General features: G+C 40.4%; 1 protein-coding gene across 1 annotated transcript; it reads right to left on the reverse strand.

Moving 5' to 3' along the window:
* Nucleotides 1-152,067: 152,067 nt before the first annotated feature.
* csmd2 (CUB and Sushi multiple domains 2) lies at nt 152,068-402,749 on the reverse strand. The gene is made up of 71 exons (XM_078267604.1): nt 402,575-402,749; nt 384,996-385,212; nt 364,888-365,000; nt 329,419-329,613; nt 325,338-325,545; nt 281,661-281,773; nt 279,872-279,949; nt 276,875-276,962; nt 275,493-275,617; nt 271,592-271,713; nt 269,192-269,295; nt 266,389-266,501; nt 260,992-261,174; nt 256,115-256,305; nt 255,720-255,855; nt 251,332-251,526; nt 249,416-249,554; nt 247,524-247,711; nt 246,586-246,774; nt 245,873-245,989; nt 244,561-244,776; nt 243,679-243,867; nt 242,165-242,334; nt 241,882-242,038; nt 241,469-241,660; nt 237,516-237,642; nt 225,184-225,386; nt 224,778-224,969; nt 223,481-223,619; nt 222,788-222,975; nt 219,190-219,384; nt 218,321-218,437; nt 216,397-216,510; nt 210,771-210,866; nt 209,952-210,155; nt 208,904-209,028; nt 206,006-206,102; nt 204,934-205,038; nt 204,536-204,654; nt 201,457-201,526; nt 199,307-199,423; nt 198,872-199,081; nt 197,754-197,942; nt 195,873-196,050; nt 192,777-192,922; nt 192,598-192,678; nt 191,325-191,438; nt 183,029-183,217; nt 181,990-182,136; nt 179,679-179,867; nt 178,074-178,259; nt 177,678-177,872; nt 177,189-177,362; nt 176,897-177,070; nt 175,547-175,720; nt 172,321-172,509; nt 171,546-171,719; nt 170,138-170,320; nt 167,047-167,223; nt 165,495-165,674; nt 165,116-165,289; nt 164,745-164,918; nt 162,530-162,603; nt 161,854-161,965; nt 161,403-161,582; nt 159,809-159,874; nt 159,303-159,464; nt 157,456-157,568; nt 156,719-156,806; nt 152,731-152,863; nt 152,068-152,227 (listed from the first exon to the last, which is right to left on the reverse strand). The coding sequence occupies exons 1-71, from the start codon at nt 402,747-402,749 to the stop codon at nt 152,068-152,070; spliced, it is 10,806 nt and encodes a 3,601-aa protein (XP_078123730.1).
* Nucleotides 402,750-572,500: the final 169,751 nt, after the last annotated feature.

Raw genomic sequence — 572,500 nt, forward strand, 5'->3', positions numbered from 1 at the left:
CACATGTACACAAACGCTCAAGCCATTTACCAACCTGACACAAACGTTAAAGTGATGAGAACAGGCCCAGATGTCAAGGAAAATCACATATAAGCAGTGGTACTGCGCGGGTACGTGTGTGTGTGTGTGTGTGTGTGTGTGTGTGTGTGTGTGTGTGTGTGTGTGTGTGTGTGCTCTTCCCCTGCATCAACATCTCTCTCTGTGACATGATGAGCATGTGACGGGAGCAGAGGTGCACTAACTGAGTCATAGTCTCCTGGGGGCAAGTGTGATGATCAAGAGGACCTTTGGGAGAACAACTGAAGCTTTACTTAAACAGCCCTCCACTTATTCCCAGAGTCATCTCCTTTACCACTCACTAACCTGGCCCTATCACTTCACTGGCCCGGTCCCCATGGACCCATACTGCTGACAGTCCTCAAAGAGTAAAAGTTATCATAGACTATTAGTATGGTGGGACTGTGTTTTCGGAATGTGAGACAAAGCCTGTGAAGGAAAATAAATTCTGTTTTGTCGAGTACATGATATACGTTTGTGTCACAATGTTCTGTCTTGTTCTTTCTTATTCTCTTCTTTTTTTTTTTCCATCACCCTGCAGCCTTGTTCTGCACTTTATGGTCTCACTCTTTTCTATACCACCACCCCCACAGAATCTTTGCCTACCCCCCTCCGGACTGCGGTGTCCATAGTTGAGGCCTAAAGCCTGAAGCATCGCCGGCAGGCACCACGACAGCAGCTGTGCATGACACATGTTCACTAAAAACTCCTGTCTCTGCTTCATTTCACTCCACCTCCTCCAATCCAACCTTTCCTTTCTCCTTTGGCCCCCACCACTCCAAACGGAACAGGTGATCCCCCAGAGGGCCAGTTTTAAACCCTTCACTTCCTCGCCATGCTGCTTCCTCCTCCAGCTCTCTCAACCCCCACTGAAACCCCGCTGTGAGTGACAACCAGAGACATCTGTCCCAAGAGCCAGCAACACAAACTGAAGAGGACGCCTCACAGAAAGGTCCAAACTCAGTGAAAGACAGTGAAAAGAAGCCACGGGGCAGCTGCTGAGAAAAGACTTTTCAAATCTTATTCATCAAACAAGTTTGACAGCATTGTACACCCATTGTAGACCCATACTCAATGCAACAGCAAATGGTAAATACCGTAATTCTTCCAATAGAAACCGGTAGTCAATTAAACACCGGGCCTCTGAGAGTGGCCGGGGGCGTTGTCAACATGGACGAATAAAGGCAAAAGGGGAAGGGAAAAATCACAACAGCGGTGATCCCGGTAGGCTGCACTAAATATATCCAAGCCCCCGATGTGATGTGGAACCAGCTCTTCAAGGCGAGCCTGCATGATGCCTACGATCAGTGGATGGCAGATAAGGAGTAGGCTACACAAACAGCGGTAACTTAAAAGACCCCGCCCGACGCCTGCTTGTGGACTGGGTGGTTGCCGCCTGGGACAAACTGGACGTGGATATCGTCAAAAAGTCTTTAAAGTTTGACTGTCTCTCTGCGAAGACGATCTCATCTTCTGCTTCAGGGAGAGACAGCCTTGCGTCGCTGGATGGGAGGCGCTCACTCAGGTAGTTTTTATGTTGTGACACTGGATGACATAGGCCTACTGCACACACATGTATATGAGCATATGTTTAGCTGTATGGAAAACATTGTTTTTTTCATGTTCATGCTGGTTACAGCTACTGTCTGTAACATTAATCAGAAACTGGTGTTCTGCATCCCAGTAATGTGATTTTCAAAACTACCATATGCTTTTATTGTAATGTACCAGCAATACCGTAATACCTGTAATTGAAATAAATAGTGGTGTTTGATTCATTGCTTTGTCGTCCTCTAATCCTGTCTAGTTGTTTTTGTATATGGTGCTATTTTGCAAATGTTTGTTAAAAAAATTAATCGTCTTTGTCCACTGGAACACTATGGCTTTTAATTTACAACTGTTTATTTAAAACAATTATACTTATCAAACAGATGGAATTAGAAATAAAGGCCTGCCTCTAACAAAAGCCTGCTTCAAATAAAAGCCTGTTACCTTCTGCAGTTAAGGTAAATAAAGGCCCCGGTTTTTATTGGAGGAATTACGGTAATAACCCACATGCTTATTGTCCGTGCACAATCTAACTCATTTTTCAAACAGTATCGACCCTGTACAAAATATATCTGTGACATTGTTATGCTGCACAGAATTGATAGAGAAGAGGTCGGGAAAGCACAGGACTTTTGCATACCAAATGTAGGTTCAAGTTTGATTTATACTGTAGTTGTGCACTACAGCGTTACAGCCTGGCTATGGACGTAGAAGCTGATGGGTGAAATCCAACGCTGAGCTATAAATCAACGCTTATGCTGTGGGTATCTACAGTGGGACTCCCGTTAACCCCTTGCATTGACAATAAATCTAGCTTTAGGCTACTAATACCTTTAGTTAAAGTAGAGAAAGTCATTGCTGTGGTAATGATCTCAATGCGTCACATCTGGTCAAGTCAGCATTGATTTAAGTTTTTGATAAAACCATGAAAACATTAATAATGTTCAGTTGGTTATGATATTAAATGAAGATACATCCATCAAGGACACTTTGCAAAGAAAGTTTGCTGTCAGATGTCGGGAACACAGTAACAGACTTTGACATCGGAGACTGAGGTTTGTTTCTTGCTTATCAAATGGCTTTTCAGTTTGATTTATGGATGTGCGTTAAATTTAAGGTAAACATTCCATTATTATGTTGATCTAAAAATATGTATCTAGGGTGGCATTACATTTCCTACAAAATATATTTCCAAATGCAAACTAATTGTACTTTTTACGATTGTCATTGAAAAAGAAGACAGAAAAGTAGGAATGATAGTTTTAGTGGGTCAGAAAAAGATATACAATTCCTTCCAGCTAATCAATAATGGAAAACAAAACATCCATTATGACTACAGATACAAATGTGGACAGCTTGGTAAGGTACAAAATTCCATTAGTAGTAATATTTTTGGATTGAATAACATAACACTTGAGCTGCACAAAACGTATAAGGAAAGTTAGCTGTGATGCAGTATCAGAGAGCTTCATCACCCTAAGGTGTGCAGAAATGAAATCCATCAAGTCTAAATCTAGCATCGATATCTCTCAACACTGGGCCCTGACTCCAGCAGTTTGTTCCATTACTATCCCAGCGGGTTTATCTAGAATATGCCTTTTCCAGCTCATTATGCCCACTTTAGGCTCCCATAAGGTCATTAATCCCAATCACTGTGTTCATTTTCACACATGCCAAACCAGTATTCCACACTTGGCATATCTTTTTACCCTTCTGTAATGCTCTCTTGCACGTACGTGTGCACACAGACGCACACACACGCACACACGCACACACACACACTTTGCCACAGTATCCATCTACTTAGTCATTCTGTTTGAGTCACTCTGTCTGTGATTGCATAATAACAAAATACTGTGAGGGGGATCATAAGACGATAATGATCAGAGAAAATCTTGCCAAATACAGGCTTACGGACTTGAAATTTATCTGTGATGACACATTTCAGCACTCTTCAATACCATGAGTTAGATTTGTGAAGCAGCTTGCTCGTGTATAAATGATTTGCCCTTATCCAGAATATTTGTCATGGAGAGCTTTCTGGCATCAGCGCTCGATGCCTTATAGAGATTACGGCTGTTTTGAGAAGTTTAAATTTTTTTTTATTTTTGTTTTTTTAACTGCTAAGGTGCCTCTTGGCACCAATAGCTCATAGAGGAAGGAAAGAGAAAGTGATACAAATATAGATTTGTGTTTCTCTATTATTTGTTATTCATTCAATTGTCTAGTTATCGATCCTAAAACAATGGGATTTTCTGCTACTAGAGGAAGAAAGAACTAGGTTTAGTAGCATTGCTCAACATCAGCAGAGAACATATTCTGGGTAACATAGTATGTATTAAGGCATGTATGTACATTCTTGTGAGCCTTAGATATGAGTCCATATGTGCATATAACAGTGCCTTTGATCTAGACCTATGATCAATGCCCAGGTGCTGAGCAGCTATGGGGAATCAGCTGCCGGGTTGCAGAGATGCTAATGAGCAGAGCAACAGGACAGGGATCAGAACACACAATCAGAGGAAGAAGATAAAGAAGGAAGATGATCAATAAGCGAGATGTAACTTGGAACTCTATTAGATGTGCCAAAGTTCTGTGCAATGGGATTCATCTTGTCTTCTTCGGGGGGGGGGGGCGTTTAAGACCTTATGCTTGGTTGTTAGATAGAATAAGTTGCACCAAGCACGGGAACAGATTTATAGTCCCGGAGAACAAAAGAACCTATGAAATAATTTGTTTTACAGTAGCATGCCAGCCTGTAGCATACCCAATTCTCGTTCTCGCTCTCTCTCTCTCTCTCTCTCTCTCTCTCTCTCTCTCTCACACACACACACACACACACACACACACACACACACACACAGAGATGCCGATACTGACTCTTGGCAGCTTAGTATTCACACAGGACCAAATGGCTGTGAGGGAAAAGCCCTGCAGTGGAGAGGAGACGCATAATAGAAAAACTCATTTGAAGGGAATTCAGGAGCCCAGGACCACATTAAGCCCCGCCGCTGGCCTGAATGAAAGATCATGTCGAACTTGTCACACGGTAAGTGTGTGTGTGTGTGTGTGTGTGTGTGTGCAAGAGAGAGACAGGATAAAAACAGTAGAAATATATGAAAAGATGAAAAAGATGTGAAAATCAAATAAAGAAGGCTGAGTGTGCAAAAAGAGTATCGTATTCAACACATTCCCCTGATTCTGCAGGCTATAAAATTTTCCAGGTCTGTCTCCATCCTTCATTCAATGGATTTCACAGTCTGCAACTTCAACAGACCAACTGTTTTCCTCCATTTTACTCCACGGTTTTTACAGTTATTGATTCTTCTGGACAAATAGCATTGTGTATTTAGTCCTGAATATAAAATAGACCTTGCGACTGCTATAATAGCTTAATTAACTTCTACTTGGCCAACAACACAATTTCTGTAACTGAGACAACTGGTGAATTGAAATGATACCATGCAGCAGCAGATGAAATATTTTATGCATCACAGTTTCTCAGATCAAGATGCCGTTTGTTGCCAGACAATCTCCTGTGTGATTGTCTTCCAAAGCCCTCATTCAGGGGAACACTGGCTCTAATTCCACAGAGGGCGCTAACCTCCTTTTCCCTTTCTGCTCTCCGTCTCAGACTTGAATTTCCTACAGGCACCGAGATGAGTTTAGCCCATTTTCCCTCATTTATGTCGAGGTCAGACAGGAGAAACACCTGTGGGATTCACCCTTTGAAAAAAAAGACACCTTTTTACTTTCTTATTCTTCGCTTCCTTTGTCCCTCCTTTTCACCCCTATTTAGCCAAGGTTAAGGTTTTTTTTAACAGCACTCCCCTTTCCCTGTTCCTGCTGTGGTCTTGTGACCCAAGCAGAATTGTCATGCAGAAATTGATTGTATAGACATCCTGGGAAGGCCCATTGCTGCACTTATGCTGCTTTATACATCCACAAGTCCTACTGTTTCTAAAATGTCAGAGCATGGGGTCTCTGAATAAAACATCACCTGCCTCTCACTCTGGAAGGATTTACCTTGGATTGAACTCTATAAAGTAAAATTCTCATGACACATCAGCTTGAAGAGTGACTGACCCTTCCAGTGACTTTTGAAATATATTCAATCACAGGGATGCCCTCGGTGGAGTGCAATGATGTAGCTAAGAGATGGATTTTAGAGATCACAAACCAACTGCTTTTGGTCTTCTCTGCTGTTTGGTAAAGCATATTTTTTGAGTTTATTTTTGTTGAGTAATTAGTTGTACCTCAAACTGACTTGAGCCATCTCTTGTATTGTCAAAACTTCATTCTGATTGCTAGGTGCAGGGCAACTCCTGCCAAAAGGTAGCCTGGGAAAACCCTGATGAACTTCCGGCAAATTCTGAGATTTGCTTCCTCCAAATCGAGGCACCAATCACAACCGTTGAGGCGGGCTTTACACGATGACGATAGCACAGCGACGGCGAGTAGCTTTTTGTTTACATTCAACATGACGGCCACCCAAGCGCAGCAATCCGTTGATGCCGCTGTCGCTGCTACGTCACCCGGATCGTTGGCCTGATTGGTTGAAGGACTATCCAATTGCGCCCAGAGGCATTTGAGCAGCGTCCATTGGTGACGCCCCTTTGGAAATGGGCTGTGAATGAACTTTCCCCAGACCCACTCTTAGTTACAACTGAGAAGGGTTTGGTTTCAACCAGGCTAGCCAAAAGGTTGTGTTTAGATTGAAATGTAAAGGAAATACTTATAACAAGTTTGTAGAAAACCACAAAAAGAGGATCCTTTACCAACTGTTGTTGGTAACACCACACAGCAAGTCTGATCTGTTTCTAGAAAGACTGAACTGCAGATGATATTTTCTTGATGTTATATGACTAGTGTGGGGCCAGCATTAAAAAAAAAAGTAAAATACAATGCAGACTGTTGAAAGTGTACTTTTACTGCATATGGACATTTCTACCATGTGGTAGAGGCTCATAATAAAAATCTACAAAAAGATTTTTGCTGTAAGTGAACAAAGGAACTACGAAATACAAAAATAATAATAATTTTTAAAATTTGTTTTCATTGTGGGACCATTAAAAGGGTTAAATCTGCAGAGATTTAAATCAAACAGCAATGATCGCCATGCTAGCAGCCTGTGATTATGCTCCTCTCCGGTACCTTAATTTACAATAATCGATTAGGCAGAGCCCACAGATGTAACAAGTGTTTTTCGTCCGTGCCTCTCTCAATAGCTGTTGCTCAAACTACAATTAGGTCTTGCATTGTCTAACCCGCATGACTTGCAATGAGCTTAAACAATCAATTCCAGTAGTGAGTTTCTATTGAGTTTTAATCAAGATTTCTACTTTGTTCTGTCTTCTCTCACGGTTACCCGGCCTGCAGATTTCACAGGTCAAGGAACCATTCAGAAAGCTTTAATTAGCTTTCTCAAGCTAATGAGTTCCCAGGCATCATACAAATTGCTCTGTCAAACCCTGACTTTGAGCCAGCTTGGACTGTTTGGGTGTGAGCTCAACAGAGTGAGGGACTTTTAATCATGTTCAAATTCATTACCCCCCAAATGACTAATGTTTCATTCTTCTCAGTCATTTTGCCCCTTATTCGTAGTTAAAGCTGCCCCATGGCCGTGACAGACACCGGCAACCTGTTTAGTGTGACTTTCATCATCATTACACTGGATAGATCCGTCCCTGGCACATTTCGAGGGGACATTGTAATAACAAGTCGAGGCTGATGGACTGAGAGCAGAAAAAGGAGGCGACACAGAAGAAAGGTAATTTAGGACTTGGGAGTAAATTCAAGCATCCAATGCCTTCATGGAGACAGCAGGGCAGGGAGGAAGCTTAGAAAAAAAAAATATGAGGATGGTTTAAAGATGAGATATGGCGGTCTGACCCCATTCCCTTTTCCCCAGATCCAATTCAGCTCAGCCTAAATGAGGATGGGTATTGCCTAAACCGATAACTTTCCGGACATAAAGTGTCTTTTTAGAACCAGTTTCCGGGGAATTGAATTTCAATCGTGTAAGCAGTAAATGAGGAAGAGATTTATGTGACTGTGCGTGGGAAAAGGGTATAACAAGGCAGCAGCAGCAGTTGCTTTACACTTTGTCACATTCACAAAGAAGGCATTAGGGCTTTCACCCACTTCAAGCAGGGCCTGAAACAATGCTGCTGGTCTCTAATGCCGCCATAATGGTCGCTGTCATCATCCTTGTCAACTTTATTCTCACTGTCATCGTCATCATATTCATGAGTGAAAATCCGCCCCAGGATTATTAGGCTACTCTTAATCTTTTGAGTGTTTGTGCATGTTTCTGACTCCCGTGTCATGCCGCATCATGCTGTTTGATATGGTCAAAGGAGGATTCATACAGTAAAAGGACCAGCCGTTATTTACCTCACTCCGTCTCTTTCTCCCTATTTCTCCATCTCTCTTTCTTTCACTAGCTTCTGATGTTAGACTGATATAGCTTGGAGCACAGCCACTTGCTGTCAGGTCCCAGCAAATGGAATCGACATGGTTGACGGATAAACCCACCGAAAATAAGTTGTCAGCGAGCTGCTGGCCCTTCATCAACCTCCCTGCCATGTGTGGCACTGCCTTGACCCCTCCCAATGCCATATCAGGAGGGTGTTTTATCTTCAGCGTGCTGAAATTAGGTTTCAAGTTTTTATTTATTAATGTATACTTTTTGTTCTCGCTGACATGAAGAATTGGGTTACAGTTGTTCTCGAGGTTCAGAAAGATGCTCAAAGGGATGCGTTTACCCTATTGAATCTTGACTTTTGAGAGGGGGAGGGTAATCGTAGTTGGGCACGATACAAATCAATCATACCTAATGTGACAACACCCTTATTGCGGCCTTATCACAAAATAGTCTGCTTTTATGCTTTGGTTGCATTATGAATAAATTAAACGAGATAGCGTGTTAATTTATTACATTTGGAGGTCCTGGTTGTTGAACTACCTATGGACAGAGCCAGGCAAGCAGTTTCCAGTCTTTATGTTAAGCTAAGCTAACCAGCTGCAGACAGTAGCTTCAAATCTCATCATCATCTAACTCTCAGCACAAAAGCAAAGAAGCTTACTACCCAAAATGTCTAACTATTCCTTTGACATATGCAGCTGGATGCACATTGAACCGGAAAGTTTCTAAATCGTCACTGTAAATACACAGTCTGACTCCAGAGAAAGAGCTATGCATTTAAAGATAGGACGTAAAGAAGCTAACATTAAAGATTTAAGGTAATTCACACAAGGACAAATGTATATGAAAAGCAAGCAGAAAAACAGAGGTACGATAGGACAAGTAAGGCAGAGGCTTACCCAAGTACAAACAAATCCAGAGAGCCTAAACAAAGACCTTGTGTTTGTCCAGTTAAAACATTCTCAAAATGTGTGATGTGTACCTTCCACCAGGTAGTGAAATATTCCCCAGACCATATCCTGCTAGCAGAGAGATAGCAGGGAGAATGAAAAGGAGAAAATGAAGAGTGAACTGATTCTGAGCTTGACAAACCTGACTACTTGCTTTGCCCTCTCTCCCTAGAATGTACCAAAAGCTTTACTTACTTTATACCCTAAAGGATCTCGTGTCCTGTGCAGGAATTTTACCCGCATACTGACTTAATCAATACTGTATGTGAGGAAAATAAATCTCTCACCAGGACTGCATTCACCATGGACTTAATATACGTCGTCCCCAAGAGACGGAATTGAACACAGGAAAAACCTGGTGTCTATCGTATTTGTTTCGTGTAGGCCTGCTACGGTGGCCGACAGGGGCAAACGCCCTGCAACTTAAGAAAACACACACAAATAGACAACACACAAGCAAATTAAGAAAACAACTTCATTAATTTGACAACACACGCGCAGCATTCAGCAAACAAATACAAATAACACAACACAACCAAATACATAAACGCACTGCAAATACACACAACACAACCAAATACATAAACGCACTGCAAATACACACAACACAACCAAATAGATAAACGCGCTGCAAATATTAAACGATGCAAAAAGAAAAGCACACAAACCCAGATAACAAATGCAACAAAAAAAACGCAGCATCCAGATTACACAACGGAAGTTCTCCAGACCTCTAGAGGGAGCAGCTAGTGGAACAGCTGGATTTTCGACCCCACGGGGAGAGAGCGCTCTGCCTTTTTATTAGAGTCGGGTATGGCTGCAGCCTGGAGAACTCCATAGACTGTATATTAAATTCATATTATTATTATTATTATTATTATTATTATTATTAATAATTTTTTTTAGTAATATACACTCTATGCTCCCGTCTCATGCCCTCCCGGCTGGTGCCGTCCCCGAGCTTCGGCTTTTCAAAATAAAAGCTTGCGTCTGGTCCGCTATGTGTTTGTACTTTGGTGTTTTGGATGTTTGTGAACTAAGCAGTACGGCAATCATGCTCATGAATACAATGACTTTTTCAGCAGATGTCTTACTTACAACACGTTTTGTGTTTATATGTGCGAGTGGGATTTATTAATTAATTTTAATTAATTGATAAATCCCACGGTAAATTGGCTGGTTTACTAAACAGGGAGGCACTATAAATCCTGTCTGTTTTTTGTATTTCAAGAGCGAATTGCTCCACAATATGAATACAGATTGATCACTTATTTTGTTGATAACCGTTGTTGTATAATCACAATATTAGACTTGAGGAGGCCTATACTTCAGTAATGCGCCTTTCGGACCTTGAAATTAAACCCTCTCATGTAATATGGCTTAAACAAATGTCAACGTTAAACGCTGATGCAGTTTTAAATGTTTTATTTACAGACGTCTCTGCTGATTGAGTATCACCTGTGACCTGAGCCGAGACACCCACCAAACGAGAGAAAACATATCTCAAACATAGACTTAATATTTCGCTGTCGCTGTGGACCCACTACACCCTGCTATGCTCTGCGATTCCCTGCAGTGTCCGGCTGCGTCCTTGCGTCCTACCGCGTCCACCCATGCTGTGCTGTCCCACATTACACCCCGTAACGCCCTGCTGTGCCTTACTATGACATGAACTACTACGACTATCATTGTAGTCACTGTTCCATTATCTTTGTGACTATTTCTGCCACTGTTCATCACACCCCCAACCGGCATCGTCAGACACCGCCTACCAAGAGTCTGGGTCTGTCCGAGGTTTCTTCCTGAAAGGGAGTTTTTCCTCGCCACTGTCGCAATAGCTACCACTAATGCTTGCTCTTGAGGGAATTATTGTAATTGTTGGGGCTTTGTCTTACTCTGTCTGTAAAGTGTCTCGAGATAACTCTTGTTATGATTTGATACTATAAATAAAACTGAATTGAATATTTACAGTCTATGCAGTCTCTCTCTCTCTCTCTCTCTCTCTCTCTGGGTCGAAAATCCAGCTGTTCCACTAGCTGCTCCCTCTAGAGGTCTGGAGAACTTCCGTTGTGTAATCTGGATGCTGCATTTTTTTGTTGCATTTGTTATCTGGGTTTGTGGTATCGTTTCATATTTGCAGTGTGTTTATGTATTTGGTTGTGTTGTGTGCATTTGCAGCGCGTTTGCTGAATGCAAACGCGCGCAAACGCGCTGTTGTCAAATTAATGAAGTTGTTTTTTTCATTTGCTTGTGTTTTGTCTATTTGCGTGTGTTTTCTTAAGTTGCAGGGCGTTTGCCCCTGTCGGCCACCGTAGCCTGCCTACCAGAAAAAATCCTTCTGGATAAATCTTTTAAAACTCTTTCAACATCTTAAGTACAGTATGTTAGACTTTTTCTCATATGATGTAACCCTCACCCAGTTGCCAGAATCTACGAAAGCAGTTGTGTCAGCCTGCTGCTGTATTCTCTTACTCAGAAACAATGGATCTGGGCTAATCCAGTCCCTTCAAAAAAATTATGTATATATTATGCGATCGCATAATCAGCCAAAGTCCGCATATTTATGCGGGGGCCGCATTTTTTCAAATACGCCGCACTTTAGCCGCATAAACTGCCAATTTCTGCACAAAATATGCGGGGCTTGCATGATTTCATAATCCCTGCATTTTCGTTGCAAAAAAGTCACATATATCTTAGCAGAAAGTTGAAAAATGTTGCGTTTACTTCACACAAGAGCAGCCATTTTCCCCTGTTGCCATGGGAACGTTATGAAGTGACGTAATTACGCGACGTGAACATCATCGAAAAGCAGCAAACCCCGCGATGAAGCCATGATGAAACATCAGGTTTTGCAAGTTCCCGTAATTTCATCGCATAAAATTGCATAAATATCCCGCATATTCCATCGCATTTTTTAAGAAAACATGCCGCATAATCAAGGATTTTTTGCCCGCAACAATCACAAAAAAACTCTAACCAAAAGGACTGCTAATCAGTCAAACTGAGGAGGCTGTTCTAGTCTCCTTCTTTCACTGTTCATCTTCAGAGAGGTCTACCAGTTTTTCAAACATTGATTTGATTAACAAGCGACACGTAATGTAAACAAGAAGTAGAACTAGGTCAAGGATTTCACACAGTGACTGCATCCCTGATCCTTCTGCCCAGTACCTCAGAGCTCCACCAGGAGCCACTGTAGATCCATCTGTGCCATAAGAAAGAGGCAGACAGAGGGAAAAAGGGGGGGCATGCAGGGAGGTAAAAAGAGCTCAATGTATTAGATCAGCCACCCCACTGGTTTTGTATACCGACAGCTGTGCTCTATAACCCACTTGACAAGATTAAAAGTCCAAACATATAAACAAATAGACAATCTGCATCTTGGCTTGCAGAGGCTCAGTCATCGAGCTCAGTTCCCTTTCTCCCGTTTTCTTCTGCACCTTGTGAACTGCACATGAGACGCGGGAAGAATGCTGGAGCATAATTTAGGGCTGCTCATAAGATCACAAAATGTGACCCACTTCAATGTTGCACTGACTATGAGACGCAGGATTCTAATAATATTTCAGGAGACACTTCTTCATAAATCTTGAATAGTATTCCATGCACGGGATAGATGCAATCCCTAACCTCTCTGTGCTTCGTTTGTGGGTGCTGGTGCATGCCTGTGCAATTGTTTGCAGAGAGAAAGAGAAAAAGAAAGCCAGACAGAGAAAACATGACGGATGACAGATCCACAATGCTCAGCAGTACATCTCTCACTACACAGCCACACAGCCAATCTTCCTCCAAGCTAAGGCATTCATCCATCCGTCCTTTTGCTCGCTGGCGCTTTGTGTTTTTTTGTTTAGTTTGTTTGTTCTGACATGTTAATGGGACAGCTGATGGACTGGCAGTCTGATCCAGCTAGAGGGGCAGGGGCTGCTGGGTTTATTTTATTCTGACAGCCAGGGGGAAGGTCAGCACGCTCATAGCTCACCTGCCTTCTCCTCTCTTCCTCTCTGTCTCACTTTCTGCAATCTCTCATCCTTCCTACCCAATTTCTGCCTTTGTCTCGTTTGCTTCCATCTCCCCATGGTGTGTTTTTGGGCACATCCGTCTCGGCTCATTTCCTCTCTCACGTTCAGAGCTCTTCTGAAAGATTTCCCCTATGATCGACCGAGGGCTGCAAGGGAAATTGGGACAACAAATTAGACGGACTTTGATGCAATACCAAAAGTAATACCCCTGCAACAAAAGTAAGAAAAGCTCAAATAACACCTTCTGCAAAGGAAAAAAAGGCTAAAGGCAACAAAAGCATTATGAAACTTGCAGGACTAATCTCTAGAAGAGTTTCTAGTGCTTACAGAATGCAAGGAGGAAAATTTTTTTTGAAATGCTGTACACTGAAAGAAAACACAAACTACACAGAGGCAGACACACTCATGCATTTGCATGTGCGTACACCTCAGCTGTTGACTTTAAAGCAGAAATCATTCTCCTACCATTCTCCTACACAAAATGCGCAGATGTCAATTTTATCTCTGTAAAACTCTGAATATGTTGATGCTTCAAAACAAAATTATGTTGAGAAAAAGTCTCATGCTTTTCCATCTCTTAATTTCAGAGAGCTGTCTGGAAATGGTTAAGTATTAATGGCTGACCAGGCAGGCCGGTGTGCTGCATGCCACAAGCCGAGACCACATTAGGCTGCTGGGGATGGGGGTGATGGAGGAGGTGGATAACACCACTAATGGTGCCGAGGAGTGCTGCAACACTCCACAAGTCCCCGCGTTCAACGCTTTCATCTGCTTCAGGCCCGAGAACAAGTGGCAACAGGAAAGGTTGACCCGTAACGCCGACAGGTCAGATGTGTGTACGCTTGTTGTACTGGAAACAAATCTGACTGTAGATCACCTCTGCCCTCACCTATGCACGTAACAGTTAAGGGGTACTACATAAGAATCAGAGACTTAGTTTTTTAGCTTAGATAAATATATTTCTTAAGATTATTTTCTTTCTATCATAAGGTAATAAGAAATCCATAATGTTCTCCGTATAGGAAAGACTTCTGTTTGGCTCGTTAACATTCTTTTTATTTTTTGAGTCATCAAAGAGTTCCTCTGGTGAAATAACAAAGATTAAAAAGATGCATTTTAAAAGGTCATGTGTTGGGCTGCTGACATACACACCGTACAACCATCAGACCAGGTTTACATCAGTCATTTTCACGTGAAAAGTACCTGGCAAATTGACTACATTGGGTCTAAGGGTACTATCAATCCGACTCTGGACTGAACGCCCACACTTAGACATCTTAGGGCAATTTCAAACCTACAGCTTGTTTGCTCTGGACCAAATCAGTGGAAGTTGGTGAACTTGCAGCATTTTGAAGCCACATGAAAACATTCACCCCACTTACTGCTTAGATGTGTCTAGGGCAGAAGGCAACATGTAAAATCATTGGTAACCACAGTAAAGGCTCATTTATGCTCAACCTTGGATACATATATGGATATGGACGGAGCCTTCTGTCCGTACTCTCTGTGCATTTTGCCGTATTTGCGCACATTTTCTGAAAGCTTACGGATATTGAGGAAACGGAGCAGTACTACCGGAAATCGTGGGTGCACTGTAAACAATAGTTCAAGCGAGTCATGACCATAGGACACGAGGAACATTTTTAAAATGGCAGAACTTTTTGAGTTGGTCAGAAATTTTTAATATTTATATGATGTTACTTTGAGTGAGACGGTAATGAAGGAGAAGTGGATGTCAGTACAAGACCGATTTTTTTTTGAGCCACCTGTAGTGGATGTATTGATTAACATCCATGCCAACGTAAAAGATGCATGGAAGTACGTGGGCAGTGACGGTTACATTGTTTGAAATTGACGAGTCTATTTCCGTAGGTAAAGGGAGCATACATGAGGCGCAACACATAAGCCTAGTTATCAGTGATCAATCATCGCATGAGCGATAGTCACATTGCAGGACGTTGCGATATTGACGCTACAACTTCTTTGCTGCTTGAAAAAAAAGTAAACTTTCACCGTTCTCCTTTTCCATGATTGCTACCAGCCAGCCCTTCCCCTATAAGACAGGTGGTCATGTGACGTAACGTCAGTCCGACGGGGGGGGGGGGAGTGTGACATGCAGGCTCTGCATGCACAGCAAACCAATCATGATCAATTTTAATCAATTTATCAAACAACCAAAGCAGGCCCCGCTAGTCGACCACAACCTGAAATTTAGAGGAAGCAACATGCATGCATTATTAATATCATTCACTTTAGCCTGGATTGATATTATATGAATATGATGGTGTCATGTCAGTCAACCAGGTTATTTCTTCCTAATTTCCCTCTCCAAAATCACTTACACAAAGAGTAATCACAGTGCTTACTTTGCAGTGCTAACATTTTTGTTTTCTTTGTAGATGCACTCCTACAAAATCACCCCAGTAGATGAGAATGATTTAGTATTTCTAAATAGGGCTATTTATGTCCTCTTCTAAAAATGAGTCTTTTTTTTTCACATCGCAATATATATCGCAGGGGAAAAAAAAGTTTCTAACGTGTGCTTTTGTGTGTGTGCTGAATAAGTGCAGACTATTTTGGATAGCCAGTGATAAATGACAGAAGTTTCCCTCCATGGAATGCAACTCCGGGAATCACGAGGTATAGTGTTTCTGAAATTGTGTAACAAGTCCATAAAAATGCATAGGAAGATAAATGGTGCTCTAATGAAGCCATCAACCAGACCATTAGCAATAGCCAGTAAACCCCAAACAGATGAAGATTTTCAGCTCTCAATCATTGAGAAGAAACAAAAAATAGTACAATCAGGAGAATTGGCATAGACTTTCTTTCCAGAAAATGCAAGATAACCAACCATTAGAGAGAGAGAGAGAAAGAGGGAAGTCAAGAGAAAAAGAGAGATGGAAAGAGAGAGAGAAAAAGCTTGTTGTTTCCTGCCAATCCTTAATTATCTCTCTGTTTATTTACTCTCCATCCATCCCTTTAAAGCTGCAGGGCCTTTAACACCCTTAATCAACCCCTCTCCCCAGCAGGGCCTGTAGCAGGCATCTTCACTCGCCTACGTAATTGACTCTTCGCGTTTGAGAGGCTATAAAAGTTTATGACTATTAAACATAACATCAAGCGGGCTGTCTTTTTACCAAACTATTAGCGGGGGGAAGGCGCGTTGTGAACCGATAATTAATTGCTTACTCCGGGGATGCCTAATTACCAATTGTTGCTGTTATTAGCTGATTAGCGGGTGGATTTGACAGCTATGAAAGGCTGTCAGTTGACAAGAAGAGAGGTTGGGGCATACATTGGTGCTTGGAGGTGCTGACATAATTGGTCTTTATTTATTTTTTTAAGTACGCAGCTTGCACAGTCTGATGGCGAGCAGGAAGTGACTGAACTCTGGTGTGAATCCCAAGGCTCCTAGTTGATTTAATAGTGGTGGACTGGGAAAAGAAAAGGTTGAAGGATAATTGACTGATTGTTTAAGCTCTGACGGCATGACTCACGTGTTGGATTCTAATTATGCAGTTTGTTGGACGTAAGTAGTGCGAGTTACATTTATTCAAGTGTTTCCCCATGTGCTCCAGCCCCCCAGGACATTCTATATTCGACATCTCATCCATGTGATACCTTTGGGTCAGAGCATATAGAAACTGACAATAGCCACTTTCTTCTCCTCTGTTTAATTGGGTGTATTTTTAGGGTATGGTTTAAAATTGATATGAGAGACAGGGGCGCTGCTCAGTGATCCATCCTTTGGTGCCATCCTTGGTGGCCGCAGTGACAAATTTAAACAGAGTGTTCTCTTCCACTGAATTAGATCAGGCCAATGGGCCATGACAAACTTGTCTCAGTGTCCCTGGAAACAAGTAAAGGCAAAACTGCTCAAGAAATTAACTTCCAAAGTCAGAAATACTATCAAGACTTCTACACTCAACGACAGTTTTCCAAACTCTATTAAGTTGCAATAGCATGGTTGTCGAGCTACCCAAACACGTACAGTATAAATGATAGTACAGAAATTAATTATGGTATATAACTGTATGTTTGTATTCTTTAAGTTTTGTTTTGTTTTCATTACATAAAACCTAAAGAAGAAAAGGTTATTACCCAAGTTTAGTTAAAGGTAGGGCTATAATGATAACCACATCACCGTAATACCAGCGGTGACGTGCCACTACCGCATTTTTAAGTATTTATTTTTTTTACTTTTTACCAGGAAAGTTACAGGAGAACAGATGTCGTGTGATATGAAAGCAATAATCATTGTTTAGTTATCCTCATTGACTGTCTTCCATCCTATATATAAGAGATTATGGAGAGAAAAAAACTTGAATTGTTCGTTACGTCAGCTTTGCAAGAGGACAGTCCATTAAATAGGCTATATGGGGGGGGGGGTTCTTTTGTGTGTCAGATTATTATTAATTATTTCTACAGGTAACGTTTAATATAATACACGGTAGGGAAGGCAAAGACATTTCTCCGTTCTCAGCTGAGGTGGACACATTGTTACCTCTGCAGTGTTTTACCATTGCACATTAGCCTAGCAGCTAGCGGAGTTTCCTTCTGTTTATAGCTAAATCCTGACAAAACCGCATGGTTAAATTTTAGCCTACATGCACATTTCGTAGCCTAAAACAGAGCAGCTTATATTGGTAGAGAGAGCAACAAGTTAGCGGACTGCCGAGTTGCCCTCTCTGCTCTCTGTCTGCTCAGCTCAGCTGCTATTGTCGTGTGTTTTTATTTTTTTTACTCTATTGACAATAGAGCTTTCTGAACTGTCTGTGGAATGCATCAACGGAGAGAAGAGAAAGCAGCGTGGCCCTATATGACAGCAAAACTCAGTAAAGACTCACACTGAGCTGAAATGGAAACCCTGTGCTGCAATCTTTTTTATACAATCTATGGCTGCAACATATGTTGTAAGATTTAAGCCAATGTTTTTTTCGGGGGTAATGCCATTCACTTTACCGGCAGTATTGACAACAGATAAAGCCACCGTGTCTTGAGATGCTCAAGCTTGTTGTTTTATTGTTCACTTTTAACTCACTTTACATCAACTTTGCTAGCTCTTTTTCCTCTCGCTTTTCCTCACAGCGGCACTCATACGCTACTCTCCGTTACCGCTCCCTCTCCTTGCACGACCACACGGGCACTGACGTCACTCACTTAAGGCACCCTGCCATTCTCGCTCTAACTTACGCTACTCTCGTAAGGGGGTTGCGGTAAACTGCCATACTGCGGTGATACGCTGCTTCTTCACAGCGGTAAGAAAAAAAACTACACCGTTACAGCCCGAGTTAAAAGTTTCAATCACTTTAAAATGATGTTATAGAATCTATTTTATGTCCAGGTTTTTAAAATGTCTACTCCATTTATTCTAACCTGAACATTTACACAAATAAAGAAGGCTTAACTAATACTAGCACGAGTAATTTATATACACACACACACACACACACACACACATATATATACACATATTAGGGCTGTCAGCATTAACGCCTTAATCGCGATGCGATTAGGGCTGCAACAACGAATCGATCTGCGGAATCTGCGGAGGCAGAGAAATCAGTTCGACCTAAGTCATCCAAGGTGTGGGAGCATTTCACACTACATAAATCAAAAACGTGTTAATTGCAAGATAAGCAAAAGCGACATGGCATGGCACAGGCGCACCACGGTGATGATTCAGCACCTCCTAAAACGTAAACATGTTGGAGTCCCTGATGAGGATGAAGGGAGTTCAACAGCAGGGTAAAGTCACTACAGAATCCTGCTTTTGTTCCATTTTGAAGTGAGGAATGTAACGTCCCTCTTCTGGTGCTGGTGTGGTATTTACTCGTTATCCAGCTTGACAAGCATGACAAGCTAGCGTTAGCTCGTTAATAACAGTAGTAAAGCAGGGGTGGTATAATTTGCAAGACTAAAGACACGTTTTTATTCACTCGCCTTTTTTGGCCCATTCATTTTTCAATCTGTTGTCATGTATATATTCTGTGCTTTTTCCCATATCAGTTATTGTTGACAAATATATGTGTGTGTGTTGTACTTTTTAATTTCATTTTAAAGTTCTTTTATAGCACTTGGTCATCTTAAGCTGTGTTTAAATGTGGTGTACAAATGAACTTAACTTGCACTTACTACAATGATGGTAATAATTTAATGAATAAGCTTCAAGTGAACGTGTGTGTGTGTGTGTGTGTGTGTGTGTGTGTGTGTGTGTGTGTGTGTGCGCGTGTTGTATGTATCTGCTCTTTGGGTTACTTACCTTTACACATATAATTATATTATATTATATATTTAACTATTAACTAAAACAACAAGTATGTATGTAAGTATGTATTGAGTTGATGTAAATGAATGCTTTTTTGTTTTTTTATCCGATTGATCGATAATAGAAAAAATAATCGACAGATTAATCAATTATTAAAATAATCGTTAGTTGCAGCCCTAGATGCGATTTTTTTTTTAAAATCGTATTAATCGCATGCCGCCATTTATTAATTTATTTTCATTTCACTCGGCTTTGCGTCGTGCCTAACAGGCTGCTATTTTGCCGTATTTCCTCGTAACACATCCTGCTACTGCAGGAATAGCAACACAGATTTTGGTGCCTCATTCTGATGCCACGGATATGTCTGCACTTCTCTCTGATGCTCTGAAACAGACATAACAGGCAACAGAAACATTGCTGCATGTGACGCTAGTTAACACAATACTCAACAGCAGCTAACGTTAGCCTACCGCTAGCTAGTAGCTGGATTAAACACGGTTACAATGTGTGACTGTATTTCACTGTAGAGGATTCAACACCGGGATGCAGCTGCCGTTGTCGGAAAAACACAGACAGTGCGTTCAATGAAACTGGTAATTTACAGCCTCGTGGTGCATTCAAAGTTGTTGTTAAATGCCCTTTTCCCATCTGGTGGTTGTTTTTGTCATTCAACAGCTATTTACTAGTGAAATAAGTTATTGTTATAGTGATTACATTATTATTAAACATTTAATTTTGACGATATGGCCTTAGCAATAAACAAGCCGTTCTTTAATGTCGCCAACTGTTTAGTACCCTTCTTTTTTTTTTTACTTTCTTAAAAGTATCGGTTCAGGCACCGTTAAGGCACCGGTACCGTTTTAAAAGTACCGCTTTAGCACCGGTATCCAAACCAAACAATACCCAACCCTAATATTGACTCTAGATTCAAATGTGTGACTAGATTAAATATATAATAAACAAATACAAATCTTAAAATCAAGTTCATAAAGTCATTTTCTTTGCATTCATTTGATTCCCAATCAAGATACACTGGTAAGAATTTCCATTGTTAATATGTACTTAAAAACGGTTCTGAAATGCAAAATAATAGAATTTTAATCACGTGATAAAACATGCGATTAATCAACACGAATGGAATCTTATTATGTGTCATGGAACATTGCGCTCCGCAACTTGGGAAAAGTCGGATTTGCTCCATCTTTTGATGATAAGTTTTCTTTAGAAAACCTTGAATTCATGTAAGACACAATGTCATCAGACACAATCCATGTCATTAGAATCAATGAATCCGTGTCATTAGACACAACGTGCACACATGTGCAGGCCAATGTTTTTTTGCTGTGATGATGGTGACGAGCTCTGGCAGAGACCTGGCAACAAAGCAATAACAGAGAAAAAGAATATAGACAGAAAATAATAAGGGCAAGAGCCATTATTTTTCCGTTTTCTCCGCACAGGCAGCAATTCCAGAGCAGATTATTTCTCTAAGTGCTCCATAAATGTAGTGGCGAGGCTTAAGAGAACTTGTTGCATTATTGAAAGGGAGAATGGAAAGTCCAGTCTGTGCTACTCTGATCAGAATGCATAGAGGGACACAGTGAACGGGTAGAATTCGTCCTTGTATGTGTGTGCGTGTGTGTGTGTGTGTGTGTGTGTGTGTGTGTGTGTGTGTGTGTGTGTGTGTGTGTGTGTGTATACAGACGTGAACAGATTTTAGTTGACTGAAAGAAGGTGGTGAGAATCTAAATTCCACTGAACATTGAACTTCTAAATTCAGGGATGGAGTGAGAGCAGGAATTACTTTTGACAGAGGGATTGAGACCCAATGAAGCTGCCTTTTTATTAATTAGTTAAACAAGGCAATCACAAAATCATATTATATTTTGTAATTTGGCACGGTGGCAGATGTGTTTGATCAAAGTGTGGCACAATTCAGAGCACATTTGGATCAAGACCAGAGCTAGCTGAAGGAAAGGTTTAGACCAGAGACATTCAACAGGGGGTCCTCAGTTTGTGCAGCAGGGGGGCCGCCAAATTCTGTTAAAAAATATTCTTTTGAAAGTTTATTTTTGTTCAAAACTTAAAATGTCTGAATATACAATAATATGAATCCAGCATATTATAGCAAAAATAAAATGGCCTATTTGTAAAAACAAATTGAAGATAGGCTTACTATAGGTAAAGTAGCAACTATGGTAGCCCTACAGTTACAATTAAGGATTCACTGTGCCTTCCACATGTACATTATGTTTAACATTAAAACATGATGTATAACTAATATATTAATATCCATTCATTTTTATCCATCCGGCCCAGTTATCTTTGGAGTGAGTGCCGAATCGGTGGAGCGGAAGCTTCACTGCTTCATGTACATCGTGATTTATTTGCCAAGTCATATACCATACACCAGATTTTCCATCTTAGCCATACATAAAACATTTATGAGTATTTCACTTTTGTTTGTTTTTTTCATCTTTTTCAATGTTTCCACTCAGGTTTTTTAATGCGCAAATTGGAAGTTTGCATAAAAACAGTTGGATTGACACTCACTAGATGACTTTGATTCTAACTGTGAAAATGTAAGAATCATAAGTTCTAATTGCCTAAGTTAACAGTGGAGACTGTAGAGGAAAGAAGAAAAAGATCAAGCTAAACAGGAAATGAGCGCTGTCTGCCACACTTGTTTTGTTTTATGTTAATAAGTAAGAAGATTGCGGATTTTTGTTTTGCATTTGCTCAGTATCTTTTGAAGGTAATGGTATCTTACAGATGCAAAAGTATGCAAATGATCTGAGATAAAATATTTCTAGTGGAAATTTCAGAGGCTGCCTGAATCTGATTTTCTTCCTTTTTACAACAGGTGGTCACATAATTAGTGGAGGTGAAGCATTGCAGGTTGAAAGTGTACTTAAGGATCAAGGCTTATCTGACTAGAAGATTTGTTTTTATGAAGGTAACACAGCTTGCCCTCAGGCAGGGTTAAAGACTTCAAATAGGGCTTTACTGGTGATCAGTTTGCTAAATAGTGCCTGCTTCTTGAAAAAGAAATGAGTACACAAGGTTAGAGAAATAAGCTGAGAACAGAGAGAGAAAGTTGATTATAGCCGAAATTGGATAGAAACAAGTTCTGATTTCCGTAGCCCTGATGGCTATAAACCAGCAGAGCAGGACTACCTGCGGGACAAGCGAGCCAAAGACCTAGGGGCCATGTCTCTTCTTAACAACAGAGTGCAGTCTCGTTCAATTACCGTTAACTTACAATCAATAAGATGACTTACAACGCATGAGTGGAACTTGGCTCACATCACTGATGCCTCCATTTTGGAGAAAAATAAAATCTTCTTCCACTATAGATTTTCCCCTTGTCCTTAGGCTGGTCAATTACATCAATAACTCCAAACAACAACACCAAAAGAGGAAAATAAGGTGAAGTAGCTCTTCTGTGAGAACAGTCCCCTTTCTTTCTTGACGTTCTGCCAGGCAGGTTGTAATTTTTTTCCTTTTTCCCTTTCACAGTCTTCCTGCAATTTTGTAGCTGGCAGAGCCTGGCAGCATGGCAGTTTTACTGCACTCCCTCACTGCGTATCACGACAGGATGGAATCACTGCCTAAAGGTTGGCAGTCAGTGAGACATGGCCTGTATGCTAATGACAGCACAGGGGGGCAACTATACCCAAGCAGAGCTGGTGCCAAGCCTTCATGCCAGTGTGAGTTACAGAAACAGCAGTTTGCTGAGAGCAGTGGGAGGTCTCCATGTAATCACTTCACTTTGTGCTCAGGAGACAGAATAACTTTTTTTGGAGTTGAGAGTTGATCATTCTGAAGGGAATGGGAAGTGGACAGAGTAGTGTTGGAGGTTAGAGATGGTGTATGTCTCAGCATAGGCCTACACATTTATGAGTGTACAGATGTACAGCACCAATCAATCACAGCAAGCAGTAATGCTGCAAAGCTGACATTCTATTTTGTTCTATTTAAAATGCTTGCTGTGCAATACCTGGAAGTTATGCTAAAGAGCAGGATTAATACAATCTCACCCATATCAAATAGTGTAGATGTCACATATCACAATGGACAGGCTTCCCTGGTGTGCATCATTAGCATCCCTTGTTACTAATCCCTCTATCCCTCCAGTAGTGAAGTTTAAAGGAAACTCCTAAAGCAGCCCGTTTTCATTCATCTTCAATAACATCCCCTTTGTAGCACTTTTAGGATGATTTGTAATTGTTAAGCTTCTAAAGTCACAGGATGAGGTGTGGACAAAAGGTTTGTTGGAGCAGTTCAGGCAGACAAAAGACTAAAGACATGAACGGGATGAACAGGGAAGATGAGGTGTGATACAAATGATTGGAATAGAACAAATGCAAAATGGAGGGTCTGTTCTGTCAGTTCATGAGTTGGAACTGGGGCTGGTTCCCCCAATCAGGAATATCAGAGGAACAGGGAACTTTATTCTTTTAGGGATATTTGATGATGCAAGTCATGTTGAGAGACACTGGCAGGCCTTTGTGCTCACTCAAAACAATGAAACTTGTTATTCCACCCACCTTCGTTTCTGCCTGTCAAGCAATGAAATGGCAGATAGATATTGATCAGGCTGTGTCTGTCTGTCTGTATCTTAGCTGATAGCTCAAATAGCCCTGGTCTGGGCCCAGCATAATAAAGCAAATTCAGAAGAGTCAGAGAATACCTGTGATTGGTGGCGTAGCGTTACAAAGACTTAGGTGGTAATCAATGTGCTCTGTCGACACAGGACCTTTCCATCTAATGCAAGTGTTTTATTCAGTATGAAAAGAGCGGGGTTTGTGTTGGACTGCTATGATGAAGGAGGTGAGCATGCAAACGAAGCTCTTAGCCTAAATGTAGCAAATCAATTCCAGTCTTTACCAATGACCATGGGCTTTGGGTGGTATCCAAATGAATGAGATTGTGCATACAAGTAGTGGTAAGTCAAAATCACTGTGAGAGAAGCTATTTTTGGGAAATTAGGGGCCTAAGTAGGGATGTAACGGTATGAAAATGTAACCTCACGGTTATAGTGACCAAAATTATCACGGTTTTCGGTATTATCGCGGCATTTTTAAAAGTGTGTTCAATATGTTCAGAAAGAACTGATAGGCCTACACAAGTTGAAATAGTTTCAAAAAGTGTAGCAGTGTTTATCATATTACAAAAATATAGGCAATAGGCTTGTAAAAACTATTGAAAACTGGCTACTGAAACACTGGCCCGCTGTAGGGGGTCCGGTAAGATCTTGAACCAGAGATGTCTGACTTTGAGATCCAGGAAGATTTATTTACAACTCCAACATGAAATTAACTATGAAGTTGTATTCAACGTTACATGTGAAGTTGGATGTGGTTCTGAAATATAAACAAATAATAATGCACATTAATAAGCATCTGACTTACTATGAACATTATTTACCCAAAACTAAATAGTATAGCCACCAGCATATAACAAGAAACAATACTAAGAATCACACATTTCTCTGTAATAATTAACATAAATGTAACATATTTCTCAGTAACACAAACTGAGAATAAGCCACATCTATTACACCACACATATCCATAACGGAGCAAACAGTGTAATACACCTTAAATAGCTAAGCACGTGGCTCCACAGCACTAGTCTGTTTACTGGCGATTGGACCTTGCTAGCACATTACCCTAACACAACCTGAATATCAACACGTGGCTGCACAAGTAATATTAAACAATCTGCACATCTTTCAGCTATGCAATAAGAAACACAACAACAGCAATATTATCAAGGTGATAATATATCTTTCTCTCCAAATAAATGTCATGTCGTAACACGGGCTAAACTTAATCTACATCGTGGCAGAACACTTATTGAAATATGAAAGTAGCTTTAACGTTACATCCCTAAGCCTAAGTAAAAAAATGTATGCTTTTTTGGAATTTGATTCACACATATTGTTATTATTGATCTATCATCTTTCTCGAACTGACTTTAAAATTAGTTTTTAGAACACGTTTATTATTAAATATATTTTTACTCTTTTCGACCACAGCCTTTTGTTAATTGATAGCACATCATGCTGCTAACGGTGTTGGTGTTCTATCTCTCTATATTAGGGTCTGTGCGGGGCGACAACATTTTGGATCAGGTCTTCACCCTCGGGTCTATTAGAATTAGGTTTGACTAAGTTATCCTTCTGACTGGGTCTCTCTTTTTTTTTTAAACTAAATTTACACACGTCCGATTCAGATCTTCCATACAAATCTAGTTTTCTTTTGAAGGGATAGGGTCAGCAGCTTGGGTATCTGGAAGGAGGTGGTAAAGTGGTCCGAGCATGCCTATATCAGCCCCTTTTCTGTAAACATATTCCAAGCACGTCACACCAGACCCTGTGGTAGACCTAGGAGCACTAGAGGAAATAAATACCCTAGCTAGCCTGAAAATGCCCTGGGATTTCATAGGAAGCAGTGGAGGATGTGGCTAGGGGGAAGGACATGTGGGGTACTTTGCTCAGCCTGCTTCCTGTGCAACCCAGACCCAGATAAATAGGGGGAAATAGACTGATGATTAGGATGTTCACAGCCATCATGGTTGCAGATGTGTTTGTACTATATATTTCACCAATGAGATCCATCATCACCCAAACAGGTCACATTTGTTGAGCATAGAGCTCCTGGCATTCGGCATGATGGTGCTTTAATAAAGGCCCCCCATGTACAAGAAATAGTTTTGACACTGACACTGTTGCCAATGTGCTTGGTCCCAGAGATGGGAAGTAACGAAGTACAAATACTTTGTTACTGTACTTAAGTAGATTTTTCAGGTATTTTTACTTTACTATTTATTTTTGTGCCAACTTTTTACTTTTACTCCTTACATTTTTAACACAAATATCGGTACTTTCTACTCCTTACATTTTACAAAAGTGGCTCGTTACTTTAGTTTCAAATAATATAATAGAGTTACCGTTATTTTTCGCGTCATCAATACCAAATTCAATCTAATTGGATGGGAATATACGTTGCATTTGACGCACCACTACAAGACGACTCGACAGATTCGGCGGTATTCATTCGCGGCAAATCATTGCGGCCTGATGGCGGTAACGTTAGCATAGTATTATGGACGGCGACATAGTAGGCATGAAAAATTACTCCTGGCGAATGTGCTGCAAATTGTGCCAACCGAAACACCATGAACTGCTGGCTTTCAAGAATTCACCATCGAATTTGAAAAAGCAAATAGAGGTAAATGCATCTTTTTGTTGTTATCAAGAGCTATTTGGTGTTTGTTTCAGTAACTGTATTAAGTTTACGTTAATGGTCAGTTACATTTGTTCTCCTGCTAGCAATGACAATGCCTTGGTTGGCTAGCATTTAGTTAAGTAACCCAAGTAACGTTAAGGTTAGCGAGCGTTCAGTTTATTTAAAAATAAAATCTAATACTAGCTAGCTGATACAATATCTGCATGTATAGCTTTATATTAAAAATGAATTCAGTAACTTGACTTAGTGTAACAGTGCTGTAGTAACGTTTTAACCGTGTAATAGACGTTAAAAAAGCAACTCCACAATGATATTAATTGTTGGTTCAACCGACAAAACTTCAACTATAATGTTTCCACACAAAAGTCCGAGCCGGATAGTTAAGCTAGCTGCTTCTTTACGAACCTCTTTTTACTCTCCAGAAACATGTTGACCTGCTCAAAATGAACTCTAACATGTTTACACAACTTTGAATGCCGAGATAAGAACGTTGAGGGATGAAGAAGAAGCCCCGCTTAAACACAATAAAAACAAGCCTCATCACTTCTACAATCCACCATGTTTGTGGCTAAGTTGTACACAGGGAAAAGAAAGAAAGGAAGCTTACTTGTTTTTCGCTTAGGGCTGTTATTCTCCTGTCATGTAGCGGTCTCTGTTTTCGAGACCACTTGAGTTAACGTTACTCGTTCTGGTCTCAAATCAACTTTATTTTGGGTTAATGTTAACGTTAATGTCTCAAACCTCTCAGACGTAAGTTAGAGGACTTGTTTTTTTATTATTATCACCAAGACCACTTTACGTGTTTTCTTTCCAACTGTGTGAGCTGGTTAAGGGATGTGGGGAGCACAAGTTAAGACAGTTGAAGAGAAAGAAATGTTACATTTGTATCTTTTCTTAACGGCCCTTGCTTGCACTCCCCAAATCAGTCAATCAGTCCCTAGAATTAAGGATGACAGCAATCCAAAGTTCGACTTTACTAGCCATAAAGAATTTGGAAGTTCACACAAAAGAAAAAAGCAGTAATAGCTGTCATAAAGTTGCTATACCAGTGCTTTACCCATTCAAAGGTAGAGGCTGCATTTACAGTGTATTGAAATGTTAAGAAATAATTATTAATATATTATGTATGCTGTGTATGTTGCTAGTTAAAATATACCAAGATATAGGTTTTAGGCCATGGTGCCTAATGTTTCACATTTCATAGTAAGTTATGTCAGAGGGTCTTGGCTACATCACTGAACAATTTTTTGTGTGTTTGTCTGTATTTTCACTCACAGAGAAAGCATGTCAATCATATGGAGAGATACAGAAATCTCTATTCAGTTGTTCAGAAAAGAAAGTCAACCCCGAATGCAGACCCATCACCCAAACAACCAAAGTTATGGGAAGCCAAGAGAGTGTCACAGGTCAATGTGGATAAAGGAATCATTGACTTCGTCATTCAAGGTCTACACCCACTCAGTGTAGTTGAGCAGCAGGGATTTAGAGACCTTCTGCTTCTCCTCCAGCCCAATCTAGCAGTGATGTCTCGTGGCACACTTAAAAACAAAGTGGAGAAAGCAACACAAGAAATGAAAAATAATCTGAAATTGGCCTTGAAGAAAGTTGAGGTTATTGCAACCACCACAGATTGCTGGACCGCACACAGACGGGGGTTTATAGGTGTCACTGCGCATTGGATAGATAGTGCAACTCTGCAGAGGTGCTGTGCTGCCCTAGCGTGCAAACAGCTAAAAGGGTCACATACCTTCTCTGCCCTCACTAGTGCTCTCAACGATATACACGTGGAGTACAACATCCGCGAAAAACAACAACTGACAATGGTTAAAATTGTATAAAGGCCTTTAGAGTCTATAGTGAGCTGGATAAAAATAGCAATCCAGATACTGCACTTCAGGGTGCGAGGGCAAGTACGGGAGAAGGAGAGAGTGATGAAGAAGAAGAGGGGGGAGATATCACAGGTGTTGAGTTTGTTGAAGCCGGGACAATATTGGATGAAGATAATGGCTTGGAATACCAGCTGCCAAAGCACCAACGTTGTGCATGCCACCTTCTCAACCTGATCTCCACCGCTGATGCCTTGAAAGCAAATGGAAATCCAGTGTACAAGCGGCTGTCTCGTTCAGCATTCTCCAAGTGTTCAAGTCTGTGGAGCAAAAGCTCAAGATCTACCACAGCTGCTGAAATCATAGAGGATAACTGCAAACTTCAGCTCCTGAGGCCCAATGAGACACGGTGGAACTCCCTCTTCTTTGCCGTGGAGAGGATTGTGAGAATCCTAAAGGAACAAGGAGAAGGAGCAATTACAGCTGTCTGCAGAGCGCTAAAGATACCTATGTATGTACTTGCCTTTTTATTTTGTAGATTTATTGACTGCAATATGAGGTAGCTTCATATAATTTAGTTAATGTCTTGCAGTTAAGGATGGGTTTAAATTGGCTTAATGAATACTTTCATTCCCACTATGAATGAAATGCTATATTCATTAATCACTTTTTGTGTTTTTTTGTTGTCAGGTTCACTCCTGTTGAGCTTGCTTTTCTGGCAGAGTATACCAAGACCATGAGCCCATTTGCAAAAGCGCTTGATGTTCTCCAGGGAGAGGCCAATGTGCAGATGGGATGGTTGGTACCTACAATAACACTACTCCAGGCGAAGTGCCAGCACCTCTGCATTTCCTCCAAGTCCTGTAAGCCTTTGATTGAAGCACTTCTAGCAGGCCTTGAAAAACGTTTTGGACAGATGCTCACAGATCCAGAGCTGCCATTCTCGTCCCCAAATTCAAGACCTGCTGGACAAGTGATGAATGTGTCCTAAAACTGGGTAAGTCTTGCACTGTTTGCTTTACGCTTATAATAGTCAAAAGTCAAGCATTTGAAGTATCCCTAACCTAGTGCAAACAAAATGACAATATGTATGTAATCCTTATATATATATATATTTTTTTTTTTTAAATTATGTTATAAACCATCTTAGAGATTATTTGGTTTTGTGTTCCATAGGCCTTGACTACATCAAAAGTCACCTGAAGGAACAAGTTGTGGTGAATGAAGGTGATACCTCCCATTCTTCGGAGGAGGAGGACTTTTTTTTCAGCAATCAAGCAGACTAGTTCCCAAGAAAATACCAAAAAGCTGGAGAACTACCTGGGGTGCCCAGGTGATACAACGGATGTACTGAAGTCTTTCCCGGCAGTATGCCACCTGTCATTGAGGCTTAACACGGCACTACCTGCCTCCGCTGCCTACGAGAGACTGTTCAGCACTGCAGGGCTGATTTTTACACCAAAAAGGGCACGTGTTGATTCCAAGAACTTTGAAAATCAGCTTCTTTTGAAGCTAAACAAAGGTTTCTGGTAGTATTGGATTCTCTCTCTGTATCATGCAAACACACATTCACACTGATTCTCATGTGTACACACACACACACACACACACACACACACACACACACACACACCATTGATGCTAAAAAAAAAAGGTTCTGGTTGTTATGTTAATTATGCCTTGGAAGTTATTCCACAGGTTTTGAAGGGTCTTAGGGTTTCACCCAGCATCAAGCCCACACAGACTTTGGGGTATACATGTGATCACTTGCGGTCTCTCTCTCCCTATGCCTGAGATTTGCCTTAATCGCTGAGCTCCTGCTCTCCATGGGAAAGCCTTTTTGCTCAAGACCTTTCACCAGTGTGACAGCTTTTTTATAAAGAAAAGTGTATGATATTTGTGTGTAAATATACTGTATCTAAAAACACAAGTTTTTTCACTCACTCACTGTCCTACACACAATGATGTTATGACACGTTAAGCATTACAGATGGTGTGTATACCCTAGTTGCTCCCAAGTTCTTTAAGGGATTCAGGACAAATCTATGCACATCTACAGATTTGAGGGCATACATCACTTGCCATTTTTCTTTTGCTGGATGTCTATTTGCATATGAATAAAAAAATGTAATAGAATGCACATTGAATTTGTAATTTCTCCAACTTGTATGGCACTTCAATTGTAAAAATTGTGAGCCTGACATATTACATTTATTATTATTAGCACTCCATGTTCAAAGATTTACTAGTTGTCAGTTTATTTCTAACACTGCTGCCATCCATTAGTTGTACTCTAAAAGTATGCGGAACTTACATGTAGATTCCTTTAAATGTTAAGGGGAAGATTAAAAAAGGAACTGGATCTGTGAATTATCACAGAATCACAACTGAATTCATATCTTGCTACTCAGTCAGAATCTTATTAACCTGGAGTCCCAGTCTCTGTCACAATAATCATATATGTGATGTTTTAGGCCTATTGGCAGACATCCATTTAAAATGTAGACAATGGCATATATATAAAGAGCCTTTTCTCCATGTCTATTGAAGTTTCTCAGCTTGCACTCTAGTAACATTTGTGGTCCAGGTAGCTTTGCATAAAAAATGGTTGTCATTCGCAAGGCTACTTTTACTTTTATACTTTAAGTACATTTCCAAGCCTGTACTTTGTTACTTTTACTTGAGTAAATAAGTTAAATCAGTACTTCTACTTTTACCAGAGTATTTTTTAACACAAGTATCTGTACTTCTACTTAAGTACGAGAAGTGAGTACTTTTTCCACCTCTGCTTGGTCCCCACCCACCATCAGCTATGAAATGAGACTGGCATTTGTGTGTCTCTAATGCAAACACTGCCTGTACTGGCTCCTAAATAGTAAAATATCTAAATGAAATGAAAGTGTGTTTTCAAGAGCGGGCGTTGTTGCAAGGAAAATACCTCCAAGGTGACAGAGGTGATTAAATGAATCAAGGGACATTAGCTGAGCAAAAAGATGCGGGCAGACTTGCTTGTGACACACAGTGAAATTATGTGGATGGCTGGCATTGGCGAGGAAATGGAGACAGATCTGCATGCCAAACGATTGATTGTTATCCTCTGGCTCAGTTGAATACGACCCTTCATTTATATGATAAACAGCTGAATTCTAATCCAAGCACTTGTCTTTCGCTCGCCTTCCATCCACTCTCATTTAGCGATGGGGTTGCATTATCTGTCATTTCTATATCCTTGTCTTTATGCCTCTTTCCCCACTCTCTCTCTTAGCTCACGTGTCAATACACCATCACTGTCAGTTTCAAAAGGGGGGAGACCATATGCAAAACTTGCCATCTAATTGGCTTCATGTAGCGTTACCAGACACCTCAGCTGTGTGTTTCTTGGTGTTTTACTCATGATAACATTTGGCATAGCCTGTAGGAATGATAAAAAGCTTGTCATATTGTTTCTTCATGTCGCAGCATGACTTTGTGAGTGGGGCAGTAATTTAATGTGGCTGCCCCATGCTAGTTACCCCACACACACAAACCCATACACAACCTCAGGCTATGTCCCATTGTGTGTAATGTGACCAATGCCTATATATAATATAATAATAGCCTCTTTCACAGAAAAGAATTACAATAACTAGCATAGGGTCGATTAGACATAATGACTAAAGTAGACTTATGTGAAGGTGAAAATACGGATACCATGCCACGTGTAATTACCCTGCCAAAAGATTGTTGAAGAATGCATCCACCCATGTCTGTGTGCATCTGTGAGTGTGCTGTGCATGCGCACATGAGTGTGTATGTGGGGTGTTATTATTGTAATCATAAATAAAATATTCTATTTTCTGCCCAAAGTAGGCACAATTTTCTTTTTGTTTATTTATGTAGCCTTTAATAGACAGATACTTTTCCACGGCTTTCAAAAGCACAGAAAAAAAATGGGTCCCAAATTCTCACCAAGCACAGCTAATGAAACACACACACACACACACACACACACACACGAGGTAGGGAAACTACAGGGGAGTGCGACATGAGTTACATACTCATTCAGACCCACTCACGGATGATTGACGTGCCACTGGCATATCCATGGAAATAGATGTTTGAGGCTACAAAACCCCTATGGGCAGCAAGGCGTAGGTACTCCCGCTGGGTGAGTGATTGCAGAGATTAAGTTGAGTTCAGGCTCACTGCCACACCCAGTTAAATATTACTTGTGTTCCAATCATACAAGTGGACTTCTTTGCTCCTGTGAAATGGAGAAAAACCTTGCCCCCTGCCTGAGGACTTCCATATTTAACTCTCATTCTATGCAAGACAAAAGCAGACTCAATTTACATTAATTCAAATAATGTCTAATCTTGCATAGCCATATATGCTTGGTATATCGGGAAAGAAATTGAAGCCAGAGGTGCTGCTGCCAGGGGTAGAATTCCATCTCAAACGTGGAGCCAGTCAATATTTTACCTGATTAGAATTAACATCACTTAACCCTTGTACTGTCCTTCATGTCATGGGGACTTGGTTAGTTTATTTACATTTTGTATTAGCCTGCCATGGACAAAATACACACACCCAGGGTCTGTTGCACAAAAGTAGAATGAAGAAGTCCAGGATAACTGAAAAAGTGCAGCTTGACTTAGTGTGGTCCGCTCATACAGAAATGGAGAAGACGCGTGCGGCATATGTTTAACCCGCTGAGCAGCAGCTTTTAATGGAAAATTACGAGGAGGTGAAACATTTAATATGCAAAAAGGGAAATACGGGTCTTGTTATCAGACAGAGAGAAAAAGCCCAACAGACAATAGGGGACCGACTGAATGCGTAAGGATTTAAAAAGATCTATTTACTAGTCACTCCACATTTTTACAAAGTTGTACACTCTGTTTTAATTGCTTTTAATATGCTTGTTTTATGTGTTGGTTGTATTGCTGTATCTGTTTTTATGTGCTAAATGTGCTGGTTTTACTGTAAAGTGTCTTTGAGTAGCCTGTAAAGCACTATATAAATAAAATTTGTATTATTTTGCCTACTTTGCCTTAAAAGTGAGCAGAGGGAATTAATGTTCCTCTGGAAATTTACCCTAAGGACTAGGCTTAACTTCAAACCCATATTCACAATGCGAGAATATGTTTTACAACCATATGCACCAATCTCTATAAGCTATGTCTAATTCTAAATATCTTTCTACAATAAATGTTCATACAGAACAAACATGACTGGACAAAAACTAGAAAAAGAAGTAAGTGACTTCAAAAACACACTGTAAGCATATCTGTAAAACAATATAGCCTATTATTCAGGTTTTTTTTCTCACTCCCAGATGCGTGACAGCACCAAAATAAAAAGATTAAGAAACTTTGTGGCATTCCAACACATTCCCACTCCCATCTCGTAAAATACAGATGTCTGGTCAGGTGCCATTGTCATCATTATTGACGCTAAAAGTCTCCTTTAGAGTCCGCTGCACGGTGTGGGAGGATCCCCCTGCCTCCCTCCACCTCTTCATGTTGAACAGGGCAAATTTCACGGGGAGAGCAGCGGCTTGTCCCACTTTATCTCCGGTGCCAGTGCAACCATTTCTTACCATGTAAAGAACTGCAATAGTAGGATTTACATCAAACTTGTGACCGCAATAGTGACAAGTAATGCATGTTAATAAAAATAAAGCAGAACACATTCAGAAGACAACGGAATAACTGTTAAACACGTTTATTTCGGATCAGAGCAGCAGCTGATTTAACACATAGACTCCAGGATTAATCTTAGCCTGGCTGTTAGCCTGGCTGTTAGCCTGCTCTGGAGCAGGCTAGCTGCAAAGAATACATCTCCATGGTTACTTGGCTGGGTTTAATTCAACCTGCTTTTGTGCAACCAAGTCAAAGCTAAATTCATCCAGGATAACTTGAATATCCCGGCTTAATCCCTTACCCTGGTTTTGTGCAACAGGCCCCAGGACTGATAAAACATAAGACATACAATAAAACACGTGACTTTGCAGTTACTGTAAATACATTTTACTTTTACTTTTTACTATTTACTGTGCAATTACTGTAAATACATTTTACTATTTTAATATTTACTCTATTTAATATTTATTATTGTTGTGTGTTAACGTGTGTCCTCTACTTTCCTCTTATCCCTTGCTGCTGCAACAGTGTGAATTTCCCCATTGTGGGATTAATAAAGGATTTTGAATCTTGAATCTTGAAAATGACTCCAAACGCGTTCGATCGCAGCACGGGTCTCTGGGACCCCCCGTGCCAGTTCACGTGAAATTACGTCACATAGTACACAGGCCAATGCAAAAACGTTAAATAAACTGAACGGGTCCCGGGGACCCGATGGACAACACAAGTGTTAAACAGGCCTGACTAAGTGTGGGTACATGATGTCGGACTCTCGTCCTGCTAATTGTTAGTGCTGCAAAGTCTTTGTTTCTAAAAATACTACCTTTTGAAAATTGGAGAAAAACCCTGCATGATTTCACTGTAGGCACATGTCCATTATGGACATTGCTCAACATCATGCTGAGGAATATGTCATCTTTTATAGAACATTTTAACAGCAGCACACCAAAGTCACAAAAGGCCACAAAATATTGCCATGCAACTAGAAAAGAGTTGAGAAAAATGTTATGAAAACAAATCACTTTACAAATATATAAATATACAAAGATACACTAAAAAAGATAGTAAAATGTGACTGTATTGAGCTATACCAACAAATACATTAGGTAAACATCTAAATAATGTATGCATTCATCAACATACATTTTAGGAAATCTAAAGATGATGCCTTATTAGTGCCAGTGGTGGAAGAAGTATTCAGATCAGTTACTTAAGTTAAAGTACTAATACCATACTACAAGTAAATGACCTGCATTCAAAACCTTACTTAAGCACACTTCCTGGGGGCATGAGTACTACTCAGTCTGTGAAGATACAAGTCAGAATAATATCTTGTGGTTCAGATGTGAAATTTATCTTGGCTTGCAGACAAGCCATAGCAAGCCTGAGTTACAAAATGGGGCATGGTTTATGAAAGATATGGGCATTTACCAGGCAGGGGAGGATGAACAAAAGATGTTGATTTGCATAATGGGAAATGTAGGATCCAGCACTTTTTGAGCTTGACCGTATTGGGGAATAAGAATCAGGATAATTCGCTATGCTGCATCGATTTTGAACATTTCAACGAATCACCCACAAAACCCCAAACTTTGTGGCGGTTCTATACTAAAATCCCACAATATGGGGAATGTGGTAATGTTGGAGAGGAAATAAATAAGACCCAGTGATGATTGCCGAGCTGTTCGAGAGTTGGCTGTGGCTGAAACTATCCTTGAGCTTGATGCCTACCTTCATATCTTTATACTCAGCCAATGTTATTGCAAAGGGCTGAACATACTGCAGCTAGGGTATCTGGGATGTTTGAAGATGTACCATGATTTCCTGAGGGATGGCTAGTGGTTGACATCATGGATTGGTGAAAGTATAAAAACCATTGATGTACCGGATAGACTTTACCCTCCTCAAGAGAGACCTGCTCTACACAGCGAAGCGATTTTCCACACTGGGCAGTGTTGGATCATTCTAAAATGTTTCCAGATTTATAGCTTAGTGAATTCCCTCTTAACTTGTATTGCAAGTTTGAGCTGTCCTTGTAAAGCTGTCATTTTCTCTTTATACTCACCATGAATATCTTTTGAGCATCAATAAAAAAAAAAAAAAAAAAGAAAAAAAAAGCCATAGCTCTGCTGAAATAATTCTCGGTAAAATAGTCAAAGGGAAAGCTGTGCAATTACACATACTGTGTAGTGAATCATTCAATTCTCCCATCACAAATACCAATGTGCATACTAAGGATGTTAATAATAAACCATTTAACCATTCACTGAACATAAGAATTTCGACTAATTGGTACTATCAGTTAAACCTAATAAAATTTGTTGTTTTGTTGTTTGTTGCATGGTAAAAGAAAACTAGACTATACAATATATCTTTTAACTGCTAACACAAGTTGCGTTTTATTTTTTCTGTTAAGTTTGTGGTTCTGCTGGATGGCGCTCACAACAGAGAGCTACGTGACACATTCCACTACATCGAGAAGGACTAGCAAAATAAATCAGCTGTCCTACACACAGAGTATGCCAGGCAGACACACAGCTGACAACCTTACAGGTGGATGCTGTGTAGACAGGCTCGGACATAAGTTCCGTGACCGTGGACAGCCGTGGACTTGTTCGCGCAACAGGTTCCATTTACTGGGAAAGTGGCTGCATGTGTCCACGACAATCCATAAACGCAATATAATGGATGCATGAACGGTACAAGTTCCCAGTGGTCCGCTGAGGTGGAACACTGAAACACAGAGCCTCCCGGACGGTAGAACTGGGACTCAGTTGCCTGCTTGTCATTTAACGGTTAATGATCTGTTAATGAGGGTCGGCTATTGGTCAGAAACAGAAAATCTAAATTCGCATCGCTAGTGCATACAGTTTGATTCAAAAATATAAAGTACAACTTTTCATTTCTATTTGAGCCTTTGAAGAAGTAGTCTTGGAGAACTAGTGGAGTACTCATCCACTCTCTCCCTCCTTTAATTTCTCTCCTCTGTCATCCTGTCTGTGTGTCTCCGTCTCCCTCTTTCTCCTTTGTTTTCTAATACTTTGGCTGGGGAAATGATGAGGAGAGGCAACAAATGATAGGGGGGACAGTCACCCATCTGTTGGCTGATGCATTATTGATCCCTGGCTCCCATCAGGGTGAAAAGTGAAGGTTTCTGTGGGTGGAGTCACACAGACCATACACATTGATACAAAAACACACACATACACGTCCTCATAAGTCTGCTCTTGCACAAAAACAAGTTCACAAGGTTTGTCTGCCGCCAGTTCAATTATTTCTGTATACGGTTCCTCTACATAATTCTGGTTAATAATGCTCAATTTCAGTCAATTTTGAACCAAACAACATTGGACACCTCAGTGTCTAGGTGCTCTGAAAAACCTCACAACTAAAAACCTCCTGAGAACTTCAAAGGTTACAAATGAAGCCGATGATGGCTGTGAACGGTGGACAGTTTTATGATATGCTATGTGATGGCTGTACAAGATGCGTTGGGAGCGCTAAGGGAAAATTAGACAGTAGATTAATTATGTTGAATACATGGCCATACCGCAACACACAATAAATGTCCTCATCTCCAGCCTGTCTGCAGCGAACGGATGAGTTCATAAACAGACAGTGGAGGACGGTCTGTTTCCTGAGGCAAACCAGTGTATGTGTGAGAATGTGATGAGATGAGTCTGAATGTATCCCTGTGATGAAATAGATGAGGAGTGATAAGTCATTTCCACCTCATACATTTGGTGTGTATATCTGTCTGTGTGTGTCTGCATGCATGTGTGTGAATCCATATACACAATGCTCTCTTGCCTTCCTTCTCACGTGGTATAGTGGTTTTGTCAGCATACTGTTGTGAAACCAGCCTGTTGTGACACTTTAATTATGTCTACTTGTCCTCTTATGCTGTGGGTCAATGCAATGACAGCATCGTTCTTAAATAACATTGTTTTTAAACCATGCGATTCCCAGAGTTTAAAACTTAATGGAAGAAGTTTCAACTACATTTGTCTACAGCCAGATTCGGCCTGGCTTTTTATTGCCTGCGATATTTAGCATTTTTATTATTATCGGGTTGTTTTTTTGAAATCTGCAAATATAAAAAAATATTATGTATTTATAAAATAAATAAATAAAAGAATGTGCTACTTTGGATCTGATGCATCCCAAATGGAAATTTGTGCAAGCTTCTCCTTTTCTTTTCATTTTGTTTATTTTGTAATGGTAGCTGGGCCTGTATGAGACACTCTTTGTTGAGGAGAGAGAAGCAGAGCCGAATGATTAACACAGCTACCACAGCGCCATAAGAGGGTCTGAGCTGTGCTCCAGCCCTGGTTTTCGTCCTCTTCCCTTTGCTCTAGCTCGGGAGAGGAAATGATGTGAGACTTATGTTTGATAATTGTTCGGATTGTACATACTTGCTATACACACCTCACTGAGATCCGACCTCAATGCGAGGGCACCTTGGCGTGTGGTCTGGCTAATCGGATCCCAATGTGAGCAAGATCTGGGGTCTCATTTATAAACGTGGCGTACGCACAAAACGGGGCTGAAAATGTGCGTACGCCACTTCCCACGCAAAGGTTTTGATTTATGAAAAACAAACTTGACGGGAGAATGTGCGGTCCTCCACGCAAACTCTGACCCATGCGTATGCACATTTTGGAAACAATGGGAATTGGCGACGCAGATGGTGAGGTGGTGAACTGAAGTCAGACTGCAGAAAGTAAATGTGGGAATAACGTAAAGTATTGATGCCTCACGCAAATTTTTTCACTCCATATCATCTACGTTACCATGAAGATTAAATCCTGCAGTGTTATTTGCGCTTGTACTGAGTGATAATTGTTCCATAAACACCTCCAACTCAAATCTTAAATAAAAATTCGTTATTAATGTTTAATCGGCGCTGTCTCGCCGTCACATTGTCCGCTACAGAGCGCAGGAGGAGGGGATGGCCCGACTCCATGGAATACAGGATAGCATCAAATACCCTACCATTAGATAACGGCAGAACACAGTGTAAATAACTAAATATCTGTCTTTAATACTATGCATATATCATCTAATGTCAGTCTGGAAATACAGCCGTTAAGCTGTTGCGCAATCGTTACCCTTAATGTCCTTGTTATCAGTCCAACTTTAATACTGTTCGTGACAAAACCTGTATGAAGAAAAGCGTGTTTGCCTATTACACTTTCTTTCGTCTTCAAATTGTATCTCGGGGTGGGGGATACCACTAGTTGATGCTTTGTTGGCAAGGTGTTAACAATCACAAATTGTTGTAAACATATACTGTGGTGACCCCGTGCGTAATGCTGCATGGCACTGCTGGCCCTGCAGGAGGACAACGCTAATGGAAGAATCAGGAGAAAAAGAGGCGTCAGGGACCATGACGATGACTGGCTAATATGCCGATTTAAATTCCCTAAAGCTGTGATCTATGTACTGAATTGGGTCCAGTAGAGAGCATTCATGAGGTGCTTTACATTGACTATTTATGGTTAAAAATGGGCGGGATAAGAGGCTGATTCACGTACACACTCCTTTGGGTAATCTGTGATTTATAGGGAACATTGCTTACCGTTTTATAAATCTGAATTTTTTTTTGGCGTAAGCCATTTCTGGTTTTTGGGCGTATGTACACTTTTAGTAAGGATCCTACACACAGTTTTATAAATAAGACCCCTGATCTTGGAGCATACAGACTTGAAAGTCCCTCACTCTCTATCCCTCGGAATGCAACCGAATGTGTGTGTGAATAGGGTGAATGGTGCCCGTTGGGCACTTTGAGTAGGCCTAGTCTAGAAAAGTGCTAGATAAATACAGTCCATTTGCAGTCCATTTACTCAGACTTTTAGTTTCGTAATTATTTAACTTGGAACTTGGATCACAGCGTTGTTTTTTGTTTTATTGCTGTTTAAATGTAGGCTAATAAATGGCTATTTAAAACTTATGTCCGGTAGTTGTTCTATATGGCCGGAATTCTGGAAGATTAAGAGCCATATTGCCTGTCAAAAAAAAAAATCTACCAGTAGCTGACTAAAAGTCGCTCAAAAATATATCAACCAGATGTAAGTCTACTGGGACTGGACAATGTAAGATAGATGTGACCCACAAGGTAAATGTTGATGAGGAGAATCATATAAGAGAGACTTCATGCAGGATAGTAAGACTGTAGCATACCTGTACCATCCCATAACTACTGGAACATTTGGAATCAATAGCAAACTACCTATTTTTATAGTAGGGGCAATTGTGTTTGTGTGTGACTTGCAGCTACAAAAGCATGCATGTCTGCATATGAAGCTGGTTTGGGATACTGATCTGCAAACAGATTGAAAACATGTCATTATTTTGCATCCATCCATCCATTAGCCTCCAGCTCCCATGTAAGATTATTCCTCCGTCACCTCCTCTCTGCCCTAGGTTCAGGTGGAATAATGGAGGATGGAGGAGTACACCATTCCAGTCATTCAATTACACACCCTGGACATGATGCCCCACGAATCGCAAACACACACACACACACACACACACACACACACACAGTCCCTCTCTCTCAATCCCCCACTCTCTCGCTCTCTTTTTCCTCTTATTGTTGTAATGGAACTCTGTAAATAGGGCCATTTCGAGTTGAACAAGCTTCAGGATGAATTACACTATATAAGCTCCATGAGTCAAGGCAGCAGTGTAATGGATTTTTCCTCTTTCCATTTTTTCCCCCTGCCTCAATACAACATTATGTATTCTGCCAACCAATGCATGTAGTATATGAAGTGGCTAGTTAAGGTGCAGGAACGAAGGATTAGATAAAAGAAAAAAGAGGTCCATTGCTTTGAAGGCTAATAAACTCAGTGTTTCTGTTGGGCAGAGGAGAGATAACTTTGTCCTTGGCTCGCTCATAACCTCATCAGAATCGCTCAATGAATCACAGAGCACCATAACTCATGGCGGGGGCAGCTGTGATACAGTTAAGAAATACCCTTGGTGGAGAGCGGGTAGCTGCATCTTGGGTGGAACTGAGTAAAGAAAACATGTTGGAAAGCACATATGAAACTCAAGCACGCACCTGCATTTGTTTCTTTTATAAATTGGTTGTTCCAAATCTATCTGTGATACGGAAATACACAGACACACACAGTCATGGGGTACATGAATTGCTTCAATTTAACAACAATGGGTGGTTAACAGATAAAAAGTTGATTCTCCTTCTATATTTGCTCCAACCTTGATGGTATATTGTAGAGAGAAGAAGGTGTGATTCAAGCTTAGAACAAGATACAACGTATTTTATAATTTATTCCGCCCTAAAGACTGACAGTGTTTTTTTCTTTTGGTCATTTTTCTAACTTAATCGTGTGTATAAATGTGACGCTACAAAAATAGAAACTATGAATAGCTATCGTTTTTAATTATTCTTCAAACATACATGGCTTAAAAGACTCATAACAGAGCTGACAGTTCACACTTTAACCTCTGTCACTGTATCATTCTGCAGCCTAATTAAAAAAGCCCACAAAGACACATCCACAAACGCGCCAGTCTGAAAATTATCTTTGAGGTCCCTGTGTTTTTGTACACACACTCATGCAGAACTCAGTAGGGTCTGGGCTGTGAGTTGTGGATGTGAACTGTGCAACAAACAGACTTACATTGTGAATTATCAGGATTAAGTGTTTTAAGAGGCTTGTCAGGTAAACCTGAACCTGCCTGCCTAAAGACTGAGACTGACTCTGAGGCACTTTGAAGTCTCTAACTATCTCATCCATGACTGGCATATCAGAGAGCCTGTACAGCACAGCTACACTGGTTCAACACTGTGATTTGGCATGCACCAATATTCAGCACATGCAACTGTGCACGAGTGAAGGCACACACAAACACGCACGCACGCACGCACAGGGGTGTTTAACACATTCGCAGCTTTCAGTTTTGCAAAGCCTTGCCCAAAAACATATTCTGTGTTTTAGTTACTAACTTTCTTCTTGTTTGCAGCTATGAGACTACAGTAGAAGAATAAATGCAAAACACATTTAAAAGTGAAGGGAAAAAGCTCATTCTCACGTAGGAAGGATACACTTTAACACACAATACAAAAAGGAGAAAGATAGTTGTAATAACCTCATACTATAAAAAGGCATAAAAATGAAATAAAACTTCCAAGAAAAAAAATAAAACAATAACAGTCCATCAAAGCAAAATAACTTTTTTCTACTCCCTTGGCTCAGTAATACCTCTACAAATACAGCTCCTTCTCCCTGAGATAATATAAAAATGCTTTGGAAGTCCATGTTTTCATTTCTCTGTAGCGGGAAAAGTCTACCTTCATATTGTAACTAATAAGACATTAGAAACTTCAGTCCGATCACTGTCAAACTTTAAATCGGACTCTAAGTCCAAATCAAACACAACACATCTTCCATTTGTTGATTTAAATCAGGTTAGCTGATGGAATGATGTAACCTAGAAAACTCTCGTGTCTGCCATTAATCTCCGAAGCATGAACACTGGGTTGTAGCAGGCTGGTAGTTGTGGTTCTAGAGGCAAAGGGAACCACATGCTGCTAAATGAAAACTAAACTTTAGGGGGCCTGTGTCAAATTTTTAAGAAGAACTCGCCCATTTTCCTCAATTTTACTGAAAGTAGTGTGTATAAACTGTTGTCTAACAGCCCATCAGCCTAATTGAAATTACTTTTCCCTCATGCACTACTATAAACACAGTTTAAGACAAGCAAATAACTGCTAGACCAACTGGCTTTGATGTGAAAACATCATAATTGAGTCAATGTCAATGTGTAATTTGCAAACAATTATGATGTAATCTTTCAAATTCCCATGTATGACCCTGTTTACCTATTCAATTCACTGCTAAAGTAAATATTGCATTTTTAGAATTACACTGAATGATTGGTGCTTCAGGACAAACAACAGTATTTGGAATACTTTTTAGTCTCAGATACATTCTGTGATAGGAGGAACCCCCAGAGGTTGTTCTTCTTCTAAAAGGGGCAAAGCCAGATGTCCAGCTTGTCAGATACGTATATCCTGGCAATGTACTTCCATTGATCCAGACTGCTTTTTACCTAATGCTGGTTTGAGTTGCAGACTCAGTCTGGTTTTCAAATATTCTTTCTCTTGGACACTGGGTAGCTCACCTGTTAGAGCATGCGCCTGTGTACAGAGGCTCAGTCCTCGACCCAGTGGCCACGGGTTCAATTCTGACCTGGGGCCCTTTGCTGCATGTCATTCCCTCTCTCTCCCGTTTCATGTCTAAAGCTTTCCTGTCTAAATAAAAAGGCCTAAACATGCCTCAAGAAAATCTTTAAAAAGTTGTCTCTTGAGAAAGGGTACAAACAACAAAGTTTCTCTTCCACCCTACAACTATTTAATGGGGAACTGGGACAAGAGAGATAAAGTGCATTGCTTTCCAAAAAGAAAAATTAGCATTTTCCAACTGTCTAAAAAGACTACATCGTTTATAATGTCCAACTGTTGTGAGAACAGTAGGAGCTAGAGGGCTAGACTGGGGCTGTTTGGTGACAGGGGTACAGTAAGTAAGGTTGCCTTGCAGTGGGCGGTACACTATCATCACAAATCTCCTCAAAGCTTAAAGAGTGACAAATTTGCTTCCTCTTCACTTGGATCTTCTTCTATATTATGAATACCTCACCCAGGAGAGGGAGTTGCCTTCAGCGAGACCTGTGCACACACAGCACTTCCTCCTTTATTAACAAATTGACTCTCAGATCGAAACTGCACATCATGTACAGAGTGCCAAGAACATAGCCTGCATCAAACAATTTGATAAGGAGGTAAAGTTTCCATGTCTCGACTAAATATGTATGGGTCACATCTTTTTTCTTTTTATTACAATATCCTCCCTTTAAAGTTATATTTGTATGATGTCCCCTTTTTTCACTTGTGCGATGCATTAGGTCAAATTATTTTCACCCTACCTTTGAGTACCAGTTGTGCTGACACATGCTTTTATGAGTAGAAAAACGCAACCTGTATCTGACATTTACATAGAATAGGTGCATATTTGCAATGAAATGGTAACATGTGGGGACATCTAATTTAATGGATTAACGGGGGTCTGGTTTGTATAATCAAATGTACTTAAGAACACCATGGTTTGTGTGGAAATATAACTTCTAACCCTTCCTGAAATAACCACAGTCAGAGCAGGGCAGTTGGCAGGTCGCTGCATTAACACCCTGTTTTGCCATAATCTTGGGTAATTCACACAGGGAAAAAATTGTCACTAAATTACAACTAGCCCTCATTACAAAAACCCTGTTTTGCCTTCTCTTGGGTAATTCACAGAGAGCAAAAGTGTTCACTAAATTACAACTACCCCCCATTTTGAGGGATTTCAAGTCTGAATATTGAAGCTAAAAATATCTCAAATGCTACCATTGGCCATAACCATTGAAACCAGCAGTAGTATTCTGCAGCAGACTGCAGTAGTTGCTATGGAAGCATTATATGCATGTCTGCAGTGAGAATAAAACTAAACTCATCTGATTTTCTTAACCCGTCAAATGAGTGCCTTTTGCTGAATTTACATCACGTACCTCACCACTTCACTTGTGACTGAACCTTATCATGGTTTATTCCTCCCTTGCATAGTTAAAACTGATCTGCCAACAAAAAATGTGGTTAAAAAAACCTGTTTAAACCTGGATGTAGACAGGTTATTTCTAACAAAGAGTCACTTACCGTGGTGACAAAGTCAACACTTTAGAGGTATGGAATTTTTTTCCAAATTCTGTATTTTCTTTTCTGAATTCTGTGTTTAGTCTGTGCTTAAATTTTGTCAATATCAATGAATGTAATGCAGGAAAGAAGAAGTAACAAATATTTTGTGGTGATTAAAACAAAATAAAAACTATAACTAAGCTTTTCTGAAAAAAACTAAACTACTAAACTAAAACTAGCAAACACTCGAAACTAATTAAAACTAAAATAAAATGAAAAAAAAAAATCTAATTTGAAATTAAAAACTTGTATAACCTTGGTTTGATCTAACACAAAATTGCCCTATTTAGTTATATAACAAATAATTCCATCCTTTGGTAAACTAAAGGTGGAAGTCCCAAGGTGGCGTAGGTGATAAGTTGGCTCGGTCACATCTGTTTACCTTATGGTCACACCACTGTAAATGCTGTCCCGTCAGGTGTCAGCAGTCAACACTATAATGCCTCCTTTGATAGCATCCAACATGAGATATCTAACACAGAAATTGGTGCAGCAGCATTTTCTGACTACTGTGACTCAGGGCTGATTTACCTTTTAAGGACATTAAGGAATTAAAATATGAATAAGAAAGCAACATGAACAGTTTGAAGTGGGAGATAAACCTTGGCCCATGCTCGCATGACAGCTGAGATGCCAGCAGAGCCATTAACAACATTTAAGCTCATTAAGGCCCTATAGTTACCCAATTAAAATGAATGATTGCTTGAGAAAATACTGTGAAGAACTATGTACACCACTCAGAGCTCAGTAAATGCAGGTTACATTCTCAGTTTCCTGCACTCCCTTACAATTCCCAAATTTAATTTAGATAAAATAAAAATAAATTTAGATAAATGCAAGAATATCATTACCAGAGGTTCTCGCAGAACAAGGAGTTCCCAGGTGGTGCTGCAGTTGATTAACAGGGCATAAAGTTTAACAACCCAAGGGAAATAATGTGGCATCTCTGCTACTGAGAATGTTAAAAGAATAAATAAAAAAAGACCAATAAGGCCTATATACTACATATAATCTTGTGATTCTTCTTTAAAAAGCCCAAAACTGCTCTGCTTCAAGCACATGAAGCTGTTGTTGAACAGTGAATTTAAGTCCATGTTGTAATTATGTTTCAATCAGTTTGATTTTGTTGTTTGATCAACAATGTCAGCTACTAGTTAGAGATGCTATCCTGTCCAAATCCCAGTGTTTCCCATACATTGATTTTTTTTGTGGTGGGCCGCCAATTTCAACATTGACCACCACATATTGAGATATATATATATATATATATGTATATAGTATATATATATATATATATATATATATATATATATATATATGTATATATATATATATAGTATCAAATCATAACAAGAGTTATCTCAAGACACTTTACAGATAGAGTAGGTCTAGACCACACACTATAACATAGCAGGTAGCAGGACGTAGAAGGACGTAGCAGGACGTAGCAGGGCACTGCAGGGCACCGCAGGCCACTGCAGAGCGCGGCAGGGAGTAATAGGGCATAGCAGGGCGTGCATCAGTACCACGGCTACAGCTGCAACCATGATTTTGGTGCCACCCTAATCCAAGGAAACATGCTGGGCGAAAAAAAACATAAGGACTCCGGGGAATAAGCTCCCCAGGATGGATGCACACAAATGGAAACAGAGAGGAGAGAGAAGCTCAGTGTGTCAAAGGAAGTCCCCCGGCAGTCTAAAACTATAACAGCATAATTAAGAGAGACAGGTTAAGGAGAGGAGCCTGGTCGGGCGAGAACTCTCCCCAACCGGATCGGGCTATACTGGCCTGCTTCCCTCTACTTTGATTATATGGTAGATGAATGTGACGACTATTACGAGAAGCAGGTGGGCCAGACTAGGCGGACGCTGCAACTCCTCACTCCCTAACTATATGCTTTATTGAAGAGGAGTTTTAAGTTTACTCTTAAATGTGGTGACGGTGTCTGCCTCCCGAACCCAGACTGGGTTATATTATATATAATTATATATTATTGTAGAGCTACTTGCAGACCATTGAGTCGCTCAGTCCCTCCTTGCCCCGCTCTCTGTCTGAGAGTTGGTTTCTCTCTGCCGTTGTCTTTCCCATAGAACCTAATGTTAGCTAGGATAGCTGACATTAGCAAACAATAGCGCTTGTTCCAGCAGACCTCTGCCGGACCAGCATAACGTCAGTTAAGTTTTTAACCAGACCGGTTTCAATGTAAGAGAGAAACAGACTTAACTTGCTATTGGGGAGTTCCAGGTGATGCCAGGCTTCAAAGTGGGCTGTGGGTCCAGAGGACTGACATTCCAGATTAGATGTAATGTCCCCTCCACACCAACACAGTGACAGAAAGTTGAAACAAAAAAGAGATTGAAAAAGAAAACTGACACTGAATAAGGAGTGACACAAAGAAATCAAAGATTGTCATTGGAAAAACGCATCAGAATGCAAAACATATAGAAATAAATTATAAAAATAAAAATATTTAAATCATGTTTTTCATTTTTCAGTGCCAATGTTTACTTTTTTTAATGCCAACATACATACATGACAACCTCTGCACAAATTTGTCAGTTAACTATGTCTATGTTCTTAAGACACCGCTGTCAATCTTGGATTCCGTGGGAAACACTAATTCCCATCAGTTTAACTAAATCTGAGAGCTCTTCGAAATTTGGTGTGGTCATGCTGATGGCATGAGAAGTCTCTCTGAGGTCTATTAGAAGTTAAAAGTCGGAACCACTATGAGGAACACTATAAATTGGCAGGTGGATGGATTCATGCCTCTAGGCATCTGTGATGTCAATGGTAGGCTGTATTAATGCAATAAAAATGGTCACCTTGCCTATTTTTTCAGACACTTTTTCTTCTAGTGCTACCATCTGGCTGATCAATGTAATTTTTATTACCTGAGGAGTGGGGGAGATTTAAAACTAATCCACAGAATGTGATTTCCCTTGGACCTGCTGTCTTAGGAGGTGCAGATAATTTTACAACAGAATAAAGAAAACAAAGCGTTTCTGTATCTTGAGGGATACCGTCATTTAACAGGCTGTAGGGGGAGGAGCTATGGGGGGAGGGGCATTATGTGGTTGCAGTTGATGTGACTTTATGCCAACATTCCAAACATTTGTATCAAAATCCAAAATGGTAGCATATGTGGACAAAGACACTGGTCATGAGGTAAGTGTTGTTATATTTTTCACGATTATGATTAGGGCTGTCAAAATAACGCGTTAATTTCGATTAATTAATCTGAGAAAAAAATAACAAAAAATAACGCAGATTAATCTATTCCATATTGACGTTTGACCCGGAGCCGTTCTAGCCACCACTGGACTGTAAAATGAAGGAGGCAGACGAGAATGTTCTGCCTGGATTATTAATTGGAACATTTACGTGTAAAAATCTTCTTCCTCCCAACCCTGGCTACCGAAATCTGGTGCCACTGATATGTCTGCGCTTCTCTCTGACGCTCTGAAACACAAACACCGCTGCACATGACGCTAGTTAACACTATACTCGACAGCAGCTAACGTTAGCCTACCGCTAGCTAGTAGCTGGATTAAACACGGTTAAAATGCTGACAGCTAACGCTAAACGGTGTAAAGTGTGACTGTGTTTTACTGTAGAGGATTCAACACCAGTATGTAACAATCTGCAGCTGCCGTCGGAGAAACAGCACAGCCGGTGCGTTCAATGAAACTACAGCCTCGTGGTGCATTTGAAGTTATTGTAAATGTCCTTTTCCCATCTGATGGTTCAACAGCAATTTAATAGTGAAATTAGTTATTGTTATACATTATTATTGAATCATTTCATTTTGACCATATGGCCTTAGCAATAAACAAGCCGTTCTTTAATGTCACCAACTGTTGTTTAGTTGTTTTTTTTTTTTTTTACTTTCTTAAAAAGTATCGGTTCAGGCACCGTTAATTATGTATGCAATTAATTTTGATTAATTAATCACAGAGTATGTAATTAATTAGATTAAATGTTTTAATCGATTGACAGCCCTAATTATGATATTTTAGAGTGATTTTGTTTTAGAAAATAGTTTTTTAAGGATAGTTGTACATGTTGTTGTTTAAAATTATCTTCCCACAACTGTGATAATCAGGCATTGAATGCCTGTATCCTGGGGGATACATTTCCCATATAAGGGTATTTAACAGGGCTGATCACTCACAGATATACTTATGTTTTGAGGCCTGTTCTCTACAGATATTGAATAGGATAAAGGTGTGCAACGACGATCATGTACACATGTTTTCAGGGAATTTCTGTCAGCCGTTTCTACAGTACAAGAAACAGCTTCCATTGCCCATAGAATATATATGGTGTGGGGTACCACAGGGAAGGTGGTAGAATTAAAAAAAACAGGAAAAAGGTGTAAAAAATCAGCAGAGGAACTGTTTAAAAAGTTATGAAATGTTAAATGTATATCCTACATGGGCAATGCATCGTGGGAGATAAAGTTCTGTTTTTTCCAATTTTTTCTAATGTTGTATGGATAACATTAAAATGAATTACTTGTTTATGAAATGTTTTAAAAGTTGGCATATGAACTATAATAAAATGAATACAATGCAAAATGTTGCATGCTAAATGGGCAATGTATCTCGGGAGATACAGAGTGTAACTTAGAAAATAAAGATCATATTTAAAAAAAAAAAAAAACATTAACTTATGTCATTTTAGTCTAGATACATTAAAAAATAATAACAATTATTCCATCAAGTATATTTTTTAAGGGTTAAAGGTCCCATGGCATGAAAAATTCACTTTATGAGGTTTTTCAACATTAATATGAGTTCCCCCAGCCTGCCTATGGTCCCCCAGTGGCTAGAAATGGTGATAGATGTAAACTAAGCCCTGGGTATCCTGCTCTGCCTTTGAGAAAATTAAAGCTCAGATGGGCCGATCTGGAATCTCCTCCTTATGACGTCATAAGGAGGAGGTTACCTCCCCTTTCTCTGCTTTGCCCGCCCAGAGAATTTGGCCAGCCCATGAGAAGGAGAGAGACATCATGGTTTGAAAACAAGCGAAGCATGGCAGTTGGTCAAGGCCACACCCCCATCCTCCACCTTGCCCCCGCTCTCTCCTCCTCAATAGCTACAGACACAAAAATGGCACATCCTAAGGAAAGCTCATTGTGGGACTGGCTCTAGTGGCTGTAATTCTGCACAAAGGCTGAATTTCGGGAAAGAGACTTCAGATACAGTATTAGGGGACCACTATGGTCTATATAAAAGCATCCAAAAAGCAGCAGGTCATGGGACCTTTAAAGACAAACAAGTCTGTATTCTGAGCCAAAGAAGAACAACTCTGTTTGACTGAGACCCTAACACTGGCGGTGGGAAGTATATATAACATCTAACTAAAGGATAAGGGTAAGAGAAGAAGATTAATATTGGTGCAATATTGATTTACAACTAAGTTTATTTGACCCCAAGGACCAATTATAGACATACCCATTGTGCGTAGGACGTAGTGACCTTAAATATAGCTCATATCAAGGTTTTACTTAGCCAGGTTTCTTTTTTATCAATTCAAAAGTTACAACTTATTTGATCATCTGGCTGCGGTTCAATGTAGTGCTGAAGCACAGCGTGAGCCTTTAGAACTTTAAACACCTAAAAGCTGTGAATTCCCACATCCGTTCTTAAGTGTGCGCCCTCGCAGCAGGCTGGATATTTTCTAATTCTGTTCAACTGTATCATACAGCCTCAAACTGCTTGTCCCAGTCATACATTACAATTTAAAGTAAGAGAATATATCGGAAACATACTGTCTCAGCTGTGAGAGGAAATTACAATTTCACTCCTTTTTCTGTTCCAGCCTCATTTGTTAGCAGAGCTCTCATACTGCAGCTGTCAGAAGATCAGGTGTCGACTAAGGTTCCTCTTAAAAGAAGGGATGATATACCCATTATTATGATGGGCCATGCAAGCAAGCCATAATTCATTCTGAGCCTCCAATGTATTTTCACTTCTACTTTTCAATAGTGTGTCCAATACTTGATCCTATACAAACTCAAGTAGGTAGAATACAGTCTGTTATGTGTGATAAGTGATTACCTACATCCAGAGTGCTGTTGTGTCCTGGAATAGTTTTTTTCAGTCGCAGTAGCCCAACATGAAAATATGGAGTTGACAAGGTAAATATTTTTTATCCTGCCAACTATTTTCTTCATAAGTATTACCTACTTATTAGTGACTCATTTTGTCATTGTATTTTTATGGAAATAAATTACAAGCCTCATAACTGACAACAGCACATCAGAATGTGATGCTAATAATAATAACTTTATAATGGGTTTATTTTGTATAGCCCCTTTTACAGAACACAAAGTGCTTCATAAGAGTTAAATATTTCAAAATACCCCAAAACTGTAAAAACAAGCAATAAAAAAGAAAAGAAGTAAAAACATTAAAATAAAACTTAAAAACTAAATAAAAAAAATTAGACAAAGGCCAGACCTGCTTTTTAACTGTAAAACACTGAATATCGTTGAATTTGCCAAAATGTGGATGCAATTTATATCTAGAAGGGCACTCAGAGAATGCAGACCTCCACCAAGACATGCCCTATTTCCCAATGTTAATGCAGTGTGAATTTGCCCAGTCGAGAATCCCCCCCCCCCGATTATTCCGACACTACAAGAATGCAGCCCAAGCGGCCTATCTCGCAATGTTAACAATAGGGATATCCAATACCAGACATTTAGTAGTCGATACCACGATACTCGAGACCACGGTAAAGAACAAAAACAAAACATGAAATCCCATGTTCTACTTTATAACGCATACCTGCAAACTCAGAAGGGCTGAAAAAGGTGACACATTTTATTTATCTTTTACACCGTTTAGCTGTCAGCATTTTAACCGTGTTTACTCCAGCTGCTAGCTAACGTTACCTGCTGCCAAGTGTAGTGTTAACTAGCGTGACATGCGCCGATTCACATGGATGACATTTTCCCATTGAAAACGGCGATTTTCGCCGAAAAGCGACTAGTTTGCAGGTATGATAACGTGCATTTCAGGATTAGGATATTGGGGGGGTTCATAGTTCATAATAATCATAGTTCAATTAGTTCATTCCTAATTTATGTCCATATGATAAACAAATGATGCAGTGTTCTCTGTATCACCGTAGCAAGACTAGTTTACTTCTTCCTTACTTGAATTCTGATGTCAGAATAACTTACACTTTGAGAGATAAGTTTTATATTCGTCTCTGTGCCTCCAGGGAACCTCAATCAGGAGAATCACTGCAGCTCAGCCAGCTATCAGAGATGAGGATGACACTTCAGACACCCAAACTGATTTTGCAGTATATACACGGAGATAACATTATTGATTTCTTCAGATTTTATAACACATTATCAGAGTTGAAGCGTACTTTTTATGAGCCGAGTTCACTGCTGAGGAAATACAACATAGTGGAGCAGAGGTTCATTGCTACAGTATATATGGCTGGCAATGTAATATATCTGTTATGATTGATAAATGTTGCTGGCATGCTTGCTAAAAAGAGTATTTTTTTGTTTTCTTATATTGTAACTTATGGATGATTCTTTTTAAATATTTCTCAACAAATATTCATTCACAGGACTGGTCTATTCCATGTCTCGCGAATCAAATGTCTAGTAAACAGTAGAGTTTCACCAAGCACAAAGCCAATTCACATAAACTCAGATGATAGTCCATATTTTTATGCTTCAGGGAGCGAACTTTAACAAATTTGATGATGATGCTACCTGACAACAACTCGCCAAAGAGAAGCCAGGAGACACCCAAGCCATTTTTTTTGCAATTAAGTGGTTAGTTGGTCTACAGCGTTCATCCACTGTGTCCAGGCAGGACTTGGTCATTTTCTGCCAACACACAAACTAATTTATGTGCAGGAAATCACACAGGCAGAAGATTAGCTGAAATAGGTTTATGTTAACGGAAAAATGTCTACTTTTTCATAAAAAAAAAAAAGGTTATCTGTTTTGGGGGGCTCAGGCTGCTACTAATAGTTTTCAGTATTGATTATTTTCTAGATTATTATTTGTTGGTCTTGATAGTTTCAGAACATTGTGAAAAATACCCTACATTTCCCAGAGCCCAAGCTGTCGTAATCAGACTGCTTGTTTTGTCCAACCTGTGTTTCAAAACTCACAGTTATAAAAGTTACAAAAAAAATTAAATCAGATTGAATGATTAATCCATTGCCAAAATTGCTGCCAAATCATTTTTCTTTTAATCAACTACTTGATTAATGGTTTTAGCTCTAAATTGTAGGTGTATTATCTGGAGAGAAAAGGGATCACAGACAGTAATGAATGCAAAAAATGTAAGAACGTAATGCATGATGTACACTTGGCTACTTCATTTGATAAAATTAAACAATCTAATGCCCTGATGGTAACAATTTCCACCACACACACACACACACACGTGCAGGCACACTACTGAGCACTAGGCAGCTGGGTGTATCCTTGGGTTAAGTGGTAGAAAGGGAGGAAGACAAACTAAAGGAAGAATACCCCTTGCCACCTTAAGGACAACATTATTAGTCACAGGAAGACTGGGGGAGTCATGCACTGCTGAGTGTTATTTCTCTTCCCCCCTATCAGTGGCCTCATCTCTCTGTATCTCACTTCTACCCTGTCGTGCTCACTTTTCCAGGGGAACTCGTTATCTCCGAGCAGAGAGGTCTTTGGTCTCGCAGAGGCCAAGGAAAGGATCATTGGTTCTAGTTGTGAATGTGTGTGTCTGTGTGTCATATAAGCACTTGAAAGAGAAGGGTGTGATGCTATAATAAAAGCATTAGTGGAGAGGAACGGGTGGAAGGCTAGAATAGGATTAAATACAATGTCAAGAGAGCCAGAGATGGACTGGAGATATTTATGTGTGGGAACTTTTTTTTTTTGTTCCAGCGTCTTCCTTACCTCTTCTATATCCTTGCATGCACTCTTCTTTCCTTTCTTTCATCTTATCCTTCTTTCCTTTCTTTAATGCATTCGATTTCTTCCACTTACAAGCTGTCCGTCAATTGACCAAATTCAACTTCTTTTTTCATCCCTTTGCTTCTATTAGTTCTGAATCACAGTAGGCAAGCTAAATACAATAAGTGCCAAAGAAAGAACAAATTGGCAGAAGATTATAGACAAAATTATATACAAAATCTTGGCTGCTTTCATTATTATTGACATGGCAGAGATCCTTGCTGCTATGAGTCTAACAGTAGAGCTTGTGCATGAATATGCACACACACACAAACGCACACAGTTCTAAGGATGGTGTTGGTTTCAGCAGTGTCCGTCTCCTTGATTCAAACACCACATCCACCTACCAAAAAGGTCTGGTGGTGGCTTCGTTGGGGTCTCTCGACAGCCCCACTATCCCCTTGTGTTGCTATGAAAGTATATCAAAGCTCTAAAGCTCCCTTTGGATCACAGAGAGCCAAGCTGTGTTACAGAGGCAGCTGCGTGTACATATGCATACTGAGACAGTGTGATATAAGTAAATAAACCCAGCAGGCGCACAGACAAAATACAAAATTGCACATGAAGTACTTACAAGCACGAATACACGCTGCCATCACAGCCAGACAAAATCATCATGAAATGGAATGGATGGGCTGTTGTTCCACTCATTGGTCTCACAGGGTGTGCATGTAGCTTGTGTGTGTGAATTAATGCGGAGAGTACGTGTGCATTTGCATTGGGGGGGGCAAAGAGGCTGTTGTCATTTGGTGGGGATGATACTGTGAATAGGATGTTAGTCACTACTGATAGGTAAGATGGTCAAAACAATACGGGTGTTGAAATGAATCATTGTATCGCGATGCAGACTGTTACCGGCAATTTCCACTGGAGGAACGGCTGCGTATCCGCTCCAGAACGTCGGCGGAGTCAATAGGTTTCCATTAAAGTCAATGTGTGTATTTCCACTGACTGCGGAACGGCTGCTTTCCGACTGCGTCCCAGCTCCGGCGGTCCGCAGCCCTCCGGAGCAGATATGCAGAGCTTCTATTTTTGCCGGACGTCGGAGAGCTCCGCAGCAATTCAGCACACGGCAGATAGTGCGGGACAGGAAGTCGAGCACAGAAACAAAATAAAAAAAATCGGGTTAATTTTCAAAATAAAACACACCGTGCTCACGGCGGATCATATTTCCCTGCACTACATCTTGAAAACACAGCACAGAGTTGTTTCCCCTCTACTCGTCTGGATGGAAACAAACTGTTGTTGGTTTTGTGGTTCTATACTATGTGAATTCGCGAGATATTGTGGGTCCTCGTGACTACACCTGTCAGTCATGGCCGCAGCCGTGCCGCAACAAATCCGGACCTGGTGGGTATTGACGGACGGCGGAGCACACAGCCGTTCCGCAGCAGAGCCGGTCCGCATTCGGTGGAAATCCGGAGTTAGAATGGCCGCATAGCGGCTGGATAATTACAGCAAGAGACTTGAGGCAGATGTATGGTGCAGATCAACAGGTGTTTATTTCCCCAACAATTAACACAAACATGGAAGCCATGATCACAACCAACCAACTGAGCACCACAGGCAGTATGTGGTCCACACAGCAACAGCGCTAGATGGAAACTGGCAGCCTTTTATAGCCTGCCACTGACCTTATCTCGACCCTACGATAGTACAAGATAAATCTGAAAGTACAGTCAATTAAAGTACTCAAACACCCCTTCGCTACATGAAACATGGTATCTCCCGGAATCTTTAAAATGGGGCTCGATACGCTAGGGACTCTTTCAGCCTGAACACTCTGGAGAGGAGACACAACAGAGGTGAGTTACTTGAACACAAACTTTACTATTGTACAAACCGCAACTGTTGACCTGCATTCAATTAATCAGGCAAAGACTATACCATACTGCACATGTTTAGGTAACCAAACTAGCAAACTGAGTACATGTGTTTCTCTTGACAGGGCTGGCCTCCAATCAACACCAGCTGCAACCTTCCCAAAACAGTTTGTTAATATTTTCCAATAAACCTTCAAAACGTTTGTGACAGACCATAATCGAATATTGTGTACTGATGTTAATTGTTGATTTTATGCCTTTTGTCTGCTGTGTTCAGACTCCGCTACATTCAGGAAGTGTCTTTTTTAAGAGCAAATACAATAAAAAGGAGTATATATACACACACACACACATTCTTTAATGTCGCCAACTGTTTCCTACCCTTCCTTTTTACTTTCTCAAAGGCACCGGTACCGTTTTAAAAGTACCGCTTTAGCACCGGTATCCAAACCAAACAATACCCAACCCTAATATTGACTCTAGATTGAAATGTGTGACTAGATTAAATATATAATAAACAAATGCAAATCTTAAAATCAAGTTCCTAAAGTCATTTTCTTTGCATTCATTTGATTCCCAAACAAGATACACTGGTAAGAATTGCTTTCCATTGTTAATATGTACTTAAAAGACTAAGCGATTAAGAAAATGTAATCGTTTGACAGCCCTAATACATATATCTGACTGCTCAAATTTGTTGATGAAAACCATGTGTAGCAATATATAATAATATTGAGGAGGTGACGCATCGTGATACTGAATCGAATCTTCGGCAGGATAACTGTAATCCAATCACACCCCTACCGAACCATAAAACAAGTATTTTGAAACTGCTCTGTGACCAGCTGTGTCACTGCCAAAACAACCAAAAATATGAAAGTTCAGTATCCAGTCATGTCAAATAATTTCACTTTGGATTTGGAAAATATGTCTCTGTGAAACCTTTGACAGCAAATATGACAGTACAAAGGACGTTGACCTCCTGTACCCGTGTTACCAGCTGGGCCTTTAAAAGAAATTAAATCTGTTCAAAAATTCTGCTAAAGTTAACAGTACATATCAACAACCCAACCACATGATGCTGAATTTATCCCTTTTTTTTATTGTTAGCAAAATAAAAAGGGTCATCTGCTGTCGCTGTCACATTGTAACTTTTATATTCACAATTAACATGGAACCAACATCTGTTGGTCATTATGGATGTCTCAGCATTCTCAGAAAGCAGTGGCATTGGGAGGTTTATCATGCTGATGTTTTTAAGAGTCTGAGAAACAGCAATGTGCAACTTAAAAAAATGAATGTACATTTTTATTCATAACTTTGTTCATATTGAAATAACTGACGGTTTATCCACTAAATATGCCGACTTAATTTTACATTTAATTACAAAGTGCAATAAATTGTTATACCTCAAATCATTAGTTCTGTAACGTTGACCAGAATGCAAATTAAGTACAAAAGAAACTAATTACATCATTGTATTCAATGTGTAGTCATCATTTTAGTTCGTTGGAATTTAAAAAGGCCGAAAACAATGGCATACAAAGTTCATGATTAGATCCTACATTGTATCTGAATGAACACATTGCAAAAGACAGCCTGAAACCCATTAAATAAGGAAAATCATTTTATTAAGGGTTGTGTACTGACAGCCGGCATTAAACGGGCCTCGATGAAATATCAAAACCTGCTAATCCACTATTTATTTACTACATTAAGCGATTAGATCCTACCTTGTATCTGATGTTTAATTTAACTAGGAGTTAATTCCTGACTGACTCGACCAACAATACAACTCCTGAACTTGAATGGATGCTAGCTGTGAGTTTGATAGTTAACAAGACTAGGTCAAAACCTAGTATATGGCTGGATCGGTATGGTCAATATATGCCTAATTGTGGCGATATTTTACAGGGGTAGTTAGTGGTGGTTTCTATAATGTGAATATGAATATTACACGTTCATCTGTAGTAGTGCTGAATGATAAATTGTATTGTCATTGTCATCACGATATGAACATGCACAATGAACACATTGCAAAAGACAGCCTGAAACCCAATAAATAAGGAAAATCATTTTATTAAGGGTTGTGTACTGACAGCCGGCATTAAACGGGCCTCGGTGAAATATCAAAACCTGCCAAGCCACTATATTTACTATATTAAGATGTTTTTCTAAATGGCTTAGGCCTACTTGTTTCACACATTCATTTGTGTCTGAAGAGAGACTGACCGAGAGGAGTAGGCAGCGCGCGCAAGCCCATGCATTAAAACGGTTAAAATGGGTGGCAGTAACAACAACATCCACCGTGTATTAAGGAAGTTAATTAGCTGATTGGCAATGGCAGAGGTAAAAGCCTGTGTCGTGCCAATACAGTTTGAAAGGGCAATGGCCAATGAGAAAACACCAACACTTGCATCATCACACTGACTCATTCCGACCAATGGTGAAACTTCATCACTCAGTGACAGAGGGACAGGGTTTTGAGGTTGTAGGGCTGGTCCTATGGTCCAGCCAAAAAAAAAAAGACAGTTGACTTTACTATAAAGGGCGCTCATCGTTCTGTTTGCCTTTCTCTTTGATGCAGAAGCATTTGTGGATGTGGTCGTGACTGGCTGTATGGTGTGTACGAGTGTGTCTGCTGATAGCATGAAATATTGATCGGAAAAGTCCCACACCATGGCATCAGGGGAGTGTCCAGCCATGCAGCCCAGACCGGCAGACGGGCTTTCAGAGTGAAAAACAATGTGCATATCACACTCGCATCCCCCGTCTCATTTAGATGGTCCTCAAGGCCCCATCAGCACTGCTTTTATCTCTCTCTTATCACACCAGACTGGCCTCAGACTCATTTGTGATAGGGACACCACACACACTTATTCGCTTACTCTACTCTTTTGTCTACGCAGTCTTTGTCTGCTGGGAAAAGCTGCACATCTGCAGCTGTTTTATACTTCAAAACTGCAGATGGGCATTGGGTGATAGAAGTATGCCTATTCTCCTACATACAGGATGAAGCTTAAACATTTTGAAGTCCAAATTATTAAAAATATGTCCCTGCTGTTAGTCCATTAACCTGAATTCCGTTGATCATTCCTTTTTTGTTGTCGGAAAGTACTTGGACTCATTAACAAGGCTGTTTCCTGCAGACAAGCCTCAAAGTCAAACCTGCTCGTGAGAGCTTGCTCTTATGACTTTTTATTTTAAACCCTGAATTACTCATTTGAATAACTCTCTCTCGTATATTTTTACTTATTATTCTTAGTGTTGTGTGAACTTCTATTGAAGCACCTGACTGTTCTGTGGTAGTAAAACAAAAAGTAGCACTGGAATGTATAATGCTGTCAGAAGCAATGGCGAAGAGACTTATGTTTGATTAAATGTGACACTGCAGACTGTGTCTCTCAATTTGTAAAGCTTCAGCCTCTCTCTCCACTATGCTGTATCTTTTCCCCACTACTCCAAACTCTAACTTTTGACTAGATTGTCTTGACTGTCTAATAGAGCAGCAATCAGTCTGCAGAGAATCTGGGACACTGAAACATGAATATAAAAAAGGGATAATCCACCACCACTCATTTTCCTCTCTAAAATGTTTTAGATAAAATAGGCAATACGTGTCATTCATATGGCTACAGCTCCATAGCTCAATGACTCGTTATCCTCTCTCTCTTAAGAAAGGCTTTTTAAAACATATCATCTGAAATACACAAATTATTTGAGCATAAAAGTGGGGACAAGAGAGCACACAGAGCCTGTAAAAGCCTTGCAACCATACACTCGCTCTATTCGCCTCCTATACTTTGAAGGGCTGGCCAACGAATAGTATATATTTGAATATATATTTGAAATTTGAATTTGAATTTGGAAATTCATATTTGATTGTGAAAAATAAAAGCAGCAGCACGACTGCGGCTGTCTACCTCACACATTCTCGCCTGGACCGCGGCTCCCTAAACATTCAGCTAGTACAAAGTCTGTAATGTCCTATTAAGCCCAGCGTATTGATGAAGTTTCTATCATACGGCTGGCACAATACCTGAAAAAATAAAACACACAAAAAAACATCCAAGGGTGAAAAAGAAGGGTGTTTGACGTCAACAAAAATGTCTAACTGGAGAGACGACGAGATTCAGGAACTTGTCGATAAGGGCCAATGTCGAAATCGTCAGTCAAATTCAAGGAATGGCAAAAGACTCGTCTTCGTTACACGGTGTAATCCGCATCATGTCCTGCCTGTTGTCGCTCTCTCTCTCTCTCAGACAGAGAGGTCTACGGTTTTTAAATGAAGTAGAGATGCACTGATGAAAACTTTCTAGGCCGATTCCGATTTTCCGTTGAGTTTGACCAGCCGATTCCGATTTCATATTTTCTAACCTCTTTACAGCACACAGAAATATTTATTTTCTATCTTTTTTTTAATAGAAAATTTTACATTTTGCATAGAACATTTTTTGAATAGATAATCGATCGCTACAAAATAGAACTATATAAAATACTCCTGGTGTGGGAAATGAACACGCATCTAAAGTGCAATGTTATGGAAGAACCATTTCCTTCTTTTCACATCCAATATCCAACATTTTTTTTATACATTTAGCAAACTAAACTTTTGTATGTATGAAAACAGGTAATGGCAATAAAATAATATATAAATAACTAAAAATAAAATAAATAAAGCCTATGCCTAATGCAGTATAAAGATATTTCTCAAAACACACACACACAGGCCTGTGTTAACGTCAACAGTAACGTTACCTGAAAACAGCGTGTAGTTCCTTTTTTAGCAAGTTTGCTTTATGTGTCATTGTGCATAAATATGAACACTACCGTTGCTGTCAACAGGCTTATCTGCTAATGTTAATCGCCTGAGATCAGTAGAGCAGACGGCTCTGCAGAGCCGTGTATAATTACGACTTTATGACATTTCATAAACAGCTGATTGAGCGGCAGTGCGCCGCCGTTACATGCCCTGCGTGTGCACGTGTGGTGCTGATGTTGCGCGATGTAAATCATGCGGCGCCCGAGTGAATTTGACCGGCATAAAATTGGTATATGTCAGACTGACGGGCAGGTCGCCGGTCATGGCCGATGACGTGAAAATCGGACAATTCTGGTCACCGGCCGGTCAAATGGTGCATCTCTAAAATGAAGTTTCATGGTTTATTGTATTAGTTTATTTTGTAATGTGTAGGTATGTAGAGCTTTTAAAATACATGCTTAATTAAATATACCTATACAAGAAGTTATGTCGCCCATCGTATTGGTTTGCCCTATTGTGGACATAATGGGCAAATATAGATATTTAAATATATTCAAACCTGTGTTATTTAAAAGGAATTTTCGAATGTCATTTTTGGTCAATTTTGACAGCCCTAGTATTCTGACAGACTTCAAAAGCAGAGAAAGTGCCCATCTACCTGGGTGTAACACTGGCTTCTAGCCTTGTGGTCCCCGCAGAGAGATAACCAGGCGTAGCTCTAAACACCCCCAGGCAGACCCTTATCCCTCTGGCTTAATGTCCTTGCGGCTGAGGGTAATGCAGAGAGATGGATGGCCCCGACCTATCCCTCCATGCCGGGGTCCCTGGCTGTGAGATTGCATACCTGATACTATCCTCCATCTCTCCGTCTGTGACAACCAAACTCCAACTCCCCCCCCTCCCACCAAACCTCCCAGATCGATGCGGCTCACTGATGTGCCGTCCGTCAAATCCATGGGCTAAGCAATACCCCACCTACCCATAAGAAGTGATGGGTGCGAGACAGTGCATGAAATGGAGGTAACACACACACACACACACTCTATATATATGTGCTCACCAGCTCCTGAAACGGCTCACTCAATCTGGTGCCAAACGATGAGCATTTTTTCTGGCTGTTGTGCCATCTTTCTCCCCAGCTCTCCTTCCCTCACTCTTGCTCTACTCACATCCTTGACATGTCATGATCAAATGGGTGCTTTTAGAGTTCAGCAGTTGACCTGGACTCCAGGAGGCCGCCATTCCATCACATCCCCCTTCTTCCAACTTGCATTCCTTTATCACTTCATCCATCCTATCACCCCTCCATCACCTTACATCCTTTTCTCCATCAACAAATCCTACCATTCATCTTCCACTCGGGACAGATAGTTTCCGTATCATTCACCCTTATGTGAACAACCCCTCCTCCCCAACTAATCCCCCACTGTGCTCGGCAAGGTATGATAACTGACTGGCTGAGATGGTAACGGTGAAGTGGAAGTGTGGCCACAAGCATGAAATGAAAACATGGGCGATCCACAAAAAATAAATCTATCTTGAACAGATGTCAAGAGGAAGATGAGCACCTCGATTTCACCACATAATCCTCAATTGTTCCACTTCCCCAGATAGCATTATAAGATACTGTATTTCAATAGCTGGCAGACAAATGTGCATTAACATTCCAGAGACAAAGAGCAATGAGACACAAAACATGGGCATTATTCATTCTCTTACATTCTCAAGGTGCACTGTGCAGTGGTTGACCTATATGATCAAAACGTATTCTTTACATACTCTGTGTGACTTCCAAATATAGACATAAGATTGATAACTTCATACACACCCACGTTCTAATACAGTATTTAAAAAAAGAATACACGCAGTATTCCAAATAAGATCATATGCTAATAGCCTACACACATACATACATACAACCAAGCCGTAATAACTTTTTCATCTGCTTGCTTATGTTCCTCAGACCTCGGTGTCACTTTACAAAAGCCACGACTGAAAGCTAATTGTGGTTAAAGTTCACTCCTCCCCTGAATACAAATGCATGCCAATATTGATGGAAGTGTATGAATGCAAGAACCGCAAAGGCTCCCTTTTGTTCTTCACGTCATCCTTAACAGTCACAATGAAGCATAACAACAATATGATAATTTAACACATTAACCCTGACTTTTACCTCTAAGTGTGTTTGCAGGGAACAAAAACTAATAAATGGCATCTGTATTTACTGCTGGGTACATTTATAATGAACAGAATTTTACGAGCCATTGTGAGATCCTGCAATGAACGATATGATACACATGCAGGAGGCCTCGTTTAAAGCCAGCTCTGCATATGGCAGAGGAAACAAGCTGTGAATACGGGCTTCGAGTCGACTGTGGGTGGCCAAAGGTATATAGTAAGGGAACTTGTGCAGCGGCGTAAATGCAGGGTCCTGCGTGAGCAATAAAAGAGATATTTACAGTAAATCTTGCAGCTAGGGGAGCTATAAACATCACAAACACAATCAGCTGCTGCTTTAGTGCTGCCTACGCATCTGTTCTCCTGGGGAGAAAGAGAGAGTGAAGAAAGAGAGAAGGGAGAGGGAGGAAGGGCAATCTATGGTTTTGGCTGCATTGTAGACAGACTGTAGAATGTCAACAGTGAACGGTAGGATTGATTGATTGATTGATTGATTGCTTGCTTTTATTTTGAACATGTAAATAAAACATCAGAAAAAAATAGTAATAAAAAAACAGTTAAAAAATAAAACTCCATAATTTCCAGTACTTAAAGACCTCTATTTACACATGCAAAAAGGATTAGGAAGAAGTAAAACTTATGTACTCCTACCCCTTTATACCCTTTCTATCCTATTAAATGATATATATATATTCTATAAGTTCTATTCACATTCATATATTTACCCATACACAACAATAATTATACACAAACCACAAATTGTTCAATATAAGCCCAGATTATTAATTGCACTGTTTCTCTGTACCTCTGGAATATAATTTCTTTGAACATCTTTTTGAATTGGAATATGTTTTAGACATTGCTTTAATTCATTCAGTTTAATATATATATTATATATATTTAGGATGCTGAATATTGACGTTAAGGTTCAGTTGAATTGAAGGTAAACCCTAACAAATAACCTTATAATGTAATCCATTAGAATCACATTTTCTTCAGTTTTTCTATATCGCTCTTCTCAAATAGTGTTGCCTGTACTGTGATTAGGGCTAATGATGGACTGGGACATAAAAGCACAAGTTTGACCCAGAGTAGCCCAATACACACAAGGTTGTCATAAGGAAAAATATGCGTTTAAATGTAAGCTCAACACAGGTAGTTGTACAAAAATATGTTATACGTAACAATAGAGGCCGCGACCCGGCCCTGGATAAGTGGATACAAATGGAATATAGGAAGAACAATAATGAGTGTATGGCTATATTTACAAATTAAATCTAATGAAGGGCTAAAGGAAATGTCAGTAGAATTACAAGTTGTATTTTTCAAAGCACAGAGAAGTAGTGGCATGGCATGAAAGAAATTTGAGTTAGCCATGTTAAACAAGCCCTCTAAAAAGGCGCATGTTCCACTGCTGGTATTGCTCCTCAAGCAAAGTTAACTTTAGATATTATATTTATGTTCAGACATTAATTATATGTATGTTCAGATCAGGGTTGCAAATTAGCACCAGCCAAATGCTGGTAAAATATGCAAATGGATACTAGATTTGCTTCACTCACCAGCCAGTGGAAAAACTATGGTAATCTATTGAGTGGCTGGGGGATTTGGAATGTGAACAAAAAAGGTCATTTTTAACCCTGGTTCAGATTACAATTAAACGGATACATGACTTACACAGGTCTCTTATGCATCTTCCTAACACAAGTTTATGTATTAAGCTAATATCAAGTAAGTATAACACTTGCTACATTCACATCAAAGCATTTCAATGCATGTATCAAATTCTGCAGCCTACATGACTGACTGAAAAATCCCTCTTAATAATGGGATACTGGAATAGCACATACAGTATTTCTCATCAAGTTACTTATCAAAGCTCATTATGTATTAAGTGCAAATGAACCCCCCCCCCCCCAAAAAAAATAAAACTAAAATAAAAGCATGAATTCACTTCAGCAAAAACACTCCAAACTCCAACAAGCAACTTTCAGACCTCTGCACACTCCCAGGCTACAACAATCACAAGGCACACAAGGTTGCTCAAAAAACTAATGTAACATTCAAAATGAGTTTGCAGCTCTCCAGGCCCTGAGTGCATCTTTACAGCACGCAAAAACAAATTTGAGAAGCCTTAACACAAACAGCAATATGTTCACACAACGTACAGTACTCAAACAATATAACTACTTTAACAACAGCACAGTCTGTCTGTCTGTATGCACAGCCACGGCGGGCCGTTTTGACAGGAGAAAAGTCACAGAGCAAGCACGAAAGAGAGCCGAGGTGTTTGCCTTACTTACTAGTATTTGAAGACCGTCGTCCTTCATGGTGGCAAAATGTTCAATAACAGTCATATCATTTTCTTCTGAAATTGAGGTCTTCCACCACACCAGAACTGCATATTTTGGATAGGTGTCCAATTCTTTTCTCCACACGTTGTTATCCTCTTCATCCTCTTTTCTTACCCAGGCAAAGGTCCATTTCCGGTGTAACGTTATCTAGGCTTTCTAACCGATTCCACGATTAAGCATGGCAGCTAATGTTAGCAATAATACAACTAGCTAACTCTCCCGAATGTTTCATTTGAGTGACTTTGTTAGTGTATTCCTATAGGCTACAGTTGTACTGGTCTACGGTGTGCGAGTGGGGTGACTTTCATTTACATATGACAAGTCTATTTTTAGTCTCAGATGCCTGAAATGACGATAATTGAGGAATGGCAACCTCACCTGGCTTAAAAAAAAATCACCCCTTTTACTTGCCAACACCACAAGTAAAAGGGGTTTAGTCTATTTATGTTAATGACAATTGCTTGCAAAATTGGGGGAGTTTGTTTTGATTATTATAAAAAAAAACTGTGAAAATCAGATGTATATGTTATAATATATATAAACGCAAAAATGTTAATTCAAATTTTTTGTTTAACTTACCTGGAAGGATTGTTGGACATGACCAGCAGATTATATGTATTTTCTCTATATTTTGAGCGTATTAAATGCAACAGATCCCCCCTATGCTGTAAATGTGATGTTTTGTTCTAAGATGTTCTGTTGACCTTTCACTTTCTGCAGTTTTTGTTGCATATCGAACCTACCTGTTACACGAACCCACCAATACGAAAACCTATTTCAACAAATCACTTGCTGTAAGGACTTTACCATGGAGAGACCCAGTCCATTCAGATGTTTAGCACAGAAAATGTTATTAACAACTATAGATTTGCATATGAAGAACGCATTCAGTAGGTCATGTCATGTGGCCCTGGTGGCCAGGGCAAAGAAGACTGATGGAGGGAGTGCTTGATGAAGGTGAGAGCATGCCATCTGTGTAGCCCCTGCAATTTCTCACCTCACTGATGCACGACACATTTACACAACTCCTTCTCTCTTCTGCTTCCCACTAGTCATCTCTCAAGCTGGCCACCATTCGTCTGTAACGGCATCAGTCTGCTTCACACTCTCTTTTGCTGTTCTGCAAATCAGACTCTGTGTAATTTCCCTACCTACTTACATACGTTCCCACTCGCTCAATGCTGAGCAAAACACCTGGAAGAACAACAGTAATTGTAAGGTTTTCAAATTGATTGGAGGGTCACTGACATCCAACGGCAGTTCACTACATTGACCGGGCTGCGGAAATCTCTTTTCAATTTACAGTGGATGGAGCGAAAATGGACAAGAGGCAGAGCTGGGAAGATAGTGACCTCGGCGCAGAATCAGTTACCCACAATCTCTGATAAACATCCCTTATGGCAAAGAAGAGGTCAGCATCCAGGGACGGGCAGCAAGATTTTATCTGGAGAGAGAGTCTGTCTTGGAAAGAGCTGAGAATTTCCTGTGCACAGGTCCATTTACCAGAAGCAGTGGAACAAGGAGAGAAATTCGGGAAAATGGGCTCAGAGAGACAGAGTGAGAGTATGAGAGAGAAAAGGAAGGAATAAAAGTAAAATCTAATGCAGGACACAGAGATTTCACACCCTATAAGGAAGAAAACATTGGGTCTCAGAGAGAAGAATAAAAGCATTTTGAGGTACTTTAAGATCTTTTACTGACCTACAGTACACATTATTGCTATTTTTTTTAAAGATTATTTTTTTGGGCATTTTCGGCCTTCATTTTTGACAGGGCAGATGAAGACTTGAAAGGGGGAGAGAGGGGGAATGACATGCAGCAAAGGGCCAATCTAGCGACATTTTTAGTTGTCTTTATAGCCTTTTGAGCGACTAGCAGCCTCTCTCTTTACCTGTGTTTAAATGTGAATTACTATGAGAACAAAGTTGTTGGCTGATCTCCAAAATGCTCTCTTGGATTTAAAGTTTTGATAGTTTGCTGTTCTGCTTTTATTCTGCAATTATTAAAGATACCCTACAAAGCAAATACTTTAATTTAAACATGTATTTATGTAATTATCATATTATATAATATACAATAAACTAGCAGGAATAGACAGAGATCGGAAAGCAATTCTTTCACTGAACACTCTCCAAACAACTAAATATTTACGGCAGGAGTACAGTAATTGGGTGGGGGCAACCCCTGCTACTTATTTTTTTTTTAAAGATTATTTTTTGGGGGTGTTTCCCTTTAATATACAGTGGATAGACTGGAAAGGGGGAGAGAGATGGGGGATGACATGCAGCAAAGGGCAGTAGGTTGGATTTGAACCTGCACTGCTGCAGGACTTGGCTGACATGGGGCAAACGCTCTTACTGGGTGAGCTAGAGGCCCCAACCACTGCTACTTTATCTCTGTTGACTTAATGTTTTTTGCATCAGAGCTTATTACGTTGGGTCTCTGCATGTGTGAAGTTCCTTAGCCTAAAGCTCCCAATTATTGCCAGGGACTGTCAGTGGACATATAGTACATATGCTGAAGTTCAAATGAAACAAATGTGGTGTAACAGAACAAAGGCAATCTCTTTTCTTGTGACTCCTTTCATATGTTTGCAATTATAGGAATCACCAAGACATAGAAATAGAATACATACAGTGATATGTCTTGGTTCTTTTTCGGCCCTGCTCTAACAAGCGATAAGGCAGATTTATAACAGAAAATGTTTGTCTTTGAAGTACAGATCAGAAGTACAATGTCCAAGGGTGGTTTCTGATTACTGAATGCCTTCATGTTATCATGTTGTTCCTTTACTAAGTCCCAACTGACAAAATAAAAAAGCGTGCCATCAATACAAGAGCTTTGGGATGAAATAGCATCCATTTATTCATCAAAACTGGCATAAATGTCTCAGCCAGGCAAACGTGCAGTCAGTAAATCATCTGACTCTGAATGGTCATACCAAATGAAAGTCCAAAATGTTTTCAAATCTACATAAATCCATTCTCTAAAAGCTTTTAGATAATGCATGTTGTGGCCAGTGGTTACAAAACAGACAAGATTCAACAACCTGCAAGCTGGCCTCCCTCCATGTATCCCCTATCTTCAAGGTTATTGCAGGGCCATTTGTTGCACGTTAGATAATTGACTCTTAGATGAGGGATAACCATGATTTATGGAGAAAGAGAATACATATTCCTTCATATCTCAGTGGTGATTTATGGCGTGATAGAGCCCAAGTGATGGCCATTTTATCTGATTGTACGTCATGCAAAGTAGTCGATCAAGTCTGTGCAATCAGTCACACCTCGTCCCGGCTGAGATGACAAGGATGAGAGACAGGGGCTTCTCTCTCTGGATTTCTTTGGTCTACTTAAAACTCCTTAAGTCAAGTTATTATATGCAGAGCTAGGTAAACCATGGCCAACTAAATCACACCCACTCCACACACGCTGGATTTATGATGTGTATGGCGGATAAACCCAAGGCCGTGGAGTGGCATTCGTCATAGGCAGGAATGGTCTGCGGCGAGGCTCCACATTCTAAACATTTGCTTATTTTATTTTCTGCTCTCTAATGTAGCTTATTTGCAATTTTAAATGCTCAAATTGATTTTATATGTGGGTCTCTTTATCATTAGTCATTATGAAGGAGTATTAACCAGCGGTTACGTCATTTCTTTTAGAGTGGCCAGGGGATGTGACCAATAGATTTGTTTGGGGATATAGTGTGAAAAAAATGGAAATGGAGACAGTGTGTTATTGTATTACTGCATTTGGATATTAAGTTGACCACTCCGTTTAATGAAATATATATATAAAAAAAAAAAATGTATATATAGTGGCCAATTCAGTCCCCACTGCAGAAAACCGAATATCGAGTCTTTTCTTGCTAAGAATTTACTTAATTAATTTGACCTTAAGTAACTGACATGGAGAAAACCTTGACTCCCTCTTCACCTTTAGTATGCAGATCCTTAATACCTCAGATACTGTATTGTATGCGAGAGTGTTTGCGCGTGTGTTGGGCATGTGTGTCTGTGTGCTACTGTGGCGCCATCAATTATTAATTCTCCATATCTAATTCAGGATCCTGTCCTCTCATATTCTTGGGAGTGCTCTCCTCCTGTCGGGAAATAAATGGAACTCTAGGTAGAATAAATGTCAGGGTCCTATAATTTGGTTCAGATACCTATTGTCCGCTCAGATTTAGCACTGGATATTTGGAAAACACTTAAAAACACCTAGCTTTAATCTAACCAACAGTTTTCACGTCAACCACTGATTCAATTTCATAGCACTGTCTGGCCATGCCCTTATCACATTCTTTTCTACTTCTTTTCTTCACTACCAGTTGTGTGGTTTACATGTGTACTTCCCACACAGAGACCTCTACAATTCAATTTCTAGAAAATCAGATGTATCCACAATGCATATTCCTTCTCAAAACCATATTCTCACTCCGAACTCACAGCTCATTTTCATGCCAAACCTCTACCCTCTTCACTGATGAAAATCATTAGAATAAATATTTTAGGTTAATTTTAAAAAGCAGATGCTTCCGCTCTACCTAGGGGTGACTACAGTATGTGGTGAGTGATTAGAGGAGTCACAGTGGGGGAGCTCAAAGTGCTTAGCAAGCATTCCCTTTACCATTGGTGGATGTATAAAAGAAGAGCAATGTGATAAAAGTGGACCAAGTGTATTAATTGGATGTGTTCAAATGGTGGGACATAGATTCCTGTTACCCAACATCTCCAGTGTGTCAGGTTTCATGTTGGGTTCGGACCAATTTGTTGCCACAGGCTCTTGCCAGGCCTGCAATGAGCAGCAGGAAAAGAGAAAGAGAATAAAAGAGATGTGTTGCAATAGTCGTGCAAGCTAATAATGGTAATGGCAACTTACTGGAGTCTCTATTGATTTCCTGGCAACTGTAAAGAAATAGTCCAGCACACAGCACTCCATAAAATGGCGGCAAAATTACCTTTTTAAACTTTGTAAAGATTAAATGAATGAGATATGCGTGTTAATTGGTACGCTTTAGAGGTGCAGGTAGTTGGATTTTTAATACCGTCTAGTTGTTTTACCTTGTTTCCAGTCTTTCTGTTAGCTAGGATAACCAGCTGCTGGCTGTAGCCTTATGTTCAACAGACAGATATGAGAGTGGTATTCATCTTCTCATCTAACGCTCTTCCAGAAAGTGTATAAGCATATTTCACAAAATATCAAACTGGTCCTTTAAAGAAACAGGTACAGGACGGATTCAGGTCTCACTATACAAACCTGTTAAATCTACAAACATGATGGCTAAGTGTGGGATATAGAAACATTATTCATTGTACTTCAAAGATCATGTTTCTGAACCATTGAAAGCACTGACAAAATTGAGTTAACATTATTTTTTTACTTCATCTGTGTGTACTTGCTTACTGTATTTCCTGCATTTTCCTCTCTACCATTGCAAATAATATATATATATATATATATATATATATATATATATATATATATATATATATATATATATATATATATAAAACTCACATACGTTAAGCAAGATTGAAGATTGCTGATGTTTGCAAATCATTGAGGATGCCAGATGTACAAAGGGAGGGCATATTGATAATGGTATTGCATACTGGCAAAAGTAATTTATGGTATTTTATTAAATACAAAGCTTACTTTGGAGAAGATCAGCCATTTTTTTTGTATCATGTAGTGAGTGTACTAAACCTAGCCTCTACACAAGAATGTCTTTGTTTGCTTTGTCGCTTAGAGAACCCAGAATCTTTGTTTAGGGACTAATGGAAGCTCAAGTCAGAGACACTCAAGCCACCACCATGTAAGACCAGCCATTAACTCCACATTTAACCATGAAATGAAAGCTCAACAGGAGGCAACAGTTCACTGCAGGTTAGAGTGCCCATTGTCTGCCTCTTCCCTCTCCTTCTCTCTGGCTACTCATTGAGAGGCTCCATATAAAAGTTTTACTCAGCTAAGTAAATCCTGCAGCAAGGAATCTCAAAACTAGACAGTATCCACGTTTATTTATTTTTTAAACCTGACGTATAAACCCTATGTATATTGTATATATCCTACAGAAGCATGGATATAAAGTACAGTATACATCCTATGCATCTGTATATCAAGACAAACAAGCACAGGCATGAAGATGTGTACTGTGCAAACACACACAACATCCCATACCCTCCTTCTCACTCACTCTGATTGACAATATTCCAGTTCAAACCCCTGTAGATATCATTTGCAGGTTGGTGCGCCCACACTGTCAAGTTCCAATGTTTGCCTGAAACAAGAAATGAGATTGGAGTCAACAGGAAAAAACAACTCTGTATACCCAGGGCAGTACTCTGTCTGCCAAACCAGGCCTTGGAAACACACATCTGCTCTAAGATGGCAGCAGATTCAACCTTGGTGTGGCAGCAGAGTTCCCTGTGTGAAGGCTGATCAGACCCTCTCTCCATGTTGTGTTGTGTTGCGTGACAGGACACTCACTACTTTGATGTTTGGCCAGTTTTTCAAACTGAGCCTGGGAAAGAGATAGCGAGAGGGGGGAATAAAGTATCTCCTGTTTGACTAACACAGTAATAACAAGTCAAAATGTCATTGTGAAGTACTTAAAAAGATAACCTAGAAATCTGACTGGCCCAGACTCTGAAGACATTTTACACTCAATTGGCAAATAAAGCGAAAGTTGCACAGTCAGTGTTAAACAGTGTGTCTACAGCCATGCAAGCAGCTCTGTGAACCTGTTTTTAGGAACAGTGCTGCTTTAAGCTAAATGTTAACATCACAATGTTAGTACTCACCATGTTTACCATCTTAGGCCTTTTGTCATTTGTACAAATTTGATCCCTGGACTGCACGAAACAGCCAACGTACCAACTGTATGTTAGCTGTATGCTAGCTAGCAACGAACACACTGACTCCAAGTATGATTTTTTTTGTTCAAGTTGAAACATTTTCGTTTTGCATAGATGCATCTTCGCATCAGTTTGCATGATGTGCAGTTGTGTTTTTGCATACAATTGTAAAACTTGCTTCACATTCTGTCTAAACACATTGCGTCTCTAGTGGAGAGTGTCAGGGGATCACCAAAGTCATTAGGATGCATCATGTGTACAAACCTTTGTAACAATTAAGGTGAAGTGAGAATATTTCACTGGATAAGTGAAAATGTTGACCTACTGGTGGCGTCAGGTTAACATTTAGGGGCTTGCAAAAGTCACTAGGATTTATCCTCTGGGCACCATGAGTGTCTGTACAAATTGTAATCCATCCAATAGTATTTGAGATACGGCAGTCTGGACCAAAGTGGTTGACTGACTGTCAGACTGACATTGCCATCCCAAGTAAAAACACTAAATAACGGAGCTGTCGGAATACTATTATGGATCATTATGATGCTTTTAATTTTGGATTTTACTGCACCTCACACACACACACACACACACACACACACACACACACACACACACACACACACACACACACACACACACAGCCTGTGTTATTTTTTTAACACACACACACACACACACACACACACACACACACACACACACACACACACACGTCAGTTTTAGTAGAATCCGAGTTTGACACGGTCGATTTAGGCCTAGCAGCCATGCCTGAGGGCTCCCAAACAACAGCAATCCGTTATCCTGTTGACTGCACTACCACTATACTGCTTGGTCACCTCTTTCACTTGGCCCTCCATGAGAGTTATGAGGGGAGACTTGACATCATCCACCTTGTCAATCACTAGTGGAGCTAATGCTACTTGGCACGACACTTGGCTTCCCCTGTAAAAGAAAAAAAAGGCTTTACAGTACAACTTGTGTATTCAGCTGTATTTGATTCTATTATGAGCATGTCTAGCATTTCTTCCATTTAATCACTAAATCACCAAGGTCCTGCCCAAAAAGCTGGCTGGACAATGTGGTCTGTGTGAGCCTAGTCTATATCCTTGACGTTCCACTTCCGGGATTGCTCCGGTGCTGCAGGAAATACCGCCAGATACATGTATGTCCATTTCCTTCTGCTTTCTTTGTGTTGGAATTTTAAACTCCAGTGGATTTATGAGGACTATGGTTAACTGCTCCTCAGATCTCTGCATGGTAAATTGAGACAGCTAGCTAGACTGTCCAATCTGAGATTTCTCTCACATGACTATTTTACAGCGGCTCCTTGCGGACCTTAGCACCGCCCATGACAATTGTGATTGGTTTAACGAAATGCCAATAAACCAGAGCATGTTTTTCTCCCATCCCAGAATGCTATGTGGAATAGCCAGACCCTCCTCTGCACTACAGCGTGTGGATGGTCTGGAAAAGTGAGACTAGTGTGAGCCAGACTACTTATTAGTGATGTTCAGCTTAATGGCTTGCTGTGAAAGTCCTCGCTTGGCTCAGCTTGCTTAAGTGCTTGTGTTTAATTAATTATGCTGCCCACACTTGTTTGGGATGTACAGAGGGGTCCATCACTATAACATTTGTTTCCTTCACTGCTCCAAAACTTGTTTTCGTAAATATTATTCTACAGTTTTACAGTTTAAATAAGTGATGTGTGGCCATGATATATTCATGCATAGGAACAAAACTGTGGTCATGACTTAGTAATGTGTGTGACATCAATGACATAGCCTTACTTTACCGAGTGCACAGCAGGATGTGAAATGTAGCTAATGTTAGCGAGCTATTATAGGTGCATTTTTTGTTTGTATTTGTGTTATATTGCAGTACCATACATGCTTTTGCCTGCAGCAGCTGTGGTAACATTGTTCATTTACTGAGTCAGTCGGCTACCTGTGACTTTTTCCTTCACGGTGGTACTTGAAAAAATAAATATATATATATATATATATATATATATACATTTTGATTTCTATAAGTGTGTGCATGCACACAACATTGTTTAATCACAACATTATTTAATTATAGCATGTTGAACTTTTCCAAGTTCTGATCTAGCGAAACTAGTCTGATTAAGTGTAGTTAACTGAGGAAGAAGAAAATAATGTAGGTCACAGTGGTAACAGAGGTGCTCTGTAAAGAGATGAGACAAATGGACATGGGAATGCAGACACTGACAATGAGAGAGAGCTTCTGCCGAGGCACAGTCTGGGTTTACGGTCAGTGGCAAGAAATGGTGATCATTAAACATCTTTTGTTTAGAGCACAAACACACACAGCCACCTAAACCCCATCAGAGCAGATGATTGTACCAATCAAACAGACACTATACTGACTATTTTTCTTTGTTGTTTTGTTTTAACTGGGGTTCAACAAATGAAAACTCATAATCTTCTGTCTTGGTCCAATAAAGCTCCTTTTTTTTATTTTATTTTGGTGGTCAACGTGCAACGGGCTGTTAATGTGAAAAATAGAAGACAGCTAAAATTTCATTTCTGTGATTTCAGGATTCCTATTTTCATTTTTCAACTGATCTGACTCAGCTTCAGAAAAGAGAGTCAGTAAATCACATGAGAGACCTCAGTTTGAATGAATGCTACACAAATGAGTTTTCTGATTGCAAAATGTCTTTGTGATCATCACATAATCCAACAGGTTTTATTAACAAGCTTTCAAATAAACACTACAATCTAATCATAACATGATACACAGTGTAGCAATCATACTAGCTGTTGTAATGACAAGTAAAATAATTCAAAGCATTTTATTCTGTTGCTGTAACAAATAAACTTTTCTTTTATTTAGTGCAAGGGAATTATACGAGGTCATAAGATTAGACTTATTAATGATTAATCATGTCATACTTATTGTACCAACTAGCCTTCATATTTATAATGTGAAGATGTCTATGTAAATCTTTGTTGTTCAGTTTCAATTGTGTGTGCATTTGACCTTTCTTACTCATGTTATTTATTGATTTATTTGCATTTTTGTTCCAGTTTGTTGACCTGCATCACCCTGCCAGAAGCATCGTGCTGGGGGACTGAACCACTTGGTCTCGGCAGTGGTTGGCAATTGCTTTTTACAGTTTTGTGTATTTTTGTTGGAAAATCACAGAAAAGGTTGTACTTTATTGAACTCTATACTCCCAGCGCCAAGCTGCCAGACAGTTGGGTGTAAGTAATTTCAGACAAAAAGTTAAAGCACATTGTGTGGTTGAGTGGCATGGATGATGTAAGAAAGTCAAATGAAAAGAGAGAAAACAGGGTGACTCTTTCTTCAGGTTGGATCAACTACAAAATGAACGACCCTCTCTTCCAACCATGGTGAAATATTAAATCTCTGATGTATAATTACTCCATCTCTCTGTTTTATATATTATATATTTTTGCCTTGCAAAATCCCATAACTGCACTGTACTTCATGAGTTTTGTAAAGCCAGTAAATGCCCTAGTTTGAGTCTTCTCTGGTTTGAATATTTGATGTACTTTGGAACCAATGCAAAGTTGCCCAGAATTGCAAAAATCCCCATGTGTTGATTGGACTTACTTGGAGGAGAAAACAAAGTGTAATAAAAATAAAGAAAGAAATAGACTATAATACCTAACACCAGACTACTAGGTATTCTTTTAGGGAATAAAACCAAACCTTCACAGATTCACAAATTGGTTCCATGAATGTAATTACTTTACTTCCAGACTCATATTGTCGTCAACGCTTTTAGAAAAAGCATGTTCCTTAAGCAAAACTTCTTTCCCATCATTCTTCATAGTGTTTCCTTCTGCTTCTTATTCTTCTTGTCAACAGTGTGCTACTGGAAGCCTATCCCAAGGCTCTCAGCACAGGCCAGGCTAACACAGTATTTAATGAGACTTGCTTGTATTACTGTGTTGCCCAGTAAACAAAATCAAACATTTATGAGAGTTTTATGCAAGGCATCACAAATACTTCTGTCTGTTGCTGGATTGAGTATATAATTTGCCTTTCCTTAGCTGATCCGACCCCCTCCTGCTCTGGGCACTGGGCTACAAGCGATGCTGTCTTGTTAGCTCGCTGCGAGAGGAGTCAGCAGGTCACCGTTGCTGACAACATACCTTTGAACTTGTACACCTTCCCCCTCTCTCTATTTTTATTTCCTATCCCTGCCTCTATGACCACATCGATCTTCATTTTTCATCATCTCGTTTCTCCTTTTATCTTTCCTTCGTGGCCACTATGGCTGTTAATCTAAAGGTAGATACATTTATAAACATACTGTTAAAGTCTGACTTCCAACAGCTAACATGTTAGAAACACAACAGTAATTTTCCAGTGAAATTATCTGCCCAACAGTCATACCAGCCACATTATTTAGCTACTTAACTCCAAAAGTGATATCAGCCACCTTAGTGGCTAGGTGGAGGAGACTTTCTGTCTTTTTTTTTGGCACAGTTACTTTAAGTCCAACCAACTCCAATCCATCCACCTCTGTTGGGCCAAAGTTGATACAGAGCCATCAATTCCATTAAGTACTGGCCTGATACACGAAACCAAAGCTCCCCTTTAGAACAGGTCTCTGAACCCGATAAGAGTTGGCAAGGAAATAGAGTTGAGTTGTAATTCATGATATGTCACCGTCTCAAAGTTTCCCTGCCTACCTTCTCCCCATAGATAACTCCAGACAGTTCTCCTTTGTGACTTAATTACAGACTGTGGTAAGTCTGAGATAAAGTCATTTTTTACAGGGGGATTTAGTTTGTTCTAGACTTAAAGCACAGAAATAGGAGGTCTGAGCAAATATTGAATGTACCTATCGATTTCTGCAAATGTTGTAATAAAAAATACACAAGCACCTGATCTGTTATTTCCTTAATGCTTTTCTTGGTTTATCCACTATGCTAATAAAGAATGTGGCTTATTTTCTCAAAATGCCACACCAAACCAAGTCTGTGTCTTAATTAGTGTCTGTTTTTGTGAAGAGGAGCAAATCCAGTGCATGCAAACATTCCAAAGAACCTCTTTGCCAATGTGCAGATACTGTACCCTCCTGCCAGTAAACTGGCGTCTAATCATGCATGACCTTGTTTTGTATGAGTTCAAAAGATCTTTTACATCGCAGCAGATGTGGAACACCTTTTGATACTGGCAGTCAAACACTCGCAGCAGGTTGGTTTGCTACATTTTTTTATGTTACACTTCTGATTGGAAAATAGAAAATTTGAAAATAGATTCAGAAAATACTCCTGACACCTTTAAAAGGCCTATAATAATGAAAACAATAATAATAGTGCCTCATACAATACATGTATTAAATGAAGTACACACAATACAGTAACATGAACTGTATAATTTGCTGGATACAAGGTTAAACGTAATTTGCTCTTGCCAGTGTATCGCCGTGTATTTTGTCCACAGCAAATCCCCACCAATGGGTCCCAAAACGTCCCAGTTAGATAGTAAATGCCTTAAACATATTCTTTGTAAATCTTTAAAATTATTCACCGAAAGAACCAAGCAGGCCTGCCTTGTTGCATAATCCAAATGTTGCCAAACTTGCCATTTTCAGCGTGTAGCTTGCTAGCTAGGAGGTTTGTTGTTGTTTACCAAAGTGACCGGAGTTTAGAAGGGCAACACAAAGAAAGCAGAAGGTGAGGGACATTCAGTGGAACTTCCGGTGGTGCTGGTGTTGCACCGAAATCTGTGACCCGTCGTGATCTGTGTCCCTCCTGTTAAAAGCGTAGCGCTCCCCTCCGTGGTTAAGGTTGGGGACAAGGGTTTGGTTCAGGTTGAGGTAGGGGGACACCGAACTGTAACACCGGAACTATCTGGTAAATGCCCCTTCGTCGATCCAGACTAGTGCAATGTCAGTAGGATTTATCCTCTGGGGACTGTGAATGTCTGTACAACATTTCATGACAATCCATGCAAAGTGTTGGACCATAGGCCACAACCAACCGACCAACCCACCAACCGACCGACCGACCGACCCACGACCCACCTGCCACCGACCGACTGACCAACCAACCGACCGACTGAGCCACACCACTATGGTAGCGAAAAATCAGTCCACTGCTGAAACACCAAAACATAAAAGTGACAAAAAACAGAGAAAACATGGCTATAAACAAGGTTTAAAGTACTAAAACCTAGATCAACAGCAAATCCAAAGACTGTCTTTGGAAATAAAACCTGTTTCTTAACTAATCCTCGTTTTCTAAAGGTGGATAAAGGAATCAATTTAATCAGGGTAGACTTTAGACTGGATTTCTTCTGCTAAAACAAGAAAGTTCTCCTAGTAGAGCCCTGCAGAACAAAAATATAAGTCCCAAATTCCCTAAATTGTTCTTACTAAATCACACTGCTACCTATTTTGTCTGTAAATATTTTCACTTTGCAATACCTTACAGTAGATTTCCATTTTAAGGGTTCCTAAGCAGTCACACAACAGAAATAAATGCCAAGAGATCATTATGAATAACATTAGTTTTTAAGTATATATACCAACTAAAAGTATTTCCTCTGTGTTCTTCTTGAGCGTGTCATCCAAAAAATGTATTTCCCCTTTACAGTCATTGGTGAAAAATATCAGAAATAAAGACTCAATAACACTAAGAAATAAACACTCAAGGAGGTTGATCATATTGAAAACAAGTACATGAGATTGTAAGAGTCTGACTAACAGAACTGCCTTTTTCTCCCCAGTCCACAAACAAAAAGATCTCTCTTTTTAATTCTTAAGGTAAGGAAACGAAAAGATAATTGTCAGCATGAATACACAGGGAGTTGAAAAATGTAGAGTGGAAAACTCTGTGTTTGTGTGATATTATGTTTCAAGGTTTGCTGTCAGTCTCTAGCTGCACTCAGAAAGAAGAAAAATAAAAACTTGGAGCTAGATGTGGAACACAGTGTTCCCAGAGCACACTACAGAAGCAGATTTGATATTCTATGGTACTTGTTTGAGCTTGTGTACAGATTGGTCTGTTGGACAGACACAATGTGCTACTGCAGAATTTAAATTTAGAATGATGATAACTTCACTCACAATCGAGAGCCAACCCTTTCATTTTTTTACTGCATATGTTAATGTTGCCAGGTTGAGGTCTTATTTTCAAATTTCCTATTTTCTAGGAAAGTTTACTAAAAGCTCAGATCTGGTACTTATGTATGTTCTAGCAAGTAAATACAAAAAAGCAAATACTGTCACAAGTGTGTACTTTCAGTGTCTCATTATATGAATAATTATGTCAGTAAACAAATTCAATGTTGGATAAGAATGGACAGCAAATAAACAGTGTCCAAGTTCTCAGAATGTTGTCCCTCAACAGCATCATCTTTCATTTTGAGTTTTGGGTCAGGCATACTTTCCCAGCCCCATTTTGCAGATGGTGATTAAATCTTTAATTGTCAAGGGGAGGCGGGACTGCGGAGCAGGGAGAGGAAAAACTGGCAAACAGATTTTTAATTATGGCCCACTAAATTAAGATACCCAGATTCGGTCTTGTATCTCCCACTGATCTATTCCTCTCTCTCTCTCTCTCTCTCTCTCTCTCTCTCTCTCTCTCCCCCCACTTCAATGCCCCATGGCTCTGATTGTATAACTCATTCAGAGAGATCATCCATCATTTCCAGTCACTGTACAACATGTCCACATATCATAACAGCCCAGGAATGAGAGAGGGAGGGACAGAGATGGAGTGTGAGGAAAATTGGAAACGGCCAAGAAAGAGCAAAAATCAAATCCATATCTGAGGATTCCTCTACTTTTGCATGCTCCAAAACATTCTCAGTTAGATGAGGAGAGTCTTTCAAGACCAGCAAAATAATTAACGCTGCTTCTTTAGAAAGATGATTAAAAGCTAGAGTTCACATACTACTACAAACAAGAATGTACACATACGATGTTTGTTAAGATCATTCTAATTAAGAAAATCAATTATTGTAGCAAAAAATCAGTCATTCTAATACTCTGGAGACCATGCCTCACTTGTTTAATAACCCGTGACCACAAATTAAGACTTTTCAGTTTGAAATGTGACACAAGGCAGAATTCCATAGGGGATATGTGTGTGAAGAAACATGTGAACATCCTTTGTGCCTCACTCAGCCCCAAAGGCTGGATGTAATTACTGGATATCATACCGTCCATGACATAAAATGCAATTGCCTCCAGAGACATGAGGATTGTGCTCAGAGAATATTGTTCTCCATGTCCATCTGTCTCTGTGAGTTTGTATGCTAAGTCTAGAAAAACACATACAGTAATAACATGCGATGGAAGCATCCATCAGGCATACATGCATTTGTGCGTATTTATTTTCAGCCTTGGATTGAGGAGACTGCCATCCCAAAAGAAACATCAGCAGCAGTCCAGATGCAAGTGCCTTTAAATGGCATATGTTAACGTTCAGGTGACAAAGCCCTGAGTGGCCGTAGGAATTATGACGGGAGCAAGGTGACTTAGAATTATAGAGCAACAAAGTCTGTGAAGGTGGGAGGTCTGTGTGGATGCATGGATCAACAACAAATCAGACTTTAACATGCAGAACACTAATTACTATGGCCTAACAAAAAACGTAAATATGGGTCGTAATGGCTACTTGTACAAACGACCTATGGGGTTGTTTTCGGGGGAAGAGAGTCTTACAAAAACACTAACGAGGGAGGGTTAATTAGGGTTTCATCAAGTCAATGCTCTCTCATTTTACATGAAACTTTCCCCAAATGTAGCTCATGTTTGGTTCATTACTCTAAATAATGTCTTCATTTCTGTAGGGATATGTTTATTTTTTAGAACAGTGATATTTATTTCATATATGGCAGTAACACAAAAACCACACAAATATATCCAAATAAAATATTTAGTTTAGTTTTGCCCACTTCACTGACACTATTAACTCCTGCAACTCCAAACACACATAAGCATTTCCTAGAAAAAAATATTATTCCAGATTTATTTTAATCAACGCAGTTTAATCTATTTTTATTTAAGTTTTGATTAACTTTTTAATATGGATTGTGCTTTATTTTTTCCCATTACGTGAATGAAGGTTTCCTGTCAGTAGGACTGTATTTGTGAAGCTGTTTTGAGATGGCAGTAAGCTGGATGGCATCATACTGCATATTCTATCATAGTATGCTTATTCTATTAAATATAATTACGCTTTATTTTACTAATTTAACATAAACAGGGATGATACCAAGTACAATGTATCCATTTAGGGGCTTTTATGCACCAGAATCAACACTTTATCAATGTTTAGCCAATACTCAAAGTCCTGTACTCTTTACTTAAGAAGTGACAATAAGTAAGTAATTCTTAAAAAAACTAAAATGTATCATATATACTGTATTTACAATATATATTTATTTTAGTGTTTTCATAAGGACAGTGTAACAATAAAGGGAGTATTTGCTGCAATGGTTTAATCTTCTGATTGGACATTAAAAAGTTGGGCCAACATCACAAAGACAGCAAAAAACAATTCCACCATTTTGTAGTGAACCTTGGCGAGGGGAGTGAAATGTTTTTTTTAACAGGCAGAGTGAGGACAGGCTGCCACAGAGTTTGGGTCATCAGTGTGGTCATTAAGGAGACTGTAATGGGCCATGAGAGAGGCTGTTCTGCTCTGGCGCCGGGCCGGCCGACCTGTGGATCACACCAACATTGTCCGCTGACGGATCGCACCATTATGCCCTTGATGGAAGGGAACTCTGGATGTGTCTGGAGGAGACAGAAAATGGTTGCAGTATGCTGCAAATTTACAGACACACCACAAGCAATTGTGGGAGTGGGCACACTCGTGTACATATGCAGAAACCAACCTGTTCTCACTCCCAACTCGAAAAATACTGACGCTTGGTTAGTGGCTCTCAGCATTCCATACAGATGCAAAACTCACCCTTTAGCGTCTATATAGAACGCAACGGGCATAGTAGCCGCTTGACCGAGGGGCTGTTAGATGACGTAGTATTAAGAGCGACAACGGTAGCAAATAGTATGAAAGATGAAAATGTGACACAAGGGCTACACGCTAAAGGAGACTTTTTGTGTCAATAACAAACGCAACAGACACCTGACCAAGTCTTTTTTTGACACCATGGGAGTGAGAATGTGTTTGCAGAAACACACATGAATTATGTAGATCCTTTACATTTTGTAACTTATTAGGATCACACAGCTGAGCTCACAGCCACAGAAATGTTGAAATGTTTTTTTTTTATTAGAAATGGTGGCATCTGGCATCTCCAGTTATGATATTTTGTACTGCGCCTGTCACATCTCCTTTTTTTTCTATTATTATATTTCATACAGGAAAGCTAAAGGTCACAGACATCTGCATGCAGAAGGGAAAGTTGAATGTGAGGGATCACGGAGGAGGACGGAAAAAATATGGTGAGTGAGAGAATGACAGAAATGCATTCACCACTACAAACGCTAATCACAGTAAATGTCAACCCAGCCACTCACTCCTGCCACTCCTTCCTTATTTATTTCATTTCCTGCCACAGACTTGTCTTTGTTGGTAACTTCTTGACAAAATGAAATGTGTTTCTTTTGTCTAGATGCCTAATGAGTCCGTTTTCATAAGAAGCCTGGGAATTGAAAACAAAAGAAATAAGAGATGGCTAGCTACAAGATTGTGTTGGGAAAATAAATCAGCAACCCTGACCTGTGGCAGTATTGTATTCCAGCATTCTACATCTGCTCATTATTTCTTTAACGTATCTACTCTGTCTTAGGTTTCTGCTGAAGTATTGTGTCGTAGGACAGTGCATACATATGTTCTCATGATTTATATAAATCAAATTAATACAGAGCCCTTTCTTCAATGATATTCAAAGGAATGTTTTTTTTTTGGACGCAGGTTGTAAAAACTCCATCCAAAAACTTCAACAAAACCCCCTGCAGCCCTTGAAGCTATCTCACGTCCATTGATTCAAGTTGTTGCATGTAGCCAGCAGATATCTCAACACTCATTAATCTTAGAGTGACTTTCCTGGTGGGAGTTGGGGAATTGCAGCCTGTTGTGTCTTCCTCCACATCTACTGAGTCCTTAGTCCCCGCTGCCAGCAGTGCTCGTATGAAGAAAAGAGGAGGCCGGTCTCAATGGAGAGGGATGTGGGCAGCATAAGCCCACAGCAGCTCTAGGACAACACTCAAACACCACGGCAGTTGGCCAGACAAACTGTGCTGAGAGTCAAACTCACTCAGCTCGCTGGTGAAGTTCACTGATTTGCGAAGCTAGTGTGACAGACTGCACATTTGGTGGGGAGATGGTGTCTGCAGATGGGGCATCTCTTTCCAAAATTCCGGGTATTAAAAGATGGTTGATTTCACAGTTAGGGGTTATTTCTTCTCATTTCAACCCTGTAGCATACAATCTGCTTCATTTGTTGTCCTCTTTGTCTCTCATTAGGCTTTCATAGAGCACATGGAAAATGTTTTATCTGCCAGCCAACCAATCAGAGCAGGAAGTTCTGGACATGCCACTAATTGTGGTCAGTTGGCCAACTCTTCAGCTGGTTGCCAACACAAATTGAGTTAGAATGGTCAAATTCTCAACTCCACAAGAAACACCTCCAACTAGGACCTCCAAACACAAGACAAGCATGAAAATCACATAAATATGCAGGGTCCACAATACCACAAAATAGACAGAAAAATATTGCTGTTCTACTTGTACATAGAAAAATATTCCCGACAACCTATTTCAAGGTAGAGCCAATATTAGGCTACATTCTTACATACACTGATCATAGTGGACACCATTTTTATTTATTTTTACAAGCCTGCAATCTGCTTCTTAAAATTAAATAAGCTTAGAACAAAATATAATAAACTGTCAACATTCATTTTATATGGGAGATCAAAATTCATCATGCATGCTTTTTTATTATTCAGTCAAAGTGATTGATTAGTATGTCAGCAGCAGAGACAGTCAGAGGTGAAACGGCCTTCCACTGCAGTCCCACCATGCCCTTGTATTCTGACCTTTTGTCCAATCCATCAATTACCTCCCTGTTTTTAACCTCATTTATACTGATTGTAGAAAAAAACTATAAAGGACATTCTGCAGCTTAGTGCATGCACATACAAACACACACTGTTGCATTCAGGTACTAATGCACGCACCTATACACATTCTTACACACGTGATTAATGATCAGTCTTGAGGGGGTTCACTCTTCCATAGGCTCGCTGCCAAGCCAGGACTGATTTATTCCGCGTGACTATAACTTGTATGCACGAGTGCAAACCCTCTCCCACATTCACAAGGATACTTTTTTTTTTAAACCCGGCTGTGTTGCACTTAAAATGTTACTCTAGCGTTAAACACGGTAGAATAACTTGAACTCTGATTTTAACATTATTTGACATCAGTAAAATTTAAAACGATTATCTACATAATCATGTTATATTGTTAAAATGTACTAAAATCATGCATCATTACGCAGAAAACTGATTTGTCTTATGAATGGGTTAGCAAACATTCGACATGCATGTAAATATTTTACCCTGCTAAAGTAAATTCCTTAATAATGAGACCAAAACAGTAAGAAGAAGAATGTCTTGAGCTGAAGTAAATTTATATCTACTTAATATGCTAACTATAAACTACAGCCAGCCCATTAGCTTTGCTAAAGTACGAAGCTGTCCACAGTGACCTTCCAGAGTAAACATGTAGTATATATAAACATGTGAAACGTATAGTTAACAAGCTTAAGAGGTGCTCATACGCATATATATTTTTACAGTTTTAATAGAGCTAGGCTAGCTGTTTCTCCCATAGACTGTTAATATTAATGGACAATGCATCCGGTTCGGCGAAGTCCTGCAAATGCGGAAGTGCCTTAAACCTGCATTCTATCTGAATTCCAGCAGGGGGAGACACGTGCGGTTGCAAAAGGAGTTCGGTTTCTGTAGAAGTCTATGAGAAAGTGACCCACTTCTCACTTGATTTATTACCTCAGTAAACATTTTCATAATGAGTTTATGGTCTCAATCTCTAGTTTTAAGTCTTCTGCAACACAGGATGATGTTCATTTTTTTAATTATGGTCTCGTTGATTTTAAAATCGGCAATAAAGCAGGGGGTGTTTTAGGGCGTGGCTATGATGTGATTGCCAGTGAAAGTGTGTAATGTAACATAGAGTGTAAGCAGCTTCTCCCTCACTCCTGCCTCTCGTCTGAAATTGTCACATCCGCAACCAGGATGGCTGCGCCCGTAACGGCAAACTCGACGACTCATAGCAGATCTCCACAAACCAATGGGTGACGTCATACATGCTATGTCCACTAATTTACAGTCTATGGTTTCTCCCTGCTTCCAGTATTTATGCTTAAGCTAACATGCTGCTGCTGGCTGTAGCCTCAAATTTAGGGTACTGAATTAGGAGAGGTGTTAATCTTCTCATCTAACTCTTGGCAAGATTTTTTTTGTTTTGTTTCCACGACCGCTATTTGAGTTCTTTTTAAGTGAATTTCAGTTGACAGATACCTATAAAAAAAAACAATTAAAGGAACACTTGATATGTATTGGCTTACAAATTAGCCTCTTTTTTCCTCATGTTTACTTCTTTGTTTTAATTCTGACAGTATCTCTACCTGCCAATAGTTACTAATGCCTCTTGTACAGCAACCACACAAAGAACCCTCTTAGACAAGGGATGTCTGGCATAATATCATTTGTCCAGATGTCCTGTGTGATAATACGGCAGCATCTTAGGCCCTCACTCTCCAATATTGCATTGCATCCACGTAAAATGCCTGAAAACTGTGTAGAATGTGAAAAAAAGACAAAGGCAAATGCCAGTTCTATATGAAGGACCATCAAAGTACAGCAAGCCAAGGTCAGTTACGTAAAATGTATTTCACACCGCCCTTAATAGAGGAGCGTCTCTTTTGAATAATCACAACATTAAGCATCATTTAAACTTCTATTATTGAGTAAACTGTTTTCCCAGAAAGGACATTAGCTATGGGATTAACGTTCCTGTTGATGCATCGCTTTGACCCTTGGCGTGAGGGTGAGCGTGATATGTGTACAACGTGTTGGGCCATTGCTCATGTACTGTAATACAAACACGACAATGAATAGCTTAATGAAGACCACTTATTGTACATGTAAATGCAGATATAGAAAAATCTCTGGCAGCTCGCCATGACATACCCACAGTCTATAAGCGAAACGTTTTGGAAAGTCTCGTTGAAAAAGCCATTAACTGAGCTATGATGCTTGTCACCCTGCATTTGATCTTGTCACCCTGCATTTGATCAATGCTCGGATTTAAAAGCCTCTTTTAAATGTCACATGTACTTAATATCACATTATTCACCAGATGAAGTCCAGGGTTTTCATGCCTTCTAAAGCCAAGGAAATTCTCTCTCTCATGAAAATATACAAGCAAATGTCACCTGAATGGTAATTTGTATATTGAACATTAAAGACCTTATGCCATTTTAAACGTCTTTTTCAAATGCTATATGGTGGAAGGAAATATGTGCTTTTGTCATGAGGTTTCAGGAAAATTTGTCATAAAAATTCAGGAAAATTACTTTTAAGCCTAGATATTGAAAAATGAATTTGTGTGTGTAACATTGTAGAAAAATAAAGATCTTCAGTCATTCAGCTAAAAATGTATGACTGAAGATCATTGCTACACAACATACAAACAAACATTGTACAGTATTACGAGGGGGAAATTGCCCACAAACATGGCATTGAGTCCTCATTTGCTGCTGTTATTTTATCCTCCTCCAAGTACATGAAACTAGACAGACTCACACTAGGGGGCTCACATGCATTGCCATACAGCAGAGCTCCTCTTTGTTTAAGCATGGGGGGGGGATTGTTAGAAATATCCTGCTATCACACAGAAGACTGTCCAATGTATTATTGATCATGCTTTATTGTGACGAAACATCCCTTTTATAACCGTGGACAAAAATCTACTGAGTAGATGGAATTTAACATCTGAATACATAAGCAGCGCTGCATCATATCTCCTGATACCAGAGTGCAAATTGAGGACAGCACGAACTCAGACGGAGGATGTTTCAGAAATTTAGATGAATTTAGATAGAAGGATGAAGACTGAGGATTTTCAGAGAGGCATTTTCTTGTGTGTGTGTGTGTGCATGAGAGAAAGAGAAAAACACTAAGATGTGACTGTCTGTGTGAATGTCTGCGTGTGTGCACTCTTGTGTTTACTGACGTCCAAGTCTCGTAAAGTTTGTGTTTTCATGCGCACGCTCTATCACACCGTCGAGTCAGTCCTACACGGTAGCAGTGCATGTGTAAGCCTTTGCAAACTGAGCAGCTGGTCTCCCCTGTGGGAGTCATTAGCAGTGAAGCTCATCCTTTTGTCACACACTACAGTGTCTGTCCCTCACCTCTCAGCCCAACCTTGGGGCCCATCATGTTCCCGCTGCACACCTGGCTTTACTTCCTCCTTCTCTCCGACTTCAGAGTCCTCTGGCTGGATGCTGGCTGGATGCTCCCATAGAAACTGAGCTAGATACAGTAAATAAAAAGAAGGGGAGAGAGGGTGAATGAGCAAGAAAGATACAGAGTGGAAGGAAAGGAATACAAATAGGGAAGGGGCAGAGGAGGAGAGAATGAGGTCTGTCAGCTCCCCAAAACCTATTATCAGAGTCCTGGAGGATGCACCCACCTGTCCTTGTACAGTTAGAGAAAAAAAAAGAAGAACAAAGAGAGCTTATTCTCACTTTCTTCCTCTGCACCGGTTCCCATGTTATTTCTTTAAATCCCTTGCCTCCCTCATGCATCCAGCCGGCTAGCCAGACTGCTTGCCTGCCTTCGCTCGCTGTCTCTCTGCAGTCATGCCACAGGGAGAGTCGGTTATGTGAAAGCCTCCTCTTCTCCCCTAATCTCAGTGTGGCAGAGAGGCTGGAGCTGGCTTTGCTTCAGATACACAGACCCTCACTCTCTTGCCTCTGCCCAGAAAAACCTCTACTCATAGTTACCACTGACAGTAGGCTATGCCAACACACGCTCCACACCAGCCCAACAAGCCCCAATGCTTGTCCCCTTTATGGCTCAGCTCTGACCCTACTCAACCTTGCATGTACTTATTAAGATTTAATTCAAATTATTTGTCTGGCCTCCCTTCGACATTCATGGAATAGATATTTGAAAATGCATATGGGGTGCTTAGAGAGGGATTGAAGAGAAGATAGGGAGTAAGCAGGTGGCTGGATTTACTGCTGTTACAGGAATTCAACAGTTCTTCATGGAGATGTCCCCTGCCTCATTTATATCAGACAGAAATTAAGTGCAATTTTTCCCTGGGGTAGGTAGTTTGAGAGAAAAAAAAGCAGCTTTCCAGTCAGTCAGCTGACTTGGGAATGCTGTTGTCGCAGCCCTGAATTGAAGGTGAATTAACTTGATGTTTAGGCCTGTCATATACTGTACCTACTGTTCACTTGGGATGGTTGAGGATTCTTCCCATGAGGACCAAGGCCATCCCTCACCAGATCCGAATGGTGACAGCGCAGATTGGGAATGAACTCTCTTTATGGATTTTTGCTCCAAATAAAGTGGCTCATTCTACCTGAATGGCCATGACCCCAACACAATTAACCCGGCAATTTGTCACTTTCAAAGGCATCCACTGGGAGTTTGGCGAAATTGGCCAACTCGTCATCATCCTTCACTCCCTGATCGGTAATGGAAGAGAGAAGATATGATAGACATGATTTACCATAACCTATGAATTTCCCCCCCTCGCTTTCTCTCTATCTCTTCCTCCCTTCTTCTTTTTCCTTCCAACAATTCTTCATCTTTATACTTAAAAGTATTTCTTCATTTTGCTTCTCTAGCATAACTACTTGGATATTTGAGGAGTGTTAAAGGGTAATTTCAGTATTTTTCAACATGCACCCTATTTTAAAATAATTATAGACCAGAATTAGCCCTAAAATCGCCATCGCCAAGCCAAACTCACCAGACTCCATTTAAATAAGAAACACTTTTAGCGTGTATAGAGCCAGCATATTTTCACATGTAAATGGATGAATTAAGGATTTATTTCAACCAAGCCAGAGTGGTGATTGTTGGAACAGTGGAACGACGAACCAAGAAAGCTTTTGATGTTTCATTTGGTTTCTGTCAACTTTGAATGAAGTGTGTTTTACCATGATATAATTACTGATATAAGCAGTCTGGTGTGTTTGGCGATAGCGATTTCGGGGCTGTTTCATGTTAAACAAAAAGGATCTTACTCTTTAACAAAAGGTTGGATCTTTGTAGGGATCCTTTCCATAATGTTGTCAGACACTTAGAATAATAATCTGAGCATGTCAGTGGCACTTTACGGGACCTAAATTGAAGGTGCGCAATTGCCCATTAACGTTACCTTGCAGCTTGTTTCGCCACTGCTGATCTTGCCAAATACTGGACCAATTTCTAAAAGTGTGTTGTTCCTATCAGTCACTTCAGTCACAAAAACATGGGAAAATAGGAGTTACCCTTTAAAACCCACCGTCACAGCTTTTACTTAAGAATCACTGTATACCCTCCTTTACTAGCCTGTTAATCACTACTGCATGTGGAAGCAAAGTGAAATGGGCCCTCCCAACTGGATGAATTAAAATACCACTGATTTCCTATGAAGGAACATCAGGTGTTAATGAATATCAATGCTAATCTAATGAAGGGGCAGAACAAATAGGGAAGAAAGTCAAGTTAGAGATGTAGAGAAAGATGATCTTTAAAAAGTTACTTAAGGGGGTTTAAATAAATCTTTAAGAAGATATCATAAAAACACATACAAATGAAATGATTGGCAAGAGTGTGTTTGAGTCACCTGTGTTTTCATGCACATGCAAACAAAATGGGGTCCATTAGTAAAATATTGCTCCTTTTAGTAATAAAAGTAAGTACCTTTCATTCTTTCATTTTGTCCCAGTTTTTGTGTGACTTCAAAAATATGACTGTGACTTTTTTTTCCAGTCACGAAATGTGCTTGAAAGCTTTGTAACAAGCTATTCTACCTTGTGATGAGAATATTTGTTTTTGTGAAGCTGCTGTTTTCAAGATCAAACATTAATCTTCAAGCCGAGTTTAAAAACAATTAATCTTTTTTATCCATTTTAGCCAAATAACTACAAAATTCACATCACGTAGACCATTGACACATACTCATGAATGAATAACTGAACAAACAAGCACTACTAATGAAAAAGCTCCTCTTTAACAGATAATAAAGGAGATAAGTGGGTTTTTGTGGGAGTCCCCACCCATCCCCTTTCTACCTGCTTATTTAGCACAGAGCTGCAGTGGCAACAGGGTGAGCACAGCAGCCCAGACATCCGTCTGCACAGAGGCGTCCTCCAGCTCCTCCTAGGGGACAGCCAAGCACTTTCAGGTCAGGTGCAAGATGTCGTCTCTACAGTGTGTCCTAGTCTGCCCTGGGGTTCCCTCCTACTTAGTTTCAGCCACCGCACCACCAAAGGGAAACGAAGAGCCATACTTGCTACCTCATTTGGCTTCTCTCAGTGTAGAGGTACAGGGGCTTAATGCCGATCAGGGGTGGGCTGATCGCATCACAACCTGAGCTGAGACTGTAAAATAAGCCCCATTACTAGTGGAAAATTTGAAAAGTGTGTTCTTTTTTTCTAGGTAGCTGAAAAAAGGCATAGGCTACTGCTGCTGATGGAAGGAAGTGGAACATATTTTGCTACATGTAAAAGTTGATAAAGCATTATGGATTGTTTCACTTTATATTTACTGTAAATTCATTTAGGATACATGCTTGATCTGAACCTATCATGCATTGCTGGAAGATAAAACACCCTGGTGCTAAAATACATCAAAAGAAAACAGTATGTTGAGCTGTTTGAAGAAGTTTCTTAAAGGCACAATTCCTAATGCATACTAGTCTCGCTTTGTTAGACTTTCCTCCATAGCGCTGCGGAGGAGGGTCTGGCTAGTCCACACAGCATTCCGGGATGGTAGATAAACGTGCTCTGGTTTATTGGCATTTCTTTAAACAAATCACAGTCGTCATGGGCGGCACTAAGCACCGGGCAGAGCCACAGTGCTGCTGCAAAATAACCTCGGGAAGGAACTTGTTTTGGTGGAACGTGTACGTTCAAAAGTTGTTTTAGTCGTGCATCAGAAAACTCAGATTGGACAGATAGTCTAGCTAGCTGTCTGGATTTACCCTGCAGAGATCTGAGGAGCTGTTAACCATAGTCCTCAGAAATCCACTGGAGTTTAAAATTCCAACACAAAGAAAGCAGAAGGTAACAGAAATCCGGGCGAAAAAAAGCGTGATCCGGCGGAATTTACGGCAGCACCGGAGCAATCCCGGAAGTGGAACGTCGTGGATATAGACTAAATGCATACTAACACAACAGCATCCCTACTAACTAAACTAAAACAAGTTTAATGCTGTGTCTCAATTCACAAACTTCTGTACTTCTGTACTGCTATGTTGAGTGCATAGTGCATTCACACTTTCGAAATATAGCAAAATGCAGTGTGATACTGGTACCCGGATGGTGCACTCATAACAGTCAAAACATTGAGTGGGGAACGCTGGACTAACTCTCAACGGTAACCATCGTTGCTACATAACGGAAGCTACGGGACCACCAACATATTTTCAAATTTGTGAAAATGGCGGACGAGAAAGCTGCAACGGTTGCAATTGAAACAGCAAACACCAAACTATACAAATGTAGTTATAGCCTACATGTGTTTGTTTTTTGGCTAAGTATCACCATACTGTAGTTTGATAGTAAAAAACCAAGTGGGTATATATTTTGGCTGGCAACAATAGGTAGCAGTAATGCTCCACTGTGCGTGATTTGAGACAACACTACCCTATTCAAATTCATGCACTACGCAAGTAAGTATATCAGGTATACAGCGTACTTCATAAGTGTACTGTTGTGCTAGGAGCTCTGTGAGGCTGTACTTAGGCACAATGTTGCTTTGAGTTAAATGCTAATGACAGCATGCTAACTTACATCTATGCTAACATGCTGATGTTTAGCAGGTAAAATGTTTACAATGTTCACAATCTTATATTTGCTAATTTCAACATATTGATGGTGCTGGAGGAAAAGTCAGGAAATTACCAAAGTCCTTTGGGAACTATGAATGTCTGTACAACATTTCACAGCAATCCATCAAATTTCGGTCTGGACCAAAATGGCGGACTGACTGACCAACCGACCGATTGACATTGCCTTAGCTACTGGAAGTGGCTGTCACTGTCAGATTATGTAAATGACCAAACCCCACACACATTTAAGATTACAGTAAATTGCCTATCATGATGGGAAATGCTCAGTCAGGAACCACTGCAGTTTATCCATGAGACCAATCTTACAACATGGTATCAGTTCTAAAAGCTGCACTGACATCTAATATAATCAAAATGCAGCACACACATCTGCTGCTAAAAGAAGGTTGTTGGTCACTCTGTGGAGGGCAGATTCTGTGCTATCAAGTGCTCTAAAACCAGATTAGAATTCCTCAAAGATATTACTTTGACTCATAACAGAATGTAATTAGGTTGATACAGTTTCTTATATAATCTTGGGTAAAAAAACGTCAGTTTGGAGATCAGACCAGACTGTGCAAGAGACAAGAGGTCGGGCTGATTAAGGGATGGGGTTACCAAGTGAAATTGTTATTCTGAAAGGCTCCACAGGATTGTGTGATCACGGAGATGAGAGTTGAGAAAAATAAGCTGCCCTTGCATGCTTACATGCTGCTTTCTAATATATCAGCCTAAAATCCTTCATAGTACTGTGAGACATTTACCAGCATCTCATTTATGGAGAGATTTTCTGCACTTTATCTTCATAGCCTGAGAGTTATCGTTAAGCCACGGCAGAGACATTTCTTGTTTACTGTGTTATGAAAGGGCAGTAAGAATAGAGGAACACACATCATGTGTACATATATATATATATATATATATATATATATATATATATATATATATATTGTTACTGTACAAATTTTTGCTTCAAGTAATTTTGCTATGAAGCCTCAGTTCTCATTAAAGCTTAAAAACTTTGGCTTGAAGAACTTTACCTGTGAGCTCCAGCTTGGCAGACTACAGGTGACAGTTGAATCCCGCCCTCAGAGCTTTCTTTTGCTTGCAAAGATTCAAACCATCCATTCATATGTCTGTTTTTCCCTCCTTCTCAACTACTCTCCACCCTTCACCCATCTTTCAAAGCATGTGGAAACAGTTTGTGGGGGAGAAACGCTGGATTTGACTCAGCCAAAAGCGCCGCGGCTGAGGGAGTCAATCATTTTATTTCTCTACTCGTCAGGCGCCTATACACCCCTCCTCCACCTCCCATCCACATGCCTGCATTATCCTAAGCCAAAGCATCCAAAGTGTGTAATGTAAGCCTCTGCAGTGCGCCTCATGTTTCATAAAGAGATAAGGGCAACTAAAAATACCCATGGTGTGTGGAGCGATAGCCAAGCATTAGAAGAGGTATCTACAGGGAGCAGCCAGCATAGCACAGTCTCCTTTAATTCTAACCACAGACATCCAAAAACAAGCAAGCAGGGATCCCATAGACCTCGCCATAGATTGAAAATATTCATAGTTAAAACGGCTCTGAATGGATGTATTAGAAATATTAGAAAAGCAGGAATAGAAAAGAAAATTATGTTCCCATAGAATGATGCGCTTACAACGTAAATCACAGTGACAAGCACGCAGAAAATGTGTGTAAAATATCCCAAGTGCACAATGAAGAAGAAAGTGGATACATGAGTGCATGTTTCTAAAGAAATTCAGGGAGATTGGTTTTAAGAGCAGGTCCATTTAGATCACTTAGACTTGATAACGAAGGTTTCCTGCTGTAATCTGAAAATGGAAATTGAGTTTGAGTTCTGCATATATATTTTTTTTATCCACAGAGCTGTAGACGTTATCTTTACTAAAGATTGATCCTTGACTACTTTGTGCAAGTCTATCCAGGTAGGGTTATATCATAGCTAATGTAGCTTTTACATCTTGCATAGCTCTGTGAAGGATCGTATCTTAAAGCTATAGGAGAATTGTCAACATGTTTCCTTCTGCGTCACAGCATGAGATCCTGTTTCTCAACAGAAGTTGATCCTCTGAGGGAGGTCTGCCCCCTCACTGTACACATAAGACTGTGAGTTTGCACTGCTGTTCTTATCTATGCATACATACTACCAGGAATACAGCTGAACACACACACACACACACACACACACACACACACACACACACACACACACACACACACACACACACACACACACACACACACACACACACACACACACACACACACACACACACACACACATGCACACACACATTTCCAAACTAATTGGGGTTCCATGCTTACTTTCGGGGCAGCGGCTATTGTACGCACATAACCTTAAGTTACATGTAGCTTGTTAGAGAGTGAAAGGGAGGCAGATCATGAATGTTTTGGCTTTGAGCGAGTGTTTTGTCTCCCTACCCAGCTGTTTCCCCTCACACTATCCACTGCTTATTCTGTTCTCCACAGGGATTATATATTTATTTTACATGCTCTGACAGACAGATGGAATAAGACAAAAGAATGAGAAATGCAGCTAAAAAAAGGAAACAACCTGGCGGAGTATTCTGGAGAGCTTAGAATTACAAGAAACATTTATTTGTACCAGGTAAATCAAGATTCTTGCCAGCAAGTTTCCTACAACACATTGTAGCCTTGTTAGCCCTTATGTGGGCAAAGTCAGCCCTACATTAAAAACTTATCAGAGTTCTTAAACGTGGCTTGACCCTCAGAATTATCAGCAGCAATCAATTATTCAGTGTCAAACATTATGCCAAAGAACTTTAACTTAGTAAAAAGTTTCATACTCTCAGAAAAAAGCCTGTCTAATTTCTAGGTTGCATGATGTCAAACACTGGTGAGGCAATATTAATACCGTCTGACAAAGTGTGAAATATTTAACATGAATTATTTTTTCTCATTCCTGTTCTATGACCTGTTCCACTTTATATTCATCTTTCACTTCCACCTAATTTTATTCTTCCTCCACTTCAACTTTTTTCTTGTTCCATTTTCCACTCTTCTTCTTTGTCATCCACTTTTACTCCCACTTCTTCTTCCAGTTTCTACGACTTCCACCAATTGTTTTTCTTTATATTCTTCCTGAATTTGCTCTTCCTTCTCTTTTACTCTTCTACCATGTTCTTTTCCAATACCTTTTTCCACTTAAACGTATTGTTCACCTTCCACTTACATCTATTTTTCTTCTCCTTCTTCCTACATATCCTTTTCCTCTATTTACATTTCCACTTCTTCTTTCTCATCCTCTTTTCCTTTATTTCCCCCTTCTTGTACTTCCACCAATTAGGTTTCGTTTTCTCATCTTCCACTTACTCTATATTTTCACTTGCACTCATATTCCACTTCTACTCCCACTTCTTCATCTTCCACTTCAGATTCTTCTTTTTCATTTTACACTTCCACACATTTTTTATTCCTCCTCCACTCTTACTTTAACATTATCTTTGCCCATTTCCTTCTGCACTTCATCCGCTTGTTCTTATTACTACAATATTGAATACATTTGTGTCATACATTGTGGTCATATGCACCTACATATACCTACAGTATTTCACCTCCAAAAAATAACAGGCGTTATAATTGAAATTCATTCCATCTCTCCAAATCACATTCTCTGAACTACTGTATTCTTGTGATAAGATACATTTTCCATTAATACATTTTTTTTCTGCTTTTCCCATTCTGCTTGTAAAGCAGAAGACTGATTACAAATTTTACACTTCCTGTTGGCACAAACGAGGCACGGACTTCAGCTGACAGGAAACAGATTACAACTGTTCAAGCAAATGTTTGAACCACTTCCAGTTCCTTCAGACCTTCTCTTTCACCATTTGGATTTCCATCAAGCCAAAGTGGGTGTTGAGTCATCGCTTGCTCCTCTTCTCAGCTGGGATTTGGATAGAAACAGATTACTGTGGATGCACTCAGCCAGCCTGCCCCACCAGTCCAGTATTTCATCTCTCAGTGATTAAATGGGAGACATTCACACCCGATTTGTTAATTCATCAAAATGGTACCTTGTGGGATACAGAGGTTGTATTAATCACAGTTTGGAAAAATTCGTGTTGGCTTGCATGAAGCTCAAACAGGCATGCATTACAGATTAGTCTATTGGAGAAGGTGCCTCACCAGAGACGTATTGCAATAACATATTGCCCCAGTCATAAGGTCTGAAGTGATACAGTGAAGACAGATGATGAACTTCAAATATCAACCTATGAATGCCTTTTTGAGAAGCAAAACCAATTTGAGATACAATAAATGGTGTCAGAGATATAAAACCTGCTGATTTGTGAACTTTTCTCACAGCCCTGTCCTCTTTGAAGAGAGAGCTGCTAGGAGTGAATTGTAATCAACTGCAGAAAAGCTGCACCTTGCTTGTTAGAAATACTGCTTAAGTTGTATTAAATCCCCAAAGGGCAAGTGGTGGGGGGTTGTTGGTCATCTTGTTTCCCTCTTTGTCGTGTAATTTGTCTCATAACTTCAAGGTCATTAGAAGGTAAATCCCCTTCGCTCAACTTGCCACATAAAGCACTGGCATTCAGGGCTTGATAAATGGACACTCAACACAGGTTATTATGATGAATGGGAATTTCACCCAAGTAACAGTGCCAGGTATGGGAGAAAAAAAAACCCCGAAAGAAATTCCTTCCAAAAGTGCTGCCAATGGCAAATTGGAAACGGATGCCTATAGGATCAGTTGACATTCACACTATTGGCTTTTATTGGATTGTTGGACTTGCTTGAAGTTAGGCCAGTGTGTAAGGAGGTGCTTTGACAAAACATAATCCATTTCCACAAAAAAAAGTTAGAAAAAGGAGTCCAATAACTCTAAGGCCTGTTGGGAAAAGAGAGTCAATAAACAGATCAGCCGTTACCATGGTGAGCGCAGATTATTTAGGGTCCGTGGCTGTTTCATCAGTACAGGTTGCTAGGCCTTGTGCTGCAGACATGGATGCAGCCAGCCAATACATTACAACAACTGTATTATCATTAGAGAAGTACATAAGAGAGAGAGAGAGAGAGAGAGAGAGAGAGAGAGAGAGAGAGAGAGAGAGAGAGAGGGGTGACGTTGCAAACTACATTGGGTGTCTGATCAATGGGGGGTATCAAGCAGCGGAGAGAAAGCGAGCAAGGGGATGATCTAAATGGAGAGGAGCGATGCAAAGGCGAAGGAGGTACAGTATAGGGCAATTTAATCACAACCATCTCAGCTGGATAATAAGAGAGGAGCGAGAGAATATAAATAGTGAGCGAGAGACTAATGGAACTCATTTTAGGAGAGTATTTAACCTATTTCAGAGAGAATCCAGGGTAATCAATTAAACTTGCTTTTAGCCCAGGCCTCAGCTTTAATTACTCTTCAAATGGGATTATTCTCTGACATGCTACCTTAGCCCTAGTCATAGATATAATATTAGCTACATTAAAATGGTGGCTCTTGTAGGTCGCAACCAGAGAAAAAGACACAGAAAAATGCCAAAAGGTGATGGTGGCAACTCTTCATCAACTTTGCATGTTTTCTATTGGGTTTGTTATTTAAAGTAAATGAAGTCTGAGTCTGAGTTAGTTGATTGGTCGGTAGGCTGTTTACATGTTTTGATCCCCTAAATGGGCAGCTTTGTTGCACCAGAAACATTAACTCTAAAGATAGTTAGCTAGCCTGCTAATCTTGCTTTGTGATATAAGCTCCAGGGGACTTCTTTTTGTGTTTACTGGAGTCAAACACAATGTTTCAGATAATGGTTTTTAGCCATGTTAGCGGCATAACTCAAGAGACGGCAATGTTGGTCGGTTGGTCTACCACTTTGACCCAGACTGAAATATTCAAAAAGCTCTATGATGGGTTACCATGACATGTAAAGAGGCTCACAGCTCCCAGAAGATACAGCTTGCTGACTTTGGTGATCCTCCGACTTTTCCTCTAGCGCCACCAACAGATTGACGTACTGGATGGATTACCATGAAATGTGGACACATTATTGTCCCCCTGAAGATGATTTCTTTCTTTATTTATTTTTTATAAATCTGTTTATTGATGGAAATTGCACAGGAAATACATAGAATAAAATGTATATCAGTAGAAAAATAATAATTTTCATTTTCCCTTTTTCTTTAAACATCCATCATAAACATCATTCATCAAAATGCCTTGAACTAGAATGTAAAACTAAAAACACAACAACAACAACAAAAATTAAATCTGCAAGCAGAGTTGGATGGGCCCTCGCGCCTCTGCGTCTGGGTTACTGGCGGACGACGCTCCTTGCGACTGTGCATTTGCGCGGCACTCAGACACTGCAAATCGTCACCAATGAAAAGAAACTCTCTGCTGAGTTCAATGATACCTCACGCAAGACTCTACCTTAAATGGGTCACCAGTTATGAAAGAAATTATATACAGTCTATAGTTCAGACTCCAGTTCTTTTAAGGTAGATTGACATCTCAAGTAAAAGTTTTTCATTGACCCTCTCAACATAAATTTAATTTTTTCTAACTTAAGAACAGTGTTGGGAAGGATACTTTCAAAACGTATTCCGTTACAGAATACAGAATACATGGCCACAAATGTAATTTGTAACGTATTCCGTTACGTTACTCAATCTGAGTAACGTATTCTGAATACTTGGATTACTTCCACATTGAATTGCATTTTATAAGTGTAGGAATGCGGCCATCACATACAGTTTACTAAACAGGCCTATTCTGGTGTGTTCTTCTATTCCAACTGGCTGAATATGTACCTGAACAAGCAAATAGATTGTTGTATTTGTAGTCCCGAACTGCATACTACAAAAATCTAACCGCAGCCTAAGCTACGACGAGCTAATTTTAGCTAACGTTAGCTAGCATGTCAAATGGGGCTAGCCAGTCTTTCAACGGCTCTGGAGCTAGTAAATCAGCACATAGGAGAATGTAAAGTCGCACGTCAACTATAAAATAGCAAGGTGACCAGTGAAACTACAGCAGACCACTACCCTTGGCTAATAAAAAAAAAAAAACTTACTTTAAGATGCTTCTTCAGGTTGGAGGTGGAGTAATTTGGACGCTGAAAGGAGGTTGGTTGCTGGGAAACAGAGGTTGCACTGCACAGTTATATTTCGTTCTCCCTTCTCTTTCTTTAATGTGAAATGCTGTTTGAAAACGCATTCCTGTCCTGGCTCTGTTGTGCCAGTTCCGACTCCATTGTGACTGATCACGCAAATAGCTAATTTTTTCGTTTTCATATTGGGGCTTCTGGGAAATGCATGGAGTTGCCTTAATTTATTCAGAGAGTGAATAAACTCATGAAACAGAGAAGTATCGTCATGTAATCCATTGATTTCAACGATGTAACTGTATTCTAAATACCAACTATTTAAATTGTAACTGTAACGGAATACAGTTACTCATAATTTGTATTCTGAATACGTAACGCCGGTACATTGAATTCCATTACTCCCCAACACTGCTTAAGAAAGAGCACAACATCCTCCAGCCAACGGGCTAGCGATGGAGGTGTGGTGGATTTCCACCCTAGAAGGATTCTACGGCGGGCAAGCAGAGAGGTAAATGCAATAACGTCGGACTGGGCTCTAGTAACTGTTTATGAGGGAATACCGAATATCGCAATCAAGGGGTTTGGTTTGATGGTTATATTGAGAGCCTCAGATAAAATTTTGAACACTCCCGACCAATATGTTTCAAGGGAAGGACAGGACCAAAAAGTGTGAGTAAGATTAGCAGGGGAAAATGGACACCTGCTGTCATGTTCAGCTCCGCTCCGCTCCATTTGTTTTCTGGACTTCCTGTTTTATTTTGAAATCCACTGTTTATATACATTCCTGATCACTTGTCCTCTTGTCTTTGTCTACTTTCCCGCCTCTGTGATTACCCTCCCGTCCCTTATGTGTCTCACCTGTGTGTAATCATCATCCTGTTGCTTGTTTCCTCATTTACTGTGTATTTAGTCTCTGTGTTTTCCTTTGCTTCTTGTGGGAGCATTACTTCTGTTCGACGTCCTGTGTGCAGCATGTGTTGCTGTTTCTGGTTTGCAAGCTTCTTCTCTACATCGTGACAGAATGCTCGCACCGCATATGGACCCAGCAGCTATGGAGTTTGAACCATTTTTTCACCCGTTGGACTCCGGAAGTACATTTTTGATTACATTTTTTCGTGAGATTCATGAGGAGGATCCCGCGCACGGGCCACGGTGGAGCGCTTTGTCTCTTCAAATAACATGAAGAGACAGTGCAGCATATGACAGTAGCAACAGCTTAAAAGATTTGGGTCTGTGGTAACCAGGTCCACCTCACACAAACTTCCTTCACCCATTCTCTCTCTTTACTACACCACACACACACACACACACACACACAATTTGTCTTTGCGGAAACACACAAAGCAGGGGGAGGAGGGGATCTGGGGGTCCTCCCCCAGGAAATTTTGAGGGTAAAAGACTTCAATTCCTGCATTCTGAAACATTTTTAGGCACCAATTTATGGTAAAAATTTCAGTATTTATTGCAAGGAAATCAGAAAATTCTGGTGGCAGGTAACAATTCAAAATACAAAATATAATGGAATATTATTATATTCAGTCCAGTAAGGGGGCTTTCACATCCGGGACATGCCGGATACGACAACACTTGACCCTAAAGTCCAGTTGTTTAATTAGCATGAACAGGGCTTCATGGTCACTTTTTCCCCCCAAGGAGCACGTTTTGCTCCCAAATTCATACATACATGTGAACCGCGGATTAATTGTAGAGTTTAATCTACATAGTGTAAAACTACTACGTGAATGGGGCACAGCAGAAAGATGGAGCAGAGCGACGCTGCTTGTTCAGGATTTTCATGTGTACTCCTATAGGCCTACACTTCGCATCAGGCGTTAAAACCAACTGTACCAAATTAGACTACTACTTAACGCGATAACGAGACGTTTTTAACTGGTAATGAAACTGTCTTAATTTAATACTGATGCCGTCAGACAGCCGCACGGACAGACAGCAGTCGGAGTTCTGGCAGAGCTCTGCGGCTTCTCACTGCGCAGTCGGTCCCCCAGAGCAGCATGATCACCGGGAGGGAAACAGAGATCCCGTTTGAAGTTGACGTGCCTGATTTGACCCCCCCCACACTTATCAACTCTGGACTCTGTGCTGCTGCCAGCCTGTGTAACGACTGTTAGCTTCAGCTGGCTAACGTTAGCTGTCAACCTCCCGACTAACGGTTACCGCTAGCTAGTATTCTAGCGAGGATTAGCCCTTCAGACCACAGTGGACTTCAGTGGACTCTCCATCCAAACTCCCGACTGGACCTTCGTCTGCCACAACTGCCGGACTCTTTCAAATACATGTACTCCCCGTCTCTGCGGATCACTTGGTAGCGTTGGTCAGCTGTCAGCTTACGCCCAGCACATCTGTTCGCTGTAGAGCTCTTTTAGCCATGTTTCCCAGCTCAACACTAAGTTAGTGTGGGCCACTACCTCTCTGCACTGCCGAAAATGGTGCTTCCAAAATATTCCTCACTGCAACTTCTCAACGTCATCTGCTACATCGCTTCAGCTTGCATTGCGAACATAAAATAAAAATATTGTCCCGTTGTCGGCTTCAGCTAAGAAGATAGTTCACCCCCACACGTCCAAAATTCAAATAACCTTCCGCAACGATTGCAGGCTCTTTGGTGGAGCTCTGCTTTGAGTGAAGTTACATCATGACAAATTAATGGACCACTTGCAGAGTGGTTAAAGGCTAAAATAAAATAATTTCTTATTATATATAGATTTTAATTTAAGTATTTCCATTTAAGCTTTTACATTTCACATTTAATAATGGCATGATTTTTCCTAGTAGTGTAGTAAAATAATACTATTTTTAATTAAAATACTATTTTTAATTTGATCTTGCTTCGTTTTCTCTTTGGACTTTCAATTTGAATTATGAATAAATATTCCCTCCATATCGAAGCCCCAATGCTCACGATAGAAGTCTATCGCCTTCCTGGGTGTGTCAAAAAGCAGCTCCGCGTTCTCAAATGACACTCGGAGACGAGCAGGATATACCATCCTGAACTTGATCTTCTTTGTGTAAAGCAATGCCTTGACCTCCATGAATGCTTGCTTGTGTCCCAGTTCTGCACTGACATCTTTGTGAAAAAACACCCTGTGGCCCCGAATGGTCATCTCCCGTTGATGTCTGTATGTGATGATGATCTGCTGCTTGTCTTGGTAGTTGTGGAATGCAACTATGAAAACTCTAGGGCGTTGATTACTGCTCGCTTCTGATTTGGCTAGTGGTCCAAGTCAGTGGGCTCGGGCGAGAACGAGGGGGGTTGGAAAGAAATCTTTCCCAAAAACCTCTTTGAAAAAGTCGGTCATAAAATCCACTGGGTTAGATCCCTCCACCCTCTCAGGAATCCCCACGATTCTTAAATTAAGCCTGTGAGAATGATTTTCTAGATCATCAACTTTCTCTTTCAACCAGGCATTTTCAGCCTGTATGATAGCTAGCTTAGCTTCAACCAGGGCAAGTCTCGGTTCGCTTTGGTCAAGAGTAGCTTTGATTCCACAGATCCGTACCTCATGTGTCTCGTATAAAGATTTCACTTGATTTAGCGTCAAGTTGAGAGACGATAAAGCAGTCTCAAGTTCCGTCTTCATAACCGTGTGGATAGACTGAGTAAGCTCTGAAAGAAGCATTGACCGGAGTTTCTCAAGCTGCTCGGTTAGCTCCATGCTTGGCGCTCGGTTAGCTTTGCTAGTCGCCGAGGTAGCAGATTCTTTATCACTGTTTTCTGTCACGGAACTGCTTGTTTGACATATTGAGATCGACCAGTTTAACAAAAATGACTACAACTCACTGTGGTAATCAACCTTACCAAAATGGATGGGGTAAATACTTAAAAAAAGAAGATTAGACTTGGGAGCTGCCTCACCATCTGCCTACGCATGCCATTTTCCAACCCGAAAGTCCTGAAGATGATTTCTAATAACTTTGGTACACCCTTCACTTTGCATCAAGCATCTCATCAGGTCAAACCTTTCATTTGTCCAGTACTTTGGTTTATGACCAAATATCTGCAAAACAAATGACATTCCCTTCAGCCTCAGCTGTACTTTGAGTTTAGTGATAAATAGCAAATGTTAACATGCTTACTAATATGGTAAACATTAAACCTGCTTAATATCAGCATGTAAGCATTGTCATTGCGAGCATGTTAGCATGCTGATGGTAGCATTTAGAACTTGTAGGAGGCTTGTGCTTCTTGCCGGGATCAACACTGTTCTTGCTGGAGTAAACATTTCCCAAATCTGAGTCAAATCTGAGTAAAGTAACGGATTGAGTTCAGTTGCCTTTGGATTACTGCTAGATATTCCATAACCTGAATGACTGAGAACCTTCATTATTATGTCTAAATATCTCTACAACAACATTTCAGTGTTGTACATGCACATTATTGTGCTGAGTGACAGGCCTGACATGACAGCTGACCTCTGGGTGCTGTGACAGCCTAAAACCCTCTCCCCTCAGACACCGTGTCAGCAGCCAGTTAAAACATTAGGGTTAGGGGGTTAGTCAATATGTGCTCACAGTCCCCAGGACACTGAGGAGGTCTGTAACAGCTACAGCGCCAGTCGGCTTGTCATTTGACAGTCAACACTAATCCTCAGCTCTGAGAGTTATTCACTCTCAGAAGGAGAAAGGGATAGAAATGGCTGGAGGGCGCATTCCTGAAAATATGTAACTCTACATAGTCCCAACGAGACTGTGTGTAATGTTACTGTTCACAGAAACATTTGTACCAACATAGAAATGTGCTCAGTGAAGCACACAAATCACAAATCCACAAACGCAAACATGACAACAACACGTAATGTGTAGATATTACAAAAAAACATCATGTCCTGATGTCTAATTGGATGGATGAAAAAAGAAAACAGAACAGGAACTTTGATGTTTGTGCTGTTAGCTTTGTAAAGCTCCCTGTCATCTGTCACATCTTATAAATGCAAGCACAGAAATTATGTTACAGGCCAGATTTTCCTGCATTTTCACATCTTTCATGCATACCCAGCAGGGAGAATTTACCATTCTGTCACAGAGGACATGAATGCACAACGTGAGTGTCCACCAAAACATGAGCAATGTCACTGCCATTCAGTGAGAGAAGTGAAGCTCCATGGCACACAAGCATCTTCTTGAGTGCCAATTAGGAAGCTGAAAAGTGGGAAAAACAGATGCAAGTGAATAGAATGTGAATCTATGTTGACATTCACATGCTAATTCAAGAGTTTTTTTGTCAAACAGCTTTACAAGCATGTATTAATACATTTAGCATAAACACTTTGCATCCTTGCAATTTTCCTTTCTGCAGCTACCGTACATGCCGTTACTCTGTACTTTTTATGTTTACTATTGCTTCTTCAAATGCACTACACTATTTATCCCATGGTAAGATTCATTAACAGTTAACAACAAAGCTAAAACAACAAAGCCGCTTAGACAATAGGCTTTTTCCATCAAATGTTAATAATATTATCAACAAAGGCTCTGTTCTATTCAAGTGTCCCTGTAAGCCATGACAGTGTAACAGCCAGAAAACACAATACTGGGAGTCTGGAATTAAAGCAGCTAAATGAAATCCATTCATTCGTTCTTTTATTTATACTGGTTATCCTTTTCCTTCAGTGAAATATCAAAAAGACTTCCATTAAAAAGGCCCATCTGGCAAAGGAAAATTTGAAAGTTGACGTCAAAATGTGACACATCGATAATCAGTGCAGACAGGTGAATGCATCAGGTGATTCTTAGGGGCAGGAAAATTCAATGAGGGGGGAAAAAAGCAATGAAATACGAAACGGAGAAGGGAAAAATCAATGCCGGTTGCATTGCCATGACAATGTGCACCAATAGTGTCTATTGAACACTAGCTAGCTAGCATTAGCCAAGTAACTAGCTAAAACCAATTACATACTTTTCGCTATTTTGCACATCCAGTTGCTCAAGAATGTCAAATTACAAAGGCTGAGCAGTGAAGGTCTTCAAAGGGGGTTTATTACTGAGACTACCACAGCAGGCAGTTGTTGTTTTCACAGAAAAAATATATTTATTTAATATTTTTAGCAGCTAAAGAGACATTTCCCTCAGGAGTAGGTAGAGAGTATAACAAAGCAAAAGGAGAGTGAATCGACTCACATTCATCACATGGACACAAATAAATGGTAAAATTGCTATATTATATGGTGTTTGGTGTTTTAAGCCCCCAACGTTGCCTTCCAGGCGGCGCTGCCTTTGCATTGAAGTCGAAGTTGTGGGCTTAAAACACCATCGAGCATAATATATCTGCCAGATGGGTGAATAGGAAAATAGGAAAGTGAATAGGTTTGCTACCAAGTTTATAAAATCAACTTAACATAATACTTTACATTAATGTTTTGTTAATGTATAGCTTGTTTCTGCTGGACTCAAGTGGTCAAACGTATAGTCATTGCTGGGTTTAAGCAAATGTGACAGGATTGTTACATATTTACCATTTAGCAAAAGTTCTACAGTAGATGAATCTCTCAGGATTATAGAGATTAAACATAATTCCATCTATGAGTATGAGTTAAAGCACCCTATATGGTTCTGTAGAGCCCTTCTACTTTTATGAGTGTTGTATGTCCCTTTTTTAACCCTCTTTTTTTCAACTTTCAATCCCTCCAGCTTTGGGTCGACTAACTTCTCACCAACACTCCCCCTAAAACTGATTCGAGAGAACAACCATAGCAGCAGACTCAGAGCTCTCCACACCCATCCCACTGGATGAGCCCTCTGTGACTCAGAGATGGCTCGAAAGATGGATTATATGCCTGTATATCGGTGCCTCGCTGCCGGCCATGGGGCAGACATGTTTGATAAAGGCATGTCAAAACAGTTGTAGAGTTCTTGGACTAAGGAGTCCACACTAGGGAAGATCCTGTCAGCCTCTGCGCTGTCTCATGCATGGTAAAGGATTGTGCGTTAAGGTGTTGAGAGAAATAGGGAGAAGAACCACATTTTTGCATGCAATGGATGTTTTGACAATTGGAAAGCACAATAATGTAGCTCTTGGAAAAACATGCTTTTTCTCTGGCAACCTTGCATCCAGTTTGAATGTGTTTGTGTGTGTGTGTGTGTGTGTGTGTGTGTGCGGGGGGGTGGTAATAAAGAAAGGGGGGGCTTCTATAGACGCTGAGCAGCTTAAGTTTAATTGCTTGTGGTGGCAGTCAAAGTCAATATGCTGGTCAATGGCTTGTGCATCCCGCAGGTTCATTTCCCCATAAGTACTCTACATGCGCCTGGCCAATGCATATGCGTCTGTCATCATTAAAATAATAAGAATGGGTTGGGCAAGGAGGAGGGCAGGAAGAATGGAGGAACAAATGCAAAAGAAATGAATGAATCAATACTGCAGACAAGAGGAAAAGATGGCCTGGCACAGCAGAGGCAAAGAATTAAGTGTTGGGCAGGTCTGCGGTTTCTCCAATACACACATAATCACAAGCAAACAATCGATTCCATACACACACACACACACACACACACACACACACACACACACACAATTGCACATACAGGACCTAATGTAGCCATTGCAACATTTTGAGCAAACATTTTAAGTGAGCTTTTGAAATGTAAAATAAATAAATGTTAAGTAGAGGCTGACTTTTTTTCCAGTATTGTCTGAATTTATATATATAAATTATATATATATCAGTATTCAGTAACTGATGGCTAATTTTACAGCTCTTCAGTGTCAGCTGTTAGTGGCTGTATTTCATTTTTTTTAAATGCACATCGCAAAATGTAATTGCACAACAACCAACACAAGAAGGATGACTGGAACTTTCTGATAGCAAATACTGAATGACAAGGCATGATGAACATTGTCATATCAATTCACCAAATGTATTTTAATGCAACTACAAACTAAAAAGGTTTTCTTTGGATAGAAAAAAAAAACTTGGATAGAAAGCCAGTTATTGACAGAAATGTAATAAGCATTCCCAAAGCAGCAGCTCAGCTCATCACAGTTACCTTAAACCTGCTGGATTGCAGCGTAATGCGGAACAAATATAAGGTGTGTGTGTGTGTGTGTGTCTGTACTTGTGCACATCTGTGAACACAAGTGTAGCCATGTGTTCTACAGTTACTGGGTGTAATCCTCGGCCTTTACCAGATGCCCGCAGGACTTTCAGAAACGTCTCACTCAAATTAAAAACAGGTGGACACAGTTTGATTAGCTTGTTAAAACACACCTGCTACTGAAGGGTGAGGCGTTACACACACACACACACACACACACACACACACACACACACACACACACACACACACACACACACACACACACAGGCACAAAAAAACATATTGGGGCCTGTGGAGCAAAGATAATTATTATAGGAGGAAATATTAGCTGCATTAAAGGGTTTTTACAGTAAATTGCCATTCTAAGCTCCTATGGGTGAGAATTACACAAAGAAATGTACCATACACAGTGCTCATGTCTTCTGTACTGTATAGTAAAATAGTTGGTGCTCATTTTATCCAAGTTAGCTCTTGTTTTTAAATATGCTGGTCATATGCTCTTTTGAGGTCAGTTAAATTTCTTTTATTTCCAATAATAAGAGGAATTTACTCCCTAAATATGAGCTGTCATATTGCTAGTATAACTTCAGTAAGAATTAAAGAGAAGAGATAAAGCAAGCTACACTGACAATAACCAGGCACTAAGGCACATTTTCTGTTTAGCAATATAATAAATCTGAACGTTAATGTGAAAACTGCATTGCTGTTCTGAGCAAAGCGACAGTATTACCAATTCAGCATTTCAAGCTTATATTTTTAGGATACATTTAACATTGTTGTTGTCGTCAGGTGTTGTGTCTTTATTAGACATACTGTATGTAATGGAGATCAGCCCTTAGGTTTTATTATTTGTTATACTGCAATATACATTTTACAGCTTGAGACAGTTTTTTATGTACATTTAATGGTTTGTAAACTTGAACTCACTTATTCACTCCATTGTATTTCATAGGTTCCTCACAATGGCCCTCATTTATCAATCTAATGTAGAAATCAGCGCAGATATGAGCGCAGAAATCATCTTACGACAGGCTTCACTTGTGATCAGTGGCGGAGTGGCAATCGGAAGAGTCTGGACTTTTCCCGGTGGGCCGGTATTGTTTCGAGGCTACAAGGGCCAGTCTGATAATAGTTATACATTGCAAATTCTTAGCAACACCATCCGGCTGGTCAAACTGTGCAGCCTCTGCTCAACCTGTACGGCGGGCCGCAGCAGCCTCTTGTTTCAATACAAACACAGGCTAATCAGAAAGCACTAATGGTCACAACCTGTCTAGGATTTCAGAAATATAGGAGGATCAGTGAGCGGCCCCTCCCCAAATGGCATAGCCCTGATCGGCCTATGACGTAAAGCCGTCGAACACCTATTTTTTTCTTCGTCACGTTTGGAAGTCTATCGGTAACGTCTGTTAACAAGTGAGTCTAATGTGTGAGTCTAATGATGAAAAGCCAAAAATGAAAAGGGAAAGGTGGCGCTGAGATGGTCAGACTCAAAAGGAAAAAAAGGGATCGTGTTGCTCTGCTGTGTGTTGTTCATTCATTCACCATCCGAACATTAATTTCATTCATTGAGCCATCGTTAAGGTTATCAATTTCAGCTGTGCTTTTCCTACTATGACAAGTCAAAATGATGATAATCCTGTTTTACGAGGATTTACGACACTGCATGATCTGTTCCACTCTTACGTTCGTAGTTGTAGCGGTCTGCCGTCTGCCGGAAGCTAACGTTAGTTTAGCTAACAGCTAATTCGGCTAACCGCTAGCTGAGACAGCATGTAATAACTTTAAAAGACCCTCAAAATAAAACCTGAAAATAACCGTTAAAATATATAACAGCTGTTACGTCAGTTCTACTTGTGCTCATTTAAAATACAATCAATCAATACATGACTTTATTGTTATTCCCAGTGTTTAGTTTGAGTTAACGTTATTTTAGACTGAATCAAGCTGTCAGCTAGTGGTTAGCCAAATTAGCTGTTAGCTAAACTAACAAGCAAGTCCACACTGACTCGAAAACTTGCGTACAAGAGTTTAAACTTGACGTGAGATTTGATCGTAGCCTCCGCTCACGTCCATATTGATAAATGCCGAGATGACCGTACGCTGGTTTTGCGCTTTTCTGTCGTACATTCGTTTCGTAAATGAGGGCCATAGTCTATATTGGGGATGGTGTCCTTAACTGTAAGTTATGAGATGTAAATTTAGAAATTGTGCAGAATTTTGTTATCTCATGGATTGTAATCTAAACTGCAGACACCAATCCTTACAATCATGATATTACAATACATTAATTAAACTAATAGATGGTCTAATGATTCAGCAAGAATCATGAAAAAGAATGGTTTAATGGTGTGCTGTGATTTTCCCACTGGCTGCATTTAAAAGACACCAGAGACATTCTCAGCAAAAGCATTTTATGGTATGCCAGGAGGTTAACAGCTTAGAAATTTGAAAAGCCCATTGAGTCATTGTTACATTTAAACGTTCTCAAACATGAAGCAGGTTTTATTCCTGTGTCGGCCTTTACTTCAGTGACCAGCATGTAAATGTCTGTAAGTGTATTTGTGTGTGTATGTGTGTGTGTGTGTGTGTGTGTGTGTGTGTGTGTAAATGGGAGCAGCTGAGCTTATACAGTATTACACCGTAATTCCCTACCATTACCAATGGGACAAGGGCAATTGGACCCTGGCACTTCATGTTTTAAATGCTCATTTATGCATCAAATGTACCTTTGGAAGATAATAAGACACCATAATAGATTTTTATGAAAATGCATTACATGGGAGGGAAGCTAGTGCATGTGAACCATCTTCCCTTCCCCTCGTCTCAACAAATTTCCCTTTCCAAAAGCTATGCTCTGGGTCCATAAAACTTGTCCATATGAATATTTTATGTACAACTCATGTAATGCAAATTCTACTTTGTTTTATTTTCCCTCTGCCTAGTCTATTATTTTGCCAAGTGCTGCGACAGATCTCGGTGAGAGCTCAGAAATATACAAGGGAACAGATATAGATTTAATGCATGGTTTAGCATTGTTTAAATTGGTTGGATGTTAATGCAGACCACATGTATTAATTATCAAGTAAATGCTTTTTTTGAGTTGTGGGAAATGAGATATAGACTTTTCATATCGGTATGAAGATATTCAGTCATCCAGGTCAGAGGAGAAGTCAAAAAGCACATTGACTTTTTTACTTTTATTCTTGATGAGGTATTACCGATTTCACCCCCAGAGAATTCATCAGTTTTCATTCACACCTTGATGTCGAAGAAAAAATCACTAAGGTTGTGTCGGCCAGTGTTAGGTTACATGGTCATTATGTGAGAGTAATGAGGGTCACATTAATTAAAGAGGTAGTTCAACATCATATATTTTATGATCTACTTTCTTGCAGACAGTTAAATGAAAAGATCATTACCACTCTCATGTCTGTCTTTTGATGAGCCAGGAGGCGATTAGCTTAGCTTAGCATAAATACAGCTAGCCTCTGGCTCTGTCCAAAGTTGAAAAAACTACTCACCAGTACCACTGAAGCTCACTTATCAACACATACTGCATGCCACCTAAACACATGCCCCCTAAAAATGACCCAATAGGTTGTTTGCATAAGCAGTGTTTTATCATTAGGTGGCTCCTCTAGTTGCCGTAGTAATTATGACGGGAGCAAAGTAGGAAGTCGTGTAACATGGTATTTAGACTGAGAAAGTCCATTAAGGGTGCGAGAGGGGAGTGGTGGATTGGTCAAACAAACACAGGACTTTCCCCAAGGAGATGTTGTTCCTGTCCCGTTTGAAAATAAATCTACACAGAATTTTACAGAGCAAACAGAACTACATCATGTTCTTTATCACGTGCCTATTTACGTCATGTACTTATGCACCGAAGTGAAGTAATATAAAAAATCTAGTGATTTTATCCCAAACCATGCTCTTTACCAAACTTAACTAAGTTACTTAACCTAACCAAGTACTTTTTGTCTCTAAACCTAACCAAACTGTGACCGTTTCCCAATGCTAGCGACGTGTTTAAAACGTAACGTTTAGGAATGAGGACGGAAAACACTCCTGTGGGTCATATTTCCTGCCACCGCTAGGGGCAAACTTTTATAAAACTCTCCTATTAGTTGTATAAGCGGGAAGGAACAAATTACCTACAGTATGTAGTTGTATGGTTTGGAGGACTTGTTAAAATAGACAAAACACTAGAGAAAACATTTTCACTAATTTGAAAACCAGCCAGCAGACAGAAAAGGAAAAAACTCTGCAAAGTGACAAAGAAAAAACAACCAAAAACAGAACTGTGCAGGAAAAACTGAAGACAACCATTCTATATTTGGTTGAGTTTGTTTGTTTATTCTGTACACAAAAAGATATGTAAAATATGTTGAGTCTTCCCTGGTCACCTGGCAACCTCATGATGACGAAAAAGAAATCAGTCTGGCCAAGAAATAGCTACATCACATACAGTTACTCCCTGTAAAACCACATCTGCCTCCATTTTCCCAAGGTCAATAATATAGTTAGCAGTAACTAAGACTAAATTACGGACAATAATTAAAAAACTAGATAAACAATGAAGACAGCACCACCAATATTCGGCTATTCTTGGTGATGATGTGATATTTATAGTGTGAATGACTGAGAGTGAAGATTTCTTTTACGTTTTACAAATTTAATATTTACAATATAAAAAAGTAATTTATTATGTATCAATAATATATTACATTGTGTAAAGCCGAATTAAAATATCACAAAGCACGTCAAGCTTGAGCTACCACCTACGAGCTAAGCATAGTAGTACAGTTAACGTGATGCTACCCGCTAGCGGGCTAAACGGGTGGTAACTAACTGCAGACCTGTCAGCATCGTAGAGGACTTGGGTCTTAAAGACGTACTACGGTTGACCTGTCTCGTTGTTGTCGAGGGAGACAGTAGTTTCACCATACACATACCACACGGAGAAAGCAGCCACACTGGAACAGCTGCAAGGTGCTGCAAACGCTGTCTCATTAACCGGTGATCACTGGACGTCAGTGAGTAATGAACATTATTTAGGAGTTACTAAACACTATATTGACTCTGGTAAGGATAGAGAATTTTAGTTTTTTAGTTAGGTACTTGGAGGAATTGTGCAATAATTGCAGATTCACATACTTTTATTTTGTTTACAGTAAATAAATAATTACAAATCTTAAAATCAAGTTCATAAAGTAACTTTCTTTGCATTCATTTGGTTCCCAATCAAGATACACTGGTAACAAGTGCTTTCAATTGTTAATATGTACTTAAAAACTGTTGAAAAATGCCAAATAATAGAATTTTAATCGTGATAAAATATGTGATTAATCGCGATTAACTATAGACATTCAGCGATTAAAAAAATCGTTTGACAGCCCTAATATATATATGTATATATATATATATATATATATATATATATATATATATATATATATTTTTATTAACTGCATCATGAGGGTACTGTCACTGCCTAATCAATGACCCTGACCAATCAATATCTACTGTTTAATTAAGGGCCACTGTTATTCTCATATTGACAAAACTGCCATTGGTTTCTGTTTTTTCTCTCCTTCTACAGTCTAGTTCCCCATTTCATTATCTGCAGCTCAGAATTTGTAAACTGCGAGCAGGTGACTGCACACCACAGAGGACACACATTTATAGTCTGCCATGATGAGCTTTGAAACAGCAGATGGGCAAAATGGTGGATCCAGGTCTGTCCAGGCCTCCAACCCTCCCTTTTCTCTCTGTGCCAACGTTGGCTTGCCAGACTAAGAGTGCCAGAGAGTTAGCCCCTCTTTCCCCCGTGAAGGGTGTTTATGTGTGGGGTGGCAGGGGCTTGGCAAAGCAATCAGTGGAGCATTGGTAGCAGAGGTCAGCGTGTGCGGTTAGTGCCCTGCGGCAAGTCAGTGCTATATCCAAACCTCTGCCTGCTTTGGCAGAAGAAAGAGGAACGTTAAAAGAGGAGGGGGGGATTTGACAGGGATGGCTAGAGACTGCATTAGAAAAAAACCCTGAATTTCCCATCACTAAAGAAAAGGACATAACAAAGGTAAACATTTCAGATGGTTAAACAAGACTTAGCATCTATAGCCATGCTAGCAGCTCCGTCAGGCTGTACTTTGGCACAGCAGTGCTTTAAGACAGCTAAATGCTTACGCTAGCATGCCAACATGCTCACAATGGCAGTGCTAACATGCTGATGTTCAATAGGTCTCCTGTTTATTATGTTCCCCAGTAGTTTAGCGTTTTAGCAAGCTAACATTTGCTGTTTAGCAGTAAACACAAACTATGGATAAGGCTAATAGGTTATGTTTTTGCAGGTATTTGCCATTACCCAAATCATTTTCTCAATTCACAATTGTATTACAATCCATCCAATGTATTTGTCACATTAAAAACCAAACATGTCAACATGTTAGTAGCACTGAAGGTGAATTCAGGGGATCATCAGTCAGTAGGTTTATCCTCTGGGCACCGTGAATGTTGTGGTTGTGGATATTTCTGTTGGGGTTGTTTATATTTCTGTTGCCTGTTTGTATGTTTCTGTTTCCTGTATTTTCCATTGATTGTTTATGCTTAGGTTTCTGTGAGGATTGTAGGTTTCTGTCTTCCTGTTTTGATTGTGTATTCTGTGGATTGTGTATATTTCTGTTTCCTGTTTTATTTTGATAGTCTTTTTTCTGTCTTGTCTTGTCTAGTTTTGCTTCCTGTGTTTTCCCGCCTTTTCTGATTGTCCTGCTCCACCCAAAGGTTGTGATTTATAAAAAACAAACTTGACGGGAGAATGTGCGGTCCTCCACGCAAACTCTGACCCATGCGTACGCACATTTTGGAGACAAAATAGGAGTTGGCGATGCAGATGGTGAGGTAGTGAACTGAAGTCAGACTGCAGAAAGTAAATGGGAATAACGATTACTCGTAATATTGTCAAGTATTGATGCCTCGCGCACATTTTTTTCACTCCATGTCATCCACATTACCATGAAGATTAAATCCAGCAGTGTTACTTGCGCTTGTACTGAGTGATAATTGTTCCATAAACACCTCCAACTCAAATCTTAAATAAAAATTCTATTATCTAGCTATTAATGTTTAATCGGCGCTGTCTCGCCGTCACATTGTCCGCTACAGAGCGCAGGAGGAGGGGATGGCCCGACTCCATGGAATACAGGATAGCATCAAATACCCTACCATTAGATAACGGCAGAACACAGTGTAAATAACTAAATATCTGTCTTTAAATACTATGCATATATCATCTAATGTCAGTCTGGAAATACAGCCGTTAAACTGTTGCGCATTCGTTACCCTTAATGTCCTTGTTATCAGTCCAACTTTAATACTGTTCGTGACAAAACCTGTATGAAGAAAAGCGTGTTTGCCTATTACACTTTCTTTCGTCTTCAAATTGTATCTCGGGGTGGGGGATACCACTAGTTGATGCTTTGTTGGCAAGGTGTTAACAATCACAAATTGTTGTAAGCATATAAATATTGTGGTGACCCCGTGCGTAATGTTGCATGATGGCACTGCTGGCCCTGCAGGAGGACAACGCTAATGGAAGAATCAGGAGAAAAAGAGGCGTCAGGGACCATGACGATGACTGGCTAATATGCCGATTTAGATTCCTTAAAGCTGAGCTCTTAGATCTAGGTACTGAATTGGGTCCAGTAGAGAGCGCAACGCGCCGGAACCATGCCATCCCAGTCCATCCCGGTCCAAATACAGGTCATCGCCACTCTGGGGGCAACCGGCTGTTTCCAGAGGGAAATGTCAGACAGCTAAGTATTTATTTTTTAATAAATATTATATATAATCTCCAACGTTATCACTAACGCTTGTTTGGATATAATATATAGTTCTGTTAAATCTTATTTTATACGTATATCGAAGCTGTCCCCGAGTGCCTGTAATGCCTACCGTTTTGGACGTATTATTAATACATGTAGTTATAGATCAGGTTACCCTACACTGGCCAAGAACAGGCCGAAATTATAATTCAATTTGCAGCAATTCCTGAACCTTTTTTGCTTTTTCTCCGCCAGTTGGTGTAACAACTGCCAGTGTCATTCATATACTGATCAGTATTCACGAGGTGCTTTTCATTGACTATTTATGGGTAAAAATGGGCGTGTACAGGGCGGGATAAGAGGCAGATTCACATAGGCACACTTGTAGGTAATCTCTGATTTATAAAGGGAACATTGCTTACAGGTGTGCGTACACACGGTTTTATAAATCTGACTTTTTTTTGGCGTACGCCATTTTGGGCTTTTGGGCGTATGTACACTTATAGTAAGGATCCTACGCACAGTCTTATAAATGAGACCCCAGGACTTTAGTTTTTGCCTGCTTCCTTTGGACACCTTGTGTTTGCCTACTGCTTTTTGGATCCCTTTGTTGGTTGGGACTCTGCCTTTTTTGTTAATAAATCCTCGAGCTCAAACTTCTCCTGCCTGATCTCTGCTTTTGGGTCCTCAAATTCCCCGGCTCATGACAGTGAATGTCTGTACAAAATTTAATTCCATCCAATACAGAAACAACAATAATAGAAATGGCAAAAGTGGGCAGATGTGGTGACATTTCTGTGATTACGTTTTAACCGATCAATATTTTTCACAACTACATCAGTACATTTGCTGGAGAAAGCCATCTAGTATCTCTCTCCCTCTCGGTTTCTTTATTTCCCATGATCACTTACTGTGGTCAAAGGGCTCGCCATCGCTTTATAGAAACATTTACCTGAATATTAGTAGGCATATTTCTGAACCCCCCATTTCCTGATCTCTGCTAGCACTGGGGAGCAACAGGTCACCTAGTCTGCTGCTGCTAGTGTCTGCAAGAGGGTGTGTGTGTGTGTGTGTGTGTGTGTGTGTGGGTGTGAGTGTGTTTGTTTGACAAGGTTGAGGGAGGGTTGAAGGAGCAGAATGTCTGAAATTGGATCTATGCTAGTTAACTATTCCCATCACAGCACTTTGCAGACCTGGAATAAATTACATTTCAAAAGCATGTTGCAAAGTCATATTGTTTTTTGGCTTGCTTTCTGCTTATAATAATGAGCATCTTCTGTAGTTTTAACAGGTCTGTTTTCATGTTGGTGGAGATTTAGAACACTCTTCTTGAAGTTCCCTTCAGCTGCCCAGAATGCTGACTTTAATGAAAAAAGATCTTTAACATTTGTGCTACGTTCCAATTATTCGTAAAGCGAGTACAAAAAAAAGATGAATGCTATTTGAGGTATTTGAAGTCATTAGTGTAATGCTTTAATTATTTATGAGTGCCTGGGCATAACTCAGTATGTGGAAAGATTTCAAGATATTATTGAAATAAAATGCAAATGGTTTCCCCTCTCTGTGCATGGAAAAAAGACTTCAGTCAGCTGTTTTTCTCTTTATGATGGGAAGAGAATCTAAGCTTTGTGTACATCTTCCGCTGTCCTATTTTTGTCTCTTCAATTTTGAGTTCTCCTCCCCCTTCTCTCCCTATCATACTCAAACCTGTCAGCTCTTTTTCCTGCCACTTTACTCCCCCCACCACTGTGCGTATGTGTCTGCACATGCTGTGTCTATATACTCAAGATCAAACAAATACAATAAACAGAACAGGTCGGACAGACATGAACCGCAGCAGGGTGTCAGTGTCTGATGATGATTACATGCATTTAAATGCAAGGAGAAGGAGCGACTCTATTATGTCCTTTTGATTTTAACTGTCTCCAGCAGAGCCGTATCACATGGACAGACACGCTGTTCTTTGATATCATTAATTTTTGTGCTGTTGCCAGGTACTTTATTCCCGGGATGATGGTGAACTTGCCAGTCAGCCTGTACACATGCTGATTTCTTGGTATGCCTGCTCACGATAGAACACAGTGCATAATCCTGTGTTTTTGGTCTCGGCTCACTAATCTGGAATGACAGAATTAGTGAGGAACATGGTATAGCACGGTGCCTGCAGGGCAGAACAGCAGCCTTGTAACTTTGTATAGTACCTGCGTATGTCAGCCTTAACACGGGTGTGTGCTTTTCTACATGCTACTTCTGCATGACAACTCTCTTCCACCCCTGTAATGACAGCATAATTTACTCCATAATGTGCATTGATTGTCATCCACTGTCATCCATGGCTGCCAAATTCACACATGACATGGGTCGGTGATGAAGTGATGGGGAGGTGACGCATGATTTGTGTGTAGGTCGCAGCACGCACAGTGGATATGACAAACAGCTTCATTTTAACATTTCCTCTTCTGTGCTGTTGACTCCTGATGTGAAAATCAGATCTCTTGAATACTTTCAGATTTAAGCTAAAAGACAAAAACTAACTTAAACACAGTTGTCTTTCTGAAGCGTACAGACACATCATGATGGCATTTTGCAAATGTATTTTTTAACAGTTTGTCCAAAAGTAAAAATAAATACTGTGAAAACATAAATTGTGAAGAGCTTTCTGTACATCATTATAAAACAGCTTTTATAGTCAGTGGTGGAAGAAGTATTCAGAACCTTATAAGGTATGCTTTGTTTGTTTTTTCAAACAGTACGGCTCAAACGTATTGCTATCTCACCTAACAATCGTGTTCTTGTGGGATTTTTTTTTCAGAAAGTAAATTAAAAAAATACACTCCTAAAAATTTTGAAAAAAACTTTGACTCTTCCTAAAGCCCCATGCACATCATGGCATACAGCATACAGAGAATTCCAAAGCACGGGAGACCTGCCGTGCCTTGTTACGGGTTGCTAAGTGCCAACTCATAAAAAAGCTGCATGACATCACAACAATACTCCACAGAGACATCAGATATTTCAATTAACAATGCATCAATGTTATATTGAATGTTATATTAAAGAAGGATCTTCACATCCGTATCTGCTTCCCAACGCTCAGTACTGCATACCGGATTGTGTCCGGGTCCAAAACACCCACAAATTATGGGGATCTACCAGGAACACTTAATTATAAGAGGGCGGAAAAGGTCAGGCCATTCATCACCCACCTTACCTGGTCATTACAGCAACACCAATGGAAACTGTGACAAATGAACCCTTCCCACTTTAATGGACTTGGCATTCTGGTATTCCGAACGCACACTCCAGCTCGACTTGGAGTCAACAAGCCACATTCACTCAATGTAGAGAGCTGGAACGCTCGTAACCTCTTTAGCCAAGACCAATTGCAATTAACAAGCACCTATTTAGAATAAGGGATATGAAATGGATGAGGATGTGGGAGGTAATGGATGAATGAAAAAACAAGCATTGTGTCATTACGCAACCTTATAAAAGAGCCTTTGTGGAAGGAGAGCATGGGAAGCATTCATACTCATGCTTTAATCCACTGTCTGAAGTGTTTCCGCTTTGTCTTGTTTGACTCCCATCTCTGTGATATTACATGCATGTTACTGTGTGTACAGTGTCAATATATAAATTTGCTTGGGAATCCGAGAATAAGCATGTCTAATGCTTTTCAAATTGCAGAACCACAGATCCTATTTCACCAAAATATATTCTAAAAAAATGACTGCAATTTTGACAACATCTCAAGCTGTTCGCACAGGGGGGGGGGAGTGTTACTAATAAGGGGATAGAGCAAAGTGATCCCTCCAGGGACCTTGCATTGTCTCGAACTCTCTCACTGTGTTTTCCCGTTGACAGCGCTCTTTGCTCTCCGGCCGAGCCCCAAACACAAAAGCGAGCCCCCAGTGGCAGTAATTACTGCACCACTCAACCGAAATGACAAATGAACAAATGTCACAATGCCACGGTTTGCTCGCTCCCTCTTTGCTTCAACACACACACACACACACACATACACACACACACACACACAAACACACACAAACACACACAAACACACACACACACACACACACACACACACACACACACACCCATTAGGGCCCTGAAATCTTTTCTCTCTCTTATCCACACACACAAATAATGAAAGTTTTACTGCAGGAAGGCAATCGAACAGAGCAGGTGATGGCTGTGACAGGTATCCAAACCCCTTCTGTGGGACAGAGAGAAAGAAAGGGAGAGGGAAAGGATGAGAGACTGTTGGATAGCCTGTCAGGAAGCAAGCAGCCATGTCCGTAGCAGCAGGGTCGTATGCCGAACGCTAATTACATTGATAAATGACGTTGGCTGCATGTCCCGCTACCAGCAATTTAAGGCCTCTGTGACCCTAACTATCACCATACGTGAAGGACAAAGCATTCAGAGTGCAGAGAAAAAGAGAGAGGGGGGAGAAAGAAGCTTGCTTGCTCTCTTTCTCTCTCTCTCTCTCTCTCAGATGCTTTTTTGATGCTTGTTGACATTACCCGCCTGTATTATCACCATTTCATGGCGCTAGCAAAGCTAATTGAATCTGCACCTCCACTCTGCACTGAATCTTCTTTACTGCTGGCAGGGCCACCTTCATTACATTTTTTCTTTGTAAGAAAACACATCACATTCGACACAACTCAATCAAACACACACACACACACACACACACACACACACACACACACACACACACACACACACTCCCACAGAAGATGGAACACGTTTACACTGAAATAATTTCACGTTTCTCCATGTGTGTGCTTGCCTTTTTGTATGGGAGAGTGAGAGCAGGGTGCCCTGTGATTGATTCTCTCTCTGTTTCCCATCGTACGCATCATCAAAGGGAGACATGGTGATCTTGAATACAATTAAGAAGGCTCAGCCTAGAGACTACTGTAATCAAACAGACCGGGGGAGAAGAAATGAGGATGTCAACTCAGGCTGCTGCATCTGCACTTTCATCTATTGCCCTTTTCCCATCCTGTCCGTTTTCTGTCGATGTGAGGGATGTGTGTACAAAACGGGGTCCATGACAGGTCTAACTTATCAGGCCTGAGTTATCTAGAATCGCTTCTGTGCAATACTTTTAGAAAATGCCAGGTTCAAAGTCAAATATTCCATATTATTTGCTTGTTCCTAAGGTGTGCATATAGTATAAGGCAGTGGTTCCAAAGTGTGTGACTTGAGGAGCAGCCAGTGATGCAGCAAGATTTATTTCCTTTAGTTTAATAGCATTACTAACACTATACATTACTGTAATAAAAACCATGTTAAACATGTAGTTATGCCGGAGCTAACACAGGTGACAACAGCTCACATTTGCCGGTCGTCATAGTAATGACGTGCTTTCTGGCACAGTTTTCCAGATGTATAGCAGTCAGAGAAAGTGATGGAAAAGTGAAGCTCAAAGAAATGCTGATCCATCTCAACCCTAAACACAGCCTAAGATGACCGAAATAAATACAATTGGATTTTACAGTGTAAACTACTCGGCTCACAACTTTTATGGAGAGGTGAAGCTAGCTGTTTCACCCCTGAATGTCTTGTCTGCAGGAAAAACCTTTAAATGCAAAATGGTGCCAATACGTTCAAGATATGTCAATACACCTTCTTTAGTGAGCAAAAATATTAAAGGGGTTGTAGAGGACTGCAAAGAGTGCAGTTTGTTTTCTTGGATGGTTGGTGATTGACGGGGTTAGAGTTGAATTTGGTTTGTATTAAACGGGAACAGATGAAGATGAGAGAGCATGAGAAAGCAGGGAGAAGATGTGTTTCAAGTTTAGCTTTTGTGCTTTTAGTGTAGAAAGATGAAAGACTTTTGAAAGAAATCACTTCATATGAACTCTTGACTATAATTTTGGGAGCATTTAGAATGCAACAGAGATGCTGTGATCCACTGTTAGCCAAAACTGCTCAAGTCTTCACTGCAGGGGTCAACGCTACATCTGGGCCATTCTGACATCCATCTGTTCCCATACAAACCCATTTACAAAGCACATTACAGGCTTAAACAATGAGCTGTTCAGCCTTCAACCCATCTCAAATCGCAGCATGCTTTTTTTCAATTGAAGAGTAAAATATTACAGAAAGGAAATTGAGCTATATTAACTGCTATATATCAGGAGAGGATTTAATGTTCATCCTCTTGGCTGCACATGACTAACATTTATATAAGAAAATGATGGTACTCTAAATGAAGTGTAGGCTAAGAAATCATTTTATAAATGGATATGGAACCCTTTGCCATGATTAAAAAATGTATTTGTTAGGAAAACCTGTCAAACAAGGAGGGTTAAGGTGTAGTGTGGGTGGAATGTTCAAATAAAGCCATTTTTATCCTTATACTTTTGAGGCTCAGAGTAAAGAAAGTACAATTATGTTCTCACCAAACCAAGGCGAACAACCTTATTCATAAGTCAGATACCCAGACAAAGACAAATAGTTATTCAAAACCCAATTCCTGCAAGTAGTCTGTCTTTAAATGTAAGGTCACTTAAATGTTTTCAAAATTATTTTAAACTTTTCTTTGGGTCTACATCAAGGATTGGATTCTATGTAAGGTAAGTCATTATTTAGCTAATCAGAAATATCTCACATGGACATGTTCCACTTGTAGAAATTAGGAGTGAAAAAACTAGGGTGCCAAATCCCATGTTGCTTTATACAATATTAGATATCATGGTCCATGGTGCATTGGTTAAGGTTCAACCCAGTGTCATAGGAACAGTCAAGTTGGATCATTCTGGATTAGATGATTGACAATCAGTAACAAGTGTCTATCCAGATAGTGAGTGTATCTTATTATACTGTAGGAAAAAGTAATATTGAACCATGCAGCAATCCTTTCTTAAACTTAACCACACAATTAAATTGGATAATGTAGCCATACCTTATGGAATCTAACATACAAATAAACATAATTCAGGGTTTTCAGAATTGTTAATATATATGTTGTGCTTGGTAAGTGAGTTGTTATTGCTCATAATATTACAGATTCTAAATCCCGAACGATGTCTTTTCCATCGCAAACACCCACGAAGAACACCCAAGATAACTTCCATACACATAGGTTTCACAAAAATGAAAAACAGTTTATAGGCAACCTCCTGTTAAAAAGTATGTATGTAGATAATAACAAAAGAATAACGTAATAATAACAAATAGATATAAATGCACTATACTAACTCTCATGTCTCTAAACTGACGACCAATAAGTCAAATTATTTATGTCAAAGTACTGTTATTAATCTACAGATCAATTCATTGGTAAGCAACAACGTTGGACAAGTTACTTGAAAACTGTAAACAATTACTTATTATTACCCATTTCAAAAATCTCATGACTTTACTAATTACTCAGCAGCAAAATGTGTTACATTAATCATTACTTTGATAACCCAGCTGTCAGCTCTGTCTGAGGTGCCTTCAAACAACTCCAAATCCTCCAATCACATTACTGTAAAGTGTTAAGTAATGTGATACTGAAAAACGGTATGAACCATCTAGATCATCTGTTGTGGTACAGTAATAGGTCTGCTGATCAGTCCAAGGGCTCGTTCAAAACATGAGTAGGCTGCTTTTTGTTACTATGCTACACACTACACTACAAACTAGAGATAAAATCCCACAGGATTTTATTCATTTTGCATGTCTTTTATGCAACTAGCAAATCACCTTACATTTCCATTGTACCATAAATAAAATGACCTTGCCTAAAGAAGTAGGGGCTGCAATGATTAATTCACCACACAGTTACATGAAAGAGCTGAATGGAAGAAGAAGAAACAGACAGCACCACACCACACAACCCAACATAGTTAGAGGCTTAAGAGGAGTGAGGTTAAACATGTAATGTTTGTTCTGAGGATGCTATGAGATCAAGAAAATGCTCATTATATTTCTTTGGCATTCTTTGGCCTGACTAAAATCCTCCACAATACAAGGGAGGACTGCTGCAGTCAAATACAAAAGAACTGATTCACACGCTGTCTCCTCTCATTGCAGAAGAAGAGTCTGCAGCAGGAAATAGAAACTGTGTCTTCATTCACCGACCAAGCAAGAAATGAAGTTAACGCTTCAAAATCATCCCCAAGATTATGTCTTTTTCCTAACCGCTCTTCCAGTCATTAGAGCTAGAGTGATGAGGATTTATGATCATTAGACAGCTGTGCCACTTTGGCAAAGGGTAGGACACTTAAAAGAACAACAATTAATGCATTGAATTAATATAACAACAAAATCATGTACAATCAATCTCAAATCATTTATGGTTTGGGAGAACTCTTATCTTGATTATTGGTGGTTTCAAAGGTTAACAGATGTTTTTGGCCTATTTCTCTATACTTTTGCTTTGCATGGATGGACTGTGTGAGTGAGTGCAGACTGTGCTGAGCTTGCACATTTAGCTACTCACATTATTAGTTAAATAGACATGGAATTATACACAGAAATATGTTGGCAGCGTTATGCATATTAATGTGGGACTCTGCTTGTGACTTGTGATGCTTCTATGCAATTTCTAAGCCGCTGTTTAAAGCATTGGGCTCTATTGTTAACAGATGAAATACATTTGAGCTGTTCTGCTCTAAAAGGTAAAATGAGGTCTATAAATGTATCCTTTCCTTTGTAACTAATAAGAAAAATTAAGGCAGCGCTGTGGAGAGTTTGCTGGAGGTTACAGAGATGACCTGTTCTGAAACAGCATACAAAAACAAGATGATCAGCATATATTTTAATTGTAGTTTACTGCTTTTGTCACTAATTGATTGCAGTACATCACTGATCAACTGTCTCTGCCCTTTGATATTTCATTGCAACCCATTCAGTTCGACATGTCATACGGTTCAGCTCAGCCTCCCCATGCTCTCTGTTTGGTTCGTCATCTTCTTCGGATCGTCATCTTCATCTTTTCTTCTCCTCAGCCAACAAGACAAGTTCAGCAAGGGGAAGCCTGTTGCCAGGCAACAGCGTAGAGTGTATGATTAAAACTTTGATTTCCAATCTATCACCTGAGAGACTGATGTGGCTTCTTTCCTCTGATGCTCTGCAGAGCATCTGGGATGGACTCATGCACATCAGCTCCACACTTGCTAAATGAATATTTACTGTGAAATGAAACATTTGGTTCACATGGATTCGGGCTTCCTCATCTTTCTCAACCAACTTGACATCGAGCTACACTTCTAGAATGTCATTTTGTGCCGTGGTTTAAACTTGTGCTCACCTAACTGGGTTGATTTGAGGATTTTTTGAGGAATTTGTTTCCTCCTCCTGCCTCCTGATTCTGACACTTTGGTCTTTTGTCCATTGTGCCCTTAGACAAATGGGCCAACAGATAAAAAATAGTGGACGTAGCATCAGTGGCGTCACCCATTGGTTTGTGGACTGCCGTTTTAAAGCCTCGAGTTTGGCAATATGGCCGTCGCCATCTTGGTTTTTTAAACCAAGATGGCGTTTTTTGATGAGAGGGTGGAGCTGAGGACGATGATGTGGCTAAGCCAGTGTTGTTTTTGGTTGCAATGGCGCTGCAGTAAGCTAAACTTTAAAAAGGGGAATGTTGCCGAACTTCAACCCTTCTGAAGCGAGTCATCCAGCGGAAATTTACTGGCAGTTAAACGCAGACCTTCAGGTACTGGCGCCATTCATCTGCATGTATGGCAGTACAGAAAAACAGACTTCTTTTTGGAACCAGTGGTGTCGCCCCCTGCTGGAAATTAGACAGAATGCAGGCACTTCTGCACTGGCTTCACTTTTAAGACCTGGAAGCTTCGGGTAGGGTTTAGGGTATAAGACAGATAAAATGATGAACAAAAACCTCATTCATGTCTGTTTTGTTAAATGACAAAGGCCACACTGATAGAGGTGTTACAACCAGGTTTCATCATTATGATTGATTCTAATCTGTCAGAGATGCTCTCATGTTCTTCGTGACTATTTGAAAGAGAAACGGAGGAGGAAGAAATAGAGCATACTTTGTGTGTGTGTGTGTGTGTGTGTGTGTGTGTTTGTGATGATGATGAGCAGTGTCATGGCACCTTAACAGTTTGGCCCTAGGCAATATTGTGATACATGAATGACATATTTATCCCTAGCAAAGGAATGTCTGAATAAAATAAATGACAGATGTGTGTGTGTGTGTGTGTGTGTGTGTGTGTGTGTGTGTGTGTGTGTGTGTGTGTGTGTGTGTGTGTGTGTGTGAGAGGGTGTGTGTGTGTGTGTGTGTGTGTGTGTGTGTGTGTGTGTGCCAGCAATCCGGGATTCATCTAAATGCTCCCCTCTGGCATCCATGGCATTCCAATAGCTAGAAAATCAAATCTAGAGGCCAAAGATGATAAGATGGTTGCACACAGAGGCAGGGATGAGACGAAAGTGAGATGAGCTGTTGAGCTAAGAGGAGGAAAAAAAAGTGGCGAAGTGGAATGGAAGGGTGAAATGTGGCAGACATTTTGTGGCTTCGGGAGACAGGATGAAAAAATATGGAGGCCTGAGATTGGAGTGGGGAAGGAGATACAAGGGGCTTGACAGTGACCACCACATTAAAAGGTAGGATGGGAAAAGGGAAGTGGAGGTTAAGAGATGTGCAGAGTTTTGACCAGGGGCGTAGCCATGGGCGTAAATCTGATCTAACAATAAACATAAAATTTCGGAAGAGCAATTTTTGAAGGGGACACAAATAATACAGCCAATTATACTCATAGAGGACATGTGTACACAGAGGAAAGTAATACTATCATTAGTGTAGCATGGAGACTGTACCATTATCCTTCTTTTCAGTGTTTCTCTCGATTCAATAAAAAAGCTGACTAAATTGACCAAAATATTCTTCTTTAAAATCATATATTTATTTTTAAGTTGTTTACAATCAAGCCACAAAAATACCTTAAAACATAATGACTTATTTTGAAAAAGTGTCCCCATATAAAAGAAATACAATGCTTTTGTACAATTGTTAAATTAGCTGATCATAATGTAAATTAGTGAGCCACTGGTAAAGCTCATCTGCTAACCCTGATGGCCACACACCTCCAAAAATATGAACTAAGCTCAAAACAAGCATCTGTCAGTATGACGGCTGAACCACAGTGGACAGAGGCATTTCATGGAACACACTCAGGTTGAATATATTGCTATGTTATGTTTCTTTCTTGACCAATGGGTGGCAGCTCAAATGCCAATGAAACAACCAAGGGAACAGCTATTGTCAGTTTTTCAACAAGTTGACATTTAGCAAGGTAATTTATGCATAAAATAAATATTGAATCAAAAGAAATCAATATTAAAAAAAAGATGAAACAAGCACTTTACCCATTGTAGCTTACCGGTAAATGGAACAGTTTGAGCTTTCACCAAATGCTTCATCTGACAGAATATGTTCTCATGAACCATTCGTACATACAGCTACAAAAAGTAATGCACTGTAATTTGTATATATTCCACGTATTTACACCACATTGACTGCTGCTGTATGAGAACGATCTGATGCGCCTATAGGGGAGGTTGGGGTGGATGGCTGGTTCATAAAAAGCACAGGGCTTTGAAGCGTGGAAGCGGAGTTTTTCTCCTGGGGACACACAAGACTTTCACCCAGTTTGTGTCACAGAAGTACTACTTAAGGTGTTCATAGTTTTAATCCAAACCACAATCTTTTTTTCTAATCTTAACTAGTCGTTTTGGTGCCTAAACTTAACTGTCGTCGCTGCGTAACGGTCACCTTTTGTCGCCTAAACTCAACAGAAACAGCCTCTGAAACGGCTGGCACCTCACCGGTACCAGCTCAGAGTAACCTTTTCTCGGCTAAATTTAACAGTAAAGGCTGCTAAACTTAACTGTCGTGTGACCGGTTGTCAAGTGAGTGTAGTTTCTGGTTTTATGGGGGAACTGTACTGATGTCCGGTTGAATGATCCAGTGTACATTTTCACACGCCAGATCCTGGTACTCACTTAGTACCTCTCAGTTGGTTGCATCTGTCATCTGTGGAGGAAGAGATACACAAGCAGTTGGAAACAGGAGATGAGACAGGCCTTGGGCATGTCTGTGGCTTCCACTCAGTGAGTAGAGAGCAGGACAGGGAAACCCTCTGCACTACGGGAAGCCAGCAGGCGTGAGGAGAGGAGTGAAGAGAGGCAGAGAAATGGCTGCAATCATTTCTTTTTTTTTTATTACGTGTTTTGACTGCAGGCATCTATCTCGGCTCCGTCTCTACACTCACAAATAGCCTAGAGACAAAGAGGAAAGAAAAACAAATATAGATATATATATATATATATATATATATATATATATATATATATATATATATATATATATATATATATATATATATATATATATACAGTGGCATGTTGTTAATGTTAGAACAGTCTGCCATTTTATTACTCTTACTCAATAAATTGTTTGTTGATTGAAAAGTTTCTTGGGTTGGTATTAGATAGGTATAAATGAACCAACTTCACCTTAAGGCTAAAACCGACAAACCTGTGTCACGTAGCACTTTGTGTTCATAGTTCATAGAGACCGTGTGTGTTGTTACTATAGAAACCAAGCACTTTTGTTATCTGCATAACTTTGCTGAATACAACCCAGAACCTTTTCAAATCTGAAACATAGACTGGAGTAAAACCAACAAGCAGACAAGCCTCAGAAACCAGGCCAGAGTTTTATTTACAGTCTGTATAGGAAAAGATGGAAACTGATTAAATGGATGAAAAGGATTTGGATGACTATTTGACCTTTATTTGCAATCAATTTACATGTTCTCGCCAAGGTTTCTGAGTAAGTAATCTTACATCCAGCTGTGCAACACAACTATGACCTTATTTTGAGTGCCAGATCACAAAATGTGTTCATGTCAAATTTGCATCACTTATATCGTGACAGGATAGGTGACTTTCTTTCTGCTGGATTGTATATTAGCCTTCAACCATTAGATGATTTTTTAGTGTGAAGGTTAAGTTTGATCTAAAAGCATGCAACTGATTGTGGTTATTGTAGGGGTAATTATTTATGTGGTACCATCTTTTGAAAAAAATATTCCTCAGTGCAGTGTAAAGACCCCATAGTGCTCACTGTACATCCAACTGCAAAATATTCCTCATTTTATTTTTTTTAGGCTCCCCCTGACGCTCTGTAACAAGGTTGTAGGAGTCAAAGGTCGAGTGTGTGGGAGGTCAGAACTATATGTATTGATCATGTTATAGAATGCTTTGCTATCTCTGTATCTGTAATCTTGGTAAAATATGCAACCCCACATGTTCATCTTTACTTTTTAATCTTCTCTTTTGATGGATCATATAAACTCTTTTTGTGGATGGTTGTAAAGTTAGCAACCACGTTATCACCCTTGAGGTAATGCCTTTCGATCAGGTAGCTGATTGCAAAAGTGCTTTAAGTTTTTATAGAGCTGCTGGTGCATCTGGAAACTTCCTTCCTCAAGCCTGTGTGTCATTTTAAGCATACTGGGCTGCAGTCATTGGCCACTAGCTTTAATTACAATATCACAGAAGAAGGGTGTCTTGTTGCCTGACTACTATACAGTACAATAAAAGCCTTGGAAAGCAAAGCTGTTGGCTCATCAGGTTTAAGTGTTTCTTTAGGTGCTGTGAAGTATATAGACTGAAAGACTGATGGTTTGCAATAATTTCACAAGGAGTATGAAATGCTGTATGGATTAATTTTATGCCACTACAATTAAACTGTGGCGTTTACAAGTGTCGTTAAGATTATTTCTTTACTTTGTACATAATGGAGAGATATGGCATTATTGTTGCGCTTGCGGTTTTCTTTTTTGAGGTTTAATACAAAAAAAACAACTAATAAGCAAATAATAATAATTAGGCAAGTAACAACATACAAAGAACAGTAATCACACTGGCCACAAGAGCCACATCTGTGTAAGCCTGATACAGAGAGAAAGTACAGTATAATATAGGGTCTACCAACCTCTCTTCTAGGATCTCAGAGGGTTGGCTTTCACTTTTGGACAATCCCTGCTTGTGAAGGAAATCCACACATCTTGAGGCCTTTGCTCAGCACTAATGCAACCACAGTGATGCTGGTGAAGGAGATTCAGAAGTAAGTCAGTAAGTAGTGAGCCATGCGTATAAAGACAAAAAACTGTGGGAAAATTTCTGTCAGCCTTTGTACCTACCCTTTCTGCACACCTACAATACCATTTAGAAAGAATAATGATGAAATGTGGCTTTACTTTAAGCATCAATGGAGTGGAGTGATGGGGTATTCGCTCACAGTTGTGCGGAAGTTGAGGGGGTGTGCTGTTGTTGCTGCTGCTGCTTTATCCACTTTGGGGCTGGCTGGTGGCAGCGGTGTGATTGAAGTGGAATGACTGATAGTTTGATTTCACAAATATCTGAGGAGCTGAACAACGTATCCAGTGGGCGTCACACACACTGGGATTGGTGTTGTGTGTTCATTTGACAAGACCCCCATGAAAGCATCTGGCTGGGAGCTTTTTCATTACACTGAATATACTTGATTGCACTTTCTCCAGCACTCTCTGAAGTGTCTAAATGGAGCCTCACAGCCATCACTAGGCGCTGCTACAAGTCTCTGTGAAGCCTGTCAATTAGGGCTGGAAAGCCAAGAAAATAACACGTTTCAAAATTTGGAATATGGCTAACAACTCCTTGAGAGAATTGATTACTAAAAATCACCCTTTGTTTAATCCGTAGAACCACAGCACACTGTTTCACATAGATCATTAGGCTATTACTGTCGCACATTGCACTTATCACAGGCAATATTTTTTCTATATATATTTTCAATATTTCTCCTAGGATAGCAAAGGCAAGGCTTACTCGCCTCTGATTGGCTTACCCTAATATTTTTAACCTAACCAATCTCACTCCTCATGCCTAAAACCTAACCAACCCAACCAACGAAGGTAAGTAAGTACTAGCCAATCAAAGACAGAGTAGGGCCAGTCGTAACTACGCCATCCTAGGAAAAGAAATTTGGCTTATGCCACGAATCCCCGGCGAATCACCAGCCCGCTGTAACCCCCTGCGTTGGGTCTTGCACTGGTTGAATTTGAGTTGTTACAGCCGCTAACTAAAAGTCTGTTTCCGTAAAATGTGACAGCTACAGTTGCTTGGAAAATAGTGATATGGGGCACTGAATTAATTAATTGTTCATCAGACCAAAAATGAGACAATAATTAGTGCACACCGCAGTCACGCTGCCTCACTCCCCGCCGCCAGAAGACGACTACTACTACGCAGACAGACCTTCAGTTAGAAAAGTTGTTTTTTTTGTGTGTGGCATTTTAGGCCTTTATTCCATAGGACAGCAGAGAGGGGGAATAACATGCAGCAAAGAACCAACCCGCGGCCGCTGCGGTGAGGACTGAGCCTCTGTACATGGGCGTATGCGCCACCAGGTGAGCTATCCAGGCACCCAGAAAAAGTTTTCTTTAATACCCAGAATGTATATAATAGTAGAATAAAAATGTTGTTAGTCATTTAGAAAGTTGTTCATTTTGTTGTTCAGTCGTCTTATTTTCTCTTTCTATTGCTCTTTAATAAAGCTTGTCGAATAACTTGATTAAATGATGGAATAATCAGTAGAAGAGTTGATTTCTAAAATGAACAATACGTGCAGCCCTAATTTGGAACAAACCCTCATCGGAGCTACTTGTAGTCTTCTACAAATGTTTTAAAGGGATACTTCACCAATTTAGCATTAAGCTTTGTATCAGTAGAAACACGGTAGTATTTTTGAATGACCGTGCTTCCCTCCCTCATGTCCCCCTGTGAGGGGAGATCTCTGAATTGTGGGTCTGGAAAAAATCTTCCGATGATGTAAAACGACGATTTTTGCGTCATCGGAAGATTTTTTGCCCAGAGGCAATGGACTACAGCCAGTACTAGGAGCTACTTCCGCACGTTTTCAACCTGCCCATAGGGTGTTGGACTGTCGTCTTTACACGAAGATTCCCGAACCAAAACGAGCGTCAGCCATCTTGAATCCTCGCTATTGGCTTCTCAGCGAAAACTTTAGATAGATAGATAGATTTATTCATCCCGAAGAACATTTTAGAACAACAATTATGTGCATTCAAACTACCGCACACGTGTACCACCGGGATACATTGGTACAGATCGGAGAATATGCAGGACACTTTATTACTCGACACAGCTTCGCCCGCCTGCTATGGAGACCAGCGGTGTTGCTCGATGCCTCTGGCCGGTGAAGGGACATCTTCAGCGGGGAACGTTGAACGAGTTTGCCAATGGAAAGCTAACGCTAGCCGGCCACCTAATCCATCAATCCTCCTTGCAAGTGTCCGCTCATTAGACAACAAACTGGACTACATCCAACTTCAACGAAACTCCCAACGCGAGTTCAGAGACTGCTGTGTTTTTGTTGTTGTGGAAACACTGCTGTATCGGACTATCCAGCTACCAGGCCGGCTGCTCTGTCGCCGGGTAAGACTAGTCGAAGTGTGCTGTGTTAACACAGACTGCCTGTTCCAGAAATGGGGGTGCTTGTATCCAACTAACTGCTAACTGCTGGTGAAGTTTGTGACCATTCTACATTCCACGCAAATTTACGGCTGTGTTTATACTCGGTATTTACAGCCCACCAAGCGCTAATGCTAGTAGCTATGTGTTAGCTGAACTTTACGGAGCCTATAATGTGTGTGCACTAAATGTAGCCTCTTTCGTATGTCATTTTTATATAATGTCGTTTTTATATATTTTAAATGTGTAACACCACTTGAGCCACGGTGAAACATTGTTTCATGTATATGGTTGAAATGACAATAAAACACACTAAAGTTGACCATCTCACTGTCTGTCTGTCTGTAAACGGTAGGCGTGGCTTGGGAGTAGACACTAAAGCAGCGAAGCAAGTGCATTCTGGGATTTGGTGTCTTTCATCCACATGAGCCAAAACACATTTTCTGGCTTTTCTCGGCCTAGAAGCCACCAATTTCCAAAAAACAAATTCACATTTCACAAATAGCATAAGTTACATAAGTGACCCAATTTAAAGATATATTCATCTTTCCAACGGTGAAATATCCCTTTAAACTTTAAAGTGCTCATATTATGCTTTTTGGCTTTTTCCCTTTCCTTTATTGTGTTACATATTTTTTTGTGCATGTAATAGGTTTACAAAGTGAAAAAGCCCAAAGTCCACTGCAAAGGCACTTTCCATCTCAAACAGAAAACACTGTTCACAAACTGCTCCAAACAGCTCTATTGTAGTCCAGCCTTTATTTCCGTGACAAACGCTCGTCACTTTGTAACACACGTTATAATGCTCGCCTAGCTGCTAGCGTGGTACGCCCTCATAATCTGCTTCTGACTGGGTAGTAGTCCTTACCTAGCGACTGTGCATGTGCAACTCCCAATAGAGATGGAACAGAAGTGAGATGCCTCACTCTGTAGCTAAAACAGAGAGCTCAACACAGGGTGAAAAGAGGAGCTGCAGCAATGTGCAGTACAACAAAAATGGTGTTTGTTGTAAATTAAACCATGTAAACCTATTCTGACATAACCTCTAAATACAATTATGAACCTGAAAATGAGCATAATATGAGCACTTTAAATATCTCTTTGCCCAAATGTCACGTAATCACAAAAGAAACCAGCATCCCTCAGTAGTCTCTGGACTGGACTCAGTCTGTCATCAACATTTAGTGCCAGAACAGCAAAGAGAGAGAGACACATAATCACAGTTTAAAGGCAGTGGAGAAATGAAACGTCTAGCTCTATTGATGTGGGTTTGGCGATGTGAGAGGAGTGTAAACACATTAAACTGTCACTCTCTAAGTTACTATACTTAATGGGAAATCAGCTAATCAGATGTAATATGCATCAGAGTGCAAACAGAAAAAAAGAAATTGGAGAAGCCAGTTTTACTGCACAGTTTGGTTCCCTTAGTTGAAAATAAAGCTGAATGTTGAATTTGAAAGTTATCTAAAATTGACCAAGTTATTTTTCAATTAACTTCCACATGGCTGCACATGTATAAAGCCCGAAGACGAGCCAACACAGTGAATCTACTTACCCAGACAACGTCTGATCTCTCTCTGTACCACTTCACCACCAAGAGGAAGCCCAGCAGTGTGTGTTCCCTTTGCTTAAGAGATTTATGTATGAGCACACAGTGTACACTACTGAATAAAAAATGTTGCGCCATAAAAAATGTATGGACAAACATGGAGAATACAAGAGCAATTCCACATTATCATATGGTCTTTGGGATAATGTAAAATATATTTTGTATATCTGCAAAAATATGCAGGAAACTATAAGTTAGGTATTATTGTAGTTGCTTTGCATCTCTCTCTCTCTCTCTCTCTCTCTCTCTCTCTCTCTGTCTCTCTCTCCCCCCAACCGGATGAGGCAGATGACCGCCCACCTAGAGCCAGGTTCTGTTTGAGGGTTCTGCCTGTTAAAAGGAAGTTTTTCCTCGCCACTGTCGCACCAAATGCTTGCTCTTGGGGGAACTGTTGGGTCTCTGTTAATGATAGAGTGTGGTCTAGACCTACTCTTAAATCTGTTTTGATTTTACCCTATAAATACAATTTTGTTAAATTGAAACCATTTTTCAATATGTGGAAAGCATGTGAAACTATTTCATTCATTGATTATTTTAACGGATTGCGGAGATTTATTTACTTTACAGAGCAGCTGGATTCTCGCAATATAACTATAATTTTTTGTGATACTGCCATTCTCGCATATTACATGAAAATTGATCTTATCAGGCTCCTAGTAATGTGCTTGTGTCTGAACTACCAGTTTACCGAACCAACCAGCATCCGGTGAGGAGCTACTGTCTGATGGCTTGGTTTAGGTGTGTGTGACGGCATCGACTGTTCGTTCAAAACACCAATGATGTTTGTGATAGACAGATGGTTCATCCAATCAGCTGCCAGGTATTTTGACAATGACGGCTTCTCAGATGGTGCTGTGTAACAAACCATCTGGCGCGTCAGGTTAGACTATCATAGTGATGGAAAGTAACCTGGGAAAAAAAAATCCATGATTTGTTGAAGATGGAATAACTAAGCCAATGAGATGCTGCACAGGGTCATGAGAGGGCTTTTGTAATACCAGAGGCAAACATGTTTTTGTACATGCAAACTGATTTCTTTTGTTACCTTTTATCCGCTCCCTCCTGCTCACTTTCATTACACTAACTAAAATAAGCCTTAGCTACAGGGATTTCTGGCAAAAATACCTTGGATCAGCTGAATTTAATTAGTGATGTCTTAAATATCCTCTAATCTCCATAAATAAGCACATGCTTTATGGATGCCTTATTCATAATTTATCTTCCCTCCAACTCCAAGGAGGGGAGGGAATACAAGTGCTAAGCAATCCTCATCAAGAACTAACAATGGGCTCATCTGATCATGTTATTGACCCTACACAAAGCTGATTACTTCCCGCGGTCCACTAAGTCGTGTATTGTGTGAAAAACATGAAAACTGAAATGGAGCAGACATGATAGGGTCACAGGATGAAGATGAGACGGGAACAAAAGCAGGTGCTATTAAATTGTCAGCTGTTTTCAGGTACTGTACATTAAATCCATTTCAACGTGGTGCTTTGCCTTTTGAATTGTGGGAACAAAATACAGCACAATTATCAATTTTCACTGTTAACACCAAAACTGCCATTAAGATCAGCCACTTGGGATCGGCGCCATTAAAATGAGAGGGCAGAGTGGTTCTGTCGCTACGGCAACATGGCTTTTGTAACTGTCTTGTTTGTGGAGCTATTTTTCAATCCGGCAGTGAAGTGGGGCGTAGCGGTTTGTTTGGTGCCTCCCTGTCGAGAGCTTATTACCTGACTGAATGAACAGGCCTTCGCCATGTCAGATATGTCACAGAGAGCAAGGCCTGCTGGGTCGGGGCATTGTGTCACAGCAATGAACCCATTCAAAAGTTTACTGTGATGGTGGATGAATCCCTACTGTATCAGCAAGCCTCTTAGTTCTGCAACTCCTGATGGGTTGTGATGCTGTTAACAATTTCAAGTGTGAGTAAAAACATCACACAATTTAAATCACATAGTATAAATAACTGTGTGGTGACCTGTTGCCTTCAGGCGTGTGTTGGAATGTGAATGCTATGGTGTAGATGTTGAGGAGGGGCTACCATAATTGCATGATTGCATGCATGTACGAAGAGATTCAAGAGTCATCACTAAGCTGGTTTTTGAGTTGTTATTATATTATGATTATTAGCATGAGGGTAATATTTTCCATTAAGCAGGCAACTCTGTTTTGATTGATGAACTGTTGACTTTGCATTTTTGTTTTCCTTTCTTTGAGAACAATATCATGTCTTTGCAAGCAAAGCATTATGTCTGGCTGTCAGACATTCTGTCTGTCTGAACAATGTAGAAGTTATTTGCTGTACTTTACATACCTTTAATACTTAAACAGACAACAATCTGTCTCTATTTACAGCATATCAACCATGTCTAATCATGCCATTTACGTGTGTGCGTATGATAATGTGTGTATATATTCACCTGAAACCCAAATATATTGGTAAAACTCTCACACTGTTTATTTTATACTATACCTGCACTGCCTACTATGTTAATACTGTTCATATTGTGAATATCTAGTGTATTCATAGCCCTTACTGTTTATTCCACATTCTACTTATTCTACATTTGATTCTGTATATTACTATGCACTTCTGGTTGGATGCATTTTGTTGTCTCATACCTGTAGTCTCTGCAATGACAATTAGGTTGAATTATTTTAAATGATGAATCAATAAAGCAAATTAATACTAAATATCTTGAACAACTATTTTGAGATAATTATGCAAATTAGGATAAAAAAAGGTTCAGTTAACAAAGCCAGTAAAAACTGGCTCAATGGTAAGAAGCAGTAAAAAGCCTGCAAGCTTGACCGGGCTGCAGTCCAACTAGAATGAAGGTTACAGTTCCCGGGTATTGGCAGTGCTTGCTTGTCCTCCTCTCACTGATGTAAGGTTCTGGAAGTCAACAGTCAGATGTTAGATACACTCATGTCTTGGGAGGGCTACAGAGAAATATTATATATATATATATATATATATATGTTCATTTCAAGACTTGTTACAGTATGTATTTACTCACCTCTCCTCCTCCTGTCCTCTGAACACCCCGCAGACCTCTTTCTCTCTTTATCTGACATGAGATCAGAGGCTCTTTGTCTATGCAGCACATCTTTATCATCAGCTACTTTTCTTTTTAGTCCTGTTCCGAGCCCGGCTCTCGGTCTGAGTGCAGCTTGAAGCATGTGCGCTGTGGCGCGAGGGACGCTCTTTCAATCAGGTCGAATGTGGAAAGTGTGGGAAGGCTCATTGCTGCTGCTGCTGCTGGTAGAGGGACCTGCATGGCTACAGAGAAATAACTGTAATAAATGTATTTTTTAAATATAACTACAGCACACATTATAGGTTAAAGGTAAAAGGTATCTACTCACCTCTCCTCGTCCTTCATCTCGTTCTCCTGTCTTCCTTTTACCACACCATATACCTTTTTCTCTTTTTATCTGATATATGATCATAGGTTATTTTTCTATGCCGCACATATTCTTCATCATCCCCTGCCTTTCTTTTCAGTCCTGACCGAGTCTGTTTCTCGGCCTGAGTGCTGCTGGCTATCCTGTATGCAATTGCTGGTGCTGAAATTGGATGGACCTGCACAGCTTCCTTTGTAATTTGATAAATAGGAGGTTAACTGGTTGAATAATATGTGACACAAACAGACATCAAACTGACCCAACCCCATGCCTTCAAATCTCCTTGTTAAACTATCAGTGACTGAGGTCACACATGTAGGTGACATCCAGACTTGACCCTTTTGGACAGATTAGAGGTTTCACTCATAGTCCCATCACCATCATCATCACGCTTTATTTTCATCCCTGACTTGACTGCCGCGGTCTGGGTACTAGTGCAGGGATGAGGCTTGATGCAGTCGGGCTGGCTCAGGCCTCTCCTCTCAGCAGAAGGAGAAGGAAGGTTCTGCTGGACAGGGTTACTGATCTCGGAGGAGGGCTGCTGCAGAGACCCACTCACAGCTTTCCCACTGTCAGAAGTTGGGGTCTTGTTCTGACAGACGCCCATTATCTCAAAACAGGACTGAACACTGCAAGGCAATACATCCTTACATCAGCAAACTTCAAGTGTATACAATTTCAACACATTCAGATAAAGTAAGATAGATAAGATAAATCCTCATCTCTAAAAGTGCAAGTGGGACATTAATAGAGAGCAATAATTCGTAATATGTTAAAACGAATGAAATCACATCATTGACTGTGGTGCATGCTGGTAAACTGATGCTCCAGCACCTGACTGGGTGTAATCCATCGAGGTCAAGCATTCGAAATAGCCGATTTTATTCATTTTAATGTCCAAAAACATCAGCAGGTCATTGAATTCTGCGACTTTATCTGCAGGTTTCTGCAATCACCTCCATTAGTGGATAAGTGGATGATATGAGTGTATTCTGTGTATGCTTCAGAAATATGTTCAAGTTCATCTTTTTTTTTTTTTTTTGATCAAAAGGAACACCTACATTCAGGAGGTCATACAGAGAGCTAAACCTGATCCTCCTGGTCTCCTTCAGCTTAATTCCTGTCTCTATGTAGTACTCTTCTGGTGTCTGAAAATATGTTGTTGTTAGCAATGACATTCTGAGTACAGTACACTTGGACACATTCTACATCGTACAGTAGGTCAACCAGATCCGAGCAGTGGTGAAGTGGCAGGTACCTTGAGTGTGTAGAGACTGGTGGTGAATTTGTAGAGTCTCTGGAAAAAAACAGTCTTGTATCCCTTGGTGAGCAGGTTGTCTGGTGGCTCACCCTGAGTCTCCACTACGTACCTAATCTGAAGAGACAACACAACGTCAAGTCAAGCAGGCTCATGCAGGTCGAGCACTTTTAGTAAATTTGAATGGATTCACTTCCTTATTCATTTCCATAAATGACTGAGCAATAGTTCCCATGAAAACAAAACAACTTCTTATCCTAACTTCTACCAACAAGAACAGGGGGCTGGGGGAGGGAAAAGAATAACTGTGATAAAAAGAAAATGTGTAAAACAAGTAGGCCTATAGTGCACAATGTCCAGAGGATGAATAGTAAAGACTAGATCACATATAAATAGAACATATTCATCATATTCAAGTAAGAAACACAGAGTAAACTTCAAGTAGTCCTTACCATATAATATTCACTACTGCTGGGGTAGAGTAGAGTGCCGAGGTACAGCGTAGCGGCCATGCAGCCCAAAGACCACAGCCTCTGTGAGAGGAAGCCCCAAAATAATCTCTGGAGACCTGAGAGAAGACAAACAACCATGATTACACTAGCCATAAAGTACAATTTCCACTATATCGACAGTAAAATAACTTCTACTATACCCTCCTTTACAGCCACCGATACACCACTAACAGATCAACCATGGTTCCAGTCACTCACCTGAAGGGACAGGTCTGAATGTACAAGCCCCGCATGGCAGCTGACACGTCACCGGCCAGTGTTTTTAAAGCAGAAAGAAATGCATCAGAACATACCTGCTGGACAATAGGTCTGATCTCCTTCAGAAGGTGAGGTCGGAAATATCTTTCCTTCATGAAGTCAAAAAGACTATTGTCCAAGTGCTCAAACCACCAAACTAAGTTGCATTTGTCCGAGTCCAGCGATCTCAGTTTTAACAGGGCGACCACCTGGGAATACATAGAAAATACACATTTTACATAAGCTTGACCCACAGAAACAAGCCATTACATAATTGTAGGTATTTCTTAAATACAGTTGAGGGAACAGCTGTGCAAAACATAGTACAAATCAGAATTTGATGAGCATGCCTTCATTCATTTCCTACCTCTTGTTTTGCCTGTGTGACAAAAGAGCCCTGATTCTTCATCATTTTGATGGCTACTGTCTTCTTGTCGGCTATCCTCGTGCACTTTGCAACTGTGCCGAAGGTGCCCAGGCCCAGGAAAGACTTCACTTGTTAGTTTGAGCTACCTGGTCATCCTGGGCAGATTTAGTGGAGAACATATTTGAAGCCATCACAAGATGAGTGTGGCAGCTGAAGTATCTTCTCAAAATGTTAAAAAAAATAAATGTACTAGAAACAAGTTCGGACAGATATAAGTCTGTCAAAATGCAAAGTTCAAAGGTTAAATGTTGAGAAAAGTGGTGTCTCTATGTGTCTTTACTCTCAGAAGATATCAAACACACTGGTCATCCCAGTCTAGTGCAGTCTCACTAAATTCTACATTCTGTTCTATGACAGAATTCTGTTCTACATCATCACATTCTCAACTTTGAAAATAATTAAGGATTCTGAATAAATCTTAACTAATTGGTATACACACACACACACACACACACACACACACACACACACACACACACACACACACACACAGTACCAGTCAAAAGCTATCCCATTCAAGTAAAATAAGACTAATAAGACTAATAAGTATTCAGTAAAGGGTGGTTGTTGTGGCAACTCACACATATTTTGACGTGCATATGTAATTTAATATTTGGCTGAAAACAATATTATTATTTGTATTGTCAACTCATTTTTAACAGCTGATTTATATATACACATACAGCAAATATCTTTAATGTATTTGAAGGCTTCCAATTTTCCACAATTACCAAGTAAAGGGCCTCCTCCATTTCAACATAGTCACAGCTCATTAACCTGAGATGTACTCTCAACTGCACTGAGAGCAGCAGGAATGTCAATTGAAGTGTAAGAGCTTAAATAGTTGGACTGTGGATGACATGTATTCAGAATTCAGAATTTGGCAGTAGCAACTTGACACAAATAAACATCAAAAAGCATCAGATCATGAATGTAATATCAACATCAACATGACTTGTATAGGATAATAACATTTGGTGAAGATTGCTGAGCAGGTAGTGCACATTGGGCTTTAAGAGCTTTTTTTATTGGCAGCTGGCTGCTGCAGCCGAGAACGAGGCTACTGGAGGCGTGAAGGTGAACCAAAACTGTAAAGTTGAACACCTAAAATGAGCTGAAACTGAGTGGAGGGCAGCTGCGGATTTAGGTGATTATTCTCTCACTATGAGCAACCATTTTCACACAAAAAAAACCAAAAAACGATTTTAGCTGCTTTATAGACCTTTTTCACGGCAGACATGTTGACACGTCATAGTAGGAAAAGCACAGGTGTATTCAAAACCATTAATGATGGCTACATTCCACTTAGGAGAGGCCCTGGTGTTGTGCATGCTGACTCACTGAAATAACTTACTGGGACACTTGATGGAACCGAACCATCGTTAAGGTTATCAATTTCAGCTGTGCTTTTCCTACTATGCCAAGTCAAAATGTCTGCTGTGAAAAAGGTCCATAGCCTGTGACATTTCCAGGCTAACTGATGCCACTAGCATTCAACTAGCATACTAGTGTGCATCAGCTCAGGGGAGTCGGACTGGGGGTAAAATGGGGACTGAGTACCCAGGGCCCTCATGTGAGGAGGGCCCAAAAAGATGCTAGAATGAATAGCTGTGGATGCGGGGCCCAGAATTTTGTCCTACGCCGCTGCATCAGCTGAAGTACACCACCATCTCTCCTTCCTCCTGTTTTCAAGTAAACTTGAATATCGGGCTTTGTAAACTTCAGAAGAACAGAATAAGCTATGTATTTGTGTGACTGCTTTCTATTTTAATGCATAGAAAATGACAACATGACAAAGTAAATATAAGATAATCATAACCCGTTCAGGGTGAAATAATCAAAATAAAAACATCTCACTCAGCCGCCTCATCAAAAGCTTCCTTACCCACTGATTCAACATTAATTACCCTGATAATTACACAAATGTGCTAATTTGACAGTCACACATGGGAAGCCTGCTTGTTTCAAGTTGACTAAAAAGGAAGCGAGAAAGCGAGAATAAAAAAAGATAGAGAAAGAGTTGATTCTTAGTCTTCTTCCTCGTTTGAGCATCTGATGAGCCTTGGTTGTTATTATCCCATCATGCCACAGAGCCCTGACAGTTTGTATTAGTTATTGTCCTATTGTTATGAGCCAAGGATGGTAGTAATTGGAGATTCACTGTTGATCTGTTATCACAGTGCTCGGATTTTCTTTTCACTCATTCATTATTCAAGATAATGAGAAGTTTTCTCTCATTCTAAGACTCACAAGCACATTATCAGTCTGTTTTTGCCTCCGCTTTCTTTCTTTGTTAAACCACTGCATTATTGGGAACAAAGAAGGGCTGAGGAGATTATTGTTATTGTCATTTTTACTTTTTAAGCAGCACACGTTTGCAACTTCAGCTGGGTGATGATTGAAAACTGACATTTGTTGAATATAGATCAGTTGACTAAACTAATTGAATTTTAAGAAAGGCTTTTCTCAAATGTAAGTTGATTATAGTGTACCTTCATATTCTTATAGGGTCATGATAACTATCCCAGCTTAGAAGAACCGCCAGTGAGGACAGAGCTCTCTGATATTTACTTATACACTGAGTTAGCCTTCCCATGGTGCGCTGACTGCAGTAAGTAAGCCAGCCCCATGCTGACAAATTCAACTGACAGGGCAAATATATACTCCCTCTCATCAGTCAACCCCTTCATCCTTGGGCCAATGTCTTCTGGGACGGCAGAGGGTGGATTTTGCCTGATATTAGCCAAGGCACTGGCCAGCTGGAGGGATATGCGAGGGTAAACCTCTCGCTTTGATGTCTCCTCAAATATCCTGGCTTGACACAGTAAAACAAGGGATAGCAGGAAATTGAGTGGACTGATCCAAAAGAGATGCCCCTTCTGATCTCCCTATCAACAAACACAGGGAAAGTAATTAAACAAGGATAAAAATAGGAAAACACATTGTAGTGACGTCCTATTATTTTCCCAATTCAGTGTTGTTCTGCTTATTACAAGAAGGGGAATGTGTTTAGTGCAGGGAATTATCCATATCCACAACACATGTGCAGAGATTATCAGTGCAAAAGCAGTAGTAACAAGAACCAAGACATTTCTATTTTTCTGTTTAAACACTGCATAAGCCTGCTAAAGATGTACTGTAATGACTCAATCTCACACAGCCTCTCTGAGAGGAATTCAAGTATTCATACATGTATACTCAATTGAGATAGCGACTTGCTTTGTCCCAAATTATCTTTGCAATGAATTGTACAGTCTTGTTTTTCAGCTTGGCGTAATAAGCTCCTCTTATTAAAAAAGCAACAAAGGGAACATGGCTGCCGGACACCTGGGTAATTGGAGGAAGCTGTCATCTCAGACAAGACGGCGGAGTGTATGGCTGCCAGTGTGATGTGTCAGACTCTGCGCAGTGATAAAAGTGACAAAGCTAATTGTCGCCTCACATCTCCATGCTCAAAGAAACGCTCAAGACCTCTGAAAAGCTTTTCTCTCCCATTCCTTGTTCCTCAGAACTCATTGATATTAAAAGGCCTGAGGGAGACATTTGGGTGGCACAGTAAGAGAAAAGCAGTAAAAACGATGTTGACGTCATACTGGCTTCTGAATACGGGCAGGTATAACGTGTGTGACTCATGGGAGCAATGATACAGCAACTGCAAACTGATCAAAGAACTTACCGAAATTCTCAGCCAAAGCAACAGCAACTCATAAGGCACTTCAATTCAGAAACCCAAGAGTGGATCCTTATCACAGCACTCCGTGTGATCCTACAAATGCAACCCAGTCTCACGGCAGTTCGTGAAATGTTCACGTAATTTAATCTATTGATTCGTGTACACGGACACGTTTATCTCGTTTTTTTTCGTGCTGGTCAGCACGTTTTTTAAACTAATGTATTTCAATGGGAAGAATCTTTCGTGATCACAGCATGAGTCTTTCTGCCAATCGGGCTGCAGAAGAGAAGCTGTATACAGCTTTGCCATTATTGGTATTTTTAGCCCAATAACTGCTGTTTTAATCAACATTTCTTCACAAGATCTTATCATTGTTTATATCTATTTCTTTTAATGTTATTATTTCGGTCTTATTACCAGGGAAGCTGGATTGCTTTGTTGTTTATTGATATTTAAAAAAAAAACTATTACGCTACATCTATCAATTCATATCAGAGAATCAGACAGCGATTTAACTTTAACGACAGTCTCGCTTCAATGTACATATTTAATCGGTGGTTTTGTCACCAGAAACAACACGTTACTCAGTTTTGTTCCAGTAAGTTATGCACCGTAATAGAGCCGAAGTCCCGCCCTTTCCGTTTGCACCCCCAAAAAAAATTAATGGTGGTCAATGGTGAAAGACAAACTATTGCTACAATTGTAGATATTGTTGAGATAAACATGTCAGTGTGCATGGATCGATGGATTAGATTATCTGAACATTTCACGAACTGCTGTGAGACTGGGTTGACAAATGACCTCAGATGAGGATAAACCATTATACAGTGCATTTGAGCGAAATCAGATTTTAATCTGATGAAGAGGCAATCACAGAGAGCACTTTGAGTTCATAAGATGGCAGCATGTATGATTTATTTGCATGGAAGTGAAATCAATAGCTTCTTTTTGATCTGCATGGTCAGTCGTTGATAAAGTAGAGCAAACGTTAAGTAAGTAGCCCAGCTATGACTTGGGACAAAAACCATGGCCATGGACATTTTTTAAAGTCCAGTCTTGAGGATGAAGGGCTAACTGGCTGCTGTGAGGAAACACTCTTACAGGTCAGGGAAACTTGACAAGGTTTGATTAATCGCCGTGGGAAACCTCGTCGAGAACAGGAGTGACTAATGACCCGTGTATGGCTGTTGATTTAATCAATCAAGAAAAGGCTCTAACCTTGGCAATACTTGTGGTGAAACACAGCCACACACTCCAACACACAACTCACTTATTCGAACCAGCAAGAGTAGCCATTAAATATTTTGTGTGATATGTGGAACCACCACAGGTTGTTTGGGCTACACAGAAAGGACGCTGCCTGCCCTGTCCTCAACTCCATAAAAGTGATCAAATGTAACGTACATGCAAATTAGCCTTACGAAGGTAGAAGAAAAAAGCTCATGTTTTATGAGACAATATCAACCTTTGTATAAAATATAAGATAAGGACATTTTCTCCGCAGTATATTAGTACTTCTACTTCAAAAAGCTGCAAGGCATTTTCCACTGCCATTACCAACTTTGCTGCAGTGACAATTAGATCTAAGTGCAGTTCTGGAGGCGTGCTTTTATGTCCATACTGGAACTGTCACAATATCCAATACATTAAATGATGAAATGCAGAGAAGCCTAAACTGTTTTATGACTACATATTGAGATCAACAATCCATTATTTAGTAAGTTAACGGCTGGGGCTTTGGGGCTTTTAAAACCTCATTTTCTGTCCTCTGCTGTGTTCAGAAGCTCAAACATTGACAACAACAACACTGCCAATTAAGAGTTTGGCCTCCTTACATATTGTCAAGCTACAAGCAAAAATGAAACTACAATCATGTAGTTTGCTTATAAATGACCTTTTTACTAATGTTTTCGTTTAATTTTTTCTAGGAGCATAAGCTTGCACCTTGGTCTCGTTACAGTCACTGTGTGAAAATGCACAGTAATAATTTAACTATACCAAGATGAAGGCAATATCAGATTACTGCACCTGCTGTGTAAACACCATAAACAGGTTAGGTCATTAAAATGAAGGCTGACATTGGAGTAATATAACCCAGTCAAGACTTCCATTACTTATCAATATTTCAAATGAATGTGGCAAGTACTGTATCTGATTTGTTTTCCTCTTAGTTGTGTGTATTCACCACATAACTGGTCAGGTCACAACAGCAGTGTTTCTATACATGAGCTGCAGCATTGCTAGCAGAGGCAGAGATGTATTCTATTTCATGAACTCTGAAAACTAAGACCAACAAAGTTGCACCTTTTTCCATCACTCAGTTAGTGGTGCCAATATGATGTTTCCTGTAGGGTATCTCAAATTCTCTCAGACATTATAAGTTATTGAACAAATAATTATGTTATGGGGTAACTGACAAAACTAATACAAGCGTGCTAACATAAGACCCATTTAGAGTTTAGAGTAAAACAGGTACAGTAATAGCCCTATTTTACAGCGGACATTTTGACTTGTCATAGTACAGCACAGTAACATGGTTAATGCTATGAGCTATAAGCATGATGGCTCTGTTCTATTCAAGTGTCCCAGCATGCCACGTCAGTGCGATAGTGATTCAGTAAGCACAATACAAGGACCCTGAAACTTAAGCAGCTAAATTCAGCCATCATCAAATCTCTCATTAACACTGTGACATGTCAAATGGCTTCAGTGATAAAGGCCAATGTGATAGTCAAAACATCTGACCTGACACTTGGCAATCGTTGACTGGGAAGTTTTTTAATTAAATTTGACAAAAAGAAGTATACTGTACCATAAATGTAGTTAAATATATAACTAGGCTGCATGAAAAAGTAATTTCTGGAAGTTATAATGCAGCTTGTGATGCTACAGTGACTTCCTGTTCAGTGCATTTATTTTTTCTAAATTTAGTTTTAATGGTGCAACCCAATGGTGGTGAAATTGTGTCACTGTAAATCATTTCAACATACTGAATGTGACATTCGTCTCTCTGTCTTATTGGGGCCAGAGAACTGTCAACGGGGCAAATCTCAAATCCAAGAGCGGGGGTGGGACCGTCACTATAAGTCTGCAAGTAAACAGTCAATATGCAGAGAGGACATCTGATGTGGTCCTCAAACACTTACAAACATATACTCACACAGAGGACACAATGCTTGTATACCCTATGGAGAAATCTTAAACTCTGACATAACAAGTAGAAGCAGATATCTTGGCCTAGATATGAGGAGCTGCACCAAGAACACTGGTTATACACAATGCCATTGCTTATTACCCCCAGAGGCTAATTGAGCATGATTAGCTAATGGATTCTGGGCTTGAGGTAATAAAAGTGTGCATTCAATAAACACTCTGCTGGAAAGTAGGTTTTATGTTTTATTCCAAAACCTTCAAAATAAGTTTCAAGTTCAAGAAAGTAGAATAAGCTTAGACATAATGCAAAGCATCATATACAGACGGATAAAATACATTTTATATATTGCAGACAAGCCATGGTGGGTCTTACATATGTACAGTATGTATGTAAACTTTTATGTACAATCTTTTTTACATATACAAAACGCCTTGTTTCTATTTTTCTTTGTATATATTTATATATATATATATATATTTATATATAGAGATTTTTCGTATACTCCCCACTAGCATTTGTACTACAATAATGAAAAAGAAAAACATTTACATATATGTCAATCCATTTTTTCTTTTTTATATTACAAATGTATTTCCATAAAAATATATCTCTGTACAAAAAAAGGTTTTTTATTCGTTAACATATTGTCTTTTCTCAGAGACACTTTCCCTCTGTAGTTACACACAGTCTGCTCAAGTCCATTCCTTTACAGGTAACCCTTTTGGTGTACAGCAAGACACTGATGCTGAATCTTTGCCTTTTACTGTTTTGTTGTTTTGTTGAGGCGTTCAAGGGCCGTGCTGATCTTGCTTAGGCGCTATGGGCTGTCATGAGTTGTAGTCTCATTTAGAGGCTAGTTGAGAGATCTACTGGGCTGCCATGAAATAATGTTAGTGAAAACTAAAACTAAAACATAGGACCATGTAATAACTTTGTTGCCATGACAAAAATGCAGGAATGTCAAGTCTCTTGTAATACAAAGCTCTCCGTAAATATTTTTGCTATATTATACTCTGGATAAATTGGACATTCTGTTTTTATCCCAAGGGCGACACATCGTAGCAACACAGATTTTCTTTCCATTACTGCACACAAACAGAGGAGCAGCTGTGCGATTACAGATATTAAACAGTATTGATAGATAAAGTCTGTGAAATGAAATACATTCAATAGTTTTTCAGTAATAACTCCAGTGATCTGATCCCAAATCATGGTCCACTCTTATCTCCATTTATAGAAACTTTTCTAAATGCATCTTGTTACCCTCTTCTCCATGCTCGTGTCCACTAGGCGCACTAGGCGAAATGGGCTGACTAGTGAAGGCAAATTGCGTCGAATGGGCCTGAAAAACACAGCAGGAATTGTGGCTTTGTCATAGCTGTCAATACGCGGTGACAATGGAAGATGGGAGATTACAGATGATGGTGATGCGGTGATGCAGTATATGTCACACAGCATGACAGATGGATTGCTTGTTTTTTTCAACTCGTACAAGGTGGCCTGCGCTACAAAAGTGAGAGCACTAGCTGCAGAAAAGAAGTGGGAAGCTTTCGTCTATTCCCTGACTGTGAGAATATCCAGGGAACTCATAAGACCATAGCTGCAGTGTGTTTTATTATAGACGAGATGGTGAGCAGGAGAGAACTCAGAGCTGTGTCTGGCTGATAACAAAAATGAACCTTGGATGATTAGAGTTTATGTCTTAAAATATGCAAAGAGAACCAGGAAGTGGCCGGCCGCTATCAATAAAGAAGTCTCTTCAAACTCTTACAGCACGGCTCTATCCAGAACTCACAGATCTTCATTTTTATATAACTGCACTGCACTTTCTTTGAGAACTTTCTTGACTAACCCAGATGGGTTAAAAAGAAAGCATTTCTATAAATGTAGCGCCCATTACGTGAAAACTCCCAATTCTGCAAAACTACCAGCATGGATTTTTGAAAATGCTATGTTCCCCGTTTAAAACCTTCCTAACTAGCGGAACTAAATGAAGCAACATCGAGAACTGATTGAAACAATTTATCTTAATTATGCCTAAATCTTATTTGTTTGATTACTTTGATTAATTACTTTCTTTGGTTGAAAAGGTGAACTGTCAAAAACACACACAACCCAAACACTAACATCTAAGACGTTAATCCTTGCACACCAAAATATAGTACTAATGAGGTCATTGCTCTTTTAGGAAAAGCAAAAAGTAGGCAAAAATCGATGGTTTATCTGGCATGATCCTAACAATCTCAGTTTTTCGCTGTAAGATTGGTAGTACAATGCTCCCAGTTTCTTCAGTAGGTGTGTGTGTGTGTGTGTGTGTGTGTGTGTGTGTGTGTGTGTGGGGGGGGGGGTTATGCAGGCAGAGATGATAACAAGGACTTGACCAAAGAACAGAAAAAAGAGGTCTAATTTCAAACATCTGACATAATCCCCTCCAATCTTAGTAAAGAAATTATGTTTGGAACTCCTGAACACAAATATAGAGCCACACAAGATGGTTCATAACATCATGGGGTTGTACCAAGGCACTATAATGAACGTAAAGTGCTTATTGGAGACTGGAGGAGGTAAAAAACACCAAAAAACAAACGGTATGAGCCTGGCCCCTTTAAACCGTTTCTGAACTGAGCTGACTGACTGAGCCCTTGTAGGTAAAACAATCATAGTTGTGTGAGCTTATGCTTCTGTACTGTTTGTCCAAATCTACAGTCTAAATCTAGTTTAATAGAATCAGTTCTATCAGAGGAGTGGGGGTATCATGTCCTATTGCACCAGCTAATCACATTTGTTTGTTTAATACTCAACGCAGCTTAATACAGTGTTGGGTAAAGTGTGCTAGACATTGCCATGGGAGGAATTAATGGAAAGACCACTTGAAAGGGGCCTGAACAGAAAATAACTGGAATGTAATGAAGCTGTCGACTCTGCTGAAATATTTGAAGCAATTTCAGAATAAAAGCTAATGAAATGCGCAATGCAACAGCCACAAAAAAACTATGAGAACTGAGTAACAATGCCTTTGAGATAATGCGAGTGCAAGTGCTCCTTTCCCCTTGAAATCTCCACGGAAATTGAAATTGTTTCCTTTTCCATCAATTCACGACCAGAGCAGGCAAGGGGCAATATTCTATCTGTACTGTTGAGATAAGCGAGAGCTTTAAAAGTAATAAAATTGTAAAAGCAATTACCAACCCACAGCGAAACTAATTGAAGGAACAATACAGTGATTGGTTTCAAAGGCCTGCACTTCTGAGGGAAATTATGTACTGTAGGTGACTTTAATGAGTTCATTAAAAAACCTGTTGGTGTGGAGGTTGATTTTGACTGTGAAAGCCACTTTGTTGCATTTATATATAATGTATACGCTAATGAAACCAAAAAAATGTTCACTAAACGACAGAGTACATGTTAAATCAAAGAACTATAGATGTTTTAGATTACTTTTTTTGAGTCAAACTATTGTAAACTACTATAAAATATATTTGAAGGTCCGTCCTGTCAGCGATAATGGTAAGGTGAATTCAGGATTCGATATGGGTTCGACAATGAAGCAGGGCTAAATTAAAGCAAATTGCATGTAATGGCTCAATTTGCTGCAGTGAAATTGGAGCATTATTCACCCTACTCAGCATCCACAGGACACACAGGTACAGGGATAGTAAGTGGTCAATAGCTGGTGGCAGTGTGTTTGAAATCCAGTAGGTTTTCTTCCTTCGACTCCACCGGTCATAAACATTTTACACACACACACACACACACACACACACACAAACACGCACACATGCACATTATAAGGGTCACACAAACATTAATGTTGTAAATGTTTCTCACCAGGCATGTCATTCACCAGCCAAGGCAAAGCCCTGCTGTTACAGCTAATGACAGGTCCTTCCTGTGTACTTTCTAAACAATATTGTCTGGATATCACTCCCCAGTTGCCACAGATTTGAGGTGTTAGCATTAGAGGCATAAACACTTGTTTTCCTTATCGTATTTATCATTTCCAAGTTAATGCATAGGATTAATCAGTATGCCAGCAACTCCCCCGCTGTCACAACTCTGAGGAGGCCTTCTGCAACATTTCCATGACGAGCGAAGACAAAACAGAGAGACTCTCCTGTTTTTCAAAAAGGATAGCGCTGTCAGAAGTTAACTTGGAGGAAAAGACCTGAATGTAATCCAGGGGGAACGCATCACTGACTCATCCACTCTTCAGACTCGAGCACCTTCAGTTGTACATTTGAGGGAGTTCAAACATGACCACACTTTGAACTTTGTTTTCCAAAGGGCAAGTTTAGGGAGCTCGTACTGCAATTTGATCTCAGAGAAAATACAGGACGTGCCACCTACAAGCTGTAGAAACGTGATCCGGGATTACAAAGAAAGAAGTTTACATCAGACTTGTGAGTCTTCGCAAAGAAAATGTGCTGCGTGTTGTTCTGTAACATGCTTGGTGCTACAGTACAGCTTTGTTCAGATTTGTCAGAAGACATAGTCCCAAGGCATTTATATATCCATGGAAACAAACTGTATCGCAGAAAACATCCCTACTTTGACCCAGCCAACGTCTTTATCTCCTCAAGTGCCTCAGAGCAACAGAGGCAGGAAAATTGTAACCGATGCTTATGTGAAGCACATTTGAGATGATTGCCTCTTAACGTTTTGATTTAGGTGCATCACCTAGAAAGGTGGATTTGTCTCTCCACACCTTCTTTTCAGTCTCTCCCAGACACAAACGTGTACACATGTAAAGTGATTGCGAATGGATCACTACAAACAAAGAGAAAGCAGGTGAAAGATGAAACTAAAGACTGACACTGCCTTTAGTTTTATTTTTTTCAGTGGATCTATACAGTTTGTATTTGTTCTGGGTTGCAGTTTGTTTTATTGGTGACCAGAGCACCCAGGTATAGTGATAATCCTTAAACCAATCCTCAGAAATGACTTACTATAAAATAAAATAAATGTGGAGACATTTTACCATGTGTTTGGTAGATTATTTGGGGCCAAAACAGACAAGAGATATTTTGGGTAGATTGCAGATGCCACCAAAAATGTGTGCAGAAACATACACACATGCACACACTCTCTCTCTCACTCACATATACACATAAATTCTCTCTACACCCTCACTAAGTGCTTTTTTTCAGCAGCCCTAGCTACCTTTTAACGCCTGCTCTGGACACAGCTGCCTCAGCAAGAAGAATTTTATCCCTGCTTCAAAAAAGAAGAGGACTGAGTTAAGCTCAAAAAGTAGTGATGGAATATGTCTCCAACATGGCCCTCAAAACTTACTGAATTTTTTATTCATCTTCAGCCAGAGACGTGGGGCCTTTCAACAGCCTCAGGAGCAGACAGTTGGGGGAAAAACAGGTTTCCCAATTACTCATCACAGAAAGCGAGCAGCGTATAAAAAGAGAACCAAAAAAAAAAAGCAAATGAAAACAGAGAGAAGAGGGAATCGAAACTGTCCAGACTGTCTCTCTTTGACTTACACAGGCCAACACTGTCCGCCATACAGTTAACTTGCACAGAGATCTCTGTTAGCTACAGGTCAATTTCTAGACCTAAAGTTGACCATGAAATTCCCTTTGGGTTTAGGCGGAGGGTGGTGAGGAAAGTCATCACAGCTTAGCTTCCAGCATTACTGCCGGCTGCAGTTTCAGGAGGAAGCTTTTCCTCAAAATATGGAAAATGATCAAGAAACCATGAAAAGTTACAAAAAGCATTTTGTTGTGGGCATTTGTTACAGTCGTTGTCTTCACATGGTTTCTTTTTTTTTTCTCGTCTCCTGCGGGTAAGAGCCTTTGCCCCTGGAGATGTTTCTTGAATGTATTTCAGCAGATAAAATAATCTTTGTCTTGCCCTTTGCTACAGGAACTATGGATGTCCTCTGTTGGCAGGCGGGCGAAGATGTGGTGCACTTCTTCTCCCCTAACTGACTCCAGGATGGATGAATGAATGGATGTAATAGGTGAAGGGTGTGTGGGAAAAGGACAAGACAAAAGATGGTAGGAGAAGAAAATATAGACAGAAAAGCAAGATGGTTAACGGGAAACAGACAGAAAAAGGTGATAAATAACCGAAAGAATGGAGTTAGGGAAATCACAGAGAAGAGAGAAGATACAAGCATTAATGCAATACTCTTATCAGTGTGAAAATAAACAAATATATATTCTATCTCTTTCAATAAAGCATTACATAAACCAAACAAAATTAATTAATATGAGAGATCCAGATCAGAGGAAATGAGGCAGAAAAAAAAAGAAATATACAATTTTCTATTATCAGAAAATTCGAGCGGGACAGTGCAAAAGGTTTGGTTTACAACTGGATTCTGATAATCTATGTCTTGTTGCTTCAGCAGTTTTGATGCCTTGGATGTGTGATTAGCTAAAGTTCGCCACAAGGTGATAACTTCATATACTTTCACAGAAATCTGGATCCAAGGATGCCTGAAGCTCTAAGTCCTTACTTTTTCATAAAGCCACGTGACCTGGTGGTGCCATGATTCTTACCTCTGGAGGAAGCAGTTGCTATACAGCTGTGCACACTGTGCTGACTGTGAACTCTGTCTCATTGGCCATGATGTCAGTGGGCTGGATGTTGCGGTCATACATAGGGTTCTCGAACGTAGCTCGTCCGTTAGTGTTCTCATGGCCCACGTAACCATTGAAGGGGACTTTGGGTCTTCTTCTGAAATTAAACGAATCAATATAATAAACAATGAGATCAGTTCATATTAGGGGTGGACACAGTATATCAAGTATACAGCAAAGAGATGCATCATAATATGGATTAGGGCTGCAACTAACAATTATTTTCATTATTGATTAATCTATTGATTCTTTTTTTTGATTAATGAGTGAATTGTTAAGTCTATAAAATATCTGCAAATAGTGAAAAACAACTCAAGGTAACACTTTTGAATATCTATTTTTGTCTGACCAACAGTAGAAAACTCTAACAATTTTAAATTTGAAACGATATGAAACAGCAAAAAGATCAGCATATAATCACACCTGAATGGGTATTTCATTATCCATATTCTGCTAATCATTTTTTGACAACAGCTAACTTTGCAGAGGCAAATTAAACCTTGACTTAAGATGCTTCCCTGTAAATATCAGGACCAAAGTAGTGGTATAATATAATGTTGCTTGCAGATGATGGGTATTGTAAAATAGTGTTAACCTTACCTGTGTTTGTAGAGGTACAGAGCAAAGCCTGCAATGATCATGGCTATAAAAGGCACTAGGATGGCTGCCGCCACTGAACTGCTGTTGGACGCAAAGTTGTAGCCTGTGTTTTCTCTGCCGGGATCTAAACTCTCTGGAGGAGAAAAAAAGATAGGATGATGAGCCCTTGCTTAAGCATTACTTCAGTACAATACCACTTTAGCAGTAGACATTATAGTTATATCCCACACATAACACAATTAAAAGAAACCAAAGGGAAATGATCCTCCTCATCTTCTGCCAAGAACTTGTGATAAACGTTTAAGGAAAATAAATAGAAACAGTGAAATAAAAGGAACTGTTGTGGCTGAGGAGGGCTGCCAGGAAGGCTCCACTTTACAATAATAGACTGAGCAGACAAGTGACTTTTAAAAATAAAAAGTTTATTACTATGCTTTATTTTAATTTTTCCCCCCTGGGAACATCAAATTACATTATCCTAACAATGACTCTTAATTACTGACATCAAAGGCTGATAGCTATTAAGTCACTTCAGATTCATTCTCTAATTTATGGAGGTGTGTGTGTGTGTGTGTGTGTGTGTGTGTCTGCAACAGCGGAGTAGTGACAGCACACCTGTTTGCCACAGAATGCCAAAAAAGCTCCAATAAAGGACGAGTGACAAACAAGAAGGAATTCAATTAGTGGGTTCTGTGGTGTTTGCCAATCAACCCCCTGCTGCATGAGCACACACAAACAGATGCACAAACACACCCACGCAAGCAAACTACACTACCACTGAGTTAAAACAAAACAGGAAAACCTTGACAAATTGAGTAGGATTATTTCCAAGACGTCCAACCCACCCCCCCCATCTGCTTTTTTCATACACACTTAAACACACATACACATGAATACCCTGGCACCAGCCCCAGACCTCTGTATTAATAAAGAGATGTTTGCTCTATCAGTGTGCTGTGGCGGTGGGGGGAGCTCTGCACCTGCTGTTCAGACACGTCTCTCATTACAGCAGATTTTCACATCCACTTTCACTATGTTCACATAACTTTCACTATGCATACACACACTTAATCTGTGTTAACACTAAGGCTCTAACAGTACGTGTATGCGCCCGAACTGTCACTTTCTAGGTCCAATAAGCCCTATGACCCAAACAATTACTGTAAAAATAGTCTATTTATGCCTACTACTCACACGCATGGAAAAGAAACTCTGCAGCGCGAGTTCTAACTGGAAAGTTTTCACAATGCACCAGTTTTCAGAGAACAGATCAGAGCCTTATGATGGAGCAATTACACTTACATAGACATTTGGGATGTTCCTTTTTTTCTTGTTGACAATATGCCAGTATTTGAGTGCCTTAACCCCCTGGAATCTGCTTTTCCCCACCAGTTTCATCTTAAACACATTAATTGCCTCATGAATTGCCTAATGAAAAAACTAATTATTGTTAAAAAATGTCTGAAATAAATGAAATACACATGTATACACATTCCACAGGAACAACACAAACCCAACCCCCATATTTGCATCTATTCACATGCCCATTATTTTCAGTAATGCAGGAAGACCTAAGTCTTACAGGACAATGCTATGAAATACTAAATACTGTGCAGGTTTAGGCATAATGTATTTGAAGACAAGCTTTGCATTTTGGAAGATGGCTAGGAAGACAGAAAGACGTCATGGAACAACACTGAAATCACGAGACCTCATCTTGGACGACATTGAACGGTGATGTCTGCACTCCACACACCCATACACACACAGACCATAGTAACTAACATTAGCTTGATACTGCCAGTGCAATAAAACCTTTGCGGATAAAAAGCCTGTTCAACAGGCTTAAACATGTAGAAGAGCTTAAAAAAAAATCTTCTCCCTCTGCAGTGAGCTCTGAGCTATGAATCATTTGGCTATATAAGAGAGACAGTAACAGGGGAGACCAGGGCTTGGTTGGCACACTTTTCACTCTGCCGTATTTCTCTGGAATCATTTATTTTAGAATATTTTAACCAGCTGCAAGTGAAAGGTTTGCTATAGGTTCAAATTATATTTTTCTAAAGAAGAATCATAAAATACATTATTAAGATATTAGTGCTGAATACAAAAAAGGTCATGTGACTTTGAAATTACTGCTTACATTTGTTAAAATTGACAACAATTGACATCAGAGCATGCCAAAATCATCACAGTGTCTTAAATTAACCTCAGACTCCAGGGGTTAACTATTACAGTAAGACGTATGGCCATGAGCAACTGTTAAGTGTTGACATTTTTCAAAAAGGGTTAAAAGAACGTACTAAACTGTGATCCTAAAACCGAGGTACATACCAAACTCATAGTTACACCCCTAGTTAACACCAATTCAATATCTGATCTATTTTTGCACCACGTACACTTCTGCTCTTCAGTCTATCTTGCAGCCAATATGGAAGCTGCACCAATCTGGGCTTTGCTTTTCAAAAGCTGCTGTATTCCTGTAAAATCTGTCCCCCTCACCAGCATTTGCAAAAAGAAAACAGCAAAAGCACAAGCATTATCTGCTTAGCCGTTTGAATGAATTACATAAGATCTATGTCACCTACGAAATGTTGGATAAGAAATGGGAATGTAGAGGATTTTAGCTTAATCTTAAAAGTAACTATGTATTCTCACAGAAACATAACCATTTTTCTTCATGTATAGCATCCCAACCTGAACAAAGTGTGCTACAGAGACTGAGAGGCTATCAAGGCTATGTGAAGTTTTTAATTAACCACCACTGATGGCTGATGAAGGGTTTCATACTGGGAGAACACATGAGTACATATTTAATCTAATGCATATCAGATTACTCTGCAATCTTGTGTGTCCACTCAGAAGTGAGATCAAGTCCAACTTGTGTGGATTCGTAGAACAACTTGAAAATTTATGAAGAAGAAAACCTTTCTCTATCTCTCATGGCATTTTTAGCTGATTTGCAGCTAATGTTTTACATAGATCAATTAATTTTCAAACATACCATGGACATTTTAACTGTATTTTAACAGTGGGTGGCAGCAGTAAACCAATGTTGTGAACTGGCAAAAATCTAAAAAGCCAATTCTCCATTCTTTTTATTTTGTAGATGTTATATTACATATGTTTCTCTTCAATGTGTGCTTTATTTAGTTCAGACAGAGGAGTGGGGTGTGTTTGCGGGTACAGGTGCATCAAACCATCAAGATGAAAAAAATCCACACACACACACACGTACGCACACACACACACGCACGCACGCACGCACACACACACACACACACACACACACACACACACACACACACGCACACACGCACACACGCACACACCCGCACACACCCGCACACACCCGCACAGCTTGACTGCAGCACCTATTCTGATCCATGGAGTCAGGGTGTAAAGATTTGGTGTATACAAATTGTAGCGGGGAGGATCATATGGTTAGGCTTTCTAGGTCACAATCAGGAAGCAGAATATTTGGACAGCTGCAGCCTTTAGAAAAAATTTTCTATATCTATGACGGCATAGTTGAATTCATTAAAGAAACTAAAAGAATGACAAACAGGCAGGAATGGATATTTAATGTATCAAAACTGCAATATGTGGGGTTACTTGATATGACAAAGACTCAACAGGCATCAACACCCAACCCACAAACTCCAGAAGGAAAGATTTTCCATAGCTGTGTTGTGTGTGTGGGTGAATGCCATTTTCTGAATATTAACCATGTTTTTGAACTGTGTTGGATTCATAGCCACATTCTCCAAAAGTGTTTTCATATTGGTAGAAGTAAATAAATGATAAATCCAACACAGCTCCTGTGAAAGCACTTGCAGCTAACCTGATGGATGCTACACATATTTTAAGTGAAAGATTTCTGTGATAGAAATCCAGACAGGAAAAAAAAAAAAAAACATTGACAGTCTTCCCCCAGGAGACCGCTTGGTCACAGAGGTTTCTTTAACCTAGTGGACAGCTCACTCACCCAGTCTCTGGAGACCAAATTGGCCAAAGCCTTTCCCTCTGACAAATCCCTGGTACACAAAGGAGTTGGATGAAGAGATGTAGGAAACCTAGGAAGAGAGAGGAATGTAAGACAGACACTTTATGTGTCACATCCAGGCTTAACAAAAAACAGCATCATCAAAGTGTCAGCAGCTGGTGGACGCAGAAAATGAAATATCATGTCAAAGGAGCTGAGAGGCGCTCTTATAGCTGACATTTAATATGACGTTTTCTTTTTGCACAAACATAAACACACTCAGCCTAGCTGCTCACACACAACCGTGTTACACACGAGGAATACTACACCTTGCACAACATGCTTGTACGTAAACACTCAAGTGCTGTGAGGCTTGTGAAACATGCACATAAAACCCAAACAGTGGCGCACACACATGCACACATATACTGTGACCTGCTTTTTTAATTATATCTGAAGTGGGTGTGCATTAGAGGTGCCTGTGGTTGGGGGATAATATGGGAGAGAGGAGTGGAGGGGGTCTGTCGAGTCCTGATTACCAGGCAATGATTTAACTGACATTTTAATTAAAGAGAAAACTCTTGGTGGGCCCTCCATCTCCCCAGAGTGACAAGGTTAGTGTGCATGTCTGCTCGTGCATATTTCACAATAAAGGTGTTTGGGTGTGTGAGTGTGATGTAACACCTTTGCCATTACAAAGAGAGGTGCTGTATTGAACCTGACCCTGGACTTGCACTTACATGTCCGTCTAGGGCCCAGTTGTCGATTTTGAACTTGTTTACAAAGATCTCCACAGGGCCTTTGATCTGGTGGACCTGTAGCAGCAGCTGAGCCTCCTCCTTCTTATATGTACCTACAAAAAGCATAAATTGTTAACAGTTATTTAGAGCAACCGCCACACTTAGACTAACTGAATAGGATTATGTGATATATGTTACACTAGCAGCCCTTATTTGTTAACAGAAAGTCTTACTGCAGTCTTGACTGAAGCTCAAACACAAATATAACTTTAGTAGCAATATAAGGATAGAAATTCCATCTAGATTGTGTTCATTTTTTAGTTTAGTCGTACATAAATACAAATCTGTGAGCAAACATTCCTTGTTGGTTTTGGTCTTTTCATTCACATTTAGACAACTATAGAGAACCACAAGATGAATCCTTTAAGTAAATGATTTATTCAATACCAGGTTATGAAAGGCTAGCAAAAAAAGGAAGTATTTAAGTAGTTTATTTGAGACCATAGTTGTATTTGATGTGAAGATTCATACTAAATGACCTATAACAATAATAAAATGTAATTTGTATATTGTGTGATCACAACAATAATCTATACGTCTGAATCAGCAACATTACTTTCACTGGGGAGTGTGGCAATCTGTAGAAAATATTTTTTACTACACTGAGATGAAGATTGATAGCACCCAGGTACAGAAAAGTGAAGTGTCCAAGCCGTTACGTATGCAAATTTGTGTCTTAATGATCACAGCTGCATGGTGATTATGCCACAGGGGAAAAAAAATAAAATGTCTGCTGTTCAGTAACAGCAGCAATGATCTACTCTGTGGAGGAACCACAATGTTTTCTTGCTCCTTGTCCTCACTGGAATTTATCTGACATTGTCTGTTTGGATAAAACCCAACACAGTGGGTCTCTGATATGAGAATGAACACTCACCTAAAGGATTATTAGGAACACCATACTAATATCGTGTTTGACCCCCTTTCGCCTTCAGAACTGCCTTAATTCTTTGTGGCATTGATTCAACAAGGTGCTGGAAGCATTCTATAGAAATGTTGGCCCATATTGATAGGATAGCATCCCCCACACCATTACACTACCACCACCACCAGCCTGCCCAGTGGTAACAAGGCATGACGGATCCATGTTCTCATTCTGTTTACGCCAAATTCTGACTCTACCATCTGAATGTCTCAACAGAAATCGAGACTCATCAGACCAGGCAACAATTTTCCAGTCTTCAACTGTCCTATTTTTAGTGGAGATGAGCGGTTCCCGGTGGGGTCTTCTGCTGGTGTAGCCCATCCATTTAAAGGTTGTGCGTGTTGTGGCTTCACAAATGCTTTGCTGCATACCTCGGTTGTAACGAGTGGTTATCTGAGTCAAAGTTGATCTTCTATCAGCTTGAATCACTCGGCCCATTCTCCTCTGACCTCTAGCATCAACAAGGCATTTTCGCCCACAAGACTGCCGCATACTGGATGTTTTTCCTTTTTCAGACCATTCTTTATAAACCCTAGAAATGGTTGTGCGTGAAAATCCCAGTAACTGAGCAGATTGTGAAATACTCAGACCAGCCTGTCTGGCACCAACAACCATGCCACGCTCAAAGTTGCTTAGCTCACCTTTCTTTCCCATTCTGACATTCAGTTTGGAGTTCAGGAGATTGTCTTGACCAGGACCACACCCCTAAATGCATTGAAGCAGCTGCCATGTGATTGGTTGATCAGATAATTGCATTAACGAGAAATTTAACAGGTGTTCCTAATCATTCTTTAGGTGAGTGTATGTATGTGTGAACGTTTTTGAAGGTCTTGATAGTGACTTCTGCTTTTTGTGTACAAACCGGCCAGTTTGAGTTCCACTCCGCTGTGGTCGATGAGTGTCCCGTTAACTCGGTTGCTAAAAGATTCAAAGGCAGTGATGCTGAGCATGGCCGGCTGCTTCTTCCCCAGGTACTCATATGATCCCCTCCAGAGAGAGTTTTTAGCAAATACGCCACCAGGGACTGAAATAGGCAAAGGCGGGAGAGTGAGGAGGCAAAGATACTATGTTTTTGTCAACAACAAAGTGCCAGGTGTCTTTACTGGTTAGTATACCTTCAAGCTTATGTCAGGTGATAATCAGTGAAATCAGTTAACAGGGTGTGAGTTAGCAGCAGTGAGAATGACACCTTATACATATTGTAATTTAGATAAAAGTGAATCAAAGTAAAGCAAAATTAAACTTTAATTGATGAGAGTCCCCATCCACTATTCAGAAGAAATATTCCCACTAAGAACCACATACAAACCACATATTTCAACAAATATCAGTTAAAGCATTTGAAAATATAAGAAAGACCTGTCCTACCTGGTAATTTGGAGGGTGGCTCCTGCACTGTCCCCACTGGGCTCTCACCACTTGGGCGATTATCAGCTAAAAAGCATAACAAAACATAATTAACTGAAATAATAATGTACACGTTTATCCTGTAAAAAGACACAGGGCATGCTCCAGGCAGTGAAAATAGAAGATACAATTTTCTCTTTAAACAGCCCTAAGGTAATTGCAGTAGGAGGATGTCACTATCAGCATTTCATGTCTACGTCCATGACCAATAACCACTGTGGTGGACAGAGTGAGGGCTGCCTGCGACAGGACTCGACCCGTGTGTCAAAGAGCAGCCCGGTTGTACCTGTGGGGCTATGCCTAAGTTAGATACACATTTTTACAGCTTCAAGAGAAGCACTTTAATAATGCCTTACTGCTCACACAGGACCGCAGGGCTACACCACAGTAGTAAACATACACCCACACAGGCAAACAGAGCGAAGATGGCTTTACATGCCACTACAAACAAAGACAGGTATACTGATGGTAGTTTATGAGCACAAACATCACCTTGGATAAATGTATACAGACACAAACACACATGCACACACACACTTCCACAGGCTTGTACTTTATTAGCTGCCAGTCTTTTGAGCTTCCCTTCCATCACTGCGCCTACAGGTGCTGTTAATATCCTGTATGTGCTAAGGCCAGTTCTCTTTCTTTCCTTCACTTATAATGGCATGGCCTTAAAAAAAACACCCCCTTCTATATTTCAGCAATGGCTTGGCATGGAATCCATCACACTGATATCCCCCTCTGGTACGTCTTTCTCTTTAAGCTATTAGCATTTGTCTACCCTAGATAATTGTGTGTGTCGATTACTATTTTTTTCCTATATGTATTTAGGACAATGCTTGGGGGTGTCTTAATGGCAGTCTATTTGTCTGCTGGACCTTGTTAACACTGCCTCACCATTTATAAGAGGTACTTCTGCTAACCTAATCAATGGGATGCATTGGCCTAATCAGGTGTTTGCACCCTTGTTAATGGTTAAAAGCTTCTGTGTGTGCTGTGTGTGTTAATGATTCTCTTTGTGAGTGTCTGTGTGTGTGTGTGTGTGTGTGTGTGTGTGTGTGTGTGTGTGTGTGTGTTATTCCATGAAATGCAATTGTGTGATGGATGGGCCATCCTACTCCAGCATGTGTCTGAGAATAAGCAAGTGTTAACGCTGCTATTCATCAACATTAGCTAAATCCCCAATTTCCCAACCTGAGTCACCACTGAATCCCGCGTTAGTACAGACCCAAGTGGTTTCAATAGAGACTGCTAATGGAAACAGCACATTATGAATATGAGGTGAAGTGTTTTAAGTGTTAATACATCTCTGTGGGAAAGTGGGTCGCCATGTGCACATGTGTAGTGTTATGAGGTTTGGTGAATGTATCTATGAGCGTGTTTGTGCTTGTGTGTGTTGGCATTCACTCTAGTCTTGTAAGAATTGTATCTTGTATTGTAGAAATTTAGCAGCTGCAAATGCAAAAATAATGCATGTGTGTGCATGTATTTGCATATGTTATACCAGGTATTTCTCTTATGTTCTCTTATGGATGTACTGTAACCATGTTTATACCTGCACAGAGAGGGGGTTTCCCTGTCCAGCTCCCATCGGATCTGCAGGTCCTATGCTCTGATCCTCCAGCCAAGTAGAAGCCAGGCTGACATGTATAGATCAGTGTGTAGCCAAGGGATGGCAGTTCAATGGCTCTCACATCAGACTGGGGTGACAGCTCTGGCTGGCTACAGTGGTGGGCTGGAGAAAGAGAGGGAGAGAAGGATTAAAGAGACCAAAGAAGAAGAGACTGAGAAACAGATGAAAGTTGGGATGAGGAGGTGAAAAGGGAGAGGGATCAGAGGAACGACAGATAAGAAATAAAAAATGGTAGAAGAGAAAAAGTGAAAAAGAGAGCCAAGGTGGAGGTTTGGAATCAAGGGAGAATATATGGGATATGTAGGCATCATATTTTGAGTAATGCAAACTAAACGATACACATTTTTACTATAGGAGTAGACTGTGTACTTACCAATGCATTCAGGTTGAAAACCACTCCAAGTGAGGTTGGGCAGACAAGTGCGAGAAATTGAGCCCTGAAGTAAGTAGCCCTTTCTACAGTTGAAGAACACAGTGCTGCTGATCTGTAAGAGGACACCCATGAGCATGTGAGAATGTGGACTGCACAGTGAGCAGACATAAAAGCAAGCAGGTTTTGCAAAATGAAGTGGCAGTTTAATAATATTAAATTGTTAAAATCAACTGTTTTTTGGGATTGTTAGTCCAAAAAGGTGATCAGTATTACGTTTTTACTGTCTTTAAACTTGTCAACTTTGCGGACATTACGTTGACACTACTGTGGGCTCTGAGAAGCTCTGATGGGCATTTTTTCATTATTCTTTTTGATGTTTCATACAGTAAAAATCATCAGCAGATTAAATGATAATGAAAATAGTTGCTGCCCTACTTACTCATACTATTATGAGAGAAACTAAATAATGCTGATGGCTACTGACTGCATCGCATTTTTACTATGTAGAGACTTATGTTACTTTCTCATAACATCAATATTGAGGCCATCATTGATTCAACTTTGCAGTCCACGCTGTGGCTAAATGTAAACAACCTTTTAGGCTTTAATGAAAATTTACAGATGATTCTTTATTCAATACATGAAATACATTTCATGTGTGACCACATATTCACACCTGGTAGCCTTGACTGTTGTTCTGATTTCCAAAGAGAGGAGTGCCAGGGTCTCCACACGTAGTGTGAGTGGGATCTGAAACACAAACAAACACACACACACACACACACACACACACACACACACACACACACACACACACACACACACACACACACACACACAGCAATTCTGTGATGACTACTCTCATGTTCAAGCCTCTCCCATCTAATATATGTCACTAATGACAAATAGATATATCAACGTAGAGACATTGTATAAGAAATAACATAATTCAGAGATCTGGTGTGAAATACTGACCGTAGGAGTTAAGGCCTTCGTTATATTCTAGTTCATAAGGCTATAGGCCAGGAAGAAAAGTAACATTTCTTATTAGAGTTTAGTGCAAAAAAAGTTAAAGAAGGAATAGAACTTTAGAAGAGGTTTCAATCAGTCTCAGGGCATTCACTGTCAAATCTAGAAGTTGAACACAAGGCCACAAGAGGCCAGTCTTTCCAGTGAATCTATAGCTAACTAAAAGGTGTTGCAGAATATGATGTAAAGCAATGTCAGCATTAGCTACATACTGAAAATGTAAATCACAGGTTCTATTTTTAATTGATTACATCTCAATAAATCTTAATTTAACCTTTCCCACATGCCAGGCACTATGGCTTTTTAACAGTGGCTGATAAATGATGCATAGGTAGTGGAGTTAATGGAGACTTTTGGCTATAATGAATTAATGTTAAAACTAACGTTATTAGGTCAAAGGGCTGGCATGTGTGGATATTTTACAGCACTTCAAATTAGAGCTGTAATTGGGCCTTAAAAGTTCGGCCCGACAAGGCCCGAGCCTGACAGAATTCGGCCCGAGTCCGACAAGTACATTTTGATTGACAGCTTTTTAAAAGCCCGAACCCGGAGAATAGCGCGGACACGCGCTTCACATCACGAGCGGGCACACGCACCACTTGGCGGAAAAGGGAGAGAAAGAAAAAAGAGACTGCGCTGTCCGGAGGACTAACACCGACAGTATTCAAATGTGCGCACGCACACAGCACTTTTGCCTTTTGTGAGTCATTTATACATATTTTAACATAATTTATTCATGACTAACGTAGGCTATAGGCCACTTGGAAGTTGGAACAAAGAAATAAAATAAGTCCTCCAGAGGCCAGCCTCCGTTTCACCTCCTCAGCATCCATTTTCACGCTAATCGAAACGCATCACCTGACCGCTCATTTACCACGCAACCCGGAGCACAAGCCCGAGCCCGAGCCCGGCCCGAGCCCTTGTAAAATGATAGACATTAAAACCAAACCCGACCGAACCCGTCGGAGGCAAAGATTTTCAGCTCTACTTCAAATACCACAATGCATCTAAGGGCTGGGACAATATATTTTACTTTATTCACAATTTGTTTTTGACCACAGCTTGTGATTTCTTTAAGTGCTTCTAACTGCAGCATCCAAGTCAAATGGAATTACTCTTCCTTGTTTAAGGAAGTTTATTGCCTAAGGGATGTTTATTGCAGCAGCAAATATTTATGTATTTCTGATGACACAGGCGCAAATCAAAAGTATGAAGTTTGATAAAAATGTTTTGCAAGCACTACATACATGCAGGTCACAAATGGGGGCAGTGTAAGGTTTCATAAATGTTTGTCACTTGCAAACTGCAGATTAATTTGTCCTCATGTATGCAGCATGGTTGCTTTGATAAGCCAAATTTGGAAAAATTGACAGAAGAGGAATTGATTTCATGTTGCAAATCGCAGCTTGCATGTTGCAAATTTGGTGAAAGGGGTCCCTGGTGCAGTCTTGCATTGCCAGACCTACAGTTCTCCACATAAGCTTATTCTGAAACAGGTGAAATACATGTTCTGGGTTGGTTTATTTAATTACACCAATCAGAAGTGAAAAACAGAATGAATATAGCTTGTTAGCTGGGTCAAATGGTTTTTGCATGCATTACTTCTTGATTACAAAGGCAATCTGGACTAAAACGGAGAACATAAGGGAGCCGGCCAATGGGAGGCTTCTCTCACATTGATATTAGTGTTACAGCGTTATATGAAAGTAAATACATATAGTAATTGCCATGCACACTGGTTCCAAAAACAACCACCAAACGCCTGCCTGTATGACACTTATTATATCAATAACTGTATTTTAACATACTGTATCCAATATGTTAGACTATACTGTAAATGGATTAACAAACAAGTAGCTTACCTATGCAAGAGGGTTGTGTGCCACTCCAGGTGCCATCATATTGACAATATCTTCTAGTAGAGCCCACCACGACAAGGGGAGGGTAGCAGGAGAAGGAGACAGAGGAGAGATAGGTGAATCCTCGGTCCTCCCGCCTCCCCTGGGCTGGCATCCCTGGGTCTCCACAGAACACAGCTGCCAAGATGAAGAAGGAGGGAGGACAGAGAGAAGAAATGTGAATGTGAGGTGACCCACTAACCATGTTTGGTTTTAATTCAGTATCATCCAAGGGGGGTGAAATGTCACACAAGGGACATATATATAGTGTACATACTTGGGTGAAAGAAATTGACATGTAGCGTAATTGGGCATTCCAACTTGGTGCCACTTACGGAAGCACTGGGGTTTCTCTCCACTCCAGTTGCCTTTGCCCTGGCATGTTAACAGAGTGGGCAGGGACAGCTGGTAACCTTGGTTGCAGGAGTAGCTGATGCTAGAGCCCCAGATGAAGTCTGTACCGACAACCTGTCCATTAGGGATGATAGGTGGTGGACCACATATGATCGCTACAAGGAGACAAAGAGGCATTTCAGGACTTCATGGATTCGGCATAATGATGTCCAAGTAAGTATTAGTGTAATAAGTAGGATATCTGTAACATTCATTCGCTCTAGCGTCCCATAATCCCACCTTCCTTTTATGTAGCTAATGTCATTATCTAGATTTATCTCATCACTGTATTGTCATTCATATCATCCTACACAACTTTACCTTTACAGAGAGGTTTGGTGCCATTCCAGGTGCGGTCCTTGGTGCAGATAAGAGTTGAGGCTCGGTCAGCATCCATGTTGAAACCAGGAGAACACTGGAAACTGACTGTGTGGTTGTAGGTGAAATCATTGCCCAACCTCACTCCATTGGCTGGCACTCCAGGGTCACCACAGTGGATTACTGCAGCAGCAAAACGGGATAAGGAAGCAAGAGTTAATGAAAATGGGTAAAACAACTCAACAATAAAGACAGACATAGTGGATTGGTTTTACACTTTCCTCAAAGAAACTTTACATAGGATACAAATCAATCCCCACCACTGACAGTGTGATGTGTTTTATCTCAAACAACTCTCATTGTACTTTGATTATCTCCAGTTTAGAGCTTTTAGGGTGCAGAGAGACTACATCTTGTAATGGGTATCCCTCTACACTAGCTCCCTAAAGCTCCAAAACGAACCACATTACTCACTCATCATACTTTTACATCTTGCGGGGAAAACAGTGTGATTGAGTAACAATAGTGACTCAGCAGCAGCATAGATCAGGTCTGCTGTAAATGTCTAAGATAGAAAATCCAGGGCACATAAGGACAAGTTGACAAAGTATTAAATGCATATTCCATATTCCAGCAAATTTCCCAGTATGGTGATAGAACTTGTAGTCTTTTGGAGGTGTAGTGTCTCCCCTTGACTGAGCAAGCACTTACATTTCCCCCTGGACTGGTAAGAGTATGTCGCCTGGAGCCACAATGTCTATCTAGGACCGTGTACCCTGTAACAACACCTACAATGCTGAGATACAGTGAGATAAGTTCTCCTCTTGCATAGCAATATTCTTAAATTATTGTTTTAAAATGTATTTATTTTGGTTATAGGTAGTACGTTACAGCTAAAACGGAGAGAGAAGACTGCCAAAACGTCTATTTCTAGTAGCCACCTCTGTCAGGTAAATCCCTTTTTATCTTACAGTTTACATGACGAAATCATTCAACCAAAAGTGGTCCTATTCACTAAAGTGTTCCACTGAAGTGCTTCAACATGTACCCTTTCACTCCTATGGATTACTGAGTTCTGAATTCCATAATGGTGCTGCTTCGGGTTTATCCTCTCCATTCAGAAGAAACTGGTTCTCTTAGTGACCTCTATTTGCCAGTGTCTCTAGGCTCTGTACAGCAGCTGTATGTCTTTTGTGAGACATGTTGATAAAAGGGCTGTCAGTCAGGCCTGTGCAATTTGAGTAGACCATGCCTCAAACAAAATGTTCTCATATTGAGCCAGGGATACACATGAGTTATTCGTTACAAAACATAAACATTAAATATCTTGCATTATTTTAGCTATTTAACCTGTATTCCCCTCCTCTACATGGTCTGGATATGTATTCTGCTAAGTCTAAAGTACTGTTCAAGCACAAATAAACATGAGAGGACACAAGGTAGACAACCAAGAAATGTGTACAACCCAAGGAAACAGAAAAGCATCCAATTTCTAGCTAACTAAGATAAGCACTAGATACACTTAGGCTCTTTTTCTGTGAGAGCTGTTAATTACCAGAGCACTCGGGCATGTTGCCGGTCCAGGTCCCGTTAACAGTGCAGTGTCGAGTAAGCATGCCGGTAGAGTAGTAGCCCTCCCTGCAAGCGTAAGTAATGGATTTGGAAAACGTCAGGCCATCATGGATCAGGATCTGGGCATTACGTGGAGTTCCTGGATTTCCACAGGAGATCACTGAAAACAAGAGAGAAAAAGACAGGGAAGCAGAGAATGATTAGGTAACATTCATTTACAGACTTAATCCTAAATGACCAGAGGTGAAAGTGGAAGTTATGTGTGTGGTGGGGGTTGAAAGGAGTGTTGGCACAGTACCATTTCAGACTTTGCTTCATGTAAGAATTTTTGTAAATTTTTGTAAATTAAAGACCTACAGTACCACCTACCAACCTAAATGACTAAATGTGGCCTAAATCTTCTAATTATTGTTTGTACCTAGCAATGTAGTAGTAAATAAAGTTGTTCAAACTCATAGTCAGTGATCACCGAAAGGCAATCAGCTACCAACACAAATATGCATTTTAATTTAACAAAATGTAGTTTTTTTTTAACACATTCCTTTCATGCTCCTTCATGTGTATAATTTGGGTTCCTTACGCTGTTTATTTTCCCATTCCCTCTGTTCTTCATATGCCTACCCTACCACCATCCTACTTCATAAATATCTCTGCTTTGATGGACACATCCTTTGCTCACAAAGTCCCTTGGTGTCTGTCGGGCTGCCAGCGATGGTTCTGTTCATTACAGTCTCCAGCTTGCCCTGGGCCCTCAGAGCCCCGTGAGCTTGCCCTCCCGTAATGACCAGATGTGGCCTGGCTCTTGAAGTCTGTGCCAACCGAAAACAGGTGGGCAACCTTCGCTAGTGGGCATACCACACACCAGAGAGGGAAAGAGACAGAGTGAGGTGAGGGAAAGAAGTGGTGGTGGCGTGTGTAGAGAGGGTTGTGTGTGTGTGTGTGTGTGTGTGTGTGTGTGTGTGTGTGTGTGTGTGTGTGTGTGTGTGTGTGTGTGTGTGTGTCTGTCTATGGGATGTTAAGAGCACAAGTGAAAACAGCCTGGCATACAGGATGAAGCCTCTGGAAATAACACACTGTACTGTATACAAGGATGAGGGAAGAAAAGAGGCTGTGTGTTCATGGTAAAAGTAAAGGCAAAAATAAGAAAAGGGCAGTTTATGCAGTATCAAAAATGTAGGTCAGAACACAAACACCAAAAAACACATTATTAATACTTATAAAGTTGATATAATGAAACACAATATGAAAGTAAAATGGATAGGAAACATGACAGGCAACTAATAGGATGTTACATCAACAACAGCTGCAACAATATTGTTTAGCACATTTAAACCATACATATTATTGATAGTAATTGAATTGATAATATTTTAAGTCAAGTTAAATTCAAAGACTTTAAAATTAAAGTGTTTGCACAAGTTAACCCCTTGAAAACAGCCTCTTTCTATTATACTCTTGCTGCTGCGTGCAAGATGTTTGACAGTAGAAAAAGAAGTGCACTCTATAGTTTTTTCACTGTGTGTAATGTCTTTGTCCTGTCTCAGCAACAATAATGAATAGTGTAGGGCCTAAAAACCCAGATCGATTGGATGCACACTCACGACATTCAGAGAATCTGCTTTTTCAGGTGTCAGCAGCAGACTGGATGCAATGTTGCACAAGGGCAAATTAAAAGCCTTATGTTTAATCAATAGAGAAAACATCCTCCGTTATGTCGCCTATTCTCTCTTGCCCAATTGCTGTTTTACATTTTTGCAAACACACACAAAACAAATGCAAATTTGCGATGTGCCTTTCATTCAATTTGCAGCAAAGGCAGCAGCTAATTACACAATCAGTGATTACAGTATAAACTACAATCCTTATCTTAAAATGTACAATTCAGTGTTGAGATCAGCTAGCTCTGAAAAGACATCAAAATCTAGAGATGATATAAAATAAATACTTATCAGCAAAGTAACCAGATTCTAAAACATTCACTATGATCACAATGAACTCCAATTGAGGACAATTATGTGGGAGTTACCCCTGAAATAATAATGAAAAGCTTTTGCATACAAAGGTTTGTAAAACAAATGCAGTGGGAGTAATTAATCAAACTTCTGAGGAAAAGAAGAAGAAAGGGAATAAAAAAAGGATACACAAAAGAAAAGACAGATATAAAGAAGTTACTGAAATGAAATGTATATGTTATTCATGTCCATTGTACATTAGTTGTTCAGTGAACATCGACTTCAGTTACTGCACAATCATAACTCAACAGCTGGACTGTTACATGTGTTACTAGATGGTCAGATATGGTGTTCATTCATTACTGCTCCTAAGAAGTCTGTCAAACCATCCATCCATTCATTTATTTTCCATCAGTTACTCAGGTTTAGGTTGCAGTGGTAGCAATTAAATCAGTAGCCCACACATGACTTTCCCCAGTGATGTCCTCCAGCTCCTCATAAGGCATCCCAAGGGGTTCTCAGGCCAGATGGGATATGCTATTCCTCCATTGCCTTCTGTGCCTGTTCTGTACTCTCCAGTTGGACGTGTCCAGAATATTTAATCCACAGTATATCAGATTCCTGAAGAACCTCAACTGGTTGCAAGCTGCTCACCCTGTCCCTAAAGGGTTGTACTCTTTTGGTCACTACCCAAAGTAGTACTTGAGATCTGGTCTTAAAAACCTGTAAACACAACTGATGATAACATACATGCTTTGTGGAGTACAACACCCACTGTGAATGTACTTGACTTACCACCAAGTACGCATACACGGCTCCCGCTTAGGTTAAGGACAGGATAGCCAGGAGCAGTGATCTCATTACCTGATATTCCCACATCTACAGCCACAGAACATGTTGGTTTTGTCCAAGTATACAAAACAAATGCAGATTAGAGGCAGCACTCTAATTAACCCTCCAGTATCAGTGTGAGGGTGAAGGAATGAGAAGACAAGTTCAAATCCATATTCATCCACTTTCTCAGCACTGTGATCCTGATTCGGATCTCCATGAAAATCCATGTTTGCCAGAGAAGAAAGAAAAAAAACACACACTGTAAATAAACATGTATGTATTTCTTACCATGACACTCAGGTTGTGTGCCGAGCCAGGTCCCATTGGTCAGGCAAGTTCTCTCTGGTGAACCCTTCAGCATATAGCCGGGCTCGCAGCTAAAGCGGACAACACTGGCCACTGTAAACTCTTCTCCTAGACGGATACCATGCACAGGAATGCCAGGATCTCCACACAACCCGGCAGACTCGCCTGGAAAGATAAATACAACAATAACTACATTTCTGTGACAAACGTAGCAAAAGAAACTGCTCTTTTTCTTAACAATATGAGATGATTACTCATGGGGAGACACACATTAGAAATGTACTGTATGTGTTTCATATTAAAACATATTATTAATAATAATAATAATAGGATTAGAATGGGTACAAAGACCCCCCACCCCCACCCCCCCACCAGACTGCCATCCAACAGGAAAATCAACATTCCCATAGCTCCCTAAGGAGTGACTAGTCTCCCAAATACATTAAGTCTCATTATATCTATTTGCTCACCATGCAGAAAATATGAATAACTGTGATTTTTTCATTCCATTCAAGCTTTATAATTCAGTGTCCTCCATTTAAAACGAACACAAACAGTTTAGTACAGCTGTGTGCTGCTGTTTCTCCTCATTTCACAAGGCACTGGTCAACATCACTTCAATAGTGCATAGCTAAGAAAGTCGGGCAAATCTTTATAAAAAAGGGTGTCTTTATTGCCTGTGGAGAGAACACTAGGAATTCCCGGAATATATAGGAATGTCATGAATTGTGACATTAAACTGACAGCATGTTATTTTATTGTCGGTTTTGTGTTCACTAGTTTGTGCGTTTCTGTCACTGCCTAAGTTTGTGCATGTGTAAGTCACATATTTGTGAATGTGCTTGTATTGGTGCTTATGACCATTTGCATGTGTGGACACGCCCATGGCTTTTCTCATGCGTATTATGTATACTAAGAGCTCTGAAGCGAATCGCTGTACAGTATGGGGAGAGACAGTATGGGGGCTGATGTCTTTATAGTGCTCCATAACCCAGCTGAGGAGTGGGCGTCCCTGTTCCTCAGTCTAATATGAGCAGATTAAAGTAGTTTTATAGAGGACTCTCTCTTTGCCCTTGAGGCCCTATGGAACAGACAGGCAGCTCCATCTTTGGTCCACCTACTTTGCTTATAACCTGCTAACAGCTGCCAACCAAACATTTTTACGAGGGCATCGGTGTGACTGGGTGGTGATATTACATCTGAATTAATCAAGTATTAGAAGCAGGGTGCTGGGAAGAGAATGAGAAAAGGGACTACACCAGCACATAGTTTCAAATATCAAAGATCCAATGTGCTGGTTCAAATCTTTTAGTTTAGGTTGATCTTGAACATCAGGTTTGAAAGCTTTCACAAAACCATCAGACAGCTATCTGGGTGTAGTTTTCCATACCAGAGCAGTGTGGCGGCGAACCGCTCCACTGGCCGTCCAGCTGGCACATTCGCGTTGTGTTTCCGATGATGGTACGCTGGCCGATGCAGCTGTAGCGGATGACTGAGCCTACTGTCCGACGCTCGCCTGAGATCTGGGCGTAGGGAGGCATGCTGGGGCGGTCACACAGAACCACTGTCCAATCAGAGCAGAGAGATGAGAGAATGAGACCAATGAACAAGTGGAACAGGCCAATGGTGAAGAAGTGATAAATACACCATATATTAAATAGATTGCCTTGTTTTAGCAAAACCATACAGTGTAATAATGTTGGGTGACAGTGTATTTGTGTTTGTTAACAGATCTCACAGTACCAGACCACATTTTATCAAATAAACTTTCCAACCATTTAAGATACTTAGTTCTGTCAGAATGCATCATTACTTTATCACACTGAACCTGTTTAGATTACAAATGCTATAAAGGCTCAGAGAAATTGTGATGGGCATTACCACTATTTTATAGACTAAACAACTGATTGATTAATAGTAAAAATAAGTCACTAATCACTAATGTTATTTGGTTGTGATGATTTGGCACAAAAATAATGTTTAAGATAAAGGCTAAAACAGGAGGACAACAGATTTCTAAGTAAATCAGTTTTAATAATGATTTCTTTTTCAGGCTGAGTGGTGGGTGTTGTCTGGGGAGTTTACACAGTTTTACTTTCCTCTTCTTCAGTATATACAAACAATTGGAAATCATGCAGCTTACAACCAACCCCTGAGGTACTCACACAGGCACTTGGGCAGGGAGCGGTCCCAGGTACCGTCCCCCTGACAGGAGATGGAGCTGGTACCCAGCATGTAGTAGCCCAAGTTACAGCGGTACGACACAGTGGTCTGGAAGCTGTAGCGATGTGGCCCGCTGGGCAGGACCTGCTTAATGCTGTTCTCTACATGGCCCGGCTCTGTGCAGTTCACAACTGGAGAAAGGGATGCAGATGGGGAAAGAGAGTAAAGGAGCCAGAGAGAAAAAGACATCCCGTGTAAGCGTTTGTGTGGGAGGTTTTAGTGATAATATACCATACATTTTAATATGACACTCTCTTACACACAGGGAACATGCCCATTTTACAAGCAGAGTTTTTTTCTTTTTCTGTCCATTCCTTTCCTCATCTACTACTTCCACCCATCCTGCACCCATCCATCCACCCCAATCCAAATGAAGTAGGAGGCAGATTCCGGAAATAAACATTTGCTTCATTAGAGCCAGTCTCCTGCTGGCCGCCGTAGTGCAGAGATGGTGATGGATGGGGAGCTCACAGGAGAAGAGGCACCATGTCAGTTTAGCACCAGATGGAGAGAGTTAAGGAAGGGGAGAATGAGGGATGAGTGAGGAGCGAGGGACAGCGAGGGGGGTGCTGTACAGAGTTAGAGAGGAATATGCCCTGATGGTGCAGAATGTATTAAAATTCATGACAGAATGTCAGGCTATAACTGCTACCAGCACCAATCCATCTTGAGTCTCAGATACAAGACAAAAAACAAAACCTTACAATGCCTCAACAAAGTCTGAGCACAGTGAGTAACAGTTGCTGCTGACAGTTGTAGTCTTAACTGTGAACCACAACAAAGTGTGTACTATGATATACACCCCCCCCCAATACCTATTATAATGTATTCCTTCCAGTAGAATGCTGACCCATGGTGCCTTCACTTACAACTTACCGTATAATAACACTACAAAGTGTATTTAAAGCAGTGGAGATGCTTCAGCACGAGACTTCCCAAGCTTGGAATTCCGCTTTCAATAAGTAATAAGTGTACTCAGACAACATAGGCTCAAAAGTGATCCAGCAGTCATCTAAAACGACTGACCTCCTAGTACATTTCTGTGTGTGGCCCAGTGGGCAGGGAGAGAGGAAGTGAAAGGATGAAAGGAAAAGAAGAATAAAAGTGAGAAGGGAAGATGGGCCAAAGTAATTCATCTCTGTTCCACTCAGAAGTTGAGACACCAGTCACCCTATCCTCCTCTTGGCCTCTTGCCAAGTAACGGCCGTGTAAGTGGTGTGTCAGAGTGGGTCTTTTTCTGTCCTGTGTCTCTTGCCTTTTATCGCTAAAAGACAAATATACACAAATGAGTCATCCAAAAAAAAGGTGGTATTGTGGCTTTGTTGCTCTGACTCAAACTGGTGGTGATTAGTAAGGGATAGGGGACTGGCTGGGCCGGCGGTGCTCTCTTGTTTTCTGCGTTATTGATGGAGCCTACAGACCCCTGTAGTTAAAATCTGGACTATGGAAATCATTACCTTTGTCTGACTGACTCCTATCCCACCCTTACCTTTTTTTCCTGCCTTCTGTATCTATCAACTACTATCCTATCAACAGAAAAGCCGATGGTTAGGCTTAGCTAAGGTAAGATGGATGAGGCGGACGTCATCCCAGCACTTATAGTTTTCCACTCGGAGGAGGAAGTACATGGCAGACAGGAGAGCACGTCTCAACAAATATGTCTAGAATGCAGTAATTAAGGTGATAAATCTGATTGACAAAAAGATCCCTAAGCTACTTATGTCTCCATATCAACAGTGAGGATAATGTACCCCCCCACACACACACACACACACACACACACGCACAAACACAAAATCCAACTGAGAGTCAGCATCTGCATGGAAACAAGGCCAATGCTAATATGATGTCACTACTAGAGCCCAGAGATTTAAGGCGTATGTCTGGTGGAAAATCTCGCCTGCTTATGCATGCAGCAGCCAAATGTACTTCTCTCTTTCTTTAACAACTGAAGAATGATTCCTGTGAGACTTGCAACCTCCTCATCCTCATCATAAATGTCCAAAAACAAAAGGCAACTCCTTTCTCTCCTTATTCAAAACAAACATTCAGGGCCCGACCTTGCGAGCGGCCCTCTTTCTGTGCCTGTCACAAAGCCTTCAGTTAGTGAGGACTTAGAGACAGACGTGGATGCCGAGATACATGCCAAATTAAAAGTCCTCGCCTGGCTTCACAGCAGAGCAGTGGTACTTCTTATTCTAAGCAAAAGCCAGGATGCGGGTCTCCAAAGGCTGCTGTCTATCACACAAGCTCAAGGATCCTGTGATTGTTTTTAGCTGTCCCTGCACAGTTAGATTTTCAAAGTTTGATTCTCTGATACATTCTCTGGTACAGGTGAGCTTTAGGGTGTAACAGAGGTAGCTAGGGTAAGAGGAAATAACATCAAATGTAAATATTATCCTTAAACCTCCACAGACCAAGTGGTTAAGACCGTGGTAATTAAATAATCCAGGCTTCTTTTCGGTTCTTCATTTCAATTTCCCCTAATATGCCTCGTTTAAACTCTTTCTCCCTCCGGGTGTCTCTGCGCTTCAGCTCCGCTCTCTCTGTGATTGGGGTCATCTATGGTCACAGAAGATATGACCTTGCACAATACAATAGGTAATTTAATAGCTATCTAGACAAATGGATGAGAACACAGAACCATACCCCTACAGGCAAGTACGTGGAAACAAGCACACTTTGTCCTTACTAGGTATGCACAAAGCTGATGACAGTGGCTTATTGGGCTCTCAAGATAATCACAAGGCGTGATACATACAAATATATACCAACATGGAGTTGCTATGCTACACGTCGCATATACATTTCTTATGTAGCTCTGCTGTGATCATACATGCATTTGAACATTTTGCTCATACTTTTAAAAAGATGTATGCAGATACAGATTTTAGAAATATAGAGGTGTCGGGAGAAAATTATTTGATAAATTGCTCTCTCATATGACAAATTGCACAACTTTGTTTCCTGAAATTGCTTTTTAAAGATAATTTACATCTAACTGCCTACTGTATGTATCCAATGGTAGACTGGATTAGACACATATCTTCCATCTGTGCTGGTTCTTTGTATTCATCCTTCCATTCATTCGTAAGCATGAGGTTCTCCAAAAACCATACATACATAGACTAATAATACTGTATGATTGGGCATTTACTTGACACTTACTTTTACACCTGGGGAGGGCTTGGCTCCACTGCCCATTGACCTGGCAGGAAGATTTAACGGCCCCCTGAAGAACATATCCAGTATTGCAGGCAAAGCGCACAGCGTCATTCAAGTTGAACTGGGTTCCTTGGGTCATACCAAAGGTAGGGTTGCCAGGATGACCGCATGTGATGGCTGCGAAAGTCAAAGGGCACAGAAAATCATGGTAACACATTTGCAGAGCAAATCTAAAGGTTTAATATCAAACACCTGAAAAAGGTAATGTCACAACAAAGCTGTGCACTGAATGTAGATGAGCCCCACTGCAGCTGTGTCTCTATTTTTGCCACGGGCCTCTACTAAAACAATTAAATTGAGTTGTAATTTAGAGAAATACAGTGTATTATTTGGTAATAATGATCCCATCTTTGAAAATAAGACATGAGAAAATGTAGACATGTGGCACAGGTGGCTTTTAGAGTGTATTTTAATGCAGGAGATTTCTGTAAAATGTTAAAGTGCTCATATTGTGCTTCTTGGCTTTTCCCCTTTCCTTTATTGTGTTATATATCTTTTTGTGCACATTATAGGTTTACAAAGTGAAAAAGCCCAAAGTCCACCCCAAAGGGACTTACCATCTCAAACAGAAAACACTGTTCACAAACTGCTCCAAACAGCTCTGTTGTAGTCCAGCCTTTACTTCCGTGACGAACGTGCATCACTTTGTAACACACGTTATAATGCTCGCCTAGCTGCTAGCATGGCACTCCCTCATGCTCTGCTTCTGACTAGCTAGCAGTATTTACTGCGCATGTGCGACTCCCAACAAAGATGGAACAGAAGTGAGATGCCTCACTCTGTAGCTAAAACAGAGAGCTCAACACACAGGGTGAAAAGAGGAGCTGCAGCAATGTGCAGTACAACAAATACATGGTGTTTTCTGAAAATTAAACCACATATACCTACAACCTCTAAATACAATTAGGAAACTGAAAATGAGCATAATATGAGCACTTTAAATAATTAAATTAATTAATTAATTAAAGAATTTATTGGTGCTCAGTACCAGATGACTCATGTCTAATCACACTAAATACACGGTCGGTATCTGCCTGATAAGAGCAACCCTAGGTAATATATGTCTGCAGTCATTTCGAATCATTAATCAGCAACACTATTAAGCCGGAAAAAATTGTCAACTTTGTTGTTCTTAAGTTTGTTTTTCTTAGCTAGCTGGCTTACCAATGTGCCTAGTATAAAATGTTAGTCTAAAGCCCTACTCTGTTCATCTGAGCAGTTTAGAAGTCTTTACCTATGAACTATAGAGCCCATAGCTTCACTGATAACTAATTATTCTCTGTTGGCACTTACGGACACAGACAGGAGTGCGTCCTGACCAGCGGTGATCCTGTTCACAAATTCGCACCGACACCCCAATGAGACGAAATCCTTGGTTACACTGGTACACAACGCTGCCTCGATAGTTATAATTCTCCCCAATGATCTGTCCATTCACAATGGGCTCCGGGGTGCCACAATGGCCAGCTATAGATGAATGAGGAGGAAAAGAGTCAGGTGAGACATAGGTGTTTTCAAATAACCTTTGAAGCAAATTGCAAGACTTTATGAAGTAACAATCATTTTTGGGTGCTGAAGATCTCACCTAGACACTGGACCTGCGTTCCACTCCAAAGCCCATTGGACATACACTCTCGTACCCGAGAGCCAACCAAGGTATATCCTGTGTTGCAGGAGAAAATGGCAGTGGCTCCATACACAGTCAGTGTTCCAATCTTGTTGCCATTTGGTGGAGTCCCAAGGTCCCCGCAGGAGATGACTGAAATAAAATAAAAACAATATCATGTGTAACAATCCAATATAGTCAAAATATAAGAAACAATAATACTAATTTGTTTTGTTTGGAAAATGGTTTTCTTTGGCTTTCATTCATTTTGTTTTGGTAAGAAGATCTGCGGCTGTTTAGTCACGTTCTTAATATCACAGTGGAATACCACACATTTGGATGCTATTATTTTTCATGCTTAACAAATTACTTCTTTCTGGAAGAGTTTCTGTTTCTCAGTGCAAATTAGGAAGTTAACTCAAGAAACTTTGGGAAAATTACACCGTGGGATGTGCAGTTTACACTTACTGTCGCAGACTGGCCGTGGATCTGGGTAGTTCCAGGTGCTGTTGGCCTGGCAGCGAATGACCCTTTGACCCCTGTAGTAATATCCCGGGTCACATATGAGCATCATTATGGCATCATATTGGTTTTGAGTACCATAGATCAGCCTCCATCTCCCATGTTCCACAGCAGAGTGGCCGATGTCAGGGCAGGTCACCGCTGGAAGGTCAGAGGATAAACAAACATTGAAATACCTATTTCTGTCTATCACTATCATGACAAAGTAGTTTTAATATCAAACCTGCTGATGATATTTGGAACTCATTGTAGGTAACACAGTTTTTAAAACTTTAAATATGCCCAAGTTAAAGAGTGTGTTCTGTTAATAATACTGCAACTAAATAAATTGAAAATACTCACGAACACATCTGGGCGGGGCCTCAATGGGGCTCCATCTCCCAGATTCCTGACACGTCACTGAGGTGGTGACAGGCCCGGAAAGCCGGAATCCGGGATTACACTGGTATGTGGCCCTGGCTCCTAGAGAGAAGTCCTGGCCCACAATACTGCCATTGACCGGAGGCACTGGCATTCCACAGGACATGACTAAAAGGGAACAATGGATGCGGCGGGAAGATAAGACAAAAGAAATACGGTTGGTAAAATAAAAGCACTGGTAGCAAAGTATATTTTAGTAACCATGGCTTCCAGTACAAACACTCCTAGAGCCAACAGCAATGTGCTGTAAACATTAGCTCGAGCTGCCATCTGCACTACAGTAAACTACATCTTTGTAGAATTTTTTTTTTTGTACTTGTAAGACATGCTGTATTTCTTTCTGAAGCATGATCTATTAGAAATATTGTATATTGTGTGTTTGTTTGATAGGTACATTTTTTATTTGCAAACCACACAGTTAGTGAATCGTGGGGCATATGAAAAACAGGCTTTGCTCGTCAGTTAAGTTTTGGCAGCAAATAATAATAATTAATAATAAAAAAAAAGTAATAGCTCCATAATAGTTGCCTTGCTGCTCTCGGTTTCTGTTTCAGGCTATACTATCAATGACTCTGATTGACTAACCTCTGGAAGTAGAGCTTTTAGATGTTATGCTTTTGTAATGGAATATAAAAGTAAAATCTCAACACCAAAAAATGGAGAATTCACTAAATTTGGAAATCAATAAAGACGGTGCAACAGCATCACGGCCTTGTAAAATAGAAAATAACACTCATATTATTTGAATAAAAAATACTTTTAAATTAAATTAGATACATCTTGCCTAATAGCTGTGACTATAATTATGCATTTCACTTTGTTAATTTATGCATCAGTCTCAGTTGAAAGTAGGTAATTGCTATTGTTCAATCAATCACTGACAAAATGAGTATAGTGACAAGCATATAACTCTGACTATAACCTATAAGAATGACATCAAACAATCCAGCTCAGGTAAACCAAATATCATTAATCTGATGCACTGTTATCTTCAAAGGGATTCTGAGGAATGGAGAAGTGAGCTTCCTGGAAGCACGCCTAAGGCTGAGGGGCTGTTGGTTATGGCACACTGTCAGCTGCAATCGCACTTTGATCCAAAGCAAATGGATTCAGTGATAGTTTTTTCAATCAACCTAAATCAGAACGACTAAACTTAAAAAATACATTTGCTACAAAAAGCTCTTCTTTAACTCAAGTTAGGCTACGAATGTTAAAATCTTGCTTTCTCTGCACAGTTTTAAGCTTCATTTAATCACTTTGGAGAAGTGGGACTAAATGCTGAATGAGCTCAGTCACAATGATAATATTGATGAAACATAACTTCACTCAAGAAAATCTGTGTACACATTGATTTGCATTAGCAATGTGAAATGATCCTGCTCAGCTAATTTTACCATGGAGATTTGTCTCCCTTACATTTAAAAAAATAAGACAATCTAGACAATCTATTTCTGTGTTTATGTTTTCTTATAAACTGCCAGCCTTCTCTTCCTTTCTCATGACCTGCAGCAATGATTGGGCCCTCACCTTGGCAAAGTGGCACTGGTGCATTCCACTGGTAGATCCCCTGTGCAGTCCGGGTACATGTGGCACTGCTCTGGCCAATAAGCCGGAAGCCCTGGTCACAGCTGAAACGCAGAGTGCTGCCCAGCTTAGTGCCTGTCAGACTGTGCACTGTGCCATTTACAGGGTTGTTTGGAGGGCTGCAGTAGGCCGCTATGAAAATATTCACAAAATAGGTAAAGATATAAATATGCATATCGATACAATTGAGTGCAACAAGCAAAACAACCCAATACTTATGTAATATGATGCACGTTTGTGTGGAGGAGGTGAAGGATTAATGCGCATCCAATAGCACAGAGCCCCAGATCTCTTTTGCATCTGTCTTCTATGCCTGGCGTAGTAAAGGAGGATATGTATTAATAAAAGCGCTACAATGCAATCTCTTTGAGGGAAAAACTGGAAAATTGATTAAAGTGAAACTGATGTTCTGCAAAGCGAAACAGGAGTGTCAAAGGCAGCAGAGGAGGATCATAAAATTGATGGATACATAATAACAGGAACAAAGTATCTGTTTTTGTTTGTTGGCTAAATTGGTGGCTGCAATAATCGTTTATCATCCCAAATGGTGTCATCAACAGGTCCATGGTTCCCAAAGAATGGGGGACTCTGAGGCATGAATTGCATTATGCAGATCGCACAATAATATGACATTCACTACACACCTACTGGAGAATAAATAAAAACACACATTGTGAAAACATTTAAGAAAATATTGTGACACAACAGTATATGGCTATGTGACACAGAAAATGGTGCTCAAAGTGGATCATGAACCAAAAAAAAAAAGTGTATTATACTTAATCACTGTGAACAAATTACAGTTCTATAAAAATGTAAATTCCGACTCAAACCACTCACAAGTGGCAATGAAAATGGCCTCTCTTTCAAGTCAGTGGGGGTTTTTAGCACCAGGCAATCAGATTGGACTCCCTTACAGTATAAATACGTAAAGACATGTCAGTGGTGTAATGTGTATTTAGCATTTATGAGATGTTAGATTTCATAATAGATGATACACAGGAGGTGTACTTCAGGCTTTGGACATTTTGTGAAGTATAGCATTCATGTTTGTAACACCTCTCATTATGATGGCTAAATGTGGTAGGAAAAGCACACCCAATGTTTAAATCCAATGATATTTAATAACTCATTTGCCACTCTTTCAGTTTTCCTCCCTCCTTCCCTCTCTCTGCCTGTTATAGTACTGTATACAGCTTGTTTCACTGCAATCAGCCCTGCAGCTCAAAGGAATAAGATCTACATTGGAAGGTGACTGGACTGGGATAATAGAGAGGAGGAGAAAGAGAGAGGGATGGGGGTGGTGATACAGACAAAGGGAGGGACATATGAGCATAAGGAGATAGTAAGGAAGATAGAAATTAACTTGATTGAATCGATGGGAAAAAAAATGAGGTGATAGAGAAACAGTGAGAGAGGCTGTGGATGGAGAGAAATAATAGAAAACTGATATGGCCAGTTGCTAGAGGAGATGTCTGCAAGTTTGTGATGGAAGATCGGCCCATGGAGAAAAAAGATGGATTGATGAAGAATAGAGCCGAATACATGAATCTGCCTGTGCCATCTGTTTCTTCCTCCCCACCAAGGTACTACAGAAGGCAGCTCCATATTGACCATGGCAACTTGTGAGTTCTCAGCCATCACTTAGTTTGTCTGTCACTTAGCCTGCTATGGCAAAATCCATCATGGCTAAGAATAAAAAAGTAAAAGAGGCACGAGAAGAAAAAGGGCAGAGAAACGACAGAACATCCGGTTGGGGAGACGGAGAGCTCCACTGAGAGGAGCAGAGAGACGATTAGTCAATCTGGCTGAGTGGTGTTGATCCAGAATGGAGGGAGCCTTTTAAATATTTACAGAGTCATAATTCAAAGCGAGTTATGCAGGTGTCGTATACTAACAGATCTTTCTTGGGAGCAGGACACAACAGAAGAATAATAAGCAATACAAGAAACAGCGTTTACTAATTCCCAGGCCTGTGGTGCACAGCAAGGAGTGCTGCAGATGCCTGCCGCCCCCGGTAGGTTGTCATGGAGATGGGTCATATTTTGAGCTATTTCAGCTGCAGTTGGCAGCCCAAATGTTGGTCTTGTTGGCACAGTAAACCAAAGGAATCTCTAATGAGATCGAATACACAACAATGTCTAGACGTAACACAGTTCTTCTAGTAATTAATTATAAATCGACTGCTGAAATAAAAAAAAATAAAAAAATAAAAATGTAACTTTAGACTAGTGTATGTCTGATATTGACTTACCTGAGTAGCGTATGCGAAAACCTTTGTGGCTGGTAGCGTGATCGAAGGACCAGTGTAGGTAGACTTTGTTACTGGAGCTGGTGATGCTCAGTGGGTTGGAGTAGTTACCACTGAGAGTAATCAGGAGAGGGCTCTGTCTAGATGGGCCTGGGTTGTGAGAGAGAGAGAGAGAGAGAGAGAGAGAGAGAGAGAGAGAGAGAGGGAGAGAGAGAGAGAGAGAGAGAGAGAGAGAAGACAACTGTTAAGAAGAATCCATCTTTGAAAGTCTCATAACTTTGTAAAAAAGAGTGCCAGCACTTTAATATAAACCACCACTAGCACTGGGTCTTCAAAATAATGCCCTGCGTTCCATTATCTGCACACTTGAATCTGAACAGTAATTTGAATAGCATTTTCCCTGTAAATGTAAATTGATAGAACAGAGAATATAATTTATAAAAAAAATCTCATTTTGCACAAATTAATTTTTTTAAGTCTGAATTTTGAAATTAATATAATTTGTACATTTTGTCACACTTGCAGTAAAATCAAAGGTTGCTAAGCGTAATTATGGAAACAAGCTTTCTTTCCATAATTGGCTTGGCAGCCCCAAGGTTAGCAAATGTCTGTTTCCTTACAGTCAGCACAAGATAAAAAAAATCACTAATCAGGAACACTAGTGTGTACAACCGCCATTTTCTTAGAGAGGCCTGGCAGAGTTGCTGACTGTGCCTCTAATCACATGCAAATGTACAAAGCAGATGTAGATGTTCTGTCACCAGGAAAGGGAGCCTGTGTACCTTTTTTTGTTAGTAGATGCAGTGAGCTTTGTTAGGGACAGTAAATCCAGCAGTCGGGCTCATTTTAGGCTTTAATTGTGGATATTAGTGAAAATAGGTCCTTGGCCAAGGAAGTGTGAGGGGAGCTGTCACTAGACTACAGGCACATTGAGTCACTTGGTAGAAAGAAGGTCAAAATAATCATAATGCTGCTCAACTAAATTACATTATAGTGGATGTTGGTATACACGTTCACTTTCATAACAGCTGCAGTTGCTCACCATCAAAGATCTCAAGCTCGTCAAACTGACGGCTGGTCTGGAAGTGTTCTATAGTGAAGGTGATGTTGTAGCCAGGCTCTACTCTGACCACCCAGGAGCAGGACTCAAAATGGGGGAAACCGCTGCCTGGTGATTGGCTCATGATGACACCTGTGGAAGCTGTCAGTACCTCATTCATGGGACAAGACACTGTTGAGAGACATAAAAAAGGCAGAGACAAAAAAAATCAATTAATTTATCAGAATGTTTTGCTTATCTTTGTCTATTATTTGTGGTTTCATTATCTCACATAACTTTTTATGGTTGTTTATTCTTTTAAGTGAATTTAATTTACCGTGACGCACAAATTGGATTGGTCTGACCCATGTTGTTGTTGGAGGGCAACTCAACGTGACTAAAAGCATAGCTAAGCTAATTGTCATCCTGGTCCTGATGCTGTCGCAGGAAACAAAGCTGTCACTGCTAAGTCAGTCATGAGCATTTTCCCTCCTCCTTGCCCACTGTCAGTATGTGATGCTAATTTGCCGACTAACGCTCACATCTGCCTGGAAGCCCTATTGCTGTGGCATGTCTGGGCGGACCACATCCATCCGCTCATCTCATTCCGCCGTGCCATTGGTATTGTTGTGGGACATCTCCATGACATCCTTTGACATTTCCTCGTGGTTTCAGTCTGTTTTATCAGACGTTACACAGCACTCCTGTCTGTTGCGTTTTTAGCTGGGATGCTGTGAAGCCAACCTCTTAATCTGCCAGAGCTGTCTGCATACAGAGTGGGACTTCAAAAAACAACCTGAAAGAAACCCAATGCTGCAACGACAACACAAAGCAACTGCTGCATTGTTTTTTTTCCTTCCCATTGTTTTTTGTGGCTCGCCTAATGGGGCTGAGTGCTGAAGAGGTAGACTATGAAATAACTCCACAGCAGAGAAAGATAAACATTAGTTTTTATAGTTTGCTTGTGATTCCTTTTTGTAGCTAAATACGATACCATAAACCTACATAAAGTAAATATTGTCTCTTATGAAATGAACCGTTATATTACGGTTTATATATCACAAAGACTCCTAGGGGCTTACTTTGGCATACATAATAGTATGAACTGTTTTAACACTGAGGCCGTGCTGGAACTAAACTCGGCAGCTTGTTAAGAGCTCTACAATTAACAAAAGACCTTTTGAGAAAAAAACCATACATTTACCTTTTAAACACCAGTCAGAGGCTTTACTTGTAATCATAGCAGAAATAACAAAACACACCATAAGATGCTGAAAATGTGATTATAAACCACTTCAAAGTGCATGTGACCAGGTGTTTTTTTTGCATTCACATACATTTTGTGTGTGTGTATGTGTGTGTGTGTGTGTGTGTATGTGTGTGTTTGTCAACTAAGGGGCCATCCACACGGAGACCCTTTTTGGTGGTGCTTTTTTTGCATCGTTTTGGCCGATCGTCCAAACGAATCCTGTAAACGCACTGCCTGAAGACACACTTTTTTGAAACCTGGTCCCAGGGTGATAAAATTCCAAAACGGCGCCCTTGTGTCTCCGTTTGGACGCCGATGGATGGAAAAAATGCGATGGAATATGCGGGATATTTATGCAATTTTATGCGATGAAATTGGGGGAACTTGCAAAACCTGATGTTTCATCATGGCTTCATCGCGGGGTTTGCAGCTTTTCGATGATGTTCACGTTGCGTAATTACGTCACTTCATAATGTTTCCATGGCAACAGGGAAAAATGGCTGCTCTTGTGTGAAGTAACATTTTTCAACTTTCTTCTAAGATATATGTGACTTTTTTGCAAGAAAATGCGGGGATTATGAAATCATGCAAGCCCCGCATATTTTGCGCGGAAATCTGCAATTTATGCGGCGAAAGTGCGGCGTATTTGAAAAAATGCGGCCCCCGCATAAATATGCAGACTTTGGCTGATTATGCACTGAATTATGCGATCGCATATTCACGTTTTTGTATACAAAATATGTTTGTATACAGCGCGCAAGCTTTATGCGCATGCTCCGCCTCTTCTTCTCCGTTTTTTGGTGAATTTCTGTAGCAGAAACAGCGCCACCTATAGGCCTGGAATATGAAGTAGCGTGTTGAGTCATTTACAAATGGATCCGTTTGGACGCAAACATTCTGGAAACAATGCCAGGGAAGACGGAGAACAAAAAGATCGCTTTGGTACGTGTGGACGTGGCCTAAAGACCCTACGCCGTAGCCTGACGTGCACCTCTCGAAAAATGTAACTGCACGTCGCTCGGCCGTGGCTTGGTAGCATTGCATTTCCCCTGACTCATTTCCTGGTTCTCCTTCTCCATAAACAACATGAAATCAAGGAGAGGGTTAACTTTTCCTGCTAAAGATTCCCCACCTTGGTCAGAAAGCACACGTTGTTTCTCTCACTATGACTCTAGAGTCGGTACTCGCTCCAAAGCTAATCACCGTCACTCTCTCACTTCTTCCTCGCTCACTCCCCACACACACACATGCCGGCTCGACGCACACACCAGTGCACAAGTATAAACATCTGGCCACTTACGTAGGCTATGGTGAAAGCTCTGCTTGAAGCCTGCGCAGAACCATAAAAAGGCCTTAAGTGTGGCAGAAAATCTAGCTGGGGGTGTAAATGCCCCTGTTGTGTGCCACAATTTGAATACTCAAGCCTGTTCTGCCTCAAGGTAGCACTGAGGCAGCACTTGGCACTTGCAAGTCCTCCATTACATTGGTGAAATACTGAAAGCTCTGAATCACATTCTAGCAGCATCTCCTTTGTGGGACAAGTTGGTTTTGTGTATGTGGATGGGCTGTGTGTTTCTCTCAATGCACTGTTGTGTGTGTGTGTGTGTGTGTGTGTGTGTGTGTGTGTGTGTGTGTGTGTGTGTGTGTGTTTTTTGGCTTCCTCAACCTCCTCACTGTGTGTTCATAGGGGAAGAGATTATTAAATCTGCAGGAAAAACATTATGGCAGACAGCCTGGGTTAAGTAGCATTTGCAAATAATTCTTAGCATTTTTTTTTACCTTGCTTGGTGTGTCAACTAGGTGGGATTTATTGCCTCAGGAAATCTCAGATGTCAGGTAAGCTGTCACTCGTAGTCAAGGCATGTTAAAATGATGTTCCTGTCAAATACTTTTGCCACAATGTTTTGCCAAATTTTGCCACCATTAGGACAAACCAAATGCTAAATGCTAAATATCTGCAAATGTTTACCATAAGTCATGAAAGAGTACTTTGGGGAGCTTTTTATGGCTTGTTTTACATTGTACTTGCACATTGCACTGTTTGTGTGGTTTTGTGTATTTAATTGTTGCAATTGTCTCTTTTAACTGTCTAATGTGTGTATGCCTCAGGGAACTGCTAAGTCTGTGAAATGATTTACAACCTCAAGCACCTCAGTGGATGTGAGTCAAAAGGCTTAAATCCATCACTGATAGTGAAACTGATTGCACCGAGAAGTAGCACATCAAATCTAAGAGTGAAGTTCATTAAACAATCAAATCTCTGAGGATGAGATGTGTGTTGTCAGTGACCTTTCAAAAAGCTCCAACGTGTCTTCAAAACCGCCTTCAGCTTGTCTTGGAGCTGACTGAGGGGGACAAGCATGGGCTCTTATCTATGGGCTGCTACTTATTAAACCAATCCACTTTGAAATGAAGCACACTGTGAGGCTGTAAACAAAAGGGCATTAGGGGACAAATCTGACAGCTGGAAAAAGGCAGCTTCAACACACAAGGTGAGACCAACATAGATAGAGCTCAAAATGAAATTTCACTTCAGTGAGACAAGGAATGGAATAAGCTGGTAGCAGGAACAGCAATCTGTGAGACATCCCTTCCGTTTGTGTATAAAATGTTCATGGTATGCAACAGCCTCCCAATGAAAAATGTGATGGAAGGCTTCCGGGCACACACACCTGCATTTATACATGCACATTTTGTGCACTCCAGTATGCAAGTATGGACACACCGTGCATTGATCCACAAAACATCAAGTTGTAGTGCTGTTGAGATGCCTTTACTCATGTGGGTATTTAATTAGCATAAGCTGTGGAGCGATAACGAGCTGATTGAAGGGGATGGGCCACAACATAAGCATTAGCGTGGATCAGGACCTTACAACTCAGGGGAAGTCATGGATGACAATCAACATGTGAAAAAAGGGGCAGCAGTAATCCATTCTGCACAACTACAAGAAGGGGGCTAGGGCAAAAAAAATAGTCGGGGGAACAAAAAGGAGATAGACAGAGAGGCGGGGGAGGCGAAGAAACCGAGTGGGATGAAGAAAGCGAGCTAGCTGGGAAACTAATTTGATGGGTGATTATGTAGGTTTTAAGCAGAAATCTGTCCGGGGGATAAACACAGGGATTTTGGATCATCAGAGCTCATTGTGTTTCATTAATGAATTCAACCAACACTTTGTACGGATGCTGTTGCTTTGCTGTGTGTGTGTGTGTGTGTGTGTGTGTGTGTGTGTGTGTGTGTGTGTGTGATGCTAGTACTCCCCGTGGTCTCAAGGAGACAACAAATTAAGGTTATTGGGTCCAATATAACCCGGCCTCATCAAATAGCAGGCAAATCAAATATTATGCAAACCAACTGGTTGTTCCAATGGCATGGAATACGAGAGGACAATGCAACAATTCTCTGGATTAAATAAAGAAATGTTTATGTATGTATGGTGGCGGCTTTTAGCTTATGACTTTTAGTCATTGTTGGGAGAAAGGGAAAGACAGAAAAACAAAGGGTATTCAATCTGGGTATTGATGGACACCTGTGGTTAAAAGTGTGACAATGTGTTGCACTGTGTTGTTGTGTTTTGAACCAGCCTCAGAAAAAGACAAAGAAAGAGAATGGGGAATAAAGGGTATATGTGTTACGTAAGAACAGAAGTCTGACGCTAAAGAGTCAGGGGAGGAAAGTGGCGAGTGAGGGAGGGGGGAGTGCAGACGGAGGGAATGCAGAGGATGAGCGAGGATACTGGTGCTGAGAGGCAAGCAACACTGCAGAACTGCCTGTAGGCTCCAGTGCTTCTCTCTGGTAGACTATCAAAGTGACAACATCTACTGCTGCGTAACCCAGACACATGCTAGACCAGTATGTATGTTTATACAGTATATGTGTGAGTGTGTGATGTGTGCAATTGAATGTGTATGTGTGTGGGGTGGGGCAGCTCGACGCGCAGGGAGGGCAGTGCTTGTCAGAGCTAGAAGTGGTGATTTGATAGGTGCAGCTGCAGCCGGCATGTCCCCTGCATTTCAATGAGCTGCGAACTTCTGTCTCTTCACTGCCCTCCAACTAAGTCTCTCCCTGTCTCTCTTTCTCGCCTCGCTTTTTAACTCCTGTCCTACTCTCACTTACTTGCCATCCTTCTGCTCTTTTAGCAGTCTCTCCTCTACTTTTCCAGACAGATGTTGTCTTTTTCCGCAATAATCCTGCTTATTCAGAGTAATCCTAAACTGTTCTCTTCCTATCCTGGGCTCTTCTCTCCACATCCAATCTTCTCCTCTTTCTTCACACGAGCATCAGTCTGTTGTTTTACTTTCCTCTCTACTCTCAACTTCCATTCACTCAACTTCTGACTCCTTCATCATTTGTTATCTGTGGCTCTCCTCTCCATCACCGCAGTCTATCTATACGGCAAAAGGACAGCTTGCAGGAGTATGGTGGAACTGTTTGTCCCCAGTATAATGGTCTTGCAGAATAAGGGGGACCAATTAGCGGGGCACACAAGCCATGAAAATAAGCGCAGAGTCACAGCTAAAATGATGTTGTTTTCATTTGCATGTCTTAGCTGCAGATGCCTGCAAGTAGAGTGAATGGTTAGCAGGCAAAAGGCAGGACTTTATAGAGGGAGAAATAAACACACACACAAAGAATTGTCCGTATTCCTTTTTTTCCTCACTTGAATTATGATATTTTCAGTCTCCTCTGGGTCCTGGGTAGGTACTTTATTCCATGTCTTTATTATTAGCTTACTCAAAACTCCTTACACATACACTACCGGTCAAAAGTTTGGGGTCACTTCGAAATTTCAATTCCAGACAGAATACCAGCTGAGATCAGTTGCATTGTTTTTTTTTAATCAGGGCAGCAGTTTTCATATTACATTAGGTGCTTACATAATTACAAAAGGGTTCTTGACTGTTGTAGAAAGTAAAAGAAATATCTACATTGCCCATTATCAGCAACCATTCATCCAATGTTCCAAAGGCACATTCTGTTTACTAATCTGATATCATTTTAAAAGGCTAACTGGGAAAACATTGGAGAACCCTTTTGCAATAATGTAAGCACATAATGTAATCTGAAAACTGCTGCCCTGGTTAAAAAAAACAATGCAACTGATCTCAGCTGGTATTCTGTCTATAATGGAGTGGAATGGAAATTTCTGAGTGATCCCAAACTTTTGACCAGTAGTGTATCTCTTCTTCCCCTTTCATTGCCCTCTTTCTTTTACCAACGCTTCTTCTTTTTATCTCATGCTGAGAGCATTTGTATATTTTTCCTCTATAGCACTCAGAATTAGTTGCATTTATCAAATTTTGCCTACGCTCCCTCGTTCCACTAGCCTGGTCCTACCAGACTCTCGTACATTTCATTTGTACAGAGAGTCTGGCCTCTCTCCATTGACAAGTGTTAACTTCCTTGAAGGTGGGTACTCTGTTGAAGTTTAAACTATTGGATCTGCCCAGAGCCACTCTGGATCTGCCATAACCAATTGTTAACGTTTGGTCGTGACGTATGTCATGCGCATGTGCAACAAGAGGGGAGATCAACCACAACTATCGGCCTATATTTAGCATTAGCATCGCTAGCGTTAGCCTTAGCCAACTCCTTCACCAGTAACGGAGCGAGCTGGAAAATCAAACTGTTCCCGAACCCCGTGGGGAGGAGGGCCACAACATCATGGCCGTAGGAGGGCGGAGCCAGGCTATCGTTCCACCACATAACCCACAAACAGAGTGAGACACAAAATGACGACAAAGAAAGACAGGGCAAAAAAGATGTCTCATGATGTTTTAAAAAAGGAAGCAAGACAATGAAAGATATATGCATTTATGATATTTTGAAGCAGAGAAAGAACTAAGGGACCCCTCTACGCACTCAGTCTCTTGCCCAGAGGAAAAGTATTGCATTCAACATCCAGTATTATGATGATGCGGTTTACCGGGAACACTGCACTCATTGATTCCTCTGAGAGGATGATATCTCAGCATGTAGAGAGTGCCACAGCAACTCCCCTTTAGCCTCATGGGAGCCAAATATCATCCACAGAGATGGAAAGTGCTACCAAGCTGATATAGCAGCGGCTCCATGACCACAGGCAGACAAAAGTACCCATGGGAGCCAGAAATAAGGCAAAACTCAAACTAGTGCATGAGTCTGTGATTAGAGGGAAATGATACGGGCTACCTATAACCCTGCTGAAAATAAACTTACAGAGGATCCCTTTGGGGGGTTTCACGTGTGTCACAATACATTTGTGAGACATAATGAATTGTCAGGACTCTCTTGAAAATTAGATGATGCATCTCAAGAGGCTTCTTCTGTCAACAATAAAAAACACTCAATATGAAGTGTCTTAATACATACTACAGAGAAAAAATAGCTGCTCTTTACACAAAGAGTGCATGTACAGCACTTTAACAGTTGCACCTATTGTTAATACCCTAGTGCACTGTACTGCCGGTGTGTTGACTTGTATGACAGTGTCATCTGCGTTTGCTGCTATTTGATAAGCTGAAATGTATGTTTAGGAAATCACACATAAATACATTCTTGCTCAGAATCCTAAAGACATGTTGCACCAGCACATGGACAATCTTATGAGACTTTTAAGCTAAATCACCAGTATTCATTTAGCATTCAACCACTTATCACAGAGGAATTTATCTCAACACATTTCAGAACCCTTTTATTTTACTTTTACCCTTTTGTATTTGTATATTCCATAGATTTTTAGGGAGATAAGAAAAGCTAAAGCAGCGGGAGAAAAACATACTAAATGTAGCTAGAACAGAAAGCGGTATCGAAATGTGAAAAGGGAGAGCTCCTGATACCTGGACCGGCAGGATAAATATGGGCGGGAAAAGTAAAGGAACAGTGCTTGCCTCTCCCTTCATACCACCACTGAGGTGCCCTTGAGCAAGGCCCTTAACCCCCACTCTTTCAAATGGAGCTACTCCAAGGCCAGCTTTGTGAGTCTAAATAGTAAATAGGGCCTTCATGAAAAAGAGAGCATGCCTTTCCCTGGATAACTTTTCAAGTTTCAATTCTCAGGCATTTACTTACCATCACATGAGGGCGGAGGCCCTTCAAACTCCAAATGTGTCCCCAGCCGGCAGGTCTGGATGCTGTTTCCACTTAAATGGTAGCCTGGAAGACATCGGTAGCGCACTATATCACCTGAACAGAGAGAGATGGAGGAGGGAGAGGTATTGTTAATGACCGATCAGAGATCCATATGATTAGGGTTGGGTACTGAAACCCAGTAACGACCGGTATCTACCGGACCGAATGACAACGTCGATTTTGGTGCCTCATTTCGGTGCCAAATGCCTGCGCTGCTCTCTGGTGCTCCGAAACAAACGTTACAGACAACAGAACATAAGTAAAGATAAATAGTCTAGCGCATGGCTGTATTTCACATGAAAAGATTCCAACACCGGGACGTACAACAGTCTGTAGCTAAAGACACAGTGTAGACTTGCTGCAATTTGCCAGACACCATGGCCACTACTGAAGTCAGAGTTGTAGGAGAAACAACAACAATGAGACTTAATGGTGTGTTCAATTGCACCTAATAAGCTCATAGCGCATACAATATTGTTGTAAAGTACCCTTGTGCCATCTAGCGACTGTCGTTTTGTGCGCTCTTTTTTTTTTTTTTACAGTTCGGTTGAGGCACCGTTTTAAAAGTATAGTTTTAGCACCTGTATTGAAAAAAATTCAAATGATACCCAACCCTACATATGATTGATATAATCCAAAATGTCATCATACATAAATCAGTGCTCCTTAGCCAGGATACTGAAATGACGCGGAAGTAAAAGTGATCCATTGTGTATCTCAGTGAAAGAAAAAGTTAACAGTGGAAAAAAGTCCCATTATAAATCCACACTGGGGATCCTATAGATGAAACATTATGTTGGTGTTGTTGCCTTTGTGTCTCTGAATAATAATGCGGCAAGAAGGTATGCAAATAAACAGATAAGGGGAATTAATCTCTATTGTCTTCTACAGGGGAGAATGAGTGCACCTGCCTCAAATCCCTTTGGCTTTCTGATTATTTTGTCATAATCATTCATTTATACTGCTGCTTCAAAATCTCCTGGGTTATGTTGTTTGGGGTGAGTCTGCATTCAATACATTTGCCTTATGGGATGTGTAGTCAGTATCAGAGTCAGTGAACATGGGGCAATGTAAACTGCCAAAGCCAGAATGTGAACTCACAGTGGGATAAACTATTTAAAATGCTACAATTCCACAAATCAGGATGGGACCGACATCTAATACAAAAAAGTCAGAAGTGCCTAGATAGCAGTGATTGTGAGTTTCCACCTACCAATTTTAAACTCTTTGCTTGCCATCAGGATCTCTGCATTAGGAATGATGGGGGGAGGCAGGCAGAACTGCAGTCTGTAAGCTTTATTGAGAGCATCAAAGACATGAAAGGGGTCACACACAGAATGTGCCAAATATCTGGTAGAGATAACGATCAAGTAAGAAGAGTCATTTACATACCTTGATAGCTGATACGGAATAGTCCACCATTCTCTGTATTACTACGGAAACGAATCAGCACCTGATTGGATGTGCTACTGGGCGGGTCGTTGGGCTCACCATCAGTGAACACTCCCAGTTTCCTGGCTGTCTCCTGTGGACCATCCCTAAAAGGAGACAAGGTTACAGGTCAACTTTAACTTCAAATAGTGATGACAATTAACCATGGAGATGTTCTGTCAGCAGCATCTGCTCAAATGCTCGCTCAGTCTCTAAACATAAAGTACCTCGAGGCTCTGTGACGCATATCTGTGAGAAAACCAGACAATGCCACATGCCAGATTATCGTCAAGCAGCTTCCAGCAGCAGAGTATAACCAAGCTGCTCTCACTTTATCATACCCAAAGCAATTATTCTGGGCTGCTCTGGGTGATAATGTTGAAATAAGGTAAAAAATTACAGATAAGCATGGAATGACAGGTCTGGATTGCGCTGTTTCTGCTAACTGCCATCCAATGGGAGTGTCCCTGGAAGCTGTGGCCCAGCCTTGGCAGTCCCCTGGCGTGGGCATGCCCGATTAAGCCAGCTCCCAGATTCCTGCCACAACCATTCAGCTTAAAAACCATCTGTCTTTGGCTGTCAGACTGGGCATGGGAGATTACAAGCAGCTCTGGAAACGGCTGGCTAGGGACTGCTGCCTGACAGCACTCTGGCCAAGCTGCCATTACGGGGCCCATTTCCTTGGCTCAGTAGTTCAGTGGATAGATACACAGCGGTGGTAACTGGAAACTGGGGAACATGATAGTCCCCATCTTGGCTCTGCATGAGCTTGTAGGGAAAGATCAGCACAGTGGGGGCAGTTTACAGAAGAGCAAAAATACGCTAACTAGAATTACCACCATGCGGTCAGATGCCTCTGCTGACCAGTCAAGTTGCAGTTTACATCCATGTCTGTCCAGACTTAGAAAATATGTAGTTAAAACTTTAGAAGAATGAATTTAATAAAAGGTATTAAACGTTTTTTTTTTTTTTTAAATATGTGGATGCTTCACACACATATTCAACCTGGCAGCACAGAAGATGTATACAGTCACCACAGTTTTAAGGTGGGCACCCAAGATTAGTGTCACCAATTCAGTATCCAACCAAATGTGAAATATGGCATTGAATAATGGCCAAAAAAGTGTTTTTGCGGAACATTATGATGTGGCAGTCTTTTTGACCTTTGACCCTTTGGATAAAAAATGTCATCACCTCATCATTTTATCCTATTAGACATTTGTGTGAAATGTTTTCATAATAAGCACAGGAATTCTTGAGTTGACAGTGACCCTGATCTTTGACCACCAACTACTAATCAGTTCATCCGTTAGTACAAGTGGACATTTGTGCCAAATTTGAAGACATTCCTTCCAGGTGTTCCTAAGATATCGTTCACGAGAATGGGACAGACGTAAGCTCACATTGACCATGATCTTTCACCTCCAAAATCTAATCAGTTTATTCCTAAACCCAAGTGGAAGTATTTGCCAGATTTGAAGAAATTCCTTCAAGGCGTTCCTGAGATATCATGTACAGCAGAACGGGATGGATGGATGTAGAACCTGAAAACATAATCTCACTCTCAAGACATTTTGCTCACTTTTCCATGTCGATTTAGTGACGTAAAAAAATCTTCACACCAATTTCTGTAAACAGCCAAATCCGTAAAACAACGATGTCACCCCACGCCATGTGGACTTTTCATGTGTTCGTAGAGTTGCCAGGTTGGCTGGCAGTCAGATCTCCGGTCTCACTGAGATCTGGGACCTTTGGAGCTCATCTCGGGAAGAGGGGATCAACTGGGACTGGCAACCATCATGCATGCAAAATCCTGTCTTTGGTCAAACATATGGCAGGCCCAGGAGTGCATTAGGGAGGTGATGAAATGAAGCTTTACCCCTCAATACTCAGTCAGGCAAACACCTACCACATAAACGTCCTGACACAAACATTTGCACAGAAAAAAGGAGGACCTACGCCTTTTCCACCAGCCAAAACCTACTCCCTCTTTCTCCCTCTCTCTTCTCTCAAACACATACTGTATTTACAGAGGTGGGAACTACATTCCACCTGCTGCTCTGATGATGTTTAATGGCTGATTGGATTCATTACATGTCAGCGATTGGTATTTAGAAAATATGATGTTAAAAAGCCAAAATAATTTATACTTCTTTTTCTGCTATTAAGATTGTCAAGATCAGAGGTTTCTGGTGTTGCCACTCAGGTTCCCTACACGTTACAGTTCCTACTGTTATATCCTATCCTACTGTATAATTCCTACCAAAATAAATCACAATATTATTATCCTTTACATTTGTATAGATATCAATGTGGTTAAACGTACACATTCACACACATTACCAAACAAAGAAAAAGGGTGAAGGGACTTGATGATTTTAAAAAGAATGCATTGAAAAGAACTCCCTAAAACACAAAGAGTTATTAATCAAGGAGGGAATTGTAGGCATGACAATAGCAACAAGGACACAATAAAAGAAAGAGATAAAGCCAAAGACAAGGCAGAGGTGAGCTTTTAATCTACAGCTATTTTTGGCACTGTAATGGATGATAAAGATGAAGAACATGTGATGAGAGGCCATACTGTACTTATTAGTTAGAAAACAAGCTGCAGTCACATCAAAGGGACAGTAAATGAAAAGAGACGTGTGGGCAGGGGCATTAGAGATTACTGGACCTTAATTCAGTTTTTTTTTTTTTTTTCACAACAGAGGCGGGAAAAAAAAGAAAAATGTAGCTGTAACAGGCTGAAAAGTAGCAATGGGTGACAAGGATTTCAAGGATTGGATTGAAAGAAAAGGCACTATGTAGGTGACGCTAACCAAAGAAATTAACTGCAAATGAATGCAATACATTTCAATGACACTCACATGTACAGAGTTCCACATTTGGTTAAGTTGGCCTTGAGAATTTGGTTTGGTTATCACTAGAAAACTGGTTAAAATATAATTTCAGTTTTTTTCTGACATTTTTCTGACAAACAAAAAAAATACGGTATACCTATAAAAAAAGGTATTTACACATTATCTGCAGTACCTGGCAACAGTAATTTCTTACCAGACAGTGATGAAGTCGTGCGGCCCATGAACCTGAAGCAGGGTGAAGTTGATTTTGATGCCTAAACCAGGAGCCACGGTGATCAGCCAGGAGCAGTCAGCTGAGCTAGGGTACTCCTCTGGGTAACCCGGGGAGAAGATGGTCCCATTGTCTGATGTGATGTTCCCACCGCAAGGCACTGAGGGAGGGAAGGGTAAGGTAGAAAGGTAGTCAAAGTATACACATACATATATATATATATATATATATATATATTCACCGCCCTCTTCTTCTGCCTCCCTTCTCAGTGTCTCTCTCCCCCTTTCCTTCACTCTTTGTCTAGTGCCCGGGCGCTTGTCTGAGCTAAAGATTAGCCAGTAAAGCCTGTTAGCAAGTGGGGACTTGGGTGGAGTGTTTTGCTAAGATAAGGCCTCAACCCTTTCCCACTGGGGGACTGGGCTTTGGAGGCGTGTATACAGTACGAGGAGTGGATATGCATGTTTCGGTAAACTTGTATGCATTTGAGTGACAGGAAAGGTTAACACAGAATGTCTATGTCAGAACTGACAACACTAGAAGTCCACACATGCTTGATTTCCTGAGGTTAAAAATATGCTGCACAGCCTGAAAAATACAGTAACACTCACTCACATACACATACATACATACAAACTACCCCACACCCAGCACCAAATCTGCTTGCATAGACATTGTAACTATATTTCCAATGTTCCTCAGGAACTCAGGAGGTTCTAACCAACTTAACGATTACGAAGCGTTGCATTCCCGCTGGTGCCCTTAGAGAAAGCCCATATTCACTGTGGTGGAGCAGGGAGAAACTGTAAGGAGAGGTAATCTCAGTGGTGCAGGCATCTCAAGCAACCCAGACAGGGCATTTAGCTTAACGGCACACCCTTGGATGTCTACGGGTATATGATCATTCCCAAAGCAGAGATTGCATGTTTCATCCCTCTGTTTCTCTCTCAGGTTATGTGTATGCTCATGTTATAAAGCTGCCTGCTTTAGCCCTGTGGTTGATAGGCCCCTCTGCTGCAGGCTCACCTGTTAAATGAGCTATCGATTAGAAAGATTGATTAAACCCTTGACACGCTATGGAGTTGCACATCTGGCTGACGCCATCAACTGGCAAGCAGTTTAATCTTATGTGTAAAAGAGTGCATGTTTGCTTAAAGGGTTAGATGGAAACAGAAAACTTGTAACAGGGCTGCAGGGCTGTTTTTTTTATATACAAAAAAGAAAACCGTAAAGCACAATATGTTTGGGTAATAGGCGCTTGTGAAAAAATTACGAGGAGCCTTAAACGTGAATATTGAAAATGACTATCCAAAAGAAAATTGCTATTGAGAATGAAGGCTGTCTCCTGTTCCCTCTTCACTCTGTTGCTCCTTCTCTCACTCGCATTCATCTCCCTGCTCGCCCATTCAAAGTTCCAGTGTCATGGCCATCACCTCCCTCCGTAGTTTTGCCTGCCTTATTGAATAATCGACAGCTAGAGCGTGAGAATGTGGGTCAAGGACGAGGCAAAAGAAAGAGCACCCATTACTTTTCTTTTCAGTTAAGCCCCTCTTTTATTTGCCTCCATTTGTCTTTAGAAGAGTATTGATTTTCATTGAAGAGTACTTTGCTTCATTAATGGGGGATGATAATTCAGTTTAATTGCATTATTCATAATAGATAATCACTATCTCCATAGCCGCACTTCACACTAATGATGCTCAATACATTCTAAACAGGAAGTTATCATTTTATTACTTTGGTTCTGCCTTCATGAGGCAGTGTAGTCGGCCACTTGTTTGGAGGACTATTTAGTGGTCAGATTAATACAAGTGTTAAATGTGCATATTGTTTGTGTATTGATACAACAAATCTCACATCCCTTACCTTCGCAGCGAGGGAAAGGGTGATCCCAATTGCGGGTGGTGCCATGCTTACAGGTGAGGATGGAATGTCCCATTAGTTGATACCCGGGCAGACACTCAAAGGAAATGGACTGGCCCACATTGAAGCCAGCACCCACCACCACTCCGTAGCGGAAAGGCTCTGGATCGGGGCACTCCTGTAGCTCATAAGCTGAGGGAGAGAACAGCGTGTACATCACTCCATTCAAATCAGTATTTATTTTTCCAATATAGCTAAATACTTTAATTCAGCCACTTTTTAAACAGGTATATAGTAATGACAACATAAACATATTGTTAATATAAAACACAAGTTACATACATAGCATGTTTAAACATGTCCCTGTATCCACATTCCTTGTTACAGCCAAAAGCTAGCAATCAATTCACACAACCTTTACAGAGGGAAAGAAAAAGCCAGGGGCGGGTTTGACTTGTGCTGAAGGAGTATGATGCAGTCATCAGAAGTAGTGTGGGTAAATAATTCTTCCTTTTTTCCCCCCTCTTGGATACAAAAGCAAAGCAGGCAGTGAGCCTTGAAGAGCCAGGATATAAATATGACTAAAGAAATTGATTTCTATGGATCACAGCTTCCCTTTGTAGGATATAACTCATGCAAATACTGCAAAAGGGGGGTATTTGCAAATATAATGCTTGATTGATATGCTAATGCACACATAATTATGTAAATGCACAATGCTACCTTTCGATTTGCTGGCTCGTTTGTTGAATCATAAAATGCAAACTTAGTGTGCCTGTTGCATTTGCAGACAAGGGCAGTTTACTCCTGCAGCAATGCCTTTTATTGGCACCTGATAAGAAAATCTTATAAGTGATCAACAGTTTTATATACAGAGTTTTACAAATTGACTGTCTCTGTGGGCTGATTAGTCTGACACAGTAATTACTAGTTTGATTACAACTTACAGAATAAAGTCATAATACTGATACTGGCTCAGCTCTGCAAGCCTTGGCGATTATGACCATTATTATAAACATATATTAAACCATAAGTCTATTTTTATCTGATCATACTTTTCTGTTTCAATCTTGGGCGTCTTTTGCTAGTAGTACACTTAAACATTATTCATGGTCTCTTACCCTGGTACTCAAATCGGAACCCCGGTTTGTTCTGTGAATGGTCACTATGGAAATATACTGTGGTCTCATGGGAGGTGGTGAGAAGGGAGGAAGAAATATCCTGGCCACTGAATCGGCCAATCACTGCGCTTGTATCGAGAGGACCATTGCGTATCTCAAGGAAATCATGGTTGGCCTCAGTGGAGAAGTTGAGGAACTGAAGGTGGGCTCCTGGGAAAATAAGAAATGTTGAGAAAGAGGTGGTAGGAAATTAAAAAAAGGAATGCCATCCTCTTTCCGAAATACTGATAAGGTACCTCTGAACAGGCTCTCACATCTAAATGAGTTTAACCAGACACCAGTTAGTTGTAACTACAAATCATTCCACAATCCAGCCCTACACGTTATTAAATTAAAGGTTCTTGAGTGTGGAAACTATTTAAGAGGGATGCTCACCATAACCAACTGGTAGGTAGATTCTCCAGGTACAGTCACTGTTGCTAGGGTAGTTGCCAGGGAAACCAGGGCTGAGAATCATGCCCTCCATCTCCTCCCGGATTCCACCACATTGAGCTGACAGAAGGCAGGCAAAGCATTGCATTAACATCTGCAAACAGTGATTCTCCCAGAATAAAATACAACTACAAAGATGGCTGAATACAGAGTAAAAGGATCGCCGGTGCAACACAGATGTCTTCCTAATATATAGTTTTATTTTATAAGGTGCATAACAGTGACTAACGTTTCGATGTAAGGTTACATCTTCATCAGAATACAGGTTTTTGTTTGTGATAGTGGGAGTCTTTAACAACTTTAGTACTAATAGAAAATACTTTATGACAACAAAATAGTATGGTATAAGTTGAGTTAGTCCATTTTGTTTTAGTTAAACCATAGCAGGGGTGAAATATTTAAACCTAAATTCCAAAGCCTGTAAAACTGAAGTTATAACTAAAGACTGGGAGAAGAACATCTTGAACCAAAAACCAATAATTACTATATTTCAGGTGGGTTTGTATTGCTTGAAGGCAAGGTGAGAATGTTTTTAATGCAGGTCAATTTGCTCCAATCCATTCTTGGAAAAATGATCTGAAGCTCTTATAAAGACATTCGTCTACACCCTAACTCTTACATCACACTAAATGTCTTCTTTTTCAATAAAATCAATGTAGTTTAGCAATGATAAAATAGCTATTAAAGAGTGAAGTCAATGTAAACATTATTAAGTAGCTCCAATTGACATACAAAGAGACAGCATTGGGAAAAGGAAAATGTATCTCACTATTACGGAACAGTGGAGCTCTTTTCATTCTACTTGAGATATTGGGAGCCATTTACTGGGTCTTTAGCTGCTCTACATCCTTCTCCTTTCATCTTAAAACCATGGATACATGTTTTCTTGACTGAAAGTGAAGTGAGAATTTTTTTTTTAATGGAAAATACTGAGTAAAAGCAATGATTGGATCAAGACAGATGAAATGAGTGAGATATCCTGACACCAAAATTAAGAGATGAAAGGACGCTGAAAATTAATGGTAAAAGAATTAGCAGTTACACTTTACCTGAAGGTATCTACATAAGAGTGACATGACACTGTCATGAACGTGTCATAAACATTACAAGCGAGTCATAAACGTTTATGACATAACGCTGTCTGTCATTAAGTGTCATTCGGTTTTTGTCATGACAAGTTAGGGTTAGGGTTAGAGTTCATGTGTCATGACAGTGTCATGTCACTCTTATGTAGATACCTTCAAGTAAAGTGTTACCGAATTAGCTGACCAAAGGAGAAGAAGAAAACAGAAGTACTGCAATGACAAAAAAGCAAACAGTGAAGTAGATTTAAAACTAAATGGGACAAACAGCCAACATAAGTCAAAGTAGGGAGAACCACACAGAGAAAATCAGGGTGCTGTACCATTGTGTCTCTGTAAGGAATAAGTGAGGGGTTAAATGCTATCCTGTAGCAGCAAAACCAAAACCCTAAGGTAATCAGGAAACTGCTGATGCCTGTGAACAAGATGAAGCTTTCCTCAACTTCAACCAATCACAGTCTGAGATGGAACTAATTAGGCAACAGTAGATTGTTCCAATAAGTGGAACCTGTTTGTCAGGGCACTCTCACAGGGAGGAAGACTTGAGATGCAATATAGAAAGGAACCTAATGCAGTTTCATTCAGTCAGTGCGCTTAGCTTTCAAGGTAGAAATATGAAACTCATTTTAAAAGTGCAAACACTCTCATAAACTCAAACAAAAACACAAACTACTGAAATATAACCCTTGCTTTTGTTGTTTATATCTTCTATTTTCTTTATTTTCTGATGGATTCAAGAGCTACTTTATACCGGTTATATAAAGTGTTTCTGTGTATGAGCAGCGGAACAGTATTGGACAGGTAAAACGTATCTTTGGGAGCTATAGTATGTAGTGATATGTCTTTACACACGTCAACTCTTTACATTAGAGATACTCTGTATATTGTTTGAAATAGTTAGCTGGTGTGCTGCTTGGCACGGTGAGGATCTCCGATGAAAAAAATGTTGAAAGACGTAGAAACAAAACAGGAGGAGGGGCAGGACATGGAAGCGAATGAAGATATTTTTACCTATACAGAGAGGAGGTGGGTAGTTCCATCGTCTGACAGTTCCAGGCATACAGGTGATATGTGAGTTCCCCTGCAAGGAGCACCGATATGTGCACACACACAAAGAGAAAAGTGCAACAAAGAACAGGCGATGAATTAATTTGTTCACCCCATCTGTCACTCATCTGTTGCTCCAATTATTTGCCTGTCTCCACAAGACTTCATGTGGCGACTAAATGACTAAATCCATCTCAAGTGACAGAGAACAATAGAGAGGGAGCATCACATGCATATTAAGATGATCACATTTATAGTTACACTGTCGAAATATTTTTTTTCTGGAAGCTCTGCAGTTGAGTTTCAAAGCTAACTTGTCATACATTTGATTATAACAAAATATTCTGATGTTAGGACATAATGTGCTTACTCAGCTGACCTTTTCTAAAAATGTGTCTAAAGCCTGGCACCCACTGTAATGATGAGCCATACGAGTGAGGGAGTTTAAAGTGGTCACCAAGAAAACATGCTGGTGAAGTCTTTCAGTTATAATGCACTCTTTCACACGTCTCCAGGGCTTAAAGTGAAAAAAAATCCTGATCCTGAAACTGGAAGAATTTTTACTTCTTCCAACCATATGTTAAATTAAGAGTCAATGTAGATTTACATATTGCAATAATATCATAATCCTACAAAGAATCATTGTGAAAACAAAACGTTCTAGATGTTGTGTTGTTACTTTGGCCAGGTCATCATCAAAACTGCGAATTAGTACATTCATGACTTTGTCCATGTTGATATTAGCTGCTTTATTTACATTTATTAAAAACGTCGCATTGTTTAGCTTTTCATATAGCTAGACGTCTAAACTCTGGGACAAGGCCGTTATGTTTAAATAACTGCCATGCTGATTCCAAACAGACAGCTTTGTCAAGGGAGTTTGGGCTTCAGGTAGCTTTTACACAGTGGCCATCGTTAATGACAAATCATGTTCCGCTATGAACGTGCACACCCATTGTTGGTATTGTATCGTATGACAAAGTGCGCGGACCAAAGCTTTGTGACTAGCAAGCACTGTCTTACCGCTGCTGCCGTACAGTGTCTTCCTTGAACATACGCTGTAGAAGCAAGTACCCGGCTCCCTCAATTTGAGGCACCAAGTGCTAAACAGCTTCCCGTCTCCACCCTTTTCCTCTTGTCCTCTATTCATGCCCAGCGCCATTTGTTTTTAATTAATTTCTCAACTAAAGCTGTATCTACATGCTCCAAGTTTGATCAACTTTGCCTCCATTTTCTTTAGCCGCGTTACCACGGAGACCACACCAGCACCGCACTCTCACGTTTCGGCAAAGACCCGCCCTACTTTGCATCTGATTGGCTAGAACTCGTTTCACTGGAAGGTGGAAGATCGATGATTGGTTAAATCCAGCGCATCAAAACAAATCCCATGTGGACTTTTTAATGTATTTATTTTTCTAAAATAGTCATATGCCAGAAATTGGGCACCAGGCCCGAGTACAGCCCTGCGTTAATTAGAGCTGCGTTCCTCTCATATGATTGGTAGGTGAAATCAATTGACTCGAAAATAATGAACCGCATGCAAGTTCCCAATGTTTTTTTCCTCACCGCCGCACGCCGGAGATCCGCCACGGTGACGGAATACTTTAAGCCCCGTGTCTCGCTGATTAAGGACTGATAATACAATGGTTGCCAATGACTGTAGATATTTTCGAGCTTGAGGGGTGACATTTTAATTTCCTCTTTAACCTGTCCACCTATACCTGTGGGCTGAATTTAGGTCGAATGTACCTATTTATATCATAGCATTTCTAGTAGATAAGCGTAAGTAACAACAAGGCAATTCTGCATACGAAGATATGTAGGCTATCTGTGTTTTAACAGTATGACTGATGTATGTATGACTAGTACAATATCATGTGATTTTATAATCGATGTTGGCTATAATGTTGGTGACTTCATTTATATATGGGCACATTAACATAATTCTCCTCGATAATTCTGGAAGCAAAGCAATATTCTGGCCATTTACATGATTGCAGGTTAGTAGCATAAGTTAATAACTCCCTGTAATAATTGACAATATTATTTGATTATCCAGAGGAATTAAAATGATTTTCAATGGAACTCAAGTTGACTTAAATGCCTTCTCAGAATAACTCAGGTTACATGTTATGTAATTATTTTGATTATCCAGAAATAAACATAATTGGAATAATTCACCCAAACCTTTTTTTGCATAAAAAAAAAATGGTTATTGTCCTGCTGCTATAAACTTTACTGAATTGTTTTGTCACAGCAATTGGACATGTCCTTATGGACTTGTGTAGTGTAGAGTGGAGAGGGAACTTTCAAATAGAATTTGTGTCAACTACTGCATCCATTGTGTTACACAGATGTCACCATCTTTCTCTTGAAGCCCAGATGATACAGTGGAAGCCCTGGAGGATGTGCAGAACACAGTCAACTCGGAGGCTGTGCAGAATTCTGAGTGTATAGCAGTGTTCCTGAGACCTATCCTGCCTTTGGCTATACGTATTTGAGCAACTTGAGGGCAAAACTGTCATGCATCATAACATCCAGGGTGGATGAGAGAGATACATCAAAACAATTATCCCTTAATCTATAAAACCAATGAAACCACTGTATGTTTAACATGAAAACATGATTTATAAAATCATGCCAACAATTGTGATGTTAATAGCTTAGTATGCTATGTAAAAAAGGGGTATACATGTATAAAGGCTTTAGGCCTCCCTACACGTTATTGTAGGCTCAGTTTAATACGCAACTTAATTTTATACAATATACAGTATGTAGTAGGGGGTCCCTGCTCTTTCAGTTAAGGGGACACCTGTTCTAAAGTGTCTAGTGACATGATCCAGTCCATCCAGTCTATCCCAGTTTATATTATCTGACATTTGGCTTTATCCACTTCTGTAAAATGTGATCACTGCTTGGGGAGATAACTGAAGAGAAGGAAAACTGACAGCAGTGACACTGACAAAAGCCAGAAAAGGATAAGCATTAATGTGGTATTATGGTCACTTATGACTGAACCATATCTGAAGCTAGGAGATGTTACCTGTAAAGTATATCCAGGTTCACACTGGAAAGACACCACATTATTCATCTGAAGACGCTCCCCAACCTTGATGCCATTCATTGGAACCAGAGGCTCTGGGCAGTTGGTCAGAGACACCGCTAAGAAAGAGATGAAAAAGACGAAAGGGACAGAGAAAAGGGAAAGGCAATTTAATAATTATATAGAAACATAAAAGGGAATAAAGTGTACAGAAATAGAACAGAAAATAAAATGTTTACATTTTAATGCAAACTGTGACTAAAACACTACAGGAGAGACATCGGCTCCTGATGAGAAAAACAAGCAAGTCCTTATAAGAAATGTACCGTACTCCTATTGATTAAATACTTCTCCTCTTCCACAGGATGTTGGTACTTTACATCAAGTGGTATACTTACTTTTATATTCTAGCCTGAATCCAGCTGCAGACACACTAATATCAGAGAAAAAATGTAGGTAGAGCTGGTTGGAGGTGCTGTTGAGGAGAGCTGGGACTGTGGTGCCTGGGGAAAAGATTAATAGTGGAGTTTAGCAATGCTATCTCCTGTATAGGCCGACCATAACTAAATGTATAAGATACTGGCAAATAACTGAAAAGCTTGTTCATTTTACTGTTGTAGACTCTTTGTGTGTGTATGCAGCAAAAATGTATGCAAAAATGATTGTGTGTAGGTGTATTAGGATATTTGGGAAAGCAGATGCATAATAGTGTGATACTCGCTGTAATGAGAGGAAGAATAGAGCCATTTGTTTCTTCCAATGTGTGGGTATGTATTCAGCTGATAATAAAAGAAAACAAAAACCTGTGCCCTCCCCCCCCAAAAAAAAATTACTCAATAAAATCATATGTTCTACAGATACTGTATGACCTAAAATTAGTTCTTTAATAACTCAAATTTGTGAGCCTGGCATTTCTCTTTCATCTCTTTACCTTAGGGTACATCTAACATTTACTTTTGGTCAGGTTCCAAGCACAAACAAAAGGAGAATTCCCTGTTGCTGTATCCTCACCATGAGGGGAGTAACACAGATACTGTAAACAAACGTTTACTTTAACTCCACACAGAAAAGGCTAACCTTTGTAGAATTGTACCAAGATGTTCAGGGGGGAACTCAACCAATTTAGAATCTTGAAACTATCCCATGACTACAGCAGCTGTCTTTATCCACTCGGAATTTAATTTAGCAATGTTACAATGCCAACTGTGCTAAATGAGGCCCCCATTTTTTAGTACTGTACGTGCTAATTTGGTTAACAAACAGAGTATGTAGGTGTTCCAGGAATTCTTTTTGCTCTGTGAAAACGGATTATTATGTTGCTTCGACAATGCTTTTGGCAGGTGTACTGTAGATGAGTGGTTTTAAAAATGTGTTTTGTGTTTAAGGTTGAGGTGGGAATAAATGCTGAAAACATGATTAAACACATGCAAAAAAATAAATGCACACATACGAACACATAAACAGCAATACCTGAGAAGCTGCCAAGCATGGTGTCAGTGTTGTCTCCTCCGTCAAACACCTCCAGTGAGTCCCAGTTCTGCTCTGTGACAAAGCTGATTACTTGGATCTGGACAGGGAAGAGATAGACAAAAAAAGTATGGTATTTAGGGAGCAAAGCAGGAACAGTAGGGTCAAGGGTGTTTGTCAGCAGAAATGAGGCTGAAAGGTTGAAGATGAATGAGTGGGAGAACACAACATAAAAAGGTGTTTTTCTTAAAAAAAAAAAAAAAAGGGACTCTACTAAAAAAAGCATGGCCATTTGGCTCGTAACTACTTTTAATTCAAGAGTAACAGTTGTCAAAATGTCACATACAGGCTATCCCCAGCATGAAAAAGCAATTTCTATGTACAAAACAACAAGTTGCCAATCTTCTCTTTTGTACTCATTCAATGTTTCACAGGAACACTGATAGTTAAGAGTCAGAGTGCTTTTAAAGGCGCAAATAACTATATAAACTTTTTTTTGTTTTATACTGTTTAATACATACATAAAGGGTAAAAAAATAAAACATGAAATTATCATAGCTATGAGGACTTCACGAAAAGCACATGTTCGGAATTCTGGATAGAACAGAACATTAGTCATTGTGCAATATAGCATGTCTTTGCTTTCTTTTCTTTATTTCAAACACACTTGGAAGGCTGTGTTCAAGTGTTGGGCATTCGATTTTAAATTAGGCAAACTGACAGCTGTAGAGAACAGTGGATATTATTCAAAGAAAGGCAGACTGAGACTTCTAAATAAGAGTGTCTGTGCCGTCTAACAACACTTACCACTGTTGAGGAAAAAAAAAAGATACACAAACTGTAGGAATAGCGCTCTGAAATCTCCTAAATTATGGATTTTAAAACTTATTTTGCTTTTGAATGCTAGCCAAAGAAAGTAGTAGGCTTTCCCCAAATATGTAAAATTAAAGTGAATGTGTGAAAGGGGCTACAATGTGCCATCTACTACATCCTTGTTCTCTGTCAACAATGTATGTGTTCTTCATTCCTTTACTCTCTCCAAGCCTCCCTTTCTCTTCCCTCTCACGTCTATTCCTTAGCCCTCTCCTCTGATGGCTATAGATTGGATACGGGCCAATTAAAGGGGTGAGAGGAGCTCTGGCACATCCCAGGGAGACGACGCAGATCACAGATCTTTCATTAGGGGGCCACGGCAAATGTGCCGGCAAGGCACCTCGCCCCTTTAAGTTCTCTTCTGAATCGTGACACTCCAATTTAATGTCTCTCTGCTAGCTGGTAGAAGGGGAGCAACAGATACAAAGACAATGTGAAAGAGATAAGGTGGACTTGGACTAGTAGGGATGAGGAGGATTAAGCTGCAGAGTATAGACGCTCGATGGTGTTTTAAGCCCCCAACGTCTCCTTCCAGGCAGCGCTGCAACCGTTGACTTCAAGGCACCTAACCCTAACATTAACCATAACCATTGCCTAATCCTAGTGCCTTCCAGGTAGCGCTGCCTGGACGGAGACGTTGGGGGCTTAAAACAGCGATAAACAGTATAGACACAGCAGCAAACCCTCTACAGTTAGCACGTCACATTCTGGTAGCACAGGCATTGACCCTTTGCAATGAGGACGTGTGTGTGTCTGGTTGAGCAGTGGTGGCCAAAAGAACACAAACTCTAATACATCATCACCTAACTCTACCACTGTCAGGTTATGTATACGTTCCAGTGTCATGCTACTTGCCATTTAGAGTGTGTGCGTACAGTTAACTCTCCGTTCTTATTCTTGGTCTATTCCACCTCCGAACTATTGCCATGTTAGTGTGTAGTGCTGTGCAGCATGCTAAGTGCGCCTGTGGGCCATCTTGTGTATTTGACCTGCAAGGACAGTCAGCTGAGGTGAAGGAGCTAATAGCCGAGGGAAGGCACTGAGGTCATTAGCCACAGAGGCTGAAGCATAAGCCTAAAAACTTTCCGTCAGGCAGATCCACAGGGACCTCGCACAGGTTCCTGGTGGAGTTCCTTCACACACGCATCAAAGAATAAGACTATGCAAACTGAATTAACTCCCAAGAAAGAAAAGTAAAGTAATTCAAGAGGCAATTATATACAAATTCATTTCAAGCTCTGCAATCTTAAGTTTCTGGTATAGTGATCTGCCAAATTAAATTCTGAGCCTCTGAAAAGTCTATAGACTTTATAATTTAGCAGCTCTCCTGTATCCTGAGAACTGTAAATGCTATAACGTAGTATACTGTGGGTACACCTGTTGATTAGCCCTTGGTAAGATGAAAACATATCAGCACACAGGAGCTTGTTGTCAAGACTATGCAGAGCTGTAAATGCTACATGCTAACTGTAAATACAATCTGGTAATCCTTAAACAGTCTGACCAGATACTGTTACAGTACTGATACAGTTCAGCCTCTCAATAATCATTAACTGATACAATTGGATAAACTAACATGCTGACACTAAGCAAGTTAAAAAAACTAAAACAGCACTTTGAATCATAAATCTAAATCTCTCTTATTGTATGCCTTTAGGTCAATTATTTTATTTTATGCATTACTATTATAACACTGTTCATATCTGGACGGTGTGTAGATAGGTTACATTTTTATATGTCTGTAATATACATGCCAAAACTGGATTTCTCTTTCTCTTCCAAAAAAAAGTATTCAGACTTTCCATATTTGTGGACTAACTACTTACTTCCTTGGGTTCCATTTGGTTTGGAAATATGGGATTGGATTTGGGATGAGTCAGGGGATTTAACGTATTTGCACTCTGTTGTTAACATAGCGGAATCGGTCTTTGATTTACTGGATGTAACAAATTTTTGTGGGATCTGATTACTACAATTCTGTCACCCAGGAGGTATGTTGATGCCACAGAGAAACTCTGTTATACAAACCTGGATTCCTGTTCCTTCAGGAACAGTGATCTTCCAGACACAGTTGAGGCTGTTGAGGTAAGGCTCAGGAAAGCCAGGAGATAAGATGGTGCCAGTTCGGTGGGTCAGATTTCCTCCACATGGAACTGCAGAATAAAAGTGATGAGCGGGATGAAAAGACATTAAGTCATATCGCAGCGTACCAATTGTATCATGGATGTAAAAAGATGAAGGGAGAGTAAGATTAGGTATATGCATAAAAGATGCATACATTGCACACTGAAATAATATATAAAAATAATTAATATTTCTTAATTTTCTTTCTTAACCTTTTTCCTCTACATAGATGTGATTCTCCTAGTGGGATTATGGAATTTTCTCCAAACAAGTGTCAACATTGCAAACAGGATGAAGATCACACAACAAGCAAAAGATAAGAAAACAAAACAGTTTTGTCCTTTTAAGTTCTTCACTCATTTTCAACTTGTTTGAAGACAAATCTGATTTTAGGACTCACTAAACCACAACTAGAATGGAGTCTTATACACACACGCACGCACGCGCACACACACACACACACACACACACACACACACACACACACACACACACACAATACTAGACACACTGTTTACAGTCTTGAAACACTCTCTTCCCAGCTTGTTGTGCACATTTACACATCTGGTGACAACATAGGAGCATCTGTGTGAGTGTGCCTTTGTATATACATGCGACTATCTCCATATGAGTGCTTGAGTATGTCTGTGTGTATTTGTGACCCTCAGTGGTGCCTGCCACCTGTGTGTTACATGGCTGCATTGCTACAGGCAATGGCTGGCAGAGCACATCTGTGTCGTAGTAACAAGAGTTTGACACTCAAGGCATCAATCAGGTGGGAGAGACACAGAGACAGAATGAGAGATGGAAAGAAAGAGAGTGAAGAAGTGAAGTAAATACAAATGAAGAAAAAAGCCAAGAAGAAAAGCAAGACAAACTAACAAAAAAACACATCCAGGCTGACTGGCAAGTGTTTGTGTCTGTTTATTGCATTTGAGTATTCATGCCCTACCTATACAGCTTGGTATGGAGCTGTTCCATTGTGCCAGGGCATTGGGAACTGTCAAACATTCAATGGCACTCGGTCCCTCCAGCATATAACCTGGACTGCACTCAAAGCGGATCACAGCGCCAACAGAAAAGTTGTTACCCATACGGCGGCCATTCCGGGGCTCAGGGACCGAGCTGCACTGGGTGGCACTGGTCCGTGGCACAGCTTTGGAGAAACAGAGTGAAAAACAGGGTGATTAGAGGTGTTGATATCTGTGTGACATTTTCAAGAAAATACAAGGCTGTTTCACTTTGTTAGAAAAGTTACTATGGGTGTCATATCAGAATGATCACGCTGTGTCCCAAATAGATCATACAAAAAATAACATCCAGCTTCTCTTTGCCTTGTGGCTCCAGCTTACTTAGAATAAAATACAAAAACCAAATTATTAATTTATTAAACTTTCCCCAGAGCTGCCATTGCCTTTGGGTTTATGCAGCATATGTCATTTCTGGTACAGTGTATTGTTAAAGGAAAATAACAATTCAAGAGAAAAGTCCCTCTTAGGGGAATAGAAGAACAGGGGAGTTTAAGCACAACCTCTTCAACAGACTGCTATACTTCTATAGTGTTAATGCTCCAGAGCACACACTTCCGCTGACACACACAAGCACATCACAGCTGAAATAGTGGCTGAAGGTGAATCCTTTCAAAATCACTCAACAGATCGTCTATTATGGAGGGAAATTGGGCTGCTAGAACATAGGGGATCCAAAAGAAACAAGACGCTAGGATTTGTTTGTGTGCATTTGTGCGTGTGACTGTGTGTTTCACACTCACCCTGGTAGACCATGTGGAATCCTTTCAAGCTGGATTGGCCTTTGGAGGTGAAGCGGATCAGGATTTGGTTAGAGGTTGCTAATGGCAACGACTCGCCTGTGATGGGGAAAAGTGAAAGACACAGTTTGTAATGTTTTTAGCAGAGTGCTGCTTTCAGTTTCTATTTGTGTGGGTACAAACCACTGTTTCTAGCTCCCTAATTGCCATCTTAATACCTACACAGCTAAATAATTAATCTTTCCCACATCCATCTGGTAAAATACAATTTAGGTGTGAATGTTATTACATGTCATTTAGCTGATGCTTTTATCCAAAGCGACTTCCAATTAAGTGCTTTCAACCCTGAAGGTGCAAACTCCAGACAACAAGTAGTAGTATAAGCAAAACTACAAAGAGCCATATGAAAGTGCAGCTTCAAGAAATAAATACACATATATATATATATATATATATATATATATATATATATATATATATATATATATATATATATATATATATTATGTTTATCCGAGGTGCAGTCGGAAGAGATGTGATTTTAGCCTTCGGCGGAAGATGTGTAGGCTTTCGACCATCCTGATGTCAGTAGAGTGCTCATTCCACCATTTAGGAGCCAGGACAGCGAACAGTCGGGATTTCGTTGAGTGATTAGTTGTCCCTCATTGTGAGGGGGCAGCAAGCGGGTTGGCTGATGCAGAGCTGAGTGGGCGTGTTGGGGTATAGGGTTTGACCATGTACTGGATGTATGCTGGGGCTGATCCGTTCGTGGCCCTGTATGCAAGTACTAGTGTCTTACTAGTGTTAGTGACTATTTTAGGGACGCAATCTGTGTGTCCAGCATGAAACTTCAAAAATGTGGTAGGAAATCTGCTTATGATTGTGTCAAAGAGCTCATACTGCAGGTTTCTGAATATGAATATATTTAGAAGCTATTTTCATGTACGTGTATTTTCGTGTAAAATTACAGGAACGTGCAAAGAAACAGTAGTCTAGACTAGAGCAGTGCTACATAGGTGATGTTAGGCTTTCACAACAGGGTCTACTGTGATGAATAAATAACATGCTTAGAAGGCTTTATAAGGCATCCTGAGTGTATCACAATATGCAAATGCATGGTGATTATTAAGATTTTTCTCATATTTTACTGTCATACAGGATTAGCTTATCTGCTATGCTTATTGGATAGAAAACAATTTCCTTCAGCCTCTTGTGACTAAATGGGAGTCCTGATTATTGGCACTGATAGCATTGTGTCACACGACAGCTGAGCCTCTGACCGCAGTCTGCCTATGTCAAGTCATGTTCTGGGAGCTTAGAAGCTACTTTTGATTAGCATGTGAGCCTTGAACAACTTGTTAGCTCACTGTCATGTTCTTGTTTTACTATTGTGACTCTCTGTTCACATCTCCAATTAACAAATCATTAATATATATATATATATATATATATATAGCTGGTTGAAATGGTGCAGCAAGACTCCTAAGTGCTGTAAAGACCCCACCTCCCCTGACTTTACTTTAATGGCTACGTGTGAAATACAGGAATCAAGACCAAGGATGATCAAGCTTTTTATCGTCGTATAACAGCAAATTTGGGCCAGCTGGGTTTTGTTTTAAACCTATTTGTGCAGATGGGCCTTTCATTTGTGTTTTGTGTGATCTTTGTGTATTTTTTTTAACTGAAATGTTATTTGTTTGTGAGGTTTGTTCTACAAGATGCTTATCCGTAAACTAAACATTGCATTATGAACAATTTACTGAGAAACCTAGGCGTGCAATACTGCATGGGGCAGCTATATGTTTACTATGAAATTATTTGAAACTATGCCAGATTTATCTGTGCCTTAATTTCAAACCTCAGTCCATAAATCAAATCATAATATTTATTACTGACATTACTGATATGATCACCTGCTGTCCTCATCAGCTCAAAGAGTAATTAAACTCAAGGAAAACCCCCATGATGTATCTTCCATGGAGGAAAACTGTTGACTGATGCAGAACATGATACATAGTGTGAGCATCTCCGTCTCTGCCCCTGTCTTTCTCTGTGTGTTGCTGACTCGCTCTCTGCAGTGGATCTCATTACTCTGTGTCTGCTTGCTGTCACACTGTAGTGGGAGGCAGATGTGCTTAACCCCATAGGCAACATCTGTGTGTCTGTGTCTGTGTGTCAGCGAGTCTATCCTGCGCTGTGCGTTTAGCTCACGTTTTAATGTGTGTGAATATTGTTGCGCCTCTATGTGCAATGTCCAGAGATAGCTCAAATGGCAACAGTTTCTTACTGCTTCATCATCATGCTTGTCTAAGTTCCAATGTGGGATCCCCAAGGCATGCTGGGTAGTTTATTACAAGTCGCCCTTGCTGCGTGCTGTCATGGTGACGGTGTTTCATAATTTACTGTGCGGGGCAGGTATTCACCCAGATAGATCAAACATATGTCAGCATGTAACATATTAACTCTCTGGCCACTTTCCAGTTCCAAACCACTTTGCCCTTAAATGATCCTCTACACTGACATATTAAAGACTGACAAGGACAGACATGACTTTGGCTGGAAATCAATAGTCAAAATTCAGTGGCAGTTATTGGTGTGCACTGGTTTGGATACAGCAGTCATGGGGAGATTAACAATCCAGCCGTTAAACCACAACTCAAACAGGTTTAAAGTTAGAAACAGCCCTGAAGGGGATTACATGAAATTAATTTTACATTTTAAGAATACATGTTTTACCTCATCCATCACTAAAGTAAAGGCTGCCTGGGAGGGTGAACTTGGGTTGGAGCTGCATGAAACTTGGTGGAACGTTGCCCTCAACAAAATCCACTCTAGCTCAACCTGTGCCCGTCTGACTTTGATACAATTCAAAGTATTGTACAGGATCCATTTTTCCAAGGCATGCCTGTCACAAACTTTTCCCACTGTCACTAACAGCTGTGACAAATGCCATACCTCTCCCTGCAATCTAACCCATATGTTTTATTCTTGCCCGTTAGTTTTTTCCTTCTGGCAGAGGTACTTTGATATTATCTCTGAAATACTTGTGATGACTGTAACAGGCTCTCCCCATATTGCCATATTCGGATGCCCAGAGGATTACAATAGATTTACATTGAAACAATAAGACATCTTTGCTTTCACATCTTTACTGGCGAGACAACATCTCCTTCTCCACTGGAAATCTACAAAAGCCCCTTCCAGCGCTCAACGGCTAAGGGATGTTATGTTTTTTCTGAAATTAGAAAAGATTAAATATTCTATGAGAAGTGATTCCAACAAGTTTTACAGTAAGTGGCAGCCCTTTTCAGCTTTCTTTAAATCTCTTCCTTCTTTACCCCAATTGATGGAACCCCCCCCCTATTGTTAAAACAGCTAAGTATGGCTCTTTTTCTTTTTTTACCTCTGAAGATACACAATCGATACTTCACAATTACTTTTTTTGTTTGCTCCTTCGCTTTAATTGTGTTATCTCTACCTCACTGTTATGTATTTTTCAGTGTGCCATATTTTTCAATAAAAATATCTAACAAAAAAAAAATGTTTTGCATTCATACAACATGCTTGCAGTGTAACAAAAGTAGCTAAAGTGGTCAAAGTTAAATGTAGTTTAACTGACTCATTAGTCACACTTCAAATGATGGCCAAGAAGGCGACAATTGGCTCGTTTTTTCAATTAAAACATTTGCATTTAGATAAATCTCATTGATTACTTGAATCGCTCCTTTTGTCCTTTCTGCCTATATGCTGTCTCCTTTTCTTTTCTAATTCCCACCTTTTATTATTCTCTTGTTCAACTCTCCCTTTCCTCATTTTATTCTGTCTGTCACCACTGTCTCCGAAAAATTCACAATCATTCCCTTTTATTTTCAAAACCATTGATTTGCCTCACCAGACATGACAGCAATGAAAACGTGTATATATATATATATATATATATATATATGTAATGTAAATGCTTTTCAAAATCACAGCAAACTGCCTTATGTGATATGTTACCATGCTTCACCTGCTAAAATACTCATTACCTGGCTATATATTTACTGCACATAATGACAGCTTGTATATTTAGACTGTATGGGGGAATTTCTTGCTTTATACATTTGCAGATGTGCATGCTGGTCGATTTTGTGAGCTTCAGTGTATCTGTATGGTGGACGCTGGGACACACTTCTAGATTATGCCTAATTCATGCAAGTTATGCCCACATGCACTACTTCTTCAGCGGCACTGTCTGTGTGGGCTAAAAGTTTCTCTTCCCTTGCCAAAGTGTGTCAGCTTTGCTCTGCCATGCTAGGTTAGAGAGCTCTGTGAACATGTCGCCAGAAGTCCTCAGTTAATATAGCGGTCTGTTTATTGAGCTGCAAACTGGATTTTCTGAGACTGCCCTGGACACAAACCAAAGTAATCATTTTGCTTTTGTCTAGTAACAGGGCTAGGGCAGGTTAAGATGGAGAGCTGCCCTAAACTCGCACACCTTTCTACTCTGCCCCTCTTGAAAGATTGAACCTCCCCTATTCAAGCTATTTCTATGGTAGCCCAGTGATACAGTGTAGCATTAATCACACACAGCCGCAATGTTACAACACTGTTGCAACAGAAATTGTTCGTTCTCCTTTACCGTCTTACTTTTAACCTTACAGTTATCCTTTCTGCTTTTCTCCATTCTCTTACATAACTGCTTTATTCAATTATCCCATATTTGAGCATGTGTGCTGTACTTCTGTTGGACATCTATTTAAAAATGATTAAAAAAGAGATGTTTGGGCAGCGCTCACTTCATTTAGGGACAAGTTTAGATTTATAAGGTCTTCAGATGTCAAGTCTTGATGCTATAAATGCAGTTGTTTTTCTTGATAAAAGGACTGAGATACCCTTATCTTTAACCTGGCACACAAGCTAGATTGAACTAAATTGATTTAGGCATTTTTCCTATGTTTATTTTAGCTGCAAGGGTGTGAAGTGTGCCAAATTGACAGGCCTCCTCTCACATGCACATTTCCCCGCCTAAGAACAATGGGATGTTAGATTGAGTGAGACATCTTTCTTAAGACCTCAGGAGTGGTGATTGATATGTGGTCATATACAGTGTGTGTGTGTGTGTGCGTGCGTGTGCATACTTGCAAGCATGTGTGTGTGTGAGAGCAAGCGCACTTATTTGCCTACATAACTGCATTCGCATATATCCTGAGAGTTGACGTGTGTTTGTGTAATACCAATTCAGGTGTATGTGCATGCAAGTCTTCTTGAGCCTGCTGATATGTTATCCCTGTGACTCTTTAAGTTGTTGTTGTTGTATTGTTTTACAGCTCACTGGAGCCCACCTGAAGCCACAGCAGCTCTGCCTGTGTCAGCCATTTGTCTCGGTTTAACTGGATCCTTATGAACGGGATGAGGCTAAGACAACATTTTATTTAGTCCACTGTCATGTCAAAAATAATGGCCAGGAGATCAAATAGTCAAATCACATTTGCAGATTTGTTACATGCTGGTGAAGAATATGAAAAAAAAAGCAGTACAAGCTTCTGCGAGTCTTGCCAAGCTGCAGTTCAATGTAAATAGCTTCTATTTTTTCCCAAAAATGTGAATGCATGCAGGTATCTGAATGTGTGTGTGTTTGTTTAAGTACCTGTGTGTGCTCCAGAAAGGGAGCTGAGAACACGGGAGTGCTGTGTCGGCCCATCATTAACCTCCACAATGTCATTCAGAGCTGTCTGGAAGAAGGCGAATTGACTGAAGACCACTAGAAAATGAATATCAGAGAAAACTGATATTAGTTCAAATGAGTGACTACATCACAGTTGCACTGACAACTCTAAAATCCATTTGAAATAACACAGATAATAGGATCCTCATTCAAATTAAAGTAATTTCAATCCAAATGTCTTCTCTAAAGCTAGTTGGATAATACTGTCAGTTATGACAACACACCCAAAAAATGATATTACACAAGTAGATCAGCAATCCTGTCTGGGCTTGATGGCTTGTCAGTAGATGAAAGGCTTTGGCAATGACAGCCAATCTGTTGTACAATGTGCAGCTAAAGCTTTACGATGGTGCTTTCATCCTTTTAACCCACCCTTTCTACCGCTATTGCCTGAACATGTTCAGCCCTTTCACATCTAATCTATGTCTAGTTTGCTTGTATATTGTAGGTTAAAGAGAAGGATGAAGAGGATGATGGAGAGAGGGCAGAGGGGACAGAGGACTAGTGCTCTCCATTAGGGGTGATGGCAGGACCTTATCTTCCGAGTTACTCGTCAACATGACTCAGCATCTGTTTTCTCCAACTCGGCTTCAGTGGTTTCTTTCATTCGTACGTCCTCTTTTATCTCTATCTATGATAAGAGAAGCCAGTGGTTTAAGTGACACCCATCCAGCCCTCTGCATTGAGGAAAATAGTCTATCATTAGGGCTGGTGCATCTGCCTAATGAGAAGCAGCAAGAATGGAGGTAGGAGCAACTGTGGCTCTGCACGACAAAGTGGGTTGCCTTGGGCCTGGCTGTCATTTTCCAAGAAAATGCAAATGTGGACTTTAATTATTTCGATTTCCTCCCTCGCTTTCACTCCATTGAGTGAAATATGTTGCTGACAGGGTCCAAGAAGAATGGGTGCCCAGTCATTTTGGAGCAGAGCCATACCTCTGAATGGGCGTCATAACCTCGACATTCAAAAGACCGGGGTGAAGTGCCCGAAACACATGCCGGCCGCTGCTGTTTGGTGTAATTTAACAATGATTGGACTTGAGCTTCCCCTAAGAGAGGCACGATGCTGATAACTCATTAGAGATCCAGAGGGAAGAGAAAATGAAGCAGGAGATAATAAGAGAGAAAGTCAAGCAGGGAGAGCTCGTGGGCAAGTAAATAAAACATGTTTGCTTCTGTATTTGCATGTTTGAGCTGTGTCTCTTACTGCATTGTTTTGCTTTCTGAATAATTTGCTGCTCCTACAGTATCAGATTCCATATTGAAAGCAAGCTGTGACCTTTACGATGGAAATGCCAAAAAGTAGTGAAACTGCAGGAACTCTGGATCTTCCAGACACCAATTATTTTTTGGTGTGTGTATCTCAGACAGACATATTGTACGCCTGGTGTGTAGATAGTGATTCAATTGAAAATATGCGTATGGAAATGAGACACGATTTATATGGAAACGATCAATTATTGTGTGATTATACTGTGTGAGGAAAATATGGAAAAACAACATTCAGTAAACCTCTGACTAAAGCATTTTAATTTCAAGTTATAAAGACAATGTGTGTGGGAGCTTTTACAAGTTTTCCACACACTTGTCGTCTCCTACACATCTGTCACTAAGAATATTCAGGTGTGGGAAAATAAAACTTACTTTAGTTTCCACAGTGAAAGAATACAGTATGTGCAATTTAGTGAGGCACTTAAGCATAGTTTGATCCTGATACGGCTTTTTATGCATTACAGAATAATTGCATCTTAATTAAACACACATAAGACACACGCAAAAATGCACAACTAGAAATCTGCTAGGAAAAATGAACAAATACAGTAATACAGTGCTTTTCCTTGGCTTACCGTAATCCTTTGGCACCACCACAGAGTACAGACAGGTTTGCGCACTGCTGTAGTTGCCAGGGTAACCAGGAGACAAGACCACTCCCTCCAAACCTGAGTACTGTCCACCACATGGAGCTGGAGAGAGACAGAGATGAGACATGAGGAGACAGGGCAGACAGAGAAGGAAGGTCTAAAGCCAATAGTGAAAGATTTCATTTCTGCCTACCTCCTGCTTTCCCATCCCCTCTGTTCCATTACTCCTAAATTACTTTTCTTGTCTGATTGGGTTTTGGGTGGAATATGTCCCTGGTGTTTGCCAGAGTGAAATTGCAATGTTTTCCAAGTGTCCCTCTGGGTTAGCCTGGGTAAGATGAGGCCAGAATCTTCTCTCCTGCTTGAAAGCCCCTAGAAATACTCTGTTTGTGCAAGTGCTGATCCCATGTATGTGAATGTGTTTTCTTTGTGTGAAAATGTGCGTGGTGTGTGCACGTATTCCACCTGACATGTCACTGAGGCTTCATACTGCGAGAGCCAGATTTGGTGGTGTCAGGGATCTTTTACCAGCTTCTCAGGGAAACATGCGCAGTGTGTGTCAGTCGTGTCGTGGGAATGTCAGAGAACAGCCAGGATGATGCAGGTTTTGTTGTATGTTTGAAAATATATGCAAAATAAGAAGCCCTCTTCAAACTGCAAATTAAATTAAAGCTACACCCTCACATATATTTACATTAGCAAAAACCCACACAGCTATACTCATATACCTGTAGGACATAGCTTGGTGCAAAAAAAAAAACACATAATGATATATGCATGTTTACATGTGATAAATCTATAAGCGCCGATGTGGTTTGTGTTCCTAACAACCGTCTCCAGATGTCAGTGTTTACCTATGCAGATGGGTTTGGGTTTGTTCCAGCTCGGCTTGCCGTCTCCCCCCATGATGCAAGTGAGGGTTGCGTCTCCCTCTAGTGTGTAGCCACTGTCACAGTGGTAGGTGACAGTGTAACCCAGCTTGAGGTCGGCGCCCACCCGAGTCCCATTGCGCACCACGCCCGGCTCGAAGCAAGACTCCCTGGGGTTCTCTGTGGAGAGAGGTAACACGGTGGAAAATCAGCGACAGAAGGGAATGTGTGTTGGTATTCAATAAAAGGATTTTTGCATCAAGCTGCAGCGGTGATACCGGAATAGACATTGTTTTCTGCCTAAGGTTCCTGACATTCTCAGATTTCTTACTTCCTTCCTTTGTCGCTTACTTCCACCCTGTGCTTCCCTCTTTCAGTAAATATATCTCAATGACTGCCACTTTTCTCTCTAGCCCTTGACGATGCCCTTTCATCTGCGGCTGCTGGAGGTATGTACTGTATTGTATGGCTGGGGAGACGGACAGGCAGCTGATTGAGAGTGGCATTGCTCTGGCCCAAGGTCTGCTGACTGCACACAACCGCCTATCACACAACGCTTCACTGTGCAGTCAACTAGAGAAGACAATGCACATACATAAGCTTTCTTTTGTGAACACACACAGACACACACACACACACACACACACACACACACACACACACACACACACACACACACAGTATCTAACCACATATCAATCACCACTCCTGAGGTCTTAAGAAAGATGTCTACCTCAATCTAACATCCCATTGTTCTTAGGTGGGAAAATGTGCATGTGAGAGGAGGCCTGTCAATTTGGCACACTTCACACCCTTGCAGCTAAAATAAACATAGGAAAAATGCCCAAAGCAATTTAGTTCAATCTTAAACACAGTTCACTCTAGTCTCACAGCAGACTTCAATATTTGATGACTCAACATGCACATACAAAAGGGAAAGTGAGTCAAACGTTTTCTTTTATCAGGAAAACTTCAACTTACAATTCAGTGCATCAAAAAAAATATGCAAAATCCTCAGTTATCTCAATATCAATCAGCTGAAAGCAAACTTTAAATGGGAAACACTTTAACAATGTTCATATTTGTAAAGGTCTATTTGCATGCCAACAAAGAAGGGTAGTTTTTACTTCTTTTTCATGCCACTGGTATTTGCAAAAGCTATTTCATTACCTGTATCAGAATTGATGATGCTAACTTCCCTGGAACTGCTTATCTGTGTTTATTTTCTGTCTACCTTTACTGAGGAGGACCAACATGTTGGAGATGATTTTTAAATTAGGTTTGTTTTTGTGTTGCACCATCTGCCATTTAGACAGGGGTTTAATTTGCACTATGAACAACAACCTCCTCCTGTTGTGGACCATCAAGCAAATTCCCTTTGTGCTACAAAACAAGCACATGTAATGCAAAAACAATCATCTGTGTATAGTTATTATAACAAGGTATATGCCTAACTAAAGTTCTAATGATTTATTGATGATAAAAATGCACATGTAACACCCTGGATAAATGCCTAGTTTCTGAGCTGAAAGTTGGAGACCTGCTGACCAGACAGGAGGCTGCCCTTCATGGCTGAACAGAGTGCTGGTGCCAGTCATGTGGTCTGTTGGTCTGTCTCCTAGGGCACCTGTTCTAGACAGGTTGAGCCCTTTCGTGGGCTGATGTAGACCTGAACCCTCCCTCGCCACCTCCTCCATTAAATCAGCACACCTGGCAAGAGACAGCGGAGGCGTGATGGATGTAGCAGGCATTAGGTGTGGACTGGCCCTGGACAGAAGCTAGCGGTTGGTCACCGCAATGAAGATGGCCGATTTAACAAGCCTCTGCCATTTGTGTGAGAGAAAATGGGCGATTGGCATCATCTGTTTTAGAAAATACTCAAAGGAGTTTACTGTAAGTGATGTTACGTGAAGTGAAAATGAGCCTAGGAGTTAGTGAAGGTATTGGATCAGACAGATGCGAGTATGAGATTGCTTGTATGTGTGTATTTGTCCATGTCTGTGTCTATGTGTTTTATTCAAATGTGGCTCAGGCATGGCAAGTTTTTGCCCACATATTTCCCTGGTGACCCTAATCAGACATGGCCAGAGGCACGGAAACAGAGAGACATAACGACTGCTTGGTAAAGAAGCTGACAGCACCTCAGGCAGATTTTGTAATACAATTTTCAGTGGCGGGGCTGACCAAATACTAGCTGGGCCAACTCGTCAACTTGCTGCTTTCTCACCAACCAGATCCAAACGCGCAGCCAAACATGCTTTTGTGCCATGTTGTTTGTCTAAAACGGAGGAGGTAATTTATGTATTATTTGGTTATGGTTCATTAGTGTGGAGAATTGGAAGTGGGGAGAGGGAGTTTTTCTGAGCCACACACTGGGTCCATCTGCTCTACCAGATTGGCCATACAATATTGCACACTCCATCACACACTGCAGAAAATATTGCTAGGAGTGAGTTAAGGGGTAGGCTCTGTAACACTGTCCTAACAAAATACTGGGTGTCACTCCAGTTATGTACAGTTTGCAGATGAATCACAGAGCTGCATCGCATAAACAGGAAGCGTTCTGAAATCAGTTGAAATGCTTGTATAGCTCAAATCCCACCTCAACAACAGCCAAGAAACAGAGAGCTCAGGGTCGATCTGGAATTGGTTGAACGTCTGATACCTTAAACAGCTGTAATTGAGGCTGGGAGATTTAAGAAGATTTAACACTGTTCTCTCAAGCAAAACCCTTAACGAAGATGCCCAGTCTAATTTAGAGCTTGTTCAGCATCTGTATATTTGTTAGGTAAAGGCTATAAAAGTCAGGCGCTGAGGCATTACCCTGTGAGGCTGAAACACAAATGCAGAACACACAGATGTGTTGTATTATCCTTAAACCAACTGGCTGTATGTCAAGGATGTCTCTGATCATTCTGCACCATGTGTGCAGTACAGAGTATCTTGTGTGGGAAAATAAATCTGGGTCTCCCAAAAAACATGCTGTGGTCAGCTAAGCATAGACATGAGACAACAAAGCGCTGTTGGCTCTAATTTATGAGGAGGCTTTTGTGCAGCTGCAAAGCACTGATCAAATAGAGCTTAAGCACACATGCTGTCGGCTTTTCATTTTCATAATTCTTTGTGTTACGTGGCTACTAGAGGAGGTACAGATCAATAATGATGCCCAAGCAGACTATAGCTCAAATGGGAAGGTGGTGATCAGGACACTGCAGAACACCCCATTCTTTCTCTGAAGCAATTTTCATACCACTAATCTCGCTTTGGACTAGACACAAGGGAACGTTAAAAAGAAACAATCTGCAAGGTCGATAAACAGCAGAGGGTAAATCCATTCTCACTCTGCCAGAGGAAGAATTTTAAAACATGAATTGTTTAGGGGGATACTGCATCACATACTATTTAAAATTCAGTGTTTTGTTCAGAATTTTAAGATGCTGGAGATGAAAAACTGATGATGAAAAAGTCTTGCACATGCAGACACAGGCACATAAAATCTAAGTTTCCACTAGCTAGATAGTTTTTTCCAAATAGCCAAATACTGCAGTTTTCAAGTCATTCCTCTGACCAAAAAGGTACCCACCTGTGTACTGCAGCACAAATCCATTGCTGCTGAGGGAAGCATCACTGCGGAAAGCCAAGAAAAGTGTGTTGGAGCTGCTCTCAATGCGATCTGGAACATCGGTGCCATAAAAACTACCCAGCAAGGGGCTGAGGGAGTCCGGCCCATCGTAGATATGTAAGAAGTCATAACTGGGCTCCAAGCTGAACCTGGTTACAGAAGTGTAAATAAAACTTACATAAACATTTGCAGCGTACATGAGATATAAGGTAACACACTTCACTGGCATCATTTTAAAATGTCATAGAAATGTATAATTTTATTATAGGGATTTACAGAATAAAATATTTATAAACATAGAGACAGAGCGCATTTTTGTCTTCATAAAGTCTCCGTTTTTCGGGTCGGCAAAATATCAGGGTTATTTACCCTGTTGGTAGTGAATATCACCACACGGCAGCCTTTAGGCATTTTTCAGTTGTTTGCTAGCAGACAAAATTGACAAGGAGGCACCTTCACGCTATACAAGTGAACGGAGAGCGGAGAGTTGTTTTCCCCTCCAGTAGCTTTCAGAGTATGACGCGTACGCTCTGTCTCTATAAATGGACACACATAGTGTTGTATTTTGTATCGTTGTATAAAATAGGTTAGAAATGGATAGAAATATTCAATTTCAAACACACATGTTGCAATTAATGTGCTACTGAAGCTTACTGGTTGAATCTAAGAGCGATGACATAGTCTGGTGTGACAGAAACTGTCCAGTCACACTCCCTTCCATGGGGGTAAGGTTCAGGATAGTCTGGAGACAGAATCAGCCCACTAGGACCTGTCAGGTTGCCGCCACATGGAGCTATGAAAAGGAAGAAGTTCATTAGTAAAGTAAAGTAAAGCAGTAAACACATTTTTCCCAATTGTATATTCATCCTAAAACCTATTGTCAAACAAATATCTTAAGATGATATATCATCTAATTCTCAATTTAGGTTTTTATTAAAAGATTGCCTTATTGCATTATTCTGCGCATTGCTATTGCTGTTATTTTGTTTTTATATTATTACTATTATTACTATTATGCAGCAAACTCTTGAAATGAGCTGACTGCCAATCAACTGATAGAACTGCTAATATAAAAAAACACATTACACAAAACAAATAGGCTGCATAGCTACATAAAATTTCCAGTTTCAGGAAAAACATACTTTTAAAGTGGTGGATATTCATGGTCTCTTCAAAAGAAGTCATATTGACAGATGCTTCATTGAGACGTAGCTAATGCCCATTGACACCGTTTACCATAATTGAACCTGTAACTGTCAGAGAACTGTTCTGCCCAACCCCTCACCCAAACAATTATCAAACTAATTAAGCTAAGCACTAATTAAACAAGGCAGCTAATTGCAAGGTCTTAATTACCATTGCTTATTCTCATTGTTTTGGAGAGAACCTAGTGTGATCATATATTTAAAAAAAGATTGTAAAAGAGTAGAGGTCTGACTGAGAGGTCTACGTTGCTATTGAGAGACAGGATAATCAGATCTCTCTGTCTGCTGCAGTCACTTCGGGGAATCTAGGGAACACGGCAATCGGGTTTGCCACTTAAGATTCACTTAAGGAGTCTGTTAAGTAATCATGTTAGGAATCTGTATTGTCTACCTGGTTCAGACCAGCAAGAGAGGTGATACAGTATAGTGCATTATGCAGGTTGTAGGGTGTGGTATACTTTATATACTTTCATTTTAATACTGTTCTCTTATGTCTTTACTAGTTATATAATTTAAAATCTCAAATCCGCATAAAGTTTACACACAGAATTTTTAGGAACATAGTGCATTTCCTTAAACAATGGGTGTACACATGTACTGTACCGGTATATACAAAAAACTGCATGTACTACATGTTCTTTTTACCCAGCAGTAGCAATAGATATGTGACAACATTCAGGCTAGTTCTGATCATTATTCATGTAGCATCATTAGCCATAATTGATGACTGCATGGTGTGGTAATACCTGTGCATGTAGGAGGGTCTGGCTGCCAGAAGAAGCGACCATTGATCTCCGTGCAGGTGATCCTGTTGGCCCCCTGCAGGATGTAGCCAGGATCACACTGGAACACCACATGGTCCCCAGGCTCCCTGCTGTCGCCACCGCGGGTCCCATTAGTAGGCATGCCCGGGTCGTTGCAGGAGGTAGCAGTGGAGACTGAAGGAGCAAGAGGAGTCTCAATCAGACGTTAAAATGATCCTTAGTTACAAGATGAAAAGGGAGTATTATTGTCATAGTTCAGAGTTAAATTTGTAAGTTGGGATTTTCTTCTCTCTCTACACCCAGTTACAACCTAGCCATTTAACCCAGGTCCATGTAACATTTCATTCACCTCCCTCCTTCCCTCCCTATCGTCATCCTTCCTTCTCACCAGAGAACTGCAGAGCGAAGCCCTGCTTGCTAGTGAAGAAGTCTGTGGTGAACTGCAGGCTGACAGTGTTGAAGGTGCTGTGTGCGTCCTGGGGCAGCACTGAGCCACTCAGCTCCCTCAGCAGGACCCCTCCATCCTGGGGCCCATCCCAGATCCGAAGCACGTCGTGGACCTCCTCCGTATGGTAAACCAGGAAATGTAGACTGTTAAAGACAAAGACAAGATACTTTAGAGGCCATTACAGTTCTACAGAAGACATTCCCCCTGATACATTATATTTAGGCTTTAACACCCACCCATCCCCCTTACAATTTAGCTAAAGAAAAAGCTCTTTATTTTCTTTTTTTTACAGAAAAATGTAATAAAATGTTACTAGGATCTGACTATTGCCACCTCCTATTTGCATTTAATTTTGTTCAAACACACCTTAGATCCTATTAATGGAAGATATTGCAGCAGAAGTCCATATCTAGCAACTTTTCCATTAACAGCTTTAGAAAAATCTAGGCTCCAATTGTTCTGTCATTTGTAAAACTCTTTCCAAAATATTACTATCCAGGGTCAGTTTTTTTGTTTTTATTATATGGAGACTAAAATTAAATATGATAAAAAAAATCAGAAAGGCAAATATATATATATATATATATATATATATATATATATATATATATATATATATACTTTTAGCAATATATCTCCCTATTTCTAAAATATTAAAAAGGATGAGACAGAAAACTGAGGAGGAGGAAACAAATAGAATTAAACTACTACTTATAAGAATCAATGCACACAAGGTATTAATGTGATTAAAGGAGACAATAAGAATAGAGGAAAGATAAAAACATGGTTAAGGGCAAGTATAAAGTAGGAAAACAAATAACATTTTAAAGTGAATCACAGTCGCCAGATCCAGAGAATTCAATGGATGTTCCACAATGTCAGTCAAGCCGATACGTCTGCCACGGCATTTAATAGTTTCAGTCTAGACATCAGAAAGATGATGCTGTCAAAATATCTACCCCTCACTTTGGGGCAGACAGCTGTCAGACAGCTGGTGGTCCACTGGATGTGAAATGCACCGTGATTGTGTACGTGTGTGTTTGTGCGTGTAAGTGTGCCACCCTCGATGCAGTGGATTTATAATGATATATTGCTTGTCTTGAGTGTAAGCATGTTTAAGTATGTGTGTTGGACAAGCTCAGCAGGACTAAAAGCTTAGAACATGGTATGTCAGAACAAATGAGAGACTGGTGGTAATGTTGACATGGGCCACTCAATATAAAGGGCTTATTTAGAGACATCCAGTATTCTCAGCAGCTTTATCCTGCGGCAAAGTCTCAACTACTTACAAGAAATGATAAAAATGTTTGTCGTAATTAATTAATTTGTGCCTTGGATTTAGTTATTCTCTGAAACACATTTCTGTCTTGAATGCCTTCAAAATAAGAGAATATAGTGGAATGTACTCAAAGGCAAACAATGGTACTGAACTGAACTCGACTCACCTGATTCGCACACAGAGCTTTTATCAAAACACCGTTTTTTGTTTTTGTTTTCCAAATTTATGACAGCAAAAGAAAACGTTGTCTCTTATGTTGCTTTGAATGCTTTACTTGGATGATGTGTAACATCTTGCACGCATGTCACAGCGATATTGAGATACTTCAATGCATTGGGTCAATATCAGCTCAGTGGGGAACACCACTCACATGCTAAAACGTTAAAACGGTGACAGATTATAACACAAAATGATACAACAAAGGCATCACAACCTTATGGAAATGTATGATATGTTTGTTCTGTGACTTCAAAATTCATTTAAATGATTCAAAGAGTTCATAAAAAAACTACTATAAAAAGGATTTAATTATGAAAATCCAATCTAAACCATTTTGCCCCAAAGCAAATAGCTGACTCTCCCTTATGTTTCAATAATGTCAGTTTTAATATAAAGCAAACAACAGTTATTGTAATATAATGCTCATGCAGCACTTGAGTTTTTTTAAGAGTCTGTAGAGCTCTGTTTATTTTACTTTGCCCATAAGCTTAAGCTGAGCTTATTATAAATCTGTCCAGTAATCATTTTCTCAAAATATCTTTTTTTGTGTTCAATGTTAATCTCTGTCCCAGCCATGCAGAGGAAATCATGGTACTTTTGTGCTTTTAGTATCCTCATCCCTTTACACACATACACTCACACACAAAGACCCTTGAGCTTCAGGTGATGCAGAGGAGAAACAGCAACCTACTGATATGTCGGGTTTAGCAACAAGTTCCCACCGTTTCTGCATAATTGATGTCAGACTCTGATTCCCATACTGTCTGATGTGTGAGCAGCAGCCAGAGGCTACTCAACAATGTGCCGTGTGTGTGGATACTGTACATAACCTACTTGACAAGTCCTGTTGCAATGCCTGTGAAGTAAGTGCACATAAAACAAACAGATGCAGACAGGCGCACAAGTACATATTCACGTAAATGTACAGTGAGGGGTATGCTGCATTACACGCCCGTGCATAGGCAGCCACGCCTGGTAAACAGATGCATTGAGAGAGACAGGCATACATACAGTACACACATTAACTTTCTTATGTCTGTAAAGCAGCGCACAACATGTTTCCAACTGTCATCATCAAAGAACTAGCATAAATACTAATGCTCTCTTTGCACCCATTCCTCTGCTTACAGTTCTCTTGTGAATATTCACTGAAACATACTCATTCAAAGCTTAATGCAAATAATAACATTGCTAATTAACAAACTGCAACACATTACTAATACATATGTATATGAGCTGATAAAGGAGATAGAAGAGAGAGCAAGCTAAACCGGTTTACCTCATGGACATCCAATTGTGATTTGCTACCAAACTTTAATTACAACACTGTGTTTTCTCTGGTGGCACAGAGACTCTAACCCCAAAGTTTGTCTATTAAGAGTTAGAGAATACACACATTTCTTCTGTTTATGGTGGTAGCAGTTTAAAGATGGGAGAGATGGGTGTCAACAACTTAGTGGTTTGAATCTAAAAATGTGGGTGTGAAAGTGATCCTTCTTTAGCAACTGTTGCTGAGGAGGAACCTGAAAAGATGGTGTTAACGAGTAACATGAGCAAATCAACCAAAACATGGAATATATCTATAGTTAGCCAGACCCCCAGTATGTATTTGTGTGTAAATGTGATGGTGGATATTGCTAGAAAGAAACAATGATTTTGAGCAATCTCAGTTCACTAGATAAAATAGACAAATAAAGTAATAAAATATTAAATATTGCAATAATAAAGTTAAGCTTGGGTAAAAGAAATGGTAAAAAAGATGTTTGATATTTCTGCAGTGCTAATTCTCCAAATGTGTGCGCAATCTCTCAAATAACTCTAATACCAGTCCAGATGTACTATTATTATAATATAGCATTATATTATAAACATAATTCAATTCTGGTGGCAGTCCCCCACTACCATCCAGGCTAGCCCCGCCACTTCCCGCAACCAAAGGCCTCCATCACTGTCATATAATCACCACAGGCAGTCAGATGCTTGTTACGCAAAGGCTGTTATGAAAACCTTAGGTACTAAGATCCTTTAAGCTATGCTCCAGCTCCCCATACCCTAGACAGGAGGTGCTGAGGTGTTTCACAGGATTGTCAGCATAAGTAAAAAAAAAAAAAAAAAAAATTGTTTTGCTTATATATGTACAGGGGTGTACCCAATTATTAATATGCATACGTACAATGTGTGTATGTGTGCACATGTATGTGTTACGAGACAGCATTGAGGATGTGAGAGAGATGTTTCTGGGGATTTGCATGAGCAATGTCGGAATCAAGCACTGGTCACGTGTTGAATCAATGCTCATGTGCTGACGGGTCTCTTGTTCTAATGCAACCTTCAGGACTGTCAGACACCGAATGGCATCATGTTCTACTTCCAGATTTATGTGTTAAAAGGAAGATGGAAAGGTGGGGGGAAAGGAAGACGTATGTTGAGAGAAAGCAGAAGGTGAGCGAGGGAACAAAAACAAGACCAACGTTAATCAATGCTGGGTTGCTGGAAGAAGAGGATGACGGCAGGAGGATAAGAGGTTGATGGAGAGCAGAGGAAGCTCTGACGGATGGAGGGATTTCTGCTGAGCAGTCAGATGGATAAGATGGACGTGGGCTGCATGTTAGGATAATTTGTTCCATTTATACAAGATCTAAATAGCCTATCTCTCCTTGTCACTCTCTGAAAGTGAAGGCTGGGGGGGAGGGATAAGGAGATAGTGAAAAAGAGAAGATGGTGAGAAGATAAGAGGGATGCAGGAAGGTAGCAAGAAAAGATGTCGAGACTGGCGTGTAAAAATCACTCTGTCTATTTCTTAGTTGAACATGTGTAAGGCATGCAGACTAAACTTTTCTTTTATGAACCAATCCTCTTGAAGGTCTTTATTTAGTGCCTAGTAAGTGCACTCTGTGATGCAAACCCTGCCACCACAGCTACCTCTGAAACTTGTGTGTGAAAGAGAGCGCAGTCTGTGTACAGGTTCACATTTTGTAAATACGAACAATATGCTTTACAGCTACTCATCTGAAGTTGTTCATTGCAGAGGAACTAAGAAGAAAAGTGTCTGCTTCCAGTGGGAAAAGTCCATTTAAAGACAACTTCTCCACTTAACGCAAATGCTTGGGGGATGAGATGGAGTGGAGTGGGTAGGGTTCATAAGGAATAATTAAAACTACAGGTTGAGAGAAGTGGAATTACTGTATGTCCCACCAAGGAATAGGACATTTGTGTAGAGTTAACGTTTTGTGGAATCATAGAAAGCCATGTTTTGAAGTTGAACAGCTAAGGGCTCTCCTTTACACTTGTCCCTTTTCTTCACAAGAAAAAAATTGCTCGATCAAGTGTCAGAGGAATCGCTGCAAGGAGATGAGGAAGAGAGGGATGGAAAAGATTTCTCAGGTCTCTTTTGATTCTGCCTAAAATATTTTGTATTCATATGAGAGGAACAGAGAGAGAAATAGAGAGTGTCGAGACTCTCTCATATGAATACAAAATAGTCTAGCTGCAATTACGAGTCCTGCGGGGAGTCCTCAGAGTACGTGTATGTGTGCATGAAGATGATAAATAAGTATGTGGGGTGTGTGTGTGTGTGTGTGTAGTATGAGGAAGAAGAGAGAAGAAGAGCAAACATGCGCTTGCAACTGTCTGCTTTCTCACAACTAATAGCGATTGTGTTTATAAAGGCAATGTCACACTGAAAGCTAACCTCATCAGTATGTGTGAATTTGGCCTCTGTGGGACTGTCCCGGGGGATCATCCATCAAGGAGACACATCCATACCATGGGCTTTAAAAGACACCAAGCACACCAGACCGTACAACCAACACGTGGGGATGTTGTTTTGACACCTGAACTAAGCTTGTTTGCTTCATGTACTGCAAGACATGAAAAGGTGTGAAATTAGGACATGGAGAGTACAAGCACACTTGTTGTACTTGAACCATCCATTTTCCATATTCATTCCTTATCACTCAACCCTATTCTTCACTATCACCAATCTCAAATCTTTCTCTAACCTGAACTTAATTTAAAATGACAAAAACCCAACTTCATATTCTTAACATACCCCTTTAAAAAGTACAGAGAAGCCAGTATAACTTTGCTGTGTATAATCCCTATTTTGAATGGTCCAAAACTCAAATTGGCTATCAGGAAGATACAGAAGTAAACACACACACACACACACACACACACACACACACACACACACACACACACACACACACACACACACACACACACACACACACACACACACACAGGAAATACATTATATATGAAACTTTGTTTTGGGCTGTGCAAACCCAGTGAAATATATGTGCATTTTCATTTGAGACTGAGGGCACTATTTCTGTGATAGAGCATGACAAATTGGGGATGCACTGCTTTGGAAAAGTGGTATATGTGGCTCCTTAAAGGGAAAACCCACCTTTAAAAATAATTTGAATACAGTATGTTATTTTTAAGAATAATTTTATGGCTCAGATTTCATCATATTTGAACAGGTCTCTCCAAACAGTACTGGTGATCTTATCTAGAGACAAATCCCTGGAGATGCTCCATAGACAGTCAACAATGGAACAACTACTAACTACACTACACTGCGTCAGCACCATTTGTGACATATTTGGGATTTGAAGACATTTTGTAATTCAGCTCTCGAGAAACTGTTGTCAATGATCGTAGAGATCAATGTTATTGTCCAAAATATCATCATATAGTGCAGAGAATTTGGTTTTACTGTAGACTTGCACCCTATAGGTGTAAAAAAACTACTCTATTCTAACCTCTATGAGTGTCTTTTATCAATAGGAATCACTGTGGGAATAAGTAATCTTTAGGGGAGGGCCACTAAAATCTCAAATTATCATTAGATAATATTATTGATATATGTACTGATTGAACTGTACAATTGAAGTGTGAAAGCGAACGACATGCTTAAACCAATAGATGAGGGATTAAGAAGCCAATTCTCCATACTCCCAAAGCCATACTGTACTATGGACAGAGTTCAACTATGGGTCTAACTAAAATCTCTGCTGTTCACATGCTGTGTTACACCTATTGATACCTTGTGAACAACAGTCACAAAAGCATTATACAGTTTCATAACCCACACAGTACAGCATGTTTTACAGCAATGGAGCTCTCAAATTGGAGTGCATGCTCATTACTAAATGCTAAATACAAATTCCAAGACAAATTCTTATGGCCTCATTGTTCAGTGTACTATGTGGACTAAGGTAGATCCCTCCATTGATCTCTGTAGCCCTAACCACTGAATGTTCCATCAGTAAAATGGCTCATTGACTCCCTTATCATCTCTATTACTTTTATATTGTTATTATCTCTTTATGTATGTATTGCAGTATCTGCCTCCCACCTATATTCTCTTTCTATCAATAATTCTCAGCAAATCAGTCCGTAGGCTTTTTAGATGTCTGCTGCAGTCACTGAGCACAACTCTTGGTCTCTCATGAATTCAGTGTGGTTTGATTAGTGTGCTACCTTCAGTTACACTATTTGATATACAAGGAATCCCCGGGCTAATGCATTGCAAATTCTTCTCAATAATGAATTGCGTGGGTAGGATCAAAGCCATGGATATGGAGCATACCTTGCAGAGGAATGCCAGGGACCCAGAGGTAGTGAAGGCACTAATGAACCTAAACTAACAATCATGAGGGACCTAGGAATGTGTGTGCGCAGCTTGCACACACAAATAAATCCATGCAGACAACCACACAGAACTGTACAATATTATGAAAATGGCATGCCACAGTATGCAGTACAGTCTGAAAGTATAAGGACATGTTTTTTATTGTTTTGCATTTACTCCAGCACACTGGATTTGAAATGAAACTGAGGCTAAAAGTGTCATTCCCAGGGCAGATACCAAAGCTCTGCTGATGTCTGTAGACGTAAACAAACATTAAACATGATCACTATCATTTAAATTTATATTGTGAATTACTTCCTGTCCCCTAAAATTGGTGAACTTTGTTTATAGAATGTACATAAAAAACCCTGCTAGGATTCATATACGCCATAAATGCTCCAATATGATCAGCGTGTTATCTTTCAGGAAAAGTTAATCCAATTTATGAGAAGAGAGAGATTATAGCCCTCCTACTTAAACCATCTATTGTGTTCTCTTCCTCTTCCACATGCCCCTTCATATACACATGTACTTATGGGTTTACAGTATTCTTGAACAGCACTGTTCCTTCAAGTACCTAGGCTTACAAGCTTATTCCATTAGTTTACATTGCTGCTTCATGACAGTGCATAAACGCAATTAATATTCCAAATACATCCATTACACTTTGCTGGCTCCATGTTTGTGGCTTAATGTCCATCCATTTCAATTTTCAAAACATGGAAGATATCATAAGCATGTTAATAAATATCTGACTCATGTCTGCATTCCTAAGTGGCTTAATGGACAGAGAATAACACCACCAGGATTAAGGCTTCAACATTCAAGGACACCACCTTGTTAAAAATGTGTCCTGTGCACGTGTGATAATACAAACTTGTTGCTAGAACAAAACGCTGTACAATGGTTCAACCAGACTACCAGAAAGAGATAGATACCTCTGAGCAACAGTTCAATAAGAATAGAAGAAATTCCCAGTCATTGGTAAGATAAATTAAAAGCTTAGCATCTAAATATGTTCAGATTTTAATAATAACAGGTTCCTGTTTTAGTGCACAATAAAGCCATTAACAAGCTGGAATTAACAGGCGTGTTACTTTAGCCAAGCTAGTCTTAAAACTTCAAAATAGAAGGATAGTCTAGGGTTAGCGCTATCGGGAGTAGGATCATGGAATATCAGCTGAACATAGCATAGACTCTAATCTAACCACCGCAGAGGGCTTAAAGACAAACGCAGGGCTCCAGACTAACTTTTTTCACTAGGAGCACAGTGGCCCCCAACTGAAAATTTTAGGGGCGCAACCAGAAAATTCAGGGGCACACACCGTAAATCAACATGCTAACCAAATATTTACATTTCTACTAATTTCCACTGTATTACTAATAAATACTTTGATAATAGATGCAGAAATTACAATGTGCTGTTTCAAATTCAGTGTCACTTTTGAAGATGCAACATAGAAGGTTAACCGACAGCACCATCGTTGTCATGAAAAACAAAAAATATATATATAGCAGCTCTAGTCTACAATTACAATGAATTCAACTTAAAATTAAACATGCATTGTTTCGGCTACTACTGACCCAATATTGGTACCGATACCTGAAATCCGGTTCCGTTACCCAACGGTACCTCTTGTTTGGTACTTTCCCTCTAAAATTACAAAACAATTATTTCAGTTGTAAAAATTATTGTCAAACCGATTTATCCTATGTATTTAGAACATTATGTTATTTTATTAATTAAACAAAATCCTCTTCCCAAACCCATCCCTACAACCTATTAAATTGAAAAATTATTAATTTCTTACTCACTGTAACTTTTATTCTTGTATTTGTATATTTTTTTTTAGCTTGTTTTATTTTCATGACCGTATTTAATTGCTCCTTAATGTTTCATGTAAAGCACTTTGAATGGCCTTGTTGCTGAAAGGTGCTGTAGAAATAAAGTTGCCTTGCCTTACAACCTCAGCCTGTCAGTCAGTCACCAGGGCACAGAAACCACTGTTGTGCCTGCTTAGGAAGTGTAACGTCAACAGCACCGCGACCGCTTTCGGCTCTCTCCATTAATATCATATCGCAGCAAACCATTTGGTCGCAGTCTGAAGCCCTGAAACGGCTACTCAAAATAATTAGAGCCTAATTCCATTGTTGTAGTTCATTTATGATCAAGGGTCACTTATGCTTTTCTGGACTGGAAAACTATTTCATTGAATGGTATTTTGGGAGAAGATGTATTCTCATAACAGTATTCTCCTCTGTCATGCAACATGGTGAGGACATTGACTAAAGTTTTAATCATTTAATTCTTCTTCTGGGACCAAAATTATTTCAAACATTAATAATACATTTAGTGTCTGAATTATACTGTTTTTTATGTATGTAAAAATAGCCATTATTGAAAGAAAGAAGAAAAACATCTATATACGTAACAGGTGATTCCAAACTTTGGAACAACCAAATTGGATAATGACACACGGGAGAGAGAAGGTGTATTTTTTTGAAGGGTAATGGCTACAGTATGGATTGTTGGGGTGGATCTGGGTGAGGAGAGGTGAGGTAAAGAAAAGCAAGTTGTTTAATTAGGCACAATTATAACATATAATTAGGGCTGGGCGATAAAATGATCTCGATATGGGATCGCAATAAAATTCAGGGAGATAACGATGATTAACTTGGACATGTTTTACTCGATATGATAGATCTAACAGCCTATCACACAGCAGAAATAAACTCCATTCCATTTCAGAAGGTGGTGGTATTGTGCACCAAAAGTTGTTTGCCAACTGCCAAAAAACGTCAATAGAAGAAGAAGTTTTTGGCTTGCCCGTCAAAGTACACGCCCATTTCCTACGCAGAGCATTGTTTGAGCTACCGGCGGTGAAGAAAATGAGTGGAACCGAGGGGCATGGGCACGAAAGCGACGGTGAAAGTGAACTTGCATCATCATCCAAAGCTGAGGAAATTGTTGACAAAAAAAGGTAACAGTCAATATAAACGTCAATTATATGGAAGTGGTTTGGATATCTCAAAAGCGAAGAAGCACAGATTAACACTGTCTGCAAAATATGTCGTCGGTCGATGTCGACCAAGACGGGAAACATAACCAATCTTTTCTGTCAGTTGAAAAGGTACCATCCCAGCGAACACAGCGAGAGTTTGAAAATGCGGGCCCATGTTAACGTTAGTCTGCTCACATGTTTTGTCCAACGTCCTAGTGGTTCTTCTGCTGTTAACAGGGTTATCAGGGCTGAAAAACAACAATCAATCGTGTCGTCTTTTGCGACCATTGCCCCACATGAAAAGTGAATGTGATAGTAGTCACAGCTTTTAGTTTTATTTACATTATTTGCATTTACATTACTAACTTGTACTGTTTTGTTAAGGCAGATAAAGCATGTTTGTAAAATTTTTACATTTAGATGTTATTCAATATATTCTTTTATCACACAATATATTCTAAACCAAGCCATGTTTGCACAGTTCAATGTTACATTATGTTATTCTATTTTTTATGTTAATAAACTATATTCTAAAGTTTAACTAATACTACCCTCTGGTTTCTTCAGGCTTCAGTTATTATCAGGATACTCTTCAACCTGGCAGCATTATCAAATTATATATTGTGATAAATATCGATATTGATCAATATGGAAAAAATTATGGTGATCATATTTTTTGCCATATCGCCCAGCCCTACATATAATAATTAAATAATTGGCAGCTTGCATCAGTAACACTGGCAAAATGAGGGTGCTGTAATGTCTCTATTGTCTCCTGAAAGCCAAAGCAATGAGCACATACACAAACATGTGCATATATAAATGAATACGCTATTATAATGCATTTAACGTTAATAGGCACGCATGAGTGCATGCAGAGTCAGTAGAGAAAAGCAAATAGAGCCGTAGGTGATGGAAGCTAAAGCATGTAGCTAATTATTCCCAATGTTCTATTACTTGAGTCAAAAATGTAACTGACACAGTGAAGAAAATGTCATAATTTTCTAGCTGGTCTAAAAAAAATCACAGTATGGGTGATAAGCTGACTGTGTCATCCAGTAATGATTCCAGGTGCCTGTCTTCGGGATGTACCATTCACCACACAACCCCATCAAAATACTCTGGGGCAGCCCAAGATCACATTCGACAAACATCTGGGGATCCCAAAGGATGAGCTGCAGGACCATAGAAATAAAATGGATAGAAAGGCCATTGGACTGTTTACCGTGGTCATTTGATTGATACACAACAAAATGGCGATTGTTGTTAGTTGTCACAGTGACAATACGTGTCAGTGGGGCCGTAAACTGTGTCGTAGCTCGCTGGGAGGAGAACCGCCCGACGCAGTTCGGGAGATGTTCTTGGGAGTGAGGAGGAACAGTTAGACCCATCGACAGTGGGTCAGCGGACCGCTAACGTTAGACGCAGCCTGCTGTTCAGCTCATTCTCTGTAACTGATGCAGCACAACAGCATGGCGGAACCAGCCAGCTGGTGAACAACTTGTTAGTTGGCTAACGTTAGCTCGCTAACTCCACGTTAGCCCTTGCCATATTGTTTACAGAAAACAAGCCGATGTGCAGGACATGAGGTGGAAAAAGGGCATCTGGTTTGCTTGGCCCTGCTGCCACTACAACCCTGACCTTGATGAGCTGCTTGACAATGGCAGGAAATTAGGATTGGTGGACAAATTATGGAGAAAATATCTTTGTTCAATAAAATATACATAACAGGAAATAAATATGGTGCTAGAGAATAACCTCAAGTTTAAATAGTCTAGAAAGGTATCAACGAATACCTTTAGCCAAAACCATTCACCTTTGTAGGCTTTCACATTTAATCAAATTCAGAATATATAACACGCATACATTTTAAAGCCAAACACTTGACTTTCTTGAGGCTCTGAGGTGCTATATCCCCTCACCCAGTAGTAACTCAACTATTGGCCAATAGCAGCTCACTGAAGATTGATTACACAGCAGCCTGTGAAAGTGATGAATACCACTGCAAAACGGGGGGCTAAATTGGAAGTATATTGAAAGGTTGTAGATTGAAAGAAAGTCTGGAAAAGAACAATGTAATCAGAGAACTAGAAAGCACGAACAAGGAAACAAAGAGTGTTGTTCAGACCTAATAGTGCTTCCAGGGGCGGCCTCAATGGTCCACAAGCAGTGCAGGTTGTGCTCATATGGGGCTGGGTAGCCCGGAGACAGGATACGACCGGAAAGCTCACCCTTGATGGTGCCCCCACACTCAGCTAGAAAGAGGGAAAACAGAAAGACAGAGGGATTAAGGAAACGAGCGATGCTCCTTATTAGGAGTAAAAGAAAACAAAGTGCAAAATAAATACAAGCTCATCAATGTTCGGAAAGTCAAATTAATAAAAGGATACAGCAAGGTTAACATACTTAACATGCCAGAAACCGCATCATCTCACTTCCAGTAAAGTGCATCACATCAGTTTCCTCTCATCATTATTAATTATTGACATAGCAGTCATATGCTTAAATGTGATGTGCTTCATCATCTTGTTAGCAATTTGAATGATAGGAGGGAGAGCAGCCAACTTAATATACTCTATGTGTATCTCCTTGGCTCAGTGAAGGCAATCCACCATCTTAACCAATGACCTCATCCTGTTGCCTTTGAAAGTTGATGGACATGTTGACTGAACAATACAACGTTTAATATATTACACTCAAGTTCAGTGTAACTTTTAAAGAAAATTTAGTTAAATGTAGTTAAATATTTTGCCATATCAGTCACTGATATAATATAGTTAACTATATTTTTAGGGATCAATCAGAAAAGATATATCCTGTAATGGTCCAGAACAGATACACAGTTACCATAATAAAACTGTCGCTGATATTAGAATCTACTTGGGCAACATAGTAGGCAATAGATACCGAGAGAGTGGAAGACTTGTCACAAGTCACTTGTCCATCAGAGAAATGTCATTTATGATGCTTACAGGTGTGTTTGTAGTAGTGGTAGAAGACAATATGATGGTTCTAGTATTATATCATGGTTTAATAAGCCCCCCTGAGGTACACAGTCCACAGCAAACATAAGCTCAGTCTTTAAAAAAAAATTGACAACACAAACTATGAAACTACAAAGCAGCACCAGAGGCCAAAACATTTTGTCGGAAGAATGGAGGATTTTTTTCAGCCTCAAGTAAGGAATTGCCATCAGAAATGCTCTGTGACTGAAAAGCAATTTTCAACCCCCCACCTCCTACTTTTATCCAAAAAGTGAATGGAAAAAAAGGAAATGGTCTCCAACAACAGAGTGGAAGTGTTTTTGTTAACATTTTTGAAGGCATCTCATCTGACAAGAAGAGGTTGAAAGTGTTCTTGTTTCTTTTCCTTCCACTGAGAGGAACGTAGCTCCTTCAAACGAGGAAAATGGAGGTCGGCGAATCATACCGATGATGATGGTGATGATGACGGTTGTAAAATCAATCTGTTACAAATAGACCCTGTGATGAAAAACAGCAACGACTGCAGACGCACACAAACAGGGGCAGACTGGTAAAAAGGAATAAACTAAATTAACACAACACAGTACACACATAGAGAGCAACACACCATCAGAGGGATGAGCTGTGGTTTCTTCATACACATCAGGCACATTTTGTCACCTTCCTTATGCCTTTCCTCATGTTTGCAAATAAATCCTTCCTTTGTTTCCTTCATGCATTGCACATTTAAACAGCAATAATCACCAGAGCTGGCCTCTGATCATTTTTCATCTTTAAACAATTGGTGAGGTTTTAGACTCTCTTCAAGCTTTGACCCTCAGTTATGCTTCTACTGTATGTTGAAGGAAACCTGCTGTTTCATGAAGTGAAAAACGGAAGAGGGTGATCTATCACAGTAAGACAAAGGCATATCTTTCTTCTAGCCTTATGACCCAAGAAACTACTGCTCAGTGCTGCCATGGCAGTGTAACTCCCCCAGCTACTGTACCCCTTCAATCTATGTCTTCACATACACCTTTCTAGAATCAACTCAGGTTCTTCCTCTCCTTTTGTCTCACCCTCTTCTCTTTAACTGTCCCTCTCTACAAAATATATTGTATCAATGTAAGCTATGTTGTTGGATACATGGATGTACAATATCTAGAAGACACGCTACAAATCAAACAGACACATACACAAACATTTTAATTAAGCAACACAAAGTGTATTAAAAGACATTAATATGTAGAAATGTGGTTTTGCTATAAAGGTGCTGAATGTAATTTGATTGGGCATGCACTGTTATATTTTACTATCAATAAAATACAACCCTGTTAACAGCTTAGTGTCAACCTAAAGCTGCTCAGGGATTCAACCTTGCAACTTTCCTTTTCTGTGACTTTAAAGATATAAACTCTCTCTATTGTTTTCGACTCAATTTCATTCTCCTTCCTCCCCTGCTCGCTATACCCTTCTCATCTGTGTTCAGTGTGTCCCCGCTGCTAGAAAATAATCCCATCATTACAAACAGAAGCTGTCCCTCATCTGCTCCCAAATTCACTCTAGCTGTTAGGCTATCGTCTGCCGTGAAAGGGGCATTGGGAGGACAAACCTGTTCAGAGATATACAGTATGCTGAATGTTGTTTATACCCATGGAATTACCTGTCAGTTTGGGTTGAAATGGAAGCCAAGCAATATTATTCTAATCACATTGGCTGATGTCAAAGAACCCCACTCTGCCTCTTTTCCTTACTGAGCTTCTGGCTGGTTTCTGAGAGACTGTGTCAAAATGTAACCCAGGAGAAAAAAATGCTTTGGTTTTGTTACCATGCCAACATATAGGCATGTATATGTATGTCAGTTTAATAGTTTTGAAAAGTAATAACACATACCATGTTTGTGTCAGAAGGCAAAAATTGACAGGTGAACTTTGCAAAACGACTGGATGCATATACTCTGCATAAAATGTATTTTGAAAGTCTTTTTCGGGCTCAGACAGCAAGGGTTAAAAACCTGCCTGTGTGCTTGGTGTGCTGTCTTATTTTAGCAAAAAATATATAATGTGAAAAGGGGGGAATGCAATTTGCAATCATGATGCAATGTGATGAATATATGGAGCTGAATAGAGCAGAGTCATTTTAGATGAGCTAATGCACTGAATAAGGAGCTGGGAAAGCAACCAAATGGATGACCCAAAAAAGCAGAGCTAAAACAAACCACAGAGCTTTCCTAAACCTGCACTGGCATATTCACATTGTTATGAGGATGAGGAACTAGGTCAGACATTTTAGTTCAGCTAAAAAATGTGGTTAGAATTAGCAATATGCCAAACAATAAAGCAGCCACTGATAAATACTGTAATAAAATGCAATACAACACGATGCTGTTTTATGCAAAATAAAGTTTGAGCTGAACTTAACATGTCATGTAACAGATAGTGATGTAAGGAAAGGTAATAACACACTGGGATGTTAGGCAGGATAGCACAGAATAGCATAACATTACATAATAGTAGGTACCATCCCATAGGGTAGCTGACATAACCAGTGGTGGCACATTTACTCATGTACTGCAATTGAATACATTTTTGAAGCACTTGTTATTTACTTGAGTATTTCTATTGTATGGCTCTTTATACTTCTACTTCACTACCTTTCTATGACTGCCTTAGCTACTAGTTAGATTGCGCATTAAGATTGTTCATACATTTTATAAAATCCGACAAGTTTTCATTTAAACAACTAATTTTTAGCTACAACTTGGTCACATCAAACAGCTGCATTATAAAAATCCAATAATATTATATAATATAAATATAAAAATACAACACTCATCATGGTCATTCTGCATAATGGCTTATTTTATTTATCCTGTACCAGGATATGTTTACGTGGTGGTATAAATACTTTTACTTAAATAAAGAATCTGAGTACTTCCTGCATCTCACACAGCATGGTGTAACACAGTTAGGTGAAAAGCTGAACTTAATATAATGCAATGTAATGCAAGAACACATCAGCAGAACCCAAACGTATAATGGCAAATAAACTAATACTTTTGCCAACAGCAATAAACACACTTGATCTCTAACCCCTTCACGGAGCATCTGACACTCACCAACACAGAGAGGGAGGGGGCTGTCCCATGCCCTTCTTTCCCCCCGCAGGCAGGTAAGTACCTCAGGACCTTTCAGGGTGTAGCCTGGATCACAGCTATAAGACACAGTGCTGCCTGCAAAATGACCCTTGTCCTCCTGTTTGTAGCCAAACTGGGGTAGACCTGGATCCTCACATTTCACCAGCTCAAAACCTTAGAGAGAGAGAGAGAGAGAGAGAGAGAGAGAGAGAGGGGGAAAGACGAGGAAGGACAGAACAAGGAGTAGGAGGGTATTGAAGAAGAAAGTATAAATGTGATTTTATGTGGCAGAAAACAGCAGGCAACAACAAGGGTTGGAAAATTAAATTTAGCAAACAAACTATACTAAAATGTAAATATTAAATGTAAAGAAAGGTTGTTTGTGTGTTACTCACTAATGAAGTGCAGCTCAAAGCCTTTACTGGTGTTATCCGCATTGCTGATGAACTCCAGCCACATGGAGCTGGAGGTGGAGTTCAGGGTTGTTTCTAGCAGCTCGCTGCCTGTAAACACCCCCAGCAGACGAGCCTTATTACTGCTGCCATCAAAGACCTGGAAGGGAGAGCGGGAGAGTGGGAGGACACATCTGAATTAAGGTGATCAGGTCTGCACACACATATATGCTAATAAGGCTGTGTACACACGTGGGGAGGGTACAATTCCCCCCCACCCCCTCACTTTGAGTATGTCGCCCTCCTCCAGTCTGAAGTCTCGTGCTCGTAGCTGGATGCCTTTGCCAGGCTGCGTCTGGATGGAGTAGATGCATTCGTGTTTGTTGCCGTAGTAACCGGGGTAGTTGGGTGAGAGCAGCACCCCTTGCATGCCAGTCACGGATGAGCCGCATTCAGCTAGAGAAAACGAGAGGGAGCAGAGAGATGGACAGAGAGACAGAAGGAGAGAGGAGGGGAGAAGGTGGTGGTGTTGGAGAGGGCAGAGGACATGTCAATCGCTATATGCTTGAAACTCACAGTGAATTTATTCATGCTGTCATGCAGAGAGAGAGGTGATGGGGAGAGGGATATGGTCAGTGACTAAACCTGAATGTTGAGTGGCACATCATCATAATCACAATGCAATCTGAATATGATTAACAGTAATTTCAGCTCTATGTGAAAATTGCTTTTTCCGATTCACATCAGGAAAAGCGTGGAGAAAAAGAGCGGGGAAAAGTTTTCTATAGAAAAATAGCTGCCAGAATTGAAATGACCACAAACGTATCCAGCATTTGATCTTGTGAAGTGAGGGAAGATGAGCTGACAGGACTGTCAGCGAGGTTTATGGAGATGCATCAAGTTTCTACTTTTCATACTTCTGAATATGAAGTATGAAAAATAACAAAATGTCTTATCAGTGTCAACCTACACATATTCGGATTCGTCTAGAGGCAAAAAAGAGCACTAAACTACAAACTAGCATTTTTATTCCAAAAAATAAACACCAAATGAGAACCAGAGCAAAAGAGGCAGTCAAGTGAAAATGTATAAATTAATATAGCTTGACCTAGTTAATAAATGCCTACATATTTAGAAACAAATCAGATATTATTGGTGTGGGTAAAGAAAATAAATGTGATGTACTTACTAAACTGTAATTACTTGTTTCCAATAGAGTGTCAAAATATTAATGCTTACAAATTACTTCCTAAGTTTAGAAACTGAAGAAAGAAAATCTGCAAGGGGTAAAACTACTCCCGTAAAATAATTAAAGCAGTTCACTGTTGTTTCTTATATGCAGTCATTGTTTAACAGTGCTTTGGATATATAGTAGACCCATGGTCATGGTCGGTGCTTTACCCATCATAAAGACTGTTAGGATATCGGCATAGAATCAACATACTGACCTAAATCTTTGCAGTTTGACTCATCATGCTTCCCAGGCGTTAGCAATGAGCAACATCAATGATTAACATATTTGTGCTCTTTAATGTCATCCTCATTAGAGCTGCTGCTTTATATAATTTGGACAAAGTCAAAAAGGCTGTTTCTGGGAAACTATCCAATGAAGAGACAAAATGTGGGTTGATGGAGAGATGATAATGAAGAGAAAAAGGGAAACGCCTGTCTTCCAATGTGACTGAGAGTTTTGTACATTTCTTAATGGGTATATTGAAAAGGGAAGGTGTGGCAACATGTCATTGTGAGGGGGGTAGAGGGGAAGAGACAAAAGCCAAAATAAAGCATGTGACCACCTACCAACACACCTTGGCAGAGGGGAGCTCCACACCCGCCTCCTGCCTCCTAAGCATGTCACCCTCTCCGGACCCTCCAGTCGATAACCCGGGAAACAGGAGAAGATGAGGGCGTCTCCCACTCCGTACTGCAGGCCCTTTCTGGTACTGTAGGGTGGGATTCCAGGATCCTCACATGGCTCCAAATCATACTCTGGAAAAACCGAGAAAGAATAAAAAGTAAAGGTGTAAATGTCCTGTGTCCAGAGATGCATTAGTACATAGAAATACCAGGTTAACTGTGATTTGAGAGGTTTATTTCCATAGAATATAATAGCATAGTTACTACCATGTCCTGTGGCCTGAGGCCTCCGCCCATTTTTAAAATAGGTGGTGTTTGGTATTTCAAACTGTCAGTCTATTAGATTTTGTGCAATTCTTTATACTGTGTCTTGGTGTTCAAATCAAGGCATGCTGTGAGAGTGAAATGATGCTCTCAGTGGGTAAATGGCCATCAGTGCTCTATCAAATAATCAATTCTCTTGATGTTAACCTATTCATTATTCACTCTTGAGTGGCTGTAATTACATATTTCTAGGACACATACTTAGATAATTATTTACTCCTTGTTTATGGTGGCCTCCACCCAACTAAGCACTCCTGTTTGGGTCAATAATTCGAAAAAAGACCCTTGTAATTAAAAGGTCATGGCAACACTTAGATCCATACTCAGGGCCTTGAGATGTCCACTCTCAATATGATCCTTAAGTGCTTTTAATGTATGTAATGTTGTAACCTTTCTAATCCTCTCTCTCTTCGAAATTATTTGCATAGCTCAGTACTGTGATCAGCACCAGCTAGCCCTTTTTTGTCTTTCAGTATGTTGATTAACTAAATCCATTCTTACCAGAGAAAGTGATGTTAAATCCCTCGTAGGAAACGGAGAAGTCAGAGAGAAAGCGGATCTGAGCCGTGTAGTTTCCAAACAGTCCTGCACTGAGAGGTGGAGGCAGTGTGGAGCCCGTCAGTCTCCACAGAGGCTGAGAGAAGCTGCCGTTCTCTGTCACCAACAAGAAGTCGTGAGGGCTCTCAAGGTGGAAGGTGTGGAAGATGAACTGGACACCTGAATAAGAGAGGAAAAAAGATCTATTGATAAAAATGTATTGTTTATATTATATTTTTATTTTTGACCTTTGCAGTAAAGTAAATTGGATTTGGAGTCTTGGTTTTCTCATTATATATATATATATATATATATATATTCAAAAAATAAAGTAAGGCAAAATAATTACATGACTAAATCTTGAGCCTCTTTCACACATGCACTGCAACCCTGAACTTATCTAGACATTACCCGGAGGAGCTGTATGTGAGAAGACAAACGTCCAAATTAGTTGGACTGGACATTAAACGGACATTACTCTGCCAGTTCCCTAATACAATGTCTGTGAAATATCCAATTGAGCCCATGTGTGAATAGAGCAGGTTATTGTCTGGAGAATTCACCCCGAGCGAGTGGGCGGGTTGTTGACGAATCTATCATGCTGCTGGCGCAAAACTGGAAGAACAGAAACATACGACGGTGAAGAAGAAGAAGGGTGATTTACAAAAAGATGCCAACAAAGTTGTCTAATTGGACAGACGACCAAATTCGGGAACTTCTGTCAGTAAGGGTAGACGCACGTTCTACCCAGGCGCCACGCCAACCCTCGCCAAAACTAAACAGAGTATTTCCAGTAAGTGAGAACGCATCTGACACGGACAATCTCCTGTTGTGTGCTACACGTAAGACAAAGAAACTGTCCTGACCAGATTCTCCGGACATCGTCTTGGGTTCATATGAGAAAATGGCTTTATATTCACTGGAAACAGGCTCAAATATTTGGATTTTTATGAAACACAATATTCTCAGTTTCATAATACATACAGCATCAATTCCCTGTCTTCCTTCCCTACTACTTATCAAACACATTACACCCACGCAGAGAGGGCATCTGCAAATAAGGCTGTGTCAATTTGATATGAGTGCACTATCAAAGGTGACGTGACTGGAGAATCGTCTCATGGCACTGTAGCCCTAGGCCAGCCTCTCAGCACTTCAGGTGTACAGAGACAGCTTGTTCGGCAAAATATAAAGGCCACTCAGTATGGGGAAATAAAATTGTAAGGGAAATTGAATTTGACTGCTGCATGTGTTGACATGGAATTTCTCTGCTAACCTTTGCCATGGGAGGTCTCGATTATCCATGTGCAGTTCAGGTTGTGTGGGTAGAAGTCTGGGAAGCCAGGTGACAGGATGGTGCCAAAGTTGCCCTGTATATAACCTCCACATAATGCTGACGACACAGGGCGAATAGAAACAGCAGGAGATGGATGAGGGAGAGAAATGAGAGGAGAGGTCAAATCAGAGAGGGCAAAACAAAGTGGATGAAGACAGAAATAAAACTTCCCCCAAAAATGGCAAAACTTGTCTGTGCATTTACAATGCGGTAAAGTACATTTTACAAGAAGTGCCCTTCAAGACATCATAACAAGGAGAGACTGGTATCATCAATATCATTGCAGAGTGGGCAGAAATCAATACTGTCCTTTAATATAAAAGCCTTTACAGATGAGGAAAAAGGGAAACATCAAAGGGCAAGCTCATGGCCGTAAAACATAAAAATCATGTATGATGAAACGAGGCAGAAACTTATAAAGTCTAAAACAAGAGTTGTTGAAAGAAATGTTATCATCGTATATGGATTTTATAATAACTCAGAAATATATAGCAATTTAGACGTGATGCAATATGAAGCAAAGTGCTCAAAATCATTGCTCATGTTTCATCTGGAATAACATACAACAATGAATTTAGCTTTAATCCCATTTATGAATAGGATGAAATCTGGCAGGAGACTATTCATTTCTAGGTCAATATTATGGAACGTACCATCACAGCTAGGCAGGGGGCGGCTCCACTGAAAATTGGGTTCACATTCTAAAGGCTCAGTGTCACTAAGTGTGTACCCCGCATCACAGCTAAATGTCACCAAAGCGCCCACGTAGAAGTCATTGCCGTGCCGCTGTCCGTTGACAGGTATGCCAGGGTCCACGCAGTGGTCTGACTGTAACTGCAGGGCTAGAGAGGAAGATAAAAAAGACAAAAAGATAAGCGAGAAAGAGACACATATACTAAAAAGTCACCTGCTACCGGTGTAAATATACTTATATCCTGTTTTTAACAGGTCAAGAAATGTTAAAAGGTAGTGTGCTTTCTCAAAGCAATCCTGCTAAATAATTTACTTGAGCATACTTTTTCCACAGGAATAAACCAATGAGAGGTTTCAGCACTCTTTCCCACTCCACCTTTCATAGTTTCTCCCTAAGTAACACTCATTGTGAATTATTAAAGCATTGGAGATATTCATAACAGAGCAAGTGCAAAAGGTTACCAGAGTGAGCTACACATATGACAAAACAATCACACCCCATTTACTTTCTAATTAGATATGTTGTAATAACAATGGCTTCGTGGTGAAATTGAGAGCCTGCAGAGATTGTATTTGCAAGCAAGAGTCAATCAATTATTACTAGTACAGTAAAGAAAGCTTATGGCTCACTGATTTGGTCTGTCTGTATTATAATAAATTAATTTCTATTAGGGTCTGTGAAGCATGGGTAAATGAGCCCTTCCTTTAGAAGAACCGTTATTCTTATTTGTCACTAACAATTGACAGTACAATGTAGTGAACCGCCAATCTTCTGGTTGAGGGGCGACCGCTCTACCTCCGAGACGAAGCCACCCTTAACAGTACTGTATATCTATCCTGTATCTTTGGGTGTAGGTTTAATTCTGTGTAATCAAGTTCACAAATTCTAGGCCCTTACTTTCGTAACGTATGCGGAAGCCGATGTCCGAGTGGCTCTTGTCAGTTGAGAAGAGGAGATACAGGAAGCTGGAGGTGCTGATGAGGAACTGGGGAACCTGGGTACCCTGGTAACTACCTATTAGAGGTGAAGAGGGAAAACGTCCATCGCGCACCTCAAGGACGTCATAGTTGACCTCTGTGCGGAACCTGAGGACAGAGAAGTAAATTGAATAAAGGATGTTATGCTGCTCATAAAAAGAAAAAAACACAGCATTTGTATTGTGGTGTAAATACAAATGATTACAGTAAGTCCCCATATAAGAGTTTCATTGGTAATTGTCATCATGTCGTCAGTCAGTCAGGCTTACAGTGTGGTGAATGCACGGATGGACTACCAACCAGACAGTGAGCAACTGCCCTGGGGCCACAGACCATATGGGTCCCTGATGGTCAAATTTCCTTGTATGTAATTTTTTTTTTTTTGCAAATTAGTTTGATAATATGCACCACTTAATCTGAATATCAACTGAAAAGATAAGGGGCTTAAGGTTTACAGCGGGCTACTATGTCAAAATGTACATGGGCCATGCTAAATAAATTAGCATTTTACCACAAAAAGGGCCCCCAAGCAGTTAAATCTGCTTTTGGGTAAATGAGCAATACTAAGTGAAATTCAGAATGTAATAAGGAAATCTACTTAACCAGTGTGGAGATTCCAAAAAAAATGGATTAATACATTTTAGATGTTTGGCCTAAAAATAAAAAACCACATTCCATGCAAACCAAAGAAAAGAGATTGAGGCTTCAATGAAGCTTATTGAGATGAATAGACAATAATTTAAACAATATTTTGACAATAGAATTTCTTCAAATCAATTCAGAATATTTTGCTTTTAACCAACATTAAACTAACGAAAACCAGGAGGGTAAATTAAATAATTTGTAATTTGCAAATTTTTTAGAAAATCCTCAGACATTTGGCATGCTTTGGTGATTTCATCTGTGTAGTGTGTGTGTGTGTGTGTGTGTGTGTGTGTGTGCGTGTGTGTGTTCTGTGTGTGTGTGTCTGTGTGTGTGTGTCTGTGTGTGTGTCTGTGTGTGTGTGTGTGTGTGTGTGTACTTGTGTGTGTACGCATGCTCGATGTGTGTTTCTTTCTTTGTTGCCACAGCCATTTCATCTTCAAAGCCATGAATAAACTGTTTAGTTTCAGAACCATGTAATCTAAATGAAGCGGTTTGTGATATTTTATTGAAGTTACATAAAAATTAAAGAGCAACAAACATTTATGTTGTATTCATTTTGCATGGCGTGCTATCATGGCAGTGACGAGGATGCGATGGACTCGCAAGGATGAGCCTTCATGAATCGCTAATGTAGCGTTTGATCCTGCGACTGTAATGTGTGTGTGTGTGTGTGTCTCTCTCTCTCTCTCTCTCTCTCTCTCTCTCTCTCACATCAGGACACATTCTCTCCTTTCCCATCATTCCGGTTCCCCTTGACAATCCATCTCCACTTCATTATACTTCATTTACAAACTCGCAGGTCTAGTGCAGTTCATTGTGTGTATGTTTATTTGTGTGTGTATATAAACTGTAAATATATCTGTGGATCTTCATGGAGGGGGGTATCAAATGAAAAAAATGAAATACTTATGAGCGTGAAAAACTTATACTTATTACTAAATAAAACATAATGTTATCCTAGTTGGGGGTGTATGTTAATGTGCATTAGATCTACTGCATTACTGTCAGAAAGGAAGATAAAAAGAATAAAGAAAGCAGTGAAATGAATGTAAGCACATGTTGAAATTGTGAGAAGGTAAAATCAAGAAAAATCCTTCTCTGAAATAAACAAAACACAAAAAAACAGTGAAGCAGCAGCAGCAGCAGTTGCTATCTCACTCGACTCACTTGTCGAAAATGATCTTGATGGGGTAGCCTGGAGGAGCCTCAATGATCCATTCACAGTTAAGGGCCTCCTTATAGAGTTCTGGCCAGCCAGGGGAGAGGATGATCCCACTGGGAGCCTTCAGATCCCCTCCACATGGGGCTACCAGAGAGAGAGAGAGAGAGAGAGAGTGAAGAAATGGAGAAAGAGAAAGAACAGATAGAGATTAAATTATGCATGTCTTTCCCAGCTGATGTATGACAATGTCCATAGATGATCCCATGCATCAGCCGGGGCTCATCCCATTTCTTTGAGTGCCAGGGTCTATCTAATGTAAACTGGTGACAGCTAAATTCAAGGTTAACCATTTCTCCTAGGAACATACAGTACCTCTTCATTGTACGTGCGTCTGTGTGCACAAGGGCATGCATTAAATATCCATGTGTATGCATATGTTTCCACCCCATATGCTGTTGTCTTTAAATCGGTCATCAAACCCCTCCTACAAAAGTGCTGCTGTCATCCCCATCAAACAGAGAAAACGGAACATCTTTGATCGCTAGCACAAAAGACACTAGAGCACATCGACCCCTCTCCAATAGAGGGTTACAGATGCTGTACATCTCTGTAACTGCCTATCCTTAACCAGAACACACAGGCACAGTGGAGGGCTCAGTTACAGTGCCAGCTCCTCGCTACCTTTGAAGTGGAATGATTTAATCAGCCAACTCAGCATACTGAAGGACATCTATAAAATGCATTACGGCTCAGACGCAGGGGTATGATAGATGGTCTCAGAGGAATAAAAAGCTGCTTTGGCACACAGGGGGAAGTGACATGTTTTCATAATGGTTTCTCCTTTGCATATCACAAATAGTGAGCCTGATTAGGCACCTTAGAGCACTATCCATGTCTGTGTTTAATGTGCTACACTGCTGGTTAACACCTAGCTTCATCTTGGCTTTGCCAGCTCTATTGGCCTTTTCTGATTTGCTGTAAATAGTTTATTGATATTGAGTCAGGGAGGGGTGAATGGATGGTTCAGCAATCTGCATGTAAGCACAGCATGTCTGCAGCTACAGATACTTAAATGAACAAAGCTTCTGTATCATCACCAGCAATCACCACCACGTAGTCGGATCTTAATGATCCCTGCCATAAGAATGTATGGCATTATTCATATTAATCAATTATATCTGCAACAATTGTAAAATACATTGAGTTAATGCATCCCAGAGGAAGCAGAAAATCAATTTTTTCGATTGATTTCTGGTCCTCCCCTTATCAACACCAATCCATTCACTATTCGGGTGTGCAGAAAAATTCATATTTTTACAATCCTGAAATGTACAGTAGTGATGATACATTACTAGCTAGAGCGAACATTAAAACAAACATACTTTCATTTTATCGTTGTAAGCTATAACACAGTGGGCATCTAGCCAATGAGATGCTTGACTATGGAATAAATGCTTTCGGATTTTCCTCTTAATGACTTAAATCCTCTGCATATTTACCCTGGTGATATCTGGATTTTTCTGAGTCATACAGCTAACTATGCCAACATAACTGTGCAGGGTGTGATATTGGATATAAATGTGGAATAATCCCACTCATCTTGCTAATATTTACAACTAATATTAAAAACAAGGTCAGTAAATATAAGGATGTTATTTTTTATACACCCATATGTGTCCCCAGCAATTAGCTTCATCTCATGTCACCTAATGAAAAAAACATGTGTTGGTGATAACAAAGGCAAAAAACCTGTTATAAGAGGACTGTCACAAAGGGTAAGATAAGATAAGATAGACTTTATTGTCATCCATTTAAATACAGTGCGGCACAGTACAGTACACAGAGGAACAAAAATGTGTTTCCCTGATCCCAGTGCAATACAAAAGACCTACCACTCACTTACTACCACTCCTTTACTCACCTTCACAGCGGGGAACTGCATTATCCCACACCACGTTGCCATCCTTGAGAATGCAAGAGACGGTTTGTGAGCCGTGGGTCTTAACGAAACCCTCCTCGCACAGGAAGGAGATGGAACTGCCCAGCTGAAGGCTTTCACCAAAACGCTTCCCATTAACTGGCACACCTGGGTCTGGGCACTCGTTGTGGCGAAATGCTATTGAAAATGCAAAGAGGAGATAGGGTTAGTGTGAAGGACAAGACATAGGTGTGAAATGATAATGTTAAATGTTTTTAAAGGGAAGAAAAATGACAAAAAGAAGTTACTGATTACTCCCCTCAGTCACTAACATTACTGTCACAAAGTCACAAAGTGAAAGGAAAAATGTCCTAATTCCTACTAGAGGATGGATACCCGACCCGAGCCCGACGGGACCCGGCGGGCCGGGCCGGGTTCAGACAGATATTTAGAAATGATGTTCGGGTTCGGATCGGGCTCGGTCACATCAGTGCGATAAGGCATTTGTTGTAAAATGGTGCTGCGGCTCCTTTAAGAGAGCTCAGTACGTTAAAGTTTTATACACAGTGTGTGTGGTAGAGCTGAAGATCTTTGGTCGGGCTTGCATTCCGGGTTGCGTGGTAAATGAGCGGTCAGGTGATGCGTTTCGATTAGCGCGAAAATGGATGCTGAGGAGGTGAAACGGAGGCTGGCCTCTGGAGGACTTATTTTATTTCTTTGATCCAACTTCCAAGTGGCCTAAAGCCTACGTTAGTCATGAATTAATGATGTTAAAAAAGGTATAAATGACTCATTCTTGACGAAAGACAAAAGAGCTGTGTGCATGCGGCGCAGTCTCTTTTTTTCTTTCTCTCCCTTTTCCACCGAGTGGTGCGTGTGCCCTCGCTATTCTCCGACATGCACTCTAATCACTGCTGATAGACGGCCTTTTGTACAGTCGGGCTGTAAACGGGTTCGGGCTTTTAAAAAGCTGTCAATCAAAATGTACTTGTCAGGCTCAGGCCGAATTCTGTTGGGCGCGGTCCTTTTCGGGCCTAACTTTTAAGGCCCGATTACAGCTCTAGTGTGCGGTGTCCGAAATAAACCCCAGACTGAAAGCCAAGTTCATTAATTTGCTCACCAGAAACGGGATTTTAACCCCAACATTATTCATTTTATAACATCGGCCCTGGAGGTAACGAGTCTCCCCTGGTTTTCTGACCACGGTCGGAAACAAAGCAATCAGGAAAGGTTAACACATTGAACATTTTAAATTTAAAACAGCTTATAACGTGAGCTTGTTGCCCCGTGTGCGCTGATCCGCTCATCTGTTGACATTTCCAATTGCCTTCCTACAGTTGCTTAATAAAAGCGGGCTTTGCACACAAACAAACGTACATGTGTCATTAGTATGACAAATACAATGTTTAACTGTGTCGGGCTCGGACATAAATATCTTAATGCCTGTCGGGCTCGGGTCGGGTTCGGTTACTGCTCTGTCGGACGCGGGCCGGGCTCGGACAGAAAAATGTGGCCCGATCCTCACTGTAATTCCTACAAAAAGAAATGAAGAAACAAAGTGTCATCTTGTTTGTGTCATCAAAAAAAAGAACACTTCATGTTCATGTAATTCTGCAGGTATTAATCCTTGTCACACATTACATTTTCTGTGCAAAGATGCTCATAGAGATCCCAAAATAATTACCCAAGTTTCTGGACAAAACTTTTTTTTTTCTTCTACTGTCAGCATTTAGCAATTCCAGCATTTAACGAGAAGAAATGTGTGTTCACTTAGTGAGTCACATTGATTCACCCTGGTGTAGTGATTACAGAGGGTGGGAAACCACACCGTATGTAGATCATCAGCGCTAGATGACACTGTTGAATGATACGTGGCGTAAACAAACAGACAAAATATCAAGCCTCTCAATGAAACTTTTACCAGGAGCCAGTTAGAAAGGCCACAAAGTGACACAAGAGGCATAACCCTGGAACAAGGCATGTAAACAAATACATCACCTGCGCCACTATCGCTCTCACTTAACTCTCTCGCTCTCACTCTTGTAAGCACACGCAGGTAGGTGACACATGTAGGTGTTGATGAATGCCTCTTCTGTATCCACTGGACCCTACAGAGTGCTAGCCACACCTCATCCATCACGATCATCTTATTTATTAACGTGCCAAAATCTCCTCAATACAGTTTGGCATGTCCTTAATTAACATGAATGATGGAAGTTGTCCGCTCAGCCCCACCGCCCCCTAAAACCGGTCCTGCAGTGAGATGACACCGTTCTCAGGAACTAACCGTCATCTTCAATTAACTGCTCTCGACATTTGTTCACCAAGCTGCATTGGTAATTTATTTATTCATCTAAATTGCTAATTAATGCATTAGTCACCATGTGTTGTCCACATTGTGGCTTTACAGAGGCACCTGGGTTGGGTTGATGGCATGTCTGCAAATGAGCTAGAGCCAGGCCCCAAAAGCATTCTGGGTAGGCTGACATATGTTGTTTGTTTTTTTTGCTAGAGCAGAAATAGTTTAAAGAACTAGCAACAGAATACTGGATCAGTCGTCTGAGTATATTGTAATTTTACATACCAGCCACCACAGTGTACAAGATCAATCACACAAATAAAACATCCAGTTAGTAAATTACTAATACTGTGTTAAAGAGTTTGTCTAAATATTCTAGTGTGAAACAACATGATCAGCCACATTGCAGGTAAAGCCCTGCAAATATTTTGCATTATATCTCATTTATTATCAGGCCTGATTCCTACAATTACAATAATTATAATTATTACTTTGGGATAGGAACCTCCAAAAGTCAGACATAAATGTGAGATGATTGGGCTTTTAAACAGCCTGAACAGTTGTTCACTAGAGAAATCTTTAACTGAGACATTTTGCAAGGACATCCCTGGATTAGTGAGGTAAAATATATTTGTTATATGATTAAAGCTATAGTGCGTAGCTTCTGTCGCCCCCATGAGGAATTCTAAGTAATGAAAACAACACTGTCGGTGCATCCACATGACACAAGCCTTCCATAATTGTGCCCCCCATTTCAGTAATAGGAAAGTTGGCTGTTGATGATTGGTAAAAACTTACAACTTACAAACATACAGTGAAAAAAGATTAGAGTAGACGATATGTGAAGCAGAAGTTAACCAAAAGGATATAGGATATATCTGTGTGCACAGGTACGTTCAGGTACATTACCATTAGTAATGAAGGTTAAGACGAGACTGAAGATGAAGTCCATTTCATGTTCTACTGCTTATTATATGATAATTTAAGGGGTACATGTTTTCGTAAAATATCCTTCATTTCAGATGAGTTCTTTTGGTTGGATGATTATTTAAAAAATGTGAGCTGCATTTTAGGGAGGGTACCTTTTTTGTGGCGGATTTTATTTGTCAAGCTTTGGATGGAGTATTTTTTCCCAATGTATGTAAGCAGTTAAGTTCTTGTCTTACATATGTCTCACAACTGTAATGGTATTTTTAGTGCATTATAAGTCCATGTGGGCTGGACACTTGCACCCACGCATGAAAATAACACAAATAACTACCTCACAAACCAATGCTCCCAAGTAGATGAGTAACTATATAATGCTGTGGTAAACTCAAGTACAAACAAGACCATGCAAAAGCAACAAACTGTAAAAGTTAAAAAAAAAAAAAAAAAAAAAAAACATACATGCTTGCAGTATGAGTCACAGCAACTCATTTTAGTGCCAAATCTTGTTGAGACAAACCTCCCAACGGCACCATAACTATCTATGAAATAGCTTTGTGGCTTTATAGGGCCTGGGTTAGACACTCTGTAAGGAGATATTTATTTTGCGATGTGGAAGAATGCAAAGATCAGGCTCATTAAACAATAACGCATATGCAATCAATGCAATAATCCTGCTGCCAAACCCTCATGGTACAGTATGTCCATGAAATGGGTTTACCAGCATGCAGCCAATGTGTACTGCGTCAGAGCACAGAACCCATCTGGAATTTCCTCAGAAGTCAGCAGCTACTCAGAACAGAATATAATGAGCACTGCCGCAATGTATCTGTCAGGTAAGGATGCTGCATCTTTGCTTGGGCTTTATTTAGATGTCAAGTCTCCATTTAGACAATAAAGACAGGGTTTTTGTCATTTTTCTATTTGACTGTGTGTGCAAGGAATGTGTTGCTGATAGGTGGATGAGTTTAAATGTAGTCTGTGGGAGACATAGATATGGCAGATAATTAATGCATGCACACACACATACACACACAGACACAAATACACACACACTGTACACATGGCACAAACGATCCAGAATACAAAACATCCAGTCAGTGCTTTTGTGATAAGCTTTAAAGACTTGCCTTTATCTACTTTGGAAGTAACATCCAAAACTTACTTGTAAAGGTGATGTTAAAGCCTCTGTCTGTGTAGGTGTGGTCAGTCAGGAACTCCAGTCGGGCCACATGGGCACTAGTTGTTATAGGAGGAGGTAGGGCATCACCGGAAAAGGTACCCAGGATAGGAGACTCAGCCTGACAAAAAAAGATAAAGAGTTTCTGATGAGACAAAAGGTATTATAAGCTACAAAGGGAAAGAAGTCAGAGAGTATACAGCTCCAACAGGGAGGTAGACAGATAAAATAACAAGCAAGTCCAATGACACTGGCAGTTGTGGTTGTTTGGCTCGTACTTAAAATTATACAGGCGGCTTCTCCTACGACAGGTCAATAGTTGAAGTTGCAACAAAACTATTCCAAGTAACTGATGACAACAGCATATAATTCTGCACTACCTTTCCCCCATCCTTAATCGAGAGGAAGTCAAACTGTTTCTCCATGCTGAGGTCGTTGAAGGCCAGATTGATGCGGCTCTCAGGATTGGTGATGATCAGCCACACACAGTGCATATTGTTGCCATACTCCTGAGGGTAGTTGGGAGACAGCAGCACCCCGGATGGAGTGGTAAAGTTGAAGAAACAGGAAACTATAGAAATGATGAAGATATATAGACAGAGAGAGAGAGGGAAAGGATAAAACAAAGCAACATGAACTGAGTATTGTTTAGGAGGCTGAGAAATAGAGGAAATTCAATTTACTTTTGCTGACTACAAGACAATATGCTACACACAAACACACACACACACACACATATATATATGGGTGTCGTTTTTCACCAAAAACACCCCCCTTTATTTGCCAGGAGCAGCAGCGATTAACATTGGTACTCTCCTCCGCAGCATAATGTGGTAGATTATTTGCGCAAAGAAGGTTCAGTTCATCATGAGAGTCTGAGAGAATCAACAAAGAGTCTTGGAGAATCACTTGCTTATTAACCCTTTACAAGCTGACAGCAGTGGGGAGGGGGTAAAATTAACAGCCCTTCTGACTATCAGTCCATCTGACCTCTGACCTCCAAATCTGGGACTGAAATGGGAGGTAGAGAAAAGCCAGTCTCTGTACTTTAGATAAACAGAAGAAGATAAAGTTAGGCCATCAGGGTCCATACATCAAAACAGATGTAAAGAGTTCACACAGCTAAAAACTAAAACTAAAAACAAGTCAATAGTAAGATATGTTAATAAACAAATATGTGATTTTCCATTACAGTAAGTGATGCATTTGCATAATGGCCGCACAGCATATCGAGACAATGAATGGAGCACAGAAACTCTTTTTCACGCCAATATTCACTCACATGCAATTATAATCACTAGGGCTGTCAGCATTAACGCGTTGCGATTAAGGTGCCGAGTATAACGCGTGCATTTTTTTTAATCGCATGCCGGCATTTATTAATTTATTTTACACTTTCCTTGGCTTCGCGTCGTGCCTAACAGGCTACTATTTTGACCCTTTGCCGCACCGTTACTTATCATCAAGCTGCGATACTTCCTGCTGCAGCAGGCTGCAAGCATGATGGAGAAAGACAGCAGCAACACAGTTCTGAATGGCGCTTTTTATTTTCCAAAACTCCCGGACGGCTCAGTAGACAAGTCGAAAGCCATATGCACATTGTGTAAAGCCAAATTAAAATATCACCGAAGCACGTCAAGCTTGAGCTACCACCTACGAGCTAATTAACGTGACTCAGGTTGATGCTACCCACTAGGATGCTAACCACCCAGGGAAAGCAGTATTTTGGAGAGTGCTACTTGCTGACCTGTGGGTGAAACCAAATCCCAAAAAATTACTACAGCTCTTGTGAAATGGGTGGCAACTAACTGCAGACCTGTCAGCATCGTAGAAGACTCGGGTCTTAAAGACGTACTACGGTTGGCATGTTCTGACCTGTCTCATTGCCGGCGAGGGGGACAGTAGTTTTCACGCGTACACAGCCTGTACGACACGGAGAAAGCAGCCACACTGGAACTGCTGCGAGGTGCTGCAAACACTGTCTCATTAACCGGTGATCACTGGACGTCAGTGAGTAATCAACGTTATTTAGGAGTTACTAAACACTATATTGACTCTGGTAAGGATAGGGATTTTTAGTTTTTTAGTTAGGTACTTGATTTGTACTTTGGTACTGGAATTGTGCAATAATGACAGATTCACACATCTTTCTTTTGTTTACAGTAAATAAATAATAACAAATACAAATCATTCATAAAGTAACTTTCCTTGCATTAATTTGATTCCCAATCAAGAGCAAGAATTGCTTTCCATTGTTAATATGTACTTAAAGACAGTTCTGAAATGCAAAATAATAGAATTTTAATCATGTGATAAAATATGCGATTAATCGTGATTAACTATAGAAATACAGCAATTAATCACGATTAAAAAAAAAAAATTCGTTTGACAGCCCTAATAATCACCTATAATCATCGCACTAAGGTGTGTAGGCGCACAGTATCCATTGTGTCATATGTGTGTAATATCAGAAATGAAAGTGAAACTAATCACACTATGTCTGACTATAAAAGTTGTGTCCCAATACGGTAGTCCTTTATGTGCATTATACGCTATAAGAAGATCAGGAATGGTATTTATGTGACACATTTGAACAAAACAGTAACGTTTCCAAATTGTATTACTTCCATAGGTTGGTGTGGATGTGCGCGATCAGATGGCAGGTTGTGTGTTGCCCTTTTTGTCGTTCTTTTGTTTGACAAATTGTGATAATGTAAGCATTTGCACCATTATATTATTATATTATCATTCAGTTTACTTGCCAAAAATAAAAATGCTGAAATTGATTACCATGTTTCAGCATTTGTTTCATGCCTTTTAAGTTTTAAGCTTCAGGTTATATATTGCTTACAACTCAAAACAGCATCAGATAGAACTAAACAGAAGTGACACTAGGCTATTTCTAAATAAATATAGTGGATGGGCTGGTTTTGATATTATATCATGTAAACATCAGGGGAATGGAACCTCCAGTAGAACAGCAGGGAGAGTGGCAGGAAAATTTAAAAGGGTTGGCAAGCAGGGGATGCATATTTGATCATTTATAAGAATCAGACAATTTATATAACACATAATATGTCTTCTATATTGTTTATAATATATTATCAGTGTGTATCTCGCAAGATTTGTTCATGCCTCGCGGAACAATCTGCACACTTGCTCAACGTAGGTGCGAGGAAGAAGGCACGATTCAGCGGCCTGTTGAAAGAAGAACTACTCAAATAACAAAAAGGAGTAGGCCTACACATTATGAAGAAAGGAGAAATCATCATTAAAATAGAACCATCTGTAAGTAGCACAAGGAATCAATGCCAGTGGGACTTATGTTTCACTTTCAATGTCCAGCGGCAACTAAATATTGTTTGTAGAGTATCAACAGTAATGTTTACAAAAGCTAAGTCACTATATAAACTCATATTGAGCGAAGTTTAGAAATAATGAAGATTCAAGAGAGTTATTTGTCACAGACATCATTCAGTATCAGCCAGTCATCTTGTCCTCTGTCCTCCTCCCTCTTCTGAGCTCCAGTGACGTCATTGACATGCACAATAATTATCCAATAGTGTGGGGGCTGAATATTTTCTTGCTGCAACAGAAATTAACACAGCACTATAGAGATGGAGAAGGTTGATGTGTTAATGGCCAATCAGCGGTGCTAGTGTTAGGTAAGGCTCGTGGAATGAAATGGGGATAGAGGAAGCCTAAACTGAAACATAAGATGAAAAAAGAAAAAAAGAATTTTGTTTTTTTCAAGCAATGCCTAGCTTTAAGGAATGTGTTGGCAATGTAAATGAGAAATGGTCTCATCTCTCTCCCTGACTACTGTCAAGGCTGTCACTTGATCCCGATTACTCCAATGGCTATGCCGAGAGGGCAACAGCACAATACCTTGATGTTAGACTGAGATATCTATATCTGATGGGACAAACAGACCACTCCTGGGTGTCATGGGCACTTGCTCCAATTTCTGAAAACAATGCAACGGTTCTGGAGATGTCGTACACTTTCTCAACTAGTCATCGGTTTCTAAATAAACAAAGGAATAATTTGAGGTGAGAAACTGGCCATGAAAAGGCAGACTGGTCTAGTCTATCTATCAATTATAATTAATCTATCGATTGTCTGGGGATGTTTTACTAAACACTGAGTTTACAAAATGTACATAGGCTGGCATTTTAAGGATGCCCCGGATTGTCTGGAAGACCAAACAATTCCATTTCAGCAACCTTAAATTTAACTGCAAGGTCAACATCAACACAAACAAAGGATAATTCAGTTCAAAGTTATTAAAGAAACATGGAGAGGTTGTAGGGGGATCTGTAAGAACTTGAGTCTTAGTCAGTAAACAAAACACTACTTTGTTTCCCAAATGCACATTAGATATTTACATTTATATGCACAGTAGCAGTACTTTTAATAGCCTAGTTACGGGAATATAACTATCAGGATTTGCAGCCAAGGTTGCCTTTTTTATTATTAATTATAGTCAAATGCTTACCCAACAGTGCAGGAGCCTCATCATCCTCATAAATGAGATGACTTCTCCCTTCTTGCAGTGAAAAGGTAATTCATTTATCTAAACTTTTCTCAACTTCTGCATCCATGTGCATCCAACTGCATTTCTTTAGAAACTATTAGCTATAGGATGTGCTCCAACCGTTTAGGATCAGAACACTGTGTTCACACTACTAAATAAATAGAAATAAATATCCCTAATATCTGATGCACATGCAAACAAAAAAGTAGGCAATAAACAACTATACAACATTGTCAACATCAGTGACAAAGTTTTTTTTTTTTTTTAAGTTTTTTAAATGTTAACTAAATAAACAATGTTCACCAGTGTTATGTGGCCAAACTGACTCTTGTGCCAGCAGCTTCTGTGTCATTCAGCTCAGTGAGGTTTATCTAGATACTGCAGCTTTTTGTTCACTCTATTATCTCATAAATAATACAACAGTGGGCATTATCTGCATGGTCAGCTCTCTTTTCCTTTTGACCTCATCCTCTAACTCTTTCACTCTCTGTTTGTCTTTCATGGTGTTAATTAGCTAATAAGCACTCCTATTGTTTCAAAATCCACAGCCTCGGCTGGACAAACGGTAGGGATAATCTGATCATTTATTATGCAGCCGACCATGCACTCATCTGCACAAACATAAATATTTATGCCCCCCTTGAGTAGCGTTGTACTCATGCACATGTCTGCACATGGTGTTTGTAGAATCTGAATAACATAAGGCATCCAAGAACTTACAAACGCAGCTAGGTTTCTTAGCAGACCACTGGTTGTTCTTCTGACAGGTGATGTTCTTCTTCCCCATCAGCTCAAAGGCAGGTAGACACTCAAAGTAGAGTCTGTCCCCATGACGAAAACCTGCCCCCTCCCGTTTGCCATAAGCTGGGATTCCAGGATCTCCACAACTGCCTTGGTCAATTTCTGTGTAGGTAAAAAAAGAAAACATAGACAACAATATTAGTTATGCAAAATTTACATTGATAATAAATATTATTTTAGTCGGAGAAACATGAATGAGGATTATACAAATAAAGACCTGCTTCTGTTACTTATAATAATAGTAGAAATACATTTAAAGGTTACAATTGAATCAACACAAGCCACCTCCCTGACTGTCTTCTCCTTAACCTTCATATTATCTTTAAATAGAAGAAATACTATTGTTTAGCATCATGGACAAGCATGGTGGCATGGTGGTAGCACATTAGAAGAGTATTTCCTTCAGTTTTCCTTAAAGAAATGCTAGACGGATGAGCGAGAACGAGGGGGTGGGGCACAGAGAAAGACATATCAACTCAAGGTTATTGCTGACTGTAGCCTCCAGCCGAAACTGACAAGATAGAAGTGAAATGAAGATACAGGACCTCACACTCAATTAAAACAGATTTTCGTTTTTCGTTAATTCCAGTTTCAGGAAAATGTGGGTTCAGCTTATTAACAAAGAGTTACTGAATACTACTAATTTATGTCTGACCCTATATTGTGACTTCCTAGGACGGCCAATAGTGATACATTTCCCCAAACCTAATTTATTCATTTACTTTTCTATTTACTTTTTTTTTGGTAACTTGGAAGCCTGCACAAATAGTGCATTAATGTGCAGTTATGGAGTCTGCAGTCTGGAAAAAATGACTTCCCTTATCATTCTTCCCACAGGGTCCACTTGGAGAATAAATTCTCATTACAGGAATATTATGCACATTTTCTTTCTTACTCTTAAAGCTACCTTATGTATATGTGTTGTTACTGACACAATCTGTAGCCAGTTCTACTGATTAATTAGTGTTGGCTCAGCTGATGTATGCCAAGGTGGTGGTGTCTCAGTGAATTCTGATTTACAGTTACAGTTTAGATTTTAGTCAGACACACTTGAAGCAAGATGATGAAGAAATACTTGAACAATACGAGCGAAGACAAGTTAAAGGTCTTCCGCTTGTTTTGAGTCAGTGCAGCACTAGAGCTTGTGTTTCAACCAGATGTGTGGGTTGCACGGTGTGAGAAACCAGGTACCTTCTGCAATTTCCCAGATCTGTGACACCTCTAAAATAAAAACAATCTGACAGTACTAGCTGTTAAGGGTACATGTCCTCAACAGTAACCTCTGTTGGGTAATGCATCCCCAGCTGTAGAGCTCCTGGGTCTGGTCATTACTTTAATTGTTCCTGGTTTTGTTGAAACTTTGCATCACAGCCATTCCTGTCTGGCGCCTTAGCTAAGCATGAATGGATATAACTGAAAGAATATTAGCAGTGACTGACAAGGCAGACTAGCTTTTACACTTAATGACGTCAAAATCACCTGTGATTTTCCTATTGTCTTGTCAATTCAATTTGCCGCTATGTAGTCTTTACTGTCTCTTTATCCTCGCATAATGTTACCCACTAATGTTGCAAACCCCACTCACATCAGTCTCTCGCTGCCCCTGCTAACGTATCTCTTCCCTTACAGTGTGACAAGCGTTCTCACTTGCGCTGGAAGCTGACGTGAGCACTTTCAGGTACATGCACACACACACACCTCAATGAACACGCTTTTTCCTTTAAACCACACACCAATTTCATTATCACAAGATTTATGCATCCCTCTTTCACTCACTCACTCACTCACTCACTCACTCCCTCCCTCTTCCTTCTATTTTTCTGAGGTTGCAGATTGCATATGGGAATGCTGAGGCATCCTATCGAGGCATCCGGATGGGGGAACACAGAGTGTGAAGAAGCTCATCCATTCAGGAAATGATGGCGGACCTAATACAATTTTAAATCGCACCATGGGCGCTGCTGGGTATAAATCCATACTCAGGCGTAATGATGATCATCATTTAGAACACATATTTAGAGCTCACTGCTGTTTGGATGTATGGCTGTCCTAAGGCAGCCTCATTCACAAGACAACTCATTGATCTTACGTGGAAGTCACCTTTAAAAGGGGGAATGATGAAAGCGGGATTTGAGGTGGGCCTGATAGAAAATTTAAGGGAAAATATACAAAGGGAATGTATAAGATTCAACAGAAACTACGTCTGCAAGATCATGACAGCTGTAAGACGGACACAACAATACATACATACATACATGTACAAATGCATACAAGAATACAGTACACCATTATACAATCACTTGTTTGTCACTGTAACAGACTCACTGAAGAACTCAAACGCCCTGCGGTGCTTTTCTCAAGTAAGGTCTCTCTGCCTCATGGGTCTCTACAATTAGGACTTCAGGGAAAATGGAGGAAATAAATATGAGCCCTTTGAAGTGTGTCTGACTGTACATTGGTGTGTACATGTGTTTCATGGACTGTCTGTTGTTTTCCATGTGTTTGTATCTCTGTGTATGTTGTGTATAGGAGATCAGGCAGGAGTGAATGAAACAGCATTTCAGTCTCATGAATAAGGGACGAGATGTAATGGCCTATTTGTCGTTCCTGTCTGGAGTAATCCAAGCATTGTAATGGGACTCAGACTCACATTACTGTCAACAACTACACTGCAATCTCCTAAGGTCTAAAACAACAAAAGCGCTTTAACAGTCAAGTTTACCGGTATGATCCAATATCACATACAACAACGCACTAAATGCTTGCTCTTGGGGGAATTATTGGAATTGTTGGGTCTTTGTAAATTATAGAGTGTGGTCTAGACCTACTCTATCTGTAAAGTGTCTTGAGATAACTCTTGTTATGATTTGATACTATAAATAAAATTGAATTGAATTGAATGTCTCAATGGGATTTTCAGGCATACATTTCCACCACCAAATCAAAGCCTTATATGTGAAGTTACATTACATTACATTTGCAGTCGGAAGATATGTGTTTTTAGCTTTCGGCAGAAGCGTAGGCTTTCGGCCATCCTGATGTCAATAGGGAGCTCATTCCACCATTTAGGAGCCAGGACAGCAAACAATTGGGATTTCGAGTGATTAGTTGTCCCTCGCTGTGAGGGGGCAGCAAGCAGGTTGGCTGATGCAGAGCGGAGCGGGCGGGTTGGGGTATAGGGTTTGACCATGTCCTGGATGGTGGGGCTGATCCGTTCGTGGCCCTGTATGTAAGTGCTAGTGTCTTGAAGCGGATGCGGGCAGCAATTGGTAACCAGTGAAGAGAGCGGAGGAGCGATGTAGTATGAGAGAACTTGGGGAGGTTGAAGACGAGTCAAGTTGCTGCGTTCTGAATAAGCTGCAGGGGCCGGATGGCACATGCAGGCAGGCCAATCAGGAGGGAGTTGCAGTAGTCTAGACGTGAGATGACTAGAGCCTGAACCAGAACCTGAGCCGCCTTCCGCGTTAGAAGCGGACGTATCCTTCTGATGTTATGCAGCATGTATCTACACGATCGGGTAGTTGCAGCAATGTTGGCAGTGAAGGAGAGTTGGTCGTCAAGTGTCACTCCCAGGTTTCTAGCAGTCTGGGTGGGGACTATCACAGAGTTGTCAATTGTTATAGTCAGGTCTTTGGTAGGAGAGCCCTTCCCTGGAATGAAAAAGAGCTCAGTCTTGTCAAGGTTGAGTTTCAGATGGTGTGTGGACGTCCGAGAAGAAATGTCAGTCAGACAGACTGAGATACGTGCTGCTACTTGCATTTCAGACTCCGGAAAGGAGGGAATTAATTGGGTGTCATCTGCGTAGCCGTGCGAGTGAATGACAGACCCTAGAGAGTTGGTGTACAGAGAAAAGAGGAGGGGACCCAGGACTGATCCCTGAGGAACCCCCGTTTTGTGTGGGCAAGGTTCTGGACTTAATTTTATGAGACTATAGTTACTGTGTAGTTAAGCCTGCAAAATTACCTGCATATATTATCAGCGGGTGCCAGCCCTATTCAAGCACTGACAATAATATTTTGTCAACACTCATACTTTTAAACTTATTTTTATAACAATGTCAGTTGAAAGATTGAGGCCATTGCAGAGTGTGTGCAACCCACACTCAAATGCATGAGTAAGGTGGGAGTGTGTGTACTGGTATGACTGTGTTTGCAATTACACTTGATGATCAGGCTTAAAATACAAGTAATTGAGAATGCAAATTAGATTTTGGGTGCTTCAATCTGAGAGGTGAAGTGGTTCAAAGTGTTTCTTCCCCTTCATTAAGTAGAACTCATTGTTTTAATTACACTTTGGTTCAGCATGCTGCTCCACTTTCTCTGTTATTTTTACTGATGAAAAATAAGCATCTGTGTGCAAGGGAGAAGACTCGCTGTGCTTCTGATAGGCAAACATCAGACTTATCTGGAAGAAGAACCCCCCACACATGCACACAGACAGATGAAACACACATACAGATTCACAAACTCACACTGTCACTCCTTTTTGTCTCTCTTGTTTTCACACATGCATGCAAGCACATACACATATTAAATCCCATTATTAATGCTCACAAATGTGCACCCACACACACATACACATACAGTATAAGTACACACACACACACACACACACACACACACACACACACACACACACACACACACACACACACACAGATACACACTAGGTTTAGGCAAATGCATCAGCTATCTGCGGTGGGCTGCATCGATGGCCCATTGCCTGTTTGATAAAAATAAGTGTTTTTATTGTAATGCCTCATTAGCGTTCAAAGGATCAAACATGACACAAATAATTAATCTAAAAGCACAATGTATGCATGGTTGCATAGGAACCATCACTTTGGGGTTTTATTCACTGATAGTCCTTGACTAGACGGAGTCTTTTGTACAGTATACCTTTCATTTAAGGGCTTTGTAGTCTAGCTTTAATTTGCAGGTGCAGCAGCATACCATGCGGCAGAAGGAGCTCACATGTCAGTAAGTGCCATGCCTGTTTCCTTATGACACTCTTAAGCTTCATTGCAAAAGTCTTAGATGAGACAGATGGAGCATCTCTGACCCTTATGTTCTTGAAACTAAACTCATGATGATGAATACAGGCAAGGACAATAATGTTTCAGTTGACTGAAGCAAAATGTGTTCTGTCAGTGCCCATGTTGTCAGCTTTGAGCAATGACTCACAATACACAATTGTAAATGACCAAAAAAAATACTTCTATTTGAGATTGTCATGGAAAAAGTTACTTTTTTTAAATGCAGCCAGCAAGCCGGCGCATCCCAATGACTGGCAACCAGTATGTTTGACCACCCTTACCTTCATAGGACACCTTGAATCCCAGCGAGCCACTGGTGTCATCTGTTTTGAAGTTGAGCCACATCTGGTGACTGGTGCTAACCACAAGGTCTGGAGTGGTGGTACCAGACAGGCTACATAAAGAGACAAGAAGACAAAAAGATTCATGTGAATATACTGTGTGTTTGTGCTTTGCATAGTGTGACTGCAAGGTGTGTCAACTGTGTAACCTGGATCATTTTTTCCCCAACTATTATAAGCAGTGTTTGCACTTACTGCAGATAATTTAGTTTTACCTTAATAGCCAAAGGCCCTGTTTCTACTGCATTATTAAAAAACTTTAATGCAGGCAGAAAAAAACACCTGAAGTTATATATTAAACTATCTGACTTTTCTCATCAAAGATAAGTGCTCTAAAACTGTTGCAGGCAATTCCAGACTAACAATGCTTTTTTTGTATTTACCTAACCCCTTAATTCAAAACAGTTGGGGACAAGAAAGTGGAAAATGAAGGCAAGATCAGTCAATGCCACAGAAGTAATTTAATTCTATTTGAAGAGTAATTCCCCCAACTCTAATTAGGAAGTGTATAGCTGTGGAGTAAGTGATTAAGGGCTCTAATTTTAGTGACGGCACACAGAGGATGGTGGGAGTAGTAAAGAAGTAGTGTCTGGATAGGTTGGGTCCGTGTTTTTTTTTTCCTTTCCTGCGGCCTTTTAGTAATTTGTGGTGGGTTTCTGTGTACTTGTCTACATACAGTCATGAAAAAAATTAGGACACCCGTGCTTAAGTTGACTAAAAAGAGGAATAAAAAAATTAAGTGATCTTAATGCCTTAATTAAAAAAATGAGGAAAAATCCAATCTTTAAGGACACCAATTTTCTTTGTGAATGAATAATGTAGCATAAATAAATAAATGTTCTTCCTTAAAATACAGGGAGCATAAGTGAGTACACCCCTATGTTAAATTCCCATAGAGGCAGGCAGATTTTTATTTTTAAAGGCCAGTTATTTCATGGATCCAGGATACTATGATCCTGATAAAGTTCCCTTGGCCTTTGGAATTAAAATAGCCCCACATCATCACATACCCTTCACCATACCTAGAGATTGGCATGGGGTACTTTCCATAAAATCATCTCTCAATGCAAATCAAACCAGCTATTAGGCTAACTGAAATAAAACCACTTATGCTCCCTGTATTTTAAGGAAGACCATTTATTTATTTACGATACATTATTCATTCACAAAGAAAATTGGTGTCCTTAAACATTTTCCTCATTTCTTTAATTAAGGCATTAAGATCAATTTCCTAAAGATGATTTTTTTTATTCCTGTTTTTAGTCAACTTTAGCATGGGTGTCCTAATTTGTTCACATGACTGTATATGTATGTATATGTAGGAGGAAAGATGCAGTATGTAGTGTGTCCAAAGAAGCACCACAGTGCACCAGATTATGGGGATTTACCCTTCTCTTGTACTGTTTGCATTACTAAAACTAAAAGCTTAGCAACACCTTTTGATATGTTGCCTGAATAACCAATAGATATGTATTAATTCTACTTCCCATAGACAAAGGTTTGCAGGTATGGACAATTGTACTGTAATTGAACATCCAACCTAACAAATGCGGTGAGTGTGTTATAATTTACCTGCAAGCTGATCACTGTCTAAAACACTATCCTTGCTGGTGGCATGATTAAGGTAGTCTATCTACTCATGACAATTATATTCTTCCTACACCAGGACATCATTTGCCCCATGGGAAAAACGTTTGCGGCAGACTCGCACCAAATTGTTCTCTTCCATTATCAAACTGTCAAGTGAAAAGAAGGGCTTTGATTGGCTGTGACTCACTACCTCTTAACCACCACATTTATGACATGTCGCTGACCTTAAAGTTAAACAAAAAATAATTCCCTAGATGCTGCACACGCTTCCCTGCACCGCTGATTCACATAAAATATAGACCTAAATTAGACTGTGCTGATAGCTGCAGTATATTCTCTAGTCCTAAATTGTTCTAGTTTGTTTGTGTGCAAGAGCGCATCTGATCTCAAAGACAGCATTGCTCAGTCTAGTTTCATATCATAAAAAAAGTCCATAAGGGCAGAGGGAGTCCTTAATTGAATATATTAGGTCACTTTCAGTGTTTGTGTGCTGTGCAAATTATGTGCACAAAAATATTAAAGTGAGATAGATCTTACCTTATCAACAAACCCTTCCTCCACAAATCTCTCCCTCATTTATCTCCCACTTCCTCCCAGTTCCCACCCGGGCGAGGCAGTCTCGCGTAAAAATCTGATCTATAAAAACTTTATTAAGGTGGTAAATTTCAGCAGAATTAATAACAACATCCTGTGAATTGTTATGGAGCATCTGCTAGCACAAACTCCATTAGGGGGCATCAATATGCAGTTCGCAAGGCTGCACCACACGGCTATGATCTTGTTTTTAACATTGAAAAGAGGTGATGATTGACAATGTGCTGCAGCATCTATTTTTCATGCACTACTGCATCAAGTGGTGATGAAATGAAAGAGAAACAGTACAACAGAGAGAAAAGGGCTGGAGGGTAAAGGGAAAAGAGAGGGGTGCAGCCCGCTGCAGGGAAGTGGAGGAGGAGAAAAGGCAAGAGTGCCAAAAAGAAGAAAGGCGAAGAGGAAAGAGAAAGCAAAAAAACAGAATATGATTACATGGAACATGAGTAGCAAAAAACGAAAATGAATGCTAGAGACGATGGTGCGAATTAAAAGCCAGAAGAAGTTAGAGAACAGAGGGAAGATTAAAGGCAAAAAGATAGAGGTTGAATGAGTCACTCACACGTGGAAGATGGTCTTCTGGTCTCCCACCACCTCGCCGTCTCCCACCGTCAGGGTGTCATAGCCTCGCTCCAGGTCAAAATCCTCAAATGTCAGCTTGATCACCTGGACAACAGCAGGGACATTGCCAAGACAACCGTAAACGACAGATGCTTGAATGCTCCTGACCAGGTGCAGAGGAGAGACCCCTATCCCATCTGTGACTTTCCATCTTTCCGTCCTTCCATCTATCATCCATCAATCTCTTTTGAATATTTGTCAGGCACAATTCCATTTAACCATGTACCAGCTGTGCGTATTGTATGTAAAACGTCTATCCTTTTATTGTTAACAATGTATTTAAAAATGTTCTCGTAAATTCTCACATACCTTCACGAATCTTCATTCATCTGATTGCAATCACAACCCTTGCATCCTGTTTGTGTAAATCACCTGTTTGGTATGGCCACAGAGTTTTGTCGATGTATATGTTACTGTGCTTATATTTTGCTGCATCTGCCTTTCTCTCTGGTGATTATGAACTCTCTCCCACTAATCAAATATCGGATTGCCTGCCAGACAGTCTGCATGACCCCTACTCTTGCTCATCAAATCAGCAGGTTGCAGATGCCTTTGTGGCCTGTTTAGCCAGACTCACAATAACTTTAAGCGCACCAGGAGATGTGGCAGGGGATTTGAGGTTGTCCACAAGGTGAATATACAGTAAGCATCATAAAGGTGACACAAAAGTTTCAAAAGATTAATGTATTGGATTTTAACAGTGAGGAACAGTGAAGAAAAAACAGACCTATTTATTTCATCTCATTTCTTTGTGGGAGAGAAGGTGGAACAAGGTATGAAAATCCATAAGTGTGCCCTAGCTGAAGGACGCAAGGGTCAACTCTAATAAAGACAGACAGACAAATAAGGTTTGATTATGATCAAAATGTTGATAAATAAAGACAAAAAAAGGTAATGTGGGAGACTAAGATATAAATCAAAAAAAGGAGAACAAGGACTGTCTTTGTCTCCTATTTTAAATTGCTGCCACTGATTTCCGCCAAATTCTTAATGTTTCCAGAGGACTGAGAGAGCCTGGCCTAATGAAAAAGCTTATATAAATGCAAATTGCATTCTGTCCTATGTTAAACCCAGTGCCTAATGAAAATTGCCAAGGTGGAGAGAAGAGATGGATGGTGTGTAGGCAAAATAGGTCAGATCACTAGATAAACACAGTTTCATAGCACAAACTCATCTCCCATCTGCCAGCTAACAGGTGAGGCACAGAGGGAGGAGGAATAAACAAGACAGGAAAAAAGCACAGCAACCATACTATTATATATATATATATATATATATATATATATATATATATATATATATATATATATATATATACTTTATAATGCTTGCTATCTCTGATGTCATGTCTGACATTTTGGTTGTTTCAGAACAGAGACCCCAGTCTGCCTGACACTGACGGATAAACACTTAAACGGAAAACAGCAGCATTCAGTACCGTCAGGACATTATGAAGAAGCAACAAGAACCCACATTAGTCATGATGTCACGAGCGAGGCTGAATTTAGGTCTAGAAGAGCTGTGTCACGTCCTACCCACCTCCCTTTGCAGTTCCGCCTCAGTCTCCTGCCTGACCTAACGTCTCCTCTGGCTGGGCCTATGCGGACGGGCAGGAAGCACATTACATCTCTAAACAGAAAGAACAGCCTCGCTCCATCTTCATGGACCAGACAACAGAGCGAGAGACAGCCCAAAGTACCATTGTCTGTTTCAGCAAGGGTATACCCAGGGGTGTCTATGTGTGTGTGTTTGTATGCAAGCAAGCAAGCAAAGGGTGGCAGGCACTGTATCTGACTACCCCCTCTGCCTTGCCTCTCACCTCACATAGCCTCTCCTTAACAAAGGATTGCAAAGTGCAATAAGAGAACAGATTTGTAAAACCATTTGGTTTGATTTCAGAGAAGGCTATTTGGCAGGAAAGCAGCTGGGTGGCCTTGAACACAACTCCAAAGTCATTGGTCTGAACAGAGTGGCTATGGCATTTTCATGATATCCTCTGAGCATGCTCTCAAAATATCTCCATTACTCTTCTGTCAGTTTTTCCTCTTTAGTCCTCTCCCTCACCACAGGTGTTTCTAACAACTCTCTTCGTCTTCCGTTGGCTTCTGCCCCCCCTCCCCCTTTCATTTTCCTTATGTCTCCTGTAGCAATAACTAAAAGTATAAAATGAGTTATGTATGTTAGGGAAGATCTTCCTCTAGAGTTCCCTTTTCTAACAGGTGCAAACACACCAGTCAATTTGCTGGCAGCGTACACACTACTTAACACGCTGCTGGAAACAGGCAATTACAGTAGATTAGCACTGCACTGTTGCTTGAATCCCATGTTTAATGACTTTTACCTTAGATGTGTCTGTGGCTGTGATGAGCCAAGTGCAGTTAGCATTGTTGTCATATTGGACCGGATAGTTTGGAGATGTGATGACACCAGTGGGTCCTCTCAGTTGACCTCCACACATTGGTGCTGCAAGAGGAGACAGAAAGAAGCAAATGTTTGGCCAATAACAGTTTACATGCACACTTTCTCATAAACACATCTGCCAAACCCACTCCTGGATTTGCATGTTGAATCCACAATTCATGATGCTGTTTGGCTGTCATCCCCCAACCACCTCAGCCTCTACCTGTTAAGGTTTCTTATTACTTATACTTGCAATTGTATTTCTACATTGTGCATTATGTGTAATCAATAATTTATTGTAATTGTTTTCTGTATTCATTTTTAAAGAAACTGTAGGGGGTTCAAACCTCTCAACTCAATTTTGGCATGGAAAGCATCCTAAAGAAGAACATCCTAATGAGTATTTGTTTAACTTGAGGTTCCTTCAGTGTTTCTGACTGAACTGTGAGCAAGCATCGCTTTTGAAAGATGAAGCTGTTTGGCAAGTGCATGACAATGATAACGTTTTTTTAAACCATCATCAAATTATAAACAAAAGAGCCGCACAAACAAACAAACAAAATAAACTGCTGTGCATCCTCTAAACACTTGCCAATTTAGTGTGGCACCATGAAAAAATAGACTAATGAAAGATTCAATCAAACCCATAAATCACACAGTTTTTCCAAAGGTCGAAAACATACTGGGGAATTGTTTTGTAAACATTGTCAGGCTAAATTATTATAACAGTCAAACAAACACGATGACATGTATGTCTTTATGATCCCCTGCCATTGTAAAATGTTTAAAAATAAATTTGGGCAACCATTAATATAGTTGGGTACTGCCCAAGTATAGCTTATGTATGGTATGGGAGAGTTTATTGTTGGAGAAAAAAAAAACACAACACAAATTGAGTCTCACACTTTGATATTCTCACTGAAAAGAGTAGGTGAGAAGTTAACGAACCAAGCTTTAAAGGACAGTGTGACTTTTTTCTCGAGGCCTGAAGGTGTCTGCATGGCAGAACTGTTAAACGCCCCTTCAAATGAAAGCAGAATTTCTAATGAGTACTTTAAGGGAAGTGAGTGTGTACATATTTGGGGGATCACCTGAAAGTATTTCAAAGGGCCTGAACCAGCTTCCCAAATTTTAATGAGTTATGTCTCAGAAAGGTCCTTCGGGTGTTCAAGCCCCAGTCAGTGGCTCGATGCACCACCCCTCTCCCACCAAATCGCCCCAATTAAAATGTAAAAAAAGAACTCAAGTTAAGAAGTTACGGGGAGAATAAAGTAATTAATTTGAGTTATGCCTCCAGTGAGGGTGACCTTAATGAAAATAATAGAGCAGAGATGATGTCCATTGAAGCCGTCATCTCCCCTGCTATTTAGTTTTTTCTTTTTTAAATCTTGGGGATCATCGTGCCTGATACACCCCACCCTATGTGTTTAGCAGTAGACGGTATGAGAGACCAATAAGCTACCTAGCAATCAAAGTCCATGACCAAAAAGAATTGCTACCAAAAAGAAAGGATCAATGTAATAAGAACCGTTAATTTCATGTCAGGAGAATGAATTTGCAGCCAGAGATGACTTTTTTTTTCTTGTGCTAATGATAGTGCTGTACAATTTAATGATGACTAATGCTAATTTAGGATACAGAGATTCAATTATTCCTGAATGATGTTTAATCTTCATTGAGGCAGAACAAAGGCGCAGTACCGGGTTAAATAAGGAAGAAGGAATGATGGAATGAGATATTCTTAAAGGGCAAATTCACTGACATTATGTCAATCTTGAATGTTTCTTTACATAAAACAGAAAACCAACTGAATGTGATATTGTGGCCTGCAATCATAAAGGCTCAATGTGTTTTTTTGTGTTATATTTATTTTTTTGTTCAGTACGAGAACTACATTTTATTTGGTGTCTCAAAACACCAAAATTCTTTTCTGAAATGCAGGTGATTGACAATACTGTATCTTAGATAAGACAAAGCACTATAAATCCCCCCACCCTTATTATCCTTCCAAGATCATGCATCCCCTTTCCTTAGTGCTGTAATTTAATTTGGGTAGAAGTGGATCAGTCTAAGACAGAAGAAAGAATGGGGGTACCTGTGGGAAGCTGGATTTTTGAGAATACGTTAAAGGTGAATGCTGATGGTGATTACATTAGACAAATCTGTCAGAGATTAGGGGGTTCAAAAGCCCTAATGGGGAGACTGGTACAAAATGGCTAGGAAGAAAGGTAAATATCTGTATGTGTATTTGTATAAAAATCAAAAAAAGATTAGTACAGGTCCAACAATACTTACCCACACCTCAAAGACAATTTTATATGAGCTGTTCTGTCAACGCACTTTCTGATGTTGTCATTTATCTCTCAACTGCTGCAGAATTGTTTGGCCTAATTACTTCAAACTAGTTATCACTCAACATTTTGTAATTACAAGGACTTTTTGGAATAATGACAAAACATTTTGTGCTATTGAATCAAAAACTAATCAACCACCACCACACCTGCCAATTTAAACCTACAATGACTGTTATTTGTAGCCACTTTGGGGTCAGCGGAAACAAGTTGTGAACACAACACTGACATGTCATCACCATTTAAGTTGATATGGCAAAAAGTTGTTCGTTTACACATTCACCAGTTACGAAGCAACATTATTATTCATTTGCAGTAGTGCTTCTTCCATCTGGGGAATGTAAGTCCAATAGTCACTCTCCTTCCGCTCTGGTTTTAGTCTCTACTGACTCCTGAGAAAATATCCGGCTCTTTGGCTGCTAAATGCTCCACCATCTTTAAAGGCTAGTCGCTAACTGTCAGGTAGCAGGTAGTGTACAGTGTGTTTTTAGAACATTTACGATAAAAACAGAAGCGGCCAGCTCTGAAAAGTAAGAGGAACCCCGTTCATGTTGTTTCCACATTGTCATTTGATACATTGTGATTAAAAACATAGCAATTAAGAGACTTGAATGAATTGAGGGCCTGTGCCAAGTGCCTACTTAACTCTTTCTTGTACAATACATTGCTTCTGGTGGTGGAACACACAGCATTGTTAAACATACCATGGCTCAGATTTAGTTTTTTGCCAAAAGTCATTATAAACATGCAGCCCTTGCACTGATCAAAGATACTTCATTTGAATATTTTTCTCTGCCCAAGTGCTTTCAGATGAATGACACTGACAGAAAACAATGTCTTAAACCATTATGATATGCATTTTGTGGTCTACTAAAATTAAATATTAAAGTAAGAACTGAATGTGTCTAATTAATGACATTTTTGGTTATAGAATGTTGTATTACTTTAAAGCTCTAAGAGAACACTACCACCAAGTTCAAGTTAAATATTAATATGTCCTGCTCCAATGAATACACTTCACAAGTCAGATACTCATCAATTAAACTAATTATATTACACAATAAAAGTCAAAAATCAAATCTACTCTGATTAATTCAGTTCACTGAGGCTGAAAACTGAAACTGAGGAGCACATGAGCATCAGGAATACCGTACAGGGAGCCTGACCACTCTTCCTGCTTGTCACAAAATGGTCAGAAGTGAGAAAGACATGACTGATGGGCAGCACTATGCCAGCATGGCTAAACAGCAGGAAGCAAAAGAATGCCGGCCAAAGGTCAAAGTCAGGCCAGTCACAACAAAATGGTGAATACTTAATCAAAAAAAATAAAAATAGAAGAATATGGACTGGGCATCTCCACAAAATGACAGCACACTCTCAAGCAAACGCATCAACATCAGGGCACCTGAGTATCAAAATATAAATGGAGGTCACATTGAGAATACTACTAAACATGTGCATAGATGGACAAACCCACACGTCAATCCTTACCTCTGCAGATGGGCCGATCGTCACTCCAGCCTACATAGCTGTCTGTCACTCTGAGACAACTGATGCTCTTTGAGCCCTGCAGTTCATAGCCCTCATCGCAGGAGAAATGCACTGTGGCTCCTCTCCTGCGGTTAGATTGCATTGAGAGAAAAGACATCAGCATCACAATCCTTCCCTATATAAAAACACGTCTTAGCAGCGGGAATGCAGATGAGGTGAGAGAAGAGAATATATATATATATATATATATATATATATATATATATTTTTTTTCTCAGACTTCCCAGGTGTGATTTCCAAAAGTGCTGCATTGTGGGAGGTGGATGTTACCGATTTGTCTGTGTTACAGCCGACCACTGATAGAAACAATAGCTCTGACACGAATGAAACTCAATAATCCCACCGGCAATATCACCATCCCACAGAGTCAGCCTATTAGTGTGTGCAGTGGCTCAAATGGTAGGGTATTTGTTTCTAGTGTACCCATTTTTCTATCAGGTTTGGTTACAGTGGCTTTATGGGGCATGACACTGGGTAATGTGCTGTATGCTAGAGCACATTTCAAGATACAGTCCCTGATTTGTAATAGCACCCAATAGTTTCCTCTCGGCTCACTGTTGAGTAATTCTCAACTGTGAACGCAGTTAAGATCATCAACGTTGAACTGGGAGATCATTTTGGAATATATTTGGGACTGAATTTAAAAAAGCACAATGTCAATACTGTGGCATTTCTGACATGTATTGACTAATGAAGGTTGTCCCATTATTACAATGCTAAATTTGAAACATTTGAAAACTAAATGAAGTAAATACTACCTCCAAGAGACATTGGATTGGAACTAATTAAAACTCTGATATTATTTAAACAGAACACAACTGAACTGACAATAAAACATTAAACGTAGAACAAACTCTAAACAGCATACTGACACAGAGCGTCGTACCACTTACAAGTTAATTAGGACTTGAAGATTAAATTAGACAACTGAAAGCCAAAGTTACTTATATGAACAACTGTGGCAAAAGTCACATTAAAACAATGAAAGATTAGCCTAATCAATGCAACATAATACAGAATACAGACATGATTTACCTTGACATTTTTTGTTTACAAGCCATATACAATTACACTGCATAGCTCAAGCCGATATAGTAATATACTGTAGGTAATAAAGCCTAGTAGAGTCATCATTTGTCTCAAAGGAAAGCAAAGTCTTAGACACCTGATTCCCATCCCTTCTAACCAAAACTAAGTGTCATCACAATCATTCACAGTTTGTCCATCAGCCTGTTTTTGTTCAGGAATCTTTCATCTCCAGTATTCAGCTAAACTTGCCACTTAATGAATTGCCCCTTAAATCTTTCTTCACTCCCTTTTACCTGAAGTCTGAGCCTTTTCTTTTTCCTCGATCCGGGATCCCCGGGTCCGGACACATGTTGTGTCCCTGCGCGACACCCATCTGAGACACTAATGGGAGAAAACAGAGACAGAGAAGGGTAAGAAAGCACAGTTTATTCAACAAAAGAAAATCTGCAAAAAAAAAAATTGCTTTTTTTTCTGAAAATGTTAGGGAAGATTCCCATACATATGAACATGCCTATACTGTTTTAAGTAAGTATAAACAGTAAATAAGTTTCACAAGCTGGTTGTAGTACACTTACCTAGCCAGTGTGAAAATGGTTAATGTGACAGACCACACCACGACGTTAGCAAGAGGAAATACTGGACTTCTATTTGACACCACATGTGTTGCCCATATGTGTCTATGCAAAAGTCTTTACTAGCATGTTTCCCCTAAGAAGATAAAAACCTGATAAAGTATATTAAGGTTCATTGTTATGAGTTTATTTGTTGTTTACTTTCTGCCCTCTGGTGGCTGTCGTAGCCTTTTCTTATTGTCACACGAGAAGTGCTTGATATTTGCAGTGCACTAGCTTTGCGTACATCAATTCTCCTGCCTAACATTCTTTACCAAGTACATCTTATCCCAGTGCACATTTCTGATGGAGCTCTGTTTAATCATGTCACTGGGTGCAAAAGAGTGAAAGGTAAAGGGCCAGAAGGGGTCAAATTAACTTGGCCAACCTGGAAAGCCCATCTGACTGACTGGGAGGGGTCGAAGGTCTGCAGAGCCACAGCAATATGACACCTGCTCATTGGCCAGGGTCCCAGCGTGAGGCAAGACAGCAATGAATTTAAAACAAGAAAAAAAATGGCAGAACAATGGGATTTTGTGCTTAGACTTACAATTGGATAAACAGAAGAGCAGGAGCATGTTGACTAATGTAGGAATATGCAACTGTGACTGGCAGGCTTACATCTTTACAGGAGATCCTGTATTTGTTCTTATTTACAAAAGGACAGCTAGGAATCAAAGCAATTAACTTTTTTTTACTTTCACTTGAAAAAGCATTTTCCATAATGTGTCTGACTTTCCATTAGGGGTCACAGGCTTGTCGAATTATGTAAAATAAAAAATAAAATACTGGAGACAGGGAATTTTAAAGTGGAAGCAGGTAAAGCAAAAATAAAAAGCATAAATAACATTAAAGCAATGCAAATCAAAGAAAAGAAGAAAGATTTTCCTGAGAGACACAGATTAAAAGCCAAAGATAAAGTCGGAGGCAGTGGTATAGTAGTAGTGGATAAAATGAATTGTAAATGGCCTTGAGGCAGGATTATCATTAATGCACCTTTTCTTTGTTCGACAGGTTGTTCTTAAACCCTTCGACATCCCTCTGCATCTCTCTAGTCATGTGACTCATAGCTGTCAAGTTGCTAATGTTACAGATGTTAAAATAAAGCAGAATGGCTAATGAACAGTAAGTTCAAACAGAGGGTGAGGCAGAACAAGGGCAAGGAAACCAATGCAATTACTGCTGTCCATTAGAAGTGCATCTCTAGCACAGACTGTGCGTCCTTTGTGTCTGTACATCTTACAACCGTCAGCATTCACCCGGTTCTCTGGCCAAGCAGTAGAGAAAAAAAAATAAAACTTTTAAATGACTTTGAACAAGAGTTGAGACTGGTCCAAACGACTGTCTGGCTTCTCCAGGAGACAGAACAGAACAGTTGTTTCTAAGACTGATGCACTTCACAGGCTCTGTGTCAGGGTTGTAGTTCCTAATGCAACTATACCTGCTGCTTATCCTTGAGCAAAATCCTTAAGCCCTTAACAGCACTGCAGACTCATAGCATGATAGCCACTGGTGCCAGTCTGCAGTGCGGTGAGAAAGAAAAGTTAAACTGATGGCAAGTGGACATCTGATGCCATTGCCAGAGTTTTTACCCAAGATGCATAAGGTTAAATTAGAGGTGCTTTCCATTTCGTCACACTGTGCAAAGTAAATCTCTGTCCACATTTGTATATTGAAGTTTTCTTTAAAGTAATCCTTTGAAATTATTTTCTCCCTTGATAACTCAGGGGACATTGCACTGAATAAGTGGTATTATTCGTTTCAGAAAAGCTTATTGGCAAAACACTGTTGACAGTAGGGCTGGGCGATAAAACGATCTCGATAAAATTCAGGTCGATAACGATGATTAACTAATGACATATTTTACTCGAAATAACAGCCTATCACACAGCAGAACTAAACTCCAAGAAAGAAAAGCGACAGTGAAAGTGAACTTGCGTTATCCTCCAAAGCTTAGGAAATTGTTGGCAAAAAAGGTAACACAACGTCAATTATAGGTTATGTTTGGATATCTCTAAAGTGACAAAGCGCAGATTAACACGGTCTGCAAAATATGCCGTCGCTCAGTGTCGACCAAGACGGGAAACACAACCAAACGTTTCCCATCCCGTACCATCCCAGCAACCACACAGAGAGTTTGAAAATGCGGGCCCATGTTAACGTTAGTCTGCCCACATGTTTTGTCCAACGTCCTAGTGGTTCTTCTGCTGTTAACAGGGTTATCAGGGCTGAAAAACAACAATCAATCGTGTCGTCTTTTGCGACCATTGCCCCACATGAAAAGTGAATGTGATAGTAGTCACAGCTTTTAGTTTTATTTACATTATTTGCATTTACATTACTAACTTGTACTGTTTTGTTAAGGCAGATAAAGCATGTTTGCAAAGTTAAATGTTATCATTTAGATGTTATTCAATATATTCTTTTATCACAAAATATATTCTAAACCAAGCCGTGTTTGCACAGTTCAATGTTACATTATGTTCTATTTTCTATGTTAAACTATATTCTAAAATTTAACTAATGGACCCTTTGGTTTCTTCAGGCTTCAATTATTATCAGGATACTCTTTAAACTGGCAGCATTATCAAATTATATATCGATATTAAAAAAATTATTGTGATCATATTTTTTGCCATATCGCCCTCCCCTAGTTGACAGTTAAGGTTTGCAACTTACACACTGATATCTTGTGGTGGTTGTCTTTGCTAGGCAACATCTTTACACCACGAGACTTAAGTTCAGTCATCTTCTTCACTGTAGAGGGAAACAGAGCAGAGAGACATATAAGACAGCACGAAGTGCAAAAATGACGCCCACACATTTCAGCAGTGCCTAAATGACTGCAGCAGACGCGGTATATAATATAAAATGTTCCATACACCTACTCCAGATATTTTCACAGCAGTTTTGACAAAGCAATTAAACAAAAATGAAGTTGTGCCAACGCTTGTCAAATAAGAAAACAACTGAATGTTTCATGACAATTAAACCTAAGTTCTGTACCTTAAAAGGATCTACAACATATATATGATGAAGTGTTACTCCATAAAAATTATACATAGAGCTCAAGGATGTACAATTTCTTTGCAACCTTTTGGATAGAAAAGTGCAGGGAATAACATTATTATTAGGTTTTTAGGATTAGAAGGCAGGGTATACGAGGAGCAAAATCTGTCATTTCTATACAATAAAAAGATGAGGTTTAAATTATTGAGTTTTACGATTATTGCAGAGAATATTAAAAACAAACAAAGCCATCATAGCAAAGTAGGAGGCTCATCTAAATGCATACTTATTCGCCAAATTCAAAAACACCATCAGCATTGTCTGTGCTTCCCTTCACACTCATCCTATTTAATTACTTTGGCGGTTCCTGACAATGGAACTTTACTTGTTTTGCATAAATATGATTTTATCCTTTGCTCAGTTTCAGCCTCATTGCAATTCAAAGCTAATCTGAGTCATGTGTCAAAAAGTTGGTTTATTATGCTTCCAGAAGAGAAACCTCTCTTTTCAGATTTGCTGCCCTGATTAGAAAAGGAAGAAAAACATAATCTTACATTGAACCCAATCCATATTCTTCATCCCCCCTTCTCTTTTGTCTTTATGTACCCCCTTCTTTCTCTCTTCCCATCTTCTCTGAGATTTCAAGCGGATGGCTAGAGGTGAGGTCCTTAGAGATCACATGTTTTGTGGACAAAGTAATCATTTTCCCCTGCTCATATCTTCTCAAAGCTGATCCCTGTAACTAAAATGGATGCAGTAGAAAGACAGGATTGTGTGTGTGTGTGTGTGTGTGTGTGTGTGTGTGTGTGTGTGTGTGTCTCACTCTAATAATGAGTCTCCATCCTGAAAGCATCTCAACCAATCTGCCACAATAATGAGATAATTTCACTTATTGCAGGTATAGTTTCTTTGTTAGACCTGATAACATATTGATGGTTTCCCTGTTCATTTTGTCTCGACAGGGTTGCAAAAATAAAAGACACTGGGGTCTTACTAAGGTCACTAACACTTAATTCCCTTAGGAGCAAGAATATGCTCAGCAAATTTCATGGCAATGTGCCTCTTAGATTATGGGATATATGTTGGACACTCCATGAGGAAAGCTCATGGAGTGTCCAACATATATGAGTTTGTCCCCTGGGGAGGACAATCCCAATGAGTCTTTTCCTGGTTAAATAAAGGTGGTGAAGAAGAAGAAGAAGAAGAAGAAGAAGAAGAAGAAGAAGAAGAAGAAGAAGAAGAAGAAGAAGAAGAAGAAGAAGAAGGCGAAGGAGGAGGAGGAGGAGGAGGAGGAGGAGGAGGAGGAATAAATATTAGAATTTATCTTTAGGGGGACCAAGAATATCTAAATCAAATATTGTGAAAATCCAGCAATTATTTGCTGATCCGTCTACAAAGTTAAACTTGGCACACATTATTAATTTGTTCTTTTAAAATTTAAAACCTCTTTTCATCTTACCTTGGTACTGGGCGCTGAAACCTCTCAACTTGTGGTTGCCATCAGAGGTAAAGTGCAGACGAAGCCAGTTCTTGCTGCTAATGATGGGTGAGGGAAGGTTGGGGCCAGTGAACCTGTAGACACAGAGTCAGAGAGAAGAGTGCCTTAGACTACTGGCATTTTAGCACATGACTGTTTTAACTAGAAAATGTGAAGAGAGCAGATTGCAAATATTGATTGTAATATTTAGCATATCCTGTACACTCGTAAATGTATTTAAAGTTAAAGGCTAGACATGTACCAGTGATATCTGTAGCATCAGTCTAAGCACTGATACATTTTTTTACATGGACAATGGAAAATGAATCTGACTTTTTCAGATAATCTGAATGTCACTTCATTTTTGTATCTAATAATTTGTTATATTGTTTATTTTGTCAAGGCAAAGCGTCATGGACACCATAAGCTTGGAGTAAATAACGTTACTGTGTTAGGTATAGTATGCTGCTGTATGAGTAACTGTTATTGATGCACACATCATGTCTTCCTTAAATCATTGCTATACCATCTTGTATTCACTCTATACAGTTCCATTATAAGAAACAAATGTGCTTGCCTATGCTTCTGTTTTGTGCCATAAAGCAATTATGTAATCCATCAGATTTCCAATAAAGTCAAGTCCAATAGAAGACTATATATTATAGAGGCTGGCAGAACCTGCCAGTCTTCCCGTTGATTGTCTTGTTTGTTTATGATAATTATACTAATGTTTCAAAATTAATGTGGCCTCCTTGACAAAGAGATGTAAAAAGGTTACACCATTTTAAGATCTATTAAAGGAAGGGTCTGGTACTCAAGGGGAACTGTAATGTTAACGACTCTTAACCAAACTGTGGCCCAATAAAAACATGGGACCAGGAAAGACCAGCATTGGCATTTGCAGAGAAAGGACACTCCTTTTATTGCTTTGAAAAAGCAGAAGTGAATTATACTTTACAAACACTTATAGTGCGTCCTGATCTGTATGCTAATGAGGGCTGTTGCTTACCAAGCAGTTCTACAGTTGTTAAAGCAAAAGTCATTTGGGAACACATCATGTTTTATCTTGAGACACACTAACACCATCTCTCTCACACACACACACACACACACACACACACACACACACACACACACACACACACACACACACACACACACACACAGAGTACGGTTGTGCATTAACTCCAATTGCCAATCTGTAAATTACATTTCCCCAACTGCGTCCACCTTATCACCCCCAACCTACACATCTGCTTCACTCTATGGAGTATATACATACTGAAGTACACCTCCAAACAGTTCTCATTAATACCAATGGAAGAAGAAAAAAGGCACAGGAAAAAAGCAAAGGGAAAGCAAAGTGAAAATGTGACAAAAAAATTAAATAAAATGGAGAAAGAGACTGGAAAATAGGTATGAGAGATTATTTTGTTCTTCTTTGAATGCAAAAACATCTACCGATTCTGCAGGGACAAACGAATAAAACAGCTTTAACCATACAGCTTCAACCGAACAAGGTCGTAGTCTAGTGAGAGTGTTTGGTGGAGATACGTGACTGACTACACTGTAGAACTCTCTTAGGATCAATTAAAAGCATGGAGATTTCTAGATGTAGACTGAATTAGCTTTTATTTTGATGAAAACAGAGCACTATTCGTTTATAACATACACTCTTGCTGCAGTGGGGCCTCAGCTTCAATGTACAGTAGCTTAACGTATTAGTTAAGATGAACACAAGCTCTCCAGAGGGATCAGAGGGAGACAGTAAGAGTGGAAAACATTTTTGGAAAGATTTTTGGGCAGCAGGTAAGAAAAAAATGCAAGGCGGAAATGAGATGATGATTAAAGGGATACTTTGCCGTTATTTAACCCACTTTGTATCATAATAATGTTGGTAGTATGTGTAAATGAACTATGTTAAACTTCCCTCCATCTTACCAGTGCCCAAATCTCCCTACTCATAGGCCAGCAGATGCAAAACGCTTCACTTAGAGGTTTGCTGCTGGCCCTAGGGCCTGTTGCTTGAGCAGTGTACTTCAGTTTACAGACACAAAGAGTATAGAAGTGGATCAAGAGAGAGAGCTGCCTCTCTCTCTCTCTCTCTCTCTCTCTTTCTCTCTCTCTCAAACTCAGACCGAACTCAGATAAAACTGTAAAACTAGGCAGTGGTGATCAAATATAAACCAAGATAATGATACAGAATTGACTACTTCTCGCCTAAAAAGTTTTCAGAAGCATATTTTAGTGCACTGTTTAGCTGAAATATGACAGTTTGTGAACAGGAAATGGGCACCATACTGTGAAAAAATTGATGAAAAAACTCAGATGAAATGGTAATACTAAGGGACTGTTCGTTATTTATATAAAGTGCCACCGGAGGAGTTTTGGGATCTTTAGTAAAATTAGACTTGACCCTCCCTTCACCAGTAAAGATTTTTCAATGACCCTCTAAAATGATTGTGAAAAGAGGCATGACCCTCCCCATCAATTTATGGATGCCTTCTGTACTGGTTAGCACTTGGCAAAGATGTGTAGATTCCCTTTACTTTTTACAGCCATAACTTACATGAGTTAACCTCTGCCTTCTCATCTTATACATCACACCCCTCTGTTATGATGTGGTGGCCATTTCAGTAGATTTACTCACTAACATTGTTGTGGAAACACAATAAGCATGGAAACGAAATGCACACTTCCTGCATTACTTCAAAAGCAAAGTTACTCCTCTAATTAAAGGACAATTCCGGCGCGAAACGAACCTAGGGGTTATTAACAGATGTGTACCCACTCTTTCACTTTCTGGGACATGTTTTCATGCTAATCGAATGAGTTATTAGCTTGCAAGACGCTAGCGCGGACCGCTGATTAGCTTACAACGCTAGTATTTGGGGCACAGGGAACGTAAAAACAAATCGCTATTTATACCACTAAAAAGGCTCAAAATATCACCAAACTTCAACGGTAGCATAATGAGGGTCCCAAAATGTTAACCGAAGCATTGAGAGCTTTGTAAGTGTGCGCAGTGTGTGCGCAACATGTGTGTTGTATGTTCAGTATGTATAGCCCACAAACTCACTTGCAGGAGCAACATTGTCAAATTAAGCAGCACCTGGAGCATATTTTGATGATAGCTTTCAAAATGTTGTACTAAGATATTTGTACTGCACTGTCCACCTCGCATATATTGCTGCTAATGTTAGCTCTCAGTTCATCTTCTGCTTGCTCCACACAAACCAATTTTGCTGCTTCACATCACAAAACAACTCACTGTCCATGCAAGTGATTGTAACCTGGGAAAGACCAACCCTAAACTAGGCTTTTAAAGCAATACAATTAAAGATTTTATGAAATGGCTTTAGGTATTATAAAAACGGTCTTATATAAATGATAAGATCAGATTATAGCTGCTCCACAGCGATGGTCAGGGCCAAGCATTTTAAACTCGCAGGGAAAGAGTTCAAAGCCTAATGGCTGATTATGTATAAGATATGAAATTGTGACTTTTTTTGAGCTTTGAACTCACAATCTTCAGGTCCAAAGGCATGTGCTGATCTCAGTGAGCTATTGCATAGGTTATGACTCTTCTAGCTATTGGGAATATATATTTTATTGAGTCAGCCTGGGACACTTTCCAAAACTGGAACTGGACAGATTGTTAATCAGAATCAGGTGCGTTAATGCAGTCACACATTTAAAATATGCAGGGCAGTTGTCCACAGCACAATGTCTGATTAGATATATGTATGATCAACACCATGGGTTCGAACTTGGAACATTTGACGCCGTAGTTTCTGATCTCAGGGAGCTATTATCTGGGTGATGTCACAGGTGGCATGGCAACGCCTAGTAGATAAGGAGCAGGCCTGCGTGAAAATGCAGAATTGTAAACTGCTGTAAAAAAATGAATTTCTCATTAGAAAATTCTGAGAATATGTGTACTTGGTTAAGGCAACAGAGCTGCCTGTAATTTATTTTCAGACAGATCAATAAATGCAAAACTGATTTAGTTTAAAGATGCTCTATTTTGCATTGACTGCAATGCTTAGATAAGGACACAATTCAAACTTTTTTTTCTAAATTCACTTTTTGAGATAAAATTCTGAAATTGAAAATTTACGATTGAAAATCTACAGTGATTTTCAAATGTTGTGATTTTTTTCCATGAACATCAAATATTTAGTTTGGAAAAACTGCAGGATTTGTTTATACTACTGTATGTAGTAAAATGTGTTAATGCACTGTGGGCTCAATTTTTGATGCATCAAAAATCTGAATGGTAATTTTGTGGAGGACAGTCTGGAGATGAAGTTCCCCAAATTTGAGTGATGGACTTCAAACTTGCTACTAGGTAACATCAGAGCATAGTTGCTGCTCTATTGGGGCTACAGTTCGGCATAAGTTGCCACGTTGTAGCATGTACGGCTGATTTGTTTAGAATTTTAGTTGGCTGTTGTAGCGCCACCATCAGGACAAGCACACAAATTGCACTGATTAAGTTTGGCCTAGAACTGGACTTATGTGCAAATTTTGGTGAGTTTTCGTGCATTAGAACATGGATTTCTTAGGAATAATAATAATAATAATAATAATTAATAATAATAATAATAATAATAATAATAATACAGGCAAAAACAATAGGGTCCATGCAGCTTCGCTGCTCGGCCCCTAAAAATCTAATATACAGCACATAGGCCTACAATTTCCATCAGGGTAGGTTGCATTATCAATGTTAAATTCTTGGACTCTTGGATGTCTATTTACTTCACTGAACATTCCACAACTACCTCTGACTTAAAGCTGGGCCCTTTATCTAAAGCATAATGGATGGGAAAACAGTATATCAAGAAAACAATATAAATGTCCCACATCAATTCAATCACATACTCTGTCTTTATCGGCATGCTCTCTTTTTTTCTATATAGTTTTAAACATGGACATGATTAAATTATTTATCTGGTAAGATTATTACTTGTTCCTTTATGTCAGTGTGACCGGGAGGCCGCATCGTATAATGAAAATGAGGCGGAAATGTGAAGCCATGTTGTGCGACACTGGCCTCGATTCACAAGACTGATAAAGTGAGTCGGCATGCCTCAGGAGATGTTTTATCACTTAAAGATGAAGCATTGAGGGGATCATGTAGTGTCTGGCACATGTGTGTTTGGAGTGGTACTACTAGGACAGAGTGCCAGCATGACCTCTGGCTATAAGTATATAGCTGGGTCCTGAAACAGCTCAATCCTGGGTACTAAATCTCACGCAAAAGAAATTACAGGAAATGATCCCCACAGCCCACACGCACATAGAAAGGCCTCAAAACACTAGCGCCAAGATATTAATGCAAACAGCCTGACATGGTACAGTTACTCACCTTTTCACCATAGGGACTAATAAAAATGTCCCTTTGAATTAATGTCAATTTGAGCTGGAATCAACTTTCATTAACACAAAACAAGCAAACTAAAGACTGACTTAAGATTGTGATAAACTGTGGCAATGACACAGGATAAGGAACTGATGGGTATGCCATTACGGATTGGGCGATTAATAAATATAAGGAAAGAACATACCACCATAAATATCATTTTGACCTAGTGTCACCTCTGCCTTGCTCCATTTCACTGCCACGCCCCTTTTTTTTGCTGAAAACATTAAAGTTTTAGGGTGAAAGTGACCATGGGGAGCGACAGAAAAAGTCCTGAGCTGGTTGATGGAGGTCTCCTGAAGGGTGTTGTGGCCACTTCTATAGTTCCTTTTTACACCTTGCTCTCTCTCTTTCTGTCTGTAGCTGACCATATTAGATTTTACGTGGAATCGTCTTGAGAGTGCAGCGCTAAATCAGTTTCCATTTCCAGGCCCCAAAGCTCCTCAGTCTGAGTCAGACTTTTGATGATTGTCCAAGAAATGTATTTTGGGCAAGGTGATAGAAGCAACAGTAGTGTTCTTGACTGAGGGGACTGAGCTGTGAACCACACAGATCTTTTTGAGAAACAGCTAGGCTTTGATTCAGCTCTTTTACTTCCATTTCCATTGCACGGTATCAACATTCATAAAAGACCGTAAATGGTTTAATGGGTACACAACTTCATAGGAAACCTCCAATGTCCTATAGTATCTGAAGTCAGATTGGCAAATCCTTGTTTCTTAGACTTGTCTTTTCACTGTCATATTATGACTGAGGGTCTTAGCAATACGCCAGGGCAAGACAAAATCCATTTATGTAACACTAGCATAGATATACTTACCATACTGATGAGATGTGACTCATTAAATTGTTAATGCCTTTCAGGATTTTGAACAAAGGTCATCGTCATCAGGCAATTCAGCAACCCTTCCCAGTGGAATGGGTCTCTTTTCTGCTTTATATTCATCGTTTCATGTCATCTGTTTTCTGTTCGAGGGGCGAAGGTGTCAAATGCCTCTATGCATAATCAGTGATGGGCGGAGTTTAGGTGTCAAAGGTGACAAGCGCCACATTAGGATCAAACGCTTTAAATCACTGCTCATTAAATGAATTCATTGTGATGCATCAGATGACCATATATGTGTTCATGTGTGGGTGGTTGCATGCGTGTAGCGGGACGAAGAACGTCCCTATTAATTGCAGCTACTTAGGTAGATCAGTCAGAGCTGTGCTCAGTATGCAGGTCCTGGTGTGCTTACTGCAGACCGGGGGTCACAGTGACTTTAAAGCCAAAACTTTCAACATTTTAATGAGGGTATGTGAATTATAGCACAGGCCAGTCTGTCCAGATGTACATGATGCCCACACGCACGCAAACCACCACTAGCAAACATTCACAGTTACAAACACGTATGCAGATATCAGTACATTCTCCTTCCCTTCCTCTGTCACACTCTCTAACACACTCAAATTCACACACGCGCGCACACACGCGCACACACACACACACACACACACACACACACACACACACACACACACACACATCCTTCTGAGGTGAAAACTAATCAGTGTGGAAGACCCTTAAGTCCAGAATGGCAGTATTAAAGCCCTGGCTGGCAGTGGAGCTGTAGCCTTGACCTTCAGATGTAACCGAGACCAGACATACACTGGGGGTTTAAATGAACCACCAGAGCCCCCTGCTCAAAACAACATAGAACTCTCAACACGTTCATTCATTTCTTCAAACAACAACAGCCCAGGCAGTAAAAAACATCAACCTTACACTAAAAGTTGAGGCCAAAGTATTAAGAGAGGCGTTCAGTGCAGTTATGTCTCATGGGTCTGTGCTGCACCAGACTGAAGCTCTGAGCACAAAAACAAGGCCTTGCAAGGCCAGTAAAACTGCAGACCCATTAGAGCCAACTTTTCTCTTGGACTCGCTGGTCCAACAGATCCAAAATGTCTGTTCTTCTTCCTCTCTCAGCCCTCATGTATTATTCATACGCAGACCTCTGGCCCCATCAGAGAGCCTTGTTAAATCTTCTGAGGGATTCCTTCTTCCTCCTCCAACAACTAATTTTCTGCCCTCACAGAACATATAATATGTACACTGATTGAAAGAAAATTCCTTTTGGGAATAACAACACACCAGCCTTCATCTTGGCTTCCCTATTCTTTTGTTGTTTTTTTTACATTTCCTCAAGACTACAGTACTGTATCTTGAAGCGGCCTACAAATGCACTTTTGTCACTCATTTTATAAACAGAGTAAATGCAGCAGTTGTTAGAACTCACCTCAAGCTTGTAGGTAATTATCGGTACAACTGCCATATGACCTACCATGATCCTGCTATTCATAACCAATAATCCTACACACATTTCCTTCTCAATCATGCCTCAGAAAAATATGAGTGATTGAGGATATACTCTTCCAATTTTAATATCTATGCAAATTAAAACTAACCTCATTGGCTACTCTGCCATGCTGTTTAATTTCCTTCACCAAAGAGAAATGTATAGTAGCCACACCGGCACAAGTCTTAAGCTGTAGAAGTGTTTTATTTCCTGACTACGAAATTATATTCACATCAAACAACATCAGCATAGTTTAGTCTGTCAAATGAACTGTTAGAGATGTGTGTAGAGAAAGACTGTCAGGTGAAGAACAGTTTTAGGTTAATTCAGTAACAGGTTTTGATTGTGCCTAAAACATATGACAGTTCATTTCTATGGTCAAATTGGATTGAAATAATAAAAACATATATGAAGGTTAGAATATACCAAAGTAAAGTTCTTAGGAGCGACTGATCTACTTAAGAGCATTCGCTAGTGCTAAATTTCCAGTTAAAAAGCAAACCTACACTTAGCTGGCTTTTATTTTGCTTCAATTTGGTTCAGTTACGATCTGTGAGATTGTGCACCCTTATCATTTCATAAGATAATATAAAACACATGTTATGGGAACTTTAAATGTTACAAAGTTAAAAGTTCTCCACAATAAGTTACCCCAAATTTAAGAGCTTGACCCAATTAATTCACCCACCAAAACTATTCTTGAGTGAATCTACATAAAAAAGTTAATATGCTTATTACACCATGACCTTTCCACTGCTTACAGTGTGAATGTAACTTGAGATAGTCCTGAGATATTTTGATAACAGTCAGAAATGCATACAGACAAGCAGGGGAAACGGGGCAGAAACAAACTCAAGCAGCTCAATTCATAGAAGTGAATAAATTAGTGCCACTTGTTCTGCAATTGATTCCAGTGTCAGTGTGATTTATTATTATTCTTCAAAAAGTCAAGGTGGATGTAGGCAAAGTCATAGATAGCAAAGCAATAGGACTAAACTGCTATTGAATGGACTGTGGAACAATGCTGATGAGGAAACCACACAGAGCCTAACGGCTTATATTATTGAATGTTTGCCTTCAACAAAATGGCACACAGGCACAAATGACTTGTTTGACTAAGAGGAAGCAGAAGACAAATGCAGACATTGTTAAACCAGTGGCTATTATCTTCATTTCTCCCCTATTGTTTAATTTATGTCAAACCCGGCTCGCATAATGCTTCGCCATCATCACCGAGGAAGGTTACGGAAGACCCACACGCACTCTAATACACACACATGCACACCATCAATCACATCACACAACTGAGAAAGAATGTGTGTGTACTGCTCAATGGTTGTAATTGTCTGCGGGCGGTATTGGATCTGTGGTTAACAGGAGAGAAACAAATGAGTTTCCAAGGTCACTCTTAAAAAGTGGCAGTGATAATTGAGCCCTCCCTGTAGATCTATCAAACACAACAATAAACCAATGGCAATAGTATCCTAGGGCCGATTGCTGGGACATCATCCTTATCTTCTACAAAAGACTTGAGGCAGAAGAAAAGAGGTGAGAAATACACAGCAACCATCACAGTGTGATGAAGAAAAGCCAAGTAGAGAAGCAGTTAGTAGGTTGAAACAGACTTTTCTCCCCCAGCTGGAAAGCCATGATCTACCACTGTTCAGAAGCACACAGCTTTTGTTAAAGGTGCAGTAGGTAAGACTTATAAAACTAACTTTCTGTCATATTTGTTGAACCTGACCCTATGTTTGAGTAGAACTACATGAAGCAGGTAAAAAAAAAAATACCAGTATCAGAAAACAGATGACATGAAACGATGAATATAAAGCAGAAAAGAGACCCATTCCACTGGGAAGGGTTGCTGAATTTTGGCTAAGTCCTGGATCTTCACAATCCTACCTACAGCACCTTTAAACATCAAAGCATAGGCTACAACGACTCACAGAGCCAATGACTGCAAAGTGAAGCGTCAATGAAATTGGAATGAAATTTGTTAAATCCTTACAGAAACAAAGTGTAAATAGAAAAGTTATGGTAGGCCTGCACGATATTGGAAAAAAACGATATTTTTTTCCCCTGCGATACATATTGCGATATGAAAAAAAGACTACTGGGGTGATGTTGTAGGGGAGTGCATCTACAAAGAAAATAAAAACGAAAAAGGAAATTTTCTTATGTGAACCAGTCTTTGTTGAACTTTAATTCTTTACAAAAACCAAAGCAAGTAAGGCGCTGTGATTACTCTTCTGAAGTGATTTTGGAGAGGGAAATTAGGAAGAAATAACCTGGTTGACTGACATGACACCATTGTATTCATATCATATCAATCCAGGCTAAAGTGAATGATATTAATAATGCATGCATGTTGCTTCCTCTAAATTTCAGGTTGTGGTCGACTAGCGGGGCCTGCTTTGGTTGTTAGATAAATTGATTAAAATTGATCATGATTGTTGGTTTGCTGTGCATGCAGAACCTGTATGTCACACTCTTGCAACAAACTGTGTATCCAAGAGCACATAAATCAGTGTAAATTACATTATATCAGACACAGACTGCTGTTGTAGATTAGTGTTACTTTTCCAGCGTCGCAGCTCCGAACCATAACGTTAGTTGGGACAGACGCCTTGTTTCTTTAGGCTAACTATGTTAGCTTTAGCCTGGCTGGTAGCAGCTTTCTGCGGTGAAAAATGGCCGGGAGATGTCGTGATTACGTTGCGTTAATCAGGTGATTTAGTTTGTCTTTGCAGCGAACATAAAACACTGACTACTGTAGCTTCACTACCCATGGAAAAGCATGTGCATCACTGTGTCAGTGGCAGATGCCGCTTACAGTACTTCTCTACACAAGGGAGAGCCTCACTTCCCATAACAACCCCCCCCCCCCCGTCGGACTAACATTATGTCACATGACCACCTGTCTTAAAGGGGAAGGGTCGGTCGGTAACAATCATGGAAAAGAACGGTGAAAGTTTACTTTTTTATCAAGCAGCAAAGAAGTTGTAGCATCAACATCGCAACGTCCTGCGTTCACATTGCGATGTAGACGATGATACAAAATATCGTGCAGCCCTAAGTTATGGTGCTGCCGGCTTCTGCTGGTTTATTGGCAACCGCATGGTGACAAAAAAACTAACCTCCTGTAAAACCACAACTTGTTTTTACACTTTGTTTTTTGTATGAACGAGATCTACAGAAAAGATATGACATGTTAATTAGTGAGCGTTAATTTTGTTACATTTAGACAGAGCCAGGCTAGTTGTTTCCCAGTTTCAAGTATTTATGATAAAGTAAGCTAAGCTAAGCTAAGCTAACCGACTGCTAGCTGTATCTTCACTTTTACCGAGCAGACATGAAATTGGTATTGATTATCTAATCTGACTCTTGGCAAGAACACAATACTACATATTCAGTGAACAGCGCCATTACCCCTCCCACCACAAACTCTTGGTCACAAAACAACACACATTTTTATGATCGCAAATTAGTTCTTTAAAACAATTGAGCAGATGAAAATTGTTGTGCTTTTTACATACCTAAGGCACCTCAAGTGACGAAACCTGTTTTCGTTACAACAACAACGAAGTCATGGAACTTCCTTACATTTGTTCAAATTAACAACTATTTCAGAGCATGCAAAAATCATCTTTGTGTCTGAATGTACCATCAGACCCCGGAAAGATAGAACAAATGTCTCATCTTAACAAACATCTTAAAAACATCTTAATATAAAAAAAAAAAACATTTGGTTGCAATCCAAGCAAGTATCTTAGCCTGCAGCTAAGCTTTTTACTTGTAATAATATTAAGAACTGAAGATTTAATATCTCTCTTAGTGAGTGGAAGATGGACATCTATGATTCACTGGACAATTTCTCTCTCTCCCTTCTTTTCCCTATCTCTCTCTCTTTCTACTCCCTTGTGGTTTGTGTGTATGAGCAGTTAGTTTTCTCAGAGTGAGTCGGAGATGACACAGTATACGAGGAGACAGGTGAAACCATGCTAATGATATTGAACCTGGCAACACTGTCAACTCCCCCCCAACCACAGCCGGCACATTGTATTCCCTTGATACTAGCATCCTGAAATAGCTACATTGTTATGCTATCTATGGGTTTTTGCATGCATCTCTGTATGTATTTGTGTATGTGAGTAATTGCATGCCAACAGACATTATGTGCCTGGTGTTAACATGTTTCATCAGAAAACTAATTTAATGTCAGATGCTACCATGTCCTTATCAGATTGACAATCATATTAAGATTGTCACGATACCAGAATTTTAAACATTGATACAATACCAGTATGAAAGAACAATGCTCGATACCTCTTTCGATACCACGGCAAAAAGGAAAAGAAAAGGCACATAGAATTTTTAAGCAACCTGGACACAATACTGGTAAAGAAAAAGTCACTTTTAGATGACAGAAAGGTACTTTACAACAACAGTTTGAGTATCAGTATTTTTGATAACCTTAAATAATAAATTCACAATACAGCACCTAAGAAGTGTTTCTTCTAGTTTAATGTTATTGGACAATATTTAGTTTACTATTTTTCTCTTGTCTTCTGTCTTCTCCTTTGGCTCCAAAGTTTTCACTTTTATTTATGTACAATATAACTTAATTCTGATGATGAACTACTTTTACATATACTTACCTCAAATGACTACTGTTGGTTTGAGGAAATGCCAAACATATGCATGCAATCACTCTTTTTTATTTTTGAGGTTCATGTGGTCATTAAATGCATGCATGATTTAACAGGAGGCCATTAGTAAAAGCAACTTACTGGTATTCATAAAACTAAATGGCTTATAATCCAATGTTGCTATACAATCTGCTGCCGTGCACTTTTTATAATGAAGGCACTGAATAGTGCATCCAGAATTTTCCCTTTTAAACAACAAGCCCCAAGGCTCCCACGTAAAGGGTACTACAGTACATACAGGTCGACATGAAGTATAAATCAAACTAATTAACAACAAGTGGGGAAAGTACACTTAGTAATAACACCATTAAAATCCATCTTTGTTGATTTTAAAAGGCTATTTCTTGAATTCAACGGGTTATTCATTTATTTGACCCCTTTTCACTCAACAGCTGGATTGAATCAGCAGAAAATAAGAGTGAGAAAACAAACTGGCAGAGGATTAAATAATAGAAAGACATTTTTACCACACCAAAGTGCTTGGGGAAAAAATCCACCAGGTCTGTACATCATTTTTGGATTTAGTGGCTACTATCCATTCCACACACTTTAGCTTTACTCTAAATCATCCACTCCAATATACACCTACTTGCTTAGCGCTTACATCTACTGCAATCGTCTGCTTATCTTTTACTAATGTTATTTATCTGTGATTCCTTACTCAATTCCCAATGCACTGCTTTTCAGATGTTCTGTGAAGAGGCTGCCTGAAGCGAAATAAATAACCCAAATGACTAAAACTCTATTTTGTGCCAGCGCTAACTTGTAGATAGCACAAACATGGACAAATAGCATTATTCACAAAGGAAAGCACAGATAGTGCAATGTATGTGGCTTTCAATGGTAGAAAGTGACCTCTCCAAAAATATGTAAGACACTTTTCATGTATGCAGAATTGTGCGTGAAAGCATTATTTATAATAATATAAAAATCCAATGCACATTTAAATGATTATCAATGTACATTTTAATATGCAATTAAGGCAGAGTCTGATTTGATGCCTTTTTCTTAACAATAATGTTATCCACACTAGTGTTCTTCCCCTTTTAGTTGATTAAATCCCTGAAACTCAAATAGGAGAGGGGATGTAAAAGCTCCTTTTGTAGCCATGTGAGGGATGCACTGTTCATTACTGAACACAGGTCACGTGTAACAAACACTTAAAATGAAAAACATTTTATTACAAGGCTAGGTAATGTAGTTGTAATCTGTCTTCTGTATCATTACCCATGGCCAGGATTTTCAGTGTGTTCAGGAATGTAAATCCAACTTAAAAAAGGGACATTATCTGCTCTTGGAGGCACATTTCAGGTGTATATTTCTGCCTTGCAACTCTGCTTCCTGAGGATAAAATCAATTTTCTTGTCAGAGAAGTCGGCTTCTTCCAGCCCATTAGGAAACTGTCTATTGCTTTTAAACCGGATGAGAGGAGTTGATTTGATTTGAGTTCATCCTTCTCAGCCTCTTTTCCAGATGTGCTGTACTGCTCCAGCATCATGATTATGCCTCTTGTCACCAAATGTACAAAATTAGGTGATCATACTTGTATAGAATGTTTCTGCTTGTGGTTGCAGTTGTGCATGCAGACAGTTTTTAGAAAATTTGCAACATTGTAACACCTCAGAATCCTAAAATCATGTCTATGTAGCATACACACACTGGCTATAGAGAAACCTCAAGCTCTGAGCTGGATTGGGTCAAAGTAGTTAATCGCATGCATTTCTGACCGATGATTTTTCCACATACTGTATGAAATAACCACTCGTCTCACTCACAATTGAGCCAATTGACAGAATACAGTTAGGTGTCAAAGCCAAGCTCTGTGAAGTAAAAGCCTTCTTTCTAGGATGATCTTTCAACACAGACAGCACATGTCAGACAAATCACATATCTCATTGTCTGTGTTGATCTTGTAACAAAGTCACAATGCATGAGCGAATTCAATCTACAGTATACTTGGCATACTGGCAGGATCCGAGTATAAACTGAGCTGATAAAAGTCAACTCTTCATGTGAGGGTCTTTCAGATGGATCAATCACTTCAGTTTTGATGTTAGCGTGATGCTAACAGCCAGTAAAAGTTTAATTGCTTCCTATACAGTGTTTCCTCTAGAATTCTTTTCAGCGGTGGCGGGGGGGGGGGGGGGGGGTGGTTGGACGTCAGAGTACGGACTTATCTGCTAATGTAAGCTACCGACCGTTACCTTGAAACCATCCAGAAAATAGACGGTACCGTAGGGTGATTTAACGTCACCGCTCATTTTACACACAGTTTAACAACAAAACAAAACGCTGAGTGAACATTACTAGCTACATTTTTCATGTTGGTTTTGAGCGATATGCACCCCCACTAACCTGGAAAACGGTTTTAAATCAGTAACGTTACTACAGCGTGTCGGAGGAATACACACAGTCTCCTGAGGCGGCGAGTCGGAGGCAAAGGGGCTGTCACAGCAGCGTGGCTAATGTTAGCTTCTTCTCCTCTGGGGTCTGATAAACAGTAAATTCATCAACTTCAGTGTCCACAATGCTATTTTCCAATAAACTGTAGCTGTCATATTTCATGGGCGTGAGTGCGGATTTCATGTCGCGGCTTTCGTCGCTGTTTATCACTTATTGAGTGAAGTAGTACTCGCCCTGTTGTTTATTTGGTTTCCATAACTTCACGAGTGATGACGTCCTGTCACTGTTCCAGTTGCTCTGCTCACCCTGGGGGGAGAGAGAGCGGATGACAGTTCGCTTGAGTTCAGTAGAGCAGACGGCGCTACGACTTTATGATTTTTCATAACCAGCTGAAGGAGCGGTGGTGCGCGGTGTACATAGCGAAAACCCTGTTGTGCGTCTGTCCTATTTCTGATACCGTGGCGGACCGCCACTATGCTATCAACATAGAGGAAACACTGCTATAATATTTTTCCATGATTTTCACTGTAAAAATACCTATTTAGACTCAAAGCTTGAGCTGAAGAGGTGGCTTGTCTCAACTTGTAAAGTAAAAGTGATTTTCCTATTCTGATTGTTCAGCCACTTTTTGGCTGTCTCCTGCATGTGGTCATGAGCCATTCGGACAAGCTGGAAAAAGAGAGCGGATGAACCCCAGATGGACATCTGGTGTCCCAGTTGCTCCCCTCTTTCATCTCATTCAGACTCCTCTGTCCCTTGTGGCATTGTTCCCTCAATGTCAGACCATATTACAGTACATAGATACATACATACTCTTTCTCTGTGTATTTTTTCTATAAAGAAGAGAACTTCATGGGTGCCCTGGTAGCTCACCTGGTTAAGCGTGCGCCACATGTAATAAGGCTCAGTCCTTACTGCAGCAGCCCAGGTTTGATTTCCCCCTTTCCTGTCTACAGCTGTTCTTTCCATTAAAGCCCAAAAAATAATCTTGAAAAAAGAAAAAGAACTTCAGTTAGTTTATCAAAATGTCCTAATCATGTAGCATCTCACTGAGGCTGTGAGGATAGATACGAACTCTGACATTTCCATCTGGGTGGATGGCAAACGTGTGAAAAAAGATGGATTTATGGTGGGAGGAAGAAACAGGCAAGAGATGAGTAGCTTCCAGAACACGTAGGGAATGAGTCACCCAGGCACCAAGAGCTGCCAAAACGTAACCACAACCTCTCTTTCCAGTGCCTCTTCTTCTGCATTATCCCTCCTGTTGTCCACCCTCAGGATTTTTTCCCCCCAAGAGCTCCATGTACTTGTTGTCTTTTAAATTAGTTTGAGGGTCACTGACAAAGCCATTCTATTGTGAACCCATTCAAATATTCTTCCCAATGCATGAACTGAAGTATGGGATGCAAAAAAAGAAAGAGGGCCTTTATTCTACTGCTCTGTTCACTGGCCCTTTGTCTGGATTTCACAGTTTATTTTTTAGAGATTAGCGTTTGTTCTCTCTTTTTTTTGTCATCGCTTCCTGTAATCCCTCCCTCTGTCTTTGTCTACTGCTACATTTCTACTTTTGGGACAATATACAATGCAGTTGGATGCCACATTCAGTATTATCTGCTCCGTCTTTCTCAAACACAAGAATTAGAAGAAAGGAAAGACGAGGATGAGAAATGAAATAGCAGCGAACAGTGTGCCTGTTCTGTCCTACATTTAGTGGCTGTAAACGATTTAGGGTAAGAAGTACATACGCAAGTTGGGGGACAGACTGTTGAAGTTTGATCAGACAGGTGTTATGGGCAGCTCTCTCTCTCTCCGCCCTGTTTTGGGTGTTTTTGTTCTCTGTCTGTGTGTATCTGTGTTTTTCCACCTGGAGTGCTGGAGGTGTGTTCAGAGGAAAGTAGGTCAAGGGGCGTGGCCGAATCAACACTGCACAGCTGCAGCTCATCTACAAGATTCATTCCAGCAATACTTAAACCCGGGCTGATCACCTCTTTGGCGCCAGTTTGTTGTCTACACCCATGTGTTAACGTGGCTCTGAGTTCTCAGTTTATTCAATGACCACTCAGACCTGCTGCCCCCTCCCCTGTGCCTACAAGCTTCCAGCCTCATCCTCCACCTGTGGAAACTTCTGTGAACTCTTCCCTGTCTGTCCGCCTTGAGTCGCCTCGGTACTCGGACCAGCCAGGAGATTCCCCGCTCAGACAAAATCCACACTGTATCTCTGAGTACCATTTTGTTCATTAAAACCTTTACAAACTGCTTTCATTGTCTGTGTGTGAAATCTCTGTGTGCGTTCTGGGTCAGAACAAGCCCCTAACACAGGTGGCCTAACACAAAGTGCCAATCCCAAATCCAGAAGGCTGGCCCTGCCGAGAGAGGGATGGTAAAGTTAAAGTATTTGAACATGTATTGTGGGCTGGCAGGTGACTGAGATGTGAGCTTTGATGACAGCCTCTTAAAGCATTTGCTGGGGATATCTTAAAGCAACACTAGGTAACTTTTCCCACTTCAGTCCCCCTACAGGTTGGAAGCGGAATTGTCCATTACATTACATTGTCCAGTTCACTCGAACTACAGATCCGTTACCCGATCTGGCAAACTTGCGTAATGTAATGTAATGGACAATTCCGCTTCCAACCTGTAGGGGGAACGAAGCAGGAAAAGTTACCTAGTGTTGCTTCAAGAAGCTCAGAAAACTTAGTAAGGTGTGTACACAGATTCATACCAAAATGCAGGCAGGTGTTCTCGCACACCGGGTCTAATCTACAAACAAACATGCACACACATATAAGAGGGATATGTGGAGACACAAAAGTCCAGATGTTCAATGACTGTAGCAAAACAGTAATTTATCACAGTGGATTAATTATCATTTAATATCATTACACAAATGATAGTTACACACAAAGTGATGACTACCCAATCACACGTCACATCGGCTAAATTTGGGCTTGCAAGTGTGTTTTGCCCTCAATCTGTTCAAAGCAATCTTTGATCCTCCTTCCACATGTTACACTAAACTTCAAACAGGCCAGGTAGAATTAAGCCTTTTAAGTTATCTTGGCAAAGTGGAAGTGGGCCAAGTTCTCTTCCATTATACAGCAGAGAACGGAGATTCACCTTAGCTGATAGAGCCTGATCTCTTCTTCCATTAGCCTTTATTGGTCTTCCTGTCTAAAACAAGAGAGAGAGATAAGATGCACTCATATAGTCTTTTATGGTTATATATTTTATTCAGCTTTAAAGGTATGAATCTATTTCATGTGTTTCTGCTTTATTTTCTTTTATCGCCCTGCCCAATGTTAAGAGGAGATCGCAGATAAATATTAAAGTCATCAATCAAGTAAAGTGGGAAGAGAAAGGATGGAAAACACCTTGAGGCAGAAGAGAAGAGCTATCTTTTATACATCACCCCTGACCGTGACCGATTTGTCGTAAAACAACCATCCAATTAAAAGAGGTCTCTCCATCTGCTTTCTTCCTGAGTCAGCGCTGACCTTTCACCCCCCCACCGAACTTAGCCATGATATATCCACTGCCTTTGCTCACTGCAGGTGTGTTTTATAATACAGATGATAGAAGCATCCATTAACTAGTTGAGTTTTTATATACAAAAGAAATACAAGGAAATGTAACAGTACACATTATATACTGTAGATGTGTATGAGTGAATGAGTGTGTGTGACATCTAATGCAACAGAGCCACAGTAAGTTATATCGAAATACCATTACTCTTTGTCAGTGTTCTCAGATAGCGTGTAAATATGAAGAGCTATGTTGTACAACTAAGCTATAAAAAGCATTTACTTTCATGTCTTTTTATATTATGAGCACAGATATGTGGAACAAAAACAGAACAATAAGCATAAAAGATTACTGCATGTATAACATTATGCAATGAGTGAGTACTGGCTCTATTACAGTTTTTTGTGTTGCTGTTCTTAACTGGTTAAATACAGCTTTGTGTGAGTGAACAGTACTTGCCCGCACAGAATTAAAAATGCAAAACCTTGACCATGGGTCACTCTGCCTATCAGCAATATTTTCTGGGACATGTCATTTAGTTGTTTACATTATCCATCTTCACCTTTGTCATGACAAAAATAAATGCTGCCTTGGGGAAAAACGACTGCAATTGCAGTTCAGCTGAGGAAAGTTGTGTAATTTCCAGCCTGGCAGGGCTTTAAGCAAAAAAATGATGCAAAGTCAGCATTAGAGTTGCCTTTCACTGTCACTCCTTTTTTCAAAGATGAATTACCCACTCAGAGATAAATGCAAAACACTTGACCACACATTAGAGGTACTTTGTAGAGGTAAACATAAGGGCTTTATGCAAAATGCATGCAAAAATATGATAATGAAATGCACATATGTATACTGTAGGGGTGGTACGGTTCATGAAAAAACATCCGAACCGCTCGGTCCGCTTGTCTCGGTTCGGAGCGCGTGTTTGTGTGCCGCACGGTCGACGCATGCGCAATGTAGCCTCGTGCCCGTCAGGTGCCCGTATGTGACCTCAGACAGTGTGTTTCCCTTTCGCGGGAAAGAAGAGGTGTGGACAAGTTACCAACAAAACGTACAGCTAAAGACCGTGCAAAACATTTCAGATCATCCTGCCAACCTGTATTCATTTTAACATCAATATACTGTAACGTTTTTTCACTCTAAATTCGCTGAAGCGGCTGCAGTTTAGATCCTGTCGGGTCTCTGCAGCGGGTGGGGCTGCTCAGTTCTCCCCGCGACTGACGTGTGCACACACACACAAACACACACAGAAACACACACACAAACGCACACACAAACACACAAAGAAAAAATGGAGATGAGACGTATCCAGGAGGACCTGACTGCTACGCTCGTTGTAAACTGTAAAAAGACGGAGCTTTAAGAGTTCCTCTCTTTTTCTTTTAAAGGATACATTTTTATAAGAGCTACACTGAAGTTGGCAGTTTGATAAATGCAAGTTATTTCAATTGATATTCTGTAATATTTCAATCTTCATGTGCTAAAAAGGCACATAAGTTCCTGTAGATGGCAATACACATTTTCCTTTTTTTGCCAAATAAATGAAAAGCATGTTGAAATCATCAATGTCTTCCCTCTTGCTGTATCAACATCTCACCTAGCTTTCCTCAGAGATGGTCCCAATAATGTGCTTAAAGTCAAGTCAAATTCAGTTTGTGCATGATTACATGATATAACTATATAATTATTTAATACTGTATCCTACATTGTGGATAATTAAGCTATATATCATATGCTGAAGTATATTTCTGGAGTGTTAACAAGAACCGTACAGAACCAAAAACTGTGACCCTAAAACCGTGATACGAAACGAACCATGGGTATTGTGAACCGTACCACCCCTAGTATACTGTAATATTTGTCACATCAGAATGCTGTTTTAATGCTGAAACCATCATCAGTTGTTTCACAAACAACAAAAAGAAGGAAAACTAAATACCCCCAATGACTGAATACCCCCTTGCTTAATGAATGTATGGTGCTGAAAAACTAATTCTGCCTATGTGCTAAACAATGGGTCATTTAATTTGACAAACAATTCTTGATGTTGCCAACTGTAATAATGTAATGTTGAAAACTACTGTTAAGGGAAAAAACTACATAATGCAAGTGAGAAAACACTGACTGTATCACTTTGGGCTTGTTTCAGACTTAAAATAAGGCAAATATTTAACAGGTTCGGTGTGCATGCTAATGATGATTAAGAATATAATGATGATGATAAAGATAAAAACAATGCATGTGTGCATGAGTGTTTATGTGCACTGTAAGTGTGTCTACGTGTTTTTATGCTGCATGCCCCCTACTTTTAGACAACCTCAAAGGGAAACATAATGCTCTTTCGCTGTCACTAACAGAGGTACACTCTACTGTAGGATATATATAAAAATCTGGGTCCATGGAGGACATTGCAGTGGTTGCAGTATGTGGGCAGAAACATCATCCCCATCCTCATTCTCTCACTGTGTGGATTAATGAAGCCTTAATAGCCCATGTCATTAGGCTGGGTGGCCACTGACGACTGCAAAACCCTGGAGATTCTTTCATAATAATATACTGCAGGCCAATATATAGACATAAAGCAGAAAGAGAGTTCAGAATGCTAAAAACATACTTCAAACAAGTGCTATTCTGTTCTGTCCCAAAGGACCTGTCAATTCAGAGATGTCTGTCTATCCGAGTGGAAATTTTAAAAGACAATGATCCAAGCATCACTTTTTCAACCTTGAATTCCAAATCCATCCACAGGCTGCAAGCCGCTGATACGATAGTAGTCATTAGGTGTAAACATGCCTTCATTTCACAACAATTACATAAGAGTTGTTAGAATGAAAAAACCTAAATCCTTCCTTTGATATGTACAATGTGCAGACACACAATCACATGAACATCAGCACGCACACACACACACACACACACACACACACACACACACACACACACACACACACACAGTCATTCATAGACAAAGACCTGGGCCAGGAAACACAAACACACTCAGTCAAACCCTCAAACAAACAATCTCTGTGGAGATCTAACTATGTTAAATGACTAGTATTAATCACCTTTCTCTGTCTCCGTGGTGATTATGAACACATTACTCAGCAGTCTGTCACTTGCAGTTGGAAGTGAGCATGCATGGAGGAAAATGAGCAAAGTGAGAAAAACACTGGGGGGGAATGGAGTTTGGTTGTTGTTGGGTTTTTCTACATAAAAACAAACCCACTCTGGGTGCAAATAAGAATAAGATGGTGACGAGTGTAATAACACGGGAGCTGCTTCATTATTCTGAACCCACATCAACATTCTGTAGCCCTCAGCAACACTTGCGTTTGAACGCTCATGCATCAAGATGGTGCCTACCATCTTCCGCCCAACAGAAAATATCCAGACGTGTAGTACATGTCCTGCTCAGGAAGGCTGAAGGAGTTTTGGTGTGTTCACAACATTCCCATCTTTCCTCAATCAAAAAACTAGACAACAAGGGGTGCAATGGTACAGTCAGCTCACCATCTGGTACAATTCACAATACAGGGCTCACAGTTTACAGCAGATTTAGTTACAATCCTCATTTATTCTTTGTTAGGTGCAAAAACTGTTTCCAGTTTCACCATTCTTGTTTTTTTTTATAGGTAGGGTTATCTATAAACCTTAGGCAGCCATAAACCATAATTGATATAGCAGATGGTGGTGAATGCTGCTGTTCATGTGTGCTTGAGTTGCAATGTTATGCATGGTTATTCAAAGTGACTCCACAAATGTACAGAGATAAGAACATATTTTACTCATTACAGCTCTGAATCAACCCCCCCCCCCCCATCTCTGTATTAAGTATGTCCTTCACTTTCATCCTTCTATTTAAAGCCACAAAATCCATTGTTAGTGCTCCATTTATGTGCACAAACACATCGCCCATCAAACATACTGCATGGATAGACACGCACCACGTATCCAAAGATGCAAATATTTACATGCAGGCACAGGTACAGCTGTAGTTGTTTGCACTGGTGTTTGGTGACAGCTGTCTGCCTGCTGTGCACTACATCCCTCAACTTCCAAACATTTTGCAGCAAGCCTTTGAGACGTCACAGTGCTCATCTGCTACACAAATAAACTTTATTTGCCCCTCTTCAAATAGCTCCACTGAAAGTACACAATAATTGCTAGTCATTTCAACTTCCAAATTCAAAATGGTCAGGCACCTTAATGAGAATGAGACAGTAGTAACTTCAGTTCATTGGGACAGGAGTAGCCTAATGGCAGCACAACACATGGCAGTTATTTTTTCTCTCATAAATATTGGAGCCCCCAGCAGGAAGTACTTAAGAGGAATCAAATGGTTGTGGGGGTGGATGTGGATGGTGTGGTGGAGTGGCTTTGACTGGAACTAAATCAGTATTCAGTGTATAATTCAGCAAATAAAATAAAAAATAATAATAAATGCTTTTGAATCAGATGCTAAACAGTAATGCATAATAACTATTCTACAGAAATAAAGCATATCTCATACTACAAGAGTTATGCAGAGAAAACTATATATAAAATATATGTATTAGCATGTATATCTCATTAGTATGTGGCAAAGGAAGCAGCAGATTTCTACACAGCCTGCACTTGTCTATTGGCATGTCACCGTTGACAGCTGAGAGCTAAGAGGAATACACAGGCAAAACCAGGTCAAGAACAAGTATTGTTATTCTTCCTTCAAGTTTGTTTATCCTCTGACTTAAAGGAGAGTAGTTATTACAGCTAGAAGGCATTGTGTGTAGGCACTGCAACTAGAGATGCACCGATAGACCGGCTGGTGACCGGCATAAAATCGGCATACGTCAGACTGACCGGTCAGTCAGTCTGACGTATGCCGATTTTACGCCGGTCAAATGCTGTAAATAAATAACATTGTAAAGGCTACCATACACAATGCATAGGAATTATATATAGGCTAGCAAATAATAACAATAAACCCACTATTAATTATATTATATATATATTATATATATATATATATCATAAAATTAGGGCTGTCAAACGATTAATTTTTTCTTAATCGCTGAATTTCTTTAGTTAATCGCGATTAATCGCATGTTTTATCACATTATTAAAATTCTATTATTTTGCATTCAGAACAGTTTTTAAGTACATATTAACAACGGAAAGCAATTCTTACCAGTGTATCTTGATTGGGAATCAAATGATCACCGGTTAATGAGACAGCATTTGCACTTTGCAGCAGTTCCAGTTTGGCTGCTTTCTCCGTGTCATACAGGCTGTGTATGCGCGAAACTACTGTTCCCTCGACAGCAATGTATAAGACGGGTCAGAACATGCCAACGGTAGTATATCTTTAAGACCCGAGTCCTCTACGATGCTGACAGGTCTGCAGTTAGTTGCCACCAATTTCGCAAGAGCTGTAGTATTTTTTGGGGGATTTGGTTTCATCCACAGGTGGGCAACTAGCACTCTCCAAAATACTGCTTTGCCTGAGTGGGTAGCATCAGCCTGAGTCATGTTAATTGTACTACTATGCTTAGCTCCGTAGGTGGTAGCTCAAGCTTGACATGATTCGGTGATATTTTAATTTGGCTTTACACAATGTGCATATGGCTTTCAACTTGTCTACTGAGCCATCCGGGAGTTTTGGAAAATAAAAAGCGCCATTCAGAATTGTGTTGCTGCTGTCTTTCTCCATCATGCCTGCAGCCTGCTGCAGTAGGATGTGTTAGGAGGAAGCATGGCAGCTTGACGGTGCAGCAAAGGGTCAAAATAGTAGCATGTTAGACATGACGCGAAGCCGAGTGAAGTGTAAAATGTTAAAAAGGGTGTTAACAATGATAAAATAAAAAAGCATGAGATCAGAAAACCATGTTCATAAGAGAAAATCATATTGTAAACTTGGAGAAGAAGCTACGACAGCACCAGAGATCTAGATACACATTTAGTACATGGTACGGCATGTAAAGCAAGTGCCCTCATATCAAGATTACATTGGGGTAAAAAATATCTTTCATGTATTTCATACCTCTAGGCCATCAGGGCATCAAAGACTGAGTATGCCTCAGCCTTTCCATGGTGAATGTGATTACAGTAGCTGTGACAGAGACCTTGTGTTGGCTGTCAATCAGCATCAGTCTTTCCCTGTCAGACAGAGAGCCTGCGGTAACACAGTCACACAGTGTAAAGTACTGTATCTTGCTATCCTGAGTAAGAGGGACAAGACCCTGAGGTAGAGCCTTGCCTGACTCTGCTATCCTATAGTGAAATAGTTCAAAGTCACCAGAGGATAATTAATAAAAACCAGGGTGTCAACAATTTGCCTTTGACGAGTGCATGTATTACTTCCTCTTCCTTGGGACACATGGCAATTGTTGGAGTCCAATGGACAAAATGACGAGGAGAATTTCACTTGAGGGTGAAAGTGCAAGATACAGTAGTGATTTCTGTTTATGCTATTGTAATGATAGTCAATTAAATTGCAATTGTGTTAGGTGTTTTTAGAGTGTCAGGGAAAAACAAAACCATATGGGGAAAGGTCTCCTTAGGGCAGAAAACATCAACAAGTAAAATATTTAATAAGAATTAGATAATTTCAACTTTTTAATAAGTCTTCAATTTGAGTCAAGTTCTATTCCAACAGGACCACTATAAGTTACCAAAGTGATTGCCTGAAAAGAACATGGATTCTGCCTGCAAAAATAATGGACTTCAGAAGTGTTAAAGACCAATTATGGTATGATTATGTCTGTCAGTAAGATACACTAAAAACGCTTCCATGAGTGGAAGAAAAAGAATAATTTCTTTGAAGCCAAAGGAACTGTAATTACTTGCTAGCCATTCCACTATATTTCTACTGTTTAGCACTTGTTTCCTTTTTTTTTGTTGCATTTTTGTATTAATATTGGAAGGATGCCAAACAAGGATCTGTAAACAAGGTGTATAGAGAAACATGACAAAGCCAGCATGTTCGTTTGAACAATTCGTAATTGAAAGGTATTCTATCACAGAAGAGCAAAATATGAGTTTCTACACTGTCCAAACAATGACTTATGTTATACCTCTAAATGATATGACATCCCAGAAGTAATAGCCAATGCTGACCATTATCCACCACTGACAGATACTGTATTTTAACAGCAGGAATTTAGTTTGTGGTGTTAGGTTAAAAATAAAATTCAATGACATTAATTTGCCAATGTCAAGCTGTTTTACAAAAATGTGTCAGAATTGAAATGCAAGAATGCCTGTTAGTAAGAGGGATGACCAAATAGACGTGTAACCATAACTAATACTACTAAAGTACTGTATATTTTCTGTGGATTGGAATAGAGGGGGAACGTGGGAACAGACTGGCATTGTGAACAACATTATATAAGATGCATGCACAAGTAACATTTGCACTTTTCATCCTCCACCCTTTCTTCGCTCATAAAGAATGCTCAATAACAACAAACAATCCCACTGGACTCAATTAGCTACTGTTAAATAAATGCTGTGACTTTAACGCCCTGCCCACGAGCCCCCAAATATCTTACCACTAAAAATATATCTTGTGTGTGCAGGAGTGCATGCATGCATGTGTGTCTGTCACTTTCTGTGTGTGTGTGTGTGTGTGTGTGTGTTATGTTCATACTTCCTCTGTCTTGGGATCTGCCACAGAGCTCCCTGAGCAGCAGTGTGTGCTTCATAATTAGCCTCAAACCCACCACTTCTGTGAACACACGCCTGGTTGGCAGAGGGAGGGCTGCCTCAGGGAAGGGTGAATGATATGAGTGACTATCATCCACTACCCATATCCAGTGACAATTAATACAGCTCAAGTTTTTGAAAAGAAAAAACAATGAAACAACTCGCTTACCACTAGCTTTTATGCAGGCTCAAGGTAATAACCAGTAAACACACAAAGGACATAGAGCAGTAAGGACCAAATGTTACAGTTCCAACACTTGCATAAACAAACATAACAAACAACACGTAACCTAGTTTTAATTGTAACGGTTAATCTGTATATTACATATATATATATATATATATATATATTAGCATATATGCATTTCCATCTATAATGATCAGATTTCAGATCATTAATGTTGCATCAACTCTAATGCAGTTTAATTCTGACAAGGAACATCAATTGCTTGGCTCTGGGGAGTAATGCAAATTTAGTTATATTCCACTGTGTATACTCCACAAGACCTGGGTAAAAATGTTCATTGTTAATAATGAATAAACTCTGCTTTGAATCTGCTTGTGGTTCACAGTGGTTGGGGCTCACTGTGGGACTAGACTAGGGTAGGATGGTAAAACACTAAACCACCGTTCGGTACATTCTTGTAATTGTCGAGCTTGCATTGCAGCTATAGTAGACAGGGTAAAAATAAGAAATGAAATGTAGCTGCACTAACACTATTTAACCTTGGTCTGAACACCCTCTACCCATTAATTCACTTCCTCTCTATCCAGTCTCCTTTCATTTTACTTATGTTTAAGTTTTATTTTTATTTTCATGATTATGTAAAGCACTTTGTATTGCCTTCCTATCAGAATTGTATATCATTTTTTTTTGTAAAACTTGCATCAGTTTCAGTTTCCAACCACCCCCCCTGTATCTGTGCCCCTTCATTGTCCACGTCTCTTATTCAGCCTTGTTCCTTGTCCCCCTCTCACCCCTTCCATATTGGTGCCAGTGTTTGCTGTCTAGTGTCTCTGCTCCTCTGGCGTTTCCCTCCTCTCTTTTTGCACCTTTGATGTCAGGACCGCAGCTAAAGCCTCAGCTAATCTGCTGTGGGGCTTCCTGAGCCCTAACCAGGCCAAGAGTTGGAACCAAGAACATGGCACAGGGGCAGAAGGAAGACAGAATAAATAAGAGTGAGAGAAAAACACTTCAAAACATTCACGTACAATTTGCTTTAAATGTATTGTATTTAGAATTCAGATTCAAGATTAATAATATTTCAACACTGAAATCAAAAATGTATACAGTAGATCTGTATATTGTAAATGCCAAAGGGACAGTAGCCAAGAAACCTAAAAGAGAGCAGTATGTATAGTGGAAGCCACAACCTATGCAGTTTTTAGAAGTATTAATGAAGGGATAAATACAATAGAACAGCTTACAGTCGGCCAATTAGGGATCCTGGAGGAAGAGCTTGCTGTCAGGGGAAGCATTGTTATGAAGGATGGAGAAAAGATGAAAAACCAACATGAGAATGGTGTATGCTGTAATGAACTGGGAAAGAAGAGAACTAGAGGAGGGAAAGTCCAAAGAAAGACTGTGTCAGCAGACTGTATGAAAAAAGGAAGGATGCTACAGAGGAAGTAAATGTATTAGCTTTGGTGTAGCCTATAGCCAATCCTCCCATCCCCTATCCATGGCTTCCACACCAAGAATAATCCCTCAGCAACACCATTTATTGGCCTTGCTCTGATAGTACTATTTATAGCACATTAAAGGGGAAAAAAAACACTTTTTCTTTACCTCTGATACAAAATATAAAAATACCCGTCAAAGGTAAAGCTCTACTAACAGGATCAAGTGTGTAAGCAAAGGCAACTCAAACAAGAAAAGGGCAGAAAAGAGAAAGAGGTAACACAGCTCTCTGAGTCAAGGGTTATCCAGAAACCTATTCTTCAAATAAAATAATACTTTTTCTGCTTTATTAGAGAAGGCAGATTTAAGTTTGACCTCATTTTAATTAACACTGCAAAGAGAATGCATAACCGTATGAAGTAAACAAAGTGTCTTCAAAGAGCACCAACACTGCTTCATGCTGACCCAGTAATTTAACAACACTATTTAACCACAAAAATCAGCCAATAATATTTTACAGAGATATCCTTGTCCTACATGCAAAACATTGTGTATCTGTTGCAGCTAATAAGACAATTTCATCATCAAGATTTGCTTATCAAACACTGAATATTTTCATTTTTAAGTAGATGTTTAAGTTTAAAGAAGAGTGCTTTAGATGCAAAACTAAAAATAAGATACAAAATGAGAAAAAAAACTAATTTGAGAACAGCAGCACAGAATTAAAGTAAAATATGAGAGTGGATAGATGCTGGTCAGTTTAATTTTCATTAATATGCTCCTTGGTTCTCACACATTCAATCTCAAATCATTACTAGAAAACAGGATTAAAATGTTTACTTCGTAAAAACAAAAAAAAAAAAGAGCAATGTGAGACACCAAACTCCAAGTCAAACACTGAATACATGCTACCAATCTGCAAACCTACAAGTCAATAGATCAAACAAAGCACTCTATTTTGCCGTTTCCAAGACCCAGGGCACGACACAGCAACAGGAAATAGCGTGATAGAACAGTGTGAACAACTCTGCATGTTTATACATTTATTTTTGTATTGAGCTACAATATACTGTAGCCTCCAAACCTGGCCTTCTGTCAAAGGATCAGCTTCATCGCTGATCCATGTCATCCATGCAAACAGGGCACTAATTAGCCATGCTAAGACAAATCACACCGTTTTTTTCCTGGTTCACTGGCCACAGCACCTTCCGTAATCCTCCGTTATCACACAGTTGGTGAGGATATTGAAGCTAATAACACCATGATATTAGCAACACTGATCTGCAAGTGATAGAGCCAGGCAGGGCTAGCTGATAATTCTGTTTGCATGAGCCCCAGACCAGACTAATCCCTATTTTAATTATTTTTTCTCCCCGCCCCAACCACTTCCCATGTCAATGTTCTCTAATCACACCATCTGATTAAAAAACAGGAAGGGTGGAAAGCAGGCAGCCTCAGTGTCGAAAAAACAAAGACATGATGAGGTTCACATGTTGGTAAAGGATGAGACTGATAACCTGCTCTACAAGTTATGCAAGGCTGAAGTGCATGTTTGGTTTATATGTGAGTGCAGTGTGAATGTACCCAGTTCATTTCAACATTTAAATGTCAATGCCTAGCAAGTCCAGGAGATCAACTGTAGAATTACCTTTTTGATTACTACAATAAGAAGAAACCAACAATGTGTTAAAAGTGCACTTGGTGCACCTGCAAAGTCCTGTCAACACTGACATATTGTGTAAGAGATTTGTCAAGAACCAACTTTTTTATGATTGTCTCGCTTGTCTTTCCTTGCTGTCTCATTCTGTCCGTGGGGAAAGTGGGATTAAGAAAGATTGCAGTGCTGTGGGATCAATATGATGCTGACACATCTCTGGCACTCTCCAAAAATCTCTACCAAGCAAAAACTTACTTACAGAGTGGGTCTAATGGATCATATAACCACTATATCACTTAACCCCTGATGAAGCAACAGCCTTGTCTGCAATGAGTATAATTGGATATTCAAAAAGAAAACAAAAGTCAGGCTTAACTTTTAAGCCACAAAAAACAACTCATAATAACTGCTAATAATGTAATAAAAAATGCAATATAAATCATAATTTAATAGCCTATGTATACAATGTTATGGATATTGTAGATTATTATGGTTTGTGGCATTTTTCCATGAAAAATTTAACAACTTGACATATTCTGTATATAGTATTCACAAAATAAGTAAGTACAAAAGACTTGCCATACATACAGTACATACAGTACATACAGTACATACATACAGTACATACATACATACATACTAGGGCTGCAGCTATCGATTATTTTAGTAATCAAGTATTCTACCGATTATTCCATCGATTAATCGAGTAATCGGATAAGAAATACTTTTGTTTTATTGAAGAGCAATAATATACAATAGTTTGGTTTAATTTTCGGAAAAAGCAACATTTTTATTGCCTACATTGCTTACAATATCATCTCTCAAAAAACTAAACATATTAAGTGCATTTAAGTGCCATATTACATTGTTTTTAAAGAAAACATTTTCTGAAATGCTATAACAACCTCAAACTAAGGCATACATTAAACATACATAAACATTACCTTAAGTTGTGCAACTTAACTTTCAGAACTACAAGTTTCAACCTAAGACTGATCTGTATATAAAAAATTGTTATACTCAACCTATTTTCATTTATACATTTGATTACAATGCTACACAGCTCTGTTACACTTATACTAGTAGATCGTGGATCAGCTGTTTCTCCGTGAAGAGAGAGAAAATGGTGTGCAACAATCAGCTGTTTTTCCGAAGGGATAGTCAACAAGTCGGCTCTTTAGATCAAATTGTGGTCACCACTACGTATTTTCTTGTCTTTGTTTTTGGTAGTTGTTGTATTTGGTGTAGTTTCATCGTTGGGTCTGCTTCGTGGAATGGATGATTAAGTTAGACTCGATGTTTTCTGTTGAGATGCTGAAGCATTGACGTTGTGCTATTATTGTGGTAAGCTAGTTCGTTTTCGCAGTAGACACACTCACTGTACGGAGTTTTCATTTTAACTACGTTTGAACTGATTCCAAACTTTGGACACTTTCTGTCATTTTCTCCAGCCTGTCTCTTCTCTTAGCCCCTCACTATTTACGCTCTTTCTTCATTTTTGTAATCTGCGCCGGCAGTCTTGATGGCATGTGTCGCCAGCAGCGTTAGCACTAGGGGTGGGAATCGATTGGCACCTCACGATTAGATTCCGATTCCGAGGCCAACGATTCGATTCTAAACCGATTATCGATGCAACAATTTTTTTTATGTACATTTCCATGCGTGATTTTTAAAAATATACATATAAATCTGAGTTTGCTACTCAGAGTTTGCTAATCACTTCCTATATAAAGCAGCTAGACAAAGCTTAGATTTTGACATATACAGTATTTGTCACACACAAGTTTTAATGAAATGTTTTGTCTACTGAGGTTTTTGTTTTGTAGTCATTCTGTGCTTAAGCCTTAAACATGCTTGTGAAAGTCACCTTCTCTCCCAGTAATCTTCCATGTCAGATGCTCATGTTTAAAGGTGGATAATTGGCTTCTTAGAACATGAAACATGAGGTGGTCAGATGTCATGTGATAAAGTAGATGAACAGCCTATGTGTTTTGCCTAATTATTTTATGTATGTCTTATTAGATCATGTGTATATATAAACAATTTAGGGTTTTTTTCTGCACTCTTGCCTAAACTCTAAGTTGTTGTCCATTATCCCATCCTCTTTCAGTCACTCTGTTTTCTGATTTGTACTTGTCTGGAGACTTTTAAATAAAAATAAACACTAACGATAATCAAATCGCTCTAGAGAGAATCGCGATGCATATAAGAATCGATTATTTGCGGAAACACCGTGAGCGATACAACCTTGGTAACACTGATTAAACGAAGCTTCGAGGCAAATCATTTTGCATCGAGGATTTTTAGTAATCGAATTATTGGAGTTACTAGAGGAATCGTTTCAGCCCTAATAAATACATACATACATACATACATACAAACAGCCAGTGAAATAATTATGATATTACAAAGCCCCAAAATAATCTTGTCTGCACAGAATAAATACATATAATCTTGCGGGGCGCAAGTATCAACATTATGAATTTCTGAAACTGTCCAAACTAGCCTAAAAAAGGTTGTAAATCAAGGCACTGACTGTCCTTCTTTATGTTCGACAGTGCAGCCTAAGAATCTTTACAGTAAGGGCCGACATTACCTGTCACCCTTTGCCTCCCCATGTTTATTGATGCAGTTGAGAATAGTTTTTTATGGAGGCACGCTGCTGTGCGGACTGTAATTGCTGGTCAAGGCATATTCACCAGAGTTCATAAAGGTTCCTCTGTAAATTTATTCAGGTTGGCCTAGTGTCACCTCATGCAAAAAAAGACTGCCTCTGTTTGATAAATGGAAAGAGGAGGGGTATTTCAGCACCACTCTTCGCACACACAAACACATTAGGACCGGATTGGAAGTGAATACAAACTGACTGCACGCGCACACTCGCACGCACACACACACGATTAAGATATATTACACTCCAAACCAGTAAGCACGTCCTTGCTTTATTTCACCTTGCAGCGTCCCTCCTTCTCCTCTCTTTCTTTCATTAACAGCCACAGCGCTTTCTAACCCTAAATATCTGCTATGGGAATATTTTATGAATGACCATGACTTTCGAAACCTGTAGAGGAAGACCCCTACTGTGTGAGTGATGTGTCATCAAAGATGAGAATGACTCAGTCTGTTTGGCTGTTGCTTCAATCAACAAAAATGTTCCCAGGAGTCTGGAATGAGTCAGCCATTCAGACTCAGAAAACAGTTGAAACCTGACTGTGTTGCTGGCTGTATGTTGTTGCAAAAACATCAATCTTCAGGTTATTCATTTTAAAAATGTAGAAACTCTTTCATTCTACCAGTGGGTTTGAGTGGATTCTACTGATTTCCAATGTAGTTTCAGTTGTTTTAGGGATTTAGTACAGTAGAAACAAGTTCCATTGTCTACAAACAGCAGATCACTACACTATACTATCAACTATGGTTGGGTACTGAAACCCGTTGCTAATACGACACCAGTGCCTAAACGACCGGTATCTACCGGACCGAATACCAACGCGGGTTTTGGTGCCTCATTTCGGTGCCACTTAAATACCTGCGCTTCTCTCTGATGCTCCGAAACGGACGTTACAGGGAACAAAAGCCTCGCTGCACGTGACGCTAGTGAACACTACACTTGACAGCAGGTAACGTTTGCCTACCGTTAGGTGGTAGCTGGATTGAACACGGTCAAAATGCTAACATTAAACGGTGTAAAGTGTGACTGTATTTCACTGTAGGATTCCAATAGTGGGACATCCAACAGTCTGCCGTTGTCGGAAAAACAACACAGAAACTGGCCTCGCCAGCCTTGTGGTGCAAAGTTATTGTATATCTGGTGGTTGTTTTTGTCGTTTAACAGCAATTTGCTGGTGAAATAAGTTATTGTTATAAGTTATTACACTATTAATACATCATTTAAGTTAATGGCCTTTGCATTAAACAAGCCGTTCTTTAATGTCGCAATTAGCACCGGTATCAGAAAAAATGAGACCCAACCCTGCTATCAACACAATGGTGCTTAACTCAACAAAAGCAAGCTGATTTGCACTGGAAAGAAGGGGAATTATCTGACGGCCCAGGCTGATATTGTCACGTTTCCAGAAGCTACGTTTGTGGTGTGCATATGTTTGTGCCCTTTGTTCTTATATTTGTGAGTTGTTCTGTGAAAACGGGAGGTTAGAGACTGAGAATAGGGATGTGTTGTGGTTGAGCAGTGACCCAGATCAGACAGTGACATCTCTGTCCACTCAGGGGATGCTCAGGGACAACATGGTCTGCTGTTCCTGCAGCATGACCACTCTGCAAACAAATATCCACCTTTACAGTCATTTAGAATTTGTCTATTTTGTTTTAATTTAAACAAAACAAAGCGTTGAGACCTACGTATTGAGATCATTACACAAAAAAATGTAGAACAATGACACGCTTCAATAAAACATATTCACAAATGTGTATATGAATTGTGACATGATGTCTCAGTTTTATAATTTTTTTATTAAAACTTTTTTTGTTTTCATTGTTGGCTGGTTTGTAAATTTGACCTTAGCTAATAAAAAAAGGTTTGTAACCTGTCTGATCGGCAGGTTCTAAGGAAGGCCTATGTCATTTTAGACTTTCACTCCTAGCTAACATTCTCTTCAAAAAAAGAGTGAACTGCTGCCCTCTGGTTAGTCTCGCTTTGCCAGACTTTCCTCCACAGTGCTGCGGAGGAGGGTCTGGCTAGTCCACACAACATTCTGGGATGGGAGAAAAACGTGCTCTGGTTTATTGGCATTTCCTTAAACCAATCACAATCGTCTTGGGCGGCACTAAGTGCTGGGCAGAGCCACGGTGCCGCTGCAAAATAGCCTCGGGAAGGAACTTGTTTTGGTGGAACGTGTACGTTCAAAAGTTGTTTTAGTCGTGCAGCAGAAAACTCAGATTGGACAGATAGTCAAGCCAGCTGTCTGGATTTACCCTGCAGAGATCTGAGGAGCTGTTAACCATAGTCCTCATAAATCGACCGGAGTTTAAAATTCCAACACAAAGAAAGCGGAAGGTAACGGACATCTGGCTGAAAAGAGGGACATCCGGCTGAATTTCCGGCAGCACCGGAGCAATCCCGGAAGTGGAACGTCGTGGACATAGACTACCATCTGGTCAATTAAAGGGGTTTATTTTACCACAGGATATACAGTTTCAGACTACTTACTGGACTACATTTTTGCAGTGCAGCAGAACCTTGTCAAGCGCATGTGTGAATTACACAGTCAGAGGCAATGACTTGGCATTAAAGGGCTGCGTGTACTTGTCCTCACTGACCTGCTTTTACAATCTAATTGCTGTACCCAGTGTCCTCTACAACAGACCACCAGAGTGTACTGTGCTTTTGGCTAATTGATTTCATATATTGTTTTCCTTCTAAGCCTCTCATCTCAGCCCTCCCTCTTCCTTGTGCTCCATCTTGGCTAATTACTGTGATTGATTAATCGACTGGTGTGACGTCGCTCACAGTCTGTGAAGCTTAGTGTGTCACCCCAATCACACTCTCAAAGAAAGTCTGAGGGAGGTCAACATTAAAGGTATCAAAATCTGGCAGAAAACAGTGATGTTGACCAAGCAAGGCACTCAAATTTTATTTTCCATACAGCCTCTATTCTCTTTTGATCACATCATAACAAAAAGCCTCTGAAGCAAGCCATCCTTTTTTGGATTAGCAGCACTTGACCCAGGAAGTGAATACAGGGATCAAAGCGAGCTGTAGGATGAAGCATCAGAATAGATGATGAAAGACACAGGGAACAGGAGGTGGATTGTAGTTTTGACTACACTGATCCTTGAACTTACAGTGTCAACAGTTCCGCAACGCCTCTTTTACTATAATTAATCAAATGGTATACGTAGGAAGACAGACGGCACTGTTAAGTAAAGAGGATAAACACACCCCATGCTCCAGCGTCCTGAAGAGCAGAATACAGTGTGTTGGGGATTGTAGATCAAGAGAAAAACAATGGATAAGAGGATTATTTACAACTATATGTTCTAATTGTCATACATGTATTACAGTACAGGAGATATTGACATTCAGTATCAAAGTAATCCCATAAGGACATGATGAAAAAACAATTTGACGCATAAATGAAATAATGAATCTAAAAAAAGAAAGAATTCTAATCCATTTGCAAGCCCAGGGCGCCAATGTGCATGCCTTCAAATACGTCTCTGTGTACAAATCATAAGCCATTAGTGCATCTGTGGGACTGTAAAAAGCGACAGATTGGATCCCAATGGTGCAGTGCTTAGTAAACATAACTAAAGAGACACCCAGTCAGGGCACAGTGATCTGGGCCATTACCTCTAACCTCTGCGTGTTCTCTGGTCTCACTGGGATGGGGGTGAGGTAACACATGGCTAGACATGCTTACACAGACACATTGCTATCCAGGCTGCTTGTCTCAGGGGAGCTGGTTTATAGCGTTGACTAAATATTGCCTAGTAAATTGCTGCACCTGCTGTTTTTTAACATAACACAAACAATCAATGACAATTAATGACATGTAATAATGAAGAATAGAATGCCTTCCCTTATTCATTTGGTGTGGTGTCATTTTGACAATATAACTGAAAACACACAAGCAAGCAAGCCAGGAAGGTTGCGAGAATGCATGGGTATGCTTTAGCCCATTTTCACTAACCTTGCTTTGTGCACTCTTATTCCCCTCCCCTCTCCAGCTCTTAGCCTGGACAATTTGACAGAGGGAGTAACAAAGTGTGGAGTACTGGGGTGAGCCAATCTGCAGCAAGGCACCAGGTGTTGGAAATAATGTTCCGCTGGAGCATTTCTTGGTGGGTGGCACAAAGTTCATCATAACTGCAGTTTTGATCGATGGCACGTTGCAGATTGAGTACTCAACCAAGTGCTGCTTTTGATAAATCCTGACTCAGACAAACAGACTTTGAGGGGCCGTGGTAGAGAGAATGGCAAACACAGCTACTGATCCTATGGTCGAGCACCGAATTATAGTGTTAAATGTATAAACCTGGCACTGCAGAAAAAAGGTGACGAATGGGGGAAAAAAAGACATCTCTTTTTTGAAATTATTTTTGAAATTAATTTTGAAAGCTATTGAAAGGAAATTGAAATTAAAAACCTGGTTTTACAGTGAAGAAATTCAGAAGTTCTTTCCAGAACATGTAATTTTCAACTGAACACTGACACTGATTCTTTCCTCAGACTAACCCAGTATTTAAGTATAAAATACATACACATTGTCTGTCCAACAAAAAATACAAGACACTGGTAATATGACACATGACTCACTAAACCTATACATTTAATGGAAAATCAGGAGACATTATGAATCCCTGCTTTCCTTAATTTTGGACACAGGTGCAATTATACAATGGTGTAAAGAGCTCTATTGTCTGTCCATTATTTATTTTTTTAAATGCAAAAGATTATAATTGATTCGGATTTAGCTGTCATTAACACCTGTACAAGTACAGATTGTAGGGATAGACCAATTATCGGGCAATTTTTTGGCAGTTTGCAGATCATCTGTATCAGCGTTTTATTTGCCTGATAGCCGATAAAGTTAATTTATTAAAAAGTGTGCTACTTTGGCTCCACTACAGCTCTGTGTCTGTACCTCTGCTTTGGTTTCACTCACCATTGAGTCTGACTAAATGTCCCTCCACAACGCTATCTGACTATCTTTTACTGGGTATTAAGTTGAACGTTTCCAATTAATAATATTAAATTAAATAATTGCTTAAAGCATCTAAACAAAGTTTCGTGTTGGAGTTTTTAACATTCCAAAATCTTGATTTTGACTTAAAGAAACCTTAATTTTCACTGTAAATGCATATCAGTTCCAAATATCGGTTATCGGTTTTGTTAACTACTAATAATCGGTATCGGCTTTGAAAAAACAGTATTGTCAATCCCTAATAGATTGTCTACTTTTATTATGGTAAAAGAAAAACCCATGTGTGTCAAAAACACCTCTTAATTAATTTTCTAAATTAAATTAAATAGTAAAAAAAAAAAAAAGCTGCAGGTCTGAAAGTCATTTGCAGGCTGGAGAATAGGGAAAGGTAAAGTGGTAGACGCGTGGAGACTCTGTGGAGGTAGACAGAGAAGGAAAGAACGTGTAGGTCAGAGAGAAACAGACAGGGATCTAGATCCAGCAAGATAAGACGATGTGATAGATGCGGGTGGTATATATAACACAAGATCTGGGGGCTCTTTTCTGATGTTGTCTCTGACGTGATGATCCTTGACGTTCGTCAGGGCTTCATTACCATCCCTCACATCATCCGTGAGACATTTCCATCTCAACCAATGATTATCTCCGCATGAGATTTCTCCATTGTAAAGTTTAGAGAAGTATAGTTGTGGGCTTTCAGATATGCACATCACCCCCATTGCAACAGACATGCAAAGTTAGGGGAATACTTGAGTCAACAGTAACCGGTGTTTGTGAATGGAAAAATCAAAAGCATATCTTTTGACACGCACTTAATGAATACCTTGGGCTGCGTCTTAAACTCTGGATTCTGGAAAACTTTAACGAAAGCAAAGCACGCTATTCATTATCCTTAGTTTACTTTTGTTTTGGATTTGTATGTGGGTTTTATGAAAAGAGCCCCACTTACAGTAAATGACTATAGCATGTATAATTATATTATAATGAAATGACAATAAGACCAAATTATCCACTCAGATACTTTATGACACCCACATAGCAGGGAGAGAGAGCGACTGACTGAGAAAGATAAAGAGAGACAGCAAAAGTGAGAGAAATGCGAGAGTCAGACCTTAGACGTGACCAGACTAGTGATGCTGTGGTGAATTACCGATAAAGCTCCAAAGCAAAACGCTTCATTTACTCCACCTGCAGTGTTTCCTCTATGTTGATAGCATAGTGTCGGTCCGCCATGGTAAAATTTCCAGCACCACGGTATCAGAAATAGGACAGACGCACAACGGGGTTTCCGCTATGTAAACCGCGCACCACCGCTCCTTCAGCTGTTTATGAAAAGTCATAAAGTCGTAGCGCCGTCTGCTCTACTGAACTCAAGCGAACTGTCATCCGCTCTCTCTCCCCCTAGTGAGCAGAGCAACTGGAACAGTGACAGGACGTCATCACTCGCGAAGTTATGGAAACCAAATAAATAACAGCGACGAAAGTCGCACTCACGCCCGTGAAATATGACAGCTACAGTTTATTGGAAAATAGCATTGTGGACACTGAAGTTGATGAATTTACTGTTTATCAGACCCCAGATGAGACAAGAAGCTAACGTTAGCCATGCTGCTGTGACAGCCCCTCTGCCTCTGACTCGCCGCTGCAGGAGACTGTGCGTATTCTTCCGAGGTTAGTGGGGGTGCATACCGCTCAAAACCAATGTAGCTAGTAATGTTCATGTTTGTTTTGTTGTTAAACTGCGTGTAAAATGAGCGGTGATGTTAAATCACCCTACGGTACCGTCTATTTTCTTGATGGTTTCAAGGTAACAGTCGGTAGCTTACATTTGCAGATAAGCCCGTACTCTGACGTCCAACACCCCCCCCCGCTGAAAAAAATTCTAGAGGAAACACTGACCTGTCTGTGTTGTGAGAATAAGGCCAAAGCATAAGAAATGGAAAGAAAATGCATTCAACATTCACACAGAGAATATACACCCACTCAAACATCACACACAGTATTCATTTAAAAACACATCTATGCAAAGTTCCCCTGCATATGCTGCCAATACTCTTGTATTCCCTTGCTGGAAATAACTGCCTTTGAGCCCAAAGGTACAATGAATTATGTTTTCAAGTAGGGGACTTTGGGGATCACAGGTGGGTAACCACATATTCTTGTACTGCCTGGCAAACAATGGTCAGAGGATATGTTGAACATTCACTCACTTTCATACACACTTTCACTGCGACTGTTTTATTACAGGAAATACTTAAAAGGGGGATACATCTGGCAGCCAATAGCTTGACATGATGGACGCCGCTGTGAAGTAGGGCTGGGAGATATGGAGAAAATCAAATATCACGATATTTTTGACCAAATACCTCGATATCGATACCACAACGATATTGGCTTTCACAAAATATTTACACAATGAGATTTTTGATACATAATCATCAGTAATGTGGATATAATGACTAAGTGGGTAAAGGCAAATAATAGAACAGTTACAGCAGTCTGGTAGGTTCAGAAAATGACATCACTTTACTGTAATGCAGCCTTTAAAACCAGTAAAAAGACAACACTTATGCCATATTACGATATCCAAAATCTAAGACGATATCTAGTCTCATATCACGATATCGATATAATATCGATATATTGCCCAGCTCTACTGTGAAGTCCCATTAGGAAAGAGTATGGGACGAGTGGGTTACCCTGCATGGTAAAAAGCAGTTGGCATGCACACAAACACATTTACATACAAGTGTAAATATACACACTTTAATGCTATGCATAGGTACTCAGCAATGCACAAAAGTCTGACAATGGATCATCTCAGGTAAATTATTACTGAATCTGAGCTGCAGTAAATCCAGACTTAAATCTCATGAGCCCCAACCTGACAAAAAACAACTTCCAATCTCTTTGAAAACAAAAGTTAAGGCATTTATCTCCACAAAAGTGAAACATACCCATATTGCTGTAACTCCCATCGGAAACTGGAGAAAACAGCCCCTAGACTTAAAAAGCTGTTCTGAAGACCATTCACTCTCTCTCAGGTGAGTCAACCTAACAGCCAATCAATATATATCCAGTGTTCTGTACTCTCCTCCAACAACTCTTTATCTCTATCTGACTCACTCACACACAGACACAGACGTGCTCCCTCCACGGGTTGGGACAAGCTGACATATATCAGCACTGCAGGGATAATCCATATGCTCGCTAAATGTCAGTGTCTCAAGTCCATAGTGTATAGGATTAAAAGAGAGAAGACAAGGAATGGGAAGCTACCTCGAGGGATCAAAGCTCATAGGGCTCTCAGATCTCCTAACAGAAAGAAATAAGTTGCATTTATGCAGGGAGCTTTGTCTCGTCAGCGAAGGGTTGCATGAAGAAGAAAGAGAAAAGATAACCCTCATGGGAACTACAGTTTGTAAAAGTTGCCAGAACGGAAAACAAAGACATAAGTTTTGTTTGGAAACACTTTCTGTAAAATGGTGCAACCACTGAACTGTAATCCGGCAATTTTTTTTTGTAGAACCAAGGGAGTAATGGCAATATTCAGAGTGCTTTCAACTCCAAATGCATGCACTTTATACTCTCTATTTACAGTATCCAAGGTGCAAGACTTTCAACATCTCAAGGGATCACTACTGGCAGATGAAAATGTATTACGGTCCTTTGCAAAACAATTGAGTGCCACAGAAAATTACAAGTCAAATAGCTGTGAGTTCCACTTAGTAGCAAGCGGGCGAATGAGCATCTGGCAATTGGCGAGCGTCAGGCGTTATTTACATTGCCTCAAAGTGGATGGTGATGGGGAAGAAAATCAATGTGGATGCAAACAGTGTAATGGCAGAGTAATGTGTTCCCCTGGGCAAGCAACACAGAAGAAGTCCTGTTGGGGTAATGCGAAGAGGAAGGGGAAATGCAGTTGTCGTTTTTACCAGCCCTTCCCACTGCCACATTCAATCCAGTCCACATGCACATCTCAGCTCCTGAAGTCAGTTTTCAAGGCTGTCTTCTCCTGCTGCCTCTTCGGAATGCTAACTCTGCAAGGCCGCCAATCAAAGCAGTGGATGGTACGGTAAACAAGAATGTAAGTGAACAAGATCAGATTCACATATGCAAAGGGGTGGTGTTCTTGATGGTGATTGATGTTGTTTATTCTGGCTCATTTTCTTCCTTTCAAAACCCACACACACAGACACACAAACAAGAGGACACGGAACATGCAAACTTGAGCTGCTTTCGTTTGAGCTGTTGAGGATTGATCAGGGAAGCATGGTTTTGACCCTGATCCCTGGCTTCTCTTCATCTACAGGACCACTCAACCTGTCCGTCAGGTATCAATCAATACTGCTCCTAAAACTCTGCAGTTTTAATTAAGTAGCCAGTGGGATGGTGGTATGCCAACACTATTCACGTTCTACAGCTATGAAATCATTTTATTTGTGCCTTCTAACTTCAGGTAAGAGATATTACCCTTGGAAGATGATTGTAAACCCTAATTCACAGTTAATAGCAGAAATAAAAAAATAAACAAACAGCACATTAAACTTAACAGTAACTTATCCCTGTATAAACCAGTGTGATTAAATCACAGACCAGTCTAATGATATGGTGTGAGAGAGCACACTCACCACAGAGTGGCAAGCTCACTGAGCCATTTACTAAGAGGATGTGGGCTTTAGGTCTGCACCATCACACCACTCCACTTGACCTATCTAATTGGCCACCAGCTGGGATGTTGTTTGCCCTCCACTCATCTATCTAGTTTCTCACTTCCACGCCCATCCTGTCCTCCAAAGGACCTGCCCTCCTTTTCACTTCTCTCCAGTGGTGTCTGCTGATTCTTACTGCTTGACCCTGTCACCCCCTTTGTCTGCCCTTACTCCTTCCTGCTAACTCTAAAATTATTATTTTATAAATTAAAACTACTTAGACACCTCAGAGATAAAGTTATTTGTTGAAAACATCACTTTCGAAGTCAACACTCAAACCCAAGCCAGCATGACCAGACAAAAAATTTAACAATAGAAGCACGCCAGCATGTCTGCACCGTGTCCTCTGTCCCCTGTGCTGGCTTTTCCTTGCAATGTGCATGATCAACTGTGACTTGCACTCTGCATCGCTTGCCAATAGCCCTTCTCCCTCTTTTCTAGTCACTTTCTTCCAACTGGTTTCCCTTGCTCTTTAAGACTACCATGGTGCACTACTATAGACGCCCCAGCCACAAAGATGACAAACTCAGTAGAGGTTTGGGCGCCTCACACAAAAACAGAGAGCAAATCAAAGTCTGAGACAAGAAGCTGATTACATCGGAAAATGTGCAAAGCATAGTCAGGCTGTAGTCTGTGGGAGTCTGGGAAGTGATCAACTCTCAGTTGGCCAAGAAGAGATTCAAAGAATTAATATCAGGCTACAAGGCACAATTCTCAGTTTTAAGACCGCTCAGAGTCAATCAGATACTTCTTGTGAAGTGTTTTTGCTGTGTTTTGTTAACCACTGGGTGTGTAAGTTTCCAGGGGCCATCTCACTCTAAGATGACTTCTCTTTTTCCTCTATCAACAGTCTATACCTCTGTCGTTTTCTGTGTGTGTCTGTGTGTTTCAAGTGTTTAATAGCTCAGCCAATGCTACCCCTTGTCCCATCCTGCCAACTGCCTGTGGCTGTAACTTCAAAGTCTCCTCGGTCTTCTCTTGTTTATCCAAACTGCCTGTCTCCTACATGCTCCTGAAACTAAACCTGCATTTTTATATTTCACTGAAGACAAAGAAAGTGCAGTGGATTTTATAATAGGTGCATTCATTAACCTGTACTCAACCCATGTACAGTATATGTTGTATGCTAACATTAGCCTTGTGAGTGAGGAAGGGACAAAGTGGCAGAGAGAGTGTGAAAAAGTACATCTATTTGCACGAGTTCTCAGAGTGCCAGCACAAATAAATGAAGTCTGGCAGAAAGTGTGGATACTTATGTGCACATGTCCATTTGTGCCCATATGGGCTCGACTGTGTGTGTGAGTGTGGGTGAAACAACACTATACGGCTGGCGGTGGTAATCAAGCTCACTAATTACTTCCTGAGCTGAGAGAGTTGTCAGAGAGAGGAGGAGCTGCCACAGATGGTGAGAGACCCACACTGACACCAGGATATCCTACCTCTTCATCATTAGAGCAGAGCATGTGTGTTTCTGTGAGACTGACTAATTGAGGGAATGAGTGAGGGTGTGTAACAAAGATTGACTGTTGAAAGTACACTTTAAAACAACAGACCACATGATACACTACAGGTAAAAAAACTGTGAACTAGATATATTAAATACATACTTTATCTCTCTATTTATTATTTTCATTTCAAAGATGCTACCAGAAGTTCTTGATATTTGATTACCTTGACGTTTGAATCAATTCCTGTTCCTCTGCTATTCCCCGGAGACATCTCAGACAGCTACGTATCCCAATACAGTCACTTCAAGATGGCTAAGTTCCACTGGACCTACCCAACACCCATCCACTTCCAACCAACTCATTCCTTCATCTCCAAAAGTGCCTGTGGGCAGGTGGTGCACCAGTGGACTCCCCTTCCCTTCCTGTCCCTAACTCAGCTCACTCTCCAGACAAATTGCTGGAGGTTGACTACTCACCACTGTGAAGAGCCCTCAGTGCCGCTGACCTCCAGCAGGTCATAGTCGTCCTCCAGCTGAAAGTCAGAGAAAACCAAGGCAATGGTGTCTCCTGGCTCGGCCAGCACGGTCCAGGTGCAGTCAGCGTTGTTGTTGTACTCAGCTGGGTAATTGGGAGTGGTGATCACCCCACTCTGGCCCCGCAGTGTTCCGCCACACCCATCATCAGCTGCAGGAAGCACAGGGGAAAGAAAGTGCTGAAAAGCTTAGTAAAAGAGGGAAACATTTACAAAGATAATCACATACTTGTGGTGCAGATATAATTGAAGGTGCACAGACAAATGGAAACAGTAGGAGATGCAAGGTGGTCAAAGGCTAATGAGCCCAAACTGCAGCTAAAGGTCAGGTTTGACACATAAGCAGTCATATTAAATTCTAACTGGCTATTGCAAGCTTCTTCAAGATCAGTACCATAGTGGCCCGACGATAAGACAACATTGATTTTATGAACACTCTTTTAAAGATGAGACATACTCACACACACTGTACAAAAGACCCATAATAGTAATAGCATAGTATAGAAGTATAAATGTCAAAATGAATAACCTTATTTGACAGATATCTATTAAGCTCAATTACTATAAAGCTGCTATACTGCTTTGAGAACATATCAAGATGGCAGATATGCTGATGACTGATAATACTGATGACGCAGACGTAATGCTTTAGCAAGAGAAGTCTTCCAAACTATGTCACATAGGAAAAAACCTAATGGTAACTTTGTGGGTGAAGATTTGCCAGGAACAAGTTTTATTTATACATTTTGTCGGGCCACAAATTATCTTTTTGCCACAAGTGAAAGTGCATATTTTCACATTCAGGCGCATGAAAATGTGCAACGAGTTACAGCACATTGTCTGCAATTTTTTCCATAGGCCAGAGAGACACCAGTCATAGGATTTCAAAATGCCCAAGAGTGCTTTTACCAACAGCACGAAGCATGGTAAAGTGTGTGATGCAACCTAATGCAACGTAGGGGGGGTGGATTAAATTCAGATTAATTCAGATTTGTGTTAATCAAAGTAACTCTTGCCATCATCAAGACTGCTTTAAGGAGAACATTAAACAATAAAGCATGCATATAATGTGTTTCCGGGATAATTCCCCTGTTCAGCTTCTGATATGTTCATCACAGCTTTGTACAATACAGCATCGACCAGTATCTAAACTGCAATTCCTGTGTGGAATTTGTGGAAATAAAGACTTTAAAATATCATGTGTGTGTGCATACATCACTGCAGTACAGAATGCACTGGTGAACAGAGGGGACACATCACAAGACGTTTTGAATGACAGTTCCACACTGTTACCGTTCCTGAAACTATGTGTGTGTCTAAGGGTCCGCCTCTGTTCCAGGGTGGTGTGGGATTCGTTAGTGGGCGGCCAGCTAGTTGTGTGTGTGGCGTTCAAAGAGGGGAGGAGGTGCTCAGAGGCGCCAGGCCCTGTCTATCATCCATCCCACCTGTCACCAGGGCAACTCCCCTAAGGGAGGGCAAGCGAGTGTACGGACGAGCGGAAACTTGTGAGGTGTGAACTTGAATAGGAGGGAAACCACGACAGAAGGGAGAGAAGAAGGGGATGAAGAGGATGACAGGTGACAAGCGAGGATGGGCGAGAGGAAAGCGCAGAGGGAGGGTGGACAATGAGGAAAGACAGAGATGGCGAGAGGGGTGACAGGTGATTGTTGCAGTGGGAGTGACAGGAAGTAGAAGGTAGAGAGAAGAAAGGATGATGAAATGCATTGATATTCCACACAACACAGTTTCTTCACACTTGAAGGAAAGACTGAATGCAAACTCTCCCGTTTACCTTGACTCTTTCTGTCGCTCGCTACATTTTGTGGCTGCCACTGACCGATGCAAACGCTCTATGAGAATGGAAAACTAAATGGCTATACCATGGACCGTATGGAACCAAAAAACTGTTGAACACTTCAATATGTGAGGTGTGCAGAAACATATTACATTTTCTCCTCAGTAAATTGTAGATGCCAGGATGCTTCCCATGGATGAACAGTACATATTTTCAGGCTGTCACTTAGGATATCATGGTTTTCCATAAAGTGTAAGGAGCTGCTATGATTCCTCTGAGTGTCATGGTAAACAAGACATGGGAAAGCATGGGCAAAGCATGCAAGCTATAAAAACATTCATGGCATCAAAATGCATGTTTATATACCCCAAACATGTACACAGCTAAAGCTTGAAAACTATATCTGCAATTTTAAAAGGGACCACTAAATGGGACACAATACCACTAATGATCAGAGTGCTTTTGTAATAGGTAGAATAAAGCATGTGCACAAACCAAACATAAATAGATTTGCGCGTGATGCTGTAGGTATAAGCGGTGACATTTAGAACTTGTCAGAAGTAAGCCTTTTTCTGGAAAGATATGAGTTAGGAGAAAATGTCAGAAGCAGATTATAGCTAAGAGAACAAATTGATGAGCATAAGACAGGGCCTGTAAAACATTATCTGTGCCATCAATGGCTGGCTATCATCTACGGCCTGACAGCCCTGGCACGTTTGCCCTCTCCTGAGTCCAGAATGGTGACCGTGCCAAAATATTCCTGCCCACTCCCAAAGTCAGTTTTGCTTTTACACATATGGGCAGGCTCTATAATTGGAGTGACATTAACAATACACTTATGCATTATAAAGGAGCACTCAGGTAACACGTTGACTTTTATGTAGCACTGGGAGACCTCAATTAATCACAAGGGAAATTGCCAGTTTCTAAACTTGTTGGTGAGTAATTTCTGGCATAATGTCTGGCATAATCACATCGTTTTAGTGCTTAGCAATTCTTTCTTTTTGCCTGGGTGGGCATGGAGAAGGAGAATGAAAAAGCTTAGTTTAGATCTGAACAGCAAATTGTTAGTGAATTATGGAGATAAGACAGAGGGAAAGTAGACAATTTCTTAACAGTGTCTTACATTAAATGTCAGAAATTGTGAAAAACAATGCACACATTCATTTCACATTTAAATGTGGAATACAGGCATGTGTATGTGTCTGCATGTGATTGGGTGGGTTGGGACTGTGCTGGCGCAGCCATGCGTGCTCCTATGTGGGCTTCCTGACTCCCAGCCTGGTTGCAGATGGCAAAGTGTCTCAGCGCTCTGCTCAGCAGGCACACTCACACATGGCCACAGCAAATGCACATACATGGACATGCAAACTGTCATGTACAGTATATGACATTTGAAATGCATCTTCAATTATGTGAGAACTCACTTTTTATACAAAGCAAAAATCCTGCAAAATGATGTTCAATAGCATCACATTTGCCTACAGTGAACCGTTTTCAAGAACTGTGTCATGTTGGGTTAGACAACACACACTGGCAGGTGTCCCTGCCGCAGGGGTGCTTGCTAACTGTGAGGGAAGGACAACTGGCACAAGCACCTGACTGGGAGCTAACACATGAGGTCCTGTCATGGTAAATAAGATATCAGTATAAGCACAGAAAACCTTGTCAGGTCATGTGGAGACATGTGCAAATTAGGAATGTCTACAGTTAACCGTTAACTGGAGACCACCGAGAATATTTTTGACCAGTTACGCATGTCGGTCTATAGGTTAAAATGAAAAAAAGCTGGTCCACCCTGAGGGCAGCGCAAGGTTACAATACTATGATTTTTTAGGTTTTTCAGGGAGTTAATGGATAATATCTATTATGTTTCATGTTTCAGTTGTGCAAGTCTTTACCTTTGTGCATGTTCATGAGGACACTTGGTCCAGGCATTGTTAGTTAACATTACCCAGACTTAATCCATCTTTACAGTTGATGCTAAAATAACCTTGATTTGACCAAATGTGTTATCTTTGTTATCTTATCTAATTTTAAATAACATTTGTCATTTTATTAAATATTTACTCAATCTGATTTCCTGTAGCATATCTCTGAGCTGGCTGTCAGTCCACAGGGTCATACATATATCCTACAAAGCCTCTTAAATTAGATGTGATTAAAACATTTATTTTGAGAACAAAAGAAGTGTTGTGACAGACAGTTTTCCACTGCCCCTCCTACATACCTCTGCAGTAGGGAAGGGGGAAATCCCAGGCAGCAGTACCCGCTGAAGTGGCAAGGCAGGACAGGGTGGTGTGACCCTCTAGCACATAGCCCGGGCTGCAGCTGTAGCGGATTTTGTCCCCAATGTTGAACGTGGACCCCTGCTGGTGGCCATTGAGTAGCTGTCCAGGATTACCACAAGTGTAGCTGGGCAGAGCTGAAGAGACAGGGGAGAGAATGGACAGTTAATGAGGCAGTATGTGGCACTGCATCATGTTAGTACTAACAAGAGCCAGAAAATCAGGGAAGAGTCTGTTGACAATCAATGAAACACACACACACACACACACACACACACACACACACACACACACACACACAGCCATCTGTTCATGACAACATACGACATATCTAACCCAGCAATGACTTACTTCAAAAAAACACTAATAAAATATGTGCCCGGCTGCACAGACAGTTCAGTGAAGTAGCAGAAGTGGTAATACAGTGCCACAAACTAGACGAGGTTATGGAAAACCACAGTCAGTTAAAGTAGTTTTTTTAAAAAAACTGTATATCCAGTTAAGTAGATTTACATTTTCATTTTTTTTCTCACTAAAGTGCTTTAGATTTTCCATATTCATGGATGCCACGCTGACCATCACGGCTTGTCCAATCATGTACTCGCATGCAAATAAGTGAGCCCAGTATTGACAGAACCTTGTCTAATTGTGTGTTATTATGCAAATTGAGTTCAAAGGAAGTTTAGCCAATCTTTTGCCCTTGATCCTCTTGCTTCAGTCTTGCAGTAAAAGACGTGTGATTGTAGCTTCCATGACGTATATTGGCTAAAAATACTATATAGGTCTGTAGTAGGTGGATGGTTTTGTTCTTACTGCATCTTATACAATAACTACTCAGAGTATGAATGAAACTGCCATGACCAAACATGCATTACACACACACACACACGTGTGGGATTGGGAGTGTGTGACTGGGCAGCTGGCCAGAGCATGTGCTGGACTTTGGATGAAACTCAGTCTCTCCACGGGGGCTGGGCTGAACTCTGGAGAGGACAGAATGGCTTATATACAGCAACACAGCTTACTGGCACCTCAACATCACACTCAATGCTTGCTTTTCTACCCTACGGGATGTCTCCAGCTCCAGAATGTATTACAAAAGATTATAATATTTCAAAGGCAATTTGTTTATTTTGGTTGCACAGCTAAATGTTTATCATAACAAGAAAACTAGCCCCATATTCAGTTTGGTATTTGTTTTGAGATACATAACATTAAAAATGATAAGTAAGACTACATGTCTAATTAAAATGCTTGTAGTCTTCTTCACCATAGTCCTTTCTGTATGCTCGATGGTGTTTTTTGCCCCCAACGTCTCCTTCCAGGCAGCGCTGCGACCACTGCCTCCAAGGCACCTAACCCTAACCTTAACCCTGACCCTAACCTTAACCAGTGCCTAATCCGTTGGGGGCAAAAAACACCGATAAACTTTCTGTATCTATAGTTTTGTAAGTGCCATACACAAAGTGCTTTAATGAAGAGTTCATTTTAAATAAAAAAAATAGAAAAGTTTTTGTCATATTTCCCCCTTTTCTAGCCCGGTAAGCTAAAACTACCTTACAGCGAGGTCTAACAAGGATAAATCAATCATGTTATGCATTCTACAGGGATTGAGCTTTGCAATTAACGGGCTGGTAAATAAATAGACTGCAAACAGTTTGCGTCCAGTCCACCATCAGACAACAAACATGACCTCCAAGTGCATGATTTAGGTTATGTGTTTGTATTTTGAGAGCTACAATTGGAGACTGTGTACAAGCTGATATATGGGTCTGATAACATTTTATTAAATCGGAATCTGACCACAGTGTTCAGCCTGAAGGCTGCTGGAATCAGCTGGAAACTGTCCGACTTGACAGCGGATTTTTGTCACTGCCCCCTGCTGCTGCAGCCTGCTCTCGTCCACTTTACAGGTGAGGCGCAGTTCATCTCGAACGAGCCTATAAGCAGTCCCCATATTTTGAAAAACAGCATTATTGACTGGCAAAATACAAATTTATTTGAATGTCAGAAAATGTTTCTATCACCCAGTATTTATAGTTTGTTTAGTTATTTGGAATGTAAATTAAAAATATGTAAGTTTGTGTGAGTAGAGGGATTTTGGGGATAATGAACTTGCATTAATTCTCGCCATAAAAGATTTGCAGTCTGCATTTAATAATTTCTTCCCTTAAATACATTTTTAATTAAAAATGTGTCAAATTTCCTAATTGGCAAAGCCAATTCAATGCTAGCTTGCATGGATTTCAAACCTAAAAATAAGCATAAAGTAGCTTTAATCCAGAAATTCAGTATCAGCATTGTTGGCCAACAGCAAAACATCCTTGTTGTCACGCACAACATTTCCCTACTTTTCTAAATAGGTTCTTAAAGGGTAAAATCAGCAGTGACTCACTTAGGGCTGAGGACTGCAGCTTCATGTTGCACTTCTAGCTACATCCCAATCACTGATTTTACAGCAGGTGTTTTCCATCATCGGCTGAAGGTAGAACACCTGCTCAGACATCAAGGATTCTGCCCTAAAAATGCTGATTTATCTTTTAAAGTACCTGGTTAGTACTTACTTTCCCTCTGGCCTAATCCTATATTCTGATGACAGACTAACTTGTCACTTTCAGGCTCCACTGTGCCATAGCCTTTATTTTGAGCAGCCAAGGCCATCTTATTACAGCTTCCCCTCCATCACTACCATATTAGCATATATATATACACAAGGACTCTTTTTGATTAGCATATTAGCCGCTGGGATTCAGGCTTCAGTGCTGCACCATGGCCACAGGGGCCCTGGTGGCATGGAGGTAACTGCTCCCCCCACCCATTTTGGTTGTGTCCACGTATGGCTGGATCAACAAAGCTAGTCTGTCACAAGCAACATTTTAGAGATTGGAAGATTGAAAAGAGCGCCAGCGTGGCTAGAAGGTTGGCGTTAAGTAAAGGAATAGATAACTTTCTCACAGCAGACGTTTTAACTTGTGCCAGTGCCGGGGCCCTGATATTGTACTTTGTACATGCTGGCTTACTGGCATGGATTACTGGCACGCCTAAATGGAACAGAGACATGTTATTAGTTAAACCTGTGCTTTTCCTGCTATGACAAGTCAAAATGTCCGCCGTGAGAACGACCTATTTTTGAGGCAGGGAAAAAACTGAAGAAGACAGCAAACGTGTGAAAAAAGAGGTGTATGCGAGGCTGGGAGAACGACAGGGAAAAGGTATGTGTGTGTATAAGACATCCTGACAGAGAAAAAGGAGAGGAAGAGATGAACATGATGACTGATGTCACTGCATTAGAACTGACAGAGGGCACAGCACTGTCAGAGTGTAGATTTGTATGCCAATAGCATGCACACAGTGTGTGTGTGTGTGTGTGTGTGTGTGTGTGTGTGTGTGTGTTTCTCATCACTCTCTCCATTTCAGATCATTAGTTTGGGCAGTAAATTAAGTCTAAAAGAGCCAAACCCTAGAACAGGGCTATGCCTGGAGCACTGAAGTGGCAAATACTTTTTTTTAAACTTGCCTTAGAATCCATACTCTTTATTGCCACAATGTAAATTTATCAGTCACCAACAAACATCAAGAATAGAAAATATTGACAGTATTTGATATAGTGCATGGAGGTAGCGACACTCATTGTGCACAATCCCCCCTGAAAATGAAGTTGTTTTTTCCCCCGCTTTGTTCCGACAATTATTTCCCCTCCAAAATGACTTGATGGTGGTACAATTTTGTAGAAGACCAAAATAAAAATTCATGCAAAGGTAATGTCTCTCTTTACGTATAACAACGCTGGAGAAGCACTGAGAGCTGAGTATTTATATAGCCAAAATAAGGAAACCAAGGCAGCGGTGTATAAAAAAACAACCATCCTTTTTTTTTTTGCACTGTGTGCTTTAATCTAATTTATCACAATCTATTCCATTTCTTCCTGCTGCAGGCTAAATCCTAAACAGAGAGAAAATATGAAAAGGAAGATGGAGAGGAAGAAAAACAAACACACACACACACACACACACACACACACCAAGGAGGAGCTTGAGAGAAATAATTAGAAAACAATCTTAAATATTTCTGAGACGACGTCACATTACTCTCCATTAATTTCCTCCCCTGCACATGCTTTCATAAATCAGACTTATTTCACAAATTATTCTGCAAGTTTTACCACCTTTATTGGAAAACGTTCTGTTTTAGAACAGAGAGATGGGTTTCTTCCAGGGGGTCTGGCTTCTGTCATCACGTGGGCTATTATATCCCAACCCTTCCCACAGCCAAAGCCACAACAGCAGCCCTTGGGTGATTGTCATGGCAGGTCTATAAGTCACGAGGATGGGAGACGGTGACATGGCCCATCCCTGGAGGCCCGGATGCTTTAAGCACTTCCTCTGCTGAAACGGCAAAGGATGCTCCTCGTCCATCAATGCATCCCTCTCTACAGTAGAAGCCTATGAACACACTCAAGTGCGAACAAACCATGTGTGCACACACATACTCGCTGAGAGCAAGGGGCCATGCCATCCATCACACTTTCCGTCCCTTACATCACCTGATTACATTCCTTTATTCCTTCCCATCTCTCGTCATACCATCTTAGTCCTGGTGACTAGAACAAAGGACAATGGAGAAGAAGGAGGTATGAAACACATCTCCTGTAGGATGATCTTTGACCCTAATAGGACTGATTCTCTCTCTTCCTAGGTGTCTTTAAGCCTGTTCCTCAATGTTTCATCCTCTCTTTCTCAGTAAAGGGAATAGTAATATACTCCTGCATACTGTAAAAAAAAACAGGCTTATGGTACAAAATAAAGAGATTGTGAATTTCTGAGCACTTTGTAGAGGACATCTTTTCCATTTTTAATATATCTATATACAGGTGCTGGTCATATAATTAGAATATCATGAAAAAGTTGATTTATTTCAGTAATTCCATTCAAAAAGTGAAACTTGTATAATGTATACATTCATTCCACACAGACTGATATATTTCAAGTGTTTATTTCTTTTACTTTTGATGATTAGAACTGACAACTAATGAAAACCCCAAATTCAGAATCTCAGAAAATTAGAATATTGTGACAAGGTTCAATATTGAAGACACCTGGTGCCACACTCTAATCAGATAATTAACTCAAAACAAAGGCCTTTAAACGGTCTCTCAGTCTAGTTCTGTAGGCTACACAATCATGGGGAAGACTGCTGACTTGACAGCTGTCCAAAAGACGACCATTGACACCTTGGACAAGACACAAAAGGTCATTGATAAAGAGGTTGGCTGTTCACAGAGCTCTGTGTCCAAGCTCATTAATAGAGAGGTGAAGGAAAAGATGTGGTAGAAAAAAGTGTACAAGCAATGGGGATAACCGCACCCTGGAGAGGATTGTGAAACAAAACCCATTCAAAAATGTGGGGGGGATTCACAAAGAGTGGACTGCAGCTGGAGTCAGTGCTTCAAGAACCACCACGTACAAACGTATGCAAGACATGGGTTTCAGCTGTCGCATTCCTTGTGTCAAGCCACTCTTGAACAAGACACAGCGTCAGAAGCGTCTCGCCTGGGCTAAAGACAAAAAGGACTGGACTGCTGCTGAGTGGTCCAAAGTTATGTTCTCTGATGAAAGTAAATTTTGCATTTCCTTTGGAAATCAAGGTCCCAGAGTCTGGCGGAAGAGAGGAGAGGCACAGAATCCACGTTGCTTGAAGTCCAGTGTAAAGTTTCCACAGTCAGTGATGGTTTGGGGTGCCATGTCATCTGCTGGTGTTGGTCCACTGTGTTTTCTGAGGTCCAGGGTCAACGCAGCCGTCTACCAGGAAGTTTTAGAGCACTTCATGCTTCCTGCTGCTGACCAACTTTATGGAGATGCAGATTTCATTTTCCAACAGGACTTGGCACCTGCACACAGTGCCAAAGCTACCAGTACCTGGTTTAAGGACCATTCTATCCCTGTTCTTAATTGGCCAGCAAACTCGCCTGATCTTAACCCTATAGAAGATCTATGGGGTATTGTGAAGAGGATGATGCGATGTGCCAGACCCAACAATGCAGAAGAGCTGAAGGCCACTGTCAGAGCAACCTGGGCTCTCATAACACCTGAGCAGTGCCACAGACTGATCGACTCCATGCCACGCCGCATTGCTGCAGTAATTCAGGCAAGAAGAGCCCCAAGTATTGAGTGCTGTACATGCTCATACTTTTCAGTTGGCCAACATTTCTAAAAATCCTTTTTTGTATTGGTCTTAAGTAATTTGCTGAGATACTGAATTTGGGATTTTCATTAGTTGTCTGTTATAATCATCACAATTAAAAGAAATGAACATTTGAAATATATCACTCTGTGTGTGTGATGAATGAATATAATATACACCTTTCACTTTTTGAATGGAATTACTAAAATAAATCAACTTTTTCATAACCTTCTAATTATATGACCAGCACCTGTAGTTGCTGCAAATGGTAGATGATGAGAATTAAAGACAAGGAGAGAAGGTGTGTGAGATACAGAGAAAAACATGTGGAGATGAGTTACAGAGACAAACCTGTCTCAATACAGTGGATCCAACATCACTATGTCTGCCATGTATTAAAAAAGCTGCAGAAGATGCATTGACAGTGTATGTGCAAATAAATGTCTTGAAATGGAGGTGTAGAATAAAATGCATGTAGAAAGGAAATTTTTTTTTTTTTTTTTCTAATTTCTTTTGTCTCACACAACATCAACATTACTAGGTGTTTTTTTCTTTTGTCCTATGTATTTTTCGTCAATGTTCCATCTTTGTTTAAATAAGGAAAAAAATTAAGGAGGGGGTAGCAATTAAGATTGACTCATATTCTGAAGAGAGAGAGAGAGATGGAGAAAAAGATACTGTACTACTACTGTAGACAGATGGTAAGGAATAAACAGTTGCAAAGATGTTGGGAGAAACAGCATTGTCATCGATAGGAAGGAGCTACATTCTGTAGCACCTGGCCCTAAATTACTTTCCAGCATAAAAAAGCAGGAAACACAAAAGATGAGATGATCACACAGTCAGGTTCCCATCCAAATGTAAAGCAAAAGAAGATGTGACTGGGACTAGGATTAGGCAATGGTTAGGGTGAAGGTTAGGTGCCTTGAAGTCAACGGTCGCAGCTCTGCCTGGAAGGAGACGTTGGGGACTTAAAACGCCATTGAGTGTGATAAGCAGCAGGTGGCGCCAATTCTCCAGTCAGAAAACAATTATACCACTGCAGAAGAAAAGTGCACAACAAAATGACGTAATTAAAAGAGCGCCAGTCGAACCCCAAACGGTGAAAAACATGTAGAAAACCCGAGACATTTTGGTTTTTTTCATCCCCTTTTCCCCACTCTCTCTCTGTTTATCAAACCACAAATGAGACAAGAATTAGCTAGCTAGTCCTCCCCGCCGCTAGATCGTGACGACCAACAGATCCAGCAGGGAGTCAGGGGTTTGTGCTGGCTAAATTTAAGCTGCAACAGCAGCTACGGTTTGTCCCTGCTCTCCCCTTCCCTTTCTCACATCTTCCTGCCATGCATTTGGAAGTGACATTGCGAGATCGATCCCATAACACAGGTGCATTAGCTCAATAAGCAGTTTCAGCTTTGTCAAGCAGCAATTCAATCAATGCCTCCTGTTCCCTACACATGGGCTGGACTAAAGCTGGCAATCACTTCTGGTAAGAGAGGCTGAGCTATGCAGAAATCTACTCTCCTTTAGACCCTAAGAAAGAGATAGCATCCGCCGGTTTAGTGTGTGCACGTGAGTGTGTAGGTATATTATGTGCATTAAAAAAAGAGGGGAAAGCTATCAAAGAGCCATTCAATATATGTAACACTTCTGTCAGTTAAAGGTTCACTGTGAAGTTTTCTTTATCAAACAAAAGTTATGTTTACATTCAGTGTTAGTCACCAAAACGCACTGTGTGCATCCTTGAGGTCTACCAAATGCATTTCCCTCCTCATAAAACAAGCAGATTTTTCTTAGAATTCTGAAACCTGCATTGCACACATCCATTTCTCTTTATTCTTTATTTGGAGGTGCCACCTGTAGTGGCAGTTGAATAGTGTGACACCAATGGCAGGACTGTGTATCCAATTACCCACATGAGTCCATGTGCTCATAAATGAGACAAAAAAATGGGGACCCACACAGAAAAAACTGCTCCACTACTCAAGGTCAAAAACTCCACAGGTTACCTTTTAAATGCTGAATGAGCAAAGCTCATGGTGTTACAAACTCAAGGTGCAGTTCTCAGTGCTTTCTGTCATCATTCTCATGGGAAAGCTGATTGAAACTGTTAAGTTTTTTTCAAATAGAATGGGATTTTATCTTATCTACCTACAATATCCACTTAGAACTACCAGGTATTGAACAGGTTGGTGTTTTAAAAATGACAGTGTGTCTGTCCCCATTTAATCTCTAAGTGACTATTTTTCAGGAGCTCTGGCAGAAAACAATTCAGGTACTGCACGGTTTGTGAGACTATAAAAACCAGAGCTCCAATACTTGAAATCCTGTCTAAATAATGCAAAGCATTACATTTTCCTTATCATATTTTATCACAAGTTAAAAATGAATTACTGTGTTGTGTTCAATGAAGCACTACTTTCCTGTAATACATATTTTCTGAACTCAGATTTTAAGGGGATGGAAACACACTCAGCCCACTGTTGCACTGCATGTGGCACTGCGGGTCACTGCCTGAAGAGTTTGGGGTTAGAGATCCTGCATTCTGAATTTGAAGAGAAATTCTGGAGTGAGAATGAAGGTTTGAACCTCCTTACACACACACACACACACACACACACACACACACACACACACACACACACACACACATAATCAGACATACACACACACAAATACATTGAAATACAGACTGGAAGGAACTTTAGATATCCTAATTCCACACACACACACACACACACACACACACACACACACACACACACACAGCAGGTGCAGTAAAAGGGCCAGTTGCTGTGTGGTAGGCGCAGAGGTGTAAAAAAGAGCTCATGAAGGATTGATGGCTACCGACAATGTCTGCAAAATGGAATAATGTGTCATTCAGTAGCCATTCACTATATATGAGACTAAACTAAAAGGGATTGGGGAGCATGAGAAGGAAAGCCAGGAGACAGATGAGAAATCCTGGGCTGGGGGAGCTGAGAAAAGAGATCAACACATCTGTGTAGAGCCTGGAGTCTGTCTGGCTTGAAGCATTTAAATCCCCTTGGCTTTTCAGGCTTATCTCTCCACTGACATTACTCTTTTAAACAAAACTCACAGAAATCTTGTGGTCACACCTGCATGCTCAAATACACAGGTGCACCAGACACATCTATCCAAAATCAAGATTACATGTGAATGCAAACTGCATGGGTTTGCTTGATAGCTGTCTATTTATTGCTGGGTCAGCTGATGGTTCAAGATACTGTACTATTGCAGTGTGTCTTGCTGATGCAACAACGCAGTAGATTCTGCCTTACAATGTACATTGCAAACAGTCATATACAATACAATAACAAATAGATGAAATATAGTCTGTTAAACACCATATCCAAGACAAAACAATTTCAGTAAAACAGCGTTGCTAGGTAATAACATAGAACAAGATCATTTAAATGTGCTACAGAATGTTGATGTATAGATTTCTCCAATCATAGCACAGGAGTTATGTGTAGCTGCATGCCAGTTACATTACAGAGTTCTACGCAGTGAGGTTTATATATTTCAGATTTGAGGAAAAAAGGGAATTGGTATTCATAATTATAATAATAATAATAATAATCAGTGCTTTGTGTCATCTTGGGAAATAAAAAAATGAATCAAACCATCCATATAAGAGACTGTGTAACCTATTTTTTTTTGTGATCATATTTGTTTATTATTTGGAGGTTTTTGCACAATTGATGCTTAAGGAAAGGCCAGGGTCAACAAGAACATTCACATTCATCCTAGGAAAATAAATATCCATACAAAAATGTCATGGCAATCTGACCAGAAGTTGTCAGCATATCCTGTTATACAACAAAGCATGACGTATAGACAGTAACAACACCGCCATCCATAGGTCCTGCTGTTAGAACAATAGAAGCCTTCTAACCTGCTATCTTGTTTTCCTGCATTCTGTCTTGCTTTGCCCTACCCTCAGCCAATCGTCTCTTCCCCACTCTGCAGGTTGCCTTGGAAACAGTAAAGGCCCACCAGAGAGGACTCGGTGGAAGGGGAAGTGTCGATGCGTAAAGGTGCAGGTTTGTGGGGAATGTGAGAAAACAAGCGCACCTCTTTCTTAGAATGCAGTAAACCTAAAAATCATCCAACCCCTGCTGTCCTCTTGACCATATACTTATTACTATGCAGGTTGACTTCAAACCTGTGTTGGCACGTTTATACTGTCGTTTCATTACTAGGATACGGAGCCAAAGCCTTTATCAAATACATATAAGAAGAATAAGTATCCTCCCGACAATTACATAGAAGCATCCCTCACCTTGTCAGGTCAACAGGTCAAATGCCAATTCAGACTGACATCCCATTAACCATGTCTCCCTCAATTCACTTTAGTTTTCCATCAGTTTAGTTATCTGACTTGTGCAGATAATAGAGCAGCGTTGGCTTGATGAAGCAAAGGTGCATTGGAAAGCTTAATCAATACCTTTATTTAACCTTGGCTTTCCCCCCAAATGTCTCACTTTCTTTCTCTCTCTCTTACCTGGCACCTGCTGTGGTGAGAGGCAAGGAAATCCCAGGTTCACCACACTTCAGAATTTGTGAGTGAAAAATAAATATTTGATCCGGAACCAATGGCATTGACATCAAAAGCATATCCATCTGTAATGTACTGATATGTTTTCTGAGGTTGATATTGACATGACAATTTTCTGTTTCCATCCTATTGTGTGCACTGTAGTGTACACAATAGGCTTATCAGATCTGATAATCAAAATTAAGCAAAAGACAATGTTAGGGTCATATTGTTGCTAATTGGACAGAGATAATAGGTAAGTAACAAAAGTTCCCAAAAATATCAAATCCAGAGTCAGACAACAACTGGCAGTTGAAACATTTGACAGACAGGTTTGTGAAGTCAAAAATGCAGCTGAAAAGTCTCCCAGAATGTTTGTTAATTATATTAAATTGTTAATTATAGCATTGTGGCCTCCGATTTTGGAGAGGGAAATTAGGTAGTTACATATACTGGTTGACTCACATGACACCATTGTATTCATATAATACTATCAATCCAGGCTAAAGTCAATGATACTAATAATGCATGCATGTTGCTTCCTCTACATTTCAGGTTGTGGTTGACTAGCGGGACCTGCTTTGATTCTTTGATAAATTGATCACTAATTGTGATTGGTGGTTCCCTGTGCATGCAGAGCCTGCATGTCACGCAGTAACAATAAACTCTGTGTATCCAAGAACTCTTAAATCAGTGTGAATTACGTTTAGGGATGTAACAATTACCGGTGTAACGGTAAACCACGGTAAAAATGTTGATAACAATTACCGTTTTCATTTAAAATATTATTATCACGGTAGATTACCACGGTGTGGAAACCGCGTGTTCCCAGCTGCGTAGCCTACAGTGCATTTCTTGAAGTTGGAATCATGGGGGAAGGAGGAGATGACAGCGGTCAGGACATTTATCAGCCTTGTAAAAAAGGCCATAGTAACACTTGCTCTCTCTCCTGAGATGATTGACCAATCAGTGATGAGAGTCATCGCTTTGATCAATCACTCGCCCTCTGGCAGGAGAAGGGGACAGAACAGAAGCTGTAACAGACTTTTTTACTTATCATTCCTTTCCCGTTTTTGGACTTGTTGAAGTGATGTGAACGTAAGTTAAAACTATTCTGTAGCTTGTTAAACTGTCATGGGTTTTACTGCCTCGTTATCTCTGTAAACATTAAAGCTACGTTTATTTATATTTCAATAAGTGTTCTGCTACGATGTGGTTTAGCCCTTGTTACGACGTGACATTTATTTGGAGTGAGAGAGATATATTGTCGCCTTGATAATATTGTTATTGCTGTGTTTCTTATTGCATAGCTGATAGATTATTTAATATTACTTGTGCAGCCACGTGTTGATATTCAGGTTGTGTTAGGGCAATGTGCTAGCAAGGTCCAATCGCCAGTAAACAGACTAGCGCTGTGGAGCCACGTGCTTAGCTATTTAAGGTGTATTACACTGTTTGCTCCGTTATGGATATGTGTGGTGTAATAGATGTGGCTTATTCTCAGTTTGTGTTACTGAGAAATATGTTACATTTATGTTAATTATTACAGAGAAAGTAATGTCATTCTTATTATTGTTTCTTGTTATATGCTGGTGACTATAACATTTAGTTTTGGTAAATAATGTTCATAGTAAGTCAGATGCTTATTAATGTGCATTATTATTTGTTTATATTTCAGAACCACATCCAACTTCACATGTAACGTCAAATACAACTTCATAGTTAATTTCATGTTGGAGTTGTAAATAAATCTTCCTGGATCTCAAAGTCAGACATCTCTGGTTCAAGATCTTACCGGACCCCCTACAGCGGGCCAGTGTTTCAGTAGCCAGTTTTCAATAGTTTTTACAAGCCTATTGCCTATATTTTTGTAATATGATGAACACTGCTACACTTTTTGAAACTATTTCAACTTGTGTAGGCCTATCAGTTCTTTCTAAACATATTGAACACACTTTTAAAAATACCGCGATAATACCGAAAACCGTGATAATTTTGGTCACTATAAGACTGAGGTTAAATTTTCATACCGTTACATCCCTAATTACGTTATATCAGACTTCTGTTGTAGATTAGTGTAACGTTTCCAGCTTTGCGGCTCCAAGCTATAATATTAGTTGGGACTAGTCTCGCTTTGCCAGACCCTCCTCCAAAGCTCGCTGAAGGAGGTTCTGGCTTCTCCACATAGCATTCGGGGATGGACAACGTGCTCTTGTTTAATGGTATTTCTTTAAACCAATCAGAATTGTCATGGGCGGCGCTAAACTCCGCACGGAGCCGCTGCAAAATAGTCGTGCGAGAGAAAAGTCAGATTGGACAGACAGTCTAGCTAGCTGTCTGGATTTACCCTGCAGAGATCTGAGGAGCAGTTAACCACAGTCCTCATTAATTTACCGAATAAAAAATTCCAACACAAAGAAAGCAGAAGGAAACAGAAGTCCCGTGTTCTCCTTTGAAGGAAAATCCGAAACCAAATGGAGGACTTCATATTTTTCATATTATATGGTGTATAACCCTGGCAGCCTGCCAGCTGCTGTCAATCAAACACAGACACCGACATGCCCCTCCAGTCAGCTGAGACTGGACGGCACATTTCTGATATTTCCCAAAAGACTGGGATGACCAAAGCCGGGCTCAGACTACATGAATTTTAGAATCCTTACTGATCATATAAGGAGAATATTCAATTCACAGATATTCTTTTCTCTAATCTCAAACACACGAGCAAGTAGGGGTGTACGATTCAGAAAATGTCACGATTTGATATCGATTTTTAGGCTCACGATTCAATTCAAAATCTATTTTCGATTCAAAAATGATTCTCGATTAAAAAAACGATTCACAGTATGCAAATGTAGTTACTTTTCCCGTATATATATATATATCGTGATTATATTCGATTTTTTTGCACACCCCCTACTAGCAAGATTTTAGAAAATGATGGCGCATCACACACTACATGATATTATTACGATTATCGTGCCAGAGGGAGCAATGCACCACATCATGTGATTTCCTGGGGAAGCACATGTAAACAAAATGGAGACCGACGGGGGGCGACAACTTGCTGTAACGTTAATAATGCTTTGCAGGTACAAAAACGGAGAGGCAAAACAAGTGTGGATTAAAAAGTTGTTGGGGAGACGCGGTCAACACAGGTTGTTTGTTCTTTTTTTTCCAGCGAGAACTGGAGGCTAGTTTAACCATTTCTCCTGTTTACCGCTACTTGGCAACACCGTCAGCTGCTGCAGGACTTATTGGATATTGTGAAAGTCATACAGATTTTAACTCCTATAACAAACATGTTTAAAATTATCGGGGTGGCCCGATGCTGCTGTGAACAGTTCGGGAGGTTTCAGATTGGATCTGTAAACCGCTTACATTACCAAATAATCTGGGCTGAACAATGTTACCGACCCAGGTCCTGGACTACATTTCTCAGCTGATTATCGTGAGGGGTGAAAACTCCTGTAGTCTTAGCCTGGCTTAAATGTGATTTCAGTTGGACTTTAACTTGACCATAATTTATTGTCTACTTGCTATTATTGGCTCTGCCTGGCTGACCGCCCTGTTCCAAATATCTGGTAAAGACTGGCACCTCTTCCCTACATCTATAAACTGTTGATATATGATATGATACATTATAGGATCAATACAAATATGTATGAATCATACAGATCGTAAAGAATACATTGGCTCACATTCTGAAAAAGGCTTTATGGACAAAAGGATGTTTTTCATTCCTACGGCGGGAGTAGCTTTTGTATGAGTGATGCCTCTTTACTCCATGCAGTTCTGTTTTTGGCTTAACTCTTACTCACAGCACTGTCGCTCCGCTTCACCAGTTAAATCATCCTGTCATCCTTATACCTTATGCTCGCAATTTGTTTTTTAGACCAAGTGCCTGATCTGCCTGTATGATAGTTGGTAATGCATTACAGTTCATTTTAAATAGCGTAGCTTTAGTTGCATTTGCTACCATGTGAGAAAATAACAATTGACATGAACTAAATAAGCCATTAGTTCAAAAAAAGACAGGTCCAAGGCCAGGTCCATTTTTTTTGTTCCTTTTGTTCCCTTCCAAAGAGGACCTTCATGATTAGTTTGAACTTCTGAGCACGCCAGACCTTTTTTCTTCTAAATAGGCAATTAATCAGGAGCTGTGAAAGACCCATAAGATATGTGTTGATATTACCATAGTTATTGTTCCAACTGCAATGACTGGTTCCATTTAGATCTTCTGTTCAATGTCTAAAGCAGCCTCTCTAATTAACTCTGCAATCATCATTGAGTGAACCACATTTAGATCTTTTATAGTATTATTGGTTACATTTGGCCAATTATTGAACTGTAGTTGTGGGATGAATCATGCAATCATAAAATCCATTAAGTTGCTATGTACATGGCTAGTGCTCTGTTGCATAGATTTATTCACGTCTGACTCACTGTTGTCATCACAATATGATAATCCATCAGATTTGGATATGTAACCTTATTTTATATTATACTTCACTTCAGGCGTTTTCTATAAGATGCATACTATGTAATCATCTTATTTTAATACTCTGTAGTGATCCTTTTCTTCCTCTACCCCCTCCAGCCCCAAAATAATCAGGGTGACTTGATGTGAAGGAGAAGTTTCCTGTTACTACTGCTTCCTTGTTTCCTTCAAATCCCACCCTGTATTCCCCAAGCTTGTCTCTTCTTTTGATTCCAGATATGCTGCATATATAGTTCCCTGGCAATGTACTAATGTGGGCTTCACCCCTAAGGTTTAATTTTAGCATAAGGATCACAAAGAAAGACGGTTATTTTGTATCAGACACCAATGCATTTGGTCTAGAACGAAATACAGTTTTTAAACCCAACAATATCCTAAAAATGAACAGTGTTGAAAATCCATAGGCTACCATTCTATAAAGAAAGCTCTGTACTCAGTACTGCAGCTAAATCAAGTGGCATTTGGAGGTGATCCAGGTAAAGCCCATAAATAAACCACGTGATCCCCTCGTTGTCACTCTAAACACAAACAACCACACACACAGAGCATAAAGGAAACGAAGCAGAATCCCACTTTTACTTGGAGACTTACAAAAGATGTCAATTTTACTTCCCACCCGCTCTCACAAAGATGGCTTGCCTAAAAAAAATATCTATTGGCTCCTCCATTTGATAGAACACCTCAGCTTGTTCCCAGTCTTTGCCTCATTAAACTGAATAGCAACGATGAATTAAGGCGTCAAATAGAGCACATCACAATGCCAAATGATGGGTAAGAGACAAACATAAAACAAACACGTGTGCCTTTACTTTATGCTTCAGTGAGGGCGCGTTTGCACCATAAGCTTGAGCAAGAGCTTGTCAGGCACACACAGAGGCAGGCAGTGAGACACACTGAGAGAGGAACAAACATCAACACAAGGGAGAACACAAATCAGCTAAAAGCCCTAATTCTGTGTGACTTGGGAAGATATTTGTCTACTTCCAAGCAGGTTTATTTCTCCATGGCCCCTCCTGGTTGCCTCTCTTCCCTCCAGTAAATCAAACTTAAATGGCCCGGGCTGGTTCTCCACTGTCGGTGTCAAAACAGTGGAAATCCAACAGAGTACTACAAACATTGATTCTCTATAAGTGAAGAAGAAGAACAACAAACAAAGCTGACCCATGTGATTGTGTTGAGGGAATGATAGTATGCAGTGTTTGTGTGCGTATACTTGTGTGTGTGTATTAGTCTCTATGTTTGGCCACATTTTTTCCCTGGCGCATGTGTCCATTTGTCCAATTAGTAAAGATTCAGCGCCGCGATTTATCACATTATAGAATGAATTATTAACAATCCAATACAAAACGATCAGCAATCCTATACCTACTCAGTAATCATGACTTCAAACATATGTGTATATTAACAGCCATGGTAATTTAATAACATTTGCACACTGACAGATTTTAAAAATGTCATTAAAATCTATACAAAGACTCAGTCAACAAAGCTTTGACTAAAGTCACAACTTCCCAGAACAAATGTACTAGACCTAAAATTTGATCTTTGACATTTAGATGTCTAACAAGTGAATACTGAGCAGTCGATAAGGTCTGGAAGGGATGAGTGGAGGGAATTGACAATGCCTGATCGATAGGTCCGGCCTGAAGAATGGCTGTGCATTTGAGCAGCCTAATGAACAGAGAAATGATTAAACACAGCAGCCAAGAGGGTGCCGCTTGGTTGATATCAATTAAAGCAATGAAAAGGAATGCACTGGTTACTGTTCATAACTGTCGCTGGGTATTTCATCATGGATGGTAACATGCATGCAAGGCAATCTTAATGATGTGTTAGATAAAACAACTGCCTAATGATAATTGTGGGTTTATTAAAGTTGCCTATACTTGAGTCTTCAGTAAATACACTGTTAAAAATTTAATTCCAATCAAACTAATTGGGAAGAAGCAATTGAGGGGAACCAAAAGGCTGCACCAAATACCCGACAGAAAGATAGGATGATTATATACTGTCTTTCTGAATAACTTTTAAACTCCAACAGCTGAACATTATTTGGATCAATAAACTGTCCCACCAATTTACCTGTGAGAGAAGAGAGTATATAAGCCAGTAAATACCATACTGTCACGAACAATAGATGAGAAGTCTGCTATGGTATTGCCTGGAATTTCTTGTGCATCTCGATAGTCACAGCATATCCGTAAACCTCTGCCTCCCACCTACTGAGTGTCTCTGTCTAGTGATGGGTACTGAACTTTGATACTTTTAGGCACCGACCGAATTTCTTCCATAGCATCAAGTATCGAAAAATGTTTATGAACTGGTGTTAAAAAAAATAAATAAATTGAACATCACCCAGCCCTATCTCTGTGACACTAAGCTAACACAGAACCAGCAGAAAAGAGGGTCTATAGTCCTGTGGTGGGAACTTTCCATTAATAATAGTTTTATACTCTCTCTCCCTTTACGTAATGAGTGACTAAACATGACATGAAAAAATGACAATCTAAGCATGCATGCATGCATCCAAGCAATCCCTTTCCTGTCAATCTGACCTTCAATTACCGAAGCATAAGTGGACGCTAATTTGCTCCGAGTTCCAAGCTATTTCAACCATATTGCTTACACCTAGCACATACTCTTGGCAGTGAAAAAGACAAATTCCAATTAGATGAACAAGAAAAAGGTACATAAGTCGCAGAGCTTTCCATCAGGCACTACAAAGTGTTCTACTTTGTGCTGCTTGCATGCTCAAGTGCGGATATACATTTGTGCAAACTGTAAGCAAACACACTCATACACATATTTAAGCACGTTCCTACCTCATCCCAGCTCAGAAACAATGACACCCTAATCCGAGGACAATACGGGCACTAATCCACACAAAACGGGGATTGTGCGGAGAGACAAACGTGGGAGTGAGGGAGAGAAAGAGCTAGCACGCTAACCAGCAAAGGAGGCTAATCCTGATGAGAGATAGAGGCAGGAAGAGAAGGATAAAAATGACTGTTAGGGAGGGCAAGACAGATGGAGCAAAATGAAAGCGGGATAATGGAAGTATGAAAAAGAGAGAGGAGTAGAAGTAAGGTTCAGACATAAATGGTCTAGACATCAGAGTACATTTAATGTTTTAGTTTAGTTTTAGTTTGTTCAACTCAAACATTTATAAGCAACAGCTGATAAAATCCACCAATGGCTCCTGGCAAAAATGAGAACCTGTGGATTGCCGATTTCCAATATGTGACTGAAAAGTTAAAAATAAAGTACATAATAAACCTTTCTGCCTTTCCAGGGGAATACATTCTCAGTAGCAGGGCTGCACGATATGAGGAAAATATGCGATATCGTTGTTGAATATTGCTATATTACCTGCGATAAATAAACAGGTATAGGTAGATAAGTGTAGTCAGTTCTGCATTTCTGCTGCTTTCATTGTTCTGCAAAAATCGACAAATTGAATTTAAATCAAATGAAAGGAAATCATATACCACATTCTAATACTTCAGTTACTGAACAAATTGAACTTTAAATTGAATATAAAATTGGCACCACTAAAAAAAGTATGTGCAGTTGTCTAGATATTTTCTTTGAACTAACACAAAGAAATCTCTGAGTACCCCTAGCCAAACATCAAACAATAGCCAGAGTAGTGTATTTCCACTGTGACTGAAAAATGGTTGGCCTGATTCTATCTTTACCCTAAAGGAAAACCTCAAAAGATCATAACATTATTATTATTGTCAAACTAGTCAAAAACCATTTATGGTTCACCTTACTGTTATTACTGTGTAAATCATACATAGAACTGGGTTTATCCCAACACCCCTCATTGAAAAGGGGGCACAGCTTCAAAAAGTGAACTATCACCCTTACTTACAGCAAGCTGGCTGATGAGGATAATCTAAGGCTGGAATTAATTACATCAAAGTGTACGATCCAGAGGACTGAGCAGATGACATTTACAAGAGGCCAACCGAGGCGCTTAATTACACACTTTCGTAAAGTGGCAGACTTAGTGTGCCAGTGTGGTACTACACGTAAACAGTGGAGGAATAACAACACTTGCAACCTTTTGGAGAAGTCAAACAAAAGAGGTAAAAGTGATGAAGTGTTTTGGGTGACATTTTATGCAGTCAAAACACAATAACGAAGTGCTATGTCAGAGGAAAAGTGTTAGCAGTTTGGATTCCGAGTGCTTTTTGGGGGAGATGAGCTCACTGACTAAAAAATGCATGGCTGTGGAGAAGGGTGAGCACTGTGCATGAGTAACGGTGCAGTAAATGTGCCGTGTGGCGTTCCTTGTGTTCCTCTGACCTGCTTTTTCGCAAGAAGATTCCCTCATAGCTTAATCCATTACCTCACAGCTGTGAGTCATCCTTGTCTTTATATCTCTCACACTTCAATCATTGTCTCTTTTTCTTTCTATTTCTCCTATCCTATTTTTCCACTTCTCTCTTTCCATACAGTCTACCTTTCAATCTCCCTCTCTTTCTGTGGCTAACCCCTCTCCAACAGTTGATGTCTCTTTTCCTGTGTCTCCCCCTCGTCTTCCTCGTAATCTCCCTCTCTCTTTCTTAGGATGCAGTGAGGGTAGGCCCTGTCAGTGTGGAAACAGGAGGGAGCACAGAGAGCCTTTCACAGAAACCAAAATAAAGACAGGCATGAGAGAAACACCACAATGTTCACTCTTCCTGACTGCACAAAAGACAACCTTGTATACATGTGCAGCATAGACATTTACACAACTACGCTCTCACTCACACACACACACACACACACACACACACATACACACACACACACACACAGCTTGCTCCAGGCAGTCAGTCAAACATCCCCTTACTACCAGTCCCATTTCCAGAGGAACTGCATGTTTTGCAAACTTCAACTGTGTGATAAACAAAGGTGACAATGTTCAAAGATCATTTATTTTCATGGATTGAATTCTATTATTGATTTAACATTTGGTTTCTGAGTGTGACATTGTGCCTACTTTTTCTTTTAGCACATATTAACTTTTCTATTAAGGTGTGTAGAAGATTATTTTTCATTTTGAGGCTCCCTATAATGTACATTTATATTCAATTTTTGTATTACTTGATGCAAATCTCTGCCGAAAAGAGCAAAACTCGCTGTGTTAAGAACAGCTCATGGAGCACAGTATAATAAACCTCTTTTAATTTTATGTAGCGATGCACCGATCGATCGGCTGGTGATCGCAATCAGCTAATTTTCATCTTGATCGGTCATCGGTGACCGGCCGATCAGTCACAGAGATGCACCGATTACATTTTTCTAGGCCGATTCCGATTTTCTTTGAGTTAGGCCAGCCGATACCTATTTTAGCCGATTCCGATTTCATTTTTTCTAACCTCTTTACAGCACACACAAATATTTATTTTCTATCTTTTCTTTAATAGAAAATGTTACATTTTGCATAGAACATTTTTTAAATAGATAATCGATCGCTATAAAATACAACTATATAAAATACTCCTGGTGTGGGAAATTAACACGCATCTAAAGTGCAATGTTATGGAAGAACAATTTCCTTCTTTTCACATCCAATATCCAACAAAAAAAATTTGATAAATTTAGCAAACTAAACTTCTGTATGTATGAAAACAAGTAATGGCAATAAAATAATATATAAATAACAAATAAAAATAAAATAAATAAAGCCTATGCCTAATGCAGTATAAAGATATTTCTCAAAACACACACACAGGCCTGTGTTAACGTCAACAGTAACGTTACCTGAAAACAGCGTGTAGTTCCTTTTTTAGCAAGTTTGCTTTATGTGTCATTGTGCATAAATATGAACACTACCGTTGCTGTCAACAGGCTTATCTGCTAATGTTAGCTACCGACAGTTACCTCGGAACAATCCAGCAAATAGACGGTACCCTAGGGTGTCATTACCTGAAACAGATGATTTAACGTGACCGCTCATTTTACAGTTTAACAACAAAACTAAACTCTTTTAATATTACTACGTTTTTAATGTTGGTTTTGAGCGGTATGCATCCCTACTAACCTGGAAAGCGTTTTAAACATTAACGTTAATACAGCGTGTCGGAGGACTACAGCGTCTCTTTTTTTTTTTACAGCGTCTCAGGTCAGTGTGCCCAATGCTATTTTTTGATAAATTGTAGTTGGCATATTTCACGGGACCCACGTATCTGTCTGGCTATCATTAAACTAGTCTGGACCTAGAGATGTTCCGATTATCGGCTCCGATACCGCCTAAAACGCTGGTATCGGTATCGGGAAGTACTGGAGTTTATGCACCGATCCAATACCATGTAATGAAGCCCTAAAGAAAATCTACGTTAAAGTAGTTTATTTATGTTCTTTTTCCGTTATAACTGACTATCAAACTGTATAATAAAAGAAAGTTCTGTGGCGTTAATTGTCTGTGTTTGTTCATGTTTCACAAAGAGTTTAACCTGAGCCAGACCGACAACAAAGACAGAAATCATATCACATCCATACAGGGATAGTAGTATACAGTTGTTAAAACATAATAAAATATATGACACACTGGTATCGGATCGGTACTCGGTATCGGCCGATACACAAGTTCAGGTATCAGAATTGGTATCGGGAAGCAAAAAATAGTATCGGGCCATCTCTATCTGGACCCAGCTTCTTATGTGCTTATCCATCCGGTTTAGGATTGACCCATCTCCCAGAACAAATAATCTTGGGCTGAATGGAATCTGATATGGGGTTATTATGTATCGCAGTGCAAAATTCCTGGACCTTATCACAGGACCATAGGGCAGGTCAGACTTTTTTAAAAATCGGAATCAACCAAGAAAATTGCAATCGGGGGCGCCCGGATAGCTCAGTTGGTAGAGTGGGTGACCATATATAGAGGTTTATTCCTCGACGCAGCGGGCGTGTCTTCACCTGTCCTATAAAAATAAAGGCCTACAATGCCCAAAAAATAATCTTAAAAATAAAAAATTGCAATCGGTGCAAGTCTAATTTTATTATTTACATACACAGACTATATGCAAACAGCCTGCATTTTTTTGGTGAGGTAATGCTTACTTTTGTACAGTCTCATCCCTACATAGTCGCCCATGCAGACGGTTATAGAGAAGTGGTGTTATCGATGGACAAATGTGCACACTTCTTGGGCTGCTCTTAGGGCAATGCAAACAAACTCACCCAAAGCCACAGGTTCACAGAGAAGGATGACCTTTATGTACATGCTCCACTGCACAGCGAATGCATCATGCTAGGTTTGAGTGTGCACTCCTGTGTCCACTTGTGTGAAAGGGTGTGCTTAAATATCTTCTGTGCAGATGTGTCTGTGTGCAACTATGTTGTGGGAGTGTTGTTTTCTACTCCTTATTTGGAGAGAAAAACAACAAGTTGTCCTGACCGCAGACTAGACCCTGTCTTGCCGCCCATTCACCCAGAAAACAAGAGGGCAAGAAGGAATGACGGTAGAGACCCAAAGAAATGAGTGTGTCTTGCAGTGCTGTGCAAAGCAGACGTGCCTGGCAATGACTTGTGGGGTAATGGGAACTGTCAAGAGCTCTCTTAGCTCATGTCAGTTCTATGAAAAAGAATAAAGAAAATATGTAAAATTATCCCAAAAAGGCTCAGATGTGGGATTCAGCATCAAATATTAAAATAATGTGAAGCAGGGAAAGAGACGGCTGTAAGGATTTCAACAACTACATCACTCTTTTAAGCCAACTGCACCAGCCATTTTAAGTTAAGAACAATATAATGCATGATAACACTTGAACTAAGTCTAAGGAGCTGGTGTTTGACTATACTCACTGTTCTGTCAAGTGTAAAAATAATTTCAATTGTTCAGAAGTCAAAATATGTAACTGTCTCTATGGAGAATACGAGCTACAGAGAAATAGAGCCAGAAAAGATTATTTGTTACTGCTTTAATAGTGAAGATGAAAAACAGGCTTAAAATACCAATGCACCATGGGTAAGTTGCACACAATTCATCACTGGAATACTGATGTAGAGTGTTTGTTTGTGAAAGCCAGTGTGCATGCCAGGCATAGTAGTATGTGTGTGTTTATGTAAGTGTGTGTGTGTGTGAGCCGAAACAGTCTTCATTAGGTTGACGGAGTACTGCCGCACAACAACCAGTCATTAATTAAGTGTCAGAAGCATTTAACGGGCAGACACGCTGGCGGCAGATTCCCATGCTAGACACTGATAACAGCTACAATGTACCAGAGAGGAAGCTCTGCTTACCCGGACGTGCCAGACAGCCCACATTTTCCAAGACATTAGTAAATACATTCAGTAACATTACAGCCATAATAGCTGGGCTTCCATTTAACATTAACTCTGGTTCTTGAGTACTTGTTCCTGGCTTCTTGCGCTTACTGTATCTCTGCCTTTCACTGTCAGCAAAAGCTGAACCACGTGAACAAATAAATCCAATATAGGCAAAGGAACCAATTGTTGCTAGGGGCAGTTGCTGATTTATGTAGCAACTACATTGGACCTGCAGTCTCTATGACAAAATTAGAAAAAAAATTCTGCTATTGTGACAGCAGGTGTGTAATTAACAGTATCACCAACAACACCAGGCTTTTTGTGACTTTTGTTCCCAATAGTGACTGCTTTGGCTATTCTGAAACACTGTGATGCACTTTACAAACAATTACAGTTCTGCAGTAACATTTCAAGTTCAGAAGTTTTACTGAAGCTGGCGTTTTATAGATAACCCTAACGACATGCAGCAAAGGCTCAGAAAAATAAACAATACTGGTGTCATTTAAATATGCTCATGGAAGAAATTGCAAACCAAATAACTTTTGGTAAGAAGGCATAATAGAAGGCATTCAAGGTTGCACCGTGAATTAATTATGTAGGGAGTTGATGAAAATATTTCAAAAGGCATTGTATGTATATTTCAAAAGGCATGTATAAAGCAGCAAAGTACAGGATCAAGAGGTTCCGAACCTGGTTGGTCACTGAGGACACACAAATGCACAAAGGAAAACACATACACAGTTTTGCTTGCAGAAAGTCCAGGTGAGGTTTACACCCCTATGGTTTCATGGAAATCACAGCAGTGAGTCACTACTTGTGGGAGTGCAGACATCAGTAGACAAAAATAACTTATTTTATTGAGATTACTTTTTGGGCTTTTTTGCCTTTATTCTGTACAGGTGAAGATTCATAAAGGAAGTGGGGGAAAAAGAGAGGGGACGACATGCAGCAAAGGGCTGCGGGTCGTTTAAGTGGGCCCACGCTCTACCAAGTGAATCACCAGGGTTCTCCAACAAAAACTGAATCTTACTAGGCCTACGAACACACACAACTGGAAAACTAGGCTGTGACCAAGTCTGAAGGCATCTACATGGCCCTAATCTCTTCTGTTCAAGTATCTATCAAACACTTAGATGGTTGACATTTAACATTATTCATTCATGTTCTGCCATTCAATATTACCTCGCGGAAAAACATTTTTCATGGCAGACATTTTGAATAGTAAAACACAGGTGTATCTAATATCATCAATGATAGCTCAATTACATAGGTGTTCCAGTGACAGGGTCCTGGTACAGTGTGCTTATGGTCTATTGTATTTTCTTTTCTTTCCATGTAAATATAACATGAACTTTATGATCAGAGATTAAGGACCAATCAAATAGACCAATAAATATATATTTATTCTGCAATGACTGTAAAAGTTAAAGCTAAAATAAATAAACGGAATTATTTAAACAATATGAAAATTGACAGAGATAGAGATTAAATAGATAGAGATTAAATACAAAAGATTTGATTTGTTATCGTCCTCGGCAGTTGGGAGAGAGGATGACACAAATGGACAAAGCGGGGACAAGTTGACAACTAGTTTTTGCAATGGTCATAATTAAAAATCCCATACCTACTTAGCTTCTTCTGCCCCAACATCATTAAAACTCAATGGAAACGATCAAGCAGATGGGAAAAAGAAGGGCTAACCTCGATTAAAGAAATTCTGAGTCAGCTAACACTTATGATTTTGTCAACTTATTGATTACTTGATTTAATCGACAGATCTGTAAAAGATCTGTAAACATTTCTACAAAAAGAATCGTGCAAAAGCACAACTTAAAATTGTGTGTTAACCAGAGATGTGCTCATAGGTTTCTTGTAAATAAGTCATTCAGCATGAAAAGGCATAAAACATGACTAATCGACTGAAGAAATCTTAGTGGACTAAGACAAAAACGACTGAGTAGTCGACTAATGGACTGAGAGGGGGGAGCCCTAGAAAAAAAAGCAATCCTCAGTTTGAAAATCTTGCTACAATGTGTAAAAATGAGATAGAAAGAGGAAGAAGAGAAAAACTGGCAAGCATGCAAACACAGAGGCATCAGCCTCTTTTTCTTCACAGCTGAGAAAAGACTGCTGTGCATATGTGCATGCATACACTTATGCATAAACACACACCATATAAAATGCATTTATAACCTGCCCAGCCCAGATAGCAGTCAAGGTAGTTAGACCGGAAAGAACAACAGTCAGCAGAGAGCAAGTATTTGAGATGCAAAATATATCAAAGCTTGTCGGAGATGACTTTTGAAGATATTTAATCTATTATAAACAATATTCAACAGCATCTATTCCACAATATGTGTAGTGCATTTTAACAAACTCCATGCCTAATGCAGCTGCAAGCAGCTTAAAACCATGTTGACATGTAAACTGTCCATGACCTTCTGCCAGACCTTCTGCCAGAGCACACTCACATACCATACACCATATTAAGGTCATTTCTTTACCATGAATACTGTACCGGGGAAACCTACTAGGGCTGCACCATTATGGCCAAAATGATAATCACGATTATTTTGATCAATATATTGATCACGATTAATTATCACGATTATTATATCATTGCATGCAGACTGTATGTGGCTTAACAATGGCTTCTTGTTTAAAAGCAAATCGGGTTACACATGTGTGCACTGCAAATGACTAAACACAAGAAATGCAGCCGAACTGGTAAACCTTTTTGTCCTATGGTAATTTGTTTACATGTGTTACAGGCATGCTCTTTATGTCTGTTTATGTTATTAGTTTTCTTCTTGCACAATGATGATTATTTCATGCTGTAGGTAGGCTACTTGTCACATTTAATCAAAAAGTGGACTGCGCTGTTTGCAGCCAAATTAGATTCTCTAAAACGCAGAATGCATTGCTAATGTTGTGAGAAAGTAGTATCAATAGATACAAGGCAGGGATATAAATATGGCTGCTGAATGATGCTGAATATGTAATCAAAATCATTCAAACAATCCATGTAAATTGCTCTATCGCAAACAATTACTTTGTGCATCTCTCCTAATCAAAGCCAATTTTACCAGAGCAAGCAGCAACAACATCCAAGGAAAGTATCTCTTAAGGGCTCAGCAGGTTATAAAAACCCCTCAACCCCTCCCTTTAAATTACAGACACAAACAGGGCCATAATATACCCCTGAGTAAAATGTGTATTTGTCCCCGTGGAGGGAAAATAGAACATTAGGATTGTAGGATTTGATCCAGGTCTATACTCTTCTTTCGCCTCTAACATCACACTTTCATTTGGCCAACTCCCCAACTTAAGGGGACAAGCCTCATTTTTCAATTAGGCACAAGACTCACTCATGCTTCACTGCTTTCTCATCACCCTCATCTACTCTGCCCCCACCTTCCTCACTCATGCTAAAAGGAATGAGGGAGAGACAATGGGATGGGGGTGGTTGAGGGGGAGTAGATAGAGACACTATTGTAGATCAGCTCTGATGGATGCAGGAGAAGCCTGTGTCGCTGGAAGGACCTCAACTGCTGCTGCTTCTTTACTCACTTACAGAAAAAATGTGATTGAGTGCATATGGCGACTTATTGTAACAACAAACCCCGCGTGTATCTTTTGATTGACTGTTTCAAAATGTATTTAGATGTTCCTTTTTTAAGCCCCCCTCTTCATTATGCAGTACTACAAAAACATTGTTCAAATGCATTTATAATTCACCTTAGACTCAGATGCAGATCTTAGATATACAGTAAGTAATTTACCTAAACTTGGAGATATGAATACACACAAAACTGGTTTAAAAAAAAAATATATATACTAAATTACAAAAAATTATGTGCATGCCATTTTACCTATTTCAGACACCTGCAGTGACTTAATGCTGAGAAGGCAGACTGCTTGAGTCGTGCGGCAGGGCTGGCTGTGTTTTTTTTTTTTTCGGCTGACCCAGTTGGAGGCACATTGAATATGCAACTAAGACACAGACGGAAGAGAAACTTGGCGAAACATGACTGGATAATCATCACGGTACTTTACTATTGAAGAGAGAGAGGTAGAGCTAGTGGTAACATTAGGGAAGAGGCAACAAAATATGGGGACCATAGAGGTTGAGATTCATAATAGAGCAGAGAACAGGGAGAAGAGGAGTAAGGGAAAAGAGAAAAAAGATCGAGAGAAAACAGGCAATGGTGGAGCGCAAGGAATGCAGTAAGACTTGAAGAGATAAGACTTCTCTTCTATTCCCAGTAGATATTTTCAGAAGCTCAGCAATTGTTTCTCTTTGCCTCGGTTAGCCTCCTTCTCCATAGCTACAGATTAAACATGAATAAAGAGTTTGCAAAAAGATGGGAGAAGAGAAAGAGAAGAATAAGACAGAAAAAAGGAGTCTGGTGGTTGCCATGGTGAAGGGAGGGGAGAGATTCCAGAGTGGTCTCGGCCATTACGCAGTGTGTTGGGGAGATGGACTGGGCAGCACTTAGGCTTATTGCAGTGTGGGCTGAAACAGAGCAGATATCTAATATAGACGAGATGAGCTCAAACCAAAATGGTGGATGGTAAGCAGAGTCCTAATAAAAAGAGGCTGTAGAATACTGAGGTTTTACTGCCAAAAGCTATGCTAAGAAAAGCCAATCAGGCTACGAAACAAAGCCATTTATCCCATTTAAAAAAATAGAAGGACAACCAGTGAGTAAAAGCCTCACACACACAGCCAATGACATCTACACAGAGACATGCTAAGGCACACAGACATCCGTATGCATACAAGCACAGACAAATAATCAGTGGTACAACCACTCTAATATTACAAAGCTAAGTACACGAGTTGTCACTTTTGCTTGGGAGTAGGTCATATGTGTAATAAGCAGGGACAGCAATAGCTATAGATAGGACAGTGGTTTCTGTCCAATCAGCCACCCATTAGGCATTTGTGTAATACAAAAAGAGCCAAATCCCAATCGAGAAACAATCTTTTGTCTTAACTAAAATAGCCCCAAATTTCACGCTTGTCCCTATGAAAACTCACAATTATAGATGTTTCCTCTAGGAATAGAGGTAAATGATATAGTACAGTAGGCCTAAATAGATATATAGATGTACTTCAATAGACTTTAATTAATTGTATACTAGTACAGTGCCCATTGAAAATGTGCCTGTTTGGAACGGGCCGATTGCTTGGCCTGTAGTATTGCTGCTTGTACAATTCTTCAAAACCAAATTGTAGCCCAAAATTGCTTACAGAAGGACCCCAAACCACTTAATATGCACCTCCTGTATAGCCTACTACTGTATAGCCTACTACTGACTTACAGTGTAGGCTACTTCTACATCAGAGGAAGACATTGTACTACTATATTTACCTGACGTAGAGAGAGAACGTAGCAGATTCAGAATTTTATCACAAAATATCACAATGAAAACGTGGAGTAATCAGACATTAGCCTCATGGACTCATGGCAGTGTGCTACCCACCTGGCCCGTTGTGAGAGCTAGCAGCACCTATCTGCGTTAATCAAACACCAGAACTGGACTGTTTGTGTGTGTGTGTGTGTGTGCGCAGAGAGAGAGAGAGAGAGCGAGAGAGAGAGAGAGACGTTGTCTTGTGTCGTATGATCGTTTACAAATGTAACACTTCAGCAGAGGTGCTAACTTCCATACAGGTTTAGTGGCTTGACGGTTAACGGTGAAGTAGGGAATTTGATTTGCGCGGGTATTTTGGCGACGGTAATGTTATTAGTGTTTTAAGTTAGCAGTAGACTTAATTAATCCGACCCAGGGTGAGTCTGATGACAACTGCTGTGTCAGCCCGGTTCAGCTCTGAGATTTTCTCGCATTGCATAGCGCTCTGAAGGAATAATCTCAGAGATTAGGTTATGTTCTGTCTCTGTTTAGAAGTGGTGAATGTACAGCTCACAGCAACTTAATACGATATAGTGTCTGGCTTTTGTTTGATATTTAGTGTTGGCAAATGGCTTTTTATTGAATTTACTCTTAGTGAAATAATAGATACTGAAAAGCCAGAGTTACGTAGCGCCTTTTTTCCCCCAACCTTTGTCCACACCACAGATGCGATGTTCCTTTCAGCTATCCGTTTGTGCCATGAAAGTGCAGAAAAGTTAGTTTGGTATATCCAGCAATCATGTAACGTTGGAAGCAGAAAAAACTGCATTTGGTCCATTAAGGAGTGTAGCTATACTAAAGATGAGCTATCGACATGCAGTACTACACAGTACTTTCTGTCAGACAATAAAATGAGATTATGTAGAATCCATTATGCATATAGTCTATCACATTTTACTGCAATAAAAAGGGCGACTTGTGCAGTCCAAGAATAGGACAAAGACTGGCCTTGTGCCAAATTATTTGTTTATGAGTATCTTTGGCTCAAATGGAGTGAAAAAAATGGTTAAATAATTGACAATTGTTTAAACAGAGAAACCCAACGGAGAAAAGGGTAATCTGGCAAGCAGAACAAGAGCTAAATGGAATACTTCACATTTTAAAATCACCACCGAGATACTGGTAACTTCCTGAGATGATACACAGTGGGTTCTCTGATTAAGTACAATCTTTGGTCATTGCCTGTTCTCAAACTTGTCCCCTGCTGACCATTGTGCTCTATTTCTAACTGTGAACTAATCAAATCAAAGCAGAACAGTGGCTCTACGCCAGTGGCTTCTGGTCAAACTGACTTCATACAAAGCAGCACAAAGCAGTGTGTCAGCTTCTGTGACACCTTCCTGGTGTTTCTCGGCTGCCTGGGTAGTTCAATAGCAGAAAACTGCAGATTACTCCTGCCAACAGCAGGTACTGTTTAATGAAATAATATAAAGAAAAGATCTATTGTTTTAATAAAACAGAGCTCTTGGTTGTGGCCCCCAAGGCGCTGCTCCAGAAGGTTGGAGATCTCATCTTGGATGTTGACGGGTGCGCCATCTGCTCATCCTCTGAGGTCCGCAACCTTGGTGTAATCCTGGACTCCACCCTCTCTTTCCATACTCACATCAAATCCATCACCAAATCAGCCTGTTTTCATCTCAAAAACATCTCCAGACTCCGGCCATCACTCTCTGACTCTGTGGCAGAAACCATCATACATGCTTTTATAACCTCCCGTTTGGACTAATGCAATGGAGTCCTGTCTGGGGTCCCCAGCAAAATCCTAGACAGGCTCCAGTATGTCCAAAACTCTGCGGCCAGGGTCCTCACCCACACCAAGAGCTGGCAGCACATCACCCCAACCCACCTCCACCTTCACTGGCTCCCATTTAAGTCCCGCATCACATATAAAATCCTCCTTCTCACCTACAAATCCCTCCGTGCCCTGGCCCCACAGTACCTCTCCGACCTCCTCCATCCATACACCCCACCCCGAAACCTGCGGTCCTCAGACGCTGGCCTGCTCTCCATTCCCCAGACTCTGTACCTTCAGAGACAGAGCCTTTAGTGTTTTTTCTGCCCCATCCCTCTGAAACACTCTCCCTGCAGATATCCGAAATGCTACATCCCTGAACATTTAGAAAAAAACTCCTGAAACACCACCTGTTTACCACAGCCTACAACCTCCTTTAGCTTAGCCACAGTAATTCTGTAAAGTGTCCTTGGGTTTCTTGAAAGGCGCTATATAAATAAAAGTTATTAATCAATTTATGGTCTTCTTTCATCTCAACTCTCTCCTCTTTTAGGGCTTAAGGATGCTTGGGGAAATGAGCTTGGTCTCCCACTAGATGAGGTCTGGTGGAGAGAAGTTTTACTTAGAATTAACACTACTTGTATTTGTGCACGTATGAGTCTCATTCAATTCAAAGTGGTCTTCAGACTTCACTATACAAGGGCCAGACTGAAAAACTATTCCCTGATACAGATGAATTCTACATCAGGTGCTCTCAATCTCCAGCAGACCACACACACACTTTTTTCTCCTGCCCTAAGCTACACTCTTTTTGGACATCCTTTTTTGACACCCTCTCTGTAGTCTTTAATATCCCTATCTCCCCATGCCCCTTGATTGGTATATTTGGTGTGTCTCCTATTATGGGAAGATTTATTAGCTACCAAGCTGATGTTATTGCATTTGCTGTTCTGATAGCCAAGTGTCAAATACTACTACAGCGGCCCAAAGCCGCGGCCCAAAGCCGCCTGGCACAAATTCCTGGTTAGAAGAGGTAATGTCATTTTTACACCTAGAAAAAAAATCAAACATACTGTCAGATAATCCCTGAAGAAATTTCATAAAACCTGGGACCCCCTACTTTCTTATACAAACCATCTATCCTCCATTGGTTGACCCCTCCTCCTTCCCCTTTTTTTGTTTTTGTTTCTTTACTCTTTATTTATTTATTGTATTTTATTATCTGGGTACTTACTTATTCTTTAATTACCTATTCAATTTTCTTTTCCTGTACCTGTCAGTACGATCCTGTGCATCACAATGAATAGGACACTGGGACGGGCCGAGAGGGAGGGGGGAGGGTGGGGAAGTTAGTTCGATTGGAAGATACATGTTTAGTATCTGGTTAAAGGGGACGACTAAGAGGGCGATGGAGGGGAGTAATGGGTGGGAATTTATTTGCACCATTATAATTTTTGAGGTTTGATCAATAAACATATTTGAAAAAAAATAAAAATAAATTATTATTATTATTATTATTATTGTAGAAATTAACTGGGCAGATTTTAAATAATAACTTTGAATCTCTTTTTATCCATTCTGGTCTGTATCCGACATTACAAATATCACGGATAATGGCTAGTGTGGCATATTTATTTGAAAAAAATATTTTGTGTTAGCTTTGGCCAGCATGGAGTATACACAGATTGTATTTTTTGTTTTTGTTTGCCTAGGCTGCTCTTACCATCCAGCTGTTTTTAGGCCTTGTGGTCATTTTAATCAGTAACCAGATAAAACAGGTCTAGCCACAGGGTGGATGTTCATTATCTCTGGCCTTTGTGCCAGGGAGCCCTAGTGGGATTTAAGGGGCACAGAGAAGTCAAACAACCCGTGTGTACCATAAGGTAAATTGCCAAAGAGGTTCAAATGAATATCAGGATAAAATATAACAGAACAGAATGAAGGGAAGTAGAAAATGATGGGGTTTCACTTCATCTGATCAAAAATAAAGCTCAAAACTTGATATGTGTGCATATCCTGTGTAATACAGGCCAACTGTGGGTGGACTTTCATCCATTCACTTCCAATAAACTGATGCTGTGCTTTACTTGCATTCAAAAATCCACTATGGTGATAAATCATCTCAGGGTTTTGGGGTTCAACATAAACTGGGCTAAGAGCCGAGTAGAACCTGCGCAATGTACGGAATATTTGGGTCTGAAAATAAACTCCCTCTCCTTCCGCGTCACGCTATCGGAGGGGAGATTAGCGTCTCTGGTACAATGTCTCTCCCTTTTTCCTGCTGAGCAAAGCCGTGCCATTCAGACTATGCCTGCGCCTGCTCGGCCTTATGGCGTCAGTAGTGTCTGTGGTACATTTGGGGTTTTTAATGATGAGGGATTTTCAGCGTTGAGTTGCAGCATTACGCCTGTGCCCACGCCGTCATCTCAACCGAAGGGTGAAAATAACTCTGGCATGCGTAGCAGCCCTCCACCCATGGAGAGACGTGGCTCTCGCAACGGGCATCAGTGAATGGCACATGGATCCGCAGGTTAGCCCAGGCTCACATAAATGTCTTGGAGCTTATGGCGGTGTCTCTGGCTCTGAAACATTTTCTGCACTTTCTCCAAGGTCGTCATGTTTTAGTGAAAACAGACAATTCCACTGTGGTTGCGTACATTAAGCTGTCTGCAGTTTGCCCCAGGGCTCTCTAAAGCCTGTTTGCGGCCCAACCCAGCCTTTGTGCCTAAGGTGGTGGAGTCAGCCTACAGGTGTCCCTCGGTGGAGGTCTTGGCTTTTCACCAGCCTCCTTTCTCCTCAGGAGAGGAGCAAAGACTTCACATGTTATGCCCTGTCCGGGCTCTGCACATGTATGTGAGTCGGACGGCTGGGTTAAGAAAAGCGGATCAGCTGTTCGTGTCCTGGGCTACTCCCCATAAGGGCAAAAAACTGTGTGTTTACGATCCCCAAAACACGGATTAAAACACTTTAAAAAACAATGATCTAACAAAAAAAAAAGAATAACTTTAGATAGCCTTAGTCTTATATAATTTAACAGGAATTAGGAGGAGACAGTGGTGAGATCATAACATCAGAACATAAGATAATATAAGATATTATGGTTACGTTACATATATTAGCCTATTTGGGCTCCGGGTAATCAGGTATTTTATCTGCTATTATAACTATTACATTTGACAAACCAACCAGATTGAATTGCACAATCACATCATGGCTAAACTTCATCTGTATCTGTATCATGTTTTAGTCTGATATGTTTAATATGTAAATAGTTATTATAGTATAAATAGTAATTATCTGTTAATGTTATAACACTGGATTTACATTATTTACTTATCTTTATTAATGTATGTGTGACTATACTGTACAGTGTATGACTGCGTGTAGTACAAAAATAGAAATAGAAAGTAGTAGTTTAAGTAGTAAAAGGGTTTAAACTACCAAACTGAATCATTTACAGTGTTAAATTAGTATGGTTACCTTTTTCTTTTTTCTTTTTTTTTTAAGTTTCTGCAAACATATTTTAAGCAAGAGACAGTTACATCACCCAAGGTCAGAAGCTAGACAAGTCTGACAGTTTTGTTTCCACTAGTGAGAAAGAAAGGCACAACGCCCCAATTGCCTCCCAGTGGAGTTAACAGTCTCTTTGCTCTTTTGTCTTTGGTTTTATCAAGTCACGCAATGTAGTCTTAGGCCTCCCAAGTCGCTTGATGTTGCTTCATCGAGCCACATCCCTACATTCACAATATCTCAAAAAGACAGACAGACCCCTGTCAGGTAATTAGCCTAATTAGTCACTCGCTTGTATTTCCTTCCCCTCCCTATGCTCGCCTTTCTTGCATGGGTTTGAAGAGTGCCTTTCCTGCATGGGTTTGAAGAGTGCCATCATTAATATCATCCCGCCATGGGTCATAAAGTATTCCATGTCACCATGATAAAGGTCACAGCCCTTTCCTTGGTTAGGGAGAGATAATAACCTAGCTGGATAGAGTATCTTACAATGAAACCATCTGATAATACAATTAGTTCAGTGCACACAAGCTAATTTTGTACCCTAACATGAGTATACACCATTTTCTCTCCTTCTCGCTATGTTTTCTGCCTTTTTTAAGGATATTTTAGACATTTTGCTCAGTAGCTCTGAAGCCTTTTCCAAATAAGCTATGAAATGCTAACTGAAGCGGCTGAAAGAGCCCATCATATTTAAAAATGAATTGGCATAAATTACTGCAATGATGTAGAAAGGACTTAAAGAAGATTAAAAGTGAATATCAGTCACACAGTCACAAATCTCTGAAGTGCAGTCCCTCCATGATTTTGCAATGTCGCGATCGCGCCAATTCACGCAAATTCAACCAATCCCCGTGAATTCGGTGTGACTCGCAATTGTGACCAATCACCGCAACCTTTCCGCAAATTTGACCAATAACTGGAGTTTCCTGCGACTTCAACCAATCCCAGCAGTCCCACGTGCACTCTGAGAGCCAATGACCAAGCCGGAGTGAGAACTTTTTTTGCAACTTTCACTGTCTCCCGCAACTTCATTGCAACAAACATACAAAAGACATCACAACTTTTATCGCAATTTTTTACAAAAGCTCCCGCGAAATCAGGCATTTTGAGCTGCAACAATCTCAAAAAAAGTACTTTGAGATTGAGTTTCCATTATCACATCTACATTTGTACTACAGGAAAAAATAGCAACCTGATTATTAACAGTGGCTCAACAACAAACACGGAAGTTGTATTACCTTCATAGACAGCTTTAAATCCCTGCCCGCTGACCGCGTAGTCAGACAGCAGCCACAGTGTGAGCCTGGAGCCTGTACTCACAATGGGTGAAGGCAGCTGGAATCCTGTTAACCTGAGAACAAATGGACAGAAGGACAATCACGGTTAGAGGAAAAAAAAGATCCAATCAACAGCACAGTTGGTTGCAAGGTCAGGTATGAAGCCCACTTCCATCAAGCCAGCTGTTCCCTTCGGCATTCAAGGATAACCTTTTGTATAACGACGATCTGAATCACTCACAAATTATACAAATGCCAAAACCTCAACCGGATTCTCTCCATCAGCGAACACAGAGTAACTGCAATCATGTACCCGCAGTAAATTAGAAACACAGCAGCCAGTATGGGAATGAACAAACAGTTGAACACATAAACAAACATAAAATTGTGAATGAATATGTTTGCTATGTATACCCGTAGGGTCCATCTCACCATGTCTCAGTCTAAATGTATCTGAAGTAACCTACTCAATATTTGTTTCAAGTTGGATGTCACTTGAAGGCTTGTTTCACCATCACTCTAACACAATTATGAATAATCACTTGTTAATGTGGGCAATTTTACTTTACTTTTAGTACTACCTTTTTCTCTGCTTTGTGTTTCCATGTTCCACTTAAGTAATGCGTATCAGTAACCTGGACTGTCAATCCACAAAACTGCAGCCACTCTGTAAAAGTTTCTGCAAATTCACTTAGGGGAAAACAGGAACAACTGTGATTGCTGCACCTTAAAGATCCAGTAACACAAATGTTCAATAGTTTCATTAAAAATATGAATGTAAAATAAAGCATTTTATTCAATGTGGTGGTTTGCTTGGATTTGTCAATGTCATGTATCTTAACTAGCTTTTATTACATAATGTCACATAATAGTATTACTTCAAGCACAGATGAGGACACATGCTACTTTAATCCATACCACAGTAACAACACATGTTGGTATGCATGCATGATCTTTGATGTTGTGGCCAATGGCCCAGGTGTGCATGATGCAGACGCCCCTGTACCATGACAGCAGACTAAAGGCAGCTCTAAAATAGTCCCTGAATTATGCCATTGTGCCAAGGCACGTGAAGGGACTTCTTACACAGTAAACACGAAAATAAAACAGTATATTGGCTAAACAGTGCAAGATCTTAGCAGTTTAGTATGAACATATGTGTTAGCCTTCTCTAGTCATACAAGTGATGCTTTTACCTGAGTTTAATTTAGTTTTTCCTGCAACAAATAGCATAAGAAACTAATATAATTTTCGTTTGTGTGTGTGTGTGTGTGTGTGTGTGTGTGTGTGTGTGTGTGTAAAACTTTGACACCCTCAATGAAGAACTTTATAACTTCATGAATAACTTTCAAGTGCTGATCCGGAGGTGCTCAGTGAACATGGGCTTATGACTCTTGCTTCACTGGGATTTTGTGTAATGATGCCCTTACCTGGAACTGAGAAAACTGGTGATATAAATCATCTATGCATGTTTCCATGTGTCAAAAATGGCTATCATCAGTATTGCTTGGCTGTGTTTTGTTGCTTCGTGTTGCTTGCTTGCATGGCTACGCGTACTGAATAGTGGACATTGTTGATGTGTTGCTGCTTCCTTTTGCTCAGCATCTTCTACACTGTCTTAGGAATGCTTATTGTGTTGCTGTCTTCATTATGTCTTGTTGTCTTCTGTCTGTACATTTTAACCATCACCTCACTGATTAAGAAACATCTTGCCAAAGGACTGTAGTTGAAAATTAGCCAGCTGGCTAACACTGGCATATTGACAGAAATGTTGATTCATGTGCGTTGTGCTTGTAAATAAATAAATTGTGTATAAAATTGTTTTTATAAGCTATTTCTAAGTACACGTTTTCTCAATGTTGATGATAAACAACAGTTAAACAAACCATATCAAGTTAAACTGTCCAAAAAGAATATCCCGCACACCTACGCTAGCTAGTCTCATTATTAGTTGTCATTATATGAGACTGCTGTAGTAAGTCAGACTCGTTTCTGGTGAGGGTTGGCCTCTGCCAGGGCTCCGCTTTATCATCAATCCTGTTGGTGTCCGGTATCGAGGCATAGTCGGGGTTGGGAGGGGTTGCAGTTCGGTGGGCTGGGGATCTCATTGCTGCTCTTCGTAGATGATGTGGTCCTGATGGCATCATCGGCCAGCGACCTTCAGCACTCACTGGATCGGTTCGCAGCCGAGTGTGAAGCGGCTGGGATGAGGATCAGCACCTCTAAATCTGAGGCCATGGTTCTCAGCAGGAAACCGATGGAGTGCCTACTCCATGTAGGGAATGAGTCCTTACCCCAAGTGAAGGCGTTCAAGTACCTTGGGGTCTTGTTTGCGAGTGAGGGGACAATGGAGCGGGAGATTGGTCGGAGAATCGGCGCAGTGGGTGCGGTATTACATTCAATTTATCGCACTGTTGTGACGAAAAGAGAGCTGAGCCAGAAGGCAAAGCTCTCGATCTACCGGTCAATTTTTGTTCCTACCCTCACCTATGGTCATGAAGGCTGGGTCATGACCGAAAGAGTGAGATCCAGGGTACAAGCGGCCAAAATGGGTTTCCTCAGGAGGGTGGCTGGTGTCTCCCTTAGAGATAGGGTGAGAAGGTCAGTCATCCGTGAGGAGCTCGGAGTAGAGCTGCTACTCCTTTGCGTCGAAAGGAGCCAGTTGAGGTGGTTTGGGCATCTGGTAAGGATGCCCCCTGGACGCCTCCCTAGGGAGGTGTTCCAGGCACGTTCCAGGTCGTCCTCAGGGAAGACCCAGGCCTAGGTGGAGGGATTATATCTCCAACCTGGCCTGGGAACACCTCGGGATCCCCCAGTCGGAGCTGGTTAATGTGGCTCGGGAAAGGAAAGTTTGGGGTCCGCTGCTGGAGCTGCTACCCCCGCAACCCGACCCCGGATAAGCTGACGAAGATGGATGGATGGATTATATGAGACTTGTCTCCATAGCTGGCAATGTCAATCATTAATATGACTTCTGGATAGTTTTGTGCATGGAAAAAAATGCATGCCGATTTTGACACTGAAAATTCAAGGTATAATTCAATCTAAATGTAGCATGAAGCTTAACGTTACCTTAATATAAATTCCTTGATAATGTTGGTGTTATTTTGGTGTAAGAAGTGTTTGTTTAAAAGCAATTTAACGTAAACAGTGTTCGTTTTCGTCGAATTAAAAATAAAAAACAGTTTCCCCATATAGCTAGTTAGCTAACTAACTTAGTAGCGTTATTTACTGATGGTGACATGTGGCTGCACAATTGACTGCAACGTTTTTTGTTAATTTGCCAATTAACATAAATACATTTAACGAGTTAGCCACACTACAAAATTCACCTTGGCTGTTGTCTGTTTGCGTTATCCAACTCTGCTGGCAGTGTGTACAACGTTATGCTTAGCCAAACGGTTGTATTGAGTTAGCTAAAAGCACAAGTCTCTCTCTGGCTCTCTAAGTTTATCGTTTTAGAAGCTATAACCCTTAGCTAACCACGTTCACAACTGACGCAAGCTAGCTAATGCTATTTCATTCACTACGTCGTATCCTAAAAGGGGCTACTAGCTAACGTTAGGTAGCAGCGGTGTCTCCTTTCTAAACATTTAACGTTAGCTAAGCACGTCATCTCAATAATTTATCTATCACCTCTGAATGAAGGGCTCCGGGGCTTTCGGCTGAGGAGCAGCAGCTTGTCTTACTTAGTCCGTGAAACCATAACTAGTTCAGCAGCCAAGGTCACAAGGTCTTTCAACAGTCTCAATAGTGTCAGATATCTCTAGTCTGACTGTCTCACATGGAGTGTACAGTTGTAGCTAATTTTTGAGAATCTAGCTAAAGTAACTGAGTTATATTGGGGAGGGTCATGGATCATACTGTGTAGAGAATTGTTTCTCCCAGACCATGGTGTTGGTCAACAAGTGTTAAAATAACAATTATTCTTACTTTAAATGACAATATCATTACTACTTTTACTGATAAAAAAAGAGAATTAGATATAATGTTTGATTCCCTTATCACTCCAGAATAACCCAGTCAAATGATTGTCAATTGTTACCCTGATTTTTGGAGATAGGCTACTACAAAAACAGGTGTCCACTGTTCATTTGTTGCCAGTCACAACAGGTTGATTCATCTGTGCATAGACATATATATCTATAATATATGTGCACGCTATTGATCCTTAATTAACAAATTTTAATAAAGGACAATGTCATTCAACTGACCTTTAGCTCACCCTTAAAATTTCCCTTCCCAAGTGCCACCTTAGTTTTCATTTTATGCTCCCATATGCATGTGTATCCAGCTTTTTACAATCTATCACATCCCTGCCTTTTATCTCTCAGTGTTAAGAGGGGACTCAGTGTTTCACCTAATCCTTAAGTACCACATTGAAGGTAGGGAAAAATTGCAAAACACCAGTGTGAAAAAGATGAATTGAACCAAAAAGGGAAGAGGACTTTAATATATGCATGATTTCACTCCTCTCTGTGAGATTGTCACGGTAGGATATCAGCTAAACGATGGGACACATGTTCATGCAAATAGCCCCTTCGCAGACCACAAATTGAATTGGAAGGCAGCCATCTTGGTTCAGCAGCGCACTGCAGGGAAGGGGGGTTGATAGAGGGTATGATGGAGGGTCTGAAAGGGCATCCAAATTGCGATAATCTGGCATAAAACAGATACGGCCCCAAATAATTTTTTCAGGCTAAGAGAAAATGAAATGGATACTGTCAGAAAACACAGAAACTGGCTACACATGCGAAGGGAGATTAAATATTGCAATGAGATATGGGCTATGCCAATCTGAGGTGTGCAGCCCATATTGTGAAAAAGACAGCTGGGTGATTGCCTGTTGTCGAGGAAAAAATGTGAGATATGATTGCGACTGAGCGATACAAAAGAATGGATTTGCAGCGCAGGTGTCTCAAATGAGTGGTAAATTGATGGAGGGAGGATGAAAGAGAGTGAGGGACAGAAGAAGACAAAAAGAGTGAGATAGAGAAGTTAAGAAAAATAGCACAGTTATGGGAAAGCATTGGCTGCTGCCTGCCTTCTGTATGGAAAGCTGCGTAATCCCAGAAATAAGGGCCTCTGAGGAAAAGAATAGGTGTAGGTGTGCATGGGTGCATTTACACTGAATAGTATATGCTGTATGTGTGTTTGTAAAAGTGCATGTGTGCGTGCATGGAGAGAGCAGAGGTCTATTAAGAGGGCTTTCCACCTGACTGGCCTCAGCATCATCTCAATGAAGAACCTCTGCTTCCAATTATCCCACCACTACCCATGGGAACGAGAGAGGGAGAGACAGACAGAGAGGGAGACAGAGCACATGTGCAGAAAGATGGCTGTATAGGAAAAGAGATATTGTAATGAGGAGATGGCAGTTTTGAAGAGCAGGTTGAAGCAGGGCAGAATATGAAAAGTAGGGAGGTGAGAGAGACACATCAGTATGTGGGAATGTAAAAACTCCAACCATGAGCCTGAGTTGAGTAAGGATGAGTCATGGTGAGAAACTCCATTAGTCTCTACAGCTTGTCAGGGATTCATGCTCACACACTCACACAAACACACACATGCAGTCATATTCATTCGAACATTTCCCTGCGCGTGTGTGTGTGTGTGTGTGTGTGTGTGTGTGTGTGTGTGTTTTTGATCTCCCCTCAAATATATGCGTGTATACAGCTGTAAACAGACAGAGACTAAATCAGGTCATTCGTCCTTTAATAATTTGCCTCACTAACTGAATGTGTGTGTGTGCATGTTCTCAGGATGGAAGCTAAGCATAGTGCTGATCCAGCTGATTTCCCCCCAGAAGGAGGGAAGAGGGAGGAGGAGGAAAAAGAAAAAGAGATACAGCAGCAAGATTTTGATGGCTGAGTATGAGGGGAGACATTAGCCAATAAATGATGGGTGGTAAGAGAGAGACAGGGGGAGAGGGAGTTGAAGTGCAGAGTCAAGAACAATGTGTGTATTTTATTGTGTATTTGTGCGAGTGTGTGTGTAAGTACTCTTTCTACACAGGATTCTGTGCAGCTATAACTTGTGAGTGGTCAAGGCCAGGGGCTGATGCTCTGTTGTGCTCTGTAAGCTCTAACTTTCCACTGACTGCCTTTCACACTAACAGAAATGCTGAGAACTAGAGCCCAGTCATTACAACACACGCACACACGCACACACGCACACACACACACACACACACACACACACACACACACACACACACACACGAATGGTTCCAGTTCCAACTCTTCAGTATGTTTTTTGGCAAAAGAATAACCATCTTCAATTGCCAGATTAGGTTCTTTTTCTTGTTGTTTTTATAAGGATGGAGACATTAAAAAGATGCACCCTTGGATCTAAACTCTTGCCATTCAGTGTGTGTGTGTGTGTGTGTGTGTGTGTGTGTGTGTGTGTGTGTGTGTGTGTGTGTGTGTATGTGTCTGTGTATGACTCATCGCTGGTACTACTTAGAGTGAAAAAAGCTGACCGTGGAGATTAAAATGGCACTTCATTCTCACACACATGATTTGATTCCTCCAGTTAATAGGAAGACTTTCACAAGCAATAATACTGTAAATCTATCAGCCTTCTTATCCTTTCTTTTTTGGGTAAGCTGTAATGTACCACGTCACTTTGCCCAAGGGCGTGATCTGGCCTTGATGGAGTTTTATGGTTAGCCTGTTATTCCTGTTATTTAATCTGAAACCCTGCAAATATGTTACCAGTAATCTTAGTAGTTTTACAGGGGAAGAACACATTGCAGCCTCAAACATATTTATAACTGTAAATGTGGACTTTAATGACTATAATGTGGCACTTTTATCCATTTCTTTTAACATATTTCTACTAATTTTGGCTGTTCATCATCACGTCACATTGTCCAGAAAGCATGCAGCTCCACGGCAAAGGCAAACCTAGCTAGGGGCAGCAACAATTAGAAAATCTCATACTGTACACAGCTTCCCGCAAATCCTACAACCCGACGATATTTCTAAAACGACTGACATGTTTTTGAATAGAACGGGCTAATTATTTATGTCTGTCTCTTGAAGAAAGATGGGCTGTAGCATTCAGTTGCTCGTTAATATTCATGTGCGTGTGACATCACAAGGTATTTGCGCATCGCGGCTGAACAGTTAGGGGGGGGGAGAGTATCTCAGATGTCTCTGACACTGAATGCTGATGGTGAGATAATAAACCGCAGTCAGTGCCAACTGAGAGACAAACCGCAGTGAAGTCATTAACAAACCAATGTCTCTAGAGAAAGAGGGAGGCTGAAATAAGGGAAAAGGCAGAGAGGAAGGGAAGGTGAGAGGCTATAGCTTGGCTATATGAAAACTTAAACATAATGGAACATGAACTTTTGAGTGGAGGGACAAATAAGTGCGAGAGAGGAATCCAATGCAATGATGAAAACAAGTGAATAATTGACAGTGTCAGAACAGTGATAGAATGCCTTACTCATCTGCTGTGTTCATTTTTTGGCCATAAAATGATACGGGTGGCAAGACAGGACTGATTAGCTGTCATTTGCTGTGCAGTATAGCTAAAGTCATCACCAGCTAAATTAAAGGATGGGTGCGTTCAAATGAGTGGAGGACTTTTGGAACACTACCAATAGCTTTACCAGAGATAAGTGCTCCATAGTCTTAAATTATCTCCGTTTCTTAATCTAATTCTACCTGAGGGTTGGAGCAGTTATTGCTTACACACACACACACACACACACACACACACACACACACACACATATACACACACACACACACACACACCCCAACAACAACAACAACAATAAAATTACTTCCTCTGGAGTGTCTGCTGGTCAGTGAGTGAGCAAGTGAGTGAGTGATGTGACTGGTTTATCTTTGGGCTATCTGCACAGTGTATCAGTGTATTACATTGCACTGATGTTATCTGCATCTGCTCAACCCGGTAGATACGGTGCCTGTGAGTCTACACAGAGGGCTGCACAATCACTTGAGTTTGAGATTGTACAAGAATATTCAGCCGATAATGCGAGTGCAAAAGTCCATGCATAGTGCTTGAGTTACTATTTAAATACTTCAGTCCTTCACAACATTGCTTGTTCTACTGACAGATATGCATTTATGGACATGATATGTATGAATATAACTACATAAAAAGCTTCATAATTGAATGCGTGGATATAGAGTCTGTAAATAAACAACATAACGGCTCTGACAGTAGGGGTATTGAAGTAAAAAAAGAATTGCATTCTTTGTTCATTTGTTTCCCCGTTGTAGAAACATAAGTCAATTACACTTACAGAAAACAAATCAAGGCTGACAAAGGAAACAAGGTGACGTTCACAAGTACACTGTGTTTCCCTCTGTTCCGCACAAATTGCTTTGCAATAATCCTCGGGCAGAAAACAATTAGGGATAGAATAAAAGTAATTCAATGCCTTGCCACTCTGGCCCCTTGGAAAGCGACAAAGTTAAGTAGTAGCCATGAGATATGCGGTCGTTTACTCGCCATACCGGTGTGCAGGTCTGGGTGTTTGTGTGTGTGTGTGTGTGTGTGTGTTTGTTTGTGAGTCCATGGAGCAATTATGACACACAAGGATGCAGCAATAACCAAGGAGAGAAAAGGACAGAAGTAAGAGAAGCAATAGAAAACAAACAAGGTGAAAGTAATTCTACAAAGATGATCACAAATATTAGAAAGCTATCCTACATTTTAGATATGTATATAGGTTGTATAATAAGGTGTCTACTATTGATTTTGATCTTATTTCTATTATCTCTAAATATTTATAAAGGTCAGGGGGTGTTACAGTTTTAGTAGTAACAGTAGTAATTGTAGTTGTTGTTCATCTGTGTGAAAAAAAATAATACTAGCAATGGTGTGAAGGTCCAGCTATGCTTAAATAAACAGGTTATATGACACATAGAGCAAAGAAGATCAAAGAATGTGTTGATGAGTCAGCCTTACAGAGCCTAACAGACCAAACTGGCTTAGTGTAGTGGTGCGAGGAATGAGGCATGATTTGAAGGTGAGTGATAAAAGAAACAAACAAACCACTAATGTACACTTGGGTAATGGCTGAGTACAATGTTGCCTTCCCCAGAATCTCTCAGATTAAAAGGATATGTTATATAATCAAATGCAGCCATTTGCCAGGTGAAGCCCACACCCAACCCCTCTTTCATCAGTTGAGGCTTTTGCTTGCATACTGTATCTTTCTCTCTCTGCCTCTGACTCACCCTGTGCCCCTGCCCCTTCCATACTACTGTATACAGCCAAAGGTATGTCAACACCCCCTGTCTTTTAAATGGTTGAGCTATGTAGCCCTAGAAATCTAAATCCTGCCTACAAATCTCTGATTGGTCTATTGTTACTCCATATGGAGGAAATAGCCATTGATAGGCACGCCACCACTGTGTCACTGAATAAATCTGAAAAGTATGCAGCAATTCAAAGGTTTAGGCTAGTTTTTCATGATTAGTTCCAATAAGGTAAATGCTAATGCTATAGCATATAATGGTGGGCATGTAATAGTGGGCATTAACTTTGTGGCAACAGTTTGTGGAAGGCCCTTACCTGTTTCAACATCACAGTACCACCTTACCTGAAACCAGCTCCATACTGAAATGGGGATTTTGAAAAACTTGACTGGCCTGCACAGATCCAAGACTTTAATCCCGTCCACACACTTTTGGGATGAACTGGAATGCCAACTATGACCCAGGCCGTATTGCTCAACATCAGTCCCTGACCTCACTAAAGCTCTTCTGGCTGAATGAGAGCAAATCCCTGCAGCCAGGTTGCCAATTCTTATAGAAAGTCTTTCCAATGTCCACATGCTTTTGGTCACGTAGTGTATAATTGTTCATATAAGGACTGGATATGGATAAGGAGCGTGTTTGCATGTATGTGCATTATTCCATGCCTGCACTGCGAGGCAAGATCTATGCCTTTGAGATTTAAACAATGGATGAAGCTCTGAATCTACTGTATATTCAAAATTTCGTCACTGCAATTGATTTCTCTATCTCTCTCTCTCTCTCTCTCTCTCTCTCTCCTTCTCCCTCTCTCTCTCCCTCTCCCTCTCTCGTGCTGTGATCTTCAGTTATTCTGCAGAGGGATGCCACTAACAAACTCCAAAACAAGGTTGGGCAGAAGATCTGATTAGCCAGCAGGGCTAACAGGGACAAAGTGACCAATGGAGCGCCCAACCAATGCTATGTGCTTTCTACCCGTCTGTTTTTTTTTTTCACTCCAGTGGCAATGATGATCAAAGAGCAGCAAAGAGAAGGAGACAGCGGGGAGGGGAGTGGTTTGTTTCTGTGTATTACTGATGTACAGCACTGGTAATGATCTATTGGCTCTCACAAACACTGATTTACATCAACGTTCTCTCCTTTAGTCCCTCCCTGCATGTAGATCTAAACATTAATGCCCTCTATTTCTTAATTATGTCTTTTTTAGTATGAAAACAGGATTAATGTGTTCTATTGTAGTCCTCAACATCTCCGCACTGTACTGTATGTCATTTCTAGAAACTGATTTACATCCTTTATGCCTTATCCATGACAGCAGTAATATGGAGTGTGAATGTCCATCTTTCCAACAACCATCCATTCTGCTCTGCATCAGCCAATCGTCTTGCTTCTCCCTCAGTGCAAGGGACACCTAACCACTCAACGGAATTCCGACTGTTTGCTGTACTCCTGCCTCCTAAATGGTGGAACGAGCTCCCCATTGACATCAGGACAGCTGGAAGTCTACACATTCCGCCGCAGGCTAAAAACACATCTCTTCCGACTGCACCTTGGCTAAGATGATTGATGATTATAAAAACAAAATAAATAAATACAAATACTGCACTTACATGTGGCAGTTTGTCTTATATGAAGCTATTGTACTTCTGTGTAATTTTTGCTGTTCTGAGTTTGTACCTTCATGGTTAAATGCACTTAGGAAATTGGAAGTCGCTTTGGATAAAAGCATCCGCGAAATTAAATGTAATGTAATTTCAATTCAATTCAATTTGTTAGTAGACTTGTGATATTTATTTCACCCTGTTTGGCTGTAACAAAATGGTCCAGTCAAGACAAAGTAGGCTGTAAGGTGGGCTGCATGTTGAGTCTTCCTTCAATCATGACTGAAATTGCCCAGCAGGTAGACAAGTCCTCATCACTATCAGTGTGCTCTGCTTGTTTTTTCCCGGAATCACTGTTTGCAGGTATATTGAATTGGGATATTCTCTCACAGTGGCAACACCCTACATGATGTTGCATGCAAGAACCCATATAAAGCAACAAATAGGTTGTATCATTCTCCATTATCACACCACCAGAAATTTGATTTGCTTTTAATAGGAAGACATGATTAACAGCATACATGACAACAAAATTGCAGAGCATGTCATATTATTTGGAAGCAGTGACATACAAAATAAAGAATGTATGCTTTGGAAAACAAGCGCTCTTTTCACTCTCATTTTTCAAATGTTAAATGCTATGGAAGCATGGCTTTAGAGCATGCATATGATATGTGTTCATCGCTACTTTTACAGTCATGTGAAAAAATTAGGACACCCATGCTAAAGTTGACTAAAAAATCATCTTTTGGAAATTGATCTTAATGCCTTAATTAAAAAAAATGAGGAAAAATCCAATCTTTAAGGACACCAATTTTGTTTGTGAATGAATAATGTATCGTAAATAAATAAATGGTCTTCCTTAAAATACAGGGGGCATAAGTAAGTACACCCCTATGTTAAATTCCCATAGAGGCAGGCAGATTTTTATTTTTAAAGGCCAGTTATTTCATGGATCCAGGATACTATGATCCTGATAAAGTTCCCTTGGCCTTTGGAATTAAAATAGCCCCACATCATCACATCCCCTTCACCATACCTAGAGATTGGCATGGTTTTATTTCAGTTAGCCTAATAGCTGGTTTGATTTGCATTGAGAGATGATTTTATGGAAAGTACCCCATGCCAATCTCTAGGTATGGTGAAGGGGATGTGATGATGTGGGGCTATTTTAATTCCAAAGGCCAAGGGAACAGGATGGTTAGTGGATCCATTGGATTTCCATGATTGGTTGAATATTGATTTTACAAGTAGTAAAACCTTCTGTAGCCTTTATTGCAGCCTTATAGTATTTTGAGCAATGGTGAAGGTGGAGCACACTAATAAATGAAAAGATTTTTGAATTGCATCCACTTCCACTGTCTTTTGACAATGTAAAAAATTGGACATGGTGTTCTATTTACATACAGTATCACCGAAACTGTTGCTACTGTGCCGTTTGTTCAGAGGCACAGCAGACACTGTTTTCATTTGAGAATTGGTCTCTTTTGCAAAAAAAATGATAGATTGTCAAGTTTATCATCATTATTGAAAATTATACATTTTTATTACAGCTTTATCGACCCAAATGACTGCAAACAGAGAGAAGTCATGTCAGTGAAAAATCTATGACGAGCCTGCTTCCCAGTGTGCTCTTATCCTTCCACAATGTTACATTTAGACATGCCGTACATGTTAAAACAGCTGCACACTAATGAATTGTACCGGCCTTAGGTATTGCAATTGAAAAATTGTGACTGACGTGATTTGCATAAGTTGTCATGCAAATCAACACAATGAATTCCCTGCAGTGAGAAAATAACATCCGCCTCCCACCATCCCTTTGTTAGGTGGTGTTCATCAATTTCTATCATGAAATTATTTGCTTTGTCTAAGTTCCTGTTATATTATGTGCCATTGCTCTGTACATTGAATACCTTTCATGTTTAACAAATTACGACAAGCATTTAAACAGAAATATTGCACATCAACTTGTGCTCATTAGCTTTTTATATACAAGAATTGCTAAAGATGACCTTGTGTTAACTGATACAGGCATTATCCAAAGTAAAGACCTTTTAACTGTAAAAAGTTACTACCATTTTTATTATATGACCTGCAGAGAATTTCAATTTCATTATCAGACATCTTTAACTCAATTTATCTGATCTGGCCAAATCTAATTTTAAGAAATATTTCACATGAGCAACGTCATCTCTGCAGCTGTGCTATTGTACCAATCACTGTCTAAACAAAATCAGTCCACAAGATATACAGTGTGTCACATCATTATTTATACAGTTTACCAATGTCTTGCACTGCCCTGCTGTGATATCACATATTTAATAGAATATGTATTAAATTCAGATTTTTCTCCCCTTTAACATAATAAAGTCACATAAAGTCAGTAAACAAAGGTTCACATTTGTTCATTGTACAAGGCAAATGTATAATTATGTACATTCATTTTTTTGAGGACACGTAATGGCTAAAATATGGGCAGTGAGCGGTACATGGGCATAATGATATCTCTGTTTTTAGTGATTATGTTTTCATCCCTGAAGGTTTAAACGGCTCAACAGACTGGCCTCCCAAAAATGTGGCACATTCCCTTGACTCAAGTGTGACACAGAGCACAGAAGGGCTAAAAAATGACACGTCTTTTCAAAGGCTGCGCTGCATATTCAATCTTTTATCTCGGCAGAAAAACATTTCAGTTCACGCCGCTGTTGAAGTGTTTCCTGTTAAGAACAATGATAGGCTTGGAGAGCGAGGAATGTCAATAGCAATACACACAATGAGTGATACACTGAATGTAGGATATAAATTCACAGCCATCTCGTTGATTATTTCTCTAATCTGGGGTTACAGGGCCTAATAATTCTGCCTCACAGGTGAGCAGATGCCATAAATCTTGACATCGTTTCACTTTTTCCCAGCATGAGATGATGAAAAACAAACTATCACTCTTCCTCCTGTTGTCGTTAAAGCTGACGTTGATAAGTGGCAGTCTCTCCATTAACAGCCAAGACTCAAAAGAACCATAAATCCTATGGTGTGTGTGTGTGTGTGTGTGTGTGTGTGTGTGTGTGTGTGTGCGTGCTTGTATGAAGGCATCTGCTTGCACATGTCTGGGGGTGTGACATACCTACAGTATGTTTGTGTGTGTCGATGCTGTTGAATAAGATGCTCAATCGTGACCAGCGCAAACAAATAAAACCATGCAGTCTTGAAGCCATATTTCTCTCTCTCTCTCTCATACACACACACACACACACACACACACACACACACACACACACACACACACACACAGTCAACCACTCCTCCTCCCTGTTTGGATATGTACTCTTATGCATGGATGTCGCGCAACGTGTAGTAAGCATGTGTAGTTGGGGATGAACAGACAAAGAAGAAACGTGTGTATGCAAACACACATTGAATGCATGTTCACACCACAGTGTTCACGTACTGCACAAGTCATTTCCCCAAGTATGTGTTGTGAGAGATTGATGGCCAAGGCCGTCACTGATGAAGAAACACTGCCGTGGCAAGTGTTCAGGCAGGAAGTGCAGTTGTACGTCACCCGCTCTCCCCCACAACTCGTTTCCGCTGCCCCCAAGTGGCCCAAAAAAATCTGTTATTGCAGGATTGATTACTCTTTTATTTCATATATATTATATTATTATATATTAGAAGATAAGGAACAAATTATCATCTCAATTTTGCATTTTGTTGTTTAAATGATCAATCAGACGATCTATTCCTTTACAGTCTGCGTTCAAGGCCTGGTTTGTAGACAGAATATTTATGCAGCTCAAATCAAAACTTTGAACTACAAGCAGAAGCAATATGAAAGTGCATACAAAACACCCCACCCCCATGCATGCTGTACAAGCAGCACTTGTGCTCTCGAGTGCTTGCAAAAAAGCAGAAATGACTCTGAAACCTTATGTGTCTGAGAAATTACAGTTTTCCAGCCCACTGCCATTTACTCCGTGCTTAAAAGTGTGTGTCTGACTGTGTGTTTGTGAGTGTGGTGTTCATTTTATCTGTATTCCAATAAACCTTGATTTTGTTGACACTGAATCAGCTTGCTGGGATGGGCCGCCTAGATCCTCCATTGTAAGCATAGTCTGAGTGCGTGCGCACACACACACACACTGTGACACCCCAACCTTACAGCACTGAGGGCTGACTGTAGTATTAATGCCACTGCCAGCACCATGCACTAGTGCTCCTTATTTATGTCCTATCGAGCCCGCAGGCTGAAAATCTGTCCCTTCCACGCCTCCTCCTCCCTCTCTCACTTCCCCGTCCCTGCCAGACTGCCTGGCCTTTAAGTCCTTCCGTTCCATCACTCTATCACTCAGAGGAAGACCTGTCGGAGAGAGACGCCGTCACACACCCCAATAGCTTTTCCCTCTTCTGAAATGTTCTCAGTGTTACCCAATTGGCAGTTGCAAGGTGAGATCTGACACAAAGGTTTTAAAAGAAATTGCTTCTTACAAGTAAGAAAGCTGTACAGAGTGACAGTGAGTGAGCTGGTAGTGGTTCAGTGTCTAGCTTAAGGTTAAGTTGGCTGTTTTAGTCATGGGAAGTCTGTCTGACTACTGTACTACTGACTACAATACCAAAGGCTCCGTTTAACGCAGGACACCGGGGTTACTTCTGTTTAGGGGGAAGTTCCGTCACAATCCTTTTACTGCAGATATACATTATGACCAGATAATCATTTTACTGCATTATTAAAATGTGATTAACACCAACTATTTTGACAACAGACAGGTGGAAATAGCAAGAAGGGGATTTAAAGGTTAAACTTAGGAATGGTTTAGGACTGTATCAGAGATTCTGCAACAACAATTGGCAACTACAATTCACAATTGTGGCATCTTTTTTCAAAAGATGCTACAATTATTTATCTCTATTTTCTGCCTCTAAGGCAATCCATCACAGTAACAAGTTCTTGTTCTAAGGTCGCACTATTGTCACGTGGTAATGCAGTCGGACCACTTTGAAAACAGTCCATTGAACTGATGCAGTCAAGGGTACTCCATCACAGAGTCAAGGGTTAGATGCAAAGCATCACATCTATAAGCTGTGCTGTTGTAAAAAGAATTCCCTGTGGACAAACATTAAGCAATTACATGGCTATTGTGAAAAGGATAATGTGAGTCTCAAGGTCTCTTATTTTGACAAAGTTGTGCTTTCATGACTGACTCAAGAGCATTCAACATAAAATCTTTACATAGCTGTTTGCTAGTTGTTGAACAATAAAATGAAGGGGACAAAACTGTGAAGGGTGACATATGTTAAGCTAATACCGAGTCGTGAAAAGCTCATTTTAATACTCTTCTGAAACAGATGGAAACCAGAAAAAAGAGAAAATGGCCAGCTGCTATGTTAAAGGAATAGTTTGATATTTTGGGAAATACCTTTTATTTGCTTTCTTGCAAATGAAAAGAAGGATATCGAGCTTATGTTTTTGAGTTACATAAGTACAGAGCTGGAGTCAGGATGTTTGTAGCTTAGTTCAGCGTTAAGAAAAAAAAAAAAGCAGGAGGAAATTTTTACTTTATACATTTTAATGTGGTCTAGAACTACTCTATCTGTAAAGGGTCTCAAGATAACTCTTGTTATGATTTGATACTATAAATAAAATTGAATTGTTAGCCAGCTCTGTCCAAAGTTAAAGATTTCGCCTACCAACACTTCTCAAACTGTTTATTAAATCGGTACACAAACGGATGTGCCAAAAGAGAAATTAGTGGTTCTAGTGGGAGTTATGTGGTGTAACTATTTCTTGATTAAGGTGAGCCAGGCACAGTGTGCACCTTCACTGAGTTTTGTTGTCACAGTGAGGTTGCCATAGCGGGTGCACAGACTGCTCGGCGGGTGGAATAAACAGGTTTTTTTTCACGAAATATAGTGAAACCACAAATCCTCATTTTAAAATTTCTGTTTGTGTACAGATGAACCAAATGAGATACAAGATGCAAATTAGTGTTTTGACAGTGTTGGTGGGCTATTTTGTAGAGAGCCTGCTACCCTCTCTGTACTAAATGCACAGACATGAGATTGATGTCAATCTTATCTAACTCTGTCAAAGCTGTCAAAGTGTGTCCACCAATTGGTGCCTGGGTAGCTCACCTGGTAGAGCGCGCGCCCATATATAGAGGTTTACTCCTCGGCTGTCCTATACAAATAAACGCCTTAAAATGCCACAAAAAATAATCTTGTGTTGTCTAGTGTGTCTACTGAAATGAATTGCAGAACAGAAAAATATCCAACAGGCTAATGTCATTGCAATAAAGCCATTTTTAAGTAACTACTTACTGTAAGTCAGCAAAAAAAGAATTCACCTTGCGGTTAGTTTCTTTGCAGTTCAACCTCTTCTTGTGTGAAGTAACTGATAGCTTCCACAACACTGAGGGCACAACATGCACTTAACCACTTAATCACTACACCATCTCTGGAAATAATTGCTCTGCTTAATTAACAGCAATCCGACAGCAGCTTGAGCTCAGAATATGGGACATATATATCACACCATATACTTTTTCTATTTCTCCATTTCAAACGATTCACGTTGAATTTTCTCTTCGCTTCCCAGGTCTCAGTCGGGATCGGCAGTTTAATGAAGTGCTGCAGCAACAGACTGTCTCATATATGCATTTCCTACGGATTGACTGTGACTCATAAAGCAACTGCTGTAGGAGCAGGCAATGTGTTGAGCACACACACTCACAAACACACTCCTGGGTGCATAGGAGCTCAAGCACATATATCTATATAGCTGAACTGATTTGTCAGCCAACATTCTCCTGATAACAACAATTTGCCGTGACAGCAATGAATACATGAATGGATAAATAAACAAATCTAAAGAAAAGGGACTGCTTTGAAAAAAGAAATCAAAAGGTGATCATGTGAATGTGAAGAAAGGCAAAACATTCATTTTTGATGACTACTTGAGATTAAACAAAATATTCCAAGCTCTACAACCTATAACTTGGCATACATGAAAGGCTGATCAAATTCAGCACAACACAGCATGCAGGACACAAAATGGAGAACAGGCAGAAGAGATAAGACATTTAAAAGAAATAGGTGAGGAGGAAATGAGGGGAGGTAGAGAGAAATTGGAGGAAGAGGAGCAAGAGAGATGGATAGAAAATTACTTTTGACACAAGCGGGAGATGAGAGCAAAGGCTGAATTATCAGATGTGCATCTTTGTGTGTGTATTTGTGCTTATGCGTGTGTGTGTGTGTGGTGTCGGCAGAGGTGTGAATGTAAATACACCCGCATGTCCTGACAAACTGCTGTTGACTGCTTCCAATCTTTCCAAGCTCAACAAAAAAAGCCTCCTTTGGAAAGAGAGGAACTCTCTTCAAAGACAACACAAGCAGAATCGAAAGGAGATCTGTGTTCCCTACAAACTATTGAGCACTCCCACTATTTCTCCATCTCTTATTTTTTTTATGTTTTTCACTCTTTTCTCACCCTCCCTTTTTTTCCTTCTTTTTCAAATTCATTTTCTTTCCCCTCACTTATTTTCAAAGTGCTTAGACGGAGAGAGTGGAGCGCTTTCCCCACTGTCCCGCCAGAGCATCAATATACAACAGAGCCCAGAGGTCCAAACAGGAGAAAGGCTGAGGAGAGCAGCGCAACACGAATCCATAATGGATTTTCTTTTCTCTTTCATTCGTTTTCTGTAGGGAGAGGCAGTGGAGGCACCAGTGGCACAGAATGAGAGACGCGGGGAGGGGGGAAGAAAAGAGGTGAGGGAGAGAGAGAGAGGTATCGACGAGGAGGAACAGAGAGGCTGACAGAGACTCAAAACAGTCTCAATAACAAAAGCTCTTAAGAATATTTTTCTCATCTGTCTCTCGAGGGCCTCGCATAACATATGCTTTAAACTATTTGCAAGGCCAAGCTTATACCAGAAGGTGACAGGAATTAAAAGCTGCTTTGGTTTAGCTTCAACTGATCAGATTGAAAGCAGAAAGTGTCACTAATTAAGGTAGCCTGTAAGCAAAGGACTGCCAAGAGGTCTGACAGATATGAGGCTGCAAGCAATAATGTCCCGGAATACATCAGTGAATAGCAGCTCTGTGACTATATCTTATATTTGCAGCTATTACAAATAGAAGTCTTGCTCTTTAGATTGCAACTCAGCCTTGCAGTATTTTTTTCTGAAGTCCTAAATGGTTGAAAATATGGAAACTTAGTGAGCATGAAACTCTGCAAACCAGAGAGTGAATATTTCCGTTTGCAATGTTAGCACAAGGCCAGCCTCTCTTAGGCTGCTAAACTGACGATCAAGGACGAAACTGTTGATTCAGAAATTGTTTGTTTGAGCCTTCACGCCCAAGTGAGCTTCATTTCATTTTGCTAGTAGCTCTGAAGCACAAAGAGGTACAGTGAATAACCTTGGATGCTGTCACCGCATCCACAGAGTCAGTCTTGTATTAGTCACCAAAGGATCAGCTTCAGCTGCCTCTGAATGTATAACTAATTACAGTCTTGATTATATGTGTTTGCCTCTTTTCCAGTTTTCAGTCCACTAACGTCATAACACCTTTTAAGTCTCAAAAACTCTATGAATACGACTTGGGTCTTAATTGAATGGCTTTGTCAATCTGTTTTATTGGTTACAATAACATTGTACTCACTACAGTCATTGATGAGATCTGGGGAAACAGTGACATCACTACTACAAAATGTGATGGTGCAAGAGAAGAGTGGTCGGACGAACAGGCAGGTTTTAAACAGTAGTTTGCTTGGATTATCTACCACTTTATATGGGATAAAACCAAAATTAAGTGAACCTGAAATGTCACTAATAAGCCCAAATTGTGTGCATGCTCAACTACTATAGCTCAAAGTTGAACAAGGAAGTTTGTCTGTGAAGTGTGATGGATGTTTAGACATCCATCACATGTTTAGACAGTTTGAAAAAGAATATTTTCTCTTCCGCAAATGTTTGGCTAACCTGGGGGTTAGATTGTCTGAATGCTCATGTTTCTTGGCCTATCTGCATTTTCCGATTTTTTGATCTCAGTCCTTTACCCCCCACTGTTCAGCCTGTGGGACACAAGCACTATGTAGAACTTTCATGGACTGCTAGTACTACAAAGAGTTGTATATGCATGTGTAGACATAATATGAGTCAATAGAATAGATTCGTAAATAAAACCAACACAGACACGCACATTTAAAAGAAAAGTAGGCTGTCTTTACCGTGTTCGCAGATTTCCCGGGCTAGGTGGCCCATCATATACAGACAAGATGTCAAAGTCCTCCTCTAGGGCGAAGCCTTGAAACACCAGCTGTATCCGGTTGTGCTCCGCCGCCACAATCACCCATGTACAGTTGGCATAGTTAGGATAACCGTAAGGGTAGCCGGGGCTCTCTATCGTCCCATTGGGACTGTGTAGTGTGTAACTGCAGTTCTGAGCTGTGAAGAGAGAAAGAAAAAGGCAGTTCTTAAAAAGGGAGTAAGGTGTGTTAATACTGCTAGCAGAGTGTAAAAAGTATTAATAGAATATTAAACAAAAATAAAAAAACATTTCTCTACATCCAAGAATGGAAATTATACAAATCCCCCCCCCACACACACACACACAAACTCTGCAACATCCATTATCACCTACAGCGTGCAGCCTGAGCCATTAGTATTGCAGTGCTAAATGGCTCACCCTCTCCCAGCTTTCCCCACCTCTTCCACCTCCATCATCATGCAATTGTTCACTCACTGGCCCTTTCACCACATTAGTAATAGGTTCCCACGTTAACACATGACACAGTTGGAGAGGAGAAGATGAGAGGACAGAAGTGGAAACACACACACACACACACACACACACACACACACACACACACACACAGACATACACACTTGAGCACTACATTAATTCTCATCCTGCGTTTTTGTCCGCACACCGCCTTCAATCTTAACTTTTAATTGTGTGTGTTGCCATCTATCAGAACTGCGGTTGGATGTGTGGAGTGCGAGCTATGAGGGAGGGAGGGTGTGTGTGTGTGTGTGTGTGTGTGTGTGTGTGTGTGTGTGTGTGTGTGTGTGTGTGTGTTTTATATCCCCAAGCTAAATGACTTGTCTTTCGACTCATCTGAGCAAAGCTGAGACTTTTAATCAATGTTAGGGATTTGGTTGTAATTAATCGCTAACGTGGACTGATGTGTGATTGCTTTGTGTAGCTAGTTGTCAGTGTGTGTTTTCAGTCTTGATGTACTTATTTGTCTCTGTATAAGTGTATCACCCTATAGATCATAACACACTCGTTTGACATATTTAGGTGGTGCTGGGTATTTCCCCCAACCAAAAAAGGTTCACTTTGAAGTTAATTATCATCTTCCAGACAGCTGAATGAGTGCAGTCTGGCACTGACAGGTGACAAGAGAATAAAATGTGAATATGTTGGATAATCACAGACCATAAGTAGCCATGTGGGCTGTAACTTTTGAACTAAGACAGCAGTAATGCAACATAATAATACATTTAAATGTATCTTTGCAGAAGAAACCTAACACAAGGTATGAGCACACAGTAGGAACCGGCATAAATGTATATCATTGTAGAGGGACTAAATTACAATGTCATGCAAGAATACATGCTATTTATACAAATGATGTGTATTTCCCCTTTGTTTGCTCCAGTCAAAAACCTGAATCATAATACAGCCTGATTAAAATGTAATCAGGAGAGTATAATTGGAGGACATCTGTTATCTGCATAACCCACATTATTCAACAACATAAACAATGCAACGCTTGCAGTAGATAGGATTTTTGTGTTGTTCATTTACATCCATACTCATAACTGTGTACATATCTGGAATAAATCAATGTTTCAAAATGAGCCATGCTACCTGAAGGCATTAAATAGGGCATTAAAGAACAAGAATCTTGAGTAAACATACTGCAGCTTCCAAAAGTAAAAGTGAAGGCTGCTTTGTTAAATCCCTCCAGGAGGAATGTGAATCCCTAATTGAATGTGTGTGAAACATACAGATTCTGAGCTACTTTGTACGTGCTCTCTGATGGGTAGAACAATCCCAAAGCTAAAGAAATCGAACTAAAATGTTCCTCATGTCTGAAAAAACTGTAGGGATTTACAGGTAATAAGGCGCCATGCATGAAGACAAGACAAAAGGAAATACTAAATAGGGCAATTTCTAGTCCTCTAAGTCTTACAGCCAAACTAAATATTTTTGAAGTAAGAACAGAGGGAAAAAGAGAATAAATTACGCATGGACATGGATAATCCCCGGTTAGCCAGATGAGCTAACGCTGCATTTGTCTTCACAGTAATAATCAAGCCTGGTGTTTAAGATTTCAGTGGCTACGTGCCACATTGAGGTGTTTATGAATTCTGAAATGCGGCTGGAAAAACACTCGCTGACACGCACAAAATAACAAAACCAATATTAGCTTTTTGTTCCAGGCAGCACAGCAAAACAGTATCACAAAATGGCTTTTTTGGGGTAGGGGAAAAGGGGAGATAGTGTCAGGAGGTAAAGATTTCTGACTGTCTGGATGGCATCAGGAGCAGGGGGATTATAATAGCATCTCCAGTCACAATATATCCATCATACCACTGCTGAATCTCCGGGGCCTGTCTCATCAAAAAACAGGCAGGGGCCTCTCCCAGCCGTCTCTTTTCAGCACTTCATATGCGCTTGACCTCTTCCAAAAGATGCCAATGTGTGTGCATTTGAACCCTGGCCACTTGAATACACTTCAGTTTGGTGTTCTAATGTTGCACTGACAATTCAGCTCTGTCTGCTGTGGAGATCTGTAAATGTTAAAATGAATTCTTAGAACGTAGGAAGACATGAATGAAAATGAATGAAGATTAAAATAATTCATAGTGTGTTCTCTTACTCGTGTCTTCTCTCAGTCCTCATCTTTAACCAGTAACCCGAGAGAAGAACAAAAAAGATCCAAGCAAGAGCTATCTCCATCTGATTTTCTATTACCACCTTTAAATAGGCCCAGCAAGTGAGCATCCACCCTCCCAATTACCATCACGTCAATACTAATATCCAGGTGAAACCTCCACATCCACCGCTTCCTACCTGATTTTCATATCTACAGCCCGGTCAATAATCTCCTCATCATCTCCTTCATTACGAGGCCCCCATCAGAAAAATGCCCATCAATGGCTCATACAGCGGCCTGATGGCAGAGCTTGATAGGGGTCAGAGTGGTCTGTGAACCGCTTGTACATAGGCAATGAGTTAGGATGCGTGGGCTGAGATGGATTACAAAGCAATACCAGGGAGGTTAAGGCGACCAACATTGTTACTAATCAGTTTCAGGATTGAATCAAAATGCTAGAAGAAAGAAATGATTAGGTGACTGTTTTAGACATGTTTCACGTTAGTTAGAATGTTCAGTGTAATAGCCCTCCACAATATAATAAAAAACACTGCTAAAGGACACCAAAGGAGGGCGTTTTGCAACTTAATTAGTGTGTCATATCATCAGAGTGCATGTGTTGTTAGGGGGTGGAACACGCTGTACATACTGATATTTGACCGGTGATCACCCAGGCAGGAAAGCAGGCTCTGTGCTTTATGGGTACAATTAAGCAAAAAAAATCATGACATGAGGATAAGTCTACTAAATCTGCCAGAGCTCGACCGAATGCTATTTTGAAGTGTGAGCATCTGTGCCAAGTGACCGACTCTTAAATCGAAAATGACGTACACAATCTGGGATAAAAAGACTAAGATAGTGCTTTTAGAGAGCTTGCTTTTTTGGCTGCAGCCAGAAAGATTTTATCTGTGCTGAAAAAATGATGGTCAGAATTGAATCAGACACAAAAACATAAAAATTCACTTGAGAATGCACTTTTGTGAGCATGAAGGAACCATTTACAGCATCGTCAAGTTTGATTTTCACATTAAGCAGTAATAATGGAGATGTGTGCCAGATCTTTTTTTTGCTGCACTGTGTAGTCATACGTATTAATATTCTCGTTGAATCTTTGAACAAATAGTCAACCATCATAAGATAGAAGTGAGGTTGAGGTAAACCAAGGCACTGTAAGTCTACTCTCTCTGTTCTATGAAAACCCAGAGCCTTTGATTAAGTAGATCCTTCACTCGGGGCTCGGTTGAATTATTTAAGCCTCGCCCAGGGTGCATTATGAAATTAGCTGCCGAGAGCTGGTGAGCCACTGTGAAGCCCCTCAGTGTAAATCTGCAGTGAAGAGCCCATTCTGCAGTTGACCCCACTGACACACCATAAAGACCCCATAAAGAGACTGCTGGCCGTGCTGTTTTAGCCCGGTAGACCACCGGCAAAGTAGAAGGTCATGTTGTTCAGGTGAACCATTATGAATATGGGGTAGTAGCAAATAAACTGGTTCAGCAATTAGGAAAATTGCTAACTTCTTCTTGTGGTTGGAGCATTTTATCCCTCAGAATGTCTATGGGAACTATTTGGATTGGCTTGTACTGGAATGTTAACTATGCTTGATATCTGTGGATGTTCAACAGATATGTTGTCCACTGCTTAGCCCACTGTGCCACTGGCAGAATCAGCTTGGCACCTACCATCTCCGGTGTGCACGGCGTCAAATGGGTGTACAGGGAGAGGTATAACCTTGCTAGGGCAGCACTCCAGGTTCTCCCTTTGTGTGTGTGTGTGCTATTGTTTGCTTTGCCAGGGCAGTTGTTTAGTAGCGGGCACACAGAGCTGCGGCAGTGCTCTGACACTTTGATGAATCGATGGTCACTGTACTGTACTACGGCAGGACAGCAACCCCTCAGAGCAGAGGAAGGAGACAGGGAGAGACCAAAGGAGAGTGAGAGAATGAGGGCGACAGTGGCAGACAGACACAAAGTAGACTGACTGGCTGACTGAATGTATGGACATATAGACATGACGTGAGGAATAATAGAGGCAAAGGTGAGATGAGGGACAAACTAGGCAAAATAGCAGCAGAAAGGCAAAGAGAGGAAGGAATGAAAGTGTGCAAAAAAGTAAATGCCACAAGGTCAACAAGAGGAGGAGCTACAACCAATGTGATTAAATGAGAAAGAGGAAGATTCTTTTTTTAACCTATTTTCTACATTGCCAATTACCCAGGCTACAGTGTCTCTCATTGGGAGGAATGGGATTTATGATCTTGGCGAACATAATCCCAACATCACATTCATATAATACCATAAAGACACAAACAATACTTGAAATACAAAACTGCAAATCTGCTCTCTGGATTCCCATATTTTTTTCTGTTTCTTTGTACTTCCCCTCCTGTCTGGTCTCCTCATCTATGATTCAAGTTTGCCTTTGGACAACGACGCAGAGACCATCATGTTCTTGCAGTCAATAACAGAAGTGCTTTACGTCTTGTGTTGTCCACAGCGCATAAGGAATACAACAGAAGACAACGAAACTTATTTGATGTTTGAGAAAGGCCTTCTGGAATTCCAACATTTCTAAGCACAGCACAGTGTGTCTATGACATTGTCAACAGCTTGGAAACTAAATACAATATTACAATGATAAATCAATGCAATAGGAAATTACTGTGAAATTGTTCCAATTGTAGCCATGGCTTAATATATAAAATGAAACCTCAGTCACAAGAAACATGCACTCATCCATTAAATTGGACCTTAAACTACCTATTCCAAGTCTCCCCATCACATAGCTAAAAAACAGAGTTCAGCTCTTTCCTTATTCTCAAGAGAAACCATAAAGCCTCCATACGTGTGGTCTATCAGGGGCTATATCCATACAAAATGAGCATCCCATCGGAGCAAACACTGAATAATTTCCAACCAAATAAGTGCATCCTTTCAGGTTTCTATCACATATAACCTATCCCATGAGTAAACTTCAAACAACCAAATGTTTACTTTACTTTTGACACAAGCGGGAGATGAGAGCAAAGGCTGAATTATCAGACGTGCAACTTTGTGTGTGTCTTTGTGCTTATGAATGTGTGTGTGTGTGTGTGTGTGTGTGTGTGTGTGTGTGTGTTTGTATGTACCAGTAACTGCCTCCCTGCTGGGAAGATAAACCCTTCCACCCCATAGATCCTCTCAGCACCACTATTTGTCACTTGACGTGTCAGCGCATATGCACGCCTTGACCGCATCATATCCAAATTAACCTCTAGATGGCCGCCATTAAAATGGAAATGGATGAGATCAGCGATCCCGCTCGCCTCCATACATTAGGCTAATGTCTGGGCCAGGAAGACACCGTCTGCCATTACAGACAAGCCAAATGCAGTGGAAGGCACTTGCGATAGGTTTGCTTCCACTTAGCCCACTGGGGTGAATGGTAAATGCTGTTTCCTTAAAAGGGCAGAAAAATGAAGCTTGCATTTCCATAATGGTGCACAATCGAATGGCTTGGAATGGCCTCCTGCTGCATGAATGTGTGAAGAAAAAGAGAGTCTGTGTGAGTCTGTAAACACATACAGAGAAGACATTCAAGAAAACACAATTGTGAACGCATTTGCCACATCTCAGGCTCTTGCATTTCATTTAAGGGTCTGTTGACTACTATGGCAACACATAGTTAAAACACTGTCACAGTAACATCACTGGAGGCTGAAATGCCTGGAAAATAAACAACACCCACGTGCAAAAATGTAGCCAGAGATTGAAGCATCGAAGAAAGCAACTGCATGATAACACATAGAAGAGGCGTGCATGCAGAAATGCACACTTGCACGAGTGCAAGCACACATTTCTGACTGTTGTCAAGGCTGGCAAAAAAGGCACAATGGAGCATGTGTTCTCTCAGACAGGAAGAGAAGGGGGGAGCCAGGCAGTTCCTTCCAGCTGGGTCATATTTAACCAGCAGCATCATCATGCCAGCCAAAACGACCTGCAACCCAGCCACCCACCCAACAAAAAAAACACCCACACACTTTCACACAATTTCAGCCCATCCCTAAAACTACACAATCATTTTACCCAGTTCAAACACTGATTCAACAGAGCTTCAATAGAGATGCTATTGTTTGTGTGTTCTTCATCATGATATTTTCTTCAATATCGCCTCTTTTTATCAATACATTAAAATAACCCTATGATACGTTAGTGTTGCTGTGAACAACACAGCTCCTCAGCAGCCCACGCACCAAGGCTTCAAGATGATCGATAAAAAAAATAGCGCATTCAGTGTCAAAGGCATGTAACGGTTGATGTTCTACCCTTTCAGACAGACCCCTGTCTTTGTGGGGGAGCTTTTTCAGCACTGATATAAATGGGGCTGCCACACAAAACACAGTGAGGCTAGATGCCGGGAGAAAAGTTAACATGTGTGTTTGTCAGTGAGTTTTTATGTTTGTGTGTGTGTGTACACATTTTGATTTGGGATGGAGCTACGGTGTAGCACTTGAACGCAGGCCTGCTTCCTAGTACTCAGCCATGCCCCTTTCTCTCTCCCAGCTCTAGTCTACCCTCACCTGGAAACACTCTCGCTATGATTCACATATTCAGTAAGTCAGGTTAGACTGTGGTGGGGAGATAAGCCACTAAAAGGCATGTTTGGAGATTTGGAATAAGTTTAAGCGATTTGTTTCTATGTAGTTATATATTTGTTTCTGCTACATGTGATTTTGCCATTATTATTCAAAGCTCTTTCTGGTCAAAAGTCAAGTTTTTTATAGGGTGTTGCTGGTAGATCTTGCAATGTGCCTGCGGGTGAGTGTGGCCTTCCTTGCCTGGCATAGTTGTAGTAAATCCCTTTGGTTTGCTGTGCTTGGTGGTTGTGCACAATTGAAAGTAGGCTCTGCTGGCCCAATGCCATGAGATCTATCCATATCCTAGAAACACACACACACAGAAGCTGTATGTTGTTCCCATGACAACAAGAAAGCAGGAGAACACGTATGAAGACCAATCCTTTTCTTATTTTATTTGTTATTAATCTTATTAATCTCACACATACACACACCCCCACACAGGCAAGCACACACAGTACATCTAAATGTGCACAAACACACACTCATGCATGCTTCAAATCATTTCAATATTCTCTTCCATTCTTCCTAGTACTTACGGGAAGAAGCACACTGTGTGTAACACAGTGAAGGTCAATTATCACCTAATTTTCATTCGGTTCACATCTGACAGCCGGGCTCTTTGAGTTACGTCAGACTGAACCTATGCTTTGCACTTAAATTGCACCAGAAACCTGTGAAAAATACACTTTCTGGACTAACTGATCAATAGCACCAACAGGAGATGGGGTAATGCAATTACGGATGTGTTAAATGTATGAGATCATCCTGGGCAAGTTGATGTCTGTTAGTGAGTGGATATTCATGAACATTTGTTCCTCTCTGAGCAGTTTATATTGAAACCCGAGAGGAAGTGCTGATCCATGGGTCAGGCCATGACCGTCCCAGCAGGACGATTCCATCTATCACTGAGAGATGGATGAGCAGCAGCTGATCAATCAGCCTCACCTTAACTTACTGTAGTACACTTTAACCTTTCAACTCAGAACCTAACTGCTCCCCAGGAAGGCTCAAGTGTCAACTGTAGACCACTATCATAATGAATGGGCTGCATGCATCACTCTCAAATGGATGAGAATTTATTTTAAAGGAAATACAGTGCTCAGCATAAATGAGCACACCCATGCTAAATTTGACTAAAAAGAGGAATAAAAAAAATCATCTTTTGGAAATTGATCTTAATGCCTTAATTTAAAAAATGAGGAGAAAACCAACCTTTAAGGACACCAATTTTCTTTTTGAATGAATAATGTATCGTGAATAAATAAATGTTCTTCCTTAAAATACAGGGGGCATAAGTGAGTACACCCCTATGTTAAATTCCCATAGAGTCAGGCAGATTTGTATTTTTAAAGGCCAGTTATTTCATGGATCCAGGATACTATGCATCCTGATAAAGTTCCCTTGGCCTTTGGAATTAAAAAAGCCCCACATCATCGCATACCCTTCACCATACCTAGAGATTGGCATGGGGTACTTTCCATAAAATCATCTCTCAATGCAAATCAAACCAGCTATTAGGCTAACCGACATAAAACCATGCCAATCTCTAGGTATGGTGAAGGGGATGTGATGATGTGGGGCTATTTTAATTCCAAAGGCCAGGGGAACTTTATCAGGATGCATAGTATCCTGGATCCATGAAATAACTGGCCTTTAAAAATAAAAATCTGCCTGCCTCTATGGGAATTTAACATAGGGGTGTACTTACTTATGGCCCCTGTATTTTAAGGAAGAACATTTATTTATTTACGATACATTATTCATTCACAAACAAAATTGGTGTCCTTAAAGATTGGATTTTTCCTCATTTTTTTAAATTAAGGCATTAAGATCAATTTTCAAAAGATGATTTTTTTATTCCTCTTTTTATTCAACTTTAGCATGGGTGTCCTAATTTTTTCACATGACTGTATAATATTTCTTATTAATGATATATATTATAATACTGGCCTTTAAAAATAAAAATCTGCCTGCCTCTATGGGAATTTAACATAGGGGTGTACTCACTTATGCTCCCTGTATTTTAAGGAAGAACATTTATTTATTTATGATACATTATTCATTCAAAAAGGAAAATATCCTTAAAGGTTGGATTTTTCCTCATTTTTGCAATTTCCAAAAGATGATTTTTTATTCCTCTTTTTAGTCAAATTTAGCATGGGTGTACGCATTTATTCTGTGCACTGTAAGTATCTGCAAATTGCACTTCCACACTGCTGACAACATTAGATTGGGAACGCATTGGTAGTGTATGTGTAAATTAAAGCCAATGTTGTTGTGTTTTCCCAAATTTTAAGATGCAAAAGTGCAAAAAAATAAAACATTTTGGCAGCGTGTCAGATTGCCAACCACGTCTACGGCTTCAACATTGAATCATTGTTCCTAACATATTTCATTACAGGCACAAGGTTGCAGGTCTCCATGGCAGCAAAATACATAACATGAGCCAGCAGGCAACTGCTGTAATGTTCAGTTAAACTGGTTTGGACAACAGGTTTCACTTTAAGGGTGAATAAAGGGGTGGTTCAGAATTTTGGACATAGGACCTCATTTCCAAGTTAGCCAGTGTGTTATTTATCAGTGGAGACCGTTTTCAACACTTTTCATCCTGTCCGTCCAGTTGAAGAGTTCGCTGGTGCTAGGCTAGCGCAAGTCAACAGTATCTGCTAGCCAGCCATTAAAAGCAGTCTTACACACTCCACAGTACACAAGAGGCAAATAAATTATAACACCAGACTATCGATGTAAATGTGTGTTGATAGAATAATGTTAGAAATAAAACTACCCTTGCATCGCATTGCAATAGCTATACTTTGTTCCCTGTAGTTGGTAGCATAGGCTACAGCAGCGGCGGAGTGATATTACCTAGGCTACCAAGAAAGCCGGTTTACGTGACAATCACGCAAGTTTATTTACCTGCCGCTGTGAGCTCCAACTAATTCCACTCTGCCAGGCTATAACTCACATAACGTTACCGGTACATGAAAGCACACGGGCTAGCAATTGCATGTAAACTGTCCGAGCTTGCATGATGTTTCTGTCAGCAATTACCTAAAGTTAGCGGTTAGCCCAGCCAGGTATCTACCAAGAGTGTAGCTATACTGTTAGCTATAACTATAACTATAAATATAACTGTTAACTCTCCACAATGTATTGAACAGTAACGTTCCACTAACGTTGTCAGTCTCAATCTATCAGTAGCAGCTAGGCTATCGTTATGAAAGGGACTAGCTTTATTAGCTAGAGTAGCCTACGGAAAGTTATTACCTGTTCATCAGTAGCTGTTGGTCCATCTGGAAAGACGGATGGAACCGCATTAGTTGTCAGTGACTTGTGGTCCTTTAGATTGCGGGGGTTTTCAAAGTCGTCTGGTCTAAAATGATCACTACACATTTGCCAGCTGAGTAGGGTCTCCGCTGTTATCTTGATGTCCAAGCCAGCAGCTACTAGGTTTCCCGACTGGAGTGCGCTTCTGTGTTTACTTTATGGCGCAGTACTGCTAACCGGAGCTAAGTAAAATTCCGCCACTGCTGAGAAACTAGTCCCTCAAAATGTAATGCGATCATTGAGATGCAAGGGTAGTTTTATTTCTAACATTATTTTATCAACAGACATTTACATCGATAGTCTGGCGTTATAATTTATTTGCCTCTTGTGTACTGTGGAGTGTGTAAGACTGCTTTTAATGGCAGGCTAGCAGATACTGTTGACTTGCGCTAGCCTAGCACCAGCGAACTCTTCAACTGGAAGGACTGGATGAAAAGTGTTGAAAACGGTCTCCACTGATAAATAACACACTGGCTAACTTGGAAATGAGGTCCTATGTCCAAAATTCTGAACCACCCCTTTAACTCTAGCAGACACACTTTAGACGGACTTTATATCCTAGCAACATCAGCCACAATGTTGCTAGGTTCAACATTTTAACTAACTTAAAAGAAACACAATAGCCACTACTTGCTCCAATAAAAGAAAACATCAGCTTTGTAAAATTGTATTTAAAAAAACACTGTTTTTATTGGGCCATTAAAGCTTTAAAATATGTAAACATGCTTTAGATCCTCACAAGTGAAGGAATGCAAGACACACACAAACACACTCACTGCCACTCTCCACATGATGACTCTGCCTCTTTCCGAGAAAAAGACCACTGACAGATTACCTATACGTTGAATAGAGAATGGAGCTATACAGGAAAGGACAAAAGACAAGGACAAGATACCTCCTGCCCAGGATCTAATCTTCAATCTGTGGGATCACTGATTTGTGATACGAACAGTGTAAATCAGGAAGCTAAAGAAACCCCTGCCTGAGCTTTGTGTCTATACAAGACAGACATCTCTCAGTGCATCTACATCTGTCTCTCACTTTGTGGGGATTTACAGTAGCTTGAACAAATACTCATATCTGATAATAACGGGAAAACGAGAATCTGAATCAAGATTGAGACTTCTGTGTTATAGCTTTTCTCTCACTCATGGCTCAGGGAGATGTAAGCCCTGGGTTTCTATATATAACTGCTTATTTATTTTTTTGATTTATTTTCACCTGTAGTTATCCAGGGAAGATTGACTGGCATGTATGTTCTTCTCCTGACATGTCTTGGCTCGCAGCACGGCTGTAAAAGTAACAGCACATATTACGGGTAACATATGGGAGCTGCCCAGTACAATTGTTATGGTCATTTTGTAAATGGGAAATATGGGTAGGAAAATGAAAGCCACTTTCTTCTTAAGAATCATTGCTAACATATCTTTGAGCAAGGCACTTTGCCATAACTCCTCCATCCACCATTCAGTGTCTTTAATGGAGCTGAGCTGCTAAAATTCTAACAGAAGAGCTCACAGGAGTATGTTAAGCATAGGCGCTGCCAGAATAATGCTAGATTTATATTGCCTGGATAAGCAAAGCAGCCAAAATATAGATTTAATAATTTAACCCCATGCTCAGGGACATGCTGAAAGTGATATTTGAAGGGAATTACTATTTCTCATTCATTTTCCACCAGGTTTTCTTTGCTTGTGTCAAACTTGAGCTATTGACTTTACAACCAGCGCCCCCAGATATATAAATGTCTCGGTTTGAATGTGTATACATCATATCTAAATATTTAATGAAAGCTAGCTATTTTACTATGGCTACAAACCTAATAGTTTAATACATGAAATAGCAGAGAAAGCAATTGCATTGTATTGAGAATGAATTGGATGTTCCTCATTATCTAATTAAGTGCCACTTTAATCAAGAAATTCTGTAAATGTAAACATCTGGCTATAAGTTATTAAGGTCTAATGGTCCAGTTTGTGTTGTGAGTGAGTGTGTGCGTGTGTGTGTGTGTGTGTGTGTGTGTGTGTGTGTGTGTGTGTGTGTGTGTGTGTGTGTGTGTGTGTGTGGCTGCATGAATGCATTTAGGATTTTCTGTGAATCTATCACACTGTATGGCTCTGATCAGTGTGATGAAGCACAGTGACAGAGCTCTGGCCATCTGGAGACAGATGACAGTGTGAATCACCAGAGAGGAGGATGGAGGAAAAAAGGGCAGATGGTGGGACGGGCGGGACGGATGGGAGGGAGGTAAGGAGGATAGAAGGAGAAGGTACGAGAGAGAGACAGAGAAAAGAGCTGGATGCCCCATCAGCAGGTGGGTAAAATAAGGATGCACGAGGAGGAAGCATTTTCAGCATATGAAATGCACGCACACATGCACGCACACACACGCACACACACACACGCACGCACGCACACACTCTTTCTCTCAGTGGTCCTTTCTGAGCTAGCTAATGACCTGCTTGTCAACACTTTAGTCTAATCATCCTGGAATGAATGGGCCTGGCAGCTCTCAGATTTATCCATACACAGACACACACACACACACACACACACACACACATACAAACAACACACACACACATTACTTACACGCTGTTGTTGAAATAGGAATCTGCTTGATGCCTGATGAGAAAATAAGCCTTTCAGATAGATCATTTACTAAAGAGAGGAAAATCACCCAGCACTCATAAGGCACAGAAACATAGGGCTTGGATAATCTCTCAGCTGGTGTAAATTTATCACCCCTCTACTCCAACACTCTCCTCTATGCCTCTCATTTCCCCTCACAGTAGAGTCTGTCCTGCTGTTTTGCTGTTTCCCCTCCCTGTGCCACCACTTTATGATCTCCATCTTTATCTTGACCACCACTCTCCTTTACACTCCACTGCCCTTTCTCCTTTTCACTCAAGTAGGAAAAGTAACAACATGGAAATACACATCTACTCTGCATTCCAGACATGTCTCTGTTTTGAGTAAATAGATAATCCCATCCTTTAGTGCTCAACGGTGAATGTAGAGAGCAGATGGGAGATGGGATGCAACAGAGCATGCAGGTAATGGAGGATTTCAAGAGTTGCAGGCAGACAGGTGGAAGAGAAGTGAGAAACAAAAGGGAAGTGGGATGACAATATATTCATCATGAACACACATATGGGACACATAAGACACATGGGACTATAAGTTTGCTACGTTGATAAGACCTACAGGGAGTGATTAAGTGATTAAGTGTGTTCGCAAGACCACAAAAAACAACTCTGGTTTAGCTTCCACATATATAAGCCAACATCTATCAAACAGGCAACACTGTGTTTCCATGATGGTGGTTTACAACATGGGGTTTGGGATCCACATGGATCCTTGAGTGAGGATCCTGATTAGTTAACAGCAAAAAGCAGGGATTTTGCTGTAATAAACTACATACTAGGGCTGGAATTTGAGATTATTTTCATTATCAATTAATCTGTTGATTCTTTTCTCAATAAATCGTTTTGTTCCCAATCACAATTTCCAAGAGCACACATTGACATCTTCAAATTGCTTGTTTATTCCAATAAACAGTCCAAAGTCCAAGATATTTAATTTAATATCACACGAAAAACAAAGAAAAAAGCTTAAAATAGGTCATGTTTGGCAAGTTTTCAAAATGAATTACGGTAATCAAAATAGTTTCAAATTAATTTTCTCTCAGTCGACTATTCATTTTAGCTCTATGTCAACGAGATAATGCATGAATATGGCTGCTCTTTGTCTAGAAGTCACTCTCAAAATGCCTAAATTGTAGATTAGTTACTAAATTCAGTACAAAACCAACAGCAGAAACATGATATGATCTTTTCAAATAGGGGTCTGAAGTCTGTGTGTAATTGAAGGTTCAAAGCCATGAAAACATTGGAGAAATCCCAATTCAATGAGCCAGCTAGCCCTCTACTGACGAGCAGCTGTTGCTGAGGCTGTTGGCTGAGGGAGCTGTCCGTGGTGCTGAAGAGAACTTCAGCTCAGCGGCAGATTCAGCTGCGCCTGTCGCTGTCCAGGGTGCTTTAGTCTCACTCTCCTGTGAGTTTTTGGTTAAACTAATATATTCCACTCTCATCTCTTATTTTATTCTGAGGCAAAGTGAAGATCATTTATTACTAAATGTGTTTCCAATTAAAATGGTATCAGTTAGAGGTCTTCGGCCTTTTTGTGAGCCTGAAGGTTTTTCAAATGAAAGTGTGAGTTTGTCATTTTTTTTATTTGTGCAACTTCAAAAACGACTTCCAAATCATGTTCTTCTCCTCTTACTCTCTGCTCACCCCCTAGACGTTCACACACGACACACACACACACACACACACACACACACACACACACACACACACACACACACACACAGTTCCTTTCTTCAGGAGCCTCATGACTATGCGAATGCGAGCAAATGTCATGAAGTAAAAAAGATAAAAGGAAAGGGGCATCGAGCCCTCCAGTCCTCATAACATTACTGCAAGTTGCATCATGAGCATAACGCGGTGCCTTTGTATAAAGGAGAGCGTGGCTGAGAGAGGAGAGGACGACGAAGCGTGATCTTGCGTGTAAATGGACATGCTGAGTGACTGTCTCATGCGCCGCTGACGAATGATCTAATACCGGCCGAGCTGGCGTGGGGAGCCGAAACAGGCACCAGATAGGCAAGACACGTCATCTTCAATCTGCCTCCTCTATCCTCCTGTTCTCTGCCGCCGGCCTTCGCATTCTCTCCTCTATACGATTAAATGAATAGAGGTTGATTACCGTTTATTGAGCGAGGAGTCCACTGGGACAACCTGGTTTTGATCCCATGGAGACAGCGCGCTGCTCTCTTCAATACCTCTATTAAAAACCTTTTACACCTCTCTATCTCTGTCTGTGTGGCCGTTGGGAATTCTAATTGGGCGACAAAGGAGGCTAAAATTGACTGAGACTGATTGACAAATTAAGAGCAGTATTAAAGCAATAGTATACATCTGAGACAGGTGCTTATCGAACACAGCCTGGAAATAAACAGACTTTTCATTTGGCCAACATGCAACATTACACGTGTACTGTATATCTGTTGGCCACTGTTGGTCATGAATTGGCTAAGTCTTGCTTGGTTTGAAAAGTATGTGGGTAGACAAATGCCATGAACCCCGGGTCTTCTCTTCCCTCTCCGCTCCGTCTCTCAGCATAGCGTGAGGCTCTGGTGCCGCTCAATGGGAGGATGGGGCAATTGCTGGTGCCTGCAGCAGCACCGAGGGACGCGCCAGACCACCTCAGCGCCGGCGCGTGGTATTCAAACATATTTATTGACACTGTTTAAAGTAAACGTTGTTAGAGAGGGCACGATAGATAGTCCAACCTTTCTTGCTCTTTGTAAATACGTGCAATAACTTAGAGTCGCTTTACTGGCTCCAAAAGTAGACTCAAACGGCGAGAGAGTGGGCAATAAAAAGCTCCCCGGACGCAAATAAAACATGAAGCCACCTACGAATATAGCCGCAATGAGATTTACTCCACATGAAAGTCGAGAGAGATTTGTCAGCACTGAGCTGTGTGTGTGTGTGTGTGTGTGTGTGTGTGTGTGTGTGATAAACCTACATCTCACCGAAACCATCTGGGTGGTTGATGACACAAGTTTGCTCAAAAGTGGGTGACAAGTGGGAGATATTTAGTGGGAGAAATGAGGGATGACATTTCTGTAAAATAGTAATGATCAAGCTCAAACCACACTTATATAGCTTAGGCGATGCTGAAAATGTGCCCACTCACTCGTGGATTGTGTGTTGTCCGACTGCAGGTATGAGTGGGCGAACAACACAGAGCCATGACTCACTGTCAAATTCATATTGTGGCCGTGGCAGTATTCTTGGCTTTTGCTAAAAATAGTGTCCATTCTGTGCCAAGGCAGTGATAAAACGGTTGGCTTTCTTTGCCAAAGGACCTGTTTGGGATGGCAAAAAGCATTGCAGCTCTTCCCCCGAAAGCCTCGGCTCTAAATAACGCCACAGGCTTTTCGTCATGATTGTCCACGGAAAGAAAAATAAGAAAATCATGGATCAGTAACAGTCTCTCCTTTTAAAAACACATTATGTTGTGAAGACGTGAAAGTAAATTACTGGTAATGATAATCTGTTGAATGCCCAGCTCCGGTTGCAAGATTTCCATTTGCAATTTATCAAGAACAGAAAACCCAGAGTCAGTTAATTAGGCATACCCCCCTCCCCCCCCCCCCCCCCACCACACACACACACACACACACACACACACACACACACACACACACACACACACACACACGCAGAAAGACAGAGGGAAAGAATGTTTTTTATTGATGTTTCTTGGGCAAGTGGAGAATATTATAGGGTCTGAGCTACGAAACAGAGAAGCAGCACATAGAAAGAAGAGCATCACCCCCCACACACACACACACACACACACACACACACACCATCTCTAGGACTCTGAACAGCATTATAATCAGCCGCCTGCTTGACCACCTCAACGATTTCCTTATGCCAGAAGCACATGCTGCACACAGTCAACGTTTGTAAAACCTCTTTTGTAAGAAGCAGCAATCACACAAGATGTGTATTTAATCACCCCTACAGCTCATTTAATCCACCATCATTTCCTCAGAAAACACTAACACAGTCCTTTAAAAAAAAGCGCATCAACAGAGTCAAGGATAGACAGAGGCTCAGTTGCTATTCCAGAGGATCCGCTGTCACCAAAATAGCCACCCAACCAGCCACCTCTCCTCTATTAATAACTTTGGGTGCTACAACAGCGACATCTCAGCAAGGTTCATCCTAAATGCGCCTTTAGGACGAGTGTGTGTGTGTGTGTGTGTGTGTGTGTGTGTGTGTGTGTGTGTGTTGCTGATTTGCATTTAGTCAGGGATCGTGGATGGTGGGAGGTGGAGTGGGGTAAGCCTGCTGCATTTTGCATGTCTTCAGAGGTACAGATGGGGACTTACCCTTTACCGAGGCGGCCAGCAGCCCCATATATAAGAACAGCACCCGGCTCCAATGGTGCGCCTGCACTCCCGCCTTCATTAGAGCAAAAATCCGTATTCCGTCCCCTTTCCTGCATGCACATTCCGGTCTCCTCACAAGTCCCGTTGCTCCGTCCCGGTTTGAAGCGGCGGTCATGGCAGGGCTTTTTCTCTTGTCTGGCAGGCACGATAGTTCTCAGATGGTCAAAGAAGGGTGATTCACTCGGTGTCGGTGCTGAGAAAAATCCCAATGCATGGAGGAGGCTCGGATCTCGCAGCTGGACTGAACCATGTCATGCGGACACCGAGGGGTTCAGAGTCTCTGTCTGAGAAGATAGATTTCACACTTCAAGGGGGAGAAAAGAGGGAAGGCAAACCCAGGGGGAGTCGTGATTCAAGTGGTCACTGATCTACCTCGCACGCGTAAAAAAAATAAATAATCACGAAAATCCCTCGTCCGCTCCACAGATGTAATTGATATTATCAGACACAGGTCAGAAAAAAACAGGAGATCCCTCCTTCAGTTTGTCCCGCAGCACTTGTTTGTCCTCTTTATTTTATCTCCATTAAACAGCATTGGCGGTGCCGATAATCCACGTTTAAACTCGTCTTTAGACCGAGATTCAAATGAACGAACGGCGAATGATGGAGAGCCACAGATGTTATCAGCATCCAAGAAAAATCGCCTCGTTTTAGAAGTTCTCGACCAACGTAGTCAGTAGTCAGTGATCTGACTGTATAGTATAGAGAGAAATATGCAGTATGTAGGCTATGTAGCTATTCCCAGTATCGCAGCACTTGGCCACAGCGTCGCCTCGGGTCTGTGCGACGCCAAGAATCAGACTGCAGACCTGCTCCTTCTCTGCGCGTCTCTCTCTCTCTCTCTCTCTCTCTCTCTCTCTCTCTCTCATTTTTAAATACATTTTGAAATAGCCTACATCTAACTTGCTCCATTCACTACTGATTAAGGTAATCTCATCACTAAACTTTAAGATATAAACTATTATTTTTGTATGAGATACATATTCCTCTATGATGATAACAAGTAATAACAATAGCCTAATAATAATAATAATAATAATAATAATAATAATATATGACGCATAAAATCCACCTTGTTCCAATTTGTTATGTTAAGATTTAGGGGTCCACAACGGGACCATTGTCTCCATCCATTAAGACCAATCATCGGATTGCCCGGCAGTTTAACATAGATGTCCACTTCCTGCTCACTAAACGTGAAATTGATGCTTAACAGGCTGGAACCCTCGACAGTAAATTTGAATGTCATTTCCACTTTTGCATATGACCGGTGTAATTAGTTTTTCGCAATGCGCCGTGCGTGGAAAACAGTCGCGATAATGAAATGCGCGTTGGCCTTCAACCCCTACATATGAGATGGAGATCATAAATATGACTCCCGCAACATTAAATTCAACTTTGCCAATAACACTGAGCTGTTCCTGCCGCTCCTGATCAGGTTGTTCTGGGACATATTCGACTTTTGAATAATGTGAGTTACTGAGTGATTTACGCTGGTGAAGGAATCCAGCATGTTTGCATCTAGGCCTAATGTCTAGGCTAGGTCTACACGTAATGCGCATTCATTCATTCACTTTGTAAGGAAATAATTGGAGAGATGAACTGGGACTGATCTAATTGTCAAATTATCATTCTCGAGTTCCAACCGGTTGCTATGACAGCGTGCCAACATCGCACGCGATGTTTCCTTTCAAAAAGCTGGTTCAGAAATAAACATAAACATAACCAGAGTGGCAAGCTCATGGACAAGCCCGTGAACATAACGACAGAGAGAAAATGATGCAACCAAAACAGCTCGCGAGTGCATTTGCACCTTTTCCGCGCTTCACCTGGATTCATCCGCACGTGCCGAATGACAACTTTGATCGTGTCTGCAAAAACATCTGGAGAAGAGCCAGGAAGGCCACGGAGGAGCTGGGCACAGATCGAAGTTCACCTGAGACACCGCAGAATGAAGACTGCACGGCTCCAGACAACAAACCAAATCGGTAAGGCTGAGCTAGGCACACACAACGCTGGAAACCACTAACGTGTCTCAAAATGAGTCTATGAAAGTAAGCTCATAGTGAACTGACTGTAGCGTTGTATAGCTACCTTTTACAGTACAGTTTGTCTCATATTATATGCTAGCTATTTGCAGTCTATAATGTTAAGTGAGTGTGGTGTCATCTCATTTCCTTTTCCAGGGATGTGGTAGCTAGGCTACTCAGAATATCTGATTATGGAAGTTAATACTCTAATAGCAAAAAGGACAATGTAGTGACTTTAGGATAATGCCATATTATCCCATATTTTCACTGTATTCATAGGGATTTAGTGTCTTTGTAGGAAAAAATGAAATAAACAATGATTGTGGATGGATTTAATAATGATCATTGTACCGGTTTCTAAATGAATAACTAATAACATTAAATTAGTAAAAGTTAGAAGAGGCTTTGTGTCGTTGTGTTACCAGGTTGTGTTTATTCTCTATATTCTTTTTTTAAGCAGTTTTAAGGCAAGGCAGCTTTATTGGTATAGCACATTTCAGCAACAAGGCAATTCAAAGTGTTTAATATGAAACATTAAAGATCAGTATAAATGGAATCCATTAATACATGCACATCAGTTTCTCGCTCATAATCATATTTGCAGTACAAAAAAAAAAAAAAAAATGAATAAAATGTTTTTTACAAAATGGCTTGTGGTCCATTGTAGCTTCTTTACAAGCTGTTTTGTTGTCAGCCATGCCTGCAGTGTCATTTTAAAAATTCATAACATGATTTGCCTAAATTGGATAGGTCGATGAAAAATGGATGGATGAATGGATTGATGAGAAGTTGAGGCCTATTTCTAACCCTGGACTCAACATTGCAGTGTAGATTAGGTGGGCTGCTGTGCGGTCATAGACCCACTGTATAATGTTAATGTACACCATCTGCTCACCGACCGCCCTGCAGCTTCCATGACGTCTCCGTTATCATAAGCATCCCAGGTCCCACTGGACCGTCTGTTCCGCATCGTGGCTTGACAGTAGACAGCATGGTGACTAAAGCGTAGCCTCATTAAAAAGTCATGGTTTAAGGCGGGTGCCACACCACACATACAGGATGGAGCCACGGACCCAAAGATTCATGTTTCTCGAGGCCAAACATTGGGTTCAATCAGAAGGTTTATTCTTAAAATATGGAAAATAAAGCAAAAACTCCTCCAGTGCCTCCAATTAAACCTATTTGGAGCATTTTCATGATACAAGTGACCTTTTCTTAATACTACATGAACACCACAGTGATTTGATTCTAAAATAAATCTCACCTGCTTCTAAAACTAAAAAAAAACTGTATTTGAGATGTGAAATTATCTGACACCGCTAGGAGACATTTCACTTTCTTTATGAAAAGATTGCATGAGCAGGCTGACCTTGTAGCTGTAGGTCTGTTACGTATTAAAGATGCCTTAACCCCACCACACTCCCACACCACTCTGTGTCTCTCTACAGGTCTAGGGCTGAGGAGCAGCAGAAAGAGACGGATGATTTGGGTCTGAGCACATATGAGAAGGACAAGCAGCAATGCCACACTGCCTTCACCCTTCCTTGCCCTTATCTCTCGGGCCGCAGATATCCCCATGTTGCCAAGCCTGCACGGGTACTGATCCCTGTGATGGAAAAAGAGATGAAACGAAATGAGGAGGAGGCAAAGGGGAAGAGAAGTTTGGTGAGCATGATGACTTTGCAGGCTAACTCTTTCTGTGTTGGTTGACTGTAGCCTAGTTAGCCTCTACTTTTGAAACCAAAAATATCAGAACATTATTATTAACGTTTGTTTTATTAAAAACCTGATAATTAAGTGATTAAGCAATATTTTCTGTTGTTAATTCACTGTCATGTCAGGAGGAAGATGTGTCAGATAAACAAAAGATTTGGGTCCCCCAATCCAGCAGCAGAAGAGACAAACCTCATCCTCTGGCGACAGATCCTGTCTGCTCTGCCACTGCGGACCACACCCCGCACCTTCAGGTTGAGGAAGATCCTCTACTTCCTTCTAAACTACCCAGGGATACATGTGAAAGCGAGGATGAGACAAATATAAGTAGCAGTTCTGACTGTGTTTCTAGCGATGATGATGATTGTGTAACTCTACCTGGGGTGCGAAGGTGTGCCACTGATAGCAGTGATGGTGACTCAGAGAGTGAAAACAACAATGGTGACTCAGAGAGTGAAAACAAACAGGATTCCCCATTTTATAGCACAGAGAAGGACTTTCCTCCACTCTCTACCATCAAGGCTGGCATTCTACCATGTCCAACAGAGCCTCCAGCCTTGGGGAAGATGCATAGCCAGTGGGAGATTCCCCTTTTATTCCATCCACATAACATCCCCACTGCCACTTTGGCAGGCTGTGTGACCGGCTATACACAGGCTCTTGTCCGAGGCAAAGCAGAAGCACCTCAGGCAAACTCAAAAAACAACGCACCACCACTAGCCGAGACACAGCAAGAGGCTTATGACCTACTGGCTGACTTCCCGGCTCTGCAGCCCCCAAAGAAACCTTTAGCATTGGGTGTGTTGCGTAACGGGAATCCCAAGATCAAAGGTGCAAGGGGGAAAAGAGGGCTAACTCACTCACAAAATCAACGCCAAGAGAGTGGGGCTTCCCATCAGAGGAGGAAGGAAAATGTGCCCCACGAGGTCTCCTCCATCTGTGCAGGAGATCAGAAATCTGTGCTGGACCTTCACACGTTTGGCTCGACCGGCCAACGCAACTCTCCCACCATCAGCTGTGAGGAACTGAAGGCCAACAACCAGCCGCCTCCTAGAGGTAATATATGTGCCATGTGTCTCTGCCTCGCCATGCTCTTCATATGCTCTCCTTCTATCAGTTGGTATAAATAATCATTAATATAATTTTATGCCATTGTTAACACCCTCTGGAGCTACAAATGCACAAACTCACACAAACTGACCCTGTCTGAGAATCTAGTATTGATATTAATGACACTGTCATACTCGGCTAATTAAAGGCAGGAGAGAGGCAGCAGCACCTGTCCCAGGCAGAAACGCTGGCTATCAGAAGTTGCTGAGTGCAAATGTTTGTCCAGCTCAGAAAAGTTTTACCCTTTTTTCTCGAAACTCATTTAATGAACCTCTTTTGTTTCTGCCACATAGCAGGCGACTTAGCTTCTACTTTGTTTACTTTTCTGAACTTGAGACCTACTTCTTGAATCGAAGTTGTGTCGACAGCAAAACAGCCAAATCAGAGCAACCTTATCAATGAGGGGGCAGCGCTCCGCGACACTTGTAATACCCGACAAGTCCGCTTACCCACATGCAAACGCACACATCCATGCAAACGTTGGGTCCCTCTCTGTGTAGGTGTTAAGTACTTCCTCAGTCGCATGATGCAGTGGCAAAGTGAATTACACAGTTATTAGCCTTCCAACAGCCAGTATGTGGACACAGATATGAATCAGTCAACAGCAACTCAAGTATGCTTGTATGTTGTTGCAGTATGGCTTGTACAGTACATACAGTAATATAGTACCTCATTAACACTTTGCAGTGGGGTCTCTCCTTTGCTACTAACTATTTATGAATAATATCAAGTGTAATTTAGGCATATTTCATCCTAGCATAATAGAATGTATATACATAAAATTATACAATTCAGTTATATTTAGCTCTGTTTGAATTCCTTTCTGCTTTTTAACAGGTGCACGACTGCACCCGAAGCCAGCTCTGCTCTGCTCAATAAATGTGCATATGTGATACAAACTGCTGGCACTCCTCCAGCAGTTTGCAGTCAGTGCTGATATGATAGAATTGACTCTTTGATAGCATAGCACTGTTGATTCAATAGCACTTTGTTGATCCCCTGGATGGGGGGCTGCTTACAATTCCTTTGCAGCATAATACAATAACACAATTCTATTAAGCTTTCCATCTGCATCACACTTAACATTAAACAAGCCAGACAAGACGATGTGAATGTGAAATGGGTATACTGCTAATCCTTGCCCCCTTGCTGTGCATATTGCAGTTGCAGGTACAGATGGCGTGGATAATATCAATGCCAGGTCCTGGGCTAGCGCTGCCAGGGCAGGCATGAAGCAAGCAGCTGCCCCCCAGGAGAAAGCCAGACCTTGTACCTTTCAGCAGATAGTTCCCATTAACAGAGCCAAAGGTAAGTTTATACCTTGGCATCTTTAGCCTGTGTGTGTTTTTGTTGGAGGTTGTGTGTGCAGGGGGGATGAGTATTATGTTCCACGGTGGGCCACATGAAGAATTCATCATGACCATCACTGGTTGAGGGCATTTATTTTGCAACACCAACTAAGCTGATGACGACAGCATGTCCTCTTGCCCTTTATGCACTGTGCTTCAATGGTTCTGTGTGTAGCATTTTAAAACATCAATATATCATTGTCAAATTAATTGTAATATTTCGGAGGCTGCGGTCGAGATGATTGGTGGTCTCCCTCTCACACCAGTGGTATTGTTACTGTTTGTGACATCAATTAATCTGTGCCTTTTATCAAGCTCAACACGGAACACTGACGGATCTCTGGCACAGTTTAATCTGATATTGATATTAATAATAAAGTGACATTTAAACAACACAGACAAGCAATCTAGTCAGTTTTAAAGCAGAAGAGGTTATGCTTTATATTATCTCGTACTTTTTACCTATACCCACTGCTTTCTATGAGATGTTGCAAGTCAAACATGGCTTTACTGAGCAGTTCCCAAACCCAGGTTCTAACTATGTATTTGCGACTGGAAAATATTCAAACTTTCAGTGAGCTGTCTGTCCGTGTGTAATACAATGATAACTTTGCTTTCAAGCCTTCCCACTTATCAAATATTGCTTGACAGCACAGAGCTTGTACAATACTTTGGTAATGTATGTGTGCGGTCAGCTTGTCAAAATTTGTTTTCAAATTTGCCAGATCAGATTTGCAAATCATAGTTTAACATCACCTAAATGGAATGATCCAGTCAGTTGCCTCTCTGGAGAAGTTGCTTCTCTGATACTGTATGTTTATAGTTAAAAGTCTTAATTGAGAAGGGACCATGCAGTGCAGCAAGCACGGGCATTTTCTGTGTGAATTTCTGTTTTGTGGCTCGCATGTTTGAATGTGTTGCAGTAGAAGACAAGTCAACAAGGTGTTTAGAAGTTGCAGTGACGTAACCACTGTAGAAACTATGCAAGTTCTTATGTGCAGTTTGCTCTAGTTAAATGCGTGCAAATCCCTAAGATTGTTAGAGTGAACTACTGATCTTCAATGGCCAACTACAGGACATTTGTATTTCATTGTGTATCAGTAGTAACTACTGTAAAGAACTGTATGACAAATACAAAACAATTATTCTCCTTTTCTTTCTGCAATCCTTTACTTCTTTTGTCCTTTCACAGCTGGGTATTCTGCCGCTCAAAACTTCCCCAACAAAGTGACTCCTTCCCATCAGGCAGCCCCTCCTATGGGTCATGGCCCTCGACCCCGCAACCCAAATTGGTTTGTTAGACCTGGTTACCCTCCCACTCATCAGGTGAATACATTATTGAGATTTAAACTAATTATCAAACACACACTTTTCTCTGTAAGCCAATGTGTGAAGTGTCACAGTGCTACTTTATATGATTGTCCATGTCACATTGTATGTTTACCTCTTGTATTCGACACAGGTATTGCATTTGATAAAGCCTACCACTGAGCAGTTATAATGGCTACATCTGGATTTCAATAGCGTACTGATTATATGCATTTTTAACAGTATTCAGAATGCAGAGCTTAAAACTGGAATCATGCAGGAGATTTACTTTGAAGTGGATATAACTTTGCAGTGACCTCCGCTATCACAGCACTACTTATCCTGTATTGCTTCATTACACACCATTCACAGCTGATCAAAGGCTCACTGAAATATCTTTTACACCTAGTTCCCAGTCCAACAATAGCTATTGTCGCTACCCAGCTCTCACTTTCCATCTTTACTGTAACTGCACCATAGAAACACCACAGGAAAAGACCAATCCCACTTTTGTAGTGTTAAAATATCTATAAAAATGTTGTTGCTGTTGCAGCTAGCACATTTAGGATATTCACCAAGTACATTTCTAGCCTTTTCCAATTCTTCATTGCTTCCATGGAGGTAGGACTGCTGTGCATATACAGTATGTCTGTGTTTGTCTTTGACCAATACATCTCCTGTCCTTTATCATTAGGCCAAACTGTGCGTGTGAAATACCTGTGAATGTAACATCTCTCGGCCAGCCCTGAAAACTATTCCGCCATCTACCCAGTGTGATGTTGGTTGACAAAGTAACAACAAACTAATAAATGCTGTTTTTGTTCTCAATTGAAGAATGTTGGTTCTGATTACTTCATAACAAACAGCTGGCAGCCCTTCTGGTCTCAGGGGTAATGAGTTCAACGAGGCAAAGTGGTACTTACAGGAAGTTTAAAGTACCTCCTCAGCGAATCACAACGAGCAGTCGGAACAGTGATCTGTACTGTATTTTGCTGACATGTACTCAATCAAGTCTGAAAGACCAGTTAAACTCTTGGCATTTCATTTCTGATGCCAGGAAAACATTTTAAAATTCAATCTATTAAAAGAGCCTGTTTAACTTTAATACTTTAATAGGTGTAAACATGTAATTACAAGTAACAAGTATACCGCAGGAGCCATCTACTGTACAATGACTAAGCACAGCTAAGCACTGTATGAGCAAATAAATAAATCTGTTAGGGACTGTTCATTATTTATTTAAGGGGCCACCGGAGGAGTTTTGGGACCTTTAGCCAAAAAAGACATGACCCTCCCCTCGCCAGTAAAAAGAGTTCTATGACCCTCCAAAACGATTTGGAAAAAAGGCATGACCCTCCCCCAGCAATTTATCGATACCTTCTGTACTGGTTTGCACCTAATAAATATATACAGATTCCCATTGTTTTTTAACAGCCATGACATACGTGACTAAACCTCTGCATTCTTATCTGACGCATCACACTCCTCTGTTATGATGTGGTGGCCATTTCAGTAAATTTACTCACTAACATTGTTGTGGAAACACAATAAGCATGGAAACTAAATACACACTTCCTGCATTACTGCATTACTTCAAATACCAAGTTACTCCTCTAGTAAACTAGTATTCACATGAAATAAAACAATAAAATATTGAGACTATTTAGCAAGGCACTCTGGGTAACATTCAACACACAGACTGGTTGCTATGGACTCGTCACTAGGCTTCCTCCACTTCACCGTTTAAACAAAGTGGAATAAACGTATAAAAGTCAAAATCTACACAAAACCCGCAATCAATTAGTAAGCTGACATCACATTTATAAACATGGCATTTAGGAAATCTTTATTGCAACCTTGGCACGGTAAGATGTCCAGACATAGGGCAACAGTCATTTTTTTTACTAAAGCAGTATATGAAATCTGATGTATTACCTACCACCATTTAGTTGTTTTGTGTTATTTAAAATATTTATAAAATATCTGGTCATGTCAGACGTAATTATTCCACTCATTTTTTAAACAATGCAATTATCCATTTCAGCCACCAGGGGGGCAGCGCCCCCTGCCCCCCAGCAAACTCATGGGTCAGACCCATCTGGTAGCGGGGGCCGAGACTAAGAGCTACATGGAAAAATATGCACCAAACAAGCCACTTTGAAATGTTGCTGTTTCATGAATACAAAAGTTGGGTGACACCCCCCCCTCTGGACTGAAAAATGTTGGATGACCCTCCCCTCAGCAAAGAATAAAAAGACATGACCCTCCCCTATTTTCCTCCGGTGGTCCATTCCATAAATACCGAACGGTCCCTAATGTATGCCACTGCAATGAAGGTTATGCTTTTGCGGCATTCAACAATGGTGAGTCTAAAAAAGCAAAGAGTGTTGCTGGGTATGGGTTGACACCATCATAGAGGTGCCTGTCAATCTGCTGATAATCTTCATATTGTTTTTAAGTATTTTTAAATCACAACTCACATTATGATTCCGGTTGTTCTCCATCTGTTTGTATCCCAACCCATAGTAGAAATGGGGCTTATTGATCTCTATTAAAATGGAGCACATATTGAAATGCCAAACACTAAAGGAATAGTTTGACATTTTGAGAAACACCTTTATTTGGTTTCTCGCCGACAGTTAGATGAGAAGATTGCTACCACTCTCGTGTCTGTATGCTCAACATGTAGCGAGAGCCAACAGGTTGTTATCTTATCTTAGCTTAGCATATAGACCTATAACCTGAATTTGTTGTGAGGTTAAAAAATACAACGTCTTAATCAGTGAGCTTTAGAGGTGCAGGTGGGGAGATTTTGTTTCACCTTTGGACATAGCCTGGCTACTTGTTTTCCCCTGTTTATGCTAAGCTAAGCTAACCATCTGCTGGCTCTAGATAGACATTTTGCTCTAGACCAGGGGTATTTAACGTTCTTTAAGCCAAGGACCGCTTAACTGAGAGAGAGACGGATCAGGGACCCTCTACTACATATTATGTATAAAATGAAGTTGCATATTAAACTGGGCCTACAATAACATGTAGGGCGGCCTAAAGCCTTTATACATACCTTTTTAGTGCATAGAATACTAAGTAATTAAAATAATAACTGTTGCATGATTTTATACATCATGTTTTGATGTTAAACATGCATGTGGCACAGTGAATCCTTAGAATTTACTGCATCTGTGGATGACAACCTTAGTGACTACCTTACCCATAGGCCAGTAAGCCTATCATCAATGTGTTTGTTTCACGAATAGGTTGATTTAAATTATATCTGCTAATAATATGTTGGATTCATGTTAAGACATTTTAATATTTTGAAAAACTTAATTAAAAAAAATAATTTGGTGGCCCCCCTGCACTAACCCATGTGGACCCCCTGTTAAAGATCTCTGCTCTAGACATTTTGAGCATACAGACATGAGAGTGTTTTCGACTAATTTGCAGCAAGGAAGTAAATACGCATTTTTCAGAACTATTCTTTTAAGGACTTTCTTATGGGGTCTCTTACTACGTTTGCATTGGGCAGTTTGGAAGGAAACTTCATCCAACACCACTCTGCTCTGTTTCCCAACATTACGTCTGTGAACACACAGCAAAAAGGGAGTGCTTTGGAAGTTTGCCCCTCAAAGTTCTTTCTGCAAAAATGCTGTGCACTTTCCTGCTGTTCTTTTAACTTTGTTTAGGTTTTTGTTTTGATTCAGTGGGGCGTTTGCAGTGTCAGGTAAGCACCATATTTTCTCCCCTCCATGTAAAAACAGATTATATATTTTTTACATGTCCATCTCTCCTCTTTCTCAATCTCTCCTCGACCTATTTAAATTTGGGTTGCACTTTCTTTTACCATGTGCGGTGGTGTCAGTGACAGCAAGGCCTACTGCACTCTGAGGTTTGCCCCTTTGGCTTCAGCACTTCCAATCCAGCAGGATAATTACTGAAACTGCAATGCACATTCCCCCTGGGTGGAAGTGGCAATATGGGGGTCTCCTGGTGTCAGCTGAGAAATGAGATGCAAGAAGGCAAGCCGGGGTAAGATAGAGGGGGAGAGAGAGAGAGCGATTGTAAAATGTGTGATGGGGATGGAGAGAGACATTATAAAAAGTTTTTAGGTTTTTTTTTGGCAGAAAAACAGCTGATGCAGGGATGCAAGTAAATGTTTATAGAGAGTGTGAAAAAGTTATGAGAACTATTTCAGTCACTGACACATTTTCAAATATTTTTGTCTTTGTTTCTCTTCATCTCTCTCTCACTCACACGCACGCACGCACACTGACCATAACCTAAATATTCTGCTATTAAATTTTAACAGGAAAGACAGAAAGGGTAGGAAAAAAATCTGATAAGGAGAAGCTACATGTGAAGAGCTTTTTATCAAGCGTAGGAGTATGGATGAGAATGTGTGATCGTAACTAAATTTGGGTTTCTCTTAAAAAACACCAAGGCCTCTCAGGTAGAACTAAGGTCTTATATGCCCACCTTCTGAATTCTGAGTGTTTTATTCTCCCAGCCGTTCACTCAGCCACCCTAACCCTTGTTTATCATTGATTTAAACCTCTTCTGTCTCAGTAATCACATCCAGGATATTAGATACTGCCTCTAAGAGAGAGCAATTAAGTGAAGCTCCTTTTATTGTGTCAGGGAGTTGGCATACCTAGGCTGGCAGTTGGATGCCACAGCATCCAAAAAAAAACAGAGCAACAAATTGACAATTAAAAATGTTCGACTCTTGGCAGACGGAGAAAAAGTAGTGCGTGGCCAAATTGTTTGGTTTAGCAGCCTGAGCGATGGTCTGTTGCAAATGTGGGATTGTGAGAAACACGGCACGTTTGGAGGGGTGTAAGAGGGTTTGGCGGGAATGCGGCTTACACATTTGAGCCTGTGTGCCCTTCAGCTTGTGTAAGTTTGTGAGTGGCAGAGACATAGGCCAAAGTTTTCCCTCTTGCATTCTTCTCTCTTCTTCCAAATAATAAGCCTGTCTCCAAGCTGTTGCTAGGCTACACAGGTATGTTATTCTCTGGCAGGTGGCCTTTTCCTTCTTTAAGCCTGTGTGTGTGTGCATACATTCATGTACGCGTTGATATCAGTGTGTGAGCCAAACAGATAATGGTATGACAGAAAGGCAAGTGTGCAAACATAGATCAAGAAATATGACCCTGAAGATCCATGAATTACATCAGTGCTATATGCTACGTATTCATCCCATTGTCTCACATTTTCCTTTTGACCACTTAACAAATCCGCGAGCTTTTGTTAAGTGTGTAACAGTCTATGGTTTTCATATTCAACCTGTTCATGCAGGAGATGCGTTTGCACACACAGTTCCTTCAAGAACTCATTCGGCTGAGGCAATCTTTGATGTAAAGAGGCTGAGAAATCCTGTAACTAGGCAACAAAATAAGTTTCTGTGAGTCTCAAGGAAAATACTTAAACACTCCTAAATAATATGGGATGGTTGTCCCTCCTGTGATTGTTTTCATGGGGGTGGAAAGAGAGGACCCTAACAGTCTCTCAGAGAGATCCATAGATTGGTTTTGAGGTGGGCACAAGAGATCCAGACTAGGTCCAATCAATCAATGTGTTTGTTCATAATCAGGAAGTCTCAGCCTCTCTCTTTTCCAGCCCCCATGTTAACCCTTCCTTCTCTGGGAGACACCTGCGACCTCTCTGAGCTTTACATGAAATATTTATAAGGTAAAAAAAACGTTGATGCCAGTGCAACAGTTAATAATACAATAAGTAAGATGTTCACTGCGCCAAAGCACAAAATGACTCGTGGGGACATGTTGAACATTACTAATGACCCAAAGATAACTTGCCAAGTGTTGAGGTTTTTGGCTTTCAGAGCTCACTCTCCAGTCAGCACTCTGTTTTGGATCACCCCCCCCCCCACCACCACCCACGCTTTGGCATTTTCAAATGCTCAAAGATGGAGGATGGTGCTATGAGTGAGTGCCTGGCATCACAAGACATTTTACTCTCCAGAAATAAGGCAAATGACAAAGAGGCATTACTATAATTATTACTGCACTGCTTTGCATAGTAATACATTGCCTCTTCACTCACAGCACTAGTTTATTTAAAATTTTAATAGTTTTCTCTTAAGTTATAGCAATACTAAATTAGTATTAAAAAGTATGGACATGACTGATACATGTTGCTTATGGTACATAATGTATATAAATCAGGTCATTCTTGTAGGTACATAAACAAAAGTGACCTCACAAACATACTTTTAGCGCCCACACAGAATTTGCACATGTATGTCAAATAGCAGTAACCTTGGTTGGAACCAAAAATAATAATTTCCTTTATTTTGGTAATTACAATTTTGGCCAAATACGTAAGTATGCAAGCCAAAAACAAATTAGCCAAAAACCTATTTCTAGATAGATTCCTCAACACACACACACACACACATTATATATATATATATATATATATATATATATATATATATATATATATATATATATATATATATATACAGAAATAGAATTTTGATATGTATATTTATTTCTCAGCAGAAATAGATTTTTAATTCAGTTCATTTTTAACATGGTTCCATGCAAGAAATGCCAACTTTTCATATCAGCAGCACTAGCCCATACAGTCCTGATAACTTAGGACTTTTCATCACTATTGGCATTTCAGTGATATTGCAGTGTAGGTGTTTTGTTACAGAAACTATCCAAAGCAATTCGTCCAAATTGTTTTCCTGAAAATGTTGCTGCATTTTTACTCCAGTTCCATTGTAATTATGAAATATTACACACAGACAGTTCACTGAATTCATCTCTTTACTTATTCATTTACAAAAATGAACCTGGTGAGACTGTTGATCTGCGAAGGAGTCTCAGACCTACTCCTCATTGACACTTTCTTGGCTTTCAAACTAGCTAAACATTGATTCCTTCTTTCTCATCCTCGGGCCTATTATTTATCTGTCTTTTTCTCCACCTTTCTCTCTCTCTCTCTCTCTCTCTCTCTCTCTCTATCCTTCAAAAACTTGTTTAAATTCTTCTAATCACTTGTTTAATCTCCTCTCTTCCCATCAGCATTTTGGCGCTCAGGCGTATCGAGCCAACTGTCCTCCAGGATTCTGTTCCCCCTTCTAACAGGTGAGGCCGCTAACAACATAATTTTTTCCCCGTCCCTGAAGTTTGGAGCCAGTTCTAATCTGCTTCTAATCTCGCTGAATGTACGTCCAACTGTAATTTACGTGGGAGTTTGTGCATGCACACTGCAGCTGCGACTCAGTCCTCCATTGATTGTTATTCTATTTCATGAAACTGTCAGCTTGTGTTACATATAAAAGTGCTGCCGCCGTGCAATAAATCATCCTTAGTAGAGATTAAACAATCCTCTGTGAGAATGATGCTAAATATAAGTCACATTAGATTGGAATGCGCTGCACACATGTGAATCAGAAGTGAGAGCATGTGCCTGTGTCGGAATGAATGTGTGGATATGTGTGCATGTATGCTTGTGAATGTATGGGCTTGTGTGTATTTATGTGAAAAAAACCTGCCACACGCTATATAATTGAATATGGGGAAAAAAGGGTTTGATTTGTCCCGGTGTCACTCCTGATGGATGCCCCTCATAAGACAAGCACAATCAGGGATCATTCCTCATCTTTCCTCCCACTCCTTACACTTCCTCTCCATCATATTTTATTCCCTTAGCCCAACCCTTATTCTTTTTTTCTCCCTCCTTTTTCCTTTGTTGGCACTGGCACTGGTAGCTAGTGGTGTCACAGTGAATTTCATGCTGCCACATGTTGTGTCTGTTCTGTCCTAGTTGAGAGGGAAACGGGCCATCTTTAATTCAGTCCCTATGACCATCACAAGGCGAAGCAAAATGGCAGAGCTTTAGAACAGCTTTTTACTTTGCTCCACCATCATATTTACATAATGTTACACTTTTATGACAATACATTCTGCATGTGGAGCATCAGTGAAGAGGTTGTTTAAGGCCACATTATTGTTGTATTAGTTTTCAGTGGTTTGGTAACAGCCCGTGCACATTCCCTCCATCCTTTGAGTGTCATGTTTTGGATGTGAGCAGTTTTTGGGTGCTGCCACGAGCTCTCCGAGTTGAACATGCACGTGTTCACATCTCTGTGTTTAACTTACAGAGAATGGAAGTCATTCTTTCCAATCGAGGGTGAATGATGGTCAGTAACGGACTAGTACCTCCTTGTGGCCATTGGATTCATCGGCCATCGGATCAAGGATATGTTGGATTTTCCGCAAGGCAACCGTGGGTCACAGAGGTTTGTAGAGGAGATAATGTTCGCACATCCCAAATCCTACGACACTTGCGCGTGCGGTGTGTTCCAGCTGTAAGTCCCCTTTACACCCCTAGTCCAAGACCCCTGTTGATATTCATAACGAGAGGCATCGCCATGCTAGCCTGGTCCTACCAGACTCTCGTACATTTCATTTGTACAGAGAGTCTGGCCACTCTCCATTGACAAGTGTTAACTTCCTTGAAGGTGGGTACTCTGTTGAGGTTTAAAACTATTGGATCTGCCCAGAGCCACTCTGCATTTTGGTTGCGTTTGGTCGTGACGTCGGCTTAGCATCGCTAGCGTTCGCCTTAGCCAACTCCTTCACCACTAACGGAGCGAGCTGGAAAATCAAACTGTTCCCAAACCCCGTCGGGAGGAGGGCCACAACATCATGGCCACCAACAAAACTCAGCAAAGATTGTTCTTGCTCGGGCTTTAACTTCTGGATATTCAGCAGCGTTGCCACAACGGACCGAATGGCTTCGCTCGCACCTTTCTCCACCGCCATTACGGAACTACAACTCAAACTAGCGCACAACCTCAACGTCATCGTTCTCAGCCACTCCCTCTGTTCGCTGATTGGACCAGTAAAGATTTGGCCAGAGAAAACCCAAGAATATACCGCAAACCCAAGGAGTACTGAAGGAAAATGAAAATTGAGCGGAAGTACGTAGGAGGGCAGAGCCAGGCTATCACCACGCCCCCAGCTCTTAGTAGGAAGGCGACTGTTCTCACAGATTAGGGTGCTAATCACCCATCCATACAATGTTATTATGTTATCTATAGATTTAACACTTCTTGCTCTATCGAAGCTGTGACAGAGAAGGTGAACAATACACCCTGTGTGATCACAGCCATCCTGACTCTGCCACTGTTACACATAATGTCCAATTGCCAGCCTATCAGCTACCAAAAGGCATAAAGATTACACTCATTTTGTGTCTTTATTGGTTAACTATACTGTTATGTAAAATAAAGCCATGTATTCACAGCAGTAAAAACCTCACCGTTTTTATTGTTATTAATGTGTGAGAATAAATACTGAGTGCATATCTTTGAATCAGCTTATTTTCCGCTGAGCACAACGTGTATGTGAGTGTATCTGCATGTAGCCTCCCCCTTCAAAGCAACTGCATGCTGATTGTTCTCTAAATGAGGACTCTATCCTAAAAAATATGCCCTAGCCGTGGTCATTTATATTCATAATTTGTAATTACTGCGAGTTAAAAGCTGATCCACAGTGGGTTGCGTCTCCTTTCGTGCTTTGTGTCTGTCTGTGCAGTTGCATCTGCATGTGTCTGCTTGTGATGCATCATACATCTGATAGGTGGGTATAAAACTTAGGAAGAACTCTAAAGCTGGCCTCATTCACCTTGTGTGGTGAACAGCAGTTGCCAGAGGGGCCCATTTCTCAGTTAGCTTCAAACAGATAGTCTAATAGCGGCTCAAAGGACACACGCTCTTCACGCTGTCTTCTTCTTTCCTCTCCTGTCTTTTAAGTGAGGCAGAAATATGCCTTGTCGTGATGGAATGGGTAAAGATTTGACTGAGTCGATGAAGTTATTCATATTTAACAAAGCTCTTTAAACTTACACGACACAACTGCCTAGTTGAACCGAAAGAGATTGAAAGGAACAACAGAGAAGTAAATGAGTGGAAAAGAAGAACAGAAAAAAAACGATCCTTTTGGAGTGACAGAAAAGAACGCAGAAGTACTTATTTTGACATGAAATAAATTACCTAAAAGATGAAGGAGAAAGGCCTTGGCCAAGAGGCAAATGTCCAATTGATTGTGTTTTTATAGGTTAGTTTTGTTGCAGCAGTAGGATGTTTCATTAAAAAGGAACCCTATGAATCAATTCTGTTGGTTGCATCAAAGGCAGACAACAAAAAATGTCTTTGAAATGAAATCGCTTTTTCAATCCCTCTTAAATTCCACAATGCTTTTCATCAACAATCCCTTTGTGGCACTGTATTTTCTCCGAATTTCAAATTCCATTTTCTCTCTGCCTCCTTTTGTGTGCCTTCAGTGAGCATGAAGAATTGAGGCTCACGGCAGTAGGCTTGATAAGCAGAACTCCACACCAAACGGTGGGGTGACTCTCGGTGTCAAACTGTCGCAAACCGATCTGTGTCAGACACAAGACAGGTGAGAGGTGAGCGCTGCAGCATTTTATGGTTCAGCGGTGTCATTTTGGGGACACAAGAGGAAGAAAGAACATGAAAAGAGGGACATGGTTTTTAACAGCCATTATACCCTTTCTTTTCTTTCAGTCTTCAAGCTCTTTGCTCTTTTCTGCAACCTTTTCTTTGGGCTGCTCGTCTCAAGTGACCTCCCTTTTCATCTCCCTCACACCATTCTCACACCTTGCATTGTGTATCTTTAGCCTCAGATAATCGGCAAATCCATCACTGAAAGACAGCATGCGAGTCAAATTCAATCAATCAAATTTTATTTAAAGTGAAAATCACCATTCAACATGGTCTCAGTGCACTTTACAATTAAATAAACACAGAAATAACAGACAGCAACAAAGCATTTTGACAGTCGAATATAATCCCAACATATTTAAGTTTGCACAATCAGTGCGTGTACATGCCCAGCAGTAACCGGGGTATAAGTGAATAACCAGGTTATGCCAGTTCTCCCCGTATACATGAGCTGGGAAGAATGGGAAGAATTGCAGGCATTACTCTACCTCCAGTACAGTAGGTGGCGCTCTCCCAACGCACAACTGTCTTTTTCTTCCGGTTGAGCTATGTCAAAAATACACCGACCGACCTAAATTAGTAAAATTTAAAGAGGCACTATGCAGTTTTGGCCATTTCTTCGCTGTTTTCTCGCAGGTTTCTCTACAGATCTCCCCCTACAGCTTCAGATTAGATATTTGGCAGCTCCTATGTTTACTTGTGTCTGACTCCTCGCTCGGTCAGTCTGCCGTTTCCTCTTTCTCTGTACCTCCGACAATGCTTTCCTAGCTTTCTGCTTCTTTTTTGCCGGCTCAGCCATGACAATAGTGTGAAAAACTCCGTCGCTACCTTGTTAGCCGGTTCCTGAATAGGCGTATGTGTGCAATGCCGTGAAGCAATTCGTTACATCGTGAGACCTGACATCACGCGATACTTCCTGGCGCTGAGGCCGGCGGCTCGCCGGCCCAAAGATGCAAGGGTGGTTTTTCCGCTCACAGGCGCTAGGGGGGAGCGAGATGACCACCATTCAACTCGAAAAAAGTCATATAACCATTCCAATGACTCCAAAGCTGTTTAGTTAAGGTAAATTAAGCTAAAAAAAAAAACTGCATAGTTCCCCTTTAACAACTTAATGCTTCATTCACACATTTTGTCACAGCATGGGAAAGGACAGTGCTCTTGCCAGATGACTGAGAGCTTTGTTTGGCTCATTATCTGTAATGTTAAGTGTCACCCAGTGTCGGGTGTCGGGCTAACTAACATTTACGTTAGCCAGCGATCGCAGCTGACACAGTGTTGACAGCCCCAGAGATGGACAATCAGTTTAGCCATCTCCTGGTGTCCACTGCTCTGCGGGGATTGAAGCAGAGGGGCCGTAGTTTGCCGCTGGTGATGATTCCGAGCACCGCTGTTTTGTTTTGTTGTATTGAAGTGTCACAGTGCTGACGGATTTTTTTCGGGTCAAAAACTAGTGGTGGGCGGATCGATCCAAATATCAATAATATTGATACCAACGTTGGTATTGATATTGATCAATACCAGTGTAATGAGATTGATACTTTAGTTTTAGTTTCTCTACAGTATGCACTGCTGCGGTTTCATCAAAGAGGCAACCTGGCTGTCTGTGTCTTGGTAAGTGCCGCTGCTTTCAAGTGCCGCTCCTGTCACAGCGCGGAGCAGGAACACTTTGCTCCTCCCTCCCCCTCTTGTGATTTGATGTTGTACCGTCACGTGACTTAGCGGCAGCAGGCAAACAAGCAAGCAAGCAGCCAGGCTCGGCGGCGGCCAGCAGCACACACACACACAAGCAGGACAGAGACGGAGCACAAGAATGACAGCGCTGTGTGGCTAGATTTTCAGGTCAAAAATGAAACAATGGCAAGCTGTATAATTTGTAAAAAGGCTGTAAGATACAGTGTTGACACAACAAATGTATAAAGCATATGAAAATTCTGTCCTGGGTTTTAACTTACCAATAATCCAAAGGAAAAATCACAAAACCACTTAAAAGGTCATGAAAATTCATTCAGATTAAGCAATTTGATGATGCATCCACCTTAATTATTAAAAAGTATCGGTATCGTATCGGCGATACTGGCCCTGTATTTACTTGGTATCGGATCAAAACCAAATTTTGAAGTATCGCACACCACTATCAAAAACCACTTCAGCGGAGTGGGGAGGGGCAGTACGGAGCATCCGCAGACGCTTAACCTTAACTTAAAGAATTCTCTAGGTCTGTTAACCAGGTTGAGAACTCCAGGGTATTGTCTTAACCCGAATATAATTGTATATTATTATTTTTTTAACTGCATGTAAATGCACTGAATGTGTGTACAGAAAGCTTGGTTTAGATCAGTGGTGTTTCTTCAGCTGCCCCTATGGCTACTATAACACAGTGGAGGGTTAACACTTTTGCAAGGCACCGTATCCGTGTCACATTTTCATTAAGGGCTGAGCCCCCCCTAAAGGTCTGATGCTAGAATCGCCCCTGAGCGTTGCCATATCTTCCGTTCCACTCCTCTAAAATTTTGCTCAGGTACAGCTCATACCATGAGTTCGAAGCATGCCCGAGCCTGTCTCTGTGACTGCAGCGCGGGCAGATGAATGGCGACTGTCATCTGGCGGCCTTTTTGCTTGCAGAGCTCCGGGCATGAAGGGAAGGAAGGCAGGCGCTGTTCATCTGATAAATACAATGCAGCTTTTTTCCTCTTTTTGAAGCAAGTGGTGAGCGATTTGAGTGGAGTGGGGTGAAATACGAGTTGAGTGTGGAGCGATATTAAGCGGAGCAGCTTTGAGCAGGGGAGCGGAGGGAACAAACAGCTCCTTCATAAGGAGCGAAAATTCTCACTGCTCCACTCCACTCATATGCTATGGTACTAACTAGCCTATTTCAACTTCTCTGCTCGCTTGCAGACTAGTTTTCAGACAAACTTTCAATTACAACACGTGGTGTTAATTACAATAATTAATTGATTAAGGTTGATGGACAGCTCACTGGTTATTGATAATACAGTAAAGATTGTGATATTGTGATTTGTAATCCTATGTGTTTATTTTTCTTCTTAACACACATTTGTCAACATATTTGTAAGCTTAGTTTCTATTTGTTTTATTGAGTATGGTCAATAAAGTGAGCTTTACGTACCTGCTGAAACTGCCGAAGTACACCCTGGTGTACAAGTACCCCTGTTGGGAATCACTGATTTAGATTAAATCCGGATCCCAATTGAGAAAGTTGATTTGAGATTTTTTTTCTGAAGCCAGAATTTGTTGGATAGAATTGGGTTTTGGCAAGAGAGCTAGTGAGAAACAGTGTGGGATATTGGTCTGTTATGAAGTGAGAAGAAGAAAAAGAGGATTTATTCTGTTAACCAAAGTCAAAGATCAAAGTGATGCCATAAAAGGCATATCACTGCCAGTCCAATATTTTCCTGTCATCCAAACAGCATCCAAATGTTATCCTTGCTTTGATATATATTTTTTGAATTTCATCATTTGGACGTGAGAAAAGACACAAGGACCCACACAGCAGCACACAGTGATGTGAGCACACCGAGTGACGTTGACGTGCGTACACATATTTATGAGATCTTTCTGTCTCTCTCTGTCACAGACACGAAAATGCACATGTCCATCCTCACACACCAGCCATCCCCTCATAAGCTAATCACTCCTACAGACGTGTGCACAAATGCATGCAACACTGCAGTGCAGATCAGTGAGGACAATCAATCAGTAATAGCATCTTGTGACTGCTCCCAGTTTTCTTCCCTTTGCCCTCTAGTGTCTTCAATATTTAGACTGTTTGACATCAAATTAATACATGAATGTCAATGAGGCAGATCTCAGTCCCCTAAGCGTACACACACACACTCATAGAAAAGAGTGGGTATGAAAAAGCAGCAGGATGCAGTCAGAAGCAAATCATCTCAAAAACCAAAGATGGGAGCAGAGTCCTTTGTAGTTTATGGCTTGGTTATTGTTCAGTCAAACTCCATTTTTGGACGGCTTGATTCAAGATAGGTAGAAGATTGCTAGTGGATACAGTGCAGGCCGTGAGTGATCTTCTGATTGTTACTTCAGAAAAAAATGATCTCTAGTCTTTTACAGAGGTGGAAAAGCCGGTTTGAAGTATCCTATTTTATGGTGGTGTCTGATTCTCCTTGAAAGTGAAACCAGTAATAAGGCAGCTTGAATACAGCCCACTAAAGCACCTGTGTATCAAGGATCTCATCTCAGACAAAGCCACACAGTCAGTTCCTTTACACCGTGGGATGGAACATCTGCCTCCATTTATTGCATAGTAGCCCTGACTAATGGCTCTAAAACAAATACTGGCTTTATTTATCTGCTGAGGCTTCTGAAGTTTATTCCTTGTAGCATATTGCCAAGATTCACAATTTCCTTGTAAGTGCACTGCACTCAGTACTTTCCATGTCCATGGAGCTCTTGTGGTTAATACATGTGTCTAAAGTATACACATTCTACAAGTCATGAATGCATTGATGCCTTTCAAGAGCCAGTGTGAATAGTTCTGAGAAGTTTTTTTTTGTTGCTGTTTTCTTTTTACAATACTACTGGGTTTGAATGTGGCTTTTGTAGCAGAAATCTCGTGTCCTGTCTCAACTTTGTTTGTATAGCACGGCTTACTGCCTACAGTAGAAACCCATAGAAAATAGCTGCGGCAAAAATAAAGATTGTATTAAGTCAAATGGAAAATACCACCTTGCCAGACCTCTCAAAATTGACTAGGATCCCAGGAATTCCTCTTTTATCTGTCTGTGGGAGATGCCGAGTTTTAACCAGGCAGTGAGGCGTCATCTCTGTAAAACATTGAGTAGTGCACTTTAGGAAACCAGCCCCTTTAAAGGAGAAATCCGGCGCAAAATGAAGCTAGGGGTTAATAACACATGATTACAGAGTCGACCGTTCTCTAGGATATGTTTTCATGCTAATCAAATGTGACCAGTTTTAGCCCCGACCGCTAATTAGCTTATAAACCTAGTCGTCGGGGCCACACAAAAGTAAAAAGAAATGGCTATTTCTATACCACTAACAAGGCTCAAAATAGCACCACACTTCCACGGTAGCATAATGAACGTCCCTACATGGAAACCGAAGCATTGAGAACTTTGTAAGTGTACAGACAGTTTATTAAAAAGTTTATAAAGACAGTACTGTTCGCGTATACAGGCAGGCGCCATCTTGGGAAAACAGTCACGACCAGTCGAACGACGAACGCCGTGCTCGATCTATGTTACTGGTTACTGGTTACACGGCGTTCGTCGTTAAGCTAATTAGCGGTTTGGGCTAAAACAGGTCACATTCAATTAGCATGAAAACATATCCCAGAGAACGGTTGACTCGGTAATCATCCGTTATTAACCCCTAGAGTCATTTTAAACCGGATTTCTCCTTTAAATAGACACGTCCAGTATGGACATGCTACATCAAGTTACACTCCTCCCTGCACACTACCTTGATAAAATTGTTTGTTTGAGCCTAGAGCATTTCATTGTTTGTGCTACTCAGGTTAGGTAGTTAGGCACTGAGCTGGGTATAAAAGTTCATCGCAAACACTGGAGCCTGTGGCTATCAAAGCCCTCCTGCTTTGATGCAATTACCTTTTTTAAATTCCTGTCCAAAAGATTTGTGTGCAAATATCAACACATTTGAAGCAATGCTGCTTTAACGCTAACACCAGGTGTGAGGAAAAAGTATCCAATTATCTATTTACTTCCTGCCCCTTGCCCCCCCATCCCCATACTTTTACCCAGAATTTAAGCAGTAGCACTACAGGTGTAAATAAAGTTTCCAACCTTTGACATTCAGAACTCTGTTGGTTGAGGTATACCAAACCATTTATTAATATTACGATTATTTGTTATTATTATTATTATAATAACATTATTATTTTATTTAAACCTTAACCATTCATCACTGCAGGTCAGAGGAAATTATTAGAGTGGATAAAATGCTCAAAACAAATACCCTTGAACAATTCCAGGTTATTACTGAATTTAGTTATGATTAGTTAAGGTTACTCATTAAATGTTTGATGTTCACAGTTTACATTTATTAAAAAAACTTGGATTATTGTTGTATGATAAAAAAATGTAAGAAATGTGATTTTTCTGTAGCTTGTGATATAGTGAGTTGCAAAGCTTTTATACTTCCAGTTGTTTGTCCTCAGTCTATTATTGTGTTGTGGCTGCCTGCCACAGAGGGTTCAGGCAATGAGGCCAGCTCTGTAGCAGCTCTGAGGGCCAGATGTACTAACGCTTTTGCGCCCACTTCAGGTGTATTTGTTTCGCAACGTGCGCGTAAAAGCATGGCGAGGTATGTTCAAACAGGCTGCACTGAGGTAAAAGTGCAGACTGCCTGTCGTGGGAACTGAAAATAGGAAATTGCGCTTTTCCGTGTCATGCATATGCATTCACGGGAGGGTCAAGGGGAAAGTGGGAGTTTCCCATAAAAAGATGGGCGGGGAAGCGTAAAGTGCGCCTAATTATATATTCCGCGGTATGTACCAAAAATGCCCATGAAAGTGCGCCTCTATTTTGCAGTGAAAATTCTCCGCCTCTTAAAAGCAGGTGTAAACCTGGAAGCGTGTTTCCTCGCACATGCCTCCTGATGAAATGGCAGCAGTAATCCGAGCAAGACAAAGACATAGGCCAAGGAGACAAGGTGAAAGGATTTTTGCCACAACGATCACACTTTTTCAGTTGAGTGAACACAAAATCATTGAGCGTTACAGATTAAGCAGCCATGCAATATTACAGTTACTGGAAGAAATCAAAGAGGACATTGAATCTCCGACTCAGTGTTTACATTCCATTCCAGCAGTTGTTAAACTCCTCGCTTCATTACAAATATTGGCATCAGGATCATTTCAAACAGTCATAGCATCAGCAGTGGGAATATCGCAGTCGGCACTCAGCCGTATCATAGCACCAGTACTTAACGCTTTGCTACAGCGCAATTTACGATATAGTGAGCGGAGAAAGGTGCTGATCACCCGATGAACTGCAGGTTTGGTAAATACGACGTAAGCTGAAGGATCACAGCGTGCGCTTTCCGCGGGTTGGCCATGGCGAAGATAACGCTACATTCACAAATATACGTACATCTGGCCCTCAGTGTAAACTTCGCCCAGTTGGTAGAGCAACAGGGACCACATAAACAAGCGCATCATGCTTTTCTCCGCCTAAATGATTACTGGTTGAGTTATACTCAAAACTTAGAACTTGACTAGTTTGATGAAATATAAGTTTAGTATTGAGAAATATGTAAAATATAATCTGTCCAAGGTGAAAAGATCAGTGTGTTCTCAGTTCATGTCTGGTATACTCCCTCTCCATATTGAAAACAGGATGTTGGTCGGGCACCAGTGAGGAGTGTTATTTATGGGATCTCAATGAAATCGAAAATGAAGTTCATTTTATCATGATTTAAGATTGCAATTATTTAACAAAAGATGAGGCAGGCTATATATCGGTTAGTTTGGTTGTTTGAACATTTTCATGTTCATACTTTTCAGAACAAGCATGGGCTAAAAGGATGACTGCTTTGTACCGATGATTGTCTGGAAGTGACATATATCTAGCTATTTATTTATTAAATTCTTTGTGTTTGTAGTTTTGCTTTAAGTATCAAATATTTAGTTGGACAATTTATGGGTTACACTATTGTGTTGTGGCTGCTGTAATATGTTTTCTTTATTCTTTATTTTGTGCAAAGTAGAGTATGTTGTGAGTGGACATTGGACTGGAACTGTGAATTAAATTATTTTTGTATTGGTGTCATGTAATTCTGTGTGGGATAGGCCACTTAGTGGCATGACACGTAAATAAAATATCATATCATACACTTTCAAATGATCCTTTAGTGTGTTATGTACCTCAACACTGCTATTAAAGAGGAAACATATCAAGTTAAAGGCATACTATGTAACTTTTCCCTCTTCGGTCCCCTACAGATTGTCTCATTAGAACTCCATGAGACAATCTGTAGGGGACCGAAGAGGGAAAAGTGACATAGTATGCCTTTAAGAAGTAAGATCATGTCAAATTAAATCATGAGGCATACAAGTGAAATGCCAGTTTGTGAACTACACCATGCAGGGCCCAGTTTACAATTACCAATAATGATTGATTTTAGAAGTTAAGAGCGTTTTCTATGAGCTCTACACCGTTAAGAGCTTCATATTGCTGGCTTTCTGTGATGCCTGGACGGGATGCTGATTACACTTTAAAGTGATGTGATGAAAATGTTTTGACAGCCCCCATGAGTTTCACGTCATCGATCTGTACGAGACCTACAGCACATAAACATGTTGCAAATGACATATGTATCATAAATAATAAGAAAAGAGAAGCTATGGAAACTTCAGAGCCAAAAGAGATTAATATATTAGGTCAATGCCTCCTATCAGTGGTTAATTTATGATTATTTCTAAGAGCATAGATTCATGCTTTTGGGAAACACTCCTTACTCTTAACAAGGTTTGTAAGAGGAATTTGAGAATGTTTGTTAGATTAATTTTACAATATTGCCTGAAGATGCTTTTGTGAAACAGGGCCCAGGCCAGTTAAATGGCATCAAATAGGGCATAAGCTACTGTATATTTATGTTTTCAGTCACCTGTGTCCAAACGAGAGGGCCTATTTACTTATGAAGATCACACTCCATATTTGTGTGTAAACCACATTCACATTGAGTTGTTTGGGCACTCAAATTTCTCTCTTTCTGTTTTTCAGGCCCATCGAAACACAACCGCGTGTGACAACAGCCAGAGTGACGCAAAGTAATTGTGTTTGTGCTGAAGCCATTTCTGCACAATGAAAATTCACTCGACTCTGTTATTTTCCCCTGTTAGAAGCCTAATAAATATTTGCTTCATGCAACTATAGTTAACTTTTATGGGTAGTAATCTACTGCTCTTTTGGGACTGAACCACAGTGAGATTCATCAAGTGACGCAGAGGCAAAGGACACATCCGACACCAGTCAGTGCTGAAGTTCATTAGTGAGCATCTATGTATTCTGTGCGCACACAAGTTAGGCCCTTAATACAAAATGCAAACTGTATGCACTTTCCAAATGAATTGAGTGATGCGTAGTAATAACAAAATCTCATTGTGCTGTGGTGATAGTGAAATGGTGATTATTCAACAGTGCAGTCATTTTTGCCAGCGGACCTTCTCATACATAATGCATCCAAATCATTGCATTTTTTCCTCCATTCTGGGCTACAATGCATATTTTATCAAGTCAGTGAAATATTTAGCACTCTTTCGATTTGATATTCTCTTCTAAAGAGGATTTCAGTTTATATATTTTCTTCACATCACTCGTGTCCCCTCTGGGACCAAACTTCCGGGGGTGCCTTTATTTGTTTGTTTACCGGAGAGATGTTTGATTGGTTAATGCTTGAGTAATAATCAATGAGGCAACCAATCAATTCAAGAGATTATTAAAGCTCAGAGGCCATTGATCTGTAAGAGGGCACAGCCACTGAACAGCAGGTTGGGCTCATTCCAACTGATTTGATTGAAATTAGAGAAGCTCAAACTGTGCGGCTTCTCTTCCTCTGCCTTTACATTTCAAATGTCAACTGTTATTCAGTCGAAGAGATTGACGAGAAATTGGTGGAGGAGAAGAAGTAGAGCTATGGTGCTCTCTTGTCATAAAATGATCTTCAACTAATGAAAAATGATCACTTTATACAAAATGTCAAAAGTTGTTATTTGCTAAAAATGAAAAGGTTGCTGGGTGTAAAAGTTTCAGAAGATGTGGTGCAAATCTGACATTGGTCTTAAACATTTTTGTCATTTAAAAGAAATCACCCTCTGGGTTACTTTTAGAACCGTTTAGACATGCAGCTGAGAGAACAGATTTCAGGGAAACTTTCAGGGAGATGTCTGCAATTGAAACAACTACTACTACTTTCACGACATTTATAATTAAAAAAAAAAATACTCCAATAAAAATAATAATAAAAACAAATAGTTTGACATTTTGGGAATTATTATTAGCTTTCTTGCCAAGAGTTAGATGAGAAGACACCACTCTCATGTCCGTATGCTAAATATGAAGCTTCAACAAGGTGACGGTTAGCTTAGCATAATGCCTTGGAGCAGAGGGAAACAGCTAGCCTGGCTCTGCAAAGGTGAATCCACTAAAGCTCACTAATTAACACATTATAAATCATTTGACAGAGACAGGCTAACTGTGTCCCCATGCTCCTACTCTTTATGCTAAGCTGACAGTCTCCTGGCCATAGCTTCATATTTAATGGACAATTACGAGAGTGGTATTGATCTTATCACCTAACTTTTGACACAAAAGTAAGATTATGTTTTAAAACGTCAAGCTATTCCTTTTCAGAAAGCTACAATTACGCAAATGTAACAAACACAGTTCTTTATGCCAGTGTCATTTTCCCAATATCCTACAATTGGATTTTAACCAAATAAAATGAAAGCGTCTTCTGAAGTGCTGAAAGGAGACACAAACATGTTAATGCTTGTGGCACCCATTAGTACTAAGGACTAAGTGTACAGGAACACGCCCTTTGTATTCATTCAGGCCACGGTGCATAATGGGCCAAGGACATGTTTTCTTCAAATCCTTTTAAACACGGGCACATTTCTGAATAACCCCTTGAATGTGGTGATTATTTTCTTTAGCTTGTTGATTTTTTTATGCTCAAGTTGAAGGTCCTTAAAAAGTCCTGACTCTCCAATCAAAACGGATTTTGAGACAAGTAGCGGCAATTAACCAATCTTCTTCTGCTGCCTTAAAGCTATAGTGTGTAGTTTCTGTCTCCCCCATGAGGAATTCTATGTAATGACAACACTGTTGGCGCATCCACATGATACAAGCCTTCCGTGATCGTGCACAGCCCCCACCCCACCTTCATGCAGTTGCTAGTAGCCAAGGAGGACACGGAGGATTATAAAACCAGATGGACTCTTCAGGAGAGGTCATTATCTTCACTCGAGCTTCTGAACGGGAAAGTCACCGTACGCCACAATCTTCTGAACTTAGTCATACTGACAAATACAGAGAGAGAGTTGTGTGGAGCTGTTAATCTTAATTAGCTTTGTAGCAACTCATTTGGCAATGGCTTGATTGTAACGGACATTCATTAATATCAAAAAGTTACACACTAAAGCTTTAATATCAAGCAGATGCATGTGTTGACGTTTTTTAAATCATGGTAAATGCAAATAATTTGGATTTTATCATGCATCATTTATCTTATGCCATTTATTGACCAGGAAGTGTAATTTTAAAACGGTTAAACAACTGTTTGAGGCAGTGGTACTTAACCTTTTTGAGTCATAACCCCCCCCACCAGCAACTGCAGAGAAACTATTGCACTGTTTAATCCCTGCACTGTTCTCTTTTGCACTACCACCATTGCACACAGTCTACCATAGAACCTTTAACTTAAATTTCTGTGAGTGATTTTTATGTATGTGAGATATATGTGTGTATGTGTGTTTGTTGTGTTATGGTTGTTTAAGCTAATGGATGCCTAAAATGTCCCTCAGGATGAATAAAGTATCTATCTATCTATCTATCTAATGAGGTTGGTGTTCGCAACCCCCCCAAATCCTTGACAACGACAAAGAGAGCTGCAAACCGGTGTCAACCGCTGTTTCTACATGCCTATCCCTGCTGATTTTGAGGGATTTTTGTGAATGTTCTGATTGACAAATGACAGTTTAGTTAAGTTTTAGTTTTAGCAGCTAGCACCCAGCCTTGTCTCCCAGGCTCTGTGGATTTTTGATATGTATGTGACTTTTTCTCTCCCCCTGCTCCACCTTCAGACTCCTTTCTGTGTTCCAGGACCTCCTGATTTACACATAAAGCTCTGACTATAACACATGTAATGTACCAAACTCACACAGTAATGTAAAAACCATTCCCCAGTCTAGAATATGTTATTTCATTTTTTTTCTCCCCAACCATCTGGCGACCAAAAGAAGAAAAGATCTCGCGACCCCCTTGGGGGTCCCGACCCCCAGGTTGAGAACCACTGGTTTAAGGTATCTTTTGTTCAACATGTATTATAATTGGGCCAGTGATGTCTGAAATACAATAAACATAACATTTCTGAAGAGCAATTTTTGAAGGGACACAAATAATACAGCCACAGTTATACTCATAGAGGACATGTGTACACAGAGGAAAGTCTTAATACTATCATTAGTGTAGCATGGAGACTGTACCATTATCCTTCTTTTCAGTGTTTCTCTCGATTCAATAAAAAAGCTGACTAAATTGACCAAAATATTCTTCTTTAAAACCATGTATTTATTTTTAAGTTGTTTACAATCAAGCCACAAAAATACCTTAAAACATAATGACTTATTTTGAAAAAGTGTCCCCATATAAAATAAATACTTTTGTACGCTTGTTAAATTAGCTGATCATAATGTTACTTAGTGAGCCACTGGTAAAGCTCATCTGCTCACCCTGACGGCCACATGAGCCACACTGTCTGCAGCAAACCCACTGATCAGCCACTTAACATCATATTGAACAAAACACAACTGTAGATCTTCAATATACAGTCTATGATAATAACCCTAATATCAGTTCACACACATAACGTTAGGCTTATCGCCGTGGTTACGTTAGTTGTAGTGGGTGCATTTCTATCCAACAAGCTATTAAATAAGCTAGGTAACGTTACATTATATTACACTAACATAGCAAACTTTTTGTCATGACTAATTCATTAATTACTCAGCATCATTTCTATTTGAGAAAAGAACACCATCCGATGTTTAATGTGAATAAAATAGCCTTGAACGCCTACTTACTACATTCCTGTCACTACCCGATGTGACTGTGAGTCTAGTGCAGATCCTGAAGTACAGCAGGCAGTGGACCAAACCACTGTGAGGCAAAGGAGGGGGAACTCAAAATGTTTCTAAACTTAAAAAGCATTTTTTGGGGTTTGTATTGTTTTACTACTTACACAGGTACTCAAGGTGTAGTGCAGGGAAATATGATCCCTGTGAGCACGATGTATTTTATTTTGAAAATTAACCGGATGTTTATTTTGTTTCTCTGCTCGACTTCCTGTCCCGCACTATCTGCCATGTGCTGAATTGAGAGCTGCGGAGTTCTCCGGCGTCCGGCAAAAATAGAAGCTCTGCGTATCTGAGGGCTGCGGACCGCCGGAGCTGGGATGCAGTCGGAACGCAGCTGTTCCGCAGTCAGTGGAAATACACACATCCACTTCAATGGAAACCTATTGACTCCGCCGCCGTTCCGGAGCAGATACGCAGCCGTTACGCAGCCGGTTGAAATTGGGGGTAACACAATGTAGCTTTGAATTTAGGCCCCTGATGTCTGTGATATCACCTGAGATATAGTGTCTGACGGTCGATTAACACACGGCGCTGATCCATTTGACCGTGCAACGCTTCTGTCGCGCCGTGCTCCACTCTATTCCTATGGGTGACGTCAAGCGACTTCAACGTGCACGCAAAGAATTCCGGGAAGGCGCCGCTGCATTTGAAAAAATGCTGCCCGTCCAAAAGCTGGCCGATGCCCATCTTTATGCAAATGAATCCATTGAATGCGACGCGACTATCCAGTAGAAGTAGACGAAAATCTTTCAAACTAACCTTTGTCGATCTGAAATGAAGACAGATTCAGCAACTGTATGGCCTATTTCTCGTTTAAAATGTTTTCAGTGATGTTTCAGTGATGTTTTCAGTGATGTTTTCGGTGAACTATTTTCGTAAAATACTAGATCGTATTCTCAACGCGCCGCCATGACACTCGGTTGAAATTCTCGAGCAGCCAGACCCATGTCACGCGTTCGTCCAATCAGCTGCCGGTCAAGGGCGTGGAGCATCAACCGTGGATGTATGACGTCGCGACACCACGCTTCAGTCGTGTCGGACAAATGGCTCTGTACCGACAGCCAGTGACTTCATTGTGTAGCGGACAATGTTGTGCTATTCAATCTGTTTTTTTCCATATCTTTTTTTTTTCTAATATGCATCATTACCACCTACCATAAAGAGGAGGTTATGTAATCTAGTCTGAACCTGCTATTATTATGATTTCAAAAGATGGTAAAGTTAGGTTTTTAAGGAAAAAGTATAACAAATATTTGAGTAACAAGAGTCTATTGGTAACCAGCACAACAAATGTCTGACACATTTTGATTGACCTCATTGTGTCAATTAGGTTGTAGACCAATCTCCATAATAAAATCTGTACTTTCTGAGTAAGCGTCTGACAAATTGTTTTCCGTCCTGGCAATATCCATTTCATTACAGTGACACTTGTATTTGAATACCAACAAGGCTGCTGTTGTCTCACAACTCGGGATGCCGACGTGGCAGGTGTTCAAATTGATAATATTGGCCCAGGTGCAGCTGATTTGGGTAACAACAAGAAATGACTGAAGCAGTTTCACACACTCTGTTCCTTTCATAGTGTTCATATGAATGAAAAGGGTTTACAGTGCTTGCAAATTTTAATTCTTCTTTTGTGTGTAAAATAATTCAATTTAAATTCAAAACTTCTGTTACAGGCCCACCAACCCTGACCTCAACAAACCAAGTCCTAAGGGACTTTCCTTAAGTCTGCTTCATCTTACTCCCAATCTCCCATCATGGTTCACCATTTAAAATCTCAGAAAACCATCTCTCACGTCATCCCTTAACTGGACCATCTCTTGCATACTACTTAACATTTTTTACATAATTAGATTTATGGAGGCTGTTGGGGGAGTTTCTGCACAGAAATTGTTCGGAATTATTTTTTAGTTGCTACTTTTTTTTCCTGCTGACCTTGCCATGGTGGAAGAAATATTTAAATGATTTGCTTAAGTAAAAGTGCGGTGTTTGGTGTTTTAAGCCCCCAAAGTCGTCTTCCAGGCAGCGCTGCCTGGAAGGCACTAGGATTAGGCAATAGTTAGAGTTAGGTCATGGATGTATTAAGAGAACTGGATACAGCGTTTGGCGGGAAGCCCCGTTCATTCCAATGAGAGTGCTCAAAAGCGCATGAAGCAATCACGGAGCTCGGATCTTCTGCGTTGACTGGCCCATGACGTCACGATGGACATGCGCACTAGCAACAATTTGTTTGTGTTGTTGTAGCAACCGGTAGCAACATGCTCGTTCATGAGCTTCTCTCTCGTGTCTCTTACAAGTAGCGAACTCATGAACTCGCCATTTCATTGTATAAAATATTCACTAACGTTAAACACTGTGTTTTCGTTGTTCCTGATTGTTTACATGCTTATCTAAATAAATGATGGCTGTATTTAGACAACCAAGGAGATGTAAATATTATGTCATGCTACTAGCTAGCTACTAGCTAGCTACTAAGGTTAGCCTGCAGTTTCAATGTGACGTTTTAAACAAGGACCCTTTAAGTGTTCGGGCTGGTAAGTTGATGTACCCCAAAGAAAATTATCCGCTGAAATATAGAAGAAGAATATTTCTTTTGCCATGCAAAGTCTATCGGAAAAGTGATGCAGAAAGGCCAGTATTACATTATTGTTGATACGTTACCTTTAATGTTGAACTTGGCCGAGGTGGAGCTAACACTGTGTCATATTTTATAAACAGAAATGTGTTGTATGTAAAATCTTAATCTGAAAAGTAAGTAGTAACTTTAGATGTCAGCTAAATGCAGTAAAGTAAAACGTAAAATTTGTACCTCTGAAATGTAGTATAAATATAAAATAATTTGCAGAGGTACTCATGGCTGATAAGCACGTAACAAGCTCTTAGCTAATTTTCTTGCTTTTGTTTCTGAATACATTTTGCATGATAATCACTATAATTATGTGTTAATATATGTTAAATGACAAGTTCTGCATTGAATACATGGATTACCAGTCTCTTTTTAAAATGATTGCAGCCTTTGTTCAGTGGTGTGGTTGAGTAGTGACAAATTGACTGATTTGTTTGATGGAGACACTGAGCAGGAGAAGTTGCTGATGAGATGCTGGAAGCTGGCAGGAATGATGTAGAGCCTTAACTGCTTGGCAGTGACTAACAGGGTTTTTACGGACTTATTTATCTATCATCTCATAGGTTGACACCAACAATGCTTTGCACAGTTTAGAGTTTTGCGGCCCCTTACCAGCCATGATTTTTTGGCGTGTCCTGAATCTTCTGGCTTTTTTAAAAGAAAGTAGCTAATGGCTGAATAGATCATCTACAGTCCACTCTGTCCACAATACCTCCCCTAATGGGGACAAGCACAGTCAACATCAGACCTCTTTCAATTCCAAAAGCAAGCAGCACAAATTAGCTTCAGCTTTGTACCAAAAGATTTACATTGTACATTAACATGAAGACTGATTATGTTAAAAAATTATATAAAAAAAAAAAAACCTTCACAACGTCTAACATCAGAAGAACAAACTCAATAGATCAAGGGCACCATTAATGATTTTAAATGACCATGTACATACAGTACTGTGCAGGAGGAAGATTGAAAGCCCTGTTTGACTGTGAGTAGGATGACTCATGGAGAGACAAAGAGAGAACACGAAACAGCAGACAAAATAGGAATAAAAAAAACAACAAAAAAGAGCTTAAAAAAAAAAGTGCTCAGACTTACTGTAGCTGCTAGCTGTGTGTTGAAATCAAGTGAAATACTGTATACTACAGATTACCTAATTTAATTTTAGTTTTATAAAGCTTGGCATTTCTAGCACCAGCTCCCCACCATGCGCATGAACTTCCTGATGATTTTCAAGGGTGTTCCTTAGAAAAGGACGCAACACACAAGATAAAAGAATAGTCAGCATTTTAGTGACTCTACTGGCCTTTCCCATCTTCCCTCAGTGTTATGTGTGTGTGTGTGTGTATATTTGTGTGTCTTTGTTTGTGTGCCCCTGAGGCCTCATATAAGACGTGAGAGAACCTTTATTCATTAGCCGTCAACGTCCTCTCTCGCAAACAAGAGAAGGGATGGAGGAAAAGGGGGGGGGGAAGGAGAAGATGGGACTTGGTTGGGGGGTCAAAGAGGAGGAGAGTGCAGAACATGGGAGCATAAAAAGCATTCAATTAAGACATGAACTGCAGGGTTCATTAAGCATGAGCAAGCCGATGAAAATGAACATCCATCAAGAGAGAGTGCTGTGGCAGCGCTGAAAAGCTTGTGCAGGCATGCGCATATACAACATACTCAATTTCTATGGAAAAAATGCTCATCCTTGCTGGTTTAAAGTAGAATTTAAACTAATATCACAAATGATATCACTGGTATGAAGTCATATATTGAGTCTACTATACAAGATCTTTCTCCACTTAGTCTTAGTGTTCACTCTTAACTAGTGTTGTTTTCGTCAACGAAAATTCTGATTAAATATTGTCGTCAACTAACCTTTATCACGTGACGAAGACGAGACGTAACGTAAATGCTGGTCATGTGACGATGACTATAATTAAATGTATAATGCAATATTGTTGACAAATAAAAACGAGACTGAATGTAGTTTACAAAATAAAAACTGTGCTAAAATGTCTCTTCATTTTCGTTGACCAAAACAAGATGAGACTAAATGTTATAACGTTATTTCGTCTCGTTTAGTCGCGTTATTATTATTTTGCAGTATTTCTGTCCCCTGTGTCTTCAGGGGCTGCATCAGGTCGCACTCGGGTCGCACTGCGCAGACGCAGGCGACGTTACTTCCTCAAGCCCTGGCTGTCGCGGCATTATTTAATTTAGAAGATGCAGCGATAAGTTAGAGAGTGAGACGAGTGTAAACAACAACAAACTAAATTAAGTCTGACACAGAAGCTGTTTTCCAGCCACACGTTTTTATCCGAATTAAGTGATATTGAATGACAAATGCCTTATGGAAACAGTAAAATTCGATTGAATTTCATGAATATCGACTCAAAGGAAATACGTTCGGTCTCATCGGATTTTATCTTGATCGATATACGGCTTATGCGATAAACGCTGATTGAAACGTTATTTGCCGAATAAATAATGAATTGCGATTAAGTTTTAGGTCATTGTATGGTTGCAACCCGCCACAAAAGGAAGAAGAAGAAGTTTTAGTTCATTTCCGCCCAGTATTTCCGCTCTGTTTGCACACATGGCGGGTGTCAACAAAGACAGATGGAAGTGGACGAACGAGGAGACGAGAGACTTTTTGAATTTAATTTACGAGCAAAATATAACGGCTATTTTAGATAGCAAAAATCTAAGAAATGCCATAATTTATCAGGAACTCCCTGTAGCCTTCAGCAGGGGGTCTAATCGGGACGTGAGTCCCGTCTATTGCGCCATACACCTGTGGCACAAGGTGCGCTCTGGAGTTACGCAGCGAGAGATCATGCGCCTCATCCACTCCAGGTAGGTATATACACCTTCGCATCATCCTTGTTCGTATGGCATTGCACACGGCGTAAACACACCGGTGCATGGTGGTTTTGCTGACTCCAAACGTTTCGCCCACCACTCTGTACTCTGCGCATGTAGCCAGTTTGTAGAGCGCTATGGCGATACGCTTCTCGGTTGGAACCGGAGGGTGATAGCTTGCGACATCTGGGGAAAGGGACGGGCCAATAAAATTACACAACAGGTCAAATGTTGTCTTGGTCATCCGAAAATGCTTCAACCAAAGGGTTTCCGTGAAGTGTCTCTGAACCACGATCTCCCAGAACTGTTTGGAGCGCTGTCGTTCCTACACCACAGGCCGCCTCCATTATCGTCGGGCATTTACGTGCATCTGTATCATCATCATAGCAATGTGTTGATAGCGTCGTCGTTTTCTTATTATAGCTTGATATGTCGCTATCAGCTGGCACATAAGCACTATTACAACTTGTGCAATATTGATCACTTGTTGGTAGATGGCGCGATCCATTTTGTCTAGCAAAACTTTGTTCGCAAATGTTTGCTTGAATGTTGTGCGATTCAGTGCGAAAATGAGTGGAAACACCTTAAAATGTCTAAAATCAATTCGATATACCAATTTGACCACAAAACAGCACGTGACATCATTACGCACAGGTCTTTATTCGCTTTAAAGCCGCTGGACGGAAACACACTTTCACCAGCTTTATTCACAAGTTTTTTTTACCGAACTTCAGATAATTCGATTGACAAGTGGATGGAAACTTAGCAAGAGAAAGCTGGGACCATGGCCGACCAGCCGGAGTTCGGCTTTGGGAGAAAGAGAATAAACAGCATTTGAAAAAAACTTTCATTACATAGAAGTGGAAAAGAAAACGGAATGTGTTGTGGAATAAGATGGGAGAGAAATGCGGCCACAAAATCACAGGAAAAAACACCATGAACCTTAAGAGACATCTCAAGGCATTCCATTATGAAAATTGAGGTAAGTCAAGACATTAACGTAACGTTACTTTCTACTTTAGAAAGCTAATGCCAACTCATGAGGCTGTGGTTAATGTGTCTCATTTTAACAGTAGCTTTAGACGTTAGCCACTGGAGCTTAAAACGACTGAGACAAATGTGTGTGTGTGTGTGTGTGTGTGTGTGTGTATTTGTTTGTGTGAGAGATTGTGTGGGTTCTTAGTTCCTACCTGACTGACTCCATGTGTACTAAGCATCCCTTGTTGGCCAACATTTTGGTTTTACTACTAGGTACTTATACTATATTGACTGGATTAAATAGAATTGCATTACTATAAAGAGACTACAATTTTCGTTGACTAAAACTAGACTAAAATGTCATCAGTTTTTGTCGACTAAAACTAGACTAAAATAGTCATGGATAATTCTGACTAAAATAATACTAAAATGCTCAGACTTTTAGTCGACTGAAACTTGACTAAAAAAAAACAAAAAAGACTATGAACATGACTAAAACTAATTAAAACTAAAATGACAGCTTGACACAAAGACTAGACTAAAATGAAAACAGGCCGCCAAAAACAACACTACTCTTAACACCCTTTTCTTGAATAACTTGTTAAAGTAGTCTACTTGTTTGCTATGTAATGCCATCTACTTCTATCAAATGAGTGCTGCTGTGACAGGGGAGCATGTAATTGAAAATGCTTTGCTTTTATGCAGGTACCCACAATAATGACGGTGAACCGGCTCTTTAATACCAGCCGAAATTACTATTAAGTTTTGAAAAGGATATTAAACTGGCTGTTAGAGAGCAGGAACAAAAGCACCAAAAGATAAGTTGTGTGTCTGTATATCCATGTCCGATCACATGCATGCCCGAAGACATGCTATATGGAATATGAAGCACATTGTGAAATGGAACATGCAATACATTGCCAAAGACGTTGTATGTCAGATTAAAAATAACGTCACTGCAGGTGTAATTCTGAAAATATGGAAGAATTAGATATGTGTGTGCATACATGCCTTTTTGTGAGTCTTTACTGACTCGTGTCAACACTTGTGTCCCGCTCAATTCCTCAGCACCCACGGGTGCACACATACATCTAAGGGACTGCGGTTCTGTGAAGAGCTGTCTGCCCTTTTCTATTCATGTAGTCTCTTTGCTTTCAACAGAAACCAGAGCATAAGGGCACATATGGTGTATGCAGGTATGTTAAGCAGAGATACAAATCACCGAAGACAGTGTTAATAGCTGAATGCATGTTCCCCTAACCAGGATGCAGTTTTGCCATTATATGTATTTCACTGCTTTGAAAGGGCTGCATGCTCTTTTTTTATAAGCAATAAAAACAGCCGTTTGTAAGTGGCTTTGCCTTAAAAAAAAAAAAAAGAAAAGCTCTCACTCTTTTCATTGGGCTCTGAATGTACTGTGTTCTTAATCTGGCAGCACACACTAGATTCTTTCTTCTGAACAGTCGGAATTCGGCTTACAAAAGGATGCAGCACCTACATTTCCATGTTTATGCTTTTGCATTGGCGAAGGTGTGCTTTGGCTTTTTTATCTTATTTTTTGAGAGCTTGGTTTAGCTTGGGAGCCAGTAAAGCCCAATGAGACACTGTGCGTGAGTAAGAATGAGGGTGCTGGTTACAATGTCGGTGTGGTGCCAAAGGGTATCTGTATTTATGTGTGCATACACAGGCACTTTGCATTTGTGCATACACAATTATGTGCAAGTCTGTCCATGTGTGTATGAGTCATACTGATGTGTGCTTACTGGGAGAAAAATTAGTTTTTAAAAACTCATCCGCTGAGTGCTCTGAAAATAATTTAAATACATTTTCTGCTGAAGAAGCCCTTTATTTCCCATTACTTCCCTCAGTCTAGGTCAGAGTGGCTTTTAACAAGTATAAAAACCTGCACTCCTGCTTACTATGATTTTACTTACAGTTTTTCCAACTGCTTACACACATTTTCAAAACTAGGTCTCCTTTTTTCAAAACTGCACACACAATTCCCAAAACACCTCACATCTCCTTCAAAATGAAACACTGTATTCAAAATACCATAAACACATCTCAAAATGAGCCATTTGCATCAAATGGCAAACACTTTTTTCATAATAGTAAATATTTGGATATACCATGTACATACTGTTGTCTTTCATAGGCTTAGGCTATATCTACATTTACAATGTTCTAGAGAGAAAGTAATCTGCTGAGAGTGGTTGAAAAGTGCACTGTAAACAACAATGCAATGTTACAGTAAAACAGAAAATATTTATTGGGCAAGAGTAACACAGTGGTGTATACAGTAGCATGAAACAAAAAAACAAAACTACAAACATATGTAAACCAAAGGTATCATTGCGTTGTGTGTGTTTGTGCGTGCTTGTGTGTCGGGGTGAGGGAGGGGGGGGGGTGGTATTGTATGCAAAACAAAGCAAACCTTCTGAAGGTTTGACGTATGGATGCCACTGTAAAGCTACTCCAGATGGGCTTCTCTCATGGTCAATCCGTGTTTGATCACATGATGATTAAGTGTGGCCCTGATCTCATCAGAGATGGCTCTCCTTTCTCTTCTCGTCTTCTTCCCTCCTCCTCCTCCTCATTGTTGTCCGTTGTCTCTCCCTCCTCCCCTTGCTCTCTGTCTATTGTTGGCATCCATTGTTCAAAACAGGTAATCCGACCTTTGACCTATGTATAGGCCTATACTAAAGCAGTGATTGGTTAGTGTTCAGTTATGACATGTGTGTTTGCACATGTGAGGAGTGTGTGTGTGCCCTGGTAAATAAGTGTAGCATTTTGATTGGTTGTGTTTAGAAAAGGAAAGCAAGTCACTTCCTGTTAGATTTTTGTGTCTTGGGTAGAGAATTGTGTGTAGTGTTTTGAAAAAAGTGTTTTGTGCAATTGAAAACTGAGTGAAAGGCTGAGAAATAGCTTATGGTTTTGGAGATTTGCTGTGTAATTTTGCACTTTGAGTGAGAGGTTTCAAAAACCGTGTGACATGAAAAGATTTTGTCCACCAGCATCGTCCACTCTCGCCTTAGCTCCCAGCACAGACGTTGCACCGGGGTGCACTGGTTCTTTTTGTTTCTGTAACAGGACTTTTCTCTTGTTGCTGCATGGAGACGTTCTTCGTGTCTGGGCTGAAACTTCTGCGCTCCCCGGACCTGTTAGAGGCATGTGCCAGTAATCCACTGCGTTGATCACACCCATTCACGGTGCACAAAAATGCCATTACGAAATAAAACACACTTAGGTTGAGTAAACTACCTAAGTGGATTTCGGCCCCCATCACTTACATTGGAAGTGCATTAGGAAGGAATTTCTTAATAAAAGGGGACTATAAAAGCAATCTTATGAACCAACCTTGCCTTCAGGCTCCAGGTATGATGTATGCAGTTACAAGCTTCATATTGCAGTGCAAACAAAGATGACGGAGATCTGACATATTAAAATGATAAACACGATTTAATTTGAATGTAAAGTATATTTGTACAATGGCTTGCTATAACTAAAGACAAACAAACAAGAATTTGTAAAATAAACTACACTAATTAAGTGCAGTCAACAACTTTATGTTACCGCTCTCACTGGAGCCAACCTGAGCTCTGGATACCTGTCCTCATGTACAACGGGGAAAATAAGTGTTGAATGTGTCAACAGTAAATCTATTTCTGATGGGGGTATTGGAATGACATTTTCACCAGATGTCAGTAATAACCCAAGTAATCCACACGTACAAAGAAATCTAAACATATATGTCCATGACAAAGGTTATGAGGAATAAAGTGGAATCATAGTGGGAATAAATATTGAACACATGAAGAAAAAGGGGTATAAAAAGGTATGGGATGCCAACAAACCAGCTGAAATCTTTCAGTATTTAGAAAGCAATCCTGCCCCCTATTAGTGCAAATTAATATCAGCTGGATTAGTCCTAATTGATGGCCTATAAAAAGGTTTCTCATTACCAAGGTGTCACTCAAGAAGCATTTCATGATGGGTAAAAGCAAAGAGCTGTTCAAAGACATTCACAAGCTTATTGTAGAAAAACATACGGTTGGCATTGGTTACAGACAAATATCTAATTTTCTGAAAGTTCCAGTGAGCACTGTTGGGGCCATCATCCGGAAGTGGAAACAACATAATTTCACCATTAACCGGCCATGACCAGGTGCTCCTCGCAAGATTTCTGACAGAGGAGTCCATAGACTACTTAGAAGAGTTGTTGAAGAACCAAGGACCACTTGCGGAGATCTTCAGAAAGACCTGGAAGAAGCAAGTACAGTTGATTCAAAGAAAACAATTAGTAACGCACTCAACTGCCATGGCCTCTATGCACACACACCACGCAACACACCACTGCTCAAGAAAAGGCACGTGGAAGCTCGCTTAAAGTTTGCTGCACAACATCTGGACAAACCAATGACATACTGGGAGAATATAATCTGGTCAGATGAGACCAAAATTGAACTCTTTGGCTGTCATAGCATACACCATGTTTGGAGGAGAAATGGCACTGCACATCACCTTAAAAAACACCATACCAACAGTGAAGTTTGGAGGTGGGAGCATCATGGTGTGGGGCTGTTTTTCAGCATCTGGCACTGGCAGACTTCATATCATTGAAGGAAGGATGAATGGAGAAATGTACCGTGACATTCTTGATAAGAATCTGCTGCCATCCACCAGGATGCTGAAGATGAAACAAGGGTGGACATTTCAGCAAGACAATGATCCCAAAGACACAGCCAAGGAACTCTCAACTGGTTTCAGAGAAAGAAAATCAAGCTGTTAGAATGGCCCAGTCAATCACCGACCTGAATCAAATTGAAAACCTCTGGAATGAAGAGGTTCATAGAAGATGCCCCCGAACCTTCAAGATTTGAAGACAGTTTGCGTGGAAGAATGGGCAAAAATCACAGCTGAGCAATGTGTGCGACTAGTTTCTTCATACAGTATGCGTCTTGAAGCTGTCAAAGGCTTTTCTACTAAGTATTAAATAAATTTCAGCAAGTGTGTTCAATACTTTTTCCCTGTGTCATTTCACTTTATTACACACAACTTAATTTATGGACTTATTTGTTTTGATATCTTTGCATGTGTGGATTACTAGGGTTGTTACTGACATCTGGTGAAAATGTCATGCCGATAGCCCCATCAGAAATATCTTTACTGAGAAAAATGTTGATGTGTTAAATACTTATTTTCCCCGCTGTAGGAGTGATAAAGGGGAAACATGGGGAAAAGGGGAGTAGCACCATCATTGCAGCCGGAGAATGACTGTCACGGCACTGTAGCAGCACTTTCTACCTGTATAGTATAGTTATGACATCACAAATGTACTGACTGCTTGTGTAAAAGGCACAGTTCTTGAATTTGGGCTGTGTACATTTCTCTGTGAATTGAGCGTTTTGATACTTTCACAGTATTTATATAGCACCTCAACCTGCTTTATAATAAAATCTTACTTTTTACAATATGGGACCTTTAATGGCCAGTATGAACAGGAGGAATGATTACAGCAAACTAACCCGGTTTCAATGTTCATATAGGCAGCTGACGAACTGACTAGGGCTGTCCCAAACGATTATTTTTTTTAACGATTAATCTAGCGATTATTTTTTCGATTAGTTGACTAATCTAACGATTAATTTTTTGATTAACAATTTTTCAATTAGCGATTATTTTCCCATTGCTCAATTAACAATTTACACAAAACAAATTTCAATAAGGTTCAAATCTCTATTTATTAAAATTGTAAAATGAATTTGTAGTGCAACCTGAAGCCAGATGTAGGCTATCAATCCAACAACAAAGTAAAGTCACTTTCAGGAGGAATACAAAATAAAAACTTAAAGTAAACAGAGCAAGTGCATAAAGAGTAGCCTGTATTTGCTTTTTTTAACAGTAGAAGTTAAAATAATGAATAAGCTCTTGTTTAACATCCAAGCTATTCTCCCTTTAATTTAACTTTAATTATTTGTATCTAAAGGCTGGTTAAGCACTGTAGGGAGGAGAAGTTAGACAGTTTTTTTTTGTCTCGTTCCAGTCATTGGCACATCTGGGTGATGGCGTTGGATATGCGATAGCATGTTATATTTCCACTCACATACCCAACAACTGCTGAACAATGCCGACACACAGTCTTATCCACCACTCTCTCGCCTGTAGCCTCCTACTGTAATTGACCTGAAAACCAGGTGGCACCAGGTGGGAAGGCATGAGACGAGGGGGCATGACACGGGAGGCTCCAGGCTGCAGCCATACAGTCTCGAAGTTTTCCAAAACTTGCAATCTTAAAGAGGCCGGCGGGTCCTCTAACTATTGTGGGTCACCACCACTCGCCATACTCGTCCTTTAGCGCTGCTATTTTTGACCTGACAAAAACTGCATGTAGGCGAAGCTCGGCTAGCTTCAGAGCCAAGGTGAGGCTACAGATTAGGTGTCCCTAGAACCCACGTATCTAACAGTAGTTCCGCATTATGACAGTAAAGACTACAGTCCAACCCCTTATGGGCTGGTTGAAAACATGCCGAAGTAGGTCCTACTACTGGCTGTAGTCCATTGCCTCTGGACAAAAAAATCTTCCGTCGTTTTATGTCATCGCAAAAAATCGTCGTTTTATGTCATCGGAAGATTCTTTCCAGACCCACAATACAGAGATCTCTCCACTCAGGGGGACATGAGGGAGGGAAGCACGGCCATTCGAAAATACTACCGTGTTTCTACTGATACAAAGCTTAACGCTAAATCGGTGAAGTATCCCTTTAATGTTACCTCTGTGAGGGCCAGCACTGAAACAAACTCCTCTCTCGCTGATGGGCTGTCAGCTCCGCTGGGGAAATGTCTGCACATGCTGCAAAAAAAGCACGTCCATACCACTTTAAAGAGAAGCCATTGTTGTCGCGGTACATTGCTTAACACATCTATGGTACATTGTCTAAAAAGCATTTCCCCTTAAATGCGTACTTACAAAAAGAAGAGCTGTTTCAGTTATACATTATATATTTGCAAAAACATCATTATTTATGGAAGCATAAACAAGCTTAAAACTCTACGAAGGCTCTCCTTGCATTTACTGAGGATTCACTCATTGATGTGAGATTACTTCTGATCACACATTTTAATGCTATGGGAAAAGGAATTCATAATTTAAAAGGTAGCTGTCATAATTACAAACAGTAACTCAGATGATTGCCTTCAAACGTTTATTTGATCAAACTTCGGGAGTTCTTGGGCTTGGTCCTCAGCAAATTCCCTGTTGATAAATGGGAAGTTATAGATCAAAGTGGGCTGAGTTAGACAGAAAAAGAAATTGAAAGTGCCTCAAAGGGGCCATAGAACATAGTACAGGGGGTTGCAGTTCATTTGACAATGACATATTAAGAAAAAATCTACAATGTGTTAACTTCGAAAGGTGTTTAGGGTCTATTATTAGCTCATTTATTGCAAATCTAACACTTGGAGGGGAGGTAAACAAGATCAGAGTGTCATAAGTTTAAATAACCCTCCCATTCATCCCAAAGGTAATTACACAGAGGTCAATGAGCGGAGGATGACCCAAAAAAAATAAATGGGCGTCAGCAATCAATATTTCACGCTTCACACACAGACACACATTTACACACACACTTGTACGCGTTGTCCCTGCCAGGGAACGAGTGGCTAATCTGTACACTCCCCCGCTCTGCTCAAACAGAACACGAGGCCCAAATTACCTTTTAATGGCCTTTCTCTCTTATTAGCACCGCAGCGTCTTTGAGTGTGTGCAAGAACAACATAAAGCTTTCAACCTTTCCCATTCTTGTGTCATTTTGCCTGATGTGATTAAGGCTTCCTGTCGATGTTTGAATAATACAGTATGCCAAAGAATAATCTAAGGGTTGACAACATTAAACCTACAGTATGTGTAACATAGTTATTTCAAATACAAGATTCTCAAATACATCTTATATCATGGTGTCATGTGTAATAAAATACTAATACACTGGCAGTGGCTATAATATTAAAATGTTTTGTTTTTAGTTTATTCCATTTTCTAAAGTTTGGGGAAAAAATGGCATAACTCAGCAACAACATAAGAAGACTGCCTCAAGCTACTTGTTGTTTGCATTAATCACTGCAGTTAAACTCTGTAACTGAGAAGTTATGCTTAACACCAGATAAACAAGCATTATTCAAAAGGGATTATTCAAGTTTACTGTAGTTTTATACATATTTCACACGTACATTTTACATAGATTCATTCATTATTTGTGTGACATTTTTAAATGTCTGTATTGCAAAAGCATCTCCTGACGCATTTTTTGACATTTTGAAAGGTCTGTTCACCATTTCATATTAATGCAGTGGGTTAAGCAGACAGGCATGATACTTGCTCTAGTGTGGAAGCTACCATATATCCAGCCCCTGTTTCATTTCCAACATGTGTTCCTGAATGTGCTGCTTCTCTGATAGTTCCAGCTACAAAAACAGAGTAAATAAATAAAACCATTTGTCTTTGCCTTCTGATCACATCAGGCAAAAATTGGTCCAAGCATATTAAAAGACATAAACTGTGGATGATGCTTTTATCCAAAGCGACTTCCAATTAAGTGCTTTCAACCCTGAAGGTGCAAACTCCAGACAACAAGTAGTAAGTGCAAGTACATTAGCTTATATATATATATACACACACACTATATATTTATTTTTTTATTATTATTATTTTTTTATCCGAGGTGCAGTCTACTGTGATTTAACTTTAATCGGAGCCCATTTGTTGGCAATGATGGACCTGAAAAAGGCTCCTAGTGAACGCACATTGTGAGAAACGAAAAACATTTAAACTACTTCTTGCTCAAGGATTTTTGCGGTCCTACAATTAAGTTTTGGCAGATTTATCTCCTCTGCATGCAAGTCATACCCTGATTTTACAGGCAGTAGCTTGACCGAAAGTATTTTCACAAGTTTGCCTTCAAGGTTTTGGCTCTCTCTCAAGCAATGGTACCAAACAACTCTTCATGCCTGAGTGCTTCTGATACTCAGTGACTCAGTTACTGTGTACTGGTAAGAGGTGAAATCTCTTACCAGTATGCTATTACCAGTACCAGTATAGCATCTTACCAGTATGCTATTGTACTGGTAAGAGGTGAAATCTCTCTCTAAAAAATGGTTTTGTGGTTAGATACATTAAAAAGCAAAATTCTCAGCCTCCTATCCCTGGATATCATTCTCTTTTTGTTCTTTTCATTTTCAAAAATCATCTGCAATCATCCGCTCCTCACTGGGTTAATGCACTCTGTGACATTAGGAGTGCTTTTAAAACTTAAGCTCTCCCGCCACTTGTTGTCCCAGGACTGCTAAGCTCTTTGGTCCCCACTGTGCTTGGTATCAACTCTGTAAGAGTGTGTCTGATAAACCTAATCAGAGATTTTAAGTCAACCAGAAAGACGTCATTACTTTAAAGCTGAGAACGGTACACTATTTCATATGCTATTGCCCCTTAATGCACAATTTCTTAAACTTTGGATTAAAAATATGAATCAAAACATACTGAATTGTTTGTATTACTGATCATATATCTGCAATAAAGATTATGTTTGAAACTTTTTAGAATATTTCTTGAGATATACTATAATATTAGGCATCATTGAGAATGACCACACCGGGTTGTTTCAGCCCTGCAGTATGTAGGAGGGTAAGTGACAAAATAAGATAATGAATGAATAATGTGCAAAATTTAAATGATCCCCCAGATCGATTGTGCTTAGTTGGACCCAGTGAACCGATCACACTGATTTGTTGAACCTCTCACTTTTGACCTCAGTGTGGGCTCCGGCCCAAATAATTCTTTGTTCTAAATGCATCTACACATTAATTTACTACCTCAATAAAAAGTATTTTTCTGAAAAATAAAAAAAAATGCAAGCACAGTGCTTGCTGTCTCTCCTTTTCATAATAGCTAATGTGTACTGGTTTCAACTCAGACTTTTGCTGAGTTGTGCTGTTTTATGCATCAAAATGATATCTTATGATACTCACCCCTTTGACAGCGAATATCATCTGTACCTTTCCTCTGACTTGGAGGATTTAAAATCAAGTCAAAAAAATGAACAATAAAAACACATTACAGTAGAGCATTAGAACAGCGAAAGAAAGCAAGTACAAACAAAAAGTACAAAATTACGGTTTCCCTTAATTCGGTGCTCATATGCTGTTCCCATGTTAATGCCATATCTGCTGTCAAGGGTAGGGAGTTACGCTTATTATAATAGGAGGAACATTTTCACCCATTTTGTCACCAGCAATCAGCGGACAGAACAGGGCCCTAATCAGAGAGCTGCTTGGCTGCAGAAAAGCCTCTCCTCTAATGATTCGAACCGTTTCTGATGCTGAGACTGGTAGACACGCTTGGCATTTCAGTAAAGAGGTTTATCTCAATGAGCAGGAGTAAATGTTATGGACTGTGGGTGATTTAAAGTGTTATTTCTTGAATGTTGTATACAGAGATTGGTCACAGGAAAATATAAATGACTGGCTTTAGTTGCTAAAAAGGTAGGCTAATTCCTTGGATACTTGGATGGGGGTTAATAGTGAGCACATTTTTAAACCATGCTGCCATGGTGATCCCAACTCCCTAACCCTAACCCAATTGGCTTCATCATATGGGGTCTATGAATGTTTGTACATAATTGCAATCCATCCAATAGTTGAGCTGATATATTTCAGATAAATTTGATATACTTCAATGATACAAATGTGTTGATCCCAACAAATTCAGTAAAAAATGGTAACAGAAATGTTTCAAAAGCATTCTTCTAATATAATCAGTGCAGGTTAAACTAAAGACATATAATGTAATGTTATATTTGGTATGCAATTGTACTACAATCTTGCATTGATGTGTCCTGATTACATTAGCATATACTGTAGACATTACATTGTTTCTTCCTGCTAAGTCATCTCCATTCTTCAGTGTTATCAGTCCTCAAGAGATATATACTCTATATGTTATTAGATTTTAACAATTGTACTTTTTTTAGTTACAATGTTCAAAGGTCTCTGACTGTTGCTGCTGCCAACAGCAGCATGCCCTCACCACCCAAAATAACTAAAATATTGGTGCCCAAAGCTTGCAGTCGGATCAACCTCAGGGTAAGGATCAGCACAGCCAAATCCTTTACTTAACCACTCAATTAGGATCTATGATCAATGGCAAAAGCCCTAGAGAGAAAACATGCCATTGGGACATTTTGCCAACATCTCTGAATGATTTCAGTGCGTTTCATTTCAAACAGCAAAAGATTGGACAACTTCTGATATGACATTGAATTTAGGATAAACACTCACTCTAAGTTTAATTAGTCTCTCCTGGATTCTCTTTGCTGTATGTTATTAACAGAAAATAAAGCAGACAGTGAAAACGGTTTGCTAAGCAGTGTCAACTGAAACCGTCACCACTTCTTCATAGCTGTCAGGTACGGTACTTTGCCTAAGGACATAGAAGAGTTTGTTGTATCTGGATATTTAAGGCTTTAATCAGGGAAGGTTGATGGCAGGAACTGCCACATGAACAGCTTCTCAGATATCAGAGGAGCAGATGGGAAATGTTGTGTCGTTTAGATAATTTCTTCATTTCATGGCCATCCATCCCAAAGTACAGATAAAAATCTATTTCTAAGTGAAGTGCACCTAAAGTGCTACAGATTCAGTGTGTGAGTGTGTGTGTGTGTGTGTGTATGTTTAGAGGAGTGAATAAAAACACCTTGCCTGAAGTTCATTATTATTTCTGAAATATAGAAATATAGAATATTATTATTCGTAAAATAAATATATTTTAAATACACACACACACACACACACACACACACATTTTGCATCAGATCAGATGACTGGCAAGATATGACTTTAGAATCCTTTCTTTCTGTGTCAGTCTTTTCTTCTGTACGTCTGACAGGAAGCTGAGCTGTCAACAACTCTGTTCTGTTAATAATTCAATCTAAAGTGATACACCTCTTCACAAGCAGAGAACAGACAAATCAATGAGTAGAAACGGTCTGTGAGCAACATCAGCTCCAATGTTCATGGTACTAGTTAGCAAATGTTGCTATACTACTCATGTCATTGCTAATTTAGTTACAACCTGTCTGTGGTGTACAGGCTGGTAGGATTTTATGTAGCCGGAGGCTAACAAACCCATTCTCCTGGAAATTAGTCTTCCATTCCACTGATGACACATATGTATTCTGAACAATGCATTTTGACCCCAAAGCACTCCTCCCTCCCACCCAGCCACTCCCCGCTAATCGATAAGCGACATTTCTGCAGTTGTTTAACCTGCCTGGCTCTCCCTCTTGAGTGTGGAGCAGGTGACACATCACATTAATACATAAATAAGCAGGGGGGAGTGGAGCACTCATCTCCACATCGCAAATGATGGGACAATTATCTCATGACAAACAACGCTCTGCTATCACCTGCCACAATCGAAGGAATCAATAGGGCTCAGAAGGGAGATGGAAAAGGGAGGGGGGATGTCGGGGGCGGATGGAGGAAGACAGCGGTGAGGCAGAAGGAAAGAAGAAGAGAAAAGCAAGAGGGCAACATAAACAGAGATGTAGAGCACTTTCAGGTGATATACTGTATTGGAACTAAGCTCTTGTTTACGAATTACATCTCAGGATTTGACTTAAATGTTTACAGAGAATTAAGCGTGATGCCAATTTCTCTGCTGATTTGACTCTAAAGTGAGTATTTCACTACTGATACAATTGATCTATTTTACATTTATATAGTTTGACAATACAATCCCAATTTGAGGTCCATTTACTAGAGTTTTTCTGAAGCATCCATAGCATGACTGAAATCACAGAGAGCTTCCATTAAAGCTCTAGAAAAAGGTTTGCGTGACTACTTGAAATTGAAAGAGGCCACTCATACTGTAGTGCTGCATCAACAGAGAATTATCACTAGACTCTACAGTTCCTCTCAGCTCAGTTTAAGATAAGAACTTAAGAGACATACACAATACGTCGACAAAGACATAGACACAATAAAACTAATATGTTTAATACATAGCATCTTAAAAATATACTGTTTTGGTTTTACGGTAAAATAATAATAAATAAAATTCTCTGATAAACTCAGTGTACACTACCGGCCCAGCACCAAACAACAGACAGTAAGCGACTTGCTGTTGGACATAGTACAGCATTTAACAGCTTAAAAGGTGCTCTAAGCGATGTCACGCGTTTTTTAGGCTACAACATTTTTTGTCACATACAGCAAACAGCTCCTCACTATCCGCAAGCTGCCTGTCCCCTGAACACACTGTAAAAAAACGCGGTCTCTGTAGACAGCCCAGGCTCCACAAATGGCAACAAAAACAAACTGCACCAACCTGCACCACGAAACATAAACAGTCTTCCAGCGTTCCAGCCAATAACAGACAAGAAGGATTTGGGGGTGGGGGTTGGGGGGTTTAGTGCGCGGAAGGGAGGGGACGGGATGAGGAGGAGGGAGGGGCAAGCTAGCCTCCGTTTTGTCTGAAAATACTTCGAACATCAAGAAGAAGTGACATCACCCAAGATCGCTTAGAGCACCTTTAAGAGCCAGATACTGTATTTCCCTCAGCAGTTGATGGAGACTAAAAGCAGAGCTAAAATGAGAGTGAACTGCATATCATATTGGACACACAACTCCTAATACATGCTAATGTTGCTCCAAATCTGCTGGATGTGTAAAAAAAGAGAACTCTGTGCTAACACGTTTGGCATATCAATGTTGGGCTCAGAATCTGAGCCAGGATTGCACACGGCTCTAAAGTCTGATGTCACAAGCAAACATGGAGGTGACTGAGCCAAAACGGCAGCGATAATGCTGTATGTCTTGAGCGCGATAAAACGTGCTCACAAGCAAATTATAGTATTTCACATGTGCAGGCATTATTCTTCACAACCAAATCAACAACCAGGAGTTGTACAGGCAGCTGCGAGCGTGAAACAAAACAGGGAGAGACAAAGAATGGCACCTGCGTGTATAAAACTAAGCAGCACTCGCACAGAGCAGTCACGACACGCGAGAGAGTTTTTGCTTTGCGAGCGCTGGGCATTACACACTCTGCACTCTGTGACTTGTAATATTACACAGCTGACCGACACCCACACTGCAGCAACACTTTATTGAGTATCTGTTTTTCTGTCTGGTTGTTAGAAATATAAGTATAACCATTACTTACACATAGCAAGTGAAACTCCAGAATAATGCCTACTGTACAGCAAAGCCTCTATACACATACAGACATACAGTAACTGTGCACTATTGTACATGAGGTATAGACAAGATTTACAAAGAGCAGAGGCATGAAAGGGAGAACTGGATCAGAAAGGAGAAAGCAGGGAGGTTAAAAGATAGAGGTACTGTACAAAAATAAAGACGGAGTCCGGTGGAGGCAGGGAGTCAGACTAACTAACAAAGTAGAACCCTGTGTGAGCCATAATCTTCTCTGTAGGTGCTCAGCGCCTACAGCTACAGACAGACTTTTAATCCAGTTTTGATGAAGGTGGAGGGACAGTTTTACAGGGTTCTGTTTGTTATAAATGGCTTCAAGTAGTGAACAGCACTCTGCAACAGGCCCTTTTATGAATTAGGGCCAGTGGGTGAATTTCTTTCCTTTATACTTTCAGCCTGGGAACTTGGCTGTGATGAAGGGAAAATGGCACAGTGGTTATATTGTCCCCTTTCACTGTAGCTTCCAATATATTTTCATGAACTCGTAATATGAGTCTTGTTTCCAGCAAGCTGTTAGGTGGTATTTACCAGTCATTAGGATAAGTGTTCAACACACCAGAGTTCATTTTTCAGTACAGCTGGTACTGTGTTAAAGTATGTGTAGAGTTTCTGCCAAGATTGTTATTACTAGTTTCTTTTTAATATTACACAGTGAAGATGAGAACTGATGCTAAGTGTCTTTGCCTCGTAATTTGGCACTTAAGTACAGTTTATTCAAGTCAAATATAAGGTTTAGTGCCACTTAACACAACATATTAGGTTTGTTTCCTCACACACACTGATAATTGTAAAATAAAACTAATTCTAAATCAAAACGGATACTAATATTTGACACCACAGGAGGTTAAACTTCTAAGACCTCATAGTTGTCAATGTGCTTTTATTGTTAATTTGATAAAAGCTTCAATTAGGGCTGCAGACTCGGCACTTGAGTTTGCCTTCTCAATGTCAGGCTGATGAGCCGTGAGGACTTGTCATTGTAATGAGGAAGCCTCATTATGAACCAAATCACCCTGTTCTCTTAGGAATTCAGCATGAAGAGCACTATTTTAGGTAATTAATCCAGTACAGTGTTTCATAAATGCTGCTACTGCTATCAGTACACACACATTACTTTACAGGTCTCCATTTGCTCGTTACCTTGGTGAAGGGTCAAGAATATGTTAAATGAGACCAACGCAGCATCTAAAGGTATTACCACTTGAAGACACCTATTGGAATTTTAATATCAATTGTTGTAACTTGCAGATTGAAAGGAACGAAGTAGGGTGGGGATGCAGAAATGGACAGACTGAAGAAACTTTTCTTGTGCAAGAGAACACCCTTGACAAAAACAGGGACACTGAACACCAAAAACATATGTACTCCAAGAAAATGTAAGTGTCAAGCCGGAGAGTCGTCACTTTGTGAACATCCATTTTAAGTTCTCCCATGTGACGTCAGGGTATCATTCAAGCTGTCTTCTTTTGTTTACTCCTCCATGCTTGCCAGTTCGAGACAAAGAAGTGAGATGCTGGAAGAGGAACAGCAGAAAAAAATCTCTGCTCTGAGAAAGCTGTCATCCAGAGTGCTGAAGTGAAAGTAAAGCGGGACAGAGGGGATTGTTACATGTTATGATAAAAGATGCATTTACTCCCAACATTAATGTTTAATGTGTCAAAGCTATGGCCATTCCGACTCCACTTTAGATTTAATTATTAACAGAACAGAGTTGTTGACAGCTCAGCTTCCTGTCAGACGTAGAGAAGAAAAGACTGACACAGAAAGAAAGGATTCTAAAGTCGTATCTTGCTAGTCATCTGATCTGATGCAAAATGTGTATATGTGAGTGTGTGCGTGTATAAATGGACGCACACCAGAGCGTGTTTAGATGGGGTTGATGACTGTGCTTGATGTGGTGGCATCTCCACACCTGCGCTGCCATCTGTGCCCCTGCACCCCCTGTGACCACTGTGCCTCCTGGCAAACAAGTGTTGCACAGAAACCTTGATGAACACGTCTCACTCTCCTGTCCTCTGGAAGCAGACTTTGAATTTGTGTGTGCTTTAGATAAAACAGAAGCAAAAACAAATTAATGGAATTGTCATTTTGACATTGACATTTTGGGAAATACACCCAATTTACTTTCTTGGTGAGAGTCAGATGAGAAGGTAGACACCACTCTTATGTCTGCACAGACAATATGTAGCTGCAGTTAGCAGCTGTTTAGCTTAGCTTAGCTTAGCATGAGGACTACAAACAGGGAAAAGGCTAGCCTGGCTAAAGGTAACGTAATTTACTTACAAGCACCTCTAAAGCTCATTGATTAACATGTTATATCTTGTTTGGTTACAGTAATCTGTGAGTAAAAACAACAATTGACTGTTTTATGGTTACTATCGCTGTATTCGAAACCGCCTACTATTCTAGCACTGAGCACTGTTCACTTCCGATTTCCAAAACCGGGAACTAGCTAAGCCTGGCCTAGCATAGTGCAAAAATAGATCAATTTAACAGTGGCATACTACATACTACCAACAAACGCAGTACATGCTGCAGTAGAGTATTTAGTAGGTGATTTCAAATACAGCTGATGTCTTGGCCAGGAACAGTTGCCAGGCAATCAGCGGAGGCTCCAGGAATTACAGGTCAATTATAAACGTTTTAGCACAGATTAAAGAAATGAGATGTAAAGTGTTAGTGAGATTTAGAGATGCTTCTAGGTGGATTTTGTTATCTTAGGACAGAACCAGGCTGGCTGTTTACGCCAGTCTCCAGTCTATATGCTAAGCTAAGAACTTATCTACTCATCTAATCAAAATGTTGAACTATACCTTTAATATAGAGTGTGTTTTAAGATAAACAACACATTTGCAAACATACACTGTACGTTAAATCCACACTCTGTCTCATACAGATGTATCTGAGAAATAAATAGATAAACAGAGATCCAGAAAAGGGAAGAACAAAAGAAAAAAAAGATGAAGGAAAAGAAAAGAAAGAGATATAAAACGGAAAGATGCCAATAAACAAAAAAACAAAGGAAGAAATGAACAACCAAAAGCTTAAAAAGAGGAAAAAGAAACTTATTGTGCTGGTGTAGTTCATTTGAGAATATTTTCTCTGAAAGTGGCATAAATCTCCTTAGGCCCACAGAAAAAAGGTCATAATTAATTAGACAAACACCCAGCATTCCCACTACACAGAGGCCAACGCACACTTCCACGATGGCAATGCAAGCATCTCAAACAGAGCTACCTTCGCTATCTAACTCTGTCGCTACTAGCTGCACCGCTTCATCAGCGCGCCGCGGTGTCCTCCGTGAGTGCCCAGAGGAACATGGAGAGACGTGGCTGGAGCATTTATACACTGCTCACATCTACAATAGCAAAGAGAGCCACCAGAGAAGGCTGCCACCCCCTGAGGGGCACTATGCACCTCCTAAGTGGATCACTCTGCGTTGTCACAACGTTTCCATAAAGCTCAGTGGGACGGGGCTGTGTACTCCTTTCATCACCAGCAAACCTAAATGAGCTTTGTCAGGCTCACTAATGCATGCTGGTGGCTGTGCAACTTTCGCTGAGCGTCTGCACACGTTTATGTATGCATGTATACTTCCTTTAGTGTGTGTCCGCGCTATATAAGGAGGAAGAAATAGACTTTAAAAATTCACATCGATCCACTGACATATGAGACTATCGTTAGCACCTAACCCCCCCCCTATTGTTTGTTTGCAGTGTGGTTCACAGCGTGGTTTCTGGTCAAGGGCAGAGTTGGACAATAACTCAGCAGGTCAGCTGATCTAATTGCTGCTGGTCATCGGTTAAATTTCCCCCCTGTTTCCCCCTCACGCCAAGAGGGGACATTACAATAATGAGGGTGAAAGACGGAGAGGGAGGAGACGACAGAATCAGGGAGAAAAACCCAGAGATGAAGCAGCGATGAGGTTAAAGTGTAGAGGAGGCGAGAGGAAGGTTAATCATAGAACTAGTGAGATTTTGAAGACACCGTATCAGAGTGAACACACATGGTGTGATGATGGTTTACAGCCCCAAGTTCACATGCAAAATCATCCTTCTGCAATCCTCTCTCCAGCTCAGAAAGAATCAGCTCGATGTCAAATCCTAAAGACAGTGATGAAGACGAGGAAGGAAGTAGAAGGGTTAGGGTGGTAACTGATAAAGACTGATAATGAGGGATGTGACAGGTTGAATTAAAGTACACCTTATCGCTATTCTAATTTGTAGCCTCATTACAATATCAATGCATTAAAAAAAAAAGCCGGAGCAAAGTGGATCTTTGCTGGGATGTCAGTTCCTTTGATAGAGGCTGAAGCAGCAGAGGTGTGGGAAGAGGTTCCGTGGGGGGGGCAACAACAACAACACAGGGTAATAAAGAACAATATTTGATATCCTGTACATGTGTCCGTTATGGCCAGTATAAAATCCTAGCACCTAATGTATTCAACTATGCAAAACGCATGTACATTTTGTCTTTGGACTTTAAGTGTTATATCTCTTTCACTACCCACTTTATCTTGCCTTATAGTTTCCCTTCTCTTTCAAGAAAATCCTTCCACCCTTGTTCTGTTCCTCTCTCACACACGCACGCACGCACACACACACACACACACACACACACACACACAGACACACACACACGCACGCACACCCACTCGCACACACACCCCCCCACCTTTTTTCAGACAAGTGTCTTACCCACCTCTCCTTCCTATCACCCAAATTCTCTCATTTCCACTCTTTCCCTCTCACCGGCCTATTACAGTTTTCATATCGCTTCCCTCTTCTAGTAAAAAAATTTTAGTAGTGGAAAACATTCTACATCAGGTAGATTATCTTTTTCAGCAAGCCACCCCATCGGACTTCCCTGAATTTCAGGTATATGTAAAGAAGCTGTGGGATCTTTTCATCTCCGTCAATAGATATTCTGCTCTTAGTGGACCTTCCCTCTAATTTGAGTAGACTAACCAGAGGGCAATCATGATAATCATAATAGTCATGATCATCATCATTATTATTATGCCTCTCATTCTCCAACCATACCTGCTAATTCCTGTCTAGTATCATCCTGCAGCTCTCAGCTAATAGCAGTCAACCTCAGGGAGAAAGCAACAACAGAAGGGGGAGTATAGGAACAGATCAGAAAGCCAATCCCATATCAGTACCAGTGCACATCTAAATATAGAAAAAACATCTTTGTTTAGTTTAGTTTAGTTAGTTAGTTGAGTTTGACTTTCACAAACAGGACATTTGTCACTTTCAGTGATTGCATCTGTATGCACAAAACAGAGACATGCCTGGATGCCTGTTGACAAAGAAATTGTGTTTTTATTTATTTATATATATATTTATAGAAGAGTATATGTGTGTCTATTAGTGTCCTTGTACTCAGTTTCTGGGTACAAACGTGCAGCAGGTGATTGGACTGTATGTGAAGAGTGTGTGTGTTTGTGTGTAGGCGAAGAGAGACAGGAGGACCATGATTGCAGATGTCCCTGCAATGTCATTCAAAACGAAACTGCACACCACAATCACTTAAGCATACATATGTATGGAAGGACAAATCAGATGCAAACGCATACATTTATAATGCCAGTTTCACATACCATGTCCAAGACTTGTCTTGAGATATACATAAATTCCCTAAATAACAATTTCCTCCACACTTCAGCACCCCAACTGTTTTCGTCTTATTTCATTACGCGTAAAAATGCTTAATACATGGCATTTAACCGCTACGGCTCTTCAGCTTTACATTAAAAGATTGTGACCAAGATACGCACGCACAATCCCATGCACACGTAGATGCAGCAGAAGATGAAAAGCAGCAGGTATAAAACAATAACAGATACAGAGTCACACTGCACTGCCACACAGCTTGTGTTAAGGTGCTTACACACCAACCAGATGGCCGACCGTCGGCAGAAAAGGCAATCGGACTGATCAGTCAGGTCCCCGAGGTCCAAAAAAATGCCTCAAAACATACTGAGGCGACGCCGACTTGATCGTACGCTCTGCGCGTGCGCGAAACATAATACGTCTCCAGCAGCAGGCGGCGCTTCTCTGTATTGTTTCCCAGAAAATGAAAACCGGCAGCTGATAGGACGAACGCGTCACGTAGGTCTTTTTTCTCTGGAAATTCACAGCCAGACTGTCATGGCGGCTTGTTCAGAATACGATCTCATATTGTACTAAAATAGTTAGAAACCTGTTTCTGAAAACATTTTAAGCGAGAAATAGACCATGCAGTTGCTGAATCTGTCTTCATTTCAGATTGACAAAGGTCAGTTTAAAAGATTTTGAGAGGCTCATGCGCTCGCCATTTCCGGGTGAGTCCCGACTGCCCCGTCGACTGAACATGTCGGGTCGGCCAAAATGAAGGCCGACGGCTCCTCCAACAGACGACGGCACGGAACACACCAAACAGACTCGAGTCACCGACCTCGCCAGACGGTCCAACGGCCGATAATCGGCTGTGTGTCAGCGCCCTTAGTCTATAACTAGGCCGCGCCGAACCTGCATCATCTGCTCAAACACACACACACACACACACACACTCAGCCGGTGGGTAATTTCAGCAAACAAAAGAACCAAAGCTGAGAGTCGACTACCATCTTAATGCACCCTGACACAAACCAGTGGTTTTGACACAATACCTTTCGATCACAAAGTGTTTGTGTTTGTGTTATCTCTGCCACTTTAATCAAGGCCTCTTTGTCAGCTCTCAGGCTTCAGCACAAAACAATCCTAAAGACATTCAGTGTAAAAACTTGAGACCATTTCAGAGATGGGCTTGGTAACACGTTTGGGACTTTTCTATGGTGTTAAACTTCTTAAATACACAGTAAGTAAGGCAGCTGAAAATAAAAAAAATTGAAGGTCAGAAAAAAAAGAAGTTGTTAAGTTGGCACTTGCTGCTATTGTGTACTCTTCCGATGAATATATATACTGTATATATCATGCGTGCATAAAGAAAGCAATACATATGCGAGCACATACACTTAAACACACACAATACTTTGCAGATACTTTTCTACTGACAAACTGCTTACACACATCTCTGGGTGCCAAAGCCTTGAGTCAAATCATCCAACACTTTTCACACAGGGAGCACTTACACAACTCTCTCCCCGCGGGGGCTACATTGAAGGTGTCCTTTTTGCTAACAACACTATCATGGACACACACCTACACGTGTGCACACACACATTCCTGAACACTCACACCCGCATACACTTACAGACTGTGTGCACACCGGTGGAGTAATTACAGACATTTTAATCACTGAACTGTACTCCTGTGGGGCACAGCAGACATAGCAGGGAGTGGACAGAAGAAGAGGCCCTTGACTGATTTCAACCTTGGCTTAATGATCGTTGTTGGAGCCTGAATGCTTTGCTGCAGCTAATATGGCAGATGCCACTTCTTTTCAGGGATCCGTGGAAGATACTCTGATGTGTAAAATGGGTTTAAGTCGTTTGAATGCAGCATCATTCCATTCCAGAGAATAAATAAAGACATTCTGACAAGAATACATTTAAAAAGGAAGAAATGGTACATTTCATTTGTCTAATCAGTCCCATGTTTCATTAAAAAGCAATTGTGGGGCGTGTAGTGTATACTACCTAATCACAGAGGATCTGCCAGTGAAATAGCTAAATCCAGCTAAAAACAAAAGCTCCTGCTTGAGCTTCTCTGCTTTTGGATAGCATTGCACAAACAAAACAGACAGGAAAGCAGGAGGAATAAAACCCTAAATAACTTTGCTTAACAATATTAAAATGATATAATAGGCTTTTCCCACCTACATTTGCGCATATATGTGGGGGTTTTAATTGTGACTCCTTTTCTATAGCTAGTAGTCATTAAACACTAGAAAACAGCAGTCGAGGCAAGTGAAAATGTTACTGAGATGACAAAGAGTCATAGCATCGTGCTGGAAAAGGGGAGAAAATTTGTGTCCACCTAGGTGTCATGTTTCCGTCATTGACAATCGGACCTGACGCCGATAGATATCCGTAACTAATGCAGAGTCATTTGTCCCGGGAATTAATGCCGATTGGAACCTTTCACACTAAAGACCAAAGCCAAATGTAAGTGGGTTTTTTTGTCCAGTGGGTAAGGGGCTTAACAGAGAGACTCATCCTGCACCACCTTCCACTCACACAGCTCTAACTTTTCCTAACTCACTTATCTTAAGGTGGCATACTGGAAGCATATGAAATAAACAGGATCGGCTTCCTGGGATCATATCACCTGTGTTTTGTTCCACATTGGTGGAGAAAGAGAAGGAGAAGAACACAAAGCCAGGGTGTGTGTTTTAGATTGCCGGGGCGAGCTCCATGAGAGGACGAGGCCTCTCCTTGACCCCCCCTGTGCCTTGCAGTTCAGTAGATTAGCTGCAGCACAACAGAAGCCAGTGCTATCGCCGGCTTGCAGCCTCCTCAGCCCCACTGGCCACACAAGATATCACATACGGGGACACACACACACACACACACAAATCTGTGCGCTACTTGTGTGTGGCCACGCAAGAGCCACTCACCCACACACAATATCTTTGGCCTTCTTTGCCTGAAGGTTCATTAGTGACACCGAGGCCACTTCAATAGGAGCAGCACTTTCAGAGCACCCCACCCACCCACCCACCCACACACACACACACACACACACACACACACACACACGCTTTGCTGATTCTTTATGTAAGTACACACATCTTTATGTCCATACTGTATGAATATGCCTTTGTATTAACATATGTACAGAGATAAAAGAGTATTTGTCTCTCTGACCCTTCATTAAAGAGTCCATGTGACTGCAGTCGTGCAGTACGGCTCTGAACTGGCATTAACCAGCAGGACTTCATACCGTAAAAGCTGATGTCAGGATCAACAATTCACTCTCTAATTACTTCAAGGTCAATTACGGCAGCACTCTGCTTTGAAGTTTCGCAATGGAACATCAAAGGTGTTTTTTTCACCTCAGGATTTCAAAGCAGCAAGATGCAGTGGAGTAATGTAACAAAAAAGGAAATATGTGAAAATGAGGGTAGACATTCAGGTTACATGATTTCAATGTAAAGATAGGGAGAGAGGAACATGAGAGAAACATTTGTCATATTTCTTTAATAAGACATTGCATGGGACTTGTCGTACATGATGCATGAGCTGAATGTCATGTCTGATATAATCGCCTTGAGCTCAGGTTGATGTGAGGCAAATGGCATGGCAAAGGTTAAAAAAAACTGAGGAAAGCTGGCCTGAAGTTACAAGTAAAGGATCATTAAATAATCCTGCTGTAATCAAATTTAACAGTTCTGAAATTACATTTTGCTTTTAGTCTTTTGGCTTATTTGTCATTTTCTAAAGATGCCTTGCAGTTGACTTTCAAAAGTAAACACTGAACCTCACAATTTAGAATAATTTTGCACCTCATTACTGTACCGTGTAAATTACTATAAATTGGAATAAGAAATCATTACCGAAGAACTATTAGGGGACTGGATTTATTCAAGTACCGTATTTTCCGGACTATAAGTCGCACTTTTTTTCATACTTTGGCTGGTCCTGCGACTTATAGTCAGGTGCGACTTATATATCAAAATATATATATAATTTAACATGTTTTTAAATGTTATTTCATGCTGAAAACATTACCGTCTACAGCCGCGAGAGGTGCTCTAGGCTTGTGACAACTATATGCTGCTCCTAAAGACAACTGAGAAAGAAAAGAAACTGAAGGCGACTGCAGGTAGTAAAATACACAGCCGAAAACAGTAATCGAGCAGCAGAACAAAAGTTTGGAGTGAGTGAGAAACTTGTGAGGGACTGGCGAAAAGGTTAGTCTTACTGCAATGAAGAAAACAAAGAAAGCTAGTCGCGCACTGAAATCAAGATGGCCAGAGCTGGAGGAAGGAGTCCACAGTTGGGTGCTTGAACAACGTGCTGCTGGGAGAGGCTCGTCAACAGTGCAGTTACGTTACGTTAACATACCGGACACCGTATGGCTTGTTCTGTGTGCTATTGTGTAGGTTAATAACTTGCCTTTCCAGATTAAATGTCTGTTCTTGGTCTTGGATTTTGTGAAATAAATTTCTAAATAAATGTGACTTATAGTCCAGTGTGACTTATATATGTTTTTTTTCCTCTTCATGATGCATTTTTTGACTGATGAGACTTATACTCCGGAGCGACTTATAGTCCGGAAAATACGGTATTTGACTTTGGACATTTCTTCTGTTATTAAGATTTTAATGTAATTTGTCAAATGATTTGTTTAAGTGGCCACACTGAGACTGTTCCTGCAGTCTCAAATACAGTGATGGTTTGTGGCTCCACTTCTGCTGGGCATGATTATAATACCATACACTTTAGGAAGCATTTTAATGTGCTGTGAGTTGTAAAGACTGGGAAGTTAGACAAAGCACACAGCATCTGATGACGGAGGTCGCTATTCGAACTGAATTTCAATATGCAATATTCAATTCTCCTGTGTGCAGAGGGGCCAAAAGTAATAACACATCCCTGACATCTGTGTGCTTGTGACATTTTACATCTATTTTCGAAAGGAGCTTATCAGCCAAGCTTCATGAAAAATGCTCGCTTAATCTGAGCTAAATTACTAGCGGTGTTTCAAAAATGAAGAGAGGGATTCAAATTTTCAGGTACCCAGTGTGCTGCACAACACATACAATTCACTGTGTTGTAACACAATACTGTGATAGGAGCAAAACAGATATTTGTTCACAAGGAAGAATTAGAAATCAGAGTGTAAAGATGGAGGATAAAGATTACTCAATAAACATTGGGAGACCCAAACAAGAATCCAAAGTATGGATACATTATTACACAACTATTGATCTAAACCAAATTATGTGCAATTTGTGTGAAATCAATCACTTGTCAAAAACCGATCAAGTAATTGTGTGTCATTTCTTGCAAGCCAACCTTTGAACCATCCACTTGCTTTAAAAAACCCTGAGCTTTTGACATTGCGCCCATTTAGGGTTGTTGAAATTACAACATTTTAATGGATGACATTAAAATGTCATCCATTAATTTCATCCTGGGAAAACCCTGACGAACTTCCAGCAAATTTGACATTTGCTCTGCAAGTCCGTCTGGCCAAGAGCCCAATTCAAGCCCATTTCCAATTTTCCAAATCGAGGCACCAGTCACAACCGTTGACTTTTGGCTTTACACGATGACGATAGCGCATCGACGGCAAGCAGCTTTTTGTATACATTCAACATGATGGCCACCGAAGGGCAGCAACCCTTTGATGCCGCTGTCGCTGCTACGTCACCTGGATCGTTGGTCTGATTGGTTGAAGGACTATCCAATTGCGCCCAGAGGCATTTGAGCGGCGTCTGTTGGTGACGCTCCTTTGGAAATGGGCTGTGAATGAACCTTCCCCAGACCCAGGTCTGGTGTCAACCAGGCTAGGATGACACAGTCTTGTGGTAAAAAACAGTCAGCAGCTTTTCAGTAAAAAAAAATATTTCTTTTTATATATTTTCTTTGACCGGCCAAAAATGACCCATTGTGTCAAATCTGAGCTATATACAGTAATACGCTTAATCACCTTTAAATCTGTTGTATTGTTCCAAAGTTGTTTTTGTATCAGAGGTGGTCATTGTATCTATTAAACTGTCTGAGACACCCATAGTCTTTTCAGAAGATGTATGAGAGAGGAACATATGGTGTCCACCACATCAGTCATTTAGAGTTCATTGTAATAACAATGAACGGCTCATCCTTCATGCCTAGCCTGTCTCCACCTTATACTTTCCCAACATCTAGAATATACTAATCACTCTTCAACAGTTGTTTACCTCCTCATCGTGCAGATGACAGTCAGTGCCACTACTCGTAGGTGTGTGTATGTGGGAGAAAAAGCTTGTGATGTAGTGTGTATGATGAATCCATCCCTCTGCACCTCCCTGCATTAGCATTGCTAATGTTAGTAAGTGGTTTAGGAGTGGTGCCATGAGGAATACCAAGTCAATCTGGCCACCAGTGAATGTGTAGGGGTTGTCTGTAGTTAGATGGCTTCACGCTCACCCACACACACACAATCCTGAATGTCAATGAAGAACTGCCAACAACTTCCCTACCCCTTCATCAGGGGTCAGACATGGAGAGAGGGGGAACAACTGCAGGCTCTGTGTGTGTGTGTGTGTGTGTGTGTGTGTGTGTGTGTGTGTGTGTGTGTGTGTGCGTGCGTGACAAAGTCTGTGTTCCTGTGCTATGTCTGTCTAGGAGTGTGTACGCATGCAAGTGCGTGCAGGTATGTCTGCATCTGCTTGTGTGTGTGTGTGTTGTTTTTTGGAATGTGGCTGTAGACCTGGTGGGGTGTTGCATCCTTTTTAGGGAAGGGTAAAGAGGAGACATGAGGGGAGCCAGCAGCATCCCCATCTCGCCCTTGAGCAGGAAGCCTTCACATACCCTCACAACACGTTCCCTCTGCTCTTGCCATCATACCTGGAGGTGCACTGTGACACGGTCCCAGAAAGCACAGATTGTCGCCTCTCTTTTCTGACAGCCCCAAAGTTTATCAGCATCCATCACCCCTGATCCCATCCTATCCCACCCCCCCCCCCCAGTGGTGCGGCAAAGCATCTTCCCACAATGCAGCAGGGCAAGATGAATGAGCCTTTGTCGTGATACTCCATAGGGTGGCTGACAATCCCATGAGCCGCCACACTTCGGATAAGCAACTTCTGGACTGCTATGGCCTGATACTTCTAATGTGATATATGGGATCTAAATACTGTGTGTTCTGCATATCGCCATGTAGCCACAAACTTTGCATTTCATGCCGGGTGATATTCAGAACCAAGGTGACTTTTGAGAAATGTAGGATTTCATTGCAAGTGCAATGTGATATGTATTATTATAGCACTTTGGTAGGTAAAAAAAATGTGAAAGTAGCCTTGAAAAAAAAAAATCCTAACCTACTCTTCAGTAGGTGTGTTCTACATATACGCACTGTGTTTAAGTTGCAGCGCAGGCATGTTTCAAAATCCTTTCAAAATGAAATAGAAGTACGGCGTATGTTCAACTCCACGATTACGGTAATCTTGAGGATAAAACACTTAAAAGCAGTGGTGGCTTGTTCAGTTCTGACAGCTTCTTTGTGGTGAGAGTTATCCAGGTTGTATTCACCTCAATTCACACCGTTCCCCAAGGAGAAAGAGATGTGGAGAAAGAGAAAATGTAAGAGTGAGGGACACTCTAAACCTTAACGTCTTTTGTCAGCTGACAGCTGATGTTTAAAACGGTGTTCTGTCTGTCTGAACCTTGGTGAATAGCTGTGCTTCAATTCTGGTAATGCAATACTATCTCATGTGAAAGATAACCTACTGTATTACAAACTCACACTATATATAAAGCACCTTGTCTCTATGGTTATCTCAATCAGAATTTTTCAGCAAATAGGCCTGTATCTCTTACACAACCTATATCCACAGCGACACCGTATATCTACACATTTACATGTCTGCTGCCATATACAATGACCTTTACTCTCACTGTAGAGTGTAAGTACAAGTGATTGGTTGATACAGCGGCGTGGCTGTCAGGAGGAGTCACGGAGTTCACCAGTCTGCATGCAATATTTACCAGAGAGGGGTTTAGGGGCGGACAGCAGGTCAGGACCTGGTGGAGGAAGACCTGACGCTCTGTGCCAGCAGTCGCCCTCCTCTGGCCGTAATCTGAGATGTGGGAGGTAATCCACATGCAGACACTCTCTTGTGTAAACAAAAATGTATGGTTTGGAGTGAAGTCTAAAATACAACTTTTGATTTGTAGAGTGTTGCACATGGTACTTTAGTGTTCAGAAGCCATATTCAGTCTGGATTACTCTACCATCATACTGTATATTAAAAATATATCAGAATCAGCTTTAAATGCCAGGTTTGCGCAAACAAACAAGGAATTTGACTCCGGTTAATCTTTGCTCTCAAAGTACAACACTCATTTAACATATAAGAATAAAACCAGAAAGGACAGTAAGAAATTGATTGTTACCACACCTGCTGTCGTAAAGGTATTTTCTTTACGGTGCTGTATTACCCTCTGTATTACTGAGTTAGCGTTACCGGGAGGTCATATAGTTGCGATGAATGTTTTGCTCAGACAGAAAATCATTCATTTAGAATAAGAGAATATGTTACCGATGCATCGTCGTTGCATTTCAAGTGTTGCATAAGGTAACTCAGCCTACTTTAAATGTATCGTGAGCTAAACCGGGTGACACTGTCACTGTGTCACGAGCCAAAGCATTAGTTTGTTATAGCGACCAACGCAATAATAAAAAACGTAGATTTATATAGCGCCTTTCACGAAACACAAGGAAGCTTGACACAAGTACAGGGACAAAAAGAAAATATTTGGCTGGACTGAAAAGAAATAAAAACTGGGCACTAAATGGAAAGGGGACGTCTCGCATTGTGTAGAAATAGACATATTACATACCTGTGTAGGAGTAAGAGGGCCAATTCAGGGTTGGTTTTGAGTAATTTACAATCCCATAATTCTTAAATGAATAGTTATTTTACTGTTAACTAACAACTAAATGATAATTAATAATGTAATGTATTATTAGTTATGCTTTTATCAATTGTTTGTTATTTTAAAAGTTTGTTGTTCACATAAAAACATTTTATATATTATATTAACTTTTTGTTAATGATTAAGAAATCGTTTGTGAACCGTCTGTAAACATAATTTGGATGTGTATTGTAAAGTTGCATCTGATGAAAATAATACCTTGTTAATGGTTAATAAAGACTTTGTAAAGCATCTATAAACATTATTTAGATAGCTATTATTAGAGCGTAAATAATAAAATAATCATCTCTTTTATAGATCACCAAAAAAAGATCTAATGGGGCCAATTTGTTACTTGATGCTTTATAAACCATTTATTAATCATCAACGTATTATAATGATTAGTTGAAACTTTATAATAGCCATTCAAATAATGTTTATAGACAGTTTACAAAACAAGTATTAAACACTGACAAAGTATTATCTATCTGAAGTAATAAACTTATTATTGTATATGACACTAAACTAATGATGAAATAACATTAATTATAAAAAAAAATAAAAAACAGCGTTCTTTTCAGTGTGAGTCTCGGTTGCTGTTACAGGTAATTTATGATCATCAGATAGAAAATTAAACTGTTTAGGAAACATTTAAAAGTTCCACATAGTTACTTTAAATAAAAACCTACTTTAGTTCCTAATTTCACTAAGGCTCCAAATCGTAGTTCAGACCCGGACTGGTTTGAACTGCTAGCTTAGCTTAGCTTAGCTTAGCAAGGCTTCAGCAAAGCAACCCAGGCTCCCAAAACTGATGTTTACTTACAACTAAATTGCAACAACAAATATGTATGGACAGAAAAGGGTTTTTATTTTACCCACAAAAACATTACAACAAAATAGAAATAAAGTTTGGGCCCTTAAAAGATAAATAAATAAACAAACCAAACTTAAGCTCTGAACATAAACTCAAAAATAAAACTGACCCGTCATAAGAGAAACAAAGGGGACTTATATACTGGCTGATCAGACCAGGTTTGACACACAGGGGGAGACTAACAATAACACTAATACATAAACTACAAATAACAAAAAAAAACCAACTAAACACTTACTCCAAAAGAAATGTAATCTTAATTAACATTAACCGAATAAATGTTCTAAATACAATACAAATCAAAACTCAAATATCTGGGGAAAAAATAAAGCTACCCCCCCCCCAGACATAACAAGTAGTGGTAGAGTCCAATTTGGCCACCACCCCTATAAAGCTGCTGTTGTTCCAGACACCACCCCTTTGTCCCAGCAGCCATCATGCCTCACTCCAGGGTGTGGAATCCGCAACACTGGTAAGCTCAAAAGAAAACCATTATAGCAAAAAGACAATCCAAAACTAATAAAGTATATATGTAAACCAAATCCAGTGTCCTGTACGTTATTTAAAACTAAATAAATGTTTACAACAAAATATATAATGTGACTGAAAAGGTATAGAAACCAATCTTAAGGAAAACAGCATGAACTAAGATAAATGTGAGTGTATGAGGTTACCGCCTTTAAGATGGCTGTGTGGCCACAAGATCCATAAGTCACCTCACTGAATATGCTGTGGGAGTCTACAGCATCTGCACTCTTGTTGAAATTAACAAATGTGCTTTGGATGGAATAAATGAAGTCTGGATATTGCCTCCACATGAAGTGGGCTCAAGTGAGGAAATGAGCAAATTCTGAAATTACCCAAATGGGAAAGAAAGCAAAGTCTGTGTGCCCATAAATGATACATTGCCATGTGACAATAGAGAAAGAAGATGAGACTGCAAATGAAGGCAGGCATTCTCGTGTTCGCGATGGACTGCAAATAAAGGGGAAAGTGTAAGAAAGAGAAAGGGTAGAATTACAAATGCGGAGGAAAGGGACAAGCAGAGGTGCGCAGTGGTAGGATGGCAAGAGGGGATGAGTTGAGAGAGTGCGTAAGAGAGGAAAAGTAATGGGTGAGACAAAAAGAGGTGGAAGAGACAAAGGGTGGGTTCGAGGGAGGGTTGGAGGGCCTCAGGGTTGTTAGTTATAATTGGGCCTTAGGCTCCAGGACACACAGCGACAACATCAAAAGGTCAGATATACATCAAGCACTGCTGGGAAATGTCGACTCACGTGGGCAAGGGCCGCAGGACAGAGGGAGGAAGAGAGACAGAAAGGCCATTGGTAGCAGATACATTTTAGAGGAAAAAGAAGGAACTTTTCTAGACTTTATAACATAAGTTCTGCAGATGAAGAGGTGGCTAACATGTTTAAAGGACAAGGCGGACGAAAAATCCAATTAAAAAAAATCTTAATTCTAAGGCCAAATCAACAAAGAATTTACAACCACTAATGTGTAACACAAGCCTGATATATCTCATTCCTCAGTACTACTGACCTCCATTGGGGTCCAAAAACGATTAACCATTAAAGTCCAACTGAAATCCCATTTAGTTATCCCTGTTCGTTTAAGAGATGGGTGGCGCCTGGGTAGAGCTTGTAGAAGGCAGATTACACCATGGTCACGTAGCCTGGTTCGTAATTTGATTTTAAACAACCGCCAAATTTCTGCATCGGCTCTTGCCGACAAAAGTTCCCTAGTCTTGTTGTCGCTCCAGTTAGACATTTTCATTGGTGCCTTTGTGTAAATGACCCTTCTTCTTCACCCTCGGATGTTTGTATTTTTCAGGCTTAACGCAAGCCACGTGATAGAAACATCATCAACACGCCCACTGACTTACTGTGAATTCTCCGGACAATCACCTTGTCTATTCAAACATGGGCTAAATTGGATATTGAACGACTCTGTACTACGTAGATAGCTGGCAGGGTAAAGTCTTTTTAATGTCCAGTAAAACTGATTAGTTTTGCACTCACATACTGCTCCTCTGGGTAAAGTTATTACATATATAATTAGAAATCAAGAAAAGCATTGATCCACACTTCAAAAGAGGATCACATCCTACATGCCACTAAAAGCACACATTACTAGTGTAATAAGCTATTTTACCAGCTGAGATTAATGACGTACAGTACCTTATCATTTTCCAAATCTCCTCTCACCGGGAGCACGTTGTAGTTAAAAATATTACAATGCTATGCATCACTTAGAGTCATTTCCTGAGAGAACAAACTAAACTTAGCATGGCACTGGAATGGTGATTAACTCTGTTGTAGTCGTAATGATGGAATCAGCGACAGGTTAGCTGCTTTCAGGGAGATAGTGAAATAGTGTTAATTGACAATGGCCTCCTCTATTACTGTCATGTCAAAAGTATGAGATGCGAGAGTGTGTGAGGGAGGGATAGGGGTGAGTGTGTGTGGTTATGTCCATAAGCTTGACAAATTTATATTTTTAGTGTGTGTGTGTGATGCGTAGTGTATACAAACAGGATAACATCAGGGGCTTTTCCCAATTCCCAAATTTGTACCTCCTCGAATTCCTAAAATGCACATCGAGGAGTGATGAGAGCATTGAGGAGGCTCCTTGGAGGAGTCGAGGATACACTGATGTATCTTTTCACCCGCCGCATGCAAACAAAGAGGCGTGCCAGAGCGAGGGGGGGGGGAGAGAGAGAAAAGGGGAGAGAGAGAGAGCGATAATATCCGCGGCTCCGTTACGGATCGGCCGGTCAGATCATACAAATTATTATTCTGATTAATAGCGGGTGGGTGAAATAATATACAATCAACGAGGAAAATATTATAAACGTTCTCTAAAAAGTTACATATATCAGAGCTGCTGTCGAACAGGCAGATTCATTTGCAAGTGCGTCTGATCCGCTCGAAGAAACAGCAATTTAACTTCATTAGGATTATTTCAGAATCTAAAGGTCTAGTTCTGTTTACTATGTCCAGTTTATAACTTACAGTTAGTTTTGCTGCTTAAATATCCGACTATATCAGCTGCAGTGGCCTTTCTGCGCGCACTAAAACTTTTACAAACAGCATCTCTTATTATTAAAGTAAATTGTTATAGAAAACACTTTTACATTAATACAATACATCATTTAAAAAGCAACGGCGCCTGCAGGGACAGCCGAGGGCCAGTTAAACGTGCATGCGGGTCTCTAAATCAGAGAAAATAATTCATTCAGGTGGGTGGAAGGTGGTAGATGTTAAGCTTATTCAGATAAAGAGCCAGTCCACGAAGATAGAGTGCGTCGTGTGTATATAATATATGCCTAGCCTTTATATTTGTAGTTCTTTTCATACAAACATTTGTAGGTTAAATATACTAAATATATAACCATACTTTGTATGTAGGCCATAGGCTATTATAAATATATAGGCCTGTGTGTGTGTGTGTGTGTGTGTGTTAAATACAACAAATAAAAATGAACGACACCCGTACATTCTCATCCACGTTGTGAATTGAATTCAAAGTAAATATATAGAAGTTGTTGTGAACACTTCTGCTCCTCTGACAGAGATCATAACATGCAGCGTATGACAAAACGATAGACAGCTGATGCAGTGGTGCTGCTCGTCATATTTAATTGACGTCGCTTTTAATGACGGCTCGAAGGCAGAGATGTCTCGTGTTTGTTAAATGGCTGTTGCCTCGAATCTCCTGTGGGCGGGACTAACACGCGAGGAGGGGAATCAAGGAGAGGTGTCAGGGATGCACAAGCTGGGAAATGGGAAAGGCCCCAGGATTAACCTTAAACTGACACTTTCTGATAGACTTCATGTCAGCCTCATCCTCTGCTTCATTACTCCCACTGACATACACACAGATATGCACTAAGACAAACAGACACACACTCGCCCTGCTGCTGTCTTCTATGTAGCTTCATAGGATTGGCAGAGTGAGCACAGCAGGAAGAGGTGCACAGGTTGTGAGGGATAGAGAAACGAGGCTGATTCTGCCTTTTATTCACTGCGATGAAATCAATCATTGCTCCCAGATGGTCTATGATTTATGATTAGTGGGGGTTTTGGATTGTGTATATGAAACAAGTACATGTTTTACACAATCCTGTGGTGCATTTGTGACAATGACATATAGTCGGCGGTGTAACACGACATTGATGGACTCTGGTGTAATTGTTTTTTTTGGGGTCCCTCTCATCATATGAACACTGGCACTTTCTCTGTCAGATATATTTGTCAGCATATCTGTCACAGAGTACATAACTCCAAAAATATTGCTTTCACAATGTCCACAGAGAAGAAAGGGCTAATATATGGTGAGAAATAAGTCTAAACATGAACGAAAACTAGAAACAAGTTTTAGAAATATGCAATACGATAAATAATAATAAAAAAGTGCATCCCCCTATCCACATAAATCCACTCAACTTAAATAAATGTGCAATACGGGTTTTTTTTTTCAAATACATACAACCAAACTTAAACAAAACTTAATTATTTCATATATATGCAATGTTTTTTTTATGTGAATGTGTTTAATGTTTTTACTTGGAATTTATAAATGTAATGACATTTACATATGTAATACAACAAGTGGATTTGAAGTTTTGAAACTCTTCACTTCCTCTGATCCTCAATGGCATGTTGTGTTTGGGTACTAATGGGACAACTTGGACAGCCAGCTTTTCAGGGCATTCAGCTAATCATGACTCACATAAAACTAATTAGCACCTCCTTCAGTGGAAGGTATACTGTATCAGCCTGTGGTGCTCTGCACCTACTTGTGTGGATTGTTACAGAAGATGAGGATGCAAAGGTCCTCCAAGCACAGCCATGCACAGGGGAAGTTGTTTGGTGACAAGACGTAGAAGAAGTAGATGCACGCCGTGTATGAACGCCTGAACTAGTTACAGTAAGAAGTTATCTTTAGTTACAGCTAACTTAATCAGTTCGACACAGAGAAGTTAACTGACTATCTTTTATGATCTCTTGGACAAGTAGTGAGATAATACCATATGACTGAGCACCAAAGATGTTGCACAAATAAATACATTAAGAAGTAGATTATGACAACAGGTATTGTTTTACTTTTATAAACTGCATACTGCAGTAAAGAATAGACACAATTTTCTTAAGCAATATTATTATAAGACTATGGCAAAAGCTTTATATCTCTAAGGTGTACAGAAGCAAAGTGGCTCATGAGTGACTGATACGTTGAAGCACTGTGATGATACATGTAGCACCAGAGGAAAAAAAACAGCCTGTTATGCAGGATTTATATTTTTTATCTGCATCTACATAAGAGATACTGCAGTACCACAATTGTCTTATTTCACTTTAAAAAAACTTGACATTGGGTATGAGCAGAAGGACTCCTCGACCCAAGTCAAACTGCACATTTTTACATGCTGTATTTGTTAAGCCACTCCGATTAGTATAGTGTAATGACTCACAAGTACTGCATTTAACATTATGCCCCTTACAAGGCACACATTATGAAGATGTGAGAAGCTTAAAAGACTGTGGCGGAAAAAGACAAATTAATGTGGGATGTGACAAATTAATTAACAGAACATTTGACCATGTTTAACTTCTGAGCAGTGTGTGTCACCCCTAGAGTACAGTATTACACTGTGTGACATGTGTGTGCAGAAATCATGTGTGTAGTAGGTGCCCAAGGTTACCTACTTTACAATGAGCTTTCTTAATGAGCTGGTTGATGCAGGTCATTATGTACATGAGCAATTAACACAGCATAAACAAACAGACTATGGACATATGGAAGACTGACTTCATAAGTAAGAGATAAAGTCAATAAGGTGGATGCTGACACAGCAGGTGCAGTATTTATTAATAGCGTGTTAATAATCAACATTGATGTTCCCATATTACACAAAGCAGTGTGCAGACAGGATTATAGGAGTGCACAATGGAGGGCATGAAATCATCCATCTATATTTGTGTGTGTGTGTGTGTGTGTGTGTGTCACTGCACAATCTTCCTATCGGTTGCCAGGCTGAGGTAGGAGGGGGCTGACTTATCCGTGCGTTCACGGACATCGAAAAAACATTTTTCTCAGTGAAAACGTCATCATTCACGTCACTTCATGTGGGAATCAGAGGTGGGAAACTCGGGCTAGTTTTTGCTAACAGAGTTTCCCAGTTGGTGACGCGTTGTTGACAACTGACGTTTGATGTAGGCGACTTTGGTTCACTGAAAATATTTCAATGACAATAAACTGTTTATTGTGGACAAACGCCTCTGCCAAGAAACATACACAGACATAACCTATGTATAAAAAAAAACAACACCTTATCCGTGTCCTTTCCCATTTGTTGTCCTGCAGATAACACAAACACCTGTCCATGTGCCGTTTGTATGCTCGCATAAGAAAACAGCAGCAAATCGTTGTTATTGTGGCCTCCATGTTCCCGCATAAGCTGTGTCACGACGGTGGTTAACAACTAGTTCAGTCAACTCAGGGTTTCCCAATCCAGCAGCGCGCACGTTCACATAAAAGAGGCGGTGTTTGCGCACCACGACCAATCGCAAACATCTACCAGAGCCGCATATTTTAAACAAGAAGAGCAAACTATAATTCACAGTTACAGTAAACATGGAGGTGGCATAAATATGAGCATTTGTGAGATGTCAAAGCACAGGTAGTCTATGTATTTCAGTGACATTTGTACATTTATGGGTGTCATAGATTGATTGTGCAAGCAAGGTTGAGCTTTGGATGGAGGGCAGACCAACACCATCCACTGATGAACTTCATCATCCAATACAATGTGCAATGGCTGCTGAAAAAAGGTTTGGAAACACACCAACAAGGATCTGGATTGGATCTAACTGTTTACAATACAGTATGTACTGTGAATGTGGCAGAAGCAAATGGTCCCATGAGATTGTTGCATTTGTGTATTACATTGTGTAGTGCCAGAGATAAACAGTGCTCACTAAAAGTGAGCTAGACTCATTAGCGCATGGTAATGGTAATTTAATCCTAGCACTGATAACTCGCCAGCAGTGAGGCGTACACTTAAGTTTTCAGTTAAGCAATACATTATGTTTTTGTCAAGATGAAAGCAGGATTGCGTTCGCTGGATTTCCTTGTTGAAGAGCGACACATCACTCATGGCAACTGCACCCTGATTTTCACTATAAAGCAATGAGCAGGAGGAATGTGATGTTTTGATATTTTAAGATAAATGGTTGGTCCTATACTTTTTTATTAGAAATTGCACTTTTACAACAGTAAAAGTCTTAAATACGAGTGCTTTATAGACTCTAGAGCTTAGTATTTCATTGCTTCCTTTCCATAGATCAGTCATAAAGTCATTTAGACCACCTTTTGCCTGATGACCTCAATCCAGAGGCCTTTCATAAAAGCAAAATGGGGACATATATGAATAAATCACACAAGGAATTGGAATAAAAAGATTCATTATTTAAAATGTCTTACTACTGAGTGTGATACTAAAGAGATTTGCAGAGACTAACGTTTCGACCTCATCAGCCAGCAGCCATTGTGACGCAGCTCTGTTCGTTTGTTAGTCTGCAGGTCTTCTTATCTCTGAGAATCTCCATCTTAACACCCTGTTGGGTGTCAGCCACTTCGCAGCTGGTAGACTTGAGTCAATGTCTCGAGCTCCAGCTGGTTTGTGACACTCTGTGCTTTCCTGAGGCACCTGTTGGTGATCTAGGGATACAACAACAAGTGTGGGAGAGTACAGAGTGCAGTACACATGAGGCTGCCGAGGAAACAAACAAACAAAGAGCTGTGTTCCAGTCCTCAGCCAGGCTGCAGCGATCATCAGGGGAAAAGGAAGATAAAATGTGCTTTTGAAACAAAGCACCAAGACCACATCTAAGGATGAGGACACCTCTGAGTCCAGGGGTGACTTTAGCATGTTGTGGCAACTCTACAAATAACACACCTTCAAATACCCCTGACAGTCACTACCAGGGGCGTAGCACAAAATTCTGGGCCCTGTAGAAAGGCATTTTCTATGGGCCCCTCCCCGCATCCACAGCTATTCATTCTAGCATCTTTTTGGGCCCTCCTCACATGAGGGCCACCCGGGCTGGGGGGAAAAAGTCCCCTTTTTCCCCCCAGCCCGACGCCCCTGGTCACTACATTCATAAGTAGTTTCATGACATCATCTTTTACACCGATTCAGTTTTATTAATTTTTTTATGTCAAAGTGCTACCACTGCACAGAGACCGTACCTCTAATTATTTCTCCCTGACATTTTCAACATGGCAGAGATCGGCTGTTTACAGCAGGTCTTATCTCTTAGTGTATGGAAGAAAATTGTGAGCTCATATCCATTATAGAAAACAGAAAAGTGTTGCAGGTAGTTAAATCTCTGTTCGACTTCCCACTGATTTTCCCAATAACAAACTCAACCAAACCTTTATTAAAAGTGAACAACCTGTCTGACAATCTGTTTTGACAGGTGAACTGATGGATGAGCACTGTGTGACAGCCAATAATATGTTTTGGGGATTTTTTTTTTTTTTGCGTAATAGTTTCTCTTCTTTTGGGGGATTTTTACTTTTTATTAAAAACTGTATAATCTTTCAGGAACTGAAGGGTGGAAATATTTTTGACGAATTGAAAATTCAGTCATGTATATTTGAGTAGTTGACCACATGTAAATGTGGACTCAAAAGAAGATACATATTTTTTTATGCTGAATTTTGCAATGAAAAGATTGATTGATGCATATTTACACTGATCAGTCTTGGATTTGTGAATTTGAAATTAATTTGTCTTATTATTTTGATATTGTTGAGGATTCATTACTTAATATTTTGTTATGGTTACAGTCAAATTTGTTTGTGGGTTTTACTTGTTACTGACTAATAATGGGAGGGACTTGACTGGTACCCCTGGTAACACTTCTGAGAATATGGCAAATCCACACAGAGCATTTTTAGAAGCGTTTTTGATGTTAGTCACTTACGCGTCTCAAGGAACAGATATGCTTTCACTTTATTAAATGTATCAATCCACAATGAAAAAAACGTGGGGGATCTCGCAGAGACGTCTACAATTCAAATCTACTTTTGTTGCATTTAGTTTAGCGTAATCTACATAGACAGCAGAAAGAACAACACACATGTACAGCACTTAATTAAAGTCTTGAGGTCTGGGGAGTTTCTATGTTGTGATATTTTACTTTTGCTCCACTACATTCAAAAGAAAATAATGGCTGAAGGTATTTTGCTGAAGACAGATCTTAAATGCATACATGATAAGCTCGTAAAATACAATGCATTGGTAAAATTCAATACCCAAAAGCATGCATAATGATTAGACCAATAACAACAATAAAATGTGCATTTTAAAGGTTATAGCATCATTAATCTAACACTGAAAGCTATAATTCTTCAGAATGAGCAAGTTTCAATGTTTTACCACTAAAAAAAGGTGCAAAACTATATTGTGGTAGTGATATTTAAATATAGGATTTGAGTAAGTTTTCTGCCACTGAGCAAGTGGATGAAGGGTGTTAATAGTATCAAGTAGAGCAGAGGAAGGCATGTGCTCCAAGGTGACTGGAGCACATGTATATTTATGTTCAAGTAAAAGGTAAAGAAGACAAAAAAAAAATGGTGAAAGTGATGATCGCCACACTAGACTCCAACTAAACTCCTGGTTTGTATAGGGAAATTAAAAAAGACTCACACACACAGTGTTTCACTATCTTTGTGGAGAACCGTCATTGACATAATGCATTCCATAGCCCCTTACCCTAACCTTAACCATCACAACTAAATGCCTCACCTTAACCCTTACCCTCACCCTAACCATAACCTAATTCTAACCCTAATCCTAAAACCAAGTCTTAACCCTCAAACAGCCCTTTAAACTTGTGGGGTCCAGCATTTTGGCCCCACAAAGCTGTCTGGACCCCACAAGTATACTGTATTCCTGGTTTTTGGACCCCACAAATATAGTTAAACAAGAACACACACACACACACACACACACACACACACACGTGTATTTTGTTGGCTGTTCATAGGAAAAGCTCTGGGAGCACATGGATGATAAACTGTCAAGACAGGGTGGTAGTGGGCAAAATAAGATGGTCAAAGCTCATACACGGCCTCTTTTCTTCACAGTTCTTTTTAAGGTCGGATTTGGGAAAGATTTTGAGTGATTCCAGAGAGGGTGCTGAAAGATCTTACTGTCCTCAGGGTTTGTTTGAAAAATGGTCTTTACTGGGAACTGGCATTGGTTTGTTTTGGTTCATATTCCCCTCCCACCCATTCTACTCTCCTGTTCCTTCTTCTCTCTGCTGTAACTGACACACTCTCTTGTTGAGAATACATCGGCATGATCTCACTTTGCCCTTTTCCTTAGGCTGTCTACAGATGATCAGTGGGAGTTGCTTTGCGTTGGCTTGAGCCATCATTTCACGCAAACGGCATGGCTCTGTTGGCCTACCGGACGGTTGGTTGGATGGATTGCCATAAGATATTAATGGTGCCCAGAGGATGAATCCTATTGTCTTTGGTGATACCCCGACTTTCTCTTCATCACCATTTTGACTTGTGGTTTTGAGTGAAATGTCTCGACAACTATTGGATGGATTTCAATGAAATGTGGTAAAACCATCCATGTTACCCTCAGGGTGAGTTGCAATAACTCTGGTCATCCTCTGACATTTCTTCCAGCGCCATCATCAGGTCAAATTTTAATTCATCCAATACTTCTGTTTATTGCTAAAATACATGTGAAATCAGGAACACTACTCTATGCCTCAGTTGTACTTTGTTATAAGTACTATAGGTTGTTGTGGTGTTTTATCTTGTGGCGTGATATGTGTTGTACTAGAGGACCACAATGGACCTTCTGTGTTTTTATCCTCAGTGATTTTTAATGTCGGCCTATGTAATTACTACTGTGCCATGTTATGTGGTTCTTTTTTTTTCTTTTTTTTTTTAAATCAAATAAATAAATGTTAGCACGCTATTATCATTATCATTTTAGTACTGTCATTGTGAGCATGTTATGCTGAAGTTAGCATTTAGCTCAAAGCAATGCGACCGCTGTCCCTATGTGTAGCCTCGTAGAGCTACTAGCATGGCTGTATACTTTGAAGCAGTTTTAATCGATTTTTTTTACTAAATCAATTTAAATCCCTCAGCTTCACAGAGTTTTATAGCTGTTTCCAGCCCAAAAGCTGTAAAGAAAAACATGTATAGGACTTGCTCAGCACCAAAATGCTGGAGTCAGCGACTAGCTGGTGAAGATAGCATTTAGTAGCTAGATCAGGATAGAGCAGGATATTTCCCTCAGGAGTTAGAGACCAAAAACAGATAAAACAGAGTGAATATTGGACTTACATCTGCCAGGTTGCCACTAACACATATCCAAATGAATGGTAATGTTGCACAGTTTCTGCTGGATGAAAAATTTGCAAGTTCATGTATCAATTTAAATGGGGATGAATATGATATTGCTGTCAGTACTACTTTTACAGCTTGAAGTTTAAACTATTTCAACATTAACACCACATCTGACCAAGAAGCTTAAACACAGATACAATGTCTCCAAGTTTCCAGAGATGCAACAGCAGTCTAAATTTAAAATAAGCATATATTGGTGTTTCTACAGCAGGATTTCAACTTTTAAAATGGTTATAAAATACGTTAATCACAACATGATTCATAAGTGTTAAGCTGAGCTCTCGGCACAGACTCTGACCCAGCAGCGGGAGTAACTCAGCCTGCTTATCATGTGCAGACAGCGTTACCTGTCATCTTTTCCACTCAATGATCCCTCTTTCATTCTTCTACTTTCTGCATATTACCTCGCTTTCCTCCCTTTTCCTGTTGTTTCTTCCACGGCTCCACGGTACTGATCCTCTTTTCCATTTTGTCCATCACTCTTCATTGTTCACATGTCTGTGGAAGGTCAATTGATCTGGTTTGGGACTGTGGGAAATGTTTCAACTGATTGTTCATGACACACACGCACACAATGCGTGTGCACAGACCCAGTCAATGGGCCTTCACTTTATCAAGGGCGGAAGATAAACAACTCTGGGTAGGGTAAGAGACAAGGTGGGGATGTTAAATGTGCTGCTCTGAATGTCTTCTCGCATAGCCTGTTAACTGATGCTAAATAACGGCATCTGTCCTTCTCACAAAGATCCTGGTGTGTGTGTGTGTGTGTGTGTGTGTTTGTGTGTGTGTGCACATTTGACCTTTGAAGACTTGCTGTGTTTGCAGTCCTTTTCTTTGCAACACAATCGACCAATTAATCAAGAGGTCAATTACACAGTTTATTACAGTAAGCATGTTTGATCTGAGTTAAAACAACAACAATAGGAAACGGACAAGGAATTAAACGCAGCAACAATCACCATTAAATACCATGACGCACAGCGTAGGATAGAACAAAACCACGGCGCAGTTGAGACGCGGCGCATCTGCGCCTGTTGGAATCCCCCGGCAAGCATGCTATAATATAATGTACCAAACTAATAATTTGCAGATGCTAATACTGTATAGTTTTCTTTATTAATCATACACAAAAAGCACTAATACTATATCTGTAATAGTTACACAGTGACACTAGTAGACCAAACCCGGCAAAAGCATCCATCAGTCATCAGATTGGTATCAGATAGGTCAGTCCCTCTTCACCCACACAAGATTAAACAAAGGTGAACTGAGAGGAAAGTTAGTTCATTAGCAGTAACTATAGTTCAGTCAACCAATGTGTGTAGAATGCATTGATATGTGAATACAGCATGATTGACTGCAGTTTACTTTCCGACCTTGTCACTCCCTGCGGCATACATTTAAGCCAGCAAATAGGTAGACTGGGGAGTGACAATAACACATTTCTTCCTCAGCAAGACTAGAACCGAAGCCTAAAAGTGGAAACTGGGGTGGAAGTGATTTAAATGCAAAGTGATCAGGAGCAATGATAAATGTGGAGAACCGTACAGTGACCAGTGAGGCACTGGCAGCATAAAAACATAAGCAGAGCATTGTCATTTTGAATACAACATGTAATTGCGGTGTCATTGATATGTGTTGTAGTGAAAAAAAGTATCACTGTGACTTTAGCTGTCTGCCCCAACTAGCTCATTGGTTTTGCTCCATTAATACCAACAGGGGTTTTGGGAGTAGTTCCTACAGTATAGTTACATATAAATATAACCCATGTAAAAAGAAAAGCAACAAATTCTCATACATGAGAAGCTACAACCAGAGAAAGGTTGGCATTAGTTATTGCTTGATTAAAGCAATTCATTGATTTTCAAAATGTGTTTGCAAATAATTTTCTCTCGCTTTACTATGTAATTAATTAAATAAACACTCAGTACTTGTGTAGCTTGTAACTGAATCTGTATGTCTATATGTTCCTGATTTTACCTTCATCTAACAGATATGTGCCTGTGTCTTGATTGCTTTCCTACAGCCAAGCCAGTCTGTTCCTTATTGCCACCTCACATATAAGAGGCTTTTATTGTGAAGCACATATTAGGAAATGCAATGTATTTGATACCAATATATTTGTTAACACATATATGTTAACACTAATAGTAGTTGTAGTAGTAATAAAAGTAGTTCTAGTGTTGATAGTCATAGTTTGTGCTCGGAGGGGAATTCCCAGTGTTTTCTCTATGCCATTGTCCATTTGGCTCCGAGGCAGAGAGAAGAGAGAAGAGAGATGAGCAAGGAGCAGGTTAAAGTGGAAAAAAGTGTCAGAGGGGTTCAGAGACAGGAAGAGAGGAAAGGATATCTGAGGATACAGAGAGGAAGGGTTAGGGATGGACAAGGACAGAACGAGGGCTGTAGAGCGTCTACCTCTTCTGCTGCACATTTAAAGTGTCTAGCTTTAAGGTGACCTCTGTCACAGACAGAGAGACAGACAGACAGACAGACAGAGAGACGGACAGACAGACAGACAGACAGAGAGAGAGAGAGAGAGAGAGAGAGAGAGAATGGATATAGAAGGATAGTTTAATGGCCTTTGCTGTACACTTGCATGCAGGTCGGGCCAGGTTTTTTCTTGGTGCCACAGAAAGATGGTAGGGAGGACAGAAACAATGCCCTGCTTCAGGGGAAAAACAGGGTCATGTAAAGAGAACAAAATCAAATCCACTCTCCATCATTGGCTCTCCAAGTGATACTTCGGTATCCTAAGTGCACTCATTTATTACCATCTGCACTGCATTACAACCACATATAATCTGCTGGCTTGTGTGTTGCACTCTCTAGTGTTACAGTACGACTGAATGGTTCACTGACTGCGCAGGCTTTGGGAGGCAAAATAACAGGACGTTACCATTTTGTTCGACCTCAACTGGAAAGATATGAAAGTGTAGCAACATTAAGCACTAGCTCATCATTATAAATCAAGACATATGCAATCCATTATTTCCAGATCTGCATTCAGATAAAATATGTAATTTAATACAATTATATATAATTATTATACAGAGACATTGGTTTAAGATAGTTTAACATAACAAGACTAAGGGTCGGCTCTGTGCTGATGAGAAGCAGGTATAATGATATTTAGTTGATGTAAAGGCTGATGGGAATGTCAGTTTAGACACCTTACACCAAAATATTGGACAAATGAAAGTTAAGGAATCACCAACGTGATAATCCATCCTGAGGGGGACATGGAAATCCCTTCAATAGTTGTTGATGCACATCACTCAAAACCACATATGTGAACCTCATGGTGATGCTAGAGAAAAAGTCAAAGGTTCACTAAAGTCAGTAGGCTTAATCCCCTCGAAACCACAAATGTCTGTACAAAATGTCATGGCAATCCATCATATAGTTGAGTGACTTCAGTCTAAACCAAAGTGGTGGACCTAACAAACCTCGCCATCCCTAGAGCCGCACCGCTAGGGTGTCTTAAAATGACTTCATGTTGCAGATACTGTGGATTTTCCTTTCTGGTTTTTGTCCAATGGTAACATTTATTATTGGAGCAGCTGATAACTGCACAGCTAAGTAAGCCCAGTTTTGGTGATTTCCAGATAAAAAGACAGCATTTTTGATGACTTTCAAAAGCTGTACACAAGTGAAATTCTTTACATAGATGCTGCCGCAACAATGGGTTGTTTACTTCTGCCTACAAGTTAGCTAGTTAGTCTATACAGAGAGCTGACTGCAAGATACTAAAATCTAAAGCTCCATCCAGCCATATTTTAATACTAACTTTAAATCTGATGACCTGTAATGTAAAAGGTTTGCTAGAACAGTTTAACCGAGTGAAAATCCTGCTCACAGTCTGCAGATATATGCAGTTTTCAGACACTTCCAGGACATTGCTTCATTTGTTATTTAAGTACTTCCTTGTTAGTATGAGTTTCTTTCATCGTCATTTACTCTTTGCTACTTAATGCAACTTTAACTGTAAAACAAAAAAACACATGTCCTGCATTGCTCAAGGGTTGCCAAGGCCAAGTATTATCTTGGGAACTGACATTTCTCACATTCTGCATTTCTCCTTCCATCTCTCTTTATCTTTCTGGCTTGTCCCTGTATCAGTCCTCTGCTCGCTCCAAACCAACAATTGATGTTCAAAGCTTCATCATGCAGAAAGTCTCCCCTCCGGTCTACCCTCCATCCTTCGACAGACTGCGGATAACAATCCATAGGTTCAACACTCTCCAGATTTCAATTCTCCACCTTTTTCTACTCCACAATATTGTTTATTTTTATGCCTTCACATTTCCTGCTCCATATTTTCTTAGTTTGTCCATTCTGTCATAATTCCAAGAAGTCATATCATTCGTAATATAGCTCATCATTAGCTTGCACACTGCCTTGGTTTAGAAATAGCTTAAATAAAGGTGAAAGGGCCCATGGCAACAAAAATGGAGGAAAAGGCGTGACACTGTGCACTCTCCTTCTTCTCTCTATGATGGCTCAGTGTTTTTGCACCATGCATTATTCAGCTGAGTCAAAACTTCATCTGAAGGCCAAGGGAGATGAAAAGAGAAACGGGAGGATTCACGAGAACAAGAAAAGAGCACCAAGAGCATAGTGTAAATTTTAAGTCATTTTACAGGGTAAAAGAAAAACATAAGAAGATTCTGGAGTGGAGGTGGGGAATATTTACCCCTTCTATATAATGTATTATAGTTATTCAGTCTTTCAGAATTGAGAATGACTTAAAAAATGTCTTGCACGAGCCTGATGCTTGATACTGGTCAGGCACGCTAATAACTAAATAGATAGCTAGATAACTATAAAGTTAACTAATAACTAGAAAGATAGCTAGATCGCTTAATAGATAACATAAGTAAGCAAGCCAAAAGAGAAATTATGAAGAAAAAAGATAGGTAAAGACAGCAGGGGATGAGTGTAATACAGCTGTGTTCTCACTATCTGTCAGCTTATGGTTTACAAAGGCTTTTCTAATGCATCAGTGCCCTCAGCCTGTCATAGCTTAGCAACGTGCCTGCCCTTAAATATATGAAAATCTGCTCCCTTCGAGCGTGCAAATCAGCATTTTTGGAACACGCACAGGCAGACACATTCATATTCTCTCTCTCTCTCTCTCTCTCTCTCTGCGAAGGCTTGAAATGCCTTTTATGCAGATTGAGAACAAGCCCTCAGCTGATCAGAATCTAGCCTTGAATTTGATATGCAACTGCAAGCAATGTCATTCCAGCTGGGCAAGAGTGCCTGTCAGCCCACACAGCTGTCAATGCAGCCAGTGCTGGGCAAAGCAACTGACTTTCATTCTGTCTAAGAGTGTTACTTACTCCACATGTGTGTGTATTCCTGCATTTCTATTCTATCTTGTACCTAATGAATTACCTCTCATGGAAGATGTGAGATGGATGAAGAAAATGCTCCAAACTTAAGACATTTCAACAGTTCTGATTGGAGTTGGCTTTAGGGTTTAAATGAGGGATAAATGGTCTTAAGATTGAATACATTCAATGGTCCAGTGCAAAAACGTGTTTGGGTATAGGTTAACATACTAATACACATGCGCACACACAACGATTCCAGGTATTTCCTATCTCTAGTAAGAGATAACATTTGCTCACATCGTGAACTCTAACCTTTATCCTCTGGCAACAGATGTTGGAACATGTGTGACGGAGCACAACACCCTAATACACTCATGCTCTCAAAAGTGTGATGACAAGGCCTACACAGCAATACGCAGCTCACTTGTTTGTAAGACCCTCTTTGATATTCTGTGCATGACTGCTGGCTGAGGTTAGCAAGCGGATCACATCTATTACCTTGCTAATTCTACAGCTTGGCCTTTGCATAATAAGATGCATTTTCTTTGAGAGAATAAGAGACAGAGAGAGAGTGAAAGCAGGAGAGAGAGATAAGGAGAAAAAAAGAGACAGGGTAAGTAATCAAAACATGTTGGCAATGACTTAATGAGTGAACCTCGCCATTGTAATATTGGCCTCAGATGGTAATTGGGTTAATGAAAGTGTTTTTTATTGGATTGGCTCCTGCCTGATGACAAATGTAATATTTCCCCTCATTTGCAGCCTCCTCCACTGATACATGAAAAGCTGCTGCATGTGCTGAACATGAATACATCCAAGAACCAAGTTTCTTGTCAATAATCATGTTAATTGTGAATGACTTTTGGTTTCTAGTTTCTTGAAAATAATGTTTCAGTAAGTGGTGATCCGAGGTGTGTGAGCCCATTTAAAATGGGGGCGGAAAATTGTATGCGATTCATCAAATGTTCTCAACATCTGCCAAGGTACATACACCTAAAAACAAAAGTGTATTTAACTTACGGCACCCTAAATTGCTAAAGTCACCATTGCCATTTAAGACTACACGAGTGAAGCTGTAAAATTAGTAGTTTCTCATTTCCTTTATGAATCATCCTATTTTTGCCAAACAATTACACAAATGTGTTTTTGGAATCGTTTGCAAAAAGATTTGATTATGCCTGCCATGGCACAGTATTGTAGAGTTAAAATGACCAAGACAAAACAACTCATGTCAGTGATGTTTAGTATTTAGCCACTCTTAGTTTCCTAGCTCTACTTACTTTATCCAACTCATCAGTTTTTAAGGCACGTATTCTGATCATGGCCAAGTCAAAGAAAGGTACAGCCCAACAACCCTGACAATCTTGGGGCAAGTTGCCCAGATCCATGCAACATTGAGGCGACTTGTCAAGCATGATAGCCCAACAATATCCAGAACTTTTACCTGGCAAAGTTGACATAGTTACTTAGGTATCTTTGAAATCACTAATATATTAAACATGAATACCACATGCATATGCATCTTCAATTGACAGTGACAGTCCTTGGCTGGTTTACCTGCAGGTTGGCTGCAATATGAGAAGCTTTACTTACTCACCCTACTTTCTTCTTAATACATGTATTATGTTACTTTTGCACGGATGCATGCCAACTTTATTTATGCACACATAGCAATACAGTGCTCTATATCCTCATCAACATTTTACTTTGTCATTTGGCAGAGTGTTTACTTTAGCAAAATTGAGCTCAGATTACAGCTGATTAGTTTAATTATCAACCCAGATACTATACCCCATTTCTTTCCAGGTAGCTAACAGAATAATCATCAACAAGGCCAACTCATCAACGCCAACAAGATTGAACAAAATAAAAAGAAAAAAAGTATGAATGAAGGAACACCTATTTTTTTTTAGAGCGGCTTGCTATTCCTTTCACCTAGACAAGCACGTTGCCTCAGTGGTGGGCAATTTAGGCGCTAGGTAGCTTGGTTTCAATCCTTTGTCAGATGCCACAAAAATCTGGCCAATCTCTATTTTGACAAAGAGTGCACACAGAGCGATGTGCAGGTCTTCTTCAGAGCTCTGTGTGTTTGTGCCTGAACATGACAAGATGTGGGGGGTGGTTATTGGGCGACTTTGGAGGCGGGCTGTAGGCTGCCCACCCAATCAGATATGGTTAGAAATGGTACTGGTATTTTCTGCGCTATTTAGTTTCATTGGCTACACACATTTTCTTAACTTTTGCTTGGGTGCACTTTTGGGTGGGCTGAGCTCACCCCTGCCCCTAGCAACCACCAGCCTTGGGGTTGAGACTGGCTTCCTCTCAACAGTATGACAAATGGAGAGGCAGACAATGGTACAGTAAAACCAGGGACAAAGAGGCCATACCTCTACGATGGTGAAAGAAAAGCGTTACCAGACATGTAGTCTGGATCGCCGACAGTTCATTTACTGGATAACCGATGTCCCTCGCCTTGCAAAACTCTGTTTGTTTCGGGAAACAACAACAAACTTTGAAGTTTTTTTTCTCCTATCCAGGAGTGTATGTGTGAAGGCGCCTGACCTGTTAGGTCTGGCAATGCATGACTACTAGACAGGCAAGGCTGATAAGTGGGAAGCTTGAAAAGTAAAAAAATGTAATGGCGATAAAGAATAGGGAAGAAGAGGAATGGCTGCAAAGAAGAAACATCCATAAAGAAGAGGGTCAATGAGGTCCAAATGTGCTTTTGATTGTTATAGTGCATACATTTGTATCTTTGTATCATAGATATGCTACCTAGTGGGCCTTGTATGAAGACTGCAGTCTGGACTACCTGACTGAAAGGAATTTGTAGACGGATGTTAGTGTTATTGTGATGTGAAGCCTCAACACCCGCTGGTCCACCTTGGTTTGTGAGCATGATACATTCTGCATGATGAAACCTTGGAGAGAAAAAAATAATAACTTTGGGAGAAAATGAAAATTTCATGGCCCAGTGCATCCACAGCTCTTCCATTTTGAGTCCCCACCCTCCAAAAATAATCATGTTCATGGAGAGGAAAAGGTTTGGTAAAAAAATGTTCTCACCCTCTTTCTCTTTGCCTGTACTGCTTTCTCTCCCTCTCATTTTGTCTCCCCCCCCCCACACACACACAGAGTCAAACTATGATCCTTAACTATCTCATGCAATTGAAACGAAACACCACTCCCCCCCATTTTTTTTTCCAAACGATTTTGACTTCACTGTCCAATTATCCATTTCTGAAGCACTCAAAATGTCCTATAAACAGTTTTAAAAGGGATGCGTATTTGTTCTGTATCTGAAGAGCTCTGTGTGAGCGCAATTTTGATGCCATTTCATGCTCCAAACAAGAATGTTGAGGGTTTAGTGCATGTCATGGTTTGACATCAGACTGGAAAGCAGAGAGCATACAAAAGAAATAGCAGGCCACTATTCAAGTGAATTAACAGCACGACAATCAGAAACAAATGATGGAGAATAAAGGGACAGAAATAATAGGAAACAAATGGACACTGCATGACTTTTTTTTTTAAAGAGACTGAATGTTAAAAAAAAAAAGCTTAGAAAAAAAGTTTAGCGAACCGGTTTTAGCGGAGGGTAAATGCATGTACATGTTGGGTAACACTTTATAATAACCAAGAAATGGTAAATTGATAGTTAAATAAACTTTAGTTAGTTACTGTTAACAATGACATGCTATATTTATATAATTATGTTCATTAATTATTAGTAATGTTATAATGTATGATATTATATTGCATTATAGCTTAGTGAACTACAAATTAATTAGTGTATAAATGTAGATTTAGGTCATATTTTTTTAAAGGTTAATTGTTTCTATAAACATTAGTTAGATGGCTATTACAAAGTTGCAACTAATGCTTTTTTCTGGTAATATATTAAAGAGATGATTTGTGCACTGACATAACTCTCTAAATAATGTACTGAGATGCTTTACAAAGTATTTATGAACCATTAACAAGGCATTATAATCATCAGTTGCTACTTTATAATAGCCATTCAAATAATTGTTGAATGGCTAACAACTTAGCAAAAAAGAAACGCCCCTTTTTCAGGACACTGTATTTTAAAGATACTTTTGTAAAAATCAAAATAACTTTAGAGATCTTCATTGTAGAGGGTTTAAACAATGTTTTCCATTCTTGTTCAATAAACCATAAACTAGGGCTGTCAAACGATAATTTTTTTTTTAATCGCGGTTAATCGCTGAATTTCTATAGTTAATCGCGATTAATCGCATGTTTTATCACATGATTAAAATTCTATTTTGCATTTCAGAAAAGTTTTTAAGTACAGTATGTAAGGTCGAATTTCTGCATCAGGAGGTTGGTTGGGTTGGTAGATGGTTCAAACACAGGGCTTTCACCCAGGACACCAGGGTTTGCGTCCCGCTTGTCACGCTTGCTATAGTCATTTTTTTCTTTCCGACCCGTTCTTCCTGCGTGTCACAGAACCGTACACCCACCCATGACCCTTTCCTAAACCCAACTGTCCCGTTCTTCCTGTGTGCAACGGAACCGTAAGCCCAACCACGACCTATTCCTTAACTTAACTGCATCAAAAGGGACGGCAATAGTCCCGACCAAGCACGTTTACTTATAGCGCTAAAGGGACGGCAATAGTCCCGACCAAGTGTGTTTACTTAAAGCGCTAAAGGAGACTTTTTAGCATCAATAAGAACGACAAAAGGCACCTGACCAAGTGTCCATATTTTACAAGATGGGTGTGAGAATGTGTTGCTTAGGCATGGTGCAAGAAGGCATGAGGACAGCAGAGATAGAGCTATATATATATATATATATATATATATATATATATATATATATATATATATATATATATATATATATATATATATATATATATATCATAACTAAAGATTATAAATCATCATGTTTATGTTATAACTATTCACTAACTATCAATTTACCATTTATAAGTGATAGTTATTATAAAGTGTTACCAAAAGTTGAATACTGCTCTCTTGCCCTTTACTGAGAATTGATACACAGAGCAGCCATATAACTAACCCTATGAGACCAGACAAGAACTTCAATAATGGCTGATTTTTAGGTCTATTGTCAATGTTTTGAAATGCTTTCTACCATATCTGTGCATGGCAACTAGGGAAAAAAATGTGGTTATGACAAATACAATATGGATAAGGTTATGGTAAGGGTTTGACAATGAAAAGTTGAAGATGAGGAAAAGTTATTAGTTATAGTTAATAAAAACGTACATTTTATATTACAGATCTGTTACAGGATGGAAACTCCAGCCTCCTGCATCAAAGGCAGACTTGCTAATTGCTCCCCCCCCGACCCCTCCACCTTACCTTCTGCCAGTAATTAATCAGCTCACATGTAATCAGTTACATTTTTTTTTTCTAATATGTGTTATTAGAAATAAACTTGTTTGCTGTTTTAACTCATTTAAACAGCTGGTTGTAGAGATCCATACTTCTCAGCTAATGTAATTAGTTCTATTAAAGTTTAAATTTTGGTTTTTATTTTCTACACGTCATTCTTCTGCATTACCCACAACTGAATGTCTAAACTAACGTACTGCCCAAAACGTGCTAACGTTTCTGTGACAATTACAATAAGTCCTATTTTGCAGGCGCAGGTGTGTTTGCATATGTGCACATTTGCTCTAGTATATTTAGTATGGATGTTTCAGGCTTAGTGTATGCATGAGCACATGTAGTCTAGTGTAGTCAGGTCTGAATGCAGCCAAATGGAAGGCTTAGCATTCCACAATCCACTCTGAAATGGGTTTTGCTAGCACTAGTGGAAGACAATATAGGCTGAGAGAGCGTAAAAAACAGGACTAAGAAGAGAAGGAAGGAAACATGTCAAATATGTGAACCAAAGCAAACAGGCTACTGCTTAATCCCATCAAGACCCTGCAAATGAAGGACGAAAGAAACATAATAACACAAGCCATTGCCTTGAATGCCTGCCTTCATATCTTACTGATGCATACTCTGGCTTCAGTATATCTTTAATCATCCCTTTCCTCAGTGGAATCAGGTTAGCTGCTGTGAATTAATGCATTTGTCCTTGACTTACAAGTGAGGCTGACTGATTCCAAGCAATCATTGGCTCCTATTGATCACATTGATCTGACCCTCACCTCACTTACGTTCTCTGACCTGTTTTAGTTTTAGTCTGAGCTTCCTGTTTGGTTCTATAACTGCTTATCTGCCAAAGATGCTGCTTGCCATCTACAGCCGAGGCCTTCATGTTTCTTTTCTTCTATTTAAAAGGAAAAATGCTAAAAAGCAGGAAAAAAGTGAGACGTGGGGAGAGAGAGAGAGAGAGAGAGAGAGAGAGAGCTGACTACAAGAGACAAACAAAAGCAGACAAGACATGACAAGAGAGGAGAAGAGCAGAAGAGAAACTAAGAGACCAGATCTTACTGTTTGTCTCTTTGAAGCCAGCTAAAGTTCTACAGCGAAGCAAGCAAGGGACATCAGGGAGACACATACAGTGATCCACTCAGCCTGAAAATGACCAGCAAGACAGGCCTGACAAAACCAGTGAAACAAAATAGCAAAGAGTCAATTTGGGGCCAAATGTACGTGAGACTGACATTTAGGCTGGAGAGAAACTGAACAGAGATGGACAGAATGTGGAATCAACATTTTGCTTTCTCTGAGTGCTTCTTACTTTCTCCACCAGCCATCCTAGTCACAACATCCTTCCTTATTTATGAACAGTATCTTGAAGATATTTGCTAGATGTTATTGTATTACCAGTGGGTGAGCTATGACAAAGCAGTCCTCATGACCACTGGAAGATTAAAAATGCTTGCAAGCTTGAGTGCTTGGAATACACTGAGCAGCACTGAGTTATTTATGCAATTACTCACTATCTCTTACCAACTGTAAAAATAACATCACTAATTATAGCAAACAGTAACTATTTATTATTACTAATTACTACTATTCCCATTTATTATTACATTACTTTTATTGCTTTCAGTTCATCAGCCCAGTTTTGTCAGTGCCTTCCAATGTCAAAACTATTAGAAATATAAACCCTGCTGCATATCTAGGTAAATCATGTTCAGACCAACACTAGCCTAGCATGAAGCAACGCAGCCCCCTCATTCCCATGACAAAACGCAGGGTCAGCCAGCAAAAACAAGTCCTCCAAACCATGGGATGATATAGGTTGTTTATTCCTACCCTCCAATAAGACCCATAGGAGCATTTCATACAATCCACAGGAGCGTTTTCCTCCTTTACTTTTGTTTTCAAAACGGGAAACGAACCCTGGTCTCCTGGGTGAAACCACCTACCTCCCTATGCGGATTTGGCGCACTAATACATCACCAATCTTCTCGCTTTCCTCAAGTCACAAATACAAAGACCACTAGAGGTCGCCGCCACCATGAAAGCAAATATGAGTCGTAATTTCTGCTTATGGGGGGCGTATTTCGGTGGAGTAAAGTCTCAGCAAAAAAGCTAAACCAGGCTCACCAGGCACTGCATTGGCCAGTCCAATTTGTGCCAGCACACATTCTTGGCAGATTACTTTGTAAAGCTATACAGTTTACGGTGTGATAGTCACAACAAAATATAAAATGTTTGCTGCAGTGGTAACTTTCCAGAGCAGTAAAATTCTTTTCTCAGAATATTATAAACTGCTGTGCAGTGTTTTTGCACAAGATAAACTTTCAAACTCATAACTCTATTACTAAAACTGGACTTTTCAGAGTGCCCTCTATGGAAGGCAAGGAGTGCATTATGCTGCAATAACAGTTTGACCAGTTTCTACACCCTCCATCCATGAAGGCACAAACTACAGTACAGACTTTTTTACAGCTACCTAGAGTTTGATACTCCCCAGATTATTGCTTAAGATTTGAAGCTTCCTGTAGCTATAAATTACGTTTTGATGAGTTGTTTTAGTTGGCACTTAATATGAAAAACAGGGACCTTAGCATGCCTAAGGGTTTCACTATGTGACACCCCTCTGAAAGAGAGTTTAACAGAAAGAAATAGCTTTGAAAATGTGGATAGATGGAGGGAAGCAGGGCATTTCTACAAAGACAACCAACCACTGTATCATTACAACATGAAAGTGAGAGCGTTGTTAAAGGTTGCCGTCTGCCACATGCCCCAGTAGTTCTCTTGCTCCTTTAATCCCCCATGCTGGGCTAGTAAATTCCCCTTTAATTAGAATGCAAATACCACTAATAAGGTTAATATACCAAGACTTGTTTTCCTGTGACTAAGTCATAGAATGGGAAGGAAATTAAGTGATCCCAAGAAATTGAGCGGAGGTTCACAAATGTCACGTACAAGGCAGAAGTGGATGTGTTTTTCTTTATAGACTTTGTCAATAATCTTCTCTATTGTGTTCTTATTGGAGATTAAAGTGGGAGTAACAAAGATGAAAAGCAAGAACGCTTAATGGGGGGGGGGGGGAGAGAGAGAGAGAGAGAGAGCGAGACACAATGTGGGGGAAACATAAAGAGAAGCCAACAGGAAGCGAAGGGAGAAATTTGAGTATCACTCATGATTAGAGGCACTAAAACCAGTGGTCCATCAGCAGTAAAATACAGCCCACAGGAAGGTTATGCTCATTTTCTTCAGTGTCTGTATGTCTGCATACATGTGTGTGTGGTTGGGAAGTGCATTCTGCCACGCCTTCTAATACTGTTGAATTTATTTCTCTCCTGAAAATCATATCATCATCAGGCTTCCTAAGTGTCATATTAGGATGTTTTGGTGCAGATGGAAAAGGCCTAGAAGAGGGTGTGAAGGAGGAGAGAAAGTTTTAAGTGATGCTTTAAGACCCATTCCAGACTGTTTGATGAAGGAAATATTGATAGTGCAAGTATCAGCAGAATGACACCTGTGAAATGACAGTGGTGACAGGGTAAACAGACTCAAGGCTCATGTGTAATCAAGGTTCATAGGGTAACAATTGCAAACATCACTGAGTGCACTGGGCCACAAGGTCACTCTTACCTTCATGAAACTTTGAGGCATCAATGTTTAAAATATGAGCTTTCCTGCAAGCGATTACTCCTAAATAAATGCAAAGCTTTGTCAGCCAAATGTTGCACCAATCAAAGCTAATGTCGTCAACTTGCCAGATTGTTTTTCCACTCCTAACCCTCTTGTCTGCTTGACACTTTTCCCAGATTGATGTGTGTGTTGCAAGGTAATATCTTTTAATCGTGGTTCGGATATATAAGCCAGCCAATCCTTTTCTTTTTTTATTTGATATCCTTGTCATGATTGATAGATATCATCAAAATTAAAGGCTCAACTTTGAGGTCAGGAAGAGTGATTTGCTGTCAGCGCTTCTTTAATAGTGAGAGGAGAGCCGACGAGTCGTTTCTCTTTGGGGACAGTGAGAGAAAGAAGAGGAGGAGGAGAGGGGGAAGGAGGGAGGGGTGGTGGAGGATGAGAAAGGTGGAGGAGAGCGTCTTATGAGGTTATTAGGTTTTAATCAATATGGTATATGGCCAGAAGATGATTGGAAAACAAACCTAATCTGGGAAGCAATGCATCTCTCATTCATCTCCCAGGCTGTCTCTCCAGTGGATCTGCCAGGCTCCTATTGCCACCTTTTTCTGTTCAATACACATCGCAGCGAATGTCGGGTTCCTGTACATAACAACCACTTAAACGAAGCAAGCACATAAACAAACAAACCAGCCTCTGTGACATCTGAGAGCATTGCAGTTGATGTGAACACGTGGTTTGAATAGGGTTTCTTTTTTTAATCTACATAGAATTTTAAATCCTGAAGCACTTCTTGTTGTTGGAACAGGTGCACAAAGATAAAGTCACAGTTCGTGTGTCATTTTAGCATGTCTGCAAGGTGCATCTATTCTTGTAAATAATAGGTGGAGACATGAATTGAGGTATGCCACTGGATTTACAAAGGTGAGTTTTGTGTGAAGAATTCTCCTACACCTGAGCAAAAACTGTATTTGCATTGATGCCTTTAGGCTCATTTTTAAGGGGTGCACCACAATGGTGTATGATGTCCCCGTCCCTATTTGAAATAGACAATAGACAAAATATCAAGGGTGCTACCAGGGCTTGAATACCACGAGATCTGGTGACATTACTATTTAGTTGCACTAGCTTTATTACAAAAGCATTGTAATAAACAGTGCATAAGCAGATTACCATCAAAGCAAAGCAATGGTTCTGATTTACTGGTTGATTTTCGTTTTCATGAACAATATGGTGGAAACAAGATGAGGTTTGTTTGCATAGTGGCTGCATTGGTGATGAAGACTACCACAATGCCGGGTGAGAAGCTGTGCTGGTGAGTATACCTGTGTAAACACGACAGGACAGAACCAGGACATGCTAGAAGGACTACATCTAACATCTGGCCTGGGGGCACTTGTGGTTCCCCCAGTTGAAGCTGGAGGTAATTGCTCAGAAAAATAATGTCTGGGCTGCTCTGCTCACTTTATGCAACTGTGTATTAATGAATATTCAAAATGGGTGATCAAGTGGAAGCAAAAAGATTGCAAGATCTTTAATTATATGTTCAAAAACGCAGTTGTTGCTAATTACCAATAATAAGCAATTTGGCAAAGCTGTGTTGGTGTACAGTACTAGCACAACATTTAACACTGGTGTCAGACTACATAGGAAAACATATCTTCATTTAAATGATCAAGCTGAAACTGTATAGAGATTTGTATAGAGATTTGACAGAATGATTGGGAGTTCTTTTGTAAAGGTTTTCTGAAAGTGAACAGGACGGCATCATGGTCGGGTCTCAAATCCATTTGATAGTCAGTCACACACACACACACACATACACAAAAGGAGTGGATAGAGTCACTCATGCATAAACACAGTGGGCACTGCTGCACGTACATTAAATCAGTTTTGCTCCTGCCATCTTTTCATCAACAGGCCTGTAGATCACACACAATGTATTTCTACACAGCATGAAATGGTATTACATTGTACGTGACATTGGGAAGAATTGTTGAATACATAATGCACAGCTTGCAGCAAGACATCTAGTGCCAGATGTATAAATGATGTGTATGCACAAAAAACGTGCGTACGGCTTTTGCCATATAAACTGGTATTTATAAAGGGAAAATGTGTAGTTAGACGCACCTCACTTATATGCACCTCCAACCCACATACTTCAGACCGGGCGTATATGGTTTTGGCTGAGATAGCTGCAGGTGAAATGATAAGGAGATTGAACAAAAAAAATTGAAAGACGGGAAACATTGTTTTTCGGGTTGTTTGCAAAAATAATAACACAAACGGTAAAAATCACACAGCGAGGAAGCTCTTGTAGATCGAAACGTTGCCTTAAATGGAGAAAAAGAGAGATAAACTATTTATTTGGAGCCTAACAGGGTGTATACCTCATGTGTGCCCTGCAGTTAAGTATTTTTGTCTTGTATTTTTGCCTGGATGTGCAGTCTTTTGGTTCCTCTTCCAAAGCACATTTATAAAATTCATTTAAAATTATTTATGAGTGATGAATTTCATCCTCTTCTTATTTAAATTTGAGCCATTGTCTCCCTTTAAATGATCATTTAATTTCATCCTGAATTGTGAAGCACTTGGTAAAGTCTGTTTTAACTCCATGTTAAGGGTAGAGGGGTTTGTGTGTTGTCAGGGCCATTAGCCACTGGTAGAGTCTCCAGAAGAAAGTTAGTCCCGGGGGAGAGGACAGACTAACAAAGACCGGGATGGTTTATGTTTTGGTGGATTGTGTGACCTCACCTGGATCAGGGAACCGGGGCACACTCCTGGAGCCAGGCCTGGGAGGGGAGCTCGCTGGTGAGCGTCTGGTGGCCTGGCCTTTGCCTACGTGTCTATGTACATGTTGGTATGAGTTATTTTAAAGTCACAGCCAAGCTCTTTGCCACTAACACTAAATTAAATAACACTAAAGTACATACTAAATGTATGCGGTCATACCCATTTGCAGTCATACCCATTCGCACCTAACGGGTAGAATAATGACACAGCAGTAGGGGGTACAGTACCTTGCCTAAGGGCACCTCAGTGGGGGTTAAGGGAAGGTATTCTATATCCACGACGTTCCACTTCCGGGATTGCTGCATTGCCGCCCGAAATTCCGCAGATTTCACTCTTTTCGGCCGGACGTCCATTACTTTCTGCTTTCTTTGTGTTGGAATTTTAAACTCCAGTGGCTATATGAGGACTATGGTTAACTGCTCCTCAGATCTCTGCAGGGTAAATCCAGACAGCTAGCTAGACTATCTGTCCAATCTGAGTTTTCTGTCGCACGACTAAAACAACCTTTGAACGTTAACATGTTCTACCAAAACAAGTTCCTTCCCGAGGTTATTTGGCAGCATCACCGGGGGTCTGTCCAGTGCTTAACGCCGCCCATGACGATTGTGATTGGTTTAAAGAAATGCCAATAAACACGTTTTTTCCAATCCCAGAATGCTATGTAGACTAGCCAGACCCTCCTACGCAGCGCTGTGGAAGAAGGTCTGGCAAAGAGAGACTAAGGGAAGGAGGAGCATTCATTGTTATAGTTATAATTTTAACCCTGCTATTTTTCTCCTGTTCCCTGTGTTACATGAGCATGTTGTTGTGCACAGCTGCGGATGTGACAGTGCCCTTTTCCTTGACTGCCACCACATCACCCCTTAGTCTTTCCACATTGTATCGGAGCCCAGAAGATTGATGCTGCAACAGAGCATGACTAAATATTTCAGCAGCCAACAGATGGCCAGGACTTCGTCACACCTCATGACAAAATGGAAGAATATCCAGACACTGGATTCTAAGCTCCCAGCTAGTTTATTGCAACATTTTGATTTGTGTGCAGAAGTTGTACGAGATACTGTAGTTGAGATGTTTAGGAATAATAAGATGGCAGCAACATCATTTATGGGGGAGGACTGTCAAAAAGAAAATTTTGTTTTGTGCTCTAAATAGTAAAAGGGGTTAGGACTCCTTTACCCCATTACACTACTTCTATTTTGTTTACATATTTCTAATTCTATTTGAATTCTTTCTATTTGTTCTCGTGATTTCACTGATGAATAAAGGATATGTAACTAACCAACCCCCACAGAGCGATAAAGTATTATAACAGATTGATCTATTGATTGATTAATCCATTACTTACATGTGTTACTGTGATGGACAACTGCTACTCGGGAGAGGGGTTTAGTGAATGGTCAATTGTAATTATGATCTAGGCAAATGTCTACTGAGCCGTGCCAAACCACAGTGAGTTATGAAACCACTAAGACCACAATGGGCTGGCCTTGCAGGACTAGTTAGTCAGAATGTGAAAAAAATAATCATATTATACAGTCATTTTTAACACTCAAAGGGAAAATATAAACAAAAAATTGTCAGTTTTTTAAATATTGTTCCATTTTGCTGTGATGTTTGCCTCTTTGTGCACCTGATCCTGATCTGGATGGGAGGTACACACATCTGCTTGTATTTTACAGCACTTTGTCGGGGCCTACTTGATGGCTTCTCCATTTAACTGAAAAATGAAATATTCATTAAACAAACACATCGCCTCTTTTACTCATCTCAAAGCCCTGGATAATGAGAATGTGAAGAGAGAATGACTATGTTAGGGAGTGGGAGCAGGATTTAGCATCATGTTGAAAGCTTTTTTTAGTCTCCTCAGTCTTTAAGGGGGAAAACAGCGGAAAACAAAAATGGTTGTTTGTACCCAGTTGTGGTTGAGATGACAGTGAATTATTTAATGATGTCCTTCTGCCCTCCTCTATGGAGGTGCTAATGCAATAATATCAGACCAGTACGTTCAATTACACTGAAGCTAGATCCGTGAAGCCTACATCTCATTCTGAGCGTCATTAAATCCTGGCGAGGTAACTCTTTGATCGGATTTGTCAAAAAGTCAGTGTTAGTGTCCAACCCTATGACAATGCATATATACAGTGGGTGCAAAGGTAAAATATAATTTACTGCAACATATCCATTCTAAAATACTTTGTGAAATTGATGGATGCCATCAATTTTCACATATCAAATCAACGCCCTTAAACAGGTACCAAACTATGTCTGTTTGACATTGCATGAGCGCTCTCTCTCTCTCTTTCTTTCGCAGAGATAGACAGATCTACAGAGACACACATACAGACACCGACACACACACACACACACACACACACACACACACACACACACACACACACACACACACAAAGTGCCCACCCCAAGTGATGGAGCTTTCTGTATTTGGAGGAGGCCCAACTCATTAGGGTGATTGTCTGAGAAGCGCCTTTGCCCGCAGATCATGGAGTGCATAATTGGCCCTGGATTTGCAGTGAAGTGGGAGAATAATATGTGTATGTATGTCTGTCCCTCTGAGTAAGTATTTTGGCTTGAAAGCAGGATTGAGATGTAAGTAAATGTAATAATTGTTTTGCCATAATGCAAAATTATGCTCCCATATTTGTACTGTACATATGATGGATCTTAGATCATGATTTTCAAGTTATTACAACATTAGAAATGAGCTGGGTCAGTGATCTTAAATCTGCATATCAGGTCTGAGAAGTTTCCTACCAAAGTTGTCAATATTTCAACTTGTGCGGAATTTATTATTGAGTATTTTTTGGAGTAAGTAACTTATTGAATACCAAATTCCATCTGAAGGAGGATGGCATTTTAATGACATACTGTAAAATGCTGCGTTAGCTCTAGTGGACACAATGACTGATGATTCCGTGCGTTATGGGACAGAAGACAATTTGCAGCAAATTGTGAACACTTTTGTGTTAGGGTGCCAAAATTAATAATGCATTTGCTTCATTGGCGGAGATAGATATATAATACATTAACACTAGGCAGGGGGTCAATGAATCATAAATAAGACTTTGAAGATCAGCATCACCAAGCTGAATCTGTCGGTTTGCCACTGCCTCTTTCCCTCTCCCGTCTCCATCTTCCACTTCTAAAAGGAGGACTGGATAGCGACGGACGAGGATGAAGGACAGAAGAAGCATGCCATTGTGTGACAGGATAGAAAGAGATACAGGTAGACGAGAGATGGGTAAGCACAGGAAAATAGAGAGACAGAAAGAGAGATGGAGAGGAGGAGTTAATAAAACTGCATTAACTCTTCCTTAAAGCTGCTTTACACCCGAATGGGCATCTCCGCACCTTGATACATTTATGTTCTAATTATCTGCATCATTGAGGTTGATTGATTGGCCTAATATGATACGCATGGCACCAATTTAGCGAAAGAAACCAATCTGTGACAGCTTTTGTTGGCAATCACATCCTCCCTCACAATGTTAGAACCTCTGTTTATGTCTTCTGTTCAACGTCGGTTTGACTCGAGCCAACTTGTGCTGTTTACGAGTGCTGACGACTGAACATAATCACATAAATATCTCCGAAGCACTCATTCTTTTTATCAGGATGAACAATGATAAGATTTGTAACAGTAATTAATGGCAACAAGACTTTTATTTATTTATTTATTTATTAGATGAGCGAGGACTCGCGGTGTTCAATCGTGTATGAAGCGATCTCCCACTCGCAGCCTTCATTGTGGGGTTGACAAAGAACAGGTGACGGGAATCAATGCCAGATGTTTGTAATTAAATGCCGGTTGGAAATTGTGTTTTCATCCCGGCAAGAACGTTTTCTCTGGAAAATTCAGGAATGCACTTTTAACTTTGAGGTGAATTAACTATAAAAGGGCAATATCACAAAAATGTATACTTGATAAAAACTGATTTAATGACAATACTGTAAGAGTGTGATATTTTCCACATGGAGATTCTCAAGAAAAACTAAACACCAAAAGAGAGAGGATTGCAACCACACACTGGTCTGACCTGAGTTTAGCTCATATTTATTCTAAACCTAAGGTAGACTAATGGGTATATTCAATGACACCTATCTAAATGGATGTAGCGTCTGACTATGGGGTGCAAAAGACTATGCATTTTGTATTTACACCGCATCCCCTCGCCCTCTACAAACTCTCCGGAAGCTCATTTCATTGCAGCACATTACAGGAAGGTTGAATCCAGCATACTGCAAGCCTTAACAGGAGATCATTAGCATCAGATTTACCACATACCTGGGTTCATGCCAATGTGACCTTGGCCACAAGAAATTAATAGTATGTTTAAATTCATGGAAACAAACACACACACACACACACACACACACACACACACACACACACACACACACAGTGAAGTAGCAGCTCTATTTGACCGAGCACCAGTCACCTGCGGAGAATGAACCACTTTGCAGGCGATCAACGCCATCATAAAATACATGAGTACTGTAACACCCAGCCTTTACTGTGATCGCATCAGAGACAAAGCATCGAGGAGAGCGTTGCAAAGGGCAAATGAGTCACAGACTACCTCCAGTGACCAATAAAATGTATTACAGCACGGAAGCCTATGTAGTCTCTCCTTTGGACACAGTAGCGTTGGAGACCGCAATCCCCTGCTCAGGCGAGACTGACGATGAACACGAAAATATATTTGCCTGCAGTAAAAATGCTTTGGGAAAATAAAGCAAAATGCTGGTACAGCAGTTCTTCGGTCACTGTATAGAGAGACGTTAAATGGTGTGGACATGTGGTCATGCATGGAGGAGGGCCAATCTTAAGACTTCGCCGCTGGAGAGTAAATCATTTAACCAGCGCAGGCACACATACTTAAACATGTTCATGGAGAGGGGTAGAAAGGGAATGAGAGACTGAGAGGGCTGGGTGGAGGTAGAGCTTAATAATAAAAGGTGAAAAGCATAAACATTCAAACTCAATATTGTAGGGAGAACTTTGGGTTTTTTAATTCATGCAAACTATACAATCTGCGTGTGCACATGGACAAGAACTCAAACTTTGATGTTCTTGTTGTGAATTTCCCCGTTGTGGGAATAATAAAGGATTTTGAATCTTCTGAGACTCAAAACTGTTCAAGTTAAGGCTCTAAGACGATGAATGGAGTATTGTATTCTAACCAATATATCTTACAAAAGATTCAAACTCATGGAGAAGTAGAGTGAGCAAATCGGCAACAACTGAATTATAAAACATTGTCTTTGAGCTGAGTGGGTTGAGAGTGGGCTTCAGGGATTCACCATACAATATTTCAACCCAATACAAAAGCTCACCAAAAGCTAAGATTTTAATAATTATTAACTTTACAAACTCATTCTTCTAGATTGGATTGTACATTTAAAAAGACAATTTAATATTCTTTGACAGTTAATGCTATTCAGCTTATTGCAGTTTTGTCATAAGACCTTAAAATCTGTGCGCAACACTGTAATGTTGATGCTTTTTCACATTGTGTGCATGTGTCCAAAATCCCCACATAAATCAGAGTTCCCTGATGCATCCGTAATAATCTCCCACTCTGCTCCAATTTCAGGGCATGGCTAAGATACAATCAGATGTGCCAGATCAATGGTGCTCACCAGTCGTCTGTCGCTGTGTAATTGCGAACGGAGTACTCAGAGCATTTCGACATTAGCAGCACAAAAGCACATTTGTGATAAACACATTAGACCCCACTCAGATGACACCTGCACTACTTCAAGTCCACACCAAGTTACTTACCTGTTGTGTGACTGCTTTGCCAGGTTGGCTGTGTGAGTTTGCAAGACATGATAATACATAAAATGTAGTGCATTATGATGACTTTACAAGTGCATGCACACAAGCAACTGCTTCTATTTCCTCCCTGGCCAAAGCACTTGTAAAATCACCTGTACCCCCTGTGTATCCTTGAAGTAGCGGATCACAAAGGGAATCAGCTTCACAGCCTTGTGGTTGGAAGCATCAACAGCCACAGATACGCTGAACTGCTCCTAGGTCAGCCTTTACCAGATCCATGGCATGGGATACAATGACATTGGTAACGATTGCTTCAGCCTTGGTTCGTGCACAAGTGAAGTGCTCATCATAAAATGTTCTTATCAGACCCACAGTGCAGTCCATGGACCTGAAGCTTTGGTTGTGGTTCACCAGATGATACGCAAACGTCCCCTCCTCAGCAGCCCGCTTGAGCTCGGCACTTCCAGCACTAACATTGCTAAAGTAGTTTGCCACGCTGCTAGCTCCTGCCTCTACCCACCATTTACATTTTGCTGTTTTCACATGGTCTTTCACATCTGCGCTACCACTGTGGCTTACAGAAAATGAGGTTTTGCAGTGTGTGCAGAAAAATCGCCCTGGACTTCGCGGAGGAAGGGGTAAGCCCTTTGCAAATCATTAGTGAATGCTGACTTTCTCTTCGGCATTGCGTAGCGTAGCCTAGCTTGCCATAGATATAGCCTAACCGTTAAAACGAGAAAAAAGAAAGAGGCATTGCAACAATGTTTACAAATATACATTGTAACGATGGCTGCACACCTATGCAGACACAGACCACTACGATTGACTGGCGCGCACACACACACACACACACACACACACACACACACACACACACAGTTAAAATCATATGCTGGACGCTTTATTAGTCTTTCTACATGGGTTTAGTTAATGATCGGGCTATAATAAGACCACATCTGCTATGTAATTGCTGACAACCGGGACAATGTCATAGTGGTTGGTGTAAACCGGGACATTTTAACGTCCCGACAGGCTTTTGTCGGGACTCGGGACACATAACGGGATAATCGGGACTGTTCCGGTCAAAACTGGGACGTCTGGTCATCCTAATCTAACGTTAACTTTACAGAAGGATTCGAAAATCCCTGTCAGCCAAGCAACTTCAGTTATCCTGGAAGGAGGTTCGGGACAGAAACTTTTGAACGGTCTTTTCAGCCAGGCTGGTACTCAAAGTGGCAATGGCTACATTATGTTTCTGATAAGGACTACTGTATGTGCGGTGCTTTGTGTGTTGCTAAGCTAAATAGAAGGGGTTCCGTATTGCCAAAGGAAAGAGTAATGCCTGTAAGTATGATTGTTTTCATTGCATATGTTTTGTGTAACATTACGACATGTAATAGGGAATTTAGTTTTCTGCTGAAATAATTTTCTGTTACCTAAGAACCGTAGTGTGGTTTCAGCTAATAATAATAATAATAATAATAATAATAATAATAGCGATCAAGTGTGTAGGCCTATGGTTGCTATACATTGGCTATTCTATGTCATTTACACGTTTAAAAAAGCATGAATAAGCTGAAAGAAACTATTTGTGTATTTTGTGTTTTACAAAATTAATAAATTTATAGCTAGTGAAATCATTTCACTGTTAGAGTTGCTAACATAGAAACTGCTGTGACGTGGTTAGGGCACATTAGCTGTGGAGAAGGCACGTTAGGCTATTCAGAAATTGTTGGCGAGGTCATTGCAGCCTGATTATTAGCATATATTTTCAAGCCAAACATCTCTGGTGTGGTTTTGACGATCAGAAAACTAATTTACCTTAGCTATACTGAAATAGGCTAATGATGTCAAGTGCGCTTCTGTGGAGTTGGGGTGCGCGCAGTGGAGTCGGAGTGGCAAGTGCTGTCGCATAATTGTGGAACAGTGGAATTTGTGGCTGCCCAGGACTTTTCTAAAAAAATCTCACTCTCACCCATACACTGTGCTAAAATGACGTATTTAGCTGTCAAAATCCGAAACATTTCCTGGGGGGAAAAATCGTCAGACATCCATTATTTTGTTATTCAGCACCCCTGGTAAAAAATAGGTTCCCGCCTGGCTGCACTTTACCACCCTTTTATCTGCACTCCAGTGGCTCCCATTGGCAGCTCCAAGTCCATTCAAAACACAGAGGTCAGCCTATGAAACAACCAAGGCCACAGGAGCTCGATAACACCGGATCATGATTCAACACCGGATCATGATTCAAGACCAGTCCTTGTGCTCACACACGCCAGCTACTAAACATCGCTCTGCTTGGTCCCATCTTCTCACCCCCTTGGCTTCTCAATGGTGGAATGATTTTCTGACCTCAGAACAACAGTCTTTCATCATTTTTCTCCACCTTGCTCTATGATATCCAGTCTTTCACCTAGCCATGACTCCTGAGCAGAATCATAGTTTACACGGGTCGGCACTCAACCAACCATGACACACACAAACACACCAACATCTGTTATACGTAATTGCACTTCCAAAAGTAAAGTAGTTTTTTTCATGTTCCACAACTTGTTGAGCGATGCCATTTTCAAGAAACATGAGGCAATAACAATGAGGACAAAGAGTCAATGAGAGAAACGGAGAATCATCAGCAATCCATGATCAAGCTAAATCTAAATAAAATGGCTAGATGGAGCCATCCCAGGATAGTTGCTATAAATACTATTACTACAGAATTGAATAAACCGTCATTACTTCTGAGACAAAATGAACCACAAATGTGTATCATAAACTTCATAAAGCTGGCATTTTTTGGCAGAGCATGCATCCTAAAACAACTCAAAGATGCATGAGGAACACAAGTGTGAGTAATACACCTGGGACCAGAGATGTTCACAAGTCATTTTTTGGAAGTCTAAGTCGAGTCTCAAGTCTTTGAGCTCAAGTCCAAGTCAAGTCTCAAGTCAAGTCTCAAGTCTTTTGCCACGAGTCCAAGTCAAGTCTCAAGTCTCTGGCCATCTGATCTGTCCCTAACACTGTATTGTTAAATCTTATGAATTGAAAGCATGTCCTGTAGCTACCATCCATACAGTACAGTATCAAAATCAGTTGTAGGATAACTTTATGGGGTCTACTTAACACATCCCTCTAGCCCTCTGACTTGGTGAAATATTAAAATAAGTCTGTCACATCATATGCATACAACTATAAAGGCGCACGGATCCGCTGCGCCACACATGGATGAAATAATGAAATAGTAAATACGACCGGGTACACCTTGTTCACTTAATAGCTTATAAATCATCTACGGGATCAATTACACATCACATGAGTTTGCTCACCCGACACAGCGTTTGTTCCTGGGGAGTTGGATCCATGTGTCCCGCCTCCTGTGCACCATGGATGTCTGAGCCTCAGCAACCACTGACTATAAAGATATAATTTGCTTGTTCCCAGCATTAGCACAACACTTTGCGATGGTTAGCTTGTTACCTGTGACAATATATGCTAAATGTAACGTCTCTTTCACATTAGTAAGTGACTGACCTGCCTGGGTGACTTTTGAGATGCCTGATGAAGTTCGACGTTGTTGATCCGGCATAATTTATCTTGGTGCCACACACTTTGCATGTAGCTGTTGGCTTACTGCCACGGTTGACCAAGTTATTGAAAGCAAAACTAATGACAAAAGGCACAACTCAGGGAGGACTTGGTGTCGCCATCGTCAATGCATTTTTTTATATGTGAAAATACATAAGGCACATAAGGCATAACGGTATGCGCTACGTTGCACATTATGGCAAAGTGCAGGGGACATGCAGCTCGTCATACGTTTCCCCAACATATATGCGCCAATAAAAGAAAACAGAAATACATGAATACATTTAGATTTAAAAAGCAATCATTTCATGAAAACAGGTTGTTGAGGAGTTTGAGTCCAAATCTCAGACTCGAGTCCCCATCTCTGCCTGGGACAGAGATGATCTACTGAAATGTTGTTCGTAAAAGTTATCGCTCAGCTTGATTCCAGAGCTATTGTACAGACTAGTGTAACAGTCTTTTGTCGGGTCTTCCCAAAAAGCAATTTTTTTATTCAGAAGGCTGCTACCAGAGCCCTAACGAGAACAAAGAGAACAGAGCATGTTGCTCCTGTTCTTAAATCGCTACACTGGATTCCAGTTACTTATAAAATAGATTTCAAAGTGCTGCTGCTAGTTTATAAATCTCTCAATCTTGGGCCAAAATACATTTTGGATCTCCTTGAAGAATATAAACCCAGAAGGGCCCCTAGATCTTTAGGAAACAGTGAACTGCAAGTACCTCGAGTCAGAACCAAACAGGGTGAAGATGCTTTCAGCTGCTATGCTGAAAACTGATGGAACCAACTGCCTGATTATCTCAAATGCACCACAACCCAAGCCACTTTCAAATTTAAATTGAAAAGTCTGTTCTCCTGTGCTTTTGAGTGATTATACTGCACTTTTATTTCTTTATTTGCTTTTGGGGAAACTTACAACTTATTACTGCACTCTAACTGTATTTGTGGTCTTTTCTGTTTGTATTTATATTTAATTTTGTGTATTTTAAATCTCATTTTATTTTATCTTAATTGATTTGTTTTGTGTTTTTATTGCATATTGTTTTTAAATGTAATTCTGATGCTCTTCTTTGCCTATGTAAAGCACTTTGAATTGCCTCTGTGTTTGAAATGTGCTATAGAAATAAAGCTGCCTTGCCTCGCCATGTCTTTCCCTTTATTTTTTTATGGCTTGATGCTTAAAGCGTAACTCTCACCAAAATGCAACCTAGGGTACGGTGTTGATTTTAGGACATCCTCAGATCTCAGACTCAGGTGTCAGACTCAAACGAAACGGCCTCAGCGTCGGAAAAACCTCTCTCATCCTCAGAAAAAACGGCCTCAGCATCAGAAAAACCTCTCTCATCCTTAGACAAAACCTTTTCAGAAAGAAAGTTGTCAGAGATAACGTTGCCCAGATGAGGGAGCTGTTGACTAGCTTTCTGAATTAGCTAAAGTAGCTAGCAGCTTTTACAGTGAATACATGGCAGTTCGTGATTTTTTTTTTTTTTTTTTTAAATCAAGCTTTATTGAAAGGAGTGGATATACAGCAGGAAACAACAGTCTATGTTCATAAATGAGCCAGGGGGTTACTAAAGGAAAGAAATCAAAACAAAACAAAAAACTTCATATCAATATGTTGTAAAGCTTACTGAGGTCATATGATCCAACAACTTTTTTGTTTGTACATTCAGATATGGAAAACATGTATTGTTTAATATTGGAAACCAGCTCCAAAAAGCTTGGCTTCTTTTTCAAAAACGTTGACTCATGTAAATAAAATTTGGTTCAAATAATTATTAATGCTAGAATGCTGGAGTTCATGTGTAGAGCTCCTGGCGATACTTCGAGCAAAGTTTCATGTTGTGTCGAGCCTTCTTAGTGTTTTAAAAATAGCTATTTTGAGGCTAGCATAAAAGTGCCCCTAGGACTACCATTCAAAAGGCCATTTGACCAAAAAACGAGAATACGGTAAATCTTAAAAGTGACGCTTCCGTCCTAAATATGCTTTTAAATGAAAGTTTGACTCGGGTACATTCACAAAAAGACCCTAGGTTGCATTTTGGCGAGAGTTACGCTTTAAAGAAAGCCAAAGGAAGCTTTCACTCTAGTTTCTGTGAGCCAAAGTCAGAAAAGTTGGTGGATCCGTGATGGAGTCAGTAGGTTCAATGTGTGCTCGGCGCAATTGGATGACAGCCAGGTTTTTACAAACCAGGTTCAACTTAGGTGAGAACACCACATGTTTCCGGACAGTCTTTCCATATAATGAGATGATAATGCTTGCATAAACTGAGAATTATTAAAGAGGGATTTTATAAATACCAGGAAGAAATTAAACTCCTTTCTAGCCCTTCCCAGTCACCTAAATTCATCCATTTTGAAAAAATGCTCTCATGTCTCCATAAACACAGTTTAAACTGTATTAGGCTACACCAATAGAAAAAAGACTGAGGATGAACTGCAGCCAAACAGTATCACAGTCCTCATAAGACAGTTGGTTTTGCAGGAGATTGTCATTATCTTGTATGTATCAGAATTTGTATTATGTATGCATTGCAAGTGATGACAGTATTTACTCTCACCGAGGATTTGATGGCAAGCAGAAGCCCAGGATGACAGTTCAAACCAAAATAGCAGCACAGAAACACAAACTGCTATCTATAGAAGATGCTGAAACCTGTGAGAACAAATTAAAAATCTCTTCAGACTTTGGAATATGAATCCCACTATGCTGTACATCAAGCAAAATGCAACCAGCCTTAGTGTAAAAATCTCTGTTATTACTGTCAAAGATCCCTATAGAAAATGCCAAAACCACGAGTTCAAGGTGCTCAAAGGTCCAAGACTGAAGAGCTAAAACACTGTTGTGCAGATAAACTGCATTTGAGTGTAAACCTCCAAATCTGTGGAAGGGCAAAACGTCCCAGATATTTATAAATAAATATTCAACTTACTTTTCATATGTTTAAAATAATTACATACAATGATACGATTTGTAGACTGTTTGCCTTTTCATTTGCAGACTACAAAAACGTACAACATTTGCTAACAGCAGACCCCTGGGGGGCAATTTAGTGATTTTTTCTCTTTTAGCAGAAATCATATTTTATTGGCTGAATATCACCCTGATGCAGCTTCAGTAAATAAACCTCAACCACAGTTTCACAGCCATCAAACCTGGGTAAACTCTAATTATAAACTCTAAGTCTAAGCATAGTTGGTAGTGGTCAGAGGCTGCTTGTGAGAATTATTATAAGATTATGAAACACACAATTCCTATTGATATATATAGCTATTATGCCCGCAGTAGCATCTACACAAAGCCTTCGTTTTCTTTGAACCCCCTGTGTAAGGCATGATGGTAGCCTGGGAGAGAATACAATTCTTTTTGGCCAATGTCTGAATCCGCTGTTTGTTTTTCTCCTTGCCTGTCAGGGCTTCCATATAATAGCCTAGTTTCAGCATTTTGTGCATTCATCTGCTGATGTTTTGCTCACAGATCCCTATTCAGACCCTACTCAGAAGGTGTGCTTCCTATTTTCATGCCCATCACTTGTCTTTGTAAGAGGACACACACAACACCTACTTTATGTAGAAAACATTTTATCCACTTAGGTCTTTATAACAACAAGCAGCAATGGAGTAATGGTGATGGTTTAAAAATCAAAGAAACAATGGGTCTTAGGGGTTTCTTCACATCTCCTGTTCTTCCCCTTCATGTACTGGTTGTATAGAGAGGGCAATGTTGGATTCCCTGCACAGGGGTGGCCTTCCACCTGCTTCTCTAGTGCAAGCCTAGTGAAAACATGGCCATTCTGTCTCCACATATATAGTAGTAATTTTCAAATAATATCCCCAAACCCAAAAAAAAATAAAAAATCACAGATTTGCCTCAAAGGGGCTTATAATTTGTACAGGATAAAACAACTTACATCTTTAGGACTTTCATTTGGATGAGGAAAAACTCTAATGGTTTACCATCAAGTGTAGGAAAGCACAGACTTCTACTTCCAGCAGAAAAAGTTGAGGGGGGAGATGACCATAAAGGCAGACCAAGGGCAGAATGTAAAATCCTCCTGCATATAGCATTTCCAAAAACATCCTAACAACCTGATCTCAGAAGCTGGGAAGGTCTCAGCACAGCTGCTTCTTTATCACTTTTTTTATTTATTTTTTTATTTATTTTTTTAAATGTAGCTTTTAAATTGTGACTTTTCACTGTTGTATTATATAATTAATGTTACATTTGATTTGTAGTATTTCATAAACAGTGTTTGAGTAGTTACACATATTACAAAATGATATACTGCATTTATTTGTTATTTAGCTTTTTGTGCTGTGGCTGCACAGCATCTGTCAATTCATTAGTGATGGATTATCAGGCAGATTAGCACACATCGACATGAGGAGGTGGACCATCGACAAGGAGAGATCTTGTTCATCTAATAAGAAAAAAGCATGACATCTAATAAATAATAGATGTGGAAAAAAAACATCCCAGATGTGCTTTTTCCAATGGGATTCCTTCATTATTATCTCTCTAATCAGAAACTACAAACACAAAGTAATGGCAAATGGTAAATCACACATTCCCTCATCTTCCTCCTGATTGGAAAGTGAAGCAGCTACTGTCTGCCCGCAGATGATTATATATTGATCAACGTCACATCTCTGTCACTCGGGACTATTGGACCTGTGATGAAGGTTCGAATAGATAACAGGAAGGGATTATTATGACAGGCGATAACATTTTATTAAAAATTTGCCTGTGTTGCTTCTTTAATGACAAACTTTACAACGAGAGGCATGAAAGCAACGGAAAAAAAAGTGTTTAACAGTGAGACGGACAGAGAAACAGATTTTGTGTGCTGGAACATATAGGCAAGCTTCTGTGTTTAACATCCATGACAGCAACAAGGACAGGAGCACTGGGAGTGTTTCCTCTCTTTGCCAGCGCCCTCCCTCCATTCAGCTTGTTAAAGGCAGCCCCATGTAAGCACCCCACCAGCCTGTTAGGGGAGGGATAATGAAGTAATCCATAGTCATTACTCAACCATCACCCTTGGTGTGCACAGGCCGCTGTGGACCACTTAGCTGAAGGTGTGTCAGTGTGTGTGTGTGTGTGTGTGTGTGTGTGTGTGTATGTGTGTGTGTGTGTGTTGTGTGTGGAGGAAGGCAGCCAGGGAAAGCATTAGTAGCGCGAGAGGGTTAGAGAAGGCCGGTATGGGACACGGGGGCCGCATCCACAGGGTGTGCTGAGAAAAGCGAGTTGTGCTATACTTTAATTACAGCTGAAGGATGATTTGAGCCTTTATTTATTCCGACTCACAACTCATAAAATACTGACGCATGGTCAGTGGCTCTCAGCGTTGAATAGCAACGCAAAAATGACCATTTAGCGTCTGTACAGGACGCACCGGGCAGAGTATTAACAGCGACAACGATAGCAAGTAGTATGAAAGACCAAAAATCTGCGTCTGCAAGTTGGTTGTGGTGGTGAATGGCTCAAACAACACAGGACTTTCACCATGGAGACCGGGGTTCTTATCCCATTCTTGTGCCGAATGTCAGTGAAACGTACCTCCCGACCCAGAGCTTCAAAAAGTGACGCCAAGAGTCTCAACCAAGCGCGTTTAAATATGACGCCAAAGCGCTAGACGCGGGTCCAGAGAGCGTCAGATAGTGATGCCAAATCTCCCGACCAAGTGCGTCTAAATATGATGCTAAAGGAGACTTTTTGCGTCAATGACAAACGCCAAAGGCATCTGACCAAGCATTATTTTTTTCGGCGCGATGGGAGTAAGAATGTGTAGGTTGTTATGAGCTGCTGGCATGGGGGGGCTCATAGGGGAGGAAGTTGAAAGAAGAAAGGAGGAAAGTTCAGGAGGACAATAGGAAGAGGCGGTAGCAGGCAGGCGAGGAGGCTTTATGTCACCATAAAGTTCATTATTATCACCCTGACCACCTGTCTGGGAACTAATGCTGTAAATAAGCAAGGCGGCACATGCTACATTCCTAAGTATGCTGATTTAAGTCTATTTGTTTTGCCCACCTATTTATTTTGCATGATGGCAAGAAAGGCGAGGCATGCAGGCCTGATGCAACATCAAACACAACAGCATGACTCACAGCCAGACCCAAAGCCAATTCCCAGGTATTAGAGTGCTTTAAGTTTTATGATCCCCTATCACCAAACCTAATATAATTACCCTGCAAGGGCACTCTGTCTTTCAGCTATGGGGGGCGAAATGGGAAGCTTGAAGAAAGAGGGTGGATGCAGCGGTAGCAGTGGTGGGAGGATGAGTGGCTACTCGAGAGCGAGAAAGGGCATATGACGAGAAGAGATACACATTATTTGGGTTTTTTTATGCATCCCTGAGCACCTCAACATCATGTACGCACATCGATAATCTCAGATGGTGTTAAGTGGTAGTACACCATGGTATGGGCAGTGACCTAAGCCGTGTATTTATTAATTGCCTTATTATTTTAATTAAGGAGTAACACCCTGTGTGAAATAGAATCAACAGGGCAGCAAGAGTCTGTAATTAATAGAGTCCATTGTGAAGGTCAGCCCTTAGTGTATCTGCGAGGATGAAGACTGTGTGTGTGTGTGTGTGTGTGTCTCTCATCTTCTCCTCTATTTTATCATCCCGCATGTTGTTGTATGAGACTAGTATGATTAGCTCCTGTCACACCAACCCATAAATTATTCCCTCCCTGACGCCTCAATCTCTACTCGCGCGGCGAAAACGCGAAATGTGTCACTGTGGTCACGAGTGATATACACAGCCATTACGAATAAAATAACCATCGTTAGGATGTCCAATACCGCATTATCTCTGTCCCTGTCTCTCATGCTTGTGCTGTAAGACTCTAGGTCCATAGCCACAAGGTCAAGCTGTGAGTTTGTATTTTTATTCATTGTTCATCCTCTAGAGGTAAAGCAGCAGTTCTAGCTATTACTCCATGGCCCCTTGTGGCACTCTTTTCCTCTGGCTGGACATTGGAGTGTCTCTGATCTCTCCATCATCTTGTGTTCTTTGCAGGTTCTGAGCTCGTGTCAGCCGTGTTTGTCTACCTTGCAGCTTGATGCTGACATGTGAACGACACATAAAAAATGCAGGCTGAGGTAGAGCCACTGAGATAGACGGGAGCAAAAGAGACAGAGGAGCAATGTCTGAGAGTGGCAGAGACGGACGGAGAGAGAAGGTTAAACTGGCAGCTTAAGGAAGAGTTCGAAATGAGAAAATCAACGAGAAAGTGTGCATCACACAGGAAGTATGGGGAGTGAGAATACTGAGCAAAAGCAAAGGCTATGGCAGCGGTGTAAACAGTTGATAGCGGGCCAGGATTCTTCTTTACAAAAATTAATTGCATCTAATCCGTGCACGAGAAGCTGTGTCAGAGAAGGAGACATTAATAAGGCATGACAAGGCAGAGAAACAGGTAGGGCAGCAGTCTGGGGATTGAAGGGACAGGCAGACCGTGCTATCCACTCCGCCTATACCAGCCAACTAACCGGACTAGATAAGAAGACTAATCAGTCATCAGAGAAAAGAGGACGAGAGATGGAAGTTGATGAGAGAAGTGGGATGAATAGACATCGAAAAATAAGGTTTCTATTGGTTATACAATTGCGGCTCTTGCTTAGCTGCATTAAAATACCATTTCTAATTTAGAGTATCTGCGTTATGATCTCAAAGAGAATTTTCCGTAACAAAGGCGTTTCTGTCTTTGAAACGTCTAACTCAATTCCCTGCACCTACTCTGAAAAGACAGCCATCTGATAATGTTACATCCCTTTGGGGTAAAATATTGCTGGGAAGTGAAATCCAAGAAAAGAATGCTGAAAATCTCTTGGAAAATCAAAGCAACATAAAAGGGAACAAAAGGAGGCTGTGTTCCCTGCATCAACACAGGAATGAACTTGTATGCATTTTGTACATTTTGCAAACGCTGCAACTGCATACAGGTAGAACGACGCAATGTATGTGCAAATGTATACATCCAAACAAAACCAGAAAGCACAGCAAGACCTGCTTCTGTCAGTGTCACTGAGTCAAGTCTTATATCAAAGAAAACAAGATCTGAGTCATCTGTTCCACGATGAGGCTTTGTTTTAACTTCAGACAGAGAGTCAAAGTGATTGGTGTGAGACAACAGCGGCAGCGAGACTGCTCTCCGCAGAGACACTAATCCTCGTGATGGCATTATCATGCAAACATCAGCCCACTATACAGTAGGCAGGCATGAGTGTAGGATGCGCTGCTCACTGTGACAGCGGGGCTCTTTTTGCTTGGGAGGTAGGTACAGCTCATTACTGGTGATGTTTTTCAGTGTTTTGATGGGTAAATAGAAAAACTGCTATCAAAAGACAGCACTGACAGCCACTGCATTGCCTCCCACTTAATCTGGATACGCATGAATTAGAAAAGGATAATATCATCAGCATACTGTCCTATCTTTTTTTATGAAAGGAAGAGAAAATACCAGCCCATTTTTCAATCAGTGATTTGTATATCAATAGGCAACTGTCAATGTGGGCACTTTAAAGTGGCAGTTGGGAGATAAGGATTGTAATTAACCCCTCGCTGCGAGTAGTTGAATGGAGCTGCAGGTAAGGAGAGGCTGATAATGTCTCATGCCTCTCCCCTCCTACTCCTTCGCCACCCACTTCAAAGATTGAGATGAGAAATCAGTGGGTGTAAAAGTCAATTGCCTCCAACAAAACTTGTGGCGGATGGTTGCAATCCGACTGTGGCGCGGTGATTGCGTTTTATTGTTCAAGTGCTTCAGTCTTAATGCGTCGCTGTGTCATCAGCTGGCAACTCACCCTTGTACCCCTCGCAGATGCTCCAGGCAAATTCATTGCTCATCAATCCATCACATTGATTTTTATTTGGAGAAGGATTCAGGAGAGGTGGGAAGGAATTGTGTTGTTTTTTCCTCCTCTACATGGGAGTAAGAGGGAAGGAATGCATCCCATTCTAACATCAGAATATATACTATATATTACTGCTTGTAGTTAATGTGCTTCACTTCAATTATACCAGAAAATATAGATATTAAGTTTATTTGTTACTTTTGTCAGCTACTGCATAAAGCATCTCATGTCAAATCTGAAAACAATTGTTCAACAAGTGCAGACATCTTTTATAAAAAACAAAAGTTAAACACTACTTTATTTCTATCATGTTAGGTGAACCAACTAATGGGACAAAACCTTAGGCAGGACATTCAGAACATTTAGGAAATTAATCACTCGACTCGTCATCTCTGACTGTCATGGCAGTCCTTTTATAAGCATTCCTCAGAGGCTTCATTAGGCTCATCCTGATTGGCTGAATAGATAGATAGATGCAAATTTCGATTTGGAGACTCAATGCCTGATGACCAGATGTCCCCATTAAAAAGTGAAACCTATGTGGAATAGAGCACTGGCAGGTTGCACTTGGCTGATATATTCTCTTCTATTTTTCTCAGACTGTGCGTGTTTAAGGTTAAATTACTACTGGCATCAAAAGCAGACAAAAGAGGAGAAGTTAACTTGGTCAGGTTTTAAATTAATTTGTCTAAATACTAACAGTCTCGCGATCCTGTGATCTTGGTACATCTATTCTTACATTTGTATGCGTTTGTTTTGCTCCCACATTTGTGTGTTCTTTTTCCTTGGCAGCTGAGTTCAGGTCAGATCAGCCTTTACATCATGCACTTTGTTATTGGCTGTATGACAGAGGCCCCATTTGCTGGATGCAAATTAGGAGCATTGTCAGCGCTCCTAATTCAACACAGCTCCTCTTCCTTTAAAAAGTGTAGCTTTTCACAAACATGTTAACAGAGGGATAGCTCTCCAAGTGATCCTACTGCGGATAAGAATGAGAAATGTTGCTAAGAGTAAGTTCCACTCAGTAGGTGCACATGAACTTTAACTCACATGCTGTAGTGTTGACTAATGAAGATAAAAGTTGGCAGCAAATGTGAATGGCCTCATACTGATTCATACAATCAATTTGCTTACTGGCAAAGAGTATACAACAAAGAAAACAGTGAATGATAGAAAACCCCACTGTCTTTCTGTTGAGTAATCAAATAACTGAATAAAAGTTGGAATAATGTACAGTATAATGTGTCATTTTCACAAAGACTGCACAATTGGGAGGTATAACCTGACTTAGAAAATAGTTAACCACAGCAGAATTCCACAGATCTCAAGTGATTTGTTGCAAAAATAAATCTTCGAAGCAGCACATCAGTAAGAAATAACCCATCTATTTGCAAGGCAAATTTCTCTTTTAGAGAAGAAGTCTAATGTACAGTACTGAAATGTGATGCTTTTTTTTCCAAAGGGAAAAATGAAGCACCTAAAGGCTGCTGCAGGCTTCAAACAAAGTGTCGCGTGCCAAACATTTTTTGGATTTTGTTTGAAATACATTACTGTCTTCCTTGTTTAAACACTTTGCTTGCGGTTGTTCATTGTCCTGACTTTGTACAGCCCTTCTGTAGTTTGATGTATTTCATTTATAGAATTTTTATACTTCAACTATGTCATTGTTTAAAGTAAGAACATTTGAAGATTTTCATTAAAATAAATCTATAATACATCTATGCCCAAATGAGGTAACACAATTGACAAAACTGATTGAGCCTACGTGTGGCCCACTAATTAAAGCCCCAGCATTTGCAGTATTAATAAAAAAGGGTGTCTGCAGGGACATTAAGGACTGTTTGTTTTTTATTTAAGGGGCTACCGGAGGAGTTTTGGGATCTTCAGTCAAAAAAGACTTGACCCTCCCTTCGCCAGCACTACATGTTTCTATGACCCTCCATAATGATTGGGAAAAGACCCATGACCCTCCCCAACAATTTATTGATGTTTTCTGTACTGGTTTGTGCTTGGCAAAGATGTACAGATAGCCATTGTTTTTTTACAACCATGACATACATGACTTAACCTCTGCTTTCTCATCTTACACGTCACACTCCACTATTATGGTGTGGTGGCCATTTCAGTAGATTTACTCACTAACATTGTTGTGGAAACAGAATAAGCATGAAAACTAAATACACACTTCCTGCATTACTGCATTACTTCAAATACTAAGTTACTCCTCTAGTAAACTAGTATTCACATGAAATAAAACAACATTGAGACCATTCAACAAAGCACAGGGTAATAAGTTCTGTCAATGTTCCACATTCCACAAATCCACATTGACAGCTGGCCCGTCCAATCAGAAATTCAAAGTTAAGTGTGTTGGTGTGCAGAGGGCCCAGTGTTGGGAAGGTTACTTTCAAAACGTATTCCGTTACAGAATACATGCCCAAAAATGTAATTTGTAGTGTATTCTGTTACTCAATCTGGGTAACATATTCTGAATACTTGGATTACTTCCACATTGAATTGCATTTTATAAGTAGGAATGCGGCCATCACATACAGCTTACTAAACAGGCCTATTCTGGTTAGGGTGACCAGACGTCCTGGTTTGACCGGGACAGTTCCGATTTGACCGGGACAGTCCCGATTTTTACTTGCTTGTCCCGAGTCCCGACAAAAGCCTCTCGGGACGCTAAAATGTCCCGGTTTACACCAACCACTATGACATTGTCCCGATAGCTGACGTGGTCTTATTATAGCCCGATCATTAACTAAACCCATGTAGAAAGACTAATAAAGCATCCAGCGTATGATTTTAAAGTGTGTGTGTGTGTGTGTGTGTGTGTGTGTGTCAGTCAATCGTAGCGGTCTGCGTCTGCATAATCTGTGCAGCCAACGTTGCAATGTATATTTGTAAACATTGTTGCAATGCCTCTTCTTATCGGTCTCGTTTTAAGCGCGGTGAAGTTGGCTGGTCGTTTGATATTCAGTTGATATTAAATTTTAACTTCCCCTTCGTTCGAGATCGACAACACAATTCAGGTCAATGACGTGATCAGGGTCAAAGAAAGTTGACATTATTACAAAGTATCAAGAGAAAACAATTACAATTACTGTCACTAGTGATTTGTATCCGACATAAAGCTTCATAGCACATCATCATCTTTTCTGTTGCTAGGTTCTGTGTGAGGGACCGTCGACAAATTACCATGTTGGTAGATCGGCAATGACAGTAGGGATGCAACACGTTGGCTATTTTCTTTTCTTTTTTGTGAACAAGTTATTTTACGTTGGCTATTTTTTTTAAAACATTCACTAATAATTCGTTTTCATGATGATTATATTACTTCACAATACGTACAGTTCAGTTATTATTTCTGGAATATATGAAATAAAAATCTAATTCTCTCATTCTGATTGCTGTAGTAGGCTACTTCCCAGTCACTCACTGCTACTTACTACAGGTCACAGTTTCCTGAAAAGACAATTTATATGGAAGCAGGACTCAATTTTCTCTGAAAAATATGACCTGGGCTGGCACATGTTCACGTTAAAAAGTGTGTGCGTGCACGAGCACTACGGTCACGCGGAAAGTGTCCCGGTTTTAGTTCCGGGAAATCTGGTCACCCTAATTCTGGTGTGTTCTTCTGTTCCAACTGGCTGAATGTGTAGCTAAACAAGCAGATAGATTTTTGGATTTGTAGTCCCGAACTGCATACTACAAAAATCTAACCGCAGTCTTGAAGCTACCACAAGCTAATTTTAGCTAACGTTCGCTAACATGTCAAACGGGGCTAGTCAGTCTTTCAACGGCCCTGGGGATAGTAAATCAGCACGTAGGGGAATGTAAAGTCGCGCGTCAACTATAAAATAGCAAGGTGACCAGTAAAACTACAACAGACCACTACCCTTGGCTAATTAAAAAAATAACTTACTTTAAGATGCTTCTTCAGGTTGGAGGTTTTTATTCTGAATACGTAACACCGGTACATGTATTCCGTTACTCCCCAACACTGAGAGCGCCGCATCTGTTGTGGCCAACAACTGGAAACTTTATACACTGTTCGTCTGCTATTTAATTACTAAATTTAATTATTTATTTTTTACGATAATAAATCAACTATGTGGGCCGTTTTATGAAAATTGATGGCTAATTGCAAATTTGGTCTGACTGTGTTGGAGTTCAGAAGCTCCACAGTCTGACGTGACAGCCAGCCGGTGCCTGCCGTGGTCGCTGGCTTGCCGCCCGGCCTGTCCACCTTCACAGACCCCGCTGTGAGCTGGAGCTCTATCAGGAGACACGCGGACAAGAGTCATTGATTTCCCCGATCGTTTGTTTAAATAACTCAACACACATATCCATTACAAGATTAACTGGAACCTGTGGTTTTTCGAAGTTATAAAGCTCCACAAGAGATTGCGTGCGTAACAAGCTCGCTGACCGGGCTGTCACTCACACACGCGGCCATGGAGCAGGCAGAGGAGAGGGAGAGCAGTGTCTGACAGGGCAGAAAGATACCCGTCTGCCTTTGACAGTCTTGTAAATAAATTATAACATGTATATTAGATCTGTCAGTCGCTCTATCATAGGCGCCGATTTATGTTTTCCTCCATAGGGTGTTCGTATGGGCGCACGGCCTTTAAGTAGGCTAGTCAAAAAATGTTTGCATTTCAGAACCTTAGGGAATGGACAGTGGCCGACACGAACACACACGCCTATTAACTCGATAGTGAAGCCGTAAAGTATGCTGTCTTTCAACTCAGAAAGCGCCACTTCTCACAAATACAGATAGGATTGGAGATGAGAAGTTTAACTGACACTTAACCGTGTTTAGCGCTCAGACGCTCCACTTAGCACCAACTGCAATGTTTAATTTTAAATGAAGAAGCCACTTTGAAATTTTGCTGTTTTCATGAATACAAAAGTTGGGTGACCCTCCCATTCTGGACTAAAAAACATTGGGTGACCCTCCCCTCAACAAAGAATAAAAAGACATGACCCTCCCCTGTTATCCTCCGGTGGTCCATTCCATAAATACCGAACGGTCCCTTACTGAGAAAAATCACAAGCGGTGACACCGTTTGGATTTTTGGAAAGTGAGATCCAAAAACACACCTGCAATTACCACTTATCGCCATAGGTGCCACCAAAGAGAACCAAACAGAGATCTTCAAGATCTTTACTTCAATTTTACACATCACAAGTTGCTTACATGATGATGAACCATAGAGTTTAGAGCAATGACATGAGAGTGAAATCACTGTTCGGTCCTGTTTCCAAGCACGATTATAAACGTCAGGGTCAGTACAGTTGGCCATTGTTTTGAAGCGGCATCTGAAATGTAGGCTATATGATAATGGCTTGACATATGGTATGGCTAAATCGAGCTATATGTGGCCAGTGGAAATGGGAAATTGGGCATTAGCCTGTAGACCATCATACATGGTGGTGGGTTACTAGAAACCATATAAATGCTTTAATCTCAGCATTACTTTAATCTGGTTATCTAGAGAAGCCAGGTGTGAAAATGAGTTTTGGCTGACTTATTCCAACCAATGTCCTTACTGTCATGTTCGTGAGGCACTTCTTAAATCAAACCTTTAATGTTATGACTGGACTCACGGAAGCGGAACAGGCTTAATGACGACTGGCCCTGTCCACTACTATAGCCACAATCCCCCAGGGAACAAGCACTTGGCAGGTACCCCAATGACTGGGACATGTCATGTCCGTCTCCACCACAGTAACAGAACCACACTTGTTATTTCTCCTCGACGCTTGTTTACAGATTACATGATGGAGGAAGCGATACTGTTAGATAATCACTGTGTATGATGTGTTGCTGCTTCTTTCATGATGGATAGCTTCCTGTCCTGTATGTTTTTTCCCCTATATGAAAGATGTTTCTGCAGTCTTTATAAATGTTGATGTTGAGTCAAAAACATATGTAGATTATTACTTTACTGTAGTCCCACTTCATGATTTAGGATATGCAGACAAGTGTATTTTTATATGAAACTCTTGCATGTGCTTTGTATGCATGTAAAAGATAGATACATTATTTGGATCTTCTAAATTTATCATCCGTTATCTGCATTGTACTGCACTTGTGTAATGCACTACATTAAAATCTCTGCTCATGGTTTTCTAAATGAATACATGCATTTACCACCAACATGTGCAGCCATCCTCATCAACAAACTTAAAAGAAATTACCTTGATTGACTGTTTAATACTCTGAATGATTAGAGATTGTTTATCAAGCAGCATGACTATTCTAATGCAGGCTTCTTTGGCAAATACCATTTTCAAGCACCTATTGTTTCCCCCATGTTGCTAACACAGATGTGTATTATGGGAATCAATTTTCATTTGGATATAATTCAGCATGTCAAAAATAGCAATTGCATGCAGATGTATGAACTCATTTTGTTGGATTTATTTTCAATTATTTTGTACTAACTGCATCTAAATGCATACTTTAAAGCCGGATCAGTCTTGCTGCACATTCATATGCATTTTGATGAATGCATGCTACAATGTCAAAGATCGTTTCCCAAGGGTTAGGAATTGGTAGTGAGACGGGTTGTTTCTTTAGTATGCACACATGAGAGCGGGTCTCACAGAGCATCAGCCAGCCAGTTTCTCTCTGTTATTTCTCACTTCAGGAAGAGAGATAGGGTGACAGGACTAAAACCTTGCCTTGCTCCCCAAGGGCGGCACATGTCTGCTATCTTCTGGGGCCTTGTCAGCAGCCAAAAGGTTTTAATGGAACTGTGTTTTGGGATTTGCACATGTCATCCGTGTTGTTCGAGAGACAGAGAGTGTCAGGGGGGAAAGAGAACAGAGAGGCCTCTTTGAGTGTCAAGCCACTGAAAGGAGACATGGCGTCCGTCGAGAGAATAGTTGCTTCCGTCCTCTTATCCTTTCCCGCCGACGCACACAGATGCAAACTCACATCGTCAGCTTCTCTCCCAGAGATGTTTTCTGTGAGCGTCGGAGCTGGAGCTAGGCCTGACTGTTAGGTAATTGAACTGCCGGTTGCCTATTCTACACTTCACATCTTCATTTAGCCAGATCGAACATCTGCTGCGAGTGGGATGCGATTTAGTTTTTTAGGCTCTGTGCTTCTACTGCCTGTGTGCTGTTTGCCTGGGTGTTTTTGTATTTCAGATATGGTCAAAACATCTCATTGGAGCAGCCTTTAAAACTGGTTTTAACCATTTTCATTTAAAGAAACATTACTTTAAAATGTCAAGATTAGATAATGAAGTTTCAAATACATTGTCACATTAAAATGCATCCAGTTTTCCATCGGTTTATATTGCCTTAATAGCATTTACTAATGTCTGTCCCTCCTGCCCCGCTGACATTTGTGTCATTAAATCTGAATAATGGGATTTATTCAAACTCCCTACTGAAAAACAGCTGTATGTCACATTTGGCACATTTACTTATGAAGTCTGAAATTAACTTACTTTTATGATTTAAGCAGAACACACATATTGAGCGTTAACTGAACAATAAGCAACCTGTCAAAATATTGTTTAAGAAAATCAATCACCATAGGTCTCTTGCAGGCTTTTACTTTGAAATCTCCCAATGCATTCATGTTTGAGCTTTTTTACATTTATTAAAGCTGTAAACCTTAACAAATGCAGAGTCCCTAACTTTCCCTGCACAAATGTATCATTGGTGTTGTAATGAAAGATTAATAATGAATGAAAGAATCCTCCTTGATGAACAGTTACTGTCAAGAAATCACTAGTACAAAATATTGAAAGGATTGCACAACAAGTAAAAAAAATAGGTGAATTCACTGTATTTACCATTGTGACTCTACTATTTTTTATCTGCTCCATCTCATTTTGTTAAGCCATTTATGAAACACCAAGTTGGGACTCTCATTTTCCTGTGTGACCCCATATCTTTTACCTCAGAGCACTACAGCATGTTGGCCCCAGTAGGGGCTAATTATAATTGCAAAGCAATTACACACAAGGAGAGTCCCGTGTTGGCCATCACGTCTGTCCAGAATGACTATCGAGTCAGAGAATGGCTGTGGCTTGCATTGTAAACACAAAGCAAGTTAATGGCAATTAACTCGGCATGATTACCACTGAATTATGTTGAAACTCTCAGCGGACATGCCTACATCGGTCTGTCATCCTATGGCTGCATTTGAGTGCGATACCTTGTGGTTATACGGTACTTGTCACTAAGATTTGTATTTAAGGTTCTGTCTTTAGGGTTACAATTAATTATTTTCAGGATTCTTTTGATTTTGAGCAGCAAAGCCTCACATTTGGGAAGCAGAAACTACCAATATGTGGCAGTGTTTGCTTGATTAAAAGACAGTAAATAAATTTAGTTGATTTAACAAAGAACCAATTTTGCCCTCACACACTTAAAATGAATGTTTATGTATCCCTGACAGGTCATTTTTTTATTGCAATGTGAATAATAACCGTACTATTTTTCAAATCAAATGCAGAGGTAGCATGACATTGTTCACACACATATGGACTCAAAACCTGGGGCAGTAATATGCTGCTATTCAGTGTGAATGGGGCCTGGCACTGCAGCCCGGCACCGCCTGCTGAGCTTCAGAGATTTAAACGGGCGACCAGCAGCACTAGAGGGGAAAGCTGAGAAAACTTTATGGAAATGTCCTGGGATGCAATGCAAGCAACAACCAGGCGAGAACCAATGGGGCTCGTTTTTATTCCCACAAAAACGTAAGCACATAGTTGTTTACTACTCTTCTTCTCTAATGTAATGGTAGTCTCGCTATATAGGACCTTCCTCCAAAGCGCGCTGAAGGAGGGTCTGGCTACTCTATATAGCATTCGGGGATGGGATGAAAACTTGCTCTGGTTTAGTGGCATTTTTTTAAATCAATCACAATCGCCATGGGCGGCGCTAACCTTCGCAAAATAGTTGTGCGAGAGATAACTCAGATTAGACCGATAGTCAAGTTAGCTGTCTTAATTTACCCTGCAGAGATCTGAGGAGCAGTCAGCAATAGTCCTCATAAATCCACCTAATTTAAAATTCCGACACAAAGAAAGTGGAAGGAAACGGAAAATAAATGCATCCGGTGGAATTTCCTGCGGCAACGGAGCAAACCCGGAAGTGGAACATCAAGGATATAGACTAGTGTAATGGGCACAGCTTCCAAGTGCAGATTTAGGATCGCAATGCACATCAGTCTTGGCTCGAGTGTCATTGTTGTATTAAAACAGTTTCAACAACATAATGTGGATGTGCATTCTGAAAACTATCCTGAAATAAACAATTCCCTTGTTTGTAGTTACAACAGAAAACAGCTGTCAGCAGAGCAGAGCATGTAAAATGGCTAATTGAAGCAATTTGAGGTGGCAGGACATACAGTGCTCGTGTGAATTGTTTTTGTATCATTTTGGATTGGCGTCCTGCCTGTGCTATTGACTACGCAGCTATGGTCAAAGATGAAACTCCATCATAGGGATGTAGATAGGATAGGATAGGACAGGATAGGATAGGGATGACTAGCAGCCATTGCTCAATATTAAATCAAAAGGTCACCATCATTTACAATGAATCAGAAGGAGCGCACAGACTTAATGCTGCAGCACCAAACCTCCCTCACAAAATCAGAGACGCTTACCCAACTTAATGTCATAATCCCTTCCACTTCATCAGAGCTGCAGAACTTCCACCATGACGGCTCAGTTCGCTTACCCCGTGGAGAGAACACTCAACCATCCAGCCTCATCAAATCTATTTATCAGAACGATCTCTTTAAAGTCAGTTCTCCCCATCCCGTCGCCCTACTTAAAGCCATGTCGCATTTGCGCCCATAGATCGTCTCCCTCATTCACGTCGCCACATCACTGTGCTTATTCTCTCATTATAGAGCGGGGGGCATCAACTCTGTCTTCACTGGGATTAATGTAACTGGATACTTTGTCAACATGTATGAACATCTCCATTGGAGAAACTTCACTGCCATTACATAACGCTCATTTATCAAGCAGCAGTACTTTTCTGCTCCTGAAAAATGGGGTTAAAATGATTTAGTTTTTTTTCCAGTTCATTTCCGATACAACTGTCAAAATACTTTTTTCAAAAGCACTCTAGTATAATTTCGGCCGATTTAATGATGGTTGATGTTCACTCTAGCAGTATGACTAAATGGTTCTCAATCCTGGGTTGGATGAGAGTGTGACTTTCAATTCATTTGCAGCCCTGTGACTTGCTCGGTTGTCCTTCAACAACACCCACTCCCCTTTCCTCTCCATGTATTCCCACAATCCTGTTTTACCCAATCCGCCTAATTACTCTCCCAGTGGATTTCAGTCCTTGGACGAGCCATGGTTTTCTCCTCTCGCTTGTTAAACATGCATTTCCTACGTGGGGAAAAGAAACAACACAGTAGTACTTTGGAAGACTCAGAAAATAGCATCAGTGATCCTGCAAAATCCGATGCTGAAAACAAGGCACATTGTCCCACATAAATATGGTCTGCCCCTGTTCACATTGAATTTCTAACCTTATTTATGGTAGAATATTGATTCACAATAAAATGTATCAAAGGTAATTTGTTATTCTATTTGTTTTCTACCAAGAAACATACAGAAAGGAACACAGTGCACTGTACTATTTACACACTAATGCTCCTTATTACTCTTTAGCCAGCCTTAGACAGAGACCTAAAACATTATACTACTGGATTCTGCTATTTTTCTCCATTCAAACGCAGAGGGCCTGGAGGAATGTTTAATTTGTATTTCCATTTTCATGTATACAACTGTAAACAGTTATCTTTAGGCTACTGGACACTGATCAGGGTCACTATATATAAAGGGCAAGGTAACATATACAAGCAGGAGGAAGCTTTATGAGGATGATAATCGTATGCTCAAATGGGGGTTTCTTAACTCGAGGGAAATTGCATATAGGCCATTACGTAATGCACTTATCATAAAATACCACTGAACACTATTATCAGCAAATAGAAATATCAATGTAATATTCTAAATAGCGATGGGATAATGACAATTCAGAAGAAACCCTCTCAAGATAGAAGAATCATCCTAAACTATGTCTGCAGATAAAGCACGTTACATGTATGCTTGACACTGTTCAGCTTTGAGTGGTTAATGCTGTTTCCCCCTAAATCAGTTCTTTTTTTCCTCCACAAGTTTTGGACTAACTCCAGTACGACTGGATTTGCACTGGCATGAATTACTGAAATCCTTCCAATCAGGCAGATTTGCAGCAGTTAAAGTGACACGGGCACTGCAAACCCACCCCTCAGCAGGTTTGCCTCATCTACATTAAAGCTGCTGCTGCTGCTGCTGTTGTTCCCCAGTCAGCTACCAGCTGAATGTTTCCCACATCTGTGTTTCTGTTATTGCTTATATTAAGTTTTTATTTTTTATTAATTGCGTGTCATTTTTTCTGTTGTGTAATAAAATTATCAAAGAGTTATGGTTCGGTGTGACTCTGGTACAGCAGTAATAACTCCAAATGAATAGGGATACGTTTCTTTTCATTTATTTTTAACAGACAGTAGGGCAAGTGTCAAGACCAGTGTCAAGACCGGCACAATCTTCTTGCTGGGGACCGACGCAGCATTTTTCCCACTGGTAACTTTGGTAAACTATTTTCATTATAATCATTAGAAACACTTATGTATCACACTGTACAAATCCTGAACAAACGGTTTTCCAAAAGGCAACAGGTCACAATAGGCTATAAAACTGAAAAACACCTCTTATCCTATGACATTGAAAATATAAAATAAATAAAAAAATCAAACTTGTGAGTGTTTTAATTAGTTCCACCCTGGCTATATTTACATTGCACCTGGGTTATGCCGTTGAATATGCATTAATATGTGTGTTTCCATTCGCATTCCCTACAATGATGGAGCAATGCTGACACTTCATCCACAGCTCTCTCTCTGTTGCTCTTGTGGCTGACCTGGAACCCACAGGCAGGTCTTCCAGCTCTGAAGTTTCAATTTTTGCACTCGCCATATTGTGAATCACACACCAATCCACTTGTTATGCCAAACTCTAAATTATAAAAACTACAAAAGTACATGTTGCTAACAGTGCACAGCTAAATGTTCCCGGGCGGACCTTGCACTTGTGAAATTTGGTTTTGCATTACCTGCATCAATCTACATTCCGTGTATTCTGCGTGCACCGGACCGTGATGATTCGGTACTACTAATACAAGAACCGTTACAGCCCTGGAGGATAGTCAATGAATCAGAATAACCTGCATTAAAGGGGCACTCTAGCAATTTAGAATTGCACTTCCATAAAGCTGGGTAGTCAAAATCTGACGTTTAGAGTCCGTTGCTCCTCCAAAGCCACAGAAGACATTTCAAAACCATTTTCACAAGTACAAGTAGTTTGAAAAAGAACAACATTGCAATTGTCATTTGTAATTAATTAAGCTTGTTCAATTAGCTTTGAAACTGCAGGCCATCTATGTTTAATCGTTCGTCCTTTATATTGAATTAAAACATTAAATCATTTTTAGAAGTTGACTAAATAGCAGAGGTCCTTGATGTCAGAGCTTTCCAGCAGCATTGGTACAATTAGTCTTAATATTAATTTCACTATTTTAAACTGAGGTCCATCAAATAAGCATAACAATATATATAATAAAAGCACTAGTCACTTTGCTTTCTTGAATCTAAAAACACATACAAATTCTCCAGTTTCCAGCAATTTCCTAAATACAGCATATCAGCTCATTTATTAAACATTGGTAACTAAACACAGTGATGCCATTTCTCTCTGCCTGTATCTATGGGAAACAGTTGGAGAGGGGTCACCATCCCCTGCACCTGCTCAGGCTAATCACCCACTGTGAGACTGAGGGGTGAGAGAGCTGAGGGCAGAGAGCACACACACACACACACGTGTGCCAACCTGAACCCCCACTTCACCTTTAATCCACCCCTGTCTTTTCCTTACCACTCCCAGCCTCTCCCCCCTGCTGATCTCTGCCTTGCTACCGTTTTTCTGCAGATGACTAGCTCTGCTGCTGCCCCGGAGCGCCAAAACCATCGTCAGAAATTCAGATGACTCTGCCCCATGATGCGCCACACGCCGTGCCTCGACTCTGACTAACTTTCTGGTCTCTTTTATATAATATATGTAACATTTTGCGACTGAAGTTTTGTTTCACACACATTCCCTTTAGTCGTTCTCCTGACTTATTTTTCTTTGCACATATACAGTAAGATGACACACATGCACATGTGATTTAACCAGAGGTGGAAGAAGTATTTTGGTTCCGAGCCAATGTAAAAATACTCCATTACAAGTCCTGCATTCAAAATGCTACTTAAGTACAGAGTATAATCAGAAAAGAGAAAGTACAGAAGTATAATCAGAAAAATGCACTTAAAGTATTGTAGTTGTATAGTAAAAGTACTTGTTTTGCAATGGCCCCTGTGACTGATATATTTTTATATATGACATTGATAAGTATTTTTATTATACATCAAATTATATATATATATATATATAGTGGGTGAAAATTAAAATATTTCTAAAGTAGCATGAAATGGAAATGTAAATTGCAAGTGCCTCAATTTTAAGTGTAGCTCTGGATATAACTCTTCCCCTTTTGGTTGCAGCTTCCTCATTAGTGGGTGCATGAACTTGCTGCTTGATTAACCAGGTTGAAGATATTGGAAAGCTATCAATGGAACCTGCCCCTCTTTCCTGAGCTTTCACTACATTTCCTCAATACTAAAGCATGAACATGAATTATGTAGATAAGCAGCAGAGAGATAATAGAGGACAGATCTACTACGTGCATGTGGGTGTGCTTTGTAAAGACTGAGCGATTGTGCCTTACAACCCTCTGTCTGGGTAAAGAAACTTTTGACTGTTCCCTAATTCCAATAAACAAAAGACTTTGCTATAACTCTTGTAAAACAATGGCAGACAAAGACTTTTGGTTTATTGCACAAACCAAAACCTACCTGTGTCTATTCATTAAGTCAGCCGAAAGGGTTTCCTCAGCTGTCTTTTTTTCTTTGAAAGTTTAACAAGTAAAATAGCCCTTACATAATTACTTGTATCAATTTTGTGATATAGATAGATAGATATAATGCTCAAAATGTAAGAAGCATGGAACTCAACACAAACAGTGTAGCGGGTGTAAAACAAATAATGATAGAGAGAATAGTGTATGTGAAGTATTTTCCCTGCTCCATCTCCTACATAGCCTCCAGTAATTGTCCAGGGAGATCTCTGAACATTTCCTAAGGTTGTAATTATGTACTACGTATTAAATATTTACTCCAGATTGACAAATGACTACCACCGTTGTTTGTACATTTATATTGATCCCTGAACGTGAACAAATAGCCTGAAAACAAACAGACCATTTGTTCAAATTAGACATGCTTTTATCTTTGCATTTTGTAGACTTTGAATGATAACTGGTATCCGGCACGTCCTGACAGCACTGCTCAACATCAAATGGGCATTATGAGGACAGTGAGCTATGCAGTGCTTTTGAAACACTTTGCTGATTCTGACAAGCACATAACACAAGTCAGGAAACAAATGAAATGTATCTCATTATTTTTCCCGGCACTGAAAATACCCATCTGAACAGCCCACACTAAAAATTTGTTTGGTTTCACCCAGTGTTCCCATTGAACAAAAACACACTGATCATTAAAAGGCATCCAGGGCTGTGCACAAGCCTTTTTTTCTACCTGCTCTCGCTTTTTTACCTTTCATCACACACTTTTCTGTGGGGAAGTGCATGGATCATAAATGTGAAACGTTTTAATGCACCCTATAGCGGGATTCACGTGCTCTGAGAGGCTGCCTCGGAGCCATTCATGGTTGGTTGGAGCAGGTCTTGAGAACAGGAGCATGACTTCAATACAGTAATACAATCACAGACACTTGAGATGTACTGGAGATGCAGTAGCGTAGCTGATGGCAGATATCTCTACAGCCCAAATAGAGTGGCAGTAAATTATTAAAAGGGAAACAGTCGTTTTGTGAATGAAAAGTGTAATAAAAAACACCTTTTCATACCTTTCACAACAAAGTCTTGAGGGCTTTAAAAGCTAATATCCTGCAGGGGTAGACAGGTTCACTGTGAAATAAAGGGGCTGTTAAACCAGTCCGCAAAGTCTTGCCCACTGGGCAACATTAGTGTTGTATCCCGTGGAAAAGAAATGCAGCTCTGTTCCCTCACAAAGGGAGGAAAGAGGAATGGAAAGAGAATGATGTGAAAAAGACATGGCATGTGGTATTTGTGCCCAATGCCACTGAACTAGAGCATGAATTACTGTGTCTCATGATTTTCCATTTTGATGTCATTATTTCATTTTAGCTTGATAGAAGTGTATAAAAGTAAAAAAAACAAATTGAGTCTACTGGTGTCATTACTTTTCTTTGCAATAGGTGGCACATGTTGACTTGTAGAAATGGTCTGATAATTACAAAACAGCTCCTCCTTGTGGATAATCTGCATGATGTCTAAACGTAATAATGAGAATGTGGGAAAAGCCAGTTCCATGATACGTTTCGCACCAAAAAGTTCTAATTTAAGAGGTGTTCAGAGATCCATGTCCATGAGTAACACAGTTAGAAAAAATAATAGTTAATAAAAATAAGTTCTACTACGCTGCTACAAGCCAAACTCTTAGAGAAGTGCAAAAAAGACAAGAGAGATGTTTCCATTAATCGAGAAGGAAGGAATTAAAGTCGAGGTTTGAAGACAATGAGGTAGGTTGTATTTCTGATGGTAAACGATGACAATTTAGAACCGTAAAACCCAGGATCCTTAGGGTAGCATTCAAGAAATCAAAAGCTGTGGTGTTCCATAGGTAGAATGAGATCGAGGCTAAATCCCAAAGGAACTGAAGCGGAAACCTCACCTGGACCGGACTAAACTGGACTTACAGACTGATAGCTCTCTCAATTGTGTGGGTGGTGGAGCGTAACTGTTCCGAGTTGGTGGAGCAATTCCCTAGTTCGTTTCAGAGATCACAGTTTGCCAACTGGCTATGCAGCCTTGTGAAGTCAGTGTCCAACTTCTTTTAGGGACACTGTTGTGACCCTAGATCACAACTACTCGCATTATTACTACACGTCAACTAGAAAGCCTGCTGAATGGGGATGCGCCCAACGACGACACTCGTAGAAAGTCCATGGATTAAGAAGCTGGCATTATTCATGGTGGATGACATGAATAATGTCATCCACATTGTGGGGGGGGGAGGGGAGTGATCAGTGGGTTGCAGCACATCACTATTGACAAGAGCACATTATTCCTTCATTTCTCAGAGTTGTAAAAAATATGGGAAACTTTAGCAAAATAAGGGATGCTAATTTTGAATTTTCTGACCGATAGCCAACCCTTGTTAAACTATCATTAACTATTACCCAACAAGCAGGCAACTGAGGTTCAGTTCACCCATCCGGAAGCCTCCGACATACGTTCCGCGGACAGCTGCAGACTTCTACCAGTCCTGCAGCTCCGTGTTGCGTGCATTGTCACGGACACATGCAGCCACTTTTCTGGAACCACGTGCGACCGACTCAAGTTCACAGCTGTTCGTGGAGCGTATGTCCGAGCCTCTCTCTTGTTGGTACATAAAATCAATACAAACACTCAAAAGCTGCAGGAGACACTGAATAAAGGAGTGTTTATCAAATGCTTGCTGTAATCAAAACAGCCTATCCCAATCACTGACACAACATCCCCCACGTTTCAAATCGACTCCCTGTTAACAGAATTGTTCAACATGTATCTGTTCTTTCACTGTATAACAAAATAAATTGGCTTTCTGAATGTCATGGTAAAATGCCACCCAGTCAATGAAAGTGCACTGATATTGGTCCATGGATAACTATCAAGTCATTGCATGTGGCCTCAATGTGGGATAGGTAATATTTTCATTTGACTTCTTCAAAATAATTTTCTGATTTGGTGGAAAATATAGACCGAGGGAAAATGTCAGCCTTTTCCGATATCTGACCGAGGAACTGCCCTAGTAGCATTGCAACAGTATATCCTCAAATGACTCTGAGATGCTGTGGATTATTACAGGGGTATAGAGGCACAAATTGAGTCATGATGGGAATTATTGCTGTAATATTACACAATTAAGGAGGGAACCGTGGGCTCAGATGAGGGGTTGACATTTAAAAACTGTCTTGAGGGAGGACCCATTGCCTCTCACAGTGGGGAGCCTTGGAGACCTCCTTGAATACATTAACGATCCTTATTCATCTTTCCCTACTCACACACCGCGTGTCACAGACACACATACACACATTCAGACACACAGGTACACATTTGATCAGTGATGCATTCTAATCTTTCTGTACATTGCATAGCACAAGTATAGAACAACAATTTTTATGCTGTAAATGGTGATGAAGAGTATTCTATTCTGCTACTCAGACCATCTACAGTTCCAGTTTTTCCAAACACATTCTCTCACACTCACATATTTTGTCTTTACATGAGTGGGACAGTTTTACTGCACTGGCTTTGAGTGCAGGAAGATAAGTGGAGATGTGCAGCACTTTATTTCCATGTCAGGATCCTCCTTTTCCACTTGATTGGCCTTTCATCACACAGCATGTGGTCCAGACAATGAGGCAACAGGAAGTGAAAGGGAAGAATAGAATGCAATTGGAAAGGTGAAGATGAAGCACAGACATGAGACTTGACTGCTGATGATCTTTGATGAGGCATCTCATGAGAAACAAAAGGGCGACTCAATCCGAAACCCTGCTCCATATTCAGCCAGGCCCCTATGCATGTTACGCGGCATTCTCAACATATTCAGATGTGTGCATTCATGCACAATATGACAATGAAACTGAAAGTCCAAGGTGCCAACATCCTCACATGCAAGTGGAGAAGAGAGAGGAAAAGAGTTGGAAAACAACTCATCACTAGGTGCCTGTCATCCATTTCTCTTCGTTTGTTTCCCAGAATGAGCCAAATCAGAAAAACCTTCATGTAGAAAAAGTCTCCTTCCCGTCTTTCATTTATTCTACCTTTTCACTGTGTTGAGACTTCACAAGAAATCGGTTTAGCAATTCTAAATCCTTACGTTCAGGTAATCTACTCCGATACCCAAATATGGCAGAAAAATGGCAATGTTACAAGCTATGCTCCTCCTACATGTTTCCATGTGTCCAACTTTCTGTGTCAACAGTGTGAGGAGAAAAATCAAATTGTGGAAAGTTGGGGGAGTGGGGGTGGCAGCTTATTATAACTCCCACTGGAGGATATTCAAAAGAGCTGTGCTCTGACACCCGATGTGCTTGGTTTGTTGCTCTCGGTTTTAATCTAGCCTAAAGATATATGTTTATCAAAGTGAATTTTCAGTGTCTCTTTTCAAGGCTGTGCAGAGGCTTTCAAATCTCCCAGAATTCAAAGGAGCAGGCCAGAACACGAATATGATGAGCACATCACCAGCTCAAACTCACCAAGATGCAGCAACACAGCACAACAGCAAATCACTACAGAAATGTGATGACTCTAGGTCTGTATATTGATATGAAGCCGATGTACAAGAGATGGCGTAGGAAGAAAAAGCGCTGCTATCAGTACCAAGAAAAATGGTTCCTTGTGTCGCTGCAAGTTCACATCTGCTGAAGTTTTTACAATACGTTATAGTCAGGTGATGGCTTTGTTGTTGCGTTCTCTTGTTATTGTGAAATACAATATATTGTACCCAATGGTTGAATTGGGATTTGTTAGGTTGGGGGGTTCAGAGTTGCTAGCTACTAAAGATTGGAAGCAACCTGCTGCAAAACTATCTTGCGTTCAAGCCATCTGCTGGGGCAGCAGCATCGGAGCCAGCGACACAAACAGACTGAACAAACTGATCAGTAAGGCTGGCTCCGTTATTGGCTGCAAACAGGAGACATTTGAAGCTGTGGTGGAGAGGAGGTCACTGAACAAACCGTTATCTATCATGGATAACCCCGACCACCCTCTCCATCCCACACTGGTCCAACAGAGGAGCACCTTCTCTAAGAGGCTCCGACAGCTTTGTTGTCGCACGGAAGAAATCATTCCTACCACAGGCAATACAACTTTTTAACACCTCATCACTGGGTGCTAGATAAGACTCTTAGATATTACATCTTCACTAAGTGCAACTTGCACAATAGGTTTACCTACATCTTTATCATTACTAGTTAAGCAGTTGTACATTTTGTATTCCCAACTTGAATATATTTTAAATATTTGTTCTTGTATTCTATCCTATTATTTCATGTATATTGTATGTATATTGTGTCCTATTATTTCATGTATATTGTATCCTAGTATTTCATGTATATTCTGTGCTGTGTGACTGATATTTTGCTGCTGTAACACTGTAATTTCCCATTTTTGGGATCAATAATATCTATCTACCTACATACCTATCTACCTACCTATCTAGCAGAGGTGTCAGAAGTATTCACATTCATTACTCAGGTAGAAGTATAGATACTATGGTTTAAAAAGACTTCTGTAGAAGTTGAAGTATCAACTCAAGCTTTTTACTCAAGTGTAAAAGTACTGGTTTCAAAACTACTTAAAGTATAAAAGTAAAAGTAATATAAGGGGGGGGAAAAAATATCAATACGTTTTTTCAAATTAGACGGCGAGTTTTGGAAACAATTAGCTCGTGGTACTTGGGTGTGCAGAGCTTGCATTCGAAAGGAGTTGTTTCTGCATCCAACCATTTCGAAAAAAATGTCCATTTACGGCCAGGGATGTAGAGGGGTTGGCTGGTCTTCCTGGCTACCAACCTCCTTGCTGGTGCTTGGTTGGGACATTTCGCTCAATTCTCTTCGTACTAGGCTACATACGTCTGCTATTTGCGATTTGTGTCATGTGCAGGTGCGATGGATCGCGTACAAACCAATAGGGTGCTGGAATGGTATATGTTTATACTTCTCATTCAACCACAATCAAATTGACTCTATCCGGATAGGTTTTTGTTTTGTTTTTTTAACGATGACAAGCCGGAATGAAAACAAGCCAAACTGAAATAGGTAGTTTTTAAAATGGAAGGAGTAGAAGTAAATAGTCTGCTGTAAAATAATTACTCCAATAAAGTATAGATACCCAAAATTTCTACTTAAGTAAGGTAACAACGTATTTGTACTTCGTTACTTGACACCTCATCTATCCATCCATCCACCTACCTACCTACCTACCTACCTACCTACCTACCTACCTACCTACAGTGGGGAGAACAAGTATTTGATACATTGCCTATTTTGCAGGTTTTCCTACTTACAAAGCATGTAGAGGTCTGTAATTTCAACTGTGAGAGACGGAATCTAAAACAAAAATCCAGAAAATCACATTGTATGATTTTTAAATAAATAATTTGCATTTTATTGCATGACATAAGTATTTGATCACCTACCAACCAGTAAGAATTCCGGCTCTCACAGACCTGTTAGTTCTTCTTTAAGAAGCTCTCCTGTTCTCCACTCATTACCTGTATTAACTGCACCTGTTTGAACTTGTTACCTGTATAAAAGACACCTGTCCACACACTCAAGCAAACAGACTCCAAACTCTCCACAATGGCCAAGACCAGAGAGCTGTGTAAGGACCTCAAGGATAAAATGTTAGACCTGCACAAGGCTGGGATGGGCTACAGGACAATAGGCAAACAGCTTGGTGAGAAGGCAACAACTGTTGGCGCAATTATTAGAAAATGGAAGAAGTTCAAGATGACGGTCAATCTCCCTCGGTCTGGGGCTCCATGCAAGATCTCACCTCGTGGGGCATCAATGATCATGAGGAAAGTGAGGAATCAGCCCAGAACTACACAGCAGGACCTGGTCAAGCCAGCGCATGTCCAGACCCGTCTGAAGTTTGCCAATGACCATCTGGATGATCCAGAGGAGGAATGGGAGAAGGTCATGTGGTCTGATGAGACAAAAACAGAGTTTTTTGGTCTAAACTCCACTCGCCGTGTTTGGAGGAAGAAGAAGGATGAGTACAACCCCAAGAACACCATCCCAACCGTGAAGCATGGAGGTCATTCTTTGGGGATGCTTATCTGCAAAGGTGACAGGAGGACTGCACCGTACTGAGGGGAGGATGGATGGGGCCATGTATTGCGAGATCTTGGCCAACAACCTCCTTCCCTCAGTAAGAGCATTGAAGATGGGTCGTGGCTGGGTCTTCCAGCATGACAATGACCCAAAACACACAGCTAGGGCAACTAAGGAGTGGCTACGTAAGAAGCATCTCAAGGTCCTGGAGTGGCCTAACCAGTCTCCAGACCTGAACCCAATAGAAAATCTTTGGAGGGAGCTGAAAGTCCGTATTGCCCAGCGACAGCCCCGAAACCTGAAGGATCTGGAGAAGGTCTGTATGGAGGAGTGGGCCAAAATCCCTGCTGCAGTGTGTGCAAACCTGGTCAAGAACTACTGGAAATGTATGATCTCTGTAATTGCAAACAAAGGTTTCTGTACCAAATATTAAGTTCTGCTTTTCTGATGTATCAAATACTTATGTCATGCAATAAAATGCAAATTAATTACTTAAAAATCATACAATGTGATTTTATGGATTTTTGTTTTAGATTCCGTCACTCACATTTTAGGAGTACCTATGATAAAAATTACAGAGTTCTACATGCTTTGTAAGTGGGAAAACCTGCAAAATCGGATGAAGTTAAGCGTCCCCTTGTGACATAAAAGAGCGTAGGCATGTGTCCCAGACAGCCCCGGCCCATATTAACCAGTCCCTCCAGGATTTCGGGGCCTTTTTTATAGATAGTTGCGGCCCAAAATGCCTGATTTTGCAGGAGCTTTTGTAAAAAATCGCGATAAAAGTTGTGATGTATTTTGTATGTTTGTTGCAATGAAGTTGCGGGAGACAGTGAAAGTTGCAAAAAGAGTTGCAATTCTTTTTTTGTATAGTTGTATAGTTTATATAAAATAAAAAGGAAACTTGTTTCGGGGAGAATAAAACTACTCTGGGCCGAGTTTTCCTAGTAACCTTACCAAAAAGGCTCAGGATGCTGCAAATGTTTGTATAATATGAAAATGGCTGGTGGATTTAAAACAAAAAATAATAATTTAGTGAATGAATCAAATATGAACATGTGTGTCAGTGGCTTGATGATCTTTACATTGTTAATTTCCTAACCTGGCCTGGGAGACACATACATACGGTTCAATAAAGTACTTATTGAACTTTAACTTATCATTGCACTTACAATAACGAGCGTAGGTGTCCTCAATTTAGGTCATCGTGTCGTCTCATCTCCGGTTTTTCCTGCATCCACCGTGTGTGTGTGTGTGTGTGTGTGTGTGTGTGTGTGTGTGTGTGTGTGTGTGTGTGTGTGCGCGTGCGTCAGTAGCGGGGGGAACTTAGCAGCCCTGCCCGCTGCAGAGAGCCGACAGGATTGAAACAGTAGCCGCTGACTTTAGAGTGAAAAAAACGTTACAGCGTACATTGATGTTAAAATCTATACAGTTTGGCAGGACAGTCTGAAAAGTTTTGCACGGTCTTTCGCTGTACGTTTTGTTGGCAAATGTTCGAGCTCGTCTTCATGTCGGAAACAAGCTCTCTCTCACTCCCGCTTGGTCAGTGGCACTCAGACGTAAAGTCTGGCACGTGGAACTGCTGGGATTGGTTGAAGTCCTGGGAAACTCCGGTTATTGGTCAAATTTGCAGTGAAGTTGCGGTGATTGGTCAAAATTGCGAGTCGCACCAAAGTCACAGTGATTGGTTGAATTTGCGTGAATTGGCGCGATCGCGACATCGCGAAATCCTGGAGGGACTGTTTAACCCCTGATTGTACAGTACAACAAGTGGCAACACAATCACCTTAAAGCTGCATTATTTGATTTTTTTTTTGGGGGGGGACGTGCAGCGAGCTGCGAGCACAACATTGTACTCACCTTATGAACGTGTTAGCAATAGCAAACAGTACAGAGCAACATTAGCATTTTTCTCAACTTGTGTTTCTGGCCACATGACAAAAGTAAAGTCCTTTCAACCTTTAGGCTCTGTTATCGTCTCTAACATCTCTGAAGAAAAAAATCATTATCTGTCTGCTGTTTGGTGCTGGGCAGGTAGCATATGGTAGCGTTATCAGGGCTTAAAACAAGTAGCCTGCTGCAGCCGGAAATGTGGTCAGTAACAGTGGAGCTACGGGATGATGCTAAACAATATTAAAGGACTAAAAGCTCCACAGAGCTGAGGGAACTGCAACGTTTCTGTGGGCTCATCACTACAAGTGCCACATTTTACAACACAATCAGTCATTTAATCCATTGTTAATAGAAAAAATATTGATTAGAGCAGCTTTAAGTTTCCAAATTCTCTAGCTGCATCCTAGCCAAAGTTATTCTACATATACACTTGTTAGAATTAAAAGCCTGGACCAAATTTATTAATAGTATTGCGGATTGTTTTATGCAAGAGTTACAGTTGGGATGCTTGGAAACGCCTCAGGATCCTCAAGGAAGTAGAGGCAGAATTAGTCTGCACTGCTTTGCTGCTACTGTGACTCTGATCTAAATAAAGACAGGAGCGTAATTAGCTGGATCCTTGCACTTTCAGCACCATGGACAGCGACCCACAGCTGGTCCTATGTGTAGTTAACTGGGACAGCTCCAGAGGGGAGGTAAGTCACACTGTAGGGGGTTTTGAAGCTTACAGGGACCCCTAACCTCCACTTCCTTCTAGTGCAAGTGTACACCCAACCTTTTCACCTGTGCATCTATGTGTTGTGTGTATGTGTCATACAAGTGTGGTTCACTGGTGAGTTCTTTATCTTTATTTCAGTCAAAGCCTGTTCTCTCTTAGTCCGCCACTTTGTCATCTGCAGCACAGCCCTAATTGTCATAATCAGGTCTTTTAATTATCTAGCTTCATTTGTCGAATCTCTGCATACATATTTGTTTATCACAATTAACAAGATGTATTTATTGGTACTCAACATACTGTATGTGGCATTTGAACTTGCCACTTTGGTGCTTTGCACTTATATTGATGGCAATCCACTACTACAACTTAGCTATTACAATCCATCCATCCATCCATCCATCCATCCATGGATCCATCGGGTCGCGGGGGTAGCAGCTCCAGCAGGGGACCCCAAACTTCCCTTTCCCGGGCCACATTAACCAGCTCCGACTGGGGGATCCCGGGGCGTTCCCAGGCCAGGTTAGAGATATAATCCCTCCACCTAGTCCTGGGTCTCCCCCGAGGCCTCCTCCCAGCTGGACGTGCCTGGAACACCTCCCTAGGGAGGCGCCCAGGGGGCATCCTTACCAGATGCCCGAACCACCTCAACTGGCTCCTTTCGACGCAAAGGAGCAGCGGCTCTACTCCGAGCTCCTCACGGATAACTGAGCTTCTCACCCTATCTCTAAGGGAGACGCCAGCTACCCTCCTGAGGAAACCCATTTCGGCCGCTTGTACCCTGGATCTTGTTCTTTCGGTCATGACCCAGCCTTCATGACCATAGGTGAGGGTAGGAACAATGAAACACTTTCACAATTTTTTAATAGATTTTATTCAAATAAGTTTCTTTTGTTTGTGTTGAGATTTCTTTTGAAGAAATAAACAATATTTACTTTCAAAAACTTTTATTTTACAACTAGGCCCAGATAATTAGCCAAATCTTTTCACCAGTGGTTGAACAATACCACAGTATACAGTGCACGCTATTTGTAGAGTTCCCAGGTGGTTCCCTGCTTTGTTTGATTAATTATCATTTCTGGATTTTGTACTTATGATCTGTAATGAGATTCATGTATGTGGAAAAATCTTCAGGCTCTGTCCTTGACACACAACCTGTTTCTTATCTACATAGTGTAGTCAATGAGTGAAATGTTTGCAATAAAAGATTTATCTTATGATTATCAGAAATAGTAGCGCTTCCTTGGGTCCTGAGCAATACACCTGTCATGACATAGTTGTGTCCCCTAGCAATGCTAGAGTATGAGAGTCATTTGCTAACAGGTTGCTATGAGGGACCAGGCTACTTCAGGTTTATCACTCACCTAAATTAAATGGGAATTACATGATTTAATCATGCGGCTCTTCTAGACTTGATGCTCAAAAAAAAATGTATCCACTGATTTTTATGTCTCATTTGCCTTGTAAGTCTATTGGAAAATGTCTTTTTGGGCCAGAGGACATCACGTGACAGTTGTAATTCCACTGTTTGGCCGCTATGTTCAATTTGCTTCAAAGCCCGGCACACTTCCTGGTCTGACTGTAGTGAGCGACGGAGAGCGAGCTGTACCCAGCATGCCGTTCGGTGGTGAGTGAATAGGGGTCCCTCTCAATACACTACGTCTGTACACATGTCCCGTAGATCTCAAGAGCTTGCATGCTTCTTTGGGTCCTCAGCACTACACTAGTCAGGTGTGAAGTCGATCAGACATACGGTTGTCGAGAAAACCAAAGGACAGACATACAGCTGGACCAAGACTTCCATTTTAGTTAGATTTCATGTTTATGAATGTCACTTTTCCACAACATTCGGTATGTGGTTGGAAGGTTTGCTGTACCGAAGGCCAGGTTGACTGTGGTTTCTGAGGTTTTTTAACACCACTTTTCCTCAGAGCATGACATGTCACAGGGAACACGTTGACACATCAATTACGTTGTTAATAATTTACTGCTCATGGCAGATAGACACAACGAGAGAAAGCCACTCGGAAAAGTTGTTTTAAATTTCTTCACGACGAGTCAAGCCTACCAACTGGAAGCGGATTACTACATGTTCTTTGTACAGAAGGTTATTGCATAGGGTATATTAAATTCTATGGAAGTTGGTCATTACTGGTTCCAATAATCACCTTTTTGAAGAAAGTCTGAGAAGATTGAACAAGCATCTACTCTATTATTACTAGTCTGCAATTTTAGCTGCAGCTTGTGAGAGATATGCAAATTGTTTTATCTGCAATCGTTTCTCAAAAGCATCATATGTCTCAATTCTACATTACTGCATTCCAGGACATAACGCTCTCACAGAAAGAGTATTTGGATCATAATAAAATCAGTTTTACTACTGTGAGTCCATTCAGCTTTACAGATACCACCCATAGCTAATGAACAATCCCAGATACATAATTTGCAATGTGCATCTCAGATCACATTTTCACTCACTACGACCACTACTTTGTCATTACCAAAATATGAACAATAATGTTGCCTTCAGTGGACTTACAGTATTTGCAAGCTAACCACAGCTAAAGAAAAATCCAGGACATAACAGTACCTTAGAATAACGCGTGAAACACGTGATTTAACATCACCGCTTATTAGTTATCATTGGTTTTGAGCGTTATGCATCTCCACCATGCATCTCCACTAACCTGGAAAACTTTTTAAACAGTAACGTTAATACTGCGTGTCTGGGAATACAACGTTTCCTGCAGCTGAGAGTCAAAGGCAGAGTAGTGTCGCATTGCCAGACCTTCCTCCACAGCGCTGCGGAGGAGGGTCTGGCTACATTCAGGGATGGGAGAAAAACATGTTCTGGTTTATTGCCATTTCTTTAAACCAACCAATCACAATCGTCGTGGGCAGCGCTAAGCGCCAGACGCAATAACGTTGCCTCTGCAAAATAGCCTCGGGAAAGAACTTGTTTTGGTGGAACATGTGTACGTTCAAAAGTTGTTTTAGTCGTGCAACAGAAAACTCAGATTGGACAGATCGTCTAGCTAGCGGTCTGGATTTACCCTGCAGAGATCTGAGGAGCAGTTAACCATAGTCCTCATAAATCCCCCGGAGTTTAGAATGCCAACACAAAGAAAGCGGAAGGTAACGGACATCCGGCCGAAAATGAAGGACATCCGGCGGATCTTCCGGCTGCACCGGAGCAATCCCAGAAGTGGAACGTCGTCAATATAGACTAAAGGCAGAGGTGCCGCAGCGTTCACTCTTATGTGGGGTCTAAAAAACAGTAAAGTTTTAATCGCCGTACTCGCACCGTTTACTTTATGAGTGATGACGTCCTGTCACTGTTCCAGTTGATCACCCTCAAAGAGGAGAGAGAGCGGATGAGTGTTTGCTTGAGTTCAGTGGAGCAGATCACTCTCCAGAGTCGTGTAATCACGACTTTATCACAATGCTGAAGGAGCGGCGGCAACAATTTTGTAATGGCGGTGCGCCGCTGCTAAATGTATATAGCGGAAACACTGATGTTAGAGAAGCTGGAACCAGAACATTTTTGCTTGTTAATTCAAGAGAACAGCACAATGTACAGTAGTAAATACTGTTAAAATGGTGTAGGCATAAAGAGTTAAGTGCCACTAACACTGAACAGGATTTGCCGTTTCGCGGAGTCTAGTGGTGCGGGAACCTCTTACTGTGTTGCTCCAACCACTTGACCCACGGTTCCACAGACAAAACAAATCAGTAAGGAGCTGCCATAGCAACAGGGAACCAACTCTTCCTCGCGAAACCTTCGGGACCACGATAGAAACAGATGAGGAAGGGGTGATACTTTAAACGGGAAGAGGGAGCATGGAGGGGACATTTTGATGAGAAAGTTTTAATTGCCACATTTGCACACAGTTTGAGAAAGAGAATTTTAGAGCACTAATAAAAGAGAGATTATAAAAAAGTTGCAGTTGCATGCACACTCAAGGGAGGAGGAGCAGAGAATAGGGAGGTATGAAAAAAGTCAGAGCCTGTTAGAAAGGCCACGAGGTAAAAAGAGAAGCAGGAGTCGAACAGAGAAATGGCTATCATGCGTAGTTGCTCCTCACGGGAAATGATAACGAAGGAAGATACTATCTAATTATATATCGCTTACCGAATCGATTTGAGCCAAAAACAACAGCAAGTGCGACAGGCGAAAAATCTATTCCCAGCATGGTGCGCAGCGTAAAGGAATCACACAGTAAAATTGAAATCATCAATGACCGTCAGCGAGAGTGGAGGGTGGGGTGGCTACTGGCAGCGCAGTGGTGATCAGAGTCTTATCCACACATCTGCTAGACACCAATCTTGTGCAGAAACCTGGAAGCACTCCCAGTCCCTTAGACTGAGAGTTTGAGTGTAGTAGCAAAACAAAACCACAGGTAATCCATTATCTCACAGCAAGTTTCTCAGCAATCTACTTTCTTTGGAAGTCTTCAAAAACAAAAAAAATAAGCAACTAGATTTTTTTATACTGTGGCATGTGTAAAAAAAATCTTCAGGCTTTGTCCTTGACACAACCTGTTTCTTATATACAGAGTGTAGCGAGTGAATGAAATGTTTGCAAATAAAAGATGTATTTTGGGATTATCAGAAAATAGAATAGCCAATGCTAAAAGTATTTTTTTTAATACTGTGGAATGTGTGAAAAAGAATCCGTGAAGTCCACAAAAATAGACATGCTTTTCTGACAACAAAGCCTCCACAAACAGAAAGAAATGTTTCTTTTGTAAAAAGTTAATTAGCAGTGAACCCCATCAACCTGACAGGCCTGCAGGCAAGTATTAAAATATACAATACTGGACTGAGGATACATCTGCTTAAAAAAATCCCCGAGATGTTCGGTTTAGGTTAATAGAGTCAGTTGCGTGTGCCAAACATGTATCAAACATGAAGTGCAGTTTCTCCCCTAAGCTTTATTAAGAAGCCACTGTGAGCTGCCGCAGCTGCCTATGTACTGACTTTGATGTTTTATTCATTTTCTTGGTAGCTTGTAAATGTGTCTTTTTGATAGCTATGGAACATGACCTGTGTCTCATGGTGCAGAAGCATATGAAATGGAAAGGTAGAGCCAGGCAGTGGCTAGGAAGCTTTTACACAGCGTGTTTTCTTTTGCCTGTTTTACAGAATGTGCAAAGACGATAGCAATCTGAGCCAAACTAGTAGACACCATGGTAACTGAAAAAAACTGAATCAACTACAATATAAACAATCATCATCAATAGAGATTTGAGATTAGGCATGTTGGCCTGACATCGTCCTCTGAACATATATTATATTTTTCTGTTTGCTTCCAGCAATATATCTTGTGTGACAATCCTGCTATAAAAAAATAAATAAATAAAATAAAAACAAGGCGTAAATGCACCCAAGAAGCATTTTATATCTAAACTAAACCTGCTTCAAAGACATTCAGAGATTTCACTACAGTGCAGTAGTGAAAGAAAACTAGACATGTCAGACTGACATGGCACTCTAACCAAATGCCCTAATATGCCCAGGCATGTCATTTAAAAAAACAAAAGAGTGTAAATTGGGGCAGGCATTGAAGATTCACTAAACCTGCTTTGGTAACTGCTGTCTTCAGTTCCCAGAGACTGTGGAGTGATCAGTCTGTCTTTGAAAATGGGTTTGTTTCACCAAGAGAGTCTGTCTGTCCACTGAAATGACATTGAGCAGTAATTAGGAGCACATTAACACATGTTAGTATTCATAGAGGAGGCGTTGGTGGTGGTAAGAGAAAGAGCAGCAAGAGACAAGGAAGAAGTATAGTTTAAGGTAAACGGTGAAAAGCCACTCCATTTGAGCGATGAAAGAGGTGAAGGATAAGAGACACAGCGAGGAGGTGATAGATGGAGGGGAAAAAAGAGCTGACGCTGATAGCAGACTGCTGACGATGAAAAGCTGTGTTCGGTGCGCAAGTGTGGACCCGTTAATGAAAGGGAAACGGCAGCATGCGTTCCCATCGTTAGCCCTCATTAGCCCCCTCTCTGGGGGGTCTGTTGTGAACGCACTGAGGAGGCGGCTGGATGGAGGGAGACGCACCGCAGACGGAAAGAAGGCGTGGAACGGAATGAAAACAAAGAGAGGTTGGGGGGTTATTAGAGCCTTGTTGTTGTGAATGTTATTCCCACATGCATCAGTGTGCATGGATATGTACACAGATATGTCAGAGCATATGCATGAACTATACATTTCATTTTTTTATACACACACACACACACACACACACACACACGTGTACTGGTCATATAATTAGAATATCATGAAAAAGTTGATTTAGTTCAGTAATTCCATTCAAAAGGTGAAACTTGTATAAAGTATACATTCATTCCACACAGACCGATATATTTCAAGTGTTTATTTCTTTTAATTGTGATGATAACTGACAACTAATGAAAACCCCAAATTCAGTATCTCAGAAAATTTGAATATTACTTAAGACCAATACAAAAAAGGATTTTTAGAAATGTTGGCCAACTGAAAAGTATGAGCATGTACAGCACTCAATACTGGGGCTCCTTTTGCCTGAATTACTGCAGCAATGCGGCGTGGCATGGAGTCGATCAGTCTGTGGCACTGCTCAGGTGTTATGAGAGCCCAGGTTGCTCTGACAGTGGCCTTCAGCTCTTCTGCATTGTTGGGTCTGGCACATCGCATCATCCTCTTCACAATACCCCATAGATCTTCTATAGGGTTAAGCTCAGGCGAGTTTGCTGGCCAATTAAGAACAGGGATAGAATGGTCCTTAAACCAGGTACTGGTAGCTTTGGCACTGTGTGCAGGTGCCAAGTCCTGTTGGAAAATGAAATCTGCATCTCCATAAAGTTGGTCAGCAGCAGGAAGCATGAAGTGCTCTATAACTTCCTGGTAGACGGCTGCGTTGACCCTGGACCTCAGAAAACACAGTGGACCAACACCAGCAGATGACATGGCACCCCAAACCATCACTGACTGTGGAAACTTTACACTGGACTTCAAGCAACGTGGATTCTGTGCCTCTCCTCTCTTCCTCCAGACTCTGGGACCTTGATTTCCAAAAGGAAATGCAAAATTGACTTTCATCAGAGAACATAACTTTGGACCACTCAGCAGCAGTCCAGTCCTTTTTGTCTTTAGCCCAGGCGAGACGCTTCTGACGCTGTGTCTTGTTCAAGAGTGGCTTGACACAAGGAATGCGACAGCTGAAACCCATGTCTTGCATACGTTTGTACGTGGTGGTTCTTGAAGCACTGACTCCAGCTGCAGTCCACTCTTTGTGAATCCCCCCCACATTTTTTAATGGGTTTTGTTTCACAATCCTCTCCAGGGTGCGGTTATCCCCATTGCTTGTACACTTTTTTCTACCACATCTTTTCCTTCGCCTCTCTATTAATGAGCTTGGACACAGAGCTCTGTGAACAGCCAGCCTCTTTATCAATGACCTTTTGTGTCTTGCCCTCCTTGTCCAAGGTGTCAATGGTCATCTTTTGGACAGCTGTCAAGTCAGCAGTCTTCCCCATGATTGTGTAGCCTAGAGAACTAGACTGAGGGATCATTTAAAGGCCTTTGCAGGTGTTTTGAGTTAATTATCTGATTAGAGTGTGGCACCAGGTGTCTTCAATATTGAACCTTTTCACAATATTCTAATTTTCTGAGATACTGAATTTGGGGTTTTCATTAGTTGTCAGTTCTAATCATCAAAAGTAAAAGAAATAAACACTTGAAATATATCAGTCTGTGTGGAATGAATGTATACATTATACAAGTTTCACTTTTTGAATGGAATTACTGAAATAAATCAACTTTTTCATGATATTCTAATTATATGACCAGCACCTACCTACATGTATGTATGTATGTATGTATGTATGTATGTATGTATGTATGTATGTATGTATGTATATATATATATATATATATATATATATATATATATATATATATATATATATATATATATATATGTGTTTGAGACCTCCTGGTACAGTAGTGTGACTAATTATCTGCTGAAACACTGTATTAGTTGCATGATTATCAAGCTCCTCTATAGCTAATTACATAGCCTGCTCTCGCCTGACCTCTGCCAGCATGATACATTACTCTACTTCTCCATCTACCACTCCTTCGTCCCCCGCCATCACCCACCCCCCCTTCATCTTTTTAAAAGTTTTTAAACTTCAACACCCTTCACGTCAATGACCTTTTTATACTTTATCTTAACTACCCATAAAATATAACTATAAAACATATAAAAAGGAACAATGTACCCCTGAAGTCAAAACCCACTACCCCAGTTAATTAAATGAAATGTGTAGAGCGTCTGCTACCTGTTTAGTTGCTGTCTCATAAGCTTAATTAAACCAGAATCTACTGCATAAACACACAATTTTAAGCCAGCCAGCAGTATGCATATCCAAATGGTATTAAAGGAATTTTCCTATATTACCATTTGTTTAGTGAATTAGCAACATGAAGATGCTTTGGTCTTCTCATGAAGCCTAAAATGCAATGTCAGCAAAAGATCCAATATTGTTATTTATACGTAGCTGACTGCAACAACAAAACTGAAGCAATTCCGGTCCTTTTAATCCATCATAGAAAATTAGGTTTTAAAAGATAATTGCATTTGTCAAGCAGGTTTTCCTGTACCGTCTTGTCTTGGCTGGTGTAAAACATGGAAAAATACAAGTGTTGGATGAACAAAGTGCCTCAGATAGACACCTTGGATGGTAAAGATGCAAGCAGGGAAAGCAAAGCATCCGCCAAGAATTAGTGTCTGAATAGTAAAGCTAGCATCCTCTTTTTTTCTACCATCCTTCAAACTGCTTTGATATGTTTCATGTTTGATAAGGTTAACAGCCAAGTGTCAGACATATTGATATCACCTTTCAAACTTATTTTGGATCAGACAGGAGGAGAAAAAAGAAACTAACACTGTTTAAAAGCGAGACTGATGTCTGCTGGAAGGGTTGATGTGAAGATTACCCCTGCCTCTATTCACTGATATATACACAGGTCCATACTTACTGCCCTAATGGTTGCCTAATGTTATTTACCTCAGATCAAAGTGCTATGCTGGCTAAACGTGAGGTGAATTGCCTTTAGGTATTGGTAATGGCTGTTTGACCTGAACCCTTCTGCGAAAAGAAAAAGGACCTCAACGATAACTGAGCACTTCTGGAACTGGTAAATTGCCAGCTAAGTATCTCATTGTGCACTGGCAAAGTTCATTATACAAGCATATCGCCACTCTACATACAGGACAAGTACCCCACTGTAGCAATATAGAGCAATAAACCATGATAATCTATAGCCCCAGATAGGCACACTGTCAATGTACTTTTAGTATATGATGTGTGAGCACTTTTTACACTACTTGCAGTTTATATTGATTGATTGAGTCGCTGTAATGTTTCCCACATGGTGCCAAATTTAAGACCTCCACAGCTGTTCTCCTACCTGTGTACGGTCACACAACTGTCTACTTGCATGTGTAAGAAAAGAAGTATCTTAAATAGAATAAATTAACTCTTATATCCAAATGTATACAGCATGTAAAAGCCACCAAATGCCTTTTCAATATATCTTACTTCAAGATATTACTACAGATGAAGCATAGCGTTAGTTCAGGCTTTCGAGTCCTTGTGGCCATCGGAAGTATAAGCCATCACTGTGCTCCATCTGCAGCCTCTAATTGATTGATGTGCTGAATGTTTTCAAAATGCTGCACAATTATCGATGCTTTATCCAATTTGGAATGCCTAAACAAACCGGGTGAATCTGACAAACAAGTACAAATGTCAATGGTTTTCCCTACACCAAACATGTAGACTTCAGCATCTAACTTTTATATCGTGCAAATGGGGTCAGCCCTATCTTCACACAGCCCTATGTTCCCACAGCCTATATGTTCCCACATTTCTAAGATTTTTCTTAAAATTAGGCCCTATGTTCCCACATTTCTAGGACATTTTCAAAATTAGGTCTCGTGTTGGGGGAACCTACATTTACCTTTAAGGGTTAGGATTAGGGTGGGTTAAGTGAACATAGGGCCTAATTTTGGAAAAAACATTTAAGAAATGTGGGAACTGAGGGCTGTGGGAACATAGGCACGCTCCCGTGCAAATCATCAGGAGTGTAGAAGCTAAATTGAACTGTCAGGGCAGCCGTTCCAATCAACCCTGTGTATCTTCGTAAAGAAAAAAGGCCATAATGCTGGTTGCAAAAACATCATGAGTTGAATAGCTTTTGAGGAAGAGTGCAAATGCCCTGAAAAATGGGGAGAAATAATCAGAGTTATAGGGCGATATTTCCTCAGTGATAACTAAAATATATATATATTTTTACATTTAGTACATACCCGATTGAAATTACAATAATGTACACTGCCTTGAGACATAATTCTCACATTCTCAACCATTACTGTCAAGCACAAAGTAGCTTCAGCTCAGGAAAGTTTTAATATCAACAACATACCCGAAAAATAATCATGAAAGTGTTGATAATTGTGTTTATATTTTTATTTAAAAAGGTTTTCCTGTCACTCTGTTATGTAATGACTGTGATATATGTTAGGACCCCCTTGAAAACGAGATGATACATGTCAAGGGGTTTATCCTAATAAATACATTTGAACACAAAGTGATGTCTCCTCAGTGAGAACTTCACTCAGATGAGGAAAATATTGCAATCTCAAGTCATAAATATGGGTGGAGAAACAGGCAATTGATCCCAGGCTACCAAATTAAGACCACTTTGCACATCACAGAATAACACTATCCATCTATCCATCTTCATCCGCTTATCCGGGGTCGGGTCGCGGGGGTAGCAGCTCCAGCAGGGGACCCCAAACTTCCCTTTCCCGGGCCACATTAACCAGCTCCGACTGGGGGATCCCGAGGCGTTCCCAGGCCAGGTTAGAGATATAATCCCTCCACCTAGTCCTGGGTCTCCCCCGAGGCCTCCTCCCAGCTGGACGTGCCTGGAACACCTCCCTAGGGAGGCGCCCAGGGGGCATCCTTACCAGATGCCTGGAACACCTCCCTAGGGAGGCGCCCAGGGGGCATCCTTACCAGATGCCCGAACCACCTCAACTGGCTCCTTTCGACGCAAAGGAGCAGCGGCTCTACTCCGAGCTCCTCACGGATAACTGAGCTTCTCACCCTATCTCTAAGGGAGATGCCAGCTACCCTCCTGAGGAAACCCATTTCGGCCGCTTGTACCCTGGATCTTGTTCTTTCGGTCATGACCCAGCCTTCATGACCATAGGTGAGGGTAGGAACAAAAACTGACCGGTAGATTGAGAGCTTTGCCTTCTGGCTCAGCTCTCTTTTCGTCACAACGGTGCGATAAATTGAATGTAATACCGCACCCGCTGTGCCGATTCTCCGACCAATCTCCCGCTCCATTGTCCCCTCACTCGCGAACAAGACCCCAAGGTACTTGAACTCCTTCACTTGGGGTAAGGACTCATTCCCTACCTGGAGAAGGCACTCCATCGGTTTCCTGCTGAGAACCATGGCCTCCGATTTAGAGGTGCTGATCCTCATCCCAGCCGCTTCACACTCGGCTGCGAACCGATCCAGTGAGTGCTGAAGGTCACAGGCCGATGATGCCATCAGGACCACATCATCTGCAAAAACCACCGAACTGCAACCCCTCTCCACCCCGACTACGCCTCGATATCCTGTCCATAAATACTACAAACAGGATTGGTGACAAAGCGCAGCCCTGGCGGAGGCCAACTCTCACCTGAAACGAGTCCGACTTACTGCCGAGAACCCGGACACAGCTCTCGCTTTGGTCGTACAGAGATTGGATGGCCCTGAGAAGGGACCCCCTCACCCTGTACTCCCGCAGCACCTCCCACAGTATCTCCCGGGGCACCCGGTCATACGCCTTCTCCAAATCCACAAAACACATGTAGACTGGTTGGGCATACTCCCAGGCTCCCTCCAGGATCCTTGCGAGAGTAAAGATCTGGTCCGTTGTTCCACGACCAGGACGGAATCCGCATTGTTCCTCGAATAACACTAGTACATCTCAAATTAAAACAATAAATAAAAAAATAAATAAAAAATCAAATAAAAAATAAAACTTATTGGATGGTCATAGTTCGTTGTTATGAATCTGTACTGTATGATCTTTTTAACCTAATTATAGAACATGAATTGACTATGTTTGTTTAACTGAAGTGTATCAGCTCTCGCATTGCCAGACTTGGGCTTCATAACACATTCACTCCTGGATAGGAGAAGAAAAAAAATTTAAATCAATCACAATCGTGTTGGACGGCGCTAAGCTCCGCAGCAACAGTGGCTCTACAAAATGCTCTCGGGAAGGAACGCCAAATATAATTTTAAATGAACTCTTCACATAATACGGTAACGTTAGCTGGATACATGGTTAAACATAATTTGCTCCTAACATTGTAGCGCCGTGTGTATTTTGTAGTAATCCCCACCAATCGGTCCCAAAACGTCCCAGTTAGATAGTAAATGCCTTAAACATATTCTTTGTAAATCTTTACAATCATTCACCGAAAGAACCAAGCAGGCTTTTTTCGTTGCACGATCCCAAAAAAATTCAAAACTGGCCATTTCCAGCATGTAGCTTGTTTCCCGAAGCGAAGGGATTTTAAGAATGGCAACACACAGAGAGCGGAAGTTGAGGGACATCCGGCGCGTGATGTCAGGCAATTATCCTGGAAATGTATTTTGGTTGATTCAGACTAATTACCTTTTATCTGGTCACAGAGCAGATGGCTGTAATATGATATATTATAAGATGCCAGGCCTATACTTTCACCACCATTAGAATAGGCTTAGCATTTTTATTTAAGGCACTGCTTGAGATTCAACCTTGGAAACAAAAGATTAGTTTTAATTTACTGGCAGCCTGTCTGGTGTCTCCTCTCCATTATGAAAATGTCAGCACACTGTGGTGGTGATTGCTGTAATTTTAAAAAGGGCTGATTTGATTGCCCGTGATTGATGCCAGCCCCTTATACACCTACAGACACTTACGTCAACCTCTTCTGAACTTAAGTACCCCAGTGACACGTGGTCACATTGTTACCAAAAATCTGCCTGAGTCTGCACTTTGACTGGCAAAAAAAGGCCAAACCCTTTTTAACAAGATCACTCCTTCCAGCCATTGAATCATGACTGCCTTCTCATGGGTGCTAATGAAATTGGTAGCAATTTAGAGAGACAGTTTATGTGATCAGCCATTTCTGTGGTCCACTTCCTAAACTGCAAACAGATAAAGAAAGGGCACTTCTTTACCTCTTCCCATTCGACTCAGTGTGCCAATCTTTCTCTTCCTCAAAGCTCTTTTCCCCTTCACAAGCTTAGTGGCTTCGGCTGCAGCTCTGTGTGATTTTATCACATAAGAAGAGGAGAGATTTTCATCTTCTAGTTTTCTACGGTCTCAGATATAACAAGGTAGGAAGTAAAGGAGTGAGAGGGTCACAGAGAGGGAAAGGCAAATGAGATGTGGATACTGAGGAGTGGGGAAAAAGACCTGAGGATGGGTCAAGAAGAGAAATGAGAAATCCCTGCAAGTATGTAAAGCCACCAGGGAGCATTGCCTAGAGGAGAGAGGATAAAAAAGGTGGTGATTGACATTCACTTTAATCCACAACACACCACATGTCATCCAATTTCTACACCTAAAACATGAGAAAGAGCTATAGAGTAGAAGGCACACAATGAAAGAGGACAGCAGGGAGCAGCACAAGAAAGAGGAGAGAGGGGGGAGAATGACTTAATTCTTCAGACTGGCTGACATGCAGAGAGAAATTGCAGGTGAATAGAAATATTTGAGACTATTTGGGATTTGAAGCAGCCTGCAGGAGATGAGATGTATGAAAAATAGCATGAACTGAGGAACAACAAAAAGTTGCAAACAGGAGGTGGGGGAATAAGTCACCTTAGTGCAGGGTGAACAAAAAAAGAACAGCAAACTAGTGGTTACAGTCCTGCTAAAGAGCAGCACAGCCCTTTGTGCACAGTAATTATGCTGCAGCTAATGATGCTAACGCTATCTGAGCAACTCCATTGTGTTTAATTTAGGAAACGAAAGCAAATAGGAGGCGTCGTGCTGATGCTGTAGATAAGCCACCAAGGAAAACAGGAGTGGGAGTACTACACATGAATGGCTCATCTCAAAGAGCGAGAAACTGAAGCAATGTTCCAGGTTAAAACTGAGGGTTTACCCAAATCAACCATCACAGATTTACATCAGCGATTGATAGCAAATGTGTTCCAACTTCCAGGTTTCTGAGTTCACTTATTGTTTAGCCAAAATACATGGTCATGAATACCATAAAAGCGCTCGACTTCATGCTATAGTAAACAGGGCACTATCACTAATGGTAGCCAAGTTTTGCCCATTAATGTTTTACCTTAACCTTTACCCACACTGTACAGTTCCACATATGGCCTCACCATCAATTTTTCATGCAGTATGATGTTTGCTCTCCAACGCTCTTTGCTTTTATATATGGTCAGAAAAACTCTTAAACAGCTGAAACTGTAAGAAGTAGTTACCTGTAAACTTGAGTCTTTGTTATAGGAGAAAAAGGCCAAAAGGTAAACACAGTGTGTGATGGAATTGAGATGTTGATGTTCTTTTTTCTCTTTCCTTTGAGTCATTTTCAAATTAGGTGAAGAGTAACTTCTCAATGATTCTTGTATTCTCTTCTGGCTGAATGAGCTGGGATAGTTTACAGTGCAAACACTGCTGTCTCTTTCTCTCACCTCACTCCTTCGTTTGTGACCATTGTTGCAGAAGCTTTTTCTCTAATTAAAAGAGGAGAGGAGCTGCCAAGCAACTGACCCCTGAGCTTTCTAAGCACATACACAAACACACACAGAGACATTTGCAACAGATTGCACACTGACACCTTCAAACTAATCTGTTTCCAGAACATGTCGCCCCTGACAAATCACTCCACCCGACCTGTCTGCATACCCTATGTGCACCGTATCCCCTATGGAGAAGACTGATAAGAGTTGAATTCCATCACCCCTTCTTCCTTGCCTCAGGCAACGCAGACATAGTGTCGTTTTATCTCGTTAGCAAGCTAGCTGTATCTACTGTACAGTACTTCAGCTATATTAGACTAAAAGATATGCAAAGGGGATGCAGAGGACACACACACACACACACACACACACACACACACACACACACACACACACACACACACACAGTGAATTATTATTTAATTGAATAAATCTCCTTGGAGAAGGACTGAAGAATGATTTTTGACTGGAAATTATAACAAGCATGTACAAAACAATCTGAACACAATACTGTAATAACCAAATCTGAAGGATCCTTGTATACTTGTTCATGTCAAATGAAAATCTGTATCATTATCATAATTTGTATGTCTCCAATATCAATATCAGCATTGACCAAAAAAATCGTATTGAGTATTGGTTGAGCTGTACTGGGCATATTTCTTTAAATAATGCAATAAAAATATTGGTTAAATAGACATGACTGTATAACATTCATTAAAGTAATATAGTGTTTCAACAATCTTTTACAGCATTGTGTTTTTTAATTTCAGTAACAAACTTACACACTTGGCCATTGTGAGGCTCATGTGCAAGATTGTTATGTCACTTAAAAGCATTTCAATGTCAGTTTACTCGTGTCCGGATGATGTGAAAAGGATAATTTAGAGACATATTCAATAACTTTATAAATGTTGATGGAGGTGATAGGCATTAATAGCAGTGATGCCACAAATACATCAGACAACATCTAAAGCATAATTTAAGTTTAATTTCAGCGTCAAGTGCCAAGACTTTAGCGGCTGGCAGGTTTGAAGATATGGATGATTATGATCATGTCTTGAGCACCCAGCACCCATCTGTGAAGGGAAGTACTGACATCTGGATTTGGGCTGAAATATTTAGAAGAACATATAGATGGAGGGAGTGGGCGAGAGACACAGGAGAAGAGAGGGGGAGAAAGCGAGAGAGATCAAGAGAAAGGGAAAAAGAGCTCAGCAAAGGATCAGCCATCCATGGACAACACATGCTGCAACTACCCAATGTAAATGTGTGCATGCCATGCACACAAGTAAACTCCTTCTTTCTTTCTATATTATGTATTCCCATTCCTTCACAGCTTGTTAAACTAAGCAAGCACATTTATGGACACTGATTTCTCAGAATCAAACAAAGAAATGGTCTCACTCCCGCAGTATGGGCCTGTCGTGTCAACAGTGCCGATGGCTAAGAGATTAAAGGACCCTCCAGACAGCCCTTTTCCACACACTGACTATTTTGGGGGACAAACTAATCCCTATAAATCTTATCAAGGATATGTGCAAAACCCAACCATATGTGGAGAAGATTAGTGTGGAGTTTTGGCCTTTTCTCGATTTTCTCACTTCAGATAACAGGGGTGTCGGACCCGTCCATGCCCGCACGCACACAAACACACAATCAATTTCTACATTTACTATTTGTTTTTCTTTGAAACTTGGAGGGGTGATAAAAGGCCCAGGTTAATGCTTAGGATTGATAAGGATATTGTTGAAACTGAAACACTCCCAAGCACACAAACGTTCGCTCCTCACACATTTGCCGACACACACTCTCCTGCTTAGCCTAGCTCCTCCGTTTAGCCCCAGCTTCCCATGCACAGTGCTGTGAGGATGACGTGGTTTTGGTTGCTTTGCTCTCTCAACTCACATCGTGTCATCCTTCATTACCTCCAAATGCCAATAAAAAAGAATCCAATCTATTGACGCCTTTTGAAGTATTAAAATGGATACAAAGAAACAAAAGACAAGCAAAAGAATGAGAAGGGGGGGGGGGGATAGCACCAGAAAGTCAGACGAGTGGAGAAAAATAAAGAAGAAGCTGGGGGAGAGATATATAGACTGAGCAACGGACGGTTTGAAAATTAGACAAAAAGTAAGAAGCTGAGAAGTAGATTATGGGTGTTTGGATTTTATTTCTACGGCAGATATAATGATGGTTAGTTTTCTATTCATCTTCCTGGCTCAGTGGGAGCACAGTAGTCAAATCGGGTTTTAGGATCTGGCCAGTGGGCAATGAAGAGGGCTATTAAAGGATCGTTACCATCTCCTGCCATTACCGAGCTGTTGCTCCGGAGGAATTACCTTGGTAATGAGACCAACCTGAAATGGACTGCTTGCGGCAAGCCTGACGTACATTACATGGGAACGCTGTGACACACACCCACACACACACATATTCATAAATGCACATAGTTTTGGATTGAAAGTGCTCGCCGTTAAGTGTCCCACCTATTCGTGGCTGCACATCAGTGTGCGTGCATGTGCATAGACAACCACATTTATAACAAACACCAACTCATGCTCACGAAGGTGCGTAGGCGTCCAATTAATCCTTTTGACAGTTACCCGTTTGTCTGCTTGACATTACTGGGATACCACTTGTTTTCTTTCATTTCATTTGCCCCCTTTTACAGCTGCACGTGTGTGTGTGTGTGTGTGTGTGTGTGTGTGTGTCCAAGCATTCGCTCCCTTTCACACGTCGAAATGCTTTCTGACACCGTGACACTGTGTGTGCACTCTGGAGCTGGTGAGCTATGAGCAGTCATTAACCTGAAATGCTATCTCAGAGACACATACACTCTCTGACAGCAGCAAAGCCTTTACGCTGTTGTTCCATTGTGTGTAATGGAAGGTAAGGGGGGGAAACAATTCAAGTAGCAGATATGCCATCTCATGACGAAACACTTGTGTAGTGACTTTGATTTTAGGTGTTTTAGTTTGACATTTTGTGACAATATTTTTAAAGTAAATTAAAGTCTATTTTAAAGTGGTATTCCGCCCCAAATCAGTTTATTCTCTATCAAATAACCAGTCGCTTCAGGTCTGGAAGGTGGTTCTTGCCGCAAGGAATAGCAATAATGTTTGTGGACTGGAATGATGTCAAGTTTTAACAGTGGAAAAAAAATATATCAAAATGTCTACAGAAAACAGTCAAATCCTCCTTTTAACATAATACAATACTGTCCCTTGCTGTCCACCTGTAAGCTCAGTATGTTCTAAACAACCATTGTCCAGTGGACCTTCAATGCTAAAAAATAAATAAATGTTTTAAAATAATGAAGCGCACTAAGCATACAGATTGGCAGCAGAAAAGTTGTACTTTTTCCTGCTGTTAAGACTTGTCACCACTGGCATCCACACTGTTCTTTATATAAGCCAAAATCACAACATTTTACAGCTAATATTCAAGCCTAGAGGCCGAGTAGTGTTTCACATTCTAATGGCAGACTTTGGGTGGAGTATCACTTTAAACACATGTGATTAATAGTAACACATTGCTGGTGTAGGAGTAAGTTGAGAAGTCTCCGTTTATACAATGGGACAACACATTCACTTTAGAGCCACTGGGTTTAATATGCAAGCAGCCCAAATGATGTTGTGTTTGTAACCATAAAGATAGCTTCTGGGACGTGAGCTCCTGTAATGATCAACTTAACATATACAAGAGGGCGCACACACTAATACTCACAGTACCTTTCCAAGGGCAGAGCCCATTCCAGCTTTACGATGGACCTAAAGACACGCTGTGGGCAGTGAGGGCTTTGGCCAAAAAGGCTTTATAGCATCATAAACACAGTTATACCCCATCTCACCAACATAAATACGTGCTGGAGAATTACCAAGAGGATGTCTTGAAGTCACGCCTGCTCTCAGAGGAGAGATATGGCAGTCCCATGAGGAAATTAAAAGAGAAGATGCTTGATGGTACTGTACTGTGATTTAGGGCAACAGCAATGAAATGAGTCACAAAGTCCATTCACATTAAAATGTCCACGTGTTTCATATGACGCATAGCCTGGTCCTACCAGACTCTCGTACATTTCATTTGTACAGAGAGTCTGGCCACTCTCCATTGACAAGTGTTAACTTCCTTGAAGGCGGGTACTCTGTTGAGGTTTAAAACTATTGGATCTGCCCAGAGCCACTCTGGTAGCCTGGCTCCGCCCTCCTACGTACTGTCTGGTAGGACCAGGGTTCCGTTTCAGAAAGCAGGTTTAGTGAAAACTCTGTTTGTTAACCCTGAGATGAGAGAAACTCTGGGTTTTCTGTTTCAGAAAGAGAGGTAACTTAACCTCAGAGTCAGTTACTATGGTAACAGAGTCTGTGAGCCTAACCTGGTCGGGAGCAGGTTTCTTCTCTCTCATTCATTCATTCATTCATTCATTCATTCATTCAGTCTGTATCAGGCGCATTTTAATGCAGTTTGTTATCTGCATGAATAATAAAACGTATTGGTTTATGGCAGATTATAAAACGTTTTTTTCTCAAACATGTCATGTCCTTTTGTCGACGATCCCGTTGATGAAAAAGCTGTATTAGCCTACTTCACAGAGAGTTTACGTCGGGAGATGATATTGAGTCCCGACATATAGATGTATTTTCATTTCCACATAACTGATTTGAGAGGTATTTTTTTATCACAGTCCATCAGATATGTAGATACATTATCCGTCCTCATATCAATAACATCCACCATCGTGGACATGCTCTAACATCCAAGCAGATTCTTTGTGTCGCATCGTTTTTTGCAAACGGCAGTTTTCTTTGTAACAGTAGCGGATCATACTGTAATAGTAAAGCCACTGTAGCCGTCAGAAAAGTGTGACTCGCTCTGAAACGTTTTTTAAATGTTTTTGTAGTGTACACAAACCAGTGAGAGCCATTAAAAAGAAATAAATTATAAATTATAGTTCATTTAATGATCATGGTGCTGCAGCCTCAGAATGGGATTAGTATAGCTTACTCTTTTGCCCGCAGGATAGCACCCAAATGAAATATAGGTGTAATACAATTCCAGTTTTCACCAGTAATATTATAAGTTAACTGTGATTAAATATGAAATTAATACACTGTTAATGCTTACGCATTGACTCAAGCAGCAATTTTCTCCCACACCAATTCTCTCTCTGTTGCAGCAGCAGCCGCTGTCTTGCTTTTTTAACGAAATACATGTTCAAAATCGTTGTTTGTGTGCACGAGTATTTCCGCCGACCCGTTTGTTTGTGGTTGAGGAATCGTAGTATCATGGCTCCATTCGTGCTGCCTTTTCATAATGGTGGTGCACGTGCGTAACCCTGAGTGAACCTACTCCGAGTTGATTGAAACAACTCAAATCAGCTGTTCTGGAACCGAAAACTCAAGAGTTTCCCATCTCAGGGTAAATCAACTCAGACGTCAGGGTTAGACTCAGAGTTTGTTAAACCTCCTTCCTGAAACGGACCCCAGGCTAACGAAGGGAGACGACAACAACTATCGGCTTAGCATCGCTAGCGTTCGACTTAGCCAACTCCTTTACCACTAACGGAGCGAGCTGGGAAATCAAAACTGTTCCCGAAACCCGTGGGGAGGAGGGCCACAACATCATGGCCACCAACAAAACTCAGCAAAGATTGTTCTTGCTGGGGCTTTAACTTCCGGATATTCGGCAGCGTTGCCACAACGGACCGTCCATCTTTCTCCACCGCCATTACGGAACTACAACTCAAACTAGTGCATGTCACGACCTCAACGTCATCGTTCTCAGCCACTCCCTCTGTTCGCTGATTGGACAGTCAAATATTTGGCTGGAGAGAACCCAAGACTATATATAACCCAGACGTAGTACTGAAGGAAAATGAAAATTGAGCGGAAGTACGTAGGAGGGCGGAGCCCGGCTATATGACGCAGACATGAGCGTTACAAATGTAATGCTTATTATCAAACTTCCTAATATTTATTCCTGAGTTGCACTCCTGAGTAATCTAAATATAATTTGACGTTATGTGACAGAAAAGGCCAACACATACAACAGATGTGGATGAGTCGGGCTTGTGGTTTACTTGTTCACTTGTTCTCTGATTAAAGACCCTTCTTGTGATAACAAGGTGTTGAGCAGAAGTGAGAGTGTGTCATGTTAAGGACAGAGAGGTAAAGTGAAGGACAGTGTGTTAGCCTCAGGAAGACACTAGTCTGTGGTACAAAGAGTCCCATCTGCATTTGAAAAAAGTAGCTGTTAAAAAGGGAAATCACTGAACCCAACTCTTCCTAACATTGGCATTTTTGTAATTTTAGATCATTTTGAATTGAAAGAAAATGAGATAGCAGAATCAGAAAGTCCTCACATTGGAAAAGCTTTAAGCTGCAACTGTATGGCATTGTTGCTTGACAATTAACTAATGAATCAATTAAGTAGCTATCCAAATTGTTAATCATTTTCTTCTTCGATTGACTAATCATTTAACCACCAATTAGGGTGGACGTTCATAAGATATCCGACAACAGTTTGCAGTGCATGGAATCTGCCATCGGACCCATTTGAGTCCATGGATAAAAAAGGGAAGCAGTGCCTAATGAAGAATCTACAGTCTGACCTGGATTTGGCTTCTTTTATCTCTCCCTCTCTCTCTCTCTGGCAGAGATTTGCATACACACAATGGGGGGGAAAAAAGGGATTGAGTGTGAACGCAGGGTGGAGGGAGGTTCTGTTGCTTCTCAGACGCAGACTGAGATCACTAGTCTGTCAGTGTGAAACCACCCATTCAGTCTGAGAGGCGTCAAGCATGATAATCCCAAATTAGGGCAGAGGTGTGTGTGTGTGTGTGTGTGTGTGTGTGTGTGTGTGTGTGGAAGGATAAAACTGTCTGTGTGCGATCTAATCTGCGACGGGTTTAAACGATTATGTGAAAATATGCAGATGGAAATTATATCCCTATGTGAGACATGCGGGTTGAGCCTGAGTTTAATTTGTTTGCTGTGTGTGTGTGTGTGTGTGTGTGTGTGTGTGTGTGTGTGTGTCTCTCCAAGCATTCGCTCCCTTTCACACGTCGAAATGCTTTCTGACACTGTGACACTGTGTGTGCACTTGTGTGTCGGTTGGCATGCATGCATGGCAGACAGTGGTTTGCAAGTAAGTGTGAGAAAATGTGCAAATAGGGCGACAATGTTGTGCAGGTAGAGAATGTACTGTGCCATTACACAATGTAATGTTTTGTGCTTGATGTTTCCCCACTTTACCAGTACCAGTAGGGTAGAGAGCGAAAACCTCACAACATCAGCCTAATCCACCAACACTTTCCCCAACTTTTCAGGAAATAATATTTTAAGTTTCTAAACCTCTCGCTCTGCAACGCACTAGTGGTATGGATCTAGAGAGGGAAATTGGATTTCTGTAGCGCTTATGAATTCAAGTGAACATGACCAGCTTATGCATCTCCAAAAGCCCTCAGGAGTATGGTTGGCGGATGCTTCCTAGATGCTTCTGCGTGCCTTCCAACCATGCAGATAGTGAGTCCCCATGATGGCAGGCAAAGCAAAAAGGTTGTTTGTGACATCAGCACTGATTCACACCACCACTGCAGTCATCCCATTCTCCCTCCCTCTTTTCAAGCCATGTGGTTCCTTTACTCATCGCTCTACACCCTTTTTAACTTCTGCCCGTCTAGATATTTGGCTTGAATCTGATGACTACAGAATACTAACATGGTCACTCTGTGCAAAAGGTTATTATAATGGCTTTGCCCAGTTTCCAAACAGTCAAAGATTGTTGTCTTCTAAGTGCCATTGTTGGCTTTATTTTCATGGAAATTGAAGCAACATCATATTAAAGCCTCTAATTCTGCAGGCCCTTCAACATGATCTGATGAAACTGAATCAAACACTTGCAAGCACACCCACTTGCATACATTTGATCTAACCTCTTCTTGGTTTTCACATAAGATTTGCTTGAATGGGAAATGCAGTACAAGATAAGGAAGCTTTGTTACACTATAGGGATGATCTTCACTTTGTCAGACTTCGGGAAAGTGGGAACAGTGCCATCTAGTGAGATGCATGATGTTTGAAGGATCTCAGCCCCTTTTTTTTTATTGACAATCTTTAAAAGGAACAAGTGAAAGTTCAAATAAATAAAGTTTTGTTTCCCTCATACTTAGATCCCTTTCAAATACCCAAATAAAAAGCACGTCCGGTCATTTGAACACAGCCACAATGAGGTGGTAAACGCAGCTTAGCAACAGCTGCCCTGGAGCCAAACAACCCAGTGTGACTCGATACAGACATAATGTTGACGATGTGTGTTTCTAGCTAATCTAATTGCTCTTCTGACCCAGACTGCCCACACATCTACCTTGTTTATACCCCAGCAGAACACATTGGGGTAGTACATCCTTTAGGCCACTAATCTAATACGCTCCTGACAACTTCGCCTTGACCCCTGACCCCTGATTGATTGCTAAACTACCAAGACACACTTTTGGGAGAGGTGTTCTCATCAATAAACCCGACAGGCAGACAAATCAAGAAAATCAGCTAAAAGCAAAGTGGGGTTGTGGAATTTTGTAAGGTGTATCTGACGTATCGGAACCTGAAACCAATCAAATTATTTCAGCAATCATAAAACAACCATTCTAACATGCTTAGCTCTTGGATTAGTGGAAAACAAGACAGACAAGTTGAAGAGGTTCTACCGCAAGGCAACGGTAACGGTTTCTTGTACTTCTTAGTGGCAGGGTGTTGAATAATGTGAGGGGGGCAGGGGGGGAGTGATGAGGGTGTGATCCAGGGTCAAGGGTGGATATTTGTGCTGTGCCAGTCGGGGTGTGGATAATGGGTAGTGAAAAGTCAAGACCCATTTAATTTGCTCTCCTCTCCCATTTAAGACCTCCATTTAGATTTTGTCTTTTGGGGCTACTTAAGATAATTCTCCCGTAATTGAAATTGACCATGTTAAATTGAAAACCCATTACAATCTAAGAAATGATATCTCCCAAATATTCTGAAAGAGGGATGTGATACCTATTTTAACTGAGAATAATGTGCTGAAAAAAAGAAATAAAAGGAGGTGTGGTTATGAATTCATTTCTACTGATAAGATTTATTGGAGGAAACTAGATGCGACAGCCACAATTACCAAACTGAAAAAAACATTTAAAAGTCCAACTGAAACGACCCCCACAACATTCAACCATACACAGAGAAAAAGATGATTATCATTGAGATAAGCCATGATGCATTTGCCATGACTCGAGTATGAGACGGATCGCAAAAGCTTCACATATGATATTTTTAGATAAAATGTGTTTTTTTGTTGTTGTTTTTTTTAGGGATTTTCCCGATCTACAAGCCTTAACTCTTTCAGACAGTTTGCATGTAGCGTTACCCATCATAAACGATTAAAATGAACCAAATCCTTTTGAAATGAGAGGAAATCAGGCCTGTAAATGCTACTGCGCTAACACTGTGAAGTGCTTTCCACAATGTTTTATTCACTTACACATTAAAAAGGAAGGCTATTCACGGTGTCGAATCACTTCAACATTTAAAGAGAGACTAGAAGCCTTGGTTTCACATAAAGTGCACTGTGGAGGCAACCTTTGCTGAGGATTACTGACAGAAAGCGATAAAACAAGTGTATTATTCACTCGGCGTGTGTGTGTGTTAGTGGATGAGTGTGCAAGAGTGTGCCTGATACAACCAAACTGGCCTCTACTCACCAGTCTAATGTCCAAGTCAAGCTGGCAGCATTGATATGAGTAATGCTCACTATCACAGAGAGGCAGGGAGTGGAACAATTGGCTTGTCAAATAAGAGCCACTTGACAACTTCTCAAAGAAGATCAATTATGGTCAGTGGTTTGGATCAAAGCACTGACACAAGTGCGACCGTGTGGCACATAGCAGCCAGTGCCATGCTTAACCGGTCATGTAAAAGCACTCTACTAGTCTTGGTTGTTTTATAGTCTCAATGACAACCGCTGATTGCATGACAAATTATGTAATAACATAGTATACTGGCCTGTGACTGTATAGGCAGCTGTGCTACTTAACCATCTGCTAAAAAAACTAAATTAAACCTGAGCTCAGGCTGATGTGGCAGGAAATGGAGGGAGGGGGAAACCCTACAATAATATGATGCAGATTAATTAAGAGGTAAGGTGAAGACATTTTTAAGGAGCAGTTCTCTGTGGTACAATGGTATTGAGTTATTATAGCCCCCCCACCAAGCTATCCTATTGCCTTGGAGATGAGGCTGTGCCAATATTACAGGCAGGGGATGTGATTACCAGATCTTAATCGGCTGTAATTCCCCCGTCATCCCTGTCCTTAATGTGCGACTGCTGTGCTCCGGTGAACCCAATAACGTTTGATCCAGCTCATGGACATTGATGTTTCTTAATCATTGAGACAATGGAGTGGGGGAGCGAAACAAGCTAATGGGGAAAATACTAGCCAGCCGGGTTAATTTGGGGTTCATTGAATTAACGTGTGAATTAGCACGATGTCGTAAATTACAACAGGTCGGTAATGAAGAAATGGAAACTTTTAGAAAAAGAGAAGCTCTCAGCAGCAACGGCAGGATATTCCGCCCTTCTAGATAATTAAATAGAAGCACAGCTCACCAATTAGAAAGGCTTTTGTGTTCGGAGAAGAGAGGCTATTCTGTGTGGCTGTGAAAGTAGAAATGACCTGCAAGTGGCCTGTAGGGGAAGAGAGGCAAAGGACAGATCTCTGCTGTGTAAATCTGACCCACAGAAACCCAGGTGGAGAAGAAAAAGAAAGAAAGCGGTCACACAAAGAGTTGGTAAATGGAGGACAATAGTAGGGCAAATTGTATTGGGGGGAATTTGAAAACAAGAGCTAACGCTGGTAGAGGCAAGGGGAGGCGATAATGATTATCTGAATGCAAAAAGAAGTGTGTGTAGGGGTGAGACAAATTTCACTGCACCCCATTTCTCTCTGACGTCCCTCAGCCCATCTCCTGAGCCCATCCATCTTGGATGACAATAGCGTCCTCATTTGCATACCAAAAACGCTTTCCGATAAGCGCCTTCCCAGTCGTTGCGAGAGATTAGAAAATATTGACAATTATTGACAAAACCCAAAGGCATGGGCAACATTCCATCTGGAATATTGCATCTACAGTACTGTTTTATTCTCTTATTTGCTCCTTTCTTCCTTCTTATGAGGACACATTATTGACTGGCAGATCTGATTGCCGCTGCGCAGGCTTATGAGTAGAGTTGGGGAGGTGTGCAGCGTTTGCTTGTTAAGGAAGTGGCTTCGCCTTGGGCGGGAGGTTATGTTGTTATTGCTCGTTTATGCACATTTCCCAATGACACAGACTTTAATTAAGATAATCATCACTGTGGCACCCTGCATGCTCTACAGTGGGGCCTATGCAGATTAAGGCCCAGTCTACGCAAACCCTGTGTGATCAGTTATTCTGCTTACAGGCAAATCTTGTGATTACAGTGATAAATACATGACATAAAAATAGAGGAGAGGGATAGAATAGAAACAGAATTAAAGGGCCGTGGAATAATTGCTGAGATATTAAGGAGCATCATCAGTCCAGGACTCATGTGGAGAGGCGAGGGAAATGCGTGTCATTAATTGAATAAGACAGACACCGTAAGGGATGTCAGTTATTAAAAATACTAAAATATTTCACACAATGCAGGCTTAAGTGTGGCATCAGCATGTGGAACAAATTAGGAGAATGCCTTTTCATTATTAATATGAAAAAAAAAAATATTCAGTACAATAACATGTTCGAAAGAGGTCATCTCTGTAGATGAGGTTATGTCTATAAATATATATGTCTATGAATAGAAATGGCACAGAGCGGAATCATAAATTTCCTTATGCCCCTTTCCCTGGCTTTAAGGTCACTCTGAGCTCCACGCTGCGAGGGCAAATATCTTGTTTAGAGATTCTCTTTAGCACCAGAACAACTTCCGGTCCCCAGGTAATGTCCCGGCTATTTGTTGTTGCTTAATGAGAGCACTCTGCACCCCTCCTGTGTCCTGTACTGTAATTAATGGACAATAGGAAGATGAGGAGATGGAGGATGAAAACCAGGAAGAAGTCAAAGTGGAAACTCGTCCTGTCTGGTGACCTGCTGGTTGCCCTCAGAGGCTCTCCCTCTCTCCCTCTCTCTGTCTTTGTATTCCTCTCTTAACTTGCATTTTTCCAGTGGGCTGTTTGACAAGCTGCCAGTTCTAATGCCCTCAGTGCAATGTCCCTTGTCAACTCCAATAAACTCCTATATCTATCAGAGCTTCCTCTTAACAAAAAAAGAAGCTTCCATTATCAAAGTGATTAAAAATGATCTTTAATTCCGGGAACAGCCAAGGGTATGGTGAGTTTAGACAAAGAGCCAATGGCAATAAAGTCCCACATCTGCATATCTTTATTCTTTTCTTGTAACCTGTGTCTTGTCTTTTTTTTCTGTCAGTGCTCCCTGTATATCTTTCCCTCTCAGCTCCTCTCTTCCTCCACATCGATGAGAAGTCTTATATGTTGCTACAGTAGTGTACATGGATCAATTGATCACTCTGACCTTGACCATAAAATGTATATGTTGTTAGATAACAGCTTATATAGGAATCCACTCCATCACAGGGACATGGCAACAGTCAGTTGCTTGAAAAATGTTCAGAACATGTTAATCAGATATGATAACCTTACATTTACATATGTGATTACATAATGCATAGACTCAAATCAATTGGAAGTCGTCAATTTTCGGGAAGCTAATGAAGACATTAAATTACATTTAATAAAACTTTATTATGTGACGCTCTCAACAATTATTGCATTCAAATGAGTATAGAAAATATGCAATGTCGTCATTTCTTAAACCTCCAACCAAGGTGAGATGAAATAGCAGGGGAAATAAATGTGATATAGTGCAGTGAATAAAAGTTGTGGTGATGGTGAAATACCTTAAGAGCATAACTCTGCCATGTATCAAAAGTAAGCGCTGTAGAACTTGCTAATTTAATCACCTAAGTTGTGTTGGGGATTTTGGATGGCTGAGGATGTAGATCGTCTCTGTGCCAGTGGAGGCCACCTCAGTGTCACCCGGCTCCTCTCGCTCGCTTGCAGGGCGAATACACTGCCAGGCCTCTCACAAGCACTGCCTCAATTACATTTCCAAGGTGGCAGTGATAAGGAGTGTGAAGAGGAAAAGGAGACACGGAGGTAAAGTGAGTGAATGGAGGGTTAAACAAAAGTGCAGGCGCCAGTAAGAAAAAGATTGAAATGGATTTTGGACAGCAGAGTGAAATGCAGGAAAGCTAAATATGCCATGACAAGCTTAATTAGGACTATTACAGCGTGGCCATATGGGGTTCACAGGGTCGTCTGTTAATCACAGCAACAGCACATGATTAATCAAACCCACAAAGTGATGAGCACTAATGTTTAATGCCAAGAAAGAAGGGAGGGAGGGGTTGTTAAGACTACATCTGATACAAACAAGAAGTGGCAAGGTGCAGCTTGAGCGCGAGGCGAAGCAAAAACAAATCACAATTTTCAGATGGCCCCTTCTGATGGGAAATTGATGAGCCGGATAAATGCATGCGGTAGAGGACTTTTGGAGGCAAGAGATGGAGGGATGTGGGAAGAGAAGATGGAGGACAGGAGAGTTGTTGTTTACTTTCAGTGTGTGCTGGAGAGATGAGAGTGCACGACAGGATGGGGACGGGACGTGATAAATTCTCCCATAGAGCAGCACTGGACATCAGACAGAAAATGTGATGAGGCACAAAGGCCTCCCAGCGCATATCAAACAGATGATTTCAGCCTGAGTGAGGTTGTCTTGGCATTATCGACTATAGTGAGACTGAATGATAATGCCTGTGGCTGAAAAGGAGGACAGGTTGAGAAGAACTACTCGGACAAATCTATGACTGCATATTTAATGCATACCAAATCCTCTGCGCTGCATTGTGTTCGACTTTGTAGTTTCACACTCACTTGGCTTACATCATTCCGTCTGTCTGTGTTTATCTCACCTGCCAACTTCAGGTGGTACACAAAATGTGTTAGCATTGTCTGGTTTTGCATCTCTTAAGTAACAACTAAAAACTTCCACTTTAACTTCCTGTTTGTCTCCATGTCACATATTAAAGCCTCACCAAGTTGTTTATGTAATTTATAATTATAATCTTTAAATAAAGCAACATGTCAACGGAATGCTTATTATGACCAAAGTGATGAGAAAAGCTAAATATATTGGTAAATCCAGGTTTTCCTCCAAGACACTAGGATAGCAGGGGTCACATTTAATATATTTTTTTTTTAAATAAAATTATTTAAAATATGCTGGTTTGTGTCTCCTGTAAACCTTTTTTTTACCCCCCCTCCTACTGAACTGTGCTGAAAAACTGGCTAAACCTATAATTTCCAACCTCTGCAGTAGAGACAGCCATTCCTTCAGCTCATTTAGGGCAATTTTAGTTTGGAGAAAAAAAAAATACCTAATTGAGGTGAATTACTTCAACTCATCAAATGTGTGGATGAGCTGCTTTTCTCCGTTTCATACCGTATCATCTTAAAGTGAGTATCTTTAGGTTTGTGACTGTTGGCTGGTCAAACCAAGCAATTCCACCTTGGCCTCAGGAGACTTGCAAATGGCCTCTTTTTTTTTTAAATAAATTGACATCTTTTGGAGCAAACAATTAATCTAAAAAATAATTGTAAGATAAATTGATAGTGAAAGTAATTGTTAGCCATAGCCCGTATGTCATTCTTATTGGGTAAAGACATGTACAACCCCATAGGTCGTTTGTACAAGCAGCTTATTACGACCCATATTATTCTTCTACATGTACTGTATCATGGCGGCGACCTGGTGGAAGTCAGGTAAAGTAGTATAAAGAGCGACAAAGTCAAACACACACCTTTCATCTTCGTGTCCTGTGTGAAACCAAAAGTCAACGTTTCACGAACAATTGACTTCTGTGGTTGTATATTGGTTTGAGGACTTGTTGGTCTACTTAGGAGCTCCATACATATATGGGTGTGGTATCCCATTTTACACATTTTGGACCTGATAAAGATCCAACTGGAATCAAAATGTTGTCCATCTGAATGGTGATTTGTATTTTGGAGTCAGAATGCATTTCATTGATCATCCATTTCCTAGAAGCCTTGCACCTCCATGTGATGTACATGTAACTACGCTACGTTAAATGGTAGTTCCTTACAGAAGACTGTCTCAAAGTCTCAGAAGTTGCATCTTGACATATGGCTTGTCTTTAAGCAATAGAGTTATAGTTAGGGCTTCAGAGGAGGCAGTGTGCAAGTTTCATCAAAACGACTTATTTTGCATTTTTTATAACACCCATGTTTTCTTATTTGTTTTCTGGGTTTGGTTTCACAATACACTGAATGTCCAGGATCTTAGTTAGAGGGCAATGTGTACTCCTCTTTTTTTTGTGTCCCACTTTATGATTTAGGCTGTCCAAAAAGGTTTATTTTTACATAAAAATTTGACCAAGTGCAGCTTAAATCTTTAAAGATGACTGAATACAAACTGACTGGCCACAACTCTTACAGCCCGCACCAGTGAAGCATGTTGCAGTGTTTATGGAAAAAGATAATCCCTCTTTGCTGTGGTTTTAAACCCCAGCCCAAGAGACATGGGCGTATTATGAAGCTGATGGTTTCCGTTTGTGCCTCCAGGCTGCTCATGTCTGGGTAAGTTAACTTCCATGTCTCCTGTCAATGTTCCTGCTCCTCAAAACATGAAAAAGGAGCAAAATTATTTGGCACACAAAACCAACCGCAGACTGACAAGGCTGCCTACAGAATGACGTGAGTTAAAAGAGAGGAGAGCAGGTGGCGGCAAGAAAGTTAGATAAAAACATACCGGAGATGAGGACAGAGTAATAAGGCATCGCACCTTGGGGAGAGAAGAAGAGCAGAAAATAAGGAAATGAGGGACAGCTGAGATGGAGAGGAGCGTTATCACGCTTCAAGAGAATTAGAGGGTCTCGGCATGAGAAAAAGAAACGGTATAAAGAGAGGGAGAGTGGGAGAGAGAACGGCCATATAACATTGCCGCCCGTCACAAAGCTGCTGTAGCATTCTCAGCGTAACAATAGCAGCAGATTGAGTTGGACAGGGTTCACAGGCCTGAATACAAGCCAGCCAGACAAAGCTATTGAGTGGCTCGGCTATGTTATCTGGCCTGCTACTGAATACTCCCCCTTTCTGCAGAGGTGAGCGGGCTCGGGTTACAGCACTCACTGATGGGCTTTAGTCCATCACACTTCCCCCACGGTTGAGCAGCAACTTCAGGCATAGCTCTGCGATGCTGCACCAAGGCTACGCCGAGATCCAAGGACTTCAGTGGGAGTTAGGAGCCACTGAAGTCCTGTACCACGGTTAGCCTGTACCACTGACAGCCGTAAGAAAATGTCATGCGACACACTTAAAGACATTTCCTTCAAAATATCTACTGTTTGGTCGTGTTGTCATTATGAATCATCCACAGCTCAACACAACAACAATTGCTGCAGCTTCATCTATTGTTAGCTTGTTTTGTTTCTGTCTGATATACGGATTTGTCCTCAGCTGCATTGTCATTGGCCCATGCATTTTCTAATTATCCGATTCACAAAGGGCATCAAAACAGCTAACTGCAGTACATGATCCCCATTATTCCTCCATGAGATGTCATGTTTATAATGGAAGTATTATCTCATTGATCACAGCTGCTATTGTTACCATCATAATTATTACCACAGTGTCATTTAGATGGTAATTTGGCCATTTTTTACCAAACGTCAAACTATTTATCATATTCATAGCATCCTATGGGATTGGCTATTGTTGAAGATAAAAGACTTGATGAGATTTTTGAGAAAGGGACTTATTGTACTTGCGGCATGATCTTGGGTGTCAGCACTGTAGTGGAACATTTTGGAATAAGGGATTTACACCACATTGACCTTTTGTCCAAGGCTCTCCTTGTTTCTGGCCCTTATACCTTCCGAGTGACTCTTGTCATGGAGCAGGTCTTATAAATATGGATGCTTTCTTCTCGAGGCCATGATGAAATTTCAGAAATAGGAGGGAATTTGTTTTTAAGGGGGCAGAAATGTTCAACTGGGATGCAAAAACTGGACCTGCAGCCTTTGCCAAGGTTGCTTCTTGAGATTATATATATATATATATATATATATATATATATATATATATATATATATATATATATATATAGATATAGATATAGATATAGAGAGAGAGAGAGAGAGAGAGAGAGAGAGAGAGAGATATTTTCCGCAGCTCATTTCATACAAGCTTTGAAATAAACTAACCTGTGAGCACCCTTAAAAATAAGTGATGCTGTTTTTATATCCGGTGCTTTTTTCTACCTATTGTAACACACATTTATATTGTGCCTATATGCTGTGGCTGATAAAACGCACTGTATACTTGGCTGTGCAGGATGTGTCCTAATTGGAACATCT

The sequence above is a fragment of the Sander vitreus genome, chromosome 14 (genome assembly GCF_031162955.1).
Source record: "Sander vitreus isolate 19-12246 chromosome 14, sanVit1, whole genome shotgun sequence".
NCBI lineage: Eukaryota > Metazoa > Chordata > Actinopteri > Perciformes > Percidae > Sander > Sander vitreus.

Coding starts and splice junctions, on each gene's coding strand:
- csmd2 (XM_078267604.1), bottom strand. CDS start 402,749: ATGACCGCCGCTTCAAACCGGGACGGAGCAACGGGACTTGTGAGGAGA. Junction 224,970..225,183: donor CTTCGCTCTGCAGTTCTCTG/GTGAGAAGGAAG, acceptor TTGCTCCTTCAG/TCTCCACTGCTACCTCCTGC. Junction 161,583..161,853: donor TTTTCAACCTGAATGCATTG/GTAAGTACACAG, acceptor CTCTTTCTCCAG/CCCACCACTGTAGCCAGCCA.